Source organism: Onychostoma macrolepis, chromosome 11 (genome assembly GCF_012432095.1).
Source record: "Onychostoma macrolepis isolate SWU-2019 chromosome 11, ASM1243209v1, whole genome shotgun sequence".
In the NCBI taxonomy this organism is placed as follows: Eukaryota; Metazoa; Chordata; class Actinopteri; order Cypriniformes; family Cyprinidae; genus Onychostoma; species Onychostoma macrolepis.
Genome location: NC_081165.1, coordinates 22,448,792 through 23,002,361, shown reverse-complemented (window position 1 = coordinate 23,002,361; position 553,570 = coordinate 22,448,792). Strand labels below are relative to the sequence as shown.

Genomic DNA, 553,570 nt, shown 5'->3' with positions numbered 1-553,570 from the left:
ATACAGCGACATTTATTTGCACACACTGTCTACTTTGTTTTAACACTTGACTTGCTAAAAAAATACATAAACTGTGCAAGCATACCAAATAAATTTTGCTGAAAGCAGTTTAAAGGGGTCGTGAACTGCATCTATTTATTATTTTATAATGTTCTCTGAGGTTTGCTTATGTTAGTGTGATTTCACATCAAAAAATATTTAGCTCACCTCTCAAAAGAATAAATCAAAGATATGTGAACAAAATACACGTTTTGGCCATTTGCAATCCATAAAGCACCTGCTACAATATTTCCATCACTAAAAACAGTGGGACATACTAATATGTTTAATGTGAAAAACACTTAAAGGGCCTTAAAACAGTGATTTTAAAAGATCAAATTCAATATACACCTTATTGATGGTACATACTTAATATAGGCAAGCAGATGAGCCCAGAATATGAAGGCAATGCGCTAAATGGTTTACTGAATTTGGCCTTTTAATAGCAATGCCTTACTACATATATTAGTATTTCATAAAAATAACTTGCGTTCAGTGGCGGAAGGCTGTGTTTTGCCCTCCAGGTGGGTGCATCCTGCAGGGGTGTGACGTCACATGAAAACTATGAATAGGCGGGCACGTTCAGGACTCGCAAGTAAACACCCACTGCTATGATTGGTTTTGCTTATTAAAATAACAGATGGATGCTGCTGTGACTAACAGAACCCATTATAATTTTGTGGATGGACAGTCCACTACATGGACAGAACAAATCCCCAACAGTAAACTATTTTTCACAACTTACACTACACAGTGTCTGGTAATCTTGTAATGACATCTATAAGGTTCTGTTGATGGAGCAATCCTGTGTTTGCATCTCTCGAGTATTTCTTCTCCAACTACAAGCGCATATCAGTGGTGCGGCTAAAGAGGCAGTGATGTAGAAGTAGGCGTTGATCTTCTCCTGCAGAGACGGGCTTTCGCTGGAGTATTATGTCGTTAGGTAGTCGTGGCCTAATGGTTAGGGAGTCAGGCTTGTAACCTGAAGGTTGCTGGTTTGATTCTCGCGCCGGCAGGAATTGAAGGTGGGATTGTGAATGAACAGCACTCTCTCCACCTTCGATACCATGACTAAGGTGCCCTTGAGCAAGGCACCGAACCCCTAATTGCTCCCCGGGCGCTGGAGCAAGGCTGCCCACTGCTCCGTGCGTGTGCGTGTGCGCGTGCGCACTTGTTCACTACTCACTGCTGTGTGTGTGCACTTGGATGGGTTAAATGCAGAGCACCATTTCGAGTATGGGTCACTATACTTGACAATACGTCACGACTTAACTTAATAAAGTGGCACATTCCTAAAGGAGTTTTTTTTCTGAGCTTGGTTTCAGTAACATCTGTCTTTAAAATAATGAGACGGTTTTGAGTTTTGAAACTTACAAGATGTTTTTTTGTTTGTTTTTTATAGTACATTGAGCTGTTATATGTCAAAAGATTAAGGGAAATTTAATTTCTCAGTTCATGACCCATTTAAACTGATAAACTCACCATCTTGCGGGTTTCAATCTGACATACTTTACTAATAGCATTGTTACTGGTGCCAATAACACTGAGTTTTATGAATAAGGAGCAATAAATGATGAGCCTAATTTGTATAGAAAAGAGGCGTGTTTGTGTGCAACCAAAGGAAAATGACAATTTAAACATGGTGCAGCATTATTCCAGCACATTTATTGTATCGCCTGGATTGTGAGTGTTATTAGTGAATAAAACACAGGTTGTTGAACTGAAAAACCATGCCTGAATGTGGCAGAGCCCACTACAGAGCTGTAACACTGGAACAGTGACCCTGTATAGTTAATGTAGCCTAAAACATTAATAACGGTCAACAGTCCTTGTTACTTTAGAAATCTTGAATTGATCTCTTTTATTCTGTTTGACTGTAAGTTGGTTTGGGAATTCAGGACACCATATCAAGCTGTTCATTTCTTCATTTCCATGTTTGATGTTCAGATCTCTGGTGTAAAAGATAGGATGTCTTTTTCTCATTAGCAATTGTGTGATCCTGAAATGCAGTTGTTCCATGCTGAAAATTAAAGGCACTATCAGGACATCCAAACCGCGAAACTTTCATGGTCTAATGAGTGAGAATATATGGTCGTTTGAATATTTTTTATGGAAAAGGGTTATTTAAATGACTGTATATAAGCCTTTCTTTGGGTAGCATGGGGTCTTGAGATTTTCTTTTCTAGTTTCATTCAAGTTTTATATAACCTTCTAAAAGTTACTCAGTTCAGAATTAAAAGATACACTCTTTCAGAATTTTAATTATATATGTATGTATGTGTGTGTATATATGAAGAGTTCATTTGCAAAAACAGATAACTCGTTTTTAACAATTTTCAAAAATCATGTTTTTTCATTGTGCATTCCAGTTAATCTGTCAAACTGTAGTTGGGTTATTTTGATTAGGTAAAAAAAAAAAAAAAAAAATACAGCTAACTAACACAATAAAACATGATTTTTTAAAATCTTTTTGCAAATAAACTCTTCATATATTATCTGAGAAACTATCCCTATACTTTTAAGAGTACCATGAGATCAACCTAGACATTAATGTTGAGCATCTTAATGAATTTGATAACTGAATGAGATTTGTAGCCTTGATAATTGAAGTTTAAAGAGAAATTTGGTACATTCTGAATAAAAGGTTGAACTGATTTGCCTTTCGTTTTTATGGTTAGTTTATGCAGTGCTGCATCAATCCACCAATCAACAGATCTGACAATTTCAACTACACTGATTAGAGACTCTTCCAGAGACATTTTTACATTCGTAAAATTCTCTCGGGTTAGCAGATATAAAATTTTAATTATTAGCAGACGATAGCCTTGAAAATGACTGACCGCTCTGGAAATTTGAAGTATGATTAAGACAGGAATAAGTTCATCAAGCCACAAACGACTCAAACTGGAAGGACACTCATAGAACCTATAGTGTCATTTCAAGCCTTGTTCGACAGCACTTTGCCATTTCCCATTATGATGTACTTTTCAAACATCAAACAGTTTACCTCTGATGACCGTTTTCATTTCCTCGATCTGTCTGATCAGCCGTTTCTAAAATTTTCTCTGTCTCCAAGTGTTTATGACCTTTGATAATCACAGTGTATTTAAACAAGGTTGTCTGGACGACTCTTTTCTGATTAACACATCATCACGTTGTTTTGTGAGGGTATAATTACAAATGTTCAGTGGAGGATGTTGAGTATTCCAATCCTGGTATGTTGCACATCTTCAACTGATTGGCAAATTGAAGTACTTCTTGTAAGCCTTTCTAAAACAAAAACCCAAAAGGTTAACCAAAGTTTCTGTGCCTCTCTCTCACACACAAAAGGTTTAGCTGTGGAAGACGTGTTTAACTGAGCTAGCAGTGTTGTTATTGGAGGTCAAAAATGATTTTGCTCTATTTCTGGTTTGTTCTGCAACAGTTTTCTGAATAAGACTGATCCCGTTTAAAGTATTAATTAATTACTGAAAGGCCCTTGTCGGCTGTTTTTGTGTGTTTGGACCATCAAGAGCATTTCTCATTCCAATAATAAATATGACCATATTTTTAACTTCCTCTTCTGTGTTCATCTAGTCTTTGATTACAGGACCTTGATGAAATGTCACTCCAAACCAGAAAATGTGGTCATTTTGTTTCAGAGTGACACTTTTCATTTGGTTTGGAACTCAGAAAACAAACAAAAAAAGATACATCATTTAATTAAATTAGCTCATAAGATGAAATTCAACTTCTCTGTAAAGTGACTTCTTAATTAACTTAAATTGCAGTAGTGGAGAAAATTCCATTTGTATGTAAAATATAAAAGGTTACACTTTATATATAGGGACCAATTCTCGCTATTAACTAGTTGCTTATTAGCATGCCTATTATGAACATTTTGCCATTACTAACAACTACATTACTAACTATTAATAAGCGGCAAATTAGTTTATTAAATGGAGCCTCTTCCATCCAAGTTTCATAAGTTTGCAAATAAATCATTGTCTTTCATGTCCGTGGTGAGTAGACCACAAGCATAAATAACTAAACTAAAAGGACATGCTTGTTACCCATAATAAGTAGTATGAGTGGTGAATTATAGAGTACAATAGTATCTCTGGCTTTGAGTAGAGAATGCCAACCAAGTGCTTCTGAATCATTCGTTAGAGCCTCTGTTCTTCTGCAGTTTGTTAAATTTAATTAGAATTTACATGCTAGCTATAATCTCCAGCAGAATTGCTTTGAATCCCAAGGTAAGGAAATTAAAGCAAAGAGCAAATTATTATTTTTTTTTTCCTGGTGAAGTACAGGTATTTCTTTTCATCTACAATTGCTTAAGAACACAAGCATGACATCTCTCAGTGATCAAAGAGAGCTCTTGAGGTGTATGATAACATGAGCATTGACGGTTGTGACGTCTTCACATTACTTCCTTTGGCAGAACACTAAAAACTGTTGGTGAGATGAAAGAAACAGCACAGTTGGCAAAAATGCCCATGTATGTGCAGTTTGTATTTATTTATTATTATTATTATTTTAAATCTGGTATTTAAATGATTATAAGTTCATAATACAGTGCATGCTTAAAGGTTGAATTTCATAGTGTGAAAACACTGAGGTTAAACCGGTGCATAATTTCTTGTATAACGTATAGAAAGTGTTTTAACATTATATTAAAATATATATAGGAGTTGTTTAATGCTGTAATTATTTCACACCCTTTTGTCAGTGCAAAACCATATGCTTGCTTGCCAGCATTTATTTATTTAGAATTGTTTTTTTTTTAAATAAAAAAGACACATTCTTGCTTTGTTTATTTACAAAATGTTTTGTCAGGTTGAAATATGCTTCATGTGGTCATATCTCCATATATTAGCAGTATATCATTAACCAAGGGCCCAGGGCCCACAAGGGGGCCTCAGCAAACTTCCAAGGGGACTGCAGGATGATTTAAAAATGTTTACAGTAAAATAATAAATTATTACCAATGTATTAAAATAATCCAAATCAAAATTTAAATCCTAATTTCCATTTTTAAATTATTATTTAAAAAAATCAGTGAATAAACTACCTTAGGTTAGAAAAAGGAATTAAAAAAGTAACATCTTAAAGTTACAACATGAGCTCACGCAGGCTGTCAAGCTCAAAAAGAACAAAAAACCCTATAAAACCATAATTAAAAGTATTACGACTCGCCATTTTATCCAAGTCTTCCAAAGTCAATGTGTGTGTGTGTGTGTGTGTGTGTGTGTGTCAAAAATCTGAAAAATGTTCTTCTCCAGTTCTCATTTCAAATATAACATGCAGAAAAAAATGTAACACCTGGGTTTGGACTGACATGAAGGTGCAAATAATGCCATTTTTGGCTGAACTGTTCCTTTAAAGACAGTTCGATCAGCTGTACTGACTTAACATTTCCTCAAATGTACAGCATTTCTCTCCAGTGTGTTCCTGTTTCATACTAGGCCAAGATCCACCTGTCAAGTCTTAATACTACTCCCAAATGTGTCAGATTGCCTATAGGAATCTGACAGCAGCATAGTATAATTATTAATTTAATAATTTACCCACTTTAACAGTAACTGTATTACATGGCTGGAACCATAGCTAATCAGCTGGATGTGTCTACCTCTGGCACTTCCTGTCTTCAGTGCTGTAATTTGAGAGGAGCAGGTGATTGGACAGCCCATCAGATATTCAGATAAAGGATGTCATCTTGTCGCCTGGAGTTTGGGGCCTGCAAGGGTCTGTGTTATCAGGTAAAATCCACCCTCACCCTTCTCCTCCCCTGCAGCACAGTATTACTTCTGATCTGTTTTGTTCTGTGCTGCACTATATGATGGACTGCTTCCATCAGGATGTGTTTCCAAATTGAAATGTCTCATTTTTTTCCCATGCATTTTTCATTCTCTTTGTTGCTCAGGTGTCTCTTTCCATCTCAAATATATATATATTTTTTCATTGCGAAGCACAGATAAGCTATTATATACTTAAATATAACTGATATTAAAGTCTAAATAAATTAAAATAACACTCAATAAATCATTTTAAATTATATAAGTTAATGTACAGCATCATATGGAAGCTTGTTTCCCTCGCATGATAAGACAGGTATTGGGACTTCTAAAATATATCTCACAATCCAGACTTTTTTTTTTCTTCTCACAATTGTAATTTTATCACACAGTTTAGGATTTCCCCCCCTCTCTCTCAAAATTGCAGGTTTATTGCAAGTTATAAATGCGTAATTCTAATATATTCAGAATATTCGGAATTCAGAGTAAAAAAAAAAAAAAAAAGGTAACTGTGAGTTTATATGTGATCTTGGACCACAAAATCAGGTATAAGTAGCATGGGTATATTGGTAGCAATAACCAACAATACATTGTATGAGTCAAAATTTAAAAAAAAAATCATAGGATATTAAGTAAAAATCATGTCCCATGAAGCTATTTTTGTAAATTTCCTACATTCCATTCCTACAAATATATCAAAACTAAATTTTTGTTTAGTAATATATGTTGCTAATGACTTGATTTGGACAACTAAATATCTCTTTTTAATTTTTTTTTTGGTTGCACCCTCAGATTCCAGATTTATAAATAGTATCTCTGCCAAATATTGTCCTATCCTAACAAACCATACATCAATGGATTTTTTACATCTTTATGACTGATTTTGTGGTCCAGGGTCACATATCTCACAATTTTTGAGATTTTCTTTTCTTCTCCAATTTGCGAGATTATATTCCACAATTGCAAAATTTGAATTTACATCTCATAATTCAAACTTTTTTCTCACAATTCTGACTTTACATCTCACAGTTTTTACCTTCTTTTTTTTTTACACAATTCTTTTTCTTTTTTTTCTTTCTTTCTTTCTTTTTTGGTGGAAAATAAGACTAATAATAAGGCTACTGTCATATCTAATGCTCCCCTCAATAACAAATTAATAAGTTAATTTATGCATCACAATATTATAATGTACAGTATGAAAAGGATTACACACTGAAAAAAATGATAAAAAATTTTTAAGGTAAGTGGTTGCAAAGAATTTATTTTAGCTACATTTAAAAAAAAATATGTTGAAAGTTAGTCAACTAAATTTGTTTATTTAAATGTAAATAGTTTTAATAAATAAATTTTGTAAATTCAATGATTTTTTCCCCCCCTTTTTTTCAGTGCAGTACAATTAACAATGTTATTAAATTATATTTGTTTAAAGAAGTGAGCATTGGATAATAGCAAAGGTAATCTATATATATATATATATATCTATATAAGACAAAAACGAGATTATGATACACTGAAACAAATCACTAATATCTCCTGGTTTCTTAAGTCTGCAGCCCATCAGTTTCAAGAAGGTGTAACAGGTCTTTTTTTATTTGTCTCGTTTGTCTTGGATTGTGGCGTTCCTTCATAGGACACCAAAAGAAGAAGAAGAAGAAGCTGCTCTCCGGATAATAAAATACGTAATGGTCTATCCAGGTCAATGTGTCAGCCTAGAGACTCCACTAGAAGACTCATTGTTTTCCATTAAACAGGGTAACAAGACAAGCTCTATCCTTCACTATAAATTTAATCACGGATGCCATCCGTTACGGCTCTTCCTTGGAGCAGGAATGCTGAGGACATCCTATCTGCAATCTTTCTGAAAGACGTTTCAAGACCGAAGGCTGAAAGATCAGGTATCAGCGAGGGGATAAGAGATGATTTACACTTGACTGGGGCAATACATTTATTGAGGTTAGCCTGTGCTTTTGGAGGAAGGCGATATTTATTGCCAGCATATGGCACCAGCAAATTTCTTTGACAAAGGGGTAGAGAAAAGTGAATGGTGTAATGGAAAACAGAAGCAATGGTAGCTTCATGTTAACGTGTGTAAAGGGGGATTTCTTGGCCTATAATGCACACTTTACTTTGGATAAACTTGTATGGCCATAGACTTTACAGCAATTTTATGGTGTCTATTTTAAAAATGATATTACATGTCATTTAAGTTAATTTATTGCAAAGAGCTTCATTCGATACTTGCACTCAGTAAGTGCATGTAGTTCAGTAGTACTCCTGTTCAATAGTTTATAAACACTTCAACTTTTACAGCTTCACAGGACAATAACAGAATCATGATGTAAACATCTGATTTCCTGATGTACAACCCGAATTCCGGAAATGTTGGGACGTTTTTTAAATTTGAATGAAATGAAAACTAAAAGGCTTTCAAAGCACATGAGCCAATATTTTATTCACAATAGAACATAGAGAACATAAGTTTAAACTGATAAATTTTACACTTCTATCCACTAAATGAGCTCATTTCAAATTTGATGCCTGCTACACGTCTCAAAAAAGTTGGCACGGGGGCAACAAAGGGCTGAAAAACAAGAAATTTTGAAAAGATTCAGCTGGGAGAACATCTAGCAAGTAATTAAGTTCATTGACATCAGGTCTGTAACATGATTAGCTGTAAAATGGATGTCTTAGAGAGGCAGAGGCTGCATCCGAATCTGATCAATTTTTGAAGGCAGCATAGATGTATCCTTCGCTGACTGATATCCCACAATCCTGTGCGTTCCATTCCAAGACGGCTGAGCTAAAAAAAATAAAGATGGCAGCTGGAAGTTGCGTTTGGTTAGTTTGTGTGTAAATGTATATTTCTGATTAACTTTTTGCACTTTTGATGTTATTTCTAGCGAGAAATGAGTATTATAGTAATTAAATATTTGTTTAGTTATCACCAAAACTCATTCTATTTTGTTGTAGATCGTTAAACCGTTTCACTGCCTCAGAAACCTGTCCAAAATTAGTTTTGTGTGGTGCCTTCGTGCATAAATGCTGCCTGCAAAGTCATTGCCTCATAAGGCAGCGAGGCAGCAAGGCAGCTGCCTAAGTTTTTGAATGCAGCCCTAGTCTCTCAGAAGTAAAGATGGGCAGAGACTCTCCAATCTGTGAAAGAGTGCGTAAAAAGATTGTGGAATACTTTAAAAACAATATTCCTCAACGTCAAATTGCAAAGGTTTTGCAAATCTCATCATCTACAGTGCATAACATCATCAAAAGATTCAGAGAAACTGGAGAAATCTCTGTGCATAAGGGACAAGGTTGAAGACCTTTGTTGGATGCCCGTGGTCTTCGGGTCCTCAGACGACACTGCATCACTCATCGGCATGATTCTGTCATTGACATTACTAAATGGGACCAGGAATACTTATAGAAACCACTGTCGGTAAACACAATCCAACGTGCAATCTGCAGATGCCAACTAAAGCTCTATCATGCAAAAAGGAAGCCATATGTGAACATGGTTCAGAAGCGCCGTTGTGTCCTGTGGGCCAAGGCTCATTTATAATGGTGCTTCAAAGTGGAAAAGTGTCCTATGGTCAGACGTGTCCAAATTTGACATTCTTGTTGGAAATCACAGACGCCGTGTCCTCTGGGCTAGAGAGGAGGGGGACTTATGGTGTTATCAGCATTCAGTTTAAAAGCCAGCATCTCTGATGGTGTGGGGGTGCATATGGTATGGGCAGCTTGCACGTTTTGGAAGGCAATTATGAATACTGAAAGGTATATAAAGGTTTTAGAGCAACATATGCTCCCCTCCAGACGATGTCTATTTCAGGGAAGGCCTTGTGTATTTCAGCAGGACAATGCAAAACCACATACTGCAGCTATCACATGGCTTCGTAGTAGAATGGTCCGGTGCTGAATTGGCCTGTCTGCAGTCCAGATATTTCACCTATAGAGAACATTTGGCGCATCATTAAACAAAAAATACGTCCAAGACTGCCACGAACTGTTCAGATGCTGGAAACCTATATCAAGCAAGAAATCTCCAGAAACTCATAACCTCGATGCTCAGACGTCTTCAAACTGTTTTGAAAACAAGAGGAGATGCTACGCCATGGTAAACATGCCCCCGTCCCAACTAATTTGAGACCTGTAGCAGGCATCAAATTTGAAATGAGCTCATTTTGTGCATAAAATTGTAAAATTTCTCAGTTTAAACATTTGTTATGCTATCTATGTTCTATTGTGAGTCAAATATTGGCTCATGTGATTTGAAATTCTTTCAGCTTTCATTTTATTCAAAAAAAAAAAAAAACGTCCCAACATTTCCGGAATTCGGGTTGTAAACTATGGATATGGTTTTGATGACAATGATTGAAAATGCAGGGGCCTGCACCTTTTCTTCCACATCCGCATCGCGATGCATCGATGCAGTAATAGACCATAATCGATTATAGCCTATGACGTCATTCGCATACGCGCTTGTCACAAGAGTATTAAAAATGCACTCACTATTTTAAAAGCTGAGCTTGGTTTTTTCCCACCTATGGCACGTGTGTGCGCTAGAGACAAAAATGCGCTGTGAGACACGTGCACATTGCTAGTGCTTCCGCTCTCTGTTATTTTAGTCTTTTACTTTAGATATGCTTTAATTTCTTCCCAGATACTGAAAGTGCTTTTTGTTTATCACTTTATATTTATATTACTTTATATTTGCTTGTATGTTTTGAAGCTATATTTACTTAATTCTTAACAATAATGAATTAATTAATTAATTAATAATTATTTTAAAAAGTAGCCTACTTATATAATTTAATAAAAATGCACAAAATAAATTTGACATAATCGTGATGCATCGTGATATCGAATTGAATCGAATCGTTGACATGATAAACGTAATTGAATTGAATCGTGAAACCAGTGCCGATTCACACCCCTACTAACTATACAGTAAGTCATACTACTTGTCAACTCAACTCATTAATTTGCAGCTGCATGCCAACTAACTCACATTAGAGCATTAATAGGCTATTGGTTTAGGATTAGAGTTAGTAGAATAAGTTGATATGTACTTGCAAAGTTACTTATAGTGAGTAAGCAGTCTTCTAATCCTCTAATGATTGGTATTTGACATGTAGGGGTAGTTGTGGCCTAATGGTTAGGGAGTCGGGCTTGTAACCTGAAGGTCGCTGGTTCGATTCTCGCGATCCTTCGATTCTCTTCGATTCTTCGATTGAAGGTGGGATTGTGAATGAACAGCACTCTCTCCACCTTCGATACCATGACTAAGGTGCCCTTGAGCAAGGCACCAAACCTCTAATTGCTCCCTGGGCGCTGGAGCAATGGCTGCCCACTGCTCCGGGTGTGTGTGTGTGTGCATTTGTTCACTACGCACTGTTGTGTGTGTGCACTTGGATGGGTTAATGCAGAGCACCAATTTCGAGTATGGGTCACCATACTTGACAATACGTCACGACTTAACTTAGTTGCAAAGTAACTAAAGTAACTACCAGAATAAAGTGTTAAGTATACAGTACACTCTTAGAAATAAAGGGCATAAGCTGTCACTGGGGCAGTACTTTTTCAAAAGTTACTTATTTACCCCTAAAAGGTACATATTAGTACCTAAATTGAACATTTTAGTATATTTTGAAAGGGTACTGCCCCAGTGACAGCTTTTGTACCTTTTTTCAGATAGAGAGATAGATAGACAGACATTTATTGACTAAAATCCACATGCATCAGTAATCTAGCATTGGATCCTCCTACCTGGTTGTCTTTGTTAATACCGTAATACCATTGAGCTGATCGGGGATTAGAGCACGTTCACCTGGGCTGATGGGAAATGGGTATTTGAGGTTAAGCTGTGAACAAAACAGTGTGATGCATCCTGCCCTGGTGCTTGAACATAAGCCTGCATGCTGATACATCAGCAATTTTCTCTGCATGAAAGCCAATGTTTTGTTCTCAACTCTTGACAAGCCTGGACTTATTATAGAAAATATTTATATTAATAGAGACAGATGGAGGGCAAAGGGAATATGAGTGAATAAAAGCTTTATGGAGCAGTTAGAAAATTTGGAAACGCACACACATTTGTATATACTTGCACAGTGCCAAGCTTTAATGAATGGTAAACATTTTAAAGCATTGGCTTTATTGTAAAATGGCTGATGGAGAACAGCACTTCCTGTTCCAGTGTGAAGGCTTAGGACATCCTTTCATTGAAAAATATTTTTATTATTATTATTATACAAGGGCAAGATGTAACTCTGTATACACTAGTTTGAGGTCGATTAGCATTTTTACTCAGTGAGGATGAATGAAATTGATCAAAGGTGACAGTAAAGATATTTATGTTACACAAGAATTCTAATTTAAATAAATTATTTTCTTTCTATTCACAAAGAACCCTGAAAATATATTCTAGATTCCATTAAAATATTAAGCAGCACAACTGTTTTCAACCTTATAACAATAAGAAAAGTTTCTTAAGCACAAAATAAAGGTTAAAATGATTTCTGAAGGATCATGTGACACTGAAGACTGGAGTAATGATGCTGAAAATGTACCTTTGCCATTACAGAAATTGATTACATTTTTAAATATATTAAACAGAATACAATTATCTTGGTGAGCAGACTTCTTTCAAAAACTTTAAAAAACCATACCAACCATGAACGTTTATTATATGTTGTAATTTTTTATATTTACCAATTGCAATGGCGGCCAAACCTTTTTTATTCATTTTTATTCATTATTTTTACTGTTTTATGTGTTGTTCTGTGCTTAATATTAGCTTTACTATTTATACTGTATGAACAGTTTGTTTAATGGTTCCATTATGACAGTATACCTTGTGATGTGTGACTTTGTTTTTAAGATAATTGCCTAAGTGAAAGTGAAAGTGACGTGACATGTGGCCAAGTATGGTAACCATACTCAGAATTAGTGCTCTGCATTTATCCCATCAAAAGTGCACACACACACAGAGCTGCGGCACCCGGGGCATCGTTTTTCAGTGTCTTGCTCAAGGGAACTTCAGTTGTGGTATTGAGGGTGGAGAGAGCGTTGGTTATTCACTCCCCCCACCGACAATCCCTGCCAGTCCTGAGACTCGAACCTTGCTGAACTTTCCTGAGACTCGAACTGGTCCTGAGACTCGACCTGTGCTGAACTTTCCTTCCCAAAATACTGATCGTTTTACACACACAAAGTCAAGCAGAAGTGTGAAAACTAACCCTAGTCTCCCCTATTTTATAGTTTATAATCTACATCTCAATTTACCAATATGTGCTGAACTTTCCTTCCCAAAAAACTGATCATTTTAGAGCACATTACCTTGCACTTAATTGCAATCAGTAAATAATTGTTCTAGGATGTGTCAGTGTATCTCTTGAGGATAGGAATTATGACACGTTGCGTAGCAAGTGTAATCATAACGCATTTCAATCAGTCTTTCTCGAGCCACCTTAATCAGCAGTTTAACTAGAACCTTGGGCTCCTCCAGCCATAAATCAGGAGCCACCGGGAACCTTAATTCCACACGTAGAAGCAGTAGATTCTCTGACCTCCACATGGTCTTATAAAAGACCCAATGTCACCCGCTCTTTCACTGAGTGAGAGGGAATGAGTTTGGTTGCAGTAATTTCTTGAAAGTTGACAAGTTTATTGTGTTGTGATCTTGTGTGGCCTGACAGATGAAATGACACAGAGGCTGTAAAGCACCCGTGTGGAGGCTTTCTGCTCACCTTGTTAAGGTCGAGCTGAACGAGAAAACTCCCAATGTTCTCTAACCTTTGACAAATCGTCAAGTGTGACATATTGTGAATCCTGTCTAGAGATGAAATGAATGCTTTTATGAGAGCTTTTCAAAAACTGTTTTAGGCTCGACTTCGATGAAAGTGAGACAGTTGGACTTCATATAAAAATCACTGTTTTTACACGTTTTCTTGAGGACTATTTGTTTGCTGGTTTTGGCATGAAATGCACAATGTAATACTTTAGATTTAATGTTAAAGGGATAGTTAACCCAAAAATCTCAATTTTGTTATCATTTACTCACCCTCATGTCAAAAAAACAAACATGGAAGTCAATAGGATCTGTTTACCAGCTTTACCTTTAAGAGTATTTAACCCTCATGTTTTTCCCGAAAATTCTATAAATGTTATTGCATTGCAATAAAACTTACTGAATTGTTTATACAGGGTATAACAAGTTCCAAAAAATAAAAAATAAAAAAATAAAAATTTTGTATAAAATGTTTAATGTTCAATTATCACAGGTTTTGTATGTCCTTTCAGAACTGTTTGATCATAAGCCTCATTGATCTGAGCTTATGCATCTCAGTGTGTGAGTAAACATTGCCAAAATTATCAACAATTTTTTTTTTCACTCAAAAGCTGAGGTGCGCGTGTTCAGATGAGTGAAGCATGCAATCAATCAGTTCCAAAAAGGAATGCAAAACCTGTCCTAATTGAAAGAAAAAAGGTTGATAAAAAGACTGAATCTGAGATTTGGTGATAATATGGCATAATAAAATGTTTTAAGTAAATTTTGAAAGGCTGGCAATTTTTGACTGGAACACCAAATTAGGTAAAGGATTTTCAGCACAGTGCAAGGGTTAAGAATATTCCAGAATTTATTATTTAGGTTTCTGAATGCTTCATAGAAACTTAATGCATTGTTCATGTGAAAACAAGTGACTTCATGACATCATCATTTGTTTTGAATACTATGGAGAAGTAATGTCATCATAGATAAGAGTAACATAAACATGATTGTGTTCTGTGTATATGTGGACCATTCTGATTGACGGATGGTCACCAACACGGTATGTTTATATCTCTAATCCAAGCCTATGGTGTTTTTATGAGGCTGAGCGCCGTTATACTCAACTGAATGTACTTTGTCTGAAAAAGGGCGGGAGGTAATGGGCCGGTGCAAGCCCCTGATGGAAATATTTCAGAATAATGGCTTTTAAGGGAAGATTTACAGTGTGCCAAAATGGATCAGATATTTGGCACAAATACTTTTCCTCAATCAGTGTCAGTACTTTTCTTCCTGGCATGTCCGTTGAGCGAAAAAAAAAAAAAAAAGTAATGTTCTGTGGTGAAAAAAATATCATTTTCAGGTACAATGTTTCTACACTTAGTTTAAAAGATTATAATGTAAGAGCATCTCACTGTATAGATGCTGACTCAGATACTTGAGTAGCAGCCAGAACACAAATGCTTTTGCCTTTACAATACCATGACAAGGCCATTACTACTCTTACAGGTGTGAGAAAAGATCACCCAGTGCCAAATCACTGACCAGTTACAGTATGCGGTGAGTTTATTTATTTAGATTTCAATTTTTTACATTATTCATAAGCTATATTTACAAGCAATAAGTAGTAGTGAAGGCTACAAAAAGCAAATGTCTGGTGAGGAATACTGTGTTCTTCAAAACACAAATGTTTCAAAAGGTTAGTTAACTCTGTTTAACTTGCTAATTGTCAGAGATTTTAACATTCATGTTGATAATACAAATGATGCGTTAGGACTTGCGTTTACTGACCTAATAAACTCTTTCGGAGTCAAGAAAATGTCACCGGGCCCTCTCATCGTTTTAATCATATGCTAGATTTAATTACATCTCATGGAATTTATCTTACTGATATAGATATTGTACCTCAAAGTGATGATGTTACTGACCACTACCTTGTATCGCGCATGATGCCTATTACTGATATTAACTATATGGCTCCGCGTTATCGTCCAGGCAGAACTATTATTCCAGCCACCAAAGACAGATTCACAAATAACCTGCCTGATTTATCTCAACTGCTCTGTGTACCCATAAATACACATGAACTAGACGAAATGACTAGCAACATGGGCACTATCTTCTCTAATAAATAGAAGCTGATGCCCCCATCATATTGAAAAAGGTTAGAGAAAAACGTACTGCACCATGGTACATCAGTAATACCCATTCTCTCAAGAAAGAAACTCATAATCTTGAGTGCAAATGGAGAAAAACTAACTTGGAAGTTTTTAGAATTGCGTGGAAAAACAGTATGTTCAGCTATAGACAGGCTCTAAAAGCTGCCAGGGCTGAGCATATCCGCAAACTCATATAAAATAACCAAAATAATACAAGGTTTTTATTTAGCACAGTGGCTAGATTAACAAATAACCAGACACCACGCAATCTAAATATTCCCTCACAGTTTAATAGTAATGACTTTATGAATTTCTTCACTGATAAAATAGATAACATCAGAAATACAATAATTTGCAACTTTTTTTACAGACAAAACTAGATTGATCAGTGATCAGTTCTCACCTCCACGCACACAGGACCCCCAACCAACCACATCCACTGCTAAAACTCCCATCTTCTCCTTCTGTCCCCTGACGGAGGCTGAAGTATCCAAACTTCTCCTCTCCAACCATCCTACAACATGTCCTCTTGACCCAATCCCCTCACACCTTCTGCAAGCAATCTCTCCCACGCTCTTACCGGCACTCACACACATCATCAACACATCCCTCCTCACAGGCATCTTCCCCACTGCGTTCAAGCAGGCTTGGGTAACCCCACTGCTCAAAAAACCTACATTAAACACTTCTCTTATAGAAAACTATAGACCTGTCTCTCTCCTTCCATTCATAGCGAAAACACTCGAACGTGTTGTCTTCAACCAGGTCTCATTGTTTCTTTCACAGAACAACAAACTGGACGCTAAACAGTCAGGTTTCAGGAGTGGCCATTCAACTGAGACTGCGCTTCTCTCGGTCACTGAAGCCCTGCGAATTGCAAAAGCCCATTCCAAATCATCAGTCCTCATTCTGCTGAATCTATCTGCCGCGTTTGACACTGTCAATCATCAGATACTCCTCTCCACCCTCTCATTACTAGGCATCGCTGGAATTCCACTTCGCTGGTTTGAATCCTATCTCACTGGTAGGTCTTTCAGGGTGGCCTGGGGAGTGGAGGTATCCAAAGCACATACACTGGTCACTGGGGTTCCTCAGGGATCGGTTCTTGGACCCCTCCTCTTCTCCACATACACTACATCACTGGGTCCCATCATACAGGCACATGGATTCTACTACCACTGCTATGCTGATGACACACAGCTCTATCTCTCCTTTCAACCAGATGATCCAATGGTAGCTGCAAGGATCTCAGGTTGCCTGGCGGACATCTCGGCATGGATGAAAGAACATCACCTTCAGCTCAACCTGGCAAAGACTGAGCTTCTTGTCTTTCCCGCCTCTCCAACTCTACAGCATGACATCACGATCCAGTTAGGTTCATCAACAATTACCCCATCAACTTTGGTCAGAAATCTTGGTGTAATCTTTAATGACCAGCTGACCTTCAAAGACCACATTGCAAAGACTGCTCGATCTTGCAGGTTTGCACTACACAACATCAGAAAGATCAGGCCCTTTCTGACGGAGCATGCTGCACAACTTCTTGTCCAGGCCCTTGTCATTTCTAGGCTGGACTACTGCAATGCTCTTCTGGCTGGACTTCCATCAAACACAGTCAAACCTCTACAAATGATTCAGAATGCGGCGGCACGACTGGTCTTCAAGGAACCCAAAAGAGCCCGTGTCACACCTCTCTTTATCTCATTGCATTGGCTACCAATCGCAGCTCGCATCAAGTTCAAGACACTGATGCTTGCTTATAGAACAACCACAGGCTCAGCACCCGCCTACATGCACTCACTATTAAGAATCTACATCCCCTCCAGAAGTCTGAGATCTGCTAGTGAGCGACGCCTCGTGGTACCATCACAAAGAGGCTCAAAATCACTCTCCAGAACATTCTCGTTCACCATTCCTGGCTGGTGGAATGATCTTCCCACCCATATTCGGAGTGCTGGATCCCTCTCAATCTTCAAGCAACAGCTGAAAACTCATCTCTTTCGACACTACGTGACTTCACCCTACACATAAAAAAAAAATAAAAAATAAAAATAAAAAAAACTATTTCTCCTTATTTATTCCTTCCCTTGCTAGCTTGCACTTATTTAAACAATGCCTGAGACTTGGTGATACAAGCACTTCGTTTGTCGGATTGCCTCTTCAAGATGAATCGCTTTATGTATTCCCCAATTGTAAGTCGCTTTGGATAAAAGCGTCTGCAAAATGACTAAATGTAAATGTAACAACCCAGGTGAAAAACAAGTACACTTTCAAAATGTACTTAAAGTGCTCTATTTTTGCGCACTAATTTTGTACTTAATATACTAAAAATGATCCTTTAGTACTTCTTAAGATAAACTTAAGATCATCTAAATGTACTCAACTGTGCTATTTTGAGACACCATGAATATGAACTAAAATACACTTTTAACATACAATCTTTGTATTTAAAAAATATATTTAGCTAGCACTTGTAGTACACTTGAGTGTACTAGTGAATGAAAGATGGGTTCAAAATTAGAAATGACTTGCTTCTTGCGTCTCATTGCTAGTTTTACTTGATCTTAGTGCTGCGTTCGACACTATAGATATATATATATACACACTCATAGATCGATTACAAAACTATATGGGTATTCAAGGGCAGGCTTTAAGATGGTTTAGATCCTACCTGTCTGATCGCTACCACTTTGTTTATTTAAATGGGGAGTCATCTCAGTTATCACCAGTAAAGTATGGAGTGAGACAAGGATCTGTCCTAGGTCCTCTGCTATTTTCAATATACAAGTTTCCCCTTGGTAATATTATTAGAAAATACGGGATTAGTTTTCATTGTTATGCTGATACTCAACTATATATCTCAACAAGACCAGATGAAACTTCTAAATTATCTAAGCTTACAGAGTGTGTTAAAAATGTAAAAGATTGGATGACCAATAATTTTCTCCTATTAAATTCGGATAAGACAGAGATATTACTTATTGGACCAAAAAACAGTACACAGAATCTCTTGGATTACAATTTGCAACTAGATGGATTTACTGTTCCTCTACAGTCAAAAATCCGGGTGTTATATTAGACAGCAACTTGTCTTTTGAAAATCATATTTCCCATGTTACAAAAACAGCGTTCTTCCATCTTAGAAACGTTGCCAAGCTTCGACACATGCTACCCGTTTCTGATGCAGAAAAGCTATTCATGCATTCATGACCTCTAGACTGGACTATTGTAATGCACTGCTAGCTGGTTGTCCTGCATCTTCAATAAACAAGCTACAGGTAGTCCAAAATGCAGCGGCTAGAGTCCTTACCAGGTCAAGAAAATATGATCATATTACCCTAATTTTACGGACTCTGCACTGGCTACCTATTAAGTTCCGTATCAGTTACAAAATATTATTACTTACATGTAAGGCCCTTAATGGTTTAGCATACCTAACTAGTTTTCTATTTCGCTACAATCTATCATGCTCCCTAAGGTCGCAAAACTCTGGACTTTTGTTAGTACCTACGATAGCGAAGTCCACTAAAGGAGGTAGAGCTTTTTTGCATTTGGCTCCCAAACTCTGGAATAGCCTTCCTGATAACGTTTGGGGTTCAGACAAACTCTCTCTGTTTAAATCTACATCTCTTTAGCCAAGCATTCATGTAATGCATCTCATAAGGGGCAGTCGTGGCCTAATGGTTAGGGAGTTGGCCTTGTAACCTGAAGGTTGCGGGTTCGAGTCTCAGGTCCAGCGCAGGTGTAGGTGGGGGGAGTTAATGTCCAGCGCTCTCAGTACCGCGACTGAGGTGATACCCTTGAGCAAGGCACCGAACCCCCAGGTGCCATAGCATAAATGGCTGCCTACTGCTGCGTGTGTGTTTGTGTGCACTACTCACTGCTGTGTTTGTGCATTTGAGACACCATACTTGGTCACACATCATGTCCTTTCCTTTCCGTCTTCAAATTGTTTTGAAAAGAAGAGGAGATGCTACACCATGGTAAACATGACCCCGTCCCAACTATTTTGAGACCTGTAGCAGGCATCAAATTTGAAATGAGCTCATTTAGTGGAAAAAAGTGGAACATTTCTCCATTTAAACATTTGTTATGTTCTCTATGTTCTATTGTGAATAAAATATTGGCTCATGTGATTTGAAAGTCTTTTAGTTTTCATTTTATTCAAATTTAAAAAAAACATCCCATTCAGCTTCAGATATTGTATGAATCCCTATAAAAAAATTAAAAAAGACCCTTGTGACTGGTTTAGTCACACACACACACACACACACACACAGACAGACAGACAGACAGAGATAGATAGATAGATAGATAGATAGATAGATAGATAGATAGATAGATGGATAGAGTACTTAACAAAAGCAGTTGAATGTCAAAAGTTTTTTATTGACAAAAAGTATAATTTGTACTTTCAAGTTTCACTAATTTTTAGGTGGTTTTAGGAACTCAGCTTCAGGTCATGCCTAAGATCTGCCTTTACCTTAGGTAAAATCACTATGAAGAACAGCCTCTCGTGGCTTATTGCATAAGTAAAAGCATCACAAAAATAAAGACTGAATTTTATCAGCCAAAGTGCAGAAGGCTGAATGGAATAGAGGGGTCTCTCAGAGACTGAATCCCAGACAGTGTGCAGTGAGAGGAGAGGGCATACGACTCAAGGCTGGGCACTTAGACATAAATAATTGACAGGACAGAGTCAGTGTCACTGTTTTGCTGCTTGGAGAGAGGAGAAGCCTGTCAGTTGTGACAGTGAGGTAAAAAGAGTGAGAGAGGGGTCAGAGCAGCAGTCTCAAGAGAGACGCTAGACTAGCCTGAACGTGCTTTACCCACATATTTCAGAGACAATGGAGCATCATTTAATCTGTCTCATTGTGGTTTTATTAGTGAATCAATAACAGAATCTCAGAGGAATTACGACTTTAATCTATAGACTTAAGTTTGATATGAGTAATAAAAATTGTACTCAGTTTAATACATTTTATTATCACAGACTGATTGGACTGATCAGACCGAGCACCACAACACTCTCGTAGCCAACCAGCAATAGTGGGTGTTTACTGTTTACGTTCATGATAGGAGCGGGAGATTTGTTGAAAGACTGCAGAAGGAAAGATGGCATTACCAACGAAGAAAATGTCAAGGATATCACTGGAAAAATAAAGGTTACGATCAGGCAGGAGGTTGGACCCGCGTTAATATTTGAAAAGCTTTTAAGTACTGGAGAGGCCTTAGCACGATGTCGAAAACGGATGCAGAGGTTTGGTTGTTACTCAATACGTGAGTAACATTGGCTGTGTTTCACAGACTCAGTGAAGGTGTACTGTTGTTGTAATAAAGCAATAAGCCCCAAGAAGCCGTGCTTTACAGTGAATTTATAATAGCGGAGGGGCGTTGTTAGGCACGACGCGGAGCTGACTGCCTAAACCCCTTAACTGTTATAAATTCACTGTAAACCAGGTCCCGTATTCTTAAAGATTCTAAGAATCCTCTCAGAGAGCTCCTAACTTAGCTTAAAAATTTCTAACTAGGAGTCTTAGCTTAAAAGTGATTCAGGACCAATCTGAGAGCAACTCTGAGCAAGGAAAAGTTAAAAACTTTTACCTTAGTGAGGAGGCGGGGCTGACCCCGTTGCTAGCGATGACACAGTCTTTTAAAGACTGTGATTGGTTGGTTGTCCAAGAAGGAAATAAAAGAGCGCTTTTAAGAGTAGGGTCTATTATAAGCCTTCACTTTGAAATTACAGGTGTAATTTTTCCTGTTTTATCATACTCTCCCTCTCTCTCTCTCTCTCTCACACACACACACACATACATTATAAATTTACATTATAAATTTCATTTAAACTATACACCTTATTTTTTATTTACCATGATACTTAACGTATTTTATAGGAAATGAACAGCGACACAATGAGGTTCTGAAAGTGCTGTAACAGACCCAAATCATCACTGCTGCATAGTTGCATTTTTCCTTTTGCCAAATATGTTAATCTAGTTAATGTAGTGATTACGTCCATTTCTGGCGCTTTGGCATTTCTGTGCGGTGTCGGAGATGTTAGCATATCTTTAATAAGATCGGTCACAAACTTGATCCCTGCACGATCTAATGTGTAGCGTCTTATTAACTCACTGTCATGCATTGTGTGCAACACATTTCTTCTCCCTCTTCATGTTTCGTCCATTTTCTCCACTGCTAAAGAAACTCTTAAGCCTCTTAAAAGTCCTCATCTGTACTCCTAACAATTGTAGACCTTAAGACCTCTTTTAAGGGTTAAGATGCTTTTTGAATTACATTTTTCTTTACTAGGATCTTTTCTTTAATTTTAAGGGGAAACCCCCACATTTCTAAGAATTTTCTTAGAATTTTGTTACTAGGAGCAACTCTTAGCGCTAAGATTTTTCATGAATACGGGCCCAGGGCTTCATGGGGCTTATTGCTTTTATAAAACAGTTATTCCATATACATAGTAAGGCTTCACAAAATAAAACAGATCAAATAAAGTGTAATGATATTCCACCCAACAATGTAGTTCCTCAGAAACGGTTGTGGTTGCAACAAAGTGGTTGCTGAGCAAAACACAAACGTAAACAATGTTTGTAGAGTAATTTACAACAGCTTCTAACGCGGCTCAACCAATCAGAATCAAGTTCTGGAACTATCCGTTTTATACATTTAAATAGTAGGCTATTTATTTATTTAAATAAATAATATTTATATCAAAACGGCAACATTTGAGAAAAAATGTAGAATTGTTTGCATTACTGGATATCACTGTAGGTCGTTTAACATTTTTATTGCAACAGTCAAATAGCTTATTATATCATGTATTTATTTGATATAAATAAATTTGATATAAATATTGGGCTGGGTATTGAAAAAATTTATTTCTCGATTTTAATTGATTCTGATTTTTACGAAACAATATCGATTCTTAAATCTCAAGAAGCAATTAAGCCTAAACGAACATAGCGCACAGTCCAACCAATAAATTGCAATGATCTTTGTTACTTTTGATATGAAACAAAGTGTGGGCCGCGTGAAATGCACGTGAACATCTCTTCCGCTTTTATAACAGTTTCTGAATGAAAGAAAGCTGAATAAACATCCGATGGTATGTTAAAAGAAACGGTACAACTTACCGAAATCCGCATCCTGCCTCATGTATTCGCTCATAGTGTTTCAGCTACGGAAAGATATAGCAGCTTGTAAACAATGTCACATAACAACACATCACATTATACACAGCAAAAAAAGATGAGTTATTTTTTTTAACCCAACCGATTGGGTCACTATTGAGTTATTTTCTAAAATGTTGAGATTTTTTTTTAAACATAGTTGGGTTATTTTTAATAATAACTCAGCGTTGGGTTAAATTGGTTCCTGCGGCAACGGTTCAAATTTAAACGGATGAGTCAGTGATGCCAAACGTACAATAATTATCGTATTTGTACGATAATTTAGACCAATGTAGGATGTACGATCATCGTACGAATAATGAAAAAAATCCCATAATGTATGATAATTTCAGAATTTTGTGAAACATGTAATGTTGATCGTTTTAATCATAGGGCTTCTATACTAATTCTACAGTGCCCTGCTTTTAAAGCACCACTATGTAACTTTTGGCTCTCTAGCGGTTAATAAACAGAACTGCACGCATCCCGTGGAAGAACATTCTAACCGGAGCTACTTCTCTGCGTTTATGTCTATGGCGATTCAAGCAGGTATGTGTTACTCCGCAGCAGTGACGACCCAAACAGGCTACAATAGTCCGAATATAAGCACTTATTATAAATTTACCGGGGAGCATTGGATGAGCGTTATCGTCATGTTCCTGTCAACTTCGACCTGGTTTCTAGCCAGGATCTGAAGTTGTAATGATCCAACCAGCAGACCGAATTCCAGCATTGAATCCCGGTCACGTGCCACAACCATCCAAGTACTCCAGAGTGCAATCTGGACGATTGGGGCGGGGCGACACATGTCTCTCCGCCCACCCCCAATTCCATTGGTTTATAACATGGCAAATCGTATTGGTGTAGACCCGAGCATGCGCATTCCTTTGTGAACGATTTTGTAATTGATTTGGCCATATTACAGAAATATTATGTGCTAACTCTAGAATCATAGGCCTATCTTAATTATTATCTGTTTAGTAACTATGGTAATTTTAGTCAGATGAACTCATTGTTTACAAATAAACTCTTGATGACAGCACCTCTGGGTTCTTCAGGCTGAATAGCGCTTCATTCATATAGAGTGGGGGAACTATGATGTCACTTTGTAGGCGAAAACCCGGAAGCGAGTTAGCATTTTAGCACTTCCGGTTCCATCGTCCCAGAGTTATTTTGAATGGTATTTTGATAAAATCCCTTAAATAAGGTCCGTGGTTCACACAAGCTCAAGATACTTTCACGTTTTATTCTAAGACATAAAACACACCAGTTACACCCCACTCGTGATTTTTTAAAACTGTTATGTTTCTTAAAAAAGACGGTTGCTAACAAGCTGCTAAATGGGACTACAGGAGCTGTCGGAGACATTCAACGTCATCACGCACTTATTTCATCATTTAATCTTACCATATCCAAAAACTCGCTCACTCTGCTGTTATTTAAAAGATTAAATATGCGGGGATACGTTTTTAATTAAAATATTCATATTAATCAAGGATTTATCCACTTTTAATGCACCTTATTTCAAAATGTATAGAAATGCGTGCTTTAAATGTCCTTTAGTTAAGATTATTTCATTTATTCACTATACTATTTATTACTAATGTCTCATTTCAGTTTTAGTTTGGCTCTGGTTTTGTATTTATTCCAGTTTATACGAAACGGTTCATGTAGGGTGGATTAAAATTCATATACAGAGTAAATCCTTTTCACTGAACATGTTAAAAATAAGTTTGAAACAATTGTCAGTATCGTGGTGGTGGTGACGCTGAAGGCGAGTGACCGTGGTGCTGTAGTTCGTCTATAGCCTAAGTTTAGCTTTTTAGTTCTGGCACTTTTATTTAGGCTTCAAAATTCGTCAAAGTTATACTATTTTGTGAAGATTATCTTGATGGACAAAACATGTAAGTTTCATGAACTATGATTGAACACAGAGCTTATTTCCTTGAGGATCGGCAAGCCGCGGATCAGCACTAAATTGGGATTTTATATGCAAATGACGATAATTTACTGTATTTTAGAAATGGACAAACCCGAACATAAACGGCTGATTTTACGTTTTAAAGCACAACCGTTTTTTGTTGTTGTTTAAAGAGATGAGTTAGCCTACGTTGCTCAATGGGTCACAAGCTTGTAGGTTATAAAGTGCTAATAAAATGTTTTCATGGCAAGCTCAATGTTTCCTTGTTTATATCTTAATAAAATATTTGAGCCTATTTGATTCTCTTACAGTTTTTAAAGGTTCCTATCTTATAGTAAATAAGTGTCCGTGACGTCAGATATTAAAAATCCAATTATTTCTGTATCCACACCCTCATTGTGTGTGCGTGTTCTAATCTGTGTACGGGATGAATTTAGATTCAGTTATTAACACTCGATCATTGTAGCCATATAGACCTGCATAACTATCGAATATTAAATCACTCAGAGCTGTAAACCTGTGCAATAGGTACGTGAGCACTTTTAACAAGAAAAAGAGACCTTCTCTGTGATTACTATTTTTTTATTTATTAAAGACTATAATAACTACTAAAAATCTAAAATCAGTAGGCCTAATATAGTACAGTGATTCCTGGTTCTTTTTAAAGAATTGAGCCACAAAACCAGTAATTTAATTTGTACATATAGCCTATATATAAAAGTATAAATAAAAATGTTGCAGAGAAAATATATGAACATTTAGGCCTATTGCTTAAATACGCAATAAAGCACATTAATAATAATATTTGATGTAGTTCAGATTTAATAACAGCTGTTTTAGTAAACAAAAACATTTAAAATAGGCCTACATATGCAAAAAAAAACAAAAAAAACAATAATTTCGACAGATGGGACATCAGACGGTTCCTGCGACCAGGGAAATAGGGGAGGCTGGTAACCGAGGACGCACTGGAAGGGAGTGAGTCCAGTGGATGGCTGACGAAGTGAGTTCTGTGCGTACTCGGCCCAGCCTAGGAACTGGTTCCAAGAGTTCTGGTGGCCATGGCAGAAGGTTCACAGGAAACGTCTGACTTCCTGAATCTTCTCTCCGTCTGCCCGTTGGACTGAGGATGATATCCCGACGAGAGACTTATGGTCACACCTAGGAGCGAGAAAAAGGCCCTCCAGACTCTAGAGACAAACTGTGGGCCGCGGTCTGAAACAATGTCTTTTGGAATTCCATAATATCTGAAGATGTTGTTAAACATGATCTCAGCGGTTTCCATGGCTGTAGGCAGGCCCTTGAGTGGAAGAAGTCGGCAGGACTTTGAGAATCGATCAATGACTACTAGAACACATGTGTTACCTCCTGAGACAGGCAGATCCGTGATGAAGTCAACTCCTTGGTATGACCAGGGGCGATTGGGGACGAGCAGCGGAAGAAGTTTGCCAGATGGAAGGTGGCGCGGACTCTTGGAGATGGCACAGTCGGAACAGCCTTGGACGAACCTTCTCACATCCCTAGCCATATTAGGCCACCAGAAGTGATCCTTCAGGAGCGAGAAGGTGCTGTTGGCCCCTGGGTGGCCAGTGCTCAGAGAAGTGTGAGTGGAGTGAATCAGGGGAGTACGTTGTGCTCTGGTGACATACTGCAACCTCTGTGGACAGCCCGGCGGAGTGGCCGTGGAAGCATTGGAGGAGGTAGCTGGATTGGAAGTCCATTGGATGGGGCTTACGAAGATTTTCTTGGGGATGATGGTTTCCGGTTCCTAACTGACCTCTTCAGGAGCATGCAGGCGAGAGAGCGCATCCGCTTTAACATTTTTGGGACCTGGACGATAGGAGATGGTAAAGTTGAATCTGGTGAAGAAGAGCGCCCATCGAGCCTGACGTGGGTTAAGTCTCTTGGCATCTCGCAGGTATTGTAAATTTTTGTGGTCAGTGAGAACAATGAATGAGTGTTGTGCACCCTCCAGCCAATGCCTCCACTCCTCTAGGGCTAATTTAATAGCCAGGAGTTCTCTGTTGCCGATGTCATAATTTCTTTCCGCCGGGCTGAGCTTGCGGGAGAAGAAGGCACATGGATGGAGTTTGGCTGGAGTCCCCTGCTGCTGAGAAAGCACCGCTCCTACCCCAGAGGTGGAGGCACCACAATGAAGGGCCTGTTGGGATCTGGATGGATGAGGAGCGGTGCACAGGTGAAGGCTTTCTTGAGGGTTTCAAAGGCTTCTGTGGCTGTTGGTGACCAGGACAGAGATTTGGGCTTATCTTTTAGCAGACTGGTAAGTGGACTGGTTATGGAGCTGTAGTTGCGGATGAACCTTCTATAAAAGTTTGAGAATTCCAGGAATCACTGAAGTTCCTTGATGGTAGCTGGAACAGGCCAATTCCTGATGGCCTCTACCTTCCCCTCGTCCATCTGGATGCCACTGTGGTCTATGATGTAGCCAAGGAACTGCACTGAGGACTGGTGGAAGGAGCATTTTTCGGCCTTGAGGAAGAGGTGGAAATCTCTCAGGCGTTCCAGGACCTCCGTAACGTGGCAGCAATGTTCGGCCATGCTCCGGGAGTAGATGAGGATGTCATCAATGTAAACGAGGATGAACCGATGAAGATACTCCCGGAGAACCTCATGCATGAAATCCTGGAATACGGAGGAGGCATTTACTAATCCATACGGCATAACGAGGTACTCATAGTGGCCAGTAGGGGTAATGAAGGCGGTCTTCCACTTGTCCCCCTCACGTATCCGGATGAGGTTATACGCGCTGCGGAGGTCTAACTTGTAGAAGACCGTGGCTCCGCGGAGATGTTCCAATGCTGCTGGGATGAGGGGAAGTGGATAGCGGAACTTGACTGTTGCTTTGTTCAGCGCCCGGTAGTCGATACAGGGCCTCAAACCTCCATCCTTTTTGGCCACGAAGAAAAAACTCGAAGCAGCAGGGGACGTGGAAGGGCGGATATAGCCTTGCTGTAAAGCTTCCTCAATATACTCCTCCATGGCCTTCTGCTCAGGGAGTGATAATGGGTAAATCTTACCACGGGGCACTGGATAGCAGATCTATAGCACAGTCCCATGGCCGATGCGGAGGTAACTGGGAGGCCTTCTTCGGGCAGAATACATCCCTGAAGGGGGCGTAACAGGTGGGAATTTCCACTGACTGTTTGTCGACGGGACTTTCGATGGAAGTGGAGTTGACTGGGAGTGTGACAGGCTAAGGAGATGATGGCTGGGGAGTGTGAGGAAAAACAGTCAGGGAAACAGGTACTAACCCACTTCAGGACCTCAGCAGTCTTCCAGGAAATTATGGGATTGTGTTGCTCAAACCATGGGCGCCCTAGGATCACATCAGCGGTGGAATCCTCCAGAACCAGGAGATGCAGGGTTTCCTCGTGTAACAGTCCCACTCATAAGTGAAGAGGTCCCACACTGTGGCGTACATGTTTGCGGCTGAGGGGTTTACCAGTTACTGATTGGACCTGGTAGATGGTCTTGGTGGTGGTATTCGAGAGTTTGAGTTGGCGGCAGAGATTCCCGGAGATGAAATTCCTGGCTGACCCAGAGTCAAGGAGGGCTTGTGCTGAAAGGGAGACACCGGAGGCAGTAAGCTTCACAAGAGAGGTGAGGGGCTGCATATTAAGTATAGCTGGCTTAATGACACTCACCATGGGTCTCGGTGGACGAATTGGGCATGTAGCAATCCCATGCCCACCAGCTCCACAGTATAAACATAAGCCTTGGGTCAGCCATCTCTGCCGTTCCGAATGAGAAAGTCGAGTACTGTCCAATTGCATGGGCTCTTGATCTGGTTCTGGAGGGCTGATGGTGTCTGGCCGGCGAAGGAGTGGAGTGTGAGATGACTGCCGCTGTTCTTCAAAGAAAGATTGCATTCGGGTGGCACATCAGATGGACAGCTGTATGAAACGTTCCAGACCATAGGAGTCATCATAGGCAGCAAACTGAAGCCGCAACCTTGGCTCAAGTCCCTGTCGGTATGTGGTGAGGAGCGAGCGCTCATTCCAGCCACTGGCCGCTGCAAGGGTTCTGAATTTCAGAGCATAATCATTAATAGGAAGGGAACCTTGACGGAGATGATAGAGTTGTTCACTGACAGAGGTATCGCCTGCTGGTCTGCCAAATACTTCTTGGAAATGAGCAACAAAATCATCTAAAGAAAGGGTTATAGTACCAGCTTGTGCCCAGATGGTTTCGGCCCATTGGAGCGCCAAGTGGGTAGAGTGGAAGGGCGAGCAGGGTTCAGCCTTCTTGCTCCTTTTAAAAATCGTATGATCAGGTCATTTCTGCCGATCGGGTGATTTTCGACTTGCGCGATAAAGGCTGTTATAGCGGCCACATACACTTTCAATGTGGATGGCATACCAGCATCTCCACCACTTCTGGGAACCACGGCTGATTGGGCCATTTCAGTGCCACTAACAGAACAGATTCCTTTTCCTCTCTGATTTTGCAAAGCACGCGAGGCAGAGGTTTCACTGGAGGAAAGGCATACTTGTGTACTTTCGGCCAGCTGTGAGCTAGTGCATCCACTCCCAAGGGAGAGTGTGTCACTCCAAATCATTTTGTCTGTCAAAGGGTGTAATCTCCATTCCCCGTGGATTACCCTGCCCCTCGACAGGAAAGTCCACGCCGTAATTCAGGCGTCCGGGGACATGTACTGCCCGGATGGAGAGGAGGTGTCGATCTTCCCACAGAAGGAGGTCTCTCGCCAGCCGCAGCAGTGGTCGCGAGCTCACACCGCCTCGGTGATTTATAAACGCTACCACTGTCATGCTGTCTGTCCTGACAGTGGAGAATGTCCGGGAGAAAGCACTCGCGCGCTAGGTGTACAGCACGGAGCTCCAGACAAGTTTATGTGCCACGACTTCTCCGTTTCTGACCACGTCCCGAAGGCTGGTCTACCATCGCATATGGCTCCCTAGCCTGTGCTCGATGCATCTGTCGTAACATTCTTTCTCCTGATCACTTGGCCAATAAAAACACCCCCGAGTCATATCGCGCCAAGTGGTCAGCGTATGCAAGCAGTTGCGCGTCACTTTGATGCGCAAGGTGCCCGTGCGCCATGCTCTCTGTGGCACCCGGCTCTTTAGCGGTTGCATATGTAGGAGCCCTAGTTTGCACATTGTCGAGACAGCAGCCGAGCGTCCTCTGAAAGCATTTCAGCAGGGGAGAGCACCCTAACTTGAAGACTGCGAGAGAGTTGATCAGTTTTTGTGAGCGCTCCACCGACAGACGTGCTTGCATATTGATTGAATTCAGCTCCACTCCTAAAAAGGAGATGTTCTGGCTCGGTGCCTGCATGCTCTTTTGCATATTTACAGTCAGCCCTAAGCTCTGAAGATGAGCGAGGAGTCTGAGCTTGTCGCTGAGCAGCGCATTCTCTGATTGGGCTAAGACTAACCAATCATCGGGATAGTTCAGGATGCGCATTCCTCTCTGCTTCAGAGGAGAGAGAGCAGTATCCATGCATTTCGTAAATGTATGAGGGGCCAGGGATAAACCAAAGAGCAGGACTGTGAATTGGTACGCTATCCTATCGAATGCAAATCTCAGGAAGCGCCTGTGGCGGGGAGCTACCTGAATATGAAAATAAGCATCCTTTAAATCCACGGAGATAAACCAATCTCCCGGTCTGATGTGTGAGAGGATTTGTCTCAGCGTAATCATTTTCAACGAGTGGGGCGGTCTGCAGAAGAACTGAAGCGTGTAGCCGTTCTTTATTGATTTCATAGTCCACTCTGATACTCCTGGCAGTGCCTGCCACGCTTCTGTGAACTGAGACAGCGGGCGAGGGATGAGGGATAACTCACCATTGGGGTGGGGAGTTTAGTACCACACGAGTGTGAGAGTGAGTGATGGGGGAGAGGGGAGTGAGAGGAGGAAAATTGCCCTGATATTGAGGTGAGTTTTGTATGTTTTTCGAATTTATTGCACTGCATAGTGGAACAGTCAAACACAAACATGACAATTGCTCTCGCCACCCGCAACAGGCAGGGGGGCGTGGTGAGCACACACAGTGGAGCGAGTAGACTTCTTCAGTGGCTTGTCTTCGGCGCTGGGTGCAGCTTTCCTCCTCCAAGAGACAGCATCACGAACGCAGCTTTGATTCCGGTGCCGGTGGCCTGCCGTCTCTGTCAGAGCGGGGTCTCTGGCCCTTCGAGCCCTGACGGTGCTTCGGCCACGGCTGTCTTGATCTCACCACAGGCTCATGTTCGCGCTCAACAGAAGTAGAAGAGGCGTGTGGTCTTCCCGTGTGTTGTGCTGAGGAGGAGCAGGTACGCGCAGGAGGATTTGCGCCAGCACGCTTTGGCAGGAAGTGGCTAATGGTCTTCAACTGCTTCTGTGCTTCAACGAAGCGCTCCATGAACGTCTCTACTGCCACTCCGAAGAGACCTGAGGGATTCACGGGAGCGTCCAGAAGGGCCGTTTTCCCTGAGTCCTTTAACTTGGTCAGAGTAAGCCACAGGTGACGATCTAGCACCACAAGATTCCCCATATTCTCGATCGCTCGAGCTGTGACCTTCGTCACTCTGAGGGCCAGATCCGTGGCGCATCAGATCTCTTTGAACACTTCAGGGTCTGGCCCGTCCTCATCCAGAGACTTGAGCAGCTTGGCCTGATACACCTGGAGTATCGCTATCACGTGCAGAGCTGAAGCTGCTTGGCCCGCCGCAGAGAATGCCTTGCCGGCAAGGTTTGCAGTGGTGCAGCAAGATTTAGAGAGGAGAGATGCATTGTTTCTCACTCTCCAGTTCGCCGCGGCTGAAGGACAGAGATGGGCAGCGACGGCTTCTTCCATGGGGGGGAGTTTGACATACCCTACTTGGTCAGCGCAGTCCACAGAAGACAGGAGGAAGGATCCCGGGTTGTGCACCCGACTGGTGAGCTGCGTGTTCCACGGCTTTGTTATCTTGTCGTGCACCTCGGGGGAAAAAGGGGGGGTGCAGTGTAATCCAGCGTGGTATTAGACCACTCCTCTCTTGCGGACGCTGCCACCGAAATGGCATCATCCTCCTCTTCAGCGTCCTCCATGGCACCGAAGGACACCACATCTTGAGCGTTGGGGGAGGGGCGGAGATCAGCGGTCATGAAGCGTACTGGAAGGGGACCTGCAGCAGGGGCGCGTGGGCACTGAGCCGGCACGGGCTCGTCACCTGACCTTAAATTGTTGGCTATATTATTTTACAGTTAATGGAGGGTTGGTCGCACTAGAGATTATCACATTTATATATGGGAAACGACAAATGCAGTGGTGTTCGTTTGAACCGCACCGCACGGACCATTTAACTTGTCGGTCCAGTATATAACGTTAGCGCAGAGGCAGCTCAGACCAGCTTAGTCCAGAGAGAAGCGCTCAAATTCGGTGAATTCTCTATTAGAAAAGTCTAAAAATAATCCAATTCTCCCATAAGAAATACATGATGGGAGAAACAATGCTTTTTGAGGCTTTGAATCAATTAAACCAATTGCTTCGCAAAATAATTCACTGCTTCCATGCGTTCGTGACACAGCGGTGACACCTGCTGGTCAAAACAGGACCAATTTCAGTGTTTGGAAAGCTACCAGCACTAATAACACTAAAAGTGTTTTTATGTTTTATTAATATGATATTGAATATTGTTATGCATATATTAGAATAGCCTCTAATTACAGCCATTTCTCTTATGAAGCTATGACCAAACTTAACAACCAAATCAGTCAAATATGTAAGTATGGTAAAATCTACTCACATGAGTTAACCTAGTACTAGTTTTTGATTAAGTATTGATAATTGTGAAACTTCCCTGATATTTAAAAAAACTAACTTCATGAAAGACTTCATAACGCTGTTCATAACGCCTACCAATAATCATGCTAAATAATCGTGATTTCAATATTGACTAAACATTGTGTTCATGATATTTCTGCCATAATTGAGCAGCTCTGACTAGTTTACTAGTTCATCTGTAAAATGTTTCTTCTGTTTCATCTTATCACAGAGGAAGGAGTGGATGAAGAATGTTTTATACTACTGGATGACACTAGCATTGCTGTACTAATTCCAAGAACTTTCAACGGGGAGGCAATGGAACAGAAGACCTTACTACAAGCAGTGGATCGGTGTTGCAAACTTTTCTATGTGTATGACATCAACTACCCAAAGCCTTTTGCTCCCATTTGGGAGTTTTTGCAGCACACAGTCTTTAATATTCCAATATTTCCTTCAACATACTGCCTCCTCCTTAAAAATGTTGTATTTAGTGATCAGTGAAAACGTAGTCGGTCCAGCAGCCAGCAGATTTGTTTTTTTGTTATTATTATCATTACAGTTTTTTTTTCAACTGCTCACACACATTTTCAAAACTTTGTCTCTCTTTTTTTTTTTTTCTCAAAACGTTTCACACAAATCCAAGAATTACACACACAAAATGCAGAATGCCTCTCATCGCTTGCAAAATGAAGCACTGCATTCAAAATATCACAAACACATCTCAAAAGCAAACACCTTTGCCATAATATTAATTCCTGTTAAATTTTTGTGTGTTACATAGAGAATTGTGTGTTGTGTTTTGCAAAAAGCATTTTATGAAATTGAAAACTGAGTCAAAGGCTGAGAATTAGTGGATGGTTTTACAGATTTGGTGTGTGCTTCTGCTGTTTGAGTGTCAGCTTTTAGAAATTGTGTGACAAGTAAAGATTTTGTCAAGTCAAGTCACCTTTATTTATATAGCGCTTTTAACAATACAGATTGTGTCAAAGCACTTAACAGTATAAAATTGGAGGATAGAGTGTCAGTAATGTTAATGTATAATGATAAGATTAAACACTCAATTTTCAGTTAAAGGCATTTCATTATTGAATTCAGAGATGTCATTGTCTAGCTCAGTTTAGTTTAAATAGTATCTGTGCAACCAAATCGACGATAATTGCTAGAAATTAAGTGTCCCCAACTGAGCAAGCCAGAGGCGACAGCGGCAAGGAACCAAAACTCCCTCTGTGACAGAATGGAGAAAAAACTTTGGGAGAAACCAGGCTCAGTCGGGGGGCCAGTTCTCCTCTGGCCAGACGAAACCCGCAGTTCAATTCCAACTGCAGCCATGTCAGATTCTGTAAAGGGCTTATCTGACTCCCGTGGTCTTGCCCCGATGGAGCAACACATTTTGTGTATATGCAGTTGAAAAAAAAAAACCCTGTATAACTTATGATTATTTTTTATTGATATATGTTTGTATGTTATGTTTGTTTTATTTGTGTACTGTATTTGCACATTTGTGTATGTTTTGATATGAATGAATATGAATTGATACACATTTGTTGGTTTTGAATTCACTGTACATCTTGAAAATATGTTAGTTGTATGTGCACTTATGTTTTGAATTTAATATTTGTACACATTCTTGTACATTTATTTTGTAATCATTTACAGTATGAATTTACAGTACTTACTAAAAAATTTTACATTTCAAAATATATTTGTTAAAAATGTATTATTTGCATATTTAAATAAACAAAATCTGTATTTGAAAACAAGGTAGTTTTATAATGTAGTTTTATTAAGTAATTTTATCAAAAAAAATACTGATCTGAATTAATATAAATAATTAACTTAACTGTTGGGTAACTTTTAACCCAACTGGATTTTAACCCAATTCATTGGGTTATAATAACCCGTAGATGGGAAGGTGCTATACCAACCCATAGTTGGGTTACTAGTTGGGTTATTTTTAACCCAAGACTTTTTAGTGAGTAGCCTACCTCATAAACAAACATATTCGGTGACCATAGACTCATTTAATCAGCAAGAAAATTTACCTCTGGAGTGGAGTATTTTGCTAAATATATGCACCGTATAACATATTCATTATATATTATATATATATATATATATATATATATATATATATTTTACTGTTCTTCAATGTTGAATTTATGTTTGAATAAATCTGTCAAGTTTTTATGAAAGCCACCATTTAAATGTAGCTATGTTTCACAAAAAAACAAACAAAAACAAATACTACTACTACTACTACTACTAATAATAATAATGATGAATGAATTGGAGTAGAAATATAATTATGTAATTGTAACTTTATTAATATAAAAACTTCACTGTTCATTTTAACCTTCAATATTATAATAATTTAGAGAACATTTGGCATGAACAGTATGATATATATCCAGAATAATCAAATCGGAAATCAAATCAAATTGAAAGCTTGTGAGTCAAAATCTAATCGAATCGTGAAATTTGTGTCAAAACCCAGCCCTAGAAAATATGGTATCATTTACATGATTTGTGTAATTCCTATCTGAATGTGACAAAACATGGAATGTTTTGCATTTTAAATATATTGAGCATACAAATAAGAGTGAATGTGTTCAACTGCATATTTTAAAATGTTATTTGCAAGTTGTTCAAAATTACTTCCCACCTAGAATTAGACCTAGAATTTCCTTCATTGTTATATTTCTTTATACTTTATAAAAAATGCTGAAGCAAACGTAGTTGCTTTGCCATTTACATAAAACTCTATTTAAATTTTTGGAGTTGCAGGGACTTTTGTAAATATCATCTTTTATTATGGGCATCTGTAAACAAAGACTTTAGACTTTACCAGACACAAATCTAAGATGCAGAATGTAAAACTTGTTCTTAATCACAAAGGTTAGATAAAATATCTTGTTTATTCTGTTACACTCTCTTTGTTTGTTCCCCACAGCGTCCTCGGTACCACAGCCTGAACCACAGTGTCATGCTGACAGGTTTTTTGGCCTCTTCCCCAAGTTCTTCAGATTATGGATGGCTGCTCCAAGAGACGGTCAGGTGTATCAGTATGGGAGTCTGGCTGCTGTGACCTCGCCAGAGGGGTAGCGGGAGAGAGCTGACCTCCGACACTCACGCTGCATGCTGCCTAGTAAATCCACTTCACGTTCAACCAGGACTGCAAAGGTAAAGAGGAGCAAAGTGTTTACAACTGTCTAGAGAGATTTTGAAAACAAATTGATCAAACCCTGAGCTACTATCCATTACGGTTCCTGGCCTTTTCTGTCTTTTTTTTTTTTTTTGGTTTACAATTAGTAAATCTAAAGTAACCCTTTATCTATCTATCTATCTATCTATCTAAAATGTGTGTATAAATATATATACTCAATAATAAGGTTTTTTTTTTATCATAAAAAATGAGAATAATTAAACTTATTTATTTTAATCTTTAATTTTTAAATTCAAAAAGTGGTAACCAACATACTGTGGCCCTGAGTAATGAATAATGTTGTGACTTATGTTCCTTACTAGTAGAGATGCTCTCCTCCTGACCCACAAATCAGATTACTACACACATCAAGTAAACCTGACAAGTGAGTTGAAATGCTTATCAGATAGAGATGGACAGTAAATGTGACGGGGTCTTTGGCACAGCGCTACTACGCTTACCTCCAGGACTTTCTCATAATAGCCATCTGTTTTTATTTATGTCTGCACTGCATATCTTCACGCTTTAAGAGAACAAGGGATATGTTTCCAAAAGGTCTAGTATGCCCTTTAATCCTTTTTTGAGAAAACTCCACTGAAGTGTGAAAAGAAAAAAAAAAAATGTTCTAAACCTTAAAGCACCAGTGATTTGCATTAAAAATGTTTTGTCTTACATGCTCAAAGCTAAAATGCAAATGTCTGTATGCTAGTGCACTCCTGTCATGAATTCGGTCTGTGCCCTTCCGTCAAATTGCCACCAGAGGTCACTCACTACTATGGACTCTTGCACCACACGAACTGTTGCACTTCACTCCGGACTACAGTTCCCATCATCCATAGCACTGATTACACATACACAGCTGAATTCATTTAGACATGCTACATAAGCCATGGGCTGTATCCGAAATCGCCCCCTATACCCTCATTCACTATTCCCTACATTAGTCCACTCATACAGTTCACTTGAAGGAGTGAATGAAACACGCCGGAAGGACTGCTGCTTTTGCATAGTTTGCTTGCTGTTTAATAATCATTTGAAACGGGCAGCTCCAGTAGTAAGATTGAAGGATTTATCTTGAACTCTGTCATGGAAATTATGTATAAACCCTAATAGTCAATTTACAATTAATTTGTACCTTTGTTGTATTACGCCGTGGACCAGCGCTTCTAAATTTAATGAACGGATGATTCAGCTGCGGGCGCCATCTTCTGGCGGGATGCGGGAATTCATTCGGCGTGCGACTCTCACAGTGCATTATGGGGATTCTCTAGCCGTTGAGTGCATAGACATAATAAATATGTCTAAGGTTGAGTGTACATCGGTTGTACACTCGTTTTTGCAGTGCATTGTGTGATTGAATGAGTGCACTCGAGAACATCCAATATGGTTTCGAACACCACTTAAAATGGCTGTCCACTCAAATAGTGCACTATTTGAGGGTATAGGAGGCGATTTCGGATACAGCCATGGACCTCTTTCTCACTGCCGAGTATTGTCTAGCGTTTAACGCTCTTCTAGTGATAGCTACTTTACAGAGCCCTTCCGTGTTTTCTATGACCATGTTACGGAATAAAAGCTTGCATGTGACATTGATTGGAACTGCTGAAAATTCAGCTTTGCCATCACAGAAATATCTAATATTTTAAAGTATATTAAAATAGAAAGCAAGTATTTAAAAGCTTTGGTGAGCATAAAAGACTTCTTTCAAAAATGCTAAAAAATCTTACCTTCCCAAAAGTTGAGTGGTCGTATATGTATATATATATATATATATATATATATATATACATATATATATATTTAAAATTGCTGTTAAAAATAGCCTTGTTTTCTCCATTGTATTCTTCATTTTAACTACACTGATTTCTATCCAATCAAATACTTTCTAGATGGATAATACCCCTACATGTGATTCCAACTAGCATTTTATCTAAAAATAACACTTATAATAATTTGCTACTTTTTTTGTGGCTGCAAATTCATGTAATTTCATGGACAGAAACAACCAGTACATTCTTCTGTTCAGGGTTTGGAATGACATTATTTGGCAGAATCATTTGGAGTAAACAGTTCTTTTAAGATCAAGTCATCAAACTTATGATTATGTATTATTGTGTGATATAAATGGTTGTGCTTTAAGATTACAGGTCTGTATGAGAAAGATCCTTCGTGGAGTACAAGGGTGAATGGTCTGAGTGAACTCAATGAACTGGTTTCATTTCCTGTGTGCGTCACCTTATCTGCAGCAGGAGGTGTTTTTTCACTGGATGGATACCAATATTTTTATTTACAGTGAAAGATATCCATCATTTAAATTTAAAGAATTGCTATTTTTCCATTAAGACAGTACAATGAATAGATTTACAGTGTTTACTGCAAGTTAAGTCAAGTCACCTTTATTTATATAGTGCTTTTAACAATACAGATTGTGTCAAAGCACTTAACAGTATCAAATTGGAGAATAGAGTGTCAGTAATGTACAAGATTAAACACTTAATTTTCAGTTAAAGGCATTTAACTGCATACATACTTCTACTAATACTGCATAGTTTTTCATATAAAAAGTGTAGTGCTTGTTACTGTTCTAATACCTGTTAACAATTAACAATTCGTAAATAAGGCACATTTTAAAAATAGGTCAATTACACTGTGAGTAACTTTGGTAGTATTATACAGTATTTGCGAATGCAAGTTTTTATTATAAAGTTCGTTCATATAAAAAAAGTTTTTTATATATAAAGTTTCATATAAAGAAATTCTGTATACAGCTTTTGTATTTGCGAGAAGGTAATAATACATGCTGATATTAAAGTTATTCTGTGTCTGTACGCCTGGAAAAACAAACCCAATTCTGTCATAAATCTGCCTGACTTTTACATCAAGTTTTAAAATCAAATATACTTTGCAAATGTTTGATTTGATATTCACACATGCATCTATTTCTGTTCATCAGCATGAGTGCAAACTATTTAAGGTTCTTGTCTCACATTAAATCCGGGATGGTGAGAAAAGTGTCAGCAATGCTGTCTGGATTTAGTTTTTTATAGGGTTAACGTTTCCCAAATTACTTGTGTGTGAGATTGAAAGTGAAGGGCGTGCTCCTGGCTGGGGGAAAAGTGTGTGAGCGCGGCCCTAATGCGGAATCTCATTAAGGCAACTGTCAGGATTCTTCTATTTTACTCTCACCTCTCCTATTCCGTAAGAGCCAGACTGTCGTTTCGAGTGAGTCTGCCGCCAAAGAGGCATTTACAAATAAATGAAAAATGTCACAATTGATTTTACTCTTCCAAGACTACAGCGTGTCAGCTTTGTCACAAACTGTCTTTGTTGTTCTCCGTCTTTCAGGTCCAGCACCCGCACGTGGTCGATAGTTACTGACTGGTTCGGGCCCTTTCCTGCCTCGGCTCCGGTAAGCCCTCAGACAATGACCTTTTATTTGTGTTGCTTTTATGTGTTCTGTGTCTCATCCTCCGTCTGAAAATACCTCACTGATCAGCGTTCAGGAGGGGACGGCGGAGCAGAAAGCATGGAAGCGGGGGGAAATAAAGCAGGAAAATGGCGTGGCATGCTGATAGGAGTGTAAGCGTAGTAGGGTTTTTAACCCTTGCGGTGAAGAGCGTCTCCGGAAATGTTGAAGCAGCATTGCTCGCTGTTAGGAGCACCATTTAACCCTAATATTCTAAAAATCCTTGCGATCTTCCTTTGGATGGCGGAATTCTTGAATGGCCGTGTCGGTACCTGCTGGTTGCAGAGGATCACACTGCTTTAGTGAGTGGTGAAATTTTCCCTTTGTGCCAACATGCGGTACGATTGCTAAGCTTTTCCGTCAATCCATGCGTATTAAATCCTCACGCAGCTCCTGTCGACCAATCGATAACATGTTCTGCAAGGCAATCTTATCACAAAAACATGTTAGTTTGACACAATTGTAAAAGATTTGCATGTATAGTTACTGTTTACTATTCGTCTGCTCCCGATGTATGTCTCTCACGATATTCAACGCATTAAATAAGAAAACGACGGTTTTAAGTTTTTTCGGTGCGCTGTATAAATTTTAGTTGCATTATTTTTGGCGTAACGGAACAACAGCGAAATAAGCAAACGTTTGAAATGATTTTTTTTTTCTGGTTTTACGAATGTTTTGTTTTTAATCTGCTGTCATAACCGCAGTATCCTAATAAAACATTATTTGAGTTAGAATTCATCTATTTTGCGTACTGTCTTCAGTCGCCATTTTAAAATATTCTGGCACTTAACTGGTATGCATAACTGGTATGCACTGGTATGCAGGTTTTAAATGTTAGCAGAACAATAATTCATGACACACGTATCTGCACAAAACATTTTACACCACACATTGTGCTTGCAGCCATTCGACAACACAACACTATCCATTTTTGTCGAACAAAAGCATTTCGTCTGTTATTCCTAGTTATCATTATCCCATGCGTATATGTTTTTAGCGTTTACTGTGGCATCTTATGACCAGCTGTCATTATTACATTTTGTGCTGTGGCTCCAGAGAAACTGTCCTTTTCTTAATGGGATGACAGGCAATAAAACCGCTTGACATGAAATGATATAAATTTGAGATGTTAGTCTGGTCAGGACTTAACAGTCAGTTCAACACTTGTCACATGACGTCAAGAGCAACACATCATACAGAGACAATCTTCTTCCCTTTTAATCTACGGCAGAGCTCTAAAAGTGTTTCAACTGTACATAACAATGGTAAATTGTGGACATTCAAATTGGAAAAGCTATAACAAACTAAACTCCAATGGATTGCAGTCATTTACAAATAGTAATATATTGTTACGTACCTGTATGTTCAAAACAGGACCACCAGGCACTAAGTTCCTTGGTGTGAAAAATAGCGACCACTCGGGACACTTACTGTCCTGCTCTGACCCTGGTTGGACAGGGGACCTGGACAAAAGTTGTAAAGAAATAGGCCTGCAGTGTTTGTTCAAAGAGTGGAAATGGTCTGTGGCATTCACTGGGGTAACCATGGAACACAGCCAAGCACTCTTAAAAGGGGACGGCACGGGACACCTGTTGTGACCTTTCCCGCCTGCTGAGCTGCAGCAGAAGGTTGAATGGGGTAGAGTGAATTAGAGACTAATTCCATCTCCTCTGGACATTGTTCGAACATGGACGCTGAATCTGCTCTCCCCAGAGCCAGCTTGGCATGATCTGTTTCATAGGGTTTCTTGAGTTTGTGGAAGTTTGTCACAAGAGGCTTTTGACCAAAATTAATCCATTTATAACAGCTTGTCTCACTCGATCTGTAGAGGGTCCATATAAAGTTCCATTAGTACGACTATTCCTTTGTTAAAGGTGCATTTCATAGCTTGTTTGGAGAGATTTTCAGATGCATGTACAAACCATTCAGAAGTCCTTGATTGATTTTTGACAGCTGTGGCCCTGGAGGTAATAACTCCCTTAAACTTAGCAACTTTTAATTTCAGGTCTTCTTTTCTTTTTTGTTTTATAAAGGTCATACTTGTGATGCTTTAAAAGTTTAGGATACAACGTATTTTCAGTGTTGCATCATATACCTTTCATTTATTACATTGTTTTGATTTTTAATCAAATGGTACAAAATTATTCTTTTTTTTTTTATTATTACACTTCCTCATGTTGATTCAAAACCACATATCCTCCTTTCTTCTGAGGATTACAAAAAAAGAAAATGTAAAGACTTTTTCCTGCTCTTTCATGCATGCAGTTACATTGAATGGCAACTTGAAGCTTTAATGCTTCAAAAAAGACACAAAGGCATCATACAAATTCTCATGTGCCATACAAATCTTCTGAAGCCATACAGTAGCTTTTTGTGCGGCAAAAACAGCAAAATGCACATTATAATTTGCTTAAAATCTTACCATGCTGTCTTTGGCACAGTCGCAAGAGTTCATGAGAAAAGTAGCATTGTCCATTTCATAAATGAACCATGTTTGAGTCAGATCTTTTCAATGGTTCGTTCACAAATTAGACTGCTCTGATTCACATCTTCAACTCACTGACTTTATTATCTGGTTGTAGTGGTTAACAGCCCACTGGACAAGAAAATTTAAGAACGAATAACCGTCAGTTTTGTTTGATCCTCAAACAAAACTATTATTATATGGCTTTAAAGTGCTTGAAGTATAGTTCACAAGTCATATGGAATACGTTTATGATAATTGCATAGTGCTTTTATGTTCTTTTCTTCCACATAAATTACAAACACTCCGCTGTCCCACACCAAACTTGTCCAGCAACTCAATCAAACAGATTGCAATTCTATCAGTATATTTCTGAAATTACATGCTTCACCTTTAACTAATCAAATGCCCTTTTTTGCTCAAAACTCAGTGTTTTCAGTGCTAAAATAAGATCCCATAAACACTCTGGTGAGTTATAAATTAACTTTTTAAATGGGACTGTCATTGTTAGAGCCGCAGAAAATTTGACAGATACACTAGCACAGCCTCATTTTTAAAGTGTTGACAACATTGCAAATTTCTGTCACATTCAGCCATGTTTACCTGAGCATTAATGATTTCCTCTGGGTGCAATCTTTCATTTTGTTCTGCTGATACAGTGCATTGATAGCTTTAAAGTAACAAGACCACTTAAATTACCGAGGGTCACATACATACTAGTCTATTTTCCAGTATAAAGCAATAAACTGATGTAAGTCTTTATTATTTCTGTTTTCCACATAATGTTTATAAGCATTCAAAAGTCTGGGGTCGGTAAGATTTTTTTAAATGTTTTTGAACAAAATCATTTATGTTCACCAAAGCACCATTTACTAGATAAAATACAATGAAACTGTAAATGCAACAACAAAGTAAATGCATTAGCTAATTAGCAGTTAAGTAAAATTTAACAAAACACCTGTTTTTACAGTCTGCATGTTGAAACAACACTTCATAAAGTGCATGCAGTATGTTCAATGGTGTAGTAAATGAAAGTGGGTTACACTTTATATTAGGTGGCCTTAACTACTTTGCACTTACATCAACAAATAAGTACAATGTACTTATTGTGTTCATACTGTATTGCAAAACACTTTTGCTGCTATTGAGGTGGGATACGGGTAAGGTTAGGGACAAGTTTGGTGGTATGGGTAGGTTTAAGGGTGGGTTAAGGTGTAAGGGATGGGTCAACAGTGTAATTATAAATGTAATTACATAAATGAATTACAGATGTAAGTACATATAGGTATTTTTAGAAATATAAGTACAATGTAAAAACATGTACGTACACAATAAGTGCATTGTATCAAATTATTAATTTAAATGTAAGTACACAGTAGTTAAGGCCACCTAATATAAAGTGGGACCTGAAAGTGTACTGCGAAAGTGTAGCAATGATTCAAGTCTTGCAGTTTTCACAGCTCTTTGGTTTCAAAATATTTTTAATTAAAATATATTGTTTTCCCATTAACCTTTAGAACTCATCAGTATGGTTGTCATAGTATAGAATTAATTTTGGATAGAGTTTGAGTCACTGGCCAGGCATGTGTCCTGATGTTAATGTCCTGTCTCATAAAATACTGACATGGACAATGAACGATTTCAGAATTTATTCTCCAGGTATCAGGAGAACTGTAGTGCACCATGGGGATATATTCTCACAAAGCTTACTTTTTTCCTTTATATATGACAAGCGGAGGTACTGTATCTGCTCAATAGCCTTTGTGACAAATGCTAGTTTTGCATTATAATTCACATGACATTTCAAGTGATGAACAGAGAGCATCCGTCTACAGGTGGGATCACCAGACACGACTCCTGCGGCCCCTTATCAAGCCTAGCACAACAAATAATACAGCAGCTTCTGACATTGGTGACAGAAGTGACTTTTTACTGCCTTGTTGCATAGATATCTTAACTGGATGCCTGAACAGGTAGTAACATATTAGGTTTCATCGTAACTCAAAAGTGCTTTTGTGCTGTGTCTCTCAAACGTATATATATATATATATATATATATATATACACACACACAGTGGGGCAAAAAAGTATTTAGTCAGCCACCAATTGTGCAAGTTCTCCCACTTAAAAAGATGAGAGGCCTGTAATTTTCATCATAGGTATACCTCAACTATGAGAGACAAAATTGAGAAAAAAAAATCCAGAAAATCACATTGTAGGATTTTTAAAGAATTTATTGGTAAATTCCTCTGTAAAATAAGTATTTGGTCACCTACAAACAAGCATGATTTCTGGCTCTCACAGACCTGTAACTTCTTCTTTAAGAGGCTCATCTGTCCTCCACTCGTTACCTGTATTAATGGCATCTGTTTGAACTTGTTATCAGTATAAAAGACACCTGTCCACAACCTCAAACAGTCCAACTCCAAACTCCACCATGGCCAAGACCAAAGAGCTGTCAAAGGACACCAGAAACAAAATTGTAGACCTGCACCAGGCTGGGAAGACTGAATCTGCAATAAGTAAGCAGCTTGGTGTGAAGAAATCAACTGTGGGAGCAATTATTAGAAAATGGAAGACATACAAGACCACTGATAATCTCCTCGATCTGGGGCTCCACGCAAGATCTCACCCCGTGGGGTCAAAATGATCACAAGAACTGTGAGCAAAAATCCCAGAACCACACGGGGGACCTAGTGAATGACCTGCAGAGAGCTGGGACCAAAGTAACAAAGGCTACCATCAGTAACACACTGCGCCGCCAGGGACTCAAATCCTGCAGTGCCAGACGTGTCCCCCTGCTTAAGCCAGTACATGTCCGGCCCGTCTGAAGTTTGCTAGAGAGCATTTGGATGATCCAGAAGAGGATTGGGAGAATGTCATATGGTCAGATGAAACCAAAATAGAACTTTTTGGTAAAAACTCAAAGAATGCTGAGTTGCATCCAAAGAACACCATACCTACTGTGAAGCATGGGGGTGGAAACATCATGCTTTGGGGCTGTTTTTCTGCAAAGGGACCAGGACGACTGATCCGTGTAAACGAAAGAATGAATGGGGCCATGTATCGTGAGATTTTGAGTGAAAACCTCCTTCCATCAGCAAGGGCATTGAAGATGAAACGTGGCTGGGTCTTTCAGCATGACAATGATCCCAAACACACCGCCCGGGCAACGAAGGAGTGGCTTCGTAAGAAGCATTTCAAGGTCCTGGAGTGGCCTAGCCAGTCTCCTGATCTCAACCCCATCGAAAATCTTTGGAGGGAGTTGAAAGTCCGTGTTGCCCAGCGACAGCCCCAAAACATTACTGCTCTAGAGGAGATCTGCATGGAGGAATGGGCCAAAATACCAGCAACAGTGTGTGAAGACTTACAGAAAACATTTGACCTCTGTCATTGCCAACAACGGGTATATAACAAAGTATTGAGATGAAATTTTGTTATTGACCAAATACTTATTTTCCACCATAATTTGCAAATACATTCTTTAAAAATCCTACAATGTGATTTTCTGGATTTTTTTTCCCTCATTTTGTCTCTCATAGTTGAGGTATACCTATGATGAAAATTACAGGCCTCTCTCATCTTTTTAAGTGGGAGAACTTGCACAATTGGTGGCTGATTAAATACTTTTTTGCTCCACTGTATATATATATATATATATATAGAGAGAGAGAGAGAGAGAGAGAGAATTTGCAATGGGTTCAAGTTTGTCACTTATTCACCCCAGCTAATGACAATGCTCTCAAAACTTAGCCCAACATTCTGGCTAGGTTGTTATGAACGAATGTTTTCCAGCAGCAGTAATATCATTCTCCAGGAATCAGGAAGTTATCTGGTTTTTAATAATGTTCTCAACATGTTAGAAGAAATGTTAGTTGCAGAGGTGTCAAGTAACGAAGTACTTCGTTACCTTACTTAACCTTTTGAGCAGTACGGTCCCACATATGGGATTTAGAACGTTTGGTGACGTGGCATAACTGCCAAATTCAAACTGCGTTTTCGCGCGTTGACTGATGCTGAGATGCAGCTGCACTTGTCATATAATCGCATCTATGCAGTGTTTTTAACCACATAATGTTTATTTTATGCTTTAGACATTTAAATAAACATAAGTACTAGTAAAACAATACATTTAGAGTTCGTAAAATACACTCAGATGTTTATGGAAGCAGCAATAACAATCCATTCAAATATAATTTTCAGACGTGTTTTATTAATATCAAATACACATAGTGTAAGTAACTATAAAGTTCACTCTATTCTTCTCCCATCTCACCCACCACTTACTTGCATGTATTTCGCGAGAAATTGATGAATTTACGTGATGTAAATCTGACTGACAGGACTCTCTGAACTGCAGCGCGAACAAACATGGCGGCGCCCATATCACATTACAGATCACGATCAAGATCATTTAGAACTGTTTTTAAATGATAAAACACACTCATTTGCACATATTTGTGAATCGGAATATCAGATAGTTGAATATATGATAAGCAAGTTTATGAATATTTTGAATAAAAAAGGAAAAACTAAATGAAAGTTAGGTTTCTCTATGCGACTCAATCGGAATCCTGTCAGATCGTCCATCAATGAGCATGGGTCGGCCAATCTGATTTTGTCCGTTAAAGTGAACTTATTTAAATAACAATCATGGTCCTGCACAGTGAGTGACCTTACATATGCAGGTAAAATCAGATTTTCTCCAGCCATTGTTAAAAAAAACAAGGTAAACAAACTTCATAGCTAGCGTTAGTGAAGCGGTCAGTGGAATCTTTCTGCCTCCACCTAAGCCCCGCCCACAGAAAAAACGTCACATTGTTTACTAACAGAAAAAGGGTCTATAGGCCTTTATCACACTTTCGCGTTCGAAAAGCGGAAGATTCAAATAGTAGCGTAAAAGAACTGCAGCTGCAGGCTGCATCAATGGCTGTGCCCATAGCACGGCTTTGTTGTGGATTATTTATGTAGAATTCAGCACAGATACGTCTTCTAAAGACACCAATCTCAGTTTACAACAATTAATTGAGTATTATGAAACGAAGGAATATGTTGTCACGATATCCAGATGCGTATTTCGTGACTTAAACAGGAGCGCGCGAGCCATACTGTATGTGTACAGGGAATTCTTCACAGTCTGATCACCTTATTTCAACACACAACAGCGAGAAAACTATATAAACAACATATCACATTAATAAGCATTAGAAATAGCCAAAGCTTAAAACATTACTATAGGCTGTATGATTAAATTAAAGGTTTAGGGCAAACTTGTATTAAACATGCTCATATTTTTTTCACGCGCTGACTTTATGATGCAATCCTCTATATTTGCATCAAATTTAAGTTGTTCAAATAAAGAAATATTTCCAGCCCATAGACAATAATTAAAAATAAGTTTGATCATCTTAATAGAGTTATTCTCCGTGATTGCGTGCAACGATTGAATATCATATACTGTGAACAAGAGCGGGAGGTTAATCACAATAAATATAATTAAAAAATAAACTAAATAATATTCAAATTAAATCAGTCCGAGTATTCCTCTGGCAGTAACTTGAGCTGCGTGCTCTTCATTAATCTGACTGGCAACTAGGGTGACCACCTGCTAATAAGCCCAAGGGGGGACAAGGGGTATGTTTCTGAGGGACAATGTGGGACACTGCCTGGCGGTGCCCCCACCCCACGGGCAGACTCACTGATAGTGGTTTACCCATTTCTAGCACATACCACCCTTACATGGTATATTAATAATGCCCTATTCCCCTAAACATGTGTAATTGCTGATGTATGCTCATGAATAGGCCAACCAATGTGTATTTTTTTCTAAATAAAGATTCATAATATTTTGAACATTCAATGAATTGACAGATGCACTTCCACTTACGATTTACTTTAGCTATTTAATTTTATTTATTTTTCATTACAATTTATTCACTTTAAATAAATTATAATATAAAATTATAGGATTAACAGGAATTGTAGTTGCTCAACACCACAGGAACAGTTAAAAAAAAAAAAAGTCTTAACTCACAACTCCAGAGGTTCACGGAACGAGAAGGGGGAGGAACGATGGTGAACTTGCATGTTAGTAAAGGCAGGCGCAGGAAAAAAAAACTGTTCAGTGTTCTGGGGACACCTTTAGGACTCAAACCTTTTCACCAACATCTGAATCGAATAAGGAAGAAAGATAAGAGACAGAATTAAAGCAACATTCATTTTTATGATAAGCTTCCAAATGGTTTTCCAGTATAGACAGAGGAGTGCAAACCCATCACCATCACAAGGTAACAACAATACAAAAAGGTGCCAAGATACAATCCTATGCAAAACAATGACATATTTTGACCTAAAAGGCTACTGTTTCCTAAAAGTGACACATTTGCACCCCTGTAGACAGTCCACCAATGTTCAAAATCAATCAAACTTCATCTTAGACAAATGGGGTCTTACACAACTAGGTTTCTTACCTTCAGGTTTCTTCTTGAACTTGTATTTCTTGTTGGATCGTACAGCATTGAGGAGAACCTTCTCTTTCACTACATAAGTGTAGAAGTCCTTGCAACTGAATGTGAAGTTGCTCTTCACCTGGATTTCTGACTTCTGTTCCTTGTGTCCGTCCAGCATCCTGTCATCAGTGAAAAGACCCTCTCCACTGAAGCATTGGTGATTGGTACACTCAAAAGGAAAGAAGCTAATGCTGTCATGTTTGGTGTGTGTGTGTGCTTTAGTAAGTTGGCCCACTTCTCCACGACTGTAGCTCCAGTCTGCACAATGGCCTGTTGGTGTGGCAGAACGACACAATACTCATCATATAGCGCATCCATGTCCAACTTCTTGCTTAGCTGCAGGACCTCTACAGCTTCACAGAGATGGGAGAAGTTGAATGGGCTCTTCTTTAGTGCCAGGCTAGCCACTTTCTTCTGGTAGTTGGAGTCTGAGAAGTCATAGCGCTGCTCCAGGTAGGTGAGAGAGGACTGGTAGAAGTTGCACATGTCCTCTCTGAGCACAGCTGCCTGTCTGTCTGGAAACTGCTGGAGGAGTACACCCGTCTGGGCTCCAAAGAAACCATCACTCTGTTGTTGCTGTAGCTTGGTTTTTAGGGTGAACATCATATCGTAGAGCTCACAGACAGTCCCATCTTCTCGCTCCAGCACCAGCACAGTGTTGTGGAAAATCTTCAGCGCATTGCTGAGGAAGGACAGGTAAACCTAAAAGAAGTAAGGAGAGTCAATGATCCTGTGTGCTGGCACTGTTTGCATTATCATCATTTCACTAATCCCTGTTTCATGTAATAACATTTAGATGAAAAAAAAATGTTGAGTGCAATTAAAATTAATTACCTGTAGATCAAGGGGGTTGCCCTCACCATCCTGGTTATCCTTGAACAGCTGCCATAGTGACTTTGGGCACTGGTCCTCTCCCAATGAGAGAAAGTAGGTCTTGATAGGAGCCCAGCTGTCGTGAAGGCTCTTCACTGCAGGCCACAAGCTCAGCCATCTTGTGGGCACATGTCTAAGCAGGGACTGGTACTCTATCTCCACAAAGGTGTGAATTGACTTAAGTTCCTCAATGCGTTTGGCAGATGAGGAGAAGTGGCTAAAGGTCTTGTTGACGACATTTTCGATGTCGATATTTAGCCGATCTCCTGCGTGTTTTGCACTGTTGTGAACGATGTGGGCCACACAGTTTGCCTTCAAAATGCAATTGTTGTTCTCTTTCAGTTTCTGGAAGACAGAGTTGTATCTCCCGTAATTCAGACTAGCATTGTCAGCGGAATACGCAGATATCATGTCTAGTCCCAGTCCGTTTTCCTCCAGCTTGGTGACTATCTGGTTGTGGATCGCAGCAGATGTTTCATCACTGTCATCATAGAAATCAAGGACCTTCGTCTGTACTCCCAAGTCTGGCGTCCAGTAACGCACTGACAGTGGGAAGAGCTTGGTGGTCCCATGATTGGAGGCATCTGAAGCCACTGAGAAGAATGGCGTGTGGGCTGTGGAGACACACACACAGATGGGATGAACTTAAAAGAGATTCTCTAAAAACAGATTATTATAAAAAATACAAGATACTGCTTTACTGTTTTGATCATTATTGATTTTATATAAATATTATCTATAGAAATATTTATACCTTTTCAAAAATTATAGTTGCTTTTGTTTGTTTAGTTTGGGAGATAACGAATAGTGAAATGTTGCTCACAATCATGTAAGGATACACAGAGCCTGGTTTTACGAAGGCACGGATGAGCAGCATTATGTTACTGCATCAGTTAGCTACTGATGCAATTTCAGTGAACTGAAGGAAAAGTTGACTTTTAACATACCAGTAGAAGAAGATGATTAGCTAACATTAGCTAGCTAACGTTAGACAAATAGCTAACACACAACAATGTTACATCCATGAACATAACTTTAACTTTACCTTTGGTTGTTGCCTCTCGTTGCTCATTCAGTGGTCTTCTGAGGACTTTCAAGCAATCTTCGACGGAGGCAGGAGCAAGCACATCCGTGACAATGGCTTCTGCCTTCGTCCGACCACAGGCCATCCTCTTGGCAATGTCCGAGTCCGGTTAAATCGTTGGGGCTAGCTTTGTGCCACAATCTCCTGCTCGATATGATGTAGCGTGTTGGACAGTGTGATACACACTCGTCACCTCTGCAGCAGTCACTTTGTCAGCTAGAAAGTCATTTTTAGGTCGGAGAAAAGCATCCATAGATTTGGATGTCTCTTTCTGTTGGACACGTTTCTTGTGAGTCTGTGTCGTTTGACATCATATTCCCCTCCATGTCCGATTGAGAAGGACGTTTTGCAAAGGTCACAAAAAGCCCTCTCGGTATCCCCCTCAACACCTTTCAGCCACAAATATTCATTTTCCCAGTCTTTCTTGTACCCACACCTTCTCTTTTTAATTGATGATGGCGGTGCCTCAGACTCAGTCTCTTTCTCCATTTTTCGAATTGGAAAGCGCGCATCTAAAAGTTCCTTCCCAGTGTGTCTGGTATGCACGTGCGTGCGCTGTCATGACAACAACGAAAAAGTTGACAACTACCTAGTCAGCAGTTCAACTGAGGGGTGGTGGGTGTGGCAACAGTAGCGTGCTGAACTGTCAACTAATGTTCGTTTGGCTGCCTGGGGCTGGAGGATATAGAGTGACCAACTTTTTTTTGAGCAAGCATTGATTATGCGTGACACGGTCTCAATTTTCGGGATGCATGAATTAGGCTTCAAACGCTGTGCGCGCACGCGCTACGCGGGACGGGTGGTCACCCTACAGTCGCGTCGCTCAGATAGGCTAATGTTACACATTAAAATGAAGGATGACATGATACATGGTATGGAATCGGTATAAATATGCAGTTTTAACATTGACGTTTATTGCGTCAATGTTCAACTAAACTAAATTAGTTTAATTTCCTTCACAAAAATGCCGTCTGTCCATTGACAATAAAGCGGGCGGAAATTCCTTTACGCTACTAATCGGAGCCGGATGTGATGACACGCGGACTGTGATAAAGGCCTGACAACCATACAAGGGTAATTGTTACTAAGCCTGCCCTGGGTACACCAATTTTCTTGTTTCCGTTACCCTCACAGATTCCTGCAGCTAAGCTTGGGTGTACATTTACATTCCAATAAAGGTTAATAATGACATGCCTCTGAAGTTTGACTTTTTGCACCATTACAATACTTATAGACAACTAGTCATCATATCTTCCGCTCCATGAAACACATTAATGCTCAGTAGTACACATATATGGTTCTTTAATGTATTTGCATTGTACTAAAATGCATTCATTTTCAATGGGCATATATGCGGCTGAAACAGGTAGCCTAGTGAATCCCAAATTTTTCAACATTAACTTTTTAATATAACATTATAGTCATTATGGCCTTTAGAAAAATGTTTTTTTGAGGAGGTGGGGTAGTGCACAATAGGCCCATGTGGCGCGGCCTAAGCTTTTGTCCTTAATGGCATTTTTTTCCTTACATTACTTTTACTTTTATACTTTAAGTAGTTTTGAAACCAGTACTTGTATACTTTTACTTGAGTAAAAAGCTTGAGTTGATACTTCAACTTCTACAGAAGTCTTTTTAAACCCTAGTATCTATACTTCTACCTGAGTAATGAATGTGAATACTTTTGACACCAGTGGTTAGTTGGTAGAAATAACATTTTCATAACTTAGCAAAACCTTCTCAGAGCATGTTTTTGTTAGCTGGTGCTGCATTAACTAACAGAAAGCTGCTTGGTTTGAAAGCGACATGCATCGGTACATTATTGACAATGTTGACCTTTTCTTTCCTGCACATTAACCGTGTAAACCTACTTGAAAGGGTCATTGAAAAGTCATTCCTAAAATGCTGGCAATCAAATGTGAAAGCTACAACTAACATGAGCACAAATCAAATAATGTTTTTTTTTTTTTTTTTTTGTCTTGTCTTGTCTTGTCTTACTTGCTTACTAATTGTTTCTGTCTCTTTTATTTGTCACCTCACATTCCCAAATGAACAATTGTGATGTTAATTTCCAATTGGTTAAACTGATAGTGTTCCAACACTCCCCAGTCTATATAACAGTCTTTTATATTTAGCTCCTCAGATTATACAGGCTGTTGAAAGACACAGGTGATTAGATGCATCCCAGGAGTAGACTTAAAAATAGCCGCATACAAAGCTTATTGAGGCTGTTCTGTTCAAAAAGGAGGTGATGTGGGGTTACACATTTAAACAAATGCTTGTCCTCATATATACTTGGTTTTGAGCAGAAATATTCGATAAGCAGGGCTCAAAGCTCTAGTGTTTGAGTTGCATCCTTGAAAATCCCTCAGAGATTGTGCATGTTTGTGTGCTGCAGCTGTTAATAATGGCTCACTTCCACATTAGACTGTTGCATTGCAACCTGTTCAGAGACTGATCACTTAATTAACGAACACAGTCTGATGATAGACTAACAAGGGCTAATTAATGTGACAGCACCTTATTTTTCCAATATCGCAATAAAGGCCCACAATAAAATGACTGAAATAAGTTTGTGAATGAGAAATAGTAACTAAACTAATTTTGTTTTCAAACATAGTTTACACTGTTGATTTTTATTTATTTTTTATTTTTTTGCACATACCTTAATGTCTAAATTACAAAACAGTTCCACCATTACATTTCTGCCATTACACCACCAAAAAATAATTAAGTAAGGAACCTTTGAAAAAACCAAAATCATTTGGCAAAGTGATATGGACATGTAATGCATTCAAGACCTGCCTGGAACTACTTTAGCCATGCATTTCCCTGAAAATAATTGCAGACCTTAGAATGCGTGTCAACCAATCAGATTAAAGCATTAAACAGCCCCATAATATTAAGTATTAAACAACATAAAACTAACCTAGGGCTGGGCGATAAAACGATAATGATTATTCTGTCAGGACCACTATCGTCAAAAGATAGATACTTAGCATAAAGTTTTGGTTTGGCGGTATGGTTCTGTTCTGTGCAAAAACTCCCTGCCCATCCATGCAGCCTGTCATGAATGAGCAGGGAGAGCAACAATAATAACCCCCCCCGGGTAAACAGAACAGAACAAGGCAGATATCATTAATGTACTTAATGATATTTTAGTGTATTTAGTGTATTTAATATGATTCAGCAAGGATTATCAGAAGACAAGTCCTGACTGCGAAAGGAGGAGTTGGGGATGGAGGAGGGTGATTTGCTCCTGAGCAAGCGGAAAAGCTGCTGATTGATACGGAAGAGAGCTTATATAGGAATGCCGCGATAGGTGTTGTATTCCTATAGGTAGATACGATCAGCTGGGAATCAGCTGATGCAAGCTTGACTCACGTGACCTGCCAGAACTAACGCTAACGCTTCATTCATCACAATATAATTTTCCTCGATATGAACACTTCGGTAAATGTTCGATATAATGTCTATGCACCAAAAGCCATCATTTACCATGGATATACCAGCACTAACTGAACCATGCTATTGTGGCAGAAATATGGGATATTCATATCGAATTTTATTATATTATTAATATAGACATGTATTAAAAGAGTAATGGAATATAATTACAGTTTTTTTTGTGATTAACCTATAGCGTTTTTGCTTTAGACAAATAGGTTACTGTACTATTACTGTGAATTCAAGCTACTGTCAAATGTGCATTTCTAAGAGACAAAAAGTGTATTATTATTACTATTGCAGCCTGCACTGCAAAATACTGAAGACGTGTCAAAGTCAGGCAACACAAACCTGTTTCACGATTTGAAACAATATCACTCATTAGAAAATCAGAAACTAAGAAATAAATTTTTCTATTAAGATATTTTAGATATTTTGTTAAGGAAATATGACTGGAAAAGCGTAAAGAGTTCAAAAACGTGAAGTGTTTGTCATGCTCTGACTATAAAGAGATTAAAACCACAATTTAAAAAAATCTGCCTTTAAACTTGAAAGAAATAAAGATTTGAAATTTATCGTGATAATTATTGATATCGACTGATATTAAAAAAATGTTATCGTGATAATTTTTGTTGGCCAGATCACCCTGCCCTATCCCTAGTTGCCATATTTCTTAGGTTAAAAAAGTGTTTAACTGTTTAGTATGTCTAGTTCCTCTTTGTTATGTTTCTAAACCAATAACTCTCTATACTGCTGTTTGAATGGCATGAATTGTAATGTCCTGCTGAAGCATCATTCTGTAGGCTGTAGACATAAGAATGAGGAGTCCAGCTGGTAGCACAAGTGAGATTGGGGCATTCAGTTCTGTCAATACATCAAGAGCTTCCTTTATGAACAAAGCCAATGATTAGATGCTAAGAGGATTTGCTGCCCATGACTGTTATGTAGGACAAGCAACCGCTATTCAGGGGAAAATGAGTGTAAGATAAAGAAAATAAGAAACTGTGCAGCTTTTGGGGCTGGTTAGACTGTGATTAAAGAGATTATCTTCTGGCACTTTTTATTATGTCACCCCAAACCCTGCTCTCTAAAAACTCCTTTTGCTTTAGACGAACACTTTAAGCTATATCAGTAATCCAATAAGCAACTCCCTACCCTTATAACAATTATTATTTTATGCCTGTGTGTTTTTAAGCTGCCTGTGAGTATATGAAATAAGCTTTCCAGGGATTGTTTTCGTTTTTGACTAGTATTTTTGTTAGGAAATGTTCTTAGTTAGAAAGGAGATCTAAGAGAGATCTAAAATACAGTTATGAGTCAGAGCAGACCTTTTCTCCGGCTATTTTAATCCAAAAATATTTTCTCATACTAACAACTTGTTATTCCTCACAGTAGAACTGAAAGACAAAGAAATAATGGACTCATGACGCAATCATGTAAAAATACACTATGATGCTTTTTCTGTTATAAGCAATCATGATGTTGGTTCACTTTAATATAGACACATTATTGTTGATTACTTTGTGTATTTTGCTTCACCAACAGAAGTATTTCCAAACAAAGAACTATCAGTCGTTGTGTCTCCGAACATCACAGGCTTGAATGAATCAGAGTTTCTGAACAAATCGGGTGATAAAATTGATTCCCTCATTTTGAAAGAACTGGTTGAGAATCAGTGACTCACTCATAAAGATGGCCATTTGTCTCCACCTAATTTGACAATGTCCTTACCAAAGTAACTTGCAGAAATGACCCTCACTATTTTAACTAAACTGACTTCTAAACAGTTCTGATACATTCCCGACTGGTTTATATAACTCAGTGTTTTTTGTTCGTTGAATCATACAAAAGTATCCTGTTGATCAGTGTTCCTGTATTTGTGGCTACTTTTCAATGAAGCTCTGCTTGAGTGAGTTTTATTTTTACTCTTTCATTTTACATCTAAACATGCCTTAATGCATCTTTGCAGAGCTGCACAGAAGGCTATCCATGCCTGAGGTATTGATCGAAAAAGATGCAGGACACGAGAGATGTTCTCATGGGGCTTTATAATGGAAACACATTGTGATGAATCACAAGCTTCCATCTCGTGATTGATAATGTTGCTTACCATTTACAAGTCACTCTCCCCAGATAGCGCCCAGGATTAATGAAGTATTGCACATCCTTTCTCCTCAGAAAGGGAGAAAACAAGTGGAAATATGTGTTATCAACAGGTTAAAGGGATATATAGAGGCCATGGAATGATGAACATGTTTTTTTGTTGTTGTTTGAGATTTGTTTATCTCATTGAGACATTTGCAGATGTCTTTTATCAAATTGATTTGAGTTCTGTTTTGTTGTTTCTCTTGGAGCAGATGATAGGGTGTGATCATTTAAAATAATAAGGTCATGAAAATGTATTTTCTGAGCTGAGGAAGGTACAGGCGCAAAGAAAAAGTTGAGACATCTTTTGTGCATAATAAAACCGATAATAGGATTTACTAAACAGTAAAGGTCAAGTCTTAAAATGTTCTGTCTTCAGATTAAACTTCTTGATAATGTTGCAAATCCCACTCATATCTTTATGTTGTACATTATTTTGTTTTAATATGTAGCAATGCCTGTTAATAAACCAGCACATAGCTTGTAACTTAGTAACTTAGTCCTAGTAAATTAAAAGTTCATTGTTACGGTGGCTGTCAGGCCAAAGCACAAAATTTTGACACTAAGGTCAGGAGTTATTTTTCATTTAAACATGAAAACTGTTGCAGGTTAAATTAGGGGTGGGTGATATGACCAAAATCTTATATCAAAATATCTTATATTTTATTTCACTGTAACAATATATATCATAATATAGTTATTTTTGCTTTAAATAAGTTCTTTACCATAGACATTTCAGAATTCTTGTCACCAATATCACAAAAACTAACTCAAGCTCACTGAACACAAATAAACAGTCAGCGATTTAATAAGAAAAAAAAAGAAAAAAATGACAAACAATAGGACAACAAAACTACAGTAGAACCAATAAATAAGAAATACAACATACATAAAGCAATCAAATGTATAAAAACACTGCATATTCCTCACTGTATAAATTTGATATATATTTCTTCTAATTAGTTACAAAAGTGATTTAGTCAAGAGCAGTAAGAGATTTTCTCTCTTCTGTTGTTTTATTAAGATGAATGACAAACAAACTCTGTTTTCAAACTGTGTTTTCGTGGCCACATAACACAGCAATGTCACGTGAGCGTGTAAACCACAATGGAGACGATAGTCCAAAATCTCTATGGGTTGACAAATTTCTACCGGTTGATCGTGTCTACCCGTATATTGGCCACCCCTAGGTTAAATATAGTTAGCGGTACTTAGCAGACCAACCCAAGATAAAGTTTGAAATTATTGTCTGTATGCCCTGTAATGTAATTTGAAAGTAGATATTTTACAAACATGTTTAGCTTTCATTGGCTTTGAAATAATAAACCTGTATTAATGTTGTTTATTTGTATACTAATTTCTTACCTAGTGCTTTGAGAAACCTGGACAAAATGATGGTCATTCTACAGGGGGTTTGATCCCCTGCTGATTTTGTACGTTTGCCCACTGACAAAGAAAAAAAAATTCAGAAAAATCCTGAAAAACACATTTCAAAAAAGTTATAAATTGATTTGCATTTTAATGAGTGAAATAAGTATTTGATCCCCTATCAAGCAGCAAGATTTCTGGCTCCCAGGTGTCTTTTATACAGGTAAGGAGCTGAGATTAGGAACACTCTCTTAAAGGGTTGTTACCTGTATAAAAGACACCCGTCCACAGAAGCAATCAATCAATCAGATTCCAAACTCTCCACCATGGCCAAGACCAAAGAGCTGTCCAAGTATGTCAGGGACAAAATTGTAGACCTACACAAGGCTGGAATGGGCTACAAGACCATCGACAAACAGCTTGGTGAGAAGGTGACACCAGTTGGTGTGATTATTCGCAAATGGAAGAAACACAAAATAACTGTCAATCTCCCTCAGTCTGGGGCTCCATGCAAGATCTCACCTCGTGGAGTTTCAATGATCACGAGAACGGTGAGGAATAAGCCCAGAACTAGGGCATTGAAAATGGGTCGTGGATGGGTATTCCAGCATGACAATGATCCAAAACACACGGCCAAGGCAACAATGAGTGGCTCAAGAAGAAGCACATTAAGGTCTTGAAGTGGCCTAGCCAGTTTCCAGACCGTAATCCTATAGAAAATCTGTGGAGGGAGCTGAAGGTTCGAGTTGCCAAACGTCAGCCTCAAAACCTTAATGACTTGGAGAGGATCTGCAAAGAGGAGTGGGACAAAATCCCTCCTGAGATGTGTGCAAACCTGGTGGCCAACTACAAGAAACGTCTGACCTCTGTGATTGCCAACAAGGGATTGCCACGAAGTACTAAGCCATGTTTTGTGAAGGGGTCAACTACTTATTTGACTCATTAAAATGCAAATCAATTTATAACTTTTTTGAAATGCGTTTTTCTGGATTTGTTATTCTGTCTCTCGCTGTTCAAATAAACCTACCATTAAAATTATAGACTGATCATTTCTTTGTCAGTGGGCAAATGTACAAAAATATCTATTTTTTTTCCCCCACTGTATATATAATCTTTTTTTCTGCATTTCACCTCTGCTCAAGCTTCTGTACTGATCTAGCAGTAACAAATACTGTTTTCTCTACTGACAGATTGCTTGCAGTGTTCTCATTTGTAAGTCGCTTTGGATAAAAGTGTCTGCTATATGAATACAATGTAATTCATCAATCAGTAATACATCAAGTGTTTGGTCATATCTATTAGTTATTTAGAATGTATTACCCCGCTGTTATGAAATGTCAGGTATCCTGAATATATTTTTCATTGTTATTGACATTTACAAGAGTGCTGAGGAGCTTGGTGCATTTGAACATTGCTGTCGATTGTTGCAGAAGAACACAATGGATGTCAAGAACATTTCAGAGACCTAATACAACTCCGTTTATAATTCCCACAGAGGCTCATTATAAAGCCAAGACTGAGAGAAGTGATTAATTCAGAGGGTTTTGATATTAGTTTTGAGGGGGCAGGCAGTCTACTGGAGCATGAAAGTAAGATCTGTGAGCAGAGGATGGAAGGGAAAGGACTGAGGTGACAGGGCAGGCCGCTGTTTTAAGTTACCTCTACAGTCACCACTGAACTACAAAGTGAATCCATACTGCTCTGAATTCATGCCATCCTTCTTATCTTCAAGCCATCACTGAAACGGAAGGCTGCTTCAGAAAAGAATACGCTGGCTCTTTATACCTCTCTAGAATTTTGGATAAGACACATTTGTCTGGAGAAATATGCGTGCTGGTGGTTCCAACTTCATTTTTTTAAATTTTTCTTTCAAGTACTCATGTTCTTGTTACTTTGAGTCTTTTAGCTGTTCTGTTAGGTTCAGTTGTAGAAATTCTCTTTTTAATGTGCTGTCAAACACAGGGCTCCTGATAGTTCGAAAGTAGGTCCTGTTACTCAAATAGATACAGGGTTTACTCTGGGGTTTCTGGGTAGGGAGGAGAGTGGTTATTGTAGTCTATGAAAAATATTTTTTTGTCATTTTGTATTCGAAATGCAACTGGAGAGGTCAGGTATCGCTGTTTTTGAAGATAGAGAGGCCAGTGCTCATTGCATCATATTCTACACAACATTTGTCTACACTACTGCAAAAACAAAAACAAACGAACAAACAAACAAAACAAAAAAACCTTTTCCTTAGTTTTTCCCTTGCAAACATTCTTAAATCAGAATAAATTTACTTGAGAAGCAAACTGACATAAAATATTAAGTCTTGTTTTCTTAAAAAAAAGTTTTAAGTGAGAATTAAATTTGTTTAAAATAAAAATATAAACTTAATTCAAAGGTAAAACAAGATTATTTTACTCCATTGACAGATATTTGTTTTAAGCAAAACACTTTATTCTGATACATTTTTAAGAAAACGAGACTTAATATGTATTAATGTGTCATATTACTTCTTAAGTAAATGCATTTTGATTTTAGAATCAAATATTTATATTTGTACTGGAAAACAAGACAGAAATACTGAGTAGGAAAATAGTTTTTGCAGTGTTTACTTTTTTATTTTTGCTACTGCACAAGCCTTCTGTTAACAATCTATTAGTCTTGTAAAGTTTGTTATTTACTAGATATTCATGTAAAGGATATATTTTTACTGCGTTGGCTTGTAATTTATTTGATGGGGGCAAATTGTTGCCATGGTTATGTTTTTTTTTTTTTTTTCATGTTCAGAGTAATACATTATGGTAACCCTGGATTTCACATTATGTTTCGTTCTCTGCAAACAGTATGGAAATACGATTGGAGTGATAGATATATTCATCAATGTGGTGATGGAGGCATCGACAGTGGATGAAGGAGAGAGGCTACATTTGCCCGCTGATAAAGCTCTTGAATGCAAATTTCATTCCTTGTTTGACGTATTTCCAATTGAAACTGCAAGTTTAGGCGGTACATACTGAGAGATCGTAGCTTCTTTTAAATAGCTAGCTTTAGTTTAAAGCATATCTCATTTGATTGGTACAAAATGTGTGTCAAAAGTGGCCTAAGTACAAATGATCAGTATTTTTTCCATTAGAATTTTATTCTTCAGACATTGTTTTGGTGTAATTTGGCATTTGAAATTGGGGCATGAAATGGTTCTATTTGTATGTGAGTAGATATTAATTAGATTAGATGCAATATTGAATTTGACATGAATGAAAATGAGGCTTTAAGGGATAGACTTAGTCTTTACAGTGGCAGACTGTATAAATAAAGATTCTGGATTGTGTAATTTTACAGCTCACAACTTTCAAAACTGTTTTATGGAGTTTTTGTCTACTATTCAGGAAGAAGTTTGTCAGCTGAACAAACGGTACAGTCCAATCCATTGAATGCACTGTAGGCCTACTTGTGTCCTCACAGCCTCATTTTCATTCCTGTCAAATATAAAACATGTCACAACCTTGACAATAGTCTATTGGAGACAGTGAAAGGTAGATTTACTTGAGGCTTTCACTCTTTCAGGCCTGTTAGAGATCATGTGTGAAAAAAGGCGTTTAACATTTTGCTGTCAACAGTAGGAAAAAAGTGTCACAGAGAAAATAAAAATGTAGGTTGTACAAAAATTGTAGCTATTTATTTTTATTCGTCTTTTCAAGATACAGTTCGTTTAACATTTTGCTGCATGTCAACACAATAGGAAAAAGTGTTGCAGAGAAAAAAAAAAAATTGGTTGTACAAAAATTGTAGCCTATTTATTTTTATTTGTCTTGTCAAAATACAAAGTTCCTTTAACATTTTGCAGTTAACACAGTAGGACAATTGTCACAGAGTAAAAATAAATAAATAAATATAACATCTGTCATTTAAAATGATAGACTAAGCAAAATATGAACCCCCAGAGTCAAGGCATTTGCAAATATGATTAAAAGATGAATATGAGACAAAACTGCAGAATGTCACATTTTATTATTAGCCGTTTCAACACATACATGTTTTACCAAATAAAAAGAACAGCACTTTTAGAGTTCATCCCACTCATTGATGTGAGCATAAGTATTGGGACAGCTGAACATAAGGCAGATATAAAAGATTAAAAGCTATTATTTAGTTGCAGATCCCTTGCGCACTATCACAGCAGTGAGTCTGTGACCCATAGACATCACCAGACTCTTGGTCTCATCCTTTGAAATACTTTTCCCGGCCTTTAATGCAGTCAATTCCAATTGTTGCTTGTTTTTGGGAGTTTCTGCCTTTACTCTCCTCTTCAGCTGGTGAAATTCATGTTCAATCAGATTTAAATCTGGAGACTGACTTGGGCAATCTAAGACTTTCCATTTCTTTGCCCTTATAAACTCCTTGACTGAACTGGCAGGGTGTTTTGGGTCATTGTCCTGATGCAATATGAAGCACTTCCCAATGAATCTGGTGGCATTTTCTTGAATATTGCTAGGCAAGATGGTTTTGTACCCTTCCAAATTCATTCTGCTACTATCATCATACATTAAGTCATCAGTAAAGTTGAGAGGGCCTGTTCCAGAGGCAGCCATGAATGCCCATGCCACGACACCACCTCCACCATGCTTTACAGATGAGGCTGTATGCTTGGGATCATTGCAGTTCCCTTTTTCCCCCCACATTTTTGCTTTCCCATCGCTTCGATAAAGGTTCATCTTTGTCTCATCGGTCCATAAACACAGTTCCAAAACTCTTCTGGCTCACCTTTGTGCTTTTTTGCAAACTCTAATCTTACCTTTCTATTTTTGGAGCTGGTCAGAGGTGTGTATCTTGCTGTGCAGCATCTGTAATTTTGTGTCAAAGTCTCCCGAGGACAGTAGATTGTCAGAGCATCATTCCAGCTTTCTGGAAGTTGTTGGTGATTTTACAGACACGTCTTTTAGGGTTCATTTTCACAGCTTTTATGATTTGTCTGTCATCAACTACTGTTGTTTTCTCAGCCGATCAGGTCGTTGTTGGTTGATGGTGGTCTCCAAACTCTTGATTTCTCAATGCCCTTTGTTTTTGCTATAGCTCTAATTGACTTCCTCTTTTCTTTTAGCATCCAAATTGCTTGCTTTTCTCTCAAAGTCAGCTCCCTCATCTTCATCCTGGTTTGTGTGTGTCATCATCGCATGCAAGATTCAGAATGCAGAAGTAATGGATATACTGTAACTGATATGACACATTCCCTGCTTTTAATATCTGAAGAATTAATGCAACATGACACAGCTGATCACTTAGAAAGATCTGTGAGGCAACTGTTCCAATACTTATGCTCACATCAGATAGAGGGATGAAACTCTGAAAGTGCTGAACTTCTTAGCTGGTAAAACATCTATGTGTTGAAACAGCTAATAATAAAATGTGACATTGTGTAGTTTTGTCTCATATTCATCTTTTAATCATATTTGTAAATGTCTTGACTCCACAGCCAACAAAGCAATTTTGTCTTTACTATTCCAATACTTTTGGAGGGCACTGTATATCTCTCCTCCTTACTTTTGACTTATTAGTGGTTGCTGCCATTTGTAACTTGAATGTATGAGGCTTTCAGTACTTCTGCATTGCAAAATAAGGTGGATATAGAGTGAACTGTGTAACAAAAAGATGATTCTACAGATCAGGGTCTATCATGAAAACATGTTTTATGCAGTGCTGTAGACTGTAATCAGTGATGTTGAACCAGTCTGCCAGCATATAATGCAAGATATAGCCAGTTGATGTGATGTCTTCCTCGTTTACCTGTCAGGCAAAGCAACATGCCATTTTTATAATCACCAAATCACAAAAAAAACAAAAAAACATTACTAAACACACAAAGCTTTAATTTCACTATAGAAAATGACTGTGTGGAAGAGAGTGTGGACAGACATAGCATGATTACCAGCGACTCACTATACGTGAAAGCACTTTACCCCATACGGTTACATTTATTGGTCACACTTTATATTAGGTGGCCTTAACTACTATGTACTTACATTAAAAAATAAGTACAATGTACTTATTGTGTTCATACTGTATTGCAAAACACTTTTTGCTGCTATTGAGGTGGGATATGGGTAAGGTTAAGGACAGGTTTGGTGGTATGGGTAGGTTTAAGAGTGGGTTAAGGTGTAAGGGATGTGTAACGGTGCTGACGAGACGTGAGACGTGCGGATCCAAGTGCAAGCTTTTATTTACAGGCATGGTCATAAATACAGGCAGGGTCGAGCAATGGCAAACAGGTATGGCAGGGACAAGACAAAGAGTAATCCTAGGGCAAGTGAAGGTCGACGATGGGCGAACAGTATCCAAAAGGGCAAGGCAGAGAGATAATCCAGGTACACAGGCTATGATCCAGGCAAGGGAATAAACAGAGTCCGAACAGTGAGACAGGGGTAAATACAGGGAAACACAGACTAGAAAATAACAAACATTCCGTAAAGCAGCTGACGCAGGACGCAGGACAATACTGGAACGGAATGGCACGAAAAGGGTCCAGGTTTTATATAAGGCATGTAATCAGTGTGTGAGTAGGATCAGGTGTGCGTGTGACTAGTGCCATCAGCTGTGTGTGTCGTCAGTGCAATGGATGATGGGTAATGTAGTCCGTGGATGTCGTGCAACAGTCAATGTGGTGAGCGAGTGACCTCTGGTGGTGGGTGAATGGAAGTTCATAGGCCGGATTCGTGACAAGATGGGTCAACAGCGTAATTATAAATGTAATTACAGAAATTAATTACAGATGTAATTACATATAGGCATTTTTAAAAATATAAGTACAATGTAAAAACATGTATGTACACAATAAGTGCATTGTATTAAATTATTCATTTAAATGTAAGTACATAGTAATTAAGGCCACCTAATATAAAGTGGGACCCATTTATTAGTTTATGGGTGAACTAACAATGAACAACAATCCTTTACTGCATTAATTAATCAAAATGTATATATAATCTAGTGCTGTCAATTGATTAAAAAAATAACTAATTAATCACACATTTTTCTGTAATTAATCGTGATTAACATTACAGTTTTTAAATATACTTTTAATATTGCAATAATTTCACATTCAATCTTCAAATTAATGTAGAAACAACATAAAGACAGTATATTTTTAATATTTGTTTAGTGGCATCTTTATGACTAAAGGTGAGTATCACTGACACCAAAACTACTGATGTCTCTGTGAAACACATTTTCCCCCTAATATTAAATTATATTTATTTATATTATTATTTATATATAATCATATTTACATGTGCCCTTCAGCATGTAGGAAATATACAGAAATTGAATTAAGTTATCACTCTAACTTCTAACTTAAATATAGATGAATCCTTAAAGCTAAAAATTTACTCTTTTTTTTACTCTGATTTACTCTTTTTTTTTCATTTGTTCTTTGATTAACAGAAATCACAGCAGCTGGGTTATTAGGTTATTTGGCTGCTATTACTTTAAGAGCTGACACTGCTGAACTTGACACCGATCTGACACACATGCTAGTAGTTTCAATATGAAATGATACTGACTACAGCGTGCTGTCACATTTGTACATGCAATTGAATTGACATGCACTACGAGCACAGTATAAAAGCTGACAGGACAGGAAAATTCGTTTTTACTGACATATAGCCTGATCTGACTGCAGTTAACTCATGTTCTACTGAATCTCCTCGTCACATGTATGTTTCCACGCTCATTTGACTAGTGCCTGGCGCGGAGGTGGAGTGCACATCTGTAAAGTCTCCCATTTGCCCATTTGATGTGGTAGTAAAGATGTTCTGCGTCTAAATAAACACAATTCTTGTCAAGAAAAGAAGAAAAGAAAAAAAAAAAAATGGACAGAAGCAGCAGTTGTAACAATGATTTGTAACACTGTTATACTGGAAAAAATAATTGCCTGGGTTAACGCACTAATTTTGACAGCACTAATATAAACTAAACCTTTTGTAACATATAGGGGCAGTTTTGTTTATAATATATCACATTCAAGTCTGCTCTATTGACATTTTCTTGTGTCTCTGGCTCTTCACGTGTGAAGTGAGTGTTGTGCCAGATGCTAATCTTGTTGGCCTGCTTGTCTACATGTCTGTAAGTGTAAGCATCTTGAAACATCAACTGGTGCTGCGATTCCATCACAGCAGATTATCAGAGTAACAAGTGACCGTGGTGGTAATGTGCTGCTTCCCACCCGTTCTTCCTGCTGAGAGCATTAGCCGTGATATAAACATGCTAATGGCAGAAGCTTGAGGTAAATACTAGAGAAAACCATGTGCTGCCTTAACATCTGATGGGAATGTAGGTGCTAGTGCAGGTACAACAAAATTATAGAGCTATTAATTCACCACCAACACACGCGGGAATGAAGTCCGTCAGGAATTTACTGCTGAAAAATAAAACAGCTTAAACCAGCTTAAGCTACTTTGTTGGTCTTAACTGGTTTTCAAATAGGGGTATGTGATATCATGATTTTTGAGCATGGACAATTAAAATGTCTCCATGATCTGCTTTTGAGGAAATATCATAGTATTGCAGTCGCAGGTCTGGTGCCTCTGTCTCAATGTACTGTACAACGCAACATTCACATCAAATGTTAACTCAGCAGCACAGTTACACTTATGGGACACTGCACTTCGCAATAACAAGAGTACATTATTTGTATGTGGTTTAAAACCTTGCCAGTTAAACATTTCATTCGGGAGCTGTTCTGACATTCGCTTTTTCTGAGTGTGCACACTTGAAGTGCATGCACACTTAGTTATCTTTTGCATTTGATTGCGATTATATTGTCAAAAACAAACAAGGTTTACATTTAAACACAGTCAGTTATGTCTAAAGTGAAAGTAAACAGTTGAGAGAAAAAGGTATGCATGCCTGTATATTAGATGCATGCAGGTCTTAAAGTGAAAGCAGATTAATAGTACTAAACATGTTGCTGCTTGTTGCTTGTTGCTGCTTGTTGCTCCAGGGATAGTTCACCCAAAAATTCTGTCATTATTTTATCACTCTCATGTTATCCAAAACCTGTATTATTATTATGTATTTATTTATTTTTTCTTGTGCTTAACACAAAAGAAGATATTTTTTGAAGAAGATAGAAAGTGGGTAACCAAACAGTTGCTGTTTCCCAGAAAAAAAGAAAAAAAAAATACTATGGAAGTCAGTGGGGACCAGCAACTGTTTGGTTACCCACATTCTTTAAAATAACATTTATGTTCAACAGAAGAAATCAACTCATTCAGGTTTAAAACAACTTGAGAGTGAGTAAATTATAACAGATTTTTTATTTTTGGGTGAACTATCCATTTAATGTTAATAAAACAACAAAGCACACAGAGAAAATGTCACCCACTGCTCTTGGCTGAAGAACTTTAATACAGTTGCTTTAATAAGAATCAATGTATAATTTATACATTCTTTGCCCTAAGTATCGACCATTCTTGTTTAATTTTATATTTTGTTACCTTGTAAGGCTTGTTTTTTAAAATAGGAAAATTAGTTTGCCTGTACTGCTCAGATAACTTGCAAAATAGTAAAACCAACATGACAAATAATTGTGATAAAATAAGTAATATGACATTTTTACTATATCGCCCACCCATATTTTTAAGCCTGGTTTTAGAGGGGTTTTGGGCAAACCAGTTAAACACCACTGTGTCTTGTTGGCTTAGGACAGTCTAAGCTGTTTTTTCAGCATAATTATTGCTGTTAAAGTGTTTATGTTGTTCAGATCTATATATTACTTTATTATGGTTTGAAAGTAGCATTAGGTATTCTGGTAGAAACTATGGTTACCATGGTAAAAGTCTGTATGGAATGGACAATACTCTTATTGCAGTGTGACTTGTAATTACACATTGTTTATGTAATTGCTGTTGTAATTAATATTTTTACGTTTAACAGGTTATGCTACTTATGTTATTATGTCTGGATAATAGATCATGCTTTCTGAGACTGTTTGAAATTAAATTAAAAGTTTGCAGAGGCTAGCTCTCATGAAGTTCATTCATTTATTCCTGTTCTTCTGTATTAATCTAAATGAATGCCAAATGTGCTTGATCTTTGGTTATGTGCTAAAGTGATTAATAATAATAACAACAACAATAATAATACTACTACTAATAATAATTGCTATTCTTAAAGCACCTTTGTAACAGTTCCTTTTTTTTTTTTAACATGGCATGAAAAATCACATTTCCAGTTTAAACCAAGCCATCTTGGAAGTTTATTCTATGGGACATTTCTCCTCGATTCACTTAGGAGGATTTGTGAAGAATGATGTAATATGCTCTCATATGAAAGACAAGAGCAGATAAAAATCCGTGAAAAAATGATATATACAAATGCCCTTTTTCTACTGTCCACTTTGTATCCTCGGTTGCAAGGATGAGACAGCAGAAAACATTTTTCCCCTGCTCCATTTTGTTTGGTAAGCTCTTAATCATAATTACTGGGCTTTGGTGAATTCACTTTTTGTGTTCTTTCAGTGGACTACAGACACAGCCAGAAATAAGAGTCCCAGTCTCTAAGCTTCTATTGATTTATTTTCAATGAGTTAGTGTTATACAAAGACCTAGAGGATGAGGACAAGGAGGAGGCCCAGGTGATGTTATTATCAGGTGCATCTAAACATTAAGAAGAAACCAGTGAACATGAGCCAAGACCCCATCACTTAGAAACCATGGGAAGTAACAGGAGACCGCAGTAGCATCTCTATTCAGCCGGCCCCTGAGATTCCCATCAGGATTTGAACAATGGGGCCACAACAATTGGCCTGAATGTTGGGCCTGCTGGTCTTTTTTTACTCGGTGCTCTCTGAATGTGTAACATAATAGTGGTATGCTTGTAAGTTGGGATGTTACTGTGATAATTCAGTTAGTTTATTCATGTTGAGAACATCTTTGAGGTGATTTTTTCCCCAGGGAATCTGATGGATATTGAAACCGAGCGATCTTGTAAACCGAAACCTCTTCACTTTATTAAATCATGGACCGGAGTAACCTATCGGTCTGATGCATGTTCCAGAGACTGAGCAGTCATCAGATGGGCTGAGGAGAGGAACGGGTGCCATCGCACACTCATTAGACCCAGGAGTCGCTCTTTGGACTTTCTTGTTAAAGTCTTCATGCCTGGCCTGTTTATTTGGGTGGCGAGAAGATTTGCATTCTGCAGATCAAAAGATTTCCATATTTCTCAACTTAAAATGCAGTTTAGACTCAGATACTCGAGGTGAAACGTTTTTTTATTCATCATTCTTGCTCTCTAATGAGCTACGCCGTGCATGAACCAGAAAGTCAACTTTGCAATTCATAATTGTGGCTGCCCATTGAAGACAATCGAAAGAGTTTTGTCTCACTTTTGTGAGCATCTACTACTCAACCATAAAAATGTATTTAAGCGTACAGCCTTAAAGGGATAGTTCGGGATGAAATGAAATTCCTGTCATCATAGACCCTGGTCAGGTTAGATGCCATATTGAATTTAACACCAATGAACATGAGGCTGTGAGGTATAGACTAGCAGTCTGTAATTTTCACAACTCTCAACTGCTTAATGGGATTTTTTTTTTAATTTAATTTTTTTTTTTTTTTTTTTTTGGAACGATGTTTTGTCGCCTTGATAATTGGTACTGTATGTTGTTAATCCTTCGAACGCACTGTAATTCTATCCCTCACAGCCTTGTTTTCATTCGTGTCAAAAATGAAATATGATGCCCCACTGAATATTTACTCACCCTCATGTCATTCCAAACCTGTATGAATTTCTTTATTCTGTGGAAAATAAAAATAAAAATCATATTTTTGTCCACAAATAACATTGGACACAATTGACTTCCAATGTACAGACGGAAATACAAGACTGCATGCCTTTTTCAGCAAACAAAAGTGCATCTCATTAATTAAGCAGTCAACTTTTTTTTTTTTTTTTTTTTGAGCACAGCATCTGTGGTTCTATCACAATTTGTTGGTTTTATCCATTAATCTTTCATGAAATCACATACATTTTTTATGATGACAAAAACAAACAAAACAATAGTTTTCTAATATCTGATTGTCATTGTTCTCTCAGAGCCATTTGTCATAATTTGTGCTGTATCAGCCTTATGAAAGTAAATTTGAGGACTAAACAAAGCAGAACGTCGATGATTCATGCTGTCGGGCCATTCTCTGCGAGTTCCACTCCTCATTGGCTTCATTGTCGTATCTGCTTACAAGGCAAAGATAAAGTCAGAATGGGGTTTCTATTCCCCTTAGGGGACAAGAACCTCTAGTTTTATAGTTGTTTCTTGTCTTCACGTCTTGAAATTGCCATTTAAAAGTTGCAATTACTTCATGGGCAGTTTAAAATCCAAATAATAAAGAGCTCGGGCGTTGTAGCATTCCAGGAGGTGTAACTGAATCATTTTTCATATTAAGTAATTGTTCTAACATGCCACAGAGTACATTTTCGGGCTGGTGTGTCCAGTTTCAGCTGCACGCGGCGCAGTGGGGCGGAGGAGGCGCCAAACAGGTTGGATGAGTACAGGTGAGCCAGGAAGCAGCTTATGCTAATTTGTCAACATGAGAGGAAATCCTCCTTAGAGCTGAACTCGTGAGAGGGAGACGGAGCTACATGGGAACCTATTAGATAACCAATTCTCCTGTCGGCCGCCTCACAGGGGGAGAGAGCAAGCGAGAGAGGGAGAGAGTGTACCTGCAATGGTGGACACACAGGGATTCCATTCAAACCCAGCCCTGCAAGGTAAATGTTTATATTGCCACCCCTCTTTTTCTCTGTAATGAGCGTGGAGGTTGGTTTTCTCACTGCCCTGTTTGAATGGGTGCGTCTGCAGGTGTTTGTCTGTTAGCCTCACACAGAGAACTGCTTCCAGTGGCTTTGGTGACGGATTCTCTTGGGTTTTCTTAGGTGTTGTTCATTAGGTGAGTTGGTAAAGGACATGAATCAAGAGAGCAGTTGTGTTTCAGTTTCTCTTATGCTGCAGAAGCATCGTAGGCGGATGGTGTTGGCGTGTTTGCACATAGTTTAACTTTAAACATAATGTGATTCAGCTTATCATCTTGGGTTTGATGTGAAAAGCAAATATCTTTTTTTTTATTTGCTTAATGTATCGATAAGGGTTCTGTCAACACAAACCTCATGTTGGTGGTTGTTTATGTACTCGTGGCTGCTGAGTACATTATAAGAGCAACACATGGATACCAGGGCTAAAAGCAAATAAAAAAGTAACCGCATGCTTTTGTGGATTTTGAAAACCAGTTGTTAAAAGGGACAGGAAAGATAAACTATAACTAATAAAGTTACAGTGTTGCTGTTTTTTTTTTAAACAAAATCTATCTGTCTGTCTGTGCTGGGAATATACAATTGTCATTTAATTGCAAAAATTGTAGAGCTACTACTGTAAAAATACAGTTGAAAAGTTACTTGTCATATTTCTGAGCCTGTTTACTTTGCAGGGGTGTGTGTGCCTTTGTGTGTAAGTACCATGTCACAGTATTTGTATGTGTGTACTTAATTTTATTACACCTTTGTGTATTCCCGCGTGTGTCCCAGTATGTGTGTACTCACTACGACATGTGAAGTCATGCGAAAGAAATATATCTATTAGCGTTCCTATTCAGTCGTATCTCAGTGACAGTTGCTTTGCTGACAGTATATTAGCAATATATGCTGTACACTGCTTTTGGTAAGTTTTTAGGAATTTTTTGAAAGAAATTTTCAATAAAAATGCATTTAATTCTTCAAAAGTGACAGTATATATAATCTATACAAAGTATCTATAGAAATGATAGAATATGTAGCTAATTTTCAGTGACCACCAAAGGAGTTTTTGTTTTTGGCAGCATAATGATGTGGTTATCATATCTACCAGCAGTAGGTAACTGCTAACGCTAAACAGCCAAACTCTGAATCCTTTCCATTGTACAGTGGGCTATTCTTTATTACCTCTCTCTTCGTTACTTGCATTCAAACCAGGTAGCTCATTAATTCAGGCCTCTTAATCTCAAAGGTGGACAATAGTGGAAATGTGTGTGTGTCTTTTGTCTTTGCTGTTTAAAAGTCAGGTCACCTTGTCCACACTTGTTATTTTGATGAAACACACTCCTCTTCCTGTCCAGCCCTAAAAGTCAGAGGTCATAAGGTGTACGCCTGATCAGTTTTAGCAAGCATATTCATTCCCTGTGTGACTGTGTATGCCAAAGAAGAGACATGAGGATGACTCCTCTGATCCGAATCATCTGCGTATCTATATTTAGTACCCCTTTTTTTGTGATCAGGAACAGCCATACAGCCGGTGGTGGGGAAGCAATGACCCATCCTTGCCCTTGCATTCTACCCACTGACACACTGCTCAAAAGACCACATCATCCTTCCCTTACCAAACACATCACCCCCCTTTTGTTCACCCCTTCCTTTTGAAACGTGATCTTTTGAATTTCAAAGGCAGAGAGGAAACCAATGCTCCATCCTTGTATCTAAACCCTGGTGGGACGTCCTTTGTTATCTGTCCTCAGAACAGTTGTTCATTGGCCATTGATAAGCGCAGCTCAGAACACCTTTGGTTTACAAAGGCGTGCAGAAATATACCTTACTTCCTGTGCACCGGCTTCAACTCGGTCAGCACATGGAGCAAAAAGGATGGAGGCTTACGTGGGCTAGATGGAACATGGTGACCTTCTTAGTTCCTCAGAGAAGAAACTGAAATAGAGGAGAATAAGAGAAAATGACAGAGAGAGACTTTCCTCTCTAGTAAAAAAGTAATATATTTGAAATGTGTTTATTTTTAGTTTAAATCTATTAACATATGTGACCCTGGACCACAAAACCAGTCATAAGTGTCAGGATAGGTTTGTTAGGATAGGACAATATTTGGCCGAGATACAGCTGTTTGAAAATCTGGAATCTGAGGGTGCAAAAAAATCTAAATACTGAGAAAATCACCTTTAAAGTTGTCTAAATGGAGTTCTTAGCTATGCATTTTAATGATCAAAATTTAAGGTAGGAAATTCACTAAATATCTTCATGGAACATGATCTTTACTTAATATCCTAATGATTTTTGTCATAAAATAAAAATGGATCATTTTGACCCGTATAATGTTTTTTTGGCCATTGCTAAAAATATACCCCAGTGACTTAAGACTTGTTTTGTGGTCCAGGGTCACATATTTACTGACATATCGCTTGAGACTTACTGATATAAATATTATTATTAAACTTAATTTGGAGTACTACTACTGCACAATGCACATTTCTTAATGTTAAGCCCAAAATGTGTTTAATGTCACTATTGACGAGGATTGTGTGATCTTTGAATAATATTGGCCTTTAAAAGCAAGATATTTAAAGTGAGCCTGAAGTATACTTGCAATAGTTCCACTTTAGCCTAATCAAATATACTTCAGTATATCTTCAGTTGGACTTCAGCACTACTTCCACACAGTTAAAGTGCATTAAGTACAAAATTTGTTGTTCCAATTTAGCAGACTTTAAGTATACCAATATGCTAAAATTAAAATATATACTAATAATATACTAAAAAGTACAATTGCAGGGTATTTTTATTAAGTATATAAATATATACATGTATTGGTAATAGATTTAGCATTAAATAAATATATTTCAAACACATTTATGTATATTTATTTTTCACTAGGGCTGTTTTATAGTATATTATAATATAGTATATATTTCTATTTTAAGCTGTTGCATTATCACAAACTAATATCAAATGTAATGTAAGTTAATGTTAGTTTAAAAATATAGTTGTATTAATTGTATGAGTTACTTTTTATATAAATGTATAACATAATGTATCAACATAATCATTTATGTATTAAAATAATTTATATTTAAATAAATTATATTGCATTTGGCATTCAGGGTTTACATTGCAGGGTTATATGTAATTTTATATTATTTTTTAATTTTGTTTTATATCATTAAAAAACAAATTATAAATGTTAAAATCCAAACCATATGCTCCTTTAAAATATTTATGAAAAATTCACCACCCTTGCATGCAATGTTTTTTATTTATTTATTTTTTTTAAATTTAAATAGAATACATTTATAATTAACTTGCCATTAACGTAACTACAAGACACCTAATAGCAGATGTTTGTGTTTAGTTCTCATCAGTAAATGCTGCTCCTTTTGTGAAATTACTCAGACATCAGTTTTACATGGGACTTAGCTGGAATTTTCCATTTTTCAACTCATTACTACAGTACACTTATTTCTTTTCACTTTTCATGGCATTATTTTGTCATCTGATGTGTGTTTAGCCCAGTATTTGTCCTGTCTCGTTCCGCTCAGTGCATCCGTCTCCGTTAGTAATCATTTTTAGAGCTGTGCATTATCACCACAATAGGCCCCCAAAACAACCTGACTCAATTCACACCATGTCACCTCACATTTTCTCGCTCCGCTCTCCTGCAGGGGATCAAACAGGGAGAAACATTCCCTTCAGACCGGTTGTAGTTGGGACAGGCCTGGCAGGACAAATGAGATGGTGTCTACTATTTCAATAGAGCTGCTGTAAACGGTTGTTTGCTACGTTAAAGTTAAGCTCTTTGCATGAATCTTCCGCGTGACACTTCACAACTGTCGTCTTAGCACCTGATTTATTCATGATATTCCTTCAACCGTCGGAAGGAAAAATAATGTACCTCTCCTCAACTTTTTTTTTTTTTTGCAGATAAAAAACTCTCCATGGCTTCGTAAGGGATTTGTCAGGTCTGTAATGGATTTTGAAACCAAAAGAAGTTACCGCGAAACGTGGAGACGAAAAGCAAACAATCTTTCAGCTGTGCGAGTGTGAGGAACGTCTTGCCTCATCCATAAAAGAAACGTTAAACTGCTTTTAGCTGCGTTCTTCCTTTTTTCTAGCAACCCTGTGCACAATACATCAATTTATATAGATATGAAGAGTGAAGAGTGCTTCAGTCGGAATAATCCGCTCAGACCTAATCCGTGTTTTCGTAGAACCTACCTGCACTGTTTTAACGCCTGATGCACGGAGGTCATTTTCCTCTTATAGATGTCAGTGAGGAGCACAAATATGTTTTAATGAATAGTCATTTAAATGCCTGAGCTCACCCGTTCAGAGGAAGGCAAAGAACGATTTGGCCCCGCTCAATTTGTCAGCTAAATAAATGTAACAGAGAGCATTCCACTAAAACATTTCTCAATGTTTTGACTGTGCAGAAGGTAGACACTGCTCTACCTCTCTGGATGTTGAAAGAAGTAATTTTCCCTTTGGCAGATTCAATTCGTTCATCATTACTACTTTATTTGATTTGCTCTCTCACTCTATGTGACCCGGTTCATCCACACGCATCAAACTGGGTGAGTCAATGTGATGCAAGTGTACAAGTGAGTCACCGGTGGTTCAGGGTGTGCATTAGCTGCCCTCTTTGTTGCTTTTCTAGAGTCTTTTATTTCTGCATTTGTGGTCCACCTCAATGGCAGTTACATTTACTAAGATGGTTTAAATATAATCTCAAAACATACGACTGATCAGACTAAAATCAATAAATTATACTTTATTCTATGAATTAAATATAAATAGTTCACCCATAAATAAAACTGATGAAAATTTACTTACCCTCAAACCATCCAACATTTAGATGAATTAGTTTCTTCATTGGAACAGATTTAGAGAAATTTGGCTTTGCATTACTTGCTCAACAATAGGTGCAGGCAGACTAAGAGTCCAAACAGACTTGTATCTTAGCAACATAGTGTTTTAATGATAGATTTGTTTGTTACAAACAAACAGTGCATTAATTCAAATAATAGACTGTAGTCTTGTGGATTATTATGATGTTATATCAGCAGTTTGGGCTCTCATTCTGACGGCACCCATTCACTACAGAGGATCCATTGGTAAGCAAGTGATACTACATTTCTGACCCAATTTCCAGCAACTATTTATTTATTTTTTTATTATTTTCACAGTGCAAGTTTTTCTTATTGCTTTGTTTAGACATTGCACTGCATACCCCCCCCCCCCCCCCACACACACACACAAAACAAACAAACAAGCAAACAAAAAAAACAACAACACAACTACAACAAAAAAAAGTAAAATAAATTAATAATAATAAAAAAATAATAATAATTGCTTGCTTGCTTGATTTTTTTTTTCTTGTTTTATTTTTTTTTCTGAAATCTGAATTCTGTCTTGAAATATTTTTTTCATGGCTAAAAAAAAAAGTCGAGACATTTTTGTCACCCTATTTTGAGAATAATCCACTTGCCTCATGGAAATATTTGATTTGCAAGCAGCTATCTTTACTTATAGGCTCTCTTTTAAGCCAATCACCTGAGCCATAAATGCCATGTGACAGAAAATTGATGTTATGACAATTATGATTGGCTGGTGGCACCTCAAAAACACACACAGTCCAAATTTGTCATTTAAATGGCCGTCAATGGAGAGAGATGCTTTTTGGCAGCATGCTAGTGTAGTTACTGCTTATACTTATACTTCACAAACACCCATTTAATGCACACCCACAAAAAAACAACAACAAACAAACAAACAAACACAACTTGGCGGTTCTCTGCTGTTACACAAATTCATGGCACGCATATATGTGTGGATGTGCTTCTGCCTGGATTGTAAAATGTTGGAGATGGCAGTGAAGTCTTGGCTTTCCACTAGCAGATTTATGAATGTGTCAGGAGAGGCTGCATCACCGGCTATGACATACTTGATTGCTAATAGTGCTGGGGGTGTTGGGGTTGTCAGAAAGCAGGTTTGCCATTTTGGCTTAGGAACAGACCCTGAACGAGATTCAGCTTCTAACAAAACAGAAGGAGCCCACATTAAGTATGTCATAATGAGGAGATTTTATGACTGATGCTGCATGGATAGCACAAGCATACCATGTATCTTTATTATGACGCTTTTTTCTCAGCAAATCTCAGCATACAGAGGCTTCCTAACTGAAGAAGCCGATGGCCATCCGTCAGACTTCAGGATGAAGCTGTAGGATGATGTTAGAAAATCTTTCAAAACCTACTAATATCAGAGCTGGAAAAGAAAAAGGAACAGTGAATTTTTTTTTTGCATTTTTTTCTTCACACAAATCCCTCGTATGGTTTCAGTAGACTTGTATGAGTTGTGTGGACTACTGTTGATATTTTTATAGTAGTATTTAGTTGAATTGGGGTCCGTTTTGGAGGTTGATCACCACAATTGGCATCAGAATAAGTTTTAGAGTGGGAACACAAAGGTTTTGAGATCATATGTGACCCTGTCGCTGGGGTATATTTGTAGCAATAGCCAAAAATACACTGTATGGGTCAAAATGATAGATTTTTCTTTTATGCCAAAAATCATTAGTATATTAAGTAAAGATCATATTCCATGAAGATATTTTGTAAATTTACTACTGTAAATATATCAAAACGTTGTTTTTGATTAGTAATATGCATTGCTAAGAATTCATTTGGACAACTTTAAAGGCGAATTTCTCAATATTTCGATTTTTTTGCACCCTCATATTCCAGAATGGAAAGCTTATTTATTCAGCTTTCAGATGATGTATAAATCTCAATTTTGAAAAATTGACACTTAAGACTGGATTTGACTGGACTGGTCCAGGGTCACATATACAAAGACTGAGCTCATAAATATGAATGATCCCATCATGACATTGATCGTCTAAACTCTAGAGTCATGTTACCTAATTAATATTCATGATCCAAATGTTATGAATTGATGGCTTGGACTGATGTTCTTGAATTATTTGGCCTTGTAAACATTTCAAAGTTTGACTTCCAACATCAAGCTAGTTTTACCTTTTGCTCAGATATATTTGCATTGCTTTTTAGAATTAATTAATAATAAATCCTAAAATGTACAAACTGATATTTTAACTGTTTAACATTAAGATTCGAATAAAAAGTATACAACTATGATACACGTGTTATGTCATAAGTGCTATAATTGGCCATTTCACAATATATAGTCAATGTAAATTCAACAGTTGCAATGTTCCTTCTTTTCACTCAATTCATGAGCATGGATGAACCATGGATGGGTGTCATACTTTAGCATCAAACTTTGTCCTTAGACCTGTCGTAAACCTGGAAAAAAGCCTTTTATGTTTGACAACAAATGATTTAGAGGAGAAATAATGAGGAGTGGACCGTTTTATGCATTTATTTATTTATGTTCACTGAAAAAACGTCCCTGCATTAGTGCAGGAAATACCAGTCACACACTCGGCCTAATGCTCTGGTTTCAGGTGACCTTTTCTCGTGCCGCTCTATTGTGAGAAGAAAGCATCAACCAGACTGTCTTATTTATCCTCTTTGTTGTGGATGTGCTCTTGTTTGGTGAACTCCACAGCCTTCTTCCCAGAAACTTCAGCCTATAATTATCATCCCAGACAGCTTTTTCAGACGGAATTATAATTATATTTGTGTTTTAGTTTTTTTTCTGAGCTATTGGGGCACCTATATTTGAGATCACGTCTTCAGAACACGTACAATTAAAATAACCCATGTTCTTTGTAATTACAGTAATTCATGAATATTTGTTTTTCAGTCGTTTACTTGTAAACAGTGAAACAACAGTTCAATAAAAATGTACTCTGAGATCAATGCAGAGGCATTACTGTTTTATATTTAGGCTACTGTATTACGGCACTGAGCGGGTTGGTCAGAATGTTAAAATGTAGGAACTGGCTGCTTTTCAATTCATAAGTGTGAATTTGAATTGAATTATTCACGGCCTGCAGGATGCTGGATTGGAATTTGGATTGGAATGACAGGAAGAGAAATGTGCTAAATTCTAATTCAATTAAATTCAAAACACACAACAGAACAATTTTATTAGTCCAACATGTTTTTCCAACAAAGCAATTTTTGGGACAAAATATAATTATATAAATTAATTTTGCAAATTGATTTCTAGTTCACTTGCATTTTGACCCTTGCATACTTATGCGTATTCATCCAGTGTATTAAAATTTAAAACAATTTCCCACAAAGTTGTTCCCTACAATTGTTTTATAAATTGTTTTATATTACATGTACACATTAAATGTTCTATTAATTGTAATATAATACCTGTAAATTGATGAACCTTAAGAAATGAAGTTCATCACCACTAATACACCCAGATTTATGGTTGATGTTTTGACAAAATAAGAAAAATAAGAATTCCATAAAGCACAGAACAAACAAGACTGACCTATATTAATGCTGGTAGAAAAGACTTTAAATGTTCACTAATTCCTCTGGGGCTTTACCTTTGCTATTATCAGATCTTTGTTCACAGTCTGACATTATCAGAAGTGATTATCCCCTGCCATCCAGTATGAATAGTCCAAATGATTTGATTTAAGCTGTTGTGGAAGGCTTTTATATAATATGCATAAATAATGTCAGATTCCCCCCCCCACCCCCCTGTAAGCTGCTTTGATAAGAAAGGAAGTTCTAAGAGCATACATCTATCTATCTATCTATCTATCTATCTATCTATAATAAAGCCGTGTTTGGATCTGTTGTATAATGTAATGACAAATATAAATGGTTTATCAAGTAATTACATATGCATATTAGAAAAAAAGAAAATAAAAAAGTTGTCCTTTTGTGGTCTTCAAAGATGAAAGCTAATATTTCATAGGAGTGAGGAAGGTTCTGGCCTTGGCACAAATAAACGAAGGTGACCATAATAGCCAAAGTCTTTTCTCATATCAGCCTGTTTAATAGAAATATGGGTCATCTCACTCAATTTTCCAGTCTCTCTGTTCTCACCCCTCTGTTCTCTGTTTTCACAATCGTCTTGAAGGACATTGGGGAAAAAATGTCACGTGTAACTCAACAGCCTAAAATTTGAACTGAATTTGTTGGTGAGTGCAAAAAACCTAGTGAGCTGCTTTCATAGACAGCATTTTAAGGCATGATTGCCAATTCTGTATTGAAATTTTTGTTTTGGAAAAAAAAAAGAGAACGTTCTCACTGTGATCTACTTAGTGTCAACAGTCGCTGCTTCACAGGCACTAAAACACCATCTTCTTCGTAAGTTATATTGACATGCTATTATAATTTGTGTTAATATTTTGAATTAGTTATATTTTTTCTTTTAAATGTTAATTTTAGTTTGTTTTTTTTCTTTTTGAGAACAACTAAATGAAAATGAATTTTATTTTATTTCAGTTAATGTTTATTTTATTTCAAGTAATGAAAATGATTTTTTTTTTAAATAACGGTTTCAGATTTAGTTTGAGTATACTATAAAAACCCTGCTGTGCATATTTACTGTATGTCTGTTGTACGAAATATCTTCTGCAATTTTATATTTATTAGCTTGGAATATTCTTGCTTAAGAATATACGTGGCCTTTAACTACAGCTGTTTTGATTTTCTTAACAGTTTAAATATCAAATGTTCCATTCCTACACAAGCTCTTTTCTTGCTCAATAATTGATCATTTAACTTGACATGGATGTTATGTAGATATTGAAGGCAACCAGCCCATGCTAAATTGTTCAGCTCCTCATTGCATGTTTTATTTAAAGTAACTTATTGAACTCAACGGTTTATTGTCATGTGATGATTCGTGAGCTGTCAGCTGTTATGGTCTTCGTGTGCCTTTTACGCTTCAGTAAAAACCAGCTGTATTGTCTGGCATGGAGAATAGACATCAACCCATAATTAAAGATGACATAGATTTTCAGCAGCATTTTCACATGCCTGCTGTGGAATTTGTAGATGGTCCCCAAAACGTCAGCCAGTTTGTCAATGATCCCTAGTCTTAGCAGTGGTGAACGATGCCTTTGGATGTGTGCATTGAACTGACAGGCCAAAAAGTTGCACAGGTTTTATTATAACGTGTAGGCCTAATACCTGTGCCAATGGTTTTAATGCCAAATACAAGAATGATACAATAAGAAATATTACATTTAAAAAAAAAAAAAAAAATTATATATATATATATATATATATATATATATATATATATATATATATATATATATATATATATATATATATATATATATATATATATATATATATATTGTGAGCCAAAATAAAATAATATATTGTTGTATCCACTTTATACAACAATATAATACTTGCTTGCTGTGTTATAAGCTCTAATTGCCTTTTACATTTATGTGAAACATTACAGCTTTAAAAGTGAGAAATTATGGGTTAAGATTATTTCATTTTATGGATGAATTTCTTCTCAATTACATTTTCTGCATCAATCCAGAATATTTGAGTATGCAATTGAAAATAAATAAGAAATGGTTTCCTGCAAGTTTTGTTTGTGAAATGACAGTGTCTTAGGATAAGATTTCCGTCCAGTCATTGCAATTTTGTCTGAAGGCAGTGATAGGATGTAGAGCCCTGTGCGGGACTGTTTTCTTAAACCCGCACCCGCCCGCTCCCCCAACCTGCATGTTCCACTCCGCCCGCAGCAAAGTTAAAACCGCCCACTCCTGCGAGATTTGCATTGGGTCCCACGGGAGCCCAAACTCAATGCAGCCCTCTAATAGGATGTCTTGTTTGCCTGTCAACCTATGTGTTTGCATACCTCTACAAGAGTTTGGGTTGTGGCTACTAGGAGTGTGCCATAATGCAATACATTTTGATATTTTCTGAAATTTTGTTGCAAACGGTTATTAGATGACATCTTGCAGAGTGTGATTTATGCATAATTAATATTTAGATGTTTTAAAACAAAACATGGAATACTGATATTTGAAATTATTTTGGGAAAAGAAGGAAAATATACTTTAAATATAAAATAAAAATTTCCAGTAGGTGGTGGCAAATCACTGCATGAGTGAGTCATTGTGTCATTCGTTCAACTGATTCATTCAAATATAAATTCATTCTCCGTCCGTAGCATGACACAAATCGGTCATGAGATGCACATAAGAGCCAATAGCATTTCACACCCAGTTCGAAATTTTCGCACGTTAAGAAATAAATACAACCTCACCTTATGTCAATCACGTTTACACACTGCCTCAGAAACTTTCGTCCGTCATAAAAAAAAATAAAAATAATCGGATCAGGTTCAAGTTTCTGCATTTTCGCATCCGTAGCATGCATTTTTATAGGAAAGGATGAGGAATACGAAACATCGGAAAAATGCACGTGAAAATTTTGGACTCAGTGTGCAATGACCTTAACTGTTAACAAACAGTTTAAGTAGGCTAAATAAGCCAAAGCAAAATATGAAATAACTTGTAAGGGATAGGGTCAACAGCATAATTATAAATGTAATTACAGAAATTAATTACAGATGTAATTACATATAGGTATTTTTTAAAATATAAGTACAATGTAAAAACATGTATGTACACAATAAGTGCATTGTACCAAATGATTAATTTAAATGTAAGTACATAGTAGTTAAGGCCACCTAATATAAAGTGGGACCCAATTTTCTTCTCAACTTAATGTGTTGACTCCATTTCTATTACACACCAAATCCCACCGTTCCCTGTGGGTCTCCCGCGAAATTTTCTGACCGCCCACTCCCGCCCGCAGCAAAGTTAAAACCGCCCACTCCTGCGAGATTTGCATTGGGTCCCACGGGAGCCCAAACTCAATGCAGCCCTCTAATAGGATGTCTTGTTTGCCTGTCAACCTATGTGTTTGCATACCTCTACAAGAGTTTGGGTTGTGGCTACTAGGAGTGTGCCATAATGCAATACATTTTGATATTTTCTGAAATTTTGTTGCAAACGGTTATTAGATGACATCTTGCAGAGTGTGATTTATGCATAATTAATATTTAGATGTTTTAAAACAAAACATGGAATACTGATATTTGAAATTATTTTGGGAAAAGAAGGGAAAATATACTTTAAATATAAAATAAAAATTTCCAGTAGGTGGTGGCAAATCACTGCATGAGTGAGTCATTGTGTCATTCGTTCAACTGATTCATTCAAATATAAATTCATTCTCCCGTCCCGTAGCATGACACAAATCGGTCATGAGATGCACATAAGAGCCAATAGCATTTCACAACCAAGGCTGAAGTAAGGCTTCTTCTGGTGGCATTTTTTGAATTTGCACACATACCGCAGCACACAGGGTGAGCTTTACGGCGGACGGAGTTGGCGATCGCATCTATTCCTCTTACAAAACAATCATTTTGCCTCGGAAGACTTGGAATTTTAATATTTTTTGAATAAATTTGAATAAATTATGACTGTAGCTGTATCTGCCTGTTATATCTTGTGTTTTATTGGCAAATGGTAGGTTTAGGGGCAGGGGATGGGTTACCCTGTGCATCAAAAAGTGACACCAAAGGGTCCTTACCAAGCGTCAATATTTTGATGAGTTGGGAGTGAGAATGTGTTGATTTTGGATGGAAATTCTGAATGCATTTTAATAGACTAAATCACACAGTTAATGCATGAACTCTCTGGGTGTGTTTTTGTTTGGTTTTTGAGATATACTCCATAATGTCAAATGGCATATCGATTAAACAGCAATTATGATATTATCGTAGACTATGTATATCACACACCCCTAGTGGCTACTGCAGCAGGCTAAACCAGATGGTATTTAGTCAGTGTGGAAAGAAACAATTAGATTCCGTTATAGTAAGCCAAAATTTGAAGACTTGCTAAAATTTGTAGAGACAGACAACAGGGTAAAACTAGGGTAAACACTGGCAGTGGTTTTACTAGATGGAGGAATTTGATGGAATATTTGAGTTCCAATTAACCCATTTATTCCCACCGGTCACGATAGTGACCGTAAAAACGCTTTTCATTCATAAAGCTCTAAAAACCGTACCGACTGATGTTTTAGTGCACTTCCTGAAAATTTTGAAAAAATAAAGGGTCTCAATTAAATATGTGCAGTTTCACATGATTAGTGCAAATTGTCACATGACCAGAGCAGTTTATTTCCTGTTTGCACCTTGAGATGATGATGGATGCATCAAAGCTCCAAAACGAAAGGCTAGTAAAGTATGTTAACATAAAGATATGACAAGGATTTTTGGTACACATTATCTTTAGGGTGTCTAGTATTAATATATGCATTCGCATATATTCAGTTTTGTTGAGTGTGGTCATAGAGTGAGTAAACATGTTGATGGTCACAATGACCGGTGGGATAACGGTGAACCTTATTTTACAATATAATTCCAATGGCAGTTAGAATAAAATGTTGCAATGAGAAAATATTGCACTAAATTAAAAATTCAAATGTTAGAAAAATAAATTACAATAATGATGTTGTAATACTCGTAGCATTGATATAAAAATTTGATGTTATATTTTAGAAAAAAGTAACAATTTTGAAATGCGGTGATGGTTGAAATTTTTTGTTTTTTATCTCAGTGTTAGTATCAATGTTGCATAAGGTATTTTTATGCATAATAGTAACCCTAGAATGTGATCAAACAGTTTAAAATAGCTGAGCTAAGATATATAAAAAATTTTATGACTGCAGAAATATGTGATTTCATTACTCACCATATCCCACTATTGTGACCGAGCATAAAGCACAATTTTTCACACACTTTTTACAAAAAAAAAAAAAAAAAAATTATTGATTATTTCAAATGGTTACTAATTACACATCATTTGGATATTTTCATGTCTGGGAAAAATTTGGGATTAAATGGGTTAATACAACAAACTTACAGAGTTTCTTGTCAGCTTTCCTGACAAGCTAAACCTCAAGCTGAAAGCATTCCAAATGTGTTGGACGTTTTATTGAAAGTAGCCCATTTTACTTGCTGAGACATGGCTTCGCTTTTATAGAACTGTGAGAGCTGTGTTTGTGATGTTTGAGTTGAGGGAGGCAAAAGGTTTGCAAAGGTTGTTTGAAAACTAGCTTTATTTTTGTAGTTCGGCTAGGTGATACTACTAGAGAAACTGCATACTAAAGGTTTAACACCAAAGTTGATGTGAAAGTGGTGTAAGGAGTGAAAATGGCAGGTCCTTGAGGAATCACAGGTGACCTCTGACTCGAATCTGCCAGCTGTCAGGTATCTTTATTCTTTATTTAAGTCTTGAGCAATAGCAGCTTTGAAACGTCAGCCCCACGCAAACTTTCCATCGGTGTGGGGGAACCGGGATGATTGACAGTGTCTGCGTGGGGAAATGTGTCTCCTCTCATATTTTGAGAAGGATCCCTTAAATTGCTGGGAAAGGACAGGGCTTATCTTCTCCTAACACCTGTGCATGGCCTACTTTAGCATTCAGGGTTTCACACCTAAATATGTGACAATGCTATTTGTTGTGCTTTAAGAGATTGCTAAAGAGGTCAGATACAAACCCCTTTTGGCATTGTGTCAGGCTTTTTTTATTTTTTTTTTATTTCATTTTGTTTGTAACCATTTTCCTCTCCTGAAAGACGACTGCTTATCTAACCCACTGGCTTTTACGCACATTATGCATCACCTCCTCTTCTGGCACGCTGCTTTTTAAATGCTGTGCAGGTTGGGTTGAGGGTCACAGCGCCTGGTGTAATACATCTGAATATGTCCTTAAATTAAGGGCAGCACGTCAAACACAAGGTCTATTTCAAGCTGTCTGGTGTATAATTTTTCATGAAAAACTTTAGAGGAATTTAACTCCCTGCTACTGAGAACCTTTAGAGAAACAAAAATGAACTTTTCCTTCGTATTTCAATTGAAGGATGCAAGTGACATCAATTGATTGGTCATTGGTTAGCACTGGTATAATCACTAAAGTTGGGCTTCCTGAAGTTCTAAGTAAAACCTTTGTACTTAATCTCTACAGCATATTTCCCAAAAGCATCTAGCATGAAAAAATATATAATATGTACTTAATGGATGTTTCTTCTTGCTTACATAGTTAAAAAATAATAACATTATTCAAATGGTTGTTGCAAAGACAGTATGCTTTATATCGTAGAATGAATAAAATACATTTGGTAAAAAATGATAATCCACATTCTGTGAATGCCACAACATAGGTCTGAATTTGCATGAAAATAACTTTACTGTATATAGACCTACTAATAAATATATTAATTTCACCAGTAATATGAGATCATTTTTACATCCTCATAAATAGCTAAATATATACATATATGCACATTGGTTTAGTCTGTTTTTAAAATAAATAAATAAATTAATTAATCTTTTATTCAGTAAGAATGCTTTAAATTGTTGGCAAAGTCTTTTTCCAATTGTCACAAAAAGAATCTAAAAAAAAAAAAAAAAAAAACTTTCCACAAAAATATTATTAAGCAGCAAAATCATTTTCAACATTTATAATAATGAGAAATATTTCTTGAGCAATGAAAGTTCTGCTTTGCCTTTATAGGAACAAATTAGATTTTAAAATATATTAAAATAGAAAACTGTTATTCTAAATTGTAGTATTTTAGTTTTTAATATATTTTTGATTAAACAAATGCAGTCTTGGTGAACATATGATACTACTTTCAAACTCTTGAATAGTGTAGATAATAAATATAGAAATGGATAGAAATATATTGCAACAAGATAGCAAGCTATTTGTATGTGCCCATATTTTTGTACTGATGTTTGAGCATTTTAGAATTTGAGAAATTGTTGGACGTTTTGATGAAAGACATTGTTGTTGGACCTTAAAGCTCCTGTAAATATGCATTTAAATGGATAGTTCACCCAAAAATGAAAATTCTGTCATTAATTACTCACCCTCATGTCCAAACCCGTAAGACCTTTGTTAATCTTCAGAACACAAATTAAGATATTTTTGATGAAATCCGAGAGCTTTCTGACCCAACATAGACAGCAATGCAACTACCACATTCAAGGCTCAGAACAGTAGAAAGGACATTGTTAAAATGTCAAAACACCGGCTCCTGCGTCGTCAGCACCACACGCATGTGTCATGCTATACTCTTGTCCTATATAATAAGCCGTGTCAACATGCCACTTTTGTAACATGTTTCTGTGTTGTAAATTAATATGCGATGTAATTAAGCGCTTCTGTTAAAGAGTGATCTGAAGCATTATCAGAAAGCCCAGCCTAAAGCAATATCTGAAACTTGGCATCATTTTTTTTAATTTTTTTTATCTCTACTCCAGATCAGTTTGAGGAGTTATTTGTGTGGTTATCAACACCATTAGTGAAGTGTAACATGCTCTGGTAACACGCAGTTCAGTGGTCCAATGAATTCTTAATATGTCAGCCGGAATATCACATGGTTACTCAGAGCCAATCCTCCCTATACGCAGAATACGCAAGCTGTGTAGGGCCGCCAAAACACCAGGGGCCCCCTTGTTCTCAAAGATGTTTTAATATTTGGCCAGCGGTTATGAAAACACGAATGATCATTTCTTTTAATGTGGTGCGCTGTCACGCTCTCTACGTAAAAATCAGCTAAATCATGTAACGTGAATGTCGTACAGTCTCTTGCTCTTACTAAAGAAAAAAAACTAGTTGAAAGCATACCGATCCGCAGAAGAGATTTCTGCGGGCGCGATTTGAGACATGCGAGAAATGCGTTTCATCCATTCTTTCATCCTAACCCCCACAACAACAGCTTTGCGTAGGGCCCCCAGAAGTCTAGGATCGGCACTGGGGTTACTGAGTGAAGAAATGGAAAGATCCAGTTGGTGAAACACAGTTTATGCAAACAAAGCGGACTGAATTCGCTCTATAATGCCTTAGCATCTTGGCCATGATTTCGGCGTGTGTCTTACACCCTGGCTTGTTGCAAAGCCCTGGCAGGAGGTCTGTCTCTGTGGTGATTGTGTTGGGACAGGAATCTTTCTCTCTCCGAAAACCCTTTTTTCTCTCCACATCAGTCCTCTCACTCTTTCCATCTCTCTCTCCCTTGTTGGGATACCACAGTCTCTTTTTATGGCTTGAAAGTGACTAGGTCAAGCATGAGGTCTAATCTAAATTTAATTCACTCCATCACAGTTGGAGATTATCGCATGGGAGGAGGGGGGAGGAATACAGGCCTCTCATCCTTGGCTGCTCTCTTGCTCAGCTTTTCTTTCAGTCATTGCCCTTGTAGGCCTCGTATTAAGCCCTGGCTCTGCCAAAAATGGCATGTTCAGTCACTTGTGCTGCGTTTGCGCAAACTGTTTATCGCTGTTCCGCAATCTCTTGCTCTTTCTGGTGTGTTGCTCTTTGGCAAACGAAAGGAGTTAAAGCTCTCCTCTCAGGCTTGGCAGCTCCTTGTGGAAAGCTGTTACATGGGCCTTTAACTTTTAAAACATGTCATGTTAGAACATGATTTTATGAGTTTGACTTGGATATCTGACATTAAATGCTATCTGGGGATAATTCAAGCGTTGATGTGTACAAAATGAGAGTAAAAAGTAATACGTTTTTCTCCTTTTAACGGCTGTTGGCGGGACGTTCTCTATGCTTATGTGATATTTCTCTCCAGAACAGAGAGGAAGTGCAGCTGTTGCAGCATTTTAAATCGAGAGGATAACAAATTAAGTGGCATTTATTTTAAGCACAGGAGATTTAAATTTAAGACAGACATATTTGGACACTTGCAGGTTGTCAAAAGTGTAACATTTAGTGTAACATTTATGTCTATTAAAAGGAACAAGAAAAGTAAAGTTGGTTGCGAGAAAAGGTCTAGCATTGTTTAACTGATATTTTGTTATGTAATGCAAAAATGTGGCTTTGGTGTTAAAATACTTCTGGAATAGCTATACACAACTGTTTAAATGTTTGGGGTTGGTGAGATTTTTTTTTATGTTTTCAAAAGAAGTCTCTTTTGCTCAGCAATGCTGCATTTGATCAAAAATACAGGGAAAAACAGTGATATTTTGAAATATTTTTGCAATTTAAAATAACTACTTTGTGTTTTAATATATAGTAAAATGTAACTTATTCTTGTGATGGTAAAACTGAATTTTCAGCATCATTACTCCATTCTTCAATGTCACATGATCCTTCAGAAATTATTCTAATATGCTGATTTGGTGCTCAAAAACATCTCAGTTTAAGAAATATTTGTTACTATCAGTGTTGAAAACATTTGTGCTGCTTAATATTTTTGTGTTTTATTCCTAGTCAGGAGTAGAAATTAATAGAAATGGTGAATAGAAATGGCATTTATTTGAATCTGAAATCATGTAACATGTAATGTCTTTGCTGCTACCTTTGATCAATTTAATGTGTTCTGAACTTCTTGCTGAATAAAAATTTTAAATAAATTATGGAAATACATACCGTTCAAGAGATTTTTGAAAATCCTGTAATTTTAATCACTTATATTGCAGATGCTTCAGAATGTATTCATAGAAATGAATTCAATATACACCCTAGACAAACAGTTATCCTGTTTTGATCATTTTTGGTGGTAGAAGGCATTGCCTCACCTAGCAGGATCTGTTTTGATAACTGAAAATAAGACTATGAGAAAATTAGAGTGGTGTAACTCATTGCAGACTCATGCTGCTTACCTACAGGAAATTGTTTCTGCTAATAATGAATTTCCAGCTAGGAGAAAAGGCTCAGTGGAAATGGCTTTATTGTGCTGTCTAAGAGATGAAATTGTTGGATGTATGCATCAGAACTTCTTAAAGGGGTCATTTCTAAAAATAACATTATTTTGTGTATTAGGTGTAATGCAAAGTGTTTAACGCAGTTTAAGTAAAAAAAAAAAAAACACATTATCAAATTATTTCAAATTCAATTATTTTCCACATACTGCACATTATTGTTGCTCCTGAAAAGTGAGGTGTGCTCTGATTGGCCAGCTATCCAGTGCATTGTGATCGGCTGAATACCTCAAGCGCGTGACGGAAATGTTATGTTCCTTACCATATTGTGATGCCGTGTCCCATCGTGACGAGACAAAAACAATGAAACCCATTTCAGTCATGACAACTCTCGGAAAAGTTTAGTATGGTGATGGATATGACAATGTTAATGTATTTGGTCTTGGCGGAATAGATCTGATACACTGCTGCTGAATTGCTGCTGCTGTTGGTTATTGCTGTAGTTGTAGATTATTGCTGCTGCAGGCAAGTACAGGAACTTGCTACTGCTAATGCATATGGTGATATGGTGCCATGAGTATTTAAGACATACTGCTGCTGCACAATAACATGTAAAATAACCCGTAGCAGATCTATACAGCTGGAGCTGGGGAAGGTGGACGGCTTCAGAGAACTCTGAAAGCGCTCTGCAGGAATCTCAGTGGATACTAGCCAGCCATATAAATGCAAGGCATTAAGCTCATTGGCTACATGTCCAGCATGAACCAATCAGCTTGTGCCAAGTCATTTAACTCTCTGAATATCATCAGTTACGTTAACAACCCGTCAGCTTGCGCCATCTAGAGTTTCATGGCTGAACTATTTATTATAAACGAGGCATTTGTTGCATCCAGTGGGGACATAATTACTGACTGAAATAATGAGTTTTACTGTCTTTTTAGGCTTTGCGTCGAAACAACGAACAACAAGCGCTGCTCTACACTGCTGAAAATTCACATTTGAATAGTCAGTGGCAAATTCTTTTAATATGAAAACATACTTACAGGCTGTGAGTCAGAAGCGTCAGACTGTCTTTGCAAAGTTGGAATTGTCCCACTTTATAGAAACAGTTTGTGCACATCTGGCATTGTCCTCTTTTGGAAGGCCAAACAAAGTAGTTTTGCTTTCGCAATGAAACACAGCTTCTCCACGACATGGTGGCGATGGCAACAATACTACAGCGAGAATATAAGTTACGCCTTCTTTCTTTGCATAAACATTTGGGCGGTGTTATACAAATCTTCCCACAAAGTGACGAAGACACGGGGAGGGGGGGGGGGGGGGATGTTTAAATGAGGTGTTTTAGGAAGGCGTGGATGAGTCTTAACTTTTATATAGAATATCTCTTTGGGTTTGAGACTTTAGACTTTGAAACTTTATGGATCTTATCTATGCACAAACAGCTTGTAACACTCCAAAGACAAAGGAAAACTTGAAATTGCATCATATGACCCCTTTAAGGGAAAAATAAATGACAATAAGGGTCATTCACATTTGTAATCCTTTTGGTCATTTGGAAATTAAAACTTTGTGTTGGAGTAATTGTATACTCCTCCAATACTAGCCTAATATCTCTGAGTCTAATATCCCTTATATAGACACAGTATTGACCCTTGCTCAAGGGTTAGCACCTACTGGCTTCCCACAGCACTTAGCCATGTAATTGGTTTATAACTCCTGCACAGGTGCAAATTAGCAGCAGTAACCTTAAACAAGGGCAGTGGGAGGTAACACAGGCAGAAAGACACTCAGGAAATAATTCTGCCCTCTGTTACTTGCTGCTCAATGTTATCCAGCCTGTGCGCGTCATTGTGAAATGATTCCTCCTAATAATAAACTACTGTTATCATTGTTATCATCACAGTAAATTCCCCAGTGTTAAATCAACATTGCTTGGTGTACATATGGGAACCAGTTCCCATATGTACACCAAGTGGTGTTGATTTAACACCGGAAAATTTACTGTGAACCAAACTGTCAACACAGTTACTCAGCACTGATGGGTTTCAAGAATCAGTGCCATTGGTTTTCGACTTTGTCTACTTAAGCAACATTTCTACTTTGACATTCATCAGAGATTTTCTCTTTTGTATGAAAATTATGACATTAAATTGTTATCCACTAGGGCTAACTTTAAAACCATCTGTCCTCAGATCAAATTTCATATAGAAAAACATATAAATGTTTATCTTTCAAATAAATATTCCTGTAATGTCTTCAAAGAAGGAAGAGGTCATTTTAAAAATACTTCAATGCCAGTATCTCTTCCATAGCTACAGTTTGTCAACAGTGGTCGATATATATATATATATATATATATATATAAATTATAAAACCAAAAAGTCTCTGTGTAAGTGATAAAGAAGATAATAATGTTACAAAAATATCATATTTCAAATACTTTTTTTCTGAAGGATCAAGTGACACTTCTTCAGCAAGCACACATTCATTTGATCAAAAGTGACAGTATAGACAATTACAATATTACAAATGTATATTTCAGAATGTGACCCCTGACCACAAAACCAGTCTTAAGTGTCAATTTTTCAAAATTGAGATTCATACATCATCTGAAAGCTGAATAAATAAGCTTTTTGATGTATGGCTTGTTAGGATCGGACAATATTTGGCCAAGATACAACCATTTGAAAATCTGGAATCTGAGGGTGCAAACAAATCAAAATATTGAGAAAATCACATTTAAAGTTGTCCAAATGAAGTTCTTAGCAATGAATATTACTAATCAAAAATGAAGTTTTGATATATTTATTGTAAGAAATTTACAAAATATCTTCATGGAACATGATCTTTACTTAATACCCTAATGATTTTTGGCATAAAAGAAAAATTGATAATTTTGACCCATACAATGTATTTTTGACTAATGCTACAAATATACCCAAGCGACTTAAGACTGGTTTTGTGGTCCAGGGTCACAAATGATTTCTGAAGGATCATGTCACACTGAAGACACTGACAATTCAGCTTTACCGTCACAGGAATAAATTACATTTGAAAATATCTTAAAATAGAAAGCAGTTATTTTAAATCGTAATAATATTACTGTTTCTATATTATGATTTAATAAATGCAGCCTTGGTGAGCATAAGAGACAGTTTAAAAAACGGTCTTACTTATTTCAAACGGTTGTGTATTTGTCAACTGTTTGACAAATTTTAAAGAAAATGTTTAGAAGTTTTAGTTAATTTGTCATTTTATGCCCTATTAGTAACTGGCAACACAACAAAACCAAATAAAATATATTTAATACACATGATATGCAAAATATGTTTAACATTGTGTCAATTTGATGGCGATTCAATCGATGAACCGAAAATCAGTTGAAACCATCCTGCAGTCTTCAATCATTAAAGTATTTATGATACAAAGGAAGTTGCACCCAAACAATGATTCATCAATTACTTGAGCAGTTTTTTTGGTCCCAGCACTCAAGGATCAGTGTAAAGTCTTTCGTTTGCTACTTGTAAATCATTATAATTTCTATGTAAATTAGTTATTAAACAAAGAACAAAGAATGTAATTACTTAATTACTAGGAAGAGGATCTAAAATACATGTGTCTGAAAACCTTCACGGTTTCATCACTCGCATAATTTCGGGCATTATGTACACGTCGCACTACTTCAGTTACAGAAGAGCGATTCACGATGAGGTGGCGCGATAGAACTTCTCTTCCTCTCCGCTTTCATCCTCCTTTCATCAGACTTGCAAACATTAATGCACTGAGGAACCGTGCTGCTAAGTGCCCTGCGGGGAGCGCTGCAAATATGACATTGGTGGCAGTCGTGTTGGTAAGCAGCTTCGCACACACTCTGCATCAACAATAAGCTGTTGATAATGATTAGGCTAGCTGGTGCCGGGCTGTAATATGCCCTGGGAAAGCATTAATCTTGTGGGTTCCTGCCCTTTCCCTAAAGAGCTCTGATCAAAGCGTGACGCCGCGGCTCAAGGACAGTGGAGGACTTTGAGGGAGGGTGGGGACAGGATGCAGGTAGCACCAGATGGAAAGTTCAGACCCTGCTTGTTTCACTGAAATGTCAGAACTGTAAAAAAGGTTTTATAAACCATCAATCACGCATGGCCGCCACTCTAGAAATAGTCAAGAGGCAATGGATATTAGACCCCTGTGGTGAACTGTGGAAGTAATTACTGAAGCTTGGCTTAGATGACTTCCTGTTTTGGGTGTCGAGTTGGGCCAGATGATTGGGAAAGCCACACTTGAAAACAGTGTTGGCCGAGCTATGATGAAATGGTCAAGCATGCAGGGTAAATTTGACGTTAAATGTTTGGTTGGAAGATTTGATGTGATACAATTTTTAATGTGAATTAATGGGTCGATGCAACAGATATTTTCTTTTCAATCACACTTCTAATAAAACTGGCCAACTCACGTATTGTGTGCATTTGGTCACACGCCCAGGTCCACTGCAGTTACATGAAACCATGACTTGGTGGCAAGTATTTTGCTAAGCGACAGTGAACGGCAGAAAATAAATTCAGAACCAGCTCAGTGCTTTTGTATTTAGTGTTATTCGATAAACACCATTGTAGAGCTGTGCAATTAATCGAAATACAGTTTCGATTTCGGCCTCCAGTGGTTATGGAAATACAATAATCGAAATAAAAACGATTATTGCACCCCATTCCACCACTTCCAGCAGTGGAAAAAAAGCCCAATTTCACGTGAAAATCCGTAAAATCATGTAACGTGACTTTTGCTAAATGGGATGCGTTTGATTTATTAAAGTTGATTAGATTTAACTATGTTTTTAAAAGTGTGAAAGAGAAATTGGGCTGTTCCTCAAGAGGATTTCTGTGCATGGGCTCAGAGAGGGAACATAAAACAGACAAGTAAAGCCAAGTTCACACTACAGGATTTTTAAGACCGATTTAAGCCTCATTTGCAAGTCAACGAACTCGCCGACAGGTTGGGCTGTGATTGGAGGAAAATCAGAGGGTGATCAGCGCTCGGCAATCTTTATGTGATTATTGTGACTCATGTGACTCAACGATGTATCAAAGAGGCACGCTGACCTGTTGCTAACGCCAAACAAATATCTAGCATGCCAAATATCTGGACCAGTCAGTCGACTCAACATCACGTAGTGTGAGGTGCTGCGAAGAGCTACAGCCAATGAGAGAGCAAGGCATGGGTTGAGGTCAGTGGAAGAAAAACAGCAGTAGCAACACGGCTTTAAGAAAAGTTTGGACACGAAATGGAGCTAAATTTTTCAGAACAGATCGTCATGCAAACAGCTTGCAGCACTAATTTTTTCCCAATGTCCATTTTCAAATAAACAACTACTGTTTCACTTGTTGTTTCGCGTCATTCCCGTTCCACTTCTCACGTTTGTTTTCGAGACAAAACGTGGTTTGGGGAGTCGTTGGGTGACAGAGTTGTCAGCTCATTTAATGTGACCCCGTTGCGGATCATTTACCTAGTGTCACACAGTGTGAACGCCACAACGACTTCAAGACAGACAGTAAACCATTGTAGGGTTTATACACAGAAATAATTTAATTTAGCTCAAAGGGAATCATTTATGATTTTATAGGGAATTTTAACAGAATCACTGTTCTGCAGCTGATCACCGAGTCGGCCGGCGATTCACTGAACGAGCCGTATAACATCAACTCTGCACTGGATATTAAAATCCAAAATATAGTGAAAACACTATTAATAAGCACAGTAACAAGATCGGCAGATTAAGGCATTAACTTGTAAGCACAAAACACAAGATACTTCTCTTTTCAATATAAATAAGACTTTATTTATATAAACCTAAGACATAAACTAATCTAACACATGAACACACGCATTCACACATTCACACGTTGCAGAAAGAGAGAAAGGATGAGTTTAGAGAATGAGAATATGAAATCCCAAGTTTATAGCAATATGTGCTATTGCATAGGCCTGAACAACCATCAATCACTTAATTAACCCTTGCATTGATTTTCTCAATGAGGCTACAATTTATATTAAATGCACCAGCTCAGTTAGACCTGACGGTTACTTGCTTGCGTTGCCTTTGTGTTACAGGGATTCCCTTTTGTCGTCGTCGTCGTTGCAGGAAAGGGGTGGAAGTTGGCTGGAAGTTCAGTAGTTGTTGAAGGGATGTCTTGGGCATTGGCTGAGGATGCAGAGTTGGTCTGGTTGAAGTTTTGAGGCGGTCACAGGTTCGAGTTGAACTTGGAGACAAGGCGTGGTGGCAAAACTTAAACTGAGAACACAAAACTCGTAACGGAATATATACTAAAATAAAAGAAAGTAACGAGACTAGGTGGTTTTTCTTCTCATCGTGGTGTTAAGTAGCAACTGGCCTGTAGGCCAGAGTATGCTCAAAGAGCACTAAAAAACAGCGTCAAAACGCGGTGGCAAAAAGAAGGAAGAGAGAAGGGCGAGAAGGGAGAAGGGCAGATTTGATGGTGTCCTGAGTTTTTAAACTCGGCTTCTGGACACATCCCATTTGGTGTCTTGACCAATTAGATTGGCTATTTTCTTAGCTAGGGTTGTTCCTTCCATCATAAATCAGCATGTTATCAGTCACATGGTCCGAATTTTACACACTCTTGCAAAGTATACTTTTGGATGTGATTTCTATAACCAGAATATGATACATTTGACAAAGAATCAATTTCAAAGAAGAAACGTTTCAAGCTAGAATTGTCAAACTCATACATACCAAACACGAATAAACCTTAAAGTCATTCAATAGTTATTAAAAAGACATACATAATATGTGCTTAAAACATGATAGACTAATGTGAGGTTACATACATAATATTGTCATGGATCAGTCAGGCCCTTCCCTCCACCAATCACAGCGATCTACATCACCCGAGTACTAATCACGCTCACCTGCACCTCATCACCACAGTCATCAACTCCAGCATAAAAGCACACACCACAGTTCACCCAGAGTCCGATCTTGTAAACACTATGTGGACTCCATTCCCAAGACCAAGCTCGCTGAGTATACTCCTATCTAACTATATTACTTACCTGTTGTGCCTTACCTCCTGTCACTGCTCCTCGTGTCCTCCTCTCCTCATAGATCGTCTGTCTCTGGATTCAGTGTGTTCCTGAAAGTCTCCTCGTCTCGTCATCCCCGCAAGTCTGTGGATATCAGTATCATTACCATCATTATCACATCTCTTCAGTTCTCACCTCCAACCTCCACTACTCCTCTCAAGCTGAAAGATCGCTGTTCCATTAACCTCAACCTGTTCAATAAACTCACGTACCATCACTTGCCTCAATATATGAAAGTTTCACGTTTTGAAATGTTACAAACAATTTTTTTTTTGGAGATGCACCTGTAATATAGAATATTCATAATATAGAAATTATTTGATATTCATCGCTATATTTTAATAAATCACTCATATAAAGTTTTGGTCATGTGGCCCACTGATAATCATGTTAAATAGTAGTCTTGACTACAGTGTTGAGCCAAATAATCAAGATCATGATTTTTGCCATAATCGAGCAGCCCTACACCATTGTGAATTTGAAATTTTGAATGGCAATATGAAAATGTGTCCATACAAAGTGCAAAGACTCTAAATAAGCTTTGCTTATAAGTGGACATGGCAACCCTGCAATAGCGTGCTTTATATATTAAAAAGGACCATTCAGGATTAATTGATTCGCTTGAAATATTTGGAGAGTGCTATACTATATAAGAGACAAGACAGTGATGGACTGTTTGTTAAAAAGTAGCTTGTTACTGGTAAAGCTACACTGTTTTGTAGCTGAGCTACTGCTGAAAAATGTATGCTTCTCCCTAACACTGCTTGGAAGGAACAGTAGGGTAGAAGAGAGAGGGAGCAGAAGAAAGATTTACCTCACAATGACTTGTGTGTGTCTGCCATAACTCTGTGCACAAGTGCCCGTGTGTCAATATTTTTCTTTTATGTTCCTTATCTTGCAGGTGATGCTCATTTGCTCATATGCCAAGCAAGGAAATTGTCTCTTTTCCTGTAGGCACAATATGTTCCAATCTTTTCTGCTGCTTCTTCTGCCATATATACCGCATCAGGGCAATTTACTATTGTATCTGTGAAGGAAATGATAGAGAACACCGTGTACCTTTGTGACTGAGTGAATGGCTTTATTGTTTGTGCAATATTTATTTCAGCAAGGTACAAATTTTTATATGACATGCAAAGTGTCCTGCCCACTTGCTTCAGAGGCAAAATATTTTACCTTGACTTTGCAAAACTGTGGCACTATCATCTTTTATTGGAAGCTTGTGCTTAGGTTGATTAAGAAGGAGATCATAGTGTGCGATTTATGATTCTGAATTAGACGCCGAGGTTGTGGGTTTGATTTAACATTCAGAGGAGGTGGTGGCTGCTTGTAAAAGATAAAATATTCTCACTCTCCTCAGCTGTTTATTGGGATGGTCCACAGTTTATTGAAATTGTGGAACCCACATTTATGCACCGTCCGTCCCCTTTATTTCTCCAATGTATCAGTCTGGTAAAGTTATCCTAGTGGTTGCCTAATTTCTAGTATGCAAACTATTGTGTTTGTACACAGAGGGGTTTCAGAAAGTATTTAGACACACACACACACACACACACAAAAAATGCATGCATGAAAATTTGCATAACAAACTATATCATACCAAATGCCATAAAATAAGAATAGAAGTGTCCAAACTTTTTGCTTTTTGTGGCCTTTTTATGTGCAGACTTTACATCTAGCAGTGGATAAGCAAGCATGCCATATTAGATATTCGCATGTAGCACACTCATAGCATTTACATATTAAGTTTAGTCAAGCTCATTAATTACTTCCAGTGACTTTGGTTCTGCCACAAGCATGTTTCATGCACAGCAGGTGCACTGCCCTTGTGCATGTTAGAGGAAGTCAACCTGCATAATGACCTTTATGAATCAGACAGAGGTGGCATCGTTGAAACTGCAGGCACATGGCTGCAAGAATCGCAGAATCAAGACGAGCTGACGATGCGATTCAAGGGGACCAAATGCTAGGCAACACTTGAAAACTGTTGCTATGTTTCTTACGACACAGCTACAGTGAAATGTTCCACATTATTACTCCAAGAATGAGTCACTTCCTGACCAGTCAGCCCATTTTGTTTTTATAGAGCTGTCATATCAGTGTGTCATATCAAACTACATAATAACCGTTAAAATAATAACCTACATAACACAATAACTCACAACTTATTAATTTCCATCATTTCAAATGTGCAGTTCTTAGTATTGACATTATGGGAATTCGATTTACAGCTTGACGGATAATAGACTTCAGGAAAGCTTTGAAATAAAGTGATGCCGATATCCTGTCTCTTCAAAAGAAAACTAGTTGACTAAAGTCTTATTGAGATTTTTTGTTTGTTTGTTTAACACTAGTGTGAAAAAGTATATAAATTGCCTCAGGATATGTCAAAAAAAAAAAAAAAACATCTTAGAAATGGATTGTTTGAAATGTCTGTATTAAGATAAACTGGGTCATCATTTACACATCCTCAGCTTGTTTCAAAGATGCATACTATACTAAGATGCATTAAAAATTTATCAAAAGTGATGTTAAAGACTTTTATCTATTTTAAACTTAATTTTAATTTAAAAAAAAAAAAAAACTGAAAAAAATGTATCACTGTTTCCACAAACTGTTTTTAACAATAAGAAATGTTACAGTACTTGAGCAGCAGATTTACATATTAAAATTATTTCTGAAGGATCATGTGACACTGAAGACTGGAGTAATGATGCTGAAAATTCAGCTTTGATATCACCGGAATAAATTACATAAATTAAATTATAAATTTAAGTTTATTTTCAATTATAATAATATTTCACAATATTAGCTACTGTTTTCACTGTGTTTTTGTTCAAATAAATGCAGCCTTGGTGAGCATAATAGACTTTCAAAAACATTTTAAAAATCTTATTGCCCCCAAACTTTTGTATGGTTCTGTATGTATAATTGTATTCATACACTTTTTGGATTTGAATTTGATGGTGAAGGAGATTTTCTAACTTTGGTATAAACCATGGACAGTATAAACACTATAAACACCGTGAACACTATACTGTGAACAGTGTAAACAGCCATTGTGTGAAAAAGATGAAGATTAATAAATAATGGCACACAGTTTTCATTTCTGATTTGTTTTGGTTAGTCAAAACAAGATTTTTAAGACACCAAGGCCATAGACCTACTTTGGAGACCTTGTGGAAATTGTACTGAGACCTCCATGAATGTGCAGTAATGAGTATCAGTGCAGACTTCCGTAGCTAATGATCCTCCAATTTCAAAGATCATTTGTCACCATTGCAAAGATAACTACTTTATTTTTAGATACAGTGCATGTACCTCTGGTTCTCATTGTCTCTCACCTCTCACGAGTAGAAACTGTGCTATATTGTGAAAAGTGGTTGGAAGCTGGGCATACCCAGCGTAACAGACAGCCTCGCAATATTCTATATCAATATTTAATAGCTCTCCATTTTGTGTCTCGGAGGTATAGACACACTCCTAGATGGATACATGTCGGAGAGTGGTTGTGAGTACAAGAGAGACCAAGAGACCATCAGACAAGAAACAAAGAGAAATGGAGAGCAAGAGTGTTGTTGTCTGTGGTTTTGCAGATATGTAACCTGCTTGGTTTCAAAGGAAGGATTAGGGTTCGCTTTCAAACAATCACATGCCCGATGAACCTTAGAAACTTGACCTTGTAGGCGCTTCACAGTACAGATGAAAAGACTGAAGAATGGCTGTAGCTATCATTCACCCTTCAACCTTGTTTGACTGAATGTGTATGTTGTATTTTGACCATTATATCTTTGATAGGACAGTTTGCTCTTTCTTTACAGTATTTTCAGTCTAATCTAATTTTGGTAACACTTTAGAATAGGGAACACTTATTCACTATTAACTATGACTTTTCCCTCTATAAATTCCTAATTTGCTGCTTATTAATAGTTAGTAAGGTAGTTGTTAAGTTTAGGTATTGGGTAGGATAAGGGATGTAGAATAAGGTCATGTAGAATTAGGCATTAATATGTGCTTAGTTTGTACTAATAAATGGCTAATATTCTAGTAACATGCATGCTAATAAGCAACTAGTTAAGAGACCCAAAAATAAAGTGTTAACCTGATTTTTTGGTATTTCTATTTTCTCATTGAGTGAAGATATGTCAACATTCTTGATAAATGTGACTTACAAAACCACCCTCATGAAACAAAAATATGTATGGGTATAGTGTTATTTACATTGAAATAAAATAATAATAATAATTGGTGTTTGGTAAAGAGTTTTTGGCTCAAGATCTGCATTTAAAGTCACACCAGAGGTGTTCAGCTTGGATTAGGACTTGGCTTTCTGCAGACCAGTCAAGTTTTTCCACACTGATTAAATCAATCATTTCTTTTTTAACCTTGCCTTATACACAGAGGTACTGTCATGTTAGAATAGAAAAGGGTCCTGTCCAAACTGTTGCTTTAAAATTAGAAGCACACAATTCCCTAGAATATCATTATATGCTTAAACATTAAGATTTGTACTCATGGAAATTACTAAAGTAGTCAAACCTGTTCATTAGAAGGGGGTGACCCAATACTTTTGACAATATAGTGTATATGAACATTCAAAAATGATTTCAGATAAAATGTGCTTTATCATTTAGACTCTGAAAAGAAAATGGATTTGAGTCAGATGTGATAAATGACATTAGCATTCACATTCTCTATATCATTCACACTATAGTGCAAAAATTAAATGTTACATCCTGTCTATTCTTCTGTCCTAAATGATATGTCCCCCTTGTCTGTAGTGTGTGTGTGTGTGTAGACAGTAAACATGCGGGCCTGTACTCTGACATTCTTATATATTTTTTATGTATATACATTTTAGAGTATTTTTATAAATATCACATTTTTTCCGTATTTGTCCAAATGCTACTTTCAAAAAATATTTTGGCCAGTAAATGTATTCAGTGAATTTTCACCTGAGTATTTTAGAAGAGTTGTTTGGTTGCTGCAGGGCTCGGTGAGTCAGGCATTAGGACGACGGATGCTTTAGAACAAATGACACCATAGCAAACACACACTGCAGCAGCGGAATGTAGCCAGAGTTATTATCAGTAATGGGCAAGACCATGGTTAAGACTTCTGAGACGTTCCCCGTGGGATGTAATGTGAGAACAGTATGCATGGCTTTCTGCTTTCAACTTGATTGTACTGTATGTGATGAAATTAGCTTGATCGTTTAGTGAATCATGCTGTTCTAATAAACTGTAACATATATCATATTTGATTTGTCATGCTATTAGTCTCAGACTCAGACGGCACACCCACGGACCACCCACAGTCTGATCACTGACTGACCCCAAACCAGACACCACTTTCCCAACCTGGCAAGTTCTAATCTGATTGGCTAACCTTATTCAACTTTTGGACACAAACAGAGTTGTGTTGTGTTGAGTTGTATTTGTGAGGTATCTAATTGAATAGCCACATCTTTGAAAGATACTCAGATATACAGTAAGCACAAGTGAAGTAGATATCCACAAGAAGAACTGTATTTGTTTATGTCTGTGAAATAATTTGTACTTACTACTTTTAAATGATCCAAAATTCTAATAGCAAAGTTGTACACATTTTCTGCAATTTTTCCAGTGTTCACGGAACACTACTTTTAATATTTAATATTAATAATATTTTAAATATTTATAATAATAGCAATAACAACAACAATAATAATAATAATAACAATAATAATAATAATAGCAGCAATAATAATAATTTTCTGATGCTTGCAATATTTTTGGCATTTATTGTGTTTAATATGTATTTATTATCAAATATTAAATAATATATAATCTAAAATTGTATTTTCTTTGTGTCTATTGTATCTATTTAAAATAATTTCAAATCATCCTGAAATTTTCCTTTCTACATAGATGGTTCTTTACCGGGAAAAGATGCAGTGTGGACCAGAATTTATGCCATAGGTACACAGGAGACAATGTCTTGACTCATTCAAGTGTTTCACATTTCATAATTTTGACTATTCCACTTTACAAAGCTTTATTCAGGCACCATGCACAGAATGTTCATGTTCTGACAATCTGCTGCAAATCATTTTGCAAACCAGGGAGATGGCTGAGATGTTCTGGCAGTCTCATGGTAGGCCACATTGCAGAGACTACAGTGGGCGACCTGCTTGAGGTTCGGTTGTAATGCATAAGTGTCAATGGCTTCCAGTAAAATTACTCCATTTCTCTCCCTCCACCCCACCTCAACTCCAGTGATTGACAGGGAGGTGGAATTAGAGTGCTTTGGAGAGATTGGTGAGTTGCCCGAGAGCATCTGCATATGTGTGTGTGTGTGTGTGTGTGTGTGTGTGTGTGTGTTGAGTTCATGATGGTTACTTTAGCATCTGATCTGAGCACGCGCCACTGCGTCAGTGGCCTGAAAGCAGTTTGTGAAGGCTCACATCGGCTGAGTTACTAGGCCGTACACTACGTGTCTCCACCATGATTTATGGACCCCAATACAGTCAATAACGGCCTGGCCGGAGATGCAAAGCTGCCTTAGATTAGATTGCTCTGCTGTGGCCTGCACATAGGGCTCTGTATTAAGAGGTGTCAGCACATTGCACATGGTTACTTGTAGTTGACAGCTTCAGTGCATCAGGTGCAAGAGTCAGTCCGCTGTAGTCTGTAGGGGTAACGCATTCTCAGGAACTCGTGGGATTTCCTTAAAGGGATGAATCTTACATTTAAGATGCATGTTAATGCAGAAAGCATTTTTTTCTTTTTTTGGGGACACAATTTGATATGAAGTTTGGGTCAGAAAGATTGATTGATTGGATTGATTGATTGATTGATTGATTGATTGATTTGTTTATTTATTTGTTTATTTGAGAGAAATTAATAATTTTCTTCACTGAGGATGCATTAAATTGATAAAAAAAATATGAAAGAAAATATTTATATTATTCTTTCTATCCATCAAATAATTTTTCAACACTGATAATAATAAGAAATGTTTCTTGGGCACCAAATCAGCATATTAGAATAAGTTCTGAGGGATCGTGTGACACTGAAGACTGCAGTAATGATGCTGAAAATTCAGATTTGCTATTGCAGGAATAGATTGCATTTTAAAATATATTGAAATATAAAACAGTTGTTTTAAATTAAAATATTTCACAGTATTACTATTTGTACTGTATTTTTGATCAAATGAATGCAGCCATGGTGAGTATAAGAAATGTCTTTCCAACTTTTTATTGTTAGATGGCTTTGTTGGACATTTCTGTAAAATTATGTAAAATCAAGATATTTCAACTTCGGAACTGAAATCATAACAACAGCATGATTTTAATGCCACAACAGTCTGTTTTTTCCTTCTGTTTTCTTTATTTGTTTTGGAAAGACTGAAAATGTGTTACCGTACATCTTAAAAAAGCTTAAAATATTACATATAAATATATTAAAATATTAAAAAGGTGTTACAGAATGTGGACAGTATTCATTGTATCATTGTAGATTTGTATCATTTATATACAGTATATAATATTTTAAGTTCAAATGGTTAAGGACACTTCAGTCAAACATGATTTATATATAATAATATAATAAAATTAGTGCTGTCAAACGATTAATCGAAAATAAACATCCAAAATAAAAGTTTTTGTTTGCATAATATGTGTGTGTTCTGTGTATATATTATTTATTATGTATATATAAATACACACACATGCATATACAGAATACATTTCAGAAAAATGTGTTATTTTTATATATTAAATACATTTATTTATAATATAAATTATATGGATATAAATATAGACGTAAATACATGTAAATATTTTCATAATATATACTGTATGTGTGTGTATTTATATATACATAATAAATATACACAGAACACATATATTATGCAAACAAAAATTGGGATGCGAATAATCGCGATTAATCGTTTGACAGCACTAAAAATATAATATAATATATAATATAATATAATATAATATAATATAATATAATATAATATAATATAATATAATATAATATAATATAATATAATATAATATAATATAATATAATAATTATATTGGCTTCACAGGATCACAGTTGCATTGTAATCTTTTTATTTTTAAATCACTTTATCCTTGTGCTTAACTCTCATTACTTCCTACAACAGGGAAAATGCCACAAAGGCATTGACCTCACAAATGCATGTCAGTCCATGTCCCCAGAATTAATTATCAAAATTAAACTGTCATCCACAAATAAGCAAAGGCTGTTTTACAGCGGATGCATCATTATGTGATTGTGGCGCTTGTACTAATCTGGACAATGTAGCGCTCATTGTTGTAATGGTTCTGTAATTGCTATAATCTCTTATGTGAAGCAACATCCAGTAAACTTTGTTGGTTGTCGCTGCTGGCATTATGGATACGGAACGCATGCGAGGACCCGATAAGGGCTGTGGTAGCCTGGTTATAGCAGCTGTTACCTAGATAATTAAATTGCTGGTGACATGTTGAGGTGTATAGCACACTGTCCCCCATCTTTATTTGCCTTATGATGGTTAAATATCATTTACTGAGCAGGGATATGTGCTGAGATACTTTGCGTAAACCTCCAGAAAGTTTGTGGATGTTATGACAGGCAACGCAGTTTTTAATCCACTTCCTGTGACTGTCAGGCTGCCGTTAGGGAGTAATTTAGTTTGTGGTGGTGATGGCATGTTTATTGAATTTCAATAGCAGTGTTTGCGGCTGTGAATCTCGGCTCTGAAGGGATTCTTTAGTTGTTTCTCTCAAAATAGAATGGCATTTGAGTTTGGTTTAAAATAGTTCACTGTGTTTTACGGCTTATCAGGAAAGTATGTTATAATGTGGTAAAACAATTTCTATAGTATTTGTATGAAATGTGTACATTTTTGTGTGTATACACTGTTGCTCAAAAGTTTGGGATCAGTAAGATTTTTTATGTTTTTTTAAGGGAGTCTCTTTTGCTCATCAAGGCTGTATTTATTCGATCGAAAATACAGAACCCCCCCCCCCCCCCAAAAAAACAGTAATATTGTGAAATATTATTGCAATTTCTAATATTGGTTTCCTTTTTCTATATACTTTAAAATATAATTTATTTCTGTGATGCTCTGATCTGCTCTGATTCTAATATGGTGCTGATTTATTATGAGTGTTGAAACCTTTGTGCTGCTTCATATTGTTTTTTGGAACATTCTTTGATGAATACAAAGTGAAAAAGAGCAGCGTTTGTTCAAAATAGAAATCTTTTCTTTTTTTTTTTTGTTATCAACTTTTTATTGTTTTTTACACACAACAAACATCCATTCATGACAAAACACAAAAACAACAACAACAGACATCCTCTATATAATCCAGTACTTTAGAAAAAGAACACTGCCAAACATCAACAGCGCCCGGCTCGGCCTCATCAATTCGTGCCGCTGTACATTGATGAGACATAAACTTGGCTTCACCATACAATCAGTTTGTAATAATGAGGATAAAACAAAGTTTACATGTGTCCATAGATTATTAACAGAATAGGTCACTCCCCAAACATATGAAAAGTACCTGCTAATGCAGTATTACAGAAATAGCAGTTGTAATTTGGTTAGTTTCATTTTGAATCTTTTGCAATGAGTTATTATACATGCTCTATGAATAACTTTGAAATATATAAGACAATGAGCCAAGCTTTTAGAGGTTAAACTGAGGTTAGACCACACTCACTCCCAAGTCAACAGATAAATTAAGGTCAGATAATTCCCAATTCCAAACAGATTTGGCAGAAAAAGGCATTGTAATGAGATCAACAATTCCATCACACACCAAGGAAACAAATGGTCGACCAGAAGATGGCGCAATCCAATCCCGCACAGTATGAGATCACCTTAAAGTAACTCTATATGTCAAACCGCCCGAGTGCGCAATCCTTTTAAAAATCAAATGAAATAAATAAAGATATTAATGTATGTTGTATAAAATAAAAGTAGCACAAAAAAAGGGAACGACAAACAACTTTGAACAAGAACCAAAACAGCACATTACCGAGAATATAGGTCTGGCTAAAAAAAAACAGAGAAATGTTTGGATACGTGACTGATCCACCCCAACCCAAAACATGTCCCCAAAAAGCCCTCAGTGTCAAGAACTAGTAATCAAACCGTCTCTCCATTAGTTCCAAGAAAAGATTTCAAGGTTTACCAGTCACTAGGCAAGGCAAGGCAAGACAAGTTTATTTATATAGCACATTTCATACACAATGGTAATTCAAAGTGCTTTACATAAAAGGAAGTGAAATAGTCATTAAAAATAATAAGAAATTAAAAATAATAAAAATCAACAATAAAAACAAAGTGATTTAAAAATTGATTTTAAAAGAATGTAAAACATTTAAGAATAGAAAGTGATTATACATAGTGCAATCAGTTCGGACGTAGCACAGTGCTCATTCAACAAATGCACAGCTAAACAGATGAGTTTTGAGTCTGGATTTAAAAGTGGCTAATGTTTTAGCACATCTGATATCTTCTGGAAGCTGGTTCCAACTGCGGGCGGCATAATAGCTAAAAGCAGACTCCCCTTGTTTTGTGTGAACCCTTGGTATTTCTAACTGACTCGATCCTAATGATCTGAGTGGTCTGTTAGGTTTATATTCAGTGAGCATATCTCCAATGTATTTAGGTCCTAGGCCATTTAGAGACTTATAAACGAGTAAAAGAACTTTAAAATCAATCCTAAATGTAACTGGAAGCCAGTGTAAGGACCTGAGGACTGGTGTAATATGCTCAAATTTTCTGGTTCTAGTCAGAATCCTGGCAGCAGCATTCTGGATGAGCTGCAGCTGTCTAATGGTCTTCTTTGGAAGGCCGGTGAGGAGACCATTACAATAATCCACCCTGCTGGTGATAAAGGCATGAACCAGTTTCTCCAAGTCTTGACTGGAAACAAAACATCTAATTCTTGCAATGTTTTTGAGATGATAGTATGCTGATTTAGTTACTGCTTTGACATGACTACTAAAACTAAGGTCTGTCTCCAGAAACACCTCAAGATTGTTGAGTTGGTTTTTAGTTGATTGACCCCTAGAGTCAAGGTATGCATTCACCTTGATAAATTCATCTTTGTTTCCAAATGCAATGACTTCAGTTTTCTCCTTATTTAACTGAAGAAAGTTCTGGGACATCCAACAGTTTATTTCATCAATGCATTGGCAGAGGGAGTCAATGGGGCTGTAGTCATTTGGAGATAAGGCTAGGTAAATCTGCGTATCATCAGCATAGCTGTGATAGGCAATTTGGTTCTTTCTCATTATTTGACTTAGTGGGAGCATATACAGGCTAAACAAGAGCGGTGCAAGAATTGAGCCTTGTGGGACTTCACATGTCATGGACGTCCACTTAGACTTATGCTCTCCTATACTCACATAATAACCTCTCCCTTCTAAATATGACCTGAACCATTTGAGTACCATCCCAGAAAGCCCGATCCAGTTTTCCAGTCTCTCTAGAAGTATGTTATGATCAACAGTGTCAAACGCAGCACTAAGATCTAGTAGTACCAGAACTGATATTTTGCCTGAATCAGAATTGAAGCGAATATAATTTATTATCTTAATGAGTGCTGTCTCTGTGCTATGATGTGCTCGGAAACCAGATTGAAAATTGTCCAGGTATCCATTTAAGTTTAAGTAGTTGTTCAGCTGATTAAAACTACCTTTTCAATAATCTTACCTATGAACGGAAGATTTGATATTGGTCTATAGTTGTTCAACATTGTGTTATCAAGATTGCGCTTTTTCAGAAGGGGCTTAACAACTGCAGTTTTCAGGAGTTTGGAAAAGTCCCAGAAAGAAGTGAAGCGTTCACCACTTCTAAGAGATCTGCTTCCAACAGTTTAGCACACTTTTGAAAAAGATGTGGGAAGTGTGTCAAGATAGCAGGTTGATGATTTAAGGTGCTGTACTATTTCTTTCAAAATTTTGCAATCAGTTGCTTCAAAAACAGACATAGTCACTTCTTTTTGAAATTGCGGTCGAATCTGTGTGACCTCTGCAAAAGTAGATATGCCAATCTCCTTTCTGATATTATTGATCTTCTCAGAAAAGAAGGAAGCAAACTCATTGCATTTACTGTCGGAGAGCATTTCACTGGGAATCTGACTTGGTGGGTTTGTCAGTCTCTCCACAGTAGCAAAAAGAGTGTGAGAGTTGTTTAAGTTACTGTTTATAAGGTTTGAGAAGAAGGTCTGTCTAGCTGTGGCTAGTTCCACATTGAAAGCATGAAGGCTGTCTTTATAGATGCTATAGTGAATTTCAAGTTTTGTCTTCCGCCACAGCTTTTCTGCATTGTCTTTTCATACTCTGAACTGCTGTTGATTTTCTCCATGGTGATTTTTGTCTGCCATTCTTCTTGCAGACCCTTGTCGGAGCAATATCATCAATAACATTCTTAACTTTTGAGTTAAAGGAATCCAGGAGAAGATCAACAGAGTCTGCAGAAATGCTTGGTGTTAAAGATATAGCCTTCATAAATAGCGCACTAGTGTTCTCATTAATGCATCTCTTTCTGACAGAGACAGATCTAGATTCAGTGGTAACAGAGATCAATATATCAAAGAAAATACAGAAGTGATCAGATAGTGCTACATCCTTAACAACAATGGATGAAATGTTTAGACCTTTACTGATGAGTAAATCTAGAGTGTGTCCACGATTGTGTGTGGGTTCATGCACATGCTGGATCAGATCAAAAGTGTTTAAAACAGTAATAATTTCTTTTGCAGTTTTGATTTCTGCATTATCTATGTGAATATTAAAATCCCCTGCAATAGTAAAACAGTCAAACTCTGACAAAATCATTGATAACAGTTCTGTGAACTCTTCAACAAAGGCTGGAGAGTATTTTGGAGGCCTGTAAATAATGATAAACAGAATGCGTGGAGCACCTTTCAGCACAATACCTAGGTATTCAAAAGAAAAATACTGACCAAATGACACTTGCTTGCATTGATAAACATCTTTAAATAGAGCAGCTACACCTCCACCTCTCCTAACAGTCCTGCAGACACTTGTAAAGTTAAAGTTAGGAAGGGCTGTTTCATTTAGGACTGTTGCACTGCAGCTGTCTTCAAGCCATGTTTCATTTAGAAACATAAAATCCAGGTCGTTTGTGGTTATAAAATCATTGATCAGAAATGATTTATTTTTTAGTGAGTGAATGTTTAAAAATGCTAACTTGATGGAATTACATTTTGTCTCTACAGCAATCTTAGATTGACGCATTACAGGCCGCAGATTAGATGGGTCAGCCGTACGGCTTGAGAAGGCCTTAGACTTTCTATCACGTGATAAAACAGAAATATAGAAGGCTAAAGGCACACTGGGTTCCTGCTTGTTCTGTGAACATTTGTGAGTGTTGCTGCTAATATAGCGGGGACCCGACACATATCACTGAGAGCTGTTATCAGTTGTTTTTGGTTCACCTACAGCTGATGGAGGAGGGTTTGGGCCCTGACGTTGTGGCAGCGGTCGGAGAGCTCTCACAGGAGGAGGAGGGAGAGCTGGGCCTGCTGTCTTTGGTGGTTGTGGGGCCCGCTGTTTTTTAGTTGATATCTGGGGGCTTGCAGCGAACGAGTGGGAGAGTTTGGTCCCAGCATACACCAGTTCCTCCATTTTCTGTGAGAAGCTTAGAAGTGGAGATTCTGGAGAGAGGGATAGTGTGTCTGGCGAGTGGGGCTCTGGCTCTGGTGTTTCCGGTGGCTGTGATATGTTGTCCTGGCTTCCCTGGCTGTTTTCCAGATAGCTGTCCTTGGGTGCTGAGTCTTGGAGCTGATGTAGTACGTCACAGTCTGTTTGTGATGAGCTGTGTGGGCAGGGCTCAGCTGGGATAGTCTCTGTGAGGAGAGCTTGTTTTGGCTGCGTGGTGTTATCAGTGTCCTTGTGGGATGTGTCAACCACAAGATGACTCTGAGGCTGACATGAAGTCCTGTGGTCACTCATATTCTGTCCAGGTGTGTGTGTGCCATTGAGGCCGAGTGGATTGGCACACACCACTGAAGGATGACGGAGGGAGAAATAGATATTGTCCTTTAGCACTCTCGCACCAAGTTTGTTTGGGTGGAAGCCGTCCAGTTTAAACAGTTGTCTATGGCCCCAGAAAATATTGAAGTTGTCGATGAAGTTGACTCCTTTTGTACTGCAGGTTCTTTGTAGCCATGTATTCAGCCCAAGCAGCTGTGAAAACATGTTAGTTCCCCTTGCTGGGAGTGGTCCACTGATGAACGACTGAACTTCAAGTCTTTGAAGTGTTTCAAAGAGTTCACTGAAATCCTTCTTAAGCAGTTCTGACTGCTCTTTCCGAATATCGTTCTTCCCCACATGGATGATGATTCAATTTGCAGTCTTGTGCTTCATCAGAATGTTCCGAAGTTCCTTGTTCACATCAGATACGGTTGCTTGAGGAAAGCAGCATGTAGTTGTAGTCCTGCTACTGATGTTTCTGATAGTAGAGTCACCCACTATCAGAGTCCTGGGCTCGGCTTCGCTCTGAGCTGAGTGCCGCTGTCTGCTCGACTTCGAGCGCCTGTTAGTAGCGATGTTAGCTGCTGGCTGATAGGATCCATGTTTTGTCACATTTGGGGATTCCTCACCCACATTCATTAATGCTTCAAATCGGTTCTCAAGATGTATAGGGGGTTGTAAAATGCCAGTGTTTACAAGTCTTGTCATAGCCGTATCTGGGGTAGAGGATGCTACCGCAGCAATACGAGATACTCGTGACAATCTGATGTCTCGAGTGCCTTTGGGTCTCGCTCCCTGTTTGTGCCATCGATTAGTCTGTCGATCAGCTTGTTCTTCTACACTTTGTATAAACTGTTAAGATTCACTAGATTCATAGGACTCACCGGCTGTATGCTGCGGGGGTCCGTGATGACGATCTGCTGTGTGTTCCACCTGTTTTGGAGGTCCATCAAGTAACTTTGTTTCAAGAACCACAATCCTTTGTAGAAGTCTGTGGCAGTTCATGCAGCAAGTAGATTCCACAAGGGGCATTTTCTTTCCCGTCTGTTTGAATGTAGGCAGCTGTGTTTTCCTGTCTCCGGAATGTAAACTGCTGGCAGTGGGAGGCAAAGGGTCTTCCTTTTCTAAAAACTGTGTTGTTTGAGCACTGTGCTGATATGCTGAAGTTAAAATCTGAGAAAAGTGCATAAATAGGGAGCGAAGCGCAGAGCAATAAGCAGGAGCGTCCGAACAGTAGCGAAGCCGGAAGCAGGAATGTGTTTTATCCTGCAAACACTAGACAAGTTTGCAGGATAAAAGATCACAGCAGAAACTTAAATGTCCATGTCCACCTTGTTATTCTCCTCTCCAGGGCAGTTAAGATGCCTTCTTCTGTGGCAGTGAGCTGATAAAATCCTCCGCTTTCTGAGAAGAGTCGAACATCATCTGCTCACTGTTGTGCCGTAGTTTAATTATCGCCGGATAGATGAGAAACGGCTGCAGACCCAGTGCTATCATCCTCCTAAGGACTGAGCTGAAGTTCCTTCTCCTGGCAGACATGGCTGGACCGAAGTCAGGAAAAAACAGCAACGTGACATTATCCTGCGTACACTTCACTGGGTAAGCCTGCCATGGACCCCTCAGGATCGCAGATTTGTCCTGCCATCTCAGCACACGAAAGATAAGAGTATGTGGCCGCTCCAAATGACTTTTTCTTCCATCATAGACGCGATGAGCCTGCTCAATCTCAATATCGCGGCCTTTCAGTGCAGGAATCCACTTGGAAAGATTAGCTCTGAGGAAGCCGGCTGCATCGGAGCCCTCCGACCCCTCTGGAAACCCCACCAGTACGTTATTTCTCCTGCTCCTATCTTCCATGTCGTCTCTTTATCGGTAAGTTGTTCTAGATGCTTTCTCAGGTTCATGACTGTCCTCCTATCCTCACGTGCAGCTGCTTGAACGGAATCGAACCAGTCCCGTGTCTGTTTCACCACGATGTCTAGCTTTTCAACTTCTGCTTTTAGCTCTTTTACAGAATTTTTGGTCGCTTGTATGTCCAAATGTAGGTCATGCAATGCCAGGGTCAGTACAGAGTCTATCACATCTCTTACTGTCGGGGCCACAACCGAATCCAAAGTACTTTGCTGCTCTTTAAGTGCTAGCTTGATACCATTAGCAATGGCGCCCTCGAGATCCTCAGGATTGTAGAATATTTGACAGAGTGAGCAGAGCGAAGGACAGTGCGTGTGCTGCCGTCGAAGGGTCACGTGATCTCAAAATAGAAATCTTTTCAATATAAGTCTTTACTATGACTTTTTATTCAATTAACACATCCCTCCTGAATAAAAGTATGAATTTCTTTAAAAAAAAAAGAAAGAAAGAAAAAATGTGCTGACCCCAAACTTTTGAATAGCATTGTATATTGTAACGCAAAATTTATTTTTTTAAATAAATGCTGTTCTTTTAAACTTTTTATTAATCAGAGAATCCTAAAACAAAATCAGCCACTCTAAATTTCACAAAATAACTTTTTTTTCTGTATGTTTGTTCAAATAGATAAAGCCTTGATGAGCAGAAGAAACTTCTTTAAAAAACATTAAAAATCGTACTTATCCCAAACTTTTGAGCGGCAATTTAAATATGTATATACACACACACACATGTTTGTTTTAGTGGTTTACGGGGATTCTCCACAGGCGTAATGGTTTTTATACGGTACAAACTGTATGTGTAATTACCCTACACCTAACCCTACCCCTTACAGGAAACAAAAAAAAAACAAACAAAAAAAAAAACACCATTTAGTATGTTTTTTAAGCCTTTTGATTTACGCGGACATAGGCAGTGTCCTCATAAACCACCTTCAAATTGTAATACCTCTGTCATACCTATGTCATTATACAAATTTTGTCCCCGTAAACCACAAAACCCAGTACACTGAAACAGTGTTAATGCATTGACAGCATCTAAAAAGTATTTTACAAAACCATATGTCACGTAACGTGGGAGCAAGGAGAACTCAGGAGGCATGAAACAACTTAAACTGTCTTTAATGACGAAACACAGGGATAATTCAACATGAAGGCTTGAACATAAATCAATGAAACACAGGGAATGTAACAAGTAGACCCAACAGGAGAAATACACAGACAGGAACTAATATACACAGGCTGATTAACAAAACATGTTGCGTATAATAAAGAATTAACTAAACAAGGAACAATCAATTACATAAATAAGAAAAGGAACAAGACCAAATAAGGAATCAGGAACAGAAACAGGGGCAAAACAAAACCAAAACAGACCATAAACGTGACATTACTCCCCCCTCCCGGAAGGCACGTCCCGCGCCGTAACAATATCCAACGGGGAGGTGGGGTGGGCCCGTTGCGGGAACCATCAACCAACCAACTATGGCGGATCGGCCTCAGTGGCCTTGGCCAACGGCCCGGCCCCTACGGCCGGAGGTCTATTAGCCCCCCCCAGGGGAGAATCTCGGGTCTAGAGGCCCTCCCTGGGCTGGATTCGGGGACTGGAGCTCTCACTGGGCTGAATTCAGGAACAGGAGCCCTCCTTGGGATACGCACAGGAACAGGAGCCCTCCTTAGGCTACGCACAGGAGCAGGAGCCCTCTCGGGGCTATCCACAGGAACAGGAGCCCGTTCGGGACTAGGCTCGGTGTGGCGAGTGGGGCGGGGCCAAGAGCCTTGGGAATGGTGGAGTTTATGATAATGAGCGACACCTGCGCCACTCACCAGTCTCGAGTCCCACGGAGGAGCTCCGGAAGGATAAAAGGAGGAGCGAGGACAGTGCAAGACGAGAGAGGACCAGGCCTGGACTTTTATTTGTGTTTTGTGTGCGGCAGTCGTCCGTGAGCGGCTGCCGCTTTACTTTTATATTTGTTTATTTTATTATTAAAGTGTTTAAATGTTCGCCGGTTCCCGCCTTCTTCTTCCCGATCTACGAACTGTGTTACATTGGTGCCGAAACCTGGGAGGAAGGAGGGACACGCTGTCAGAGAGCCCTCACTGCTGAGGGGGATCACGGTGCTGAGGAGGTCGGGCAGCATGAAGGAGTGGAGACCGCCGATGGCTGCCCGAGGCGGTGGTGCTGGAGCGATTGTGCAACAGGTGTGACGGAAGGCTCGCTACCATGCTCCAGGGTCGAGGAGGGGTGGCTGCCGTCCGAGAGGGAGCGGAGGAGTCGGTGCCGTTCGCCAGGAGGCCGGAGCCTGCTGCGTCCGCCATGTTGGGGAGGAGCAGGGAAGGGGGGACTCGCTGCCGGCTGCCCTCAATCCAGAGGAGCCATCGCCATCCGCCAGGAGGCGGTGGAGCCGCGAGCCGTCCACCAAAGGATGTCCAGTACCATCGCATGGCACCGCGAGTGAAAGCCTCTGGTTGAGGACCGAGCAGCAGTGTGTCCGGGAACCGGACCGAGAATTTTTATTTTTTATTTTTCTTTTCCTCTCTCCCCTCTCTCGTCTCTGTCTCTCCTCATCCTTCCGTCTCCTTTTCTCTCGCCTCGTCTGTCCTTACCCCAGGTACGCCGCGGCCGCCGTGATCGGCTCCCCCCAGAGAGGGGGGAGGGGGGAGGGGGGGAGTAGAGCGCAGTCTCGGGAGTACCCTCCGGCCTGCGAGGGGCGATGGGGGTATGTGGCAAGTGGGGCGGGGCAGAGAGCCGTGGGCTGAACGTGGTGACAGGGGCCCTCTCAGGAGTGAACTCAGGAACCGCTTCCATCGAGGCACACGAGAAGCAAGTGGCTTGGGAATGGCATCCATGGCCATGACAGGAGAAGCCTGCCTCTGAGGAACCCCGACAGACAAGACAAGATCGACAAGACTGATTAAAAATGTTCCTGTGGGCAATACTTCAGGGGACATGACTTGAGCCTGATCAGGGGCTGGAGCCTGCACTGGACTCTTGGTCGGGGCTGGAGCCTGCACTGGACTCTTGGTCAGGGGCTGGAGCCTGCACTGGACTCTTGGTCAGGACACTGGAGCGAACTTTGGAGCTGAAGTGAGCCGCAGGTGGCGGGCTTGAGGGAGCCACAGCCAGCGGGCTTCAGAGAGCCACAGCAGGCAGGCTTTACTTCAGAACGGCCGGCGGGCTTGAGCGAGCAGTGGCCTGCGAACTTGACAGATGAGTGCCCGGCGGGCTTTGGTTAGCCGCAGCCGGCAGGCTGGACAAATGATCGGCCAGCGGACTCGCAGCGCTCGCGACGATCCCGCCGAAGTCCCATGCTCACCCGCTGCGGGCTAGGGCAGAAGAGCAAGCGGTGACTTCCATGCCGTGGGGGAAAATGGGGAAAACAAAAACGAGGAGAATGGGCGCTGCTTACTGTTAGGTCGGACCTTCTGTCACTAATGTGGGAGCAAGGAGAACGCAGGAGGCATGAAATAACTTAAACTGTCTTTAATGACGAAACACAGGGATAATCCAACATGAAGGCTTGAACATAAATCAAAGAAACACAGGGAATGTAACAAGTAGACCCGACAGGGAGAAATACACAGACAGGAACTAATATACACAGGCTGATTAACAAAACAGGTGCGTGGAATAAAGAATTAACTAAACAAGGAACAATCAGTTACATTAATAAGAAAAGGAACAAGACCAGATAAAGAAACAGGAACAGAAACAGGGGCAAAACAAAACCAAAACAGACCATAAACGTGACACCATATCTCTAAGAATGTAAAAATATTTTTGAATTCTTATTATAATAAAAATTGTGCGCATGTGTTTATTTTCATTTGAATGGATTCATTAATTTGTAATAATAAAAAAATTGGTGTCTAATCACTTTAATTTGTAAAATAACCATTATATTACCACAAATGCATTTTTTTTTTTTTTTTTAGAAAATCTGTGCCATCTTTTTAACTGCGGTGGATTCTGTTTCATAATTTTACCTGGTAATCAAATTAAGTATTTATTTATTTATTTATTTTTATAAAATCTGTATTATAATTATTGTTATTACAGTATTACTTTGAGAAGTACATTCTACTGTACCATAGTAATACATTTCTGTCATAATTTCTGAAAACTCCACACTTGCTTCGGTACCTGTACAGTAGACAAAACTTTGCGGCTCATTCATGCATGCATATTTCAAATTTTTGCAGTTTTATATTGTCAGACACTAATCAGTATTGCAAAGATTAAGTGTACTTTTTGATTTATTTATTCAAATGTTGCCCAATTCTGAGACATTTTGTGTTATACAGTAAATTAAATTTTTTATGACCAGATTTTGCAATTCTGTTTGTAATGGGAAGCATATAGTCCCTTTGGAGTCGATTTTTTTCTTAGAAAACAATTCAAATAAATGTTGTTGTTTTGAAAATTTTAAGCAACACTGCTTTCAACACTGATAAGAAATTTTGAGCACCAAATCAGCTTATTATAATGATTTTTGAAAGATCATTACATTTATTTATTTTTTTATATATTTGACAATATTGCCATTTTCTAGTGTATTTTTGTGTGTATATATAATATTTAAGTATACTTAATATGTATAAATAAGTTGAGTAATTTCCCTAACATTCCTTGTTACGCAAAATTTACACTTTATTGCAGTTATAATGTAGAGGTTTCCCTCTGCCTCCGATGCTGTCAGTGTATGTTATCATCACTAGCACTGGCTGTCTGTATGTGAACCCAACCCTGAAACCAAGCTCCCACCATCCTCCTGACTCTTCCCCCTGTTAATGTTGGAAGTTCATTACCCTGATCTGTCTGTCAGGTGGGAAAGGAGGGGGAGGAAGGAAAAGAGAAAGATAGAGGGAGAGAGAAAGGGAGTAATGAACTTATTGTGTCGACTTCGAGGGAGAAGTTTAAGTGCTATTTCACAGTTATGCCAAGTACAATTACATGCCTACGCTCATGCTGTAGTTAAAAGGCACTGTCACTGTTATAAGTGAAGTGTATGTTATTATGCAGGACCAGGGTTGGGTATCGTTTGAATTTTATCGATTCCGATTCTTTTCGATTCCCAGTTTCAATTCCAATGTGATTAAATAATGATATCAAACATTTGTCCTTTCTCATTTTTGGAAACGATTTAGTTGCAGCTGAATACCATAAACAAAAATCAACAGGCTACATAAAAACTGGACTCTTTAAGAGCTGTTTGTGTGCAAAATAGAAAATTAAAATAATTTTTTAATTTTTTTTTTTTTCCCCAATGGAAGTTGTGGTTCCCTATCTGTCGGTCACTACGAGTTATGTCGTGACGACATAGGGGATTTACTTGGGAGCCCCAATCATCTCTGACTATAGAGAAAACGCCAATGAATATTGGCTAGTGGATTTTACATACCTGCGCCACTCCCCGTGCACACGGGTATAAATAGGCGGCAGGTGCATCCACTCATTAGATTTTTGCTTCGGAGCCGAGTGGATGAGAAGAGTGCTGATCTCTACAAAGCCTTTCATCTTTTATTTGTTCGCGTCTTTTTCAAGATGCCGTTCCGTTCATGTCCTCTTGGTTGCGGTCGTTTTCTGTCTGCGGATGACGGACACGATCGTTGTCTTTAGTGTCTGGGTCTCCTTGTTGCATCTTGCCAGCGGCCAAGACAGTGCGGTTCGGGGACGCAGTGCCTCCCCACGCACCTCTAGCCAGTCCCCCCTGGGACCCAGGGAGTTTTGCAAGGATGCCTCAGAACGTACAGCCTTCTGTACCATCCAGCTCTACTCCCCTTCGCTGCACCACCACAGGTACATCGATCGTGCCATTGGGGCCACTTGCACGGCGTCTTGAGGCGTGGCTCACACTGCCCAGCCCATCTCATTGGCTCACACGCATGATTCGACTCGGCTACGTGATTCAGTTCGCCAGGTGGCCTCCCAAGTTCAGCAGTGTTCTCGAGACCTCATTGGTAGCTCGGAACGCTCCTGTCTTGCGCAAGGAGATTGCTGTCCTCCTGGCAAAGGATGCAATCGAGCCGGTCCCTCCAGCCGAGATGTGGCAAGGGTTCTACAGCCCTTACTTTATCGTACCCAAGAAAGGCGGTGGTCTTCGACCAATCCTAGACCTGCGAGTCTTGAACTGGGCCCTGCACAGGCTCCCGTTCAAGATGCTGACGCACAGGCGCATTATCAAATGCGTCCAGCCCCAGGATTGGTTTGCAGCGATCGACCTGAAGGATGCTTACCTTCATGTTTCGATCCTTCCGCGACACAGACCGTTCCTACGGTTTGCGTTCGAGGGTCTGGCATGGCAGTACAGGGTCCTCCCCTTCGGGCTCTTCCTATCTCCCCGTTTCTTCACGAAGGTCCTAGAGGGCGCTCTTGCCCCGCTAAGGGAAGTGGGCATCAGGATCCTCAATTATATTGACGATTGGCTCATTCTGGCCCAGTTGTGCGATGACAGGGACAGGGTGCTCCGGCACCTCAGCCAGTTGGGGCTTCGGGCCAACTGGGAAAAGAGCAAGCTCTCCCCTGTGCAGAGAATCTCTTTTCTCGGTGTGGAGTTAGACTCGGTGAGTATGACGGCGTGCCTCTAGGAGGACCGCGCCCAGTCAGTGCTGAACTGCCTGAGTTCCTTCAGAGGCAGGACTGTGGTTCCGCTGAAACAGTTTCAGAGGCTCCTGGGGCATATGGCATCCGCAGTCACGTCGCTCGGATTGCTTCATATGAGACCACTTCAGCACTGGTTGCACTCGCGGTACACTTCGCGTGAACATCACACAGGAGTGTCACCGCTCCTTTAGCCCCTGGACGGACCTTGCCTTTCTACAGGCCAGGGTGCCCTTAGAATAAGTGTCCCGGCATGTCGTTGTCACGACGGATGCCTCCAGTACGGGTTGGGGCGCTACATGCAACGGGCAGGCAGCCTCGGGGCCCTGGACAGGGCCTCGACTGCTTTGGCACATCAACTGCCTAGAGTTGTTGGCAGTGCATCTGGCTTTGGGAGGTGTACGATCACGTCGCATGTCACAGCTCACCCGCCATCTCCTCCTCTGGAGTCAGACGTGGCTCAAGTCGCTGCGTGCTGTCCATATTCCGGGGGAGCTCAATCGTGCAGCCGACGTGCTCTCACGACAGCTCACATTCCCTGGAGAATGGCGACTCCATCCCGAGACAATCCAGCTGATCTGGAGTCGATTCGGGGAAGCTCAGGTAGACCTGTTTGCTTCCCACGAGTCCTCCCACTGCCAGCTGTATTACTCCCTGACCTGGTTTCCCGAACTTGTACTCATTGAGACAGCTCTTCCCTGGCGCATTCCTCTGAGGAAGGACCTCCTTTCTCAGGGGCTCGGCACCATATGGCACCCGCATCCAGATCTGTGTAACCTCCACGTGTGGCTCCTGGACGGGACGCGGCAGACTTGAGCGGTCTCCCACGGACTGTGGTAGAGACCATCACTCAGGCTAGAACTCCTTCAACAAGGCAAGCCTATGCACTGAAGTGCCTTGTGTCCGGGCCGGTCTACTCTCACATTGTCCTGAGACCCCGGCCTGGATACGTGCCTAAGGTTCCCACCACGCCCTTCCGCGATCAGGTGGTGAACCTGCAAGCACTGCCCTTGGAGGAGGCAGATCCAGCCTTGGCGTTGCTGTGTCCCGTAAGAGTGTTGCGCATATACGTGGACCACACCCAGAGCTTTAGAAGCTCTGAGCAGCTCTTTGTCTGCCATGGAGGTCAGCAGAAAGGGAAGGCTGTTTCCAAGCAGAGGTTGGCCCACTGGATAGTGGATGCCATCGCCTTGGCGTACCAATCTCAAGGCGAGCCGTGCCCCCTGGGGGTGAGGGCTCACTCCACACGGAGATTTTACAATCTCTGCGTCGAGCCAGTTTCTTCCTGTGTGTTGGGTAACAGGTAAGTACAGGTAAGTGGCGGGAAGAGCTGGCCGGTGTCATGCTTGCTGCGCCATTCCCCCTCACCCGGGGATACGAGCACCGTTTTCCTCCTCCAGTTCAGTTCCCAAGACGGCAAACCCTGGTGGAGTTCCTCCAGCACCCCCGGCAGTCAGACTGGGCGGAGCAGTCTGACGCCAGGCCCAGTACTTGTGTTAGCTCGCCCAGGTCTCCGGACAGCCCCTGTACTGGGCTAGGTGTCCGTATGGCTTGATTCCCTTCAGGTAATCCCATATGTGTATTCTTTCACGGTAAGGTTTCCCTCACGGTAAACCCATGTCTTCCCTTTGACAGAGCCCTCTGTCAGGCCCTGCTGGCAGCTCTCCTCCCTACCCCTAGGTAGGATCTGCCTCAGGGTCCAGTCGTATGTAGTACTGCCCCAGGCCTGGGTTAGTCCATATCAGTGTCTCCACATGTTACCTTCCTTCGGGCAGGATGTGGCCTCCGTAGCGCCCTTCTCTGGAAGGCTCGCTTCCCCGTCGTTACTGCCAAGCTGTAACAACAAATAGGAAAGACTTGAAGCTATCTTTCATTGAAGGTCGAAATCCCTTCCGACTTCTGTGGGGAAAGGAACAGCGGCTTGGCTATCTCCAGCAGCGATGTACTCAGTGGTCCCTGCGGGCACCAAGGTTAATGAATTTGCACTGGGGCGATGGGAAGGTTGCGACCTTTCGCATGGCATTTGTCTGTCACACGCTCGCTTGTCAGCATCTGCATGCCACAAGGTTGTGACAGGGTTCAGGTTGTAGCGCTTTCCATAGGACCCCTATGTCGTCACGACATAACTCGTAGTGACCGACAGATAGGGAACGTCTCGGTTACGTACGTAACCCTCGTTCCCTGATGGAGGGAACGGAGACGTTATGTCCCTATGCCACAATCTCGAACCATTGCTGGTTGCCAGGGACTCGTTCTCAGCTCCTCAGCATAAAACCTAACAAGTGGATGCACCTGCCGCTTATTTATACCCGCGTGCACGGGGAGTGGCGCAGGTATACAAAATCCACTATTCATTGGCGTTTTCTCTGTAGTCAGAGATGATTGGGGCTCCCAAGTAAATCCCCTATGTCGCCACAACATAACGTCTCCGTTCCCTCCATCAGGTAATGAGGGTTACATACGTAACCGAGACGTTCTCTCATGACTCTGAAGAGAAAAAAAAAAAAAAAACATTAGACAAGTAAAAAAAAAATCACATGTAATTTATGAATGAATGATTCAATGATTTACTCAAAATGTCATTACTGGATGAATCAGCGTTCTTGAACAAATCTCTTGTATGATTCAAAGACAAATACATTTTAACAGCCCCTTTTCGCCACCTACTGGCGTAACAATGTAATCGATAAATCTTCATTTGAAGTGTCAAATTACTTTCAAAAGGTGATTTACTCTATCGCTACCATGCATATCAGAGTTTATATCTGAACTATAAACTTTTATCCCAGTACTTCTGTGATTTGAATGTTTGAAACAGAGAAATAATGACAGTGTGTGGTTGAAAAGACTGTGAAGCTGTTTCATTCATGACAGATGACTGCTTATGGAGTCAATTTAATGCCGCATATATATGCAAAAGAAAATAAAGTTTTGCAAAAGAAAATAAGTTTTGCAAAAGAAAATAAGTTTTGCAAAGAAAAATAAAGAATTGCAAAATAGATAAATAAAACAGAGCAAAAGCAATGATTTTGCAATACATATTTTCCATGGCCATATCTACTAATTTATTTGCAATGCAGCTTTTATTTTGCGTTTCAGTCAAGTTGAGCTTGCGATACCGTTTTCCCTTTGCGCTTCACGTTTCTGCGCGTCTCACTTTGTGGCGCTGTTTTGACATGGGGGTGGAGTCAGGGGACGGGGGCGTGTCCAACAGGCCTGGGCATGCCTCCCTGGAAGTGACATCATCGGCCCGAGACGCAGATCACAGCTGATCCAGGCACCGTCATTGAGCAGAGGCATGGGGCGGATCGTTTCCTTTTATTCACTAGCTTTAAAACATGCATGCTTTCGTTTTATTAACAAATGTATATGTGTATTAGCAGCGTTTGCTCAAGTTAAAGAAGTTGTTAATATGAACATCTGCTGTTTATTTCTCTCAATGTGTGCACACTTTTATAGCATTAAAATGTGTACTGTTTCATCTGGTTAACTAAATGTGCATTAATAGTGCTTGTTTAAAATCTCTTAACCTGTGCACAGCGCTCTTTGTTTACATTAGTTCAGAGTTACTGCTAGTTTTAATGTAAAAGAATGCAATTAACTTCACAAACTATACATCATTAAAAAGGTCTAAGACTCAAGCTTCATATCCATCTCGACTTCGTTTTTCATTTACATAACTCCTGGCATAAATTAAGAAATGACTGGCACTGGAAGTTTAAAAAAAAAAAATAAGCTTGAGTCTTTTTGGTTTAAATTTCTCGTGGCCACGAGATATTAATGGGTAAACAAACCAGCGTGACCATAGCAACCTGGGATTATCAGAGATGTATTTATTAATATTTTATTTTTAATTAAGAAATTATAAAAAAAAAAATACATTATTAAATTATTATATTAACACCACCACGGGGTAATTTTACCCATGGCTGTTTTTCAAATAGGCTACATAATATATTTTCAATTAAAAATATCCAAGTCTTACAGTCATTGACTTTTACTAAAATTGTGTTATTTACAATCCCCTGTTTATTGTTAAAAAATTGTTTAGATAAAACCATAACAAAATGGGGCATTTATACCTATAAGCGCCATCAAGACAAATTTACGCATAATTCCTGTCATCAAGTTCAAATGAAGATGTTTTAGATGTTTATTCCTCTACTCATAAATGTTCAAACTTTGGATTAAATATTAATTTGTGTTTGCAATTTTTATCGTTTATGGTTCGCTACTGTGTTGCTTATTTATTCCTGAAAAAAATCTGAACTATGATGTAATGAATAAAACAATTTTATGATTACCCCAAGTTTATTGGTGTTGTTCTCTTATTCAAATGATAAATTATATAACTAAACAAATTAATTAATTAGGTGAAACTGTGCACTTGAATTTGTCATTGTACATCTTTTGCAATGTGGTGAATTAGTATTGCTTATAATAGTCTATTTAGGGTGTTTTAGTCATTTAAATAACATGGGTTATCTTGAAACATTTTATTAGCTATAATATTACAACACCCAAATATGTATTTATTTCCTCGTAATTCTCGTTGTCATTGCAGACTGGTTTATATTCATCATTAAGAAAAGTGATTAGTGTAACCTGCTTAAAAATAGCTGTGAACTTAAAACAACAGGACAAAAACATAGCTGATGACTAAAAATAATAATTTTATGACTCTAGACATTGTGAAGACAGTGGCATAATACAGTGACATACTACGTTTTAGCCATATCAAAACAGTAGTCATGGCATGGGTAAATTTGACCCGCTGGCGCTTTTAGGTATACAGCGACCTCTGGTGGTTGAAGTGTTAACCATAGGCTACGTACTGGACTGTATCGCGATGTAGACAACATTCGAATTAAGTTTATTATGAATAAATGTTACATAAAGTATAATAAAATAGGCCGACAAGAAAACATTTTTATCCATCCCACAAGTCTTGTAAGTCCATGTATTTTATTAGTATTAGTAATATTTTTATATTCGTTGTTATGTATTTGATTTATTTTCCCTTCATTTCGATCTCTTAACGTTCAGGGCTGTATAATAATAATAATAATAATAATAATAATAGCCTAATATACACATATATTACATAAAAAGACACGATCAACGGACTGTGGGATGGATAAATATATTTGATCAGTCTCTGATAATCCCAGGTTGCTATGGTCACGCGGGTTTGTTTATGCATGATTAAACTCATGGCCATGACATACAGTATTATCACGTTCCCACGACTTAATATCTCGTGGCCAAGACAAAACTAAACCAAAATGACTTTTTAATCTTTTTTTAAACTTCCAGTGCCAGTCATTTCTTAATTTATGCCAGGAGTTATGTAAATGAAAAACGAAGTCGAGATGGATATGAAGCTTGAGTCTTAGACCTTTTTAATGATGTATAGTTTGTGAAGTTAATTGCATTCTTTTACATTAAAACTAGCAGTAACTCTGAACTAATGTAAACAAAGAGCGCTGTGCACAGGTTAAGAGATTTTAAACAAGCACTATTAATGCACATTTAGTTAACCAGATGAAACAATACACATTTTAATGCTATAAAAGTGTGCACACATCGAGAGAAATAAACAGCAGATGTTCATATTAACAACTTCTTTAACTTGAGCAAACGCTGCTAATACACATATACATTTGTTAATAAAAAGAAAGCATGCATGTTTTAAAGCTAGTGAATAAAAGGAAACGATCCGCCGCATGCCTCTGCTCAGTGACGGTGCCTGGATCAGCTGTGATCTGCGTCTCGGGCCGATGACGTCACTTCCAGGAGGCATGCCCAGGCCTGTTGGACACGCCCCCGCCCCCTGACTCCACCCCCATGTCAAAACAGCACCACAAAGTGAGACGCGCAGAAACGTGAAGCGCAAAGGGAAAACGGTATTGCAAGCTCAACTTGACTGAAACGCAAAATAAAAGCTGCATTGCAAATAAATTAGTAGATATGGCCATGGAAAATATGTATTGCAAAATCATTGCTTTTGCTCTGTTTTATTTATCTATTTTGCAATTCTTTATTTTTATTTGCAAAACTTATTTTCTTTTTGCAATACTTCATTTTCTTTTGCAATTCTTTATTTTTCTTTGCAAAACTTATTTTCTTTTGCAAAACTTTATTTTCTTTTGCATATATATGCGGCATTAAATTGACTCCATAGACTGCTGCTCTCTTTAGGTCAGCGGCAGCGTGAACGCAGATTTAAATGTTCAAATCACACTGGTGTGATCGCACGATGAACGGACACAACATTGATCGCACACGTCAAAGGTTGAGGAATGAAACAGACGAATCATTGTCATTTAGGAATCGAATCACATTGGTGATTGAATCATGTTTGCAATGTTTAATGATCTGTTAAGTGCTTTGTCATGTTGGTGGTGAAGGTGTCAGCCTAAGGCACACCTGTGCAATAATCATGCTGTCTAATCAACATCTTGATATGCCACACCTGTGAGGTGGATGGATTATCTCGGCAAAGGAGAAGTGCTCACTAACACAGATTTAGACAGATTTGTGAACAATATTTGAGAGAAATAGGCCTTTTGTGTACATAGAAAAAGTATTAGATCTTTGAGTTCAGCTCATGAAAAATGGGGGCAAAAACAAAAGTGTTGCGTTTATAATTTTGTTCAGTGTATATAGGCTTTATGTGACCCTGGACCACAAAACCAGTCTCAAATCGCTGGAGTATATTTGTAGCAATAGCCAAAAATACACTGTATGGGTCAAAATTATAGATTTTTCTTTTATGCCAAAAATCATTAGTATATTAAGTAAAGATCATATTCCATGAAGATATTTTGTAAATTTACTACTTTAAATATATCAAAACGTCATTTTTGATTAGTAATATGCATTGCTAGGAATTAATTTGGACAACTTTAAAGGCGATTTTCTCAATATTTTGATTTTTTTTTGCACCCTCAGATTCCATATTTTCAAATAGTTGTATCTCGGCCAAATATTGTCCTATCCTAACAAACCCATCCTAAAGCTTATTTATTCAACTTTCAGATGATGTATGAATCTCAATTTCGAAAAATTGACACTTAAGACTGGTTTTGTGGTCCAGGGTCACATATACTGTATAAAAAGCAAGTTTAAGTAAAATTTTCAAAGCACTTGTTCAAAAACCCTTTTTTTGTGCAACTGATGTTTTTTAATATATTGAAATATATTTAATATAATGGAAAAAAAAAAATGATTCATTGAATTTAATCAGTTTTTTTAAGGTAAGTGGTTGCAATCAATTTATTTTAGCTACATTTAAATAAACAAATCTAGTTGACTAACTCTCAACGTATATATATATATATATATATATATATATATATATATACTTTTTGTTTTGTTAAATGTAGCTAAAATAAATTGTTTGCGACCACTTACCTTAATTTTTTTTCAGTGAGAGCTCTCTCTTACACGCCCACACACACACACACACACACACACACACATACATATTTATTTATTTTTTTTTAAATTGTTTATTTATTTATAAATTGACTAGCTGTTTAATGTCACTTGGCATTTTTTTGTGGAATTTTGGAATTAAATAAGGACTAATATAATTGGAAATGTCTAGGCTTGTGTCTTGAATTGCAATGTATTTTGTTACTTAACCTATTTATTTAAAGTCCAATTGTTGTTGCTTATTACACTCTCACCACAAATTCAGTTTCTGATTTTTTTTCCCCTTTTATGGTTCAATGTGTTTAATAAGCTATAAAGTACACCAGATTTAATGCTGATTGACAAAAATCTGCCTTAGTTGCTACACTACGTCTGAAGTATAAAGCAGAATTTCAGTTTAAAATAGCTGAAAATTACCAGACATGCAAATATAGTAACAAATACTAACACAAGGGAATAAAGCAAAACAAAACGAAACAAACAAATAAAACAAAAAGATTCAGACCTTTGCTAAAAGCATTCAAATCCCACCCCTAGCATCGCCCATGGTTATATGCAAAACAAGGAAACACTTGACTGGAGTGAAGCATAACATGAGATTTGTTCTTGAGTGTCTTCCACATGGATGGCAGTAATTGTAGCCCTTTTATTTATAGGTCATGCTGACCTTTAGCCAAGACTAAATCCGCGCCGTCGTGTACTTCAGACATACTTTCAACTCAGTCAAGTATTATGATCAGATTGTGTCTGTAGAGTCGTGTTCGTATCTGAGGTCACCCATCCACCCTGTTTACTTATTCATACTGTCTATCACACATAAGTTCACAAGTGTGTGTAATTTTTAGCTTGAAGATGCATTGGGCTTTAAAACCTAGAGAGCCTCTTTGTGTTTAAATGCAACCCGGGAAGCTTGTCTAGATATTGCATGCTAGAGCATGCAGCCAGTAAAGCATGAAGAGTACGCTTAGTCCATCTGAAAAGCAGAAATTATTCAAGATGCCCTTCAGTGGTGGGCAAATTTAACACCGAGCGCTGCGAGGGATCTGTAAAAGATCTACTTGGTTTCCCTCCAAAGCAAAAGCTGCTTTTTTTATTTGGGAGGATGTACTCTAGCATGTTTCCTTGTCAGGTTGGGTGTTGATCTGGAATTATGCACTCGCTCGGGATGACAGATCATGTTTTGCCGCTGGGGAGGGAGTTTGCTCGCTTGTGTGTGGCGTGTCTTCTCTGCTCGGGTCACTAAAACGATGGGAAATTGATTTCTTTTTCCTTGCCCCCTTCCGTTAAGCCTCGACTCCGCTGCGTCCACTTCTCAGCAGGAAGACACTGTTTGACAGCCCAACACAAACCTACATCAGTCTCACTCCTTCTGTGGACATTATCCCTAAGCCTGTCATATTACCAAAGAGCCTCCTGGGCTGTTGACAGCAAGTAAGTGTTGAACGCATGAAGCGGGAATGATTCAGACTTTCCAATGATACCTATGAGAGAGAGGAGAAAACATAAAACAGGAAATGATATCATAGAGAGGACCCCTGCAGACTCTAATGACTGTGTGTCAAGGTTAGTATGTCTCTAAAATATAAGATCATTTGACCTTTTTATGAAAAGCAAGGTTACTTTTTGTGTGGTGCGACTCGGCAGAAACAATATTTATGAATTAATAATTAATAATGGCTACGTTCACACTGTCAGTTTTTGGGATTGACAACTGCATTTTCTTTACAGGTGTGAGTCTCAATGTCCCATTCACACAGCAGCTTACAGTTGTGTTTAGAATACTATCTGTATGAACGTACAACGGGCGTCAAGCCCGTATTCCTTACCAGTAACCATAGCAACAGTGACCAAAGCAAAAAACTGAAGATGGCCAAAGATGGTGACGTCCATAAAACTGAAATTCTTATCACTTTCTGACATGACAAGAGTCCAATCGAGCTGCGAGTTTGGGTAGAGCGCGGAGCACTTGAGTCACGCGCAGAACACAAAACTGACGGGGTCTAAAACTTTCAGTCGACACACAGTTCATTTCTCCATGACTGTAAGTTACCGAAAACACGCATGAAAACATGTAACACACGGTAGACAGAGCGGGTGTGGGTTTGGTAACAGAATGTGGTTGTCACGACCGTAAATAACCGAACTGTGTGTGAACGTAACCGTATTAAGAACTCAAATACAGGATTGACAACCGTATCAATCCCGAATAAGATGGTGAAGTCAAAAGTCATGGATGTCTTTTACTGATTTCACATTACTAAGTAAGTGCTGTTAGGTGTGTGACAGACTAATCTGAGGCTATAAATCTGTGTAATGATAGTCTGATTGTCCCCAATGTCATGCTTATCATTAGCATAATTCTACAGGGACCATGAATTTCGCATGGCGCTCCATCCCGCAGGACACACTCATGTACGTTAAGTGCAATAATTAGCACCCTGAATGTATCTTTTGTCGAGGGTGCACTGAATCATGCTGATTTTGCCCACAATATTTGTAATTCACAAGCTCACATTCACAGTTATGTGGCAAAGCCGAGCCATATGGAGATGCATTATAATCCACCTTGTGGAGCCATCAAAATGACAATATGGGGGTGATTTGCACATGGCAAGGATTAATATCCACGAGAGCACAGAGCCATCAATACAGAATACAGTTTACCCACTTAATCGCAGACCCCTGGGTGAGAGGCAACATATTGGGATCTTGAGGACAGCAATTAAAATTTTAATTTCTTCCTCTAACTGGTTTGTCTTCATTAGTGAGGCTTGGAGTGATGGTGACTATAGACCTAAAACATGTTGGCCAGAGGCACCAGAACAAGTTTTTGCATGGAGGGGGCAGAAGATGTGCAGGTTGTGATGTCACTACATGGAGGAGACTGAACTCATGAATAATAATTAGTTTATTGTTTATTTGAATATAGTTAGATGTTGCAGATGTTTCACACTCATTTGGCATTAAGATACAATATCAAGCCAGTTTTATACTAGCACAGTTATTGTTATTTTAATTGTTAATTAATGCTTAATCTGGAGATCAAGTCTTCAGAGCAACAGTTGAACATCACAATAGAAATGAAACTCAAGATATTAAAAATAAAATGTATTGTTTAATTAGGGCCCTATGGAATCCATTTTATTTTTTCCCCAAATTCTGTTTTATTTTCCAAATAGTTGTATTATTATTTTTTTCTACACTCCATTTTAATGGTTAAATTAAATTTTAGAAATCAAAAAGCATGTCTAATAAACTGAAATCATGAAACTTTTTTTTTGCAGAAACTTTTTGGAAAAAATTTTTTATTTTATTTTTACCAAATTCCATTTTTATATCTCGCTTCTATGATTCTGCATTTCCAGTGCAGAAACTGTGTCAATAGTGTAGTGATTACCTATTTCTCTATGGAAGCCTGTTTTGTTTTCGCCACTGAATAAAAAAATAAAACAAATAAATAAATAAAATGTGCAATACAAACTCACATTTCTGCCTTTTTTCCCCCTCAGAATTAGTGTTTTAAACTCACAAAAAAAGGCAGAAATGTGAGACCAAAAAAAGTCACAATTCCCTTTTTTTTCTTTCTTTCTTTTTTTATTCAGTGACGGGAACGGGCTTCCATAATTTATCTACATAAATATTCTGTGCATAAATGTTTTGTTCGCTTGTAATCACACACACACACATACACACACACACACACACACAAAAAAAAATAAATAAATAAAAAAAAAAAAAAAAAAATATATATATATATATATATATATATATATATATAAATAAAATAAAACATGAATAAATAATAAATAATTGTGTCCTTGCATGATAACAGTTTGGATAAAACTGATACTATCCATCTATGTGTAGCCTGTATCAGAAATGTGCTTAGAATGCAAGTGAGCAGAGGAACATATTTTAATATAAGTTGACTAAGTTTGGTTGAGTGGGCTAAAATTGGAGGCAGCTAAAAGCAGTTCCTGTGCAGTCGACCTCTGCACTGCTTGCTGAACTTTTTTTAGGGAAACTTTTAGGTCAGTTATCTTTGAATTTAGTTATCCGGTCACTTTATATTAGGTGGCCTTAACTACTATGTACTTACATCAAAAAATAAGTACAATGTACTTATTGTGTTCATATTGTATTGCAAAACACTTCTGCTGCTATTGAGGTGGGATATGGGTAAGGTTAGGGACAGGTTTGGTGGTATGGGTAGGTTTAAGGGTGGGTTAAGGTGTAAGGGATGGGTCAACAGTGTAATTATAAATTTAATTACAGAAATTAATTACAGATGTAATTACATATAAGAATTTTTTTTTAAATATAAGTACAATGTAAAAACATGTATGTACACAATAATTGCATTGTATCAAATGATTAATTTAAATGTAAGTACATAGTAGTTAAGGCCACCTAATATAAAGTGGGACCAGTTATCCTAACTAAATTCAACATTTCTCTCCCCCACAACACAAACTGGTTTATTGCATTTTACATAATTTCAATTGAGGTAAACCTGTCTTTCACTGACATTTTGTATATGGGGAGAGTGGAGCAAAAGATTATCCATGAACGTTTTATCCTGTCATGATGAAACATGTACAATATTACAAAAAATGACTAGGAATCGAATTGCTCTGCATCTCACTTATAATCATTCACTGTCAGTTCCAGTTTAGATAGATTCGCTATCCAGAATCAATTCCCCTCCCCACTGGCATGCGGAATGAGTTGAGAAATGCAATCAAATTACAAGTAAGTGCTCAAGAAATGTGCCACAGACCTTTCAAAACTACAGCTATAATAAATAAGGTACGACATCCAATGAAACTGTTAGATTTTGCTCAAAAGTAGGAAATCATTTTCTCATCTATTTAAAGTTGATTCTAGGATTTATTCTAGGATCTAGGTCAATGTTGCTTGGATGATTTATTTTTTATTTTTTATTTTATTGTTTTTCTTAATTTTCTTTCTTGCTTAAATGTATCTTATTTATTTTTATTTAAAATTTGCTAAATTTTGTTTCTGTTTTGGAAGTAGGACACCTGTGGCAGTGGTTATTAGCACCTTAATTTCTAATAAATATAACAAGTATTTTATATTTCCCTCTAATGTTTTCACATCTGTCAATTATATTATAAAATCATAATGGCAGTTTTCCGGAAGCATGCAGAGCCCAGTTTGTTCATGGAGTGATATGCACAGTGGGTGTTCAGGGCAAATAACCAGACTCAGCAAGTCAATAAGGCAGGAGTTATACCACAATATGTGAACTCGCATACATTTGCTTATTGGCTATTAAAAAAAGACTCAGACTATTGTGCCACTGAAATACATATGAATCATGTCCATTAAATTCTGTCACAATCTCTGGTATTATAACACAAATTTTCGGACAGTCCCGAAGTGGGGAGGGGTGGCAGGGTTTCGCAAAATAAACAGTTTTTGTTGATTTTTTTCTCTTGCAAAACCTGGTAATGACGCTGCATGATTAATGTTTGTAATTTACTACTTGTCACAAAGAGTCTGCTTCAGCACCCTACCACTGAAAACATCTAAGATTGGAAATCCCTAACAAGTAGAATAGATGTAAGGCCAAATGCTCAAAGCAATTAAAAGATACTGCCAATTGTGGCCGTTTACGGTCTGCAGGTGATGCAAATGCACCAGTCGGGCTATTTAAATTGATTTACAGTCTTAGTTTCCCCTCTGCTCTTCTGATACCCGACCATTCTAGTCCATTATATGTAAGACCATTTTTTGGAAGACGATTTAAAGGGATAGTTCACCCAAAAATGAAAATTCTGTCACTAATTACTCACCCTCATGTTGTTCCAAACTCATAAGACCACCGTTCATCTTCAGAACTCAAATTAAGATATTTTTGATGAATTCTGAGAGCTCTCAGACCCTCCATAGACAACAAGGGTGCTTACAAGATCAAGGTCCAGAAATGTGGCAGAAAGGAGATCGGTAAAATAATCTATGTGACATCAGGGGTTCAACCGTAATTTTACGAAGCTATGAGAATACTTAAAAAAAAAAAAACGACTTTATTCAAATTAGTCTCCTCTGCGTCACCCTAGCGCCATTTTGGAGAATATCCACTGAACACAAACAGCGTATGCTCTTCTGTGTCAGCTGTGCCACACGGATACATAGTTTTCATTCAAATCAAAGTGTACGTAAAATATTGAAAATGTATCCATATGAAACGTATCCAAAATGGTGCTAGGGTGACGCAGAGAAGACGAATTTGAATCAAGTTTTTTTTTTTTTTTTGTGCACAAAAAGCATTCTCGTAGCTTCGTGAAATTATGGTTGAACCCCTGATGTCACATGGATTATTTTACCGATCTCCTTGCTACGTTTCTGGACCTTGATCATGTAAGGACCTTGCTGTTTATGGAGGGTCTGAGAGTTCTCAGATTCCATCAAAAATATCTTAATTTGTGGTTCGAAGATGAACGGAGGTCTTTTGAGTTTGGAACAAAATGAGGGTGAGTAATTAATGACAGAAATTTCATTTTTGGGTGAACTAACCCTTTAAGAGATTTTAAAGACCAATGTCTTCCATTTGATGCATACATTACCATGGTACTGTGGCAAGTTTTGAGTGGGGAAGCCAGGATGAGTTAAACACTCAAGTGTGTGAGGCAGTTGCATTTGTTGCAGGGTCTCAGGGGTTTTCCACCTGGCTGTGCTCAGGCCAAAGACATAGGACTGATAAAAAATTCACAAGATGGCAAATATGGGATGGATGGGAGTGATTGGCCAGGGACCTGGTAAGAGAGAGTTTTTAAGAGTTTTTTATGGCATTTCTCCAACATTTGGTTCAGCTGTTCCAAATAGAAAACAACAAAATTTGTTATATCTGAATGCCTTTGTGTCATCATCTTTAATGTATTGTTCGAATTATTTAATTCAGCCATATGGGTCGTGCATGCGTTGTATGCCATTAATCTTGTTCTTGATTTTCAACATCCATTCCCTCCTTCTTCCACCCATAACACCAGTGTGGTAGGTGTTCATACGTGTTCTTATATAAAGTGTTGTTCTAACACACATTTTATTTTCACTGTTTGAATAGATACTGATATACAGTATGCAATGTGTATGAATTCTAAGCTTCTGAAACAAAATCTTTCATGTACAACCATAGATACATTGAAATATTTATGATTGATTTCATGGAGGTTGTTTAGACTTTATTCAGTCAATGCCAGGTTCTTAGAAATTAGATTGTACTCATGTTTGAATTCATATGGTCTCAAAACAACATGCATACTGTTTTCAAGAAATGTTTTACATTTTAACAGTTTAAAGTGTCATGTGGTCATCGTTATTTTCAATCACTTAATCAATCATTTAATCAATTAGTAAATAAATATTTCAAGGTAAAAAATAATTTTTCTCTCTCTCTCTTTTATTTGATATTCTAATATGTATAAGAGACCGACTGACCGTGACACAGTCTTCTCTATGATATCAGGGTTCCTCTCTACAATATTGTCAACAAATATTTCAATATGCAATAAGGCAGTATTGTATCAAGGATATTGTTCTTTTAATGAAATATATATATATATATATATATATATATATATATTTATATATATATTAAATATATATATGCATCACAAAATAAAATTAAAAAATAATTATAATAATAATTTTATACATTATACATAAATAATAACCAATAAACAATATTTTAATTGACGAATTAAAACATTCTTGTCATAAAAGAGGAGTAAAAAAAATGGGAATTAAATTTAAATTTTTATTTTTTTTTTGTATAAATTGATAGATTTGGTCAAAAAACAAGCATTGTGTAATTTACCTGATTAATTTAATAAAAAATGAGATTGTTTAGTGGCATTATATATAAACATTTACCTAATTTTGATTTAACTAGGAAAATGTCTAAAGATTTGTATTTATAAACTTATTTATGTGTATGTTGTATATGTTTTAGATACTGTCATCATGCTGATATTGTGTGGTTCAGTGACTGCGAAAATACCCTGGTCACAGCTCACTGGGCTCTTTGCAGTGCGATTCTGAAGGGTTTCATTAAGATCATGAAAGTTGCCTTCTATTGGAGATGCTTATGCTAAGAACAGTCGTCAGTCGCACCCAGTGGGGTTTTGGCTGCCACGCCGCAGATGAGGGGATGATTCATGATTGACTAGCATGAGAGGAAAAGAGTTATTTATCAAGAGCTAGACGCTGCCAGAATGCAAATGGACTGTTAATTGAGTGTTGGATGGATTTGAGTAATGGGTGGAGATTTTCAGTCATCAGTGCACATCACCACTAAAGTGTAGAATGAAACACAGACGTACTGAAACACAGAATAGAAAAGAAGGGTTTGTCTGAGTGTTTTAGAATCGAGAATAAATCTTGAACTGAAAAAGGTGACAATGAGTGTGCATGGTCTTTGTTGTTTAAATTCAAGTACTTATTTGAAGTACTATAAATGTCTTGACTGAACTTTAAATGTCAATATTTAAGAGTTTTAGGTAGTGTAAACTGAAAGTAAAAATGTTTGACAAAATTGATATCTTAATGCTCTACAAATACGATACTGCCATGTTCCAGTTGGTCTTTTCATTGCTGCATTGCAGTTTGTCTTTCATCTTTTGTTTAATTTCATGTTCTGCTCTATAGAGTTGGGGCCAGGTGTTTTGTAATACCTTGCCCAGCGGCATCTGAATATAACTACAGTACTTGTTTTTGTCCATGCACGGTCTGAGCCATTCTCCTCCGCTCAGGAATGTCAGTTCTCCATTTTCATCTACATGATGAGAATACAAAGCTCTTCTTTCTTAAGCTGCTGGTCTAGAGGGATTTAAATGCGTATGACTTTAACACGCTGAGCATTTGTATTCAGTATTGTATGGCTTTGAACTGAACATGAACTGTAGAGTAAAAAAAGAAAAAAAATTAAAAAAATTCTCACTTCTTAAAACAAGGATAAAGATTGAAAATATATTTTAAGGAGTATTTAAATAAATTATTTTATATTTCTATAATGTAGTAGAAGTAGTTGAAGTAGTAGTAGTAGTACTGCTACTACTACTACTACTACCCCTAAAAACCTTTTAAATGTAAATTTTATTTTATTTTCTAATATTGATTCTTCTTAATCTTCTTTGTCATATTATATAGTAATAATTGCAATAATAATATAATATAATATAATTATATAATTATGTTCTAATAATATAATAACCACTAAAAAATCTTCACAAAATTATTAATATTATTAATATCATATGCCTTTAACATTTATTTTAGGGGGGGAAAAAAAGTTTTAAAATAAATATTAAATGTGGCTAATATTAATTCAGTGTTGTCTATAAATGTCCGTCAACAGGAGTTTCTCTCTCTCTCTCTCTCTGGTATGAATGGGGTTTATTATAATACAGTCCAATTCTAGCCAAAAGATCAGAAAGCTTTAAGGCAGAGCAGATGCTGTTTATTCATGTCAAGGAACATCTGGCAAACCCTTTTGTGCCCCTCAGAGGAGACTAATGGACTCATTAGGTCTGCATCATTAAAGGATGGACTGGGAAATATTAGAAAAGTCGTGCAAACCTGACGATTTCTCTTAATTATGCAGCATCATTCCAGTAAACAAGCTCCTTCATTGGCCACTGGAGTAGCAAACGAGTTGAGATCCTCAAGTGTCGCCATATACTGTGCCATGTCATAAAGTGTTCGCATGAATGCGTTGAAACACACAAACACATCCACACACCATAAACATGTCAAACTCTCTTTCTAACTGGCTATAATGATAGTGAGTAATGAAACCGATGAAGTAGGTTGTAAAAACACAGACGAGTGGAATAAGATGATGGACACAAAGCATACTGTTCACATGTTAATGAGCATGTAGTTATTGGAATGCATCAAGATCACAAGCACTGCTTAGTATTCATCGTAACATGGGAATCTTATATGGTAACTGTTGATCTTCTGGCATATAATTTAAACAAATTGGAATCAATGCAAAAATATGCATTAGCAAGGCAGCAATGTGCTAAACATAGGCATTGACAGCCTGTCAATTCAGATTAGCAGCGATAATCTAGCCAACTCAGATTGCTAAAGGATAACTGCTGTTTTCTCCTTCGTAAAGCAATTTAGGCGATTTGTCTCTAGAGGCAATAATACACTAATATTAAGAGAACTGGTTGAGAGTAAACACCACAATCAGAACTACTGAGATTTACTTCATGTGGCAATGCGTCTCTGCAGGTCTGCACTTCTTTGTGGTTAAGTGGAAGAATAATGTAATTACACAAGAAGAACTTGTTTCTGGATCAGCATTATGTACAGTATCATTCCTGGAAGATTGTTGTTGCCATCCAGTCATAGTAGCTAGGGTTGGGTACAGAACTCAGTACTTTTAAGGGTACCGACCGAATTGCGTCGGTACTACCGAGTAGTCTACCGATTCACATTAAATCATTTGGTACCTGGGAATGCATTTGGGCACATACGAGAGAGAGTGAGAGAGACCCTGTGACATGATGTCACCCCTGCAACCCTGTTAAAAAAACAAAAAACAATAGAAGCCCAATAGAAACCATCACTGAAATTCCATTAAAATACCATTATAAACCATTAGCTTTTTCCACTAAAACCATTACAAAATTCCCTTTTGTAGTGTGTTTTGGGCATTTTTCCAACAGGATTTAACATATCACCAATAGAATCCATCACATACCAGTAGACACCATTATAGTTTCCATTAAAACCAATACAATTCCCATTATAATCATTAAAACCATAACATTTTCTATTGTGTTTTGGGCAGGGTTCTATTGTTTTTTCTTTCAGCAGGGAACTCTTTAAAATACAACACACAGGGCAAACCGAAATGTTCTTAAGTGTGCTTACATTTCTAGGGTCATATGGTTTCTGCAAAAATGCGGACATGATGGCGGAGTCCATTCATAAAAATGGAATTTACTCTATAGCGCGGAATGCCACGGAATTCATAAATTTTTGGACGAATAAAAGAAGGTCTGTCACTTAATTTGAATCGCGATATGAACTAGTGTATGTGAATATTAAAATGCAAAAAGACGGTTTAAATATGAATCCTGCATGTTTCGTTAGCCTCGGTATACATGAAAAGTGGAGACGGGGTTTTGTTTACTACACAAATACTGAAGCACACAAAGATTTTTGGCCTCTGCATCTCACTACATGACGACATGAACTTACAGGCTGTGAGAGACATTTCATGAGAATTTTACCATTTCATTTGAGAAAACTAGCATCATATCATATACACACAGAAACTTCACGGCAACCTGTCAAAATAAAATTGTGGTTTAGCATGTAACAGAAATATATTACTCTTGTATTACTTTTGTACAGTATAATGTGCGTCTTTATATAGTTCATTTACTGTCAAATTTACATAAAACAAATGATAAAAATAATTATTACAACCACATTAACCACTTAATTGTAGAAAAAAATACAAGGTCCCACTTTATATTAGGTGGCCTTAACTACTATGTACTTACATTTAAATTAATTATTTGGTACAATGCACTTATTGTGTACATACATGTTTTTACATTGTACTTATATTTTTAAAAATACCTATATGTAGTTACATCTGTAATTAATTTCTGTAATTACATTTATAATTACAGTGTTGACCCATCCCTTATACCTTAACCCACCCTTAAACCTACCCATACCACCAAACCTGTCCCTAACCTTACCTGTATCCCACCTCAATAGCAGCAAAAGTGTTATACAATACAATATGAACACAATAAGTACATTGTGCTTATTTTTTGATGCAAGTACATAGTAGTTAAGGCCACCTAATATAAAGTGTGACCAAATACAATTATTATTAAAACTTTTTTAAAGGAATATTCACACAATTTGTCTACCATGTATTAATTTTAACAGTAAACCTCTGTTTGTTTGCCAAAAAAATGAAAGGGTTTCATTTTCATTTAATTAAAAATAAATAAATGTTTCATGCCTTCATTTGATTATCAGAAAAAATAAAACACACAATAATTTCTGGAAGAAAAAAAAAATTGTAGGGCCCTATTGTTCAAAATGTTGAAATTGAGAGTTTTTGACTTATTTTTTCCCTGAAATAAATGTTTTTGTTATTACACAGAAAGTAAAGTACTGAATACAGGTACTTTTTTAGGGTACCAACCCTAGTCATAGTCAGTCATGAAAAGCTGTTCCAGGAGCAACAGAAGTGGTTGATCCAGGAACATGTCCTATTTGTGTAAATGATGTTAAGCTTAAGGCCTATAGATGAAAAGAAAGTGGGCTGGTATTGAACACAATGCTTTACAGCAGTGATTCTCGTATAGTACAGCTATAGGGCCTAGATTTTACATTGGATATAAATTGACAACCCAACATGCTCAACAAAATGTCTTTGTGTTTTGAAGTTGATTTTTATTTTTTAATTTTTTGTCATTAAATAAGAGTTTTATTTATATTTATTTATTTACTTTATGGGTTGAGTATTAAGTGTTTTTGTATTTACATACAGTGAAAGTACATAAATAAAAGTAGTCCCTTTATAGTTTGTAATGTTGTATTACTCTTATTTGTATGAGCAAAAATTTTGTTACCATTGTTGATTTGGCATTTGATTGCATTGTTTGCTTTAACACAAGTTTTTTGGCTTCAACAACATGTAGATAATCTTTTTGTTTTGCTGTCCTCCTAACCATTGGTGATTATGTGATTCATATACTGTAAATGGCATTTTATTGAAATTTCCATTGTTTTTACGCTGTTAACTTATCAAAACAGACCTGTGTTCCTATTGTGGGTTGTGGCCCACCATTTGAAACCATGATGCTTTAAAGAAGGAGGCGCGAGAAATCCTCTTTGCTAACGTATGAATGTTACTAGGAATTGTTCTTCTGTGTTCAGAAGGAAAGATGTTCTACATAATGAATGAAGTGATTCCCCTTCCCTCAGATCTGTCCACTCCTTTTTTGCTATCCTTGACTTCACACTTGACTCAGAGTTAAGAGCTTTCTTTATCTGCACGGTGAAGTTTGGTGGCTTAGTGCAGCGAAGAGAATCAATTCCTTGCGAGATTTGGCAATAATTACATTGCTTACAAAATTAGTGAATAGGTTACAGCAGGTGTGAGAAAAAATAACTGTGTGTGATTAGAGCATCCAAATCAAGTCTATCATGTGGCCAGCCGGAGGCATGGTAATAATGATTTAAATGCTAAAGATTTCCCATATGTAGAAGTACAGTGTTGAACGTGTTACCACTGGCCCTGTATGCAGGACACAAGATGCCTTCAGTGAAGTTTCATTTTGGGCCAAATGGACACATACAGTATATTTCGGGTTCAATGCAAGTTAAATGAATAGTTCACACACAAAAAAGGAAAATTTGCTGAAAATGTACTCACCCTCGGGCCATTCAAGATGTAGATTAGTTTGTTTCTTCATTGGAACTGATTTGGAGAAATGTAGCATTACATCACTTGCTCACCAATGGATCCTCTGCAGTGAATGGGTGCCGTCAGAATGAGAGTCCAGACAGCTGATAAAAACATATAAATAATCCACAAGTTATCCACACGAATCCAGTCCATCAGTTAAAATCTTGCGAAACAAAAAGTTGTGTGTTTGTAAGAAACATATTCATCATTAAGACTCAAACCTATCCTACCATTTACAAGTGAAAACAGACCAAAGCAGTTCTATACAAATAGGCCTGTGTTGGTGGATTTTGATGTGAGAGGACAACTGTAATTTTCTTTTTTTCCCCTGTAAATTTAAGTTAAACTTAAGTACTTTTTTACCGTAAATGTAATTTTTTGTTTAATAATGCTGTGGACTGAGCTTAACATGTTTTGAATATTCCTTTAAAAGAACAGTCCGTGATTTGCAGAATAAGGCCTGAGGTTTTGAAGACTTCTCTCAGGTATTTCTTTATCTCTTTAGGCTATATCTTCTAAGTTGGATATTAAACTATTATCTTCTGCTTTATAAAACAACCAATAGAGCTAATGTGATTTTGGAGATTGTGGTTGTGAAATATTTGCATGAAATTGAAATTATGGACTTGTTTTTATAGCCAGACAGAACATTTGTCTAGGAAGTAAGTGAGGTACTGGAATATGTTATTTGATGTGAGCTTCATCCTAAATATAAAATTTATCCCATTCCCCCATATTGCACAGATGTCATTGTCTTTGCCAGTCATCATTTGGCTAATACTTCAGAAATACACACATACGCACACACACGGCTCAGCCATCTACCCATTGTCATGGCAACAGCTGCTGAAAGGCAGAAAAGGAGATTTGACAGGTTCCTTATCAGCACAGTGAAATATTAAAGCTAGCAAAGATCTGATCCAACCCCCCCCCCGCCCCATCCCCCAAAACACTTTCTTCACAAGCCATTTCATAAACACTTTCTCCTTTCTCTGCTCCTCACTTCACTGACGTCTTACATTGATTTAAAGCAGGATTGCGTTTGTCCTCTGTCTGTCTCTTTCTCAGTTTGGCCTCTTTTTCTTTGCGCATAATTTTGTTGTCTCAGTTGTGTCCCATTGTGTATTGTCTGCCCATCATGATGGATGAATTCAGTTCCTGATAAGGTATTTGTTTCCAGTCAACATCATTTACCTTCCCTAAACACTTGTGCTTGTGTGATTTTTTTTATTTATTCATTTTATATTTTTTTGCTTTGTTTGATCAGGATAAGCTCTGGTTGGATTTTTGAAGCTCTACGTTGAACATTGAAACTGTGGAGAAAATGATAAACAAAAAGATGACTGAATCTGTTTATTCAAACCGAATGTGTGGCATGCAGACATTTTTCATATTTCTGAATGTTGGTCACAGATGATTTATTTAGTGGACAATAATTAATAATCAAATAATAATCTTTTTTTTTTTCTAAAAATATTAATAATAATACGTCATGTCCAAACACTTAAGGTTTTCTTGTCAATTATTTATTTATTTTCTTTGTTACTTTTCATTGTATGCCCAACCTCACCAAAAACATATAAGAATGAAGTATAATTTCAAATCATTGCATGTATGAAATGCATTTTTTCATGTACTTTTAAATAAATTAATAGATTTGCATGGCCAAAAAAAAAAAAAAATCATTGTCATTGAAAGATACCACATTCAATACACTTCTGTATGTTGCTGTATGAATGGGACAATTTACATCTGACTCACATCTGTTAGCAAATACGCTTGTCAGTCCCAAACACTGACAGTATGAACATAGCCGAAGTGACACTCTCCAACACTAATAATAATCTCCTGACAGACTCCAGTGCCTCATAGGTAACAAGTTAACATGAAACAGAACTTGGCGACATTGTCTTTGTTTAGCTGCAGCAACACTTCCCTTTCACACGCACCATCTATCAACAGCTCCAGCCTCACAATGTTTCACACAGCCATCAAATGCCACAGACCGCTCATTATTCCCCCATATTCGCTGAAGAAAGGTCTCAATCTTGCTGTATTGTATCTTTTGGAGCAGCTAGTCTTCTGTGAATAAAGTCAGTGGAGTTAAACAGTGACTGATGGTTGCCAAGTGAATGGTCTGTCTAAAGGGACGGTAAACACAGACGAGCTCCCATGATGCACTGTGGTACTCTCATTGCAGTGGAATTGAGAATAAAATGTGAGGCAGATGACACAGACCCAGGATGATTTAGAGACTTGCCTAAATATCCTGGACACTGTAGTTCTCTGAAATAGGATACAATCTCCCCTTGAAGGAAGGAAAGAGAATGTATGCAAACTGGTCGTTTCACTTGAACTGTTTACTTGTGCTTTTGTTCTGGTGCATATCACTATAAAGCAAACATATTTAAGATATTAGAGTGTATATTTTAATATGTAATTTATTATTTTGAAAGCAAATCTGAATTTTCAGCACCATTACTCCAGTCTTAAGTGTCAAATGATCCTTCAGAAATCATTCTATGCTAATTCGCTGTTTAAAAAGTATCTTATTATCCATGTGCTGCTTAATATTTGCATCGAAAATGCGATGCAGATTCTTTGATGAATAGAAAGTTCAAAAGAACAGCATTTATTTAATTTGTTACCGTGTAAATATATTTACTGCACTTTTGATCGATTCAAGCCATCTTTGGACAATAAAAGTATTAACTTCTTTAAAAAAAAAAAAAAAAAACATATAATAAAATCTTACTGACTTCAGACTTTAAAATGGTATTCTGTGTGTCAGTAGTATTTAATGACACTGTAGATGTTACCAGTTCTTGATTCAGTTTGGAGCTTAGCATTGTCGACAGTAAATAAGGTGAAGCCAGTTAGTGTTGTCTTGTGGGTCTGTAATTAGTCACATGATATTTATGGCTCAGTTTATTGGCACAAAAAAAATTAAAATAAAAATCTGCAGCAGGGAGTAAATGTCAAATTTTTAAGTTGCACCCAATGAGCAAATGTCATTGAGATGCTAACAAAGATGCTAACGGTTAGCTTTCTCCAGATAGGCTATTACAGACCTCCTTTGGGAAGACTAGGCAAGTAAATTAGATTAAATATTCAGTAAGTAAGAGGACTAATCAAGTTCTGAAGGTCAAGTTAATTTAATTCAAGACTAATCAAGTTCTTGACATTCACACGGAACACTTTTGCATTTCACTCTGCTGGTTTTCTATTGTTTTTCTAAGTAAACACACACTAGACATTTTTAACCACTGTGCTCGCATCTCACATCTCATGTGACACTAAAGTTCAGAAATGCTTCTTAAAAATGCTTTTCATTTCACTGCCGTGCGTCTTCAGCTTTTTAAATACAAAATGGCATTCTGTGTAAATAGCCTCTTCTGCTCAACATTAAATTACTGTCCGTCCTTGAACATGATTTTTTATTTTTTTTATTCGTTGTTTATATGCTGGACCACTAATTATATTATCTTATACTATGGGACTGTTGAATGCTTGAATCTGATTGGCTGACGAACATTCTAAGGTGTGCAAATATTTTCAGGGAAACGCACAGCAAAGGCAGTTCTAGGCAGGTCTTGACCACATTACATGTCCATATCACTTCGCCAAATGATTTGAATTATTTCAAAGGCCCTTACAGCCTACAACAGCAAAAGAACCAAAACTCACAACAACACTGACCAAGCAAATAAATATGGTAAAAAATAGGATAAAAACGACAGATCATTTCCATGTTTTTGCATGTATCATGTACAGAAAGCACATATTCTATCTCTCCCGCTCACTCTCCCTCACAGACGCACATACAGTTTGCACACACATATTAACATTCACGCTAATGTTGTTAGCGCTACTCTGACGATTTTATTAAGAAAATGAACTTAACGTTTCACTATTACTAGAGACATTGCTGCCGAACACTTTTGATAGACGCACAGACTTACAGAGGTAATCTCTCTCTCTCTCTCTCTCTCTCTCTCGTACAAAAACCAGACAAATGCCTTGAAATATATCATCAGATCGATGTCTTCAGGTGTGGTAACCATAGTTTAAGCGGAATAATTGACTTCGGTCAGTGTGCATAATTTTCTAAGAATTCAACGGCCCATCGTCAATTATTCCTTACTTCATGAACATGCTTGCTTGTATATGCATGCCTTGCTCATTCATTTCCCAATCAATCTTTTATTTGTTCAATCTTTAGTGTATATTTACACCGTTTTAGAGTGCTGCCGTATTCCTAGTTACTTCCAATAATAATTCAATATCTTTTAATTGAATTTCCTACACATCATTTTGGTCTTACTCTTTAAAAACAACTCCAGTAACAGGCAGATACACAGAAAAGGAAAAGTATTCTCAGAGTTTCTCAAACATCCCATCTTTCCCTCCAGTTCTCTTCACATCCCCTGGACAGTTAATTGATTGTTTGCAGTTAGGAGTTCCCTGGTGTGAACCAGTGGTCCCTGTCTTCTGCATGAGTCAGCAAATCGCTATCGAGTGAGCAATTACTTTTGTCTATAAAGTTAATAAGGGGAATATTTAAATCACAACAGTGGAGGTGCCAAGATATTTGTTCGTGATTGGTAATAAACAGAGTGTGGTGTTGATGCGTGATTAACAACATGTATTTAATGATGGCTGTATTACAAGACATGAACCACCATGGAAGCCGGTTAGATCCTCTTTTTGAGCTATCGTAAATGCTGCACTTGACTTATCACCACTAAATGTCAAGTACATGCCACTACTAGATCTGAGGATTGAGATATGACTTAAAGATGTTTATCTGATCACACAGAGCTGTAGGTATCGCTAGATGCACTTGGTTTTTGTAGACGTTTGACACTATCAGAAAGCATAACAAATTTCATCCAAACCACAAAAGACACACATTGTCCAATAACTAATCTGCTAAAAGGATTTTTCATCTAAAAATGAAAATTTTAGCATCGTTTTCTCAGCTTCATGTAGTTCCAAACATGGTCGTAGCAAGGGTTTGAAAATTAGTGAGGTCTGGGGTGGGGTTAAGAATTGTGCTATAATAACCCCACATACATTATGTAGGCTACACTTTAAAATATATTTTTGAGAAAGATGTTTTCTCTGTTTTGGAGGAATGATCATTGTTAAATTATATCATATTGCACCATTACTATTGGTTAGGGGTGTATCATTTTATCATTTGTTCATTATTCCTTCAACAATACATATTATATAACAATACATAATACATTTCCACACAAGTCCAAAAATGCTTACTCGCAAGTCAGAAGCTTCGTTCACTCTGGAAGCATCTCACAGCGATCATTTTCATACCAATGACGCTAAACATTATTGCAAACTGTCTGAATTGAATTATATATACAGACACTCATATGAGGCATTTTAAACAGCAGATTAGTCATGTAGAGAATACATTTTATTTTTGAACATGAGAAATGTGATCTCTGTGTTCTCATAGCTGGCTACAAACCATTGTCACTTTATTCTGTGTAAAACAGTAGCAAATCCAGTTTTTGCCCATGCAATGAAAGTCATTTCAAGACATATATTTTTTTTTTTTTTTTTTGTCAAACTATCCCTTTAAGTCAGCCAGACATTTTTATTTTTATTTTTTAACTTCTCAACTTCTCAGCATCAGGCCGTGGTTGCATATCAGACGTGAGGTCTCAGCTGTAGGCAGACAACCGTGAAAGTCTCTTAGCCACGGCTGCTTCAGTCAGGTATTATAAACATCACGCTCCACTTTTCCCATACCTGGGGCATACACCTCAGATCGCAATCTACCCCCAGACCGCAGCGCTGCAGTACAATATACGCTGGCTTTTTTGCTGTCGACTGGCATGTACACGATTTCAAACCTCCTACTGCTGCCACACTGATGTCTGGTCTCTCTCAGTGACCCATTTGAGCATTTCAGCCTGGTGATTGCGAACCAATTTATAAGCCCTCCTCCTGTGACCATATCACCTCTTGAGACATGTAGATTACCTTCAAAAGTACATTCTAGAGGACTTTTTTCCCCGTAATATATAGATCCACAATTCCTAGCCTGTCCTGTACATAGAACACGTATGCTTCAAGCCAAAATCACTCTGGACCCCTCACATCCAGCACACTCCCTCTTCGAACTGTTGGCATCTGGTCGACGCTACAGAGCACTGAGCACCAGAACGGCCAGGCACAGGAACAGTTTCTTCCCTCAGGCAATCCATCTCATGAACATTTGACAATAAACGTGGAACACAGCAACACTATTATACATTATTTATTTAACCCACATACTTATTTACATTTCAGATTTGCACATATCATACCTGTACATGTCTATATTATATATTGTGTTTTTGCTCTTTTGTACATTGTCTATTTTGTATATTTGTATATTATTCTTTTTATTACCTGTGTCCTGTCCAGTCGCTGTCATTCTGTTGCACTATGGAGCTTCTGTCACTATAACAAATTCCTCGTATGTGTAAACATACCTGGCCAATAAAGCTCATTCTCATTCTCATTCTCATTCATTTATAGTATTTGGACTCTAAGCAACAGAGAAGGCGGTAACGTACAAGTGTTTGCTTAATATTTTGTTCCTATTTCTGTTATTTAGATTTTTACTTGCTGCTAGGAAGGATCATTTAGTTTGCTATCTATTTTTGCTTTCTTTAGTTTTGATTGTTGTTTTTCTTTGCGCGCAAAAAGTATTCTCGTAGCTTCATAAAATTAAGGTTGAACCACTGATGTCACATGGACTATTTTAACGATGTCCTTACTACATTTCTGGACCTTGAACATGCCAGTTGCAATGCTGTCTATGCAGGGTCAAAAAGCTCTCGGATTTCATCAAAAAAGGTCTTACGGGTTTGGAACAACTTTTCACACTTTTGGTGAGTAATTTTTTTTGTGTGAATTATCCCTTTAAAGCATCTGCAACCTAAATAATTACAATGTAAACATTATTTTTTTAGCCTGCATGTACTTTGGTATTGAAAAAAAAATATATATATATATTTTAAAATGCTTTTTGAATTGAATACTCTCAAACAAATAAACAGTTATAACTGTCATCAGGTCTTATTTCAATTTCTTTATGGAGAAATTGTCATTCTCTGATTGGTATGGTTGACAGAAGACAGTAATAGCTCAACTGACCATCTGCAAACCATTTTAATATCCAAAGATTGAACTCAGTAATGCATGTGGGTTGGGGCCGGAAGATAGTGTGCATGAGTGCAGTATTTATTGCTTTTATTATCATCTGTACCTTCTTTATAGGTTCCTTTTTCTTTCATTTTCTCTCTGAAACAGTCTTTAGAGTACGGCTATTTATTTCTCCTGCTGTAAAAAGTTCTGCATCTGGGATCTCATGATGTACCGCTTTGCAGTTCCAACTTTTTTCCACTTGTGATGATATGATCACAAATAGATTAAGCAATCTGCAGTTATCTTGCTACCAGATTCAGAGAAAATTTGACTAGACTAAACTGTACACTGCAAAACCTTTGCATGTTGCATTTGTCCCACCTCATATATTGCAGCAGATTACTTTTGTTTTTTCACTCTTTGGATGCCTTGGTTTGGGCACAAGTCATTTTAATTCATTATTTATAAGTCATTTTTCCCATTGACAGTTTGAGGGATTCTATTGTGATGTAAATGTATGCTCTGAGAAACAAATCCCACTATTCTTGTCTACTGCAAAATGAACTTGTTGTATTTTGCTGTGCTTTAAATTTCTCATAATTTCTTTTGAAATTCCACACAAAGAGTAGGACTATACATGGCAAGGTGCTGTAAATTAACTCTATGAAAGTTAAGGAGCCATGAAATTAAATACTATGGTTTTCTCTCTATGTTCACAGCTCATTGAGACGGATGCTCTCTATTTTCAAATGCAAAAGCTTTGGGTCTGAAATGATATGAACACTGTTAGGTGATGTCCATTTCATGTTTACAACCATAGGTTTTACACTTTTTTGTAATTATTAGTTAATAATTACCAAGTAATTACGGCTCTTGTTCTTGTGTCTCATCCATCTCGTGGCTTATGTGATAACCTTTGAACTCTCGTACTGTATTTTACTTGACAGTAATGCCCTGATGTCTGCACCTATTTTATAGGACAGAAACATTATGCCATGCTATAATATTTTTAGAATTAGCCACAAGTAATCTCTAATTACACCATAACTGTAAATTAGAACAATGCAAAAAGCTATGTTATTCATCACATCCACATTAATCACAGCGTAGAGGTTAATTATAAAACAGCTGCGTTGATCCATCAAACAAGTTGCTGTTGGTTGCTGAGATCAAATATTTATTAATCTGTTAATCAACTGCATTAGATTCAAGCTCATTTTCAAACGCACTAATTGTTTTTTATTGCTTACAGTTGAGAGAAGTGAGCTTTTCGTAGTGCTAATTCAATTTATTCCCATCCACGGCTGATGATTAATGGAGCGAGGTGGCTAAAATCTATCACACGTGTGGAGGTGATTATTGCATTATGTACTTCTGAATAAATGCAAGGTCAGTGGAGCCCCATGGCATCTTTTTATTCCCACTGCCGTCTTTCATTTGCACTACATGGGTTCATTGCCACCCCAGTATCGTGTTTAGACCTTGGGGGAATTAAGGAAAAAGATAGAGATTAAGTGTTTGTCAGCATTAATTAATAAAGAGGATATGGTTCCTCGCTGATTTTTTGTTGTTATTGTTATTGAATATATCTAGTGTGAAAGTGAGGATCTCGCCAAGACACAAAGTTTTGTAGTTAGTGAAAGTCGAATTAAAATAAGAAACTATATTTTTCAAACACAGAGCTTGTAGCGGGAAAGGCCACTTTAGATGACCCCTACCACTTCATTTCAAAGAGAACCTTGGAACAGATAGGAGAACATCCCTCTGCTCAGGATTGAAGGCAATAAGAGATTTTCTCCTTAAAGATACTCACAAAAAGCTTTTTATATCTTCTGGATGTGTCCTTTTTAGTTTTCTATTTTCTTTCGAAAGGTGCACTCAGTCATTTTGTCCTCACTAAAAAACATTTTACATAAAAAAAAAAATATTACTTTTGACACACATTTTTTAAAATCATATGCACCCTCATGAGAATAACAGTTGAATCAGATCAGCAGCCTAATAAAAGCTGTTTTATTTTACATGGAGTGGTTCTCCTCGTGAGTACGGCATGATGCTACATCCACAGCACTAGGTATCAGTATACGTCCAAGAAGCTATATTGACCAGTGCAACTTAAAATGTAAAATTTTCACTAGACTAGCAAATATTTTACAGGTCGAAAAGAAATATGTGCTAAAGGTTATGTTGTCAGGTTATGTATGACACCCATGCAAACGTTTCCTTCAGAAGGAGATAAATACTCCAAGGTGGTTCGTACGCAGGTAGTGGCTGCAAGGCGACTGTTTGCTGAGAGAGCTCTCTCTTTCTCCCCCTGGGGAAAGGCTTCATTCCTGCAGCAAAATGAATGGCCAGAGAATATAGATTTCTCTAAATGATCCAACACTCTTCACCCAGAGAGGAGCTATCAGCTCTCACTGCACCTGACACTGGAGCTTCAAATCATGGCTTTCCAAGCAGAAGGACTCTCCCCGTGATTAAAGACATGTTTAGTGCTCTGAAATATGACTGTCCCCTGTATCATTCTCAATCTCTAAGAGTATGAATAGTGAGAGAACTGTGACACGAGAGGCTTTAGAAGAGTGATAAAGAAAAGCTGTTTGTTCCCTACAGGGCCCTCTCATACCACAAAGTATTTGTCATTGTTTCGTAATACAGAATAGTTATGCAAATACCGAACCCTATTGACGATTCTTTGGATTGTAGAGCTTTATGCCTTGTTTTTAAGTAAAATTTTCAAGTAAGCCTCTTTGCTAGGAAAGGGAGTGAGATTAGTGGTCATTTGGTTGCTTTGCAGCAACTAAACCAGTCTTTTGCTAGCTCCAAGTAGTCCAGGGATGTCCAGTCCTGTTCCTTGAAGGCCAGTGTCTTGCAGAATAGCCTGAAGACCTTGCTGGTTCCAGTGTGTTTACTTAGGATAAGAGCTAATTTCTGCAGTATACATAGTGGCACTCCAGGAGCAGAATTGGACATCCCTGAAATGGTTATGGTAACTGACTTTCCCCCCAAACTAACATACAGTTCAATCCCCCTGAAGAAACCTTGGGTTGCTCCTTGTTGGGTTCAAACTAATAAACCTTTGGCTACAAGCCCAGATTTGTAACCAAATAGAAACTCACTGAGTGGCAAGAGGCACTTATTGGTTATTGAGGGGGCCACCATTTTGATTAGGATTACCAATTATTCCCTTACTGGGTTACTCAATAGGTCCGTTGCGAGCTAGGTCAATCAGTCTGCATTCATATTCCTTTGCCCCCCGCCCCCCCATCTTGTGCACTTCAGAATCAGTATCTGCCTCTGATGTGAGTGCCTGTTGACTCTGAGCCATCTTTCCACTTTGCAAGGCCGATACTTTGTATTTATGCCCTAACGATGGCATAATCAATTTAAGAGTTTGTCTTGGGTCATTATTACCTGCTGCAGAGCCATCTGTTGGCAAGGTCTGAGGGAGATGGCTGCCAGGTAGCTGGATCACTGAAGTGGATTGAAACGCAGGGGTCTGTAACGCGGGGCAAGAGTAGAAGGGGTTGGGAGAGGGTGCCCACTAACCAGATGGCCAGGGACGCCAGCCTTCTCACATTGCCAAATGGCCTTGAACATATTTAAGAGTACATTCTCGAAATATAAATAATCCATTCAGTCTATTTAAGTAGGAGCTTTTTTAGTGATAGCTTGCAACTCCTGGGGTGAAAATGCAGCTCTTAAAGGGAATTTTTGGAGCAAATGTTCCGTTGTACTACTGTTGGAACATTTGAAATGGCAGACTTCATAGCATCCCTAAAGTACTAATATTAAACTTGATAGATAGATAGATAAGGTGCAAATAGGCATTGCAGTCAATACCTGAGTAGGTTGAGTCAGAGTCAGAGACCTGAATAGCTCCTAAACAATTCAGACGCAGTAAGTATGCTTTCCTTTGGGGTTAATGTAACATTTTTGCATCAGTGGGTACATATACCGCTGCAGTCATGGCATGATAGCAGAGAGCAGATCCAGGATCAAGATTGAGTCTAAATACACCCAATTCTTTCACAAGACCAAGACCATGAAAATATGTATAGGCTTGTGTCTGGTCTCATCCAGTCTTGAGTATGACAACACTGGTACCAATTCATTTTAGACCATTAAAGGATATAGCAAGTGTAAATTTTAGTGTACTACCCCAGTGACAAGCTTGTTTTACACCTAAAGGTAAAATGTAACTTTTTTCCTTTCTGAGTATGTTGTTTTCCAAAATATTTGATTCTGTCTGGTCAAGTGTGGCAATGAACAGCAAAATATTTTTTGTATAACAAGCGCTAAACTGTATATTCTGACTCTTCCATGGTGACATACTGCGAAAAAATTAAAAAATATTGCTTGGAAGGGGGAGGAACTGAAAAGAATCCCAAAGATATGGACAGTAGAAAAGTTAAATAGGGCCCTATGATTTCCATGATGTGGAATCCAGTCATAAAAACAGAATTTACTGTATAACATGGAATGTCACGGAATTTGCCAAATTCTGGATGGATAAATGAAAAGCAGGTCATTACACTTAAAACAAAAGATGAAATGGACTAGTGTCTGTAAATATTAACCACTTAATAAATGAATAAATAACCTTTTAAATATGAGTCCTGCATGTTCTGCATGTCTCTGTGTGAATGAATGATTTTGTTTACTACACATATACTGAAGTGCGTGTGACGCTTGCAGTTTTTAGCCTCTTCTGCTTCAATATATGAATACATGAAGACATGAACATAATCTCTGTAACTGATCTGATAATCATTTCATGAGCATTTTACTGTTTCATCATCATATCATACACAAACATGACCTTAAAGGTCTTCACAGCAATCTGTAAGAATAAAAGTTTGGGTTAACTTGAAGAAACTGAAATATATTACTTATTAAAATATTACTAAAACATGATTTTTTTAAGGAATACTTACCAGAAAAAATAAAAAAATAAAAATATTTAACAGAATTTATTTAGCAGAAAAATGTAAATACACAACACAGTATTTCTGAAAAAATAAAATAATAATAATAATAAATACATATTAATAAAATCAATTAATTAGAGATTATTAAAATGTAATCTTTCTCTTCCTTCGGCTTGCTCCCTTTTTTATCAGGGGTCGCCACAGCAGAGTGATCCGCACAACCGATTTGGCACATGTTTTACGCCGGATGCTCTTCCTCCCAGCCCCGAGAGTGCACTAACTTGTGCAACCCCAGTGCTGGGACACACTCACCCACTCATTCACACACACACACACTCACTCACTACAGCCAATTTACTAATTATTAAAATGTAATGAAACCAATAAAATGCAATCCAGAACATTTATGTCAAACACAGAATTTAGTCAAAATAAAACTGAATTTGGAAAAAAAAAAAAATGAATAAAACCATACAAATTTATTTTTTGTTAAACTTTTAATAAATTACTGTTAAATTGTGTAAGTTTCAATTTGAAAGAAAATACAACAAAATTTGGGGGAAAAAACAGATTTCATTGGGCATTAGTTAAAACATGGAAAACATATTACACTGCAGATAAACATATTAGCTAATGAGTGTGACTTGGATGAAAGATTTTTTATCATAAATTTTAATCTAATCTATAGCTTGGGTAATCTAGCTAAAGTAGGATAATAAAATCTTTTGACCTCAAATCAGTATTTCATGTACAGATGTTTATTTTGCAAGTAGCTGTGTTAAGTACATGTATTTACATAATTAAAAGAAAATAAATAAATGAAATGGGCTTTCATAAGATGTTTGAAAGACATTGATGTGTTGGGTTGGGCTGTCTCACCTTCTCTGGTTAGCCTCAGACAATTCTGGGACACGCACTGGAAGACACATGAGCTCGCCCGATCTCTTCATCAGACCCCTGAAACTCCAGTCACCAGTGAGCGCCGTGAGATGACGGCCAATTACACCTGCCCAACACATCACAGCAGAGTCAACAGCCTGTGTGTCATGTCCTTCGTGTGTGTCCGTACTTCTGTCTTTGTGCATGATTGCTAGAGAGTATGATATCTTTTTGTTATAAATAAATAAAGGTTGGTCTTGCTGAATCAAAAGCTCCTTCATTATTTCTGTATGTGCTTGCCAGTGATGTTTGACAGACTCTGTGCCCATCCATCAGTGTGTTACAGATAGGAAGGACCTCATTTGCACCAAAAGGTGACTTCTGTTTGTGACAGTATAGGAAGATAATGACTGATCTGTGTACACAGGAACAGTGGCGTGGTTTTGTCTATATATAGACACTCTCTCCTTGGCTCCGAGTGACTTTAGAGAAAAGGTATCTTGATAAGATGTGAGGCCTTGGGGAATGTAGGCTATGCAAGTGCTGTCCTCTTTGATCACTGGTCTATGATCATTAAATATTCAGAGATGATATCAGTTCAGTTGCAATTGGACTGGATTGGGCTAAACTATGGAAGCCTCTTCTGTTTGTCTTCATTTTTGCCTTCTGGTTATATGAATCAACATTTGAACTAAATTTGTGTGATAAACCAGGCTGGATACCAATTTAGACATCCAGCCTTTGTTATTGTGCAGTCTCTGATTATAGGCTTATATTGACTTAATGAAGGTATTGCAAATACTAAACAGTATATGTGGACTAGCTTCTTCTCAGAGATGATACAATTCATGTTTATGTTTTGTATTGCCATTTAATGTGCCAGTGTCAATTTGTCATGAATGACAAGGATCAAACACTCTCTAAATCACGGTGAGAGGCGACCGCAGTGTGTTCTTCGGTGGATGACTGAGCCGGGAATACGACCTTCAGATTAAATGGGATTCAAGGTCGGTGTTTCATTGTTTGGTCAAACATGCTTGAGTTTGTCATTCTGCAAATTGGGGCGGATAGCGGTTTGTGCTCTCTGATAGCTAGACATACTGCTTACATCCAGAGACCACTTTACTTGATTGTAGACCTGTCATAATCTTTCAGCGTTTGGACACATGTGTAGTGTATATGTATATGTGTGGGTATATAGATCTGAGTATGACATGTATATTATTTACAGAAATATACTATCAATATACAATATACTATATACTATCATTTATATTTGTTTATTTATTAATTTTATTTATCATTTATTTATTTTTTAGTTATAATTTGAATTTTTAATGGAAAGTTTTTCTCTTCAATTTTAAGGTACAGCTATGGAAAATAAATATCTGTATTCATTTAAATTCAAGTTCTAAATTCATTTAAAGATTGTCACGTTCACGTTTTTCATGTGTAGAAACATATAAGCATAGAATCAATACACATTCTTTGAAAAGGACAGTGCATCATAACACAATTAATCCTGCATGAGCCTGTGGTTTCCAGGAAATAGGGTTAACCAGCAAGCTATACATGTTTTGCATCTCTGTTGACGCGCTGGCTTTGAGCACTTCAAACGAGACAGCCGAAGGCTTTTGGAGATTTTTTTTTTAGTTCACATTGTACATTACTTTGCCTTGATAAATTATTCTGTTTAGCAATTGCACAGTACCAGATAAACAGACTAAATACGTTTAATCTTTTCTTTTGAAGTTGTATGCACATGTTGTCATTTCTAAGGGCAAATTCTTGGCCCTAGCCGGATGATGTGTTTGAAAACCCAGCTCTCGTCCTTTTGTGCCCCATGATACTAATTAGCTAAACAATGGCTTCTTACTGTTTATTTTTCAAGGAGCACTTGGCGTCAACAATATCCTATAAAACCTTAAGTCCAGAAGTGCATCTTCTCAAATTCCCAGTTTAAATCTCTGTTTATAATAGGGACCTATGGGAGAAAGTGGAAAAACTTTGAGTCTCCGGATCACCTGGTCTTAGATAGAGGTTGTGCTTTGCTCCAGTTTACCGTGCTATTGATTTTCACCAGCAAAACAGGATGTTTGTTCGTTTCCGCCACCGCCATTAACTGCACAGTGCCTCCTTCTTTTTCTACATTTCATAGAATTTTAATGAACCTCAGTCTAATTCCTAATTTTAATGATCTGAGTGCTAGCCATAATCCATTTGAAATAGAACAAGCTGGATTGCCTGCCTTTTTAGCAAATGTATCCAATCCAGCGTTTCAGCCAATACGGGCAGATACAATATCTCTGAGTGTAGTTTAGTGTGATAGATGTCCTCAATAACCCTGCTTCTTCTTTCGAGCCATTCAAAAAAATGCTCTCTGTCTGTTTCCTCTTCTTCGTGGGGAACGTAATGGACGTGTGTAATTGATTGGATGCTTGGAGGCCGATGTGTTTTTGCAACAAGTGATTTGTCTTTTTGATTTGGCTTTATCTTCATTGCTTCGGTATCCGTCTTACCTGTGCGCATTGATCTTAATGCACAAATAATGCTTTATTCAGACTTACCGCTGGGCAGCATTAGCTTCATTGGTGCTTTCCCTCATTTTAAAAAATGGTGAACAGAGTAATGCAACAGCACCAGTTTTATCTTTTAGTGCACCTTTTCAGAGTGATCCCATTACTATATCCATGTATTCATGTTACATTTACATGCACATTTTCATAGACAGTAAAACACAATATAAAAAGTTTTGATAGCACCTCTAATGTAAATATACATTTATGAGAGGTACACATACTGTATAAGCAATAAGGTACGAGAGGCTGTGCTGAATTGTGAATAAGTCAGGGCTGAAGGGCGTTGTTAGGCACAACGAAAATTGCTTTTATATGCACACAATACAAATATTAAACCCAAAAATGTATGTATTGATAGCAGTCCTTCCACAGATGTTCACAAGTCTTTAACTTGGAGTCTGAGTCAAGTCTGGAGTCTTTGTCGCTGGAGTCTGAGTCAAGTCTCCAGTCTTTGGTCATGAGTCGAGTCTCACTAAAAAAATCCCATTCAGAATTCTCATGTATTGAAATCGTCCTATTTACAAAGCTGTTTTATAGGCTATAGACAAAATATATGATCTATGATTTAAATGAATTAAATTGCATTATTTACAAGTTACAATTGTAGCTCTAGACAGTTACCTATGGCTATAATTTTATTAATATAGTTGTCTGATTGATTTTGTAGTCTCAAGCATTCAGAAATCACGCAAAATAAAATTAAGCAGTTTTACTACGATAAAACCATGGTTAATTTTTGTAAGGGTTCTGATGTCCACATGTTTTTTTTTGTTTAAGAAATTATAGAGGCTGTGTCATCTATAGCAAAAAGATGGCCAAAAATGAAATATTAAGTGGATATTTTAATTAAATGTTTGGTCAATAGCCTATTAAACAAGGATATGATCGTCCTGTAAGTGTAACAGCAGCAATTACCAGGACTTTGGCTGCCTTTGCAGGCATTGTAATAACATGTAATGATGAAAAAAAACAATAGACACCATCACACAATTTGCAATGTTTTTACTGGTTATAATGAGACTTGTATTGGTTTTAATGGAAACTGTAACGGACCCTGTTGGTCTCTACTGGTAATTGGTCACCTTCTATTGGTGGCTTGTTAAAACCAATAAATCCTAATGGAGTATGTCCCAAAACACACTACAGAAAAACATTTTTTAAATGGTTTTAATGGTTAAAAGTTGATGGTTTGTAATGTTTGTAATGGTATTTGTGATTCATTTGTGATGGTATTAGAATTTTCTGTGATGGTTCTATTGTTTGTTTGTTTTTCAGCAGGGGCCTCATTGTTTTTATATAATGCATTTCAAGTCATTTTAAAAGTTGTTGGCTTAGGTTTGATTTTATAACCACAAAAAAATATTATCTTAATACTTCTTTGTAAATTATTATTTGAAGTAACAAAACCGTGGTTAATTTGCAGTTACCATGGCTACAAGAACCAAAAAATATTTGCGTTAAAACCATGGCTAACTTTCGTAAGGAAACATGGAAACTCTGAAATAATATTAGATGCGTTGGTGGTGGTGAAATTATTACGACATTAAAACACGTTATTAACCTCAACACCCAAAAAAGTTTCACAGGCTTATGAATGTAGCCTACCTGAAAGTGACGCACAGGCTTCATTTTCATCTTTTTTTCCTTTTCTTTTCTTGGCAGCGGATTGCTGATGTCTTTTCACGGGCATAGTTGTCCATCAATAATGATCATTTGCATTCAGCCTCAAACATGAGGTGCGGGTGGGGTGCGGATGTGGGAATGGAGAGTAAGGTTTTTTCTTTTTTTTTTCTTTTTTTTTTGGAGCAACTGGGATGGTGACCCCCCATGGGAGCTGGTTCTCTATGCAAACTGCATACTCTGCGTATAAGGAACAGCGGTACTGGTTCTTAGCAGTGATAAAGGCATTGCATTATAAATATACTTTATTATAATGAATATTTTAATAATAAGAACTCAGATAAACCATATATTGAGTTAAGTCATGACGTATTGTCAAGTATGGTGACCCATACTCGAAATTGGTGCTCTACATGTAACCCATCCAAGTGTGTGTATACACACACACACACACGCATGTTGGTTTATGTGGTTTACGGGGACTCTCCATAGGCGTAATGGTTTTTATACTGTACAAACTGTATGTGCTATTGCCCTACACCAACCCTACACCTAACCCTACCCCTTACAGGAGACTGTCTGCATTTTTAGATTAAAAAAAAAAAACACCATTTAGTATGTTTTTTAAGCCTTTTGATTTACGGGGACATAGGCAGTGTCCTCATAAACCACCTTCAAATTGTAATACCTCTGTCATACCCATGTTATTATACAAATTTGTGTCCCCGTAAACCACACACACACACACCTCCGGAGCAGTGGGCAACCGTTGCTCCAGCACCCGGGGAGCAATTAGGGGTTCAGTGCCTTGCTCAAGGGCACCTTAGTCATGGTATCAAAGGTGGAGAGAGTGCTGTTCATTCACAATCCCCACCTTCAATTCCTGCCGGCGCAAGAATTGAACCGGTTACCTTCAGGTTACAAACCCAACTCCCTAACCATTAGGCCATGACTACCCCCTAATATATTGTCGTAGTTGTGTGTTTATTAGTCACGTTGAATCAATGAAAGCAGTTAAATCTTCAGTTTGTCCAGCTACCGCTATAGGGTCATTCCGTGTCAACTCAACCAGAAGTATCCGGCTCAAATTTTTGATTTGCTAATATTTTAATAAGAAAGATAGACATGTATAGTGATGAAAGCTAAAATGTTAAATGTCATGGATGAATATTTACTGAGTAATCCACTATTTTGTAGAGGGGGTCAAAATGGCAGTTTTTACCTGAGATTCAGAATCAAATTACAGGGGGTTAAAAATTACTTCAGAAAGATGGCAGCATCATAATGTTACTTTTACACAGAGATTGGTAGGTCTGTTAGTAAAATCTGTTGATTTAGCAATCAAGTACACATATTAAATGCATTTAATAAATGGATGCAGTTGAGCATATGTAGTTATGCTGAATTACTATAAATACAATTAAAAATAAACAATAATTAATTATTCTCTGAGGATTTGTACATCAATAAGGTTTGTGCATATCTGAAATTGTACACATAAAGTGCTGTTAATACATTTATATTTTCAGTTTAAAGTGTCTGTGTGAAATATGATAATGTTTGTGTCCACACTTGTGAACCACACTTTATGTATGAATATCTTCCCCTTACAGGACGAGCATAAAACATGCATAAGTGTTGTCTTAACAGAAATTGCTGGAGGGAGTCACCAGTAAAGCAATATTTAAATCCTAACATTCACCTTACGGTTCAGAGAAAGCACACATCTGCTCCTATATCACTATGGACTTTTCTGACCTCGTGGAAATGCCTGTACATTTTAGAATTTAATGTGAATGAGACCTGCGAGACATGTAGCATATACCCCTGAGGATGCATATTTTATTCATATGTCATATGAAAATAGTGCTTTTCTATGGTGTCTTGGGCCCAGTGATGCTTTCTGTGGCATGGCCTATTTCTGCCTCGGGTTTAGGTCGTGTTTCACCTTGTATGAATTCAGAATTGTCTTTGTAGGGTAATGACGACACGTCTCTGTAAGTTTTGGCAGTGTCTAGCTCTGGGAAGCTTCAGAATTCAAATCCATCAGCTCTGACATTGTAAAACCCATCGTCCTCTCTGCGCAAACTATGGTGATTTCCAAAATATTTCTATGATCGAACTTTTTGTAACTGAAGTGTTTTGTGAGGTGCTGTATGAGGAAGATATCCGTTTTTAGTAACTGCAAACGTATTCTTTTGGACCTATGCTTGGTGACTCTGTGCGACATGATTGACAGCTAGTTTTATGCCTTCTAACTAGGGTAACTGACAAGGTCATGTCAGAAGTGATGACAGGTAAGCGGGACAACACTTGAGATGTCTCTCTTCTCATTTCCTGTATGTTTTTTTTGTACTTTCCCTCATCTTCACCCCCTGCGAAGACAAAAGAACAAGAAAATCAGCACTGAGCACAAAGACGTCTGTATTCTTTTCTTCTTCTTTTTTATTTATTTTCTTTTTTCCCTCTGCACCATAGCATTTAATTTTGTTGTGTTTGATTTATACGGATCCAATCTATTTTAATTACCAGCAAAACACTGCAAAAAAAAAAAAAAAAAAGTATATTTTATAAGTATCTTTGTCTTGTGTACCAGTAAAATGTCTGAACTTCCCTGAAACAAGATGTATTTACTTGAGAAGCAAAGCTGCAAGATAATAAGGCTTGTTTTCAGAGAACACCAGACTTTTGCACTTCTTTCAAGAATAAAAAGAAATGAAAAATTGACAAAATACACATCTGAAAATAGGCCTTAATATCTTACAAAGTTTTGGTAATTAGGTCAAATACAAGAACCAGAATAGGGAATGTATTCATTAATAATATGATTAATGATTTAATATTATTTATTATCATGTTTGATTTATAATCCTTGCTTCGGAGGATATTAATATTATCTGCATGTGCACATATAATGTGGTAAAAACACCACATATAACACCACATATATAAATAATTATATAGTTTTAATCTGTCATTGATTTTGACTGAATAGGGAATTGATTTTAAATTATATTTTGACAGATACTGTATATCAGTTTTTGGCTATTTCTCTCTCCCGCTGCAGCAGATAATTTTAACTCGATGTACAGTGTGCTCTGTACAGGCAGTTTGCTGTAGGTCTAACAGCTTGTGACATCCATGAGGTGGCCATGGCATATTAGGGGTTGTTATGGAGAGGACACCATCCATGCTGGAGGATTCTTGTGGGAGTAAGGCCAAGAAACTTCTGGCATCTTCTGATAGGTGCCATTACTCTTGCTTTCCCCTGCATGCTCTCTCGGCTGCCCCAAGCAGTACCTGGGCCTTCTACCACTGGGGTTGACATGATCTACTCAGCTTGTCTATACCTATTCCAGGGAAACATAAATGCTGTTTTGACGGGTTTCATAAATATTGATGGGATAAATCCAGAAACAAAAGGTGCTTTCTATCCAGTGGTTGTAGTTCACAGAGTAACAGTGTAAATCAGACTCTAACAAATAGAATGAGGGTCGAACAAAATAATATGGTTATGATTCTTTTGGGAATCCAGCTGAAAAGTTGGATGAGAAGTGGAACCTTCTCTGTCAAATTAAGAGAGCTTGTAAGCAATTATTAGTCAATGATACTCATTGTATTACTGATAATAAATAAGAGTGTTCAGAATAAAAAAAAAAAAAAAATATATATATATATATATATATATCTCTACATATATATATATATATATATATTTTTTTTTCTCTAGGATCTAACAAGAATATATAAAACAATTTTTAATTGTGCATTTTTTTCTTCATTATGACATCAGGACAGTTCACTCACCCTGACAATTGTGACCCCCAAAATATCAAAATAAACTTCAATAGAGAAATTTAAAAGTGAAAACAACAACAACAACAACAAACAAGCAGCAGACAAAGAGCCTGTGAGCTCGAAAGTTGACCTTGTGTAAAGTCCATTATTAAATTGTTTTTCATTTTTGGAGGCCTATGGTGTGCAGACTTTTGTTTGTTTTTTATTATTTTCTTTGTCAAGCACCCATTTTTTATTTATTTTTTCCCATTGGTGTGCGTGCTTTGGTTCCATCTTTATAATCAATGTAATCGATTTTGTTAACATTTAAAAAATGAGTGAAATCATGTTATTGACCCATGAGGTGCAGGTTTAGAGTTGAAGCACAGCATGGGAAGAAGCATCTTACCCACTTTCACGGTAACATCAATCACTGGGGAAAACCCAAAGATGGTGTATCCCCCTCTACTTTAATTGATGGCTCTGTTGGGTAGTCGAAAGGCGTTAAATTACTGATGTTTCTGGTGATTGAACGTCAGCTGTCAGTCTGTGAGCAAAGAGCCGAAGGCACGAGTGTAGGAGAAGCGGAGAGGAGATGAGGGTTAGTGCTGTCCTGAGAGTTTGACAACCCATATCATTGCCGGGGTCAGTGTGTAAATGAAGCTGATCGCTCCTCTGGCATGGCGGCTCGCAATAATGGAAGTTTTGTGGGGCACTGAAGATTAATGTTGAGAGACAACAGCACATCATTTCCACCTTCTCACATTCTGTGGGGCCTATTTAAAAGTGAAAGCATAAAAAAAAATCATTCATGTCCCTTCATTCTATAAAAGAGTGAGAACAGAACAATTCTGTACTCCAAATGATATAAAGAGACAGGGGGAGCGAGTGAATGTGCAAAATGTGATGCAAAATCCTCGGCGGCGCCATTTTCGATGAAACGTGTGTCGAATGGTAATGTTTAGTAGTTGCAAAGTTATTTCCCTCTATCAGAGCAGATTCCTCTCCACCTCTAAATGACTATTTTAAGTGTGACTATCAAAGGTTTCTCCAGCTCCCTTTGCTGCACCTAGTGCCGACAGCAGATATTTCTCTCTGTAATTTTTTAAAGGCAACCTATTTCAGGGACTCAGTTTGACTGGATAATGGCCCTGCGTGCGGTCTGGAATTTCTGGGCGGTTTGGAGTTTTGTCATTATCGATTGGGCTGTTTTGAGTTTGATGGCAGTGTCTGTTAAAGGGATAGTTAAATTTGATGGTACGCTGAGACACTGGCTTCTCTTTTATGAATTTGAACCAACCAAGTCATCACCCTTAATGACCTTTTTTAGCAGCAACAGTCAAACTATGAGCTTGTACATCTCTCCCTGAGAGTTTTTGGTGTCTGTGTAGAGAGAGATGTGTGTCCAACTGGCAGAAAACACTGGCTAATAACAACTGAGGCAGTGGAGAGTTTATTGTGCTTTGAAAGTGTGGGGAATTTGTGGTTTTAAATAAAGAAAATGTGTATATTTAGCGAGATGCCTTAAATCCATGACAGTAAAGACTCTTCTTACATTGTTACAAAAACAAACAAACAAACAAACACTCTTCCAAATAAACGCTGTTGTTTTGAACTTTCTTTCATTAAACAATTCTGAAAACAAATGTATTACCACTTTTTTTTAGCGTAGTGCATAGATGTGATTACTTGATATTCATTGTCGATTATTGTCATTGTCAATTTTATTGAATAGTTGTTGCAGCTCTAGTAGCTGAATTTAAGTTATTAAATCTAAGATATTCACTAAAATAAAAAAGTTGTGATGGAAATTTACTACTAATCACAGAACCAGCTTTACTGACAAAATGCGCATGACAATCCAATGCGATTTATCGTGCGTCCCTAGTGAAAATGTATTTTTAGAATGTATTTTTTTCTGTGTGTATTTTTGCAGTAACAGACATGGCATATAGGAAAGTGCGTGCTGGCCACGGTTCTCTCCGTGCACGAGATCTGGAGAACGAGGAGCTTCACACGGCTTCCCTTGAACTGGAATGGGATATGGAGAAGGAGCTAGAGGAACCGGGTCTGGACCGCTTCCAGCTGGAGTGTGTGGAGCATCAACCTGTGAGCAGCTCTTCCGGCGGGGGCATGGACCCAGACCTGGAACCAATTCAACCTTCCGTCTCCCCCCATGGACGTTTCGAACGTCTCCAGGAGGACCCTAATTATGTTTCTCGTTTCAGCCGGTCGGCACCCAAGGGCCAGAGACGGAATGGGACCTGCCTCGCCAAATACTTGCTAGGGGGGGTGGGAGTGTTTGCTCTGGGGCTGCTCATTGGACGATACGCCTTCAGCAAGGAGCAAGTGAAAGTAGAGCCAAGTGCAGACACAGATGTGCTGGAGAAGATTGTTCAGGGAATCACAGCAGAGAAGATACAAGCACTGCAGAGGTAAATGCAATATCCTTTCCATCTATCATACACTCACTGCGTTTTCCCCAGACAAGAGAAAAATGCAGTGGATCTTTTACAGTAATGAATAAATAACGGAAAGTAGGAAAGGTTTTGCTCCATAGTTTGACAAAAAAGTCTGCTGTCTGTGTGTTAGAAATAGTTTGTACCTACCGGATGCTGGTGGGGGATATTGCAACATTACAACATAGTATGAATATATGGGGGTGTATGTATGTGTGTGTGCGAGAGAGAGAGAGAGAGAGAGAGAGACACAGACAATGTTACCTTCAGTGTTGGCCACTTTACTTTAAAAAAGTAATTAGTTATAGTTACTAGTTACTTCTCACAAATAGTAACTGAGTTAGTAACTGAGTTACATCATTATAAAAGTAACTAATTACCAGGGAAAGTAACTATTGCGTTACTTTAAAAAAAAAATCAAACGTCAAATAACTTTGGATGCCCCGAATATTAAATATGTTAAATTAATGAAATGGACACTAAAAAGAATAAATTATTATTATAAAACATTGTACATTAATCTACACTATTTATCTACTGACACTTAGTATCAGTCATGTGAAGGCGCACGACTCGCTGTCACTTTCTCTCACATACACGCACGCAAAGAAAGATACAGAGCAAGAGAGTCTTTCATAACATGCAGAATTGACGCACTACATGTAAACAATATTCTTTGTTGTATTTTCCTGTCAAAATAACGGAGTACCTTTGGAATTCTTCAGCTTTTAAGAACTGGTGGTTTCTCTGGTAGTGGGCTGAACTAATGCGCAAACGACAATCTCAAATAAAATAAGATTAGACGTTAGTAACGCCGTTTATTTATAACGCCGTTATTCCCATCACTGGTTACCTTCATATTTAAATAAAATGTTGACATCATAAAAGCGTGTCAACATAACAATGCCTGAATGACACCAAAATTACAAAACAATAAATGAAGTAAAGAATGTGAACTCTTTACGATGACGCAGTACAATACATGGCACAGAAATATAAATGAACAATTATAAAGCTGCAAAATAACCACAAATAACACAATAACAAAAAAAGAAACTAACAATATAAGTTAACACTGTTGTAAAAGAAGCCCAAAGTACAAAAGAGGAAAACCACAGCGCAATGCGCAAACAAAACAATTATACTGAAGAAACTAAATCAAAATAAAACAGATAGATGGCCTAGCAAAAGCACAAAGTCACAACGATCGGCCCAAACGATCCGCCAAACAGCGAAGCCGTAAGCAAGGACGTACAAAAGGTCCATAGTCAAAACAAAAATGCCAAGGAAGAGGAGAACTCAGAATCAACAGGACACCACACTACCCCTCAAAATAAGAGTGCTTAAGTAGTAGGGCTGCTTACATCTCATTGGTTCACCAATCATATCCAAACCAGGTCAAAAGCAGATAAAACACTTACCCTGCTACATTATCAAGTCATACATGGGGATCAGTATCGTCTAAAAGACATTCAGAGGGTGAGGTGAGGAAACAGTCTCAGAAGTAACTTCAAGGACGTTACAGCCAGTAAGAAGTAGTGAACCATATACTGAGGAAGCAGATGCAGGGACAGTGTTTCCTGGGACAGACTCTTTGGGACCTTCATCTTTGAAAAAAGCAGTCCTACAGCCAAAGTTGTGCACAGCTTATTCCCACTAGTGACAAAGCTGCCGTGTTCGCTCTGAGCCCAGCTGTGTAGTCTCTGACAGGCAGACTAAAGTCGCAAGCAGGTACTGATGTTAAAATTAAATGCAGACAAACCTCAAGCGATAACACATTGTTTTTGGAGCACGGATCATGGCGAGCATGTATATTCGTGTCAAAAAAGATAACTCGGTTTCCTCTGAACCAAAACCGCCTGACTCCTGAAACAGGCTTTGCGGTAGTGTCAATTTATAATTTATTTTGTCACATTTATATTTCAGGCTGCAGCGCCAACAGCTCGTCTCAGATCCTTTTTTCGAGCGGGGAAGAGCAGGTGATATTACAATGTGGCGAGACTGCAAAGGCGAAAAGTCAAAACATATTGATGGCTTTATTTACCCCACATTCATTCAGCTTCTTAATATTCAAACCACAGCTTGAGGAAATAAGAGCAAGTGTGAGGATAATTTAATCAGTTCTGTATAGAGGGAGCAGAGATAGTTACAATTGACTTTGGAAAATAGTTACCCGTTAGGAGGAAGCTCGGTGGCATGCAAAGATGGTTGAATTAAACTCCAAATCTCACTGTAAATCTCTTTGTCCCTCATGTAAAGCTGAGGTCTTTCTTCAGCATGTCTGAGATGTTTGGATAGAGTCCTGGAAAAGACTTTGAAGGCCTTTGCTAACTGCTTCACTACACACGCTAATAAGCTCTTTAGAGAGAGAGAAAAACAAAACAAAACACATCAACCAGCGTCTGTGTATTCTCTGTAACCATGTCTGAAGTGAAAATAACACAAAACGAGACAAAACAATTTGAAACACAAAAATGTTGGGCACCAGAAACGTTGCTCTGTTTATATGTGGTAATGTGTAGACATAACTATTAACTAATATTAACATTATTTCATGTTTTTTTAATACATGGATTATAAAAGTTAGATAATATTAATATTATATTAAATATTAAGTATTTTAATACGTATTAAAATACATTATTTCATTTATATTATTTAAGTTTATGTATCCATATAAATGAAAATAAAATGTCATGATGGTAGTAGTTTATGAATTGTCAGGCAATTGACGCTGTAAACTAAGTATGATGTCCGATACATTTGTGTAAATTCCGTTTTCAGATCAACATCAACTGTACTTGCTTTTCAACATGTTTCATTCTCAAGATAGAACAATGCTTTTATTGTGTGACATAAGCCTCATCTGGCCGGCCCATAAAACATTTCCTGGAGGTGCCACTGGGAGACACACTCATGCTGCATTGTGCCAGTGCTGAAAATCATCTCTTTTAAGTAACATTCAATCATGATGAAGCAGAAATTCTGTACTCATGCCATTTGTTTTTTCCAGAAAATATCTACTCTGCCAAAGCCTCCATTTTCTTTTGGCTTGTGACCATGTTTATTTCTTCGATTCTGGCCTAATTTACACATCAAAGGTGAGTGTGGGGGAAGAACAGTTCCAGTAAAACGAGATTAGCCTAAAATCCCATGAAGAAGAAGTGCGTTTCCCACTGTTTGGGTCTCTCTAATGGTGCTCTTTATCTCCTGTTGACACACACTCTTAATTACTGGACGAAATTGATGGAACTGGGCTCTGGATATGCATTCTTCATCCAGGACTGCTTAGATCAGGGGTGTCAAACTCAGTTCCTGGAGGGCCGCAGCCCTGCAGAGTTTAGCTCCAACCCTGCTCCAACCCACATACCATGTTGTTTTTAAAAAAGTCTAAAGGACCTGATTAGCTGGATCAGGTGTGTTTAATAAGGGTTGGAGCTAAACTCTGCAGGGCTGCGGTCCTCTAGGAATTGAGGTTGACACCCCTGGCATCGATGGAGGTCAGATTTAGGAGCATGCTAAAGAAGGAGTCCAGCTAAGTCTCTGTGAAGGCAGTGATGGGGCCTTCATCTTGGGTCAGATTCATAATTTTAATCCCGACCCCAGTCATTAGGGCAAAAGCATAGTGATTAGAAAGATGCTGGGCCTGTCCCAATACCCACACTTGTAGTCTTTACACTTGACGCATTTCCTGTTAGTTTTGAAAACTTTTGATCATCCAATGGGATTGGAGAAAGTGCATCTACACCAAATTGTTTTTAGTGTAGTCCTTACGTAAAAGAGAAGACAATTTAATTGTGGTGCTTCTATTTAATCAGTTGCCAATGTTTTACAAATTGCACAATCTCTGTACCATTAAAATGTGCAGCAGTTTATTTGTATAATAGCAATAGTAAGATATAATAGAAAAAGTCCACAAGCCGATAAAAATTAAAATTAAAATTTTTCCTCATACATTTTAATCACTGGCCCTTGAATATATATCGAGCTTCCATGTAGAAGAATTTTTCTCTTGTTGCAGGACAGTGGCAAACCCAATACAGACACTAGGGAATAGAATCTGTTTTGGGTCTCAGCCAAATTGAATTTATATACGCAATCATCCATTAATCAATGCAACTCAAGTCATATTAGCATTGCTGGTGGGGTGCCAGTCACTGATGATACAGAACAAAAGGGCTGCTTTTAGAAATCATTATATCACTCTAAAATGAGGAATACAGTCACTCATAAAATCTGCGGGTCAGGTCATGAGGGCATGTTAAGAGAATGTTTTGCACCCATTTAAAAAGAGGCTTCATAATGAGGCTAGTTTCTGTGCTCATCCCCATGAATTAAATGTTTTATTGGTTTGTTTTATTTGCATTAGATTAGATAAGAATGATTTCTGAAAGATCATGTGACTCTGAAGACTGGAGTAATGATTCTGAAAATTCAGCGTTGTATCTCAGAAATAAATTACGTTTTAAAATATTCTGATATATAAACTTCTGAAAGGGCGTACATTTCTTTTCATTCTTGTAATCAAAGTAATTGCACCTGCTGACAGCACAGTTTATTTGTGTTTTAGCACTTTATTCACTAAAGGAATATGTAGGATAAACGTACCTATTAAGCTCACGTACCCATTAAGCAGACTTCCATTTTTGAGATCAGATTATAAAAAGAAAAAATAATTTATTATCCTACTTGATGTCTTAACTAATTGATGTGTTTGTTACTACATACCTCCTGTAATTTCAAGTCAATCAGATCATTGCACACTGAGATATGGCTCTTCATGTGTTCACACCGTCTGGCGGCCATTTTGAAAGCTGTCTAAAAACTTTCACCAAAAGAGGAGCTTTTTTTTTTTTAGATGTTTAAGCCTTTATTTTGGTTATGTAAAATTAAGAGATTAATATTCAGACTTTTGTATATTATAACTTGGAACTTGGATTTAGGAAATAATTACATTAGATCCAAAATATAGTTTTAGCAACATAGCGCAGATGCTACAGAACCCAGTTAGCTGACTAGCTGTAATTGGTTTGTAATTTTACATCCATAATATTATTAATTTACATAATATTACATAATATTACATCCATAATACAGTTTATTGCTGGTCTGTGGTTTTACACTGCTGTAATTTTTAAAGATTTCATATTATTTTAAGGTGAGCTTAAAGGTGCACTTATACATGACCTAGACTATTTATTTAGCAAAATCCTGTCGTTTAATAGATATTACATGAAATGTATTAAAAATTGTTGCTGCTCCAATTAAGCTCAGTGTGCTCTCTTTTAAGCTCTTCCACATTGAAAGTCTATGTAAATACTTCATAAACAGACTTTAAATATTAACCGAGGGTTGTCACTTTAAGTTAAGTTAATCGATTTTCTATGGATTCTGTCAACTCAAATCTGCAGACTGGCTCTGATCTTTGGTAACTAGCATCAACTTCTCCAGACTGTAAATCTGTGGAAAATCGGGGCAAAAATCATGTAGCGTATTCCAGCCTTAAGAGACTAGATAAGTTGTCATCCATTTAAAAAGAGGCTTCATAATGAGGCTAGTTTCTGTGCTCATCCCCATGAATTAAATGTTTTATTGGTTTGTTTTATTTGATTTTTGAATGTGTTACTTAGCTGAAGGTGGGCTAGTCTAGATGTTGCAATGTGCTTAGATAACACTTCATTATGAATATATAACTGATCGACGTGAATGCCTTGTTGCTTGATTTTAGTGTTCTGTTTTGTTTTTTTGTGATTGACTTTGTACCTTCAAAAAAAAATAAAATAAATAATAATATATATATATATATATATATATATATATATATATTTACAATTATTCTTTAAAAATTTCTTTAAAATAAACAAGACGTTTTAATAAAACATGATGTGAGCTTAATGGGAACAGGGGTGTGTTTAAAGGGTACAAAAATGTACCCATTAAGCACAGCCAGACTTTTTGAATTTAATGATGTATATCTTAATTGAAATGCTTTTGTCATTTAAAATAAAATTTAATATTTTTGTTTGAGAGATTAATATTTATTTTAACATAACTTTTTGTACTGAAACCAATATCTTGTGCACTAAAAATGTCTCAATGTAGATTTTGGTGAGCTTAATAAGTACGTTTACCCTGAGTTCTATAAAATAACATTTTAAAGGGCACATGGCTGAACAATTTGAAAAATCCTAAATTCTTTACAAAAACCAACTCAAACCACTTTCAATAACCATGAAAAGAGTAAATAAATAAATCTCTTTACACTTGAGTTTTCATAATTTTTGACATTCACTATGTAATAATATACAGTAAATGATTAATATAAGAATGTTAAAATAATAACCATTTTAATTTAGAATCTAATTTTCAAACTGTAATCCATCAAACCATTATTTTGGCAGTTTACTGACCACAAGGAAAACTCAAACTTGAATTCCTCTTTTTTTTTTTTTTGCAATCAATAATTGTATTATTTTTGAAGCAAGAAGCATGAAAAAAGCACTAGACCTTATCTATGACACAATCTATGAGCCAGTTAAAAGCAGGAGTATTTGTGCTGAAATAAATGAACAGTGACTTGAATTTACAAGCTGTAGCTCTATTTTAGCACAGACAGTGCCTAGTTTAACTGGATTGTGAGTGGTGAATAAATAAGAACGTGAAATTTGACTGTGAATTCAGCCCTCAGCTTTACTGTTCTGTCAGACGCACAAATGCAATTCAAAAGCATGCTTTTGGCATTTCTGAGTATGCTAGCCAAGTGAGTTTTTTTTTTTTTGCAATTACGATAAAACGGAATGTAATCTCACTTTATCATCACTTTTAAAATAGAATACACGCAGTTACATGTATAGCTAAAAGTGTAAAAAAATACCACAATCATAACCTCCAGCTTCCCCAGAGCAGTTATCACCTTACCTCCATATGATAAAATTCTCCCCTCAGAATGACTTTCATAAAGTGAGATAAACTGCCCTCGTCTGTAAGGAAAATATGGAACACCTCTCATTCTAATACGGACTGGAAACCTCGAGAAATAACGCATACTATAACACCCATGACATTATGATTGAATGATTTTGAATAAATAGCACTGCACACCATCCTGGGAATATTGCACCCAACTTTAAGAATTGCTGCCGCCTGCATTACTTCTGTCAGGAAACACCGTGGGAATTGAATAATGATACAATTGGATGTCAACATGTCCCATTCTCGAGACAGAACAATGCTATTATTGTGTGACAGAAGTATCAATAATTGCATGTTTGCTGTTGCAAATGATTGCGTGTGAAGAGGAAATGCAATAAGGAAACACTCAGATATGGCCGGTGTGAATTTGCCACAACTGGTGTGTATGTCTGTGTGTGTGTGTATCGGGCTAGATGATTGTGCTGCAACATTATCTTGTTTATATAAGAGTACGTCTTTGTTTTCTTGCAGTTTGCTGACTCCGCAACAAGCCTTTCTCTGAAAGCTAAGTCCCATCGTTACAATAGGTATGCAGTAGCAGAACAAAATTGATATTCCCTGAGGAGGAAATCAATATTAATAACTGTGTGCTACAACAGTCATCTAATAAGTAGCACTGTAACCTCTTCCCATTGTCAGTTCCCGAGAAAATAGTATGCTGGTCTCTTCGAGTTAAAGGTGGAGTTAAACTCAAATGGACAGCTGAATTATGCTTCATGGTTGTGGCTTTCACTCGTTTTCACCTAGCATGTTTGATCCTTTCCCAAGTGTAGTCAGCTGTGAAATAACAGTGGTCTGCAACATGCTCTTGTCTTGGTGGTGAACACAACCTTCTGGGTGCTTTCTGACACGTTTAGGGTTCTTGCGAGGGCAAACAAATTTTGTCTTGATAACTGTCCAAGATTTCCTGACCACTGCATGGTTTCCATTGGACAAGGATTGATTTGTTGGTTGTGAAACAACATTCCTGGCAAACGATTTTATTTTAAAGGTGAAAATCTTTTATGTCAAAATACATGCACTTAGCCCAGCTTATTGTGGACTATTAAATGTATGCCATTCATGGTGGAAAAACCTGTAAGCTTAGGTCAGAGCAAAAATAATGCAATTAAGGTGTTTACATGCATGTTTATTGTGATCGGCATATTGTAATACAATTAGGGTTATGTTTGTGTTTGCATGAGGTTAAGTTTAATTGTAATATTGTATAAATCTCATTATAATGGCATTATGAGAATGCAAGTAAACAAAGTCACTGAGCATCCCAGGCACCATCAAAACTTTAGAGTCCATCAATCATTACAGATAAACCAATCGTGAGAGTTTGGGGTGTGGCTAATGTAGCAGGCTGAGCCATAACCATAACTGACACGTTACATTCAGATTTGGTTACAGAAGTGCAAGCCAAAGTTCAAAGACTTGGCCAAAAAAAGCCAAAATATGCAGACAAATAGAAAGAAAGAAAAAAAGGTAAACATTGGCGGTGCTTTTACAAGATGGAGTAATTTAATTCAATCTTTGTGTTTCAATCAAGACACCAAACTTGCAGTTTCTTCTCAACAGGTAAGCTAAACTTGTGGTAGTAAGATATTGTGAGGCTAAGAATAATCACAAGTGTGTGATGAGTATAAGCGCCATTTGCAAAAGTTATAAAAGTATTTTTTCGCTAGGTGACACTAGTAGCACAGAAACTGCATTCTCCACCTTTAGGGCTAATGGTTGCAGTGTTGTTCCAGGACCAAGATTCAACTCTGTTGTCTCATAGGTTCTCATAAATCTAACCACGAACCACCCACTTTGACAGGAAGAGACCACCTGACATTAATATTTATGCATGTGGCAGACACCAAAGTAACTCCCAATGCATTCAAGGTGTACATTTTTATCAGTTTATGCATTCCTTGGGAATCAAACCCAGGATTTTGGTATTGCCAGTGAAGTTATCTGCTGCTTGAGGCAGGAATGAGCCTGATTGTCATTTAAAGTAATAAATAACAATTTGTTTGTTTATTTGCCTTTTGTAACTATATGAAATAAATGATACAGTATTAGAAGACATATGTTTACCATTAAAGGCCATGAGTTTGCCTGCACATAGGGAACTTTTTGAATTAAAGTCTTAGACGTGGCATTTATGAGAATGGATTGGAAAAAGTGGCCTCTTAATTGACACTTCGCAAAGACCCGTCCCCTTCATTACTGTTGCTATGTTCGACTAGCCATATCACTCTCAAGCCACACGTGTTCTCACTCGGTGAAAAATACATCACGGAGCAAAAAGAAAACTGACAACGTGCCGACAGACAAGGCAGAGCATGTTGCTTCTGGTATGAAACAAAGTCTCAACTTTCAAATTTTTTTTTTTTTACGAAATTCAAACAGTAATTACCATTTTGTGGCTCTTCAATGTGTTGTGACAGATCACTGTAGTACCTCAGTTCATGCGTTATGTGAACCAATCATCTCTTACTCTTTACTAGATATAGCATGAAATAAACATGAAGGAACATCAGAAGGTATCTTGTTTCAACCGTGGAAAGACATCAATAAACACTTTAAGTTCAAGCTCACCAACGTTAACCTTCTCTCCAGTCTGGTTTGTTTGCCGGACAAAAATGGCAGATTCAGCATTATTATTGGTCAGATCACCTGTCAATCAAACTCCCTGCTAAAATAAGTCGGAACATACTTATCCTAAATTGTTGTATTTTCATTGACACTAAAAAGTGCAATATATGAACTTCTTCTTAACACAAATAAACTATGGGTGTGCACAATTAGTTATATATTTTAGTATCCTTTCTGCATTAATTATTTGAAACGTTAAAATACTACTCAAATTTATCTACCTTTTGTTTGGCCTCACTCATGGACATGGAGTGAAGTCAATCAGGGGTGTTTCCCAAACAATGATGTAACTTGCTGCTTAACTTCCCTAGTTTGATGCATTTTTGGATAAACTAACAAGTCATAACTGTTTTCCAAAAACATAGGAACTTTGTCGACAGAGCTTGTGACCATAGTTGGCTAACTATGCTTTTGGGAGACACTACTCAAAGCAATTTTCAAGCTAGCAAGTCAGCACTTGTCCTCTCTCTCTCTCTCTCTCTCTCTTTCAGATGAACTGTGGGTTGAGACAGTGCTGATGGTGTGAGTTCAGGGGACTGTTAACCACAGAAACAGAAAGGTTTTTCATTTTTAACACTAATCAAAAAAGTACATTTGATGGACAGAAACAACAAGACTGAAAGTGCTATGTTAATAGGAAAAGTCTTTTTTTTTTTTTTTTTTTTTGCGAGGGATGGAGCATTTGGACCAATTTGTTAAACTGCTCTGAAAGAATAAAAATATTTTTCAGTGATACACAAATAACCTGAGAAAACTGAAATGATTGGTTAGTGCCTTTCTGCACTTATTAAATTAGATAATAAGCCCACTCTCTCACATTTCCTCACATCTCTGGCCCAACAGTGCAGTTGATTTCCTTCATATCTTGATGGCTGGCAGCCTGGCAGGGGAACAGCTATTTTAAGTAATGAACTTTTTCAAATCTTTATCTCTGGAGCAGCAACACGAATGAGCCTCAGCGTGAGCTCTGAACCAAAGCGTTTGCAGCCTCCTAAAAAATGTTTAAAGTTAATTTTCACGACATGTCTGGAGTTTGTAAGGAGGTATAACAGTGCATTGTGGGCCATTAGAAGTCACAGATACTCTCAACCACCCTCCGCTTGTAAGGCATGTGACATTTAACACTGATTTATCAGAGGATTAGCAAAGTGACTCTCTAGGTCGTGGGAGTTATTAAGGAGGAAGGTGACACACAGGCTCCAAATGCATGCCACATGCAGGCAAACGTCCCATAATTCATGCTGGCCTCCACTAGTTCTGTACCCATTATGACCCTGACAATGTGCAACTGCTTCATTATTGAGCTACATAGATGAGTGAGGTTTGAGGGGTAAATTCACTAAATACTTTGTTTACTGTATCCGTTAATTTATCGCATTCATTTACCACCTGGAATCCAGCTTAACCAGGCATTATCTACACAGAGCTAACTATGTGCCATGAGTATTTCAATTTAGTTATTGTTACTCTTTTCAGCCCAAACATCTCTTCTTTGTATGCAAATTAGTCTCATTATAGATTTCGCCTTATTCTCAATACTCAGTGCTGTTTGCAGTGACACAGAACAACCGGAATCACATCCCAGCCAATACCAGCACACCTCATCACCTGATTACTGAGCACACACCTGCAAACCATTTACTCATTCACCACACACACTACTTAAGCCCCCTCAGCACCTCACTTCAGTGTCCGGTCTCGTTAATGCATATAGGACTCCTACCTGTACATTGCGATCTTCTGAAAGTCATCGACTCCTTTACTTACCTCCTGTGTTCCCCCTCAGAAGTGTTCTCCTCGTCTGTGTCCTTACCCGTCTCGTGGTCCTCCAAGTCCTGGATCTCCGGTGCTGATACTCCTCCATCTCCTGCAAAGCAAACCCCAAGTATCACTCTCTTTAATAATACCTCCAAGGATTCATTGTCTCAAGTACTCACCTGCTCTCTCCTGTGAATTTGAAGTTTTTGAATAAATTACCCTCAACCTTCTTGTGTATGGGTTTACTTCCGTAACAGAAGACCGGACCTAAATGAAGAGGATTGCCAGGAGTATGAGCGATCCCGATCCGTTTCAAGAGATCGTGGATAATCTCAGACGGATTCTTACTTCAACCACCACCAACTCCGTCACCACCAGTGCTACCACCACCACTTCTGTCACCGCAAGTACCACTTCTTCGCCATCAACACATGTGATTGCCAGTGCCATGGCCAAACCGGCACCCTACTCTGGTCGGGCGGAGGATTGCAATGGGTTCCTGCTACAGTGCTTGTTGGCACTGGAGATGCAGCCGCAGTTATACCCCACAGAAAGAGCTAAAATCGCATTCATCATTTCACTATTAACAGGACGAGCTCTCCAGTGGGCAGAAACCATCTGGTCTCAGGCTGGCAGTGTTACACAATCCCTGGATCACTTCATCATTCATTTCCGAGAAGTATTCGGAATTCCTGCAGGAAACTCCTCCATTGGTGAGCAACTCTATCGACTTCAACAAGGTTCAATGTCAATTAACGAATATACCCTGAAATTCAGAACCCTTGCCGCTGCCAGTGGTTGGAACGAACGCTTCCTCCTGACGACTTTCCGACAAGGTTTAGAACCTAATCTGCGATTGCATCTCGCGGCTTTTGACGACAGCATTGGGCTAGAACAATTCATTCAACTTTTCACCCGAGAGGCCAACAGTCTCCATTCCTGTTTGGAGGATCAACCAGGTTTCAGAAATTTCAATCCTCTCCTCCGCCGACCAGAGAATGTTAGTCCTCCAGAACCTTTCCCAGAACCCATGCAAATTGAAACTACCAGACTCTCACTCGGTGAGAGACAGAGATGATTAAACCTAGGCCTATGTCTCTACTGTGGTGCCCCGGGACATATGATCTCCACCTGCCCTGTCTGTCCTTCGCGAGTTTCGGTTAGTTCCATCCATCCTTCTCCCACCAATAATAAACCACTCACCACCAACGCGTTAATCACTACCTGTGATGTATCTCTTCCAGTCATTGTCCTTCTCGACTCCGGCTCATCAGGGAATTTTATCTCCAGCACCCTTACTCGCCAATTCAACCTCAAAACTACGGTTTCCAAAACCTCATACCAAGTAACCTCCATCACTGGAAAACCGCTCACCCGTAAGAACGTCTGGCTATGTGTGGGACCTCTCAAACTTCAGGTGGGTCATCTGCATGAGGAAACCATCCATCTATTGGTTCTGGAGGACTCTACAGCAGATATCATCCTAGGGCGCCCGTGGTTAGTTCAGCACAATCCCATCCTTTCATGGAGCTCTGGCGAAGTCCTGAAGTGGGGCGAGAGTTGTTTCCCAGACTGTTTTCCATACAGACTTCATCCTCCAAGCAAGATTCCCAAACACCTACCATTGTGCACCACCTCTATAGAAAGTCCCATCGAAAAACAGTCCATCGATATTCCCTCCTGTTACGCCCCCTTCAGTGACGTGTTCTGCCTGAAAAGAGCCTCCAAACTACCTCCACACCGGCCATGGGACTGCGCCATTGATCTGCTTCCGGGTGAGTCAGTGCCCTGCGGAAAGATATAACCACTCTTAATCCCTGAGCAGAAGGCCATGGAGGAGTATATCGAAGAGGCTCTCCAACAAGGCTACATCTGCCCTCCTATGTCCCCTGCTGCTTTGAGTTTTTTTCTTCGTGACCAAGAAAGACGGTGGCCTGAGGCCTTGTATTGATTACCGGGCATTAAACAAGATCACAATCAAGTTCCGCTATCCTGTTCCCCTCGTCCCAGCGGCATTGGAACATCTCCGCGGAGCCAAAGTCTTCACCAAGTTGGACCTCCGCAGCGCTTACAACCTCATCCGAATACGTGAGGGGGACGAGTGGAAGACTGCCTTTGTGACACCTACTGGCCACTATGAATACTGCGTGATGCCGTATGGATTAGTCAACGCCCCCTCCGTATTCCAAGATTTTATGCACGAGGTTCTCCGGGAGTTTCTTGACAAGTTTGTGTTGGTCTACATAGATGACATCCTCGTGTACTCCCGGAGAATGGCCGAACACCACCACCATGTTGCGGAGGTCCTGAAACGCCTGAGGGAATACCACCTCTTCCTCAAAGCTGAGAAATGCTCTTTCCACCAGACCTCAGTGCAGTTGCTTGGTTATAACATCGACCAGAATGGCATCCAAATGGACAAGGGGAAGGTCACCGCCATAAAGGAATAGCCCATCCCTACCACTATTAAGGAACTCCAACGCTTCTTAGGGTTTGCCAATTTCTACAGAAGATTAATCCGTGGGTACCGCACCATAACCAGCCCCCTCACTAACCTCTTGAAAAACAAACCCAAATCATTATCCTGGTCACCGTCGGCCACAGAAGCATTCCAAAAACTCAAGAATGCCTTCATCAGTGCTCCAATCCTCGTCCATCCTGACACCACCAAACCTTTCATTGTGGAAGTTGACGCCTCTACCATTGGCGTCGGAGCCATATTATCTCAGCAGCAGGGGACACCAGCCCGACTCCATCCATCTGCCTTCTTCTCCCGTGAACTCAGCCCGGCGGAACAGAATTATGATATAGGTAATCGAGAACTTTTGGCCATAAAACTCGCCCTGGAGGAGTGGAGAGACTGGTTGGAGGGTGCCCAACACCCCTTTACAGTTCTTACCGACCATAAGAACTTGGAGTACCTTCTAGAAGCAAAGAGACTTAAACCACGCCAAGCCAGGTGGGCTCTGTTTTTCACCCGCTTCCACTTCTCCATCACATACCGTCCAGGTTCAAAGAATGTCAAAGCAGATGCCCTATCTCGTCTCCACGCTCCAGAGGAAAACAATGATCAACCAGAAACGATCCTACCTCAGACGATGATTGTAAGTCCCATCCAATGGTCACCTGATTCCGTACCCTCCTCCAATGTCTCCAACAACAATCCGCCGGGCTGTCCCCCAGGACTGCAGTACGTCACCAGAACACAACGTACTCCCCTCATTTATTCAGTCCACACATCATTGGGCACTGGCCACCCAATGCAACCCTCTCGCTATTAAAAGATCACTTCTGGTGGCCCAACATGGCCCAAGACGTACAAAGGTTCGTCCAGGGATGTACAGATTGCGCCATTTCCAAGAGCCCACGCCATCCACCATCTGGCAAGCTCTTCCCGCTGCCCATTCCTAATCGCCCCTGGTCACACCTAGGAGTGGACTTCATCACCGATCTTCCACCCTCTGACAACAATACTGTACATGCATACTGGTGATTGTGGACCGATTCTCGAAATCCTGTCATCTCCTTCCCCTCAAAGGGCTTCCTACAGCTGTGGAGACAGCAGAACTCCTATTCAACCAGGTATTCAAACATTACGGTATCCCAGAGGACATTGTTTCTGACCGAGGACCTCAGTTTATCTCCCGAGTGTGGAAAGCATTCTTCTTCCTCCTAGGTGTGTCAGTCAGTCTCTCCTCAGGATACCACCCACAGTCAAATGAGCAGACGAAGAGAAAGATCCAGGAAATTGGTCGCTTCTTGAGAACCTTCTGTCATGGCCACCAGAACTCCTGGAACCAGTTCCTGGGTTGGGCCGAGTACGCCCAAAATTCCCTTCATCAACCATCTACTGGACTCACCCCTTTTCAGTGCGTAATCGGCTACCAGCCCCCTCTCTTCCCATGGTCTGGCAAACCATCCGGCGTACCATCAGTCGATCATTGGTTCCGGGAGAGCGAGATGGTCTGGGACGCAGCCCGCCATCAGCTACAGAGAGCGTTGCGGCAACGCAAGTTGACAGCTGACCGTACAAGATCCACCGCTCCTCCCTACCAACCAGGTCAAAAGGTTTGGCTGTCAACAAGGGATATCCGGATGGGCACGCCCTGTAAAAAACTTAGTCCCAGATACATTGGTCCCTTTACCATCACGAAGCAGATGAATCCGGTCACTTACCAACTGGAACTACCTCCTCGCTACAGAATTCACCCCACCTTTCATGTGTCACTCCTCAAACCTCACTATCCTTCCATCCCTGTCTCCACAGTTCCAGTTCAGGCTGAGGAACCCCCCCTTCCACTGATCCTGGAAGACGGAATGGCCTACAAGGTCTAGGACATCTTGGACTCCTGACGCCGTGGTGGTATCCTAGAATACTTGGTGGACTGGGAGGGATATGGCCCTGAAGAACGTTCCTGGGTACCCAGAAATGATATCCTTGATCCCAGCTTATTAGATACCTTCCATGCTTCACATCCTGGATGCCCCGCACCCCGAGGATGAGGCCGACCACCACGACGTCGGGGTCCTCGGCCCTCAGGAGCGGGCCGTGAAGGGGGGTACTGACACAGAACAACTGGAATCACATCCCAGCCAATACCAGCGCACCTCATCACCTGATTACTGAGCACACACCTGCAAACCATTTACTCATTCACCACACACACTACTTAGGCACCCTCAGCACCTCACTTCAGTGTCCAGTCTCGTTAATTCATATAGGACTCCTACCTGTACATTGCGATCTTCTGAAAGTCATTGACTCCTTTACTTACCTCCTGTGTCCTTCCCCGTCTCCTGGTTCTCCAAGTCCTGGATCTCCGGTGCTGATACTCCTCCATCTCCTGCAAAGCAAACCCCAAGTATCACTCTCTTTAATAATACCTCCAAGGATTCATTGTCTCAAGTACTAACCTGCTCTCTCCTGTGAATTTGAAGTGTTTGAATAAATTACCCTCTACAGTTAAAATGTACCAAATTTGACAATATTACTGTTTCAATCATGTCTAAAGGCTTATTAAAACCTATAACATAATCACAAATATGTGAAACAGCAATAATGTCAAATTTTGTGTGTATATACTATATATGTGTATATATACTGTATATATGCTGCACATGAGGAATTATTATATTTGGGGTCTGTGGCATTACAAATATGGTTTTAAACAATAAGGCATGGTAATAACAACTTCAAGGTTTGAATCTAAGATATAATTTATCCTTAAACTAACATATAGAGGATCCAAACCCAGTTTTACACTACATAAATTTATTTTCTGTTGTACCCACGAGAATATCTAAGAAACATAATATCTCAAATTGTTTTTTTTTGTTTTTTGTGGTTTTCCAGCAGCCAGAAACGGCGATCAGATATGCAGTGTTCTGATAAGGAGAGCCTCCCCAGATCAGCCCGGGGCAATGTCATCAGTATACTTACCTCTTTATTTAGCCGTGGCCACAGATCTCAGATAAAGAGAAGTGCACAGGATACAGCATCCAGATAACAGTGTAATGTTTTCAACATCATGAAGTTATCTCTTCCCCTTTTATGACCTTCATAGCAAATTAATGTCAGTTTGACGCAACATGTTTCCCTACAATTTCAAATGGTTGTGGCAGAAGTGGACGTTTGGAATGTTTCTAATATGAATCATTGACATTTCTCAATAAATGTTTAGTTATTTGTGTGAATTAAACCAATTTCAGCTTTCAGCCTTGACCCTCAGGCTCTGTAAAAACCTCAAAGCACAATGGAAATTAATTCACTGAAATATCTTTTTTTTTTTTTTTTTATCCTACTGTGATTACATACTTTTGTGGTAATTGCAGTTTGTTTAGTGAGAGCGATTCAATTGTCCTTGACTAAATGTTGATGTTTGTGAGTGGAAATTTTCGAAAATAACTTTTTGAAATTGCACCAGTTCTCTTGCTGTGAAACATCTGTTTACGCAGGTGTTTGTCTATGTGTGTGTGTGGGTGGGTGGGGTGGATTTGAATGTGTGTGTCTGTGTAATGTGAGTTAGGGTATAAATCTTGGTAGAAGAGTGTAGCATTTGCCATCGTATGTAATGACAGACGATAGCTGAGCACTAGACAGACATTCTGCCTGGTTATGCTTTAGAGTTTGTTTGAATCAGATATGCATAATAAGAGCTGGTTGACTCCCAGATGCCATTTCCCCAGTGGATCAAACATATGATCTATTGACCGTCTATTGATTTGGTTGTGGTCTTGCCTTATTGATGTCTCAATGTAATATTTAACTGCTTAAATGTTTTAAATAATCAGGCTGGATTTAACCAATATTTAATTGTCTGCACTTCAAGCTTGAAGTACATATATTACTGTATATGCACTCGATTATTTTTAAGATTATTTCCAAGATTATTTGTAAATGTGTTATTTTAAAACATGATGCCAAATAGCTTAGTCCCTCACACAATACCGTAACTAATAATCTAACTAAACCCCAACGGTCACAGCATCCTAGCACCGTGGTGGCAAGCAATATTCACATTTCTTCAGCGCTCACACTCTCAGAAATAAAGGTACAAAAGCTGTCACTGGTGCAGTACCTTTTCAAAAGGTACACTTTTGTACCTATTAGGTTCAGATATGTACACTTTAAGTACTAATATGTACCTTTAAGGTACCAAAATGGACACTTTTGGTACAAACATGTACCTTTTGAAAAGGTTCTGCCCCAGTGACAGCTTTTGTACCTTTATTTCTGAGAGTGCATGTTGAAAGACGGCAGCAGGCAGGTTGCGTAGTTCTGAGGGGTCACACACCAGCTGAGCAACTGCCTTTAAGAGGACCAGAAATGCTAATGGATAAGTTTCTCCAGGTATTCTCAAGCTCCTCTTTAAAGTTTGGGACCTGCAGGGAGCCTGCTTGAGTGTTGTTGACCAGTCTGTTTGTGGACCATTGTGAGCAGTTGGTCTTAGGCTGTTTAAGATATTCTGTGGGGGAGTTTCTTTCAAAGCCACCTGCCGGACACATCACTTCCACTCAGCTGTCTGCTGGCCCACGGCTCTGACCTTTTGTCTGATGCCTGTCTGTCTTGTCAAATTGTAACAGTGTTAGAGAACAGAGGCTATGTATGGTTTGACCTGACAGAAATGAAGGCATGTACGTGTGTATATATTTGTGGTGTGTGTGTGTAATCGGCCTCCGCGAATGACTTTATACCTGGGAGGAGAGACACTGATGTAAAATCTGCAGCTTATGTTTTCACACCGAATCAGCAGAACAGGCAATAATAAACACAGAGCACTATAGAAATGGATATAAATTAAACTATCTGGCTCAAACTGGTAACTAGCTGTTTGATGAGCCACCGAATTCCATAAACTAGGTTGACCTACCAGCTAAAAATGGATTTTAAAATGTATATATATAAAGGTTATAGCTACTATGCTACTGATTGCCATTCAATTAAAAACTGGCCTTTTTCTTTTTAATAAGCAATCGCATTTAAAAAGAGCAATTTAGTACACTATGCAGCATCAACAGCTTGTCTACAAATTTGCCAATTTCAGGTTAAAATGAAACATGTGAAATGTCAACATTAATAAATAACTGATGACCTAAACATGCATTTAATTTACCATTGCCACACGAGCACATCAGTTCATGCAATTCAGTAAAAATAGACTTAAGAGAAATGATAAGCAATAAGACATAATAATACAATAATAATAACGAGATTTGTAAATGCATCTTAAAGCCATTTTAGCAGTTAAACATTGACCATCTGTTTTATACAATTAGCTGGAGGCTACAATGTGACTGCTTAGCATTTTATTGTATTTATTTATTTTTATGTACAGTGTGCTCAGTTGCCTTATGCAATGGCTAACTTTTGTTTGTTTTTTGACATGTGGCCAAGTATGGTTACCCATACTCAGAATTTGTGCTCTGCTTTTAACCCATCCTAAGTGCACACACACAGCATTGAACACACACACACCGTGAACACACACCCGGAGCAGTGGGCAGCCATTTATGCTGGGGTGCCGGGGAACAGTTGGGGGTTCGGTGCCTTGCTCAAGGGCACCTCAGTCGCTGTATTGATGGTGGAAGAGAGCGCTGTACATTCACTCCCCCCACCTACAATTCCTGCCAGATCTGAGACTCGAACTTGCAACCTTTGAGTTTGGTTTTGGCATGGTGGAATTTATTCGGGGAATGCGTTTCCATCGTAGTTTTTGCGCATTTTGTCTTATGGGATAAAAAGTTTATCCAACTCAATTGAAACTCTGAATTTGCTGCTTATTAATGGTTAATAAGGTAGTTGTTAAGTTTAGGTATTGGTTAGGGGTGTAGAATATGTTCATGCAGAATATATAAGCAATAATAAACAGCCAATATGCTATAATAGGCATGCTAATAAGCAGCTAGTTAATAGTTGGAATTGTTCCCTATTCTAAAGTGTTACCTTTAATTTTTGAAACTAACCCTTTTTTCAAACACATGATAATATTTGATAAGATTGCTGATACTTTGCCAGAATCCTCTATTTTGAGGATGTCACAGGAACAATGTTTTGGTGGTCCAAGATAAAGGTCACTATAGTGACGTTTCCCTTATGAATCAGTGTCCATTACTTTCCTTGTTGGCAAGAAAGTTTACAACCCAACTCGTGGCATCCCATTAAATCCTCACTGGGTGATTGAGAGATGCTTGCTTCAGGAAATGGACACATCGGATCCACAGTTCTTCGCTGATTACCCTCTCTGGGTTTCCAGCTGGCTGGGGGAAACACATGTCAAAGGTTATCCTAATAGAATCATCTCTCCCTTGTCCCCAGTGAGTCAACTACATGATTCTGGTGGTATCATCTTAATAAGGTATACACAATGTTGCTGAACTTCCACTGTATCCGCTCCTTCTTTTTCTTCTTTTATTATTATTATTATTATTATTATTATCAAACCAAGTTCCCATCATGCCATAGTGCAGGACGTAGGTGTCCTTATGGAGATGAGGGAAACAAGGGACCAGTGGAACTCTGCCAACGACAAACAGATTGTATATCCATTTTTCATTGCTCCTCTATGTCAGCCGAGTCTCTGGCTTGTCATATTAACAGTTGCCGAGCCACTGCACCCAGCCAACATGCTCCAGGCCAACATGCATTTAGTACATCCACATGACAACAGTCCGCTGGTATTAACAAATTAAAGTTATTTTCACTTTTTTCTTCATTTCTAATTCACAGATGTTAATTGTCCCTTTATTTAGCTATTCTAGTTGAAGTGCACTGCATGTGGGGTGAGAAAAAGTGCTCTATTTCCTAGTATGTTCATGAAATATTTACTACGACAAGATGATTTGATTTCTGTTATTTTCCGTGGAAATTGTTTTATATTTCTTGTTTTCCTTATTACTTCAAAAAGGGGAAAGTACAGACCATTTGCACATTTGAACTTTCTACACTAAATATATTGATGGAAGATTTGTATGTTGTTTATTTACCATACAACAGTATCATGGCAGGGTGCATTAATCATTTTTATTAAAGTTCTGCCAATTAGATCTTAAAAAGATGGAGTAGATAGTAGATATGGAGTAGATAGTTTAATTTTTCTTCGCAGGAACGCTACATGTTAAAGGATTGTATAAGCTGTTCTCAAGGTCACATTCTAAGGATCTAATTAATGGTTATTTATCATACACGGATTTAGTCAGCACAGAAATCTGACTGAACATGTGGTAGCACCTAGAGGTGTTGCATTTAAATATACATGTTCTCGTAAAAGGTGTTGTTTAAGCTGGTGTTGCTTATATGCAGTGTCTCTTGTGCCCTATATAGAAATAAATTATCTTAAATTCGAGCTGTATTATGTGGTAAACTCACTAGAGGGCACTATGGTGAATCCTGCCAGGGTCTGGAGGATATTTTTCCACTGCAGGTGTCCTTTTTTAAATTGTAGATGTGTGCTAACCAGGCATATGCTTTTAAGTGATACATGTGTAATTCATGTTTTCAGGGGTTGGGGTTGTCATCAGTACTGGTTATTGTGAAGGGAAAGAGTTTAAAAAAAAAAAAATTATATAGATTTTGGAGCATGTTTTTTTTAAGTATGCTGTGTTGAAATGGAGATTTGGAGAGAGATATATGTCCCTAGAGCCACTGCTATGAGCTACAGCAGGACTGAGTTTGATTGTGTTCAGTACCTGAGAGATGTGAGGAAGAATGTAGGCATCGTCTTGAGAAGATGCAGTCTTGTATATGAGAGGTTCTTTTTGCCTTTTTCTCATGGACAAAACTCTCAAGCCAATTGAAACAAATGTGTCATTTAAGCAAGAGCAGGAATGTTTTCTTGTGGGAATTAAATAAATAATTCACTTAAAAATATGTAGATTTGTATCATAATTTACCCTCATATTGTTCCAAACCTTTATGGCTGACTTTCTTCTGTGGACCTCAAAAGGAGATATTTTGAAAAATGTGCTGTTTGCTCTTTTCCATGCAAAACAATAAATAGGGACTGGACTTCTTTTTTTTTGCTCTCTCATCCGAGTGAACACTTCCGGTATGTGTACGCGCTGCTGCAGCAAACGCGTCCTGTGTATCGGCGCATTCATATGCGCTGCATACTGCCAAAGATTATGTCGTATTTATAAGCTTAAATCTGACTCGTTTTTGTAGAGTTGCTAAGTTACTGAGTTTTGAAGTTAGCAAAAAGTAGGTCATCACACATAGTCTAATCATGACAGATCATTGTTTACATTATCAGTCATCGCTGTCACTTCAGAAAATTCGCGCACATCCCTATTAATATTCATACTATTTTGTATTATATGTAGCTAATGTTGTTGTAATGCTTAAAAATAACAATTCATTTTAAATAACCCAATAAATCTATTAAATAATTCTTACTGTTTGAGATTTAAGACCAGTCTGGGGCTGACCTAAATTTAAGTTATTTACAATTATTTTTAGGAATATTCTTTTCAAGAATTTGAATTCTTCTTAAGTTTTGTCTTAAGAACAATCTTATGAAAAAAAAAAAAAGAAAAGAAAAAAAGAATATTCTTAAGAAGAATTTTTGGGAATACAAAATGTTCATAACTTTTTTCTTAAGTTAAAACATAAGAAGAAAATGTCAGTTAAGAAGAAATTTCTTCTTAAGAATGTTTTGTGAATCCGGCCCCAGATTTCTTAAAAATGTCTCCTTAAGTGCAAAGACTCAGACAGGGATGTAAAAAAAAAATTTCCTCGCCCACATCATGTATGTGCAAGGAAGGTTGGGATCTTTGGATCCGCAGAAAATGTTGTTGAGGTGCCTGAAGCGAATGAGCATCTTGGTTGTTCTCTTACTTCTAGAGAGGCAACCTTCACCCCAGGGCCTAAATATCCTCTGCGCTCCTACAATGACAAACCCCATGTAGCGCTCTCGTTTGAAGTGTGCATGGCTTAAGGGCTGTGGAGATTGATAGCGATTGCCACACACAAAAATATCTATCTAGGCCATCAAGGCAGGAAGTATTTTCTGCCTTATCTTGTCAAATAAAGGGCAGCATTGCTCATTTGAGTGAGATGGAGAGTATAAGCACATTTGAAAACCTGTTTGTTAGTGATATGGTGTATGATTTAGATTTAAATAATGGATATAAATAAATTCAGTGCCCTCTTTGAAAAACTAATGGCATTGAAAGTTTCGTTTGATTATTCAAAACTCAGCACTACAGAATTACTTAGTCATTATTCAAAGTCTCACTTTTTGGTTTCTAAACTAAGAGGTGTTATTCTTGTTTTAAGTATAGTTCAAAAAGCATAATTTCAGTGGTTCCCGCCTACCCTGGAAGAATTTTACCCACTAGTTTTATCCTTATTCAAAATCAATTTGTTTATGGAGAAAATGAATGGGTTCAACCAAACTGTTGAACTATTCTTAACAATTTTTATTTATTTTTTTTCTCGTCTGCCATTTTAGATTTATTTTTTCACTCTACACCATGTCCTAACTACACGTTTCGTGACAAGATTCCAGCAACAAGCAATTTGGGTGTCCACACCATAGACATGTATAGACACCCCATTCGACTGCTTCAAACACGTAGATGCGTCCGCCATCTTGGAACAGTCAACTTGACATCATTCACCATACTGTATGTTCAAACAGATCTTTCGATTTTTTATTTATTTTTTTTTTTTATTGAATGCTTGAAAAAATAATAACAATTGTCATCATTGTCAAATCATAACAATACAACAACAGTCCAGGGTCATTCAGTCTTTCCGTCCAGGGAAAGTGCATATTCTTATTGCTTTTAAGTTCGTAGAGAACTCAATCAATTCAAAGTACATTTTCAGTTCAAGTTTGAATCTTAGAAGAAGAGGTTTGCATTTAGAAAATTTACATTTATGAATATGATATTTAGCTAACAAGAAAATAAGGTTTATGAAATAAGAATCACCTTTTTTTCACATTCATGAAAGCCAAAAATTACATTTCTATAAGTAAACTCAAAATTAGGATTCACATAACATTTGATAAATTCAAGAATGTCACACCAAAATGACGTTGTGTAAAAGCAATTCCAGAATAAATGTAAAGAAGTGTCAGGGTTTTCTAAACAGAAAGAACAGTTGGTATTAATATCATTCTTAAGTCTTTTAAGAGAGCACTTATCTGGGTCAATTCTATGAATCAACTTAAATATGATTTCATTTTGTTAGTAATTAAATATTTGTGAGGTAATGACCAAACTTTCTTCCAGGGAATATCAGTAACAAAACCATTCCAATAAGAGATTACATAAGGCACGGAAATAGACTCCATCTGAAACAAAACTCTAATTTTCTTATTGTTTTTTATTTGTATTATTATTATTTAGTTGACTAAAGGCACTGTTTTACAACAAATGTTTGACAAAGATCCACTAAGTGACAGGAGACTGGAAAATAAAGACCTCTAAAAAGCATGAGAACTCCATGGCACTGCATCAGCAACAATTGCAAACTCTTTTGGACTAACAGGAATTCCATGCTTAACTAAAAACTCAGAGTAATTACAGATTGAACCATTTTGATTGAAAAGTTGAGACAAAAATAATACCATTTTTAAAACAATTTTTAAAAAATAGAAAAAGAGATTTGTGTTTATACAGTAGATTCTTATTATTCCAGATTAGATACGAGTGAGGTGTGAAAATGTGTTTAAAAATGAGGGACCAATCTAATAACATTTGCCTATGAAAAAGAGATAATTTGACAGGGATTTTCATGATGTTATAGTTACAGATTAATAAGAAATTTAAACCAAATCAATAAAGTTTAAACCCCTTTCTCAATGGTGTTCATAAGTACAGATTTTCTAATAAAATGAGTTTTATTCTTCCAAACAAATTTGAGAAGCATTGTATCTTTTTTTTATTTATTTATTTATTTTTTTTATTTTAATGGCAGTGTGAACATTCAAAGAGAGAGCGGCATAAGTTAACCTTGACAAACCTTCAGCTTTGGCTAATACGACTCTTCCCTTCAGTGAGAGATCACGCTGGAGCCACATATTCAATTTTTTATGAGTACTCTCAATTAACGGGCATCTTTCTAATGAATTTTTTTGTTATAATAACGCCTAAATAAGATACTTGATCTTTGATTTGAATATTACAAATTTCTGACAAATTACATTCTTTGATGGATATCAGTTCACACTTTGAGAGGTTAAAGTACAGGCCTGGATATACTTTAGTGCTAAAGGAACTTGGTTAGCATCTTGCAAAAAAAGTGTGGTGTGGTAAAAGTGTAATATTCACCAAAAACAATTTTTTCCCACTGATTTAAATATAAATTTATGTTCAACTGAATCAAAAGCTTTATAAAAATACAGGATGTTCCAGCAAATCACTATAATTCAATAAGTCTAAAGCAAATCTAATATTATTCATTATATGTCGGTCCCTCATAAATCCAGACTGCACAGATCTTTTGAATATTCAGTGATTACTATGGTGAATGACATCAAGTTGACCATTACAATATGGCGGCCTCATTAGCGACTATTTCTATGGGCCGTTATATGTAAGCCATCCGCCATATTGTAATGGTCAACTTGACGTCATTCACCATAGTAATCACTGAATATTCGAAAGATGCCACAATCCTGCACAGTCGATGGTCTGCGAACCTAACGGCTCTGTGTGAACCTACAGTATGGTGAATGACGTCAAGTTGACCGTTCCAAGATGGCAGCTGCATCTACGTGCCTGGAGCAGTTCAATAGGACGTCTATAATGGTGCTTTTCTACTGCGTGGTACGACTCGGCTCGGCACGGCTCAGTTTGCATTTCAACTGCAGTTTAGTACCGCTTTAGAGTGGGCAGGATTATTTACATGTGGTTATAGTTGCGCCACTTCTACTGCCGTGACTCCTGAAAAAACGTTTTAATTCCGCGTCGCTCCATCAAGCTCTCGCTGGATCCGTTCCTTGACGATCAACGAGAGGAACATCTATACTTCCTCAACAGACAACAAAACAGCCATTTTTTGGTTGTTAAAAAAGGTGCGCTCATTCAAAACAGTTGCGTTCGATCCTTCACTGGCTGTGCTGAATTAAATCTAGCGGGTCTATTGTGTCTCGTGTCACAAGTTTGCAGTGACGATTTTTCACCGGCCAATCAGTGAGCAGCAGAGTTTACACGTCACATTTTGGTAATGGTACGAGGTTCGCTCAGAACCTCAACTGAGATGGTACTGAAAAAAATTACCAGGTACCATACTGTACCCAGTGGGAAAAAAAACAAAAGTGAACTGTACCGTGCCGTACCATGCAGTGGAAAAGCGCCATATATGTCTATGGCAAAGAACGGCTCAACGGCTCTGTGCGAACCTACAGTATGGTGAATGACGTGAAAGTTGACCATTCCAAGATGCCGGAGCTACATGCTTGGAGCAGTCGAGTGGGGCGTCTATACATGTCTATGATAGAAACAGTCGCTAATGAGGCATCTACATATCTATGGTCCACATTAAACTCAACGTGACACCGCGGAGTGACAGAATCAATCAAATACCACAGCCAATCAGAAGCGTGCGTGGGTGGGCTCTCTCTGGAAGCACTCTGCACTCACAGCAAAATGGATAAGTTTATGATCTAATTCATAAATATTAAGCCTTTTTAACAGTACTAAATGTACAAACTGAGTGACTGATACCATCTTTGTTAGGGAATACGCTTGTTGGTGAGTCTAAATTGAATACGCGTGAGTTTTAACGTACATCTTTGCTTTTATTTATTTTCAAGATCTGAGGTTGTTTTCAGTGTGGTTATAAATGCCACGCAATATGACATTAAAACTCACATTTAACTTTGAATAAAGCACATAATCTGTACCTGAGATTATCACTGTCATTAGTTTGTATTTTGTTGTTCCAGCTGCGATGTGGCAATTAACATGGAAAAGATATGCCTACCTTTTATCGTGTGTAGCAGCGTTGCATCGAGTGTAGTTAGGACACGGTGTTAGTGAGATAGAATGCACACAGAATGCTACTTTAAACTGTGTTTTGTAGAATAGCTTTGAAAGTTAATTTGATTATTTAAAACTACAGACAAGCTGGTACTTGTTCCCTGAGCAGCCCAGATTTACTCAAAGTCCTTTAATCAAAGTCACACTTTCGGTACGCTTCTGGACTATGAAGTGTTCTCCTTGTTATAATTAGCCCAAAGAAGCATGCTTTCATCCAGCCTTGTATGAATCAGGCCGTGAGTGATCACATCCAAAAGGCATAATGAGGTCGAGACTGTACCTCTCAATGCCATTTCAACAAGACTTGCGCACCAATGGCTTTTGTTACATCACCGGGGAGACATTTCGCAACCCTTGTTGTGTTGTTGGACAGAACCTTCCACATGTTTTCTGATTCTACAGTGACGTGCACACAAGAGAACACGGTGTTCCCTCTTGTGTTATCCAGTTGCTTCCTCTCCCTTTAAAACATAGGAATGAGTATGTCTTCTTGAGACCACCTGACCTTTATTTCAATGGGAAAAACATATTTATGATGGAGAGAGTAAGAGCAGGGCTTGTGCGGGAATGTTTACGTCTATGAATGCGAAAGAGGCTGAAGATGATAGAGCGTGGAGAGGCAAGGATTGTAGATGTGGTCTAGCACTCCAGAACTGACCTCATTAGCATAGGTGCTATTTCATTGGCTAGGCTAGGTTATAATAAGCGTGCAAAGTCTTTCCTACAGCTCTCTCACATGGTGTTGTTATTGTGGTTTTGGTCATCATTGATGCTGACAAAGAATCCTTAGAGATTCGTTTTTAAAAAAGCAGGGAAAGAATTTGCTCTATTCTGAAAACCTTGCACGCTGCATATATAGGCAACTGCCTTCTAAGGAAACATCTTGACTGTCATGGAACCTTACAAGTGATTGATTTGGAATGTCAAAGGGAGGAACAAATATAAAACTGCATGGAGAACTCAGTTCACAGTTGATTTTAAAACTAAAAGTGCCATTTTTAAATGTTTAAAAATCGCTCTGCAAAATATGTAAATATATATATATATATATATTTACCATTTCTCTGCAAAATTTAATGGGCAAAATCCAGTTATTTCAACGGGACTCTGCATTTTTGGGAGTTTTTATGGTAAAAAAAAAATGTTCACAGATTTCACCCTTTTTGTCAAGTGAATTTGCTGCATTGACAAACAGAAAGGTGCTTGGATTAAAAGTGACTTCTCTGTGAGCTGCGATCCATTTGTCACTTATATATACATATATAATGCTAATTCAAAACAACAATAAATACTATGATAATATAAATACTGAAATAACACTGATTTTAATAGTTTGTTGCTAGCTAAGCTAACCATGCTATAACAATGCTATAAAAAGACAAATATTTATTGAAATAATAATTTATGGATTTATTGTGACGATGATTGATTGATTATTTATTTATTTTCTGTTTAGTGAGTCTATTGCATTGCATTCTGGAATTGTCTTCTCCTTCATGGATACATGGGATGCTTAAAATTTTGACTTTGGATTAAACAAGTTATATTGGAACTTTTCGGTTAACCCTTTGTGCTGGGAACCTGCCTTTATGCCTTAAAATGCTGCTTACAGAGGCAGCTTGCTTGGTTTTAAAAAGCGAGCAGTTGTGTCCATAACTAACCATAGTGAACTCTCTCTCTTTCATTCCCTATATATCTGCATCTGGGCTACACAGTTACCTTTCCTAGCCCTGGGTTTTAATTGCTTCCCCCTGATGATGACATTGATTAATCTTCTGCAATGCTGAAACAGGTTCCCAGAGGGTTCTGAGCAATTGTAGTGTGCCGCAAACCCAGCCAAATGAGTTCCCTTAAAATGATGAAGAGATTAGCACACAATATCTGGAACTAATAGAGGTGTTTGAGCATAAGAAAACAAACACCAAACAAATCATTGGCTATATCAAATGTGCATTTATTAAGAAAGAGTGTTATTTTTAATAGAGCAAAGTGCATTGCCTATTGTTTGTGCTTTTAATGAAATAATAATACATATCAATAAACATAATAGGATACCATTACAAAGTTTGATCTATTTCAGAGCTGTGATCTAGGGTTAGGTCTAGATGCTATATTTGCATTTGCTGCTACCAAGGTTCATGTAGTGTCTCCTCGTGCCCACAGACCGCCCACAGTTGTTCATTAATCATTGGATGTATATTTCACTCAATACTGGCAAGCAGTATCCAAAAATGAGAAGTTTGTGTTCCACACAATTTTATGGCACTCAGAGAGCACTAGTCAAGTCATTCTTACAACATACTAGGTTGAAACAATGAGCCCTTTTGATTTAAAAAATAATCAGTGGATTTACCAAAGTTTGCCAGATTAGTGGCATCAATTCTTGAGGTGACATTCAGAATTTTGTTTGACGAACCCAAGCAGCAACTGAATATGCTCAAGAATATCTTGTTCTGAGTTTCGTCTGTGAAATAATACTTTAAATGACATAGATTTGGACCACAAAATAAATATATTTGCTTTTCAGAATGTGCTTAACCTTTGGATAATATTCAACATACTGTATAAACATAGTCTCGCATAGCCAGACCTTCAGACTGACAATTGAAGGTCAGGGAACTTTGGCTGCTTTGAATGGCCAAGGCCCGGCCAAGAGGCCATTTGACTGACAGGTAAAGCAACCGATCTCGTTTCGTTTTGTGCTGCATCACGTTTCGGGGCGTGGAAATGTCGCCACAATAATAGACCGGTGTGTAAAACCAAAGTCTCTTTAAGACAAGTCATGTCATTCGGCGGCCATCTTTGAAACGCCTATCGGGCATCCAAGTCAAGCTTCTATCTCTTTGAATGGGGACACATCAAATTCTCCAAAGCTGTTCACTAAGCTTACGATTAAATTTCATATTTGAAATCAGCAAAGAAATCTGACGACAACTGTATCATAAATGTTGTTTCTTTTGGTCAAATAGCATTATAAAAAGCTTATTTTTCAGGCTAGATCAGCCAGTGCGCATGCGCAGTCCTCAGCGCACGTCTCAGAGCGCTGAATGTTTCTATAGCAACCGGGAATTCTAAAGGCAGCTGCAGTGAGGCACTGACTTTACCGATTAGTGATTGGTTCTTTCATTCAGAAGGCGGGGCTTCCTGCGACTGAGCAGCCATATTGAGCATTGCATTTTTCCCCATTCAAAACTATACAAGTGACATGTCTTAGGTATTCTATAGTCTTTGGTAAAACTCTCTGACATATTCATATTCTGTCGAATTGTTCACATACTTTTGAAAATTCAGCGTTTAGTTGATCCTGACAAGCGCTCGTCGTCAGTTGTAAACACAATGGCTTTCTTCTTTCGTGAGGGGGTTTGGCGCCACGTCACTTTTGTTTCCAGGCAGAATATTAAAGAACGCGACACACACTTCTCCCGGAAATCCTGTATAATCTAACCAATCCGACGACGACTTTGAAACTCCTGAATTGTTTCCAGATAGGTGTGCCATATGCATCAGACATTTAGATAACGTTCCGTGGGCGTGACGTCTGAGGCTGAGACTAGTATAAACATGGTCATGGAAGCTTAAACATGGTTGCTCATTTGTTAAAATCCTATATTAAATCTGTTCATCATATACTACACTGTAAAGTGATTGTCTCTTCAGAAGACTGGATTAAGCCACTCTATTCATATGGGTTCCTTTTATGGTGCATGTCTTTAAGAACTTTTTGAAGTTTTGACTGCATGGGCCTTCAATGGAGAGACAAACCTCTTAGGTTTCATTAAAATATCTTCAGTTATGTTTTGAAGATGAAAGTCATATGTGTTTGAAATGACATGGGTAATTGATGACCGAATTTTAATCTTTGGGTGATTCATCCTTGTAGCACCCTGCTAACTGCAATAGTTATGAATCTGTATCTTTTCTGAAATCAGATATTTACTTCCTTATGCCTATTTCCTGTATTTTAACATTCTAGATTACATTTTCAAAATCTCACTTTAACAAAAACTGTTCATTTACATTTTTTACAGTCCTAGCCCACTGTTTTCTGTACTCACATTAAATAATCTTTAGCCTTATCTACAGAGACTGAATGACCACAGACTCACACTCTCATACTGCAGAGTTTAAATGAAGTGTCACTTTGACACTTTAAGGCCCTTGGGAAAACCAGCCGTGAGTTCAGGGAGAAAACTGAAGACCTCTTCATCCTCCAGAATCTCAAGAGCACCGTTCCCTTCCCTCTCTGTCTGCTTCAGTAAAAAATAAACAGTTCTTCTCTCAGTCAGTTCTTAGTCAGTCAAACGATCTTGCGTTGATCACAAAGACCGCCGACGTGTGTCGGTAAGCGATAACGACGACCCCTCAAACAGGAAGTTCCTCACCTGGCCGTCTAATCTCCACCACCATTTTGTGTTTGCATTGTACCACATCGCGGCTCCTCTGTTTGCCCCTTTGAAGTGCTAATAGTCTCACAAATCCCATTTTGCATTTATTGATCCATAATGCGTTCTCTGGTGCACACACCAGGGTATAATGTGGCCCTTGGTGCTAATGTGGCAGAATGCGGGAAAGCGAGGACAATTAAGCTTGGAAAACTTAAGCTTGGAAAAAAAGAGAAAAGGTAGATGGTAGCAAAGAAAGGGAGGGTTAGAAAGAGTTCTGGGAAAGAGGGAAGGAAGGTTGTCAGAGGCTCAGATACATTGCTGAGCCGAGGCTGTGTGTTTATGGCTGGGTCCCCAGGGCATCGCACACAGGGCTATGGTTTTGAGACCATCAATCACCCACGCGCACACACACTTACACACACACACACACCCTCCTCTTGCACATTAACATGCAGCGTGGAGCCTATAGAGGCATCAACATTCACCAGTCGTGACTCTTCTTACCACAGTCAATTTTCAGTGTTTCCTACCATTTTGTTGGCGCAATTAAGACATAATCATAACATTAACACAAACTTTTTTTCTCATTAACTCCACAATCGATCACACTGCTTATTCCCAAGGAAATACACGTGATTAAGAATGTGCAAAATGATTTATAACATTGTTTGCGAGTCTGTGCATTGGATTCTCATCAGTGCTTCAGCTCTCGGAGGGTTTGATGGTGTAACACATCCTGTGCATGTGGCATTTTCATGGATTTCATTGTGATGAAGTTTATTATAGTTGTCGATGGCACACTTCTGATAACCTTTTTATTATTTATGACTGTTATTAAAAGAAGTAGTAACATATAGAGCCACTGAAACGTTGTAGAACACCTGCTGTTGTAGATACGCTGATGCAATACTTGCATGTTATCTATGAAGATCTAAGCTTGCATGGGATTTTTTTTCATTGATTTTGTCCTTCTTTGCTCCTTCAAGCCCCTTGTATATGCAGTTCAGTTCCCTGTGATTACTGCCTGAAACTACTGCAAAGTTGCTCCAAAATTAAGCCAATTACACCGCTCTCATAAAGATGAATGGAGACATAGGAAGGGCTGGGCGGACCTACTGTGGAGAGAGTTTATGCTTACAAACTATTGATTTATAATAGTAATTAGAGGCCCAAAGTCGTGTAAGTTTGACTGTTGTTTTATTGATTTGTATGCGTTGTTGGTTGCTGTGGCTGAAGGCGTGCCAGATATCTGTTCTAAAATAAGGAACTAACATCTAAGCTGTTTGCCTGGATAGAGTAAAATGAAAATGTTTTTAGTGTGAATTGTCATAATATTGGCAGATATTGCATAGTTAAGATCACTGTTTTAGAGAATTTTAGCTTAAGAACAGTTTTGCTGATTCTGTACAGATTATAGGAATACTTTACACACAATATATACTGTATATATATATATATATATATATATATATACATATATTATTTTCTCACCCTCATGGTGTTGCAAACCTATATGGCTTTGATTTTTTTTTCTTCCTCTGTTCATGTCAGTATCATGAAACTCAACAATTTCAAGCTCCAAAATAGACATAAAGGTAGCGATAACACTTTGTATGAAGAACATATAAAAATGTAAGTCTTTCAAATGGACTTTCAAATCAAATCATTGATCAATGCATCCACACAAACTACTGTCTGTTAACTACTGTCAAACCTTAGTGATTCATGGTGATGTGAGAGAGAAAAAAATGACGTTATTGACTTTATTATTATGGACAAAAACAGGTAATATGTTCTTCAAAATATCATCTATGATGTCCAGGCCGCAGATACAGTTCCAAATATTAAAGTTTGTTTTCTTACTGTGTCCTCTGAAATTATATGACCTCTTAGTATTTCCAACTATAGTATGATAAATATAATATTCTGTCTCAAGATGTGGTTTATACTTTTCCATAACCCACTGTTGGTGTTATGGATGGCCGGACACAAAATGTTACAGTTAGACGGATAAAGCGTTACTCAAGGATACTGAATCAGAGACCCAATTTTACTAGCCGATATACTGAGACACAGCTGACTGGATTCAAAAGCTTCCACGAGTTTCACAGTGTAAGTAAAAACTGTAAGCAAAAACATGAATTTATGTTCTCAGCTGTGGTGAATGACAAAACAGGAAGAAAATGGGACTGCAAGGAACAACCTTTTTTTGATAATCGAGAAAAGTCGATTTTTTTCTTTTTTTTTTTTTTTTTGGAGAAATAATGCTTTTACTTAATTTTAATAGTTAACTGAATTTTCTACTTGGCAAAAACATTAAGCACAACAGTTTTAAATAATTAAAAATATATTTTTGAGCACCAGATTACCATATTAAAATGATTTCTAAGTAATGATGCTGAAATGAAGGAAGCTTTGCTATTACTGGAATAAATTACATTTTAAAATGTATTCAGATAGAAAACAAATTTCAATAATATTTTATTATATTTATTTATTAGTCAGATAAATTCAGCCTTGATCGACACAAGACTCAAAAACATTGAAAAAACCTACAAACCTCAATTTTTTGAACATAACGTATGCTATGCGTTTTATGTCAAACTAGCTTTGGAAGATCTAAATTCCCACATAATTTCAACAGGAAAGTATTATTACAACTAAAAGCATTTGTTGTCATTCTCAATTAGTATTTGTGGCCCCACAAAAAAGTGGGAGAAAGCCAGAGAACGAGACAGAGAGAGTAAAGCTTCGAGCCAAAGCTTGGCTAAAGGTCAGAAGCTCCAGTAATCCCTGGATCAGGGTCTGAAACACCTCTTCCTTTCGCACACTGGCTCGTCTGGATGCCAGTACAGACTGTTCTTTGAGCAGCAGTGAGATCTGTGTCAAAGGGCAGCGTCATCTCACTGTAAAAGGATAGCTGTGCCAAAAGGAGTTTGTTAAGAAGGCCAGGTAGTGTGAGACTCTGCCAGGTGAAGAGGCCACGGTCAGGAACACTCTCGCAGTGGCTTTGTTGTGTTTTTAGCATGGCCTCGCTGTCATGTTCAGAGCGTTAGATGTAATTTAAAGGCATTTGCTGTTCAGCAGCTGTGTAATGGTGGTATTAGATAGAAGAAGGTCAGCATAAAACTATTAACTGTCAACTGCCAAGAGAGCACCAAGTCTTTAAAAGAGTCTGGTACATTATACTGGTCACATACAGACTCTGACTCTTTATTTTACTCAACATCTAATCTCTTTTTCTCATTCCATTTTATTGTTTGACTCCATTGTACTCTTGTTTGTGCTTGTGTTAAGTTGTTTTTGTGAGTTTTATCTGTCGGTTTATTCCCCTCTGCTTACCAAAACACTCCAGATGAATGAATAGGTCAACTCTGCTGATATAAAGGGATTCACTTAGAATGAATTATGTCTGCGGGTGGTTTATTTGTTATTTGTTTGTTTGTTTATTTGCACTCTGCCTGTGTTTTCACTATTTTATGATTCAAATAATAATTCTGCAAAAGATGCACACACACACACGTTTGTTTTTGTGAAAAGTGGGGACATTCCATAGGCGTAATGGTTTTTATACTGTACAAACCGTATTTTCTATTGCCCTACACCAACCCTACACCTAACCCTACCCCTTACAGGAAACTCTGTGCATTTTTACTTTTTCAAAAAAACTCACTCTGTATTATTTATAAGCCTTTTGAAATATGGGGACATGGGGTAATGTCTTCATAAGTCATCTTGTAATACCTGTCATACCCATGTCATTATACACATTTGTGTCCTCATATGTCACAAAAACGTGCGCGCACACACACACACACGCGTTTGTTTCTGTGAATTGTGGGGACTTTCCATAGACTTATATTACTTTTATACTGACCAAACAATATTTTCTATCCCCTAACTCAATCCTAACCCTAAACCTACCCCTTACAGAAAACCTGTTTGCATTGTTACACTTTCAGATAAACATCATTTACTATTTTTAGTATTTTTTTCACTTGGGGGACTCATGATTTATTCTTATTTTTGTATAGTTTTCTTATATTCTTGTTCTTTTATAGCCTTTTTGGAGATGTAAAGGTGATGATGTGCATGTAACAGAGTTCTGTAAAAATGTACTTATAAAAATAGCAACACTTTATTTATATTTATAAAAAAGAAACATATTTTGACAGCCAAATCCTGGTGATCTACAATATATACCTGAAAAACCTCCTGAGATTTTAAATTAATTTTCCACTAATTTAATGAAGCATTTTTGTGTTCACAGTTTTCAGTTACATGGAAAACAAATTAAAAAAGGAATACAATTCAAGTGTTTTATTTTGGTTACTTTTATTTTTAAATTATTTATTGTAATTTATCATTTTCAATAGCTGTTTTCTATTTCAATATATTTTAAAATGCTATTTATTACTGTGATGGCAAAGCTGGCAACAACCAACAAGCCATTTCACATTATTTGCGCATTAGCTATGTTTACTATTTGTAGTAAACACAGACCATACGTTCCTTTCTCCGTGCATTTTGTTGGTTGTAGAAGTAATAAGAGGCAGTAGAGATAAGAATAGTTGGTTTAAAAACAGTGACTCAAAATTTATATTCTCAGTTGCTGACTACTGCACACTTCTAACTAAAACTCACTAATGTCCAATGTTTATTCATCTCACTCTCCCTTTGTCCCGCAGTGCTTTGAAGGCCTTGGTTGTAATTTTTTAAACACATCTTCCATGTTTCCTCCTCCCGAGGCTGCTGCTTTATCGTCGTAAACCCAGTTATATATGACTGCTTTCTTTAGGATGAATCTACTCAGAGAGGGGGAGTGATCGCGGATGTACTTGAGCATCGCTTTGCATTACTGATGCAGATGTCTTCTCTGTATCAGAAATCCGTTCAGGGCCTCCAGCTTGCCAGACAAACGTCTCTTTTTATCTCCTTTCTAAGTTCAAGGAAAGTTCAGCGTCTTTTGTTTTCTTCCTTCCTGACTGCAGGAAAGTCAACAACAGTGTGTTTCGGGGATTGTTTAGATGTCATGATTCATTTTTGGTGTTTTAGATGAGAGCATGTGTTACATGGTTGTTTAAGAGTCATTGACCTAAATGCATTTGTGAATGTTGTCTGTGCATATTCATAGTATTGTAATTTTATGTTTCCATTTCACTTTATGAAACATGTATGAAACCTGTATTTTTTTATTTATTTATTTTTTTTTGGCTGCCATGCTAGAGGTGTTGCATTTTCCCAGCCATGCAAAACTAATATGCTTTACGCATCACAAAACATGACACAGTCTTCTGTACTACCATTTGAATGTTTTTGGATGATAAGATAGTTTGTATGCTTTTAAAAGAAGACTGTTATGCTCAGAACAAAGTTGAGAGCTGCATTTATATATTCAGAAATCTAAAATAATTCTAATTATTTAAAAATGTAATTTATTCCTCATCAGCCATTACTCCAGTCTTGAAACTTTCAGAAATCATTCTAATATGCTGATTATATGTTACTGTATATGTAATATATGTTTGTGGAAACCATGACATTTTCAGGCCTTTTTGATAAATGGAAAGTTCAAAAGAGCAGCATTTATTTGAAAAAGAAATTGTTTCTTGAGTTATAAATGCCTTTACTGTCAATTTTGATTGATGTAATGAGTCCTTGCTAAAAAAAAAAAAAACTTTCTTAAAAAAATCTAATCCAAACCTTTGAATAGTAGTATGGCTAATGGGATTATTATCAATCATAATGGCCTTTGCTCATTTCAAGCTGACATTTTTAAAGATGTTTTTTTTTTTTTTTTTTTTTAATGTGTTAAATGGAAATATGTGCATTGCTGATGTATATGTAATTGATATGGCAAATGCAAATTGCATGTTTCATTTCAGTTTCTTAGGGACAAAAAGAGCAAATTAAATTGATTTGAATCTTTTTTTCCCCCTGAATCACTTGAAATGTTCCTTTGAAGGACAGGAGGGTCACACATTTTTAACGGAGTGAAAGCTTCCACAGATATCTCCTATCTTTCTCTTTGTTCGCCTCTCTAACACACTATGGCCCCTTCAAGGACCCTGGGGGACAAAAAAAGCCAAGCGCTTTTATATGGTGTGGGACTCAGTACCACCAGTGTTATCAACCATAATAGCACCGCCACAGTTCAATAGCCACCTGGATGACATGCTAGCCTCACCCAAGCAAAACCCAGGCGACCACTTGCAAGATACATCAGCTGTCAATCATCTCCGCTCAACCATATTTAATTAAAGAGGCTAGGGATTGCTCGACATAAAGATGGAGAATACTCGCACAAAGGCACAATTTCGAGGTATGTTTCTAACAAAGGGAATTATATCAGTTTGACATCAGTATATTCATTCTGATAGGATAATTGCTTTGAAACTTGGAGAAATAAAGCCTCATCTGGCTGCTTTGTTGACAGGCTTCCTGTGTGAAAATGGCTGATTTTTGTTGCTTGACAGGAGAGCAGGCACCTCTCCTGATGTCTATATTAGTCTCAGTAACAGATGGTGCTGAGTTAAGGATCTGCCATCGTGAGGGTTTGCAGACTTCTCTTGTTTCTAGCCAGCGGAGTCAGCCGTGAGCCGGGCTTGTGTGAGGTAGTGACTGATCTTTTCTCCAGGCGGAGGAGAATGCATCAATCATCAGGTCGTGCTGTGGAGAGCACCTCCACAAACGCTGCTCCACAAGAGGCTGGATTTGGTCAAGCTGTGACCGGTAGGATTGGTGATTAGTTTTGCCGTCTTCTGCTCTGATCTCTTTTGGGATTGGTCAGTGGAAATACCGTGGAGGTTGAGGATAATGTCTTTGTTGTAAATGGACCCAGAGTTAACTGATTTGACCTTTTATTGAAAGTATTGAGTGACTGAGTAATGAGTTTAACGTATGTCACCATGTGTTACCGATTTATTTGGCTGATTTGTTTCACTTTAAGTCATGTGTTTTGATGCAAAGATGAATGTGAGGACAGTCATAATGAATTCCATTTTTTTTATTTCAATACCTATAGCTGTCAGACTTTGTCTCAGTGTCTTGTTTCCCCCTCCTCTCATGCCCTTATTTGGAGTTCCTGTTCCTGTTCCTGTCCTTGTTTGTTGTGATCATTAGTTAATTAGTCCCCAGTCCCGTGTTGTTAATTATCTAGTTTACCCCAGCCTTCATAAGCCCCGTGTTTCCCTGCCTCAGTGTCTGTTATGTCAGTAGATTGTAGATTGTCATAGTTATCTGTAGTTGTCTGTAATTGTCAATAAAGTAATTTGTTCCTCGCCTCTCCGTTTCCCTGGCTCATACGACACGTGACAGAAGACCGGACCAAAACAAAAGATGGAAGTCGTCGCCCACACCAGCCTGCCGCCGCAGTCTGCGGCTGGTCCCAGCCCGCTGGATAGACTTCAGGCTGGTTCGGCTGCCATGTCCGCCGCCGTTCGCAGCGAAGACATGACAGCCATGGGCGGCTCTCCCAAGCCCGCTTCTCACCGTTCTCGGCCCGCCTCTTCATCCCCTCGTCCGATTACTACGGTAATGTGGCGGGGACGAGTGAGCGCGGTTACAGAGCGATGCCTCGGGTGGAACAGACGCTCGCGAGCTATCTGTCCCCTGACGCTGCGTCGTCTCTGAAGGCTCCGACCTTGCCCACCAAGCCGCTGCACACATCGTCAGCGCTGGTGGGCAAGGGGTACGCGGCAGCAGGTCAGGCTGGTTCGTGTCTGCACACCATGGCGGTGCTGCAGGCGTACCAGGCTGACCTGCTCAAAGACCTAGATGAGGGTGAGGAAATCAATGCGGACGATATCAGCGAGCTCCGCAAAACCGCTGATTTGTCTCTCCGCGCCACCAAGGATGGCAGCCCTGGTGACGGCGGAGAGGCATCTCTGGTTGACCCTGTCAGATATCAAAGACCGTGACAGGGTCTTCCTCCTGGAGGCCCTGCTTTCGCCTTCTGGCCTGTTCGGCGACGCTGTTGGTTCCGTCGTCGACAGGCACCAGGAGGCCAGGAAGCAGGCGGCGGCGTTCCAGAGATTTCTCCCTCGCCGCTCTCTAGCTCAGGGGGCTGCTGGGCGAGAGCAGCCCCTGCCGCGTGCTGGCTCCTCACATAGAGAGGCACAGAAAGAGAGTGTCGCCGCCCATGCTCCCCCGCGGCAGAGCCGGGGCGGTAAGAAAGGCTCTCGGTCGGGGGCCTCGAAGCCTAAGCCGGATCTACGGACCGTCCTTCAGGCAAAGAGGTCTTCGGCCAAGAGGCCCTGATGCTTATGGCCCAGGGCTTATGAGGGTAGCCCCCGCTGGGGAAGAGCGGCGTTCACCGCATTACACGGTGCCCGTCTCTCCTCAGTGCCCTCAGGAGATCGTTCTGCTAACCCTGCCACGTACGGTGTTCCAGGGCGCAGCGATCTCCAGCGAGCACATATCTCAGTTCTTTCCACCCGGAAACGTAGCGGAGCTGAGATGCTCGCCACCCCTTCGGGGATCTCTAGAGCAGCTAGTTCGGTTGTCTCCTGCCGGTGTGCCGTTCCAGGACTCTGATTACACCAGAGGCCAGTCTTGAGAGACTGGTTCCCTTAGTAGACTCTTTTGCAGCGTGGAAACTACTGCCAAATGTGTCTCGGTGGGTCCTGCACACTGTAGAGAGAGGTTACAGAATCCAGTTCGGTTCTCCTCCGCCTCGATTCAACGGGGTGAATCCCACTCTGGTGGGTCCCGAGCAGGCTCTGGTAATGGAACGAGAATTAATTACTCTCTTAAGAAAGGAAGCCATCGAGGTGGTCCCTCCTCACGAGAGAGAGTCCGGGTTCTACAGCCGGTACTTTATAGTTCCAAAGAAGGATGGAGGGTTGCGTCCCATTTTAGATCTGCGTCAGTTGAACCGCTCAGTCAGCAGACTGAGGTTCAAGATGCTCACGCTCAAACAGGTTGTGTCTCAGATCAGGTCCCAGGACTGGTTTGTTACAATCGATCTAAAAGACACATACTTCCATGTCTCCATCCTTCCTACTCACAGGAAGTTCCTGAGGTTTGCGTTCGGGGGCGAAGCTTACCAGTATCGGGTTTTTCCCTTCGGCCTAGCACTCTCACCCCGCACTTTTACGAAGTGTGTGGATGCCGCGTTAGCTCCGTTGTGGCTACAAGGCATCCGCATACTCAATTACATCAACGATTGGTTGATTCTCGCTCATTCAGAGCAGATGGCGGCTCAACATCGAGATGTTGTTCTCGCTCACATGAAAGTGTTGGGGTTAAGACTGAACGCCAAGAAGAATGTGCTTTCTCCATTACAGAGGACCACTTGTCTTGGTGTGGTGTGGGATTCGACCACGATGCAGGCACGTATGTCGCCTGCTCGGATCGAGTCGATCCTCACGGCAGTCAGGGGAGTGAAAGAAGGCCAGTCACTCACTATCAAGCAGTTTCAGAGACTGCTGGGTCTGATGGCAGCTGCGTCCAACGTGATACCTATTGGCCTGCTGTACATGAGACCCCTACAGTGGTGGCTCAAGACCAAGGGGTTCTCCCCGAGAGGGAACCCACTTCGCATGATCAAGGTCACGCGGCGGTGCCTACGTGCCTTAGACATGTGGAGACAACCTTGGTTCTTGTCTCAGGGCCCAGTGCTGGGAGCTCCGTGTCGCCGCGTATCGCTAGCGACGGACGCATCCCTCACTGACTGGGGAGCGGTCATGAGTGGCCACCCTGCCCGCGGTCTGTGGAGTGGTCACCATCTCACGTGGCACATCAATTGGCTGGAGATGCTGGCTGTGTTTCAGGCTATACTATTTGAGTACTATTTTGTACTATTTGAGCTTTCCTGTAGCTCAAATAGTAGAGCATGGTACTATGGTACTCAAATAGTAGAGCATAGTAGAGCATGGCGTTAGCAACACCAAGATCATGGGTTCGATTCCCAGGGAAAGCAAGAGTTGATAAAATGTGAAAACTGTAACTTGAATGCAATGTAAGTCGCTTTGGATAAACGCGTCTGCTAAATGTTTAAATGTAAATGTAAACACTTTCTCCCAGACCTAAGAGATCACCATGTGTTGGTGTGCACCGACAACACGGCAGTGGTCTCTTACATCAACCACCAAGGAGGTCTGCGGTCGCACCCCCTGTACAGGCTGACGCACCAGATCCTTGTGTGGTCCCAGGGCAAACTCCTCTCGCTGAGAGCAGTATACATCCCTGGGCATCTCAATGTGGGAGCAGACATCCTGTCGAGACAGGGGCCGAGGCCCGGGGAATGGATGCTTCACCCAGAGGTGGTGAAGCAGATTTGGAGAGTGTTTGGCCAGGCTCAGGTGGACCTATTTGCGACTTGGGAGACATCGCAATGTCCCCTCTGGTACTCTCTGACTCATCCAGCTCCACTGAGGCTGGATGCCATGGTACAGACTTGGCCGAGGCTTCGTCTGTACGCCTTTCCCCCGATTGCTCTGCTCCCTGAGTTCTGGAGAGAGTGCACCGGGACGGGGTCCGGCTGCTGTTAGTAGCCCCGTTCTGGCCTGGCTGAGTATGGTTCTCGGACCTGATTTCTCTCCTCGACAGCTCTCCATGGGAAATTCCCATCAGGAAGGATCTCCTCTCACAGGCAGGGGGCACCCTTGTGCACCCCCGCCCGGAGTTGTGGAAGCTGTGGGTATGGCCCCTGAAGGGGCACAGCTCATAGCTTCCGGTCTCTCAACCGAGGTTGTTGAGACCATCCTCCAATCCAGAGCTCCTTCAACGAGGAAACTGTACGCCTTGAAGTGGAAACTTTTCACTTCATGGTGCGGAGACCGCCAGCTCGACCCAGTCAACTGCCCGGTTGGTACAGTGCTGGAGTTCCTGCAGGCTCGACTCTCCACAGGGTTAACCCACTCCACCTTGAAGGTTTATGTGGCGGCGATTTCGGCCTACCACACCTCTCTTGGTGGACAGTCAGTGGGCAGACACCCCCTGGTTACACGTTTCCTCCACGGTGCGCTGAGGCTAAGGCCTCCAGTACGGTCCCGTGTTCCTCCATGGGACCTGGCTGTGGTGTTGGATGCTCTCTGTAGGCCTCCTTTCGAGCCTATTGAGGAGATCGCTGATCGCCATCTCACTCTGAAGACTGTATTTCTTCTGGCGATTTCTTCTCTTAAGAGAGTTGGGGATCTGCAGGCCCTCTCAGTGGCCCCTACTCATTTGGACTTTGCGCCTGGTATGGCCAAAGCCTTCTTGTACCCTCGTGCAGGGTACGTCCCCAAAGTTCCTTCTTTCACGCCACAGCCTGTCGTACTGCAGGCCTTCAGTCCTCCTCCCTTCAGGGAGCCAGACCCGTAACTGCATAACTGTATGTGTCCAGTGCGACGCAGCGTCTCGTTCCCTCGAGGAACTAGGGTTACATACGTAACCTAGAGACGTTTTCTGTAGTTGTCTGTAATTGTCAAAGTCATTTGTTCCGAAAGTTCCTCGTCTCTCCGTTTCCCTGGCTCCTACGACACGTGACAATAGCACTCTGAAACTCTGAAGAGTTTAATAAAGAAGTGAATGTACTTGTCTTTTTGAGCATACAACATACAAAGCCATCCCACTATTTTTATTTTTAATTGCTATATGTGGATTTGGTTTGATTGAATAAATGGGAGATGTGTAACCACGATGATATAGAATTATGGTGAACTTGGTTAGTTTCATGTTAAAATTAATTAAAGAGTGGTGGTTCATTTTCTACATCAATTATAGTGGCTGCAAAGCAGTGCTGTATTGATATTTCTCAATCTTTCTCTACTGGTTTGTACTAAAGCTTTAACTCTCAGTATTAAACTTACCCAGTTAATTCAGGCAGAATCATTCAAACTTTTCTTCGACATACTAAAAATTTGTTCTGGGCCTTCACCTTTACAGATACGGCTTCTTTTTTAATCTCATTTTTACCTTTTAGTTTTCTTTTCATTTGTCTATGCTTGGTCATTTTATTGATTGATTGATTGATTGATTTGTTGATTTATTCATTGATTCTTTCTTTCTTTCTTTCTTTTTCATTTTATTGCTAGGAATAAATTAGGAATAAAATCCCCTTGTTGGATTTGTTCAGGCCTTATTTCTTAGTAAATGTAAAGTACACAAAATAGATGTCAAACTAAGGCCTCAACAAATCCAACAAAAATGGGATTTTATTCCTAATTTATTCCTGTGATTGTAAAGCTGAATTTTCATCATCATTACTCCAGTCTTCAGTGTCACATGATCCTTCAGAAATCATTCTAATATGCTGATTTGCTGCTCAAGAAACCTTTATTATCACTAATGTTAAATAATATTAAATTATCAATGTAAAAAAATAAATTAATAAATAATAATAAATAAAAAACAGTTGTGCTGCTTAATATGTTTATAAAAACTTAGAAACTGTGAATTTTTTGATGAAAAGGGGAAATCCTTCTGAACATACATTAATTCATTAATTAATTAATTTACCTATTCATTCAGTCATTCAAAGATAAAAATGTTTAACAGGTCTTCAGTTGCAAATAGAAATACAATTAAACATGGACTGTGTATTTTAATATGCATTCCTCTATGAATATACGTTAACTGATCAGTTTACAATTTTTAATTACAAATTAGTCAATGTTATTTCCAAAAAATAGAAGTTATTCCATAAGGATCCCAGACTTTTAAGTGTAGACCCATTCTAATTCACCAAGAAGTGACATTTCGTTGTAATTCGTTTCAAACTGGTTGCTCTAAAATTGGTCACACAATCATTTGGGGGAATGGTTCCTCCATAAATAATGTCCTGGGTTACTATATAAGTCTTGTGCCAGCTGCAGTGGGGGTGGAGGTTGGAGCATTACCTGAGAGAGGTTAGGAATCATCATCTCCACTCATGCAGAGCACGCTTTTAATTAGATTACCCAGGCACCCATGCACAGCCGTGAGGGATTGGACACACTCTGTCAGGTCACAGTGGCTCAATGTGGGGCTGGACTGCTTGTCCGCTGTCTTGAATCACTGGATGAGTCTTGTGCTTGAGAAACTAGAAGGAAACTTGCAAAACTGATTGCTTCTGTAACAGTGGTGCATTTTTAAGCAGGAATACCAACGTGAGGGAATTTAAAACTTTTCTGTCTATACTGTCCGTATGAGAAATAAACATACCACAAAAAAACTAACTATATATTAATTTTAAAATAATGGTGTGATTTATTTATATTAATTACTTGTTTTTCTGGTCAAGTTTAGCAGCTTCTTGTATTCTGATCTTGTGATTAATTGTTTTTTTTAAACAATATTTCATAATTTGTTTTTACAATATTTCTGATAGGAAACATTGGCTAAATCAACACATTCTCACTCCCAACTCATCACATATTGAAGCTTGGTGAGGACCACTTGGCGTCGCTTTTTGACGCTCAAGGTACCCCTTTAGCATAATTTTTCGATATGCAGGGTCCTCCGTTGCTTTCAGTTGTTTGTCTTAGTTTAATGGCTTGCATGCATTTGCAAAAAATAAATAAATAATTTTATATAAATTTATACTTTCATTGGAGCACTTAATCCCACCACTACCCCCTAGCCCTTACCCCCTACCCTAAACCTACCCACTTCTGAACAATATAAAACACGTAACAGGCAAATATAAGTGCAGTCACAGGTATTTATTGCAAAAACTGACAAGCAGTATAAAATCATTACAAACAAGGTGTGTTGCATTCCAAGTCTTCTGAAGCCATACGAAGTCTTTATACAAAGAAGAGAGTAAAACACAAGGTTTTAATCGCTGAAAATGATCCCGCTCTCCGTTAACACGCTCACATCTCATTCAAAAGCATACTCCCGTCCTGTAGCATGATGCAGTCGGTCACGAGACACACAAGAGCCAATAGCATTTCCCAACCAAGGCTGACATAAGGCTTCTTCTGGCGACATTTTTTAAATTCGTGCACAGACTGCACACAGGATGAGCTTTACGGCGGACGGAGATGGCGATCACGTCTATTCCTCTCACAAATCAATCGTTTTGCCTCAGAAGACTTGGAATATTAATACTTTTTGAATAAATTATGATGGTAGTTGTATCTGCCTGTTATATCCAGTGTTTTATTGACAAATGGTAGGTTTTGGAGCAGGGGTTGGGTTACGTGAACATAAATGTGTACAACCCAGAAATGTTAGGATGTTTTTTTATTTATTTTTTTATTTTAATAAAATGAAAACTAAAAGACTTTCAAATCACATGAGCCAATATTTTATTCACAATAGAACATAGAGAACATAACAAATGTTTTAATGGATAAATTTTACACTTTTATCCACTAAATGAGCTCATTTCAAATTTGATGCCTGCTACAGGTCTCAAAAAAAGTTGGCACGGGGGCTAAAAAGGGCTGAAAAAGCAAGAAATTTTGAAAAGATTCAGCTGGGAGAACATCTAGCAACTAATTAAGTTAATTGACATCAGGTCTGTAACATGATTAGCTATAAAAGAGATGTCTTAGAGAGGCACAGTCTCTCAGAACTAAAGATGGGCAGAGGCTCTCCAATCTGTGAAAGAGTGCGTAAAAAGATTTTGGAATACTTTAAAAACAAAGTTCCTCAATGTCAAATTGCAAAGGCTTTGCAAATATCATCGTCTACAGTGCATAACATCATCAAAAGATTCAGAGAAACTGGAGAAATCTCTGTGCGTAAAGGACAAGGCCGAAGGCCTTTGTTGGATGCCCGTGGTCTTCGGACCCTCAGACAACACTGAATCACTCATCGGCATGATTCTGTCATTGACATTACTAAACGGGCCCAGGAATGCTTCCAGAAACCACTGTCGGTAAACACAATCTGCCGTGCCATCTGCACATGCCAACTAAAGCTCTATCATGCAAAAAGGAAGCCATATGTGAACATGGTCCAGAAGTGCCGTCCTGTGGGCCAAGGCTCATTTAAAATGGACTGTTTCAAAGTAGAAAAGTGTTCTATGGTCAGACGAGTCCAAATGTGACATTCTTGTTGGAAATCACGGATACCGTGTCCTCCGGGCTAAAGAGGAGGGAGACTTTCCAGCGTGTTATCAGCGTTCAGTTCAAAAGCCAGCATCTCTGATGGTATGGGGGTGCATAAGTGCATACGGTATGGACAGCTTGCATGTTTTGGAAGGCACTATGAATGCTGAAAGGTATATAAAGGTTTTAGAGCAACATATGCTACCCTCCAGACGACGTCTATTTCAGGGAAAGCCTCGTGTATTTCAGCAGGACAAAACCACATACTGCAGCTATTACAAAAGCATGGCTTCGTAGTAGAAGAGTCCGGGTGCTGAATTGGCCTGCCTGCAGTCCAGATCTTTTACCTAGAGAACATTTAGTGCATCATTAAACGAAAAATACTTCAAAGACGACCACAAACTCTTAAGCAGCTGAAAACCTATATCAGGTAAGAATGGGACCAAATTCCAACACCAAAACTCCAGAAACTCATAACCTTAATGCCCAGACGTCTTCAAACTATTTTGAAAAGAAGAGGAGATGCTATACCATGGTAAACATGCCCCTGTCCCAACTATTTTGAGACCTGTAGCAGGCATCAAATTTGAAATGAGCTCATTTTGTGCATAAAATTTTAAAATTTCTCAGTTTAAACATTTTTTTTTATGTTATCTATGTTCTATTGTGAATAAAATATTGGCTCATGTGATTTTGAAATTCTTTTAGTTTTAATTTTATTCAAATTTAAAAAATGTCCCAACATTTCCAGAATTCTGGTTGTAAATAATGTAATAAAAATAAAACTGTTGTGACTGTTTACATTGAAAAATCACACCCCAACATATGCAATAATGGCAATATTATTACCCAGTATATCCTATAATTTAATCATGATGATAAAATTCCCACTACCTTCCGCGTCGGCCTATTGACACCAAAGGTTTCTTATTTAAAGCAATGGAGGACCCTGCAAGTTGAAAAATAATGCTAAAGGGGTACCTTGAGCATCAAAACGTCACGCCAAGTGGTCCTGACAAAGCTTCAATATGTGACGAGTTGGGAGTGAGAACGTGTTGGCTAAATCACACAATACTGAATAATTCGCTCCATTAGTAAAACTGAAATCATTGTATAGTTACTTCATCTAAGTAGTCAACTGATCAAAGTTCAGTCAAGAAATGTTCTCAAGTAAATGACTTTAGCTAAGAAAACATCCTGCGAAACCTCCTTTTTACACAGAGCACTTTGCAAGACAGCAACACAACACAGATTAGAATTTAATAAAGACTATTTGTCGTGTATAAAACATCTCTCAGCAGAAAGCAGACCAGACATTGTTGATTTAGTCTGTATTTTTCATATGAGGCAGTATAAATATGGCGAGATGTTTTCGCTTTTCTGTTTAGAAGGTTTTTGTTTTTGTTTTTTGTTTTTTCAACGAAAAAAGCACTATATTAGAGAACTGTTTGTTAGCGAAGAAGAGGAACAATCTGTCCCAGTTTGCGTCTGGTTAGAGGATATTGAAGGTGTCATGTGGCAATGATCAACCTGTGCAAATTCATCATGGTGGATAAAGAGGAAAAAAGTGCAATTAAATGATTTATAGTCTCTGGAGGCTCTTGGCTCACTTTGTTTTGAAGATTGAGAGAATGGGCAGGCCTGCTGTGTTTCTCCTATAACATCCCAGAGTGAGCTTTGGCATGCTGATGGGCCTGAGAGCTCTTAAAGTTTCCAAGTTACAAGATAACGATGTGTTTCTCTTTGTGCCTTCCACGTGCCGTGACGGGTAAGAAATAAGCGAAGCCGAGCTGCCAGAGCACCTTAGCAGCGCTTCATTTCTCTCTCTCATGTTTAACCGTCTGTTGCTAATTTACTTTCTCTCCCGGCAATCCTTTTTTAATAGTGCATCCGTTTGTTCAGGAGACAATTGATTCCCTGCACTGCCATATTCATCAGTTACATTAACTGAAGCTTGTCCGGAATATGAATTATGGAGGCCGTCTCTCCGTTTCTGTCCCTCGTTTCTAGCTGCAGTTTCACGTCAATAGACCATGTAAATACCTTTGAGGAAAACAAATGTTAACCTAAAGTCAACAATGTGCTAATTATGCTAATGATAATGAGGCTCGCGCATATTCATCAATGCTTTGTTAAGTGTCGTCTTGTTGTTGAGTCGTGAAGGGAGCCTTCAAAATCTTTGACGCATTTATTGTTTTTTTGCTGTTTGTCTGCTTTGACACAGGGACTTTGACAGCTTGTCCGATCTCACGGAAGAGTCCAAGGTCAGGTACATCGCTCAGCGGTGGGAGGAGCTTGGATTAAAAGATGTCCAGGTGACCAATCACACAGCTCTCCTGAGCTATCCCGGACCCGCCCTCAGCACGATCACCGATATAAGTGGAAACCAGTGTTACCTGCCCAGTGGAGCGAGGTGTGATCAAGCGTTCACATCTACGACTGAACCATTTGCCTATGCAGCCTATTCGGCTATGGGAAATCTAGTGGTGAGTTACATGTATACAGTTGTACTCAAGTATATACTCAAGCGATTGAACGATTGAAATATCAGCTATGGGTCCAGAACATTAAAAAAAAAAGTTAATGTTAACCCTTCATGTTGTAATCAGCTTGTAGTTCATTTCTCTATTGATTCTTTTGGACCAAAAAAGAAATACGATACATTTGGTCCCGATTCGCTTAGCATTCACACTGTCATTTTTCACACTGTCAACATCAAAACTAAGATACAAAACAAAAGGCATAAGGATATTCCCAACAATTCAAAACAATACTGTGCGTTGGGTTAAATGTGCTTGTTGTTTGTGTAAACGTGGTATTTTTACCAGTTTATAACTCACAAAGAGCTTATAAAATATGTAAAGGAGTCAAAACTGCACCAGTAATAATACAAAAAAGAGTTGTGTTATAAATAAATTCTGTTCTCAGATTGACATATATTATATATCAGAAATATCAGATGTATAATATCAGATTATTTATCTGATATATAATATCAGATATTAGAATGATTTCCAAAGGATCATGTGACTTTGAAGACTGGAGTAATGATGCTGAAAGTTCAGTTTTTCATCAGAAGACTAAATTGATTTTTTTAAGATATTAAAGGTGCAAATGGAATTAAGCAAATGGAAAATAGTCATTTTAAGATGGTAATAATAGTATGACAATTTTACTTGATTTTTGATCAAATAAATGCAGCCTTACAGAGCTCAAGGTTAATGTATATTTCAGTAACTTGGTTTCTTTATTTACCCCAACCCCACCAATGAAAATGATTCAACAAAGTCAAAACTTTGCAAGTCGTCAAGCAGCACATGGACTGAAACGGAGTATGTTAGTGGAACAGCATCCGTTTTAATGCTCAAAGAACTCCAGAATCACACCTGTTCCATTCCTGGTTTTCCATTTCCCGCTCATTGGTGAGTGAAACCCCGATCCAAGCACCATCCAACCACCCTAAACTACAAGTTAAACTTCCACATTTTTGATCTTCATGCTAGGTAAAAATCTATGCTCTATTCCACTTCACACTACTCAAATACTCTGGTCTGAAACATCATGAAAATAAATGTTAGTCACAATAAATATCAGCACTGGAATGCCACTCAGCCAATCAATTTTGAGGACTTGAACTAACTGTTTTATCATTTTTAATAGAGTAACAAGAATCATGGAACACAAAGTTGCTTGTTGACCTTTTGTATTATTGACTGTACTGCACAATACATGCATTGCATTGCCAGTTGCAGCTGAATTAGCGTTCTGCTGTCACACTCTCACTTTCACAGCCCTGAACGCTTCATCCTGTTGGAAGGTTAAAACAAATCCATTATGCAAGACTGAACCCATTTCACACATGTGTATGATATATTCTCCAGCTATTTTTAGAGGTTATGCTTTCTGTCTCTAAAGGGAACAGGAAATGTCTAAGGAAGATGCATTGCCATTATCCGTTTCAAGACAGACACACTGCATCTAACAAGGATAAGCTTCAGTAAAAAGTTATTGGAGTCAGTCACAGTCGGTCTTTCATGTCGTCCTCTACAAGGGGGGGTCAAAGTCATCCATCAAGATGCTGCACATACTCAAGGCTCTGATGTAAATTAAACTGCATTTGCAATGTCTAAAAATCAGCAGGGAAAAACAAATATGACTGGCTTGATGGATGAAATGCTCGGGGATCTCATGCCGAGGCGTTAGAGATTCATCCAGCTATCCTGAGCCACTCATGGGTCACTGGCCATTTCACATTATGTACTTTTACCAACTCCCAGCTCCACAGCTGGGCTAAAAAATTCACCATCTTTTCCACTGAAAACACAGAGATGCACGGCGTTACCACAGTCACATATCCACAGACAGCTTTGACCTGCAGAGCAGTATAACTAATTGTGACAATTATAAAGTAATAATGAAGTACTGAAAAATATGTATAGTCAAGCCCTATTTTAGGAATGTGTCATGATAGATTTAAATTGTATTTTAAATTAAAATTTTTAATTTAAATTGTATTTTTCCCCCAGTAAATTGAGTAAAATCAAAGAAGCATTAAATTAAAAGTTTAATAGTTGAGTTGTGAATACAATTTGTTAATTTGAGTCTTCTACACCTATAATTCTGCAATTAATTACACTTTTTTTTTATTTACATGTATTTATCTTATGTCATTCCTTCCTTCCTTCCTTCCTTCCTTCCTTCATCCTTTTTTATTTTATTTTATTTTATTTTATTTTGAATAGCATGCACAATAATATCAGGAATGTGTGTGTAATATCTACTAATGCACATCTTCTATTTTTTTCTCTCCCAAAACAAATTATTTGTGCGTTAGAACAGATATTGACATCTTCATTGAGTCAACCATGTGGAAACAGATAATTATCAATCAAATGATGCTGAAAATGTTCACTTGTACCAACAAAGAATGCCCTTTTTTATACCACAGCGCAATCAACAAAGAAATCCCATTGTGCATTTTCTTTTCTTCGAGGAATCTATAAATGTCACATGGTCCCAAGCATTTTGCTCAATTCAAAGAGCCAAATCATTTGAAGTCTAAACAAGAAACAAACACAGAAAACCGCAGGTAATATGATAGCTTGTGGTAATTTGAGTGGAGGCATTACCTCTGGTCAGTAATAAGTTCGAGGGGGCTCCCGAGGGTAATTAGTTTTGATGAGTTAAATCCCCCATGCTCCCTGGCTATTTCTCTCCACACCATATTAGTGATGATCAGGTGCAGGCGCTGGGCAATTACTGCCTTTAATTTCTCTATGAAGAAAGTGAGGTCAGGTAGTGAGAATGAAAGTTCCTCTTCTTTTCTTTTGTGTTTCTGGCCTACTCACAGACATGGGTCTTCTACTTTTTATTTGAGCCAAACACCCATTTTATACAAAAATGAGAGTTGCATTTTTATCATTGACCTATATTTTGCTTCCCTTTAATGCTTACAATGCAAAGCCATTAAAATAGTGGTTCTTAATATTTTGGCTCCTCCCATTGCCTACAGTAATATTCAAATGACACAGCAACCCTAGGTTCTGTAAATTAAATGCAGGATTTCAGAAGTTTGCATAACTGAATATTTTTAACAAATTAATTTACAGGACTTTTCTATTTATGACTTACAGGATAGCAAAAAAGGCATCTTGAGGCCCCCTTGCTGATGCCTCCTAGTGGGCCTCGGCCCTTTGAATGAAAACCACTGCATTAAAGTAATAATTACTGATGAGTCATAAACTTGTACATTCATTTGTAATTTTACTTTAAACATTTTGAGTAAGGGACTTTATCTTCTTGACAATAGTTTTGGTTGAAGAGCTGATGTATGTTTGTTAGTTTTTTTTCCCACAAAAAAAAAAAAAAACCCTTTGAAATAAAAACAAAACAAAAAAACAATTGGCTGACACCCTGCAGCATTGTCACCCACAATTTTTTTTCTTTTTATGAATAAAGAATTGCATAGATCTCTAAAATTGGACGTTGTTTTACAACTTATTAGCCGCACAGAGTATTTGATGTTGTAGTTGATGTATGAAGAAGTGTAGAGAGAGAAAAGAAATCCCTGCTCTATATGCGCTCCATGAAACGCCTTGTTCTGAATGTTTCCTTTGATACGTGAGATATACTGTTGGGAGTGGTCATTTGTATTCATTTAACATTGATAGTGTTATATAAAAAGTAAATCGGTGAAATGATGAAACGTTTCTGCAATACCTAGACAAAGCCGGTGTGTTAACATAGTTCGAATTGTAATCTTACATGGATATTTACAAAAAGTTCAATCAGATGGACACAAGAAGGGCAATTTGAATTCCTTTGAAATTTCAAGAGCTTCTTGCTGTAATAATGCTTCACAGCCTCTTACAAAATGAAAAATGAATTGAGCATTGAAGAAGTGGCGAATTTTTATTCACAGAGGACATGCCGTCTGGCCTCTAATGGCGCTGTGTGATTAGGGTGGTATTTAACATTCTCCTCAAAATAATGTTTAATTACAGGGTGGGTATTTCTTTCCGCTCCTCAATCACGTAGATGTGAAAACAATTGTTATTTTCCTCTAGCTGCTTCGAGTCGCCGGGGGTGAGATGATTCGTGAAAGGAGCCGTCGCTCGTCTAGAAAAGCGATTTGTTCACCGCAATGCGTGCCCTCGTTAATTTCATTACCTTAATGACAGCCTCTCAGTGCAAATCTCATCCATTCTCAATTTTCTGCCTCTTTTTTGGGGTTAGACAGAACACTTTTCTAATGCAAATGCAGACATTAGTGATAAATCCCATCTTTCAATGGTCTTGTGGTTTCGTGAAACCGACTAGATGTACTCTCCTGCCTGGAATCATGTTTTATTTCCCCCTAGGCCCAAAGAAAAATGAATCAAACTCAGGTAATGCATTTCCACTTTGTGTCTCCGGGCCTTAAATAGCATTTAGTTTGACCCCACCTCATCAACCCTCGTCAGTCGGAAGCACTCACTTTTCTTAAACTCACAAACTGGGTTCTGGTTTGCTAGTGCAGACTAAATGACGAAAAGGACGCCGCGGCCTGTAGCTGCCATGAATCTGCCTTGAATTCTTTCAGAGCTGTGACATCTATGCCGCGTCTGTGCGTGATTTATAGTGCGCTGGCTAATATATGTACTTGTCCCCCATTATACACAGCCTGAGATGTTCACTTTGTTTTCACTCATGCTTTGCTATCTGTAATGAATGTGACAACTAGCTTTATGGGGTGAGTTACGTGAGTCACAACATTGCAAATCAGAGGCTTGTTATTCCTCACACACACACGCACAGTGAGAGAGGTCAGCCTGAACCATTTTAAAATTGTAAATGTTTAAAAAAATCTTTTTTTCCCAGGCGGAGGTGGTGGACATTCAGTATGGGAGCGCAGAGGATTTGAGACGAGTCCAAGCTAGTGCAAATGTGACCAATAAAATAGCACTGTTGAAACTTGGACAATCACCTTTGCTGTACAAGGTATGTTGTTAAATTAATGTTGATCTATCTGTCTAGCTATCTGACAAAAGAATCACTGAACTGTTAAGGACAAAGAAATTAACTTAAAATGATTAATGCAATCAGAATCGTAAGTGGATACATTTAATCCCTTCGAAGAGATGCTAGTCACTCATGATTGACTAAATTAGATTGACTTAGTCTCATTAGACCAACAAATAATCGTGATTATTAAAGTTGCATTTAATCATGACAAGAGATTTAAGCAAGTTATTTCATTTAATGAAATCACTGGCAGCTGTTTGGGAAATCATTATATGTGATTAATGCATAACAATTATGGCTATAAGCAATAAACGATGGCTATAAATAATTACAGCTCAAGTCATATCGTTTACCATTACTTAACAGTGTAAACCATCTCTGAAAACCTTGACCAAGATAATTACTTCAAACTCAGGTCTTTGTGTCATTAGAGTAATATTTTCATTAGAGTAATATGATCATTGCAATTGGTATTTATTAGTGGGTAAAGCACAGGTGATATCTTATAATTTGGTGACTTGAGGAAAGACACCTGTTGGCTTTGTTTTTCATAGTATCTCTAGAATGTTTGAATCATTTTCAAACCTAATACAGTGGGGCAAAAAAGTATTTAGTCAGCCACCAATTGTGCAAGTTCTCCCACTTAAAAAGATGAGAGAGGCCTGTAATTTTCATCATAGGTATACCTCAACTATGAGAGACAAAATGAGAAAAAAAAAATCCAGAAAATCACATTGTAGGATTTTTAAAGAATTTATTTGCAAATTATGGTGGAAAATAAGTATTTGGTCAATAACAAAATTTCATCTCAATACTTTGTTATATACCCTTTGTTGGAAGTGACAGAGGTCAAACGTTTTCTGTAAGTCTTCACAAGGTTTTCACACACTGTTGCTGGTATTTTGGCCCATTCCTCCATGCAGATCTCCTCTAGAGCAGTAATGTTTTGGGGCTGTCGCTGGGCAACACGGACTTTCAACTCCCTCCAAAGATTTTTGATGGGGTTGAGATCTGGAGACTGGCTAGGCCACTCCGTTTCATCTTCATTGCCCTTGCTGATGGAAGGAGATTTTCACTCAAAATCTCACGATACATGGCCCCATTCATTCTTTTGTTTACACGGATCAGTCGTGAAAACAAAAACAAAAAAACTCTTTCTCCTTATTTATTCCGTCCCTTGCTAGCTTGTACTTATTTAAACAATGCCGGAGACTTGGTGTTACAAGCACTTCGTTTGTCGGATTGCCTCTTCAAGATGAATCGCTTTATGTATTCCCCAAATTGTAAGTCGCTTTGGATAAAAGTGTCTGCAAAATGACTAAATGTAAATGTAAATGTCCTGGTCCCTTTGCAGAAAAACAGCCCCAAAGCATGATGTTTCCACCCCCATGCTTCACAGTAGGTATGGTGTTCTTTGGATGCAACTCAGCATTCTTTCTCCTCCAAACACGACAAGTTGAGTTTTTACCAAAAAGTTCTATTTTGGTTTCATCTGACCATATGACATTCTCCCATTCTCCCTGTATGTCTTCCATTTTCTAATAATTGCTCCCACAGTTGATTTCTTCACACCAAGCTGCTTACTTATTGCAGATTCAGTCTTCCCAGCCTGGTGCAGGTCTACAATTTTGTTTCTGGTGTCCTTTGACAGCTCTTTGGTCTTGGCCATGGTGGAGTTTGGAGTTGGACTGTTTGAGGTTGTGGACAGGTGTCTTTTATACTGATAACAAGTTCAAACAGATGCCATTAATACAGGTAACGAGTGGAGGACAGAGGAGCCTCTTAAAGAAGAAGTTACAGGTCTGTGAGAGCCAGAAATCTTGCTTGTTTGTAGGTGACCAAATACTTATTTTACCGAGGAATTTAGCAATTAATTCTTTAAAAATCCTATAATGTGATTTTCTGGATTTATTTTCTCATTTTGTCTCTCATAGTTAAGGTATACCTATGAAAATTACAGGCCTCTCTCATCTTTTTAAGTGGGAGAACTTGCACAATTGGTGGCTGACTAAATACTTTTTTGCCCCACTGTACATGATTACTGCACTTTCGAGCAGGGGTTCTCCAAGTAGGTTTTGTAAATGTGACTTGTTCTCAAATCTCATTCATTTTCATACTGTGTTGACTATACATGCAAGGACCAATGTGGTTTGTGTACAGTTTAATTTCTTCCCTGCTTTCATGTGCTTATTTAGTGTTGAGTGCACACACACACACTGTTGCACGTTGTGAAAACATATTGTTGCATCTAGTATGTGCCAGAATTTAACACAACTTTGAGTGAATACAGATTTGATTTTCATCCTATTTTAGACACAAATCAATTAAATGACTTGGAACACATTGCACAGATGAGTTAGATTATGGTAGTTAATGTGCTTTTTGGAGCTTCAGTTGTTTCAATCACTATCCTCTCATCCCTCATTCTTGTGTTTCTTTGTTAATAAAGTCATATTGGTTTGGACTGCCATGAGTGTGAGTAAATGACAAGAATTGCTCTTTGTGCAAACACTTATTTACATATCACATCTGCAAAGCAGTATCACTTTTTATGTATTTATTTATTTTGGGATATTTTATTCAATGAAGAGTGTATCTTTTTGATTATTCAGCAAATTATTATTTTTTTTCTTTTAAATTATTATTCAGTAAAAGCTTTTAAACTTCATTTTATTTATTTATGTAACTTTTTTTTTTTTTTTTTTGAGGAAAATGTACTCACCCTCAGGCCACGTAATATGAAGATGAGTTTGTTTGTTCATCAGAAAAGATTTTGGGAAGTTTAGTGTTTCATCAGTTGCTCACCAATGGATCCTCTGCAGTGAATGGGTGCTATCATAATGAGAGTATAAACAACTGATAAAAACTTCACAATAATCCACAAGTAATTCACATGGTTTCAATTAATCAGTTAGCGCCTTGAAAAAATTGCTTTCTCCAGTGGAAAAAGTCTTCTCATCTGAATCAGGAGAGAAATATGCACAATATTTGGAATCTCATTATGACGGCACCCATTCGCTGCAGAGGATCCATTGGTGAGCAAGAGATGTAATGCTAAGTTTTTCTGAATCTGTTGTGATGAAGGAACAAATTCATCTACATATCGGATGACCTTAGGGTAAGTATATTTTCAGCAAATTAATTTTTTGGGGATAATTATTCCATTTACATAGCCGATAATGTTGTGGATTTCAGCTAAATGAATAACTGTAAATGATAACAGTCATATTATGGGAGAGATGCTACTTTCATAGGGTAGCACCACCAAAAAAAAAGTACCTCAGTATTAGAGATAACACACATGTATTCTTTTTAACCTCAAATAAATTGATGTATTTTACTAAATGCTAAACCTTTAATAATCATTAAATAAAGCTGGATGGGTTATTATGTAGAAGCATGTTTTCATATTTCATAAGAGTTCAGGTATTCAGTAGCTTTGTGATTAATTCACAGTAAGATCTGGGACAGTATCTTCCCATTGCTGCTGTACTCAATGTCACTCACAAATGTGCCTTCCATCTTCAAGTATGCACGGATAAGAACATTTAGAAGCTGAAATCAGATAAAAGCCTTTTCATATTACATCAGTAATTTCCTGTTCACTGTAGAAATGCAAAACTTGTCAAGTGTCCATGACTGGGCCATCAGAAAAGTTCTAGCTACTATATCTTATGTCCTACAAACCATGCAATTAAACAACAAAATTCATGAAAGAGTTCCTGAAAAAGAAACAAAAAATGATGTAATGTAAGGCTGTAACAGAGAGAACTTTTCATTTGTTTAGAACCTTTAACTAATTTGTCCGAAAACTTAAAAACTGTAAAAATATTTTATTTTTTCTCTCCAATAATACTCATTGAGTTTTGACAGGAAGTGTCTCTGAGTTTGCACATGTGCATTTCATCAGCATAGATTCCATTGTTATGACTGTATGATGCAGATAATAGTGATCTTTGGGAGCACTAGACTCTTGATTGGAATTCTAGCCTTGTACCAGGCACTCTTAGTGTCATTTGTTTGGGAAGAGTTATTGATTTTCTTTAAAGCGAGTGCTTATGCTCAGTCTGCGAGGATCAAGCGTTTTGACTGCTCCTCCTCAGACAATTAGGCCAGAGAATGATGGCACTTTTGATCCGAGACCTTAATCTAGCATCTCTGTCGCCATGCACACTCCTGTGCTGGCACAGCTCGCTCTCACACAGTCCAAATGAAGATAATAAAGCAAATTTGACTTGCAGCATTCAGCTCAGTTTTGGTAGAAACACTTTTATAGGATTTTTAAAAGGTTTATGGGCTTTTGTTGTGTCTCTCTTCACAGTAAAACAAGAATTATGGCTCATGATGTTATGCTTGGCAGCATGCAACATTCATAACAAACAGTGTAGTATAACAATATTTCAGGTAACTCCAAAAGCCTTTTAATTTTCAATTCAAGCCTTAACCTTAGAATATAGTCTCAAAATCATTGGTAGCACCTAAATATATTTGAAAGATAGTCTATGTGTGTCATTAACGTAATATAATGAACAAGGGTACATGTAGCAGAGAACAGTTTTTTTTCCAAAGTGGCTCTCTCGGTTCTGTTGGTGACGTTCTATTTGCTTTTCTGTTTTCCTTACTTTCCCCAGCAGATTTCCCTAGGGTGCACGACAGTTCCTGTCCTCCCCTGAAGGTGCTGAAATGGAAAATATTTTAGGAGTATACACATTTACTGTATTTTTGTAAATGTCTCCCCTGAGTAAATCAACAGATATGAACAGAATGTATTTTTTCTGAAATAACGCTGATGTCAACCTCAAAATTAGCTCTTGAAGGAAGGCTGGAAAGTACATGTAGATATATGTAGGACAAGCACTTTTCTGGCACACAGAAATGCGGGTTTTTGAGTGAATAAAAAATCCCAAATAGGCCAACAGCTTTAAACAATACATTTGCATTGAATGCAACAAAAAAACTGTGTGTGTGTGTGTGCGTGTGCGTGTGCGTATATATACAGTATACAGGTATATATATACCTACTGTCATGCTTAGAAAATTGTAGTAGCTGTTCGACTTTTAGTTCTTTAAAAGTTAGAAAAATCCCATTCGTTATAGTATGTGATTTTTAGTATCTCTAAGAATTAGTTTGGGTTGAATAATTAGTGATTGATTTTAATAAAAAATTTGCTAAGTGCAATAATGGAACAAATGAACACGAGCAGATTTAATTTCAGTGCATTTAATAATTGCACTCCTACAAAAGTAATTAAAAAATTAGTAGCAGGAAGATTATTGGCTAAGCAATGCATTTCCTCTCATCCTCTATGAGCCGGCATGTGTTTTGGAGACTGTAAGTAAATGTCAAGTGCTGTGTGTTTAGTTGTGCTCCTTTGTATTCCCGTGAAGGACAAGTTGTTGGCTCTTGTTGGCATTTAGCAAGAGGCATGATACACAGTGGCAACATCGGCTGACGCTCCCAAGCAACCGAAATACCTACAAGGTGTTGATTGCTATCTGTGAACAACTCCCGTATTGAAAAGAAAAAGATTTCCAAGCCTATTACAAGCCTGTTTATCTTTATCGTGCATGGGGAGCGGCTTCTAGCTGGCTTCTCATATGGATGTCAGGTGCTAGAGAGTTTCATTTGCACAACACCCAGTGGTGCATCTGCCTTCACACCAAATGTGCCCGTCTGTTTGACACACAGTCTAACCACTGACACGGGTGGCACCATCAGCATAAATGATGTGCTGCTCTGCATATGGTATACGCTGCCATTAGCGGTCGCAGCAAGATTGTTGACTAGATGTTCAAGGCAAACAGGGACCTTTGAACAGTGACTCAGATGATATAAATGTCTACTGCCATGTAAGGCGGCAACATCCTCATTCTTTACCCCTGGAGAAGTGAGTGTGAAGTTCAAATTCAGTCAAGTTGGGAATCATTTGCTCTGCTTTGAGATCATTGATTTTTATGTGGGTGTTCAGCTATGGGTACTTTTGGCCCTGTGGACTTTTAGAAAATAAACCCTCTTTAGACACACTTTTCACTCTTGCTTGTTTATTTCATTTGTCTACTAACAGTGGATACACAAGCATCACAAAAAAAAAAAAAATATATATATATATATATATATATATATATATATATAGAAACACCAAGTACACTGAAGTATATAGTGATATATTGTGGTTTTTGTAACTATATAAAATAGAGATTTGTTTTCCTCCATCCATGACAAGTTAAGTTGCTGTGATACTGTGGTTTGGCTAATTTGGCAGAGCTGTTGGAAGCTCTCCAGCTGGTATGATGTATTGATAGTTAACTGGAGTTGGGCATAGTGAGAACCCAAGTGCAGCTTTATTTACAATGAAAATATAAAACATAATCCAAACAGGCTTGGCTTAACTTGACAACGGCTTGACTGACTTGAATCCGACTCGACTTGGCAAGGACAGACTTGATTTGAAACAGACTTGACTTGGCATGAACAGACTTGATTTGAAACAGACTTGACTCTGCAAAAACAAGAACTCACCAACAGGTTACAGGGACAATACTCAAAAAGAGACAATGGCAACATGAGAGCTATAATTATCAAACAATGAGGGTCACATGACACAAACCAACCAATGGGAAGCAAGGCACATGACTAAAGCAACCAATCACAACATGACATACAGACAAGAGTAACACATGACATGATCACATGAGGGGCAAGGAACACATGCCAGGAATATGAAACAAGGCAAATTATCAAAATAAAAGACCAGAAAACCTAAACAAGAAACAAAACCCAAACCCCATATTACATATGCCAAACACACTCAGATACTCACACTGACTGCTGTCTGTCTAAAAACTTTTTGTAGCTTTGATCTGATAAATGTTAAGCATAAGAGACTACTTTCAAAAAAAAAAAAAAATCTTACTGACCTCAAACTTTTGAACAGTAGTATATCTTGTATTAAGAGTTCATCTCTGTCATCTCTTCACAGCTCTCTCTCCTGGCAGAGGTGGGGTTTGGTGGCTGTCTTCTCTATGTGGATCCATGTGATGCCCCATTTGGGAATAAGACATTTGGGGTAACCCTGAACCCAGGTGGGAACCCATTTTTTCAAAAAGACACCAGTACTGGTAAGTATCTGCACTTACACCAGGGCACTGAGGCCTTCTTAAGATTGTATTAACATTTTATACTCTCATCAAAGAGTTGCTGCAATGACTTGATGAACATGAATGTAATTATAGTTATTATAGAACAAACAAACATATATTTAGGTCTTAGGTAGTTTGGCTTTACTTTCAAGGCAAATGCTTGCGATTATGCTGATAATTTTCACAACAAAACAAGAAGTCACATTAGGCAACAGCGAGTGAGAGGAAGATAATTACTGCTTTTGGACATCTATGATGCTTGCGCACTTAAACTACCTCTTCGCTAATTAAACGCATTCCATTTCAGACTATTATTTTTAATGATGAAGGAAAATGACATAACTTGCATTATGAAATCTAGACTAACTTAAAGTATATGCATATTAAAATAAATAAGGATCCACTGATGGCAGTATACCATTGTGTATACGTCTAAAACCAATATTGTGCACTGTCCGTGGTGCTGAAGTCAGCTACGTGTGTGCAGCTGTCCGTGGTGCTAAAATTAAATGACTTACAGTTTAAAGAAGTTATGCTGGCTGTATTTAAATATCTACTGTTTGCTGCAGCATTATGCAATTATAAAACCTACAGTGTATGCAGTGTATGTCCATGGTGCCTAGATTCAGCTGTACGTGTGCTGAGACGAGGATAATCAACAGTCTTTATTAATAATCCAATAGAACAAACGATGTAACGAACACAGAAGACCAAACACAGGATGACATATAAAAGATCATAGACAGTTGCCATTACCTCTAATACATTAATATAGTCACTTAATATAAATATTTTTCATATAAAATATTAGTTAGATTAGAATTTGAATAGTATTTTCTTACCATGACTGTATCCATGAGCACTTACTAGACCATCTCATTGTAGCGTTTAATGCTGAGCGGGACTCTACAAAGTCTGTAAAAATAGGATACAGTACTGTATTATTATGAAGGGAATTTTCCATATTTATTTTTGGCTGGTGTTTTTCTTGTATTTTGAATTGTGTACTTCATTGTGTTGTGCTTTAGGGTTAAATGAAATGTCCGAAAAATGACTGGATAATGTCCTGGTAAAATATTACCAGTATATGTTCCTTTTTTAAAAATGTCATTACTATTCTTAATATTTTTAACAGTGTAGCCTTGAAGCCTCAGAAGAACTGGACTAGAAAGGATGCATCCTGACTAGGATGCAGCCTTCAGTTTGAGAAGCACCCTGTATTTCCCTAACACCCTGTCCTACAGTGTTTAAAAGACATTTGATTAAATGTTGTGCTGTATTTGAGCATCTACTCATGACTATAGCATCATGTAAGCCTGAAGCATGTATTGTTTGCTGTCCATGGCGCTGAAAGTAAGCCGCGTATGTGCAGCAGTGCTGCTGTCCGTAGTGCTGAAAGTCAGCCGTGTATGTGCGGCAGTACCGCTGTCCATGGTGCTGAAACCAAAACTACTGTATTTAAGAGTGCTGCCCATGACAGAAGACCTCAGCACAGCCCTGGCTGACCCTGGCTCTCTGCAGTGCAGGATCACTGGGACGTGTCATTACTGGAGTGATAGTGTGGGCTTACAGCAGGCCGCAGAGTCAGGGCACGATGGGGCCTGCAAACAGATGTCTTAGCAGATGTTTTGTGCCTGTTTTCTCTTCAGCAAAGCCCTTTGTCAGAGCGCTCGGCAGGAAATGAGTGCATGGTGAAGTTGCCGAATACTCTTTGGTGGTTCAGAGGAGCATGAATTATTTAGCAGGACTATTGTCCTTGTGACTGTTTTGTTTGGCAATGAGAGCATATATGCAATGTGCTCTGGTGAACCCATACACAGAATACTAGAGGTCAGGCTCTAGTTATTTTTATGCTGTATTTATGATCCATGATATAAGATTACATGAACAAGAATTTTGTGTGCTTATATATGACATGCTGTAGATGTGAATCTATGACATTGTTTAATAAAAAACAAGGATTTCAAAATCAAAGAGGGGTGTGCTATTGATTTAGATGTTGACAAAATATTAGTTATATATTGTTTTCTTGTTTTTTCCGATATAAATGAATTATGAAAAGTGGTCATTCAAACCCCCTACTGGTAAACATGCATCGATCAGACCTAGTTGATGGAAAGTGTAGTGGACGTTTTGTTTGTGAGAGCTCCTCTATGCTTTGTTTAGGTTTATTTATCAGCTGTACAGTAATGGTTGTGTTGTTTGCATTTTAAATTACATTTACATTTACATTTACATTTATGCATTTAGCAGACGCTTTTATCCAAAGCGACTTACATTGCATTCAAGTTACAGTTTTTACATTTGATCAGCTCTTGCTTTCCCTGGGAATCGAACCCATGATCTTGGCGTTGCTAGCGTCATGCTCTACTATTTGAGCTACAGGAAAGCAGAGATTTAAATTAAAATCTCCTTGTTGTACTGACATACTACCTACTGAGACAGATTAAGTTAAATCTAAGCAGACGTCTTTGATAACACATGCTTGCTTATTCCCCTGCTAGATAATATTTTTTAGCCCCATTTAAAAGAATATTTACTTTGGAATGAATGAGATGCATCTGCACAAATTAGCAAGTCAGACGTTTTGATTGATAGACACCTGATAGACGCCTGATTTGCTTGTTGATTTATCACAAATGCACTTTTTCATTTCTCACTCCTGTTCTGATCCATTTATATAATGTTAAAGGAATATTCTGAGTTCAGTATAACTTAAGATCATTGCACGGTGTTTGTAATGTGCTACAAATGCTGTACTACAAAAATCTACAGGTTACAATGAGCTGTTACATTCATTAATTTAGAATGAATGTAAAAATGAAGATTTTTACACAGATTTGCAGTTCAAATAATACAAGTTAAATGAAAGTTCAATTAATGTAATTTTGTTTTGAAAAAGCTAAACTGTACATCAGTGTTGTTATTGTTAACAAAAACTATTATAATTTGTATTTGGTCATAAAGCAGAAATAATATATAAATATTCAATAAAAAACAACATAAACATAGACTATTATTATTATTATTATTATTTATCATTTAAATAAAGCAGACATCACACATATAAAAAGATGAGTACTTTATTAGTTAGTTATTAGTTATAATTAGTACTATACTTATTTATTTATTATAATTAGTACTTTAAAAGTACACATTAGTAATTTGAAAGGGTTCTGAGTGACATTTTATTTTTCCTTTTCTGAGTGTATAGCCTACTAGCATCGATTAATTGTTGTGATGGTCTTGATCACACCATACAGTCTGATAAACAACCATCGAGATGTACAAAAACGGCATGCACCTGCCTTTAGACGTTCCAGGATCTTGTTTGCTTATGATTTGTGAATGAAACAAAACATATAACATGATGCCTTTAAGGCTCACATGGAAACATTTGTCTCTAATACCAAAAGAGAAGGCCAAGCGCATTGATTCAATCAGAGGAAATGCTTTGTGTGCCTGAATTGTGGCCTCTGGAGAACAAGTGTTGTGCGGTTTTATTGAGCCATGACTCTATCTTATTTATTTTGTTTATTTTGGATAAATTCTCCCATCCTCCTGGTTGGGAAATGAGTCAATAAGGTGCTGGAGGACATAAACGGATCGCTGGCATAAAAAAACAAGAAAAAAAAAAAAACATTGCTTTCTTTATTAGCCTTCTGTTCTGCTGGCTCATTGCTTTTTCTTTTTTGATTACATAATTTTGTTAACCTTTAAAGCCAGGCACATATCTGAGGAAGAGATATGTGAAATATGTGGGAAACAATTTTTACATGTTAATTTCAAGTTGCTGACAGGTGGTTTTATTCACATGGAACGAATTGTGTCCCCTGGGTTATTTAGAAACCTTGTTGAAGTGAAAAGAAGCCTTTGAATAGAAATGTAGTCATTTGCATATTTATTTAAATACGCTGCAGCTATGGGAGACATGTAGGAGTCTTTAATGAACAAATGCTTACCACTGCTGTTAGGAAGAGAAATGTCCTCTGTGCAATGTCAGTCAAAATCATCACAATGTGTCCCATCTCTCCCTTCGGTCTGACTTCTCCTGTGGGTATCTCTGTTTTACGCCCTCTTTCTTTCTCTTTTCATGTTGTCATTTCCCACTGCTTCTGTTCATGCAGGAATCACACCAAGAGTAAAAAAATAATAAAATAAAATAGATATAAACAGTGAACATTGTCCTACACGGAGAGCAACTGATCTGTTTGAAGAGAAACCGACAACGTTACTTGGAGAGACAGCATAACTCCCCAAAATACAGTTGTCTCTTTGTTCTCTGCCTGAATCAATCTGTTTTGAACCAATAGGATTGAGTGAATGATTCAATGATTGACTCATAAATACAGTCACTTGTTACTAGTTACTGGTGTAATAATGCAGTCACTAAAAATCCTCACCACTAATGCAAAGAAAGACAGAGTGGAGCATATTACAATTTAGAGCCAGAGCAATTTATTATTGTCTTTTAAATTTACTCTAAGGTTTGGTGACAGTAATAGTTATTTAAAGAAAAAAAAAAAGCATATTTTTATTATGCAAGGATGCATTAAATTGATCAAAAGTGACAGTGAAGACATTCATATTGTTACAAAACTTTGTTTTGTTTTTTTGTTTTTTTTCTATTCTATTCTATTCTGTTTCTATTCATCAGAGAATCCTTAAGAAAATAACAATTCAGCTTTTCCATTAAATAAATAATTTACTACTTAAAATGTATTAGAAGTAAATGGAAATAATTTTATTTTAATAATATTTCATAACACTACAGTTTTAGTATTTCATGATATTGCTTTTTTAATTAATTCAGCCATAGTAAGCATAAAAAAATCCTACAGACATTAAAAGTAAACAAAGTTTTACTTACCAGAACATACTTAATCACATTTCCATCTGATTTATACTCTACATAATAGCTAAAAAGCTCCTTCTTTATGAATGCTTTTACAATTCCTTCTTTATTTATGCTTTTTACAATCATAAAGCTGTGTACATTCAAAAGTGTCAGAGCTGAGTTTGTCTCTTAAAAATGTTTTGTTGATTTGTTTGAAATTGTTGCTATCTGTTGACATAATCTGATTTTTATTCACTAAAGTTACCGCTAGCAACTTCATGTTACAGTTGTTCAGTCCTTAATTTAACTCATACTGCTTTTTATCATTTCCATCCATTATTTTGCTCTTATTTGGTCCCTTTTTTCCCCAGAAAAGACACAGAGCATCACAACAGAATGAGAATAAAGCGCTGCAACGTATGATTACATTTGAAGAACTTTTTTGTATCGTAATTATACTTTAAACAGTGGTTCGTTTACTTGATGAGTAGCTTGATTACTTGGGCTCTAGGCGCTTTTTAAGGCAGCGTTCATTAAAGGAATGCTTTACCGCAGTGACGCCCTTTGCCACATCTCAGAGTTGATCCTCATGTGTTCTCTTTACTTTCTGCCCTTAAACCAATGAGCATTTGGAATGCACTCAGGCTGAAAATTGCCTTTTCTACCATCACTATCATTTGATTGGTATTCCAGCTAATAGACATGCAAATAAAACAGAGGGTGCATTGCACTCTAGACAGAAATGTGGCACTTGGTCAATAACATTATGGAAATGTTGCTTCTACTTCTTCAGCTCTTTGTATGAGAGCGATAGTGCCTTTGCCAAAGTGCACAAGGGCCTTAAGTTGAGGAAATTACTCTGCCGGCTACATTTTCTCAGTAGCGGCACTTCTGTCCATTTGGCATGATTAATATGTCAGTCTTATGTTGAACCGCGTGTCCCCCCCCCCCTCCCCGTCATCACCGGTGTAATGCATTTTTGAGTCTTTTTATTATATATTTCAAGCGTGAAAGCGGGGAAAATTTCAACGTATCATGAGAAAGAATGTTTTTACAGGACTTCTACTGAAATAAAAGACTGTCGCTCGTAGCAGTTGGGAATATGAGAATGACATTTTGGGAGGTTTAGATGTGTTTTTGATGGAGGATGGGCGGGCAGCAGCCCTGCAGGCCATAAGCTCCCTTTCATCTCGTTCAGAAGGTCGGCGCTGCCCCCTGCCTGGGCCGGTTAGGACCATCTTATCTCATCTGCAGAGGGTGGGAGAGCTGCTTGGTTTGTCCTGTCGCTCGGACTCCCACCGTGCCAGAAATGTGGCCCCTGTCAGATGGCTGTAGGTCTGCCTTTTTGCATCAAGAGAGGAACGTGATGAAATCCAAAGAGCTGTATTTAACACACACCAAGGGCTTTACACAAGGCCAGATTCTGTAGTGCTGCAGATGTGCTGTAGGGTACACAACAAAATATCATTGGTAATGAGAGAAAAATATCTCTAATGTTCTGTTTGGACTTTGAAAGACCCCTTTTACTAGCTCAAAAACACACTTGCACTAAGTATCAGATTTTTTCATGATTTTTCCTAAACTTTTGAGAACTGGTTATAAACATAATTTAACCACACTTAAAAATGCTACATTAGAAATGTTACATTATGTATATATGAGGTCTTGGAGACCCCAGGTATAAAACATGAATAAATGCAATGAATGCTCACATGCTAACATGCTCTGATTCATTTGCATGCAGTATGAGCACATGCCTTCCAGTTGTTTATTTGAATTAGTTTTATGGGGGGGGGGTTTTGGACGTGTTTTACAATTCATCAAAACGTTAATTTTAGAGATGTTTTTATCCAAAGCATGTTACAAATAGGTGTATCACAATCAATCTGTTAAGAAAGCCAACAATATTGCAGTACAGTTTAAAATACAAACTAGATTACACAAGCTAGAGTAGTGAAATAAGTTTGTTATTTTTCTCTTTCTTTCTTTCTTTCTTTCTTTTATTTGTTTGTTTGTTCTCATAGTAAATGTCGTTATTATTGTAAGTGCCTATGGGTTTAGATGAGTTAAGTGCTTGTGGAAGAGATGAGTGGAATACAAAAAAACAAGAAAGTAGAATTATTATTTGTAAACACGCAGCATTTGGGATGGATTATCATAAAGAACATAAAGACAGTTTCAGCTAACACAAGGGTTAATATCATTATTAATTAACCTCTTTGGCATATACTACTTGATGTCAAACATTCCAGTGATTTATTAGTATTCAGTGTTTTAACATAAAAACTAATTACACAGAAGTGTTTGTGACTTATTGAGAATGTCAGTTTATCCAAAAGTAATATAGATAGCAGCCATTCAAGCTCCACCAATTAATTTTCCCTTTGTTCTCATAGTTACAAACACGTCAAGGAGTTTTTAATTTCTGTGAGCTGACAGTTTTCTTGATGATTAATAAAAACGATTTGACGGTAAAACATGCTGACCTCCATTGTTCATTGAATTTTGTTAAGCGTTCAGGCCAATTTATTTTATAATTTAATTTATTCTATCTGTTTGTAGTTGAATTTTATTCTGGAAATATATACATGGTCTGAAAGTTTGAGGAACACTGCTTTAGTGTTATAAATAAGTGAGAAAAGCCTCTTGTTTCTCTGCTTTTAGTGTACTGCGTAAGTCGGACCAGTATTTATAGAATCACCTAGTCCTAATGTTATTTACTTTTGTCCAGCGCTGCTGTTGTCGAGCTGCCTCTCACTCATGAACCTCCGCTGCAGGGCCCGGCCAGGCCCGTGCCATATATCCTGAGAGACATGGCCACAGTTTAGCCTCTGCAAATAGGGAATAATTTTACCAGACAAGAATTTACAGTTGTGCCTCTCTTCAAGCCCTCTGGCTCTGAATCCATTCCTCTCTTAGCATGCTGAGTGTGAGGCGATTATGGCTTCAGCCAGAAGCTGAATTTACACATGCCTCCACCTCACAAATAGGGAGTAATGAAGAAGCCGGTACACTTGCTCTAAGCAGGGATGTGTGTGTGTGTGTGTGTTTACACGAAGTGAAGGAGATGGATAATGTGTTTTAACAACAGTGGTGTGAGATGTGCCTTCTGCTTTGATGCCCTGTGGTCTAAAAACATGCTTTCAATTCAAACTGCAACCGCTTTTTCTTTAATTTTTTTTCTTTATTTTTTTTTTTGCTTCACAAGAGAAGTAAGAGAGTATATCCATAAACATGTGCAAGCATTTGGGAAGTTTGCAATGCAATATTATGTGTTATTACTAGTGTACAGTATGTATAAAACTATTCTATTTTTAATGTTTTTTTAATTTATTATGTATGCATCTTTTTCAATATATAATACTGTCAATAGCAAGTAATGTGAACATGATTTTAAAAATATGTCTATTTGGAAATAAATTAAGTTCAATCATGGCTTCCACAAAAATATTAAGCACCACAACTGTTTTCAGCAATAAGAAGAAGAAGAAGAAGAAGGATAAATGTTGTCTGAGCAGCAAATCAGCATATTAGAATGATTTCTGAAGGATTATGTGACAATGAAGACTGGAGAAATGGCTGCTGAAAATTCAGCTTTGCCATCACAGGAATAAATTTCATTTTAAAATATATTCAGATAGAAAGCAGGTATTTTAAATTGTAAAAATATTACACAACTGTTTTAACTGTGTTTTGGACCATATAAATGCAGCCTTGGTGAGAAAGACATTACTTCAAAAACATAAAAAAATCTCGGTAACACTTTAGAATAGGGAACACTTATTCACTATTAACTACGACTTTTCCCTCAATAAATTCCTAATTTGCTGCTTATTAATAGTTAGTAAGGTAGTTTTGGGTAGGATTAGGGATGTAGAATAAGGTAATGTAGAATAAGGCATTAATATGTGCTTAATTACTACTAATAAATGGCTAACATTCTAGTAATATGCATGCTAATAAGCAATTAGTTAAGAGACCTTAAAATGAAGTGTTACCAAAATATCAACTTGTATTGTATGTTTTAAAATAGAAACAGTAATAGAAATGGAATAGAATATAAAATAGAAAAAACAGTAGTTGAAATAATATTTCATAACATTACTGTTTTGACTATTTTTGGTCAAATAAATGGATCCTTTAACTCCTGTAGCTACTATTTTGTTGATATTTCTATTCAAAAGTTATGTAACTTTGCAAGAATGTCGTTTGTGGTCAGACCCTTAAGAGGTATTGCTTTATTGATATCATAACTGTGTGGAAAATAAGAGAAATCACAGATGCAATGCTTTTTCTGCTACTTAGGATCAATTTTTTCCTGAGGCAAACTTAACCGAGATCTTAAAAGTTTTATTTCTCTGTAGTTTAGCAGCTAGAAACCATACCCTACTGAAAAAAATTATTTCAAAAGTTGCTTTTCAGTGTACCAAACTTCTGTTGCTTGAAATTAAGTGGAAATGTGTGACATTGAGGGCATGCAATGATCTGTGCGCTGTGTAAGGCTCCTGCAGGTGAGAACACAAAGAGAGAAGCTATTATTCTGTCATTAAATCCTAATCATCATTAAACGAGAATTTGCCGTCCCTCAGGTCTGCTGATACTCCAGCAACTAATCATAAAAACATAATAAAGGTCAGTTAAGAAAGTAATGTCGTTTCAAAAACCCCGGGTGTCACGGTGAGGACCAGGAGCCCTCGTTCGTTTTTTGGCCCGCACATCTGTGGTTGGGTTACTGTTGAGTTCTTGTGTAATTTTCATCTGATGTAGAGCACTGGAGCTACACACATTCACTGAATACCGCCTAATGGATAACAGATGATTGATTGGTTTGGTCATATCTAGAGTGTGATTTTGTAGCAGTAGAAAGATCTGAAGGATGATCTGAACAAATACACTCAAATGCATTCATCTAATAAATGAAACTTGCTTTCAGCCACAGAAGGTTTGTGGTTATTTCAAAACATGGCATTATTCCATAATGTATTGTTGTGTCAGATCAGCCCTTTCGTTTGGAAATGTGACGAGCAGGTCCAGAGAGATTGGAACAATGTCACCTCATAACAGGTTTCTTTCAGTGAAGAATGTTGTGGTATTTGCTGGTTCCAAATTTTTTATATTTTTTTTATCAGCTGTGGAACTGAACGTCAAGGACTGTCTTGAGTTTCATAAATCCAAACGTCACTCACAAACCCACGCACACTGTAAAAATGCAAACAACATAAGGTTGTCTTTGACACTCAAACTGCTGTCTGTGAAAAAATAAAATGAGCATTGATGAGCCCCGAATCTCCATCAGAATTAAGGGACCCCATGTAAAACCAAGAATGTTAATGTTAGGGGCCATATCATTTCAACAACTAAACAACAACAACAAAATGTATTTTAATTTTATTTAATTTTATTTTGTTTGGTTACACTTTATTAACTATAAGTAATTTTGTAACTACATGTCAACTACGTCAACTTATTCTCATTAATTTGCAACTACATGTCTACTAACTCTCAGTAGGGTAGGTTTAGGGTTAGTAGAATAAGTTGAATATACTTGCAAAGTTTCTCATAGTCAGTATGTTGTATGTTGTGGACCCATCAAAATAAAGTGTTAGAAGATATTAAGCAGACAGTCTACTAATACTCTAATGACTGCTATTTAATTCAGGGCCAATTTGTATCATCAGAGTAAGTGAATGAAAAAAAAAACATTATTGCCCTTACATTGTTTGTTTCCCCTCTCTGATTCAATGAAACATTGATTCTTTTTTTGTTGTTATTTGTTCATTTAGCATACACTTTTATCCATACAATATGTGAACCATTAGTTTGTGCTCGTAATACAAAATTTCAGACATTGTTTAGAATAGTACAAGTTAGAACAATGAGAGATTAAGGGAAAGTGAAAGCATTGTATTTTTTTAGTTGGATGCAGTTAAGCTCACAGAAGAGAAGAGTTTTCATCTGCCTCCTGAATATTTGACATTCCAGATGAGGGTGGGATGATCATTCCAGCAGCAAGGAACAGTGAATGCAAATGTTCTGGAAAGAGATTTTGTGCCTCCATGTGATGGTACGCTCACTTACCAACCTTTATAGCTTTTCTTTTTTTTCCTCATGTTCTTCATGTTTACTTAAATGCAACATCCTTCACTTTGCTTTTATCATTGTTAGGCCAGAGGCTCTTCTGTTGATTTGTGAATGGTTGTTTAAGGGGGACAGACAGCGGCGTTTGACATGATGCGATGTTAGTATGTGTAGCCTATTTACAATACAACTACGGTTTCTCTCACACTCACTCTTCCTCTTTCTGTTTTTCTCTTTCTCAATGACAGTATTTACTATGAGTTTTACTGAGAAGTACTGACTATTCTTAGAAACAGAATAAAGCACAGTGACAAGAATCTGAATCTGTAGCTCTATTGTCCAGATCTATTGAGCTGCCTTGCTGCCCACATACAGGGCACAAATTCAATGACAGCATCTTCCTAGAAGATCAGGATCATTTCCATTGGTTTTAAAATGTAATTTATTCCATGTCTTTAACATCATGTTTGACTACAGACTGTTGTAATTGTGCAGTGGTTTTTATAATATATTCAAACATAATCAAATATGCCACAAGTAGCTCAAGCCACTTTCATTATCATAAAATATCTTTTCATCTTCTCAAAAAGAAAAAGCAAAAGCAAAAAGAGGATGTTAATTGATAAGAAGTATCACCATTAATGCATCATTTAGTTTCCAGGAAAGCATTATACAATGTAATATTGCCCATGATCGCATGCTAGTCTTTTTTTTTAAGTGTCAAGTTGCTGTAGTCGCTGCAAGAAGCTGTTAATATATGGTTGTGTGACCTCAGGTTTTGCACATGAAAGACTTGAAGGGATGTAAGCAAGTCTGTACAATCACTTGAACTCAAGAGAGATGAGTGAGTTCTCTGCGTGAAAACTGCTGCCATTGTTCTTATGGAAATGAATGACCTGCTTTTTTGAAATTCAATTTGCATGTAAATCTGCGTCGCTGTGTCATATCTTAAAGCAAAGAAAAAAAATAAAAATAAGGAGAGATCAATTTAATTTGCTTTAAATGACTCACAAAACAAGATAATGGCTGTATTGTAAAGAAAATATTGCAGGACTGCACAGTAGATATATGTGTGTAACTGTAGCACAATTTAATCTCAAATTATGTCCAATCTGCTATATAATGTTTATTTAAAAATAAAATCTCAATACACAGATTAAACAGACACATAGCAAAATGAGCTTTTCTTGCTACTTTTTCATGTATAGTAAATAAATGTGCATGGATTGTGTACTATACACTGAACTTCTGTCAAGTGTAGTTCCAGTAGTATGTTAATATGATATTTTGAAGTTCTTACTTTTCACCCTTAAGGATTAAAGCAGTCCCTGCTGTTTATCGACATGAGCTTGTCCTTCTCGCAGATTTGATTTGTAACACATCAGGGCTGAATGAGTAAGTTTGTATGTGAACTACTGCAATGTTTGTAATCTGAACACTGCACATATGGCCCCACCGCAGGCGTGCAATATATATCTCATGAGCATCTCTGTGTGGAGGGAATGAGTCTAAGCCCTGTGGGTAATCGTACTTCAGCAAATAACTCTTCCTGGGAGGCTTGTTTGCTCAAAAAAATTGATGTTCTCGCAGTTATTTTGGATCATCTTCAGTGTTTCTTTTTTTTTTTTTTTTATGGAAGTGCTGATGTTTGTACTGTATAGTGAAGTACAATTGTGAGTTAGTGCTACCTTGACGTCTACTTTTTTCATAATGACATTAGTTAATCTTTGTCTAAATGAATCTTGCTTACCTAAATGAAATCAGCATACCGAAATTACACATACACAGCCCGTTGCATCAGCATGGCATCAGACATGGCGTATCTAATTGATTTGTGATATAAATCTGTGTACTGCACAAAGTTCACATGGAGTTCAGGTGAGTAATTCTGTGTGGAATAAGGGAGCTTACTTTGTGTGATTGAAATGAAGCAGCAACATTGAAAGCTGGTGTGAAGTAAGGTACAGCATGTCAAAATGTTAGAAAGACTCGGTGTGTCACTTTGCATGCATATTTTAGAGTTTTATATCATCGTTGAAATTATATATAGGTCTTTTTATATATAGGTCTTTTTTTTTTTCTTCTTCTTTTTCTTCAAAGAGCCCTGCATTTTACAGTTAGTGGATGCTGAAATGATATGTAATGTTAATATTAAAGTGAAAATTTGCTTAAAATTTACCCTCAGGCCATGAAAGATGCAGATAACTTTGTTTCTTCTTTGGAGCAGATTTAGAGAAATTTAGCATTACATCACTTGTTCACCAGTGGATCTGCTGTAAATGGGTGAGAATCAGAGTTATAACAGTTGATAATAAAACTTCATATTAATCCACAAATATTCCACATGACTCCAGTCCATCAGTTAACATTTTGTGAAGCAAAAAGTTGTGTGTTTGTAAGAAGCAAATCCATCTTTAGGGCATTTTAACTTTGGCAGAAATACCACAAGAGTCCATAATCCATAATAATGCTTCCACCAGTTTAAATGTCTATCCCCTGTTGTCCGCTCTCATCAAAACCCATTGATATATTTGTTTATAACTGTTTAGAACCAGACTGTTTCCTTTTGTGCTTGATCTGTGCATATTTTTCTCCTAATTCAGACGAGACAACTTTTTCACTGGAGAAGCAATATGATGGATAGAGGACTTGTTTGAAATGAAAAAGATCTTATCACAATCACAACATGAGTCATGTGAATTACTTGTAGATTATTGTGATGTTTTTATCACCTGTTTGGACTCTCATTCTGATGGCACCCATTCACTGCAGAGGATCCATTGGTGAGCTAGTGTCTTTATCAGACTTAGGTTTATTCCAACCTAAAATAGAATAAAGTATGGAAGAATATACATATAATGAGGCCCTCTGCTAGACAGACTAAAATAAATGGGTGTCACCACCACAGGAAAATAAAAAAGACACACGGCCTCGCATAACTTCTGCATGCAGCCCACATCTGTCCTCTGGAGATGGAGAGGAGATCTTCACTGGCATCATGAATCATTCTTACTGAGAGTCCAACATGTTTGTTGACATGTGAAGTATTAAACGTTCCTCTCACGTTCCTCAGTGGTACGGACTCTACTATAGTAGCCTTCTCTCCTTTGTGTGGTATCTACAGACTGAGTGCACACACTCTTTGAGTTCATCAAGGTCAGGTCTACTTATTTCCAAGGCTGTAATATCTCCAGCTGGAGCGCGACCTAATGGGTTTTGAGGGCATCTTGTACTTTTAAACTTGTTTGTGTTCATTTTTAGCTGTGCTGCAGATAGAGCTAACAGGAAAGGATGAAAGGTATTGACCATAACCTTGTTTGTGTTTTATTTATCAAGATGAATGAAAGTACTCTTTTAGGCTTGTAAAAAAAAAATATATATATATACAGTGAGGAAAATAAGTATTTGAACACCCTGCTATTTTGAAAGTTCTCCCACTTAGAAATCATGGAGGGGTCTGAAATTGTCATCGTAGGTGCATGTCCACTGTGAGAGACATAATCTAAAAAAAAAAATCCAGAAATCACAATGTATGATTTTTTAACTATTTATTTGTATGATACAGCTGCAAATAAGTATTTGAACACCTGAGAAAATCAATGTTAATATTTGGTACAGTAGCCTTTGTTTGCAATTACAGAGGTCAAACGTTTCCTGTAGTTTTTCACCAGGTTTGCACACACTGCAGGAGGGATTTTGGCCCACCTCCACACAGATCTTCTCTAGATCAGTCAGGTTTCTGGCCTGTCGCTGAGAAACACGGAGTTTGAGCTCCTCCAAAGATTCTCTATTGGGTTTAGGTCTGAGACTGGCTAGGCCACGCCAGAACCTTGATATGCTTCTTACAGAGCCACTCCTTGGTTATCCTGGCTGTGTGCTTCGGTCATTGTCATGTTGGAAGACCCAGCCTCGACCCATCTTCAATGATCTAACTGAGGGAAGGAGGTTGTTCCCCAAAATCTCGCAATACATGGCCCCGGTCATCCTCTCCTTAATACAGTGCAGTCGCCCTGTCCCATGTGCAGAAAAACACCCCAAAGATGATGCTACCACCCCATGCTTCACAGTAGGGATGGTGTTCTTGGGATGGTACTCATCATTCTTCTTCCTCCAAACACGTTTAGTGGAATTATGACCAAAAGTTATATTTTGGTCTCATCTGACCACATGACTTTCTCCCATGACTCCTCTGGATCATCCAAATGGTCATTGGCAAACTTAAGTCGGGCTGGACATGTGCTGGTTTAAGCAGGGGAACCTTCCGTGCCATGCATGATTTCAAACCATGACGCCTTAGTGTATTACCAACAGTAACCTTGGAAACGGTGGTCCCAGCTCTTTTCAGGTCATTGACCAGCTCCTCCCGTGTAGTTCTGGGCTGATTTCTCACCTTTCTTAGGATCATTGAGACCCCACGAGGTGAGATCTTGCATGGAGCCCCAGTCCGAGGGAGATTGACAGTCATGTTTAGCTTCTTCCATTTTCTAATGATTGCTCCAACAGTGGACCTTTTTCACCAAGCTGCTTGGCAATTTCCCGTAGCCCTTTCCAGCCTTGTGGAGGTGTACAATTTTGTCTCTAGTGTCTTTGGACAGCTCTTTGGTCTTGACCATGTTAGTAGTTGGATTCTTACTGATTGTATGGGGTGGACAGGTGTCTTTATGCAGCTAACGACCTCAAAGAGGTGCATCTAATTTAGGATAATAAATGGAGTGGAGGTGGACATTTTAAAGGCAGACTAACAGGTCTTTGAGGGTCAGAATTCTAGCTGATAGACAGGTGTTCAAATACTTATTTGCAGCTGTATCATACAAATAAATAGTTAAAAATCATACATTGTGATTTCTGGATTTTTTTTAGATTATGTCTCTCACAGTGGACATGCACCTACGATGACAATTTCAGACCCCTCCATGATTTCTAAGTGGGAGAACTTGCAAAATAGCAGGGTGTTCAAATACTTATTTTCCTCACTGTATATATTGGAAGGTACATCAATGAGTGCTTTACACATTTCCCTAAAGTATTAAACTACAAAATGTTCTCAATTTGTGTCTCTCAAAACCTCAATTTTAGTTCAGTTCACTCTGGGGCTGCTATAGTGGTCAGGTGTGTCTAAATTTGCGCTGCTATTTGATTTGAATTAAGAAACAGAGATTTTAACAGAGGTGTTTGAGTTGAGCATCATAGAGGACAAGGCTTTAATTTTATTTGTAGCTTTTTTTTGCACCATGTTCGTCTTCCAGGTTTAAAATCTACAGGATGGATAGATATTTTTAAAAAAGATTTTTATATTTAATATATTTCATCATATTTATGAACACATTCATTAACATTAAATCACATTTAGAAGGTTAAAGATAATGAGTTGAGATAATCATCTCTCTCTAAACACAGCTTTGACCCCTGTGACCTTTGGGCAGATAATTGCACTTACAGTACAGTGTTACTTCAAAAGCCCCACTCAAAACCCAATAATCACTTCCTGTATCCCCCTATGACCAAGAAAATAGTAAGCTGATTTCGAGGGGACCTTCCTCTGCCTTCATTCCCGCATAACCACTGTAAAATAATTGCAGCCTATGAATACATTTATCTGTGGAAGGTAATAGAGTGTTGTGTAACAGAAAGGTCTACTGATTGTTATTCGTGGATGACTGTACCCCTTCCCACTGGTGCAGCAGCGCTGCTGGAAAATTGAAGCTCCTAAATAAATTTGCTCCTAAAGCAGGATTAGGCTCACCGTTTCGCCGTTTTAATGAGGCTGAAGCAATGGAGCATTTCGTCCATATAAATCCCCATTGGCCTGCTAGAAACCTTTTCTTCAAACTTAAAATCTCCAGGCCTATTAGTCTGCCGCCCGTGAGCTGCAATCAACAGCGAGGAAGGGCTTTGATACATCCCTGCCTGGCTGTGCAGGTTACTCTCAGCGCTCCTTTCTCTTTTCTGTCTGATTTACGGCACATTACGAATCTCCTCGCCCGCCCCTTCTCGCTCACCTCACATCACTAAACGCATCTTCGCGTGGCCCCACTGCAGCTATATTTATGCAGCACGTAACACACTAATGCTGTTCATCTGCCCTCCTAGATGAAGATGTGTGAGAAGACTCAGCAGAGGTGTTAACCAATAGAAAAGCTCTTTGATTGGGTAATTGGTTTGCTCATGTGTGGCGTTAAGAGCCCCATGACACGCTCTAAATGCTCACAAAGTCATGATCAATGCAAATGGCATGCTGAGGGTGAAATTCTGAGGATGGAATGGTGTTATTAGTGTTTTCATTTTGATATAGCCGTGTAAAAGCCTTTCTAAAATAAGAACTACAGTTGTTTTTACTTTGTTTCTGTTCACAGCCGGAAGAGACAGTCGCCATAACCTGACATCATTGCTGGTTCAGCCCATCTCTGCCTCCTTTGCAAAAATGCTGCTCTCTGCCCCCGCCATGGGGCAGGGAAGACCCTGCGTCCCCATTGCCATGCCCTCAGCCTCAGGTAAGCCCTGGGTCAGAAACAACGCCTACTGCACTTACTGTAGCTGTCAACAGACAGCCCTCTTCAGCCTCACGCAATATCACTGCTTACAGCCTTCAAATCACTCACGTAACCTGTAGGAGAGAGACTTTCTGGCATTAGAAACACTTAATAATGATTTTCAATAATATTATCCATAATAACATTCAAATGTTAATACATTATAAGTTAATTAATGTATTAGTAGTAGTAGTAGTAGTATGTAATATACATAATTTTTAGATAATATGTATCTATTTTTTTTATTGAGCAGAATCATTCTGCTCTATGTATCTAATGAAATATGTATAATTAAACATTTATTTTTTGTTTTATTAAATATTACATTTATTTTTATTATATATTGTTTATTTTGCATATATCCTTTCAAAAATAATGGTTCAATATTTTCTTTTTCTTTTACATTTTTTCCTGAAGTAGGGTTTTGTCAGGTTCCCATATGTCCTTTTACATGTTTTATCTTTCATAAATAATTACATTTTTAAATTCACATTTTTGGAAAGTTCCCGTTTTGTGTATGTGTGTGTGTGTCTGTGTGTGTGTGTGTGTGTGTGTGTCTGTCTGTGTGTGTACTTGTTAATGTCACATTGTGGGGACCGACCTGCGGTTATAAAAAAAATATTAAAAATAGAAAATAGGGGATAAAAAATATTGTTTGTTCAGTATAAATGTAATAGAAGTCTATGGAAAGTCCCCACAATTCACAGAAACAAATGTCTGTGTGTGTGTGCGCGCATTTTTGTGACAAATGAGGACATAAATTTGTATAATGACCAGGGTATGACATAGGCATTACAAGGAGAAGGTGACTTTTCAGGACATGTCCCCACTTTACAAATCGCTTATAAATCACACAGAATGGAGTTTATTGAAAATCTGAAATAGCACAAAGTTTCCTGTAAGGGGTAGGGTTAGGTGTAGGGTTGGTGTAGTTTGTACAGTATAAAAACCATTACGCCTATGGGATGTCCCCACTTTTCACAAAAACAAACGTGTGTTTGTGTGTTTTGTAACCAAGACTTGTGTGTCTATGCAAAAACCAAATTAGCCATTTATGCATTATAGTAAAAAATATGACACCTATCCCTGGTCTCCATTAAAATGCGAAACAGACCTTTATTTATTACACATACTGAAATGGCATGAATCTAATATATCCGATATACTGATGTGTTAAAAAAAAAAACAGTACTAACTAACTAAATAAATAAAACTAAAATTAAATTTAAAAACGTTAAAAAATCTAATAAATTAAAAACTTACTTTCCACTGTGGATTGTAAGAATGTTTAAACTGTTTTTTTGTTTGTTTGTTTGTTTGTTTGTTTATTGGGTGGGTGGGGCACTCTCTGGACATTATTCAATTATCTTCTTGTGTATTCCACAAAAGAAAGAAAGGTCATAAGGCTTGAAAGACATAAGGTTAAGTGAGCAATGACAGCAATGTATTTTTGAGCAAACCATCTCTTTAAGCACTGTTTAATGCTATTATGAAGTGTTACTGACTTATAGGGTTTAGGTTCTCACCTTGAGATCTTTAATGACATTCATATGATTGTCTTTTTTCACTATTTCAGAAACCGATTATACTGCCATTCTGTTAGTGTCTCTCAAGCTTTGTGATTTCTTCCTTATGTGCGTTAATCCTTATGTCTCCACTAAGCTCTGAAACACAATCTTTTGTGCCTGAGATATTCATTAGTCTTCTCAGTCTCATGCTTCTGCTGGGGGATTTAACCATCACAAGCAGCTGCAAGCACATGACGTCAGTGTTCCACCTGCTGGCGGCAGATGGTATGACACGTTGTAGCTCCAGATGAGAGAGGTCGTGTGCTCGGAAAGCCGAGGCTTGTTGATTTATGCTCGGCTGTGCGAGTGTAACTCCTGAGTGTGGTAAATTACACAGGCTTTACGCATCATCTTAAAGTCGCCCTCGCCATATCCAAGGCCATTACCCACATCAGTCAGCGGGTGCCCAGGGGACCTAATTGAAACCATTAGAGTAAGGCTGGTCAGCCATCTTACAGCCCACTCTCATGTAGAGCTTTCAGGGAGGTCAAATGTAACGTTGAATGCGGTCACAGGAGCAGCGGTGGATGTGCTGCAGGCTAAATAAAAATGACTGATGGTGGAGATGACATGTATCAGAACATAACTGAATTTAAGTGAACAAACTTCCAGAGAAAGGTCGTTCACGTGGGGTGATGCTTTTCACCGATCAACGGTGAATGTGAAGATGTCCTTTTGCTCATTGACCTTCATCTGTGAGTAAAAGTCTTTGGCATACTTCACAAAAAAGCGAAGATGCCCAAAGTTTTTATGCTACTTTGTTACACAACAGTTATATAACTAACATGTTTTCAGGATACTTGAAACAAGTGAGCATATGTCATGAACAGTCTGCAGTGCACATGTTGCATTTTGTTTCTAATATTTAAAAATGCTTGTTTATGCCTGAATACATTCTCAAACTTAAGCCATTATTTGTGTATGAATGTCTCGCATTATGTAACAAAATATAAAAACAAGCGATGTTGTAAAGAAGTAGCATAAAAGTTCCTACAAGGGTTTTTTCAGACCAAATAAATAAATGAATGAATAAATAAATAGTTTTAAGTTTTAAATAATAAAACAACAAATATAGTTTTCAAAATGAAGACAAACTATTTAAATACTCTCTTGTAGTCAAAGATTAGTGGAAGATGGATTTCATTACCAAATTTGCCTTAATTATATCTAACATTTGGATTATATGAAATATTTGTCTTTAAACATATATGCAAAAAGTTATGTGTATATTGCTACCTTTTTCTTACATTTAAAGTGTAGCCTATAGTAACTAGCTGTCAATTGCTTAAAAAAACTAATTATTTGCACATTGTTTTCTACAAAAAAAAATAAAATAAAATGCGATTAATCGTGATTAATTACACCTAACCTAAGTTTTTAAATAAACTTTTTTATTGCATTAATTTCACAATCAATCTCCAAATTATTGTAGAAACAATGTAAAGACAGTATATAGTTCAACCTGGTCTCATAAAAATATGTACCTCTCTGTACACTTTTTGTGCAATACAGTTTTTACATACCTTACTTCACGTTTCGCCGCAGTTTCAAATAGAAATGTCCACTGAGTGGCGCTAAAACACAGGTTCAATATGTGAACCCTGGCACGTTTTTATTACATTGATATAGGTACGTATTGCTGTGTTTTTATTATGTTGCTTCAGGTACTTATTGCGGGGTTCAGAATTCAAATATCCGGGACTGTCACTAAAAGTTAATGCTGTATCATGTTGGAAATATGCCCTACACCAAATCCAACCCTAAACCTACCCGATAGTGTTAACAAATGCAAAACTGATATGAAAACGTATTTGTAGATGCAACTGTGCCATTTCAACTTCCTTTTATGCAGATTTGAACTGCTTTGTCTAACCGTGGTTACACGGGATTCGAACTGGTGCTCCTCGCTAGTTCGTCTCCGTACTTCATGAGCTACCGAACAAACCTACCGTCTATGAAAACCCATAGATATGAAGCTGGATATGTGTGATGCTAACCTTCAAAAGCATCAGTTTTCAAATCTCCCAGCATATTAATATTTTTTTGAAGTCATAACATGATATTCTTCAAGTAATTGTGCGAAAATTACGCTTTATTAATTGAAACTCTGTAAATCTGTGTGAAAAGGAATAAAAGGTGTTGGAGTTTCCTGTTCATTTCTTTTGGAAACTGAAGTGATATGTACTTATTATGTATTTCGCGTCTCGCTAAAAAGTGCCCCCAGGTACATTTATGCCATGAGACCAGGTAGATATATTTAATATTTGTTCAATGGCATGTTTTTTATGACTGAAGGCCAGTATCACTGATACCAATACCATTAAACATTACAGTGTAATTGAGAGCTATTCATTTTAACAGTTATTAGACTGTTTAAAAAAAAAAAAAAAAAAAACTTCTAATTTAAGTGAACTTAAAACAATTTTCACATAAACCCTTTATAATACATGTCATATTCATATTTACCTCTGCCCTTCAGCAAGTATATACAGAAATAGAATAAAGTTATCAAACGCTAAATTCTACTTTAAATAGGCTATAGATTATTCCTTAAGGCTACAAAAGTTATTGATTTTCTCTTTTCTTTCTTTTGTTCTTTGATTAACAGACATCACAGCAGCTGGGTTCTTTGGATTTTTGGCTGCTATTATTTTAAGAGCTACCACTGCTGAACATGATGCAGATCTGACACTTTTTACCGTTTCTGACTCACTTCAGGTCTTAAAGTCACTACTCACTACTAATGAGCCTACAAGTTGAACCGGGTGTGTTAGATGAGGAAAACAGTGCTGGGGTGCTTCAGGACAATTTTGAAAACCACTGCATTTCAGAGACATGTTCTTAAATGTGAAACATACTTATTTGCATGCACAGTTTTGAGGCATCTTTAATCACCTTTTTGGTAACTTCATGACTTGATGACATAACTATAACAATGCTTCCTCGTAGTTTCTTTTGCGCTTTAATATGAAATGATTTGCAGTAAGCGCCACCGCATTTGTGCGTACAGTTAAAGAGCACACACTACGAGTGCAGTATAACAGCTGACAGGACAGGGACATTTGTTTTTACTGACATATGGCCTACTGTAGCTCCTCATTACTTGTACTGTTTCCATGCTCGCTTGACACGATTTGGTGCTTAGACGAAGTGGAGTGCGCATCTGAAAAGTCTCCCGTAAAGACGTTCTGTGTCTAAATAGATGCAATTCTTGTCAATAAAAATGAAGGAATCAACAGTTGTGAGTGGGATGGCCAACCCTAGCTCTGTTAATTGCGCTAAATATTTTTAATGCGTCGGCGCCAATAGCCTCGTAGTTAGTGCATTGACATACAGCGCAACTGCGCTCATGGCAACCTGAGTTCGATTCCCGTCTTGAGGTCCTTTGCAGATCCTGCTCCCTGTCTTCTCCCAGTGCTTTCCTGTCATTTCTCTCTACTGTCCTATCTATAAAAAATAAAAAAAATGTATAAAAATAATATAAATGAAAAAAAAAATAATAAATTGTAATGCGTTAAATTGAAATAATTAAGTGCATGCATTAACATGTTAATTTTTACAGCACTTATAGTAACTTAGGTATCCTAAAGCATATAATTAGTTTAAGGGGTTAAAGACAAGTATTTAATTTATATAATCCTTTTTAAATTTTACACAGAATTTTTCTGTTTCAGATTAAATGATGAATCACACTGTACAGCACGTTGCCTAGTGGAGGGAGATGTCTCTCCGTCTGCGCTGTCAGAAAAAAACAGAAAAAGTTTTCTCACCGCTGGTGTTCTCTGAGTTATGAGATACCAGCATGACAATTAGTGGCACTACGCCAGCGAGTGCTTGTGATGTTTCCTGATGTGTGTGTACATCTACAGACACGTGTATGTGTAAGCTTCATCAAATCCTAATAGGTGTCAGAACCTGCCATTCTGTCCATATGGAACATGCATATGCACATGTGCACACAGGCGTCCACCCCCACATACGCAGACAGAAATATGCTGAGCTCTGAGTCAGCTCTCAGTCTCTCCCTCCGGCTGCATGTGCATGTCTGTGAAGGGAGACTTTTGCTACAGATTTTAATAGGGGTTATTAGTCTCTAATTCCTACTATTGAGTGAAAATCGCTTCTTATCTTTGCATGGTCGCCCAGGAGACCCCATCGCTGTGGCTGAGCCGTTGTCTTGGCTTGATAGAAAGTAAAGGATTTACAGCCCCAGTGACAAAACGACAGGAAATGGGCTTAAAGACAAATCTTCAAGCTCCAAAACAGACATTAAAGAAATAGCTCAACAATAAATGCCAGCTACTCATCATTTACTCACCCTCAGGTCCTTCCCAACCAGTATGACTTTCTTTCTTCTTTGGAACTTGAGAAGAAATTTTAAGAAAGTTCTGATCTGCGTTTCCCAAAAGTATTGCAAGCCTAAGTTGATTGTAGCTCCATTGGTTTCAATGGGTGTACGATTTAAAACGCAGCCCTGATCTGTTTTTTTTTTTTTTTCACAATGAATTGGGACTTTCAAGCTTACAAATAAATGCAAAAACACCATAAAAGCCTCATAAAATGGCTGCATATGTACATACTCCATGGCTTCAGAATTCATGTCATATATTCATATTATTCATATCAGCTTTGTGTGGTGAACGGTATGCTCCTGCGTCAGCAGCATCACACGTATGCGTCGAAAAATTACACGGTAGAGAGGAAATAGTTGAATAAAGTCATTATTTTGGTTTTCTTTGCACACAAAAAGTATTCTCGTAGCTTCATAACATTAAGGTTAAAACACTGATGTCGCATGCATTATTTTAATTATGTAAATACTACCCTTCTGGGCCTACCTATACTACCTATGCAGGGTTAGAAAGCTCTTAGATTTCATAAAAAATATCTTAATTTGTGTTCCCGAAGATAAACAAAGGTCTTACAGGTTTGGAACGACATGAGGGTGAGTGATTAATGACAGAATTTTCATTTTTGGGTGAACTATCCCTTTAATAGAGCTTACTTATATCTTAGGTACATTAACCCAGGGCTGCCAACTTTCACACATTCAGCGTGAGATTCACGCAATTGACACTTTTCTAATGCTCTCACACCACACATTCATTTTCTCATCCATTTCCTTCAGTTAAAACTGTAATAATAGGATATTGGCGAAACAGATTGGTAAAGGCTCCTGTGCGCATTTGTTTTTGCGCTCTGGAAATCGCCAAAAGATTCTATTTACGTGTTTTCATAGCACTTAGCAGTGTAGCCAATCACAGACATATCTGTTGATTTCTTGAACCCTTGTGACTGGCCATTGCGTTCACTCTTTAAACGCCAGATTGTTTTCCCGCACGCTTGCGAATCCTCTCACAGCACGATGTAAATATCATTGATTATAAAGGAACATTGTGAGATTGCGATGAACTGAAGTAAGTGACACCTTTACTTAATAAATAAACAATGATGATTGAATGATTTATTTTCACACAAAATTTGTTTCTCCTTTAATGTTCAATACAACGTATATATTTTTTCTGCAATTATACATTTTAGGCGCAGTGAATAGCTCATTTTTTTCTTAAGGTGTGCCTTTAGCCCTGTTGTACGCTACTCTCCTTCACAAATGATTAGCACAAATTATTACCTGGCTTTCTTCGAAAGAGTGTGTGCAGTTGGGTACAAAAGTCTAAGAAAATCTAGTTTAATAGAAAAGTTTTAGTATTTAGAACAATTTTAAATTATACATGAAAGATTTAGGTTTCAAAATATGGGGACATAAATACTTTCATAAATTCATGTGAAATATTTTAGTTCAACTTTTCACTTCGATTTATAAGAAATAATGTAATACAAAGAAAAAACCCATGAATAATATACGGTGTGTGTCACTCTCCAGCTCTGACTGGAACATGGGCCACTACAACCTGTCTTCTGTCACCAGCCCAATGTCCAGCGATCAATGTCTGCTGAAAACCTGCAGCGGTAACACGAGCACCATCGATCCCGCGGAGAGGAAGGGACGCCTCTCCCCCGGCACTCTCCCACCCCTCCCGTTCTCTTCACAGTCTGAAAGCTCCCAGCCGTGACCCGCTCCAGGCCGGTCCCAAGCCTGCTCCTCTCTTCCATTAACCGGATCAAACGCTCTGAAGCTAGTAATCTGTGCTCTATTGATTGGGCCGAGCTTTGACCACTCTAGAGGTTTCAAATCATTTGTTTCCATCTGTCTCCCCTCTTTCATTCCATTCCCTTTCAATTAAGGCTCACTGTATCGCTAAAATGTGCTCTAATTGCGCCAGCGTCTCCCAGCCAGGGAAATGAGACATTAGGTACCTATGTGAGTGGCAAACTTTCCCACTTCTCCTTGCATTTTACTGCCCGTGTTTAGGAGATTGATAATTCGTTGTCAATGGCTTTGAAAAGATCTTAAATGTTTCAGCGTAGTCCTGAATGGCATTTATTCATTATTGTGTGTGAGAGTATGTTTTGTTCCAGTGGATCAGGCGGCCAGATCCATCATCCATTTATTCACCGTAAAGAAATCAAATCAAGATAGGGTCCAAATACATTAGTACTTTCTATGAATGTCTGTGGGCTTGTGTTCCCCTCCTCGCTGTGCTCCAGATGAAAACTCATAGTATAATAAATTTCTATGCAATTATAGCTCACTGGCAGAAAACTGTGTGGAATAGCTTTATCGAAACACACCCGCTCATTTAATTATGACGCTATTGATTGCGGTGCGTAGGTAACCCGTCCCGTATCGGTTTTGTTCTCTCCATTTCCCACCTCATGAGAAATAAAACACACTCGTGCAGTGCTCTGAACGCTGAATGATGGCTTTATGGTATGAAATATGGCATGAAATAATGGTAAAACAATTTTGCGCATTAATAATAATTATTTACTTTTTGTTTGCTGGTTTTGATAGAAGGTCTTATGTTAGATTTAGGGCTAGTGATAGAGGGCTGGTTACACTGGCTTTAACTGAGTCTGATGTGCCAGTTAACAGATTTGGGGCCAGTTTCACTAACAGCTTGCGACAGCGCAAATTGTCTTTTGACATTAAAATAGTACTGTCAGGAAGTACTAAAGATGCGCAGTGACAAATTAGCACTGATAAGGCATGGACACAGTTACAGTTTGATATATGGTACAGTTATACCTGACCTTATTGAATATGCATTTTAGGAGTTTCCCTTTCAGACAGTATTAAAATGAATTTACTAACGTTTGTGCTCGTCAAATTATTGGTATTTGCGCCATTATTTGACAAAAAAGCATGTCTTAAACTATTTTGTACTTGAAATGGATGAAACTGTTGTTGCTAGGAGGAGGCACTGCAGAGAAGATGAGGCACACATATTAATTTATTTGGAATACCAGAAGAACACATTATCCGAACATATTGTTTACCTAGCCATGTTATTTTTAATTTGCTTCAGGAAATAGAAGACGACCTGGAACCCTCAACTAGGAGTCACGCAATACCATGTCTATCAAAACTTCTTGCAACCCTTAATTTTTTGGCCTCCAGTTCTTTTCAACGTACTACGGCTTATTTATTTCTTTATTCTTTATTTGCAATTACGCTAATTTGCGCTGCATTTGGTATATTGCGTTGGTTGATATGTAAATGGTTGGTTTTGTCTGTGTTCTTTCATTTGCGCGTTGTTAAATCACCTGCAGAAATTTCCACGTCCATCGGCACTGTTTTTGAATTGTGCTCTCACGCTAATGTGCCCTGTTTAGTAAAACTGGCCCTTGATCTTTTCCCTGTCGGTGCTGTGTTACCACTAAAATACACACACACTCACATACACCGATCAGGCATGACATTATGACCACTGACAGGTGAAGTGAATAACACTGATTATCTCTTCATCATGGCACCTGTTAGTGAGTGGGATATACAGTACAGTATTAGGCAGCATGTGAAAATTTTGTCTTCAAAGTTGATGTGTTAGAAGCAAGAAAAATGGGCAGTGAATGGAGTGTTTTTACATAAAAGCCTAAATGAAACTCTACACACATGTAATTTCATTTAATATTCTTAAATCGTAATTTCTGCTTTATAGGTTTATAGGGTTAGTTCACCCGAAAATGAAAATTCTGTCATTAATTACTCACCCTCATGTCATTCCAAACCCGTAAGAATCTTCGAAACGCGAATTAAAGTATTTTTGATCAAATCTGAGAGTTCTCTGACCCTCCGTAAACAGCAACACAACTGTAATGTTCCCAGGTCCAGAAATGTAGCAAGGACATCGGTAAAATAGTCCATGTGACCATCAGTGGTTCAACCTTAATTTTACGAAACTATACAATAATAACATAATTTATTCAACAATTCTTCTCCCTGAATTACCATCTTTCACCATTTTGGAGAGTACCCCTGAACGTAATCAACATTGTTTAAGTTCAGCATGCGCTTGATTACGTTCTGGGGTACTCTCCAAAATGGTGGAAGATGGTAACTCGGGGAGTTATTAATGTTTTCTTTGCGCACAAACGTATTCTCATAACTTTGTAAAATTACGGTCACATGAACTATTTTACCGATGTCCATACTAAGTTTCTGGTCCTGGGAACATTTCAGTTGCGTTGCTTTCTACAGAGGGTCAGCGAGCTCTCAGATTTTGTGTTCTTTGTGTTCTGAAGATAAACGATGGTCTTACGGGTTTGGAATGACATGAGGGTGAGTAATTAATGACAGAATTTTTGGGTGAATTAACCCTATAACAAATTTGAAATATTTTCTCAATAGCCTTAAGTATTGTGCGTGTTCACCCTGGTTGTGAATCAGCTTCTTCTCTGGTCTGTGGATCGTGTTTTTCATCACAAATGTACTCCTATTTTTTTTATACAGTATATACTTATAAGGAACATCTTATTCAGGGTCGTTTATAAAACATGAGCTCCTGCAGCTGTGGACTTCATTCTTTTCCTACAAGATCACTTTTTCACTTTGCTCACGTAGAGGCACTCACCTCTCTCAATAGCCGGTAACCTCTCATACCTATTGATGATTAATGGGCAAATCTGTCACACCGCAACCCGTGTGCACACCAGCACTTTTAAACACTCCCTTACAACTGCATATACATCTTCTACTCTTTACACAAAGTCATTTGTGCTGTTGTCAGGGGTGATAAATGGGGTTTGTGGGGCTGTGTGAAGCCCACTGAATTTTTAGAGTGAATTTGATTACTCTCAAAGAGGGGGGAAAAAAAACACATCTGTACACATCAGCAGCGTTTACATCTTACATCTGAGGTATTAAACCTCATCTTTATTCCATGATATTCACATATCCAGGAACTAATAAAAAAAACTCTTACTGTGTACATCACACACCAAGGTTAACACATCTGCTTGCGATCCCAAGGCTTTCATGAAAAGGAATTTTCAATTCCATCTCTGTCTTAAACCAGAAGCTCGGCCGCTGCAGGATTTTTACATCTCCATGTTGGCTCAGTGATGTCGCTGAAAGAGTGAGACAGAGCGAGTGGGAGACAGAGTGGCTTTGGATGTGTACCGGGACCAGGTGTTTCTTCTTTTTATCTGCTGGGATATCAGCCTCATTGATATTCACTCCATCACACCGAGCCTTTATGTGTAATTGGTAAGAGTGTGAGCCGAGCAGTGGCGGCACCTTTTTAAGCTGCTCTGATGGTGTACACTTTCTCTGCAACATGCAAACGAATGGTGAAAGCAAAGGCTATCTGCTCTTTGTCTTATAGTTCTGTACCTATAATAGGAGTGGATTTAACAGGGAAGGATGTGACAAAAATTTGTAAGTGATATTCCAAATGGAAAGTCAGGGCCCAAAGTCAACGGAAAGCTTAGTCTGGGCAATATGATCAGTGATCACATCAATGTACTGTAGAATAAGACTTATCTGTATCTAAATGGTTAGTTAAAAAAAAAAAAAAAAGAAAGAGCAACACAGGGGGGAAAAAAGGGGGTAATTCAAATAGTAACGAATAATGATTAATTAAAACAGATGCCATTAGATCAAAAAATGGGCAGTTACTTAGTGAACTTTATTTTAATAGTCCACTTTAGACATTCTACTAACAGTAAACAACTTTGCAACTATATGTCAACTAGCAGTCATAGACTGTCAGCTTAATATCTTCTAACACTTTATTTTGATGGGTCCACAACATACAACATACTGACTATAAGAATCTTTGCAAGTATATGTCAACTTATTCTACTTACCCTAAACCTAACCTAACAGTCTACACTGAGACTTATGTATGACAAAATCTATCTATCTATCTATCTGTCTATCTATATATCTATCTATCTACACATAGATACATCTAATATTTTTTACATCTAATAAATTGTTTTTGACAATTTAGTTGCAGTTGTAATATTTGAATTTTTGTTTAAAAATGTGTGAAATTTAGATAATTTAAATAATTGAAGTTTATTAATACTGTTAATAAGAAGAATCATTTATTAATTTATTTGAAATTCTGAAAAAATTATTTGAATAATTGAATAATTTTTATTTTTTGTTGTTGTTGTTAAATATTAAATAGTACTTCCATTAATTATATACATTTTAAAATTATATAAATATATGTATTGTTGGATTTAGTACCAATGTATTTTAAAAATGGTCCTTTCCTGTTCTTTTTGATTGATTGAAAACTCAACCTCTTTTCCTTTTTTTCTTGTAGCTGGATTTGAACTTTTGGATCAGTCAATGTCCCATAACCCTGACTAATTCGTTTGGAATTTCTGTTTGTTCCTCAGCAAGAAAAATCATAAATCTCACCATTGAAAACCAGGCATCCTTCAAGACTGTGCACAATGTTATTGGATATCTCAAAGGCAAAACCAATCCAGGTAGGTCAGCACAAAACCAAGACAGTGCTTTCGTAACCCAAATTATCATTTTACAAACCCAAAGGGCTTTTTTGTCATAGTTAATGCAAGATTATTTCATTTAAATAACAAATCATTCTCATTTTAACTGCGTGATATTCCCAGCGTGTCCCAGGCACGGTCCTAAACCGCTGCACTCTTTGGTCTGACATAACAAAGACACAGTGTTTTGTCGCAGTGTTTTATTGTATTCGTGATAGCAGAGCGAAACAAGAGTGCAATCTAAGCATTCTTTCCTTCATCCGCTGAAAAAGCGTGAGTCCAGGGGGCGAATAAAGCCAAACCTGAGCCCCTTTTTCCTCCCAGCGCTATGACAAACTAATCTCTTAAAACAACGTCTGCCGCCACTGTCCAAATGCAGGTCACTTGGCTGCCGAAAATAGGCTTTTAATTACGGACCACTATTTTCACCTTCAGGATGATTTAATCGTACGTCTGATGTAATGAAAGCGTTTAATCTTTCACCCCCGCCCCTATGACTGTAAAAGTCACTGTGTCTATGCATTTAAGCCCTCCGTGATTTACTTTCCAGATTTACGGCACTCTTTTCCTGTCATAATTGGTCGCCCAGTCACTAATTACATATCACAAATCATGCAGAGGCGTTCTTCTCCTTGACTTTTGTCTTTTTATAACGTTTACCTTTATCTGGCAGACTGTCTTGTTTATTTATCATTTTGATATCATTTTAATAACCTCCCTTAAGACCGCAGCGGTACTCCTGAGTACAGGTGGGTTACAATATTCCTTAGTTTTTTGTTCTTGTCAGCTCGATGAGTCTGTTTCTACCTTCACTAGCTGTCAGTCAGAGGTGGCCCAGTGCCGTTTATAGCCCGCGGCTAATTGCATGAGAAATTGTTTCTTTTCTGGTCTGTGTGTTGGTGTACGTGAAGACAGAGTGTGTGCAAACCTAGAGAAAGTGTAACTCATAGAGTATGTGTGTACAATGGACACAGATTTTATTACTTAGTAATAAAAAGAGTAATATTGTAAAGATTATTATCTTTTAAAATAACTGTTCTAATTTAATATATTTTAAAATGTAATTAGTTTCTGCAATCACAAAGCTGACTTTTCAGCAGCCATTCTACAAAAATTATTCTAATATGCTGACTTGATCAAGAAACCGTTATCATTATTATTATTATTATTATCAATGCTGAAAACAGCTGGTTAATTTTTTTGTGGAAATCGTTATACTTTTTTACAGCATTTATTTGAAATATAAATCTTGTGTATAAATATAAATACTACACATTATAAACATATTTACTGTCACTTTTGATTAATTTAATGCTTCCTTGCTAAATAATGTGTGTGTGTGTGTGTGTGTATATATATATATATATATATATATATATATATATATGTACAGTACAGTATATATATTACTTTGTTAATAATAATTATTATTTTATCCATAAGTTTTCATAATTCAAGCTTTTTACTTTTTACTACTGTACATTTTCCCCAATATTTTAATTGGTTTTATGGTTTTATGTTTAACTTCACTTAATCAACACAATTACGTTAGGTTACACTAGCAAAACTCAATGTAATGAGTTAGAAAATGTAATGAGTTAGATTAGGTAGAAAATGCAACTTAATTGAGTATTACTACATTCTTTTTACAGTGTGGTAAAGTTAGCGAATTAACAGGTTTCTGTTAAAATGTGTATTTAATTTATTCTAAATGTAATATTAGGTTCCAGATGGCAGGAAATCTATTTAAAATATGAATTGAAAAAAGAAAACGATCCTCCTAGTTTTCATACGGTAGTAGTTGATTGACTCTCCGCTTGCATGAACATATTTGTTGGTGTGTGAGCGTTTGTTTGTTTCTTGTTTTGTGTGTAAGTGTTCCTGCTCTGTTTCCCCTTGTAGATCGATATGTACTGGTTGGCAGTCGTCATGGCAGCTGGTACGAGGGCGCGTTGGCGGACTGGGGGAAAGGCTCTGCAGTCATGACTCAGATCATCGCCTCCATGACGGCTCAAACCCGTGCGGGCTGGCAGCCCGACCGCACCATCGTCTTCTGCTCCTGGGGGGGAACCTCACTTGGCAACATCGGCTCCTTTGAGTGGGGGAAGGTAATATTTGACTATTCCATTCCAGGCTCATTGGTAAAACGTGCCTGTGGTGACATTTCTGCTAAATAATATTACATTTCTTGTACATTTTACAAAACCTTCGAGGTGAAATGTCCAACGAGTGATGCTAAAAGCACATTTGGTTTTATCCAAAACTAACAAACATGAATCTGTCAGTGTTTTATGTTGGTTGCTGCAGGTATCACAGTTAGCAAATCAAATGTCTGGTGAGTGGCCTAAAAGGTTAGTGCTTTACCGGGTGAGCTTCTAAGCAAGTTTACTATGCCAACAAACCTTTGTATAGGGAGCTGGTTGTATGATGCAAAAAGTGTTTTGAGGTAAAAGCGTTAAATGTGCAAGGAAGCATGCAAAATTAGTATTTTCTAATCAATAATATTCCCCTGCAATCAGAATTTGTATGAAATGTAAATAAAGGTTATTGATGTTTTACTGTCTCTAGTGTTAATTTTAGCTAGACACTGTAGTGAATTGCATGTACAAGTTTGTTTTTGAAGTTATTTCTTACTTAAACATTCTTAAACAAAGTTCAAGATGGATATCAGCCTGTTATCACATCGCCTCAGTACAGAAAATCATGTAGGAACAAGACAAATGAGCATGTGCACTTTATGACTCCTACACGACATCCGGGTCACATTATAGCCTACAGTTTACATATATAAGCTGCATATTTTATAGATAAATATCTGGCAATGATACCTGGGTCATGACCCCAAAGTTGAGTTTAGTAGTAGGTCAAAATAACTTTCCTTTTTCGCTTCCTCAGTTTGACAAGTAAAGCGATGGAGGAAAAACAAAAATAGTACAGATTAGCCTTGAGCAGCCGTACAAAAGCTTGCTAACATGATCAGCAAGCCATGAAGATTCAATCAGACAGATGGATGATTTTGGAGTGTTAATGAAATTATTCTGTTCGGCAAAAGAGTTTATTCTAATCAGTACAATGCAAACGTCACCATTAATCCGAGGAAGCCCCTAATGATGTCACAATAAAATGATGGGTTTTGAGTATGAGAAAGACAGTAATGGTTTGTATTATTCACAATGCTCATTTCACAAAATTGTACTGTCTCATTGGGGGTTACTCAAGCTTTTATGCCAAAATATCTGTCAAGGCTCTGACATATCATCAGTTGGCAGCAGACGGCTGTGTTCTGTGTGTCTGTACAGGAGAATGCAGTGGTTCTTCAGAGCAGGGCAGTGGCTTATGTCAGCCTGCACAGTCCCGTCAGAGCCCCTGGATCCCTGCAGGCCATAATGTCACCTTCCCTTCAGCAACTGGCAACTGAAACCCAAAAGGTACTTTATAAATATTTATTTATATCCACTTGGACAAGATACATGCAAATAGAACTTTAAATAGAGTAGATGCAAATGCTACAGAAGACTTGCGGAAAGCTTACAGAAAACCCTACCCATCATTATCATTAATGGCTGATGTTGTGTCTTGCTGTAGCTGTTTTGCCTTCCTCTCTTTCAGACTTGCACTACAACAAATCTGTACACATGGCCTAGACTCCCCAAAAAAACAAAAAACAGAATATTTGTTACTTTTTTTGTTTTTATTTTTTATTGCTTTGCATCTCACTACATTTTAATTGCTTCACACAACCTCTTCACTACAAATATGTGCACATATTTCCTAAAAAGACATAGGGTCGGTTGTTTATATGTTTGTTTGTTTGTATTCATTTACTTATTTGTTTGTTTGTTTGTTTGTTTGTTTGTTTGTTTGTTTGTCTGATTTTTAGTTGCTTCACATAACCCCTTTACTACAAATATGTGCACATGGCCTAGACTCCCTCAAGAGATATTGGGTCAGTTATTTGTATGTTTGTTTATTTGTTTGTATTTATTTTTTGTTTATTTTTGCTTGTTTGTTTGTCTGTCTGTCTTTTCTCTCTTTTTTATTGCTTTGCATAACCCCTTTACTACAAATATGTGCACATGGCCTAGACTCCCCAAAAAGTACTTAGGGTGGGTTGTTTGTATGTTTGTTTGTTCATATATATGTATGTAAGCTATGTATGTATGTATGTTTTTATTTATTTATAAGGCTTTACATCCCCTTTTACTAAAAATCTGCACATGTGGCCTAGACTCCCCAAAAAAGATATAAGGCTTAGTTACTTACTTAGTTCAATTGTTATGGTCAAAGAAAAATATAATCTGGCAGTATTGCTAGAATGTGTATGTGCAGTCTATTTTTGAGAACCTCTTGTTTACATGTAATATCACCTTATTTTCTTCTTGCTGTCTGCTATTTTTAGTGCAAATACAATTATTTTGGTTATTATGTTTGTAGTAGGAAAGAAAAAGAAATTGTCTTGGCAAAGGGCACCATCTTATTTTGTTTAAATGTAAAGTGGCATGTGATTGACTGTACACTTTAAAGTTAAGGGGAATTTGAATTTGAATGCAGATTTGACAGTTATCCTAGACTGTAAATGAACTCAACAAGGTCTTGGTATTTGAACAGCGTGCACCCAACTTCTTGCATAAAACCTCTCTGCTGCATCTCATTTACAGTGAAAACTGAGTCTGAGTTATGCATTCAGATGGCATTTCCAATAAAGTGAGATATAACTCATCTAACGTATCTAACCTTAATATAGCTCTTGTGTTCTGCTCAAGTATCCAGATATATGGAGCGTCTTACTCATTCTGACAGGTTCATTTAAGGTTTGTGTGAATGTATTGTAGTTTGTCAAAAATTATGACTAAACTCTTTAAAAACCTTAGTATCGTCTTGCTTATTAACTCTGTGTAACTTTAAGGCAACTTCAGTGAGTTTTAACTCATACTGACAGCCTCTTTAGCATCAGGTAATTGTACCAGATGTGAATAGAGCAACAGAAAAGGTTAATACATTTAAATATTGCCAATGTATCAGCTGCTTTGTATAGCCTGCTGTAGGTCAGAGGCCCTGATCCAATGACAGCATGCCCTATTATTTTAAACCAGACAATAATTTTCTTCATTAACCTAAATGCCAGTCCACCTGTGACATTTCGACCTAATAAAGTAAGCTCTATCTGCACCGCTGCCACTATCGAAATCTCTCCTGCAAAACTTCCTGCAAGAAAGAAATGGCATGAGTTCAGTGGAATAATTATTTCCCTTATCATCTGGCCATAATATTTGTAAAGTAGTTCACTGGGGAAAAAGGAATTGATGAGACTGTGATCTGATGTGAATAAGCAGAGAGGACTCAGGATGAAGCTTTGCAATATGGCTTCGGTATGCTTTACATAACACTAAGCACCTGTTTGAAAAGCAGCTGGAATTGTGTGCATATATGTGCTTATAGCTCCTTTCTTATGAAATGGCAGGCTTTGGGTTATTTGTCATAAATTTAACAAAAGAAGAGCTGGAGCATATTTAGAACATTTCCACTTGTTCCAAAAAAAAAAAAAAATGTTTTTACATTCATATTAATTCATTTTTATTGTTTATGCTTATACCTTTTACGCCACTATATTTTATTTAAAAATGCTTCAAGACCCAATACACAATGTGGATACTTCAGGTAAAAAGTATAAATCATGTTTAAAAATAGTGCACATGAATGCTCATGCATCTTCCCTGCTGACGTAGCAGTTTCAAACGTTATAAAACTAGTTATATATTTATATTATATTTTTGTAAAATATGTCACTAAATTTGAAAATTATCAGTAACCTACACTGATGTTTTACTATAGTAAAATATTAATAATAAAAATATTTTGGTAACACTTTAGAATATAGAACACTTACTCACTATTAACTACGACTTTTTCCTCAATAAATTCCTAATTCGCTGCTTATTAATAGTTAGTGCGGTAGTTGTTAAGTTTAGGTATTGGGTAGGAGTAGGGATGTAGAATAAGGCATTAATATGTGCTTAATTAGTACTAATAAATGGCTAACATTCTAGTGTTACCAATATTTTCACTAAAGTAGATTAAAAATCAAGTACATTTGCTTAGGTAAAAATTAAAGGAAAAGTGCTTTTACTTTTACTGGAGTAATATTTTGTTACTGTTTCTGTACTTTTGCTCAAGTACGTACTACAAAAATATGCATCGTACACAATTGTATTTTATTTTTTTATAGCTTACACAGATCTCAGTTTAGCTTCTTTAATTTGTGGAACGCAAACCAGGCCTGCAAATACTTTTTGCAAATGTTTTGTGCATTTCATTGGCATACCTTCTGAGTCACAGGTTTGGGCTCAATAGTGTTTTCAGATTCGCTCTGCATGAATTGTTGAAGTGGTTCTTAAAAACTCATGAAAGAATAATTTTAAAGTAGCAAAAATATGTGGGCCATTCACTGATTCCATTGATTTATTGTAGCATAGTTCTGTTTTTAGTTTCAGTGAACTCAACACACTCACATAAAGTACTTTCATTGAGATGAATCTGAAATGTCTTTGAATGCTTTGAATTATTTGAACTGATAATTAGTCATAGTCATAGTCATAGTCATAGTTCATTCAGCTCGATCAAGATGCTATTCAAGGTCTCTTTGGAAGTTTGAGATAAATGACCGTTTTGATAAACAAAACTTAAATGTCCAGAAAATAAAAATAAAATAAAATCACCTTGAATGTGAATGCACAACCTCTTGTTTATCCGATATGCAAATTCTACCTGCTGTCTTGTAGTGTGATCACAATAAGGAGGAAAACCGTTTAGCATCAGCACTTTTCATTGTCTAAAAGTCCAGCTCCGTGGCCCTATGCCTCCCCTCCACCAATCAGTCTCTGTCTCTCAGTAAACTGATAATGGCTTATGCTAATTGCTGTTGTCCTGTCAGAGCCTTCGACGCAATGAGACACAAGATGCCCTCATTAGCATGCTAATTGAATGGAATACCATCCAATCAAAGATGCACAGGGACTGTTTGAGGATGACTTGGATGAATGACTTCCAATTGTCAGGTGCGATAAAAGAAAGGTTCATTTTTGTTTTTATGAAGTGATTGTTATTCTTTTATTCTGCTTAAATCAATATCACAGTCCTTTATGTCAGTGTCCCAATGCTATATTATTAACCAGATGCATCACATGTGAGGTTTTTCATTTCAGCCATCAGTTTGTCCCTTGGTGGCATTAAAATCTCTCGCCAGCGCTTACTTTGTTATGTGACCTCTTGCCTCTAATTGTACATGCAGTTTTTCCAGTCATCTTGGATTGCTGCAATTGTGCAATTTATCTTTCGAAGACGTTCTCTTGCAGGCATCAGGTATCCACAACACTTTCAATATTTTGAGACGTTGTAACAACACTATAAATCATGTTAGAGGTATGGAAGCAATACTTTCCACTTATCTTGCTTTGCAGCTGTCTTTGGAATAGAGATGGTACTGCGGTGATGTTTTGAATGGGTGCTCTGGAACCAATTATAATAAAGGAAGTACTTCTGTTGGGATTACAGAGCAAAACACAAAGTAAATTGAGAGACTTTTTATTGTTTAATTGGGCATTGTTGTAGGAACATGTGCGTGTCTGTCTATTTAAAACTGAAATTACACAGGGAGAAGAGCAAACGATGAGGTATAATGTTTTGAGTGGGAAAACCTGTGAGTTTTGACGTGACGTGGAATGGTGTAATTTGATTTGGAAGGAAGCATGTTTATTTGACCATCCCGAATTTCACTGAATGGATCAATTCATTAAACACAGTGGGTCAATCCTGTTATGCAGTACCTTAAAAACTGAAAATGCTTTTGTTATGCCAGTAATTTCAGAAAGTATTTATTTTCGAAAAGAATATACTAACTTGAAGTTAAATTTGATATTTTTAACCACCTTTTAAAATTTGCCTAATGTACCAATTTATGTATTTTAACAGGATTAAAGGAATAATTGAAGAATGACAATTTACATCACCATTACATCACTTGCTCACCAATGGACTTGTACTTTGGCCAGAAGTGACAGTTTACAGTTAAAATGCCTTAATAATGGATTTGTTTCCTACAGACATGCAGTTTTATTGCTTCACAAAGCTTTAATTGATCGACTAAAGTCATGTGAATTACTTGTGGATTATTGTGATGACAAACAGCTGACTGTCTTATGTAACTTTTTTTTCTAGATTATATATTTTAAAACCTGTTAAACTTTAGGTAATCCTCTCTAAAAATCCATATCTCTTACACCTAAGTAAAAGGCAGTAGTCTCTTTCATATATATTTTTTTTCTTCTTTTTTCAGACAGCTCAAAATATAGGTCACATTCACATGTACACACATTTTTTTCAAGTTTAAATCTGATTTCACTTTGATCTTAATGTGAGCTGCACTAAATAATGATCAAGGCAAGTTTTTTTTCATTATTTATGTGTCCTAACCAATATATATCAGCACATGCTGTTGTCTCTGACAGATAAAGGACATCGCATCTTATGCTCTTAGTAATAACCTTGGGATTTGTTTCGGCCCACCTTGTATTCCCTCCCATGCTATACCTCATATTAGTTCACATAAATCTGACCTATATAAAATCTGACAGCACAATTGTATTGAGATGTGAAATGTTTAGAGAACATCAGTATAACATGTAATCCTCTTCCAAAAAGAAGATTGCTATACAAGGAGTCTGAATGTGTTTATCAAAGCCAAGCATAGCTTTGAGATCGGAAGCTATTTTTGCTTTTGTGCAGTCAAAACGCCTACACACTAGAGTTTACAATGGATGGTGCATCACATGGACATGGAGTAAAAAAATCTAAGCATTTGTGAAACTGGTGAATGCTCAATTTCCACATGATTTCAATTTCTCTTCAAGTGCAGTTTCAGAGACAAAGTCCTTTCAATGCTTGGGAATGCAGTCTGGCAGCTATTTTTAGTCATGCAAGTGCAGCTCATATCTAATTTAATTTAATTGATGGTATCATAAACTTTAATTGATGGTATCATAAACTAAAAAAAAAAAAAGTAGAAAAGTGGAAGCGTGGAAGCGTGTCTCACAATATTTCACAACTCCAACCATGTTGCCTCAGCTAACAAAATTGTGTTCTAAGAAAGTTTTGCCAAAGTTCCTATTAAGTTTTTTCTGTGTGTTTTCACTGAACATTCAAAACATCCAGTTTAAAAAAACTTCTGAGAATGTCCCCTGTTAGCGGGGACAACTGCTTCTATAATATCTGAAGCTTCAAGAGCAGTGTTGGCAAACTGGTCTAAAAACCAAATGATGATTTTGCCAATTTCTGATCGGCATTTTAATTTGGAAGCTGAGACTTAATTCACCAGAATCGCCATATTGGGTACTGAACGTTCCAATTTCTATTATATATGGTCTCTGATCAGAGCTTCATCTGTAGTAGTCTCATGTAGCCAGACCTTCAGACTGACGAAAAAAGGTCTGGACTGGATCTCACCTTTCATGGGCCAAGAGGCCGTCTGACAGACATGTAAATCAACATCTTTTGTTGATCCTGGATCAACATTATTGTCCAAAAATATAGACCTAACCCTATCCCTAACCCTACCCATAATTTATCATTAAAATCAGTGGGAAATGATGGGTGTAGAAGCACCTAACTCTGATTGGTTCTGATTGAACATGTAAATCAACCAATAACAGTTCATTTTGTTCTGCTTCAAGTTTAGGATGTGAAAATGTAAAATCAATGTCCCTACAACAACAGACTGGCACGCAACCAATAAATCATTCATTAAAGAATGTTGTGCAAATTTACTTAAAATTTACTTACTTACATATTGTACTTTTGAAAAATCCAGTGTTTAGTTGATCCTGTTGTCACAGTTGTAAATACAACAGCTTTTTTCTTTCATGAGTTGGTTTGCCATCATGACGGCTTTGTTTTCACGCGGACCGTCAAAGAACACAACACACGCATCTCCTAAAAATCGAATTCAACCAATCAGATGACAACTTTGAAACTCCTGAAATGTTTCTATTTTGTTTGCCTTATGCATCAGACATTCAACCAACGGCCCGTGGGCGTGACGTCTGAGGCTGAGACTGCATCTGTGGTGTAGATGCCTGCTGTTTCTCGCTGAGTTCACCAAGTGCATTCTTTTTTATTTTTCAAGCTTTTGTAATAAAAACGTAATCTAGCTAAATGTGAATTTCTGTTCTCAAGAGTAATCATCTGCCTGTGCACATATCACACCAACCGTATTATCTCAGTATTTTACCTCTGCAGAATTGGAAGTCAAGCCACCTATACGTGTTGCATTTCATCTTCTATCAGTGCACACTGTCTTTCTTTTCATGACTCGAAAAGAAGACGAAATACTCTTTGAAAGACTCTTTCTCTCAAAATGAAAAACATTCTAAGCATTTACTCTCTTTGAAACGGTCTAAAAAGCTTGGCTTTGCCTCAGACTCAGTGCAAAACATCTCAGTGATGAACTACAACAAAATAAGAGGAGCTGGAAAACAGCAGTCTGACATTTTTTGGCAAGCTTGTGAATGATAGATTACTGACCTTAGCAGACCCGTGATCAATACTGTAAAAACCAACCAAGGATTGTCTTTCAGACTCACATGCATTTGATAACCCCCACATCTGATAATGCAGCCCAGCATGCTTTTGTCACTGTTACCTGAATTCCTTCTTGTGCATCAAGAGCCACTGATCACACTTGACTTAATCTGACAGTATAGCCAATGACACAAACAGAAGGCAAGGCCACTGAGGGCGGACTCTTCCAAGGAAATCATGTGGCAGGACTGAATGCGCAGCTGCCCCCAGCAGTCTGTTGGGCTGTAACTCTTCATTCTGTGGCGCCGTGGTCCTGTCACTCAACACTTCATAAAAGCCCGGTCAGGTCCCCAGCACGATAACATCATCCGCCATTCTCTAGATTAGACCCTTTTCACTGGGATTTCATCAAGATAATGCATGTTTTGTGTGCGTGCCATGACACGCTAATTGCAAGCCATTAGTGAAAGCATTTGGCAGGCTTCGGTGGAAGGCGTCTTATGCATACAGTCTTAGATTTCTGTAACAGTGAGTTCATTGTCACCCAGCTCTTTTCAATACAAATGGGGCATTCTGTTACCCACAATTGTCTCTTCCTGTATCCGTTTTTCAATGAAAGGAAGATAGATTACTCCTTTGTGGTTAAACGACATCATGTTGTGTGTCTCACTCTAAAGTGTATAATATAAAAAAATATAATGGAATGATTTCCAAAGAGTAATGATGCTGAAAATGCAGCTTTGCCAACACAGGAATACATTATATTTTGAAATAACGTTGGTTGGTCCAGTTATGCTGTCACATCGTAAAGTCACTTGTCATTTTTGATGTGCATTAAGGAATTTATTAGGTAAAAGTGTTTATGTATGTTTTCTTACCGGATAAGAAATTTATCTGACTGATTAGTTGAGCGCATATGTTTTTATGGGCATTTTCAGAATTTAGCACATCTTGCCGTTTTGCTTTTTTTTGCTTTTCTTTTTTTTTAATGCAATATCCCAAAATTTGCATAGAAATAGGTGGATGGAAACATAGCTAGTGTTGAAAACAGTTGTGCTGATTAGTATTTTTGTGGAAACCATGTATGTGTATATATTTCATAGGTTATCTGTTATATGAGTGGTTGAGCTCTTAAATGGGCGGGACTTCTGATAAACTAATAATAACTCTGAGATATAGTACTCAGAAATGTAGTAGTTGAAGTCTGAACATTTTGTGTTTTGTATTCCTAATTGTGTATTTTGGATTTCAGCACTTTTTTAGTAGTTTGGGAGCACAGCTGTGATTCCTCACTCCCACTTCTCCACTGGCAGAAACATAAAATTTCTTTCATGTAAGAATTTTCAATGCCCATTTCACAGTAATAAAAAAGAGCTCCTGCCCTGTTTGTCTATTATATTTTCAAGAGTTTCAAGCACTTGTCATTAAACTGACCTTTTTTTTTCCCCTCACAGAATGAAATGAAATAAATTGACTTCTGTAGTAAATGCCGCTTACATTGTGTTACATCAGTCATGCATTCACTGAGATTTGATTGCTTACATTCACTGCAATCATGACTAGGCAAAAAATTCCATGTTTTACTTCTATAATGAGTTTTGTAGCAATTTGTGGACCATTTTCCAGCCAAATGCATTGCATTTGAAACACCGCAGTGCCTAGCACTAGATTAAATCATTTCCTTGCATTAACCGTCTTAGATTTGTGCTTAACCACACAGAGATCTCATCGATTCAATAAAGAGTGCAGCACAGGGCCTGATCACAGATGTTGGAGATCATTCATCACCGTAGCATGTGTGGAACGGCCGAGCTTTGCTCCCACACTGGAGGCCACGATGTGATTTCAGGCGCTCCCTTCCTGTATTAGTGATGCTGTCTGCACAAGCACATGGTTTATCACTTCAGCTGGCAATCAATTAGTTCCCAATCAATAGCCTCTCGCTGGCCAACAGGCAACAAATTAGCAGCCTCTCTCAGCTCGCACTACACTTGTTTATCCCAGGAACCTGTTTTTCATCAGGAATCTAACCCGCTCCGCTGGCAGCTCAAGCTCGAAGTTTTGCCACGTGTATCCAGGTGTTTAATTAAACAAATATTTCACGAGAAAACGTTTAAGGTCTTTTGGTACTAGACAAATGGATGTTTCTGTGTTTAAAAAAATGGGTCACTTAGAGGAATGAATGATGGGCATGAAAATAGAGCAGACGCTAAAAGCTGTTAATTACTAGATTTCATTCAGAAAGCAGTAATGTCAATTTCTGTCTAATAACTAGTTGTCGTAAAACAGGAAAAACTTTTTTTTTTATTGAGCATCGCAGCATCACATTTCAAAAGGACATTTTCATATGTAACTGCCACTGGAGACAAATGATTTCCATATTACTCTTTCATTTTAAATGGATGCATTAGGCAAAAAAGAAGCTTTATTTGTCCTCTCATTTTAAAAGGCTCCAGTGCGCCACCATCTGTACAATGATGGCAGACCTCTCACATTATGCACAGTGACACCCTTCTTGTTGTTTTTTTAAATGATCTCAGTCTTATTCATCCATTTTGTCTCTTCTTTTTATAAATGTATCAGCGGTTCCAATTCCATTTCTCTGCAAATGTAATTTCCAAAGGTCACCTTCTCTGAGAATAAATTATCTCCACAATGCAAGGTCATTCTCCGTCTCCAGCGCATTCAGAACGAGATAACAGTTTTGTTCACAGATTTACCGGCCCTTCTCTTTCTTTCTCATTCTCTCTTTTTCTCTCCCCCGCATTCTCGCTGTCGTTTTATCTTTGTGCTGTAAGAAATTTTAGTTTGATGGCATATTTTTTCAAATACAAATAGTCATTTTCAGCTGTGAATTGATGTGAATTGATGAATTATCTCAGGTACCTCTTACTGTATGCAGTGATTTTTCCATTCATTCCAAAGCAGTTTTAGCACACACAGCTTGACTGAAATATCGGTGTACAGCGAACAGTGGGAAGCATCCAGGAAAGCATCTGGCCATTCTGGGTGTTTCTACAAATATTTCTTTAACAGCTCTGGCCCCTGTCAATTTTGTACAATAAACTCTCATAAAACACATTTTGACACTTGCACTATTTAATTTATCCACTAATAATGACCAGCAACATTAGTAATTCCCCCCAATCTGTCCATTCATCCATCCATATATGTACACTGTCGTTCAGTGAGATTTTTAATGTTTTTTTGGTAACACTTTACAATAAGGTGTCATTTGTTAACATTAGTTACTGTATTAACTAACATGAACAAACAATGAACAATGCATTTATTACACTATTTATTAATCTTTGTTAATGTTAGTTAATGAAAATACATTTGTTCATTGTTTGTTCATGTTAGTTCACAGTGCATTAACTAATGTTAACAAACACAACTTGTGATTTTAATAATGCATTAGTAAATGCCGAAATTGACATTAATTAAGATTAATAAATGCTGTAGAAGTATTGTTCATTCTTAGTTCATGTTTACTAATGTTGTTAACTAATGAACCTTATTGTAAAGTGTTACCGTTTTTTTTTTTAGGCTCTTTTTTAAGCTTTCTTTTATGCTCAATCATGGCTGTATTTATTTGTAAGTCCTCATTTGTAAGTCGCTTTCCATAAAAGTGTCTACTAAATGACCAAATATAAATGTAAATATTTGATCAAAATTACTTTTTAACTTTTTATTCATCAAAGAATCCTGAAAAAAAGTATCACAGGTCCCAAAATATATTAAGCAGCACAACTGTTTTCAACACTGATTATAAATTGGCATATTAGAATGATTTTTGAGGGATCAGGTGACACTGAAAACTAGATTAATGATGCTCAAAATTCAGAGCTTCGTCACAGAAATAAATTACATTTTAAATTATATTAAAATAGAAAAATGATGACCCTAAATTGCAATAATATTTCACAAAATTGCAGTTCCCCTGCAGGAACTCGAGCTGCATCGGAAAACGCTAGGAGAACGCCTTCAGCGATACCATGCTCTGAAACATACAGTGGGGCAAAAAAGTATTTAGTCAGCCACCAATTGTGCAAGTTCTCCCACTTAAAAAGATGAGAGAGGCCTGTAATTTTCATCATAGGTATACCTCAACTATGAGAGACAAAATGAGAAAAAAAAAAATCCAGAAAATCACATTGTAGTTTGGTCACCTACAAACAAGCAAGATTTTTGGCTCTCACAGACCTGTAACTTCTTCTTTAAGAGGCTCCTCTGTCCTCCACTCGTTACCTGTATTAATGGCATCTGTTTGAACTCGTTATCAGTATAAAAGACACCCGTCCACAACCTCAAACAGTCCAAATCCAAACTCCACCATGGTCAAGACCAAAGAGCTGTCAAAGGACACCAGAAACAAAATTGTAGACCTGCACCAGGCTGGGAAGACTGAATCTGCAATAGGTAAGCAGCTTGGTGTGAAGAAATCAACTGTGGGAGCAATTATTAGAAAATGGAAGACATACAAGACCACTGATAATCTCCCTCGATCTGGGGCTCCACGAAGATCTCACCCGTGGGGTCAAAATGATCACAAGAACTGTGAGCAAAAATCCCAGAACCACACGGGGGGACCTAGTGAATGACCTGCAGAGAGCTGGGACCAAAGTAACAAAGGCTACCATCAGTAACACACTGCACCGCCAGGGACTCAAATCCTGCAGTGCCAGACGTGTCCCCCTGCTTAAGCCAGTACATGTACGGGCCTGTCTGAAGTTTGCTAGAGAGCCTTTGGATGATCCAGAAGAGGATTGGGAGAATCAGATGAAACCAAAATAGAACTTTTTGTTAAAAGCTCAACTTGTCGTGTTTGGAGGAGAAAGAATGCTGAGTTGCATCCAAAGAACACCATACCTACTGTGAAGCATGGGGGTGGAAACATCATGCTTTGGGCCCGTTTTTCTGCAAAGGGACCAGGACGACTGATCCGTGTAAACGAAAGAATGAATGGGGCCATGTATTGTGAGATTTTGAGTGAAAACCTCCTTCCATCAGCAAGGGCATTGAAGATGAAACGTGGCTGGGTCTTTCAGCATGACAGTGATCCCAAAACACACCGCCAGGGCAACGAAGGAGTGGCTTCGTAAGAAGCATTTCAAGGTCCTGGAGTGGCCTAGCCAGTCTCCTGATCTCAACCCCATCAAAAATCTTTGGAGGGAGTTGAAAGTCCGTGTTGCCCAGCGACAGCCCCAAAACATTACTGCTCTAGAGGAGATCTGCATGGAGGAATGGGCCAAAATACCAGCAACAGTGTGTGAAAACCTTGTGAAGACTTACAGAAAACGTTTGACCTCTGTCATTGCCAACAAAGGGTATATAAACAAAGTATTGAGATGAAATTTTGTTATTTACCAAATACTTATTTTCCACCATAATTTGCAAATAAATTCTTTAAAAAAAAATTTCCCTCATTTTGTCTCTCATAGTTGAGGTATACCTATGATGAAAATTACAGGCCTCTCTCATCTTTTTAAGTGGGAGAACTTGCACAATTGGTGGATGACTAAATACTTTTTTGCCCTACTGTATGTGTAATAAGTCCAAAAGATGGGCGAGACGTCACGGGCGGGTGACGTAACGACCAGGAAGCTTAAAAGCATGTGAGGTGCAGCTTTCTGTCATTCAGCAAAGCTCTGTGTGTGTGTCAGTCACGATCTATGTTCTGTGAGTCTTATTTACTGTTGTTTGTCAAGTTACATGTAAAGCTCCAGTATGTCTAAAGCCGAGGCTAAGACAAAATATAAGGGCGAAAGCAGTTCACGTTACAGATTGTGTGTTCCTCCCTGCCCACGCTACATCACGAGCGGGGATACACACAGTTTGTGCGTGGTCTGCTTTGGAGTGAAGCACGCAGAGTCGGCTCTCGAGGGGGCCAACTGCCCACATTGTGAGTGGCTTCCACTGCATACACTTCGCTCCACGAAGGCTCTCTTTCTCCGGCTGCGCTCGAGGGAATTGCAGATGGATCAGGTGGAGGGAATGAAGAAGTGTGAGCCCCTGTCTTCTTCCTTTCCCATCAGATACAGCACCCACTCTCTGGGCTAGGAAGCCCGCCCCGCGGTTTCTTCCCCTCAATCAGAGCAGATGGCGGTTCGGCATCGAGATGTCGTTCTCACTCACACGAAAGAGCTGGGGTTAAGACTTAACGCCAGAAAAGTGTGCTTTCTCCAGTACAGAGAACCACTTATCTGGGCGTGGTGTGGGATTCAACCATGATGCAGGCACGTATGTCCCCTGCTCGGATCGAGTCGATCCTCATGGCAGTCAAGAGAGTGAGAGAATGCCGGTCACTCACTGTCAAGCAGTTCCAGAGACTGCTGGGTCTGATGGCAGCTGCGTCCAACGTGATATCCTTTGGCCTGCTGTACATGAGATCCCTACAGTTCTCCCTGAGGGGAAACCCACTCTGCATACAAGGTCACGCGGCGATGCCTATGTGCCTTAGACATGTGGAGGAAACCTTGGTTCTTGTCTCATGGCCCGATGCTGGGAGCTCCTTGTCACCGCGTAACTCTAGCGATAGACGCATTCCTCACTGGTTGGCGAGCAGTCATGAGTGGCCACCCTGCCAGCGGTATGTGGAGCGGTCGCCATCTCACGTGGCACATCAATTGCCTGGAGATGCTAGCCGTGTTTCGAGCACTGAAACACTTCCTCCCGGACCTAAGAGATCACCATGTGTTGGTGCGCACCGACAACACAGCAGTGGTCTCTTACATCAACCACCAGGGAGGTCTGTGTTTGCACTCCCCTTACAGGCTGGCGCACCAGATCCTTGTGTGGTCCCAGGGCAAATTCCTTTCTCTGAGAGAAGCTCACATTCCTGGGCATCTCAATATGGGAGCAGACATCCTATCGAAGCAGGGGCCGAGGCCTGAGGAATGGATGCTTCACCCCGAGGTGGTTAAGCAGATATGGAGAGTTTTTTTGGCCAGGCTGGATGCCTTGGTACAGACTTGGCCAAGGCTTAGTCTGTACACCTTTTTTCCCAATCGATCTGCTCCCAGGACGGGGTCCGTCTGCTGCTAGTAGCCCTGTTCTGGCCAGGCCGAGTATGGTTCTCGGACTTGATTTCTCTCCTCGTCGGCTCTCCATGGGAGATTCCCGTCAGAAGGGATCTCCTCTCACAGGCGGAGGGCATGATCCTTCACCCCCGCCCAGAGTTGTGGAAGCTGTGGGTGTGGCCCCTGAGGGGGCACAGCTCATAGCTTCCGGTCTCTCAACCGAGGTTGTTGAGACCAGCCTCCAATCCAGAGCTCCCTCAACGAGGAAACTGTACGCCCTGAAGTTGAGACTCTTCACTTCATAGTGTGGAGACTGCCAGCTCGACCCAGTTAACTGCCCGGTTGGTACAGTGCTGGAGTTTCTGCAGGCCCAATTCTTCCACCCTAAAGGTCTACGTGCTGGCTAACCCCTAGTTACACTTTTCCTCCAAGATGCGCTGAGGCCTCCGGCCAGAGAAGCTTATGCTAAGTGGTGGATCAGGATGCCTCGATTCCTCTGATCTCACGTCATCATTGGGGGTCAAGACTCACTCAACTAGAAATGTGGCGGCCTCCAATGCCTTTCTGGCAGATATACCTATGCAGGACATCTGCAATGCTGCGGGATGGTCTACTCCCCTCACGCTCGTCAGGTTCTATGACCTAGATTTGCGAACCGCTACTGGCTCTTCTGTTCTCTTGCCATAGCTGTGCCCTTCCACACTAGGCAGGGATTTGCAAGTCTGGCTGTGTGGACATCTCGTTCCCCTAGTGTTTTCCGATGCAGCTTGAGTTCCTGAAGGGAAGGGTATGTAACCATGGTTCCCCGAGGGAACGAGAGGCAGCATCTCAGTGCCATACTTCCGGCATCCCTACTAGAGATTGCTTCATTCCTAGAAGCTAACGCCGGTGGCACCTCACGTGCTTTTAAGCTTCCTGGCCGTTACGTCACCCCGCCTGTGACGTCTCGCCCATCGTTTGGACTGATTACACATATGATTCAGAGCATATCGCTGAAGGTGTTCCCCTAGCGTTTTCCGGCACTGCGCCTCATTCCTCGGGGAACCATGGTTACATATGTAACCTGGGAAGTTTTTCTTACTTTCTTTTACTAAAAATCTTACTGATCCCAATTTTTGAAAATATTTACATGTATTTACATGTTTATATTTATATTCATATAATTTATATTATAAATAAATATATTTAATATATGAACAACATATTTTTCTGAAATATATACATGCATGTTTATTTATATATACATAATAAATATACACAGCATGCATACGTGTATTATGTAAACAAAAACTTTTGCGAATAATTGCGATTAATCATTTGACAGCACTAATATATATATATATATATATATACTGTATATATATATATATATATATATATATATATATATATATATATGGATAGATAGATAGATAGATAGATAGATATAGATATATATATATACAGTAGATATAGATAGATACATAGATAGATGTATAGATAGATGTATAGATATATAAAATATAAAGCAGCGGCTTAAACTAAAAGATGAAGGCATGTCAATTCATTCATTCATTCATTTGTTTATGTGCCTAAACATAACAAAAGTTTATATAAAATCTGTTAGTTTTAATCTAAAAAATAAAAATAAAAAGTCAACTCCCAGCATGCTTTTTAGATCCTGTGGCCCAAATCATTTCTGAAAGGAAAATAAATGACTGCTTTGTATAGTCAGGCAAATTAACAACATTTATGTTGAGATAAACTAAAGCTGGTGTATGAATAAGAATCATTGTTAGCTATGGTAACTGCATTTACAATTATTGTTTATGACAACATACAACAAATTCAACTAATTCAGCCCCCAGGACAGGTGCCTGTAGTTAAAGAGACGCTGTTTATGCCACTGATTGTCCTTCCCAAATTATTGTTCACCTTTCCTTTGGCTGCCTGTGATTATGTGTGTTTAGATGTGGAAGTTGTCAGTCAATGGATCACAGTGATCACAATGGCATGGTAAAAGTCTGCTCATTTGCTAATGGTCTTTAGCAGGCAGTGCTGTTTGCTTCCCATCAGCTGAGTGGACGAGCAGCTTCATTTGCTGTGGCTGTCTGCCAGTGCAACTCTCTCTCTCTCCTCACTACCCACAGGTCTATTCAAGCTCAAATATATAAACAATGATTTTGCCATCTCGTTATCATTGCAGACAGAGAAATTAAATATTGATTCTCCTCACGGGGAAAAAGAATTGCTGTGCAGAAATTACCTATTCACCCTCTTTCTTGCCGCTCCCAAGCTGTTTCTGCTGTCACATTTTACCTCAGGAATTTGTGGCTAATTTTGACTTTAATGGCTTTTGCTGCCTATGAAGATGAAGGACTTCACTTTTTTTCAGAATGAAGCACGAATGTTACAGTAATCCATGCACAGTGCAAGAATAGACACACAAGGGAGAATATGTGTTATATACTGTCTCTGGGGCATATATGACTCTTTTGCAAATCATCATGTCACATAATTAATATTAATGAGTCAAGCTGATAATGCAGTTTATTACGTGCCCCCTCCCTTACTTTTCAGTTCCTGTGGCCTATATCATTTATAAATAGAAATTAAAAAAACAAACAAAAAAAACAACACTTTTGCTTAGTCAAATTAAACCACATTTACATTGAGGTAGACTAAAGTTTATGAATATGAATAATTGTTAGATATTATAACTCCCTTTACAGTTATTTACAAGAGCATGCAACTAATTTAAATAATTATAAAGTTTATATTATAAAAGTATGATTGCAAGCTTGATAGAAATAAAATCCACCAATAAATAAATAAATAAATAAAAATACTAATTTAACAATGAATTCCCTACATTGTTTGAATACAGAGAGATTTTCTTTTCTTTGACCTATTGTTACATTATTTGATTGCTTAAGTAAATTGGTCCTTTTGTTTATTGCGAGTATATATATTTTTTGTTCTGTTTTTGGTTGGTTGCATTTTAATGATGCAAGCTATCTGATGAGGAAAGCTCTTCATCAACATAATTCAATCAGAGTATAATATCAATCAGAGAGAATGAAAATCACATTACAGTAACTTACCGAATGTGTATAAACATGAATAAACACTAATGCCTGAACTAATTTCCCCAGATGGACAAAATATGACAGTGCTGCATAAAATAGTAGTGCACTAAAATGTTTTGTCTAATGGCCTAAAAATTGGTAACGTTTTGGTAAAGTTAGTAAAAATGGTAAAGTTTTAAAGTTAGAAATAACTCTTTAGGATAACAGTAACATATATTATTTTTAAAATCAGATAATCATATATATATATATATATATATATATAAGAAATTAATAAAGTAAATGCATACATTTATAAGTCAAATGTTATTCATTTTTATTTTAAGTATTTAAAATATTTATTAATATTTTAGGTAACTTCCATTTTTGTATTCAAAGATTAATCAGAAATATTTTACTCTAAGTCTTTGAAAAATCTCTTCTCACTTCTACACCTAGAACCCAAGAAGTCTGGCCTCTTTGTTTCAGCAAAAGTTACAGAGGGGAAGAAAAAATTGTATATGTGTGTGTGTGTGTGTGTGTGTATACATGTGTATATATATATATATATATAAAAACAGTGTACACAAAAAGAAGTTGCCAGCTGCAGTTGTTTTGTTATGCTTGTTTTTCACGGCTTGTCTGATATGAATTATTCTGATGACTGTTGTTGGTCACAGTTGATTGTAACATAGCAATCTGTATTTTCTTCTTGCGGTATGCTTTCAAACAATGTTTGTATAGATTTACATTGATTTTGGCCCTGCCAGTCATCGTTTGCGCTTGTTTGAGGTTTACGTAGCTGCATGTATTTCTGTATATGTTGACAAACAGTAATATATATTATTGCTCATGTCAGTTGCTGTATAACAGAATCTGTTCATTTAGCAGCAGTTTTGTGATCAATGCAGATAAACCTTTAGGTTATTAAACAGCCGAGGGCCAGTTTCAACCAAAACAGATTAATCCTAAACCACCACTCAATGAGAAATCAATAGCAGTTTAGGGTTTAGGCAGGGCTTTAGTGATGTGCATTATATGCAACTACAAATTAGATTTAAAAGCATATTATTATTGTTGTGTGGAGAAAAGCTACACATTATATAAACTTTAATGAACTCTAAATGGCAAGAAGTGAATTTTCTTGAAAACAAGGATAATCCTGCAGGTGGGATGCTGAGCTATTCAATAAAAATAAATAAATAAATAAAAAACATATTTAGAAAGTAGTAATGCACATATTTCATGAACATCACGTATTAGAAATACTTAAACATACGGTGGCCGAGAGAGCTCAGCGCGTTGCAAATAGAAAAAAACACCTGCAAATTAAGAAAACAACTTCATCAACTTTCTTGATTTGCTGGTGCCTTTTCTATTTGCATGTGTTTTCTGAAGTTGCAACTCGTTGAGCTCTCTCGGCCATCTCATGACACATGAACCCATTTCATTATTCACTTTTCATATTCATCCTTCAACATATCTCTCAAAATATGTCAAAATATGAGAAAATATTAATAAAAGCTCCTTACTTAAATGCATTCCCCACATATCATTACTGTATTAATCTGTTAAGATCATTGTAGAAGGTCTAATCACGTTATTCTGTTCAATAGAGAGAAGCATAGCCTTGACCAGCATTGTAGATTGGTGTATATTTTCACAAATTGTCATCATGTGTTTTTCTTTCAGAGACATTTGATGAGCTGCAGCAGAGGAGGTGGTTGTCCTGGTCCGAATGTCAGCTCACTGCAGACACCTGGAGATTTGATCTTTTTCTCCAGTCAACTTGCTGTCCCCACAGTGGAGTTCACATACTCAGAGTTCCCTAAAACAGAGGTGCGTGAACATAGTCTTGCAAATCAGAAATCCATTTTCTGCACCCCTATCATCCACAGATGGGGAAAATGTTTTCAAGAGGCAGACACATAAAAGCATAATGCACAGCATATGTGTGTGCGTGTGTGTGTGTGTGTTTTATTTAATAGGTATACAAGCATAATACAAGTATACAAGTAACAGTCATTTTACAAGTATACAGGTGTTCAAAATAATCACTTCAACAAAAGTTAACCTTATGTTTATTTGACAAAAACACCTTTTCAATAAATACAGTGTCATTAAAATTATCATTTTAAAAATACAGAAAAATGAAAAATAAGCAGATTCTGAAAGCACCGATTGAGGGAGTAGTAATAACTTTATATGACATATGGCTTTAAATGACTAACAATAAATGTATTTTATTATATGATGTATCTAATATCATAATTTAAATATGAATGTTTCATTAGTCTTTAACTTAATAAATTAAAAAAGTAATGTTAATTAATAAATTCTATTGAATCTAACAATGTCAACAAATTTTAGACAGCCAGCTATTGATCATTTGCCCAAAATGTCATTGCTTTCACATATTCTTTAGTAACTGAAAAACTTCTGATTTAATTATTTTAAGCAATTTGATTAATTTTAAGATGAAAATCATTAACAAAACATTTGTTGAAAAATAAAATTTTAATTATTATAATTTGCTACATTATTTTTTATACATCAACAGGATAGTGTCAAGGATCAGCCAAATTTCTATGTGCATAGTGAAACAAGGATGTTTATATATATATATTTAAAATACATTTATTTGGTACATATCACTTGAGACTTACTGATATAAAATTATAATTTAACTTTATTTGGAGTACTACTTGTGCACAATGCATTTTTCTTAATATTAAGCCTAAAACGTGTTTTAATGTTAGTATTGATGAGGATTGTATGAACTTTAAATAATATTGGTCTTTAAATGCAAGATATTTAAAGAGTACCTGTACCTGTGTACTACTTGCAATAGTTCCACTTAAGCGCAATCAAATATACTTCAGTATATCCTTAGTTGGACTTAAGCACTTCTGCACAATTAATTATATTATGTGTTGGCCAGTGGTACAATTGTTGCTTTTATACTTTCGCCTGGCTCCGCTTCGCGAGCCCCTGCTGACTGCACACGCACCTTCCCAAACGGACGAGGCTATTATATTTGTCGCATTCGCCGTTGTACTATTCTTTGAAACAGTAGGGGGCAACGAGGAGTAATTGTCCTCTAAAACCATGGGGAATCACCGGTGAGACAACCCGATCTCATGAAAGTGCGTATAAATAGTATTCCAAATAAAAATAAAAATTCATGGTATTGATACGCAAAAATGGACTTTGATGTGTATATCCTACGCCAGGGGTGCCCAATCCTGCTCCTGGCGATCGACTGTCCTGCAAAGTTCAGTTCCGACTCAAACACACCTGCCTTTAATTTTCAAGCGATCCTGAAGACCTTAATTAGTTGCTTTAGGTGTGTTTGATTAGAGTTGGAGCTGAACTTTGCAGGACAGTCGATCGCCAGGAGCAGCATTGGGCACCCCTGTCCTACACGATGGGTAGGATTAGGGTTGTGGGGTAGATGCGTGTCATATGCGAAAACTGCGCATTATATGCACGACAAACACGTGCGTATCACATGAACGCCAAAGTCAAGTTTTGCTTATCAATACCACAAGTTTTCATTTTTATTTGGGCTCGGTGAGAAGTCGTCATTTGCAAGATTTCTCGCGTGATGAATGAGTTGATGAATTAATCATTTCTTTATGTACAAACTGATTAAAATAATCTTAAGATTGTGTTTATTTCGTATCAAACACAAGACATCTTCAAGCAAATAGTGTATAAATAGTATCTAAATGAATTCTATTTCTATCTTTATACAATAAAAATAAAACATACTTCAATTAAAAAGCCTTAGACAAACTATGCAAAAAAAACTGCATTGTTTTCCCTCAAAGCATTAAAAGTTGCACTTGGTGGAGTTTGAACTTAACATCAAACTGCTTCTGTTTCACACAAATGCTGGCACAGACGTGCATGTTCGGCTAGAGTCACTTTGAACTCGTGCATCTTCGGAAGCAGATCCGCGCGGAAAGTTACAAAAAATGTCATGCACACCGCCACGCGAAATGAATTTTTAATTTTTCATTTCATTTTTCATTTTTTTTTTTTTTAATAATTGCCATAAAGAACGTACAAAAAATAAACAATTAACAATGCCAGGGTTGAGTGCAGTTGAGAATACAGTTATTAGTTACAAAATCAAGAAAATATTATGAAAATGAGACAGTTTTAAGGGCTTTGGAATTGTTGAATGTAAGAAGAGTGTCCAGGTAGGATTTAAGGTCATGCAAAAAATGTCATGCACACCGCCACGCGAAATGAATTTTTCATTTCATTTTTCTTTTTTTTTTTTCTTTTTTTTTTAATAATTGCCATAAAGAACATACAAAAAATAAACAATTAACAATGCCAGGGTTGAGTGCAGTTGAGAATACAGTTATTAGTTACAAAATCAAGAAAATATTATGAAAATGCGACAGTTTTAAGGGCTTTGGAATTGTTGAATGTAAGAAGAGTGTCCAGGTAGGATTTAAGGTCCTTACAGAAAACAGGAAGGTAGGGCTTATGCTGCGTTCACGCCATATCGTAATAACCATAATTACGAGATACCAACTTGTAAAAAGCGTTCACGTCCTCGCAGAACTCGTAATTACGACTTGTGAACTGGGAGCTTTCTGAAAGCTACGGCTTGTACCACGTGACCTCTACACCTAACGCGGAACCAGAGAAAAATGCCGGCGCTTTCAAAGAAAGCTATATTACTGCTCTAAAAAAAGAGGAAAATAGATGCATGTATATAGATACTATAATGTACTATAAAAAACATACCGTGTTCGTACTGTTATTTTGTTGTTGTTCTCAACAGTCTTTCGCGGGCTCATTTTGTTGACTGTCGCTATAGAAACAGATAATCCCCAATTGGAGGACTTGAACAGCCCCGAGTTGAACGTCACGTGTTGTCATCTCGGAATTACGGTAATTACGATATGGCGTGAACGCAGCATTAGCACCTTGAGTCTTGCACACTCAAAGCGAACTTCCGCCAACACCGCGATGATGTCATATTTGCCACACGCACCCAAGCAAACTTGCGGACACGTCGAGTATAAATCAGCCTTTAAAGCCGGGCTCATACTACAGGAGTTTTAAAATCCTAACCGATTATGAAATCTGGTTGCAGCACACACATAAGGAGAATCTTTGCAGATTATCTTCCCTCAAATCTTAAACATGCACACACTACAAAATTTGAAATTCGTGGCGCATCACACACTACAAGATATTATTAAGATTATCATGCCAGAGGGAGCGCCTCACGTGATCTCACACAGCAGCTTGTCAGCAATTGTTTACATATGTTAGCTAGCGTGCTAGCAGCTTTCACTCTGTTCAAAACTGAGGCGATTTCACCCCAGCGCTTCTCTTTCTCCTTATCGGTTGTGATACATGTTCGACATATTATACAGGCAATCGTGTTACTACAAAACTTCAAGAAGCAGTTTCCTCTGTCTCCACTATTCAACGGAGCCGTTCAGCAGCTGTTTTGCAGTCGCACATTGGCTGTTATAAGTGCTGACGTAATCATATAGCCGTCATCACCCCGATTTGAATCCTAAATATCAAACATGTTTGATATGATCGGGGCGGCCCTGATTTGTCTGCTAGAGGATCGGGAGGTGCAAAGTTCTATCTGTGAACGCCTCACATTACCAGATAATCCGCGCCGAACATCGGGACCGATCGAGGTGCTCGACAAGATTTTCCCTCCGACTCTCTGGAGGGGGAAATCGGGCAAAAAATCCTGTAGTGTGAGCCAGGCATAAAGGTGCTGTATGTAGGATTGCAGTCCAAATTCAAAATATTGGAGAGGGTTTTTTTCACCCGTCCCCTCCTCCTCAGACTTAACGCACCCGCAGGTTGCCAGATTGACAACACCAACAGGAATATATTATGGTATTTTTATGCTGTAATAGAGTCAAACACTTACATACATCACCTTTAAGAGATCCAGTCCAGTTTGACCCAACCAGAGCGCTAAGTGAATTCTTAAATTCACATAGGATTGACTTTGGCAGCTGTCTGCATTTAGCATGCACTGTGACACTAATGCTTTCATGCACTTTAATGTAGATTCTCTGGTTCAGCACAGACTGTCACGTCATTCCCCTGCAACCTTGTTGCCTCATTATGATACGTGAGGAACTGTTTCCTGACGTGTAAAATGATCTTCCATGTTCCTCCATCACACAGCAGCACAGTCAAACCCCAGGACTCCTTCACAGACGGCATCAATGTTGCATTCCATCTGTCACGCCCCTGATGTCTGTGCTTTATCCGTTATGTCCTTTCGGATGACACATGCGAGCGTATCCCAGGAGCAACAAGCTCTCTCTTCCTTTAAAATAAACACTTAGGAAGCCTGCCTTGTAAATTGCATACATATGTTCCCTTGTTTTCGTTGCTCTTGAACTTTATCTGAACGCATCCGGCATCCCGATGGCTTTTATGATGTATCTTTATACTTCCTCACCACAATATAGGTGGTTAGATCCACTTCAAGTTGTTCTTTTCTGCTTCCTGGTTTCATAAACACAATGTAGCAGTGTAGGAGTTAAGCATTTCACACATGGAGTGAGTCCTTTCCTCTTTCCTCTTTCTGTACAGTACATATTTCAGCCTTTCTCTCACGCTGTGGTGGTTGACACTTTTTGCATGCTGACTTGTACATCTGTCTCATCCGGCACACATGCCTGGCTAAGCATTTGCAGTGCAATGCTGGTGTGCCTTAAACTGTGAGTGTAACCTTTTCCTGGCATTCGAGCCATCAGGCTGCATTAGCACTGTGGGTGGCTGGTATGTTTGGGAACAACACGGTCTGTGCTGTGACATCCAGCTCCCAGCATCCCTGCTTCTGCGCTCTGCCACGTGCCTCTGCCCCAGGAGCCATCGCTCTCCCAGCTAGCAAAATCAAAATGACATACTTGGGCCTTCATATGCTAACAATACTTACAGTGCCTGTAAAAAGTACTAACTAATTTACATATTTATTTAGAAGCCTGTTATAGATAAATCAAAGAAGAATGAGTTTTAAAATAATTTGTATTTAGGTAAATTACATTTTGTCTTTTTTTTTAATTTAGTGTACAGCTTTTTAAAATGTAATTTTTAGATTTATATGTCAAAGAAAAATGAAAATACTAAATGCTGACTTTCATTTTTAATTAAATGTTTTTATTTAACTTGAAGACTTTTTTATATTTTACATAATAATATTTTAGAAATTAGAATTTAATGTTATATATTACAATAAAATATTATTAAATATTTATTTGTTGTATATTATGTTTTTCAATAATTTTGTCACACTTTATATTAGGTGGCCTTAACTACTATGTACTTACATCAAAAAATAAGTACAATGTACTTATTGTGTTCATACTGTATTGCAAAACACTTCTGCTGCTATTGAGGTGGGATATGGGTAAGGTTAGGGACAGGTTTGGTGGTATGGGTAGGTTTAAGGGTGGGTTAAGGTGTAAGGGATGGGTCAACAGTGTAATTACAAATCTAATTACAGAAATGAATTACATATGTAATTACATATAGGTATTTTTTTAAATATAAGTACAATGTAAAAACATGTATGTACACAATAAGTGCATTGGATCAAATGATTAATTTAAATGTAAGTACACAGTAGTTAAGGCCACCTAATATAAAGTGGGACCAATTTTGTTTTATCTTTTTTAGATTTAGTATATAACTTTTTTTAAATTTAAATGTCTTTTATAAATGTCCTTTATTTTGCATATTTTTTTTTACATTTAATTCTTAATATTAAATAATTTTTTAATGTTTACTTTTATGATAAATCATTGAAAACATTAACACTTAAGCAGGAGTTGAATACTTTGTATGCATGATTATTTTTCTAAGTGATTAATTAATTAATTACTTTATTTAGAACTGTTTGTTACGACGGCGTTTTAGTGCCTCGTTAAAAATAAAAAAATAAAGATTACGAGATTAAAGTCGTAATATTTCGAGAATAAAGTCGAAACTACGAGAATAAAGTCGAAATATTACGAGAATAAAGTCGAAATGTTTCGAGAAAAAAGTCGAAATGTTTCGATCATTTAAATCGTAGAAATTAAAGTTATAATATTTTAATATTATAAATAACAGCAATAAAACGTTCTAAAGGTTGAAGTGGACTCAAATTTGTTAACATATGTTATATTGTTGTCTTTTCTGCTGTAAACGTTAAGTGACTATTCACAAACTGTTTTATTCATGGTATACTGTAAATGAGGACATAAATGTCTTCCATTCATTATTTGTTGCGCGCCAGCCAACCAGTAATTGCAACAATTTTGTGCTTTGTTGCTTTTACACACAGCTCAGCTTTCAAATTCTGCCAGTTTTATAACGAAATACAAATTATAAATGTGTTTTTGCTCTTTATTTCAAGTTTATAGCAAGATATAAATTGAAGGAACATCATAAGGCATAAAAAAAAGTTTAGCCTAATTTATAATGAAAATGTCTCGTCGTTCGTTATTGTAATCAGAAAGATGATTGACTCACATGCCGCTTAACAAACACATTATTGCAATATAGCCTACATATTGTTTGTATTTCGCTATAAAACTGACAGATTTTGAAAACTGAAATTTGGAATAGCCTATCTCCCGGTGCTTCCAATCCGGGCCATTTGCATGAGCAAAAGGCTAGAATAGCCTCTCTCAAAATATTATAACTATATAATCTTTATTCTCAAAACATTTCGACTTTATTCTCGTAGTTTCGACTTTATTCTCGAAATATTACGACTTTAATCTCGTAATCTTAGATTATTTATTTTTTTTTTTAGCGAGGCACTAAAACGCCATCGTAGTTTGTAGAGCATTTCTGTGATTTGCCTGAAAAAAATAGCCTTGTTTTTGCCTTGCTGTGATTGAACATTTGAAACCAAACCAAGCAGCAATGGTAACTAAACTAAAGCAATACTCATTCTAGCAGAAATTACTATCTTCTTGAATCAAGCTTCTTTTTACAAATCCCTTTGATTAACCTCCTCTGGTTCGGGGCACTAAAGACGGTAGTCTAATGCAGAGTGACAGATCAGGAATTCTATCTCCTACCATTACTAATGTAACTCCCTCTCCAGATGGCCTTCATGCCTGCGGCTGAGGGTCAAAACTGATCGCTAACTCAGAAATTTGCCTGACCATGCAAAAATCTGTCACCAGTTGTTTACTGGGAGCCTTCCCCACCCAGGGTTACCATCCGGCTCTTGTCCTGGAAAGTCAGAGGTTTGTTGGCTGTGAACAGACAGCATGTTCAAGTTTCTTGGCCCGAGGTGCTGTATTAGTGTCTGCACAACTAATCTAATTAGCAGTGTGAAGCAGCGGCAGCTGGATGTGGTAGATCCGTAGGGTCTCTGCGCTTCAAAATCATATGGCAGTTCCCTTTGCTAGCTAGCTCGCTGCTCACAGCTGACAGCTACGCTAGGCTTGTCTTAGCCTACCATCTGGTTTCTGCCATTGGCGGCGACTGTGTGGGAAAAAATATTGGGTGTAACATGCACATGTGCTTTAGTACAATATAGTAAGGTCTCATCAACATGACATCTACATGTGTAGCCTACTCTGTCTACCAGAGAGGATGCAATACATTAGTATCTGTATTATACAGTATAGTGTATAAGATCAAGTCGTATGAGAGCTGATACAGATTAACAGTTGCCATTATTGCTAGAGATCTGTACTTGCTATATCACTATATTATTATAAAAAGCATATAATCAGCATTTTAGAATGATTTCTGAAGAGTTATGTGACACTGAAGACTGGAGAATCCAGTTCCATCACAGGAATAAATTACATATTAATTAATTTTATGTAATTTATTCCTGTGATGGAACTGGATTCTCCAGTCTTCAGAGTCAGTGTCAGTATATATATATATATATATATATATATATATATATATTCCTCTGGATACAGTGATGAGGTAAACTGTTTCTGTATTTCAACAGAAAATAGAGAAAAACTTTTTTTTTTTTTTGTCCTGTATTTATGGGTGAGTACTCATGTCAGTGAGATCCTTTCAATAATGCTACAATTTTCTCATCTGAAAATGCCTTTCATTCATATTCTCCCTTTTTTTAAATTGTGACCATTTTGCTAAAATGATGGCAGTGATCCGCTGGTACCATCAGCAAACACATACAAAGAGGGCATTGACGTTTGAGAGATTTAAGTTGCAATCATTCTGTAATAGCTTGACTGAGTCCCTGATAGGGTTTTCATCATTGATTCGGCTGTTTCCTGATTATCTCTGTGAAGCTGCTTTGACACAATCTGTGTTATAGAAAGTGCTAAAAATAAACATGACTTGACTTATAGCTGACAGAAAAAAAAGTACTTGGCAAATGATTCTGTTGAATAAGTCACACTGAAAGTTAGATATGCTCCTTCATCCTTGACAGATGGTACTTGAAAAGTGAGAACTTGCTCAAAGTAATGACACAATATATTAAACCTCACACTGAAGTTGCATAAACTGCAGAATCTGAATATAAACATAAATTAGAAGATAATCTGATCACATGTGGATGTGTTAGCCTGCTGGTGAGCTCATGAGGCGCTAGAAACTGAGACAGACAGATGTAGCATCTGTTTCAAGAACAAAGAGGCTGTTTTCTTCTCCAGCCTGGACTTCTGCTGGAGAAAAAAAAAAAAAAAAAGCTCCTGGCTGGATGCTAATTATTTTGGCAATCTCGAGGATAACCCACAGCACCCAAGTGGGAGTCTCCATCTCCCGAGAGCACTCAGGTTTACTCTGCCTTTACATATCCAGTGTAGCCAGGGTCATCTTGTTCATAATAAATTACACGCATTCATTTTTGTATATATGAATAGACACAGCTGCAAGCCATTTAACCAGCATCTGTCAAACATCATTCTGTTTCCATACAGATGTCCTGGTCCCTCGAGTTGGCTGGCAATGAAATTAACCACATGTTCAGAGTCACTATAGTGTCTGCAACAATAAAGTTGTATCCTCCATCTCAAGTGTCGGGGACTAATTTGGAAGTGTCTGTCACTCACAGACAGAACTATTTCAGCTCGACTGAGTCCTTGATCGAAGGAAAGAAAAATCCACTCATCCATGATGTAGCAGTACGTAAACTGCGCAAAAGGCTTTTATTACCTCCAAAAGAGAAAACAACACCGAATCTAAATCAAAAACATAAAATCAGAGGATTCAGTAGCATTCGTACATGATATTGTTATGTTTTGTAAAATGCATATAAACCACAATTTGCATACAAATAATAGCGAGATTGCATTGATCTAGCAGCTTGTTCTTATAAAGTATTGCATGTAGCGCTTTGACGCATTAACACCATTTTATCGGAAATCAGAATCCTGCTCTGGCTTATTCGATAATGACACTCTGTTTCATCTGTTCCAATAGAAAATCATTTGAAATGCTACACTCTCACTTGTATTGATCAGATAATAAACAGTTAATAGTCCTCTTTGATGGCTTCCTGAGTTCGAATCAGTTAATGATTTCAATTTCTTTGTCTACTTTCTGTTTTATCACTTGTTTAAAACATTGAAGCACGAACGCAGCACATCTTCCGTGAAGACGGGCAAAATCAAAGAGAGCTGATATATTACAGAATTCTTCACACCCACGTTCACAACTCCTGGGTGCGATTGCGCTAACAAGCTTTTAATTAATTATGATTAATTAGTATTTATGAGAAGCTAATATAATTTCAGCTGAGTTCAGATGAAAAGACCAAATATCTGTATTGCAAAGTTGTTGAAAAGTATTAAGAACCGGCTATTAAAAGTGTTTACGAAGCTAATAAGTGTTCTGAATTCTTGTTAAATTGCAAATGTTCAAATATTTTCCACTGACTTCATCTTGCTGTTAGTTTCAGTATACCAAGCGTGTGACAAACAAAGCAAGTTTGTTGGTTTGATCTAGCGCTTTTCCTCATCAAATAGGGGCATTTCATCAGCTATCTTTCTCTCACGGCATTGCCAGATCCTCCATTTATCCTTCATTGCTGTGGAAAGCACACACAAAGAGATGCATTTGGCAGCAGCGAATGCTATGTTTGTTTGCCTGCAGTGATTTGATTGACTTTTTTGGTTTAGTCCTCTCATTCTCGCATCGCTCAGTCGCTTCATTTGGTCTTTTATAAAGTGTTCAAACTGAAATAGTTTCTGCATGAGTATATTGGGGAAGTAGCTGTACAATAGCCTAACTGGCGTTTCTATTGTGTCCTCTACAGTGAAATCCTTCCATCATCTGAGCTTCCTCAGAGGTACATGGCTGATTAAGTCAGTGATAGATGTGCGAAACCGCAGCTGAGATCGTCCTCTGTCAGCCCTCAGCCTGTCGCTGCGTTTTACTGTGTCTTATTATCACTCGCTCATTGTCAATGAATATTCATATTGCTCCCTGCCAACAATAGACCATTAGTTCTGGTTACTGGGAGATGATGGCACACTAAATAGCTCTGAATGCTTTCGGAGAGACTGTCCCGCGCATCAGGGCTGGGCTTTTCAGAGCAGGCAGATATCCAGCCACACGCTGATTACTGCATTCAAAGCCTCATTTTCCAGCTTACATAAACAGCGTGTGTCCCACTTGCTGTGACAGTGAGACTGTGATTATTTCTTTCAGCTCTTGCTTTCTGCCAAACTAGTCCTCTCTATCAAACACACACGAGTACACACGTTTTGGTTGTTTGTTACATTTCCATAATCATTGAAATGCTGGATAAAATGTGGATATTAAATCTGGGTAAAAAAGGTTGTATTGAATACAGTCATTTAGAGAAATGAAATCAGTGAGGGCAAAGCTGAATTTTCAGCATCATTAGTCCAGTCTACAGTTTCATATGATCCTTTAGAAATCATTCTGATATGCTGAGCTGGTGATCCAAAAACATTGCTTACATATTGTCAGTGTTAAAAACAGTTGTGATGCTTAATATTTTTGTGGAAACTGTGATACGTGTTTTCAAATATTGCTACATTATAAATATTTTATTGTTACGTTTGATTAATTTAATGAATTATTGCTGAATATAGGTATTAATTTATTTTAAAAAATAAATAAATAAATAAAACTTACAGACTCCAAACTTTTGAATAGGAGTGTAAATGTTACACTGTAACATGTTGACACACAAACTATGAAAATAAATAAATAAACATACAATGTCGCTGTCATCTGTCCTTTAACAGTACACAAAATAGTAGTGCACATACTGTAAATTTATTCTATAAGAGTTTAAGTGTTTTTCTTTTAATCATTTAAAATGTTAAAGCACAAACACAGCACATGATTTATTTCTTCACACCCACATTCACAAGCCCTGGGTGAGAATAATTATGATTAATTGTTTCTTGAATATAATTGTTTTATATGATTATTTCACTTGTTTTAATTTGTTTACACTTAAGTATCATGTTTCAAGGCTTTTAAAATATGTTCAATGGAAAACCAGACCAACATGTGACTTTTCCCTACCGTTCAATCACATCCATGCTGATGTTCAAAATTAAGTAAGATTTACGATTTAAGCAGTAAGATTTAATTCAAGAACCTGTAAGACATCCAGCACAAACTAAGCTAATTATTTATAAAGTTTGGGTGTTTTACTAGGGATTAAAATAGATCCTGTTTACATATTCATTGCTGCTTAGGTTTAATGACTAACGGAATAAAGATATCCAGGAATTTTTATTATCTTATTTGTGAGAAAAGCGTTTTGTATTGCAAATTACATTTTATTGGGTCTCTAAACAGTAATATGCGGCTGTTGAATTTTAATTGCTCGTTGCAGAATTGCCTGTGGACCGGCCACTCCAGTCATAACAAGGCAGTTTTGTGTTTGTAGAATAAACGAGAATGGTTTCCCTGGTGTACAGTAGCTTCAGCTGGTTGCGGTTTGACTGTCAGATCACATTTAAACCTGTAGACCCTTCCTGAGGTTAGCCTTGCGGTTTCCTTCTCGCTCAGTCAAGAGAAACCAATTCACCTGCCCGAGATACTGTATCATTCCCAGTAACCCAAGCACAGCCCTATTCACATGTAGCCTAGGTCTGCAAGGTTTGGTGATTATCCTGAGAGCCATATGTTTATCTATGTGAAGAGCAACAGATCTCTGAGAAAAATCACTGGTTTCCATTCAGGCGGCTCCATGAAAAGCCCAGATTGTCTTCTTGTAACCGAATACCCGTATTAGAGGACCCGCTTTGTGCAGAAAATGACTTCTGTTCATCAGGCTGGTGAAGAGTTGTGGGATACACACATCAGACATTTAACTTGTCTGAGATCACCCCAAACCAACGTATTGCAGATGTTGCCACACAATTTGTGAAGTAATAACCCCTGGCGAGCCTACTGTGCTTCAAAACAGCAGTGTCCGCTCTCAAGTGAGATGAAAAGCTGTGTGGGAAGACAGGCACAGGTGTAATGCCTCTAATCTTTGATGTGAATCAGTCTTTGTTGTTCCTCTCTGTGCAGCCACTACAAAGAGAAAGACACAAACAGCGGAAATCAACTTGTAGATGCCTCATGACATGCTCACTTTTAGTGGACGAAAAGACTGCATGTGTTTCTGCATGTGTGTGTTACCCATGTGACTAACTAAAGGTTGGGGTGTTATCCATGACTTTTCAAATGGAATGTTTTACAAGAAAACAGAAATCTTCTAGGAATCTGTCAAAAAACTTAAAACTAAAAATGTTATTGTCGTTTATTAGGCAGTATTTTGAGAAGAGCAATAGAGCAGTCTCTTTTTGTCTTTCTTTAAAAGTAAGGAAATACTGGCAAAGTGCATCGATAAAGGCAATTGCTGTTTGTCAGATCTTTAGCATAAGAGGTGCCATTTTTGTCTGCATATTTTTTTATAAAATTCAATTCCAGAGCCATCAGGACCAGGGGCCTTCCCAATAGGAAAGCTTATGATTGCATCAGATATCTCTTGAATAGTAATTTCAGATTTCAATGCTTCCTGATCAGCTTTACTCAGTTTTGGAAGGGGGAGCTGATTGAAGGAAGACAGACATTGCTGCAGGCTGAGTATAGAGCTTGGGTTCAAATAGTCCTTCATAAAATTGTCTTATTCAGTCATTGGGATTTAGTATTTTGCCTTCCTATTGCTTAATGTTATGGCTTTATCTGCTAGCATCTGTTTTTTTTTTGTTGTTGTTGTTTTTTTCCCAACAGCTCAAAATGTTTTTGCTTAACTTAATTAGAAGAGCTCTTATTATATTCATATTTGAGAATCATTCTCTCAATTAGGATGCTCTGGGTTGCTTTATCCCGGTATATTTTCATACAGGGATACAGCAGCTCACAGCTTCTGAAGTGGCATTACACTAAACAATAACAACAATAATCATCAAACATTAATCAGGTTCCTCCTGACCAGTTTCCCTAAATGAAGCACAGAAGTTTCTTCAGTGGTGAAGTTCAGAAAACTGAAGGAGATCAGGAGAGATTCAATCATACTCTCTATCCAGATAATGGTGCACTCTGACAAATATATTTCAGGGACAGGATTGTGTGGCTTCAATCTGACCTGTGTGATGTATGTGGTCCATCTTAGAAGATAGTTTTTGGGGAAGTTGTGATTTTAAGTTCAGTGATGCTGTCATGGTCTGGTTTTTGGGGGGTTGGTGACATGTAAGGTCTATATCAACTGTGTGATCAGTGCAACTAATAATATGCTTTATATTATTAGTAAAAGTAACATTTAATCAATGGTTTTTAGGAGCTACACAGAAAAGTTTCTTTTTGTGTATTTTATAGGGTCTCGCCCAATAATTTCCTATGGCTGGTCAGTTTTCACTGCAAACATCAATGCTGAAAAGATTGAGGAAACCATTTCTATTAAACAACAAAATGAAATCAGTCAAAGATGACTGAAAAGGGTTCAAACAGGAAACAAGGAAAAATGAAATAACTAGACTAACTGGAACTGGAAACTACACTCAGTAAAGCAGCTATCACTTGGAGAGTGATAAATGCAGAACAATACAAGAGACTAAACAGAAATGGCTCGGTAAGGCAGCAAACACTAGGAGAGTGCTAAACGCTAGAACAATACTCAGCGACTAGAGCAGGCTCTGAGTGTGTTTTAAATAGAGTGTATAATAACTCTCAGGTGAGCGTGTGATTGATGACAGCTGTGTGATCAGTGCAATGGATGATGGGAAATGTAGTCCAGTGTAACGTGCAACAGTCTGTGCGGTGCAAGAGTCAATGTAATGAAATAGCGATCTCTGGAGGCTAGCGGATGGAAGTCCAAGAACCAGATTCATGACACTGTGGCTGTGTTTGGAATTATTTTTGTTGGCGAAATGGAGCAAAAACAGGCAGTATGGTGTCTAAAACGTAAGTCTCTTAATATTAACTTATTGGGTTTTTTTAACTGTTGTATAAAATCAATATCACATTTGTAATCATGCTTATTTTTGAAGAAAAAAACCGTCGCTCTTTGTGTGATTTTAACTATATGAAATTATATATATATATATATACACATTTTCTACCCCCATATATTGAATTTTGTGATCATTTTAATGCATTTTAATAGACTGAATCATGCAGTGAAAAAACACACTCTAAATGCACACGTGCACTGTTTAACCCACTAGACTTCATCATGTAATGTGGACTCCGTAGGTGTTTTGTTTGGTTTTTGCAAAATACTCGATAATGTCAAATTGCACATCGTTAAAACAACAATTATGATATTATCGCAGTCGATATATATCGCACACCCCTAGTTTGAAAGCTTATATTTTCAGTGCTAAAACGTTACTGTGACCTTCAAACTACAAGGATGTAGCATAATATCATCTGTGAGTTTTACAATCAGGAAACTTGACTTTAAAAGACCTGTTCAGGGATCTACTTCTCCAATACATCTATTTCAGATGTGCATTATGACAGTTAAACTTACCTATGTTGACAACCTTGTATGGGTGTGTTTTAATTTTTCATTCTTCATGTTTTTTTCTCCTTTTTTTCAAACCTAGAGAGCGTTTTTTCTCTCTGAGGCCTTTTTCCCTCCTGAGTCTTCATTAAGAGAGACCTTGGATCCAGCCTTCAAACTCCATGAGACTATTGCCAAGGTAAGAGTGTTCCTCCTTTCACTACAAAAGTCCAGTAATTATTAGTTTATTTGTTTGTTTGTTTGTTGTTGGCTGGCTGGTATGTCAGGCACTGCAGTGTTGTACGCCTGAAGTTAACATTAGGATTACGTTTTGAGTGGAAGATTTTCTTGCTCAACTTTCAAGTGCTAATTGCACAGCTACACAAATCATAACTCAAGAGACAGATGGAATGAGAAAATGAAGCAAATAACTTCAAAAGTGTTTATTCAAAATCTTTTTGCATTTTTTCAAGTTGATGCAGATAAACAAACCTTTTCTTAATCTCTACTTTAATTCCTATAAGATATGAATTTTTAACCTGAACATTCTGTGTTCTCCAAACTCTCTTCTCTCAATAAATGCCTGTGTTGAGAGTTTGAATTTGTTTAGTAATTTAAGAGTTTATGTCTGGTATTTTGTGTAATTTTTTCTATTTCTTTGGCAAACGTCTAATGCTGAATGATTTATCATTCACAATAAGATGAGGAATGTGTATGAAGAAATAAAACCAGAGTCTATTTTTATTTGTGTCACATTTTTGGCCATGTGAGAGAGCCTGTCCAGTCATCATATCATGAAGTGTGTCTTCCAGACGGGACAAAAATGCACTGACCAAGTGTCAAGTGACAGTGTCTGGTGCTCTCCTGGGTCACGTTATGAAACCCCAGCAGTGTTTCAGTCCATAGACACTGATTGTTTGGCTTCTGACAACTTTTTCCCCATCCTGGCAGTCTGTAGAGGAACAGCGTGCATGCTTAGACTCAACACCAAACCCTGTGAAAATGTTATGAAATATAGATGAAACAGGCTGGATATTTTATAAACAATTCTCTCTCTCTCTCTCTCTCTCTCTCTGCCAGTTATGGCCGCAGCATTAACGGCAGCAAGAAATATGAGCATCATTAAAGTTCCTCATCACAGTCAAGGAGATATTGTTCTGCGCCATGAATTATTCAGGCCGCTTGAAGACACACTGGCAATGACACAAAGAGTTGTGGGACAACAGCGCATGCTAGAATAGATGAAAGGCTCTCAAAGTGTCCGTTCATTGTCATGTCTCCTCCAACTACACATTCAAAACAGTATATACAGGAACATTAGATAAAGCGTCTGCAGAATCTGAGAAGATAAATATTTAGTGTTGTTTTGAATTCAGCGAGCAGATTTGGAAGTGTCAAAATATCATATTTCTCAGAACAATGGGCAGAAAGGTTGGGAAACTTACCTGAATAACAAAACAAGACAGAAAGGGTAAGATCTTAGCCTGTGAAAAGCATACAAAGACACACTGGTGTCAGAGAAATGGTATCACTTTACAACAGGATTCATTTATTACCTTTGTTAATGCATTAAGTAACAACTGTAAGGGAAACAGGTCAATTCAAACAGTCATGGAATCTCTGATGTCAGCCCAGGCCTGGTTGTACGGGGGTACTAGATGGTGCTAAATACCCTCAAACGAAAGCAAAAGAAATTAAAAATCTGGCAAACTGTCTAACGTGTTTTTGCAGCATTGAGCAATGTAGCCAATCAAAGACATATCTGTTGATTTCTTCAATGCAATGGCCAATCAGAAACGTTTTCAGAATTCACTCACCGCTAAAAGCGACGGAGTTTTGCTCTCGTGAATCATCTCATGAATAACTAAGTGCAGACACAATGTAAATAAGAGACTCATTGTGTAGTTTAGAGCACTTGATTATAACGGAACTTTGTGAAACCGCGATGAACTTTGATGAGTGATTCCTTTAAGTGATAATAAACGGAGCGCGCTTTGTGTGTTTTCTAGGCTATAATCCATTCAGAATTTCAATTCAGTTCCAATTCCAATTCAGAACTTTCATTTTTCGGACACATACATGCTGCGACGTTTCGGGAATGATGCTGGATTCATTCTTGAAATATCAATGATAAGCAATAGATGGGACAAAAATGCCGCTGTGATTTATTCTGGATCCGGAGTTCTGTCGATTTGTGCTACCCTGTCAGATTTTCCTACCTCCCATTAAAACAGTAGGTAGTACAATTCGGCAACGAAAAATGCTACCTGTCAAATTATGATTTATTAATATCTACACCTACCCCAACCCTAAACCTACCCATACAGTAATGCAGATACATTAAATATTGTTGTTCAGCATGAGAAAAAAGACGCAATATTGATTTGCGCATGCGCAGTAAGCCCTGGTAGGAAAATCTGACGGGTAGGATAAAATGTCAGGACACCGGTCCTGGCCAAACTTCCACAGACAGTGCGTGTGAGAGAGATCCAGTTCACGGACTAAACTTTATTGAGATCGGGACATATCAATCAATAATTTCATTTCCAGTAACGGAAGGTAGAAAGTTCAGAAATGAATGGTATGCAATTTATGACAGAATAGTCCCACAACTGATTATTTATTTTTTCCTCATGTGTCTCACCACAATGATTCAAAACGGACATATCTCAAGTGACATGGGAAAAAGACACGGAAAACTTAAATGAACATCAGAAAAGCAGCGCGCACATTTCTGGTTAAAAATTAAAGGCCATCAACTGACACTTTGAATGGGAAGCATCGCTATTCAAATCAGCAGCAAGAGTCAAGAGCAGCAAAAGTCCACAGTTTAGTAAACACAGGCAACCTCTTTAAATTATTCTTCACTGCGCTGTATTGCAATATGGTAGTGCATTGTTTTGATGCATAGGCTACATCCGAAAAATATTTAGTTTTTATTTTTTATTCCTCAACCCCACCCATGCTTATTGTAAAATGTTACTAGGAAATTTTAGGCAAGCAATGTTTTCTCATCTCAGGTCAGATTTGGATAATCTGCAGGAACTTGGATTGACTTTTATTCAGTACTTTTCATTCATTTAAAATTAGTCCACCATCACTAAGACACATAACATTTCAAGTCGACGTGATTCATACAATGTGATTTTGACCATTTAAGCATAAAAATAAGATTCATTCAACGTGCAATACTTTCACGCTCACAGTCCAAGTCCAATCCTCTAGAGGGCGTCTTGTATAAATATGCCCTACTTTCCAAACAGCACGAGTTCTTAGTCACATTGGCCTTGTAATGATGCTGTAAGGGTTGCCGTTTTCCACCTGCCACAAGCACAGTGTGACTCTAAGGCCAATATTAATGAATGCTAATGCCTCTTGAGAGTTTCCTTAATATCACGTGACCTGTAATCACCTGTCGGCCTTTCATAGTATGCTGTTCCTCCGAAATAACAGCCACGGATGTCATTAGTTTGGTGATCCAGATTTCATATGGAAACTAAACTCAAGTAGCCCCTTGATGCCAGCTTAAATCGGTGGAGGCAGACATGAATTGATGGGGTGTGAGAGTTGGGTCTCGCCGCTGTCTGATGGTCTCCAGCTGCAGTACAAGCACACTTGAAATCCCCAGGTCCCTCTGTAAGGCCAACGCTGTTGTATCTGTGGTGTCACGCTTCTCTACGCCTCCAGGTCCCGTAGGACCTCGGGCCTGGGCCAAACTCTCTTTTTCTGCAGGCTGAGGAGCCTTGGGAGTTCTTTCAGCGAAGCTTAACACATCCTCTGCTCATTTTTCAACCCCACCTTTACAACCACAGCTGGGCCGGGTTGACGGAGAGGACAGAGGGGCTGAGTAGTGCTGGGTGTGTTTGAGTCAGTTCCACTCAGCCTGGCACGGAAGCCTGGCATCGATCATTTGAGCCGCAGGTATGCGCACACTCCATCACCCTCACAGGGCCCACATGCGGCATACCAACTCTCTGGGGCTCAGAGCCTCTGTGCTGACTACCTAGAGTACTGCTTTAAAGATCTACATCTAAAGTCGCTCATTCCCTTAACAGGGAAGTTTTCCCTGCTTTTAAAATTTCAACTCCGTTTGCAATATCGTAGCCCTGTGAATTGTTTGCTGTGGTTCCCTTTTTTCCCTTTCTTTCTTTATGTACACGACAATGCCAAGTCTGGCTATGCAAGTTGAAGAGACTCTACACTCTTTTTTTTGTTCTGTAAAAAAACTTAATTTCTACAGAATGCTATACTGGACCTAAAACCTTTTAATTGGTTAGCTCTACTGTTATCTACATTACCATTTACATTTGAAAAAAAAAATTACTAATGGTTTCATCACATCACATTAAGGGAGCTTTCACACTAGCACTTTTGGTGTGCACCAGGGTTCGATTGATGTCAGACTTTGGTACATTTGGATGTACGTTTGGACGCTGTCTTCCGAACTCGGGTACGCACCCACGAACAATACCTGAGTCTGTTTAAAAAGGGTGGTCTGGGGTTCGCTTCTGATTTAAAAGCAATCTTACCAAATTGCGGAAGTGAACTGCTATTAATGATGCATTATTTTATAAAAATGTGTGTTTGTGTGTGTTTCACTCACATTCCTGATGAGCATGACTGACACGCTGCAAGCAGAGAGCTGTATATCTCATTTCTGTTCGCCTTCAGCGTACTTTAGAGCATTTTCAGTACATTAATACATTATAAACCCTTAGTCTAACATGAAAACAAAGCCCTGTATCCTCATTGGATCTTATTCTTGATAGTTCACTATTCAACTCACCTGGATAACAGTTGAGTTACCTGCAAGTGTCTCAAGTAAAGTTTTCCAGAATAGAGCAAGATGCCCAGTAGAGCGTTCACTAATGGAAAGATTGCGATGTACATGTAAGTGTGTTTCTGTTCTAGGCAGAAGTTACAAGAGAGATAGACTCATGCTATCCAGAGATTCTTTCAAAATGAACCTGCCATGCGTCGCTTGCACTGGGAATCAGCGAGCCAGAAATGGCGGTGGAGTAGGAAGCCTGAGAGAACTCAAGCTGCCAGCGAGAGGAAGCTGTGAGGTTGAGAGCAGCTGCTGGTGTGATTGAATGTCCCAGGACAGCCATTGTTATGTGTCAGATGGAAACAGTGGCGGCGGTGAAGACTGAAGGCTTGATATTGTTCTCTGACAGCCTGAGTGACACTAGCCGGGCAGGGGAAGAAGGGTGAACGGAAGATTCTGCCAGCTTTGCTTACATGGCACCTGGAAGGGGCAGGAATCCGCTGATGGACTCCGTGGGGAACGTCAACCTGAGAAGCATCTCAATTTACATTCTCTGCCCCTGAATCAACTCATCTGTTAAAGGGTATCCAGAGATCCCCGTCCGGAGACCTCCAGAAAAACGAGTTGTGAATGAGTGAGGGTGTTTCATTTGGACATGACGTTCGGATCACATTGTTCTGAGTCCATCAGTGCTAATGCGGTGGCACAGTATCATCAGCTGCCCATTGTCCAAACTCACCCTCATTCTGGTTCTTAATGTTTTAGCCTCTTAATTGCTTAAATGGACCATCTGCTCTATGCAGTTGTATTAATATGAATTCACCATTTGGAGGATAAAGGATTGCAGAAGAATTGCCTGAGAAAGCTCTTAATTTTTTCCTAATATAAGGTCTGAAATGATAAGATAGCACTAATTTCCCAGAAATTATTGGCTTTGGCGTATCTTATAGAATTAGACTAGAAAAAGATTTTGAATTGAACTTCAGTTAAGCTGTACAATGGAGAATGCTGGGATTTTAAAACACTATATGTACAAAGGAAAAAGATCCGGAAGGAAAAAGTGGAATTAGCAAGTCTTTAAGGGATAGTTCACCCAAATTAAAAAGTGTCATCTTTTACTCACTGAGGTTGAATGTTGTTGTTTTGTATGGAGCCCTACAACAGTTGGGTTAGTCCATATTTGACCCAAAGTTGAGTTTAGACAACCCAGCATTTTTAGAGTGCAAGAATTTGAGATTCGTTCCCATAACTTGTTCAATTGTGGCCACAATTTTCTAATTCGTTCCCGCATTTTATATTAAATCATGGCCAAATCCAGTCAAGGGAATGAAGTATTAAATTGTGTCCATTAATTAGTTGTTAAATTCTGGCCACTATTATATTTCTACCTGCATGTCACGTGCACAGCTCCTTAGTTTTGGACCTCATTGGCTTTCATACACTCCTAAAAATAAAGGTTCTAAAAAGGGGTTTTCACAGTGAGGCCATTGAACATGTATGTTAGTTTGTTTCATCATTGGAACTGATTTGGAGAAATGTAACATTACATCACTTGTTCACTAATCGATTGTCTGCAGTGAATGGGTGCCGTCAGAATGAGAATCCAAACAGCTGATAAAAACATCACAATAATCCACAAGTAATCCACACGACTCCAGTCCATCACTTCTTTTGATGTTAAAGTGTTTGTAATAAACAAATCCATCATTAAGACATTTTTAACTTCACATAGTTGTTTCTAGGTAAAATGCCAGTCCTCCATCCATAATATTTCTTTTTCTATTACAAAAGTAGTTTCATCCGAATCAGAAAAAAATATGCATGGTGACTGGAGGAAGCGCAATTACACAAACTGCGTACTCTGCGTATCAGGAAAGGCAGGCACTACTGGAGCCACACGAGGGTGGGCAAATGACACAATTTTCATTTTTGGGTGAACTATTCCTTTAAATAGCAATAGTGTGAACACAAAGAGAGAGAAGATAATCTGGTTCTTTAGAACATAGCACCATAAGTTGATGAATTGCATATGGAAAGACTGCAGCACAGGACATGTCAAAGCTCATTGAGGTGATTTAATCATGAAAGACAATGTGCCAACTCGAGTCTACTGCCTCCAGCCTCAGCGGTGCCGTCCCTGTATAGCTGCGCTCACTGTGTGTGTAACAGATGTGGCTTTTGTCTGCTGGGATGGGAGACGGGGAGTGAGAGACTGAGAGATGATAAAGAGGTGAGGTGATGAGGTAATGGAAAGATTCTCAACACTGCTTAACACCTCAGTCAGCCATGCAGATGTTTTCATGAAGTATCTGTTGCCCTGATTTGCTCTTCTGATTTGGGCTTGTATTATTTCCTATAGGGCAGACAAATCACCAAAGAGACCTCAGTCGAAATTTAAGTCTCGAAGTTTACTGAAAATAATAGTTTTAGTCAGTCGCCATTATGAAAAAGCATGCTGGATAATCTGTAAAATATCTTTCTTCTGTGTTCCAAGGCATGAAGAAAGTTACTGATGTTTCTTCAACTATGAGCACTTTTGGTCATGTAGAGTTTTAAATAAAAAAGCTTCTTATTTTGTGAAAATTAACATTCTGTGATGGAAATAATGATGATGCACTGCAAAAAATGCTTTTCTTACTTAGATTGTTTTTCTTGTTTCCAGCCAAAATATCTCAAATTAAAATTCAAAATTAAGTGAGTTCTTGCTTGAAACATGCAAAATAATCTGCCAATGGGGTAAGCAAAATAATCTTGTTTTCTGTTTGAAATAAGATTATTTTGCTTACCCCATTGGCAGATTATTTTGCTTGTTCTAAACAAAAACTCACTTAATTTTGATGTTTTTTTCTGAAAACAAGACAATACTTTTTACTTGTCTAGAAAATCCTTCTCGATTTAAGAATTTTTAGATATTTTGGCTGGAAACAAGACAAAAAAATCTAAGTAAGAAAAGCATTTTTTGCAGTGTGGAAATTGCTGTTATTTTTGGAAACTTTTTTTGTATAAAATGAGAGACTCTTTGGCTCATTAGGGCTAAATTTAAGCATTTTTTTTTTTTTTTTTATCCTAAATGCACACAATTAAATTATTTTTTATTTTGTCATTTTTTTTTACATAATTTCAGCTTGAAATGTAGAGAAAAAAAAAAGGATTTAATATATATTTAAAAAATCAGCTCACAAGTGACATTTTCTTTTCAAAGTTTATGTGTAAGTATGTGTGTTTTATTTGTTATATTTAATAACATTCTGTTATGTAATGACAGCAGTGGACATTAATTTTATTTTTATTTTTTATTAAATGCCCACAAAAAAAACATCCTACAACACATTTGTATCATAGTTTTGAACATAAATATTGTATAATGGATTTTTTTTTTTTTTTAAATCATAGCCTGGTAAAAAAAAAAAAAAACTTTATATGACAAGAAAGAAAAAAGAAAATTGTTCAAATCTTTTAGTTTTAATAAAAATCAACCCCCGGAACATAGCAATGCACAAAGTTAAAGAAGCATCTTTTTTTGAAACAAGTAATGATGACAGATTGTTCATTTTAGGTGAACTGTTTCTCTTAATCTTTGAAAGAGCTGCTTCTAAGAAATGAGTTTCTTCTGGGTTGCCATTTAGATTTTTGTATGACACAAATTTGCAACAGATTAATCAGAAGTTCCCGTCAGTCTGTTTAATAACTCCTAATCGCTGTCGATCTGTAAACAGATTACAGCAGTCTCTCGTGTAGATTGGTACAAAGTCTTTCACTCTGGTTTTTCTGTCTGGACCACTTTTGCTGATAGTCATTTATTGGTTTCTCAGTCAAGATGAGTCTGAATAGTTAGACACACAAAGGCTGAATTTCGCAGTCGGCTGTGCTTTTCCCTCTTCAATGACCTGCAGATGAACTGGATGTTTAAAACATTAGGAATACGAACGATTTCTTCTTTGGATGTTTGTGAAAGAGCAAATTACTGGACTTCTCCAGATTTGCTTCTGTTGTTTGCATCCCACTTTTGAATGTTTTGAAATGGATTTTTTACAGTCGCTAATCTTGATTTTTTTTTTTTTTTTTTTTTTTTGAGTCAATGGCAGATTAACAAAACGCAGACATTTCCACGTTATCTCCCCAAACGAGGCGTGTGATTGGTTCCCTCCACCTCCTCTGCACCCCAGCACTGGCAGCATATCAGGAGGGGTTTATCGCTGCCTAATACATAACATGACAAGATGTCAAGGAGTAATTCTCCCAGACACTCCTGGGTTTAACTCTGCGTTTGGATGGTGCTCACCCAGAGATACTCTTTTATCACCTGGCTAATACAATTGGCGTCTCATTGTATGAGAGCTGACGCATGTGTCGTCTGACACACATTGTTACATGGGAGTGTAATTTGTCCACGGAGTGAAGGCTGTCCTAGTGTCTCTGCTTCGTGTTCGCTGGTTCATCCCAAGCGTGGTGAAGACTTGTGGCTCATCCATCACTGCTGCTGATTAAAAACAGCCCTTTGTACTTTTGAGGCCTTTTTGCTGAAAAGTTGAGAACTTAAAATCAAGATGCTACGACACTGGGAGCCTGCCTGGCAGTTTCTGAGGACAAATTTGCCTATCCTTTCAGAGCATGTTATTGCTTTGACTGCCCGCATTTCACCTTATTTCCTTTCCAAAAAGAAGGTTTATGGATATTAAATGCATATTTGAACTGTTTTCCTTTTGTATGAATCAAACATTTTAAATCCCAAATGGAGTAAAGCAGATGTAATTAAAATTAAAGTTGCCTATTTTTATCTTAAAAGTATATTACAGATGTTATATAAAATTATATTCAAATAATATATAATAATAGTATAAGTGATATGCTGACATTGATCACAATTATATATACACTACCATTCAAAAACATTCATTTAATGTTTTTAAAGAATTCTCTTCTGCTCACCAAGCCTGCTTTATTTGATTCAAAATACAGCAAAAGCAGTAATATTGTGAAAAATTTTACTATTTAAAATAACTTTTTTCTATTTGAATATATTTTAAAATGTAATTTCTGATTTCAAAGCTGAATTTTTAGCATCATTACTCCAGTCATATGATCCTTCAGAAATCATTTTAATATTCTGATTTACTGCTAAAAAATAAAAATAAAAATAATTTATTATTGTTGTTGTTGTTATGTTGAAAACAGCTAAGCAGAATTTTTTCAGGTTTCTTTGATAAATAGAAAGTTCAGAAAAACAGCATTCATCTGAAATAGAAATCTTTTGCAATATTATAAATGTCTTTATCGTCACTTTTGATCAATGTAATGCATCCTTGCTAAATAAAAGTATTAATTTCTATATTTAAAAAAAAAAAAAAAAAAATACTGACTTCAGTATTTTAAATGGTATAGTGTATAATGTTACAAAAACTTTTTATTTCAGATAAATGCTGATCTTTCGATCTTTCTATTCATCAAAGAATCCTGAAAAAAATGTACTCAACTGTTTTAAATATTAATAATAATAATAATAAAATGTTTCTTGAACAGCAAATCAGCATATTAGAATGATTTCTGAAGAATAATGTGACACTGAACACCGGAGTAATGATGCTGAAAATGTAGCTTTGATCACAGGAATAAATTACATTTTAAAATTAATTCAAATAGAAAGCTGTGATTTTGAATAGTAATATATATGTGACTCTGGACCACAAAACCAGTCTTAAGTTGAATAAATAAGCTTTCCGTTGATGTATGGTTTGTTAGGATCAGACAATATTTGGCCGAGAGACAACTATTTGAAAATCTGGAATCTGAGGGTGCAAAAAAGTTAAAAAATTAAGTTCTTTGCAATGCATATTACTAATCAAAAATGAAGTTTTGATATATTTACGGTAAGAAATTTACAAAATATCTTCATGGAACATGATCTTTACTTAATATCCTAATGATTTTTGGCAAAAAAGAAAAATTGATAATTTTGACCTATACAATGTATTTTTGGCTATTGCTACAAATATACCCCAGCAACTTAAGACTGGTTTTGTGGTCCAGGGTCACATATATACACCAATGTACAATTTTGGCCAGAGGGACTTTAACAATTGTCAGCATAGTAATTTTATTGCTGTTGACAATCAAGTTCAGTTTCAATGCTGTTTACAAGTAGAAACTCAGGAAACCTCACCTGACCTTCGTACTGAATAGTTTTGATTTCAAATGTCATTTTCAACTTTTTTGGCTGTGTTTCGAGTGGAACCACATAGCACTGCATCTTGTGTTTTGTCAGGTCTATCAATATGGGTTTTTTTCATTCTGTATAAATAATTTATTTCTGAGCACAGAAGCCCTTTGAAGCAAGCAATCACTTCTCTTTTCTTTCACACTAAATCTATTCTGTCCTTTTTATTTTATTTTTATTTTTTTACTTTGTCATTTTGGAAATGGACCCTGCAGTGTTTTTTAAGTCCCACAAAAGCCAATTAAGTGCATATGCTATGCATCTATAATGAAGCAAAATGGCACGTAATTTAAAGTTGTAAGAAAACAAATGCAAATCTAAAATGCTGTCATGGGTGTATGCTATCAGTGTACTCCACAGGGATAGCGGTTTCTCGCTGTCTTTACAGCTCTGAGGCATGCACAGTTTCTGAGAACATCAGTAATTAAAAATTAACACATCATAACACACCAAGCCAGCTAATCTGTGCATTTGTAACATAGCATTAACTTAAGTCTACCATTTTTCCCCATTAATAAAGCAGGCTCCATCTGTGTTCTATGCATACTGTCTTATACATTACAGGCTAATTGTAATATTCTGAGCAGGGTCACTGCAGTCATAAAAATGACAGTTCGGTTGCACTTTCACTTTTAGAACATTTTGTATTTGTAACAAATAAACAGTACATTCAATTCATGACATTCGTTTTATGATGGATAGAAAACATGGCTGCAAAAAAAACATTAGTCAGGACATTGTTACACTGCAAAAAAAAAAAAAAATTAAAAATAAATAAATAAAAAAACAAAGAAAACTGTCAATCTTGTTTTAAGTAAAAAATATTTAAACATTCAAAAAACAAGATTATAATTACTTGGAAAGCAAAAAATAAGTCACAAACTGAATTCAATTTATTTCTCTTATCTTATCAGTGAAACCTCAAAGTGCATTTTTAGCCTTTTGTTTTCTAATTCCTTTCAGAAGAAGCTGAACTGCAGCCATTTAACTGCCTAAACATTTATCACAGACATGTCAATAAGTGCTTGAATTCTGAAAAAGCTATTAGCATTGTTTTAACATCACATCCCATTGATGTGTCCTCACAATGCTTCAGTATAATATGTAGGCAAGACTGATGATTGGTTACAATGTTTTGTTTTTTTGGAGCACAGTTTATAATTTCTTATTCATTAATGGATGCAGTCACAGAAATGTCACATTTTAATGTTTAGCCTCTCATTCATTGATTCAAGATATCTGATGTCAGATTAAAACCTTTTCATCCCCTTCACATTGTTCTTTAAATATTTTATTATTTCATTATTAATGAAATGTCTGAATTGGTTATTCACATTAGCAGTCAGACAATTTAAACACTGTAACACTTTATATATGAAAGTTGAAAGTGAAATTTAATAGCAACATTTTAGGTTTTACAGATTTAACGTAAATTTACAGTAAAAATTTCATTAACTGCTAATTTTAAATACCATCCTACTGAAGTACTACAATTATTTTGTAACTTTATAATATACTGTCAGATGGAAATGAGAAAGTTGAATGATGAATCAAAGTTCATCACAAGTAGCTTTTCCATAAGCAGAGGTAAATAGTAATATATAGACGGTGCACACTGCGTCTCACGCTGTCACGTTGTTGACGCCAGGGAAACACGGAGACGAGGAACTTCGGGACGAAGACTTTATTTACAATAACCATAATACAATGACGATTCACACAACTAAGACATCTACATTGACAATAGAGACCGAACACAGAAGCGAGGGAACACAGGGCTTAAGAGTACAAGGGAGACGAGATAATTAACAACACAGGGTTGGGGACTAATTAACTAATGATGACAAAAACTAAACCAGGACAGGAACTCCAAATAAGGACACGAGAGGAGGGGAAAACACAAGACGTAGAGACACAGTCTGACACTACCCCCCCACCTCCCAATAGGCGCGTCCCGCACCGTACAACATCCAACGGGGAGGGGGGGTGGGTGCTCTCCGGACGGATCAGGGGACTCAGGAGGCCATGGCGGGTCTGCCTCCAAGACCTCGGCCTTGGCCCTCGCCTCGGCCTCTCTGGCGGGAACCTTACAACGCCATTTCTTGGGGAAATTAGGGGTGGATCTGGGCAGGCGATCAGGGATAGCGGGCTCTTGGGGGCGCTCTGGCGGCACAAACTTTTGGCGTCGCTCTGGCAGCGCAGAGATAGGGAGGCGCCTTCGTGGCACGGGTGCAGGGGGGTGCTCTGGAAGCGTGGACTCTTGGGGGCTCTTGGAGGCGCCTTAGTGGCGCAGGCACTGGGAGTCACTCTGGAAGCGCGGACTCTTGGAGGCGCTCTGGAAGTGCGGAGTTGGACGGGACCAGCGGAGACGCAGGAGGGCTGGACGGGACCAGCGGAGACGCAGGAGGGCACTTGCGAGGGGCAGGCACTGGCGCGATTGCCATACTCTCTGCCGGCGGGCCTGCCATACTCTCTGGTGGCGGGCTTGCCAAACTCTCTGGCGGCGGGCTTGGGCGGGCCGCGGACGGCGGCGTGTGAGGGAGAGACGCGGGCTGCGGACTTGCCATACTCTCTGACGGCGGGCTTGACATACTCTCTGACGGCGGGCTTGCCATACTCTCTGACGGTGGGCTTGACATTCTGTCTGTCAACGGGCTTGGGCGGCCCGAGGACGGCGGCGTGTGAGGGAGAGTCGCAGGCAGCGGGCTGGTTCCGACTCGGGACCGGACACTTCCCAGACACTTCCCACGGCCAACGCGACCCCCGCGGCCAATTTACAGAACTCCCCCGCGAACTCTTAGAAGGGGCGATCCTGACGGGCAAGGGCAAGGGCAAGAATCAAAGCGTCATCCATCTTTAATTTCGGTTTTGGTTCGGTCTTCTGTCACATTGTTGTTGACGCCAGGGAAACGCGGAGACGAGGAACTTCGGGATGAAGACTTTATTTACAATAACCATAATACAATGACGATTCACACAACTAAGACATCTACATTGACAATAGAGACCGAACACAGCAGCGAGGGAACACAGGGCTTAAGAGTACAAGGGAGACGAGATGATTAACAACACAGGGCTGAGGACTAATTAACTAATGATGACAAAAACTAAACCAGGACAGGAACTCCAAATAAGGACACGAGAGGAGGGGAAAATACAAGACTTAGAGACACAGTCTGACACACGCACGTGCACACACACACACACACTGGTGTCTGGTTTGCTATCCTTGTGGGGACTCTCCATAGGCATAATGCTTCTGTAAATCTACTGTACAGATCGTATATTCTATTGTCCTACACCAACCCTACACCTAAACCTACCCCTTATAGGAAATTTTCTGCATTTTTAGATTTCCAAAAAACTTCATTCTGTGTGATTTATTAGTTTGTTTAGCCGTGGGGACCTCAATTTAGGTCCCCACCATGACACGAGTCCCCATGAGTCTGTGTGTACTCAGGTTTAAGTCCCCACCTGAATAGAAAAACAGGTACACACACACACATACACAAATATCATGGTAACACACAACACTAAAATAATGCAATACATATGAATTAACAAAACTCTAATGTGCATAAATGGTATGACAAAGAAACAGATGAAAGCAAAAAATAGGTATTATAATACAAATCAATATATATACAAATAATACACATCAAATATGAAGTGTCACACATAATTACATTTTTCACCTCCACAAACTGTAAATTTAGCAGTATTTTACTGTAAAACTACATTAAATGTCCTGTGGGATGTACAGTTTTTCACCATATATAGCAAGGGAAATTATCATTAACCAAGTTACAGGTTTTTACCATAGCATTTTTTCCATTATTATATTTTTCTTTCTTTCTTTCTTTCTTTCTTTAAATTCCTTTCAAAGGCTAATTATTTTTTAATTATATTACAAATTAATTATACATAATATAATGACATAACATGTAATATATATATATATATATATATATATATATATATATATATATATATATATATATATATATATATATATATATAAAATATGTAAGGGATAATCAACGGCTAGCTCTGCATTAAACGATTTGAATGCACGACGTGGAGGCGAAGAGCCACCCGACGCGCAGCATAGGAAGCGCATTAATATAGAACGTGATTAAACTGACCTGGAACTACCTGTGCAGTTAAACGAATTTAATCAACACCTGCCAGCCAATCAGAATCGAGTATTCAGACGGACCATGGCATATATATATATATATACACATATATACATACATACATACATTATATTGACGTAATGGTATAAGTATAAATAATGCTATATAATTTTTATGTCTCATAAGTCTGTTGAGTCTTGTTAATCTGGTTTAAAATAAACAATTTTCAACAATTTTGCAATAGACTTTTGACACTGTGCCAACTAACTCCACAACTAGTGTAAAGTTTCCAAAATATATGTCTGCTATATACAATTATTTATTTATATATGTTTGTTTGTATGTGCTGTATGCATTTATTTATTTTAATTCCCAAATGTAAACTTTAATAAGAAGTATTAATCTATGTTTCCGCAAACAGTTTGAGCAGCATAATATCCTAATATATAAGAAATGCTTCATAGGGTTTTTAAATTTTATTTATTTATTTATTTTTACACATCTGTGGTACTGACATATTGTTCATTAACAATACAGAACAATGAATACATACAGATTTTTTTTTTTTTTGATGAACCAGTCTGATCACGTAAGTCTATTCTTGCTCTTTGAATCCAAACACAGAACTCTGCTAAACATATGCAGCTCTCTAATTAGCTTTTAATAATCAAAAAGATGCTTGAGGAAAGGGAAAATTGCGAGTTTGTAAGTTGAAATGAAACTTTGCTAGCAGGAAGCATAATTGGTTTCAGCATCTGGTAGATGTTTGTCATGAATTAATCTCTCCCCAGTTTACTGTTCAATAAACACTCACATTTGCACATTCCTCTTTTTGCTCAATGGTTTTCCCATTTTCTGCTGGTCATTGCTACAGTTCTTTAGTTGAGAATGTCATTGTGTGTTTGTTGAAGTTTTGACTGGCTGAATAAAACATTACTTGAGCTCCTTTACAATGCCCTCTAATTACCCATTTACATATGAAATCACAGGGCTTCAATTCATAGATGACAATTTTCATAATCTGCCAGTTCCTAGCCAAAACGGAAGGTTTAACAGCTGAATTCATGCACAACATGGATGAATGAACCACCAGTAAAACAGACTCAACACAAACACGCTTCCGCTGTTTACAGCTTGCTGGTCATGCCGCTCATTGAGAATTGAAGATAATGTAAATCAATTGTCACATAAGCCCCTAAGACCCATAATACACAATAATGCAAGTCCCTGTTGAATAACTGGTATGCATTTCAAGATAATACGCTTATACCACAAACGAGGCATCTTTTTATATTCACGAGACCTTTTCTACCTTTCTGCATATTTAGTTGTTTTTCGTTCACTGTTAACTCTTGACACACGGTACCATCTGGAAGCTTAATGACAGAAGCAGAAGGCCGCTTGACGAGAGATTCGTCTTCCTGGACATATTGCAGGAATAAATTTGATTGACAGTGGTCATTAAGGCATTGATTCATTAAATGCCATGTGGTCAGCTCTGAGTTTTAGTGCTTCATTGCTGTGTAAATCTGCAAAGGCTGCTTGAATTGTGAGGGTCAGTCTGTCATGCTGGTTCTTTGTTCGGTCTTTCATGGATGCTGGCTTTGTGAAGTTGTCTGTGGGTTGGTTTTTGTGGAAACCAGTGAATATTGAGGTTTGATGTCACTTTGTAGCAGTATTTCCGTATTTATTTGGACACAGTCCTGCTTAGTGTTAGGTCTCTGTTATTCACTTTTGGTTTTCGCCCACTATTCTTCTTCATTGATGAAGTCTTGCCATTGTTCGTACTCGGTCATAATCGTAAAGACTGTTGTTCATAAAACACCAAACAATTGAGCTGTTAAGGTTACAGACGCTTCAGCTAAATGGGCTCCTATGATTTGTCTTTTTTGGAAGTCTGAAGCCCGGTATGCACCAAGCCGACACCGACAAACTAGTGGCAACAAAAGCAGACTGCAGGGTCGGCTCACGTCGGCAGCGTCTTTTCTCGTGCACTGGTTCGCCAGCTGAACAGCCAATCAGAATGATCAGATGGCTCGACTGACCGACGAAAAAAAGTCGACGAGCACCAACTTCAGCCGACGGTGCGGAATACACTGAGAAAATGTAGTCGGCCGATGAACAAAAACTGCCCGACGGCCGACCGTCGGCTTGGTGTGTACCGGGCTTAACAAGTCACTCATTTCTCCACACACTTGTTCAAAACATTGCTTATACTGCATTCATATGTGAACTTCAGAATATAGACATTAAAAACATACATTAAAAGATAATCAAAACATTTTTTTCTTCTCGCTGTAGCTGACACAAATATATTAACCCCTGCAATGGGTGTTCACATTATTTTGTCCTACCCCTGTATATGATATATTTGGCTTAGTTGAGCAGTGAAATAATCATCCAGTAAAGTGCTTCAGTTTACCAGGACAGCTCAACTCTACCAAGTTGGTTTGCATGGTATGAATGATTCATGGCATTGTTTAAAAAAAATAAATATTAAAAAAAAACTTTTTTTTATTCACTTTAAAGGACTCACATTTTTGGAGTTTTAAACCTAGTGATTTTGTAACCATTATTTGGAACACTTTTTGAGACCCTAATTAATACAATTTTTTATAAGAAATTTGACATTTTTTGTCCTCAATACTGCCTTTCCTCTCTCTGTGTCTTTGTCATGCTCTGTACATTTGCTTTACATCCATGCTTTCAAATCTTCCTCTAGTCTGTCAGATCTGATGTGTAAATCCCACAGTACATGTGCACTTCCAAATCATGGAACAACATGCCTGACCCCGTTGTTAATACTCGCCCCACTAACAGAACAATGCGACATGGAAAACAAACACCCTTCAGTCTGGTGTTGAGATCAGACACAGGCCTGTCTCTGTGCTGTGAATCCATGTTCAGCTATTCATCAGTCAGGCTGAGGCGCTCAGAGGGAGCCCTCTGCTGTCAATAACCCCCCGCCTCCACCGCTCCCGCCTGTCTCTAATGTACACAAATATATTCCCCTGCAAAGCCCTGCAGTACCAACATGTCCTGGAGCAAAAGGCAAGCTGGTGATTGAAAAACAAGAGTGTGCACATGTGCGCGTGTGCTAGCTCACACAAATACACACTGACAGTCTTTGTAAATGCCACAAGAGATTACAGAGGACAAAAAGGCTTCTAATGCTAAAAATAACAACTGAATTTAAATAGGAAAGGGCTGATAACTATCAAAAATCAGCATGCTTATAAAAATGTGGACTCATTGGGGTTTGATGTCTAAACATAAACAGAAACTGTATGTGCAGACTGAATTAGCTGTCGGAATAGCTGATGAGTTGTTTACATGCAGAGCAAAATTGGGCCAATGGGCAAAAATGTATGTGTGCTGGCCAGGTTTCGCTTAACTGTTGGCTTTTACCCAACATAGAGACAATAAAAAAAACATTTCGGTGTTATCTGTGGTTCTGTATTGACTTTAATAATGAAATGTTATATTTTTGTGATATATGTGGTAATTTAGAGACATAATTATAAAATATAAAATGTTTTATGGTATCTGGTGTCCTGTAGGGACATTAATTGAAAATAATAAAATAAAATAAAATAAAATACATATTTCAGTTATATCAGTGACAATAATAATGAAATTTAATATTTTTTGTGATATCTGTGGTACCTTAGAGACAGTAATAACACAAAATATGTTATTTTTATTCTGTGCCAAGACTATACCTGCTAATAACACATTTCGAAGCTCGCTCTCTCTCTCTCTCTCTCTCTTCATCTTTTGTCATTTAAATACGCTGACAGCAGCCATACTTTTTAACATATGCATCTGTTCACCACCTTAAAGTGTCTGCAGACAGCAACTGAGCAGATGATGAAATTTGCCAACACATTTCTAAACAACATTGTGAAAGACTGGAGTGAAAGAATCCAACTATAGAAGATGTAGTGAATGTAGTTATATGTGCAATATATACATGTTTCATGTATTGGAATTAGTTGAATGTGTGATAGTCCTCTCATCTCTGTGGCCTTTTTCTTGTAGGTTATTGGTTTCTGCCACCCAATAGATAGACAGAGCAGAAGAACTAAAGAGCATCTCCAGGAATGAGGCTATAAATAAAAATTCAGCTTTTGGGTTCAGGCACATTCTGTAGATTAATGCTCTCTCTGCTGAAATCAATGCTGGAATCTCTCTGTGACTGATTCCACGTCAAACCAACTTACACTTAGGGCTTTAATAAGAAAGCAAAAAATAAAATGTTTTTTTTTTTTTAAAATAGGAGAACAAGAAAATGTATGATATTGATGTATTGCAGTTACGGAAAATTTCAGTTGTTTCAGCATCAAGTTTTAGCTTTTACATTAGTAGGAACATTTTAAAATCAGTCAGAGTTGTTCTACACATTGCACGCCTATTAAAGATGCCTCAACAATATACTTGAGATCATTTTGGTAACACTTTACTTTAAGCCTTGATGTATAATGCATTATAAAGGGTTATTAAAGGCTAAAAGGCATTATAATCTTTCATAATGTGCATTGTAATGCATTATATCTTGTTGTAAATAATTATAACCGACTTTAAAATGAATTGACAAGTGTTATAATGTATTAACTGTGGTTACAATTATTCAAGATACAATTATTCATGAGATCGTACAATGCATTATACACTGTTAGACATTTCAAAGGGTTTTTACAGTAGCAAACTGTATTTGATTTACAGTTGCAAACTGTACTGTTTTACAGTAAATTACTGTAAAAAATCGAATTCATCAGTAATTTATTCATTTTAATATAGATTTCATTATAATTTTTTTAATATAGAATTCATTTTATTTGTACCCTACATAGGTACTACTGATATTGAATTAAAACAGACACAATAATTACAAAATATAAAATTCTTTATTTAAAACATTGCATGTATAACACTTAAAAATACAGTCTTCCAACGCTTTGAAACGACAGCGCAGTTTACCGTGGCAAAGTTTGTAACTGCCATGTTGACGAGTAAATGTTACAAGGTTAAACTGGTGTGCAAAAATCTGACAAAAACACACAAACATACATATATTCTTACCTTGCTTGCAGCTCGTATTCTCTCGTAAGGTGCATCGACACACAATGCAGATGTTCTCCAAAACTCTTCCACTCTCACGGGTTCATCCCTGAGCAAAACCCATCCTCGGACACGAGTGGTGCTGCGTGGTGCGACTCAACAAAAGATATAGAAAATATAGAACCCATTATACTATCTACAGTGGATGCGGACAGTAAACTGATGCCCCAGTATATTTCTGACGTACAGTAGTACTCCAAGCGCTCGTGCTGTTTCTGACATGAAGGACAAACAGATTTTCTAATCATTACAAGCAATGTAACACGTCCAATATAGTCAGTCCCAAGCTGTTGCGGCATTGTAGACACTGTGTAAGGCAAATTGTGTCAATCCAAATGTAAGAAATTAGGAAAATAAAACAACCTCAACAGAATGGCGCCAAAAAGGCCGTACAGCAAATACAGTAGTATACAGCAATTTTAAAAATACAGTAAGTCTCTGTATGTGTTGTTTGACGTCACAGAAATTTCCCATGATGCAAAGGGTATTACAGTTACTTACCGTAAAGGGAATTTACAGTATTATACTGGGTGGTATACAGTAAATAACTGTAGAAATTACAGAAATGTCTAAGAGTGTAAGGTGCATTACAAGGCAAAATGAATGCATTAATGCATTATACTCATCAATTAAATGCATCCTTGCTGAGTAAATGTATTATTTATTTATTTTTAATTTACACCAATGTTTTGAATGGTAGTGTATTACGGTTTACACAAAAGTAGCTGTTTTCAGTACTGATGCTAAAAAAATGTCTTCATATTAGAATGATTTCTGAAGGATCATGTGACACTGAAGACTGGAGTAATGATGCTGAAAATTCAGCTTTACCATCACCGAAATCAATTACATTTTAAAACACATTAAAATAGAAAGTAAAATACCATATTTGTAAAATACAATATTTCTATTTTTACTGTATTTTTAATCAAATAAATGCATCCTTGGTGAGCATAAGAGACTTCTTTCAGAAATATTCAATTATACAAGAGCTATTCTGTGTTCACTGTATAGTTAATGGCTGAATGAGATTGTGATCTTGTGGAAGCAAAAGCTATCTCCTGCCCTGGGGCTGATTCCTTTAAAGGGGTGGTTGATTGCAATTTCACTTTTTTAACGTTAGTTAGTGTGTAATGTTGCTGTTTGAGCATAAACAATATCTGCAAAGTTGCAGCGCTGAAAGTTCAATGCAAACAGAGATATCGTCTTTTAAAATTCTGGAAGTTTAATGCCTACAAAAACGGCTGGTAAGGGACTACAACGAACTACTTCCCGGGTCTGATACGTCACGGACCCAGATAAACCCCGCCCTCGGGAACATGTAAGGAAGGGGGGCGAGGCCATGCTGTGCTGCTTTAGAGAAGAGGAAGAGAAAACTAGGGGTGCACGTAAAAATCTATTCATATATGAATCACGATTCTGTCTTCTAACGATTCTAATGGATTCACAAGTTTCAAAATTAATGTTCTAAAACAGCCGTTCTTAATACTGTTCCTCACATCGCCCTGCTCTGCATTTCTCTCTCTCTCTCTCTCTCATTCAGATCGTCAGATCAGCTCCAACGAACTGTTCCAATTTTACATTTTCACATAGCAATGAGAAGCGTTATACATGGATGCGTGTGCGGTTGCCGTACTGTATTAAAGCTTTAATCAGAATAAAACCGTATATTAAAAGCTAACATAAGCAGTAGCATAATAACAGCATATCTAAAAGTAGGAGACAACAAACAAACCATTAAGAGCCGTGCTTGCACAGGTTCTGCGTGATCCTCTTCACTAATATGCTCTGCGTCTCAATCGGGCTCAAATTGATAAGCAATATAGACGACGCCATTGTTTACACATGCCGCTGAGCTGAGGGGCAGGACATTTAGACGCACGCTCGGCGGTTTAGTGAATCACAACACACTAAGCCAGCTAACCAATCAGAGCACATCACATATTTCTGAGGGAGGGGCTTCATAAAAACAGGAAATAATCGAGGCGTTTGTCAGAGAAGGGACAGAGCAGTGTGGAATAAAGGTCAATTATATGAAAAGTAATGCGTTTTTAAAAAAAACGATGCATGAACACATGTTAGACTGCACCCCATAAACACAATCAAGCCTAGAAAAAAAACAGTAAACCACCCCTTTAAGCAGGGTCAGTGGTCAGACACTGAATCCTCCTTTGTGGCGTGCATTACAGTGCCCTTTCACAGGTCATGATTCGGCCCATCCCGAGAGGAGATCCCCCCCACCCACCCACCCCCATACTGCCAGCCAGCAAACTAGCTTTCACAGAGGTCAGGCAGAAGGGACACTTACCATATGATAAAACCTCAGTCGATACGTGTTCACGCTGTGCAGTTTCCTTGCCCGTGTGTTAACCTCATGCAGGATGTGAAGGTACTGTTGGAGAATCGATAACGTTTGATCAGTGGGCGCTGTGAATGCAAGAAAAGCTTAGTACAGATCTTACTGACTGCACAATTACAATCAGCCTTCAGATGCCACTGCAGAGTGTGGAAAGCAACGGAATCCAACAAGGGAGTCAAAATAAATAGAAGAGCATTGGAAAGATAAGATGGAACATAACCAATAATTATGCTTCAACACTGAAAGTCTGGCAGCTTAAAAATGATCTTGTTATCTGAGCCCATTAGAAAGAAGCACTGTGGGAGCAATTTTAACACTTAAAACATAAATATCAGTGATGTGCAATCTGTTGCTAAAAGAAAGGAAGAGGAATGTTCGCCTAAAGTGCCTTCAGATTTTGAGCCAAATTAATAAATCAACAATAGTTGCATAAATGTGCTTAAAAATTCAGTAATATTTATCTTTGATCATTTGGGTTTGCCATGTTTTTTGTTTTTTGTTTCATCAAAAATACAGTAAAACATAACTTTGAGGCAAGATGGAGTCCAATCTTAAGAATAATACATAATGATAGCTAACTGACTATATATAGTGGGCTGGATTATATATGCAACTATATACGTGTTTAAAAAGCATATTGATTTTCTTTTTACGTGTCCTTATTTTAAAACTGAAAACTTTTTTTTTTTCTAATTTTCTCTATTTTTGTAAATCGTTTCAAATATCTGCACCCCTATTGACTATCTCTGATGTAAAACTTTTATAGCATGTACTAATAAAAAAAAAGTAAAAAAAAAAAAAAAAAACAACAGTAATATTTTGAAATATATTATAAGCAGTTTCCTATAAAATATTATGAAATTGAAATATTGCAATTTAAAGTAAATCAATTTAAAATATCTAAAATATTTAAAAGTGTGTCTTCAGTGTCACATGATCCTTCAGAAATCATTCTAATATGTTGTTTTGCTGCTCGAGAAACATTTCTTATTATTATTAATGTTGAAAACAGTTGTGCTTCATAATGTATGTAGAAACCTGAATACAAAACAATTTTTAAAAAGATAAATAAAACATTAATACAAAATAATAGAATAACATAAATATTTGTAAAGATTTGGTTTTGGTGATATTGTACAAGTGACATTAATGATTTCATTTTTTTTATATATATTTAATATCATAAAATATTTAATAATAAACAGTCAATCAATCAATCAATCAGTAAATAATCAATGAATTGACTTGGCAGAATTTTGATTGACAGTTCTTTTTGTCTTTTGTTGATTTAGATCACAGCCGAGGCCATCCTGCGACTCGCTACAGATCCCGTTCTTCCATTTTACCCTTTGGATATTGCTCTCGATGTTCAGAACAAACTCAAAGGTAAGAATGCACCTTTGAAAACTTTTTTACAATTGACATTCTTAATGGATTTATAACAAAAGTACAGTATGTTGGCAGAACTTTTCTGGAAGTTTGTTTGAGGGTGTAACTCAGCGTTGCAGGCTGGATCGGCTCTGTGTCAGTCCTTACTCCTCCCATAAAGATGATTTATGCAGAGATCATCTGTTTGGTTGAACCTATCGATCTTCCATTCAAGATTTAAAGAGGCGCTGAAAGAATGACCTTGATTTCTGCATTTGTAAAATTCTAATTGGTGCGAGTCATTTCTCGGCTCAACCGGTGCTCAGATCAAATGGACTTATAAGCTTCAGACCTGATTGGCCATCACTCTGGCACTTTTCATAAAGAGCTTTACCTTAGATGGGGAACAAAAAGGGAGAAAATTCCCATAAGAGGAAAACGCTTTATACGTTCTACTTCATCAGAGCCAAAGAAACCCAGGGGTAGTAATGAGCTTTTGACAGGCTTTTATTTCCAAATGTTCTCTACATTTTCAAAGACATGCAGAATTGGATTTCAGAGATTCAAATAACATTAAATGATTATATGATGTTTTATTAACAAAGTTCGGGAGGAGCACGTCAGATACTTAGCCTAATTAGACACAAGTGGTACGCCATCAGGCTAATCAACACAAGGGTACAAATACAGCTGACATACCTCCTTTCATTTGACGGCTAATCAGCATCTGGTTCACCCGTCTGTTGTGTTCACAATGTCTCACAGTGGATATTCCTCGTCAGGAGATGACTCCATCTCTCCCCCGGCCGCATCACCACAGCCAACCGGCTCCAGGACCACTACTTCCCTGCCAAGCAATGCAATCGAGCCCCAGGCTCCTTCTCGCGGGCGGCCTTCGACTCGTTCAGCCACTCGCCTTCCAAAACGCCCAGGCACACACTCGCCTTCTCCGGCGAGAACCCCAGCCGATTCCCGGCGTCTTCCTATCGGTCTACTAGGCCAGCATTTCCACCTATAGAAAAATGGACAGTGGCAAGTCTGAGGCAGGCACTGACCAACTCCGACATCCAGGCCCCACGCAAGTTCACCAAAGCGGAATTATATGATTTATACAAGAACCTCAAACCAAGTAATCTCTCTCCTAAAACCACCCCAACCCAAAAGGCTGTTAAACATTGCAGTAAACTTACGGTCACGCCTCGCGGACTCCCCACCTTCTTCCAGCTCCAAGATTAGCTCCCGAAGAACATCAAACAACGGCACTAGGCCATCAGCAAGCCAAGGCCGTGCCCCGGATTCGGTTGATGCAAGGCCCGGCGAGGTTCCGGCGGCGGCCCAGCTTTCCGTCGCGGCTCCCTCCTCAGCGATACCGAGGCCCACCACTCAAGCGGGCGTCTGGCCGCCTCCGCCACCAGTCTCGGCCCCGATGCCCACCTCTCTCAGCGCAGAGCCCTCAGTCCAAGCAAGCGCTTGGCCGCAATGGCCGGCTTACACAGCCCCGCCACCGGCCTCTCTCAGCTCAGGGCCCGCAGCCCAAGCACGTGTTTGGCCGCACGGGCAGCCGCATTCAGCCCCGCAGCCCGCCCCCTTCGGCCCGGGGATTACAGCTCAAGCAAGCGCTTGGCCGCTGTGGCCTCCCCATTCAGTCCCACAGCCTACTCCTTCCAGCTCAGGGATCGCAGCCCAGGCAAACGCTTGGCCGCACGAGCTGCCAAACACAGCTCCGCCTCCAGCCCCCTACAACGCTCTCCTCCAAGCGAAACCATCATACTCACTCTTCACCGCCACACCCATGCCTGTCCCCCCAAACGCCATCGCCACGGAACCCCCACAAGTAGCTCACAACATCCGAGCACAGATTTTAGCAGGTGCAGACGTCGATCTCCCTTTACTCCTTTCCCTCCTGCCAACTTCCGATTCCAATCGACAAATAGATTGCGGGGACTTTTCAGTCACGCTGAAAAACCCCAATCCCCTCTCATCCCGTATACTCTCTTTTCCCGAATTTGCAATAGCTTTCAGTCGATTCACGGAGATCATATGCTCAGTCTTCCCTCACAGGCGACGCCGAGCTTAATGACTACCTGGCCATCATAGCCGAACTCGCGTTGTCCTACGGAGGAGGGCATTTTTCACCTATCACAAACTGTTTTCGGCAAAATGCGCCGTCCGAGTTGCGCAGTGGAACCAATGCCCCTACTGGGGCGCTCTCGACCTAGATCTCCACAACAGGGTGTTTCTAGGATGTAGGAACATTTCGTGCGCCGTGTGCAGGTCGGTCGCTCATTCCACCACAATTGCCCACGGATCAATCCGTCGGCTACTCCATGCCCAGAACCCACCTCCACAAAATCCACCAGCTACGTCCCAAGATCAGCAACAGCGCTATTCTCAGACCAGGAACAATCAGCTTCATACGCCGCGGACAACAGGCAGCCATGCTTCGCTTTTAATAATCGAAAATGCATCAGACAGCGATGCCGTTACCTACATATGTGCAGTTTCTGCGGTGGAGCCCACGCTCGTGTCACATGCCCTGTGTCTAAAGCTGTGAATAAAAAATCAAAAAATTATTTATCGACTCCCGTGAACATTTCTCGTCTGGCCATCGAACTCACCAGCCATCCAGATAAAGAGTTCTGTAAATATCTCCTGTCCGGCCTCAGTCACGGTTTCAATCCGGCGTCGTGTCGCGCTTTCCCAAAATTTTATCTGCAACAATCTCCAATCCGCCCATGCCGAGCCTGACACCGTAGACGACCTCATCGGGAAGGAAGTCAAATCAGGCTTCATGATCGGACCTTTCACAAACCCCCCCTTCAAAATCTTTCGCGTCAGCCCCATTGGTGTAGCTACAAGAAAATTTTCGGGTAAAAACGATTAATCATCGACCTGTCATCTCCCACAATTCCACCACTCCAAGCATTAATAGCCTGATTCCTCGAAGAGTTTTCGCTCAGGTACCATGACATAGAGCAGGCAGTCGAATTGATTAAAATTGCGGGCCGAGGAGCCTGGCTCGCCAAAATAGACATCACTTCTGCTTTCAAAGTGATGCCTATCCACCGGATTCATGGCATTTATTCGGGATACGATGGTTAGAGAAATTTTATTTCGCCGTCCGCCTCACCTTCGGTTGCAAAAGTAGCCCAAAATCTTCGACATGCTTTCAGAAGCCGTCTGCTGGATTCTGTCAAACAATTACGCCATTCCCCATCTCATCCATCTCCTAGACGATTTTTAATCATTTCGCCTCCAAACGCCATCCCAGCTGCCCACATCCTCACAGTCCAAAAGGTTTTTCCGAGCTTGGGATCCCCATTGCCCAGGAAAAACCTTGGGCCCAGCTACATCCATCGAATTTCTCGGCATTAATCTAGACTCAATCAAATTCCAGGTCTCTCTGCCTAAGGAGAAAATCGACAGGATAATCCTCGTCTCCTCTACCCTCATTGACAGCTCTCACTGTTCCAAACGCGAACTCCTGTCATTGCTCGGGCATTTAAATTTTGCCATGCGCATCATTCCCCAAGGCCGTCCCTTCATCTCACATCTCCTCTTACTCGCCGTCAGTCCATGCGCTCGAGGACCTAATTTCCCTATCCCGAGAATGCCGCGGCGAACTTAGGTTATGGATAACGTTCCTCAAACAATGGAACGGCCTTTCCTCTTCTATAACAACCTCGTTTCGTCTCCCATCGACATCAAACTTTTTACAGACGCGGCCCCTTCAATCGGTTTCGGAGGATTTTACCAAGGTCGCTGGTTCGCGTCTCCATGGCCTTCCCAGCTGCAAGGTTCGCTACCGTCCTCAGCTCTTTTTGAGCTTTACCCCCTCGTGGTAGCAGCTTACTTATGGGGAAACGAATGGGCCTCAAAATGCATCTTAGTGCACTGTGACAACGAAGCAGTTGTTCAGTGCATCAACAAAGGCCGTTCCCATTCTACCGCCCTCACGCCCTTCCTAAGACGATTAATATGGATCTCGGCATGCGACCAATTCATAATAATCGCCAAACATGTCGCAGGTTCAGAAAATAAAATTGCTGACTCTCTGTCTCGCTTTCTGTTTCAGAAATTCAGGATGCTGGCTCCAGAGGCGGACCAAAATCCAACCCCAGTACCTCCATATTCAGAATTAATATTTCCGTAAACCACCCATTAAAACCTCTCCTTGAAGATTCACTCGACACCATCCTCCAGGCTGTCTCTCCCAGAACACTCCAATCATACGTAACAGCATGGAGATGCTTTAAGTCATTCCACCTCTCTTACAACATGCCATTTCCAGATTTTCTCTACTCTCAATAACCTCATTTATCTCTTTTCTCAACAGCATCAAAGGCCTCCAAATCAATTCCATCAAAAGTTACATAAGCGGCATCCAATTTTTCATAAACTCATGTACGGCGCTCCCTCACCGAAATTAGCAATTCTCAAACCTCCATGTTGATCAGAGGAATCCAACGATCCCGGCCGACTCGTCCCGATTCGAGACTACCCATTACATTAGACATCCTCACCAAATGTATCCACTCCCTCCGCACAAATTACCAGCCCCATAATACCGCCCGGACACTCGATGCCATGTTCATTTTAGCCTTCTTCGGGTTTTTGAGATGCTCAGAGCTAACCATCTCCTCTAAATTCGATCCGGTCATCAACCCCACCATCTCAGACCTAACAATTCTTGATAGCGAAACCATTTCTTTTCGGATCAAACAAAGTAAAACCGATCAAGTTAAGAGAGGTCATTTCATTTACATCTTCAATCTCTCTTCTCCCATCCAACCCTACCAAGCTGTCCTCGAGTACCTCTGCTCTAGGATTTCCCAGGCCAAATCCCCTCTCGAACCTCTATTCTTAGACGAGGCCAAAAAACCTGCCAGTCGCTTCTGGTTCCAAAAACATCTTAAATCAGTCCTGCTATCGGCAGGCATTTCAGCAAAAAATTTTTCCAGCCATTCCTTTCGCATCGGGGCAGCAACATCAGCAGCCCAGAAAGGCCTCACCAAACAACAGATCCAAACCCTAGGAAGATGGTCTTCAGAAGCTTTCCAAAGCTATATCAGAATAAACCAGTTCCACATTAAATCAGCCCACCAGATGCTAATCGGGTAATATAAAAAAAAAAAAAAAAAAAAATTTTCACATAAATTGGTACGAGCCTTCCAGACATTTTTAAAGAACTTACCTTTTCAAGTCCACGCTTGGCGAGGCCCACCTATCTGACACCGTGAATCTTCACAGCTTGTTGAACACTGGCAGAGCCTCCCAGCTAGACAACTTACCTTTTCCACCCTGCGGCCGGAGAGTCTCACCCAACCAGGCTGCGAGCTTCCATCTCCAGTCAGATGACGGCGAGTGCCTCCCGCCACCTAACTTTACCTTTCTGTCTTTACCTGTCCGACACAGTGAGCCCGATCTCCCGCCGGACGCCGGTGAGCGCATTCCCGGCCAGACAAACTTACCTTTTCAAGTCCCACGCTGGCGACGCTTACCCGTCCGACACAGTGGGTATTGTGCTCCCGTCGGGCGTCAGCAAGAGCCTCCCAGCTAGACAAACTCACCTTTCCATCCCGTGGCGGCGAGACTTACCCATCCGGACCGTGAGTTTTCATCTCCGGTCGGATGCGGCGAGAGCCTCCCGACCACACAACCTTTTCCGTCTTTACCTGTTCGACACAGCGAGTCTTGATCTCCCGCCGAACGCCGATGAGCGCATTCACGGCCAGACAAACTTACCTTTTCAAATCCCTCGCTGGGCAAGGCCTACCCGTCCGACACAGCGAGCACTGAGCTCCTGGCGAACATCGGTGAGAGCCTCCCAGCCAGACACTTACCTTTCTTCCATCCTGCGGCCGTGAAACTTACCCATCCATGCTGCGAGTGTCCATCTCCAGGCGGATGTCGTGAAGCCTCCCGACCACACAACTTTACCTTTCTGTCTTACTCGTCCGACTCAGTGAGCCCCGATCCTCTTAACGGACGCCGGCGAGAGCACTCCCGGCCAGACAACCTTACCTTCTCAAGTCCTACGCTGGGCAAGGCTTACCCGTCCAACACAGTGAGTCTTGATCTCCCCGTTGGACGATGGCAAGAGCCTCCCAGCCAGACAATCTTACCTTTTCCGTCCACTTGCACCACAATATCAAACCCCCCTCGAACGCTACATACTCGGTCGGTCAAGCAATCTTAGTTTTCAGTCCGCCACCGGCGAGGCTTAACCATCCGACTCACGAGTATTGATCTCCCGTCGGATGTCGCGAGAGCCTCCCGGCCGGTCAACCTCGTCTTTTTCCTCCTACGTCAGCGCCGCTGGCCCTTCAAACAGGTGAGCACGCTCACCAGTTGGATGGCGGCTAAGCGTCCCGACCACACAACCTTTTCCGTCTTTACCTGTTCGACACAGTGAGTCTTGATCTCCCGTCGAACGCCGGTGAGCGCTTTCTCGGCCAGACAACCTTACCTTTTCAAGTCCCACGCTGGCGACGCTTACCCGTCTGACACAGTGGGTATTGTGCCCCCGTCGGGCGTCGGCGAGAGCCTCCCAGCCAGACATCTTTCCGTTTCATCCTACGGTCGGCGAGACTGACCCGTTTGACTCAGTGAGTATTGGCCTCCCGTAGAGCGTCGGTGTCGGTCTCGGCCACCCACCTATTTTTCCGTTCGACGGGCGACGACGCCTAGCCATCAGCCGCCATGGGTCTCGCCCGCCTGCCGAACACCGTCCACCTGTCTCTTCTATCCTCACACCTTTTCCCCCCGCCTGGCGAGGCCTACCCGTCCGATATCTCCTGAGTCTCAATCTCCATCGGATGCTGCGAGGCCCTCCCAGTCTCCGGGTTTTCTCTTCTCCCTACCTGTCGGCAAGGCTATCCGTCCGACATTGTAGTCTTGATCTCGTGTCGGACGTTGACGCTGGTCTCCCGGTGGGCTCCTGTACTTGCCGCCCGCAAGTGAGGCTCATCCATTCGATGCCGTGAGTCTTGATCTCCCGTCGGATGTCGCGAGAGCGTCCTTGTCGGACGTCCAAAACTCTTTTTATCTGCCAAGCCAATAGGACCCACTCGTCCGGCATGGAGGTGCTCCAGTCGGAGGCTTCATGGGTTCTCTTGGCAAGTCTCCGCCCTCTGTCCTCTGATCAGCAGGGGCTGACGGCCAGTAGGGCTCGTACGCCGACTCCGTGATCTATCCCACTGCAGGCAACTCGGGTCCTCCTGGCCAGGGCCTTAACGACGCTGCTCCTCTATCGGCGGGCAAGGCTCACCCGTCCCAACGTGATGAGCACACCGTTGAGCTTCGGTTCGAGCCCTCCCTGACCGGTCGCCCCAAACCACGCAGTTCACACCAGCGGCCGGTGGGGCCTACCCATGCATGCCAAACCGCTCCTCAGAGCTCGTAGGCTCCCCGGCCTGTCATCCAGGCTACCCTTGAACCAGCTACCGCCAGATCTATTGCGTATTTGGGGATCTTAGTCTGGCGGCTGTCCAACACTCAATTGCTTTTGGGGATACTCTGGGTTCGGGCAATTCCCGAGCTCGGAGCCCTTCCCCAGGACAGCACGCCAACAACGTATTACCATACTCGCCAAATACGCATTACGTTACTCGTGCTAAATATATGTAAGTGTGAACTCGTGAAATGATGTTTTATTAACAAAGTTCGGAGGAGCACGTCAGATACTTAGCCTAATTAGACACAAGTGGTACGCCATCAGGCTAATCAACACAAGGGTACAAATACAGCTGACATACCTCCTTTCATTTGACGGCTAATCAGCATCCCTCCACCACCCCTTCTCCACCATTATCACCAAAGTTCACTACACAGTAGGGGATACTCTGGGTTCGGGCAATTCCGAGCTCGGAGCCCTTCCCCAGGACAGCACGCCAACAACGTATTACCATACTCGCCAAATACGCATTACGTTACTCGTGCTAAATATATGTAAGTGTGAACTCGTGAAACAGTGGCTCGCAGGTATGCCGTTTTTCACCTCTGCAGGGAGACATTGAGAGCTTCTCCGGCTCTCTGCTGGAGCACTGCGCCTTTTGTCTTTAAATATTCATGAACACAGAGAAGAGGACAGGTGAGAAATGTAATTGCCACATAATCCTGCCACATGAAGACAGACTGCAAAGCCCTTAATGCTGTGCAGTATTGATATTTCATCAGACACGCGCCAAATACTCATGTCCGATCTTTTGTTTTACTGTCTCGGCTGCAGCGGGGCAGAAAGACTGAGGCATTGCACGCCTGAGAATATCCCACAGATGCTTTGCGAAGGCATTTTCACTGTCACTGTTTGGGATGGAAAACCTAAATATTTTTGATCCCATATTTTTTACGTACTGGTGCTTCCAGCTGTTTCCTGACAGATATACCCTAATGTGAAGTCTGTTCTGTGGAATTTGGAGTTTGAAGAAATAAAGCCTCCTTCAGATGTCAATATGATCTCATTGTAACACAGTTTGTAGATCGGGAAGGAGGAGGCGGGAACCGGCGAATATTTCAACAAGGTTTTAATAAAATAAACAAACATAAAAGTAAAGCGGCAGCCCCTCACGGACGACTGCCACACACAAAACACAAATAAAAGTCTAGGCCTGGTCCTCTCTCGTCTTGCACTGTCCTCGCTCCTCCTTTTATCCTTCCGGAGCTCCTCCGTGGGACTTGAGACCGGTGAGTGGCGCAGGTGTCACTCATTATCATAAACTCCACCGGCCTCGCTCCGTTCCCTCGGCTCTTGGCCCCGCCCCACTCGTTACACTCATTGTACTCATTATCTAGATAGATAGATAGATAGATAGATAGATAGATAGATAGATAGATATATGTGTGTGTATATGTATATGTGTGTGAGACCCTGGACCACAAAACCATTCATAAGGGTTTTTATACACCATCTGAAATAAATAAGCTTTCCATAGATGTATGGTTTGTTAGGATAGGACAATATTTGGCCAAGATACAACTATTTGAATATCTAGAATATGAGGGTGCAAAAAAATCGCCTTTAAAGTTAACCAAATGAAGTTCTTAGCCATGCATATTACTAATCAAAAATTAAGTTTTGAGATATTTACAGTAACTAAATATCTTTACTTAATATCCTAATGATTTTTGGCATAAAAGGAAAAAGAAAGAAATATATTTTTTTTGTAAGATGGTGTATATATATATATTTCAAATAAAAATTAAAGTTCTTTTGAAATTTCTTTGAAATCATCAGTTTCCACAAAAGAATATTAAGCAGCTGTCTTCAACATTGGTAATAATAAATGTTTCTTGAGCAGCGAATCAGCTTCAAGACTGTGCCATCACAGAAATAAATGAAATTTTAGAATATACAGTAGTTATAGTATAGTAAAAATCTTCAATTGTAATTTTTCACAATATTACTGTTTTTACTGTATTTTTAATCAAATATAACCAATCTTTGTAAGAGACTTTAAAAAACATTAACTTAAACTATTATTATTATTATTATTATTATTATTATAGTGTTTGCATGCACCATCAGTCAGTTTGAGAGTTTAGAGACAAAAAGAGTTTAAACAATCAAACCATTAAACTTATATTATATTTTACCTGCTTCCATGTATCCTGGCCTGGACACTTGTTGACCGATATTAAATTCTACTACAATTTTCAACATTAATAATTATAATAATAATAACAACAACAATTCGGTACAAAAAGCACAGTGTCCAATTTTTTTATTTGTAGCGTATAGAGATGATTGATGCTTGGTGGCTAGGACATTCTCTCTCTCTCTCTCTCTCTCCTCATGCTGTGTTATGGTAGGAGTTTCAGAGACATGAAAATGACAGTATTCCTGAGGAATAATGAATCGAGTAAGATCAAAGAGTCGTGGCTAATTGAAACCTTTGAGATCTTTTGTTCCCTTCAGATTCAGACAGCTCATTGATGTTCAGATTATTTTAGAGTGACTCAGCAAAGTGAAGCATGAAGACTGCCAGACATCTGAAATCATACAAGTTAATCACTCACTGGAAGATAACTTTATAAGACTGTTATTGGTGTTGGGAAGCTACATGAAATCTGTAGTTGCCACTCTTAAAACTCTTTTGAAAATGTTAGCAACAACAAAACTTGCTAACATTTATACTGTAAGGGAGTATTAATTTTTAAAATATGTAACTATCAATGTGTTATAATTTCATCAGAGCAGCTTTCTTTGGCTTTAAAATGAAAAATAATGTGTCATATGCTTTGAAGTGAAAAACTTAAATGTGTTGGAAATTTGTGTAGCAGACGAGCTGTGTCTCCTTCTGTTCATTATAAAATGTAGATATTATGCAATACACAAGCAGTCACAGACATTGTTCAGTCACAGCACTTCTTCAAACATCATCTGGAGTTATTGCACTCCACTAAATAACCATTAAGTTAATTGTGCCGTTTGTTATATTTTTGTTGCATTTGATATAAAGTTAAATTAGAAGTTGTTAGATATCATGTTGGATGGCTAACACAATGCATAATAAACAAAAGCTATGATAATGATGCATTCTAATTCCAAATATAAATGACAATAATTACCCATTGTATTCTCAGACATCACAAAAACATTCTATTCAGTATTGTAGAATGTGAAATTGTGCTTTTTTTTCCCTTTTTTTTTCTGGAAACTTGCTCACCAGTTGATCCTCTGCAGTGAATGGGTGCCGTCAGAATGAGAGTCCAAACAGCTGATAAAAACATCACAATAATCCACAAGTAATCCACACCACTTTAGTCCATCAGTTAACATGAGATGTTTTTAACTTCAATCATTGCTACTCACTGAAATACGAGTCCTCTATACACAATGTTAATTTTCTATAGTGGAAAAGTCATCTTGTCTGAATCAGGAAAGAAATATGCACAGATCAAATGCTGTTTACAAGTGAAAATAGTCCTAAACAAATATGTGTTTTATGGATTTTGAAGTGAGAGGACAAGAGGGCATGGACTATTATGAATTATAGGCACTCGTATTTTGGCCAGAAGTGAAGGATTAAAGTTAAAACACCTTAATTATAGATTTGCTTCATACACATATTTCACAATATGGATTGGAGTCATACGAATTACTGTTTTTATCAGCTGTTTGGACTCTCATTCTGACGGCACCCATTGGCTGCAGATGATCCATTGGTGAGCAAGTTATGTAATGTTACATTTCTCCAAATCTGTTCCAATTAAGAAATAAATTAATCAAGATATTGGATGGCCTGATGGTCATTTTTGAGCAAACTATTCCTTTTAGATTTTTTTTTTCTTCCAATTAACTGACAGCCTTTGGCACAAACATGGAACATTGAAGTGATATGCATTTTCGTCATCTCGTTTGAGTTGGTGACAGTTTCACTGGGTCTTCTGATGTCTGTGTTACAGTGAGTGATGAGTTACAGCAGTCCTACTGCAGGGAGAGCTTTTCATTCTGCAGAGAAAGAGAGAAAGAAGGAGACAGTGTGTGTTCAAGTTTGTAGAAAAGTGTTTTTTTGTTTTTTTTTCTGTTTACTTAAAAGTTTTGCATATCCTCCAAAGAATCGAAATATATTCATTAAGATATTTTCCAATGATACCCATCACTCAGGGGGTGTTCAGCCTTTTTTTGCCGCAAGCAAAGTTGGGATTTGAGCTGCTAGAAATACCTGGTGGAAATTACACTGGAAATCATCATTGTTGAGTCAGATTTGAAACTTTGTGAAAGCCCCGTGGAATTTGATTTTGTAGAATTTGGTGTAACAGATTTGTACATTATTGAACTTTATTTAACATATGAATCAAGGTACCTTGTTTTAACATCATTCTAAGGCAAGACTAAAGCATTGTGCCAAGCTTAGTGATTTTAAAAATAAATAAAATAAGAAATAAAAATCAATCAATCAAAATTTAAGATGACAGACAACCAGACTACCCTTGTGAAAAAGAATCTCTTTAGTGCACTATATATATATATATATATATATATATATTTTTTTTTTTTTTTTTTCAATTAATACTTTAAATAATTTGATTTAGTTACACATTTGCAATTGTGTGCATTTAAAATGTTGAATAAAATGTAAAATATTAACATTATTAACATAACAGTGATGTTTAAAATGTACATTGTGTACCTAAGTGTGAGACAGTCATGAAAGTGTACTTCTTTTAAGTGCATTTAAGGGTTGCAATAAGTGAATCTTATTGTTTTCAGAATTAGTGTGTTTCACATTTTTTTGTTACCAACAAAATTTTGATTTTAGTTAATGCCTCTTCTGCGTGAAAATGTGTGAAGCAATCATCTTCAACTTAGCGACACTGTGAACTAGCCTGTTAAAATGCACACCCACCCGTCACAGGCCTGGCATTATCTTTGAGAGGTTGTACAGTTCTTAACAGCTCCTGCTCAACACATGATAGATGCATGCTTGAGTAAGCAAGATGAAAGATATATATCAGAAATATGTCAGTTTTTAAATGGATTCTTTTGAATTCAAGCCCTAAAACCAACCAACAATAGAGTGGTTACAAGTCATGCTATACTGACACTATACTAGTTGCAGTCACATCGCATTTTTTTTAACACATACCTTGTTAAACTGGATGAATATGCATGTCTTTGACTCATTTGTTAACTTTTGTTTCCGGGCAGATGGAGGTATGCCAGGGGTACATCTTTGTTTAGCACACAGATTTGGCATTAAATACTATGCTGTTTAATTTTGAGGGCCAGTGCTCTGCTGGAGTTTTGAGGGTTGCACTTAAGCTGTCAAAACAGTTGCTGCTAACAAGAAGTGAAGTCAAGTGCAGAGCCGAAGGGTGCGTCTGAGACGATTAGGACCATGACGATGAAGTGAAATTAGATAAAAGCTGCTTTGAGTGATGGGTAGGTGTGGTTAATAGCTACTGCAATGCATTAAGCCCAATCTGGCCATCCGTGTTATTCTACCTAAAAATGACAATAATTATGATGTTCAGTGCCTGGAGCAATTGTGCTAAACTAAAAAATGGAGAAAAAAAGGAAAGTCATCAAATCAAGGTTATTGGAACACACAAGGAAATACAGTTTCAGACATTCTACTTGAATATTCACAATTCTTGTCTTATATTTTTCAGATGACCCACTGAGCCAGCCGGACCTGCTGAACGTGGCTTCATCTTTGAGAGACAACTCAGCTTTCTTCCAATCTGAGGTCATGCGTCCTGCCAATGACCCCAAAGAGAGAGATCCCACCCACGTACGCATGCTCAACGACGTCCTACGAGACCTGGAAAAAAGCTTCCTTATCCCAAACCAGCCTCTCGGCTTTAACAGGTAACCGTTGGCTTACAAGTTCGCAAATGTGGAACATGAACAACGGTTTAAAGAATCCATACATTTTCACAAGATGAAATCTTTCATGCAAAGTGTGATGTATCATGTAAGTTTCAGAGGAAGTGAAAAGAGGTGAAACATTTGGTGGAAACTTTGATATACCTGACAACAGAGCGGTATTAATTATTGAGTGTTTGGGGTGAGTGAAAGCTGAAAAAGTTTCTTGTGATAACAGATAAGAGAGTGGTACGTGCAAAACCTGCAATCTTTTAGTCAAATGACTTTACGGAAAACAAAAAAGTACCTTTTTTCAGAGGGCTGACTATCCTACTTTTTCCCCACACAGGTTTACCAAAAAGTTTGTGTCTTTACAATCTGAGTGTGATCATTATTTAAAGACTTCAAGCATCTTGTAGAATGCAAAACATTATATAAGGTTTAAAAGCCATAGGCTTTTGAAAAAAATGTTTGCATTCAGACAAGGAACCAGAAATGAGCTGTTAAGTTTGATAGTCTTTCCACTTCTCATAGGATAGTCACATTCGTGTTGAAATTCATGATGAAATGGATGAATTTGGTATACTTTTAAATACAGTTTGATATATTGAGCAACAAGTAATCTACTGTTCCATTTATTATTTCCCTCAAAATCTGCTATTTTGTAGATGATGTGACAGCTAATTTTAGAATTAAGAACAAAGGCTCTATGCTATTGAGTGCTATGTTGCATTGTTGGTTGGAATAATGATTCACGTGTAATCGGAAATTTCCTATTTCCCACTTATGAAGTCGTGATTACAAGCTTGTCGTGCTTTAATGTTGGAAAGAATAAAATGTAGCATCCCATTGGTTGACAATCATATAAACATTCACCGCGCTATACATGCAGTTTGCTCACAATTCTGGAATTTCGGTCAAATACATGCTTATTTCACTGCTTATAAAACATACAATATGCTTCGAATGAAATAGAATAAATACACTACTTTAGCGACAAGACACAGGGATGTAGTTGTTGTGAGAACAGCATTGACAGCAGTAATGGTCGTCCCCCTGTTTAAAGTTTATGACCCACCCAACTCGGAAACTCGGAAACCCGAATTTCCCAGTAGTAAATATGACTTGAGAGGCTGTTCACGTCCAATTTCCGATTAGGAAACTCATATTAACGATAATTCCGATAGTACATGAAGGCAGCATAAGCAACTGCAGTATCTTGCTTTGAAAACTGTGGCTATACTGATGGCATGTTGAGCTGCATTTCTAATCAGCATGCACCTGGCAGAACGGTGGACTGTTTATCTGAAATAACACTAATGACTTAAAGAAAAAGTTTACTCAAAATTTAAGTTGTTTGGATGAACTATTCCAAAGGAAACCTGCTTGTGTTTTCATTTGGGAGTAAATGATGACATCACTTCCACATGGTCTACTGGGGCAGATGCTGCTGAGAGACATGCAGTTTGCATCTCTGTCAAATTTTGTTACCCCAAACATAAGTGTCAGAAAGACTGCCTCATCTCGAAAATGAAACATTAAATAAATAAACAAATAAATACATAAGTAAAATAAAACTGTCTGCTTCCTCTCAGAGACGCTGTAATATTGAGCTACAATGTAGAAACACTCATTTCGTAGTATGACAATTTTATTGCATTTGTAAAAAGCTGTATTGGCTCTTTATTTTATATTCGTATGGTACAGATCCAGTTTATAAAGAATTGCCTCCAGGTTAATAAAAAATGAACGATCGTAAAGATTATTAGTTGTTCATTGTGAAAGACCATAATTAGCACAAGATTATAGTAGAAGTCTATAGGAATTTATTAGCCTGTATAGTCCCATGATACCCCTAAGGGGGATTTGTGGGTCGATGGACTGAAGTAACCATCATTTAGCCATTGTGCTGATGTCATCAGCTTTTTCCGTCACAGAGAGCAACACTGGGATTGCATGATTCAACAATGAAGGTCAATAAGTCAGGAATATTTATATACAAAAGCATCTAAGTGTGTACTGTGTCTTTCATTAAATCCAATGTTCCCGGTTGTTCATCAGCCATGATTAGGTGCTTGAAAATGCAAAGAGGAGTGAACAAAGGGTCAAGCACAATGCAGGCCTGCATTACAGAGTTAATGGTTTCTTGCGACCTTCTCAGTGGAGGAGATCTAGATCTCAAAACCATAGGACTTTGGCCAGAATTATGTGGTAAAACACTATTGCAAGTACACACACACACACCATCTCGCAGGGAATAGAAGTAAATCCCTCAGTCGACTGTGATTCACTCCTCAGCTCAGCAGAATAAAATGCTGATCTTCGGCCAGTGTCCTCAAACACTCCTCAGAATTCCACTCACCACGGCACATGTGCTGTTGGTGATGTGACAATAAAAGCAATTTGATTTGATTCAACAGGGATTTACCAATGTGCCTCTGTTGTTGACAGGAACTGTGTTGCAGCTTGATCCATAATGGAGTGGCTCATAGCCGTGGGAACATATTTTATCTGGGGATTGCTGGGGGCGGGGCCACAGTGGGGGATTTTAGACAAAATCCTAATATTAAACAGCTCAAACTCTTATAGATGAACATACAAATGAATGAAGACAAAGTTATGAGAACGAATATATAGTTTATTATATATTCAGTTTAATGTGTTAAAATTATTAAACTATTCACTTATTAAACTATTTAACGCCGTTAATGCAGGGGCGGGGCCTAGGGTTGGCCACCTACGAGCACATCAAACAGAAGACGTTTAAGATGCGCGCTCCAAACGAGTCTAACGAAACGGTACTGTGCTCGCAGCGCATGCTCTTCAATTGCACGCACAAAGGTGCCTGTGCGCGTATAGTCTGTATAATTTCATATTAAATTGCGAAAGAAACTACGAGCATGCAATGTCTTGATTAAGTCATGAAGTTACCAAAACGGCGATTAAAGCCGCCATAAAACTGTGCATGCATGTAATATGTTATATATGAGTTACATTAAGAACATCTCTGAAATGGTTTTCAAAACTGTCCTGGAGCAGCCCAGCACTGTCTCCCTCATCTAACACACTCGATTCAACTCATCAGCTCATTGACAGAGACTGAAATGGGTCCGACCTGAAATGGGTCAGAAAAGGTAGAGTTGTGAGAAAATACAATGCGTGTCAGATCCGCGTCATGTTCAGCAGCGGCAGCTCTTAAAGAAATAGAAGCCAAAACAACCTAATAACCAGCTGCTGTGATGTCTGTTCATCAAGAACAAAAGAAAAAAAAGATTAAATTAATAACTTTTATAGTTTTAAGGATTCATCTGTATTTAGTTTAGAATTTAGTGTTTGATAACTTTATTCAGTTTCTGTATATTTCTGCTGAGGGGCACAGGTAGCTAAATTTGACATTTATTATAATGGGTTTATGTGAAGATTGTTTTAAGTTCACTTAAATTAGAAATTATTTTTAAAATCTAATAAATGTTAAAATTGATAGCTCTTAATTATAATGTAATGTTGACTGGCTATAGTCAATGGTTAAATATTAGGGGGAAACATTTTTATAGTGAAATCAGTAGTAATTGGTGTCAGTGATACTGGCCTTCAGTCATAAAAAAGATGCCATTAAACAGATATTAAAAATATACCATCTTTATGTTGTTTGTACATTAATTTGAAGATTGAATGTGAAATTATTGCAATATAAAAGTATATTTAAAAACTTGAATGTTAGGTGGGATTAATCAAGATTAATTTCAGGAACAAAAATGCGATTTTAATTAGTTTTTTTGTTGTTGTTGTTTTTTTATCGATTGACAGCACTAATATATACTGTATATACACAACATGCAGTTTTTAAATGAAGTTTTTTATTATGAAGGGAAAACAAAATCCAAACCCAAATAGTGCTTGCACACTAAACCTAATAACTGGTTGTGCCACCCTTTGCAGCAACAACTGCAATCAAGCGTTTGCGATAACTTGCAATGAGTCTGTTACAGCGCTGTGGAGGAATTTTGGCCCACTCTTCTTTGCAGAATTGTTTTAATTCAGCCACATTGGAGGGTTTTCGAGCAAGAATGGACTGTTTAAGGTCATGCCACAGCATTTCAATTGGATTTAAGTCCAGACTTTGATTTGGCCACTCCAAAACCTTAATTTTGTTTTTCTTGAGACATTCAGAGGTGGACTTGCTGCTGTGTTTGGAATCATTGTCCTGCTGCATAACCCAAGTGCCCTTGAGCTTGAGGTCACGAACAGATGACCGGACATTCTCCTTCAGGATTTTCTGATAGAGTGCAGAATTCATGGTTCCATCAATTATGGCAAATCATCCAGGTTCTGAAGCTGCAAAGCAGCCCCAGACCATCACACTACCACCACCATGTTTGACTGATGGTATGATGTTCTTTTTATGAAATGCTGTGCTGGTTTTAAGCCAGATGTAACGGGACACACACCTTCCAAAATGTTCAACTTTTGTCGCATCATTCCACAGAATATTTGCCCAAAAGTCTTGGGGATAATCAAGATATTTTTTTGGCAAATGTGAGACAATTTGTGTTCTATTTGGTCAGTCACGGGCTGTGATTAATCATGATTAATCGCAAATTTAAAATACTAGGATTTACCTGTAAATGTGTTGAAATAAAGAAATTTTAAGGAAACAGAACCTTTCACACTTCCGCCATGTATGAGACATAATGCCCGAGAGGTGTTTCAAAGATGGCCGCAGAGTGACATGACTTGTCTTAAAGAGACTTTGGCTGTACCCTCATCACACAATGACCTTCCGCACTGCGATGACGGGGAGAAGTTGGGATCAAACCTTATCAAGCGATTAATTTGCGTTAAAAAAATATTAACGCGTTAAATTTTTTTGATTAATCGCATGCGTTAACGCGTTAACATTGACACCCCTAATATATATATATATATATATATATATATATTTGTGCTTTTGTGATTTTAGTTCCAAAAAAAATTATTTAATATTTCTATTGTTTAAGAGGATTTTACTTAAAGATTTGGTCAGTGCTTGCGCTCACTGACTGAATTATGCACTTTGGCGAATTCTCTCATTAGAAACAACAAACTGCATCGCATATGTACATGCAATGTAAATAAGAGATTCATTCATCATACACTGCAGACAGCTTCACTTATTATAACTGGAGCTTTTTTTTTTAGAGTGCTCACACTTGCGCTAGACTAAATTAAATTATTATAGCCTATTATTTGAAAATGTAATGTTCTTTGATCGCTGTATAATTTGTTCGTTGTTTGAATAATCGTGGACATGCGGCATTATAATTAAACTTGAAATGTGTTTTTATTATGTGATCAGGTTAAATACAAATTCAGTCTTTTAAAATATTTTATGACATAACACGGTACTTTCCCAAAACATTATGCTGTGCGTAGTTAAAAGATTAAGCTACAGTGGTTTGAGCGCGTTTGACTAGAGCGCAATTACAGAGCTATTGTGTTTATGTGATTGTCGGTGGCCGTCTTGAGAAGCGAAAAAGCTTTGGAAAATGACTCATGAAAAGGACGAGGACGTGAGTGCTTTTTACAAGTTGGAATTTAGAATTACGGTAATATCGCGTGAACATTTCACATGAAATTCTGTCAGTGAGGGGGAATTGTAAGGACACGGGTAGAAAAATACAACCGCACTAGGTATATTTCTGGTCATTTTAATATGTAATTAATCACAAAACTATCACAAAAATTAAGTATCCTGGGGATGATCAAGGGGCACAAGGAAAATCTGGGGGTACTGCTACCCCCTTAGACCCAGCCCTGCAGCAGGGGGTGCTGCAGCACCCCTAGTTCCCACGGCTATGGAGTTTATACGATTATTTCCCCTTTTTGTGTTTGGGTGAATGCTTGTTTGATCTTCCATCAATCTCCAAGGTCCACGACACACCCTGGGTGCTGCATTTCTGCTTTGACTTTACTGTTGACGCCACTTTTGCCGTCTGTTGGTTTTGCTAATCTGGACTGAAGGAGGGCCCTGTTATTATCAAAGCGACATGCAATTGTAATCAGCAGCAATCAGCATGTCCTGGAGTGGTTTTTATTAAATTAACAGGAGAGGAAGCAAACGGATGAAGTGCGGGGAGACTCGTCAGGGTACCTGCTCATTATCTCTCTTTGGGTTCTGGCCTGTGAGAATTAACACCCTCTCACTGATCTTCACTGTTTCACCCCCTGTGTTTTATACACTTGTCTCTCTGTTTATTAATCAGTTTTAACCAGTGAATTGAAATATGGACTGGAAAAAGTTGTTTCGCTTTTTACGATATAGGCAATCCCAGTTCCCCCCAAAATTACAGTTTTGTTGACACATACACACTCTTATGTCATTGCAAACCGTATGACTTATTTTCTTCTGTGGAACATAAAAGGAGACATTTAGCAGCATGTTCCTGCTGTTCTTTTCCATATAATGAGTGAAAGGGCTGTCAAGCTTCAATATAATATACAGTAACAAAAAACACCATCATCAGTATCATAAAAGTGGCCCATATGACTATATTCCACATCTTCTGAAACCATATGATAGCTTTTATATTACAGATTAAAATGTAAGTCATTATTCACTAAAACAAATCTTTTCCTCTGAAGTAACTCTCAAATATGTTGTTTGTGTCATGCCATATACTTTTGACATCACTGATGCCCTTGAGTATTTTATAATCAGGTGTGTCAAATTGAAATGTGCACATTCAAATAATACAATTTATATTTGAAGGCTACAGCGTACATTTTGTTAGTTATCTCACATAAAGCTATCATATGCCTTCAGGATACTTGGATTCTAGCACACAGGTTATCGTTGTATTTTATGGAACTTTTTTAGAACTTGACAGTGCAACCTGATCTCATAACGAAAACATACCTGTGGGAACTTTTTGGCAAAACGCGAAATACATACCAATAAGTACATATCACTGCAGTTTCCAATAGAAATGAACACCTAAAGGTGTAAAACAGCAAGCACTTGTGATCGTTTCTATACACAGTTATGATTAAAGCTCCATGTTTCACTTTCCGGAAGTAGCTCAGCCAGTAGGAAATAGACTTAAGATGCAGAATCCTTGGGTACGAATCCCGTGAAAAACATGACTCATGATGAAAGAGCTCAAAGATGACAGATCGAAAAACAAGCTAAAACAACATGCTTGTGATTTACGTTTATATGTCACACTTATATTTATACTATCAGGTAGGTTGAGGTGTAGTGCAGATGGTACATTATTTTAAAACGTCATGGAGCATTAGAGTTATAGCGCCACTCAACGGACATTTCAAGTCAGAACTGCGGAGACACGTACAAAACCAACAACATATAAACGTACCATATGTACGTTCATTTGTTCCGGAGAAAAAAAGAAAAAACACTCTTTTACCGTCACTCAGTGGACATTTCACATCGAATATGTCATGAAACATGCTACGTATTTTGTGTCTTGCAAAAAAGTTCCCACGGGTACATTTTCATTATGAGATCAGGGTGTGACAGTCCATGAAATGTCATAAGAGTAAGGAAATGATAACAAAAGCATCACTTTTTCAGTCAATAATCTCTTTAAACAGTCTTTTGTCAACATTTTGTTGTGTCATTATTGAACACGCTTGTCAAACATAAATGTTCCTTCGGTGTCAGGCAGCAGGTAAGAGTTTGACCTCAGGAGCACTCACAGACACTCTGGAGGGTTTGTTCCTGCAGATAAAACAAACGCCAATATGCAGTAGATATGGAAAAGATAGTATCTGGACCCAAGCAGGGCACTCCGCTGTGTACGCTAAACTCGATTTGTAGTTGCTGTGCAGGAAAACTCTTTCTCCATTAAAAACAAAGTATATGGTGTTACCAGGGAGCCCAGATCAATATCTCAAATATTTCATGGAGAGTTATATAAGAAGACCTTCAGCAACAGTTGGTGTAAAAAAGATATGACTGAAATCGTAAAAAAGGGACAAGACTTGGAAAATGAACAAACTGCACTACTTGTCATTGTGGGTCAGTAGTTTAATCGGTCTTATGATTGTGGAACTTGTGCTTTTGGCAAAGGTGTTTTAACTTTGTAATGTAATATTGAAAACCTGTAAACCTGGTAACTTTAATGTCTGTTTAAAGAAGGGAGGTGATGTACAATAACTTGCAGCTGTTCACACAGAACAGTATTCCATTGTTTAGCATATATGTGGAAATAGCAATACTTTTTATGGTAATAATATACATTAAAAGAATATACTCAAAGGGATAGTTCAGTCATCATTTACTCGTCCTCATGTTTTTCCAAATCTGTGAGTTTCTTTCTATTGTTGAACACAAAAGAAGATATTTGGAAGAATGTGTTTAAGCACACAGTTGATGTAGCCATTGACTTCCATAGGGGAAAACATACGGTCTGGCTACCGTCAACTGTTTGATTACTAACATTCTTCAAAATATCTTATTTTGTGTTCAACATAAGAAAGAAACTACAACAGCTTTGGAACAACATGAGGGTTGAGAAAATGGCAGAATTTTCATTTTTTTGTTGAACTATCCCTTTAAGTGCAAACTTAAAGGGGTCATATAATGGTACATGCACTTTTACAAGTTGATTGTACTGAAATGTGTTAGCAGTGCCTGTACACAACCATCATAAAATGATAAAAATCCATCCAGTGTTTTTTTTTTAATCTCCTTATTTGTTTTACCCTGTCACAAATCAAGCCGTTCACGGTCGGACGCCCCTCCCACGATGGTCCGCATGTCATTGTTGATATACGCTGGAGCTGTCTATGAGCAGAATGGCGTCTAAGCGATTGTGGTGTTCTGTTCTCGGGTGCAATAATGAACACAGCAGTCATTTTGATGTTCCTAAGTCCGAACCGCTGAAGACACAGTGGCTGAGTTTTGCTTTTGAAGGGAATATTCCCCACGAGCAACGTCAATGTTTTCATGTTTGCGCGAATCATTTTTCACCAGACTGCTTTATAAATGAAGGTCAGTATAAAGCTGGTTTTGCTAAGAAGCTGCTCCTGAAAAAAGAATCGGTACCAACTATTCGTGTTCCTGCTGAACCTCCAGAAGAAGTGAGTGTAACGTTTAATTAACCTTTATATTAATCTTTATATTAATCTTTGCAAATCGCTAGCACGCTTCACGATGTATGTAGATAACGTTACGCATCACTGACAAGCCTACATTTACCGAATTTATTTTTCATGACCATTAGCTGTAACATCAATCTGTCAATGAACTAACGTATCAGTAAACACATAGCGTTCGTATCTCACTACTCTACCTGACAGTACACACAAAATAGATAAAAGTGACATTACGTTAACCAACTATTCAGAAACGTCCCGTTCGAGCCTTAATTGTCGAACTTCTTCGGGGCCGTCATCCTGTTCCGGGTCCGACTCCGGTTCGAATTGATACGGTTGCACAGTATCCTCAGAGACTCCTGCTGCCATTCTTCAAAATATACCCTCAACTGTTGTCAAGGCAACACTCCACGTGTGTTGTGTCAAAACGCCCCACAGAACAGAGGCGGGCGAGCAAAGCTCATTAGCATTTAAAACACACGCACTAAAACGGTGTGCTGAAAACAGAGCTGTTTTGAGCAGGTAAAATGAGTGTTTTCTTACAATACTAATGAGAATTTTTAATTAAAGTATATTACAAACTTTCAATTTAGACCCTAAAGAATCATATTAGCTTGTACAAAAATGGCATTATATGACCCCTTTAATGTAATGTCTTTGGACCCTTAACTGTATGTTTAACAGCAATTAAATAAAAATAAACTATAGTTAAATTATAATAAATGCATTTGGAGTACTTTTTGACTCGCTAACTTGGATTTGAGTGCATCTGTGTTTATACATGCTTTATAATAGTCTTGAAAGTGTACGCTCTTTGTACACTTAAATGGCCTTTTATTTCATAAATATTATGTGCAAGTGCAGTTATATATTTTATATATATACTTTACAGCTCATAATAATTAAGAGTAGAGTATGTGCTTTTAACAAAAATATGAGGAAAAATAAGCAGTTTAGATGGACAGAGAAAGCAAGCAAGAAAGAAAAAAACATTTAAAAAAAAAGCAAAAAGAAAAGTTAGGAGCAAGTCAGTCAAAATGTCCTTTGGTAATCAACATTCAACAAATGCTGTCAGTTGAGTTTGACTTGTATTGAACCCGGAACGTTTCTTTAAGAACGACGGGGAGCTACTTTCTGAGTGATGTGACTCACAGGCCGAACAAAAAAAAGGATAACCATTTCCTTTGGGAATGAAAAGAGAGTGTTTGAGATGTGGACATTTCAGTCTTTCACTTCAAATAAATCACACCGATAAAATGCTCTGAGGTCTTTCACTGTACTGTTTTTAAAGATTCAAAATTCTGTTAAAATGCTAACAAACAGTAAGCTAACATTTTATTCCAGCTCTAAATTTATCTTTGGCTTACCTTCCAGTTAGCAAGTTCAGTATAAACTTTGCATTCTGAAGGTCACAGGCTCGACCTGTTTACAGATAAAGAATTGCCTCGTTTATTATGGTCAGGTGTGTGGAGCTGGTAAAACAATCCAAAAACAGAAATCAATGCGTGACCCTGAACCGTGAAGAAAATAGCCCAAAGTCTGTTGATATTGTCATGCAGGAGTTCGGTTGATTTCTATGTGGTTGCTCCAGGGTTGTTTTAAGACACTTTGTTATTGATTTTTGTTCTGTATTTGTGCTCTGTGTTATATCTGAACGTAGGTACAGTACATGACAACATATAAGTCGTTATGTATTTTCCTCTTACTGTAACACCTCTCATCTCCTTGGGCAGTCATGTGAACTGATTGCATGATGAAAGGCATATGCGGCATGTCCTAAATCTAGATTATTTTAACCTTAAAGCACAGATAGGGTAGATTAGCATTGGCAACCATCTAGACAGAGAACAGTCTGGAGCACCAGTCTGAAGAAGAAAAAAAAAAAAGATTCAGATTTGGTTGTCTCCAAAAATTAAATTTCTCAAACTGGGCTTTACAAACCCTGAGATATTTGAACATTTTTCACATTGTGATTTTTGTTGCATTGATAAGTGTTGTGGTAATATTTATTTTATTACATTCTGGCACGGTTTATGGAGTTCAGATTGTAATAGTATTCACAATGTTCTAAATAATTCTTCTAGAATGGAAATGATTTTCCCTGCTGTGATTTTACATAATCTGATGTGCCTACAGAAGCTGTTTTGGTGTTTATTTTAGTGTTTAATTTGAGTCGCTGAGCATATTATTTATGTTTTGCAGGCAGTTAACTACTACCATTTTTGTGTTTTATTTAAATGCATTATTTCTTATTTATTAATAACATTGTTTTACATTTTATTAATAATAATGCTTGTTTCGTTTTATTAAAATTTGTATTATTGTTATTATTTGTGTGGTTCATTTTAATTTATTAATTTATTTATTCATTTTAAATGTTATTATTTGAATTAATTAATTAATTTTGTTTTACTATTGGCATTTTTATTTATTTACCATTCATGTCATTATTAATGTTATTTGTTTTTATTTGGATTCATTTTTATTTTAAAAATTATACATTTGTTTCAATGTATTTAAATAATTCTATGATTAGTATTTGTTTTACTTTATTATTTTCACTGGTTTATTAATAATTGTATTTATTAATGTTTTATTTATATTTTGGAATTACTATTTATTAATTGTATTTTTACGAATGTCATAAATAATATTATTATTTGAATATATTTAATTTTGTATTTTTACTATTCTTTTTGTGGTTTATTTGAATGTATTATTTCTTTCAATTTTTTCATTAATTATAACTTTGTGTTCCATTTAAAGACCCCACTCTCTTTGGTTTCTCTCTCACACAGGAACATTCTCTATTGCTTGAGCAGACAAACTCCACGCTTCTCTATCTTGAAGGACGCCCTGGAGGTCCCCTGGCACAACAGCATCAAGCAGTCCCTGACTCTGGTATCCAGCGCCATCAGTTCAGCAGACAAACTCATACAAAGCGGACTCGACCTGTTTGAGAATGAAAATGACATCCCGCAATGACATCTGGAAAGAGACCACCACACCTCACGGCATCAGAATATGACACAAATCCTGAGATCTTCTGGTCGCCACAGAGGGTTCAAAGGGATCTGAAGACACTTTGAGAAATAGAGGGTATCATTATTAAGTGCACTATTAACCTTATATAGGTCCACTTGAGGAATTTCTTCAGGCCAATACTAAGTTATTGTTTTTGTTCCTCTAATGATGTTCAAAAATGGATCTAGAAAGATTAATGACAAAAGAGTCAGAGAGCTCGCAGGGTCAAGACTTTTTGTTCTGGGGAAAAACACCAGATTCACTGATTGAAAAAAGAAAGCTGAAAGGAAGCACCAGCAGCGTGTGCTACTGTGACAGTCTCTCAGGGGTGTTTGTTTCAGAATCTGTAGAAAAATAGGAACGGAACAAAATATTTGTTCCAGAAATGTTTGTACTTTTTTTTTTTTTGTACATGTAAATCAATTAAAGTTTAATTAATAGAGCTTGAGTCAACAAAACAAGAATTCAGGGTAATGATTGTTCTGATACAGTGGGGGAAAAAAATTATTTGCTCCCCTGCTGATTTTGTACGTTTGCCCAACAACAACAACAAATCCAGAAAAAAGCATTTCAAAAAAGTTATTAATTGATTTGCATTTTAATTAGTGAAATAAGTATTTGACCCCTTCGCAAAACATGACTTAGTACTTGGTGGCAAAACCCTTGTTGGCAATCACAGAGGTCAGACGTTTCTTGTAGTTGGCCATCAGGTTTGCACACATCTCAGGAGGGATTTTGTCCCACTCCTCTTTGCAGATCCTCTCCAAGTCATTAAGGTTTCGAGGCTGACGTTTGGCAACTCAAACCTTCAGCTCCCTGCACAGATTTTCTATGGGATTAAGGTCTGGAGACTGGCTAGGCCACTCCAGGACCTTAATGTGCTTCTTCTTGAGCCACACATTGTTGCCTTGGCCGTGTGTTTTGGGTCATTGTCATGCTGGAATACCCATCCACGACCTATTTTCAGTGCCCTGACTGGCTTCAATGCTCTGGCCCTGACGGTACATGGCCCCGTCCATCGTCCCTTTGATGCGGTGCAGTTGTTCTGTCCCCTTAGCAGAAAAACACCCCCAAAGCATAATGTTTCCACCTCCATGTTTGACGGTGGGGATGGTGTTCTTGGGGTCATAGGCAGCATTCCTCCTCCAAACACGGCGAGTTGAGTTGATGCAAAAGAGCTTGATTTTGCTCTCATCTGACCACAACACTTTCACCCAGTTCTCCTCTGAATCATTGGCAAACTTCAGACAGGCCTGTACATGTGCTGTCTTGAGCAGGGGGACATTGCGGGTGCTGCAGGATTTCGGTCCTTCACAGCGTAGTGTGTTACCAATTGTTTTCTTGGTGACTATGGTCCCAGCTGCCTTGAGATCATTGACAAGATCCTCCCGTGTATTTCTGGGCTGATTCCTCACCGTTCTCATGATCACTGAAACTCCACGAGGTGAGATCTTGCATGGAGCCCCAGACTGAGAGAGATTGACAGTTATTTTGTGTGTCTTCCATTTGCGAATAATCACACCAACTGGTGTCACCTTCTCACCAAGCTGTTTGTCGATGGTCTTGTAGCCCATTCCAGCCTTGTGTAGGTCTACAATTTTGTCCCTGACGTCCTTGGAGAGCTCTTTGGTCTTGGCCATGGTGGAAAGTTTTGAATCTGATTGATTGATTGCTTCTGTGGACAGGTGTCTTTTATACAGGTAACAACCCTTTAAGAGAGTGCTCCTAATCTCAGCTCCTTACCTGTATAAAAGACACCTGGGAGCCAGAAATCTTGCTGCTTGATAGGGGATCAAATACTTATTTCACTCATTAAAATGCAAATCAATTTATAACTTTTTTGAAATGTGTTTTTCTGGATTTTTGTTGTTGTTCTGTCTCTCACTGTTCAAATAAACCTACCATTAAAATTATAGACTAATAATTTCATTGTCAGTGGGCAAACGTACAAAATCAGCAGGGAATCAAATCATTTTTTCCCCCACTGTACTAGAAAAAAACATTTAGGCAATACAGTAGTGGTATAGTTTGTAAAGTACTAATAGTTTCGTATATGAAAGTAGTTATAGATCAGGTTTAGTATTTTAGTTTATAGTTCATAAATTTAAGGTGAACAGAGGCAAGTCTTTAAGAGGGCTGAATTGACTTTGCAAATTGTTTGGGTGACATTCCACCCATAATGAGGAGCCAGGATGGCAAATATATAAGCTACACAAACAGTGCAGGTGTATAATGTCATAATGGACTGTGTCGTGGTAATGTCATGTTAACGTCTTTTATATTCTGGCAGCCAGTGTATTTGTTCTCAGCATTTGCACTAATGTTGTTTTTCCTCTGGTAACTATTTTGGGGAATTAAGGGTTTTGAGAGCAACTAATATCTTCCCTTTTACTTTAGATACTTGACTTTTACAGTAGTAGTTCACCCAAAGATGAAAATTTGATTTTAAAAAATCTACTCACCCTCGGGCCATCGAAGATGTAGATGAGTTTGTTTCTTTATCAGAATAGATTTGGAGAAATTTAGCATTACATCACTAGTTCACCAATGGATCCTCTGCAGTGAATGGGTGCCGTCAGAATGAGAATCCAAACGGCTGATAAAAACATCACAATAATCCACACCACTCCAGTGCATCAATTAACGTCTTGTGACGTGAAAAGCGGTGTGTTTGTAAGAAATAAATCCATCATTACAATGTTTTAACTTTAATCTGTTGCTTCAGATGAGACAGTTTTCACTGTTGAAAGCAATTCTTATATTTTAGCCAAAAGCAATGATCTGAAGTTAAAAATTTCTGTAACAAACACACAACCTTTTCACTTCACAAGACATTAATTGATGGACTGTAGCTGATTATTGTGATGTTTTTATCAGCTGTTTGGACTCTCATTCTGACGGCACCCATTCACTGTAGAGGATCCATTGGTGAGCAAGTGATGTAACAAATTTCTCCAAATGATCTGATAAAACAAACACATCAACATCCTGGACAGTGTTGCCAATTTAGTGATTTTTGTAGCTAGATTTAGCGACTTGCCCACCCCTTTTGAGACTTTTTTTTTTTTTTAAAGTTTAGGGACAAATATAGCAACTACTTGAACAAACCTCATCTAAGTTCCCATCTTGCCCACTGATCTATATTCATCTTTATATAGATCAATGAATTTGCCATTATGATGTCATCTAGTGACATTTAGCTACCAGTTTTAGCTACTTTCAATTGAAAGCAGTTGGCAACACATCCTGGATTTCCTGAGGGTGAGTACATTTTCAACCTGTTTTCTCTTTTTGGTGAACAATTCCTATAATTATGAAAAACAGCTCAATTAGAAACACAAGATTCAGGGAATCTAGTTTGACCCAGCTTTAATTTATTGACGTGCCTTCAAATGAGTCACACATGCTTTTAGAGCAGCAATTTGCACTCAGATATTTAAATACCAAACATTTACCAAAATGTCTTGTACAGTGGTTGTTTTTATTTATAGTGTTTCATTTGTCGAGTAATCATTTGAAAGGACTATAGAGTTAGCAAAAATATTTAGCTGTTTTATTTTCTATCTTTTTATTGTTTCTTATCTGTTTAGTGCCCCCCTGAAACATATTTTTAGAGAGCAGCCATTTAAAACTGTGCGTCATTTTTAAGCGTCAGCGTTTCCTTGATAATTAAGACAAACCTTTTAAACAGATACTGCATTTGCACATAGAGAAATGCTGTGGACCCATCTACTGCTGGTTTACTGTGCTAAACAACCCAGAGGAGTCCAGCTCATTTGCATTGCACTAAAATGAACTGTTAAACTGTCAACTTGCCTGTGTGTTTGTATGTGTGCGCTACTGTATTTATTTATTTTATTTTTCTAAATAATTATGTAAATACGTTTAATTTAATCTGGCTTACTTTTCTGTTGACCCAAGAGAATTTTCAGGTTCAGTAATGTTGTGCGTTGCAGTCATTTGTATTGTTTAACATTTGTATGAATTTTATATCATGTGAAATCTCTCTCTAAAACTGCAGCTGCAAGATGCATGAAGTGTTTTTATTTAGATTAGGATAAAGAAGTTAGACAAGAGTTTAGATTTAGAATAGTAGGCTATTCATTCTCGTCGAATAAAAGGTTGGGCAATGAAATTGCACATATAATTGTTTCTCAGTGTAACATCTTACAACAGAAAACCAACTACATTCAAGCAAACATATACAGTACAAGGTACAAAGTTGTCACTTGGATGGTGCCCTAAAGTACAAAAGCTAAACCTTGTTTATCCCTAAATGGTGCATATAAGTACATTTTAGTACTTTAAAAGTACATATTAGTACCGCCCTAGTGACAAGATTTGTACCTTTTTCCATTAAGTAAACCCCAAAAAGCAGAAGGGGTTTATTTTGCAAAAACAACCATCTGACTATGTTATCTCGCTTATTATGCGGCTACTCACCAAATAAATTCATTGATATGTTTATTTTTAACAATATTGTTATCTGATGTCATTTACACTACAATTGATAACTGAGACATGATGGTGGAGTTCTGCTTGTATGGAACAAGAAAGTAACGTTAGTTTCAGTTAAGGTGTGGTCACATGTATCGTCGCTCTGCAAATTTTGTGAGTGAAATCCAATCATTTCGATAGGAATCCACGCAATTTGGAATTTTGTGTGGAGGCGAAAGTCTTCCCCACCTATATTTTGCAGCACACTGTAAAAAGTGATTAGTTGACTTAACTTAAAAAAATTGAGGAAACCCGTTGCTTTAAAATTCTTAAGTACATAATAATTCTTTAAAAAAAGTTAAGTGAACTTGACAGTTCAATTAATTTATTTTTTTTAATTATCATATACTTAAAAATTTTAAGGCAACGGGTTTCCTCAATTTTTTTTAAGTTAAATCAACTTATCACTTTTTACAGTGCGAGTTTAAGTTAGTCATGCAAATTCGAAAACTCTTTGCCAAATTTAAGTGGGGAACTTTTTCGCTCCTCACAAAAAATTGTAGGTCGTGTGGATTCTTATTAAAAAGACTGGATTTCATCTGTGAAAATTTGCAGAGCAATGGTAAATCTTCACCTTTACTTGAATGAGCGGTCTAATAAACATAGAGAGTTGTTATAGGTGACGACAAAGTATCTAAACTGCTAAATGCCCCGATTGACCAGTCAGAATCGAGTATTCCAGAAAGCCGCGTACTGAATGCATACTGTATGTAGAGTAGATCTGTAAACAGTTTTTCCAAGTATTTTTTCCATGGCATCACTTTAAACTGAAATAAGTATTGTTGTAAATGCAGTGCATGTTAAATCACTCTTGTATATGGGATGTCAAAGCTTGAGAACACCCGGTGTGGAGAGCAACACTCCTGAACATAATTCATACGATTGTGTTTGGTGACACGTACTAAGTGACATTTTAGTGCATTTAATGTCCTACGCTAAATGACATTTATGTTTTGTCTCAATGGTCCACAGAGGTGGAATCCAGACTCTTTTTTTTTTTATAGCCAGTGGGGCATTAAATATAATTATGTTGTCTTAAGTTTGATATCTCGTGGACCCACATGGGTCAGAAAACACCTAATGGATGGACAATGTGAACACGCTGTCTCTGTTTAAATGGGTGGAAGGTTTTATTTAATTCACGGTATGTTGGAGAAAGGAATATTCAAAATGAGAAGTGATATAATGTGATATTCAAAATGCACTTAACTGTAATAAGGGTAGAGAGGATTTCAGATGCATGTTATTTTTTTCTCTGCTTAATTTGTATGCCACTGAACATAAACTGATCCTAAGGCAATAAATACCAGTGCTGGAATAACATCTGTTGGATCATCAATCTCATTTCATTTCTCACTGAAAGACTGTTTCACAACCCATATAATGATAATCTGCCTTTTTCTGTCAAGTACAGATGCATTACAAGTGATTCTGATGGCCATTGTTAATATAATAATACCGACCCTGGCAACAGGCACTCGGGTTCTAGTGCACTCAAACACCTATGATGTCTTCACAAGTGTTAAGGCTAAAGTAATCAAATTATCCTCAAGAGTTCATTTGTTTGCTCTTAGGAACAAGTCTTAGAACAAAAATTGCCTTAATGAGCTTAATGATGAAATCTGTCTCATAATATCTGTTTAGACATGTTGGCTTACAGCCATTTAAATAAGCTATTTTTTTAAAGCAAAAAGTTGTGTTTATTTCCACACAGCTGCTCTGTCATTCCATTCCATTTGTTTCCAAGCACATGTGATAATCACTTTTGTTATTTGACAATCCCAGAGGGAGTTATTCAAATATGTTGTTATAAATGTCTTTACTTGCAGTCATAAACAGAAAAGGGAAAAGGTCACCGCCTTCTCTAAAAACTGTATAAAATACTAATGCTGACTTGTAAAGCTCTTTGATTTAATATCCAATTACTCTAATAAAAGGGTAAAGTTTATTATCAAGAAAATGTCACTTACAACCATGCGAATTATGCGAATCCCTAAAGAAGGCTTTATCCCCCCTGATGGACGTCAAAATTAGATGGGGGTCACCCTGCTAAAAAAACTATAGAAGCCCAATAGAAACCATCACAGAAATTCCAATGGTTTCCATTAAAATACCATTGTAAACCATTAGCTTTTTACAGTAAAACCATTACAAAATTCCTTTTTGTAGTGTGTTTCGGGCATTTTTCCAACAGGATTTAACATCTCACCAATAGAATCAATCACATACCAGTAGACACCATTATATTTTCCATTAAATCCAATACAATTCCCATTATAATCATTAAAACCATTACATTTTCTATTGTAATCTGCAGATAGAAAGAAGACTAGCCTACGCATAATATGGAGTTTTACTTGTAAATATTAATATGCGTTTCCATGGCCCTAACTAATTTTAAAATCATGTGTTAATGAATTAATCTCATTCATTTGGGATTTATTTGATTAGGCTAATTAATCGGCATATTATGCACTTTTTTTTTTTTTAATGATCACTTGACCCCCCTCCCCGATGGTCACTGCGTAATTCGCACTGCTTACAATTACATAAAGTCGAATTTAAAGTCGAATTTAAAGATTTTTGTTTTTAATATATTTGAATAGTTTATAGTTATGGTAACTATTTATTGAACAGTGTATATAATATATAGTCTATAAACTGTTTATTGAATATATATTTATTGAATAGATTTGAATATATAATGTACTTACTATTATAATAACAATTAATTATACAAGTAACCCTAAGCCAAACCCTAACCCTAACCATATGAAGTTAATTAATATTACTCAGTACTTAAATGTATAATTACACTGTAACGAGGATACCTTAAAATAAATTGTAACCGAATTAATATATTTTTGGGGGCTACATGTATTATTAATTGCAATGTAAAACATGATACACAGTATCACACGTTTCTATATGCCAATGTGCATAAGCATATTCTATATATTATGTATTATAAAGTTTTTTTAATTTTATAATAATTATTTATTCTGTTTTGATGTGATATTACTTGTAGCAGTGTGTTGAAAAAAATCATTTTAAAAGAATACCTGAATATGTTTGGTTTATTATAGTTTCGCCTTCTGTTGTTCTTATTGTCTTCCTTCAAATTACAGTATCAGTAAGCAGCAGTGACATTACCACGCGCGGGCTTGCAACTCGACGCGCACGCGCAGCATCACGCGCTTCCAGTAGGAATGCACTCGAGAGAAGGAATATAAATGCAATGATGGCGACAGCTGCAGAGGAGATCTCAGAAAACACTGAGACACCAGTGTCTTTCAAAAGCGCAAGGAAAAACCAGGATAGACCCTGGAAACTGAGCTTTGTTTATCTGCAGTGCTGTGAGTATCAGGGGAGAGAGAGATCGATGTGATAGCAACGCAGACGTCTAAAATACCCACCCCGCACTATATCATTGAATTGAACGTTTAACACCATATTGTATAACGGACAGAGCACGTTACATCTTTATATCTCTCCTGATTTGCCTTCTTCGGGTCCATTTCAGAGATACAATACCATGACGTCATTCTCCTCCGCTGAATGCTTCGTTCACGTGCACTTCACACACACACACACACACGCACGCATGCATGCATGAGAGAAGCATTTTTATTATTTGTTTTATTTTATTTATTTATTTTTCTGGATGTTTCTCTTGACAGGAGTTGTTATTTGATCTTTTCTGGTGTTATTTTTATGCGTTATGGCTTTGTTTATTGTCAAAGTGTAAGTTGAGAAATTTAATGGTTTCTTTAAGTTCGTCATAGGCTTGCATAAACGTCAGTATAAAATCAGATATTGGATTTATGTTGAGACATTTAAAAATATAGTTTAAAAGAGTAGTTTATCCGAAATGACCATTCTGTCATGATTTACTCACCCTTGCGTTGTTCCAAACCCGTGTGATTTGGTTTCTTCCACTGAACGGTAAAGGAGAAACAGCTGTAAACAACAGATCAGTGAGTCAGTGAGTTGAACTCAAGAACCGGATCAGTTCTGTTTGTTAACGAATAATTCAGATCGGTTTCTTGTACTGTCTCGTCCGAGTTAGTTGAAAAGAATAAATCTTTCACAGTAAGGCTTTTCTAAGCTGTAAATAAAACAAAGTTTAATGGAGCATGTTTTACAAAAAAATACTATTTCACTATTTCTACTTCAAAATTTCAAGTTTGATTAAACCTGTTTCTCGTTTCTTTGTAAGTATCTTGAAATTTAATATCAGTGTTTAATAGCAGAGTGAAAATAGTTTCAAAGTAAATCCTAAACCATCCCCCCTCCCCAATTTTCATTAATTGGACATTGTCTCTCATAAATGCACTATGATTTAGTAGTGAATGACTGAACGTTTATAGAGAGTATTATGATGAGAAAGTTCAACTTAGATTGCACTGGTAAAACTGATGTGTTAGATTTACTTAAAATATATTGCACCATTTTTGCATCACACTTTTTAAGTAAACCCAGCTTGGAACAATTTTGCTTAAAATAAACAAGATAATCTTTGTTATATGAACTTAAATATTTGAGTTCACTCAACATTCTTTACTTAAAACATTCAACATGATATAATCTACTAAGTGATTTCAAGTTGTGTTAACTTAACCTTTAAACTCATTTATATTAAAAATTTAATTAATTGAGTTGAATCTAAATAACATTTTAACTTATTTTAGATCTTCAACTATTGGCGTGCTTACTGCACTGTTACATTTCACTCAGTCGCAGTTTATAAAATTTACTTAAACAACTAATATGTCCACCCAAAACAATTACTACCGAAAGTAACAGAGACCTCAATACCTCGTACACCATACACAATGACGGTCACAATTAGTGAATAGTGTATGAGTATGAATGGGTCATTTCTGAGTAGAAAATGAACTCCAGATGTCACAAAACAGTAAGTTACTAAACCTAACAACAAAAGCAACCATAAAATAGTGTAAATACAACTCAAAAACAGTGAAAAATTTTACCTTTTTAATTATTCTTGCCCCAGTGCATGATGGGAAAAACAGGATCATAACTTAAAGAATTCTTGTAAACATAACGTTAATTTCTACAAGCTTAAATTGAGTAATAATATAGAATTTACTTATTTTTTTTAAATTATTGCCTGAACTAAATTATTTAATGTAGAAATTACATTTGTTTTTATGTAGTATTTACTTCACCACAAAATCATTTTTCTCAGTGATGGGACGTACGTTTAATAATACATTATTATTTCTCATGAATAAAATATTAACAGATAAATGTGAAACATGTTAATGTAGAGAAAATGTATACCGTATAAGGTCACACTTTATTTTATGGTCTAATTCTCTCTATTAACAAACCATTAACTACGACTTTTGCCTCAGTAAACTCCTAATTTGCTGCGTATTAATAGTTAGTAAGGTAGTTGTTAAGTTCAGGTATTGGATTAGGGATGTACATGGTCATGCAGAATATGTGCTTTATAAGTAGGCCTACTAATAAACAGCCAATATGTTAAGGCATGCTAATAAGCAATTAGCTAATAGTGAGAATCGGTCCCTATACTAAAGTGTTACCAGAGATATCCAACTTCCAAAGCATCCAAAGCTACCGAATCAGGAGATTCAGAAAACTGTGCATGAGGACCACGTTTATGTTGCTTGTTGATTGTAATTTTCAGAGCTTAATGGCACCTGGTATCTGTTTACTTTCATTGAAAGAAAAAGCAGAGTTAATGTTCTGCTAAACATCTCCCCTTTGGTTCAGCGCAAAGCAACTATTCCTTTAAATGGCAATAGAAATCACCACTCCTTTATGTTTCTGGTTACAGCTGCACGTGCTGTTGTGTTGTTTTAGTATAAAGCAGATGTTGTTATTCGCCGAGTAGCTGCATTATGTGACAGCTGCGTAAACCTTTTAGGCCTATTTTATGTGTAAACTACTTGGATTTGTTGCTCGATCCGGTCATCAAGCAGAAGCGTGTATATACTGACAGCTCCTGTTGTTTGTACAGCATCAGGCATAATTTTCATTGTGTCTTCAATTTTTCTCCTGTTTTATATCCCTAAGTGGATTTTAGCAAGCCGATAACACAATTACTGTCTGCATTGTGATTTCCAGAAATGAGGTTTATAGTGCAAGTACATAAAAATTGAACAACCATCCATTAATCAGACCTAATATGAGAGACCTGCAGGAAAACGCGTTCTGCAGCAAAACTTGTGTGATGTCGAGATTAAACGGCTGCGCGAGGATGTTTCTTTACTTGGCTGGTTGCCAGAGCGACTGATATCAGTGTCATTAAAATGCCATCATAGTTACTTTGCTACCTCTGTACTTACTTATTGTCATCCATCATCTTGACTGTGAGTGTGGGCGTAATTCAAATCTGCAAATAGCTGCCCCATAATTCTGCCTGCGAAGATTGTATACAGTATTTCAGGCATTCTGTCAATTAATCAAATCTGCCCATTTACCAGCTTTACCGAGACTTGTTCTTTCTGTTATTTGCTAGCTTACGGCGTTGACGAACCTCTTTCATCTCTCAAATTTCATTTCCTTGGCGTGTCATATTATTACACAAACTCATATCTTTGAGCTGAGAGTTCATTTAGGGGCCTGATGATACGGGCCATGCTGCTTTTACAGATAACAAAAGTTTTTTTTGTTTTTTTTTCCTGGTATTTTTAGACATGAAATGCTAATATCGCTCCTTGCCGACGCGAATACCTGGTTTGTTGTACTTTGAGGCAGATAAAAAGCCTTCAAGGATCATTTTTCCATTTTAACAATAAGTGTTTATTCCCCGATGATATTCGTGCATCTGTAACTAATCCTGCCCAAACATTTACGCTGTAATTGGAAAATCAAATGCTATCTGTAGTGTCAGCAAAGTCAATTTGAACTTTTCAGTCTGGCTTCTCATTCGTGACTGCCGCTGTTATTTCTCTGTGAGAGGCTAATCAGAAGCATCTTATTAATATGCATCAAAGAGCCGTGGCGTAATTTTTGTAATTAGGCCAGAGGAGACGTGTTTATGTTTGGGGGGGAGGGGGTTTCTTCTCTCTCTCTCTCTCTCTTCTACGCAGCACAGTTCTTCTAGCATTACTTCTCACATTGCACTGTACAGCTGCTCTTCAATCTTTACCTGCACACATGTAAATCTTGATTGCCACCTCGGGTTAGAGCTGAAAGAGTTGAGCTGTGATAAGACAAGGTGACATTGTGATGGTTTGATAGGGAGGATCTTTTATACTGTTTTTATACTGATTATTGGACCTGTGCAGAATATAAGTATTAATATCCCTCTCTCTCTTGTATGTTTGTTGGGCTATTTTGATTATGCTTTCAGACAATAATAAGAGTGGACTATTCTCAGCTTCATTTAACTTATTTTGGCATTGTTGACAAATTTTGCCAGAAATGTTCCTTTTTTATTTTTATTGTGCAATGTGCATTCAAAACAGCCCCTTAATTGAAATAATAGCTACTAACATCCAAATTAAAATAAAACACTACTGTAAATGGATCAAAAGTGACAGTAAAGCCATTTATAATGTTACAAAATAATTTAAAATAAATGCTTTTTTTTAAATTAGCTATTCATAAGAGAATCCTGAAATAAAGGTGTCATAGTTTTCCACAGAAATATATTAACTGTTTTCTAACATTGATAATAATAAGAAATGTTTTAATGCATCAAATCAACATCATAGAATGATTTCTGAAGGATCATGTGACACTGAAGACTGGAGTAATGATGCTGAAAATTCAGCTTTGTATCAGTACAATTTAAAATAGAAAACATTTATTTTAAAATGTAATAATATTTTACAATATTGCTGTTTATACTGTAGTTTTAATCAAATCACAGTTCATCATTATTGTCAAAATACACAAAACCAAATGAATAATAGGTTAGATCAATTATAGGGAAATTCTGTTATTTTTTTAAACTGATTAACTGTCCCTCGTTTTCATTTATAGTTATGTGGTCAACTTAGATCAAGAGTTATCATTTATGTTTATGTGTTCATCCAACACACAAATCAGCTTCCCTGTTACCACAGATGATGTGTTACGAATACATGAAATACATTCATTAATTATGTTCTGTTATATTAAACATTTGAACACATGTTGTCTCTCCACAGATTTTTTAACAATTGCTACAATACTGGGGACCGGGATCCTGGGTATGTAAAATCTTAGTGTGCAAATTTAAAATATACCAAAAAGCATTATGCTGATTTATCTCATTTAGTCCTTGTTATGTTTTGCACAGCATGTAAGACAGATGCTCATTGATCCACAACAGTTAAGAAAAGACTGCAGAAGATTTTATTTTCTTTAATTAACTATTGGAATGGAAAAGGAAGGAATAAAATCCATGCATGAGAACATTAGCAGGCAAAATGAAGTTAAACATAATTTCTCAATGGGTTTTCAGCAAGACTATATTCTGTTTTGTTAATGATATACCCAGGCTTTATGGTCTGAATAGTAGCAGATATATATTTATAAGACACCGCAATTACATGGTGCATTGAATTTAACTGTTCTGTTTTCAGTGAGATTTAATAGTTGTTAAAAAAAGAGATTTCTCTTTTCATTTCCTCCTATCTGAGTTGAATCATTTTAAAGTGTTCTTCTAGTCATGATAAAATTACCACCATCAAATGATTCAGTCTAGAGATAATATCTGATATGAGTGGCTGAATATGTTTGCTTTAATATAAGGCCGTGCAGATATATTCATACAGCAGAGTCGTGACAAATTCATCAGATAAGGTGTTTTTTTTTTTTTGTAGGACTGCCTGTAACTATTGCTCGGGCAGGTCTGGTGCCTTTCTTGATATCCTTCCTTGTAGGCTTTCTAGTGCAGGTAAGACATTTTTATTTTATTTTTTCCTTGTTTTATTTATTCTGACATTGTTTTGGATTCTTAGCTCCATTTCAAACGACTTTTAACGTTTCAAAACTGACATGGTTTTTCAAAAGCGCTACTTCTTTTGGTAATTATGAGGTGGATTCTTTTTCTATTCATAACCATTTTCTGACATTTGATGGAGTTGATTTTGACTTCACAGTATCTACAGTTCTAAAGCAGATCTTGCGTTTTGATAATAACATGACATTGCGGCTGACATTTGTCTTGTTTGACATTTAAGAGAGACTTATTGTAAAAAAATGTCTGAATCTTCCAGCTTTGAAAAACTTACTTACGCTGCAGTCTTTGATTCTTTTCAAAATTCAGTTCCTCTTTTGGAACTTTTGATCTATTGCAGCACAAAAAAATTAGGTAGCAGTTTTATTTTAACAACAAAATATGCTTCGACAATGTACTCTGACCGCAAACCACCAGCCACATAACTCCACAGGATGTTCAGCAGATTTCCACAATTAAAAAAAAAAAAAAAAACCTACATAAATGCATATAAATTTAAATGAAACAGTCAGCTTTTAAGAGCACACTGACATTTTGATGGTCTTTAAACTGCCATTTTTTTCAAACAAACATATTTTCTGGATTTTCTTGCAATATTTGAAAACATTTTGTCTACTTATTTACAATAAAAGTTTATTCATTCTCTTTTAGGCTCTGCTCATTTACCTGTTTGTAGATTTGCTTCAACGATGCCGTTTAGCCCAACTTGAGGCACTGAAGGTAAAAAAATGACACTACCATTCAAAGGTTTGGGTACAGTAACATTTTATTTTTCTATCACAGGAATAAATTATATTTTATAATATACACTGTTAGACATTTCAAAGGGTTTTTACAGTAACTTACTGGCGTAATTAAGATTTACAGTAGCAAACTGTAAATAAAGTCCAATTCATCAGTATACTACTGTAATTCATTAATTTTAATATATATTTCATTAGATTTTATAATTTTTATATAGAATTCATTTTATTTTTACTCTACATAGGTACTACTGGCATTCAATTAAAACAGACACAATAATTACAAAATATCAAATTCTTTATTTAAAACATTGCATGTAACACTTAAAAATACAGTCTTCCAATGCTGGAACAGTGCATCTTCACCATTTCTCCTGTCTTAGGACGTTTTGCAGTGCATTATGTTGTATCCTCTGGACTTATCCTCACAAAGAATCTTTAGGCAACATAAACATAATGGGGAAAAAAAGACAAACAGCCAAAGAATACATAGCTATCTGCAAAACCCAGGTGCTGGTCCAAAACGTTGCCACCATCTTTGCTCACCATCCACTTTGTTAGTGACAGAAATGTCTTCTCTGAAAAGCAAGAAGTAGAAATAGCACACTTTTAAAAGGCAACAAACCTCTTAAAACCATAGCTGTTCTCTTACCATGAATTATCAGTCTCAGGGTGGCTGGCATGCTCATGTCTTTCTTGATGCTTCATTGAAGTTGCCTTTAAAACACAAATACAAAAAAATGCAGTAAATCTTAAATTCCATTAAAAACTACAACAAACTAATTCTAAAACTAGAAAGGCAGCTAGCCATAAAACTAGTTTAACCTAGCTAACATACGATTTTATTTTCTCTACTGGCCAACATTAACTACTAAACCCAGGGGCGTAGCAGCCATTTTAAAAGTGTGGGGAGGGGGTGGACAGCTGTCAGGTGATGTGACCCTCAAAGGAAAATAAATTATGTACATAATGTACAAAGTAAGTACATTCATGTTCATATAATAAATTCTAAATAGAATACCAATAGGTGTTTTAGAGCACCATAGTTGCAATTTTGGGAACATGCCATGATAGCTTACAGGAACCTATTTTGTGATATCATACTCAAATTTGAAAAAATAACTTCAGGACTTGGGACTTTGAGACCACTGTGAACATCTATACTTGAGACCACTGTGGACATCTATATTTGAGACCACTGTGGACATCTATATTTGAGACCACTGTGGACATCTATATTTTCTGATGAAGTATAAATATACTTTTTATGAAATAAAGATATTTTATGGACAATATTTCAATTACACTACACTTGGACTTGGGAAAGGATAATTCTACTCTGGATAATTCTACTTTAAAAAATTTAGGAGCACAGTAAAAAATTTAGGAGCACCTTATAATCAATAATCAAAATTAACCTTCCCATTATTACGATATTTGACTCCTTAAAGTGATTTACAGGGAATTTTGTTTTTACCTTTGTAATGGCATTTTTGTAACTTTATTAAAAGTATGTCATCTTTTATGTCAAAAAAAAAAAAAAAAAAAATATATATATATATATATATATATATATATAGGCTATATATAAGCTTTTTAACATTTCTAATCAAAACAACAGAATAAAAACAAGAATAATAAGAAGTAGATTAAGAATAAGTTATCAATCAAATGAAATCAGTATTTAAGAAATACATTTGTACTACAGAAGTGGCACAGAAGGACACACAAGTGCCTTGTAGGTGTATTTTCAGACGATTAATTTAAACTAAAACAGAGGGTTTGAATTTAGATTTTTGTTGTTGTTGTTGAATATAGAAATATTAAATTATTTAAATAACAGAAAAATATACTTTAATTTTTATTTTTTTATTTTTTTGAATATAGAAATATTAAATGATTTAAATAACAGAAAAAGATACTTTAAAAATTAAACTGCCAGTAGGTGGCGGCAAGTCACTGATTTGATCACTGAATCATTCATTCAATTGATTCTTTTGAACAGCTGATTCATTCAGGAACGAAGTACGTGACTGTCTTTATGAATGGGTAATTGAATCATTGACTCACTAGATTTGTTTAAAAACGCAGTTCATTCATAAACAAAACACCGCTGTGTATTAATGGAGATGTGCAGCAGCTCAGCTGTTACTTTGTCGGAAACTCTTTTCGTTTGACGAACAGAGCTGGGTAGATTACTTACAGATTGTAATCCGTTACTGATTCCAGATTACATGACAAAAATTGCAGTCAGTAACGTAATCCGTTACATTACACATTTTAGGTAATATAATCAGATTACTTTTAGATTACTTTTGGATTACTTTTGAATTAACTTGTTTTTCACATTGATTTAAATAGCATTTTCTTGTACCATAATGATGTAAAAAATGCAAAGAGTAAGAAAACTTGTTCCATTCATTGTAATTTACAACATGAAGTGCATTAAACATTATATTACATCAAGGTTTCCCAAACTAGGGCTCGTAAAGGAACTGCAGGGGGGTTGTGAGTTTAATGAAAAGCTGACAATTAATTAAATCATAAAAAAATAAAATAAATCATTTTAAAACAAACTCCCTTTTCGAGGAAAGTCTCTTCACTCGGCGGCCATATTTGCAACGCTTTTTTAATCTTAATGAATGAGGGAATCCTGAAATCTCAAAAACTGCTTGCTGAACTCACAATTAAATTACATATCTCAAATCAGCAACAAAAATCTGAAATTAATGGCCCAATGAATATTGTTTCTTATGCTCAAATAGCGTTTAAAAAGCTTATTTTTCAGGCTAGACCAGCCAAATGCACATGTGCAGTAATAACGTGCTTATACTGTGCATGTGCATTGGCTGGTCTAGTCAGGTTTCTATGGGAAATTTGGCTCTTTCATTTAGATGGTGGGACTATTCCCCGCATTGCAGTTTCTCCCATTCTTAAGTATTGGAGTGAACCATTTTTGTATTTCTATAGTCTTTGTTTTAAATAAAAAAAAGATGAAATATTTGTATTTACCTTCATGCCATGTGATCATTAATCAACATCAAAGAAACCGTGAAAATGCAGATGTGATACTCAATTATTGAAATATTTATTTTAAAATCTCAGGGGTACTTAAAGCAAATAAATTTGGTGAATAAGGTTTAGATAACAAAAAGTTTTGGAATGCCTGCATTACATGTAACTAAGAAATAACGTGAATATGTGCATCTTAATTAGTTATAATTAATAATACAAACTGAAAAAAATGTTTAGTCGGTTCAACTTTAGTGGTAACATCTACAATAACTGGTTTTGTTTAAATTAAATAAATTATTTGAGGTTACTGGTTATAACTGAATTCAACCAACCTGAAAAAACAAGATTTACTGAAACATAACTGTTAGTAGATGTAACTTGATTTCTCCAGTTAGGTAAAATTACTTAAGAAGTGAAGATGTTGATGTTTTATTAACAATTATAAAGTTTGAAGTCACCGTGAAGTCAGCTTAAATTGGGCACTTGATCCTTGACTTTTTAGCATTCATTTTTTTTTTCTGGTTGCTGTAAATGTGCATTTCTAAAGTACATTTGATGCAGCTGAAAGTGCTCGAGAAAACTTAATGAGATGATGATTTTATCATCAAGTAGTGATCACAAATCACATCTGGAGTGTGTTATGTTTCACATTTTTAAGTGTTGTCCTGCTTTGAAATTTTGTAAGTTTTTTTAATCATTATGCACAAATTATTAGGATCATGAATCTGCGTGTGAACCTCAACAATGGTGACAGTCAACTCTGAACATCACAAAACAAGCTACTAAAGTCACAAAAAAGGTTTGCATTGATTGTCACCATTGTTGAGATTCATGCGCTGATTCTTGATCTTTGTGTGAGTCAAAAAGACACAGCTCAAAACACTTTCTATATAACAAAATAAAAAAAATCACAATATCTGACATTCACAGACATCAGACTCCTGATGTGATCTGTCAATCTGACCACTACACTGAGTCGTCATCATCAATAAGTAATCAAGATCATCTGATCAGAGTTTCTCTCACAACTGTTGCTATAACAAATGTGCTTTAGAAACACACAGTTTGCAGCAGTCAGAGAAAAACTAATGTTAAATATTTAAGGATCAAGAGCCCAGTTAAAGCAAATGCTTATCTCCACAACGGTGACTTCAAACTGGACTATTTTCAATAAAACATCAACATCTAAACCTCAGTTAATTCTCAATAATAAGTTTAGTATGAAAGAAATAAAGTCAGATTGGATTGTAATAAGTGAGAAAGAGATCTGTTAGTGTTTAATGTTTTGTTGCTGCCAGTCATGTGACTTTTTTTTTCATTACCGTGGTTACCATTGTGCTGGAGGGTAGCGCTGTCAATTGTGATTTGCACTTTGCTGCAAATTGAAATATATAATAACTTCAAGTCATAATTTCTCATTTAACCAAAATTCGCTAATCAGCATGGTGCAGGTGTGTGAGTGTTTTGAATGTGTTTTTTCTGAGCTTTATTGGAAGTTGTGTGTTGGGTCAACGTATTGGATTTAAGTTAAAATAACATTCTCTTGTTCTGTGTTACATAATCTTGGTTGAACTAGGTTACAACAACAAAACTAGAATTGTATGTAGTATCAGATAGAAATACCTCCTTAAAGCAACAACTGCAGAGGTTCAGTTTTTACAGCGCATGGTTAAAAAAACCTACAGAGTAATAATTAAAATACAAATGAATGTGTTCCTCAGTAGTTGATGCAATGTTGAAACCCTTCTTAAACCTGAAATGATTTTTGTAAATCCAGTGGTCAAATGCTGTCGCCACCTAACTAATGACTGATTTTTGTGTGAATATCCACAAAACTGGACTATATATACATATATAATATGAATATAATCGCTAGGCTATTTTAGAAAGGAAAATGTAAAAGATGAAAAAGAGAAATTAGGGAGAATCAATGAGTTATTAATAATTTATTGCTATTGTGTGAATAATATGTAATCATGTAATCCATAAAAAAGTAACTGTAGTCTGATTATGTGTAGTTTAAAATGTAACTTACTCTAATTACACGTACTTAATTTTTGGAATCCAGATTACATGTAATCAGTTACTACCCAGCTCTGTTGACGAAATAGAGCAAAATAAGGCCAAAGTGTTGTAGTCAGACAATATAAGTCACTTAATATTAACTATGTATGTTACCCCAGACACCAAAGAGTAAAGAAGTGGATGAATGAAACCGTGAGAGCAACGGGAGATTTGAAGATCATGGCAGATGCACCCAAGAGATGACTCGCCTTGTGATTGGCTGAATGTTAGTTCACTCAAACCTAAGTAACAAATGAGAGAACGTGGCTGGAAATATTGGCGGTCGGTCAAAAAAGTGCGGGGGACAGAATCACGCCCCTGCTAACACCTGAACTAAATTTCACATTAGTTTACCTAATGTTAATATAAGATAAGCGTTGCTCATTAAAAAATAATTTTAAATCGGTAACTTAATTCAATAAGATGACAAAAGTCGTTTGAAACGACAGCGCAGTTTACCATGGTAAAGTTCTGTAACCGCCATGTTGATGAGTAAATGTTACAATGGGTTAAACTGATGTCCAAAAATCTGACACAAACACACAGACAAACGTACATATATTTTTACCTTACTTGCTGGTTTTATCCTCTCGTAAGGTGCATTGACACACAGCGTAGATGTTCTCCGGAGCTCTTCCACTCTCACGGGTTCAACCCCGGGAAAAACCCGCGGCGCTGCCCCGCTGCTTCTGTGTCTTCCTCGGACGCGAGTGGCGCGGCGCGGTGGGACTCGACAACAGACAACAATATATTATCTACAGTGAATGCGGACAGTAAACTGATGCCCCGGTATATTTCTGACCTACAGATGTACTCCAAGCTCTCGCGCTGTTTCTGACACAAAGTAGAAAATGGATTTTTCCAATCATTACAAGCGATGTAACACATCCTGTAGTCAGTCCCAAGCTGCTGTGGCGTTGTAGAAACGGTGTAGGGCAAATTGTGTCAATCCAAATGTAAGAAATAACGAAAATAAAACAACCTCAATAGAATGGCGCCAAAGAGACCATTACAGCAAATACAGTAGTATACAGCTATTTTAAAAAATACAGTAAGTCTCTGTATGTGGGGTCTGACTTCACAGAAAATTCCCATGATGCAAAGGGTATTACAGTTATTTACTGTAAAGGGAATTTGCAGTATTATACTGGATGATATACAGTAAATAACTGTGGAAATTACAGAAATGTCTAACAGTGTATTGACATAGAAAACAGTTATTTTGAATTTAAATATTACTGTTTTTACTGTATTTTGAACATTAATGAAAAATACATGCAGTGAGCATAAGAGACTTCCAAAAACATTTTTTTTTTAAATCTCCCAACTCCTGAACAAAAGTAAAAAAAGTGTAATTGCATTCACAATTGAGGTAGGTGCACAATAGCTAGTTTAGTTGTAGAATGATAATGTCAAATCAGTTAATTGTGTTTGAAGATAATGATGAAGATAATGTATTCTGGTGTACTGTGCTAGACTGCAGAAACAGAGAGGATCTTAATGGAAGAAGTCGGTTCTGCAGGACCTCCGACACATAATGCAGAAGAGGAAGAAGATGGGGAGGAAGTGGAAGAGGCAGGTATGACACATTATAAAAAGTTACATGTCATAATAGCACTCCACTGTTGGTGCTGAATAAATATTAAGAGCAGTACAGTCGGTGAGTTGTGCATTGCTTTGTGACAAATCCTCACACTGAAATGATCATAATCCTATCAGCATACACCAAATCTACTGAATCCAGTGGCTGTGGGGAAGGCCATGTGTTTTCATGAAGCATAATTCAGTTGTGGCCGGGAATGAAGCATCCAACTCTATGACTCTATTTATTTATTGTTTGTTTTCATTTTAGGTTATTTTAATATTTTTATTGACTAATATAGATTATTGACTGAAAAGTTTATGATGAAGATTTACATGCTTTTCCAGTTCATAGGGCTTTGCTAGTCTTTTCATTTTCAGTGCAATTGAAATTAGAAGATAATTTAATATTCTGCAATGCAGCATTGACTCCTAAGTCTTTAGAATACTTATTATCCACAAGAGATATGATCCTCAAAGCCAATATTTTGATATGAAATACACTGTAAAAAAAGTGTCTGCTGAGCTTAAAAAAATGAAGGGACCTGCCATTATAATTTATGTAATTTTTTTAACTAAATGTCTTGACTGAATTTACAAGGGTAACAATCAGCTAACGGATCATTTTGAGTATAGTACCAAACACACAAACAGACCTTAATAAATGGGACAAGAAAATCAGCAACATTGTAAATAGAATGAAATAGAAATAGTTAAACAAGGCAACTATAATTTTTCATGCCCCAGTGCATGCTGGGAAGAGGGAAAATGGAACTAAACCACAGAACCATGCTTGTTCAATAGTAAGTAAAACAAATACTGTTTTATTGGTTGATTTTATTTTTAGAATTATTATATGGTCTACTCATATTTAGATAGCCTTAAAGTTTTTAATAAAGACTTGATCTTGGATTTATATATTTCCCATCTCTGTAGGTATTACTTTACCATTGTTGTTTAGAGGCCAAAGCTCAGTGGTAAATTTGGCGCTGGCACTCATTTAAAGTAAACATGTTTGTATTTGCCTTCATTCTTGCTGTTTTTCCCGCTGTTTAACTGGTTAGGCAGGAGGTGGTGGGCCACGTAAAACAGTAGGAAGTATAGCAGGAAACAGATGGCAGCTGTATTGTTTCTTTGCTAAAAGGACTACAGGGACTGTTAACGGAGCCGGATCGGGGAGGAACACAGAGGCTATGCTGAAATGCGTCAGTATTAGCACTAACTAATCAGGGCTCATCTTGGCCCACACAACAGACATTAAGTATTTTTGACATGAGATGGAGGGAATAGACAGCTAATGAAGATGAATGAGGCAAAGAGAGGGGGCTGCCCTGTCAGCAGGGATGATGGGCGAGAAAAGAAGCCTTCCTGTGAACGTCAGTGGGAATCACAGCCATCTGACACAGACACACTAATTGAAGGCTCATCTCCAAGGCACTGACCCACATGGTACTGAAGTAAAAAAAAACAGTAACTTACTGTAAATATCCTTAATGTGATTTAAAAAAGAAGCATGTAGAACTGTGTATCCTCATTCTTATCAAGTTTTATATAACAGGTCTTTCTGGTCCTCAAATCTGATTCGCTGAGAGGATTGCGATATTCTAGTGATAACAGACCTCCAACTGTTGTTTCACCGTTTGTATCACTGTGGTATTTCTCACAGCAAGTGTCATGACGGACACCCAAATCCACTATAATTTTAGAAATAATACTGCTTTTGTGTCATGGCATTTTTGTAAGGAAAGTACACGTTTAGATAAATAAGGAAATATAATGTAATGCACTCGTGAAGGTTGGAAAAGTTCTTTATGATTCACTGGATTTCTTGTGAGATTTACCATAGTTGGCTGTTTCTGTCAATGGTAATTTTTAATTTCAAATGTTTGTGATAGCTACTTTCAACATAAGAATTGTAAGCTATAGGCTGTTTAAATATTATGACACTTGCTTGAGAAACTTAATAAATCTATAGCTACTGTATATAAGTAAAATATTATATCATTATACTGTATTATAACACTGCAGTTATACATCACGTGTTGGTATTGTCTGTATATGATGATAGAAGTTGCATCAAAACTTACAAATAAATGTATCTAGAATCTGCTGTTGAAACTAGCAGGAGTATTGATAATAATTTTAAAATTAAGAGATTATTAAATTAAATGCAACCTGGCAATGCAACCTGCTGAATTTAAGCAGTAATTCTTATTTAAAAGATACATTTCATGAGTGTAATGTGTGATAAATTATAAATGCTGTAGAACAATCATATATATATATATATATATATATATATATATATATATGTCTATATATACACAGGTGCATCTCAATAAATTAGAATGTCGTGGAAAAGTTCATTTATTTCAGTAATTCAACTCAAATTGTGAAACTCATGTATTAAATAAATTCAATGCACACAGACTGAAGTAGTTTAAGTCTTTGGTTCTTTTAATTATGATGATTTTGGCTCACATTTAACAAAAACCCACCAACTCAACAAATTAGAATACTTCATAAGACCAATAAAAAAAACATTTTTAGTGAATTGTTGGCCTTCTGGAAAGTATGTTAATTTACTGTATATGTACTCAATACTTGGTAGGGGCTCCTTTTGCTTTAATTACTGCCTCAATTTGGCGTGGCATGGAGGTGATCAGTTTGTGGCACTGCTGAGGTGGTATGGAAGCCCAGGTTTCTTTGACAGTGGCCTTCAGCTCATCTGCATTTTTTGGTCTCTTGTTTCTCATTTTCCTCTTGACAATACCCCATAGATTCTCTATGGGGTTCAGGTCTGGTGAGTTTGCTGGCCAGTCAAGCACACCAACACCATGGTCATTTAACCAGCTTTTGGTGCTTTTGGCAGTGTGGGCAGGTGCCAAATCCTGCTGGAAAATGAAATCAGCATCTTTAAAAAGCTGGTCAGCAGAAGGAAGCATGAAGTGCTCCAAAATTTCTTGGTAAACAGGTGCAGTGACTTTGGTTTTCAAAAAACACAATGGACCAACACCAGCAGATGACATTGCACCCCAAATCATCACAGACTGTGGAAACTTAACACTGGACTTAAAGCAACTTGGGCTAGAAGCTTCTCCACCCTTCCTCCAGACTCTAGGACCTTGGTTTCCAAATGAAATACTAAACTTGCTCTCATCTGAAAAGAGGACTTTGGACCACTGGGCAACAGTCCAGTTCTTCTTCTCCTTAGCCCAGGTAAGACGACTCTGACGATGTCTGTGGTTCAGGAGTGACTTAACGAGGAATACGACGACTGTAGCCAAATACCTTGACACGTCTGTGTGTGGTGGCTCTTGATGCCTTGACCCCAGCCTCAGTCCATTCCTTGTGAAGTTCACCCAAATTCTTGAATCGATTTTGCTTGACAATCCTCATAAGGCTGCGGTTCACTCTGTGAACAGCCAGCTTCTTTGGCAATGAATGTTTGTGGCTTACCCTCCTTGTGAAGAGTGTCAATGATTGTCTTCTGGACAACTGTCAGATCAGCAGTCTTCCCCATGATTGTGTAGCCTAGTGAACCAAACTGAAAGACCATTTTGAAGGCTCAGGAAACCTTTGCAGGTGTTTTGAGTTGATTAGCTGATTGGCATGTCACCATATTCTAATTTGTTGAGATAGTGAATTGGTGGGTTTTTGTTAAATGTGAGCCAAAATCATCACAATTAAAAGAACCAAAGACTTAAACTACTTCAGTCTGTGTGCATTGAATTTATTTTAAACGCGTTAACGCAAATTCATTTTAACGGCACAAATTTTTTTAAAGCGCGATTAAGGCTGCGCGTATTTTCTCTTTGACCCATGGCCCAACCCGTAGTTGGATAAATTGAGATGCACAGTGTTGCCAACTTAGCAACACTGCAGACCCCTTTAGCGACTTTTTTCCCTTTAAAAAAAGTGCCCAAACCTTATACTGCCGCGCGAGCGCGAGGTCTCGCTCTCCCAGCGCGCGCGCACACACCTCTCTCTCTCTCTCTCTCTCTTTCTCTCTCTGCGTCTGCTCAGTTTCTGTTCAGCGCGGGAGAGAGGAGCAGCGCTTTAATTCAGTTAAACACAGATATTATGTTGTCTCTCTAATTTTACATGCATTACATTTATGTTGGTTATGTTGTCTTAATGGATCGCGTTTCAGTTTGAATTATTTCATATTCATTCAACAGAAACAGTAACCAATGAAAACAGTTTTATTGAGAATTTAGCTTCATCTAAATACAGTATGTGGGCACAGAGAGGGAAACAAATGTAATAATAAATAATAAATGTACATTTTGCATGTTCAGAAGAAGAGCTGCCCTGTCATGCAAAAATGTAAACAGGTTAGTGTAAGTAAATTCCTCAGTGCAAAGAAAGAGAAGTAATGGGAACCTGGTATTTCTTTGTTCATGTGTCTAATAGAAAAGTTATTTGAAAAACATCTATGACCTTTGAAACATGTCTAGTCTTCATGCTCTATGTTGACTATGGTTTCAATAATAATAAACATACATTTGCATAAAGCATCCATATTTATCCATGCCCATGTCAATTAGAGTATTAAAAACTTGTATTCATTTAAGGTACATTTAGAACAAATAAAAATGTGTGATTAATCACGAGTTAACTCATGACAATTATGCGATTAATCACAATTAAAAATAAATAAATAAATAAATAAAATAATCGATTGACTGCCCTAATATATATATATATATATATATATATATATATAATGAATTGTGCGGTTTTATACACCTTATCAATTGTCCCTACTTTACTTGTCAGCTACCCATAACATAGGCTTATTTTTCGTTTTTATTTATTCTGTTTTTTGTTTGATACCCAACACCTCATATCAGCTGTTAGCTTTCATCATCTGGTCTTCTTTCAATTTCTAGTGTAATTGATCTTGAATCCGACTTGCAGGACAACACAACATCAACATCCTGCATCAATATGAAGTAATTATTTATGTCCACCACAATGAACTTGTTCTGTTTTGACAGTTTGATGACCTCATTCTCTGGCTGGTGATTAATATTTAAGTTTAACAATATGTGCTGATGTGCTCTATAAATATATGACTCTCGTATTGTACATCAAACCTAATTTAAACAAAATTTAAGAACACAGTACCGTTGGGCCTCATTCATTAAACATAAGCAGAATGAATAAAGCCATTCTTAAGTAAATTATTGCATTAAATTGAATGCATGAACTGCATGTGTGAGAATAGTGTTTACAAACAATTTACAGAGAAGTTTGTTTGCTTATGTTTCATTAACGTGGCCCATGGTTTGTAAAGTTGACACACAGCTAAACATTGCTTATCCTACACAGTGAATGGGTGCCGTGCAGATAATGGCTTTACTGTGCACACCCATTGTTTATTTGCACCCCTGTGAAATTAGAAATGACAATGCATTCTTTGTGGGAAAAGTTTGACTTTGCATACCGCAATATTCCTTTCCATCTTTTTGCACTGTTAACTCATAGTTAAATGCTTTGTCTGTGATATCCTCCAAACAGCCGCTTGCTTTGAGGTGATGAAAATTCCCTCAAGACTTCTTGTGGTTTTCTTTGAAGAGGAGCAGACCTCGATTATAGCGCTTCATTTGTTTGTGCTGAACCGCATTCAAATCAGCAGTTAAATAGAGTTTGAAGCAGTGTGCGAAATTAACTGGAGGAATATCATTTAAAATGAATTGGTTGCTTGGAATATTTCTCACTATGCTTAATGAATGACTTCAAATATAAGGCAGTCAGCGTTCCATCAAGGAAATCTTTTAGGATAGATAAGCATTTTACGCAAGTCAGCGAGACTGTGCCAATTTGTTGTGCACTTTATTCAAAATGCAGACAGCTGAATCAACAGAAACACTTTGCTTCTTTATTTCACATAAGTCTGAACTTAGCAGTGCTTCTTCACTGGTGGGTCACAGGGTTGTTCGGCAGGAAAAAAATGATGATAAATGCAAATAATAAAACACAGCTGACCTGTGCATAGTTCGATAAGTTCATGTCTTTTGTTATTGATGTCAAAAGTCCAATCAAACTGTACATTATTTTTACAGAAATACATAAGTCATTTGATAGGTCAGCCTTATGCCCATCAAGGCTGTATTTATCTGAATAAAAATACATTAAAAAAAACAGTAATATTGTGAAATATTATTGCAATTTCTAGTATTGGTTTTCTATTTTAATATACTTTAAAATATAATTTATTTATATTATGCAGCGCTGAAATTTAATCAGCCATTACTCAGACTTCAATGTCACATGATCCTTCAGAAATCATTCTAATATGCTGATTATTATCAAACTGTTGTGCTGCTTAATATATATATATATATATATATATATATATTTTTTTTTTTTCTTTTGGAACCTGTAATACTTTTTAATTTGATTGTTTGATGAAAAAAAGTTAAAAAATAACAAACTTTATTAAAAATAAAGTATGAAAGTATATTAAAATAGAAGCTGTTATTTTAATTGCAATAATAGTTAACAAAATTAATTTTTCTGTATTTTTGATCAAATAGATACAGCCTTGATGAGCATAAGGAATTATATGTATGTATGTGTGTGTGTGCGTTTTTGTGACAAATGAGGACATAAATTTGTATAATGACCAGGTTATGACATAGGCATTACAAGGAGAAGGTGACTTTTCAGGACATGTCCCCACTTTACAAATCGCTTATAAATCACACAGAATGGAGTGTATTGAAAATCTGAAATAGCACAAAGTTTCCTGTAAGGGGTAGGGTTAGGTGTAGGGTTGGTGTAGGGCAGGGGTTCCCAAACACGTTCCTGGAGCCTCCCCAACACTGCACATTTTGCATGTCTCCTTTGTCTGACACACCCATTTCTGGTCTTGGAGTTTCTACTAATGAGCTGATGAGTTGAATCAGGTGTGATTGATAAAGGAGACATGAAAAATGTGCAGTGTTGGGGAGGCTCCAGGAATGAGTTTGGGAACCCCTGGTGTAGGGCAATAGCACATTCAGTTTGTACAGTATAAAAACCATTACACTTTGGGATGTCCCCACTTTACACAAAAACAAACGTGTGTGTGTGTCTGTGAACAGAAACAATTTTTACTCTGACATTGCTTGTACATTTCACAATTAATTACGAAGAAACAACAAATAACATATTGAATTGAATGAAGTAGAAATTTTCATTTGTTGCTACTCAGTACATAAGGAGTTTGCATCTGTCATTTGTTGTTAGATTGTCAGATACTGGTAAGGTCTGGCAAGTCAGACTGAGTTTTTAGAGAGAAAGACTTGTATCCCAGCGAATCCCCCATAGGCCCACACTGAGCCCAGCGGTATATTCTTTTACCACACGATCAAGGTGCCTTTCATGGTCATCTGTGCTATTATACTCATAAAATGCTTGAAATTAATAACCTATCTGTGTTAATGCACTTTTAAATAAAGCATTAATGCTAAAGATTTGCTTTATTACTGCAGGCTGGGCATGCAGAGCACTATTTCCTCCTAGAGCCCTGCTTAATTTATATGCCAGGTTGACAGTGTCATCAGATAGGTTTTGCAATGCCCTAGCATTCTATGATTCAATTAGGCTTTCATGCTTGGGCTGCACGGTTGGCTCGCTGGCGTTTGATAAGAAGCCCATTAAAAAGATAGATGTCTCTGAGCATAGAAATGCACTGAAAATGATTCCACACCGCTATCTGCTTAGTGCTGAATATGAGACTGTGTGTTCCAGAAAACACGATATAGAGCCGATATGCATTCATCATAGAGGAAATTTAACAGTAACATTTCAGACAATTTTCTGCGTGCCCTGCCAGACATGCAGGGTTAGTTTGGTGTGATCAGCTGTGCGACTGGCTTTCATTTTTGCAAATTTGATTGATCTTCAGTAGCATAAATGAGGGGATGTGGCTCAGATTTAAAAAGAAAACATGAAAATAGCAGCTTAGAATTCCACAATACAATTTCCACAAAATCTCAATGCTAGTCTATATTTATTTTTTATACTGTACCTGCAAGTAATCTTAATATTATCATATTAGATATCTGCATTGAGCTGCATATTACCAGTTGATCCTCTGTAGTGAATGGGTGCCATCAGAATGAGAGTCCAAACAGCTGATAAAAAATAAAACAAATCACAATAATCCTGCATGTTTGTAAGAAACAAATACACCATTAAGATGTTTTTAAACATTAAACCATCACTTCTGGCTAATAATTGTCCATAATTCAAAATAACTCTTCCTTCAGATAAAAAGTTGAGTTGTGTGGGTTACTTGTTTTGATGTTTTATCTGCTGTTTTGACACTCATTCTGACGGCATCCATTCACTGCAGAAAATCCAAGTAATTTAATGTTAAACTTCTCCAAATCTGTTCCAGTGAAGAAACAAACTCATTAATATCTTTGATGGCCTTAAAGTAGGCAATTTTTAGGAAATTTTCATTCAGTTTATTTGAGTGTTTTACATACATGATTGTGAATCATTTGGGTAATCTCATAATTAAACACTTCTCACTTTTTTCTTCCACTTTTTTGTTTCTTATTGAATGGCACACCACTAAGGTCTCATTGTTATGTTGGCTGCTTTGTGAGCATTGCTTTTTCTCTCATAACAGTCTGCAAAATAAGTTTGGGCTTTTTATCTTCATACAAAGGTGTACAAGGGCTTGCTTCTTTATTACAATGTTGCTTGGTTGCTTTATTGCAATCATTGTTGTCATGAATTGGTTTTATTATTGCATTGATCCTGCCCTGTATGCCTAAATGGCTCAACAACTGTGATGGATTCTAAGCAATAGTAAACTATAGCTGGTTTGAGAGACTGCTCAGCAAAGACTAAAGACAAAGGGCCTGGATACACTAGTGTGCTGACAAACAGGCTGTGTCCAAAAGCAAAACATAGTGGTAATTTGCTTTAGCACTCCCACTGGTCTCTTTATTGGAGTCGCCACTCATTTTCATCCACGGATCAGCTAGTACGCAGTAGAGCCGGGGCATATAGTTAATATTCACAGCATATTTACAGTGATTTTGCTAATAAATATATAAAATATCACAGTAATTTCAGTGTGCCATTGTTTTTGCAAATACATTTGTTACGGGGCTGACGAGACAAGAGACGTGCGGATCCATATGCAGACTTTTATTGAATCAGAGACGTGGTCAAACAGGCAGGGTCAAACAATGGCAGACAGGTATATAAAGGCAAAGCAAAGAGTTATCTGAAACAGGCGTGGGTCAGGCGACAGCGAACAGTATCAAGAGGGCTAGACAAGAGAGGTAATCCAAAACGTGAGCGATAGTCCAGGCAGGGGAAAACACAATCCGACAAAGACTAGGCAAGACTAGGAAAACTAATGGGGCTCTGTAGGGCAGCGATAATGCATACAATACTCGGCAGTGACGGAAGGAAAGTCCAGGGTTTAAGTAGAGAGTGTGATTGTTTACAGCTGTGTGCATGTGATCAGGTGAGCGTGTGATTGGGGAGATGGCTGATGGGAAACGTAGTCCATTGTGATGTGTGGTGTGAAAGTCAATGTGGTGAGTGAGTGACCTCTGGTGGTGAATGAACGGAAGTGCAGACCAGATTCGTGACAGGCGGAACAGGCGGAGCAGAAGACCACCAGAGCCAGATAGTGGACCACCACAGCGGAGCAGACGGAACAGGTGGAGCAGGAGCCCACCAGGGCGGAGCAGAAGACCACCAGAGCCAGATAGTGGACCACCACAGCAGAGCAGACGGAACAGGTGGAGCAGAAGACCACCAGAGCGGAGCAGACGGACCCGAAGACCACCACGGTGGAGCAGATAGAGCAGGAGCCCACCACGACGAATCAGGAACCCACAGCAGAGCCTGGGACCTAGGGAGAATGGAGACATAGAAAGGAGAGAGAACATGCACGGACCCAAGGACCGAGGCAGGGAACACAGAAAGTTCATAGACGGCCTCTATAGCCGTGACAGGACAGAACGAGAGTTCATTGACGGCCTCCATAGCCGTGACAGGACAGAGCGAGAGTTCACCGACGGATACCGCTGACACCTCTGGAGGTTCTGCAGCAGCTGCCGCCACCTCTGGAGGTTCTGCAGCAGTAAACTCAGGACAGAGGGAGAGTTTAGTAACGGTCTCTTCGACCAAAACACAACAGGTTGAGAGTACATTACTGGGCGCCACCACCATACAAGGGGCTGACGCTAGCCATGCCGCTTCTGGAGGTTCTGCAGCATGGACCACCACCTCTGGAGAAGCTACAGCGGGCGCCACCACCTCGGCCAGTTCTGCAGTGGTGTACGCAGCCCAAACGCAACACAAAGCGATTCCCATCAGGGGAAGTGCCTCAGACAGGGGAATATGCATAAAAACAGGAGGGTTAGAGTGAGTTGGTTTAGGGATACCAGCCTTGCATGCAGACACCAGCGGTACATCCCTCAAACTAGACATCAAACTGGGATAGTGGAAGACTGACCTTGATGATCTGGGTGTGTCAGCCGGAACGTGACGTGACTCTGGACGGTCAGCGGAGACGTGACGTGACTTTAGGAGATCAGCTGTGACTCTGGACGGACAGCTGTGACTCTGGACGGACAGCTGTGACTCTGGACGGACAGCTGTGACGTGCTGTGACTCTGGACGGACAGCTGAGACGGGGCAAGATTCTGGGAGGTCAGTTGAGACGAGACTCGGTTGATGATGACCAATTGTGACTTGACTGAACTCTTTAACAGCAACTGTGACTTGATTTGACTCTTTGACATTAACTATGACTTGACTTAGCTCATGAAAATCAGCTTTGACTTCGACTTGATTCGTGACGATCAACGGTGACTTGACTTAGCTTGTGAAGATCAGCTTTGACTTGTCTTGACTCGTGACGATCAATGGTGACTTGACTTAGCTTGTGAAGATCAGCTTTGATCTGTCTTGACTCATGAAAATCAGCTTTGACTTGGCTTGACTCATGAAGATCAACTGTGACTTGACTGGGCTCTTTAACATCAACTGTGACTTGACTGGGCTCTTTAACATCAACTGTGACTTGACTGGGCTCTTTAACATCAACTGTGACTTGACTGGGCTCTTTAACATCAACTGTGACTTGACTGGGCTCTTTAACATCAACTGTGACTTGACTGGGCTCTTTAACATCAACTGTGACTTGACTGGGCTCTTTAACATCAACTGTGACTTGACTAGGCTCTTTAACATCAACTGTGACTTGACTGGGCTCTTTAACATCAACTGTGACTTGACTGGGCTCTTTAACATCAACTGTGACTTGACTGGGCTCTTTAACATTAATTGTGACTTGATCTGACTCATAACTGGTAGCAAGGACATGAGGGGGTGCTGTTGTGACCGCCATTTTGTGAGTGTGCTTTTGCGCGGTTGAGATCACACAATTGAGTGCGGTGTCGCGTTCCTCCGCGACACCCACAGTGAACGCTGAACCAATAGTAAATTGAGCATAATCCATAAAGTCACTTAGAGACGAACGGGGACCTTCAAGGGTTAATACTGATTTGAGCGGCTGGTTAATGCCCTCACAAAAGAAATCAATAAGCACACAGTCTGGCGGATCAGAAAAATATGCGAGCTCTAAGTACTCCTGTATATAATCCTCCAGCGATCGCAAGCCCTGCTCGAGGGTTAATAACAGTCTCGCAGTGTCCATACCTGGCCATGATCCACTTGAACAGCCGCTGGATCCTTGTGTGGCCGAGTATTCTGTTACGGGGCTGACGAGACGAGAGACGTGCGGATCCATATGCAGCCTTTTATTGAATCAGAGGCGTGGTCAAACAGGCAGGGTCGAACAATGGCAGACAGGTATATAAAGGCAAAGCAAAGAGTTATATGGCAAGGCAAGACTAGGAAAACTAACGGGGCTTTGTAGGGCAGCGATAGTGCATACAATACTCGGCAGTGACGGAAGGAAAGTCCAGGGTTTAAGTAGAGAGTGTGATTGTTTACAGCTGTGTGCATGTGATCAGGTGAGCGTGTGATTGGGGAGATGGCTGATGGGAAACGTAGTCCATTGTGATGTGTGGTGTGAAAGTCAATGTGGTGAGTGAGTGACCTCTGGTGGTGAATGAACGGAAGTGCAGACCAGATTCGTGACAACATTATTGTCTTGTGAGCATTAGAGCGTTATGACAAATACTTTATCTTTAAAGTTCAGTTAGTTTAAACTCTCTTTAGTTATTTATTTAAAATATATTTTGTTTATATATATATATATATATATATACTGTATATGTCAACAATTTAATTTATTGAAACATTAGATTTTTTATATTAGAGAAATAAATATATTATTTAAAATGTATTATATGTGTTATATATACAGTATATTTCTTAATAAAAATATGTGATGGTGAATAAGGCTGTTTTATTGTTACTTTGGTGCATCAACAACAACTTATTGAATGAAATTTCTGTGATTTACTGTTACTAAGAAATTAATAAAAAGAGCTTTTTTTTTATTATAAGAGCAAATATTTTCCATATGTTTATAGAAAACACAAACAAGATCTTTTATTTGTTTACGCAGTTTTACTGGTTTGTATGACTGATTTATATACATGATCATATCAAGTGTATTTATTTAAATAGTTTACATTTTGATTTTATAAACCTTATTAAAATAATAGGATCAATTTATATATTTTAAAGATTTGAAATAAAACAAAAAACTCAATAATATATTTTATGTTTTATATTGCATTATTGGTTCATCAGAAACCACTTTTTCAATGTCCATTTTAACTGTTAAAGAGGTCATCGGATGCCCATTTTCCACAAGTTGATATGATTCTTTAGGGTCTTAATGAAAAGTCTATAACATACTTCGGTTAAAATTTCTCAATGGTAGTGTAAAAGACAATTTTTTTACCCTGTCAAAATCAGCTCTGTTTTCAGCGAGCTGCTTTTTAGTCCATGTTGCTTTAAATGCTAATGAGCTCGGCTGACCCCGCCCCTCTCTTTCGTGGAGTGACAAGCAGACTGTAAACTTCAGCTGCGAAACTGGCTAACTAGCACATTATTAGGAAAGGCGATTTGCAAAGATTCATAAAAACCCTTATACTCACTTCTTCTGTAGATGAAGCTGGATCACGAATGATTCGCGTGAACACATACGCATTTAAGCAGATCGGGATCGGCGCATTCCCTTCAAAATGAAAGTAACGTTAATCCTCTGCGTCTTCAGCGGCTCAGATGTAAATGATGACTGCTTTATTCATTATTACATCCAACAACAAAACACCTCAATCACTTAATCGGAGACATCTTGTCTTTCCCTGCACCGGAGTCAACACAATGGTGGACAGCTCACAGCTCACTCAGGGTGGGTCTAAGGTAAGACGACCTTGTCAATCAACTATTGTGGGAGTGGCCTGTACAGAACCACATCATTCTGACAGGAATCTCAGAACAGCCTGATTTGAGAAAGGGGATTTTAAAATAGGGATTTAAAAAAAAAACACTGGGTGGATTTTTATCATTATAGGATGGATGTGTACACATACTTCCAACCTACATTTATGTTCAAACAACTTGTAAAGTTAATTTTGCATCCGATGACCCCTTTAAGATGTCTGCTTTAAATGCATTTTACAGAAACAGCCGTTTAGTCCACAGTGCTATTTATGGTCATATGATCCTGACCACTGGACTTCTTGGAAAAGTAAGAATCTCTTTACGGAAAAGCCACCATAGACAAGGAGAGCTTTGCTGATGATCTGTAAGATTTGTCTTACAGTGTTACAGTATATTCCACAGAAAGCATCAACAACTCTGATATGAAGTATATCAAGTTAAAAAGCTCTTTTTTTTTTTCTTTTTTTTTTTTGCCAGACAAACTTTTTTCTCTCCCACTCTTTCTCTCACTCTTCCTATCACAGTCTTTCCCTCAAGACTTGCTGTCATCCTACGTTTTCAGGGGTAGACATGATGACAACTGTTTTGAAATATTCATGTTTCTTTTTTGGTGTGACTTGCATGTTACTCATTCCATCTTGTACAAGTAAGGGAAATATTGTTAGGTCTTGCTCCAAGTTTACAGCAGGAGATTGATTCAGTATTTTGGGCTAATTTGTGTGAAGAACTTTTAACTTGTGTGAAGAATTTTTAATTTGAAAACATAATTACAATCCAGATTTGATTGATGGATAGTAAATAGACATTGGGGGCAACATTTGGACACTAGATGCCTGTCTGAGCAAGGTTTGAAATGGTTTGACAAATTTTCTTTCCTGTGTTGACATATTTCCAATTGAAATAGGACATTGGAACACATCGAAGGCTTTGTTCTTGTCTTTAAATAGCCAAAAGCCTAGTTTACGTCATTACTCAGTTCGCTCATGCTGGTAGACACTGTATCTACACCATCTGGTCACAAAAAGTGCCTTTCTCCACTGACAGCCATTTAAAAGTAGCCATGCAATCTGACAAAATGCATTTTTGTAAGAAAAAAAGTGTAAAATGGTCTTATGTTTTCCCTTTGCTAGTGGAGTTGCTAGTGAAGAATCTGGGATATATTTTGGTTCATTTTCTTGATAATAAAGGCTGCAAATATTACATTAATATACACTAACCCAGAAAAAAAATGTAAATTTGTCTGTGGGTTCATGGCAGATTGCAGTCTCTTTTGAGGTTACATCATTACGCCAATACGCGACAAGTGACAATGACGAGTGAGGATCATTCACTTAGGCGATTCATTCAAAAACAGTGAATCATTAAGAAAAGAAAGGCTGTGTGTCAAAATTGGTGATTCTGTGGTGGCTTTTTTTTTTGGAGATATTTTCAAAAATAGCAAAAATATATATAACTGGCTTTTTATATCTAAAATGTAAGTTACTTTTTGTTTATTTTGTAAGCCATATCAATAGCTTATAGCAGTTGTACAGTTTTTATATACTCTTATCATATATTCTTATCATACTCTTAGCACACAGTGTGTGTGTGTGTGTGTGTGTGTGTGTGTGTGACCCTGTGCTGGCAAAATAAGTCGGAATGCACATGGGCTACTTAATGTGCTACAGGCAAAACAAGTGAAAAATGTTGAATTTAAGATTTTCACAAAAATTAGTTTAAGCACTCGTCTAGCGATCCTAATGCTCCACATAGTAATTAAACATCTAAAATGATCTTTGTTTGTACGTTTTCTGAAATAGCTTCCTTCTTTGCTTTAAAACCTAAATCGGAAAGCAAAGCTTGTGTGTGACATTTTGGTTTCGGTTTTGAAAGGAACATGCAGGAATGAGAATAGAGAATAAAGAGTGGGACTCGATTGATGTTAATAGAGTTATGAAGAGCAATATGCCAAGGCGGCGTACAGGTATAACATTTTCTTTCTTTTTTTTTCTTTTTTTTGTCCAAATCCTACAAATCATGCATCATTTTAAAGCTTTTTTCAAATAGAGAATGTGAAAACAACAGTAATAGATATACCCTAGTAAAAAAGTAATATATTTAAAATACATTTATTATGTATAGTTCAAATCTATTAACATATTTACTGACGTATCCCTCTAAGTAATTAATATGATAATTATGGCTGACTTTTCTATTTGTTGACATGACATGGTTAGATTCAAATGGTAAATATCATATATTATGTTGGGTGTCCATATTTGAGATACTCACCATGTTTAGAATGAAACCATCATATTTAAAAACATGATATTAATCATATCATATAATAAAATATAATTTGTTGTTACTACTGTAAATATATATTCTATTATTATGGGTTCTCCTTCAGTGCTTTCAGAATCTTTACTTATTAACATGATTTTGTTTCTGTATTCTAAAATATATTTTTTATATTAACATTTTAATGACTATATTTATTGAACAACTATGAATTCTTTTATTTTTCAAAATAAGCAGAAAATAGTACAAACTTTGCTAAAGTGATTGTTTTGAACAAGTATGAACTTAGACATTATAAAAATAAAAATAAAACATTGTTTTAGCTGAAGTATTTGTATCAATACTGTGTGCCTTTTACCCCGTGTGTGGGGTAAAAGACCCCTCTTGCCACTTCATACATTTATAAGATTTGTAAACAAAATAAACAACTTGAATGATTTATTTTCACACAAAATCTGTTGCTCCATTAATGTTCAATACAAACGTATATATTTTTTTCTGCAATTATTCATTTTAGGCGCAGTGAATAGCACATTATATAGAGTTGTTTTACACTTGATACATTTTACAATTGTTTTACATTTGAAGCCTTGCACACTTGTTTTTTGCTTGAAAACTTTGCCATTTTGTTTTATTTTGCTTGAAAACTTAACAACTTGGTTTAATATTTAATGCCAAAGCATTCAGTCATTTTTAAAGGAATAGTTCACCTCAAAATGAAAATGCTGTCATCATTCACTCACCTTAAATCTGAATTTAAACTTAATATGATTTTCATAAAAAGTATGACATTTCATTTGCAGAACACAAACATTTGAATAATGCCTCAGCTGATTTTGTTTATGCAATAAATTTTCAGGGGTCCAAAATGTTCATGCTCCAAAGACATCATTGCTATAGGTAGTGTAAAACTCCTGAACAGAATTAAATAAAATTTAAGTCACTCTCAAATCATTGATCAACTCATGTAAACAGCCCTAATGAAATATGGTGACAATCATTGGTGCTTTGCTGTTTGGCATTAAGTCATGTGCCACATAAGAACCAAAATTGTTTCCAGTCACATAGGTGTGGAATGATATGAAGGTGAATGTTAATTTTTGGGTGAACTGTCCCTTTAAGCATGACTAAACTGCTCAAATGCTCTTTGGGGCCTCTGCATCTCTTAAAAGTTTGCTTTGTAAAGTTTTAGGAGTGTCTAGCATATAGATGGCCTCAGAGTTAACAGCCATAAAACTCCAGTTTTGATTTCATGGTGCACAGTTGCTTTGAGAAATGGCATATTAAGGTGTTTGTGTGGAGGCTGACCGAGTGCTGCGCTTCTATAATTGTTATCTAACAGTAGGTGGACGTCTGACCGAGCAGTGGGGACTGTTGTTGTGATGCACATTCACCCTCCTAAATTCACCTCCGGCATAATGATGTTTCTGTGCTGATCTCTCTTTCTCTCTCTCTCTCTCTCTCTCACTCTCACTCTATCTCACACACACACTCGCGTATCTATGACAGGTGTTGAGCTCTAGCAGCTCTCGATCCTAATTACTTGGCCGTCCCTTTCTGCAAGCAGATGGGTCCCTCTCAGAAATTAATGTTCTAGCCGGCTACTCTCCACAGCCCATTCCCTTGTCATTTGTGCCATACAGGTACAGTAGTCTTAACTTAATGTAAAAAATCCAATCAGATTGCGTGCCAAAGCATCATTAGGGAGATTGGTGGCTGACTGACATAAACGATTTGGAAAGTGATTCGTCATCCTAATGAAAAGTAGAAACTCGGCGATACTTTTGAGCGCTCTGTTTTTCAGATGGAGTTAGAAACGCATCCAGATGAATGTTTTCTGCACCATGTATTTTTTTAATTCACATCTATTTCTGACTAAATATAATAATATTGATGGTGCTTGTGTCAACAGAATTATATATAACATCTGTTATGGGTCTGTGTTTATTTTTCCCTCGGGAGATCAGCACAGACAGGTGAATGTGAAGTAATACTGAGCGTAGCACCATTTATTACTTTCAGAAAAATGGTTTGTCTTTTTCTTGTTGTATTTCCATCAGTCTCCTCTTAAGTAGAAATTCTGGAGTTTTATATATATATGGAGAGAGAGAGAGGAGGGATATTTAAGTAACTATGTAATATTTAAATTTGGATTAATTTTGACTATTCCTATATAGTCATTTTTATAATAGCACTTTGGTAAATAAAAACACAATAAAACAATATAATAAACAATGAGATTGCAGTTGACGATGGTACGTTTAACCAAAAAGTTGAATTGTCTTGTTGGGACCAGGCTATTTTTTAATGAATTTCAGTGTTTTTTTAAGTTATTTGTTTGATATTTTGCTGTTTTACATTTTAAACTACTGTTTAAAATTTGGGGGTCAGTAAGATTTTTTTAATTGTTTTTAGAAAGAAGTCTTTTATGCTCACCAAGACTGCATTTATTTGATCAAAATACAATAAAAAACAGTAACACTGTTTAATAACAGTGTATAACTATACATCCAGATTAGCAATTATATATTGATATTTATGAAAAAAAAGTCTTGTGTTTATATTTGCATATTTGTTTATATTTGTTATTTATAACTGTATTTTTATAATTATTTTATTATGTATTTTAACTGTTTATTTTCAAATTAAATTAAATATACATTTCAGATATTTATTTATTTATTTTTCTCCATACAAACGTTGAGAATATTCACGGTGGTAAAAGTGTGTTTTCCTCTTGTACTTGACATAAGCTGCTCTTGTACTAGACAGCATTGAGACTCTCTTGTTTACCAGTGAAGAGACTAGAGCTGCCTTAGAAAGAGAGTGATATATGCTAACCTGAGTGTGTGCAGCATAATGGGAGTGTGAGTGTTGCTGAGGGGTTTGGTTGGGAGTGTGTCTGCTCCTGCAGCCTGCTGTGTTGTGGACTGAAGAGGAGTGCAGTATGAATTATTCCTGCTGTTCTGAATTTGATTCCTCACTGCTGCAAACTTCTCTGATCTCTGGCCATATTCATTCACCTATGTTTTCCCTCCTTTTCTTACATTTATCTCTCCAGCGACTCATTATTTAGCGTGTAAAAGTCATACGGCGGTGCCATATGTGACTTGGTATTGCGGCAGAACTTGACGTCGGGGAGTGATGTGTGGCACCTCGGAGGGGTTGAAGAATGGTTCTGCTCATCTGTGGCAGACATGGGGGTGCAGGCACCAATGTTCTGGCCACTGGGCAGCAAATGCTGTCAACTAATGACTGAGAAAAGCGAGAAAAGGGGGTCTTCTTTAGGGGACGCTTATAGGGCCAAGTGGAATTTTCCTGTATTGTAACTGCTGACTTGTTTCATTCTAACTGTAATTATTCTTCTGTTTCCTCCATGGTTATGTCTCTGAGATGGATGGTTATAAAATGTTTCCCTGTGTGTTTATCTCTGTAGATACGGGTCTTCTGCAAAGGGACATCACAGCACGGAGGCAAGATGAGGACCTTCAGCCAAATCTGCACGTGCTGGGAGTTCTCTTCCTGGGCAAACACACCAGCCGTGCATTCAACTTTGTTCTGCTCTTTCAATTGTGAGTCTCATTCATTCAAAAAGTTTGAGGGCTAAAATGTCCTGCTGAAAAGTCTGGCATAGCTGACCACCAGCATATGGTGTTGCTTTGGATGCTAGTCTCTGCATAAGAAGTTTCACCAGAAAATCAATGGTTGAAGAACAACTTCACTACACTGTAAAAAGTTTTAAATTCTAATTAGTACCATAAAAGAATAGTTCACCCAAAAATGAAACTTTGCTGAACATGTACTCACTCTCAGGCCATCCAAGTTGTAGCCAAGTTTGTTACTTCATTGGAACATATTTGGAGAAATTTAGCATTATATCACTTGCTCACCAGTGGATCCTCTGCGGTGAATGGGTGCCGTCGGAATGAGGCTCCAAACAAAAAAAACATTACAATAATCAACAAGTAATCCACATGAATGAATGAGGCATTTATATAGCGCTTTAATGTGTATTGCAATACACCCAAAGCGCTTTACAATCATGTGGGGGGTCTCTCCTCAACCACCACCAGTGTGCAGCATCCACTTGGATGATGCAACGGCAGCCACAGGACAACGGCACCAGTGCGCTCACCACACACCAGCTACAGGTGGAGAGGAGAGAGTGTCATAGAGCCAATCAAGTGGATGGGGATTATTGGGAAGCCATGATAGACAAGGGCCAGTGGAGGGAATTTGGCCAGGACACCAGGGTTACACCCCTACTCTTTACGATGAGTGTCATGGGATTTTTAATGACCACAGAGAGTCAGGACCTCGGTTTAACGTCTCATCCGAAAGACGGTGCTTTTTTTACAGTATAGTGTCCCTGTCACTATACTGGGGCATTAGGACCCACACAGACTGCAGGGTGAGCACCCCCTGCTGGCCTCACTAACACCTCTTCCAACAGCAACCTAGTTTTCCCAGGAGGTCTCCCATCCAGGTACTGACCAGGCTCAGCCCTGCTTAGCTTCCATGGGCAACCGGTCTTGGGCTGCAGGGTGATATGGCTGTGGCACATGTCTCCAGTCCGTCTTGTGAAGAAAAACGCTGCATGTTTGTATGAAACAAATCCATCATTAAGGCATTTTAACATGAAACCATCACTGTTGGCCAAAATTCCGGTCAATAATCCATAATAACGCTTCATCTGGTGAAAAAGTGCATCCCCTGTCTACACATAGAAACGCACCAACATATTTGTTTAGAACTGTTTCTGCTTGTAAACAGTGCTTGATATGTGTATGTCTTTTCTGATTTAGATGAAGACAACGTTTTCTCGTTGGAAAATGCTCTATCCATAATAGAGTATTTTAGCTGGAATCGACCGTTTGAAGTTTAAAATGTCTTGATAGATTTGTTTATTACAAATATGCAATTTTGACTTCAGAAGACATTCATTGATTGACTGCAGTCATGTGCATTACTTGTTGATTATTGTCATGTTTTTATTAGCTGTTTGGACTCTCATTTTGACGGCACCCATTCACTACAGAGGATCCATTGGTGAGCAAGTGATGTAATGCTAAATTTCTCCAAATCTGTTTTTGATTTAACCCATAAAAATGTAGGTGTAAGGTGTAAATTAATGTATTTAGACTGATTCAGGGATGCTAAATATTGTTATTTATTTTTTTTGTGTGTTTGTTTTCATAAAACCAGTTCATTTAGAATTACCATTAGATATCATTTTGAGTTTTGAAAGTGAATAGCATGAGTATCTGCCAGCTAGAGCACAACCAAATCCCCATCCAGCCTGGAGCAAGCTTTAATAAAAGGAGTAAAACCACCTTTCACCCCTCGCACCATAATTTGCACCCTAGATACTAAACTAAAATGTCTTTTTCATTATGCGTTATATAGTTTCTGGCCTTTGGCATTTGGCTATGCAATCTAGCCCGTTTCATTTAATTTTTTTACCTTTCAACATTATTCCCAGTGATGCAAAGACGAGTCATGCACTTTTAGATACCATCAGGCTATATAGAGGCCGTGTGCATTGACATCGCTCAACTTATTGCCTTGAAACACGAGACAACATTCATAAATTTCACATAGAGCTTTGATACTAAGACTTGTAATTCGCCATGAACTGTAAACTTATTGTACTGTACTTTTGTCGGGCTCTTAAATTTTGTTCTAACACGATGTTGGCATTGTGAGCTCACGTTAATGTTGAACTGGCTCAGAGTCAAAAGCTCTTTTTGTATAAGAGTGCCCTGAGGTAAACAGATAAGATCATTAGCTCATAGAGAGGCTGCTAGCGTGAAAAAAAGCAGCATGTATTTCCTCAATTTATTTTCTGTCCTCTTTATTAGCAAAAGCGTTGTTTAAGTGCCATACATATCCATGCATATTATATAAGGTTTTCTGAGATATATTCAAATATATGCACAAAATCATATACATAATAAAAAAGACACATATTTAAAAAAAAATAATAATATCCAGAACAAACGTTATGTATAAATAAATATAAATATTTCTCTACTTGTAATAGATGCACAAGATGCCGCAAAATGTGTTGATTTACAGAAAGGAAAAATGTAAATTATTCTTTATAAAATGTAAAATGCTTGTTCATTCACAAGGGACATATCTGCCTGAAATAGCATCAAAATTGTGTACTTTTCACTGACCAAATGACATTATTACAATGCTTTGAACATCACAAATCTGTTTTTCTCATTGCCTATTATCATTGTTTTTTTAGAGGCAATGATAGATGTTTCCATAATAGGCTTGCAAACAACAACAGAAAACATTATAAAGCCCAATTGCGCTACAGTTTTACAGTATTTCCTTTTCTGGTCACTAAACGAAACTACCAGCAGGTGCCACGTCACATCAGCCATTCTCAAGTATTTGCGTTTATTACAGGATTCGCCATTAAAAACAAGATTCTGTGAAGAACAGTCTCATAAACGTGTCACAAAGGCTTTTCGCTGAAATGTCACTAAACCCCTTCAATTACACTGAGCAGAGCGTCTCGTTTAGTTTTTGATCAACAAAAAAGGTTAATGAAGTCACTAAGACGCAGTTAAGAGCTGCTCCTCTCTGCTGAGGAGATACAGACACAAACATCCTTACTGGATCAAAGCATTAAGTAGGTTTTAATCTATGTTATGCTCTCTAGGCCGCTATAAAATGCAGTGTTATTTATGTGTGAAATGTCAGTATTGCTCCAAACAACAGTTTTAACATTTCACCTTTGGAATAATGGTGCAGAATAATGAAATAATGGCCAGCCGCTTTTTGTACTAGTCTCCAATATGGCTGCCCATCTGTTCGTCTTTAAATGGGCCGTTATTAATTAGCCGATGTTAGAAATTTAGCCTTTCCCCAGTTATCTTTCATCTTTTTTCTTTACTTTAGCCCAGTTAAAAGTTTTTGAGTACTTTGAAGGGCTTTAAAGTAAGTTTTAACCAGCATAAATCAATTTCTTTGATAGATTTTCAAGCAAAATTGATTTGTTCTGCTCACATTGACATTGTGACTGCTGTACCTGCATGTGTCCTCTATGGATGATATTGCAAAACTAAATACAGAATCCAAAATGCATGAGTTTTGCTTGAATTTTTGCTGGGAAAATAAGAGTAGCAAAGCACCAAGGGCATCAGTGGTCATTACTGTGAAATGCCTTTGACACTTAACAGTGAATCATTTGTTGCGCTGCTCTGCATGCCCGGTCATGCAACTGAATGGAAAAGAGCTTGTTATCAGCATTTAGACAGGTTTGGCTAACACACATCCAATCGATTCTCTGCTCATTGTGTTCAAGAGGCTTAGCGCTCGATCAATGTGCTTCCATGACATATTGCGTTCTCTAACCAGTCAAGGACCACAGATCCACACTGCGTTGTCCTGTATGATGGTGCAAGTCAAGGTTTCTCTTACCCTCTTCTCCCATGTGTTTCCTTCTGTAGTTCTTTCTTTCATACTGGCACACAACTGCCTTTTGTACATTGACTTATTGACTGACTCACTCAGAGCTTCAACATTCAATGATATAGTGCCAGATACTGAAAGATTCTGAAAAGTTTTCATTTGTGATTTTTAAATTAGGAGAGTTTGCTGTAAACATTTTTTTAAAAAGAGCTTGCTGTGATTCTAGTTCAAAAGGTCTTTTTAATCACTATTTCCTCTTCGTGCCAAAATTTAGCTTTTTCTTTTAATTATTTATTCTATTTTATTTTGATTTCATGTATCTTAAGACGTTTTATATTTTATTCTAAATTCTAAACTCTATAATCAAATGCTTTGTTACTTTTGTATTTATGAATACAATTTGTATTTTATTTATTTGTTTATTTATTTATTGATGACTACCATCATTTTAATTTTAATGCATTTTAATGCAATTTATTTATTCTTTATTGATTTAATGTTTGTTTGAAGATGTCATTACCAAACTAGTCATTATTTAATGTATTTATTTATTTATTTAGAAATTGGCTTATTTTATAGGTTTTATCAGGTAATTGACTTATCTAACTTACTATTTTTGGTATTGGGGTTTTATATATTTTGAGACTTTTTAAAATTCTTCTTTATAATTATTTTGTTTTTTCACTTTAGTAGGTTTTTTCACTTCCATCATGCTATTTATTTATCGTTTGTTTGTAGCTGTCATTAGCAAACTAGTCATTATTTGATTTTTTTATTTAAATAAATAAATACATCATTATTATTATTGTTATTATTATTATTCTTTCTTTCTTCTTCTTCTTCTTCTTCTTATTTAACTAAAATGTTATAAATTTTATCAGTTTCTTGCTATAACTTTCTTGATAGCAAGCCCAAGGCCTATCCATCTTTTCTTCTAAAAGGTGAAAAACTTCATTGCATCACACACAAAATCAAAAATCTGAACCATCACACATTATACCAGAATCCACTTTAAGGTTGATCTTTATTCCTCAACGTGTGAAATGTTTTAACATTGATGAAGTTTAAAAGTTTGAAGAAGTTTCATAACTTTCAGTAGCCAAAAAATTGAAAAGATGAAACATCTGGCTTTGTCCATCTTTGAGTTGGCGCAGTAAAGGTTCCTGTTTGATTCGTCTCTGTGACAGCACCTCATGAATATGAAACTGTGTCATTATTGTAACGAGTGCTGATATTGAACTTTCTTTAACAGTGTGTCTATCGGGATCAGTTACGTTCTGGCGGGAAGTGAGGCCTACGCTGCACTTTTTCATACCAGGTGAGCTGCTTTACGGTGCAACCTTTAATGTAACAGTTAAGATGTTAAGAGCAGGTTTGAATTTGAACAAGAACCCGTTTCTTTTCAGCCAGATTAAATAAATGCATATGCTTCCTTTTCATGTATGCCTTCATCAAACCTTAGGGCCTGTATATCTTTATTCAGTTATCTCAAAGAAAGACACCTAGTCAATCATATTGTTTATTCTCTACATATTCAATTTTAACCCCAGATTTTCTACTCTCTGCTTGTCAGTCAAATCATGGCCTCAGTGTGAGTAATGTTTATAAACGCTGTTAGGGCTGGAAATTCTCTCATTAGATCGTGCCTGTGGGGTGTTTGATCTCCTAAAGCTTCTCTCGGCAAAAACACAAGCACATTTTTCTTCTCTGTGATGCATTGTGAGAGAACCAAACTAAACAACTTTTGTTGAATAACGGATCTATTTTGGCACCCAAAGAAAGAAACATAGCATTGTGTACTTCTGGAGTTTTATTATTATATGTAAATTAATTAGTGTTTTACGGAAGTTCTAAGCGGCCATACATTCAAGGTCCGGCATTGCCTAGGGAGGAAGAACCTTGTGGCCGACTACTTGTCGAGGTTCCCAGACAATCCATGGTCTGGAGAGGAGGGAGGTGATGCACTGGCGCTCATATGTACGCACTCACACACAATAATTCACCACACGCACCCACCCGTTACCTCGTAATGCTGTTTGGAAAGCGGGTTCACACACGATCTGATAACGAATGGTCATGCGTCCATTATTGCCTCTGGACATATCACACATACTCATTGATCGTTTATTTAATGTTTTTTTGGTAATCGTCTGTGTTATTTGTTGGTATAACTGGGCTCCTGGGAGCTGTGCCAGCAAACATGAGCGGATGGCGGCGAACCCTTATGACGTCATCACATTGCGCAGCGCAGGCACCCGGTGAAACCATGTCCTGTCTTTATGTGGGGGGTAGAAAAAAACTTTTTGTATAGGGTGGATACTTTTGTAAATATTTGGATACATAGATCTTGGATTTATTTTGTTAGGTTTTTTTTGGGGGGGGGTTGCTTTTGTACTTTGATTTTTTTTTGTTGTTGTTGTGACTGTTCACTTGTAAATGATTCATCATGGTTGGACTATTGGACTTTCGGTGCACCTGTAAATAAACATCACCATACTCTAAAGAGTGCTTGCGGGTTGAGCCATCTTTTTTTTTTCCTTTTGGGCCTTAACATGCCCGCAGTAGACCCTGCCAAAAGTCTACTGCATCACATAATTTCTTCATTCTCGTTTTCTTGTGATCTCGACATTACTGTTGCTGTAGTAACGGACGCAACCTTGCCAGGAGCATTCTAAAATACTTAGTGTTAATTGAGAGTGTTTTTAAAAGACAAAACTCAGTATATACACACATAGTAATTCATATATACACAGACAAGAAGATGAGCCCATAATAAGAACGCAATTCGTTTAATTCCGCGTTAAGCGTTTTCCTCCTATAGAATATAGGTGTCACAAAACAAGACCAGAAACAACAGGTGAGTGCAAAACAGGATGGTTTATTGAAGGGAATCGGGAAACTGGAACAGGAGAGGCAAAGGCAGGTGAGTAATCAAAACAGAGAAGGATTCAGAGTTCTTAGCTGTGAATTGATGGCGTGTTTCTATTGCAGGTTCATTGGAGATCTTGCAACAGGAACAATAGAGTTGTTGGAGGATCAGAAGGCAAGTCTTTCTCAGGTAAGTAATGCAGAGGGAGTCCAGAACAGTCCATGTAGGTGAACGGTAGACCGGACATTGAGAGGCTGGGATGTGTGTGTGTTTATAGTGTAGCTTGATTGGTGTCAGCAGGTGCTGATGATCAGTATTCAGGTGATTGTCCTGGATGGTGACTGTGACGAATCCCTGACATTACCCCCTCTGCCATCTCGGGATGGGTGCGATGGAAGTCCTCTAACAGCAAAGGGTCAAGGATGTCGTCCCTGGCCACCCAGGAACGTTCTTCAGGTCCATAGCCATCCCAGTCGACTAGATACTCCAGCCGGCCACCCCGTCGCCGCGAGTCCAGGAAGTTTCGGACCAGGTAGATGGACGGTTGGTCAAGGATTTCTGGAGGAGGTGGTTCGTCTGATTTGGTAGGTCCTGGTGCAGAGGGAGAACATGGTTTAAGGAGTGGCACATAGAAAGAGGGGTGAATTCGGTACCTGGGTGGGAGTTGCAGTTCATAGGTGACCTCGTTGATCTGCCTCTGTATCTGGAACGGACCAATGTAGCAGGGACTCAGCTTCTTACAAGGCAGGCGGAGGCGCAGATCTCGGGTGGACAGCCATACTCTGTCTCCAGTGTGGTAGGTGGGAGTTGAGGTACGCCAAGCATCTGCGAAGGTCTTGTGCCTCCGCACTGCATGTTGGAGGTGGATGTGAGCTGAGTCCCACACTCTCTCGCTCAGAACCAGTGGTCTACAGCTGGAACCTCCGATGGCTCTCCTGTCCACAGGAAGAGCGGTGGCTGGTAGCAGAGTATGCACTGAAACGGCATGAGGCCGGTGGTGTTCTGACGCAGGGAATTCTGTGCATACTCGGCCCAAGGGAGGAAGCGGCTCCAGCTGTGTTGGTCGTCATGACAGTAGGCCCAGAGGTAACGTCCGAGTTCTTGGATCTTTCGCTCAGTCTGGCCGTTCTTCTGGGGGTGGTCGCCGGAGGACAAGCTCACAGTGACCCGGAAGAAAAGCTCTCCAAACGTGGGAAATAAACGGTGGACCTCTGTCGGAGACTATATCCTCTCGGATTCCAAAATTTCTGAAGACGTGAGTGAACAGACTTTCAGCGGTCTCGAGAGCGGTTGTAAGTCCTTTTGAGGGGTGTGAGCTTGCATGCCTTGTAGAAGCGATCTACGGCTACCTATATGCAGGTACAGCCCTCGGAGTTGAGTAAGTCAATCACAAAATCTATTCCCAGGTGAGACCAGGGTCAACGAGGGATCGGCAGGGGCACGAGCTTGCCCACGGGGAGGTGACGAGGGGTCTTGGACATGGCGCAGACTGAGAAACTGCGGACGTACCTGATGATGTCCTGCGTCATACTAGGCCACCAGTACCGAGCTTGAAGGAGCGAGAGGGTCCGTTGGCTGCCTGGATGTCCAGAGCCCGGTACATTGTGCACTGAGCCCAGAAGGGATTATCGCTGGGAAGTGGGCACATACGTCTTCCCTTCTGGGCCTCCCCTCGGATGTCCTCGATATTCCACTGAATTGGACTTACTATCATGGCTGGAGGGAGAATTGGCCCTGGATCGGAGGGTGAATCTGGAGAATGCATCCATGAGAGGGTGTCGGCTTTATTGTTTATTGAGAACTGAAACCTGGTGAAGAATAACGCCCAGCGGGCTTGGCGTGGGTTGAGTCTCTTGGCGTCTCTGAGATATTGGAGGTTCTTGTGGTCGGTAATTACAGTAAATGGATGGTTTGCTCCCTCCAGCCAGTGCCGCCACTCCTCCAGGGCAAGTTTGATGGCCAGCAACTCCCGGTTTCCGATGTCAATTCTGTTCCGCTGAGGTCAGTTTCTTGGAGTAGTATGCGCAAGGCTGGAGGCTAGGAGGCTCACCATGATACTGGGACAGCACGGTCCCGACGCCGGTGGTGGAGGTGTCCACTTCCACTACGAAAGGAACTGTCGAGTCAGGATGGTGAAGAATGGGGGCCGTGCTGAAGGCTGTCTAGAGTTTCTCGAAGGCTTCGTGGGCACTGGAGTTCCAGGACAGGGACTTGGGCTTTCCTCGGAGCATGGAAGTCAAAGGAGCGGTGTGAAGACTGAAAACCTTGATGAATCGGCGGTAAAAGTTTTAAAAAAATTAAGCATTAACACATGTTAGACTGCACCCCCTAAATCACAATCAAGCCTAGAAAAAAAAAACAGTCAACCACCCCTTTAAATGCTTGAATAAATATGATAATTTTGCTTGAAATTGTATCTGTTATCTGCTGCACGACTCATCACTGTTTCTCATTTACAATGACATAGCCCATTTCTAATGTGCATCTTTCTTATTTTTAATGTTTATTTTTAATAGATGTATATTAATAAGATATACATATGTGTATAATTTAGTTCAGTGATGTTATACAGTGTTGTAGCCTAATCTTTTGTATTTTCTACATTTCTTTGTAAACCACACACACACAGCAGCAGTTAAGCTTGTGCGCACGGTTATCTGTCGATCATTTGTGCCTCTAAGGAGGCATTCCAAAATGCTTAACGTTGCTCAAAGTGATAAGAGTGTTTTTAAAAGACCAAACTCAGTAAACACATTATTAATAAATTATAATAGCCTATGTACAAGCAGATGAGTCCAGGATGCAAACGAAACGCATTTTTATTATAGCCTAACTGTTTTGTACACCGTTGTACAAAACTGTTTTGTTAAGCTTATTGCGTTCTTATTATGGGCTTATTTGTTTGTCTGTACATGATGCAGATGCAGCTCCATCTTCTCTTCTGCACTAACTACTGCACTGCACTTCATAGTTAAAACACTAACAGTATACATCACTGTAAGTCAATATAAAGCAATAAGTCAAATATAAAAGCTATACATACATCTTTACATCTTTAAGTCTCTTGAGAACACGTGTACTTACTATGTGTATATATAATATACTATGTGTATATTATAGAAATATGTATGTATAATGTATATTGTGTACAATTGTATATTGTTTATTGTATACTGTGCAAATGTGTATACTGTGCAAATGTGTATATTGTGTAAAGTGTGTATATTGTTGTATATTCTTGTCTATGTATATTGTAAATTTTTTATATCTTGTTGCTTGTACTGCCATGGCACAGAGTCTGCACCTAAGAATTTCACCATTGGTACACTTGTGTACATGATGTGTGACAATAAAGAGATTTTGATTTTTGATTTTTGATTTTTGACATGGAATGCTTTATTAATGATGTATTTACTTAGTTTGGTCTTGTAAAAACAGTGCCTTAATGCATTAAGCCTATTCTATGGGAGGAAAATGCTTAACGCAGAATTAAACAAATTGCGTTCTTATTATGGGCTCATCTTCTTGTCTGTATATATATGAATTATTGTGTGTATATACTGTTTTGTCTTTTAAAACACTAAATTAACGCATTAAGCCAGGTTAAGTATTTTAGAATATTCCTGTCAAGGTTGCGTTCATTACTATAGCAACAGTAATGTCTAAATCACAAGAAAATTAAGTCATGATAACGAGAAAACAACTTTTGTTATGTCGAGATCATAAGAAAACAACTTTTGTTATGTCGAGATCACAAGAAAATTAAGTCGTGATCATGAGAAAACAAGAAAGAAAAAAATTATAATAATGTATGGCCGCTTAGAACTTCCGTATTTAATGCATTGAGCAAAGTTAAGCGTTTTGGAATGCCCCTTTGAGGCGCAAATGATAACGACAGATAACCGTGCACTACTGCATCTTGTGGATATAGAAATGACGTCTACAATAAAATAAATAGGCTAATCAAACACTGCTGATTTTGTGCAGAGTTAGGCTATGATAAACATTTTATTTGTGTAATTAACTTGTTTAAATGGTCCGACAACAAAGCAGGAAAGAAGGAAAGGAAAGAAGGAAAAAATAATAATGCATGGCCGCTTAGAACTTCCGTATTGTTTGAATGTTCAATACTGTTTGGGTCAGTACGATTTTTTGTTTTAAAATGTCTCTTATGATCACCAAAGATGTATTTATTTGATAAAATATACAGTAAAAATAGTCATATTGTAAAATATTATTACAACTGTTTTCTATTTTGATTTGTATTAAGGTATTTTAATGGTGTCTTCAGTGCCACATGATCCTTCAGAAATCATTCTAATATGCTGATTTGCTGCTCAATGTTGAAATAAATTTAACAGATGTTGTACTTCTGATACTTCTCATTTAAATGAGATCTTATGACACTTTAGATTGTAAAAAACAAGTACATATTTATCACCCAGCCTTGATAACCAGTTTATAATTTTCTCAATGTACAGTAGTAACCCAGCAATCACAACTGCATCTTAGTGCCACTTATGCGCTTCTGTTGAATGTGTTGAAATCTTCAGTCCTTTTACTATTTACTAGATACTAGTGAGGAAGGAACAAGAAAGTCTGAGTGAGAGGGGGATACACTCTTAAAAATAAAGGTGCGGAAGCGATGCCACAGAAGAACCATTTTTGGTTCCACAAAGAACCATTCAGTCAAAGGCTGTTTAAAGAACCATCTCTTCCTTACCTTTTTATAATCTGAAGAACCTTCACCACAAAGAACCTTTTGTGAAAAAGAATGGTTCTCCTATGGCATAGTGAAGCACCTTTATTTTTAAGAGTGTATGCACTATAGCTGCACAACAGAGAGAGAGAGTTCTGTAGTTAATGAAATAAACTGTAAAATGTTGTGTCATTTTGTTATTGTTGCATTAAAACAGATGATATATTCACTGAGTGATGAAAAATGTCTGAGAAACCTCACGTGCACATTAGTATTCCGTTTGAGAACAGGAAGTAAACATGAAAAATTGAATAAGTAGACACGGGAACCTCTCCAAACGCAGCATACGGTGTCGTAATTCAATTAAGGGATGGTCATAATTACAACCTGCTCAAGTTTTGCTGTTTTTCTTTTCAGTAAGTTTTATTTCTGTTGCCTCTAACATTTTGTTTTGATGTAGTTTGTGAAAATAAAAAATTAATAAGGTTTGGAAAGATAAATCAAATTAGCTTAATCAAGTTTAAAACTTCCTCCAAAAGACAATTTATTAAGGCTAAGATAAATATCCTTATTTTCTTAAATCCTTGAAGGTCAGATAATGATAAGGTCTTGAAAAATGATGATTGCGTTTCGTATGATAAAAGGTGAATTACGTTGTAAGTGGACCACAGGGAAAAATTATAAAATTATGACACCTTTAAGAAAATAATGAGAATATCATTAATATTATTCATTGAAAAACTGTGCTGTAAACAAGTATTTATGGGATACAGACCATCTATCCTAGTCATAAATTTTCCATACAGAAATGATCCTTGGATCAAAGCCACTGTTGCTGTATTCTCTGCCCTTGAGCTATTTGAACTTCTTAACCTGACAGTTTTTCATTTTAATTAAAACGCAACACACTTTCAGAAAAAAAACACCCACTTGAGACAAATTCAGTAGCAAATAGGTTTATCATTCAGTGCTTTATGTGAGGAAGGAAAATGTATCTTGTATAGTTCTAAACCTAGTGCATTCAGTTCCCACACACATAAATAATAAATCACCATATTTAAAGTTAAATTACCTTTTGGTGATTTGAGAAAGATTATCATCAGGATAGAAATGTAGCTTTTACAGTTATTATGCTTTAGGTGAACTTTTGAAAGGACTCATGGGACTCGAGTTTATACTGGCAACAGAGTGAAGATAAAACTCAGTTTGGTGAGTCCATTAGATGGTTCATGAAAATCCATGTAAAACACAAAATGAAAAGGCTGTTCATACTCATATATCAATACAATTAAAGTAAATGGTGACCAAGGGCTGTGCCAAGCTCCAAAAATGACAAAAAAACTAAATCACAATCTCATTTGTGCTATATGAATAGTGCATATGCAGATTTTGTGCATTTTGATTGGTTCTCAAGCATCTTATAACAAGCGACTGTCAAGTCAAGTCACACACCATATTTGAATATCCAAACATGAATAAGATTCAAGATTTTTAGTGAATACGGACTTCTGTATTTTTCCAAATGGCTTCGTAAGTCATTTAGATAAATTTCATAATGCTTTGTATTTTAAAAGACTGAAAGCCTTTAGTCACCATTGACTATCATTGTATGGAAAAGAGCAGCTTGAACAGTCTTTAAAATGTCTCCTTTTGTCATATAAGTTTTGAACAACATGACAGTGGAGAAATGATGAGCTGTTTCATGACCATACGGTATATGGTTGCATCAAACCAAAAAAAAAAAATGTTTTATAATAAATTATTAATATGCCAGACAGCTTTCACATTTTTCTTTAGGGATATGGAGCAGCTTTATTTTAGAGCATCAAAAGAAGTCTCATTGTGCAAAGAATCATACTCTCATTCTGTTTAGCTTTGGCTCATGATGTGGGGATGGTGGGGTGGGCGTCTTCAGCCTGCAGGGAGTGGGATGTCACAAACAAATGTGTACTGTCAGTACTCCCATCTGGGGCAGAATACTGTCATTCTGAGTCTTTCATTCTTGCTTTCTTTCTGTATCGTTCCTGTTTGTTGCTTTTTTTTCTTCCCACAGCAGCTTTAAGACTCGTAGCATAGTAAGAAACCATTCCCACATCAGTGGCAAATCCACCCAAGTAAACGTGCTAATGAAGTTCTAAAAACGTCAGAAAAATGCAGAGATGAAGTTTATTGATTGGTTATTTGATCCTCTTTTTGTGGTATTCAGAGAACTGTGGGCCGCAAAGGTGACAGACTGATGAAAATGGACTCGGTCAGTCAGAAAATATCAGAGGGCAGTATCAATATGTCAGTAGCATTAGAAATTTATGTGCAGTTGGATACAATTTATTGATAGTTTTTTTTCCCCCCTGTTGTGAATTCCTTTTGCGGCCCAAACTCAAGGCTACAACCTGTCAATAGTAAAATTACAAATTCTGACTGAATCGAATCTCAGATTGTGTTTAGTTCTCTGAGCGTTTTTGTTTACCTCAGGTTGTAGAAATTAGATATGCGAATGCCTGAGAATTCAATAGACATCTGTGCTACTTTTGTATGATATTTCAGTGCTATTTCACACAACAATAGTGCTTTTAGCACTTTATTTCACACAAATAAACAGCACCAAGATTGTGTGCAACATATTGGTCAATTCCCTTCTATACCTCGTAAGAAAAAATACATTTAGTATATATTATATTATATTATATTATAATGCCCCTAGTAAAAAAGTAATATATTTAAAATACATTCATTGCATATTAAATTTAGTTCAAATCTATTAACATATTTACTGGAGAGAGATTTACTGATATAAAAATTATAATGAAACTTTATTTGGAGTACTACTTGTGCACAATTCACATTTTTTAATGTTAAGCCTTAAATGTGTTTTAGGGTGCTTTCACACCTGTAGATCGATTGCTTTATTCTGAAACAGGGATTCAAATGATTACAATGTTGCTTTTTATTCTTGGTGCGGTTTGCTTACACAAGGCAAAATTTCTAAACAAACCAAAATATTTTAATACAAGTCACATGCAAGTAAACTGTTCTCTCCTTGGTCAAAGTTCAGCACTACTTCCACACAATTAAAGTGCATTAAGTATAAAATTAGTTGTTCCGATTTAGCAGACTTTAAGTATACCAGTTTAGTATACTAAAAGTACAATTGTATTGTATTTTTATAAAGTACATAAATATGAAGTGAAGTGTGGACAAGCATGGTGACCCATACTCTGAATTTGTGCTCTGCATTTAGCCCATCCAAGTGCACACACACACACACAGAGCACTGGGCAGCCAATACTGCGGAACCCTGGACATTCACTCCCCCCCACCTACAATCCCTGCTGGACCTGAGACTCAAACCCGTGACCTTCGGGTTACAAGTCCGACTCTCTATCCATTAGGCCATGACTGCCCCGAATACAAATACAAATGCAAATACAATGTAAATGTATTTTACATTGATACAAATACAATGTAATATATTACAATGTACAAATATAAATACAATGTATTTGTATACTTAGCATTAAATAAATGTATTTCAAATTCATTTTAGTACATTTATTTTCCACTAGGGATATCATAATATATATTTATCATATTATTATATCAATTATATGAAATTGTGCAGGTGGATATTTTTGTTGTGATCTATTCTTATTCTATAAAATGTCTATGTAAAATCATTAAAATCTTATAAAACTATGAGAATTGATTGTAATCAGCATAGAGGTTTTCACATCTATACTCTTCCCTGCAGAATTTCTTAGTAATTGCACTTATTGCCACAAAAGTAATTTATTTTGCAACACCCCAGTAAATACTTAACCTGAAAATTATCCACTCAAGGCGGCCTGCACCACATCGATGGCTAAATGCTTCATTAACAACACATCATAGGCAGATGCCTGTGACCAAGGGTGGAAAGAGAGAGAGAACGAGCGAGCGAGACAGTGAATGTAAAGTGATCCTGCAAGCACAAATCAATAGGTTATTTCAGCCCTGGTAGAGTATTCGCAGTTCTCTTAATCCATTATAAAACTCATATTTATCTATGGGATATGGTGGTCTCGCTGAATTGAGTTCATAAATAAGTTTGCTTTGCTCTGGGACAGTAAAATTTGACCTCTGTCCACAAATATAGATAATAACATTACAGGAATACAGGCGCAAAACTCTCAAAATACTTCATAAAGTGGCTGAGGTCCAAAATTGCCCTTGGCACCATAGCCATGCCTTCACGTGGCAAAGAATGTGTTTACCCTTATAAAAATTGATTCTATTATGGAAGCTAAGATGATATTATGCAATTGGCAATGCCCCAAAACCTCAGATTTAAAAGAGTGTATTGATGGAATCATTGAGATTTCATCATACGAAAGCATGCTGGGAAGACTTTGCAATGAGGAAAAGAGATTTTCTGGGGGGGACACATAAAAATGGATTGATTATGTAAAACTGTGTACCACACAGTCCTTTAAGAAATACTGTCACATGCCCTTGAGTGACTGTGTTATGTGTCATGCATATGTTTTTTTGACAGTGCTATTCTTCTGAGTGTATTTTTGCAATAAAAATAATGGAAGCATTTGTGAAGCTCACTGTATTATGGAGCACTCGATCAGAAAGCACTCCTATCAGATAGAGACAGATACTTCAAAACAATTACCTGCCCCCTGTTGTTTTCTTTAGAGAGGAGAAATGTGCCTCTCCTCATTCAGGATGTGATTTAGAGAGACTAAGTCTATGTTTTGCAGGGAAATTGTAAAGAATACTTCTCTTACAACTGTATTGTGCTGTTGTCATTTCCTCTCGCTGTGGTCTGTAATTTTGAGAGGTGGTGTTTGGTATTATTTGAAGTTACTGAAGCTGTAATTTAAAACAATGGGGGATAAGATGACTGTTTGCCTGATTTTGCTTCTGCAGTCATGTCTATGTGATCCCTGCATTTACATGGACGCTCTCATTGGGGATTCTTCTGGCCCAGATCATCATTCAGCCCATCACGTCACTGCTGACGCTCCTCAAAGGAATCCTGCTGGTTATTACTGTGAGTTTAAAATACTTTTTTTAGCTTTTTATGTAGCTTGCTTATGCCACACAGATAAAATTACCTTTGATATATAATGATACATCATTTTGATTATTTTTATGCTCACTTCTAAAACAGATTTATACAGATTTATAAAAAAATAAAAAATAAAAAAAAAGATTGATATATAAATGTAATAATAGGAAAATAAATAAAGTAATATATGACTTAATAAAACAAATATGGTTTGTTTTTAATGAAATTCAATCCTAAATTTTTCCTTCATTTATTATTTTCTGCATTTACTTTTTACTTTTAAACTTTTAATTTTAGTTTTATTGTTTTGTACAATTAATGAAATCAGGAGATCTTATATAAGTTAATATTTAGTTTAATATTATATAATAAAGTTTTTTTTCTCACCTTAAAGGTTTGCTTTTCTTCAATTTCGTTGTACTTGTACAATGACAATAAAGATATTCATTCATTCATATATAAATATAATATAATATTTATATACTGTTAAACTTATTATTTTTATTATCAGATTTTTTATCCATGTTACTTGATGAATTCAGCAATTTTCTATTGATATATAGATTCCTTGTTTGATTTATACACTTCTTAATTGATTTAACGGTTTCTCAAATTATTATTAATTGTCACATTTGGACCGCCATAAAAAAATACATTAAAAAACAACTTTGTATAGAATGTATTGAACATACTGTATCCATGCTACAATTCAAAAATGGTCAGTAAGATTTTCTAATTTTATGCTTACCGAGGCTAAATTTATTTGATCAAAAATACAGTAAAAATAGTACAACTTATTATTATTACAATTTATTAAATTATTTAAATTATTGATGGCAAAGCTGAATTTTTAGCAACCATTACTCCAACCTTTTAATAAAAATCTTCTAAAATGCTATGCTACTCAATAAACATTTGTTATTATTATTAATATCAATGTTGAAAACTGTTGTGCTGCTTAAAATGTTTCTGGAAACTTTGAAACATTTTTTTTTTTCTGAATTCCTTAATTATTAGAAATGTATTTATTTGAATTTATTTGAAATAGAACTTTTCTAATGTCTTTACTGTCACTTGACCAATTTAATGCATCCTTGTTAAGTAAAACTATTAAAAATAAAAGTGTAAAAAACATACTCTCAAACCCTCCAAAAAAAGCTAGATTCCCAGCTTGTTGAGTTTTTTTTTTTTTTTTTTATAGAAGAGTAACAAAAATATAATGTTTATGTTTTACACAAAAGCAATTGTTTATTTTGATTTTTCTGTGTTTTTTATATTTTTAATTATGCCAGCATTACGAGTGTTCCTTAATCTGTGAAGGAGCCATGAAGGACAGAAATTAATAAATTGAAAAACGTGGAAAGATGTGACACTGTAGATGTAATGAACAATAATTATGAAATGATAATGGTTTCTGATGAGCTGCTTCTATGACAGTGTTGATGTGTGTATATGTATGTGTGTGTGTGTGTGTGTGTGTGTGAGACATCACATGTTCTTTCACTCCAGAGTAGAGCGTCACCTCTAATATTCTGACTTTGATCTCTGAGTGACACCCCACACTTCAAGAGGTTTCATTCAAATGTAGAACTGCAATAAACAGGTGCATTGAAGTGTCTTGGAGGGCAGGTAGAGAGAGATTATTAAAACACACACAAAAAAACTATTATTAAAGAATATAATTTGTAATACTGAGATGGTTTTACCATGACATTATTCAGTGAAATGTCATGAGAGTTCTCCACTAGGGATGTGTTGTCCTTAAGGACGAGCAGTTCTGTGCTTTATTCAGTGAGATGGTGACCTGTTTACACCAACCTCACGGGACAGCACAAAGCGATCCCAGTACTCTTTTGAGCTGAAGGGAAGAACTCTCAGTTTTCCCTTTATAATGAGCACATTTGACCCAGCAATGAAGTAAAAAGTTAGAGCAAACCTGTTACACTTCAAACCCAACCTTCTGGGTTGTTTTCTTTAACTCAGCTACTGTTTTAAAATCACTATATAGCTGGCTTAAAATGATTAAAATGGCCCAAAATAGGTTGTAAATTAAAAATCAGACACAGAGACATCAGCAATAATCAAAAGTTGACAACTTATTAATAAGCTGTTTAAAAATGTTTATTATTTAATTATTATTCATTCAACTTAATAAATGTTCATTTATTGAACATATTAATAAATATTAATTTCCAACCTATTTTGGGTTAATTTGGGTTCAAGCAAGAAATACACTGTGGTAATTTTTAAGCAGTAGCTGAGTTAAATAAAACTACCTATTTATCCCAACCACTGGGTCACAACAACCCAATCACTGGATTTGTCCATATTTCACCCAGCATTTTTTAGGGTGAAGGAAGTTCAAAACAACAGCATTTATTTGAAATAGAATTTTTTTTTTTTTTTTTTTTTTGTAACGGTGTAAAAGTATTTACTGCAGTTTTTATAAATGCATTGCATCCTTGCTGAATGAAAGTATTAATTGACCCCAAAGTTTTGAACAGTAATGCAACTTGGAAAAACAAAAAGTGTAATATGCACTTTTGCATATGGATGTCTAGTTTTCATGCATGTGAATGTCTAGTTTTTATGCATGATTCCAACAAAACTATAATATCAGCACTATGCAGGGTTTTTTTATTATTTTTTTTTCACAACTTTGAAAACTATTTTACGGTGTTTTCGTCTACTACTGCTGATTTTCAACAAGTCTTTGCCAGTTTTGTGTGCAGTGTGCTTCTTCAAATGATCAGAGCATGGACTTAACTGAACTGTGGGCATGCCTTTGGGTCAATTTTACCTCAAACTCTTTTATCTTTCACTCTTAAGTTGTACTGCTGGGCCGGCACTCCAGTGCGATGCTTTGTATAATCACAGCAAGCCATTCATCAAGTGCCACGACTGCTTCAGACTTTGGTCAGTAAGCTAGCTGACAGTAATTCTTAACCCCATCTCATCAGTGGTCAAATTCCAGCCCATCAATCACACTCGCTGATGTATTATCCCTGTTCGAAATGTCTATGATTATCTATAATTTGGGCGGTTATCATTTATGAGTTAGGGTTTTATGGTGCGTGGACGGTCCCTCCTGCATCACGCTGTGAATCATGCCACCTAGACGGCCAAGAAGAGCCCCTGATGAGATATCATCTGTGACTGGCTCTTTCGTTTAACAGCGGGCGACATATTTTCATGACACTCCCAATCCAACAGTCATCCATGAAATGCCCTCCACCGAATCGCCAGTTAAAGTGGGTATAATTTAGCGCTTTACTGTAAGTAGCAGATAATTGTTCTTCTTCTGCTCAAATGAGGCCAGGAATGATCATGTCTCTTGTGTGGAGGGGTCGATTGTGTGCTAATTGTGGGGAGTTGCTGGAATATGTCATTGGCTGGTAATGTTTCATGATAGCATTGGTCGTAGCTTCATCGTGGGACTGGTTTTGACCAAAATATCTGGTGAGAACTGCTAGCCTTCCCACTAATCTCGATGGTGGGTGCCAGGCTGATGGAAGTACAGTATGTGACAATCATTGATGTGATTTGTTTTGGTCTGGAATTATATATAAAACGGCAATGGATAGCCTAGATTTATGCTTTCAGTTTGAATAGAAATCTTATGCAGTGTTACTGTTTGTCAATCTAAAATGTTAATTGTGCATTAACCGCTGCCAACTATGTCGGTACACGAATGAGTGCATTTTTTATTTTATTTTATTTTTTATTTTACTCGTGTGTGTGTGTGTGTGTGTGTGTTTTTAAGTCAGTAACATAGTATCATGATATAATACAAATAATGAAATTCTGGACCTTATGAACTAGTTCAGCATAATCTTTTATTATTATTTCTTAGGATAATTATATTATTTCTTAGGAAAATTACAATTAAATTATGCTAGATTTTATTTTATTTAGTTAGTTAGTTAGTTAGTTAGTTAGTTAGTTAGTTTGTCTTCCAAATCAAAGTCATGTGATGCAACCAGCATGCAGAAACAGTAGGAGGGGAAAACATTTTTTTAATTAAATTAATTACATTTAATTTATGGCAAATTATGCCATAAAAAGGATTCTCATTACAGTGCTTCAGCAACAACACGTATCTTAAAATTTAATTTGACTTTTTAGTTTAGGTTTTAAATTGTCACGTGGGGCTACTCCATAAAAAATAATAATAATAATATTAATATATGTGCTTGAAAAAATAACAAGAAAGATGCACATATGTATGCTCATTAAATTTGAACTTTTATTAAAGTGGTGTAGGAATTTTTCAAAATAACATAAAGCCAACATGAAAATACAAAAAGAACATTTCTACAAATTAGTTTTAAACTGAATTTTTAATGTATTCATCAGCTTTGCTTCCTAGTTACTATGTGCCAGAGCCAATCACCTGAGCCATACGCAAATTCACATATACATCATCTGCGCTGGGTCTAACCATGGAAGCTAATCAGCCCAACTTTGACCCTATGACTTTGGCTATTAAAATTTCCTGTGGTTCCTTTCTGTGGGGTGAGCAGCGATGTTAAATAGTTTTAGAAAGTGTGTGCCAAGCTTCCAGTGCAATATGAATAAAAGTTAAAAAGCAGACCGGCAGTAATTAAGAACAGGTGTAGCGCTCGTGTGTGTTGGGATTGTGGGCATTACGCGGGAGGATGTCAGATGCTGTTCCCTAATTGCCACTAGCTGAGGATTTATTGTTAATGTTGGACCAACCTCCTTTAACTCCTGAGAGAGAATCATAACCTGAAATATAGATTCATTAAGGATGCATATGGCACGCCGTTCAAATGGGCCCATGAAATATTTCATCTGGAAGACAATTCCTGGCTGGCGAATGAACAATTGTTGTTAAAATGATTCATAGTGCTGGACTAGAATCAGTACTGGAAGAGCATGACATTTTAGCTGTAGAGGGGTTTTACCGTGTTCAGTTCTCGCTACATCTCTTTGAGGAAGATCCTTATTTGCCGGTGCTAAAATATGCATAACCATCAATCACAACAAAAAGTCTGCTGGTTTATACTGTAATCAGTGTTGGGCTCATAAAATGTGATTTATTACTCATTGCTTGTTACTTCTTTCAAAAGTAATATTATTACTTATTATTACTGCTAGCCAACAGTAATTTATTACACTGCTCGTTATATTACTTTCCTGTTACACTCCAGAAAATTGTTAATTATGTCCTTTATCTTCAGAATTCTAACTTCATATGTTTTTAATTAGGGTCAGATTTACTAACAGCTTGCACCAGCTCAAACTGTCTTTTGGCGTTAAAATAGTACTGTCTGAATTTACTAAAGACGCTCAGTGAATAATTAGCGCTGAAAAGGCGTGGACAGTTCTATTTGCACCTGACTGTACTGAATATGCATTTGCAGGAGTTTCCCTTTCAGACGCAAAGTTTATGGGAGGAGAGTATTTAAATGAATCACGAAATGCAGTTTACTAAGTTTAGTGCTCGTCAAATTATTGGTATTTGCGCTATTATTTAACGGCCAAAAAAGCATGTCTTATACTATTTTGCGCTTGAAATGGCTGCAATTGATGTTGCTAGGAGGAGGCACAATTGGAAGTTACTGGGGACAGTAGTATTATTAGAGTAACACGTTACTGCCCAAAACTGTTTGTATAGAGCAGGCATTTGCCCGCTTGTGTTGGTTGATAGGATATAGCTGCTACATCTAATCAGTTTGCCTCTGTTGTGTGGTTTCTGACACAAAGAGTGCTGGGAAGGCATGGAGGATTTTGCACAGGAGCTCATTTCGTGTGAACGCTCTGCCTTTTTCAGGTCACTGATTCTTTGCGTCAACGTCTGTGTCAGGGGCCTTAGGAAACAAAGCTAAGATCACATGGCATTGCAGTGCTGTGTGACTCTGTCAGGCTATCACACCCCACCGACTCACCATCCATTAGTGCTTTCACTCTCCCTAATGGCCGTTTGGGTGAGACGCCTTAAGGATTGTCTCACACACACACACACACAGACACACTCAGACATGAGACGTTTTACTACAGTAGCTTCTCCTTCCATCTCCTGCAAATGAAAACAGTGTTTGTGGTTTTCCTTCTGAAGGGCTGTTGAATGAAACATGTCAGAAAGTCTTGTGTATGTACTGTTGTTGAATTTAAATAAGTGACCTTGTCTAGTTTGTTGTGGCACAGCCGAGTAGTTAAAAATAATTACAAGATGAGTTTTGTAAGAGGCCTATGCCAAAAGCATTTATATGACATATATCATTTATAACAAGATCATAAAATACAGATATAAAATTTTTACTACAAGGTTTTATATGTTAGCTATTTATATATATATATATATATAGGGTACAACGGGGCTAAAGGCACACCTAAAGAAAAAATGTGCTATTCACTGTGCCTAAAATGTATAATTGCAGAAAAATATATATACGTTTGTATTGAACATTAATGGAGCAACAGATTTTGTGTGAAAATAAATCTTTCAAGTTGTTTATTTTGTTTAAAAATCTTATAAATGTATAAAATGGCAAGAGGGGCCTTTTACCCCACACACAGAGTAAACGGTACACGGTATTGATACAAATACTTCAGCTAAGATAATGTTTTTTTTTTTTTTAAATAATGTCTAAGTTAATACTTGTTCAAAACAATCACTTTAGCAATGTTTGTACTATTTTCTGCTTATTTTGAAAAATAAAAGAATATATTTTTGTTCAATAAATATACTGTCATTAATATGTTACTATAAAATATATCTTTTAAAATACAGAAAAAAAATTATAATTAAAGATTCTGAAAGCATTGAAGGATATCCAATAATAATCGAATATACTGTATATTTACAGTAGTAACAACAAATGATATTTTATTAAATGATATGATTAATATCATGTTTTTAAATATGATGGTTTCATTCTAAACATGGTGATTATCTCTAATATGGACAGCCAACATAATATATGATATTTACCATCTGAATCTAACCATGTCATGTCAACAAATGTGTAAGGACGTCGCTGAGGCAGAACTAGAATCCATATGCAGAAGTTTAATAAAAGGATATGCAGCAGACAGAAACGTGAAGACAGGCAAAGGGTCAAAACCAGAGTAACAGTCCAATCAGGCAAACTAAGCAAAAGGGGCAAATCCAGGTAATCAGTAGTCGAATAAATCAGGCAGAGTAATACACAAGAAGTCAGGCAGAAGATAACAATGAGAAACGCTTGGTAAGGCAGGTAATCTGGCAATACTTCGCAACCTGCCATGTGCTCAGTATCTGGCTTATAAAGCCACCAAACAGGAAGTGCCAGTAGAGGAAGTAGTATGCAGTCAGTACTCGTGTGAGGGCTCCCTCTGCTGGCTTGGCGTTACAAAATGGAAAAGTCAGCCATCTATTAATTATCATGTTAATTACTGTGTGCCTTTTAGCCCCAACAGCAGGGCTGCTTTTTACCCCAAATACCATATTTTTACATATTCTTTCGTTATTTAAAAACTGTTGCTTTAATTATCTTAAACAAAACTGAAAATCATAAAGAAGACCTTTGTCTCAAAATATATGCATTAATTTTAGCGATTCTAATTTGCTACTTAAATCTACAACATTTTAAAAAATATTAGATCAAGTAAGCACAGAATCAACTTTGCGCTGCTGCACGCAATCGCATCAAGGATCAGACAAATATACACGTGCATCTTGAAAAGCGAATGTTTTGGAAAGTGCTACGCCACGTTTTTGTGCCATCTAGTGGTTTAGAGTTGTACCCTATAATAAATAATTAAGAGGATTTTTATTTATATATAGGGTGGGAAAAAAATTGATAATATAATATAATAATACTGTACGTTTCATGATAATACCATGGTTTATTAAATACCATTAATCATCTTAATGCCAATATATAGAAATATGGATTCAGTTTGTATCACCACAGTATTTATTTTCTCAGTATAGCTAACGACATGCTGTGGTCGATGACTTTAACTGCCTCCCTTTAACTGTAACTTCATCACAGCCCCTGCATTAGGCCCAGAACATTTGTTCTTTTTTTTAAAAAATGCTGAAAATGAATAGATTTGTATCAGAGCCTGGATAGTCTATGATTGTCCATTCTGTGCAGTTAAATGCATTGTGAAGTAGGGTTAATCAAGTTTGTCTCATGTCAGAAATGGTGATTACTTACGGTTCTTTCTTCCTCAAAGTTCCCAACGATTTTTTGATTTCACAATATGTCAGGGAAAGACAGAGAGAGGGGAAAAAAAATCAATTTTCTCCCTCCATGATGATTTATTTATTGTCTCTGCTGAAGAGCTCCACTACTCCATCACAAACACACTCCAGGAATCCATAAGGTTGTAACCTCATCATAACAATTCACTGCGAAGCTGGTAAATCACTTCTCCTAAATGTCGCAGCTAGCATGAGGCCTGACTTTTGGGAGGCGCTATCTAGCTAATCAGTGCAGTCTGCTTCGAGCGTGTCTTAGAATAGCTGGCAAAATCTCCTCTAATCATGTAATTCATGAAACCACAATCAAAAGTGCCTCTCAAAGCATGTAAATGTCACCCTGTCGGCTCACGGCCCGGGGTTTAAGGACACGGCAATTAAGCTCAACTACCGCCTGTCTCGCAGCCGAACGCGAGATCTTTGCCAATGGACAACTGTAGGCAATGTGCTAATTCCTCCAACTAGCAGACCCTCCGTTCGCCCCAGCTGTGCCCTACATGCTGCAGACAAATATAAGAATAGAAACAATAAAGCTGAACTCTGAAGAAGCAATAGATCTGTCCACTGCTCAACTTTACACAAGGGTAGCTGCAGTCAAGACGATCTGAAATCGATCATTTTCATTATTGAGGTGATTTTGAAGGACGGACACTGAGAGACGCAGAGGAAGAGAGAGCCTCTATTATGATACTTATCCCTGACAAACACGCACAGTTCGTTTAAATTACCTCCTTCCTTTTATAAAGTTTCCTCTACTTAGAGAGAGACTTATTTTAGAGGAAATTATAGGCCTATTGAATTTTCAAGTTGTACTTTGTACATTTGATTCCCATCAAGTCTTTTAATTTACCTGAGTGAAGCGGAATACTTATAAGATTTAGCTGGCAATGCTTATATAAGTTTTAGCTGATTTTTAAATACATTCTGTTATAGTATGTTGACCTCCTAAGTTTTAATATGTTGTCTTGTTCTAAACTATTAATTAGGGCTATTTTAAAATATGGAGACATTTTCTGCAAGTGTTGCAGTATTTTTAGTGTCATCCGTGTACTGCGTCACTGACTCACATGGTTACGTGTGATTTTCACAGTTTGTCAGCAGCACACTGCAACAGCTAGAAATACTAAAGAGCTAGAGGTGATACATGACATCTGTCAGCAAACACGTACTATATGAAGCTCCGCTTTAACACCACAGCATGATGCATCAATAAATAATCTAACCATTTTCTTTAAGCGTGCTGGCATTTAAAAGTGAAGCCAGATGCATGGAAGTCTGGCAATGTGAATATTTCTGACTGATTCTCGTTTCAGACAAGCAAGGCCATTTCTAGACATTTTTTTATTATTATTTATTTGTTTGTTTTTTTGTGAATTCTTGAGTTGATTTCATAGACACTTGCACCAAACATTACGCAGTAAAATGTCCATATAAAGTCAATGATTTTTAATTCTACATTCATTGTTTTTTTTTGTTGTAAATACATTTATAATGTAACAAAATATTTATATTTCAAATAAATGCTTTTCTTTTGAACTATATTAATCAAAGTATGCTAAAATATGTCATATTAAAAATAATATGTAAAAATATAATATTAAGACATGTTTTTTGAGCATCAAATCAGTATATTATGATTTCTGAAGCATGACACTAAAGACTGCAGCAATGGCTGTTAAAAAAATCAGCTTAAAACAAATAACAGTTATTTTAAAAATATTGCAGGTTTTACTGTATGTTTGACCAAACAATTGCAGACATGTATGCATGCAAAAAAAAATCTTACCTGAAGTAGCTGAAAATGATGCTATTTCAGAAGCACGCATATCATTAAAAACCATAGTAAATACATTAGAATGTCTAAAAGTTTTTACCAACATGATTCAAAGGGCTTTGTATTTCACCTTTAAGGGATTTATGGATCCAAGAAAGTAGCACTGGCATGGAAACCGAAATTTCCAGTTTCATATATATTTAACCACACAGTGTCAAGGTTGACCAATCAGAATCAAGTATTCCATTAATGTGTAGTAAAACACTTCAAATGGTATCATTTTTATGGCCTAAGTAACAATTCCTATGTTAAATGTATTATATATGACCAACAAAAAAGTTGATTATGCATGTATTTGCATTTCTCTCTCATTGATTTGTACTGGTTTTGGAGCCAGCTCTGCACTGATACGGTCCTGCAGAGAGAACTGCACAAAGCAAACAGATCAATGTCAGGAGACCAGACTCTCCGCTGTGCTGTCAGCTGTCTGGCTCAGCCCACATGCCCCAGTAGAGTAGATGTACACCCCTAGTGTTTGACACTCTCTGTGCAGCTTTATTAATAAAACATCAAAGTCTCCAATGTGCAATAGCTGAATTGCTGTCCTTCAAAATGGACCCCTGAAAAGTTCACTACACTTTTATTGCGTATTATATTGTGTGAAGGGACCGGAAATGACCTCTTTGTCTGAGAGCTGTACGCTCTTTAGTATTGCCTCTCTCAAAAACTCGAAATAACAGCCACTCTTTTGCTCTTACCTGAGGTTTGTGTCCCATTTTGCAAGATGGTCAAGAGAGTATTTATACCTCACCCTTTGAGAGGCATAGATAAAATAGGCCATTTACACTGCATCACTGCCTCAGCGGACAGCCACTTTCGTTTTTCACTTTTAGGAACGGGTTTTTCTGCTCTGTCTCTCACATATGAGCTAATTGTGTTTAGTGGAATATAATCAAGCATGATATTACAAATCAGTCAGAATATCCCACCACTGGAAAGCCGTGACTTTTCTATTCATGAAATAATCAATCTGGGAATCTGATGTTGCAATAAATATGTTGTTTTTTCACTTTTTTTCAGGTGAGGAAGAGCATATATGAAGAATCGAAAATATTTTTGCTGCTTGCTCAGTTTGCTTTATTAATAAGCTAAAGTTACAACATCAATTCTTTATATTGAATTCACTTCAATTTGGAAGTTTGTGTAGGGACTAATGAATACATTTTGTTGACAACTGAAGCTAGGTTTGTAGTTTTCTTTTATTATTATTGTTAGTAGTAGTAAGCTGGAGTTTTTGTGGTTAACATTATGCTGAAGAGAGGAGGTTCTATTTAACATGTTAAAATGTTTAAAATGCATTTATTTAATACTAAGTACAGTTCAGATCTACATATTTACAGCCATATTGATCGAGACGTATTGATATAAAAAATTATAATTAAACTTTATTTGGAGTACTACTTGTGCACATTTCTTAATATTAAAGGGATAGTTCACCCAAAAATGAAAAAAATATATATGTTTATCTGCTTACCCCCAGGGCATCTATGATGTAGGTGACTTTGTTTCCTCAGTAGAACACAAACTCAGATTTTTAATCGCTTCCGCGCATGCATCTACTATGCCAGAGCACGTTGACGCGTTACGTGCCGGATGTTGTGAATGTGCTCAGGACAGTTGGACATTGTGGTGGATCAGAGGTAAAAAATGATATAAATACTGCCCAGTTTCTTGGACAGACCAATTGTTTCGTGTCTTAAGACCTCAATGTATCGTCACGAGCCACAAGGTTTAATTAGATTTTGTCTGTGTATGTTTTTTTGACTCTCAAAGCCGTGGGTCCCATTGACTGCCATTATATGACTGACAGACTGTAACGGTTTGAGTTAAAAATCTTCGTTTGTGTTCTACTGAAGAAACAAAGTCACCTACATATTGGATGCCCTGGGGGTAAACAGATAAACATCAAATTTGTATTTTTGGGTGAACTATCCCTTTAAGCATAAAATGTGATTTAATGTCACTGTTGATGTATGATAATGAAAGATTGTATGATCTTTGTCTTTAAATGCAAGATATTTAAAGTGTACCTGAAGTATACTTGCAATAGTTCCACTTTAGCACAATATACTTCAGCACTTCTTCCACATAAAGTGCATTAAGTCCAAAATGAGTTTAATACACTAAAAGTACAACTGCATGGTATTTTTATTAAGTACATAAATATGTACATGTATTTGTAGTATACTTAGCATGAAATAAATGCATTTCAAATACAATTAGTATATTCATTTTTCACTTGGGCTGGCCTAAAGAAATTCATTCAGTTAAGTCTGATTTTATTGGGTTTTACTTAATACAGCTAGGTTTCCACTATTACAAATTAAAGATAAGAACCTCAATTCACATGAATTTTGTTAAAAATATACATATTTGTTTGAGTGGACTTGTACACACTTTAATTTCATTGACATTAACACTTACATTAATTTCATTGATATTTTTTAGTGATAGTCTGATAATCTTCCCCTCAAATCTCATGCTCTGTCACATACGCTACTGTTCAAAAGTTTAAGATGTTGTTCTTAAGAAATGAATATGTTTATTCTGTCACGGTGCGAATGGGAGGCGAAGACTCAAATGCAAATGATGGGTTTTATTCTTATAATAACAGAAAATAAATACAAATCAAACCACCCCGATGGGGAAAACCAAAATCTCAATAAACATACACAGGGAAAATCCAGGGAGCGAGCAGGCAGGGTTCCAGGCAGACATCAGGGAAATATAGTGAGACGTACCAACACCGGACAGCAAACACAGGGAGCTTAAATGGGGAAACGGCAATCAGATAAATGAGGAATCAGCTGGGCAGAATGGTGAGTGAGAGGAGAACATGTGGTCTGTGACAATGGGGAACAGCTGAGGGTGTAATAATGAGTGACCGGTGAATGGAATCTGGAGAATTGAGTCCTGGAGGATGGGAGATGGCGACCTCCTGTGGTGAGAGGGAGAACCGCAGGACCTGGACTCATGACAGGACCCCCCCTCTAAGGAACGGCTTCCAGACGTTCCCAAGCACCCGACCGGGGGGGATGGCAGATGACCAAGGAGGGACGGGAGGGTTACACCAGGGGGGCTCCCGCCAATAGTGACCCCCGGCGGATGGCCAGGGTAGTGTGGGCTGGACAGACCACAGGAGATCGGGGGGGTAGAAATGTATTGCCGGCTATCTTGGCTGAGACAGGGCAGACAACCTCCCTAGTGAGAGGGGCTGAGAAGGGTCCCCCTGTCTTGGGAGCACCGTGAGTGGGCACTGCCGCCTCGAGAGGATCGTGAGCGGGCACCGCCGCCTCGGGAGCTTTGTGTGCTGGAACCATCACTGCGGGAGGATCGTGAGCGGGCACCACTGCCTCGGCGGAACTGTGAGTGGGTACCACCGCCTCGGGAGCTTTGTGAGCGGGCACCGCCGCCTCGGGAGGATTGTGAGCGGGCACCGCCGCCTCGGAGGAACTGTGAGCGGCCACCGCCGCCTCGGGAGCTTTGTGAGCGGGCACCGCCGCCTTGGGAGGATCGTGAGCGGGCACCACTGCCTCGGCGGAACTGTGAGTGGGTACCACCGCCTCGGGAGCTTTGTGAGCGGGCACCGCCGCCTCGGAGGAACTGTGAGCGGGCACCGCCGCCTCGGAGGAACTGTGAGCGGCCACCGCCGCCTCGGAGGAACTGTGAGTGGGCACTGCCGCCTCGGGAGGATCGTGAGTGGGCACCGCCGCCGGGAGGATCGTGAGCGGGCACCGCCACCTCGGGAGGATCGTGAGCGGGAACCGCCACCTCGGGAGGATCGTGAGCAGGCACCACTGCCTCGCGGAACTGTGAGTGGTACCACCGCCTTGGAAAGGCCTGAGATGAGCCCCGCCTCGGAGGATTGTGAGCGGGCACCGCCGCCTGAGGAACTGTGAGCGGGCACCACCGCCTCGGAGCTTTGTGAGCGGGCACCGCCTCGGGAGCTTTGTGAGCGGGCACCGCCGCCGGGAGGATCGTGAGCGGGCACCACTGCCTCGGCGGAACTGTGAGTGGGTACCACCGCCTCGAGAGGATCGTGAGCAGGAACCTTGTGAGTGGGCGCTGCCGCCTCGGGAGGATTGTGAGCGGGCACCGCCGCCTCGGAGGAACTGTGAGCGCCACCGCCGCCTGGAGCTTTGTGAGCGGGCACCGCCGCCTCGGGAGGATCGTGAGCGGGCACCGCCGCTTCAGGAACCTTGTGAGTGGGCGCTGCCGCCTCGGGAGGATCGTGAGCGGGAACCGCCACCTCGGGAGGATCGTGAGCAGGAACCTTGTGAGTGGGCGCCACCGCCTTGGAAAGGCCTGAGATGAGCCCCGCCCCTCGGAGGAAAACTCAGCGGACACCGCCACTGGTGCTTTGTGAGCGGGAACCGCCGCTCAGGAGCCCTGTGAGTGGGAACCGCTGCCTCGAGAGGATCGTGAGCGGCACCGCCGCCTCGGGAGCTTTGTGAGCGGAACTGCCACTCGGGAGCTTTGTGAGCGGAACTGCCGCTCGGGAGCTTTGTGAGCGGGCACCGCCGCCGGGAGGATCGTGAGCAGGCACCGCCGCCTCGGGAGCTTGTGAGCGGGCACCGCCGCCTGGGAGGATCGTGAGCGGGCACCGCCACCGAGGATCGTGAGCAGGAACCTTGTGAGTGGGCGCTGCCGCCTCGGGAGGATCGTGAGCGGGCACCGCCGCCTGGAGGATCGTGAGCGGAACCGCCACCTCGGGAGGATCGTGAGCGGGAACTGCCACCTCGGGAGGATCGTGAGCAGGCACCACTGCCTCGCGGAACTGTGAGCGGTACCACCGCCTCGGGAGCTTTGTGAGCGGGCACCGCCTCGGGAGGATTGTGAGCGGGCACCGCCGCCTCGGAGGAACTGTGAGCGGCCACCGCCACTCGGGAGCTTTGTGAGCGGGCACCGCCTCGGGAGGATCGTGAGCGGGCACCGCCGCCTCGGGAGGATCGTGAGCGGGCACCGCCACCGAGGATCGTGAGCGGGCACCGCCTCGGGAGCTTTGTGTGCGGGAACCATCACCGCGGGAGGATCGTGAGCAGGCACCACTGCCTCGGCGGAACTGTGAGTGGGTACCACCGCCTCGAGAGGATCGTGAGCAGGAACCTTGTGAGTGGGCGCTGCCGCCTCGGGAGGATTGTGAGCGGGCACCGCCGCCTGGAGGAACTGTGAGCGCCACCGCCGCCTGGAGCTTTGTGAGCGGACACCGCCGCCTCGGGAGGATCGTGAGCGGGCACCGCCGCCTGGAGGATCGTGAGCGGAACCGCCACCTCGGGAGGATCGTGAGCGGGAACTGCCACCTCGGGAGGATCGTGAGCAGGCACCACTGCCTCGCGGAACTGTGAGTGGTACCACCGCCTCGGGAGCTTTGTGAGCGGGCACCGCCTCGGGAGGATTGTGAGCGGGCACCGCCGCCTCGGAGGAACTGTGAGCGGCCACCGCCACTCGGAGGAACTGTGAGCGGGCACCGCCTCGGGAGGATCGTGAGCGGGCACCGCCGCCTCGGGAGGATCGTGAGCGGGCACCGCCACCTCGGGAGGATCGTGAGCGGGAACCGCCACCTCGGGAGGATCGTGAGCAGGCACCACTGCCTCGGCGGAACTGTGAGTGGGTACCACCGCCTGGAGCTTTGTGAGCGGACACCGCCGCCTCGGGAGGATTGTGAGCGGGCACCGCCGCCTGAGGAACTGTGAGCGCCACCGCCGCCTGGAGCTTTGTGAGCGGGCACCGCCGCTTTGGGAGGATCGTGAGCGGGCACCACTGCCTCGCGGAACTGTGAGTGGTACCACCGCCTCGGAGCTTTGTGAGCGGGCACCGCCACCGAGGATCGTGAGCGGGCACCGCCGCCTGAGGAACTGTGAGCGCCACCGCCGCCTCGGGAGCTTTGTGAGCGGGCACCGCCGCCTCGGGAGGATCGTGAGCGGGCACCGCCGCCTCGGGAGGATCGTGAGCGGGAACTGCCACCTCGGGAGGATCGTGAGCGGGAACTGCCACCTCGGGAGGATCGTGAGCAGGAACCTTGTGAGTGGGCGTCACCGCCTTGGAAAGGCCTGAGATGAGCCCCGCCCCCTCGGAGGAAAACTCAGTGGACACCGCCACTTCGGGTGCTTTGTGAGCGGGAACCGCCGCTTCGGGAGCCTTGTGAGCAGGGTGAGCTTTGTAAGCGGGCACCGCTGCCTCGGTAGCTTTGTGAGCGGGAACTGCCACTTCGGGAGCTTTGTGAGCGGGAACTGCCGCTTCGGGAGCTTTGCGAACGGAAGCCGCCGCCTCGGGAGTATCGTAAGCAGGCACCGCCGCCTCGAGAGCTTTGTGAGCGGGCACCGCCGCCTTGGGAGGATCGTGAGCGGGCACCGCCACCTCGAGAGGATCGTGAGCGGGCACCGCCGCTTCAGGAACCTTGTGAGTGGGCGCTGCCGCCTCGGGAAGGCCTGAGATGAGCCCCGCCCCCCTCGGAGGAAAACTCAGCGGACACCGCCGCTTCGGGAGCTTTGTGAGCGGGAACCGCCGCTTCAGGAGCCCTGTGAGTGGGGGGAGCTTTGTGAGCTGGAACTGCAGCTTCGGGAGCTTTGTGAGCGGGCGCCGCCGCTTCGGGAGCTTTGTGAGCGGGCACCACTGCCTCGCGGAACTGTGAGTGGTACCACCGCCTCGGAGGAACTGTGAGCGGTACCACCGCCTCGGGAGGATCGTGAGCAGGCACCACTGCCTCGGAGGAACTGTGAGCGGGCACCGCCGCCTTGGGAGGATCGTGAGCAGGCACCGCCGCCTGAGGAACTGTGAGTGGACACTGCCGCCTCGGGAGCTTTGTGAGCGGGAACCGCCGCTCAGGAGCCCTGTGAGTGGGAACCGCTGCCTCGAGAGGATCGTGAGCAGGCACCGCCGCCTGGAGGATCGTGAGCAGGAACCTTGTGAGTGGGCGCCACCGCCTTGGAAAGGCCTGAGATGAGCCCCGCCTCGGAGGAACTGTGAGCGGTACCACCGCCTTGGAAAGGCCTGAGATGAGCCCCGCCTCGGAGGAACTGTGAGTGGTACCACCGCCTCGGAGGAAAACTCAGCGGACACCGCCGCCTCGGGAGCTTTGTGAGCGGGCACCGCCTCGGAGGAACTGTGAGTGGGTACCACCGCCTGGAGCTTTGTGAGCGGGAACTGCCACTCGGGAGGATCGTGAGCAGGCACCACTGCCTCGGAGGAACTGTGAGTGGGTACCACCGCCTCGGGAGCTTGTGAGCGGGCACCACCGCCTCGGAGGAAAACTCAGCGGACACCGCCGCCTCGGAGGAAAACTCAGCGGACACCGCCGCCTCGGAGGAAAACTCAGCGGACACCGCCGCCTCGGAGGAAAACTCAGTGGACACCGCCACTGGTGCTTTGTGAGCGGGAACTGCCACCGGGAGGATCGTGAGCAGGCACCGCCGCCTCGAGGATCGTGAGCAGGCACCACTGCCTCGGAGGAACTGTGAGTGGTACCACCGCCTGGAGCTTTGTGAGCGGGAACTGCCACTGGGAGCTTTGTGAGCGGGAACTGCCACCGGGAGGATCGTGAGCAGGCACCACTGCCTCGGAGGAACTGTGAGCGGGCACCACTGCCTCGGCGGAACTGTGAGTGGTACCACCGCCTCGGAGGAAAACTCAGTGGACACCGCCACTGGTGCTTTGTGAGCGGGCACCGCCTCGGAGGAAAACTCAGCGGACACCGCCGCCTCGGAGGAACTGTGAGTGGTACCACCGCCTCGGAGGAACTGTGAGTGGACACTGCCGCCTCGGGAGGATCGTGAGTGGGCACCGCCGCCGGGAGGATCGTGAGCGGGCACCGCCACCTCGGAGGAACTGTGAGTGGACACTGCCGCCTCGAGAGGATTGTGAGCGGGCACCGCCACCGAGGATCGTGAGCGGGAACTGCCACTGGGAGCTTTGTGAGTGGGAACCGCTGCCTCGAGAGGATCGTGAGCAGGCACCACTGCCTCGGTAGCTTTGTGAGCGGAACTGCCACTGGGAGCTTTGTGAGCGGAACTGCCACTGGGAGCTTTGTGAGCTGGAACTGCAGCCTCACAGAAAGACAGGCCAATACCTCCATTTCGAGCTCCAGCTCCTTATGGGCAATCACGTGGTCCACCAAGTCCCAGAAGTACCACGTTCTCAGATCGCCCAGTCCATCCAAGTTAACGGGCTTATCCAAGCCGGCCAAGTAGTTATAGTTAAGACTGGCCTCTGTGAGCCCTAGCCCTTGGACTGCGTCGTAAAAGGCCCTCCGCGTAGATGCCCAATGGGCGGCCGTGCTGTTGGCCATGACGCAGCCTCCAGGCTAGGGTCTGCTTGGAATGATCGAGGTGTTGTTCCATGTCAGAATAAAAAAAAGCCCATCCTGCTGAGTTTTCTCTTGGTTGGTACGTTCTGTCACGGTGCGAATGGGAGGCGAAGACTCAAATGCAAAAGATGGGTTTTATTCTTATAATAACAGAAAATAAATACAAATCAAACCACCCCGAAGGGGAAAACCAAAATCTCAATAAACATACACAGGGAAAATCCAGGGAGCGAGCAGGCAGGGTTCCAGGCAGACATCAGGGAAATATAGTGAGACGTACCAACACCGGACAACAAACACAGAGAGCTTAAATGGAGAAAAGGCAATCAGATAAATGAGGAATCAGCTGGGCAGAATGGTGAGTGAGAGGAGAACATGTGGTCTGTGACAAAGGGGAACAGCTGAGGGTGTAATAATGAGTGACCAGTGAATGGAATCTGGAGAATTGAGTCCGGGAGGATGGGAGATGGCGACCTCCTGTGGTGAGAGGTTGAACCGCAGGACCCGGACTCATGACATATTCAGTAAGAATGCATTAAATTGATCAAAAGTGACAGTAAAGACATTTAAATTGTTACAAAAAAAAAATCTATTTCAAATATATGTTGTTCTTTTGAGATTTCTACTCAAACATTATTCTAAATTGTAATAATATTTCACAATATTACTGTATTTTCAATTTAAAAATGCAGCCTTGGTGATTAATGTTTATTAAGCGATTGTGTGTTTGCTACTTCACAATGAGTTATCCATTTTATATAGGAGTTTACAAGTTTATCTTTCCCCATCTTGACAGTTATCTGTAAAACACACAACCCGAGTACATTCTTTAGACTGATTGTGCTAAAACACACATGAATCAAACTCTTTTGCAGAGGGTTATGACTTCACAGCGGGCTGTGTTCAGCCGTCAGTACAGCAAAGCAATGCTGAACTCCTCAGTGAGTGTAACTACCGTAATTTGACTTGCGAGATGAAAAACAACTTATGTTGCTCTGTATATTGCGGCGCAGCTGAAGAGCGAAAGTGAATTTCTGTCATGTTTTCTCTCGCTCAAAAGCGTACAGACAAAAGAGGGAGAGAAGATCGCGATGTACCAGGCGAGAGGGTTAGGATGTCGGCTTCCCCAGCCACCTGTCCTGTTCCTCTACCATCTCTCCCTCTAGTCTGATCCTCCGTGAAATGGATTCACTCAGTCCATCATCTGGTCCCCTGTGTGCATTAGAAGATTGGAGCCGCTGGAGTGGCCTTCATGCATTTAGAGAGGATTTGCTTTACTTAGAGAGCGCTAAAGGTGTTTGGTCGACGGATGTGCGTTTGTTGTCTTACTATATCAGTTTGTGTACTTTGTGTTTATTATCATAGAGTGAGAGTGAATGTGTGTGTATTTATGGATGTTATCTCAAACGTTGAAGGAAATTGCATTCTTCTCCTCCACTAATGCATGACATCTGTTGCAATGGGTCAGTCCTGACAGGATAGAGCATCTCTCACCTCCCTTCCCTCGGCCCCAGCCATGCTCAAAACTACAGGAATGGAGGCAAAGCGAGAATAGAGAGAGCTAAGAGGAGATGTTGAAGGGCTCGGTAGATGGTCACTCTCAGACAAAGCTGTGAGATTTGAGCGAACAGCCTCTGTTGGGTAATATGTGCTTTTACGCTTCATTTTCTTAGACCTCACTCAAGATTTTTGACAATGTCAAGTTAGAAAGAAGCTAATCACAGTCTTTGCTCCGTCTCCCTTCACCATCCTGCTTTTAAAAGGAAACAGAAAGCCACGTTTATGTGATCTTATATTTTTCTGTGAGAGCTCAAAAACCACATGTGTGTATCTAATGGAATGTCTTCTAAGTAATCCAGGTCACTCTTCTCTGGTCCTTAAAAGTGCAATGTTTACTTACAGACAATAGACTCTCTATGCCAGCTTTTCATCCTCTGGTCTTTCAAGAAAGCTCTGAATTACAGTTTCACAGAAAAGGCTTTCTAGTGTAGTTCAGTGGCAAGAGCATCATTTTTTCTGAAGTAATGGTTTTTTAATAGTAATATTTGTCATGTGTAAGTTGCATACAGAAGATAATCAAAGGTCATGTACACCCTGCAGCTGCACAACAGATGAACATATTATTATTATTAAATTGAGATTTAACTCCGCTTAGTATTTTACAAAAAAAAAAAAAATTATATTTAAAATTTTTACATTTTAAAATATATATACACGCACACACACTAGCATTCAAATGTTCAAATGGGTCAGTTTTTTATATCATTAGCAATCAGTAAGAATGCATTATCAGTAAAGGCATTATATTGTTAAAAAAAGATTTCTATTTAAAATAAACGCTGTTTGTTTGTTCATTTTCTTTCAAAGAAACCTGAAACAATGTATCACGTTCTCCACAAAAAAATATTTAGCAGCACAGTTGTTTTCAACACTGATAATAATGTGAAATGTTAGAATGATTTCTGAAGGATCGGGTCAAATACATAGCAGTTATTTGAAATTAAAATAATATTTCACACTGTTACTATATTTACTGTATTTTGATAAATGCAGCGTTTGAGCATAAGAGACTTCTTTAAAAATATACTAAATTAAATATATTTTGTAAAAGTTATAAAATAATTATACCACAAATTACGCAAACCAAATGAAATTATATTATATAATATGTAATAATATGTCACACTATTACTATATTTACTGTACTTTGATAAATACAGCGTTTCTGAGCATAAGATACTTCTTTAAAAAAAAAAAAACAATTGTGAGATTTGTAAATATATTTTTCAGTATGCTAAATAAAATTAATGAAGAAATGAATTAAGAAATTTAATAAAAGATCTACAATAATTGTACCACAAATGAAATTATATTATATAATTAATATTTTATATTAATATTTTCATGTGTATAAAATAACTTTTGTTTTTTTTAAGGACATGTACGTTAAAGCCCACACCATAGTTTTTAATATCATTGAATCTATTTATATTTTGCATTTTATTTTTAGTTTAAGTAATTTTGTAGGGATTTTGTCTTTATATGTCTTTATGATTTTTATTCATTTTAGTTCAGTTTTAGTTAATTTTGTAACATTACGTGTCTGCTAATGAAGCGCACGACGAGGAGTAGGACAAAAGAAAGTATTTTTATTAATAATCCACAATAGAATTCCAGTAGCAAAACACATATGGCAAACTTATATGCAGACCAAGAGTGGAGGGAGAACACAGTCTTTAAATAATCAATGTAATCAAAGGGGAAACAGAAACAGGTGAGGAGCTAATTAACCAATAAGGGAACTAAAGAAACTAGGTCAAACATTTGACAAATTTAGTACAGGTGCATCTCAATAAATTAGAATGTCGTGGAAAAGTTCATTTATTTCAGTAATTCAACTCAAATTGTGAAACTCGTGTATTAAATAAATTCAATGCACACAGACTGAAGTAGTTTAAGTCTTTGGTTCTTTTAATTGTGATGATTTTGGCTCACATTTAACAAAAACCCACCAATTCAGTATCTCAACAAATTAGAATATGGTGACATGCCAAACAGCTAATCAACTCAAAACACCTGCAAAGGTTTCCTGAGCCTTCAAAATGGTCTCTCAGTTTGGTTCACTAGGCTACACAATCATGGGGAAGACTGCTGATCTGACAGTTGTCCAGAAGACAATCATTGACACCCTTCACAAGGAGGGTAAGCCACAAACATTCATTGCCAAAGAAGCTGGCTGTTCACAGAGTGCTGTATCCAAGCACGTTAACAGAAAGTTGAGTGGAAGGAAAAAGTGTGGAAGAAAAAGATGCACAACCAACCGAGAGAACCACAGCTTTATGAGGATTGTCAAGCAAAATCGATTCAAGAATTTGGGTGAACTTCACAAGGAATGGACTGAGGCTGGGGTCAAAGCATCAAGAGCCACCACACACAGACGTGTCAAGGAATTTGGCTACATTTGTCAGTATTCCTCTTGTTAAGCCACTCCTGAACCACAGACAACATCAGAGGCGTCTTACCTGGGCTAAGGAGAAGAAGAACTGGACTGTTGCCCAGTGGTCCAAAGTCCTCTTTTCAGATGAGAGCAAGTTTTGTATTTCATTTGGAAACCAAGGTCCTAGAGTCTGGAGGAAGGGTGGAGAAGCTTCTAGCCCAAGTTGCTTTAAGTCCAGTGTTAAGTTTCCACAGTCTGTGATGATTTGGGGTGCAATGTCATCTGCTGGTGTTGGTCCATTGTGTTTTTTGAAAACCAAAGTCACTGCACCCGTTTACCAAGAAATTTTGGAGCACTTCATGCTTCCTTCTGCTGACCAGCTTCTTGAAGATGCTGATTTCATTTTCCTGCAGGATTTGGCACCTGCCCACACTGCCAAAAGCACCAAAAGCTGGTTAAATGACCATGGTGTTGGTGTGCTTGACTGGCCAGCAAACTCACCAGACCTGAACTATTGTCAAGAGGAAAATGAGAAACAAGAGACCAAAAAATGCAGATGAGCTGAAGGCCACTGTCAAAGAAACCATACTACACCATACCACCTCTGCAGTGCCACAAACTGATCACCTCCATGCCACGCCCGAATTGAGGCAGTAATTAAAGCAAAAGGAGCCCCTACCAAGTATTGAGTACATATACAGTAAATGAACATACTTTCCAAAAGGCCAACAATTCACTAAAAATGTTTTTTTTTTTAATTGTTTTTTTTATTGGTCTTATGAAGTATTCTAATTTGTTGAGATTGAGAATTGGTGGGTTTTTGTTAAATGTGAGCCAAAATCATCACAATAAAAAGAACCAAAGACTTAAACTACTTCAGTCTGTGTGCACTGAATTTATTTAATACACGAGTTTCACAATTTGAGTTGAATTACTGAAATAAATGAACTTTTCCACGACATTCTAATTTATTGAGATGCACCTGTACATTAAGTAGCTAAATAAAAATGAGATTTTCTTCTTCAGTTAACATTTATTGTATTTCAAGTAACGAAAACAGTAGTTTTAGTTAGCTATAATAACCTGGCATCAGCTTTATCTGTCTGTCCGTCTGCATTGCTCTCTCTCCCTTTCCAGACAGTGATCTGTAGAGGGAGTGAGATGTCTGCCTTTATTGGGAGTAATTTCCTGGCTCTGCATGTGTGGGCAGTGAGATGTAGGCAGGCTGTTTCTGAGGAGCTTCTCATTGCTCTCTCGCGGGCACGTAGTGCTGCAAAATTCCATTAACAATCTCACAGCTTGGACGCGGCTGCACACTGAGTCTGGCCGCACAGGTGGGCTGTCATCTCCCGATAGAAGAGCACTGTACTACCGTCTTCCCATGGGCAGCCCTGTATTCTAGCAGTCCGACAATAGTGAGAATTGGGGTTAACACAACAGAAAGGTCCTGTGACTTCCTGGAACACAATAATAACAGCGCCAAATAAGATGGGAATCTCTTATTCTGCATATCCCCGAAAACGGACACGCTGCTCTTGATGCATTATGAGTGCCCTATTTCAAAGGTGTTATTGTTACGCCTGTAGGTGGCGACAAGTGTATTATGAGTGAATCATTCCTCACGTGATTCGTTTGTAAATAAAGGTTCTTTCAGAAATGCTGGTTTTACTATTTTCATTGGAGCAAAAATAGATAGGTAATTGGTAACATTTTGTCTGAAATGTTAGTTATCCAACTCAATATTAACTTGTTGCCTATTGAAATAGTGTGTAAAAGTTGGCTAATAGCGCACTTGTGCTGGTATTTCTCATTTAGTAGCCTATTGCTGTGATGAAACTTGCATTTCATTTTCCTATTATTTTTCCTAAAGAAAGTATCCTGGTTCACTAGTACACAACATGTTAAGACCGAGATGGTTTAATAGCATCTTTAGTTGAAAAATGGTGTTAAAGTTGGAGAGGTTAATTGATTCATGTGATGTTTCGATTAATCATTTTAGAAATATTGTTGTTCCTTAATGCTGTTAGTCAAAAATTGGAAGCTGAGCCTATGTCCGCATGCCATTTTTCATAAATTATATGTTACATTTTACTGTATATTATGTATTTATTTATTTGCATTAAGCATGTTTAATCAACAATGGTATTGGTTTAAATGATGGTTCTGTTGATTAAAAATAAATAAATAAATAAAAATAAGCCACTTTAGAATGAATGCCTAAATATAAAGGTGAAAAATATCATGCTTTTTTAATTTTTAATTTTATTTAACTTGGCCTCATAAATGCACTTTTTTGTGTGTGTTTCCAAATTCAAAACAAATAGATTTAGTTGCACTGGATTGAAATTGCACTGGCATGGCCTTGTCACCTCAAATCATTTAGCTAATAAAAATTATCCCATTGATGCAGCATGTTTATCACATAGTGCTTGCAAATATTATTTCAGCTGTGAGCTCCACAAATATCCAGGTCAAGGACTATTGTTGTTCTCTTTCACACTCTCTCTCTCTCTCTCTCTCTCTCTCTCTCTCTCATCTCTCACATATTATATCTCATCTCTTTCTCAGTTTCAGTGGTCATGACATTAAAAGCTATCAATTTGTGGTAAAAGACTTTTTGGTTGCACTCCCCCAAGGCATTTCCAGTAACCCTTGACAGAAACTACCAAGACATTTGTCATTGCACTTTTCTCTCTGCTTTTGTATATCCCTGCAAATGACATTTGAAATGAGAATCTATTGGTGGGCTGGATTACTTCGGATGCTCTGTGCCGTGCGTCTTACAGCCTGTCATAATTTCTTTGCCCCAAGGTGGCCGTGACATTTGTTGTGGGTTCAGAGGTTCACCAAGAGACCACGAATGACTTCACCCAAATCGGGAAGCCTTTTCTAATGGGAACAGTCGCTCTCGGTAAGACAAACCTCCAATGTTTTATTTTTTATTTTTTTGGTCGAAAAAGTATTTGGACATTATTTCATTACATCAGAAACACAACACTCAATTACAATTAATATACAATCAAATAAACATCAATTCTTATTGTTTTATAGAACATTAGCGTTTAAATTATTTATCGGTAAACACGCAATGTCAGTATTCACTCCTCTCTTTTAACTTATCATTTTTAGTATTTTTAATTATATTTTATTTTTATATTTTCTGTTTTCACTTTAATTTTAGTTAAAGATTTAGTGTGCTTTTGTTGTTTTTATGTTTGGTTACACTTTATATTAGGTGGCCTTAACTACTATGTACTTACATCAAAAAATAAGTACAGTGTACTTATTGTGTTCATATTGTATTGCAAAACACTATTGCTGCTATTGAGGTGGGATACGGGTAAGGTTAGGGACAGGTTTGGTGGTATGGGTAGGTTTAAGGGTGGGTTAAGGTGTAAGGGATGGGTCAACAGTGTAATTATAACAGAAATTAATTACAGATGTAAGTACAAATAGGTAATTTAAAAAATATATAAGTACAATGTAAAAACATGTATGTACACAATAAGTGCATTGTATCAAATGATTAATTTAAATATAAGTACATAGTAGTTAAAGCCACCTAATATAAAGTGGGACCTTATGTTTTTTTTTTATGTCTATATAGTTTTTTAAATGTATTTATTAGTTTTAGTTTTTGTTACTTTAATGCTTCAAGTTGTTATCTTGGCAACTTCCTGAAATAAAAGTCAAAATAATGTTTATATATATATATATATATATATATATATATATATATTTATATACATATACATTTGTAACAAAGTAACAAAAAGAATGGTTTTAGTTTTAGTAATTTTAGAACTTCAAGTTAAATTAAACAAAAAATAGAAATGTTGCTTTGACAACTAGTTGAAATAAAGTTTTTAAAAATAAGTTTAAAAAACCTTTAACATTTTTTTGTATTCTATTGCATTTCAGTTAAGGTTTATTTTGTTTAAACTAACTTTTTCATTTGATTATGCTGTAAATTATAGTTTTAGTTAATGATAATAAGATAATAACCCTGAATTGCAGCAAATGACAACAATTCTGTGAATTAATGATGGACTGAGGCCTACATCTTTTCTCGTTCAAGAAGCCATGAATGAAGTCACTTCATTTTGACATATTGTACATGTACATTGTTTTTGCATTTTTAAACCAAGCAAACTTAATTTAGGGAACATTCAGCTTAAAATAAATGGCTTTTTTTTTTTTCTTTTTTTTTTTGATGTAATGGAATGATTTTCTTAAATGTTCTTGCATACTCTTACAAGTCTAAGTGTCCAAATGCTTTCTGATGTATGTGCGTTCCAGAAAGAAGATGTGTGTTGTTTCTCTGTTTGTGTAGCATGTGGGCAGTGGCATGTCAGTGTGTTTGGGTTTAGTGAAATGAAGTGAAGAGATATGGAAGCTACAGAGACACCAGTGTGTGTTCATTGCAGCTGGTGTGCTGAGCAGTTAATGAAAGTACCTCTCGAACCTTATCACTGTGACAATGTAGATGTTAGCCAGGAGTCCAGGGAATTCTCTCTCTGTCCCTTTTTCTAATCCTGTTAATTGGCTGCCACACTCAGAGCTGTAAGGTCCTGAAGCAGCCAAACCTCGCTGGCCCGCTGGAGGCTTCTGTCAACAGAACAAACAAAATCCACCCGCGAGAGTCTCACACATTGCCTTGCTCTCATTTACAGCCAAAGCCACTGTGACACCTTTGAATAGACAGCTGTTTGCTCGACTGCTTTTTAAAGAGCCCAGCATACGCCCCTGTGGAACCTCCAGGCACCTAATGGGCGTCTTCTTTTAAGGAGTCACAAGGCCAGGCTTTGTTTACAGTGACAGCAGGGGGAGTCTATCTGTCTCCGGTCCAGCTGACAAGAAGGGAATGAGCTGGCCCAGTGTCAAAACGAGTGTATTTTATAACAAACAAACACCAAAGTGCTTATAATGCACATGTCAGCATACTGTGCGGCGGTCGCAAGGTTGTTAGTAACTGCTTGGTTAATGCAGATGCTGTAGAATAGGTACAAAAAGTGGAGCAGTCTCACAAGGGCCCACCGTTTGGTTTATTTGTCTAAAATCCGGCTCTGGGCTCTTGGGAGCATCTGCAATTACAAGGGCTCTTACCTTTCGCTGTGCACCATCTGTTGTAATGTACTGGGTTTAGTCCCCTGCTCCTCGTTCGTATTTATCTTACTGATGATTTTCATTTGGTGCAAGAGAAAACACAGTTGTGACTGTCAGCACTTTTAAGAGAACATTTATAGAGCTGCTTTCAATTCCCTAGATTTTTATTAACAATTGCTAAAAATGAGAGTAGACTTGTAAAATGGATTCCGGCTAATTCTGATTGGATGAGCCTCGTTCGAAGCGGTTTTAAAATGGCAGTAAACTGACAACTGTGACCACACGTTTTATATTAATGCAGCAAGTTGCTGTATGGCAACTGTAAACAGCCTATAGTTAGTCTAATGAACAGAGTGAGTTGACAGGAGACTTTCTTTTTTTTTTTTTTTTTTTCTTTTGATAAACTTAAAAACTTATGTAGATTTTTTTTCCTCTAAATTGAGATACTGTATGTTAACATTTTGAAGCCATTAAAAATAATTTGATAAATCACTGTTTTGTCAAAATGTTTCATGCTGTGATATCAAAATGAACTTTTTTTAACATGTATTTATTGAAAATACTCTTTAATATTACTGAATCAAATTGATCATTTTTAAGGGAAAGATCAAATAGAAGTCGTTGATTAAGCTTGGCCGTATTATCTTGACCAATATTTGTTTCTTCCATTCAGGTGGGATTGTCAACGTCATGCCTTTTTTATTTTCAGAAATCTCCCATGTTAAGACACAGGTAATATTATTATAATTAATATCTTATTCAAAACTATTTTCTTGTGCAATAAACTATGTGTCATGAGAATTCTATATTGCAATAAAATTGTTTTGGACAGGTTTTATGGTTCAGAAGAGCTGTACTTGGGGGACTTGCTACATGCACACTCTTAAATATATTATGGTAAGTTTTAAGTTTTTAATGATAAAATATGAGCTTTTTTTAAATAATATATGCCATATAAAGAAGTGATTCACCCAAAATGAAAATACTGTCACCATTTGTTCACCCTCATGTCATTAAGCACATATATAAGACTTAATTTTTTCATACACTGGCATCTGGTTCCATGAAGAACCTTTCATTCCACAAATGGATCTTTAAAGTGAAAAAAGTTGTTTGGATTTCTCTAATTTCCTTCACACCAAGAAACTGTTCATTGAAAGGTTATTTGGGGAACCAAAAATGGTTCTTTATCACTGTGAAACCCCAATTTTTCCATATAAATACCAAATAAGCAGGCCACTTGTGCTCTATATTCAATATATGTGACCCTGGACCACAAAACCAGTCTTAAGTCACTGGGGTATATTTGTAGCAATAGCCAAAAATACACTGTATGGGTCAAAATGATAGATTTTTCTTTTATGCCAAAAATCATTAGTATATTAAGTAAAGATCATATTCCATGAATATATTTTGTAAATTTACTACTGTAAATATATTAAAACTTCGTTTTTGATTAGTAATATGCATTGCTAAGAATTCATTTGGACAACTTTAAAGGCGATTTTCTCAATATTTTGATTTGTTTACACCCTCAGATTCCAGATTTTCAAATAGTTGTATCTCGACCAAATATTGTCTGATCCTTACAAACCATACATCAATGGAAAGCTTTCAGATGATGTATAAATCTCAATTTCGAAAAATTGACACATAAGACTGGTTTTGTGGTCCAGGGTCACATATTTTCTGAGAGGAACTGACCAAGGAACATTAAGGGTTTTTCTGTAGTGAACTATCCTATTACAGTTTTTCTCAATCGAAAGTATACAAAGAGCAAGAACGAATTTGCATAATAATAATAATAATAAAATCTATAAGGTAGTGGAGTGGGCAGAGAAAGGGGTGTAATGAGAGAAAAGAAGAAGAGAGGAACAGGTAGAAAGAGGTGAGCAGAGAGGAAGATGGGAGAAAAGAGGAGAGGACAAGGAAAGGGAGAAGAGATGAGTAGAGAGGAGGGCACTAGTGTAGAGGAAAGAGCATGAGGAGAAATTGTAAGAAGACATGGACAGAGAGGAAGTGGACAACAGGGTGGAAGGAGAAATGAATTTCAAATGAAATCAGAATTACCCTAATTGACCATGTAAAAAATCATGGGGGGGGGTAGACTTTACAGTAAATGTTGTACTATGATTGTTGATGGTACACATTTTTAGTCCTATAGACAACTTCATTTATTTACACTAAATGTCCAAACATTTTTCAGAATTTAAGTTTGAGATCATTCAGGTGGATAATCAAGTTTATTTTGAATAGAACAGGAGCATTGTTGACATGGTGGTCAAGAACAACATCACCAGACACAAAGAAAGAGGCCTGTGGAGATGTTGAGACAAGAGTTTGTCAAGCATGGATTCAATCTTCAGATTTTTTTTCTCCTATGATGCAAGCGCAGCAAATAGTGTAGATAATATGCAATGAAATTCTCTTCAAGATGTAAATGAAAGGCAGTATCAATAATTCAGGATAATTCATGTATACAGCAAGCACACGTGTGTGTGTGTGTGTGTGTGTGTGTGTGTGTGTGTGTGTGTGTGTGTGTACTGGTTTTTGTGGTTTACGGGGACAAAATTTGTATAATGACATGGGTATGACAGAGGTATTACAATTTGAAGGTGGTTTATGAGGACACTGCCTATGTCCCCGTAAATCAAAAGGCTTAAAAAATACTAAATGGTGTTTGTTTTTTTTACTAAAAATGCAGACAGTCTCCTGTAAGGGGTAGGTTTAGGTGTAGGGTTGGTGTAGGGCAATAGCACATACAGTTTGTACAGTATAAAAAACATTACACCTATGGAGAGTCCCCGTAAACCACTAAAACAAACATGTGTGTGTGTGTGTGTGTGTGTGTGTGTGTGTGTGTGTGTACAGTAGTCAACATATGAGGTGGATCAAAACCTTTCATCAAAGTTGTCCTAAAACCAAAACAATACCCATTCTTGTCTTAGGACAACTATAGATAGATAGATAGATAGATAGATAGATAGATAGATAGATAGATAGATAGATAGATAGATAGATAGATAGATAGATAGATAGATAGATAGATAGATAGATATACATATCTGTAGTTATCAGAAGGGTTTTTTTTTGTTTGGTTTTTTTTTTTGCAGTTCTTGCTGCTAAAGGTGGCACAAACAGATTTTAAGTTTAAAGGGGCAATTCATTTTTCAGATGGGTGATAGGAGTTGGAGAACTATTCTTTACATTTTTGCAACTTATTTTTTTTTTAGATATACAAAGTATATTTTTATATATAAATATATATTTTTATATATAAAACAAAACTCCCTGTTGAAGAATTAAAATAAACATGTATTTTCATTAGTGTATTTGCGCATGTACAGCTGACTATGTTTAAAATCATTAGTGAACAAACCTATAGATTTGATGTTAATATTTACATTTAATAAATGCATTACTAGAAAAAAATTGCAATGCTTCATTTTGCAGTAAAGTCGAACTGTTTGGTTAAGATAATTTTGTGTTTGGATGGCTGTACTGATTGTTTTGAGAACAAGTACATTGCATTGGAGAAAAGTGTCAAATCGATTGAGAAAAACTGTAATGCTTTTCTAAGATCATGTGCTGTCAACTACAGTAGATGGAGTCAGCTAGGCTATCATTTGTTACTTGGGTGACGTGTCCTTCAGTTTAATTTAAATGTAGGACAAGTGTCAAGTTCAAAGTTGACAATGCAAAGCCCTCCCTGTTCATTAGTCACAGCAAAAGCACTTACTGTTTTTAAAATGACCCAGAAAGAGCTGAGCCGAGCGACTTCCATCTGAAATACATGCAGACTGGAGATAGAAGGAGACGTCTGCGGTCCATCTCCCTCCTGACCTGCCCGCTAGTCGTTCATCCCTGATGTCTCTCTGATTTTAGCACACCCTGAAAAATCTCCAACACACTGACGTTTCATCTAATCGTCTGTAAAGAAGTTATTGAGTTACCAATCAGCAATATGTTACTCAGGAGACCCAAAGCAATTATGTTGGAGCAGATGAGATGAAAGGAGTCGGCTACAGGAGATGAGATCTCATGTCGGCCTCTTTGGAGACCCAGAATGCACCACTATGGCAGAACTCTGTCTTTCCCTCAAATCACTGCAGGTTACCCTCTTCGGCTGATGGCAGACAGTGTTTGACAATGGACTCGCATCGGCTTTCCATTCCAGCCGATTGTTATCTGAAGACTTGTGTCTACATAATCACACAACAGAGACAGGGCAGTCCACTTAGTCCGCTTAATAAAGAATAACTGATAATTTAGCTCTTGTTGACATCACTCTCAAAACATATTTATGCTTAAATTTAAGATACTCTCCTCCCATAAATTTTGCATCTGAAGGGGAAACTCCTGGCGCTGCCGCAAAAGTAACTGTGTTCATGCCTTTTCAGCGCTAATTCTTCACTGTGCATCTTTAGTAAATCCTGACGGTACTATTTTAACGCAAAAAGACTGCGCAAGCTGTTAGTAAATCTGGCCTTAAATGTGTTTTAAATAAACAATAGCCAGGGGTATGCACATACATACTTTTTAGTTTAATTTTATCAATTTAAAGTTAAAACTATGTAATCCATAATGCAATTCAAACACATAAATCTCACATTTAGGCTATTTTTTCTCTCTCCCGTATTTCTTTTTCAGGCCCAATTCTGATGTACAGTATTAGCCACCTCAGCAACAGGCCATTTGATTTAGCTTTATGTGTCCTGGTTACATGAGCTCCTGCCTCTTTGTAGCTTTATTTGATTTACTGCATCTAATCCAAACATATTTATTCTTTCCTCATACAGCATGCTTGTTTGATGTAAATGCATTTGGTGTCACCCAATTCAACCAACTGAACTCTCATGCCATAATTTTTGTCCAGACACAATTAAGGCCCGTGTTGCAGCACCATGCAGCTGCTGTGAATGTGTTTTTTTTTTTTTTTTGCCATATGCTACATCCACTTTCTTCTGAAGCATGACAGATTCAGCCCTCCTTCTTTATGGTTCAATTTGGCATCATGTGGTCTTTCTTTAGAGGTATTAGACAGCTACTGAACATTGCATCCTTTAGATGTTTCCTTTTCTAAATAGGTGCTGATATAACTGTCAGATCAAGAATGGATGCAGTTTAGTATCTTAAAGCTCAAGTGTGTTATTTTTGATGTAAAAATACTTTCTGTTATCCCAGATTAATATGTAGAGACACTATAATTTGTAGTCTGATTCCAGTGGGATGGTAAATGCCAGTACCTCTTTTTTTTTTTTTTTTTATCTTGTTTGACAACAGAACTGCATATTAAGATTTGTTTTCAGATAAAAAGTCATGAATTTATTTATTTATTTATTTATTTATTTATTTTTATTTATTTATGTAGTTTATTTAAACGACAGTGGCAAACTGCTTTGTCTTATGTGAGCTAAAGTTAGTGGGCAAATGTATTTAAGAATTTTTTCAGTAACAAATATCTAAACATTCTTAAAATAAATCTTCGTGATTCAAGCAAAACTGTACGAGATTCAATAGTTTCAGGGAATCTTTAATTATGTTTATTACTTTTCAAATGTTGTCTTTTTGTGACTTAATTTAGTAAATCTTGTGTGAAAGGTTAGGTATGTTTACTCAAAGAAAAATATTTCATATTTCTTAACCATCTTACCCAGCCTAAGAAAGTCACATTGGCTCAACCAGTGGCATAAGTTTGGGGGCGTGACTATCTTGTTTGACTGACCAATGACAGATGAGAGTGTTCAGGAGATTTGCTTATACACAGTCTTTTTTATTTACTTATTTATTTTTTATTCCAATCTTGTTTGGTTGTTATTAGTAAATAACTGAATTCATCCTGCAAAAAATCTACATTGCTGTTTTTGGAGCGCATAAATGATTAGCTATTCTAATTTCAACAAGCATATTCACTTTTGGCATTGTTTGGCATTCACTGCCATTGTAAATCAGTTGTACAGATTTTGTGTTCTAATCTGATTGTGAAACAATAGATGACTTGGCCTCCACTTAGTAGATCCATTTCAGCATAATTTACTTTAATATCTGTAACATCTTCTAGATTTCCCAATGAAATGTAACTCCCATACACTCATTGATTGGGAAATATGCAATGTTTAATGTGCTTTTATCAGCACTTTGCATCAGTGCTCTCAACCCAACTTGTCAACTGCAGAGTGATTTTCATTTTTTTTAAGTTTGCCAACTCATAATTTTAATATCTAATTATCGAACTGAGCATAATTTTATTTTGCATCCTCTGTTGAGAGAGCAGAGGAGGAGAGCTTCACTGGTTTGCATTGAGATCTTCTGAAGCGTAGCTTGTACAGATTAGAAGATAAATCTCCGGTGGACGCTGCAGAGTGAGGAAAACAGTTTTATGAAGTTGTCTGCTGCCTTTTGAAGCAGATGCTTTTCCTTTGATTTTTGTCAACGTTTTTCAAGTCTTTGTTTCAGAATGATCTTTTATCTTTCCCCTTTTTATCTACAATCACTATATTAACCTAGTTTTACTTGACTTATAAATGTAGTTTTGTGGAGCACTGATTCATAACCAAGAGTCCATCGGTCTCCAGGCGATACTTTAGCAGACTTCAGGGAAAGAAGGGCTGTCAAAGATTAAAACTAGTGATGAAACGGTTCACTATTACTACGAAATTAAAATTAAAATTAATAATTGTGATTAATTGTTATTATTATAAATATATACAATATTATAATATTAAATTTAATGCTATCAAACGATTAAGTTTTTGTTTACATAATATATGTGTGTGTGTACTGTGTATATTGTTATTATGTATATATAAATACACATACATACAGTATATATTTTGAAAATATTTACATGTATATACATTTATATATTTATATTCTTACATTTTATTAATATATAAAATATTAAATATGTTTATATATTAAATATTTATTTAATATATAAACATAACATATTTTTCTTAAATATATACATGTGTTTGTATTTATATATGCATAATAAATATACACAATACACAAACATATATTATGTAAACAAAAACTGTTATTTTGGATGTGATTAATCGTGATTAATCGTTTGACAGCACTAATAAATATAAAATATTTATAATAATATAATATAATATAATACCTTTCAAAACTTTGGGGTAAGTATGATTTTTTTTTAAAGAAAGTAATACTATTCAGATGCATTAAATTGATCAAAAGTTCAGTTTCCACAAAAGTATTAAGCAGCACAACGGTTTACAACATTGATAATAATCATAAATGTTTCTTGAGCACCAAATCAGCATATCAGAATGATTTTTGAAGGATCATGTGACACTGAAGACTGGAGTAATGCTTTGCCATCACAGGAATATGTTACATTTTATACTAAGATTGGAAACAATTGTTCTAAATTGTCGTAATATTGCAAAACATTACTGTTTTAGTGTATTTTTGATCAATGCAGCCTTGGTGAGCATAAAAGACATTAAATCATTTGAAAAGTAGTATGAAACGGTGTAATTATTAGGCATTTAACCTAGTCTCCAGGACTGAGTAGTATTTAAACTGATAAACCTGTCTTTTAAATCATCTATATTCATTGCTGTGCCCAGCATTCATGCCATTATTTTGTTTGGAATAGAGTTTTGCAAGTAAATGCAATTAGTATCTTTTCATTCTCATTTTTGTACTTTTTTGTAGACTAGGTTGTATACGACAACACATACAGTACAGAATCATTGACTTTCACCTCTAGTCATGGATGCCACAGTCCCAGTTTAAACCTCAAAGCGGATATCTGCTCTTGGGACAGTTGTTTCAGTCAGCCGCTGATGTCATTCTCTGCGATAAGGCCCACCGAAGGTATACATCACCACCGCAGCGCCGCTCCTGTCAGGCAATGCGTTACATATCGCCATTCTGACATTCAACAAGTCACTCTTTTGTCATCTCTGAGGAACTGCGCTGCTAATGTCTCCTGCTTCTGATTTAGTTTGCTTTGGGTGGCTGCTGTCCTATCGTAATTGAGTCATCAGTGACTGAGCGGTCGGAGTGGAGCTGGCCTGCGGGCACAGCATTAATGAACCCTGCAGCCAGTGCATCCTGGGCCGTGATGACTGTGACTGATGAGTGATTGCTGGTGGATCCCGCCATGCTAGATTTGTCACCAAAATGAGACCCCCGCCCCATCCTGACTCCTGTACGACAGAGCATCAAGAACGTCACGCAGCCTGTTTGTCAAATGATTGAGTCTTCAAAACAAGCTCAAAACCATCAAGCTGTGACGCATCACGTCTGAGGAGCGCCATAAATCGGACGACGTTTGAAAAGCGACAACGCAATTGATATGAATGCATTGCCACGTAAACGCCAGCATAGTCCTGATGGAAGTACGAGGGGGATGAATGGTGCCGCTGTCATTATTAACGCTCGTTAGAGTAAGCCGCGGCTTGTAATCATTTCTGGTCGTGTGGAGCGTAAGGACTTTCTAAATCATCCTAAACTCATGGAGTGTCATTAACCCTGAGTGGCTGTGTTAGCAATCTAGACTCCATGTTTGACAGACTACTTCACTATCAGGTAACTCACTCACTCTGTCTTTCTCAGAGGGCCAGTTGAGATACTGAGTTTCTCAGATATTGCTTATCACAAACCTGCTTGTTACAGTTTCTCAAAGAGCGCAAGATTGATTTACTTTGGAAAGCTGATACATGTTCTCATTTTAACTTCTATTTTTTAATAAAAAAATATATGTATATATATATATTTGTGCATCCCACCACTTATTTATTTATTTATTTATTTAAATTTTTTGCTGACTACCCTGCTGAAGAAACAACCTATACCTGGTTTAGAAGGTGCTGACCAGTTCCTTTTTTTAAGTTTACAGTTAAATTAAATTTAAACCTTTAAATATTCTATTTTGGATTTTAATGCTAGTTTTTGCTTGTCATCAATCGTGATGAAACTGGTTAGGCTGTCGTACCTAAAAAATTAAAGTTTTTCCATCAACAGGCCTGTATGATTTACATGTTTCTCTCATTTTAAAAAGTTTATGTGACTTTTTTTTAACCCACCACACACAAATATATGTCAGCTGAGGTTTACCTGCAGCAGTAAGAATCTAAACCAACCAGATATATCAGAAAACATAACTATTTTACAAGGTGGCTATTTTGAATGAGTTCATTCAATGCAGTTCATACAGATATGTACATTTTATAGAAAAATTGAAAGCATGAAGGTCCCCACACCAAACCTAACCATCACTGGTGCATACTCAGATCTTACAAAAATGTATGAATGCAATCATACAAATTCGTATCACCCTAGTGAAAAATAAAAAAATATAAAAATGTATTTGAAATACATTTACTTTATTTAATGTATACAACAAATACATTTAGATTTGCATTTTAATTTACGTACTTAATAAAAATACCCTGCAGTTGTACTTTTAGTATACTAATCTGGTATACTTGAAGCCTGCTAAATTGGAACAACTAATGTTGTGCTTAATGCACTTTAATTGTGCAGAAGTAGTGCTGAAGTCCAACTAAAAATATACTGAAGTTAGAATTATTCAAAGATCATACAGTCCTCCTCAATAGTGACATTAATATACATTTTAGGCTTAATATTAAGAAATGTGTGTTGTGCACAAGTAGTACACCGAATGAACTTTAACTAAAATGTTAATATCAGTACGTGATATGTCAGCAAATATGTTAATAGATTTGAACATCTATATTTAGCATGAAATAAATGTATTTTAAATATATTACTTTTTATTAGGAGAATTAGCCACTAAATCGCCAAAACATTACATTAGATCAAACTGCCATGAGAGTGTTGTCTAAACCAGCTTGTGCCGGTAGCAAGATTTAAGCGGCTCTAAACTGGTATAAGAACAGCTCATGTTTTATGTGTGTATTAAAGGTGAAATGTGCAACTTTTGTGCCACTTGCATCACCAAGTCACAAAAGTAATGACTAGCTAGCTCTTCTCCAGACTCTTGGCCTGCAGTTTACATTTGTCTTTGTTTTTTCTTAGTTGGTGGTCTATACATATCAAGCTGAGAAAATGCTTTCTATTGCTGTACTATTTTGCATCCTAATGAAAGATACCTTTTGTCTTTTTATGCAAGGAGATGTTTTATTTTGATGCTTTCTATAAGCTAAATCAATCTACCACCTCTCCTTACAAAGACAATTATCTTAACAGAAACAGGAAGGCTTAACATAATTAAAGATGTATGATGTTTAATACTACATTTTAACATTTTGAACTCTAGTAACCTGTTTTTACTCATCACAGGTCTTGACTGAAACACACAAGGTGTAGTTTATTTCAGACGGTGCGGTCATATCGATTCATGGCCTGACCCCATCCTTGAACTCTGCACAGAGGCAGATAGTCCTGTAAAGCCAGCACGATTGAAAGCGTAGCAGCCACCATGACTTTATACTGTGTGCCATCATTCTTCTCAGTCATAGCAAGGTCTCCTCTGAACCGACTCCAAAAGCCTCTCTGTACATTCAGCCGGCAGAGTCGATCTTATGTTTATTCTCTTGAGACCCCAGAATAGCGGGACAGAGAGGGAAATAAAGAGCAGGTGTGGAGTTGAAGGAAACTGAAATGGAGAATGAGACAGAAAGAGAACCAGATGATAGAAAGTGAATGCCAGTATGAGATACATAAAGTGAGAAATGGATTTGGAGGAAAAAAGACTAGAATAAAGGAAAAAGAGAATAAATTCAGCCTCAGAAAAAGGAAAATGTAAAGCAAAATAAAGGAATGTATGCTCTTTTCAAAATCCTATGAGCTGCCAATGTAGACAGCATTTTAAGGCATCCTGGGTGTCAAGCGTGTTCCATTATATTGCCTCTTAAGATATATTTTGGCCAAATTCATAATTAAACACTGCAAAAAAAAAAATAATGCTTTTCTTACTTAGTCTTTTTTTTTTATCTTGTTTCCAGCCAAAATATCAAAAAAAATAATAATAATAATAAAAATTCTTAAATCAAGAAGGATTTTCTAGACAAAAAACATTTTATGTCAAAATTGAGTGAATTTTTGCTTAGAACAAGCAAAATAATCTACCAATGGGGTAAGCAAAATAATCAAACAGAAAACAAGATTATTTGTTATAGAAAAGCATACACTGTCTTTCAAAACTTAGGGTCAGTAATAGTCAGTAATATTTGGATTTTTTAGAAGCCTCTTATGCTCACCAAGCTGCATTCATGCTGCATTTACTTGATTAATACTAAATAAAAACAGTAAACGTGTCAAATATTTTGTAATATATAAATAACAGAAAAAAAAAGTTGTTTAAAGGGATAGTTCATCCAAAAATAAAAATTTGATGTTTATCTGCTTACCCCCAGGGCATCCAAGATGTAGGTGACTTTGTTTTTTCAGTAGAACACAAACGAAGATTTTTAACTCAAACCGTTGCAGTCTGTCAGTCATGTAATGGCAGTCAATTTCAGCTTTAATTTGGTTTTGTCTGTGTATGTTTTTTTGACTCTCAAAGCCGTGGGTCCCATTGACTGCCATGACTGAGACTGCAACGGATTGAGTTAAAAATCTTTGTTTGTGTTCTATTGCCGCTTTATAAAGCTGCTGCCTACTAGGCAGTAGACATTGAGGCAGCTCACTAGGTTTCGTAACAGAGTAGTCAAAGAGAATGAGAGTGCATGTGTGTACGAGAACGAGAGAGAGAGGACCCTTGTGGGCCAATCTCATCTGTCACAGCCAAGCTTCATCATTAATATGCAACAGCAGCCTGCTGATGCTTGGCATTGACCCATTTTCTCGCTGAAATATCACCGCAAGGTTCACGGTGTGAGAGAGACGCAGACCTGCACATAATCGGCTTTGCGTGGAACACCCAGGTACAGGGGGGTCTGCTTGAAAACACAAGCACTCATATCCAGAGATAATAACTTCCTCTTTGTCCAGCACACTTTTGATTAGGAGAGCTACAGGAGTTCAGAAATACTTGTCCGTCCTCTAAAACTGATAACGACAAAATCCGAAGTCATTACACATTTAAACCGGGTCCCCCTGCAACAAACGTGGCCAGCATAGGAAATGTGCCAATAGCAGGACGTCACATGATGGAACAGAACTGCTATAGTATTCATGAGATTCACAGGTAGTAAGAAGTGAGGGTGCAGTGGGATTTGGTGCATGTGTAAAGTGTCAAAATATTCACATATTAATATAATCCTTAAGTGGAATAAAGACAGACAGATTTGGCTTGCGGCCTATGATGGAGAGCTCAAGAATGCTTAAAAATGTATTTAAGGTGGGGTGGAGGGATGCTGTAGAAATTTTCACAAGAGCGATCCATTAATTTATGCGTACACCTGCGTCATGATTGGCAGGGTTAGATGAACACGCTCCTCCCAGACCTTTGGTTAGATCATGGAAACATATTGGATGCACAGGCTGTTTCAGCACAGAGTTTTTTTCTGAAGAGTGTGTTGAAGTACTTTAGCATTAATTATCAAAGCTTTGAGGGAAAGATGTTCTATCTGCTGTAGAGACGTCTTTCTGTATGATGTCTGGATTTGGTTTTCTCCCACTAGCATGAAATATGTATACGTGGCATGAAAACATGCAAAATGTATATATCTCCATTAAAACTTTTTTTTTTTTTTTTCTAATTTGATTATCTTTTAATGTTGTATTATTACAGTGTTTTTTGTTGTTGTTGTTTTTAATATAATTTAAAATGTAATTTATATTTATTATGGCAAAGCTGAATTTTCAGCATCATTACTCCAGTCTTCAGTGTCACATGATCTTTCAGAAATCATTCTAATATCATCTCTATAATCATTCTCATTCTAATATGCTAATTTGCTGCTCAATAAACATTTTGTATTATTAACAATGTGGATATAAAAGTATAATTTTCTTTCCAAAAATTCTTACTGACCCCAAACAACAGAGGATTTTTATTTTAATTTTTTTTAGTTGGGTAATTTATTAATTTGATGTACTTTGTAGATGTTTTTTGTAGCATATTGACATGAACAGCAATGTATGTTTTCCATAATTCATCGCGTAGCATGTAATGTGTTATGCACATATTATGCACGTGCCATTTAATATTTTATGTTGTTATTTATTTAATAATTATACATTTTATATGTGTTTTATGTATTTATACCTGTAGTGATACCTTTATATCATATATTTATGTTATATAATATATTTATTGTGTTATGTATCATTTGAAAATCTACCTTTGTTTTTTGTTTTCTCTCTTTCTCTCTCTCTCTCGCAGGTGTTGGGCAGTTTTAGAGATTGTTCCCCAGATGGCCGTGGAGTCACTGCTGGAGGAGAAACTCTTAAATAGCAGCGCAGGACAAACAGAGACGACTCATACAGCACGCACATTTATCTACTCCAACATCTCCCTAGAGGAGTGAGTGCATACAGTACATGCACACGAACATATACATTTATATGCATTGAGGTTCTTGTACAACAATTGTAAAGATGTCTCGGGAGACAAGATACTCGAAGGTTGCTGTCATGATTACCTTAGTGTACCAGGTGTTGTTTTTCATGGGCCGAGGTCTTTTTTAACAAATGCCAGTTCTAGTTTCTGTGTGAGAAAACAACTCGAGGTTAGCTGTGCCACTTTAGTTTTGCTCTGTGGACTTTTATACATCTGCGTTTAAAAGCACATCTTCTTTCTATAATGCATGATGGCATGCCAGCCACGAAGAATTACAGCTCAATAAAACAAGTCGCACAATGAATGGCAACGCAAGTCAGACTGAATCCGAACATCGCTCGCGCTCTTTTAATCGTTGTCTCCTTGGCTCTGTCAGTGACGGGGGAAATGGAGAACATCTTAGGCAGGAGTCTTTTTTTAGGAAATTCATACATTACAGTGCTTGTTTATGTATGAGGCTTGTATTAATATTTAAATGAGCTCCGTTCGGATCGGTGTCATGTGTAATACAAGCAGATAGATTTCTGGCCCTAATGATTCAGAGTTGTTTGTGTGACGGTGGATGGAGTAGCATGATTAGACACGTCAGTCAGCGCTTTCTTCGCTCCCAGATGCTGCCTCATGCAGCCATTTTCACCCCGGCACACACCTCAAGTGATGCGCCGAGCGTCGTATGATTGACTAAGCAGCACTTAAGCAGGTGAGGACCCTGTAAATAAGCTTTTCCCTCAGAAACGGTCTCGTTTTAGACCCCTCCCTCCATCTCGAGCTCTCTGCGTATGGATTCTGCCACCTGGAGATCGCAGAGTTCTGCTTTTCGCCTCCCCTCCCATTCGCTGCTTATATCCAGCCAGCTACAAACTAGCACGGAAAGATGGAGCTAGGGAAATGGATTTCTGGAATAAAATGAAAGTGTGTTTTGGGTGTGCGTGTGATGTAACTCTGACAGGGAATTCAGTGAGCCGCATAACTCCATTCACTCATCTGTGGAGGTTTTTTTTTTTTTGTTTAGTAAAGCTTTACTAGGCTGCAATTTTACTCCAAGGCCCTCCTACTCTGTAATTTACTTTGAAAGCCATTGTTGGCTCTCTTAAAAGAATAATTGGTGAAGACTAACGCTAGTCGAACTATTCAAACAGTATCCAGGTGCCATATCATGTGTAATTTAAAAAACACAACATCAAGGGGAAAATTGAAGGCTTGGTCTTAAACACAAATCCACTTGATTTATTTCACACAAAATATTTCCTTTATGTTCGCAGTGAAACAGATTTTCGTGTCAGTATTTTGACAGTTATTTAATTTAGCTGTCTGCACACCCCTGCTTTTTGAATATGTGAATGTTTTCTTAATGACGACAGGTGTCCATGGTAGTTATGAGAGGGAATGATGGGACTCTGAGTGAGAGGTCCGCAGAACAACAGTGGCCCCTGGAGGTTAAAAGATGCACTGCATGAGCCTGGCCTGCTTAAACTCCATTATCAGGTGCAAAAGTACCTTGAAAATAAAATCTGCCGAAGTTCACTGCAAATGTGTTCGAGGTCGTAAAGCACTGCTTGCATGTGAGTACGTTGTTACACACCTAGCATAGCGAATGCATGTCATCTAACTAGCAATTACACATAAATCAATATGTAGCTGTTTGTTTACGGGTTTCAAGTGCATGTTTACGAGTTTATCCCAGGATAAGTACCTCGTTCATCGTCTGTCTTTCTTTCTTTACTGTGGCCGTCTTCCTCTCTCTCGCTCACTCGCTGTCATTCTCACTCTCAGCATCAGACCTACAACTCACTAATGAGTAAAAGCCTCCCCTCAGGGCCGCCATGTGAAGTGAGACTCTCTAGAGGCTCTCCGAAAGCTGTAGTGGTAGATTTCATCTCATAATTTGCTTCACATTCAGTTTAGGCTTTCATTTGCCCATTCGATTCAATTAGCCGTTTCATATGGTCCCCTAACAGCACTTTGACTCTGTCGCCGTATTCAAACGTGCACACAGTTCTCTAGGTTTTTGCCTGCACCACCAAGACCTGGGGACAATGCGGTCCACACCTGGGTGTGCGTTCGGTCTCTTGGCAGAACTGTTGAAGTTTTTGAAAAATGGAGGTCAGACACGAAATGTTTCGCACAATCCTCTGGCTGCAGAGAGGAGGACTCCAGGGGAGTGGGAGGAAAGAAATAATTAAAGCCAAGAGAAATTCATTTGCGCCACAGTTACAGAGAATGTAATTTCCACTGCATTATGTGTCTCTTTTACAAAAGCCGGGGTTAAATATTTTAAAGGCCCGACTGCCTCTCATCTGGCGGCCTCTATTATTGAAAGCGAAATATACTTTAGCAGGCAGAGGCATTACCCCACAGCTAAAGGGTCAGCCTGCTTCAGACGTTGCTTTGCGTTTGATAACCTCCGGATTCATTGATTATATACAGCTGATGGATTCTAAGCACTGACTCAGAGCTTTGCTTTTTCAATTCAATTAAAGCACTATAGTGGAGCTACTCGATATTTCTTCCACGCAGGCAATTATATTGTCAGCCGTGCGATTGATTTGTCTACAGTCGTTAAGACTTTTTTACAACTGGAGCAGAGGTATTTTCAATAATTATTTATTATTTTTTTGGACTCAATTTGATAATGCCATTGTTCATATTGATCTGCTGTCCTTACCCTGGTTGTTATATGCTTGTGTGCCAGTTAATTTTGTCGAAGAACATGGGTCGTATTGGGTAATTAAAAGGTATTCATAAAATCCGCTAATAAAGGTTATTTATATATGAGGTTTAGCTGGATAGCACGACTCATATCTTTCTCCATTTGTACCCATTCAAAATAGAAACAAAATAGTGCAAAATACATAATGGTAATGCTTCAGTGTTTCATATATTTAATTTTCTCAGTGGCAGATTGATTGATTGATTGATTGATTGATAGATTTTTCAGTTGCTCTTAAAATGGTGACACTTTATTTTAAGGTCCAATTCTCACTATTGACAAACCATTTTTTGCCTCAATATACTGCTTATTAATAGTTAGTAAGGTAGTTGTTCAATTTCTGTTTTGGGTGGGATTAGGGATGTAGATTATGGTCATGCAGAATAGAACTAATGAACAGTCAATATGTTAATAATAGTCATGCTAATAAGCAACTAGTTAATGGTGAGAATTGATCCCTATACCCTTAAAATCATGAAATAGGAGTTTGTTTGCTTTTGTCTGCTTATGTCAAACTTGTTTTTTATCATTTATATATATATATATATATATATATATATATACTGTATATGTGTGTGTGTAATTCCTATTTGTCTTTTAAACTGTTTTAGTTTATTATTTTTGTTAGTTTTCACAATTATTTACAATTGCAATTGTTAGTTAGTTTTTTTGTTGTTGTTTTTTTAAAGAAGGGGGGTTGTAAAGGTTTAAGTTTTATTATGTATCATTAAAAATTAAAACTAAAATTTATAGTAATTTTTATTTTATTTTAATTCATTTTGGAGTCCTCCTTAGTTGTACGGAAGGACAGATCAGTGAGTGTTAGTTGACTCATATCACAACTTTTGTTGAAGTTAAAACATGACTGAGATGAAGTGAAAGCAGTAAATCAGTGCAGTTTCTCATTGCTGGCCTGAAGCAAAGCACTTGCCAAATGATTTTCTGGCCAACGAGGAATGAAACAACGCATTTAAGGTTAGTTCTGCCGTTTTTACCATGTATGTGGTCAAATCTACTCCGTTGATTTGCTTTCAGATGTAACCTCCTGGATGATTTGAAATTGGCCAGACATCAAGTACTACTGCAGGCTTCCTCTCTCCAAAAGCAGATTAGTAGCTCTGAAATACAGCCCTCTAGCTACAAAGCCACAAAGAAAAAAGACAAAAAATTATTTGAATTTCAAAGACACAGGGACTGAGCCAAAAGCAAGGACTTTATAAGACACAACAGTGAATGAAAATGGAATGGAGAATCAGTCCACACATTCCCAGAGGGGTGACTGTTTGAAAGATCGGAGGTACATTTTACCCTGTGGACCAAACCTAGAAAAGTTTTTTTACGGAGGCTTGTAACGGATTCACTCCGTGCTCCACATGCAGCAACCTTTTGGCCTTGCCTTTAGGTTTTTGACCGCTTAACTAGAATGTTCTTCAGTGTGACTGGAGTAATAAAAGAACTGGATTTTAGTGTCATGGAGTCAAAGTAGAAATACAATTATAGTCACTTATACAACACTTATAATTAAACCAGATTATTTCTTTCTTTATGTATGTTAATTTGAATTTTTTTTTACATTTTTTGCAGGTCTGAAAAGGCAGGGGAGATAGCGACGATACCTCTAACCAAGGTAAATGCCATTGTTTTACTCAGTGTCCAGTGCTTCTCAAATCCAAATTTGTAGACCTTGTAATCCAGAGAGAGCTTTTGAATGTCTGTAGTGCTTTGAATATGTGACAGGCCAAAAATAAGTGAATATTAAGATGCTTCTCCTATGTTTAAGCCTTGAAGTGTAAGGGGTTTCTGATATAATGTACTCTGAAGTGCTTTTGCAACTCAGAGAGGCTAATATGTGGCTTGAGATGCTCTAATCAGACTTTGCATCTGAATCACAGATCATTATTGCCGTCTGCAGTTGACATCTTGATTTGTTGAAGCTGTTTTTTTTTTTTTTTATCGCTTTAAAACAGAGTAGCTCCAAGGCATTTTGATGTTGAACATCTATATGTAAGGAATGAAAACAAACCCACAGCAGTTTAATATAATATTAACTGGATAGTCCAACTTCACATAAATATTAAAGTGCTGTTATTATTCAAATGAACCTCATAAAACCTGTCAAGAAATGTCACATTTCACCCCAGAAACCAAAAGAAAAGTCATATTTTGCATAAAGAAATGTAATCTACTTTTAGGATGCATTAGGAATTTCTTTGGTTTGTGATATTATCAAATACACATATTTTACTGTGATGCATCTGACATTAATTTTCTTTAATTAGTTTTTGCAATATATGTATATTTTAATCTCTCAATATTACAATACTGACAATTAGATGGTAAAATAAACTTAATTGTCCTGAAAATAATATCAGAATGCAGTGACTGTTAAGCAGATTTCTATTTTCTTATTTAAACATTTTTTAGGTAATTTTTTTATTATTATTTTTACTTTTAAGGTAAAATGTGTCCTGCACACCTCTTCTTCCTACAATGTTTCTATTTAATCACAGCACTTTTTCAAATCAACCTATTATTCGAAATCCAAATGTTTTTATTTTGTCTGTGGAACACAAAGCACAAATTTGTTAGAATTTTTTATTTTGCCAAAAGAACATATGTTTGGATGTTTGGTTACTTTGAACTATCTTTCAACAAGCTGTGTAATGATTTAAAAATCTCTTCCTTTGTAATGACATTGAAGAAAATGGTGAAAAAACTGAATGTGGGTTCTAGGTAACATAAGGATCAGTAAATAATGGCATAATTTTAATCTTGGGGTGCACTATTTCTTTAAATACTACAACTGACTTAAAGACACAACGTTTCCCATTTGGGAGAAATCCTGTTCGTATGAACAGTGTTTGGCAATTCTGTGGCAACTTGAGTGTGAAAATCCTATGGCCGGTACATTGGAAATGAGCTTAGAGGCAGGAGAGGAATCACAATAATGAATAATGCATGACTAAATATTTTCAAGCGCACTCTTGTATCTTGGCGCTCCTCTTGGTTTGCTTGAGTCTTACCAACCTTGTAATGAGGCTAAATATTTCCATTCCAATCTGTTTGCATACAAAGATCCCAGCCTCAGCTCAAGACGTTCTCAGAAGCTTCCCGTGTGGTGTTGTGAGTAATGTGCATGTACGTCATAACACTGAGTTCAGTTGTGATGTTTTTCACAGGTACGTGAGCTGGATGTTTGTTTGCAGAGTTACTGCATTTCTACCACTTGCAGCGCCGTACCATTGCTGGCTGCTGTCCAATCAATCTTTCCTATTTGGAGTATGATGACTGTAATGATTACCTCATTCGTATCATTCATTCTCAAAACAGTAGGTTAAAAATGAAATAAACAAAGTGGGTTCAGAAATGTGTTTGTCATCAGCTCCTGCCGTAGACGGAGCTGTCTGAAGAGGGGAGGGGGCTCAACAGGGGGTTCATCACCCTAGTTAGTAAACATTGCTCTTTTTATGCTGTCACGTTGGGGTTGGCAGAACACACGCTCGTTTGAGGACGTTTTCAAGCTCTGACGTCCCCGCTTTCCCTGTGACATTTGCATTGCACAGAGTGCAACCTTCATGCTTCGCCTCACAGAGATGTGCTGTATTACAAGAAGGCTTTGTGAGGAAAGACTTCAGCTCTGCTTGTTATGAAAATGTACACGATCTAGTGGCTGGCTGTTCATGTGCTGGATATCACCTCCAAAGCACCTTCTGTTTATATTAGCATAAATACCTTTCAAGTAGTTTTGCCTCCTTTTTGTAATATGCAAGCATCTATTTAAAAAATTGACAGTGAGATGCATCGCATTTATTTAATTTAGCAATGGTTAACTGCAGTGAAATGTTGCTTTAAAGGTTAAGTATGCCGTTTCTGCGCTACTCGTGCATCAAAGTAACTGTTACTGTTTTATATGAGGCTTTACAGTTAAGAGCTAACATTTGTGGCAAGAACTTGGGTTTAGCTTAGCTTTTGAGAAGAAACTCTGCAAATTTGGTGTCAAATTCCTCCATCTTGTAAGAACACTGCCAATGTTTACCCTTACTTTTCCTATTTGCCTGTCTCTGCATATTTTATAAGTCTTAACTTTGGCTTGCACTTTTGTAACTGAATCGGAGTGTAAATCTAACAAATTTCACTATTTAAAAAAGTGAAGAAAAAAATGTATTTGTAGTGTTGTTATAGAAATTTAATTTTAAGGAAAAAAAACGTGTCTTACAGTAATTTCACCCTTGCGAATACTGAGACTAGTCAGGTGTTCATAAATATTGCTGACGCCAAATTGCATGGCATTTCAATATCTGCAGTCTCAGATGACACTTAATTTATATTAAATCTGCTGAAGTAATCGTTACCAACACAATAAGCATTTTTTATAAGAAAGCAGCCACCAGGAACATAAACATGATTGTTTGTGATCTCTCTACAACAGCTTACTTGTCACCCAGACAGGTAAAGAGAGGAGGTTTTGAAGCAGTGAGCATTCCAGACGAGTGATTGACACACCCAGTGTGGGCTTCCCCTCCTGCGTCGGGCCTACTGTACCAGAGGAGTATACAGAGTCTATAATTAGCCTGCCTCTAATCTCTATCATGCGGTGTATTTATTATACACCACAGAGTGTTTGTGTGTGCGCTGCTACAAAACTGCCCTACAGTCAGTCACTGTACTCACTAGTGACATGATTGACAGGCGTTTCTCCACTTCCTCAACTAGCAACAGATGTTTACCTGCAAGCCACCAACACCTTCGCTGAAAGCATATGACAGCAATGTTGCCCTAAGAGAGAGTAGTTAAAATAATAATATTAAATAAAATAAAATCTATAAAAATATATAATATAAAGTACTTGTTTGTGCGTGTATATATATATATATATATATATATATATATATATATATATACAGTTAGGTCTATATATTTTTGGACACTGATGCAATTTTCATAATTTCGGCTCTGTATGCCACCAGAATAGAGTTAAATCTAAATAATCAAAATGAAATTGAAGTGCAGACTTTAAGTTTTAATTCAAGGGGTTGAGCAAAATATAACATAAAATGCTTAGGAATTACAACCATTTTCCCCCCATTTTCAGGGGCTCAAATGTAATTGGACAAATAAACATAATCATAAATAAAAGGTTCATTTTTAATATTTTTGAGAATCCTTTGCAGGCAATGACTGCCTTAAGTCTGGAACTCATGGACATCACCAAAGATTGGATTTCCTCATTTGTGATGCTTTGCCAGACCTTTGCTGTAGCTGACTTGTTGTTTGTTTGTGGGTCTTTCTGCCCTTAGTTTTGTCATCAGCAGGTGAAATGCATGCTCAGTCGGGTTGAGTTCAGGAGATTGACTTGGCCATTGCAGAATATCCCACTTTTTTACCTTCAAAAACTCCTGGGTTGATTTTGCTGTATGTTTTGGTCATTGTCCACTTGTACTATGAAGCACCATCTGATCAACTTTGCTCCATTTGGCTGAATGTGGGCAGACAGTATATCCCTGTACACTTCAGAATTCTTCCAGCTGCTTCTGTCTTCTGTCACTTCATCACTAAACACCAGTAACACAGTGCCCCTGGAAGCCATGCACGCACATGCCATCACACTGCTCCACCATGTTTCATCGATGATGTTGTATGCTTTGGATCATAAGCTGTTCCAAGCCTTCTCCATACTTTTTATTTCCCGTCATTCTGGTACAGGTTGACCTTAATTTCAGCCATCCAAAGAATGCTTTTCCAGAAGTGGTTTGGCTTTTTTAGATGTTTTAGTTTCATCTGGCCTTGTTTGCACCTTGTGGTGACCCCTCTGTATTTGCTCTAGTGAAATCTTCTCTTGATTGAAGACTTTGACAGTGACACACCAACCTCCTGGAGAGTGTTCTTCTCTTGGCTGGATGTTGTGAAATGGTTTTTCTTTATGGAGAGGATCCTCCAATCATCCACCACTGTTGTCCTCCATGGACATCCATGCGTTTTTTATGTTGCTGAGCTCATCAGTGGATTCTTTTTTTTTTTCTCAGAACATACCAAACTGTTGATTTGGCCACTCCTAATGTTCCTGCTCTATCTCTCTGATGGATTTGTTTTGATTTTGAAGCCTAACATACTGTATATATATATATATATATATATATATATATATATATATGATTATGATTACATTAAATTTGGCATTCACCTTAAATTAAATTCATAAAAGTAATGTTATATACATAGAAAGCATATTAAATGTAAATAAAGTGTCTACTTTATTGATTTAAATAACTTTTTGGGAAATGAAACATCAGAATATGGGCCAAATATTGTTCCATCTTCATTCAGCTAACAGATATAATGCATGCATTATAGTTGATTATTTATACAGTTCAGTGCACTTTATTCAGTGAAGAATGTCTCACTTATTTAGTGATGGCTGTTAGATTGGACAAAAAATAAACAGCTCTCAGATCAGCCGATGGCAGTACATTCATTGAGGAGGTGGTCGTGTAGGTGGTTACTTGAAATGCAGCACGGATATTCAGATTATTTTTCTCACTTTTAATCGTGTTACATATTATGTATGCTTGAACGGTGAAATGAGTCAGAACTGATGAGGGTCGCACGTTGCCTTCACGGCCAGAACAACATTCAAGAGCACAAACGCTGGTACGGAACGACACACAATTATCCTGCATTGCCGTTTTAATGAACACGCCTTTCCATCAGGTCATGAATTAGGCTAATTCATCAGTCTGTTGTATAGTAATGGACAGGAGAGATTAGTTTAACTAACAATGAAGTTGTAATTGCTGCATCCAAAATTGCTCACTCATTGACTGCTCCCTATATAGTGAATGTGCATTGTGTGCTAAATAGGGCTGGAGTGAACATAATTACTGGAAATATTTGGATGCTGACATAAATATCCTTAATCAGAGAGTTACTATAAAAACAACTTTACTTTGTAAGTTATACAGTAATGTTCAAAAGTTTGGGGTCAGTAAAACTGGCACTATAAATTTTCAATAATATGCATCAGTATAATGTATTTATTTAAAAAAAATAAATAAATAAAAAGGTAAGACTTTAGTATAGAGACCAATTCTCACTATTAACTAGCTGCTTATTAGCATGCCTATTACGAACATATTGGCTGTTCATATTCTACATCCCTAATCCTACCCAATACCTAAACTTAACAACTACCTTATACTAACTATTAACAAGCAGTTTATTAAAGCAAAAGTTGCAGTTTATTGTTTGTTAAAGGTGCACTAAGCGATTTTTGCCAAACAATGTTGATATGTGAAAGCACCAAAACAAACACGCCCATACCCCAACAACATTATTTTGAAATCTGCCCCACACGTATGTACACAACCCTGGCAATGACAATCGCGGGAAACAAGCGAAGATGACACACAAGCATATTCAAACAAAAGCTAACACGGTTAAGTTGTGTGAAACGAAGCAAAATCAGCATTACTCACCGACAAAGAAGAAACAACCTCCCCCACTCCTTGAGTTATTTATTCATATTTTAGATACAGTTGCCTTTTTCTCATCTATATCTGTTAGTACAATTTTGAATTGAATACAGTTCAAAATGCTTTGTCAAATCTTGTTTTACTTTTGCTCTTCATTATATATCGGCTAAAGAGAGTTGGGTTGCCAAAAAGTCAAAAGTCAATAACAATCATCACTGGTTCCTTGAGGTGTTTTGGTTGTTTTCACTGAAAAACAGGTGTTCAGAAACAAGTTAATTCTTCAAGTTGTGCTGAAGGAAGCAAGCAGTTTATTCATCTAAAGCTCTAATTGCTACCTGTATCTGACTAACAAAAAGTCAACGGTGGCAAATCCAATAAGCCTTATAGTGTAGTTCAACATCTCTGAATGCCTCCAGTAGAGAGCATTCATGTGCTGTTTGAAGAGATTATGTAACATTCATTACATATCATGAGCATAAAATTAGCCTAAAACATTGATCTTATATTTCCATATTTCAAAGGTCGAGATAATATACTGTATATAACCTGACATGAGTTATTATTTACTCTTCAAGCGTTCTGTCTGATGGTGTAATTCAGCCGTTTGAGGCTTGAATGCGATGGAAGGCATGAGTCTGCCAATCAGAATGTATTAGGAATTCTCTCTGTATTACTCTGGGTCAATATTTGTCAGAACCATTTGAGCACTGCTTAAAACAGCTGAGATCCATTTATTATTCAGAGGTAACGTTGAATGCCAGAGTCCAGGGGAAGACGAGTGGGAGATGTCAGTTGAAATGGATGGATATGTGAGACCTGACCTGCCTGCTTTATTATTGGGTTTAAGGTGACAGGGAGAGGAAATATGTGAGAGGGGCCAGATATCGATACGGCGACACCTTTGCTTTCGAGTCATATTCGGTGTCAGATAAGGCAAAGAGCTCGGGCGCCACTGTACACGCAAAGAAAAGGTGAACATTTTGGGAGGATGCACATTATAAGAAGGGGAATGAATCGATGCTGATATCGATCACAGTAGGAAAAAAAGTTTCTTCCAAGAAGAAAAAAAAAAGTGGTCTAAATCCAGCACCATAGGTAGAAAATAAATCATATTAGAGTTGAGACCAAAGATGAGGCTGTTCTTAGTGCAACTGGGAAAAAAGGAGAGGTACACTAGGAAAATCTATTTTCACAATTATCTGTCCATTATTTATGATGTTTTATATAGGTTTTGGGTTATAAAACTGGTTACAGCACAACTCCACTGCAGATGATTCAGTGATACACTTGGACATTGCAGGTGATCGACTGTACAGTCTGTATTTTCTGCTTTGCAAAGATTATCTTTGCACTCCCATATTTTGGTGTTCATACCATAATATACATCTGAATTTTTGCTGTATCAAAAATCACCCATTTTCGTCATCTTGTACAATTTCCTAAAATACATTGTCCAGGCTTGATGAAATTCTCTCTTCTCAATCAGCTTCGTCCATCTTTATATTTATAGCGTAAACGGCTTCAACCTTTCAAATCTTCAACCTTAGGAAAACTGAAAAGAAAACTTTTGAAGTACTTTCCCGTAAGTGAACTTTTGTTCCTCATTCAAATACGAATCTGCAGAGCACCGGTCTTTTGAAGCAGGTGGTGACTCAGCACTATTTGCTTCAGCAGCCTTCATCATAAGGAATATATTAGATCCTTCTCATGGGATGTTACAAGGAACTGCATAGACGAGACAGCAGGTCAGCCGGCCTGTAACCCTGTTTCTGTGGACCGGACGTGTTGGACAAACTTTGATGTGCTCATTTACATACTGGTTAACACACAGACTCATAACAGGTAATTTTCTTGAGCCAGTGTCGGCCAGCTTTGAGAGTAATGTAATTTGGGGAGCTCGTCTTTCTTGAGCTGCACGGTATGGGCAAGGATTATGCAGATGAGACTGGTGAGCCAATGAATCCTTAGAGCTGAAGGCATTGGGAAAGAAAATGATGGCAGCACGGGTACAGCAAGACAGGTGGAGGAGAAATTGACAGAAAACAAAACATGATGGCATTAGGAAGGCGAGGGAGCTGTAACACGTTTTTCATCCTTTAGAAAACAGCTGACAGGGCAACCAGATGAACACGTTCGTAAAGGAAGTTGTCAGAGCTGGTCAGTAAAAGCTGACAAGACTGAATTTCCCCCTGGAACATATTCTTCACAAAAACACAAAGAGGGGTTCTTTATACTTGGGCATGGATCTTCAAATATGTAATACAATTATTTTAAAGCTTTATCTGCCAGAATTATGTATATAAAATAATCTCTCATAGCAGTCAGTTTGCAGGCAGAGTAATATTATTATATTTTCTGAACTTCAGCACCATGGACAGTGAAAATACTGTATTGTGTCAGTTGTATCTGGATGAAAACAATACCCTATACCACAAACACACTAAATAAAGTTAAATGTGCATAATAAAAATATATAAATGCACAATCATAATGTTTATTAATTTAATATTTTATTTAGATTTCAAAGTAATGAAAGTAAATGATATATTTGTACATTAATCAATATTTATATCAATGTTTATTTGATTATTAATACAAACTCATTTTTATTAATACATTAAATGAACGATTACAGTGCATGAATACAGTTGTGCATGAATACAGTTGTATTGGAATATTTAAATAAGTTAATTATATACTTTATGTGCAGTTTTCTGTCTCGTTTTCCCCAAAAACTCAAGTTTTTTTCAGACTCTGAGGTAAATTTTGTAGAGATCACACAGCAAAAGAGAAAATAATAACGCATTTCCTCTGTTGGCTTCTGTTTATGCCACTATGTAATTGAAATCTCCATAGTGTTCAAGTATGCTCTCTTTCTAGCAAATTAATCAGCGCCGCATATTTACAAACATTTCTCTCAGCTTCAGTTGTATAATTAATTTAAAAAAAGACGATGGATGCAGATGGACTCCTCTGCATGGGGCCCCATTAGAAGTGCATTTGTATGTACTGCTTTAGAGAAAACATTGCTTATAACATAATGATGAAATAGTTTTTTACAGTGCTGAATCATTGTTTCTCAATTGAATAGCTAGCTTATCCAGCGATAAAATCTAATAAAATGAAATAGACTAATAAATCCCAGGAGTATATCACCTACATCATCAATTCTGTATAATCCTGCTTTTTCTTGCTTGCGTTGACAGTGTACCCTGCTACGGGGTCCCACGGCATACAATCTTGGGGGAATATACATTTGAAAGGTTTGCTGTGACCACTTTACATTCGTAGCCTGGAACTGGAGCTCCTTAATTCAGAGGCAACCATTGAAGCAGATGATTTTGCTGAGCAACATCAAACAGCATTAGCTGTAGTTGAGACTCTTAATGTAAACATGATAAGTTGGGTGTCAAGAAATATGGGCTCTCTCATTGATCACTGAACAAGTACGGAGATTTCGCTGGGTCTTGACATTCCCAGCACTTCATCAATTATTCAGGCTCTGCTGCAGGCGTTTGGGACACGCAGGGCTGTTTAGCATTATGCTGTAACTCTGCGCTCCCAGGTTCTGTCGGGACACATGCTCCGTTGTTCCTCTGCACCTGCCAGAGAGCTTCTGACAGGCTCGTGTGTCCACTGAGAGCTGCTTACTATACATGCATCCCATGTTGAGTGCATGAATGTTTCCATGGAAGTACCTTTCCATCCTACACACAGGCAACCTAATCTATCTATCTATCTATCTATCTATCTATCTATCTATCTATCTATCTATCTATCTATCTATCTATCTATCTATCTATCTATCTATCTATCTATCTATCTATCTATCTATCTATCTATCTATCTATCTATCTATCTATCTATCTATCTATCTATCTATCTATCTATTGTTCGATCGCCCATTCGTTCTTTCTATCTATCTATCTATCTATCTATCTATCTATCTATCTATCTATCTATCTATCTATCTATCTATCTATCTATCTATCTATCTATCTATCTATCTATCTATCTATATCTATCTATCTATCTATTGTTCAGTCATTTTATCTATCTATCTATCTATCTATCTATCTATCTATCTATCTATCTATCTATCTATCTATCTATCTATCTATCTATCTATCTATCTATCTATTGTTCAGTCATTTTATCTATCTATCTATCTATCTATCTATCTATCTATCTATCTATCTATCTATCTATCTATCTATCTATCTATCTATTGTTCGATCGCCCATTCGTTCTTTCTATCTATCTATCTATCTATCTATCTATCTATCTATCTATCTATCTATCTATCTATCTATCTATCTATCTATCTATCTATCTATTCTATCTATCTATCTATCTATTGTTCGATCGCCCATTCGTTCTTTCTATCTATCTATCTATCTATCTATCTATCTATCTATCTATCTATCTATCTATCTATCTATCTATCTATCTATCTATCTATCTATCTATCTATCTATCTATCTATCTATCTATCTATCTATCTATCTATTGTTCAGTCATTTTATCTATCTATCTATCTATCTTCATCTATCTATCTATCTATCTATCTATCTATCTATCTATCTATCTATCTATCTATCTATCTATCTATCTATTGTTCAGTCATTTTATCTATCTATCTATCTATCTATCTATCTATCTATCTATCTATCTATCTATCTATCTATCTATCTATCTATCTATCTATTGTTCGATCGCCCATTCGTTCTTTCTATCTATCTATCTATCTATCTATCTATCTATCTATCTATCTATCTATCTATCTATCTATCTATCTATCTATCTATCTATCTATCTATCTATCTATCTATCTATTGTTCGATCGCCCATTCGTTCTATCTATCTATCTATCTATCTATCTATCTATCTATCTATCTATCTATCTATCTATCTATCTATCTATCTATCTATCTATCTATCTATCTATCTATCTATCTATCTATCTATATCTATCTATCTATCTGTATTCATAATAGTCTATCACAATTTTTTTTAGTTCTGAGATTCACAAAATGTTTTACTGTAGCTGAGATACCTGCACATCTCTCAGCAGGTCATTCACGTTTCCAGTGTAAATTTGTCCAATCAGTGTCCACCGCTGTGTTTGAACAGAGGATCAATAGTGAGAATCTTTTGTCTTGGAGATGATTAGCATAATGATGAGCTGGCTCTGACCTCACAACTGCCATCAATCACAACTCCGCTATCTGTTCAAAGCTTTGAGCTGACCTTGAGTTTGGCTCTGAACTAAAACCTTTAAGATGTAATTTGAATGCGTTTAAACAAAAGTGATAAGGATGGATGGCATATAAATGATGACTGTTTAATGGAAGTTTCAAACAGAGTGATTCATGATAAAGGTTTCTGTCAACAGGACATGCTTTTTTAATCTAAAGGTCATCTCATGCTTGTTAAGGAAATAGTGTTGATTTCTGTAGCTGCTGGCGAAATGATCCTCCACCTAAACCCAACAGGGTGGCATTTCCTTTGTGTCATGGAGAGATCAGAAACGCTACAGTTCTCTGTAATTCAAAAATTTGCGCTGGAACAGTGAAAATGTGTTGTGCTATTGCTGATACATTTTAAACATTATCTTCACTATTATGCACATTTGTCACAGAGCTTTTGCTATATTCTTCTGCATCCCTACGAGGCTCTTGAGATTTTACAGACCCTTAAATAAGAAATCTTCCTTGCATTCATAAAAAGGTCATGTACTGCAAAAGGTCATTATTTACTCAAGCCGTTCCAAACCTGTGTGACTTACTTTCTTCCATGCAACACAAAAGGAAAATATTTGAATATTTTACTAGTCAGTATAATATGCAATTGAAATGAAAGAAAAACTGAAGCATTCAAGCTTCACAAGAACAGAAAAGCATAGTGATAGCAGTCCAAAAAGCTTAAGCACTATATTCCCTGTCTAGCTATTTAATAGTTTTGTGAAAAACAGTCAAAAAATGTTACTAAAAATCTGCTCATTCGTAAATCTGCCTGCTCACATTCGAGACCTTGTGAGAAGCAGCAAAATATTTTTGTGAATGTATCATTCTTTTGATTTGAATCGTTTTACTGAGTGAATTGATCCAGTTTACAAATTTATTCAATAATTCATTATTCAAACCGATTCAGTTGTCAAGTTCAAATAACTCTTGAATAACGTATAAATGATTAACATACAAATCTGTTCCTCATACATACAGTATGACTAGCACATGACTTGAGAAGACTTTAAATATAGAGCATATATAGACCACTTTTATGATGCTTTTATGAGTCCTTTGCACCTTTTTTGAAGACTTTGTGCCGTTTTTGTGGATCATTTGAGAGTGAGTACATACATTTTTTTAGATTAACTATTCCTTTAAAACCATCTGTAACTATTAGGAGCATTGACTAGTTTGAGAGGAATTAGCAAGTTTATAGCAGAAAGGTTATTGGAGGAATTGAGCTCCAGACATGAGGTTACTATAAAAGAACACCCAAATTAAAATAATATATGAAATACATACAGTATATCAGCACAAACTGTGTTCTGTGAAGCCCGACAGTTTAGTCACGATGAAAGACACGGCTGTGGTTTGTGAACTTCAGCAGAGTTTACAGAGAATTTCAGAAAAAGTTGTGATCACGCTCTGAGGAGCACAGTGGCAGCGGTCTTATAGCGTATCTGCTTGTTTCTATTTATACATAGACAACCACGTTTCATGGGTTGCCTGAGACAGAGTGTATCAAGCTGACAATTTCATATGCACCGCATCGAGGATATAAATAAAGTCTCTCTTCCAAGGGGCGAGATGAAGAGAAACTTTAGAATCCTTATTTGCATGGAAACATCTCAAATTTATGATGCAGTGATCTTATATTCCTTTAACGCAGTTCTAAATTTTCCCTAAATTAGATAAGCGTGCAAATCGCCTTCAGCCCGATGGTTTTTGATCATGTTTTATTTACATTAGTTTTCGCTAGATTACAATGCTTGTGGATTCAACGATAACGTCCAACAGATCATCCATCATTGGTTCTGTTGCCAGGTGCTTGTCTAAATCAAAAAAGTTGATAACAGCAGCCATGTTTTTGGCTTTATTGAATAGTTTGTCTAAAAATGACAATTTGTCGGCGGTCTTTATTCACGCATAGCAATGCAGCAGGTTGAGGTCAATAAAATGTTTAAAATGGTTTCTCATGCTCAAAAATACAGTACAAACAATAATATTATTACCATTTAAAAAGAAGTAATTTAATATGTATGTATTTAATGTTTTAAATGAAATGTATTCCTGCGATAGCATAGCTGAATATTCAGTAGTCATTACTCTAGTCTTCAGAGTCACATGATCCTTCAGAAATCATTCTAATATGCTGATTTGATGCTAAACATTTATGCTACTTAATTTTTTTTTTTTTTTTGTTTGTTTGTTTTTTTGTTTTGTTTTTATGGAAACCGTGAGACATTTTTCAGGTGTCTTTATAATGAATGTAGTTTATTTGAAATTGAAATATTTTGTAACATTATAAGTGTTTTTACTATCACTTTTGATCAATTTAGTGCATTCTTCCTGCATGAAAGTATTAAGTTCTTTCTTCAAAAATAAAAATAAAAATCAGTATATTTAGCAGAATGCCCGACCAGTAACAGCAGAGAGTTACAAAAAAAAAGCATCATTAAAGCAGTCCATACTGATATTTTGTTATTTGCATATTAAAATATGCAACTAACTAAATATCTCCTTTTGTGTTCCACTAAAGAAACAAAGCCATGAAGGTTTGAAACAACATGAGGGTGCGTGAATTATTATGGCTGCAATGTCAATCAATGTCTGCTGTTATAATTTTTACCTTCAGATTTGATTAGCGTATGGCCCTTTAATTCTGCTGTGAATGTGCTGTAATTCCCGTGTGTGTGAGTATTCGGTGGCAGCAGAACAGAGGCAAAGTATTAAACAATAATGTGCAGTCTTTTGCCTGAGGGGCCAATGGTGAGCCTGTGCCATGAGCGAGAATTTGTGATCTAATTTAGGGGCAGTGAGGCGTTGAGTCTCCTCTCTGCGGACTTTTGGCTCACTATACCACTCCATTTGCTCTTTTTTTTTAGACTGACCAGCCCCTCAAAACCTTTCCAGAGCAGTTGACCCTGGGCAGCAGAGCCCTTCTAAAGAATAGACAGGCCTTTTGGCATTTCTTGGCAAAGTGCGGATGTTTGATGTTAAAGTGAGTCCTGACCAGGAACATCATTCAGATAACGCAAAAATTGCTAATTAAATTCATTTTCATGAATCAGTTCCTCTATCTATCTATCTATCTATCTATCTATCTATCTATCTATCTATCTATCTATCTATCTATCTATCTATCTATCTATCTATCTATCTATCTATCTATCTATCTGTCTATCTGTCTGTCTGTCTGTCTGTCTGTCTGTCTGTCTGTCTGTCTGTCTGTCTGTCTATCTGCTTATTTGTTTAACAATGCATTCATTGAATAAAAGGCTTAATCAACTTACTTTTTTTTTTTTCGTTTGTTTTATTGCTCAGCCCTACTGTTGAAAAATCTGTGTGCCTGTTTCATTATTATCAAAGTCGTATGAGTCCGAAGAACCAGATTTGGCATATCAGAGCAAAAATACCAAAATATTTCTCAGCATGCAGAGGTGATAGAGAAAAGTGCATGAAAAGAGCCCAGAGACAGGGCTGAAAGATTGAAATGTCAGATATGAGTCAGAACCGCCAACCACAAAAAGAGATCAGGGCACTCGCACACGAATGAGAACAGAAGACAGAAAGACTATACTTGGAAAGACCCAAATTTCCTAGCCCACACACAGCGTGTTATGAGTTAAATCCTGTTTTATTGATAGGAGGAAAAAGGACTTTTCAAATCAGAATGTTTTCCACAAGTTGTGTTTTTCAATGTGCAGTGCCTTTGCCTGGAGTTCAAAGCCCTTTTGAGCTCAAAGTTCTGGGTAAAAACAGTTTTTTTTGTTCTGTTAGCCCCCAAAAATATGGCATAATGATCTGTTTAAGGCAGTGCTGACCTTTAAAACTTCACCTCAACAGTAAGTGTGACCTCCAGCACACAAGCAGCTCCTCTGAACTGATTCTTCTGGAAAGGTGAGAAGAAGACGGGGGTTTTATAATGTCAATAGGTTTGCACTTGATCAGATATATCTCGCATTTGGTTTTTTCTTGTGGGATTGTGGACCACATTTTTAATTTCTGAGTTGTGTTATTGTATGTAACGTTTTTTTATTTTAATCTATATTTTACTTTAATCATGATGCAGGTGAGCTGCTAGATTCTCAATGCAGTCACTTGAAGTCAATTTATTAGTTCAGTTGTGCTCAGAAAGACAAATGGTGTCATCTAGTGGTGACCTGGTGGTATAACAGCTGCAACATACACATTCTTCACTGTGTGCATGAAATCTGCTGGCTGGTAATCTGACGAGGCTGTGTGCTGTTCCACAGATCATAACACAGAAGTACAGTCGGTTCTCATGGGTGGCAGAGCTGATCCAGATCTTCGTCACCATCAGTATAACCGTGAGCTTCCTTGTGATGGGGACAGCCATGAAGCACACCAGTGAGTTTTTAAAAATTGTATTATGCTCTAAGTGCTTCATCATGCATGTAATAGGAAAATAAATAAATAAAAATCCCAACATCCCAGCATCACTCTGTTGGTCATGTGATGCCTATGTAAAACAAATAAACTTTAATATATTTTAGCTTATAGCTTATATACAGCTTTATATATATATATATACATATATGAATGTGTGTGTGTGTGTGTGTGTGTGTGTGTGTGTGTATGTGTGTATAGATATACACATGCATATACATATACATATACATATACATATACATATACATTCAGCCCTATATATAGTCTACATTTGTTTATTATTAATTAATGTCTAATATATGTTTATATATACAGTATATATATATATATATATATATATATATATATATATGCAACAACTACATTGAAATATCTCCTCCTAAAGTAAATAAGTAAATAAAAGATGAAATAAAAATAAATAATCTGTAAAAGAGTTGATCAGTCGCCATGCAGTAGCAAACCCAGATTTAGAAGAGTATTCCCGCTGGTCTGCTTATTGAATGCCAGTCGTCAGTGTGTCCTACACATGATCAAGGCCTCCGCTGGAGGTTGTGTGTCCAGTCCTGACTCTGACTGCTCTTGGCTCTGTTACACTGCCTGCTGCATCTATCAGAGAGGCTGAAGCCTGTTTCTGGGCCCAGTCCAGCAAAGCTCTCAGCAGAGGGTGTCAGTGTGAATTATGTCCAACCCATGGCTCACCACGGTATGAATTCAAATAGCCTCTGTAACACATTACAGTGAGTTGCATGTGACACATTCCATCTGTTAATGTTGAGTGAGTGTGATCTCGCATCTGGCTATTAGTTGCTAGTGTGAAACAGTATTGTGTAGGAAGAGATTGTATGAAGTAACTATGATGCTGCAGAGCAGGTTAATTGAAAAGACTAATTATTCGTAACTTGAATAATGAGATTGAGGTCAGAGAGAGAAATGTAGCCATGGACTAATTATTACCTGGAATATTGTTTTCGGATACAAAACATCCCACAGGTAGAACTCAGAACAAATATTCATAAACTGTTCTTTCAAAGGTGAACTATTTTTATATAATATGTATAATTTCATTCATGTATAATTTTCATTTCATGTTTTATATCATTTATATATAATATGTAAACATTTTCAAATGTAGTTTATTCCTGTAACGATGAAGCAGAAACTAAAGCTTGTGCTGCTTAATATGTGACCCTAGACCACAAAACCAGTCTTAAGTCGCTGGGGTATATTTGTAGCAATTTCCGAAAATACATTGTATGGTTCAAAATTATCAATTTTTCTTTTATACCAAACATTATTAGGATATTAAGTAAAGATCATGTTCCATGAAGATATTTTGTAAATTTCCTACCGTAAGTAATATATCAAAACTTAATTTCTGATTAGTAATATGCTAATATTACTAATATTATAATATAATATTAATAACAATTAGTAATAAGCTAAGGACTTAATTTGGACAACTTTAAAGGCAATTTTCTTAATATTACTTTTTTTTTTTTTTTCAGATTCCAGGTTTTCAAATAGTTGTATCTCATCCAAATATTGTCCTAACAAACCATACATCAATGGAAAGCTTATTTATTCAGCTTTCAGATGATCTATAAACCTCAGTTTCGAAAAATGTACCCTTATGACCCTGAATTTTTCAGGATTCTTAGAAAGTTATTTGAAATAGTAAGAACTTTTACATTATTACAAAAATTTCTGTCAGTTTTGAACAGTGCATGTGTGTGTATTACATTTACATTTACATTTATTCATTTTTTATCCAAAGTGACTTACAATTTAGGAATACAATAAGCGAGTCATTATAAAGAGGCAAATAGACACAGGAAGTGCTTGCAATACAAAGTTTCAGGCATTGTTCAGAGGAAAATCTAGCTAGACAGGGAGAAGTGAAGGAAAGTAAAGTGTTTTTTTTTATTTTATTTTTTTCTTTAAGATGAAGTCAAGTGATGACGGAAGAGATGAGTTTTCAGGTGCCACTTGAAAACTGTTGGAAGTTCATTCCACCAGCCAGGAACGGTGAATGAAAACGTTCTGGAAAGTGATTTTGTGCCTCTCTGTGATGGCACCACTAGGCGTCGCTCACTCGCAGATCTCAGACTTCTGGAGGGGATGTAGATTCTCAAAAGTGAGCGGAAGTAGGAGGGTGCTGAGTCTGTGGCTGTTATATATGCAAGCATCAGCCTTGAACTTGATGCGAGCTGCAACCAGGAGCCAGTGCAGGGAGATAAAGAGAGGTGTGACATGGGCCCTTTTGGGCTTGTTGAAGACCAGTTGGGCCGCTGCATTCTGAATCATTTGTAAAGGTTTGATTGTGAATGATGGAAGCTAGAAGATCATTGCAGTAGTCCAGTCTGGAAATGACAAGGGCCTGGACAAGAAGTTGCTGTGTAAGGAAGGTCCTGATCTTTCTAATGTTGTGCAATGCAAACCTGCAAGATCGAGCAGTTTTTGCAATGTGGTCTTTGAAAGTCATCGAAGATGCACCAGGATTTCTGACCGAACATTTGAAGTACTAAAATAACTCAAATTAATTTTAAAAATATATTTTTTTAAAAACTATATAGACCAAAAAATGTCAAATGTCAATAAGAACTTTAAAAATTAAAGTGAAAAAAATAAATAAAATAAAAATAAATAAATATAAATATATATATATATAGATATATAGATATAGATATAAAATGTGTACTAAATAACACTGATTTTCACTGCAATTACCAAAAAAAGATATATATGTATAGCAGCGCTAATTTCATGACCTAACGTGGCCTCTGCTTTCAGTCGATGGGCTCGCCGGCTCACACTGGACGGAGAACGCTGAATGGATGTCGAGAATCAGCGCGAGGCTTTTGCCCCATAGCTTACAGTGGAGGACTTCAGGCCAGAGCTTACAGCACTACAGACGGTAAACTCTGGATTCAGCCCTGGCAGATCATTTCACACACCATTTCTTACAGCTTTAGAGCCCGTCACTGCGCACACAGCCAGCATATTCCTTTACTCTGCTAATAAAAAAGGCTTTTGCTGCATTAAAAACACTGGCTTTGATAAATCGCAATAAGTCCCAGCCTCAACAACCTCTCCGCTTTCCCTTCTTCCAGGTTCTTCAGCAGTTTCATGTCCTTTTTGGCTTTCGGCCTCATTTTTGTCGTTTCAGCTTGTGATCCGAAGGTCAGTACTCATTTGAAGCTGATGTTTGGAGTTTATGCTAATAATGTGATGATTCATGTGGATTAGGTTCACATATTTCTTCTTTTATACAGCTGCAGTACATCTCATTAGAGGAAGGATGTGCACAGAATAAATATAACAAAGATTTATCAAGCAGCCACTAGTGATTACAGAGGAAGTAGAATGCATTGATTCCCCAAGTTCAGCCACTGCTGGAAGGTTTTGCATTGATAAAAAGTCAGTGAGCTTCAACAGGTGGACTGCCAGTTATTATTATGCGAAAAGTGAAAATATTCATTTAACAGAAAATACAGAATTAAAATAAATTATAGATTAGGCATAAAATGCAACACGCAACACTTCAGTTATCAGTTATATTTAGCTTTAGTCTATTTTAGATTTATTTTCAGTTTTTTTCATATTTTAGCTTACACAGTTTCAGTTTTTCTAAAGCTTTTTTTAATACTTCTAATTATTGTTAACTAAAACTAAATAAATAAATACTAAAACTAAATACTTGAAACTAAATAAACATTAACTGAAATGAAATATTCTATTAAAATGTTTTACTTCAGCTAGATGCTGACAAAATTTGTCATTTTCTTTTATTTTAACTTGAATTACTGAAATAACTAAATAAACTAACATTCGAAATAAACTAATTCAAAATCTTAACACAAAATATCAGTGATACTAAAATAACACTGATTTCAACTACCAAAAATGTTTAGTAGGTTTAGTTTTAAATTTTTAAATAAATAATGTTTTCCATCTTATTATCTGTTGCATAGGGATATTAAAATAAATTAGGCTTAAAATGCAACACACAACACTTCAGTTATCAGTGTCATTTTAGTATTATTATTTGTATATATTTATTGTATTTACTCGTTACACCTAGTTTAGTCAAAGTTTTACATTTTCATTATTTTTATTTTTAATTTTCCATCTGATTTTTAGATTTAATTTCCACTTTATTTTCATTAAGGTTATTATTGTTAACTAAAAAAAAAATACAAATAATAATAATAATAGAAACTAAATAAATGTTAACTGAAATAAAATAAACTATTTTTTCATCTAGATGCTAAGATGACATTTGTCATTTTGTTTTATTTTAACTTGAAGTACTAAAATAACTAAAGCTAAATAAACTAAAATTAGTTAAAAAATATTACTACATTAACACAAACAAATAACAATTTAGACAAAAAAAAAACTAATAGACTTGACAATAACAAAACATTAATAAAACTCTAAAATATAGTAGAATAAAAATATTTTTAAAAACCGATTCAAAATATTAACACAAACCGTATCCATGATACTAAAATAACACTGGTTTCAATTACCAATTACAATTTTTAATAGATTTAGTTTTCAATTTTAGTTAACAAAAACAACACCGATAAATAACATTTTACATCCTATTATCTGTTGCGTAGGGATTTGTTGTGATGCTTGACAAAGTGGTCTCCTTCTCCTTGAACACGGAGGTGGGCTTGTTCATCTTCCTCATGCTGAGATCCTCCAGATGCGAGCGTTTCAAGTGAGTAAAAACATTTGTTCATCTCATGCCCATCCGTCCTCCTGTTTCACCGCTCCTTTCTGTTTCCAGGCATCTGACGGTGCCTCTGCCGGCGAGCGAGAGACTCTTCAGGCTCCACTGGCTGCTGCCCATCTACTTCATGTTCGCCGTAGCTTACGACGTCTTCCAGAGCATCCTAGAGATCACTGAGACCGTGGCGCTCATCCTCCGCACTAATTCTTCTCTTGGATGAGAGCGACTAGATATCAGGTGGGACAACATATGCTGCTCATGTCTCTCAGGAACGGACAGTTATTACCTCACACTGTGCCAGTGACCCAAACCAAACACAAATAACTCCAGAGGATACACACACTGATCACAGAACCAGCCCAAAATTCATCCTCAGTACTGCACCAGTATAGATCATAAATGTTCTTTGGGTAAAAAGGCCCCTCGTTCACGCAAGCTAAGGCTATTTTTTATATCTTCCCACTTCAATATAATTCAGCAAATTGCATGTGCTCTCAGACTTAGGAAACATATTTTGATTTCCTCGACAATGCTCAGTGATTAAATCTGCAGTCGTGCCATCAAACCATAGCAACGTTCCAAGAAGAGCTGCTACAAAAAGATCTTTAAGGAAACCATGGGCTGTTATTGCTATCCAGTATATAATATGTGATTTAACGAGCAGGCTGGAGGTCCTTTGACAAGAAAGAAACCACAAGACATCAGAATGAAATATAGTGATTTGATTCAAGAGGTGTGAGATGTTTATGCATGTGTAGATCACACATCATTCAGGTTTCTGTTCTGTTTTAATACTCCACTGATTGATATAATGTAATAAAAGATTAAAATACTTTCTTGGCAAGATTTACTTCTAATATGACACATTAAACTATTATGGAAAAAGTTCAACCAAAAAAGGGAATTCTTTTGACAAACATGCTTAAAAAAAAAAAAAAAAAGTAATATTTATCTGATTTAATGAGACAGGCTTTTTTGTTGTTGTTGTTGAAATAAATAATACTTCTATTCAACAAAGATGATTTATTTCAAATAAATGCTTTTCTTTTGAATCTTCGATTCATTGAAAAATCCTGAAAGAAATCCTGGTTTTGAATATATGAGTATAAAAATATATTTCTTGAATGATTTATGAAGAATCATGTGACACTGAACTAAAATTAAGTTATAAAATATATTAAAATAGAAACCAGCTATTTTAAATAGTTTTACTGAATTTTTGATCAAATAAATGCAGACTTGATTATGAAATTTCTTAAAAAAACATTTTAAAAAAAATGACCAATCCCAAAGTTGTGTAAAGTTTGTTATAGTGGAAAAGCGCTAGAAATTTCTTACCTGCCTAATTACATGGATATTTTAATTATTATTATAAAGTAAAGAAAGATCAAGCAATTTTTTTCTTTTTTGGCCGAACTAATCTTTAAGATTAGTCTCAGTAGTCTGAATCAGTAACGTCAAATCAGGTGAATAAAAACACAGCCATAATATCAAAATATACTTTATTTTGGACTCCAGATCTGATTCAAATGACAACAGATCAATGCAATGCAGGGGAAATTTTTGCAACCAAAAACATTTGACTGGGGAAACAAAGATCAGGTGTGGGGACATCTGAGAGCTCGCGGGACTCCGAGTGAGCGAAACTGAGGTCTAAGCTGTACACCCTCAAACCAACCTCCAGTAGTTTTTAGGGGTTTTCTTTTTTTTTTTCTTTCTTTTTCCTTTTTTTTTTTTTTTGCTTATTTACTCTTTTTTTTTTTTTTAATAGCTACAAAGAAATATGAATTACAAAAGTTTTAAAAGAGTACAAAAAGTCCAGGAGACACAGATGCAGTAAGAATAATGATTAGAACCGACTGAGGAAATGAGGTTGTTGTGGGCAGGCAGATGCTGGGGCAAAGGGCCGACTCCATCACCCTTCTGTTGTCGTAGGCTGTAATAAATAGTGTTTAGATGTTTGTTTGTTTTTTTATCAGTTTCAAATGTCAAAATACGACACCCTTGTTTAAATGCAAGGTTATAGCCTAAAAATATCTCTGTGAGGGACAAAAACAGATTCAGAGACAGACTTTTGCACTCTGTGACAGTTTTCCCCCTCGGTGACCGAGGCATTGAAAAGCTTCACTGTCTAAACACGGAGAAAAACCAAAGCACATTAGTACTGACTGTCCTCATGCAGGCGACAACTGGAAATGAACATCAGCATCCCATTACATGGTAGTGCAGAGAACCCCAAAAATGATATTTGCAAAAGCATTAAAATAATGTCTTTCAGATGTTTGTTCAATGTTCTGTCAACAAACTTGCTTTAGGTTTTGGGTTCTCCAACAAAAACATGCTTAAATTTTATGTTTAGCATGAGAGATCTATAAAAAACAAAACAAAAAAAAAAAAAAACACTGGAACTGAAAGACAAAATGAATGAGTAAATGATCCAATTATTAAAACAAAGTACAAAAGTATGCAATTATGCTAATGGTTTTAATAATAAAAAAAAAAAACTGTAAACCTAAAGCAAGTCTTTCTGTTTTCAATCCACATGTATGTCAAACGATCCCCAGAAGCTCAAACACCACGTCTCGAATTGAACATAATTGTTGGTGTTCTTTTTAAGGGGAACATTTACCAACTAAATACAGTTTGAGCAAACGGATGCATTTCCTGTAGATGAGCATGCCTGTTTTTGTTGTTGTTGTGGTGGTCAATGTACCTCTCATTTGGGGGAAAAACAGGGTTCGAGGAGAAGAGAAGATTACAGTTACACCATAGCATAAAAAGGAAAACCAAAGAACAAGAAAAAGATTGATTTTTTTTTTTTTTTTTCTCATGTCCCCACACTGTTGAAATCACAAAACATCCAGTACCAAAAAGACTAAATATCTTTACTTGTGTCAAACAGAGGAAAACGTGAGTCCTGGAATCATGCTGCTGTGACGTCAAATCAAATGTGCGAAAGAAAGAGAGGGGGAGGAAAAGAAAACGATGTGTCTGCACACTGAAACGGAAACTACCAACAAAGATTAAAATCCTTTCGTTCGTTTATTTCGATGAGATTGGTTTTGAAGAACAAATAGTAAAATATCTTCCAAATTTGGTACATATACCAGTCTTCTTGTCTTTCTTTCTTCCTCTGTTATATTGTTTTTTTTTTCCACCTTACAAAAGTCATTTGAATGTCTCTGGTTGGAATCACATCCTCTCCGCTCAGCCTGTGGCATCAGGGTGCTTGTGTTTGTTTGTCTGTAGTGGCTGGCCATGGTTCACTAGGGACTGTAGCAGTTTGAGGGTCAGGGACAGTCATTTTGGCTATGTACACATTCATAGTCGGTCCATGGCTTCCAGCAAGCAGCGCTATTTCCGCAGATCTAATACACAAACCTACAAAACGAAAGCAAAGAAATATTTAATATAGGCATTATCCGTTACCTTTATTTGAGGTGCAGCGTACTAAACTTGTACTTACAGAGCCGTCCGACGCACTTGCTCCTACTTTGTCTCCTGCTGCATTCCAGCAAACTTCAAAAATGCCCCCTGTCCCCCTGTAGCTATGGACTAAAGCACCAGTCTGTGGAAATGAGAGCGATAAGAGTTCAGATCCAGCTGCATTTGGGCATTCTCTGGATTGGACGGATCAGAGCACCTCCGGCCTTACCTGTGTGTTCCAGATGTGGACACATTTGTCAAAAGAGCCGCTGGCTAGATGGCGTCCGTCAGGGCTGAAGGCCACGCTGTACACGGGCTCCTGGTGTTTGGTTAGTGTGTGGATGCAGATGCCTCGATCTACATCCCAAAGCCGAACAGTGGAGTCAAAGGAAGCACTAGAGGTGTCAGAGAGAAAGAAAGAAAAAAAAGCAATCAGTTTAGTAATAATTTTATTAAACACCACACATTTTATTAGGGCTGTAACACCAAAAAACAAAACAAAAAAAACAAAAACAAATTCTGACCAATACTGATAAACAATTATATTAGTAATTTTTCAAATTTTAAACATTTTAAGGCTGATAACCACAGTAGCGTGTTACTACCATGTAATAAAAAAATTGCGGAAAAAAAAAAAAAAATACAAAAAAAAAAAATCACAAAAATGTAAACTCAATTACTTACAAATGTAAGATGTAAACTCACAATTCTGAGGAAAAAAAGTCAAAATTGTGACAAACAATTGTGAGAAAAAAAGTCACAAAAAGTAAACAATTGTGAGAGAAGCAACAATAACCTTTATTTTTTTCATGGCAGAAAAAATGCTTTTAAAAGATATCCAATCAATGGGAAAAAAAAAAAAAAAAAAAAAAATGTATACCAAGTATAAAAATAAAACTGAATAAACAAAAAAAAAAGTTAAATGCTACAAGTGAATTTAGCAATCACAACATTTTAAAATGCAATTCTATTTAACAGTGTTACATTACTTTTCTGTTTACCTTTGCTGTCATCTAAAGTTGAAGAAACACACACACACACACACACACACACAGTGGGGAATCAGCAGGAGATCAAATCATTTTTCCCCACAATATTATATATATGGGAAAAAAAAAAATTATGTCTGATATACAGTATATCAGTCTATAACTACTCACAGTAGCAAATGCGCATGAATAGCTTTCCCACAACTTTCATTCATGTAAAATTCTCCAATGCAAATCTTTCAAAAAGAACTGGATCTGGTTTCATTTTGAATGTGTACTGTAAGTGTACAATATGTGAAAAGTAGCAGCAGGTGAGTGCATATTACTCTACCTGGCCAGCATTAGATTGGCATTGGGGTTGTTGGTTCCTGGACCTGTGGGGCTCCATTTGATAGTGTAGATTTCTTTGCTGTGAGCTTGCAAATCATGAACACAAGTGTCCTGTTTCATACTCCAGATCTAGGACGTTGGAAGAAGCAATTATTTAGACCACCAGGACAGCATTTGCATTATCAAAGCACCTGCTGAAATGTGTACCACAGACTTGCACTCATCTTAGTAGTACAATACGAAAACATGACTCTGAATTGATAAATAGTATAGCCAGCGTTCTAACGGGTATTACCTTAAGAGTCATATCATCAGAACACGACGCCAACAGGTTACCAGTCGGATCCCATTTGATTGCATTAACTTCATTCTGGAGACAGAAAGGAAGAGTTTGATATTGATCCTTTTGGCAGACTGGACTTGTAGGAAACGGCAGGACAAGCAGACAGGTCTTACTGTGTGTCCTTGGAATGTCTTAATGGGTCGGTCCTGGCCCAGTTTGCACACATGGATGCACATGTCTGTGCTACAGGAGGCAAACGTGTTGTTACTCTGCCAGTCCACGTCCAGAGCGGGTGCTGAGGTGAAAGGGAGAAAAGGCTACATTGTAAGAGCTTTTTCCTCTCAAAATAGTCAATAATATTATTTTGATAAAGTGGAATCTGTGTGAACCTGAATGAAATGGGAACTGCTGTTTGGCTTCCCCTGTGTGAGCATCCCAAATGATTGTTGTCTGAAGAAAAGGAGGCAATATTAAATCATCTGTGACAGGGTAAAATATAATGCATATTTAAAGGTGATGTGGGTAATTTATGTGCCACTCACAACATGCATTAACTAGAAGATATTTATTTTTCCTGAAGAAGAGAGTGGTGGATGCCTGAGCAATGCTAATGTTCTATGTCAGGAATTTCCCAAACTTTTTTTTTTCTTCTAGAAGTATGTAGAGTAAATACCCCTTGAGATTTAATATATTAAAGTTAATACTTAAATAATTTAACAACACATTCACAGTTCTCTGATGTTGGTTAATTGACACGCAGGTAAACAAATAAAAAAATAAAATAAAAAAATAATAAAATAATAAAATAATAATAATATATATATATATATATATATATATATATATATATATATATATATATATATATATATATATATATATATATATATATATATATCATCTATATCATCAAATATTTTAGCAAGCATTTTACTTAGATTTTTATTTTTAAATAATATTTGACATTTTAAAATAAATGATGTTACTTCTGCGATTTAACTATTAGTTTGGGAAACCCTGTTTCAAGGTTATTGTTGTTAACTAAAACCAGAAAAATATTTTTGCTAATCAAAAAAAAAAAAATAAATGATAATGATAACAATAAATTATAAAATAATAATATCAGCTAGTTGCCAGGGCAACTTTTCTGATTTTTATTTAGTGTAACGAAGTACTAAAACTATAATAAATAAAATTAAAGCCTATATAGATATATTTATAAAAATGTAAAAAAAAGTTTTTTTAAACTAAGAAAAATGACAGACAAATGATTTTTAGCAAAATTACTAAAATTTTTAAATGAAAGTGAAAACAATATTTAAAAAAGAAAATAATTCTAAATATTTAATATTATATTTAATACTATTATGCCATAAAATAACACTGCCCTGTTCTAGATGATTGTCCGGATGTAGTTAGGTTTTGCTAAGGTATCCTGGTAGTTTGTTGCATGTTGCTATTGTTCTTGGTGCTTTCTTACTACACTTTACAGACCGTAGCTTATTTTCTTTTCTTACCTTATCAACACCAGCGCTGAGGATAAAATTTCCTTTTTTGTTCCATTTTAATGCGAATATTGGACCTTTATGTTGACCAAGGGTACTGGCCAGATTACCTGTGAACAAAGGTTATCAGTCTGCTGAATGGAATGACAGAGCACAGCATGTTGGCACAGAAGGCAAAAAAACCTGTTTGCTTACCATCTTTAGTCCATATTCTTGCAAAGCCGTCATAGGAGCCTGTGGCTAATAGTGTACCTTCACTCTGATAAACACAAAGAGGAAATGTTAGTCTTTCATAATACACCAAGTTCTAGAACAGAGGGAGTGTTTCATACTCACGTTCCAGTCTAACGATGTGACGTCTTTGTTGCTGGGCACGTCTTGGCCACCTTCCCGTATGCAGTGCCTCAGGACGAGCTGTGTAGAGCTACTACTGCTGTTCTCGCTCAGATTCCAGATGCGCGCCGTTGAGTCTCCAGACCTACAGAGAGCCAGAGGATCAAATAACTCTGCATTCGCTGACTTTTATCTTCTACAGATGCACCAGTCGCACTCTTTCTTTCCGGATATCGATACCTGAGCAATCCACTGCCAGCTTTTAGTCCATCTATTCCATACTAAGGCTGGGTATTGACATAAATTTTATGATTTGATTTTGATTCACAAGCTTGTGATTAGATTAAAGGGATAGTTCATCCAAAAATGAAAATTCTGTCATTAATCGCTCACCCTCATGTCGTTCCAAACCTGCAAGACCACCGTTCATCTTCGAAACACAAATTAAGATATTTTTGATGAAATCCAAGAGCTTTCTAACCCTGCATAGACAGCAATGCAACTGACATGTTCAAGGCCCAGAAAGGAAGTAAGGACATTGTTAACAGTCCATGTGACATCAGTGGTTCAACCGCGATTCTATGAAGCTACGAGAACTAGACTCGTCGCAGTCTGACATGGAAGAGTAGAAATCGTTGAATAAAGTCATTATTTTTGTTTTCTTTGCACACAAAAAGTATTCTCGTAGATTCGTAGAATTACGGTTGAACCACTGATGTCACATGGACTATTTCTGCCTTTACCACTTTTCTGGGCCTTGAATGTGGTAGTTGCGTCGCTGTCTATGCAGGATCAGAAAGCTCTTGGATTTCATCAAAAATATCTTAATTTGTTTCTCGAAGATGAACAAAGTTCTTAGGAGTTTGGATCGACATGAGGATGAGTAATTAATGACCATTTTCATTTTTGTCCGAAATATCCCTTTGAACTGTGATCTTAATTTTGATTCAATATCAATTCATTTGGATATATATCAGGTAGATTTTTCTCAAGAGGAAAAAAACAAACTCTCAACTAATGCTGTAGACTATACTGTCAGTTGGTAAATTACTATTTTTAAAGGTTAAAATTAACAACTGACTTGTATACAAACATATTATAATACAAATTGCCTTGTGTGCAATAACATAAAAATAACTGTTTAATGATTTTAAAGTAACAACAAGGCACAAAGCTTTCAGCAATTTTTTGGGTGGGAAGCACGCTACAAATTATTTTTATCAGTTCTCAAAATCAGAAACAAATATTTTCCAACCATTCCTATCCCACACTCTTTGGAATGAACTCGTAATAAAAATTTTAAAAAATTCAAGCAAATTACAATGTGCGTTTACAAATTACACTGAGTGCCAAACAAAACTTTTGGACACCCCTGTGCTTTTTCTGTAGTTTGACAGTGACGTCCGTGTCTAAACCAGAGTACTGAATCTGAGATGACTGACCGATGCCAATCCATTTTAAAAAGGTCAGTATTAGCATAGTTAGTGATCTAGGTATCTGATTGGTGTGTCCCTACTGTGGACTCAGCATGCAAAGATTCAGAAGACAAGCGGGCTGTATAACTGACCCAGAGGCGAGCAGGTCACTGACAGGGTTCCAGGCGCAGATGAAGACCTCTGACTCGTGACCTCTCAGCACCATGGCTTTATTCTGAGGGATCTCCACATCCACGTCCACGTCCATCATGTCTGCGTGGTTATCTGTAAAGACAGAGGGTCGTGAGGACTAACATACACCCAGAAGACATCACATGTCAACCATCCCTGAGAGAAAAAGCAACAGCTCCTTGATTTACAGCTGCAGTACATAACAAACAAACAACTTTTTCCTTAAAATGTAACCTAACGTTGTGAATGTTGATTCACAATGTTAGGTTACATTTTAAGGAAAAAGTTGTTATGAACAATGATAAACAGCGTAAGGTGATTTAGCTTCATTCGGTAAGGCGTGACTCACTAGGTAAGGCGTGAGCACCGTTCTCCTCTCCGTTTGCGGTGTTTTCTCCGTTTTTGGCGTTACCCTGCATGTTGGTGCTGGTTGCAGAGGGTGCTGCGGCGGCCTGTTGCTGGGCAAGTTTGTCTCTGTACGCCTGCTGCCGGGTCTGTACGACATCGGGCATCACCGCGTCAATCAATGACAGCGATTCAATTGGCCGCCCATCGAACAGTGTGCCGTCCTGCAGACAGAAATCAAAGTGTCAGTCAGGCTCTTATTTAACGTTAATAGGATTTTGTGCATCATAATAAATATCATTATCTGGGTCAATCTCATGAAAACATCTCCAGGATGCATTTCATCCCATAATAAAAAGAATGAAAAGAAATTATAATTTTGCATTATAAATATGAAGCCTATTTTTTGAAACCACTAAGACATTTGTCAATAATATCACAAAGCAAATGATATAAATGAATTTAGCATAATACATAAATTAAAATGTAAAATATTTACAGTTTATTATATAATATTTATTATCTGAGCTAACCATAATTTTTTTTTACTGAAATTAAAAATCCTAAACTTATTTTATTTCAGCTAGTTTTCTAGGAAACATTTTTCATTTAGTTTAACTTGATGTACTAAAATAACTAAAACTTAAAATGAAAATGTATAAATGTAATAATAATAAATACTATATTTATTTTTAATAAATATTTATTTATTAATTATAATCGAATCACAGAACCGGCTTTACTGACTAGATGTGCATGATGATCATTGCATTCGATTATTTGCACAGCCCTAATATTAAAATAAAAAATAAAATCTAATCTAAAATAAAAAATAAAACTAATTGAAAATATTACTATAATATATATATATATATATATATATATATATATATATATATATATATATATATATATATATATATATATATATATATATAAGGATATAACTACTGAAAACTATGGTAGTATATTTCTATTTTTATACATGTGAAATATTTAAAAACCCTAAAACTAACTAAATAATAAAAAAAATGTAAAAAAGTTAAAAAATGTGCGCCGTTACTAAATACTATAAAAGTATATATATATATATATATATATATATATATATATATATATATATATATATATATATATATATATATATATATATATATATGTGTGTGTGTGTGTGTGTGTGTGTGTGTGTGTGTGTGTGTGTGTGTGCGCGTGTCATTGTGTCTAGGGTTGGGGGAGGAAGCATACAACTGAAATAGTATCTTAGTAGATTGATAACATAAGTATTGTGTAAAAAAAAAAAAAAAAAAAAAAATTAAATAAATAAATATAATAATAATAATGATTTCATCAAAACTGGGAAAGTTCTCTCACCTCATTGATGCTGACTTCTGCCTCTACGTACTGCAGGCCCTTCTGGATGATGGAGATCAGGGCAGCAGGGGGCACTAAGGCGCCGTTGATGTTAGACTGACTGATGTGACTCTCAATGCCGAATGTGAAGGCCGAGTGGGAAAACCCTGCCAGAGGGAATGATAAACACTTTGGTGTCACGCTTGCTGGATCAACTTTCTCTCCAAGCTCACAGCTATGCGGAGGGTATCGTGTGTGTGTGTGTGTGTGTGTGTGTGCGCGCGCGCGCTCCCTCAAAGAACACCCTGACTGTGAACAGTCATAGTGTTTTACTGTAATCAACGCTGATAGTAGATATTACTGACAGATACATTTACATATCTGTGAGTTATCTCCAATAAAGAGTGAGTGAAAGTAATACACTAATAGGCATATTTTCATGTGGAATCAGAAGACGTAGATTTTTTTTTTTTGGCTCCTTTTTGGATATTAACGGTCATTATTAACCATCACTGTTGGCAAAAGCTGTGTAACCGTTATAGTTTTGAAGTGTTGATTTGGGCCGTTTTGTTTAAGCAGCACCTACCTGACTCCTGCAGGTATCTATACACCAGGAAGTTGACCTCATCGCTGCTAATACTCATCTTCACACCTGCTTACACCATGAGGTCAGCACACAGGACACTAGCCTGAGAGAGAAAGGACAAAAACAATATCAAAAATCCAGCTCAAAAAAAATATACGGTAAAAATTACATCGGAAAAGATATGGATATTGCAAGGCTCTCTGCCTTCCACTCAAAGCATGTATAAAAAGCCTCTTTTACAGTGCAATAAGGGGGTAAAAGTTATCTTTGTCAGCCCGAACCTGAGTGTGTACTATGCTGCCAGAGGTTTCCAAGGGCTTCACAGCCCTGCATGGCTGAATAACAAATTGTAGTACCAAAAGTGACCATTGCACTGTGGGGGCGCTCTTGTACCAAGACTACAGAGCAGTAAAAGCATCTGCCACTGAAAATGTTTACATGAGGGCTACTACAAAATACTTCTGTTTACTTGAGTTTGACACTTGGATTCATTGTGACTTTGGCTTTACAGAAGCTGCCAAAATGTCCGTTAGCGCTAACAGATGTGTTGATTTTTTTAGCGCAGGAACATTTACATGAAATTTAACCTGACCTAGATTTGACACTCTCTAAATACTGATTAAATTGCGATTTAAAGCAGACAAGCTACACATTACATTCTCAAGGTCACTTGTTTATATACATTTTAGGGGTGTTTATTCAAATTATATTTCATGCTTACACTCTATATTATGCCACAAGTTCAAGACATCTGCTCAGCATTGGACATCCTCCAGAAAAGAGCATCACCGAGCACAAACATATTTTCAGTTCCACATCGAAATGCTACGTAACCACAAGATGGCTAATTCTGAAAAGTGACCCATTTCCTCATGACCTCCGTGTCCACCATTCCAAATCACATCCTCATTTATGCAGAGAAGTGAAGTGGAAAGTGTTCCCCCATCGCTCTGTGTTTAGTCATAGGATGTGGTTTGCTTGCAAGAGGGATGGTTTTCGTCTCCTCCTCGGGTTCTTGCTCGTAATCGTTTTTTTGAGCGATGGGGTTTCGTTCTATTTGTAGACGGTGCCGTCGTGTGATGTAACACCTACCTGCTCCCTTCTTAACCGACTACAGCTTGTTTTTGAGTAACATTTAGCCTGCTGATGAATGCTCAATTAGCTGGCTGAACTTCTCGAACATTAGAGTTGCCCGTCTTGCGTTCCCTTCATAAAATATGTAAAAGCATGCAAATAGGAACATCATCAAAAGGCAGTGTGTCAAGGCCAATCAGATAATAGAGATACTGCGGCGTCCAATCAAATCAGGTAGAACGGTGCCACCGAATCGATGCGTTTTATCACACAGCATAGCCAAATTAAATCCCTGCAACAGTGCAGAGTGCTCATCTATATTATCGAGCGGCTGAGTCGATACTGAGGAGGAACGCTACCTTCCAATGAATCACCCCTGCTCTTCAGGACCACCTAGCCTGTAAAACAGAGCAGGGAACTCCAGGCATTTACAGTCGGTAACATTAGTTCAAGTAAAAAAAAAAAACATGGGATGGGGAATTTCCCTTGTAGACATGACACCGAAAGAGCTTTTATTGAAACGGGTCACAGACCTCCATGAGATACACCACCATCTGCGCCTCGTAAATCGCCTTCAGGAATGCAAATTTCACGATACGTTCCCTGCCTTGGACGACATTTTGGTGCACTGGAGGATGCTTGGTGTGTAGCGTAATCTTCATTGTATAATCAAAGGCGGCGTGGGTTGCGTAACAGTGGAGCGCATGCACTCGGGGTGAGAGAGTTTGTACTGTGTTATTCAAGGCTGAGGGGGAAGTCAGAGAGGAAATGCTATTTAACTGGTTTGGGTGAAAGGTGTAACAGATGGCTATCAAGTTACGGACTGATAACAGGCCAGTTTATAGCAATAATGTCAAAGAAGGCCATGCAGAAGGGAGTCTGCAAATCAGAAACGGTGGTCAAGTCATTTTCCCGCAGCTCCAGAGTGATTAAACGAGTTAAATAAAAAAAATCTTCAAAATAAAAAATAAACAAAATAATACTCTTTTAATTCTGCCTTAACACTTTACTATTCACATTTAACTATTTCGGTTTTAATATAAAATTTAAAAAAAATCCATGTAACCAAGTAAATGTTTTGTACACATCTAACATTTTCAAGAAACAGATTTTAAGTATGTATATATATATATATATATATTTGTTTACATAGTATGTGTCTACTGTATATTTATTACGCATATAAATGCACACCCATGCATGTATATATATATTAAAGAAATATTTTGTTTATATATTAAATATATTTATATATAATATAGATTATATGAATATAAATATATACATGTAAATATTTTCAAAAGATATACTGTATGGGTGTGTATTTATATATAAATAATAAATATACACAGAACACACAGGTATTATGTAAATAAAAACTTTTATTTTGGATGTGATTAATCGCTTGACAGCACTATTTATTTATTTATTTTTAAGCCTTCAAGAATATCATGAATTATTAATTCATGAATATTGTGCTTAAGGTAGTCAGACCACATGACGTTTTACAGCCTGGACTATGTAAATCTTATTTTTAAAGACAAAGAATGTCGGGCTGATGATGCAAACAGCAATATTTTGAAAGCACCACAAAGCCCCAGTGTTTACACTCTTCTTTATGTCAACATGCAGCTAAATGACTAACAGTAGTCTCATTGAACTGGGAGGAGAAAGTATTTCAGCATTGAAAAACTACACGCTTAACTATTTAGAAGAGGCTGATTACACCTTTCGGTGTGTGTGTGTGTTTGGCAGTGGTACTCTGGGCTTTTCACACGACTCCCTTGACAACAGTGAACTTGATCCTCTCAAACCTCTGAGGGCCTCAGTGAACAATGAGAAGCTTGGAGAGCTTGTGTTCTTGTGTAACACTGACCGTTGGACGCAAATTCCTCAAGACACTCTTCACAGTCAGTGTTCCTCTTCCACCAATTAAGCACAAAAGAAAATATCCCAAAAGCCTAAGCATTAAAAATCTGTCTCAAGAGTGCCATGAATTGTGGAGATTATGTTTGACCTGCTTTCCAAGCAATATCACAGACAGACAAATAGCTTTCTAACTGTAATGTAAATTATTACTCGTAAAATTCACAAAACCACAGCATATTTAAGTAGATGTGGGAGGAAAAAAGGACCAAGAGATAGTCCTGCCCCAAACTCAGATTAGTGCTGGAGCCCATGCTGTGGTGTCAGGCTGGTCAGACAAACGGAGCAATGTTTTAAAAGCAATACAGTGAACACCTTTGCTTATAGCTGCTTTTAGGTTATAGCTGATTACCTTAAAGTGTCAGCAGTTGAGATATAGATTGAAATATATTTATATTTATTTCACCATACCAATAACATATTTAGAATAGGCATATATTTAAATGATAAAATATTAATGCCTTTATTAAATAAAAATACAACAGCAACATAAATATTAAAATCACTTAATAGAAACTGTATTTACAAATTATACAAAATGGTATGTAGCCATAAAGTGCTGTGCATCCATGAAGTAAACATTGCTTCATATTTACAGTATAATCACCAAAACAATTTACAAAAATATTAAAATTATGTTGATATTAACAACAATGTAAAAATTTGAAAATACTAAATACATGAACATAAATAGTAAATATGCAACCACGTATTGCAATAGTAAGGCAATTCATAAAACACTGCTTTACTCATTTAAAAAAAAAACAGTGCTATTATTATCATCATCATCATCTTGTGTAAGAAATATGCATTTCGTTTGATAACACTAATGTTTGTTTGTTTTGTTTTCCTTCAAACACACACTCAGGTATAATAATAATTTCATAAAATTATAATTTAATTTTTATATTACATTTCTCTAACTGTTCTTCATGAAACACTTGGCTACTTGTAAACCAAAGTAATGTCACTGCACGTAACAGAGCAGCTCTGAAGCAGACGTGCTACCGTCACCCCACATCCAGACAACAGTACCATTTTTCTTCCTCTTTTCAAGGCAATTATGCCAACACCATTTCCACCAGACGCTTTTGGAGAAATCAGCATATGGCTCACATCCCTCCGTCAGCATCCAACAATCAGGTCGAGTTCAAAGGCAAAGCAGCCCAATCAATCCGGCAGGAACAATGACCGTTGCTTATTAGATGCCACACGCTAGCGAATGCTGTCACAAGCGATTAAGACAGATGCTGGTCTAAACTGCTTGTGATGCAACCAACTCTCCAAAGGGCGAAAAATAAAATCAAATTGGACCAGCAAGATTAACGCATCACCTCATCTGACCTACTTTAGGATCTGGATCCATCAATGTCTGTCTGAACACGGAGGGGTGGGGGAAGTATGACACATCAGGGCCATTAATGGATCTCCCTACTCTTCTTCTTTTGTGTGAAGTGTCCTAGAAGCAGGTCAATGGATCGCACTGGCTGTGGTCAAACACGTATACATCCACCCAAGGCCTCGAAGTGCATTTTATCAAAGAATCCTTTAACCGCTGCCCTACAGATGACATAGCTCTGCCATTATGGATGCTTCAGTTAGAAACACAGTGTTTACACTCTTCAGTATGTCAGCCTATGGATAGCTTGAATATAGTCATCTCTACACACAGGAGAATGTATTTTAACGTCCAGCCCATCTCCTATAAAGCACATAACTACAGCCACTATGGGATCGTTAAACAGTCTAGTTTCAGCTCCAACAAAAGTTGGATCAAAGTCATTTTGCAAAGGACAAAGTACTCTAAAGCCTCCTGCAATTCCTGCAGTGTTTAAAGTAAGCAGTCAGCCTGGTTCAAAATCACAATAAACATCATGGAACTGAAATGTATGACTTACTTAAACACATTTTAATGCAAATGAAACATTACATCGATACACTCGGTTTTGAAAAATTCTTGATTAATGTTTTTTAATATAATAGATTTTCTCAGACTGTTCGCAATGGCTCACTGAAAGTGATTAAAAAATAGTTTAAAGCTAATTCAATTCAACACTCTCTTACCAGAGACAATTTGCTACTGTGGTTTGTAACTGCAGCTAGCAAACAAATCAGTATGAAAATGCCACAAAATTGTGCATTTACAGACATGCTGCTTTGCACATGTATTGAACGCTTGAAAGTTGACCCAAAGTAAAGATGATTGCAGATCTATCATGCATAAGTCATATTTTAAAACAAAGTCCAAAGAAATAAACAAGAAATTATATTTTACATATTGAAAACTAAGTCTTTTTTTTTTTTTGCTGATAATTTGATCATTAAGTTTCACAAAGATTAAGGTGGATCTGATGGCATTTCATTTACCAAACAAACAGCTTGCATCTTTTGACAAATACAATTTTGAAACCTCCATTTTTATGCTTAATTTTTGTAAAGCTAATTTTAAATCCTTGGAGGTGTTAAATCCTGAGCCTAACAGCTTAAAGTAAACACCACATGGCAACTTTTGAAAACAGACAAGTTTGTGGCTGATGTAACAGAAGGACATATCAGAGACAGGGAAGGTTATCTGCATATGTTATGACATTGCTTCTGGGTGAGCACGGCTGTCACTTTTCTGTCTGAGGTGGCTGTTCATGGCATTTTTGTAATGAAATGTTGACTCTCATATCAACGATTTTATCTTTGGCGCACAGGTGCGAGTCACTGGAAAGGGAGGCGACGTGCTGCTTCAAACCAGGACTTAAAAGAGGGCAACAAGAATGGGAGGTAACATGAGGACAAGATCTAAACTGCCTGGATTCCTGGAGGACCATGGGGATTGCATAATGTTTTTGTCCTCCTCCGGCACTTTGAGAACTCTAAGCATGTCATTCAGAAAAACAACAATGTGACTTGTTTTTACAGAAAAAGGAAGCATTTTGAAAGAAAATAAAAAAATTTACCAGGGTTAACAAAAAAAAAAAAAAAACAGCTCCTTTCTAGAAAAAAAAAAGAATGTGAGAATAATTATCATTTTTATCAATTATCATAATTGTGATGCTAATTAGCATACCTGCATGTACGCACTCAGCATTACTCGGTCCTTTGTTATGGATTAATTAATCAACAAGTCAACAGCACGTTGTTTTTGAATCTATGTGAAAAATGTTTTACCATCCTGTAACTGAATGAGCCTGGAGCCGATTTGATGTGCTGCAGCACAGGCACAGACGTGCGGAGTGTGTTTAATGAACTTATTTGCCTCTGTTAACGAGTGACACTAAATGTGGCCTGATTGCCAGCAGCTACAGAGCTAAACTATGAGTAAAGCAGCTGAAGCTGACCCTACAGCCTACACATTCTTTCTGTAGTATGAATCACTAAATTCAACACCATGTTGGACTAAAGGTGAGGCATTGAAGTGTATGTCAAAGGACAAATACTTTATGAGCTAAGTAAAAAGCATTATGCATTGCAGCACCTCAAGGCTTCAATCTCACAAAACCTGTCCAGAATATACATTATATATATATATATATACACACACATACACACACCTGTTATAACCCCCCTGGTGAAAAAGTTGAAAAGAACAGCACTTGTTAGAATTGGAAATCTTTTTTGTAATATTATAAATGTATTTACTGTCATTTTTGATCAATTTAATGGATCCTTGCCAAAAAAAAAGAAAAAAAAGTGTGTATCAGTAATACATTGTAGAAATTATTTTTCCCTCTTTTGACATTGGACTTTTGAGTGCGTGTCTGTGTGTGTGAGATTCACACGGTTATTGTCAGAATTGCAATAATGTAACCTCAAATGTGTTGCTTTATCTGGCATACCTAGAGTATCCAGAATGTGATAAAAAGCAGTAGATAATAAATTATAACCGACCAGGCAAAGAAATGACCATAATCAATGCTGGAGCTCAGAGAAAGCCAATAATCAATAGCAGATTGGTTTATCCACTCCCGGTCAGTTACGAGAGTTATTCATCTCCATATGAACTGAGTGCACTGACAGCGTTTCCAGGAACTCACTATAACACAACTCAGACAGCAGAAATGACTAATGAGTAACATATTCAAGGTCTGTGGAGACCTGGTTAACAAGGGATGCATCTTATCTACAGCGATAAAGGATCTACAGAGGTATCTACCCTTCGACCCAATTCTGCTGCTGGTGCGGTTTTTTTTTTTTTACACATGTAGACCCTTAGGATGGGGTGTTTCTGGAACATGTGGAACAAGCACTGCCTAAAGGTCTGCTGGAACATGATCTCGCTGGAGCTGTTCAGAAGGGTTACATCATATCACCACCTGCCAAAATCACTTACTTTAGCTAGAGTGCCAGTACACACAGACTCATTCATTGTTCTTATTTGAGTGCATTAGCGTTAGCGATTACATTAAGAAGTTTTTGTCTGCTCTCAAAACGTAACAGTTACTGATAAAGGCAACTCGGGATAAAGCTGTCACCTTTGGCCTATTATAAAAAGCAGATTGTTGAATTTATAAAATCACATCCTAGGCACAATCTAAGTTTGTGATCTGATGACAGTCTTGCGCATACAATAATGGTTGTCTTCACATTAACACTACTACAATGCTGTAATTATCAGTGGGAAGCTCTGCTTTCTGGGTTTGGGGTGTATCGTTAATGAATCATGACTGAAGCTAATTGGGAATGGTTATAATTATGTTTTTGTAGGGAACGCTGACTTCAAAACAACATTTTTACAAAATAAATGAGTAGCAGTAGGCCTTTTAATTTGATTGGCTAAGTCTGTATCACTCCGTATTGCTCTGAGACACACTATGATTTATCCTGCTTCGGATTGTTCTGGAACTATTTTTGATGAAGGCAAAAATATAACTGCTAATATTGCTCAAAGTAAGCAAATAATATGAAATTGCCAAATACATGCTTATTACTCTACTCTAGAACATTTGAATGCCATTATGATTCTAGGTAGGAAGTCTGAAGGTAGTATATGATCACATTACACACTATAAAAATGCTGTGCTGTTCAGGATGTTATGACCCCTTGACCTTTGGAAGTTAATTACTCTGTGTATTATTCAAGATAGTTCTGATTTAGGGCAAACACCTAAACACTTTGATGAATAGTTCATCATTCTCTTTCCACTTTATATTAGGTTGCTTAATCACCATGTATACCATTTAAATTAATAATTTGATACAATGCACTTATTGTGTACATACATGTTTTTACATTGTAGCTATACTTTTATAATAAAACTAAATATAAATAAATAATAAAATATCTGCATGTAATTACATCTGTAATTAATTTCTGCAATTACATTTATAATTATACTGTTGACCCATCCCTTACACTTAACCCACCCTTAAACCTACCCATAAAAAAATAAAAAAATAAAAAATTTTATTGACCTCAAACTTTTGAAAGGTAGTGTATTCTTGAGTATAAATCATTGGCGGTCCTATTCAGACAGATTTATTTATTTATTTTGTTCCCACTTTATATTAGGTGGCCTTAACTACTATGTACTTACATCCAAAAATAAATACAATGTACTTATTGTGTTCATATTGTATTAGGGCTGCACGATTTATCATTTCAGCATCGATATCGCGATGTGCACATCCGTGATAGTCACATCGCAGCATGTGCGATTTTTAGAATACTGATTGTTATATTTATACTGATTGTTTTCGCGGCAGCTATTGCATTGCGCCGGCCCACGCTGTCTACACTGGACACGACAAAGCGACCGGTGCAAATCCTTTGAACTTTGTGTCAGTACGTCATAAAAAGAACGAGGGATTTACTGTCGTGGATTTGCCGTGTCACGCCGCATGCAGTATAGACAGCATCACTGATTATAATGGGTTCTATTGTATTTTGTCACACCGCTTGCGGCCATTGTAGACACGGTGAGAGCCACTGAGATGCACATGAACACTGAATTCGGTTCACTTCCGCGTATTTGATCCTGCAATGACACATACGCGTGAAACTGTCAAAATGCATGTCTCTGCACGTATCCTTGTAAACACAGTTGCTTATGGCTTAGGTGAAGGTAAATAATTGATAAAGAAAATGAATAGTATATTGGTTCACAGCAGTTTAATGTTCCAAAGGATTTCTGTGTCACGAATGTCAATCAAACAACAAAACAGAGAAAAATCACTTTTGTAGCTTTAACACAGATTTACTAGATTTCTCTCAGAGCAGCAGTGTTAATATCATCATATAGTGAAACGACAGAAGATGAAAACACAGCGAGCGTCGTCTGCGCTTTAGTGTGTAGTAAACAAAAGTGCATCACGCCATCCGCCATTCATTCATTCATTCATTCATTCATTCATTGCGGAAATCATGGCGCCTAAACAGACTGCGTGCGAATGAGAGAGAGATCGACTGATCGCGTGCGATTACCTGCGTCTGTCCTTCAGGCAGTCATGTATATTTGTGAAAACAGGTTGTCATGTCCAAGGACAGCAAAATCTGTCTTAGCATCGACGCTCTGCTGGTCAGCTGAGCCTTTAAAAGTGGCGCTCAAAGTTAAAATGATTTAAACAGCGTTTCATTACAAATCTCTGAACGAATCAGTGCTTTTGAACGTGTAGTTGAATGAAGACTCACTCAAAGACAGTTCCTTGACGCCACCTTGTGGCGTAACAATGAAGCTGCACTGACTGACAGCCCGTCTAGAACACGCAGGTGAAATATCAACAGAAAAATTATCTTGTCAGACAGATTTGAGGATCAGAACTAACTGCATGTATATAGGCTAACAATATACTAATGATCTTATTGTCAGGTTTATGTTTTATGTGGACCGTTATTTTGTCATTCTCTTCGGTTTACTTCACTTCCTGTTTAAACGCGATTTAGTTTCGGTTTGGTTGGTTCTTGAATATGACCTCCTTACATCGTAACACATACACACACAGATATGCGGTAATACCGCAAACCGCGCTATTGAGCCACTCAAAATTACCGCAAGGGAAATTCCTTAACCGTGACAGCCCTAAACATTGCGCAAGGTAAATAAGGGTGACATCTAGTGGAGAAGACTAATGATAAAAATCACATCAATCAGATCTGGTTTTAAATGTGTGCTGAAATAAATACCGGAAAAGATCGATTCACGGCTTTTGAGAATTGATATCGAATTGATGTCATTAAAAAAAACGATTAATCGAAAAAACATTTTTGCCCAGCCCAAATTTTGAAATTATGTGATATCTTAAATTATGTGATCATTCTAAATGCATTTTAATAGACTGCAGTGAAGGAAGGCACTCATACGCGCACTAGTTTAACCCATATAGCAATTCTGGTCTTTCCGTCTCCAAATTTAAGACCTCTTGAAATCACAATTAAGACTTTCTTGTACAATTTAAGACTAAATTTGGATAACTAAATTTAAGACTTTTTAAGACCCCGCGGAAACCCTGGCAGCAGACTCATCAGTAAATAATTTACAAAATAGAGCAACCTGTCGCTTACTGACTGTTTGGACTTTTAAATATGAACATAATTCATCTGTTAATATGCGCACAGTTTGTTACTCAGACTCAGGCAGTGCGCTGAATGAGACAAAACAGTAATATAACCAAAACCACCACATAGAGTCGCTTTTTTAGTGCAAGTTAGATGTATATTGATTTTATCAGACAATGTGACAGTTCATAGAGTAGAACAGATCTGAAGTGCCACAACTTGTCTGAACGCAAACTTGACGCAGTGACGTCATAAATATGCTAATTAATGTGTGACGTCACCTGCCGCCACAAGTCTCACAAAATCCTGTGGAAACACTGTGTGTGTATATACATATATATACAGTGCTGTGAAAAGGTTTTTGCCTCCTTCCTGTTTTTTTTTTTTTTTTTTTGCATGTCACAGTTAAAAGATTCAGATCAAACCGGTCCAAACCTACCTGGCCCTACGTGGAAAAAGTAAATGCCCCCCTAAATCTAATAACTGGTTGTGCCACCCTTGGCAGCAACAACAGCAATCAAGCGTTTGCAATAACTGGCAATGAGTCTTTCACGTCGCTGTGGAGGAATTTTGGCTCATTCTTTGCAGAATTGTTTTAATTCAGCCACATTGGAGGATTTTCAAGCATGAAAGGACTGTTTAAGGTCATGCCACAGCATTTTAATCGGATTTAAATCCGGACTTTGACTTCGCCACTCCAAAACCATAATTTTGTTTTTCTTAAGCCATTCAAAGGTGGACTTGCTGGTGTGTTTAGGATCACTGTCCTGCTGCATAACCCAAGTGTGCTTGAGCTTAAGGTCACAAACTGATGGCCGGACATTCTCCTTAAGGATTTTCTGATTGCAGAGTGCAGAATTCATGGTTCCATCAATTATGGCAAGACATCAAGGTCCTGAAGCTGCAAAGCAGCCCCAGACCATCACACTACCACCACCATGTTTGACTGTTGGTATGATGTTCTTTTTATGAAATGCTGTGTTGGTTTTACGCCAGATGTAACGGGACACACACCTTCCAAAAAGTTCAACTTTTGTCTCATCAGTCCACAGAATATTTGCCCAAAAGTCTTCAAGATATTTTTTGGCAAATGTGAGACGAGACTTTTTGTTCTTTTTGGTCAGCAGTGGCTTTTGCTTTGGAACTCTCCCATAGATGCTGTTTTTGCCCAGTCTCTTTCTTATTGTTGAATCATGAACACTGACCTTAATTGAGGCAAGTGAGGCCTGCAGTTCTTCAGATGTTGTTCTGGGTTCTTTTATGACCTCCTGGATGAGTCGTCACTGCGCTCTTGGAGTAATTTTGGTAGGCTGGCCACTCCTGGGAAGGCTCACTACTGTTAGAAGTTTACTCTATTTGTGGATAATGGCTCTGACTGTGGTTCGCTGGAGTTCCAAATCCTTAAAAATGACTTTATAATCCTTTCCAGACTGATACATGTCAACTATTTTGTTTCTCATCTGTTCTAGAATTTCTTTAGATCGTGGCATGATGTGTTGCTCTTTAAACATGCTTCACTTTGTCAGACAGGTTCTGTTTAAGTGATTTCTTGATTCAACAGGTCTGGCAGTAATCAGGTCTGGGTTTGGCTAGTGAAATTTAACTCAGCTTTCTAAAATAATGTGGTTAATCACAGTTCTTTCATGATTTAACAGGAGGGGGCAATTAATTTTTCATTTAGGGCCAGGTAGGTTTGGACAGCTTTTTTCCCTTAATAAATGAAATCACCCTTTAAAAACTGTGTTTTGTATTTATTTGCATTATCTTTGTGTAATATTAAAATTTGTTTGATGATCTGAATCTTTGAAGTGTGACAAATATGCAAGAAAATTAAAAAACAGGAAGGGGGCAAAAACCTTTTCATGGCACAGTATACAAAAGTTTTTCCATTTTCATTAGAGAAAAAAAAAGTCATCTTAGCACCAACATGCATTTATACTTACCACACTATCAGCTTTATTTTCGCAAAGGCAAACGCTTTTTAAGGATCCAAGCCAAGTGTCTCAGCACCTGCAATAACATTACAGAAAAGGGTGAATGAAGCAGAATTTGTCAAGCATCTGGACGTGAAAAAAAAAACATCACCTGCTATTCACGCCCCAATTAAACCAACCTGTCTGAGGTCAATGAAAGCCTGTTTGTGGACGTTGCAGTTTAGATGGAAAATGTCATATCTTTCCCCATCTTTCTGCTGAGAGCCTCTCTCTATTGTTTTTCCATCTCTCCTGGGTAAGGTAACAGACTGAATGAGTGTCTCTATGGACTTTCTTAAAATGTCCAGTAAATTTCAATGTCACCAAATAATTTTCTTTAGGTTGCCACTTACATTTTTCATGACAAAAAAACACCAGAAGGAATTTCTTGAAAACAACACCTTGTTTATATAAACAACACTTTGTTTATATAAAGAGATTTATTTTATTTGTATTTATTTGATTTGGGTTTTGTTTTAAAATTTCAGTTTAGTTTTGTTATATGACATTTCAATTTCACAAAGTGGAGCATTTTGTCTGAGAAATAACAATAGGACACCTTTTCATTTATAATTTGTCTTAAAAAAAATGTGAAAAAATCATTATGAAATCAATATTCTGAATCGTATCGCATCATGAGTTGGGTGACTTGTTACATCCCTAGCATTACTATGTAGATGATATATATACATTTTGAAATTTTAAGATAAAAGGCACACCAAAACTTCCAACAGAGACAAAACAGGTTCCACCACCGTCAGGTAAAGCTGACTACATTGTTTTGACCTACATTGTTTCCTGCTTTTAACACATCATTAGTGAGGTTTTCTAATGCCCCAACAGCTTCTTGAAAGAAAAACAAAGGTAGGAAAGCAAGAAAGCAAGAAAGAAAAATTAATCAATCAATAGTGGTGTTATGCAAATAGTTTTATTTTATAGGTTTAAATTACCTTAACTAATTTGCACCAAAAGAGGATCACATTCTCAATTTTGAACGGACTACAAAAATGTCATAACTCGGCAAAACTGAAATTGGGTTTACTGCCTTGTCAAATGGTTTCGCCTGGAGAAAAAACTAATTATAAACAGGCACTTTTAAGTAAGCATTTATACGAAGTTCCATCTCATTATCAAGAAAACTCGCTGTCACATTACCAAAACATTGTATCTGAAATATAGCCCCAAGTTGAAATTTTGCCCTGCCATATACCCACAGCTAAATCAAGCCTAAAAGTTAAAAAAATAAAAATAAAAATTCATCCAGGGTAGTATTCCCAGACGCAGATTAAGCCTAGGTCTGGAATTAATTTCTGCATTCATAAATCACCATCTTGGGCTCACCCTGAGTGTGCATGTGTTAGTTTCCACAGCCGAGTAATGAAACGTATGTACTGACATGGCGGTTAAGTTACAGCTATTGGCGGGTTTCAGTGGTCTCTTGTCTACCAAGGTTAAGCTTGAACAGAGATGGGTGGAAACTACTTCCTTCAGGCCGCCTGCTCCCAGCCCATGTCTCGCGGGTCTCTGAGACTTCTTTGTGCTGTTGCACCTGCTGCGTCTATCTGTTTTCCAGAGCAGCGATGATCCAGTTAGCTCAGATTATTGGCCTGCATTTGCTAAGCGAAGTAACAGGTGTCATTACAGTGTTAAGCAAAAGAATGTCTGATCTGAGAGAAAAGGGACGGCCAAGATTTCTTAAAAACCAACTTGGGAACTGATTTAGTTTAAAATCAATTCAATTACACTGCCAATTCATATAAAACGTGAAAATAATTGGGGAAGCACATCCAATTCGATTAGAAACATTCTCTTACCAAAGTACTCAAGCTCAATTTACTGTGTTGTGTTACAAAATGCGTTAGAGATTTCAATTAATAATGCAACTCAAGCACGCTGCCACAAGCGGATATTAACAGATATTAGTGTAAAGCAACACTAATACTAATTAGGGATTGTACAGTGCACCGGCACTACAGAAGTATTGCAATGCCCAAGCCTCAAAATACCACATTATTTAATGCTAGTTCTTCAAATGCCATTCACACAAGATGCAATGCAAACTGCCACAGAATTATTTATTTAAACGATTAAATTGAAAGATGAACTTTTAATCTGACTGCATCTTAAGCGAAACCACAGACATTTAACTGGCAAAAACGTCCATCTGGTGCATCTCCACATAAGTAAACAATTGAAAATAGTGCACGCTATATAACAGCAAAATCAACAGCATGAGAACCTTCTGTGAACATCCAGTTTGTGATCATTTGTAATGCTCACTTTCATTATTGAAGATTTGCTATTGAAATAATTGTAAGGTAAACTTCAAATGTTATCCAAATGTTAGGCCTATGTTTTGGATTTGAAAAGTCTCTCTTCAGTTTTAAATTAAAAAAAAAAAAAAAAAAAAAAAAAAAATCTAAATTAGAGATTTCGGTGCCTCATTTTGGTGCCATGCCTGAGCGATCGATTAAAATATTTTTCTTTTGTTTCTCCGAAACGAACGTAAGAAGCATCATCACTGGCACCTCGCATGAAAAATAAATTCCAGACTGAGAAAATGCACGTGAACTCACGTCGGAAAGCTCAAATAATACAAGTACAACAAATCTTTGTAGTAGTAACGCGTGAGTGTGCTGTTTTCACATTCCGACTTAGCACAACTCGGGAAATGAGAGCATCCGAGGAGCGCGTGAATGCAGAAATTACACTTGCTCTGACGGCAGCAGGTAGCGTTCCATTAACTAGCTAAGCTAAACATGCTTAAATTAGGGCTGGGCGATATGAGCAAAAATTCATATCTCGGTATCTTTTGGCTCATGTGTTGTATATGGTATCTCGGTATTTTGTATTTGGATTAAACAAATAAAGTGAATGTAAGCATGTAGGCATATATTATGTGCAAAAAGGTTAAAATCACATTACATTCTAACATTGTAACATTTCAATCTAAAAACAAAAATAATGCTTTTAAAGCAGAAGTTAAATTTACTAAACTAAAAATGAAAATAAAGCACAGACTGAGAAGAAATGGCTATTTTGATTACCCCATTACTTTACAGTTAGTGCTATCATACAAATACACTTACTTGTAGGTTTAAAATTCTGCATACGTCACATTTATTGTTCAACTACAAATATTTCAGCAAAATGTATATTTTAGTCAGAGTTATTGCGCTCCGTCTGTTTGGCGCGCATAAATTAAGTCTGTGAAGTTTAGCGGAGAATCGTAAAGCCAACTAGAGAGCTCACGCACTTCTGACAGCAAAATGGAAATATTTCCATGGCTTTCTAACATTTACAGATGGAGAATATGTAAGGTCACATTACCTGTGAAATGTAAGTTATGCATTAGGGAAAACAGCACGTCTCAAACACATTAAACAGCACGTCTCTGTCAGAGCCGCTTTAAACTGAAACTATAAAATAGGCTAGTATATCTTACGAGTTTTTTTTTTTTTTTTTTAAAGCCCTTCATATAAAGCTTGTCATGTTTAGAACAAATTGTATTATGCACTTTCTCCGCAGCAGTTCAGTCTGTGTCCTCCCTAGATATTTTTTCAGCTGTGCTCGTATCAAGCTTATAAAGAATATATCGATATATCATGGTAACTCAATATATCGACCAGCTCTAGCTTAAATTAAAATGCCTAAAACTAAAAGTATCTTGTATTCACGTTTTTAAACCTGTTGTCCAACAAAAGAGAACATTATAACCTTTTTAGTCCACAGCAGTTAAAAGCTTCCTTTTGTGATCTGATGTAGCTTCTTGTCACAGAATGAGGTAGAAAATATGTTCCATAGGCTACTAATGCATCGATTAGCAATGCATTATAAATATATTTAATTATGAAAATACCAGATGGCTTGAATAACACAGATAAACTATATATTGTTGTAGTCGAGTGTTTAATGTATTTGTTTTATCATTCAAAACATTTATATCTTCTGTTTACTCAGTTACAGCAATAGCAATGCCTTTGTCCATATATATATATATAAAAAACTAGTATCGGTTCAGGCACCGTTTAGGCACCGGCACCGTTTTAAAAGTATCGATTTGGCACCGGTATCGAAAAAAAACCAAACGCTACCCAACCCTAACCATGACACACCATAAAGATATTGTGACAACAACAGTTTTGTCTTTCAGGTCAACTATTGTCAGAGCAGACAATGCATTATACTATCAACATGAGTTAGAGAGAAGATTACAATAGGTTATCATGCAACTGTAGGATTAACTTGGCAACATCTACATTGTGCTGTTGAACTCGTCTTCTCGGGTTTAGCTCAGGTGAGCAATTATTCTCTTATTCTAAGCTTTTAAGCTGAGACCTTTGTTTAAATCAACAATACCGTGTCCAATACTTTACTGAGTGCAATCTTCGACCGACAGACCTCAATATATACAATCTGCTTTGCCTTGATAACTTCAATGCACACTATAATAAATAACTTTTTTTTTCCTAGTGAAAGGAAACCGTTTGTTGTCTGTGGTACAGTTGTAAGCAGGGGACCTAGAGTCAAACTGAAAATGTGCTAAAAGAAAACCCCCCTTCTTCAGAAAGTCTACCAGCGAAATTGAAACTTCACGTACTTGCGCACACAAAACATTTTTCGGCAATCTTCACAATGCTACCTAGCTAAAAGGAAACAGATGTCACGGTTTCCTTTCAAAGAGCAGTTAGTCTTTCCTCCTACACACCAAAGTGACAATTCAGTGGAGTATGGGAGGCTGTTTCCTCATCTCTCTCTCTCTCTCTCTCTCTCTCTCTCTCTCTCGTAAAGAAAGACGGAGGCTCCGACAGACGCTTCCCATCCCCCATGCATTGAATAAGGTAATGAGGGGGGTGTTCGTTAACAACTGTTGATGCACCTGCTAGATAAGCCAAACACCTTCTCTATTGTTCTGAGGATCTTACATCAGACAGGAAGCAGGCAGTTTGAAAAAGGCCATAATCATATGTGATTTAGATGGAGCTGCAACAGCTCAGGCACAAAGGTTACATTTTGCATATTCATCACTAAATGGCAGTTGCCTTGACATTAATGCTAAATAATCTGGGGAGGTGATAGCATCAGGGACAGGGCTTTATGAAGCGAGCAAAAGCAAAATGAAAAACTAGGGATGGGCAAGATGAGTAATGAGAATAGTTGGCAAGATAATCTACATTTCTTCTTACTTTTTTTTAGCCAGTTCACATGGTTTAATTCTTTTCCGTTTGTTGCTTGTCAGTTTGTACGATATGATCCCAGTGAGATCTTGGTAAAGGCAAAGGCAGATTGTGTGACATCAGCAGTCACAAGACTGTATGACAAACACTACAGTTTAAAAGTTTGAGGCTGGTAAAATGTTTTTGAAAGAAGTCGCTTACCAAGCTATGCTTACCGATGCTGCACTGATTCGATCAAAGATAGAGAAGAGGGGAAAAAAGCAGGCTAATACTGTAAAATATTATAACAATTAGGGCTTTCACAAGGGCTGTGCGATTTGGGGAAAATATCAATAGATATTGCGATTTAATTTTGCAAAGTCAAGCTTCAGCTTGTATCGTACCCCTGTTGAAAAAAAAACTATAGAAATTCTTATGTTTCCATTAAAACCAGTACAAAACTCCTTTTTACAGTGTGTTTTGGGCATTATTTCTATAGGAATTACTGTTGTTGTATTGGTTCCCATCTGCTAGATTACATCCCAGCAATAGAATCCATCAAACGCCAGTAGACACCATTATATTAAAAGCAATACAATTCCCATTATAATCCTTAAATCCATTAAATTTACTATTGTGTTTTGGGAGGGGTTCTATTGTTTTTTTCAGCAGGTAAGATTATAATGATATTACTACTTTTACAGAATTTACTTAATTACTGGATTTCACAGGAAAGATTAGTTTATTGTGTGTAAATAAAGAACTGTATTACTTTAGCCAATTATTAAAGTATTACATAAGTTACAGGCCGATTTATTCATTTTTAGATATTTGGGATTTTAAGAACAAGTGGAAAATGTGCTGAATGTTCCATTTCATCCAAGTGAAATTAGCAAGCAGTTAGACTGAATTTACATTTTGTTTTAAACGCGGAGCCAGGCGTGAGTTGACACAGGATGCACGTGTGTGTCAAGCCTCGTCCATATTGCCAGATGCATTCGTAGAGACTTGCGCAGAGCCAGACGCAAGTATAAACAAGCATCACGAAACAGGCTGCGTGTGTGCGGCAAGTGTAAACGGCTCGTCCGTGAGATGTGGGATACGTGCCGCGTGGGGCAGAGAGAAGGGAGCATGAGAAGCATTTAGAGACACGGGCTGTGTGTGCGGTCTTCCGAATTGGGAAGAGCGAACATGCATTAGAAACTTTCAAATTACACTCTGTTGGAGAGATAAAATATGTAAGATGACGTCCATGTACTAATAAAAACATCTAAGAGTATATCTTTTATTCTCCAGTACAAAAAGCAGAACCGATAAGGGAGCTCTTATGTGTTGTGGCACAGCTCTTACAAATGACCTTTTTTGTTCGGTGTCTGTCATTTCGAAGCCGAAGTAATCTCATATTGCATAAGTTTTTCTTTAGTATTAATTTGCCTGACTATCGATCTGACCCTGTAGACGCCATAATCCCACTCGCTCTCTCTCTTGAGCAGTGCTGATTGGGGAGAACGGAGGTGCACTCACTCAATTGGTTAGTAAGACTGCCACTCAAGGCTGGCAGTCATGCATTTGCGTTTGCTCTGGAACAGTCATATCGCGTCCACATCGCAGGCTTTGCGATTAGCAAATCGCAGCATCTCAAATCGCGATTCGATTAAATCGCACAGCCCTAGCCATCACAATTCCTCGTTTCAATTGGAGTACTCGATCTTTCAAAATCCTGGACTGCAATGTGCTCGTGTCGAGTAACCAGCAAAATACAGGAAGCGCTGCATTCCACAGACAAGAATGAATCCATGAAACACATTATTTGACCATTTTCCAAGGCTGCATGATATATTCAACCCATTTAAATACTATTGCGAATTGACAAATGCTACGATTCAATTAAATAAATATATGCAATGCAGGTTTAATTACCTATATGCACTTTAATTATTCACATGCGTGTAGGTTACACACGTGCGTCTCAAGAGTGACTCCGTTTACAGTAAATGCTGCTCCACAAGAACTGTGATTATTTACATGTGTGGAGTGCCTCAAACTCCATCGCTGCATAATGTTGTGAGTTTGGGTTTATTATTACATTCATCTGGAAACTCAACTTGCCCCATTTCAGCAGATTCGCAAGGTAATTTATTTATAAACCTATGCAAACACAGGAGAATACATCTATATCTTTCTCAATATGCTGTTCAAACACTCACTCTGAGATTACACGTTTTGATGTCCACATATTCAAGGAATGACAGTGGCCAGTCGTAAAGGAGTGGCCAAATATTAAAGATCAAGTGGACATTTGAATTAAATGTTGCTATTGTTTTTTAAAACATTCTAATTCTAATATGCTCATTTGGTGCTCAAGAAAAACTTTTCATTAATGTTGAAAACAGTTGTACAGTTTTTCAAATAGTTTTTTTTTAAATGATGTAATGCATCCTTGCTGAACAAAAATTAATTCATTAAAAAACAAAAAAAATTCTTAATAAACATTAATACACATCTAACTTTAGTCAGCACAGTTTGGCCAAATAAATCGCATTACATTTTGACATGCCAAATTTAAATCACACAAACCCAAGCAAGCTCTTACATTAATGTTGCTAGTATTAAGCATAGAAAATATTTTTTAAAATAAATAAAATAAAAAATATTGATAGTATAATAAACAAAAGAAATGGCAATTATTAAGATTTCTGGCACTTTCACAACTTTGCCTGGGGCTAAAATTTGTCATAAAGGCTAATTACTCATTGCCATGTTAAAATGAGTAATCAAAGCACTATGAAAACATTAATTAATCACTTTCACACAGACAAATATCAGAGATGGCTGAGTCTGGTCCTACACTGCTGCGGAATCCCACTGCTCCCATTAGTAGTTGCTCCTCACGTTCATAAAGTTGACCTCTGCTCAACACCAACGATTGCAGCCATTTATTTCCCCCAGAAATTGCCAATCCTCATGGAAAATGAATGCCATCTGGCTGCTTTGGCACAGCAAACCACTGTCAGTATGGAACTCCCTTTTGGTTTATGGATTGCATCTTTTTATTTAAATTTTTTTTTTAAGTGTCACGCTATACATTAAGACTGCATTTCAAATATAAAAACTGTTCAAACACATCTTAAAATTCCCTGTTTTTAAATGTGCAAAGAATGGCACTGAGAAAAGTGACAGATCTGGGTCAAATGAACCAAAAACAGACCTAAAATCAATTAGTCAACTAGTCGTTCAGAAAATCCTAGCCCTCCACTAGTCCAGTTTGAAAATAAATGTTTTTCTATCCCTAGAACACACTTTAAAAAAAAAAAACAGCTCTTAATTTAGATTGATTTGTTGATGTTTTATTGATAAATGCCAGAACTAGATTAAGCTTCATCTGCATTTTAATAATGTACGTAATTTCACAATTAATAAACATAATAAATAGTCAATGAAAGTGAGCGAGGCTGTGCTTTTATAAAAGCAGCAGGTCTTAAAGCATCGACTAGGCACTTCTTTCACACTCAAATCTCTAAAAGATTGATCTTGTAAAAACAACCTAGACAGAAGTAAGCCTGACTTTGTTTTCTAACGCCGGTGTGGTAACCATGCAGGGTACTTTTTTTTTTTTTTTTTGCCCGAAGCCAAAACATGGAAATTCAATATTGTTGTACAGCTCAAGTCAAGGAATTGTGGACACAGATTACATGATGGATTGAGGCTACACCAAAGCAAACTCCTCTGGCTCCAATCCTACACAGCACCTTCACAACAGATGTGTATAATTTCTTTGAAAGCACAATATATTGGCTTTCGTTACATTTGAGATATTTTCAGACAAGCTCTGGATAGCCACATGATGAACATGTCCAAAAATGGGTATGATTAAACGTAAAAGCCCTGAATCTCACTCACCCGCACAGCCAGAGCATAAGTTGTTATTTTAGCCCATGATGTTGTAAAAGGCCTGTAACCAATACAGGAGTTAAGAGGTTTATTAGGCCTCTAATTTCTTCCATTCTCCACCAGCTTAGAGCCAAACCAATCTCTGCCTCAATACTAGCCGCTCTATACTCAGTGTTTCTATGGCAACACTCTCAAGAAAGCCTGACAAAAGGGTTTGGAGTGAAAAATAGCATTTATCGTGGTTCAAAATTGTATATAGAATTTAGCGATTTCAAAAGCAACCATAATAAGACCAACAGAATAAACTATTCCACATCCAAATTGGCTTTAGCAGAGATTGATCAAACTTGTTTGAGTCCGTCCTGCTTCAGTTCTGAATGAAGCTTGGTTTTGAAAGCGCTCAAACTCAGGCACCTTGATCCCTGAAACAATAAACCCTGTTGGAGAGGAATTATCAAGAGAACAGTCAACAGGCAAACTGAGCGGCAACTCTTGTGAAGGGTTTAGGGGTCTTTGGGGGGATTTGTGAAGTGGTCCTGACTGACAGGTTGGACTGCCACTACTAGAGTAAATTACACGTAATTTTAGCTTCAAAAAGAGGCAGTAAAACTGCTGTCCCTTAAATGGCAAGCACTCAAGAACTCAAGTTAATTAGCATTCATAATTAGTTTTCAAACTATGCATGACAAGCTCCAAACTCACTTTGTTACAGAAACATATTACAAGTAGAACATTTCTGTACAATACAAAGGACGAGCTTGAGTGAAGCTTTATGTAGTGCATGATGCACGAAGGCTATTCTCCATGTTTACAGATAATGAGCTTGTATTTGTCTTGATTGAACAGACTAAATTATTGTGGAACAGGAACATGTTCATTTGATACACTTTTGGTTACGCAACAGTGCCTAGAGAGTCATTTTTACTAGGGATGCACCAATATTACAACAGTTATTTTTACATCAATCCTTTATAAATGCTACTAAAACCTAGAGTCGATCATTTTAAATATTACCTTAGGTTCAAAATAAATATTAAAATTGTACTTTAAAAATAAAAATCTAAAGGATTTATTTTAAAATAAAATAATTTTTTTTTTAAATACAAATATTTTAAATACTATTTTTCATTTAAAATAAAAAAAGTCAATCATTTTAAATATTACTTTATTCAAAATGAACATCAAGCAGTTTAAATGCTACTTTAAATTAAAAATAAAAACTTAAGTCAAATAATTTTAAAAATAAATAAATGAGCAAACAAATAGATGCATAAATACGTAAATGCTACTTGAAAAAATTAAAAATTAAAACTAAAGTAAATTATTTTAAATGCTATAAGCGAATTTAGGCTTCACAACATGACAATATGCAAAAGTAGTTAGATATTCATTTGCTAATGATTACATTTAACAGTATTATTAAATTATTAGTGTTATAAAAGGCTGAGTTTAAATGTGTTAGATGGAAAAAAGAATCTAAATGGACATGGGGCCATATATATTGTGCAACTGCTTTTTGAAGCTGCTGTTCAGTATTTGGTACAACATTGCTGTGCTCAACCTAAAATAAAAAAAAGATGAATGACTGTCAAATCTAATCCTCAGGCATTCCATAGTTCAGTTACAGCTGTGTACTTGTCCATGGCTCCTGAGACCACATGTGTATGGGGCTCAAGGTGCCTTGATGTTTACCAAAACAAATAGCTGCAGTCTAGAAAAGAACAAGAGATATTTTCTTGGCTTACCATGTGATCAGGTCTTGCTCCAATATGAACCCTTAGCAGTGGAGGAATCTCTACAGTCTGGACATAAAGAGAAAACAAAACAAAAAAAAACATTACTTGGTGCCATCTAGCAATGAAGGGTCAATAAATCAATCATGTTTTGCTTGTAAACATGTCAGTAACTTTCCGTTTCTGTTGAAAAACATAAGCAACTGCTTGTCCAAATACAGAACATGAGACACTGATTTCAATTCATCATGAGAAGATCATACTGTTGAGTTAAGGTGACATTAAGGTTTATCAAAATAAAAACAGAAAGAGTTCAGATATCAGGGCAGGGCTCGACAATAAGGAGTGCCCGATGGCCCAGGGTCAGCGTGAAAGACGTTCATGACAGTACATGGATTTGTCGCTATCATTTGCATGTGTTTTTAAGCCTTGTTAATTTAAAACAAATCAAGCGATTTAAAAGCGTTCGGGCGTGAAAAAAAGCCACCTGAACAGGCAAATACATACAAAAGTAGGCTGTGTCAAAATACCTGTCTTGGCGAGTAAAACTGTAGCTTTAACAATGATTAATCTAACGTTATATTTAATCTATAAGTGGAGTACAGATGCACCGATCGACCAGCTATTTTTATTTTTTTTATTTTATCTTTTGTTCCGTGCTTGCACACAAACTGCACTGCAATCATTTTCCAAAAAGCCGTTGTGTGGAAATATATTACGTTATTATTATAATTAGTCTGTAAACAGCTGTTAACAGAGGACAGAGACCCTGAAGACGGACGTAAAGAGGAGAAAATACTATAGCAGACCGAAAAAGATCACGGTTCACAATGCGCGAAATATAGGAAGAAAATCCAAATATTGAATTTTATATGAATGCGTTTCTGAGGGGATCTGGCTGTTTTCAGAAAAGTTTACATGCGGTTTTCTTTTCATCTTGCATCCATATAATGCATTTAAATTAGCGTTAATACGCGCTGCGCTGCTGTGTTTACAGTGGTAATCAAGTAAACGTATCAGATCTGTCATTCGGATGTTTTATGTAGCATAATTTCACAAAGCTTAAGTCAGACCATTATGTTTTTGCTTCATATTTTGAAATGATACAGGCTAATATAAATCAAACATTGCACAAGACATGTTTAGTTTTTTGTTTGTTTGTTTGTTTTTGGCTGCCTCTAATTTCAAATAGCTATGAAAAATCAAGGTGCAACACAAGAGTGGAGAATATGCAAATGTTATTTTATGTGTATTTCTGTAGCCTACCTTAACATCTACAAACATAAAAGCCTAAAGCACCATTTCATTTCTATCTTTGTGCTGTAGGCCTATATTTAATTGTGCTATTCCTTGTAATTTGTTCTTATTTACTGGCTGTCACTTGTCTTTATTTAATTTTCATTTTTAAATATAGGTTGAAATGGGGTCTAAAATATTTTGAGATCAAATCACAGAAAGCATATGAAGGTAGTCAAAAATGCAAGTGACCAAATCACATTTATAGTGGAAACACTGTCCATCCCAAATGAGTCCAGAAACAGTAAATACAGTTGTGAGAAAGCACACCAAAACAAGTGATTCAGTCCTTACTCTGTTGTTCAACAGATCACGGTACAATCTTTTAATTCACAACATGGGTTTGTTCATTCAACAGTATTTATACACTGCACTCGTGCTCCCACAAAAGTGTAAAGCCAACATAACAGGGGAGGCAATGCATCCTGGCTGACCAAATCACTACAAAATTTATAAAACAGGTGGAAACAGGGCCTATCAGTCTTTAAACAAGCTCAGGGGCGATCAGTTTCACTGTTGAAGTACAGTATCAGACTCAACCACTCATGGATCTTTCACAGAATGTCTGTCCAAGTCTCACTGATTCCAATTTGACTGGTCAGCCATCCGGAAGTCAGTGTGAACCAGTTTCCATCAGCTTGCCAGTTTTACTTATCAAGGTAACAGGCTACTACAAAGAAAATGCAGTCTTTCTGAATGCCAAAGCAATGGCTAAAATGTGATCTACACAGTAATATTATCATCAGGTCAATATAAATGTTTACTCTGGTGCACCTATAGCTTTGATGCTGCTTGAATGAAAAAGGAAGTGCTGACCTGCAAGTCCAAAACCAAAAAGTATTTTTGCAGAGTATGACGTGAAAATATAACCTTGAGATTCTCTAACAACTTACTGGCTTCACAGGAATGACAGAAGCAATTACTTTTGATTGATACTGTTTTTTTTAAACTGTCAAAAACATCCATTCACAATTCACAGCTCTTGTATTTGTAAATTGACAGGTCTGTAGCCCAAATGTATTTCTTTGTTTGCACACTTTTGGGCAATTCTGCTGTCAAATGTACTGTTTGCATTCTGATTCAGTCTCAGCAGTGAATTGAAAACAGAAAAACGCCTCTGGAAAAACTTAATCATTCGAATCCGTTGCAAAAAAAAAACAATAATAATACTACTAAACATGTACAGAGCTCCAATAGGAATATAAAACTGTCTTTACCCACTGGGTGGCTTCTCAAATTAAACATTGCAAAACTCAAATTTTAAACACATTTTCTCTAAGAGGAACTCAAGTGTCTTGACAACATTAGACAAAGGGATCTCTCTCATCCTCATCCTGGGGGATCTAGATTGATGAGAAACACATCTAAAAGGATTCCTCTATCAAAGCCTATTCCTGCTGCCCATTTTCAACGACCTGGCCGATTCATATGACAGCGTCTCCGGGTTTACTTTCTGGCTAGACTATCATTACAGCATATTTTTCTCACACAGCAGCATTTCACCATGGAGATGCCCTTTCCTGAACCTTGACTCTCACCCTTTTAGCGGTCCGGAGTGAGTCCAATAAGAACGATGGCGCAGAATGAGAGAAAAAGTTTAATTGGGTCATCTGAGACCGGCAGAAAAGATGTGTGGGACTGATGAAGGTCAATGGAGGCAAAACTCGATAAGGTTACACACGCTAAAAACTGCTTGTCAGAGGGAAAAAGAGTCGAGAAGGCACAATGGTCGAGAGGTCGGACAGGAGCGAACAAAAGGCCACAAAAGAGAGTTGAGGACATAATTATTGCAACTAATTGGACACAACGTGTGAAATTATATATCAGAGCGTGTGCGCTGCAATGAAAAACTGCATGACACCTTGAAGGTTTGGCTTGGTTTTAAGAGTGAAAAATCACGGTGCCCAAATGTTTTATATATTACAATTATTTAGCCGCACATGTGCAAGTAAAGTGTGATAACCGATCAAACAAATTAATCTATACTATTGGTATATGAAAAATCTCTTATGCTCACCAAGGCTGCATTTATTTGATTACATATGCTCCAGTCTTCAGTGTCATATGATCCTTCAGAAATCATTCTAATATGCTGTTTCGGTGCTTAAGAAGCATTTATTATTGTTATAAATACTGAAAACAGTTTTATCTGCTTAATATTTTTGTGGAAGCCATGATACAGTATCATTCAAAGTTTGGAGTAAGATTTTTTTTAAAAACAACTTTTATTCAGTAAGGACATGTTAAATTTATCAAAAGTGACTGTGAAGACATTTACAAACGTTACGAGATTGCGAATTTAAATAAATGCTATTCATTGAACTTTCTATTTAACAAAGAATGCCGAAAAAAAATGTGACCGGTTTCCCCAAAAATAAGCAGCACTATTTTTAACATTTAAAATCATAAAATGTTTCCTGAGCAGCAAAACCGTGAATGTCTGACAACATCAGAATAAAACTGCACAATTTAAAATGTCAGCATAAAGGCAACAGATTTTATGAATCTACAACTTATAATCCTGTCTTTCAGAAGAAGAATCTGGTAGGGCTGGGCGATAAATCGATTTTATTGATTAACTCGAATGTGTAGTTCACGTCGATTTGTTTGAATTAAAATCGGTTTTCTCTTTAACATCCTACGACGCTCCCGTAGTCCCGAAAGGGCTCAGCCCTCCCGACACGCGTTTGCCATATTAGAGTTTAGTTAGGGTTTCGTGATCCTCCCGCAATCCGCCGCATCCCAACGTGTTCGGAAAGATGACGTGTACTGCGGAATGCGGATCCCTTAAAGCAGTGTTGCGCGGCTCACGAGACTCATGCGGCTCGCCAAGCTTTAATTTGTGGCTCGCATGGCAGTAAATAATACGATTATATGAGCAATACAGAGATTTCATAAAAACATGAAAAAAAACAAGCAGGGCTATAACATAACCCATAAAAAAACTCACACCGTGTCTACACCGGTCGTGAGCGTCAGTGCGATCAGGGCTTTATGATTTCCGCGAAGCGGAAAACGCGGAATCTAGTTATAAAAACAGAATGTACTGTATAACGCGGAATGTCATTGAATTTGTCAAAGTTTAGATGAATAAATCAAAAGTAGGTCATTACACTTAAATCAAATTGCGATATGAACTAGTATCTGTAAATGTTAAGCTGCAAAAATACCATTTAAATATGAATCCTGCGTGTCTGGTTATGAATGAATGCACAAAGACGCGCAGTTTCGTTTTCTACACACATACTGAAGCGCGCAGTGTTTCCAGCGTCTGCTGTCTCGCCAAATGAGGTCATAAATACATGAACAACAGTCAGTGTCTGCTCTATTACAAATAATTATAATTTTTTTTTTAAATACCCAAAACAGCGGGATTACAGGATGGATATAGACTAGAAAGATATTTAAACTTGCTCTACCCTTACATCCATGACATTGACTCACTGCGGAGAATAAATACAAGGGAGGAAAATGTATATTTCTTCTCTCCTTACTCTGTTTATGTGGTAAGTGACATTTTATGTACTGTAATGTAACTGTAACGTTAGCAATCGTTATTCGTTTTCCGTGCCTTTCTAAATACGGATTCACGCTTCGGGCACACCCCCTAACCCCCACGATGTCATCGTCCATCCTTTATCAGAACTACCTCCTATCTACCGAATAGCAAGATGTTAAACTTGTGTTTAAAGAAAACTTATCAAAAAGGGTCACATAATTTTATGTTTTATGTTACGTTTTATGTTATATGTTATGTTTAGGGCTGTCGCGATAACCGCAATATCGCAATACCGCAATACCGCGCTATTGACGAGCATAACCGCAGAGGAATGCAACAACCGCAGCAACCGCGATATTTCAGTGTTTTCTTTTTCGTAAGGTTACGCCCTTCTTGTTTTACACTTTGTGCATGTGTACTGAATATTAGTAGCTAATGATAACAATGTGTATCATGCTGATTTGCACAGAGGCTCAGTAAATTTGCTTTTAACAAGCCTAAACAGACAGCGAATGAGAGAAAGATCGACTGATCGCGTGCGATTACCTGCGTCTGTCCTTCAGGCCAAGTCATATGTGAAAACAGGTTGTCATGTCCAAGGAAAGCGAAATCTGTCTTAGCATCAACGCTCTGCTGGTCAGCTCAGCCTTTAAAAGTGGCGCTCAAAGTTAAAATGATTTAAACAGCGTGTTTCATTACAAATCTCTGAATGAATCAGCGCTTTTGAACATGTAGTTGAATGAACGGTTTAAAGAATCACTCAAAGACAGTCTCTTGCCGCCACCTTGAGGCGAAACAATGAAGCTGCACTGACTGACAGCCGTCTAGAACACGCAGGTGAAATATCGCCAGAAAAAGTATCTTGTCAGATACAGATATCTTGTCTTGACAGATTCGAGGATCAGAACTAACTGTTATATATATATATATATATATATATGCGGTAATACCGCATACCGCGCTATTGAGCCACTCAAAATTACCACAAGGGAAATTCCTTCACCGCGACAGCCCTAGTTATGTTATGTTACATTTTCACTGTTTACAATGGCAGGGCCTGCCATCTTGTCTCTTTGGCTTGTTGCACCTTAACCCCAAGGGGGAAATCCAGATCAAATCCCAGAAGGGAAAATCAAAACAAAATAAAGTTAAAACTTGTTTTGAACAATTTCTGTGTCATCTGCAGATTGATTTTAAAATCAGGGATTTTTTTTTTAGGCCATATCGCCCAGCCCTAGAATCTGGCAGCCTTTCAGCTTACTGATTAAAGATTATTGATTTCCCATTTTATACCAACACACAAACACTTGATTGAAAACATGCAGCCTGTGTCGACACCCCATCTCAAGTGTGTGCTTGCAACGATTATGCACTGGAGAAATACCAAGCTAAGGTCGATCTCAATCAGATACCTTGTTTACTAGGGAACTGAGCCATTTGGATTAGCCTAAGGAAGCTGCTGAATCTTGGAGAGAGATAAGTCACGTTTACGTTTAAGGAAGCCATTCACAGAATATATGGTTTTAGCTCCAGACCACGTGTTGGTATTTATCGAGTGCAGAGAGGCAGGAGATGTACAGCTGCCCTACATATAGTTTCAAGATGAAGAGATGCTGTGGACATACGTGTTAGTCCACCTACACATTTCGCAAAAGAGCACAATCATGTCAGAATAATGGCTGTTAAGTCTGTGAATGAGCCGTATGGTTGTACTGATACTAAAGGGGTTGTTTTTATTTTCATAAATGCACATGATGTCCAAGAACACTCAAGTCTTTCACGTTTTTTATTTTATTTTATTTTTTTTTTTTTGAGAAGTACAAGCAAGCTCTTCTAGCTAGGAGATGTAAAAATAAGGTTAGTAAAGGCCCCGTCCACACAGAGACACATTTAGCTGTATACGTAAAAAGATTTTGTATCATATTGGCATTTCATCCAGACGGATCTGGCGTTTTGAGAGCGTGAAACGGCAAATTTTTGAGTGGATAAATCTGAAAACGACAGCTTTGCATTTGTGTGTACAGCCAATCCATATATTTTGTGAAACGATGATGTCATCACCCCACGTCTCAACCCTAGTCAGACAACACTACGCCACGCAACAGCAAAAACATGAACAAACACTGAACGATTGTCTTTTTATTAACTAACATTAACACAAATTAATAAATGTATTGTTCCATGTTCGTTTGTATATACCGTTCTAGGTTTATACACACAGTCCAAGTCTTCTTCTCTGTTTTTAGTGCATCTCTATGGCAGAATTACAGCGCCACATACTGGTCTGGCATGGGGTAGTCGTGGCCTAATGGTTAGGGAGTCGGGCTTGTAACCTAAAGGTGGGGATTGTGAATGAACAGCACTCTCTCCACCTTCGATACCATAACTAAGGTGCCCTTGAGCAAGTCACCCCTAATTGCTCCCCGGGCGCTGGAGCAAGGCTGCCCACTGCTCCGGGTGTGTGTTCACTGTGTGTGTTTGTGTGTGTGCACTTGTTCACTACTCACTGCTGTGTGTGTGCACTTGGATGGGTTAAATGCAGAGCACCATTTCGAGTATGGGTCACTTTACTTGACAATACGTCACGACTTAACTTAACTATACTAGATTGTTTTGTGTACACGCAGATATTTCTTGAGACGAGGAAAAAAACAAGATTGGATAGGGAAAGCTCTGGCTTTTAATTCTTTCTTACTGATACACACTGTTAGGGTTGTAACGGTATGAGATTTTCACGGTATGATAATCATCTCAGAAAACATCATGACTATCACGGTATATATTAAACAATAATTCTTAACAGTAACAATGACTCTTAAAAGAATAAGAACATACAAATAAATTTCAAATTAGAACAAAAGTTATTTGAGTGAACAAATCCTTTATTACAACAAACTTGAAACCATTTTAATGAAAGTATTGAAGGCTCCCTTCTGAAAAAATAATAAATCGGTTTTGAAAAAATGTAAAATAAAGCTATACACCTTATGCATATCTATATCACACTTTAACATTTTAAATCATTAATTAAAATGTTATCAAATGAAAATTTATCAACTTATTTTTGGCAAAGTTCTGCACAACAGAGGTATACTAAGTTAAAACATGAGCAAACATAATATTCCTTTATAGTAATTATTTTATTTCAACAATTTTTTTGAATATTATTATTGTTGTTATTACAACTTTGAAGTACATTGTACAATGCTAATATATTTGTTATAATTTCAAGTTAAATTGAACTTTATTTTGACAGGTTGTAGCGGACCTTTGAGTTTCAGCGTGTATTTGACAATGGTTTCCTCTCAAATAAAACTAGGAAATGTTTATTTAAGTTTTCTCTCAGAGCAGCTCTGCTGATGTTCATGTTTATGTAGATGCTGAAAGCACCACTAGCGTCATTGCATGCGTACTTCAGTATAAAACAGCGTCACTGTTATACAGAGACATGCAGAAACAAGGAGATATTTATATAGTAGTCTCTTTCGCGCTTCACAGATACATATCATAACTACTTTTGATATTATCCAACCATCAACTGCACGTTTTACGTAATATCCTCGTTATACTGTAAATGCCATGTTCATGATGGAGTTTACAGTACCGGGATTCCCTCTGCATCACGTAAATCACACGGCCTTAATTTATAACTTTTTATAAATGCGACACCGTTATCTGTATGGAGGGATGGTGTCCGCAAATATGAGCGAAGATGTTGGATGTATTGCCTGCTTTTGCAGCCACTTTGCGTCCACATTTTTTGTAAATTGGATCCATCCTCAAGGACAACCCCTTGTTCATTTTTAATATCCAAAGTATTCCAATGCAGATTTTAACTTTTTTCAACAGGCATGGTGATTACATATAATCTCGGTCTCTGTCATTTTCTCCGCTGCACGTGTGTGCAAGCAGCCAATTGAATGCAGAGTGAAGCAGCTGAACGGAAATAAGTTGCATATGCACGGGTGAGATTTTTTTTTTCATTCTTTTTTTTTAACCGTAGATATGCAAATGTTTATGGTATGATAACCGTGAACGTTCAAACCGTGATAAACCGTCATACCGGTACATCGTTACAACCCTACACACTGTACTCCAGAGAAAAAACAATCTGTGAAACTGAACAACAGTTTCTCTTTAATCCATTTTTATCTATAATAATGTATCATTAAAAAAAAAAAAAAAAAATTACAAAAGATTCACTGAATAAAACACCTTCTACAGGCCTCTTGATCAATCAGTTATATAAGGAGGGATGGATGGTCAGGATGGCTAAATGGTAGATAGTGCTAGGCAATAAAGCGTTCACGATAATTATCGCAATATACTTTTCCCTCGATAAAACGATAAAGAGTTAGATAAATGTTCAATATAATGTTTATGCGGCAAAATCTGAACAAAACAGAGCAAATCATTTGAACCATGGCAAGCATTTTTCTGCTCGGCTCAAAGTTCAAGTGTCGGTCACGCGATCACTAAACAGTGCTTGAATTCAGAGAAGAACTCAAATGTCTCTGTGATTTAAACTACAATTTAAAAGCCAGAAGAAACTGAGCTGACAAACAGGAGAAACACTGTGTGCAACAATACAGTCAAAAGGCTTTTCAATCTACAAATCACTATCATTTACTATGGATTTACTCACTGCACCATGGTATTATGATAGAAACGTGGAGTATACATATGGAATTGTGTTGTATTATTTATGTGGACTAGGGCTGCACAATATTGGAAAAAAACTGACATTGTGATATCTTTTTTTTTTTTTCTGCAGTATATAGTAGTCAACATTTGAAGTGGATCAAAAAAGTTCATCAAAGTTGTCCTAAGACAAGAACGCATTTTGGTTTTAGGTTTTAGGGCAACTTTGTTGAAAGGTTTTGATCCACTACAAATGTAGTGAGTGAAATATTTATTAATTCTAGAATAATTGGAGATATTTTGTAAGAATCTTCACAGAAAGTAAATATAATAAAAACACTGAATTGCTGCTAATCCGAAAGTGAAAGTAAAATGTGCACAGGCACTTACAAGTTTAAAAGCGAAGGAAAGCGAGGAAAAGAGGGAAAACTCAAACAGACTCCCAACCGGATGTTGACAAAGTACCAGTTTTGGTCAACATCATCCTTTCTGTAGCCAAAATATTTCCATACAACTGACGATGCATTTCTTTTTGCAAACAAATCTTCCATTTCAGTGCTTTTCTCCCATTCCTCGCTCATTTCGTCATGCACACACAGAGACTGCATGCTAAAAACATGAAGCAACAAACATGTACTTTGTAAATAGTAAAAAAAAAAAAAAAAAAAAATTCTCTTTTGAATCCAACACAAAAATATGTAGCCTATGTTTTTCCTTGCATCGCACCTCCTGTGATGTGACGTGACTATTGCACATGGAATTATTAAATTTCACCATATAAAAATTGGGTTGTTACATTTACACAGATGTTACTGTTTTTTATAATAAACATAAATTTACATCTGCATCCTAACTCAAGCAACTTCTAATATCAACTGAAGCTACTGTCAAATGTGCATTTCTAAGAGACAAAAAATGTAATAATGCAGCAGCCAGCACTGCAAATAGACATCAAAGTCAAGCAACACAAAACTGTTTCATGACTTGAAACAATATTTCTCTTAGAACATGCCGAAAGATGTTTATTTTGTTAAGGAAAAATGACTGGAAAAGTGTAAAGAACTCAAAAGTGTGGAGTGTTAGTCATGTTCTGAACATAAAGTGTAGTTTAAAACCACAATTAATGGTCTGGTTTCCACAACTTTCACTTAAACTTGCATTTAAACTTGAAAGAAATAAAGATTTGACATTTATTGTGATAATAATCGATTTCGACTGATATGAAAAGTTGTATCATGATACTTTTTTGACCATATTGCCCAGGCCCTACCAGTAGACCACCAACTGAAGAGAGTAACTCCAACTTGCTCCAACACACTAGTCTGGAAGTTTCTAGTAATCCTGAAGACCTCAATTTGCTGGATCAAGTGTATTAAATTAGGGTTGGAACTAAACTTTATTGGACGGAGTCCTTCCAAGAGCAGAATTGGATACCCCTGGTCGTTGGATTGTATGTAGGATTAAAATTCTGTGTGTCACATTTAATGTCAAACAACAAATATTTTAGCAGAAGGTAATTTTTATTCTGAATACTTGTGCTGTTATTCTATTCTGCTCTGTCTATGCTGCGCGCATGCACTCAGCAGCGCTCATTCGCTCGCGTAAGCCTCGCCCACTCCTGACAGCAAAATGGATATATTTGCATGACTTTCTAACATTTACAGATGAAAAATATACCTGTTACGTGTCAGTTATGCCCTGAGGAAAACACAACGTCTCAAATGCATTAAACAGCACAAATATTCGCTGTTTGCCATGGTGGATCGATTTGATCCATGATCTACATTAAAGGGGTAGTTGATTGCAATTTCCCTTTTTTAACGTTAGTTAGTGTGTAATGTTGCTGTTTGAGCATAAACAATATCTGCAAAGTTGCAGCGCTGAAAGTTCAATGCAATGTCTTTTAAAATTCTGGAGGTTTAATGCCTACAAAAACGGCTGGTAAGGGACTACAACGAACTACTTCCCGGGTCTGATACGTCACAGACCCAGATAAACCCTGCCCTCGGGAACATGTAAGGAAGGGGATGAGGCCTTGCTGTGCTGCTTTAGAGAAGAGGAAGAGAAAACTAGAGGTGCACGTAAAAATCCATTCATATATGAATCGCGATTCTGTCTTCTAATGGATTCACAAGTTTCAAAATTAATGTTCTAAAACAGCCGTTCTTAATACTCTTCCTCACGTCGCCCTGCTCTGCATCTCTCTCTCTCTCTCATTCAGATCGTCAGATCAGCTCCAACAAACTGTTCCAATTTTACATTTTCACATAGCAATGAGAAGCGTTATACATGGACGCGTGTGCGGTTGTCGTACTGTATTAAAGCTTTAATCAGAATAAAACCGTATATTAAAAGCTAACATAAGTAGTAGCATAATAACAGCGTATATAAAAGTATGAGACAACAAACAAACCATTAAGAGTCGTGCTTGCACAGATTCTGCACGATCCTCTTCACTAATATCCTCTGCGTCTCAATCGGGCTCAAATTGATAAGCAATATAGATGACGCCATTGTTTACACATGCCGCTGAGCTGAGGGGCGGGACATTTAGACGCACGCTCGGCGGTTTAGTGAATCACAACACACTGAGCCAGCTAACCAATCAGAGCCCATCACGTATTTCTGAGGGAGGGGCTTCATAAAAACAGGAAATAATCGAGCCGTTTGTCAGAGAAGGGACAGAGCGGTGTGGAATAAAGGTCAATTATATGAAAAATAATGCATTTAAAAAAAAAACGAAGCATGAACATGTTAGACTACATCCCATAAACACAATCAAGCCTAGAAAAAAAAAAAAAAAAAAAAAAACAGTAAACCACCCCTTTAAGCGCTGTTTAAGAATAGGCGTGCACATCAAATTATCCTGACTCATTGAACCTGTATCGAATTAGTCAGATTGGTGAACTTAAATTATGAAACCGCTTTAGTCCCGACTGATTTATTAGGTTATTTCAAATCAGGTTTTAGACTTGAATCCCCGGTTTTCTTTAGCGTCTTTTATGAAACAGTCCCCTGCTGTAAGCGGAGAAAAACAGAATGAATATATATATATAAACACATACATATATATATATTAGTGCTGTCAATTGATTAAAAAATTTCATTGTGTTAATCACAGTCATGGACTGCGATTAATTATGATTAATCGCAAATTTAAAATACTAGGATTTACCTGTAAATGTGTTGAAAAAGAAATGCATGACAAACTAGTTTAAGGAAACAGAATCTTTCACACTTCTGCCAGGTATAAGACACAATCCTTATTATTCTTTTATCATTATTCTTTTGTTTTTATTCAGCCATAACAAGCCTTTATACTTTTATATAAATTAGTTTTAATAATAATCCTGAGTAAAATGACTGCAGAAACAGATGTTGACATTAGGCCTGTCGCGATAATTAAATAACCGTCTAATCGCAATTATTTGATCTAACCGATTATTGTGCTTTTTATATGGCACAAGGGGGAGTCATACACCAAAAGAAACAGAAGAGCACCAGTTTGGTTTTCATGTGAGGGACAGAATTACATTTACATTGTTAAATTTAAGTTTACAGAAACTCATCTTCCTTCTGCTGCAGCTGTCAGTCATTCTCCGCTCAGCATTCAAACAGCGCGTCACATTCAGTTATGACAGTCAACACGGTAAAACTCTCTCTCCAAGATGATATATTCCCATTATAGTACTTGATGTGTAGATAAAGGTCTGGGGATTCTAATAAAATGACTATATCTTGCTAGAGTTCATTGCGCTCTCATTTCTCTTCTCTTTGTTTGTACTGTGGAGACGAGTGCAGCGCGCTGTGACTTATTTTGCTTCAAGCACATCATTCTGCACCCTAGATGTGCATAAGAGCTTTGTGCCACTCTGTTTGAAGCGTTTCACATCAAAGTTTTGCACACAGAAAGATTATTAGAAGCCTTTCTTTTTCTCATGATTTCTATCTTATTTTCATGAATGTATTTTTGTAAGAATACAAATAGTTAACAGAATAAACATGTTTAAATTGTATAATGTGCACCAAAGATTTTTCAAGATCTGCTAAATTGTACAGTCAGCTAGTTTAATTTCATAGCTTATATATTTTTATTCAAATGTAGTTTTTCTCTGTAATGAGGAAGTGAGTATTTAGTGGATTGTGTTTAACAAAGGAGTTAAAAAAAAGAGTGACCATTAGTTCCACAAACACAGTAATGATATTATGTGGTGTAGAAAAATAAAAAATAGTGCTGGTGTTGGACCGTTATTGGCCGATTCTTAGAATTTGGAATACTATATGTAATATTACACTGCAAAATAATAACTAAAAAAAGATTAAAAGAAAACAATTATTTACTGGACCCTTAAATTAAATCACAATTATATAATGAAAGCCATAAAAAAAAAACAGACAATTAATCGTGATAATCGTCATAATCGCCAAAGCCCCAAAACAGACAATTAATCGCAATAACCATGACTATTTTTAGACAGTTAATCGTCGGCCAAATTTCATAATCGTGACAGCCCAAATATAATAAGTATTTTCCTGATGCTCCCCTGCCATGCTTGCTTAGCTTGTCATTTTGTTTCTGACTTGCTCTGACTCAAAAATCCCTGCTTGCAGCCACATTTATTAATACTTTCTGTTTGCAAACATAAATGACATTATCAGGATAAGTATTTGGGGTGGAGAATCCCCTCAGTGATCTCTCTTGAACTACTGACATACTGTAGTGAGGGGGGGTCTCTCTTCCCAGAATTATTGGCAAGCTGTTATTCCAACAATTACAATCCTCAATACCCATCTCTTTTCCTAGCTAAAGGCATGTCCACACCAAGTACAGTAAGAATAAAGATAAAATTTAAAAAATAATAATAAATTTTGGAAAAAAAAAAAAAGTGGGGAAAAAAACCTTCTGTATAAAAGAATAGCAGATTCCACTGCACAGAGAAACAATATTGTTGGAATCTCTTTTATATTGTTGGATTTTTTTTTTTCCAGCTGATGAATGATAAAAGCATTGACAGCCAATTAGAATTCATTCAACTTTAAAGAGCTCGAGCATTTAAAGTGGCAGACAACAAATCTGCTTAGAATGAACAGTGCTATTGTTCATCGGTGTGGAGGCTAACATAGTTTCTGTTTTAGTTATTTTATGATTATTGTTCTTGGTGTGAACGGGCTTTAAGAGTGCCACCAAAGCTACTGGGTTCACACTTAGAACACACTTGACTCCCTACGTTCATGAGTGTCTATAATTAATCAATAATCAAATTAAACAATACCAAAATTCATTCAAATATTAATATTTAACTGTAACACATATTTGTCAATGCTAAACATTCCTCATTTATCTGTAATATAAATAAGATGCTAAAATAGTTATTTATACAGTCATGCTGTCATTCAGTGTAATGGATGACATTGTGGTGTAACAGAGAATTTGTATTACACGGAATGACAAAACCATTACCCTGAATGACGAAACTGCTACATCAGCTAACATTTCAGGCAATCAAATGGCCACCTATTTCAAACAGTGAACTTGACCAGTAAAGTTAAATCACAATTATTCACAACATCTACTTGTTTTTAAAAAAAATCTAACATTAAAAGTGTTTTTTGGCATTCCACTGAATGACGTGTGTTTTTGTAACCTGTTACCACACCATGAAATGGTGAAATTATCAAGTATTTAAGTGCAATAAACTCACTTTTCTGCAGCGCCACATGAACTTCCAGGTGCCATTTAATGATGTCACAGACTTGCGAATGACTATCCGTTTTTTTATATGATTTCAGAATAACTTCTTATTCCTATTACACTGAATGATCTCAGATAAACTGCATTTTCGGGACAAAAGTCCCCTGTCCATTTAAATACTTTAAAAAAAACAATAAGTCCTTTTAAAGTCTCACCTTTGACCCATATATAAATAAATAAACAAATAAATAAATATTGTTTTGTTTTGTTTCCAAGTCGCAACATCTAACTACTGGGGTGCCTCAGGGCTCAGTTCTTCGACCACTTCTCTTCTCTGTCTACATGGCATCACTAGGTTCTGTCATTCAGAAACATAGCTTTTCATATCACTGCTATGCTGATGACACTCAACTCTACCTCTCAGTCCATCCTGATGATACGATGATAGCTGCTCACATCTCATCTTGTCTAACAGACATTTCTTGCTGGATGAAGGACCATCACCTTCAACTCAACCTTGCCAAGACAGAACTGCTTGCAGTTCCATCAAACCCATAATTTCATCACAATTTCAACATCCAGTTAGGCACATCAACCATAACTCCTTCAAAAACAGCCAGAAACTTTGGAGTTATGATTGATGATCAGCTGACTTTCTCAGACCACATGGCAGGTCTTCCAGCCAGTTCTATCAAACCTTTACAATTAATCCAAAAAGTGGCAGCAAGATAAATTTTTAATGAGCTAAAAGAATGCACATCAGACCTTGAATTTGCACTGGCTACCAATAGCTGCTCGCATAAAAACCACCACTGGCTCTGCACCCCTTTACCTAAATTCATTACTTCAGACTTGTGCCCTCTAGAAGCTTACATTCTGCAAGTGAACGTCGCTTTATTGTGCCATCCCAAGAGGCACAAAATCACTTTCACAGACTTTTAAATTAAATGTTCCCTCCTGGTGGAAAGACCTGCCCAACTCTATCCGAGCAGCTAAGTCCTTAGCAATCTACAAGAATCGGCTAAAAACACATCTCTTTCATCTTTATTTGACCATCTAACTCTAGCACTCTCTATTCTAATTCTATTCTTAAAAAAAAAAAAAAAAAACATATATATATATATATATATATATATATATATATATATATATATATATATATATATATATATATATATATATATATACATAAATAAATAAATAATATAAATGATATACAACTAACTTTTCTAATCTTTTTGTATTCTATCTATGTTTTCTTTTTTTGCTTATATAATAAAAAAAAAAAAAAACTTGCTACGTGTAATGCGTTAAGCTAACAGACTTGTTATAGCACTTGCATATCATTGCTCTTTTGTTGATTTTGATTGCTTCCATTGTCCACATTTGTAAGTCGCTTTGGATAAAAGCATCTGCTAAATGACTAAATGTAATGTAACGTAAATGTAAAAGGAGTAGTTGCTTCCACTGTTAGAAGGACAAATTTCAAGTGATTGCAACGGTGCTGCATGGGCACACACAGTTAAGCATTGCTACCAATGCAGCCTGTTCATTATAATAATAAAATACAGTCGGTCAAACATATGGAAAAAAACACACTGCTCATGCTTTAAATATGTAGTAAAATCTGTGCCGTTAAGCGTAATCACCGTACCGCCATGATGTTGTGCAAAACATTTTTTTTTTTTACGTGGATATTGGATCGCGAGTGAAATACATAAATAATATTTTGGCGTTCAAATACATCGCGAATATGGAAACATTTGATTTTGTCGAATGAGAGACCCAACGTTGGTTTCTGTTTCATTTTCATTTTGTTTCATTCGTTTTGGCTTGTCGTTTATATAGCTATAGCTTTTTATCTTTTTCATTCTTGTTCTTTTCTAAATACTGTTAAATTTAAAGGATTTGTTGTAGAGTGAGGGGAACTAAAGTAGCCTAGTTATGTTTACAGTGTTTATTATAATGTTTGTAAACATTTCGTGTCGGCATTAGGCCTATTTCTGAATGAAACAAAATGCAACTTATACGCGACTTGTTTTTTTTCCCTCTCTCTCTCTCTAAAAAAACAATTTTTTTATACGCATAGCATATTTTAACCATGCAGCAAAGCTTTTAAAATATTTTGATAAATTACTGAAAAAAGTAAATAAATGACTTTTTAAACCATTTAACTGATTGTATTAATCAGTCAAAATTCTTACGATCGGATAACGGTTAACTGGTTAAAATGAGCATCCCTTGAGAATGAGAATTTATGAGAGCAAAAGATTTACCAATGCAGATTTAGAGCAGTACTGCGCAGATGATCAGCGTATGACATCAAAGTACAGCGAAAGTACTTTGATGCTTTGATGCTAGGGCGGGGCGATATATCAAACACAATATTCATGCGCATCTCGTCAGTAAAGCCGGTTCCGTGATTAGCGCTAAATCGCCATCACCTGTTTTCAAATAGAGTGCCATTTAATACACAGAGCCGTAGTTCACTGACAAGCTATGCAATATCGCGTTCATTATCACAGATGAATCGCCTTCGATAATGAACGCGATATTGCGTAGCTTGTCAGTGAACTACGGCTCTGTGTATTAAATGGCGCTCTATTTGAAAACAGGTGATGGAGATTTAGCGCTAATCATGGAACCGGCTTTACTGACGAGATGCGCATGAATATCGTGTTCGATATATCGCCCAGCCCTATTTGATGCCATACAACGATCGTTCTTGCGTGCGCAGTGCCTCTGCATTAGATGACATCATATATGTTTCAAGCCGGTGCGAGAAAGCAAAACCATGACGGAGGCAGAGGATCAAACCTCTTCCAGACTTCTTTCTGTACCTTGACATTTTGAAGTGTGGAAACACTTTAGATTTTACACACTGCCGGTAAAACATGACTAAACATGACTAAAACGGTATAGCAACATAATTTTTTCTACTCATTTTGTATATATTATATTCATGTGTAAGTTCAGGGTTTTGGTACTTTAAATATACACTGTGTATATGTATGCTCCTGAAATAAAAGTTCAAAAAGATGTGATGCATTGTTTTTGAGTCTCTTTTAAGGTTATAATCAAGCATTTTCCATTGTCTAGTCTTTAATCAGAAATAGTAGGCTATTTTCTTGTCAAACTCCAATAACCCGTTTTATTTATGACTTCTCAAAAACTATTTTTACAGTGTACGTCGCTAGAGTATTGACTTTCTACCTATAAATTTAGTCTAAATTTCTCTCACACACCTTTGGGCTGCACAATATTGGAAAAAAACTCACATTGTGATATTTTGTATTTCTGCAATATATTGCGATATGAAAAAAAAAAAAAAAAGAATAAAAAGAGATAGGTAGCCCTTCGGGCAGGTACTCTTCAGATTTTGGTAGCCCAAAACTTAATTTAACTAGCCCAAATTAAAAAAAAAAATTTTATATTGGAAATTCAGATTTTTAATACACAAATATCAACAAATATGAAGGAAGGAATCTTATTTCACTATTTACAGGGTATCTGCAGAATTTTTTAAAAATAAATTTAAGGCAATTTATGACCCATTTTAAGAGCTGCACAAGTAAAATGAACACAGAATGAGCGAGGCTGGACAATGTCTATGGCAACATACAGTATTGAGCCATAAAATTACATGATTTACAGTTCAGATACAGGTTTTCACAAAAACAAAAATCTTATACAACAGCATTTCAGGCTATAGACCATTTTTATGAAAAGGGATAAATCAAGCATATAAATTGTTAATTTATAACGTATAAATATTACTGTCTTAATTGTTTAAATTTTTAGAAGGCACATTAACTTCTTTCTCATTTACAACTCTGTGTTTGCTGCATAAAAAGTTGATATTTGCATTGATCTGACCATAAACAGCAAGAAAAGCTTATTGGAAATACAAATTCATTCTCTGCCACGAGGTGGCGCTTTAGGAGCACTGAAATATTGCAGTTTCCCCGGGAAACGCTGTACACAAAGCAGCTCTGCGCTCATAAACACTGCTTTATCAGGAATTATAGATAAAATGAAATTAAAATGCCAACGACACGTTTCTGAGGACAGTCGGTTCCCTTCAGATACATTCACATAAAGACATCCGCGCCGCGTTTTGACTTGAAACGTGCAGCGCTCATTATTTATTCAATGACATCATTGCCTTTTGAAGTTTAATCCTGCCATATCACGACTCTTGTCTTTCCGTCCCCAACTGTAAGACCTCTTGAAATTATAATTAAGACATTTCTTATGCCATTTAACATATTTAAAATTTTAATTGGCCTTAAGTTTGATACAACTCACTTTAAGAGTTTAAGGACCCACGGGAGATCTGTATTTAAGGAGCCCGTCGGGCAGGGCAGTGATACATTTTGGTAGCCCGACTGGAAAACGCAATAGCCCCAGGACGTCGGGCTAGCGATTTTGCGAGCCCTAGCCTACCTTCACAAGCCATAAGCAATTGTGTTTACAAGGATACTTGCAGAGACATGCATTTTGACAGTTTTGCACGTATGTGTCATTTCAGGCACAAATAGACGCGGAAGTGAATGGAATTCAGTGCTCACGTGCATCTGCATGGCTCTCACCGTGTCTACACCAGACATGAGCGGCGTGGCGCGACGTGACAAAATACAACAGAAGAACCCATTATAATCAGTGATGCTGTCTACACTGGACGCAACTAGAGATGCTCCGATACCCTTTTCCCTTCTGGATACCGATTCAGATACCGAGTACTGATCCGATACCTGGGTGTGTATCTGGTTATACAGCTGTATGTACTACTAGCCCTGTATGAATTGATACAAATTATTTTATGGTGTATATAGTCTGGCGAGTAAACCAAAAAATTTAATATATAATGTTTGGGAAATGGCACATCTTTTTAAATATCTAAAAGTACACTCTTAACATCAGTCAGTCAAGCATTATAAATATATTATGATAATCGAGTATTATTTAATGATATAACTTTAGCAATTAGAATTAAAACTTTGTAACCATGTATGAATACATATTAGTCATTTTAACTGAACTTAAGACTGGTGGTGGTGCTTTTTTTGGTCATTCAGTGTTTCTGTAAAAAATGGGGGGAAAAGCTATCAACAATACTGATAAGATAATCGTACTATGAATTCTACTAAGAACAATATAAAACGCACTAAGGATTCATGAATATTAAAGGAACACTCCACTTTTTTTGGAAATAGGCTCATTCTCCAACTCCCCCAGAGTTAATAAGTTGAGTTTTACCGTTTTTGAATCCATTCAGCCGATCTCTGGATCTGGCGATAGCACTTTTAGCATAGCTTAGCATAGATCATTGAATCCGATTAGACCAGTAGCATCGCGTTCAAAAATGACCAAAGAGTTTCGATATTTGTCCTATTTAAAACTTGACTCTTCTGTAGTTATATCGTGTAGTAAGACCGGCGGAAAATGAAAAGTTGCGATTTTCTAGGCCGATTTGGCTAGGAACTATAGTCTCATTCCGGCGTAATAATCAAGGAACTTTGCTGCCGTACCATGGCCGCAGCAGGCGCAGTGATATTACGCAGCGCCTGAAAGTAGTCCCCAGCTATATTATAACTAGTTACCTAGCTGGGGACTACTTTCCAAATCCTAAGATGTGACTATCGCGGATGTGCACATCGCGATATCTATGCTGAAACAATATATCGTGCAGCCCTACCACACGTTCACTACATAACGACAAATACAATTTCACAGCATTTTTAAAAAAAATGCCAAACCTTGAAAGACGTGACACCATGCTCTCTATCCTTCAGCAAAAATATAGGTCTAATTCCTCCACTCTGATGCCACGTGACTGATGCACTTGGCCCTTTTACTCTCAGCAAACAGATACCGTGATCTCAGCTTAGTAAGCCGAGGTTTCCCATTCCCTACACTGAGCACAAATACCCTATTATATAGCCTGGCCTTCTTTGTCCAAGCATTGGTCTAATGGACAAAAGTAATTAGGCTAAGTGACAGGGGTCCTTCTTCACAATTGTTAAATGCATATTATCTGCAAGTCCTAAAGATAATTGTCTAGCCAACATGAGCGATCTACTGGAAGGAATATCTTAACAGTGGCAAAAGGAAATAAAAAAAACTTTTACTTTAAACTAGAGACAGACCGATAAAACAGCATTTTTGTCAGTCTGTGTGTGTGCCAGAAAATAACCTCCCTCTGTAATGTTTACTGATAAAACCTAGCATGACAAAAACACATGCAGATACCACATTACTGAGGTTGTATCAGATGAAATCTCTAGAGGAAAAGGCTGGGTTGCACATTAAGGGATTTCAACAAATTACAGAGCCATGTAAGTGATGTCTGAGCTTATTGGTCTGAAGTGCTGGTTTTTAAAGTCTCAAACAAATGTAGGTTGAGTGCTCAACATTTTTGTTAATCAAACCGCTTATGTTTTTATGTTATGTTTTAGAGATGATATCTATAGACCCTTTTTGCGCCGATGTCACGATTACGTCACCACGCTAGCTGGAGGCAAAACATAGGGAAAACTGGAGGCGACCCATTCAAACCAGTGCAGATTCGGCTACATAAGGAGCTTAAAATATGATCTTCTTGTGATGTTGGATGCAAGAATCGACGTAGTACAGGCTCCAATTTGAAATTAACGCATACCTGCTGCCACTGCCAGACAAAAAACCGACAGCTGTGGTTAAACGAGATAAAACGAGCGGACTTGACAGAAACGATCGTCAAAAATGCTCGCGTTTGCAGCACACACTTCTTATCAGAAAAGGTTAAATAAAGTATTGTCTTTTGTTGTTATGAATTATGGTTTGTGTTACGTGTCTAAAGATTTCTTATGCATCTCACAACTATGAAATAATGTCTGTGTGCATGTGTGTAAAACAACAAACTTACGATTTATATGCTTAATCATCTGTAATATACATTGTTGTGATTGATAGTGGCTGGACTTTCTAAGAACTTAGTAAGAAATATTAAATCAAATACAGAAAGTTCAAAATTAATTTCTGGAATTTTTTTTCTAGAAACTATTCACATCTTCCTTTAAATGTACTGTATGTAAAGTATTGTAAACTTAACTTACAGAATTTACAGGATGTATACACTTTAAAATAACTATTTGGCCATGATAAATACATCTTCAAATAATATATCCATCACATTGAGTGTTTCACTTTTTGTATTTTGGCCCAGTTCACTCTCACGTAACGTTAGCTGTAAAAATAGCCTGCTGAAGTTGAAATATATGTACATCTTCATAACTAGATAGACACAGGTGAGTTTCTCTTTACTACTCGTTAGGTTTCTCTAACGTTATATGCGACTCGAGTCACTCAATCGGAGGTAACGTTAATCCTGTCAGATTGTCCATCCATGAGCATAGGGTCGGCCAATCTGACTTTGTCCATTAAAGTTAACTTATTTAAATAACAATCATGGTGCTGCACAGTGAGTGACCTTACATATGCAGGTAAAATCGGATTTTCTCCAGCCATTGTTAAAAAAACAAGGTAAACAAACTTCATAGCTAGCGTTAGTGAAGCGGTCAGTGGAATCTTTCTGCCTCCACCTAAGCCCAGCCCACAGAAAAACGTCACAATGTTTACTAACAGAAAAAGGGTCTATTGCTTGTATCTTTAGTGCCACATATTGAACACTGCATCAAACCAATACAAGTTTTTTTAGGAGTAGGGATGTCACGATACCAAAAATCTAGTAGTCTGTACCAATACCACTAAAAATACACCATAGTCAATACCAAGTCAACACCACGGAGAAAAAAATTAAAATAATACTTAAACATTCATTCCTTTAATTAACATCACAAAAACACAACATTAGTGGCACTTGGCCTTCAAATAGATCTGGGCGATAAATCGAATGAGCTCAGCCCTCCCCCCGCGCGTTTGCCATATTAGAGTTTAAGTAGGGTTTAGTGATTCCCCCCGCAATCCGCCGCATCCCAACGTTTTCGCAAAGAAAATGACGTGTACTTCGGAATGCGGATCCCTTAAAGCAGTGTTACTCATTGCGCGGCTCACGAGACTCATGCGACTCGCCAAGCTTTAATTTGTGGCTCGCATGGCAGTGAATAATACGTTGATATGAGCAAAACAAAGATTTCATAAAAAACATTAAAAAAACAAGCAGGGCTATAACATAACCCATAAAAAAAAACTCACACCGTGTCTACACCGGTCGTGAGCGTCAGTGTGATCAGGGCTTTATGATTTCCGCGATGCAGAAAACGCAGACGGAATCACGGAATCTAGTTATAAAAACAGAATGTACTGTATAACGCGGAATGTCATTGAATTTGTCAAAGTTTGGATGAATAAATCAAAAGTAGGTCATTACACTTAAATCAATTTGCGATATGAACTAGTATCTGTAAATGTTAAGCTGCAAAAATACCATTTAAATATGAATCCTGCGTGTCTGGTTATGAATGAATGTTTCGTTTACTACACATACTGAAGCGTTTCAGCATCTGCCGTCTCGCCAAATGAGGACATAAATGCATGAACAACAGTCAGTGTCTGCTCTATTACAAATATATTTTTTTTAAATACCCAAAACAGCGGGATTACAAGATGGAAATATAGACTAGAAAGACATTTAAACTTGCTCTGCCCTTACATCCATGACATTGACTCACTGCGGAGAATAAACACAAGATGGGAGGAAAATGTATATTTCTTTCCCTCGCAGTTTTATCATTGGGTGATCATCATACTGTATATAAAATTGCGGGATTCAGGGAGCCGCTATTATGCATTGCAACTGCTTTTGAATGCATGTTTGCTTTTTAGTTTCACTTTCGCTTGTGAGATTGGCGACCGCACATCCGTGTTTATACTATGGAGCGGCAGTATTTACCACACATTTTACAAGATTAGATGTTTGTCAGTTTTGCTCATGATCTGCAAATCATTCGTCATCGTCCTGAGTCATCTCTCCTTACTCTGTTTATGTGGTAAGTGAAATTGTATGTACTGTAATGTAACCGTAACAGGCAACCGTTAGCAATTGTTATTCGTTTTCCGTGCCTTTCTAAATACGGATTCACGCTTCGGGCACACCCCCTAACCCCCACGATGTCATGGTTCATCCTTTATCAGAACTACCTCCTATCTACCGAATAGCAAGATGTTAAACTTTTGTTTAAAGAAAACTTATCAAAAAGGGTCACATAATTTTATGTTTTATGTTACATTTTATGTTATATGTTATGTTATGTTACATTTTCACTGTTTACAATGGCAGGGCCTGCCATCTTGTGTCTTTGGCTTGTTGTTTCTGATTGCACTTTAACCCCAAGCGGGAAATCCAAATCAAATCCCCGAAGGGAAAATCAAAACAAAATAAAAGTTAAAACTTTTGAACAATTTCATCTGCAGATTGATTTTAAGTAGGGGGGGTTTAAATCGATTTAAATCAGGGATTTTTTTTTAGGCCATATCGCCCAGCCCTACCTTCAAATAACGCACACAAACACAGACGCGCACACACACACACACACACACACGCATATGTGCACACTAGGGCTGCAAGATAAATCGAAAATGAAATCAAAATGATTAGACAATTAGACAGAAGCTGCAATTGTCATGTGCATCTTGACAGTGAAGCACGGTTCTGTGAAACTCCAAATACGCCCCGCAGAAGAAACCCAGGAAATCTCTATAGCAGTTGCTGAATAAACAGAAGATTTAAATGCTTTCATTGATTCAACGTGACTAATAAACACACGACTATGGCAATATATGGTTTATCTGAGTTCTTATTATTAAGAAATAAATGAAGTATATAATGCAATGTTAATCAACATAGCCTTTATCATTGTTTAGAATGCTATGAAATATGTTGCGTGCCTTATTCTGTGTAAGAAGCCACATCATCTCACAGAAAGATTTATTTCAAACACTCAACTGCTGTTACGAAGGGAGTTTGGAGTAAAAAACATGTTATTAAATGTGGTATTTTCACGTGATTTCAGACGGAGCAGCATTTACTGTACAGAGCCATAGTTCACTGAGAAGCTACGCAAACAGCTGTCATTATCGTGAATAATTTCTTCGATTTCATAATCATACGATTACATCGTCTGTGATTTTTTTTGAGTAGCTTGTCAGAGAACAACAGCTCTGTGTAGTAAATGCTGCTCCATCTGAAAGCAAGTGATGAACATTTACTACTAATCACAGAACCGGCTTTACTGACAAGATGCGCATGACAATCACATTCGATTAATCGTGCAGCCCTAACACACACACACACACACACACACACACACACACACACACACACACACACACCCCCCTATACTCTGAATGCAAGCATTAGTTTAAATTCACTGACATACTAGAAGGGCGAAAATATTCTTAAAAACCATCAACATAAACGACAATTATTTAAAGCAGTAGGCTAATATTAGCCAATAATGTTAATAAGGATAATCTGCAGACGGATACACAACAAATGAACAAGCTGCAAGCTGTCAGACAGTCAGTAATTTCATATGTGTGCGTGATGATGCGCAGCTCTCCTGCTTTCAGAGCTGCTCGCTTTCATTTAAATTTCACAAAATCATATTCATAATATATCGTCGCCGTCTTCCATGTGTAGTTGTTTTGTGTGTTTGCAGGTAATTTTTCTTCTTTACCCTTTGAGGACCGACTGAAACGCTTCCAGGCGTATGCTCTGGCTGCCCCGTCAGTTCCGGAACAATTGCAGCCACGCTTACTCGCTACCTTCAGTACCATCGGTACTTACGCTACTGAAGAAAAACAAGTACCAACAGGATTTTAAAATGTTTATTCCGACTTGGTACTGTAGTATCGGTTCTCGTGACATCCTCATTTAGGAGCGCCCCTTTTTTGGATCTTATACAATGTATAACGTTTAAAGGGGTCATCGGATGCCCTTTTTCCACAAGTTGATATATATATCACGGTTTCACGGTATCACGATTACAGCTCTAAAATGCTTTATTTTTAAATGTCTGGGTAAAAACAACAACTTTTTTTCCACTGAACATAATATATTTTATTTTTACATATAGAACATTTTGGAACAGTAAACACGTCAGGCTAAATAATTAAAATAAATAATTGAGTTCTTCTTTATTAAATTAAGTGCAGTCACTTAAGCCTATTTCACACTACACGACTTTACACGTCGGCAGATCGTTGTGGTGTTCACACTACCTGACTCTGTAAATGATCCGCAACCAGGGGTTACACACTACACGAGCTGACAACAACTCTGTCACCCAACGACTCGATTCGGTCCCTAAACCTCGTATTGTCATGAAAACGCGCAAGAATTGACTGTTCGCAAAGAGCTTGATTGACATGCGATCTGACCAATCAGAAGGCGTATATTATGTGCAGCCGCTGCGGCCAGTCTTCATAGAAATACATGTCAAAACGGGGTAAAAAAGATAGACTGAATTGAAACTTTTTCAATATAACTAAATATAAATATGTGCGGAGGGTTAAGCTGTGCTGTTGTTGGCTGCCATGGTAACGGCAATAAGCTAAGGTATTCCTTTAAAGTCTACTTTGCATACCAGAAAATCTGTCATGTCCGGGGCTGTATGCATGGATGCAGCGCTTAAGTTAAAATACTGATTGAGAAATAATAAAATAATATATATATATATATATATATATGTTTAAATGTGTGCTCTTATCATTCTGTGGACAAAATCCCATGAACTTCGCCCCGAATGGGGGCTTTATATGCACATGTGTGCTCATCTGTTTTCAATGCGGGTTAACCGCGACGCATCATGTCATCTTCCCACTCATTAAACTATGACAGGTCCTTTACTGCAAAAAGACGGTCACTGCGACACTCTAAAGTGATGAAACTATGGCGCCATGTGCTTTTTTAAACCATTTTCATAGGTTTCACGTTATATTGTTGGCTCGGAAAATATGTAAATGCGCATGCCCAGTAGCCGCAGCTGTATCCCTTCCAGCCTTAACCACAAATCAGACAGAAGAGCAGATTAACTTCGGTGGACTTCAATTTGAAAAATGGTGTGTTTCGCGGTTGAAATAAAACACTTTCTGATGTTTATTCATGTTCATTTTGTGCATTAAGTAAATATGAAAAGACAATCGGTTCACGTGTTTGAACTGAGGCAATACAGTGATCTGTCACGACACATTGAAAAGCCACAAAACAGTATTTATTGTTTGAATTTCTTTAAAAATAACTCAATTTAAAAGCTGAGAGTCCTGAGATCTTGTTTCATATCAGAAGGAACCTGCTCTGTCTTCTCTGTCGGTGTGTTGTCAGTTTCCTCTTTGATCTGCGATGTATTTTTCACTGCGTGAGAACGTGTGTAGTGTAGGAGCTGCATTGTTTGTCGGTCATGGCAACAGTAACTAGGGTGGGCGGGTTTTGCAAACGGTCAATTGGAACGGTATGCCTTGCTCTTTCATTGGCTGTAGCTCGTCACGACACCTGACACCACGTGATTTCGAGTTGGCCAACCGGTCCAGATATTTGGCATGCTAGATATTTGTTTGGGTGCCTGCGAGCGTCTTTGAAGCATCGTTGTGTAGTTCACACAAAGATTGCGGAGCGCCGATCACCCGCTGATTTTCCCCCGATTATAGCCCAACCTGTCGTCGAGCTCGTTAACTTGCAAATCGGGCTTAAATCGGGCTTAAAATCCTGCAGTGTGAACTAGCCTTTAAGTGAGCCTAAACCTGCAGCTCAACAACAATCAGAACATAAACTCTTTTCTGTAAAAAAATGTATTACAAATAAATGCAGTCATTAAACCTGCAGCTAGGGGTGTGCGATATGACGATTTTTGATCGTGGACGATTAAAATGCCTCCACGATCTGCTTTTGAAGAAATATCGTAGTATCGGGCTACAGCGCACATTCTATCAGCTGCAGTTATGGCACCGGCGTATCAATACTGTACAACGTCACATACATTGATATCAATGTTAACTCAGCGGTGGAGTAACTCTCACGGGACAATGCACTTATTCGCAATCACAAAAGTATATTATTTGTAGGGCTGCAACAATTAGTTGACATTATCGACAACAAAAAATTGTAGACAAATATTTTTCTTGTCAAGTAGTCATTTCATCTCATATGACCTAATGTAAGAGCCTGCAATACTGCGGTTTGACCAGTGTGGCGCAGACAGAATTACAGTGGCGCAAGACTGTAATTCAGATCTCCTGGATGCAATTCAAGAGAAGAAGATACACAGCGCTTCAGAGAAAGTGCATCCGCACCCGAGTGGCATTTGGATGAATATGTAAATATATATGGTAAATATACAGTTCAGTACTCCAGTAAAGTTCGGTCACATCATGTTTATTTATAAAGTAACTTACTTTATGCAATAGATAGCCTTAATTCAAGCAGCTTTACGGTATTAAACATGAAAAACTAGAGTCAGTGTTGCTTTCGGTTAGAATTACAACTTGATTTTCTGTTATAAAGCATCTCTCCAGTGTGGAGCTAGCTAATGATAAAATATTTTTATTAGTGGGGAAAAAATAATTTAATTAAAGTGACAGTTTGGCTTACAGAGATCAAAGCTTGATTTAGCTAAGGACTGTTTTGGTTATCATAACCCTATAAGGTATTTTAAGACATTATGTTGTGAATAAAATAGTTTATCCAAAGCATCTTATCACTTACCTTTATTTTGTTTCTTATCTATATGACTTACAAAAGGAAATGTTAAGCAGAATGTGCAAGATGTGTCATTCAGTTACTTTTTCATGTAGATAATTAAACGGTGAGAGAGTGTCTCTGTCTGTCATCTCATTTTGTGTGCCAAATACATCTATTTGTATAATGAATTGGTAACACTTTACAATAAGGTATCATTTGTTCAATTTCTTGAATGCTCCTGCTAAACAGGCCTATTGTACCTGAAAATAAAGCACTGTTTGTTTTACTTGTATATTATGTGTATTTATAATGTGTATTTTTGTTATTAAAAATAAGAAAAAAAGGTACACATTACAAAATAAATGACAAAAATTTTTAATCTTCGCCCACTTTGGCCTAAATATCCACCATTCTTTTTTATATTTTGTAACCTTGAAAAGGCTTCATCTTTATAATAGGGAAATAATTTTGGCTGCACTGCTCAGACAAAATAGTAAAGCCAACATGACAAAGAATCCTGATAAAATCGTGAAATCGTGATTAAAAAAAAAAAACGTGATATGATATTTTTGCCATATCGCCCACCCCTACCTGCAGCTCAACAAGGTTTTTGAAGACAGCTCACTTTCTACTTCATTACGTCATAACCTTTTCGAAACGTTTCGAAGCCATTGGCTCCTATAAGAAAAAAGAACTTAACTATTGGCGCTTTTCCACTGCGTGGTACGACTCGGCACGGTTCATAATGGTACGGCATGGCTCAGTTCACGTTTCCACTGCAGTTTAGTACCGCTTTAGAGTGGGCAGGATTATTCACGTGTCCTTATAGTCGTGCCACCTCTACTGCCGTAGCCGCACTGCCGTTGTCATGAGAAATCGAGTCCCTCCTCGAAATCGGGTCTGCTTAGGACCCCAAGCGATCCCATTTGGCTCAAATTACTTTTAATAGGTACTCTCTTTAGAGCCTGAATACAATTCCTACAAAATCATGTAATGATAAATTCTTGTTTAAACTACGTTATAATGATAAGTAATGTCTGTATTCAGGGCCTAAGATTAACACTCCAAGCGCCAAATGCGAAGAAAAATTGACGTTGGCAAGTAAATGTAACCGTGTCAGTCGCCAGTTGGCGGGTAAATTTTCCGAAATATAACAATGCAATGTAGTGGAAACAACAGCCAGTTTTAAAAGGGATTCGCTGTTTCTGACGTAGCGAATAAAATAATATTTTCCGAAGACAATCATCGTGATTAGCTGTTCTGTCATAAGAGACAAGAGCGAATCAAATAATAGGATACAAACGGGCTGATAAGGCCAGAGCAATGTGATGGTTAGCTTTTCCCTAGACACAGTTCTAATAACTTTTACCTGAGAAGATATTGCTGCTTCATTTCAGATTAACTTTTCCCTTCTTTATTCTTCATAATCCGAGAATGTGGCGACACATACCTGGGGTTTCGCCGGCTAAACGGTGCAGTGAAGTAGGCTACGTTCGTCTGTACCATGGTCTGTACACATACACCGAGCTGCTTCAGACAGCGCACCAGTAGCACTTCAACGGATGAAAACACACACAGTTAAGTCAAATTACGCTGTTTTGGCCAGTTACCTCGTAAATGTAGTCTTAAATGAGTTATAAAGTCTTAGATGACCATAAAGAGTCTGGAGAAAATAGGATGTGTGTCAGATCCGCGTCATGTGCATCAGGTTTTAAAGACAGCGCTGCTTTTAAAGCAAAACCTGCAGAAGTCTGTCATTGATGTAAATCAAGGAACAAAAGAAAAAGAGAAATCACTCGACTGCTCTAGTCGCTGATTAATAAAGATTAATCTGTATAGTTTAAGCATATGCAATTCATAGTTTATGTGAAGATAGTTTTAAAATCACTTATTTCAGAGCCTATTAAATATAAAAAATAATGGCTTTCAATTATACTGTAATGTTGAATGTAATATTGAGGGAAAATGCATTTAATAGAGACAGTAGCAGTATTGGTATCAATACGTCATTAATAATAGCACTGCAAACTAAGTTTGTGTGAAACAGGCGTAACACATTGGCCTGCTCCGTTTGCCGAACAAGAATCTCAATGTTTTTGAGGAACAAAAAAAAAAAAAGATAAAATCAATAAATCTGTTTGTTTTTCTTGTAAGTAAAGTAAAGGACAAATTGAAAACATTGTAAATATGTTTAGTCACTGTAGTAGTAAAGTGTTTTTGCAAAAAGAGTTTCATGGCCAGTAAAAAAATCTTTTAGCCAGTCAATTTTATCACGTCACCAGCCATTGGCAGGTGTGGCAAAAAGTTAGTTTTAGACCCTGTCTGTATTCGTTAGCTTATGTACTAGCATAACATACAGATACCTGATCAGCTGCATAGCTTATTTTATACAGGAATTTGCACTTATCCGACATGTTCACAATTTTTTTTTTTAAATGATCTTATAAATTAATTGTTAAATGTCAAATGTTTTATTTTATAAATAAAACTAATTAATGATTTTCATTTTTTCACTTAATAGGATATTATTACTTTTATTTATTAATTAGCAGTTAATCAAGTGTAAAATACGTTTAATTTGTTTCATTATGCACTATATAGTAAGCCATACGTTTTTACATTGATATCTTTAAGTATTTATTTAGGCAATGGGATCGATCAGGGTCCTAAGCGGACTCGATTTTTCATGACACCGTGACTCCTGAAAAACGTTTTAATTCCGCGTTGCTCTATCACGCTACCGCTGGATCCGCTCCTCGGCTATCAACGAGAGGACAGTCTGTACTTCCTCAACAGACAACGAAACGAAAGGTGCGCTCATTCAAAACAGTTGCGTTCGATCTTTCGCTGGCTGTGCTGATTTAAGCGGGTCTGTTGTGTCTCGTGCCGCAAGTTCAAAGGCAGTGGCGATTTTCTCCGGCCAATCAGTGATCAGCAGAGTTTACACGTCACATTTTGGTAACAGTACGGTTAGCTTGGAACCTCAGCCGAGGTGGTACTAAAAAAAGTGCCAGGTACCGGGTACCATACCCAGTGGAAAACCCCCCAAAAGTGAGCCATACTGAACCGTACCATGTCGTACCATGCAGTGGAAAAGTGCCATTTGTCAACATCACTTGGCCACTGAGTGTAGTTTGGGCCCCTCCTCAATGCATCCTATAAATGTTGTCATATGCTTTTCACACATTCGGCCTGTTTTTTGTTTTATTTTTTTGTTTTTTATTAGTAAAATGCAATTTTATAGGAGTTGAATCATGTAGACAACAGGTTAAGTAAAAATATTAATATGCAATAGTGCATAAATATAACAAAATGCTTCTCTTTTTAGTTATTTTTCTAGCTGACTGATGAGCTTATAGGCACTAAATGGTTATTCTGAGGTAAATGTATTATCACGTTGCAATGTTTACAAGCTTTACACATTTTCCACAGTTTGAAACACTGAATGAGCTTTTACGTGAGACATTTCAGTAAGGTGTACTGTAGGATCTCTTATAAAATAGCCTACCTTTTGATGTTAATTCATATTCATTATGTAGGCTACTCATAGGTTAAGTCATGACGTATTGTCAAGTATGTTGATCCATACTCGAAATTGGTGCTCTGCATTTAACCCATCCAAGTGCACACACACAGCAGTGAGTAATGAACAAATGCACACACACACACACACACACAGAGAACACACACCCGGAGCAGTGGGCAGCCATTGCTCCAGCGCCCGGGGAGCAATTAGGGGTTCTAATTGCACCTTAGTGCTGTTCATTCACAATCCCCACCTTCAATTCCTGCCACTTGCCGGCGTGAGAATCGAACCGGCAACCTTCAGGTTACAAGCCCGAATCTCTCCCTATTAGGCCATGACTACCGACTACTATAGCAGTAAAGAAAGATATAATGGGTCCACTTGCCGCTTGAACTGAGGCGCTAAAGCGATCGCACCGCCCGAATTAAAGAGCACCAAAACCGTATTTATTGATTGAATTTTGTTATGAATTTGGCATAATTTTAAAGCTGATACTTTATTAAAAAGTAACAAAGCACAAAGCTTTTTGCAATTACTGGATGGCAAGTGCGCTTCAAATAATATGAAGTTCAAGCATTAACAGAACACAGCATATAGACTAAGATCTTGATAACAACAAGCCATATTAGTAATGATTATAAACGAGAATAGTTAACGATATTGCCAATATCCACACATCTGGCAGCTTTACCTGTTGTATTTTGTTTAAGTTGTGCACAAAATAGACACTTCTTTCGCACGTCTCTGTCATTTTGATCTCTCTCGCGCTGTACCAGGATTTCTGCAGGATTTTTAAGCTCAAATTTAAGACTTTAAGACCTTTTTCAAGACCTGCACAAATAAGATCAATACCATATGAGCAGGATAGGACAATGTCTATAGTACCATATTAAACTGTAAAATGATGGTAAAAAGCATAATTTACAATTCAGATACAAGTTTTCACAAAAACTAAAAGTTTTATAAAATTATAAACTTTACATTTCAGCCTTTAAACCATTTTTAAGAAAATGGATGAGTCAAAAGTATTAATTATTATATTGATTTAAACAATTATTATCAATAAATTATTATACAGATTAAAAAACATGAATTAGGGGTGTGCGATGAAAATGATATCTTGATATTTTCTGGGATTTTATCGATAACGATAATTAGATGATATTTTGCTGAGTGTTATTGTGCTGGTATCTTAAAGATTACCGTGGACAGCCGACTCTGAATATTTTTGATATTCTTCATTTTCTGTGTGGTCTGTTTACAGCAGTGATAGAAATTAATCTTTTCCAACAAGTTTTATGGGCATTTTTACCTGTAAGCCATTTTTTCTAAAAGTGTGCATCATCTTTTGAGTCAAATTCTTGCATTTGGGCTATTACCAAGCAAATGAAATCAGTATCAACTAGAGCTGGCTGATATATCGAATATTAGCGATAATACCGCAATAATTATGACGACGATGTCAAATTTGAAATTATCTTGAATATCGAATATTTCAAATTCAAGCATACTTTCCCAAAAGAACGTACCGAACGTCCAATATTACGTCCCCTTAAGTATTACCGCGCAAGGGACGTGAGGTAGCTTTCATTAGTGTGGTTGCCAGATACCAAGAGTTCAAATCCCCGAATCAGAGCTTCCCTGTTACAAGGATACATTTTCTGCCCGGTGTTTTGCTTAAATTAAGCAATCTGGCAACCATGCACACGTGCTCGCTCCTCTTTGCGGAAGCGCCTCCGATGATCTGAAATCACCGACAAACAAGCTGGAGTTTAGCATCTAAATGAAAGTGTCACTCAATCAGTCTGTGTTCTGTCATGAGATCTCAACTGTATTGTTTGCGATTGTGATCGCTGAATAAATGCACTTACTCAACCGCTGTTGTTTGAATAGAGAAACATAGGCTATTGCAATTTGGAATTACTATTAGGAATTTCACTGTTATAATATTTTTTTTTTGTTTTACCAGTTTTCATAATATAGACAGAGAGAGTGCATAAGTCTTTGGTTGTAATATATATATATATATATATATATATATATATATATATATATATATATATATATATATATATATATATATATATATATATATATATATATATATATATATATATAAAAAGGGGTGGAAATCGCAGGGTACCTCACGATACGATATAATCACGATACATGGCTCATGATAACGATAATATCACGATACAGCGATTCTACGATAATCGATATATTTCTAGAAAATCCTATATAAATCACGATATCTGTCTAAACAAAATGTCTGTGAAAAGGTTAAGTGCAAGTTTTCTTTCTTTATTCAAGTCCAAACTGTTAGAAAACAGCAAAAAAATAATAATAATGTTCTGTAAATCAATTTTAACATGTTGAGTAGGCTAAATTAATCATTTTATGCTTGGACTTATTAAAAGCTCAGGGCTCGCAAAATTTAAAAATCCCTGGTAGCCCTTCGTGCAGATACTCTTCAGATTTTGGTAGCCCGAAAATTAATTTAACTAGCCCAAATTAAAAAATTACCTTTTTTTTTTTTAGATAGTAGTTTAAATGTCAATCAAAAATATTTTCAATACACAAATATCAACAAATATGAAGGAAGGAATTTTATTTCACTATTTACAGGGTATCCGCAGAATTTTTAAAAATAAATTTAAGGCAATTTATGACCCATTTTAAGAGCTGCACAAGTAAAATGAACACAGAATGAGCGGGTTGGACAATGTCTATGGTAACATACAGTATTGAGCCATAAAATTACATGATTTACAGTTCAGATACAGGTTTTCACAAAAACAAAAATCTTATACAACAGCGTTTCAAGCTATAGACCATTTTTATGAAAAGGGATAAATCAAGCATATAAATTATATAAATTTAAAACGTATAAATATTACTGTCTTAATTGTTTAGATTTTTAGAAGGCACTAACTTCTTTCTCATTTACAGCCACGTGTTTGCTGCGTGAAAACATGAGTTGATATTTGCATTGATCTGAGCTTAAACAGCAAGAAAGGCTTATTGGAAATGCAAATTCATTCTCTGCCACGAGGTGGCGCTTTAGGAGCACTGAGATATTGCGGTTTCCCCTGAAACGCAAGCAGCTCTGCGCTCATAAACGCTGCTTTATCAGGAATTATAGGTAAAATTTAATTAAAATGCCAACGACACGTTTCTGAGGACAGTCAGTTCCTTCAGATACATTCACATAAAGACATCATTGCCTTTTGAAGTTTAATCCTGCATTATCGCGCGACTCTTGTCTTTCCGTCCCCAACTGTAAGACCTCTTGAAATTATAATTAAGACATTTCTTATACCATTTAACGCATTTAAAACTTTTTATGGCCTTAAGTTTGATACAACTCACTTTCAGAGTTTTTAAGGACCCGCGGGAGATCTGTATTTAAGGAGCCCGTCGGGCAGGCAGTGATACATTTTGGTAGCCCGACTGGAAAACACAATAGCCCCGGGACGTCGGGCTAGCGATTTTGCGAGCCCTGAAGCTTATACGTTTTGTTTTCTCTGTGTATAAACAAACACATTTAACTTATCGAGCAGAAAAAAAACTAGATAGATAGATAGATAGATAGATAGATATAATATAAACCTGGTGCATTTCAAAATTTACCTGGAATGCTTTCTCAACCTTTCTACTCTCATCATAAAAAGTCCCACACGAAGAAATAGCCGTTCACATCGCGTGTTTTGCGAGCTCAGGTTCATTATTTCAAATGTAGATGCGCGGCAAGCACACACTGCACACTTCTGCGCCACATTGTGGCTCTGACAAGGTTGTGTTTCGTCCTCCATGCCATAGGTGCAGATTTATGTTTATGCTGGTCTGTGCCCACTGTTCACACTGCATAACGTGCACTTGTAATATCTGAGAGAGAGGGAGAGCATCCAGTTTTGTTCATATAAAACTGGATGCACCGGCGGCGCTCTCTCTCACTCCACCTGCGATCCGAGCGGAGAGGTTAGGATACGCATGATCTGAATATGCGCTCTGCAATAATAATGTGATCGGTGCCTATGGTCCACGCTGATAGCGGTTTTATCTCCATAAACACACATATACATAAATATACAATAAATACATAGAGAACGCGGTTCATGGAACTTGCTCAGAGTCAGAGCGCTTTTGGAAAGCTGGAAATGGCGCGGCCGCGATTTCCACGCATTTTTAGACGCTGTGAACAGGGAAATCTCTTTAGAGCACCTTATTGTATTAATTAAAATATCGATATTTGGCACCAGATATCGATTCTCGTATCGCATGGAGAAGGATCGCGATATATCGCCATATCGATTTATTGTCCCACCCCTATCGAATATCGTAAAAAATTTGACAATAGAGATATCAAATTTTTTATATAATCACCCAGCCCTAGTATCAACAAAATTTATCTTTGCAATGCATCTGAGGGTGGCATTTAGATGCATTTACACACCGTTTAATGCATAAATAACATTTTGATATTTGAAACATAAAATGTTGAAAACTGATGTTTGAAATTTTAAAAAATGAAGATACTTTAAATGTGAAATTAAAACCGCCAGTAGGGTGAGTCATTGCGATTGAACCGAATCATTTAAACAGTTGATTCATTCAGGAACGAAACACTGTCATGTTGCTCAGAGACGCAAAACTGTGCTGTGGCTGTGTTTGGAATTATTTTTGTTGGAGAAATAGAGCAAAAGCAGGAAATATGGTGTTTAAATGTAAGTCTCTTAACATTAACTTAACATGAACTGTTGCATAAAATCAATATCACATTTGTAATCATGCTGACATTTGGAGAAAAAAACGGCACTCTTCATGAGATATTAAAGGTGCAATAGGTGATTGTCTTCAGAAACATTTTTTGTTATGCTGGTTGAAATTCTCTTTACATCCCGATGGCACTCATTAAGTTAAGTGGTCTAAATGTATTTATATATTCTGTGGAATGCATAGGACCAAGAAATCTTTTCATCTAATCAAAATGCTCGGTCCGAGCTTTTTAATTGGCTTTCCTACCTGCCTGTCAACATATATATTTGCATACCTCTGCGCACCCTGTTCATGTCATCAGCGCGTTCACGTACGCTATTGCAGACAGAGCGAGAATGGCAAACAAACATCAACAACCCGATCTTCCTTCCTGGTATTGTAGTACTTTTACTAACTGTAATATAAAGTTTTCTCACCAGTGAACGACACATGATGTAGCCCAGCAGTTCAATTCCAGTCCTCGCACCCCCCCGCTCTGCATATTTTGCATGTCTCGCTTAGTTAACACACACTCCCTGAGCAGGGGAAATCCGTTGAAGTTTAGCGAGGACTGGAATTGTGAACCGCTGATGTAGTAATGAGCGTATACGTTCAGGGGGCGTGGCTTTGGACGGCGATTGCAGGGAGGGTGGGACGTTCGCTTTCAGTGCTATCAGGCTAAAGTTAGCATTTTCCAAGATCTCCTACTGCACCTTTAACTATATGAAATGATATAAATATAGGCTATATATTTTCTGCCCCCATATCTTAAATGATGTGATCATTCTAAATGCATTTTAATAGACTGAATCTTTGTTGTATTTTCCTGTCAAAATAATGGAGTTCCTTTGGATTTTTGGATTTCCTTTAGCTTTTAAGGACTGCCGGGTTTTCCGATAGTGGGCGGAACTAATGCGCAAACAGCAATCTCATTAGCTGGTGCTCACCTATTATCGTCCCTGTTTTGATTTCAGTGAATCAGTTCGCGTGAACGCACACAGCCTGATTAATATTCATGAATCCAGCAGCTTGTTAGTGCATTTTATACTGTTCTTATTATCAGAATTCGTATTATTATTATTATTATTATCGTCTTATCAGTATTATTGTTAGTTTTTTCCAATTTTTTTTTTTTTACAGAAACACTGAATGACCAAAAAAGCACCACCACCAGTCTTAAATTCAGTTAAAATGTCTATGCATTCATACATGGTTAATAAGTTTTAATTCTAATTACTAAAGTTCTATCATTAATTAATACTTGATTATCATAATGTCATATTATAATGCTTGACTGACTGATGTTAAGAGTGTACTTTCAGATATTTAACAAACTGTAACATTTTGCAGTCTGGCGAGTAAACAAAAAAAAAAAATTTACTAGCCAATGGCGATTCAATTGCCAAGGTGTCCATAGAGGGTTGTAACGGAAAATTTTAGTGGTTTTGAAACCGTGACTTTATCGACCGGTTATCGTCCCATGCCTAGTCTTAATGAAAAGTCTGTAACATACTTTGGTTAAAATTTCTCAATGGTAGTGTAAAAATCACCTTTACCCTGTCGAAATCAGCTCTGTTTTCATCAAGCCATTTTAGTCCATGTTAGCCCAGTCTTCTGTGGGGTGACGAGCAGACTTTAAACTTTAGCCACGAAACTGGCTGACTAGCACATTATTAGGAAAGAGGATTTGCAAAGATTCATAAAAAACCCTTATACTCACTTCTTCTGTAGATGAAGCTGGATCACGTTTGATTAGCGTGAACAGACACATTTAGGTAGATCGGGATCGGCGCATTCCTTTCAAAAATGAAAGTAACGTTAATCCTCTGCGTCTTCAGCAGCTCAGATGTTGGGAGTAAATGACGACTGCTATATTCCTTATTACATCCAACAACAAAACACCTCAATCGGAGACATTCTTGTCTTCCCCTGCACAACGGGGAAGTCGACACAATGGTGGACAGCTCACAGCTCACTCAGGGCGGGTCTAAGGTAAGACGGCCTCGTCAAGCCAACTATCGTGAGAGCAGTCTGTGCAGAAATCTTAGAACAGCCTGATTTGAGAAAGGGAATTTTAAAATAGTAATTAAAAAAAAAAAAAAAAAAAAAACGCTGGGTGGATTTTTATCATTATAGGATGGATGTGTACACACTAGTGATACGCAGATTGCGGTTATATCCGCGGGCGCTGCCGATAATCCGTGGTTCGGGTAATAAAAAATAGCATTCTGACTATTTGCGGGTGGATAAGATAAAGACACTTCCGACACACATTTATGTTCAAACAACTTGTAAAGTGAATTTTGCATCCGATGACCCCTTTATCCAATGAATTGTCTTTAATCGTCATTTACAGTCGACATAAATGCACAGAGGCATTGAGATAAAAAAATGTAATTTGCTCCGTTATTTAAAAAAAAAAAAGAATATCTTTTATACTCTAATCCACGCTGCTCATAAGAATTGACAAACATATCAATAACTCTAAACCTGAAACAGAGAGATTAATTAAGCACCTTGAACCAATTCCTTTCTGACAAAATGCAACAGAAAATCCTCAATGCAAAGAACCCATGAGGGGAATGTATTCAGAAGTGAGAGATAAGATCAACCAATGATCCTCCACTATCCAACAAAACAAGACGCATCGATTCCTGCGAATAAGATTCGTCTCAGACTCATGGGGGTTTGTCAGTGCACAGAAAGACACTTCCAGGGATCTCCTCCCCTAACGCTGGTAACGACACAGAGCCTCTTTCAGGGTACTGCACTGCTCTATTAGCTTGTGCTAGGTTTGCCATCCAATTTAATAGGAATGCCACTTTTGATTTGCAGGTTGCTGGCAGAGTTTCAAACTTGAACTTTATAGCATATTCATTCCCTGGATGCCATCCTTGAAGTTTAAAAGCAAATGTGAGTTTTCAAAAAGAATTTGTGAAGTCACTTTGCAGCATCAGCAAAATATTTAATCTCACAGAGCACAGCAATCAAGACAAGTTAGAAATTATATGGGGGGGGGGGGCCCTCTGTAGCACCTAGGCTGCAAAAGCATGCATAAGTTTACCAGAGCTAATGTAAGTAGCACCTCAGACCGCAAGAGAGCCGGGCACTTCTGTATTACTTGAATGCATGCATGAACACACATGCCAGACACTCTAAAAATAGAAATGTGTGTCGACTGCCGAACTTCTACATTTGATAAAGCCTTGTATGGGTCTGATTTACTAATGCTTTAAGGCAAAACTTGGCTCGGATAAGTCTGCGATGGGTGTAGAAGAAAAGCCATGGATTTATATCTAATTACATGTCTGCAAAAGCTCAGTAAGATACATAATATCTAGAAGATATCTAACATATAGGACTGGGTTATAATGGAAAAAAAAAAAAATGATTTATCAATTTTAATCAATTCTCATTTTTTTAGACCATATTGATTCTTAAATCCCAAGAATCTTTTAGTCTAGTCTACTTTCAGTTAATCATTGGAACATTTTAGCGTGCCTCTGATATGAAAAAGTCTCAGATTTTAAATTCTGTTCATTTTATTACAACATTCAAACAATAAACGTTTGGTGCCATTTAATGTGGAGTGACAGATCGCTGTAGTGCCTCAGTTCAAGAGAAGCAATAGAGAACTGATCATCTCCTCCATTTTAATACCAGTTACAGCATGAAAAACATGAATGAACATCCGAAGGTTTGTTAAAAGAAAGTACTACTTACCAAAATCTGTATCCTGTCTCATATAATTGCTCGTGCATAGGCTACATCAATATAACAGCTTGTAAACATTCTTGCATAACGTTTTTATAACGTATTTACCTCAGAAAAAACATTTTCGGTGGCCATAAACTTGTTAGTCAGCTACAAAATTTAACTTTGCTAAACGCATGCACCATATAACATGCTTATTATAATTTTTACTGTTCTTCTATATTAAATTTATGTTTAAATAAATTCATCAAGTTTTTATAACAGCCACCATTTAAATGTTTATATTTCAAAAACAAACTGGAGTAGAAATATAATTATGTAATTGTAAAGTTAGTATTATAGCTATTACTATAAAAACTTCATTGAGTGCAATTTAAGTGTTTGTATACAAATCGGTTAATTTTAACATTCAATATAATAGCAATGTAGTACCAACTGACTAGTTGAGAGATTTTTTTTTCCATGAGAAAATTTGCCATGTAGCTGATATATCCAATATAATCGATATCGAATCGGAATCGAAATGCAAGCAGAAGAATTTAAACTGAAACTGCAACAAATATATTTTTGTCATTCCCATTTGTTCCAATAGCAAATGAATAAATCCACAATAGCGCTCCTATGACTGTCAAAAAGATATCAAAAGATTGATTCAAGTGGTCAGATGATGTCAAATTTGCCGTCCCTCCTTTAGCCGTTGTGTTAGAAACACTCACACAATAGCGCTAACCAGTTTTCTGAAATTTTTAGGTCAAGGGCATAAAATACAAAATATAGTATTTTACACAAAGTATAAATGTACATTTTTAGATTAAATATAAGTGGTAAAAATTAATGATGTTAATAACTGTGGATACGAATCATCACAGTATGCCACAATATCAAAACTGTCCGCCACAAACACATTTTCCAAAAGACTTAAACATAAGCACTGCACGTATAAAAATCAAAACACAGCATGGGTGTTTTTATATCACTGTATCTTTGAAGGGAACCGAATGTCTTCAGAAAAGCTTCAATGTCATCTTCATATCATCTTGCCTACAAAGCCTGACAAAGTAGCATTTGTGAGCGCAGTGCTGCTTTGATTACAGCTGTACCGGGGGAAACAGCTATATTTCTGCCGGTCCAAAAGCCCCAACTGAAATGAATTTGCATTTTTCCATCTGCCCATCTGCTGTTTTCGTGCAGACCAATGCGAAAATTGACGGATGTTTTTACGCAGCAACCACGCAGAGCAAAAACTTTGTAAACATTTTTTATAGTCATTGTCACGAGTTTACTTCTTTTCCTTTATGTCGAATTCATTGACTGACTTGACTATGGTCTATGCTCAACTACTACAAAACAAAGCCAACTATAAATAAAAAGTGAGAAACCAGTCGTAGACCCAAAAAGAATGCTATAATCTTCACTTTTAGTGTTGTGTTTGAAGGACAAGGTCGCTGATTCTCAACCAGCTTTGTACTGTTACAGTATTGGTTGTACATGTAAATAAACATGTACTCTAGCCTGAAAGTACACAGTGTTTATAGCCATTCTGACATAGACTCCCAAATCTGATCAAAAGCACATCTTGCCACTTGTGAATAAGCGGCAGCTGCATCATCTTCATCACAACTAAACAGCAGATTCAAAATATAAAATACAGTGAACATCTAGTTAAAATAATCAAGGCATGTTTTCCACAGTTTAATTACTAAATAAATGAACCATTTCTATTTGCATAAATGTTTTCATGTTTTTTTTCTGCTGCTTATTAATAAATGTGTGATGTTAAATCACATCACGCAACACGTACCTTACTTAAAGGGGTGGTTTACTGTTTTTTTTCTAGGCTTGATTGTGTTTATGGGGTGCAGTCTAACATGTGTTCATGCTTCGTTTTTTTAAAAACGCATTATTTTTCATATAATTGACCTTTATTCCACACCGCTCTGTCCCTTCTCTGACAAACGCCTCGATTATTTCCCGGTTTTATGAAGCCCCTTCCTCAGAAATACGTGATGGGCTCTGATTGGTTAGCTGGCTCAGTGTGTTGTGATTCACTAAACCGCCGAGCGTGCGTCTAAATGTCCCGCCCCTCAGCTCAGCGGCATGTGCTCCGGTTGTATTGTAAACAAAGGTGTCGTCTATATTGCTTATCAATTTGAGCCCGATTGAGACGCAGAGCAGAGGATATTAGTGAAGAGGATTGCGCAGAACCTGTGCAAGCACGGCTCTTAATGGTATGTTTGTATGTTTGTTTGTTTGTTGTCTCATACTTTTAGATACGCTGTTATTATGCTACTGCTTATGTTAGCTTTTAATATACGGTTTTATCTGGGTCCGTGACGTATCAGACCCGGGAAGTAGTTCGTTGTAGTCCCTTACCAGCCGTTTTTGTAGGCATTAAACTTCCAGAATTTTAAAAGACGATATCTCTGTTTGCATTGAACTTTTAGCGCTGTAACTTTGCAGATATTGTTTATGCTCAAACAGAAACATTACACACTAACTAACGTTAAAAAGGTGAAATTGCAATAAACCACCCCTTTAACAGTTCCATTGACAATTATTTTTAGTAAAAGAAATGCAATTAAACTTCAAACGGTTGATTTCGATAATAAATTGCAAATGCAAATTTAATTTGGTTTAGAAATAATTTAGAAATTGATTTACTAAAATAGACACTCTGAACTGACTTATGGAAACAAACTGAACTTACCAACACTAACATAATTTGTTCTTTAAGTTTAGAGCTCTTAAAACACAAGACGGGAGGTACGGAGGGTAAGGACACTTAATGAACAAACAAAAAAAATAGAGATGTTCCGATACCCTTTTTCCCTTCCCGATACCGATTCCGATACCTAGGCTCAGGGTATCGGCCGATACCGAGTACTGATCCGATACTGTGTATCTGGTTATACAGCTATACTTACTAGCCCTGTATGAATTGATACAATTATTTTATGGTGCGCTTCACCATAGATAGATAGTCTGGCAAGTAAACAAAAAATATAATATATAATGTTTGGAAAAAAAGTACACTCTTAACATCAGTCAGTCAAGCATTATAAATATATTATGATAATCAAGTATTATTGATAGAACTTTAGCAATTAGAATTAAAACTTGGTAACCATGTATGAATGCATATTAGTCATTTTAACTGAACTTAGGACTGGTGGTGGTGCTTTTTGGTCATTCAGTGTTTCTGTAAAATGGGGAAAAACTATCAATAATACTGATAAGATAATAATAATCATACAATGAATTCTACTAAGAACAATATAAACGCACTAAGGAGTAACAAGCTGCTGGATTCATGAATATTAATCACGTTGTCTGCATTGGCTCGAACTGAATTGCTGAAATCAAAACAGGGATGATAATAGGTGAGTGCCAGCCAATGGGATTGTCGTTACATTAGCTCGCCTACTACCGGAGAACCCGCAGTTAAGCTGAAGAATTCCAAAGGAACTCCGTTATTTTGACAGAAAATACAACAAAGAATATAGTTTACATACCATTCGAATTGACGCTACATATAAAAGACTCTCTCTCTCTCTCTGCGTGTGAGAAAAAAAGCAAAGTGACGGCGAGTTGTCTGCTTCACACTAGAGCTTGGTGCGTCAAATACAGGTGCGCTGCGCATTCATTCAGATGATCTGAAAAATAGATCGCTTGACGGAGAGCGAAACTCTGAAGCGCACAGTCAGAGTGTTCAGCGAGTTACAATATATCTGTGATAAAATCATACATAGCCTTCAACTCACACACTGGCGAGTAAAATCTGATTATTTATCAGCCAGTGGCTAATATTAGACATCATTTAGTCGCCCAGGGTGAAGATTATGCAAGTGATTTACTGGCAGTGTGCTAGCACGTTTGTACTTCTTCGCTGCTCTAAATAGTGGTTACTTGTGGCAACACAGCACAGCTTCCGCGCTTGCATTCTGAGCAGCGAAGAAGAATTGATTTCCTATTTGCAGCATTAAGCAAAGCTAGCGCCAAGATAACTATAGGTCCTTTAAGAAAATGGTATCGGATCGGTACATGGGTCCAAGATGCTTGAATTTTTGTGGTATCGGTGGAATTTCCGATACTAGTATCGAATCGAACAACCCTAAAAAAAATATATTTAATTTTACACTGCCAGCAAATATCCTGTATACTGCCAAGCCTAAATCCAATAATAACTCTTCTAAAACAACAAGTTACATTATGTTGCTGAAAACTGTTGACTATTGACAATTGCCACCAATGTCACATAAGGTGAACTGTAAGTTCCTGATAAAACTCTCTGCCTTTGAACATTTCCTTAGTTCTCAAATAACATGTGCCCTTTAGAGCACTTGGGACCGCTGCAGATTTGCATGTTGAACTTGACCTTCAGGTCACACACAACAAAAGCATGCGACCGCGTGAGTGGGGGGAAGGGCGCTACAGGGGTTTCATTAGTCTGTCAGAGAGCAGGAAGAGACAAATGAACAGCTAAAGCACAGGTCAGAAATCCACCCATCCCCCAAACATCACCACAGCTGAGCACATGAAAAACCAGTCTGCAAGTTTAAGCTCTCGCTCGTGTATATAACCTTTAATATGGGAAATAAAACCAACATGATGTGATATATGAGTGCCCCACAGACCTGTCTGAAGGATGGTAAACACATGGTAAAATATTTGCATAATGCCCTGAAACGCTTTATTGGGTCATGCTTAATAAACATCCTAAAAGGTACAACGCCGCAAATGATACAATAAGGAGGCAGATCATTCTACTGCCAATTTACGATGAAACGATCTAAAAACAGAGATGTTATGAGAAAACCAGGAACCGGTGTTACTTGTTGGCAAAGAAAAGGGAAGTGACGGCGAGTTGTCTGCTTCACACTAGAGCTTGGTGCGTCAAATACAGGTGCGCTGCGCATTCATTCAGATGATCTGAAAAATAGATCGCTTGACGGAGAGCGAAACTCTGAAGCGCACAGTCAGAGTGTTCAGCGAGTTACAATATATCTGTGATAAAATCATACATAGCCTTCAACTCACACACTGGCGAGTAAAATCTGATTATTTATCAGCCAGTGGCTAATATTAGACATCATTTAGTCGCCCAGGGTGAAGATTATGCAAGTGATTTACTGGCAGTGTGCTAGCACGTTTGTACTTCTTCGCTGCTCTAAATAGTGGTTACTTGTGGCAACACAGCACAGCTTCCTGCGTTTGCATTCTGAGCAGCGAAGAAGAATTGATTTCCTATTTGCAGCATTAAGCAAAGCTAGCGCGCATAACTATAGGTCCTTTAAGAAAATGGTATCGGATCGGTACATGGGTCCAAGTACTCGCCGATACCGATGCTTGAATTTTTTGTGGTATCGGTGGAATTTCCGATACTAGTATCGGAATCGGAACAACCCTAAAAAAAAATATATTTAATTTTACACTGCCAGCAAAATCGCAAATATCCTGTATACTGCCAAGCCTAAATCCAATAATAACTCTTCTAAAACAACAAGTTACATTATGTTGCTGAAAACTGTTGACTATTGACAATTGCCACCAATGTCACATAAGGTGAACTGTAAGTTCCTGATAAAACTCTCTGCCTTTGAACATTTCCTTAGTTCTCAAATAACATGTGCCCTTTAGAGCACTTGGGACCGCTGCAGATTTGCATGTTGAACTTGACCTTCAGGTCACACACAACAAAAGCATGCGACCGCGTGAGTGGGGGGAAGGGCGCTACAGGGGTTTCATTAGTCTGTCAGAGAGCAGGAAGAGACAAATGAACAGCTAAAGCACAGGTCAGAAATCCACCCATCCCCCAAACATCACCACAGCTGAGCACATGAAAAACCAGTCTGCAAGTTTAAGCTCTCGCTCGTGTATATAACCTTTAATATGGGAAATAAAACCAACATGATGTGATATATGAGTGCCCCACAGACCTGTCTGAAGGATGGTAAACACATGGTAAAATATTTGCATAATGCCCTGAAACGCTTTATTGGGTCATGCTTAATAAACATCCTAAAAAGGTACAACGCCGCGCAAATGATACAATAAGGAGGCAGATCATTCTACTGCCAATTTACGATGAAACGATCTAAAAAACAGAGATGTTATGAGAAAACCAGGAACCGGTGTTACTTGTTGGCAAAGAAAAGGGGAAGTCGCTTTCTGAAGTTTTACTTCCACTTACGGTCATATCTGTGTTTCACAAAACTTGAGTCAACATAGACAAAAGGTAATCAGCCAGAGGTCAGACAACAAAATGAGAAAAGATTCACATTCTAGTTCAGTAAAACAATGCCTCAAAGTCTGCGTCTGCTTTACTGCCTCATATTTGTGCTGGTTAACAAATGAGTCCTCATTTTAGATTTCCTAAATAGTTGACTGATATTTATGATTTCTTTAAGATAAGTTGCACAATTTCAGTGCCACCAGTTGCGTAAACACTGACTGTGTCCGAACAGATTTCCCATCTTTGATTGGTAATACGCACTGATAGTCCTGCCCAAAACTTTCCTTTTGCTAATTTAATCTCTTGTGCAAAACCTTTGAGTACCTTGAAAATTGTTCTATAAATATTACTATTCATATGCGATTTGGCCTGTCAAAGACTTTCACTATATATTTAATGCACAGCCATATTTGTCGTTTATTAAATTTATACTTCAGTTCGTATCTCTCCTCAACCTGAATTTTGTCCCCCACACTGTGCTGTGCTATTTTTCATGCTTTCACAACACTGCAAAACTATGTATAACAGCACATCTGAAATTGCTGTAAATGATATCCAAATTTAGTCAGCTAGCAGTTTCTGGGAATCATTCACAGAGGGAAGCTGACCATGGTGAAGTCAATCACACCAGGGACCGTCCTGCTCATCTACAGCGGGATGCCTCTTCCCTCCCCAAACACACACACACACACACACACAGATCCATAACACGAGCCACGATAACCCAGATAGACGAGGTGCTGAAAAAGGCTTCATCTGATTAGGTGTCAAATTCCACATAAGCTGCACTTAATTTAAAGGTGATGCCATTTTTTGTATGCTAAAATACTTCTTTCTATACAAGCTTCATATTCTTACTGTAAATACACCACTCAATGGCTGAAGTTTCTGTTTGTCCAAACAATGACAGACGGACAATATACAGAAACCGGTTTGAAAACTGTCATTTTTGCAATCATTTTAGACATCTTCTATATAACACATCTATGTATTATTTGCATCGGTCATCCGAACAACTAGTTGACTAATCGGTCACAGGAAAGCCCTGAATTATTAGGTTGGTTACAGGTTATAGCTGGATGGCGCACAAAAAAATGGAGCAGAATGCATGCGTTTTTAAAAGTTGCACTATTTATTTATTTTTTTAACTTACACTATTTTTAACATTGTGAGACATGATGCAAGAGCAGGACACCCATTTGAATGTGTGGATGTAACAACAGCACTTCAAAGGGGATGAATGTTAAAACACGTTTTAGTGAACCAGTGTGTTTTTAAAGCCCATATTTTAATCTATATTTTGCAAAGTGGAAAGAATTTTATAACTGACAAGTATTAGCTTTTTCTTTTCTTTTTTTCGAAAATGTAATCTATGACATTACAGACAAAACAGCCTTGTTTACTAAAACGTTTTGGTGGTTTCACTAAAATTCCCCCAACTATAAAAAACTATCCACTACCAAAAGACAACTCTACTGTAAATAGTAGGTAAAATTTCCTGTACGCATGTAATACACGTATGACCTACTAATTTGATTACTATTCCAAAAATTGTTTGCATTCTACTGTATCGACCTTAATTTTAATATAAAAACATGCCAATGTTAACCTGAATGTGCAAGGCTTCCGGTATCACTCGCTTCCAGTTATTTTAACTGTAGAAAATCAGTCAATTGTGTTACTAGATAATGCAAACTGGCATTTGGTATGATATTATTTTAATTTATCGTAAACAAAGGTGCTGGTTTGTAGCGCTAATAGTTTTACCGTTCACAGCACTTGGTTATTCTTCGAGTTATTTACCTAGACCAGCTAATGAATCAGAAGTCTTGCACATTGACAAAAAATAGTGTACTTCTATGTTGAAAAATAAGGTGGATAAACTGATACAGCAGTGTGCAGTTACAGTACAGAGTTACTTCAAACACAGCAAGTGACAGCAGGCCACCAACCATATAATTCACCAATCGTTCAAGAAACAGACCTGAGAGTCATTTTAACTTCACTCGAGCTTGGTTTCATGTTAACTAACCCAACGGGCAACACTTTGGCGTGCCACAGAACAAAAACAATAAGATATACAATGCCAAAATGAGTTAAATAGTTGCCCTCCACTGTGTACGTAAAAATGTTTACTTTTTAAAAAAAAGTTATTATGTGGACGCATTAAAAATCCACTTTACATTTTACATGTTTTATACTGTATTGAATTGCACAACTAGACAAGTTACAGCAACAGTGCTCCTCAATGACCTTGCAGGAAACAACACGGGCCTTGTTCAAGAAAGCACAGACCATGGCAGGCATTTTCAAGCTCACACCACCATCTGCCCATCTCATCTCAACCTTGAGGCTCAACAAAAACGGGGTCAACGACACTGCACTGCAACAGAGCACATTTCAACACGTCTGCTGGCCCACTGCGATTCTGCTCGATGAAGGAAAGGGGGGAGGGGAAAAAAAAAAAAGAGGGAAAAAGCGCAATAGATCAGATCTGTCTGTCCCATCCCCCACATCTTGCTTCAATCCACTCTCAGGCACTAGTTACATAACCGTGCCACTCTTCCACTTAGAGAGAGAGACGCAGATTTCAAACAAAGGCTGAAAGACTCAAATCATATAGGCTACTTGTAGAATCTAAGACAGACTGTATTTATAATTAAAAACGGTTTGTTTGTATTTTTACAGCGTATTATTATAGGTCTAATTTTGGGGGTTGGGTAAAATGAGCTAGGTTAACCTAACCCCAATAGTAAATGACTTTAAGGATTGTGATCTAAATAGGTTACATGTGAGCCATTACAATGGGAGTTTCCCAACACACATGGCCTTCAAATCACACACACACACATAGTACAGAGCTCCCCACCCCCACAGTAGACTAAACACTATGATCCAAATATCTCACACACACACACATTCATTTTATATAATCCAACATTTTACGCTAAAAATACAACTGCACTCTCCAAGTGACTGTAAAATATAAAATAAGCCACAAGTAGTAGTTTGTGTTGGTGTCAAATTTAATCATATACATTGCATGATCTGACAATGACAGTGTATATAATCAGTGTGCATACTAAGTAACATCACTTTACGGTGTAAATAATTATAGATTCATAATACTGTCATTCAACACACACTCTTGTTTGTCCACACACTGAACGTGAGTTGAGCTCCCCTCCCCCACTCTCATAGAGTTTAGTGCATTGCCCACAACACTGTCATGTGCTCAAGCTCATCTTCATTTACAGTCTTATTATAAACACTGTTTATAATCCACACAATGTTCAAATAATGTTATATTCACTTATATAAATTACAAATGAATGTAACTCACAAATAAACACCAGTGTTTTCAAGAGGTGCATCATTTACACAGAATAAAAGAAGAGTATTTATGTGAGAACATCAACTTGAGTAGATTGTATGATGCATATTAGAATAAATGTTCAAATAAACTGCCCAATATTAAATTATATTAAAATAACAATAATTGATATAACATCAGGTGTAAGGAAGTCACCTTAATGCATAATTGACTTAAAATAGTGTCATCATTAGACACTAGTGTCTAATGAAATTACGTTTTGCACACACCTAAACTACTAAACAATCTGAAGTGGTGCTGCATTTACGCGGGCGCACACACACACTCAAACACACACGCGCACACACTGCTGCCCATCCCCCACCCAGCGAAATCCTCCAAAAGAAATGCCCTTGCCAAATTATAAATCGCTATATATTATTATTAAAAACACACAGAGGTACATTAACGCCCTTATGCTGCTATATTATCGATATAATGAGTAAAATGAAGAAAACACTCACTTTAATACCCGGATGAGCGCGAGGGCTGCCTTTCACTGCTTGTGTGGAATTTCCTCCTCCTCGATTATTTTGTCAAATAGTGCTCAAACAAAGCGTTATAAAGCTGCTTTGAGGCGGCAGATCGTCAGATAAATTCCCAAACAAGAGTCCGGTCCCGTTCGCATCGGCGTAGAGCGGAATAAAACCGTTTAAAAATAGATTTAAGAGCGATTGAGGTACATTGTGGGGCTGTTTGCTAGTGGAGAAAGAGCCAAACGGTTCAGGAGCAGCCAACGGCTTCAGACACTCAAACACTGGAGAGGTGACCTTCCAGGCGAAAATGGGGGAGGCCTGGGCGGTTGTCTCTGCAGCTTTGTTGAAACTGAAGGAGGAATATCGCAATAACATGCCTGTTCGTTCCATCTCAATCAGCGTTTTACCCTAAACTGCGGCGGAGGTGTATAATTTAAAAGAATATTAGCCCTCCAGTAAACCACGGGGCTGTTTATGACGCATAAATGGAGAGATTTGTATATTGTAAAATTACATTAAAAAGAGATTCTACTAAACAGTAACGTTACTGTGATAGGTTACGATTTATCGTTTGGCATTTTTATAAGGTCTTAAATGTCGATTATTTTTTGCTGAAAGAAGCACAAAAGTGCTAAATGTAACTGTTTACATTTTGAAAAAAAATGCTATATTATTGTCATTTGTGTTATTGGTTTTTCATATTTTACTTAAATATTTTAACGTTTTATTTCACCTTAATGTGCCATTTTGCTAGTCGTGATTACAGTGTTCTTTGTATTCATGTATTTGTTAGAATTATAGTTTGTAACACCTCCCTTAATGTTAAAAAAAGCACAATATGCAACAATCGGTTACATATTTAAATGTTATGAATGAAAGTGCAAATTGGGTTGTGCCGATCATGTATGGAAAATAGTCAGAGATACCTGTCCTGTGGCTATGCCTTCGACGTAAGCAAGATGATTATTATTTTTTAGCGTTTTATAGTGTTGCTCATTATAACCAATCACACACGATTCCATTGAGTTTGAATGAATGCAATGGCCAGTCAGAGTCCTTCCGATGAGTCATCGCTGAAACACCATAGTTTTGTTGTTCAGTGTGCTCGCTGACTGAATTCTGCCCTCTCTCGCAAATTCCCTCATCATAAACTATGTGTGATGTATGTAAGAGATTCAGTCAACAGTGTATCATAAAGTGCATAAACTCTAGCTAGACTTAAGTCAGTGATAATGTTTTTTGATAACGTAAATATTCGTTTTTTTTGTAGCTGCTGTTTGAATAACTGTAAGCATTAAATGTAGTAACTTACAATTTTTCTATTAAATTGTTGTCATGTTAAATACAAATTCAGTCATATATTTTAGAACATCCATATGACTATGGGGTTATTCACACCAGGCGCGATCATTCGCGGCGCAAAAAGGAAACGGTTATTAATTATTTGTATTGGCTGCCATGCCAAATCATGCGCCTGCTTGCTTTTCTGTGTAATTTAAGTGTTAGTGAATTATTGTAAAGTGTTACCCAAATAATGCATTTTGTGCATTTACTTGAAACCAACCGCAACTCCGCCCCACTTCGGCCCCCCCAAGAAATATAAAAGCCTGATATAGGTTTCCAGCTCCTGAAGAGATCGTGGTCATCTTCTACTGCAAAGCAATGCTGTTGTAATAGCTGCGGTATGTCGGTATGTGGTTTTGCATTGTCCTGCTGAAATACACAAGGCCTTCCCTGAAATAGACGTCATCTGGAGGGGAGCATATGTTGCTCTAAAACCTTTATATACCTTTCAGCATTCATAGTGCCTTCCAAACATGCAAGCCGCCAGTACCGTATGCACTTATGCACCCCCATACCATCAGAAATGCTGGTTTTTGAACTGAATGCTGATAGCCCGGAGGACACGGCGTCCGTGATTTCCAACAAGAATGTCAAATTTAACTTGTCTGACCATAGAACACTTTTCCACTTTGAAACAGTCAATAAATGAGCCTTGGCCCACAGGACGGCACTTCTGGACCATGTTCACATATGGCTTCCTTTTTGCATGATAGAGCTTTACTTGGCATCTGCAGATGGCACAGCGGATTGTGTTTACTGACAGTGGTTTCTGGAAGTATTCCTGGGCCCATTTAGTAATGTCAATGACAGAATCATGCCGATGAGTGATGCAGTGTCGACTGAGGGCCCGAAGACCACGGGCATCCAACAAAGGTTTTCGTCCTTGTCCCTTACGCACAGACGTTTCTCCAGTTTCTCTGAATCTTTTGATGATGTTATGCACTGTAGATGATGAGATTTGCAAAGCCTTTGCAATTTGACGTTGAGAAATGTTGTTTTTAAAGTATTCCACAATCTTTTTACGCACTCTTTCACAGATTGGAGAGCCTCTGTCCATCTTTACTTCTGAGAGACTCTGCCTATCTAAGACATCCCTTTTATAGGTAATCATGTTACAGACCTTATGTCAATTAACTTAATCAGTTGTTGCTAGATGTTCTCCCAGCTGAATCTTTTCAAAATTTCTTGATTTTTCAGCCCTTTGTAGCCCCGTGACAACTTTTTTGAGAATTGTAGCAGGCATCAAATTTGAAATGAGCTCATTTAGTGTACAAGTGTAAAATTTCTCAGTTTAAACATTTGATGTGTTCTCTATGTTCTATTGTGAATAAAATATTGGCTCATGTGAGTTGAAAGTCTTTTAGTTTTCATTTTATTCAAATTAAAAAAAAAAAACGTCCCAACATTTCCGAAATTCGGGTTGTAGTTTGCGTAAAACTATTTGTTTGAATCCATATACGAGATACATATCTGAGGAAAAATGCATTGCTGGTCGGTGCCACCTAGCGTGCAGGTGTGAATTAGCAGAAGGTGATCAGTCGTTTCGCGCTTCGTGTGAAAGCACCGTACGTCGGCAATTTGCCTTGCTTTTTCGCATCGCACTCAGTGTGAAATGGCCTTTACCCTGGAGTTGGTTTGCTCTCTGGCAATGAAACTAAGGAAGTAAATAATTAAATAAATTAGCTTGATAATATCGTGTATCCACGATTTCACAGGCTAACGATAGAACGATATGACTATGGAGCATATTGCCCAACACTGGTGCAACACATAACAAAAAAAGTATTAATTAGAAAGCATAATACTAAAAACTATCCTCTTCTTCGCTATGTTAAAAGGTTATGTGTCATCTCAGCTGTGTGAGTTGGATATCAAAATTATTTTCTATACTTATGTCCTGAGGTAGTTAACTTGAATTTGCCATAATCTTTCTAGCATGTGAAGGCAGCATTATGTTGTGTTCACATAATTTCAGAATTACCGTAATTATATGTAAAAAAACTCATAATTACATGAGTTGTTACATCTAGTAAAATGGCAACAGTCTTAACAGTTAAGGATTGCTTGGTACCTTGACACATATTTCTGTTTGACGCTATTTTATTATAGTACCTGGTGTGATTTTTTGACAAGCTAATTTTTTCACAAACATTTAGAGGGGAACTAACAAATTAATGTAATGAATAAATATTTTACTGTCATCAACAACAAAGCCGCACATGGATCCATTTTGGCGTTATGTGTGTTGCCATGGTAACAAATCATTTCTGAGTCTGAGGATGTGAACAGCTCCGAGTAGAATCTTGTAATTACAGTAATTCAAGACATGAACGCAGCATTAATCCTTGGTTATGTGGGGTGGGCAAGGGGTACGGTTGCCTCTGAAATAAATGCTAAATGTCATGATTATATAATTATTTGATTAATCACGTGACCAGATGTAAAATTAATTTGGTTGCCATAGCAATCATGTTGGCCCTGTTTGAATAATTCTGTCTTTGCTGGCAGTAAACAGAGATAGGAAGGCTTCAAGTTGCCTTCATCTGGTTGGTTCTGTGACGTGTATGTAATAAACATATGTAATATCTTTTTTTTTTAAATGTAGTCATTAAATATTTCATTGGCTATAACTAAAGCTCATTTTAATTTGTTGCAGATCACTAGATGTACTATAGAAGCCCGTCTGAACTTTTACTCAAACACACTGTCTGTTAAGTCAATGACTAAATACAGCCATTTTGTTCTTTTTTCCCTGCTGATACTCCTATACAATCACAGTGTTCAGGGCGGAGGGTTTGTGTCTGTTTGACTGTAATCTTATCAAACCTCGAAGTGTGTAAAACCTTGAACAGAAGGTCTCTCCTCTTACCTGCTCTTGTCCTTTCGTCTTTTCTCCTTTCCTTCAAACATCAGTTTATTCAGTTCTGCCTCAGAAAAATAAATAAATAAAATAAAATAAAAAATCATTAGATGAGGAAATTAGGTTATTTAAATTAATTAATTTAATTAATGTATTCCATTAGAATCCCCCCCACACCACTAAATACCCAACACATTTTTCCTTTTAAACGGTCGGGGTCACTTCATCCATCCATCCACCAATGTGCACATCAACTCAATGTAGTTGTTTTTTTTAAATGAGATTTTCATTCTTTTAATCCAACTTTAAAAAGAATAAATAAATAAAAAACACTTATGACTAAATAAATCATAAAATATGGATCAAAAATAGCAAAAAATAAATTAAATTAATTTCACAGTAAACAATAATACCAAAATGTCACAGAAAATTAAAAAACCAACAGTTATAAATACTACCAAAATAAAATTAAAAATTGTTACGTGCCCCCCCCCCAAAATATAATTCCTTGTTATTTCACAATACATTAAAAACCAACAGTATAAATAATACCAAAGCAATAATAACAAAATTTCACAGTAATTTCAAAAACCGATAGTATAAATACTACTAAAGCAATGACAACAAAATAATAATTTAGTCTTCCAAAAGAAAGCAAGCCTTCCAATTCACAGTAGTTGTAAATTCTCCAATACAGATTTGGAAAAAAACGCCCCGTAAATTCTAAAGAACCGCATGTATATTCGGCATCATAAAAAATAATTAATCAATCATGGATCCAGCTGTGGAGCAGCAGACAACAAGATGGAGACTGGGACTCTCTCCCATTGCTGAGGTTTCAATGGCTGCGCTAACAAACAAAGCTGCATCCGAAGCCTTAACAAGAGCAGGGCAGCCATCTGGTCCTCCCTCACAAGGGACACTGATAAATTTCACCGGATTCAGGAGGAGAGAAAGACAGGGAGGCCGGATCAAGCGCGATTGTTCGGAGCATGGCACAAAAGAAACTCCTCGGTGAGCTGTTGGAAACAAAGCAGGGAGAGGATGGGTGTCAGTGTTTAGTGTAGGGCTCTGGCTCAGGGACTGCAGGCTTCAGTGGCCATTAGTGTATACAACGTGGGAGGCAAAGGCAGGAGAGATTAGTGAATATTAAACAAATCTGTGTGTGTGGGTGTGCTGCCCAGGAGCATCTATAATTAAAATGCATGTTTGGACCAGAAAGGCTGTTTTGGTTAAAGGTGTGTGCGTGGTATGTTCTCTCCCCCGCCAACTAGTTGCTGCCCGGTGGAAATGCTATGAAAGCAATGAATGCTTGTCACCGTGGGACAAAAAGGCTCCTCGTACAAGCCCGATTAGGGGTTTAGAGAAGGTGCCAAAAGTCAGAATTTGACAATTTTGTAGTCTGCCCAGGCCTCAAAAGCACACTAACAGGTTTATTAAAGGTTTTACAACAGAAATAGTACTTTATATGGCTAAAATCCACCAGATGAAACAAACAAAAAAAAGATCATACTATTACAAAAAACTAAAAGGTATTACAAAATTGTACAACAGAGATAACAAACTCATGTAAGCACATTAAAACAAAAGAGCATACCAGGAATGAGAAACTTATGCATTATCATGGAAACAAAAGATAAGATTAGATAAAGATAGTAGTTCTCAAGCACACTGATCACCTCTGTTGGTTTTAAAAGGCAATTAGCTTTTAATGAAACTAATGAAACCATAATTCAGTGGTGTTAAACCGGTTTTGTTTCAGGATCCAGATTTTACAGTGAACAAATGGTGATTCAGCACAGCACCAAACTGATTTATTGCACGCAAGTAAATAAAAATGTCTAAATAATATTATTATACCATGAACTACATGAGATCTAACAATATCAGGGTGTCTACAGACATGAACAAGTTAGATTTAAGACCTTTTTAATACCACCATATGTAAAATTTAAGACCAAACCTGTGAAGGAAATACACATTATATTACATACGTAAATGTAATATTTAATGTGTTTTTAAATTTAAAAAGAAAACAAAATATCATCGCTGTCAAAAATGCTATTTATTATTACGATATACAGAGAACTTTTCATATCTGAAGACAATATCCTATACAAAATATCCCTCAAAAGCGCCACATCAGCAATATTTTTGGTGGTGTAAATGAAGTAATATTTTCATCAGTTTTCTATTCAGCATTTACATATTTAAATCTGCATGTTTTTAATATTTACC

At 37.7% G+C, this 553,570-nt stretch overlaps 4 protein-coding genes across 11 annotated transcripts; 2 read left to right on the top strand and 2 right to left on the bottom strand.

Moving 5' to 3' along the window:
- Nucleotides 1-35,531: 35,531 nt before the first annotated feature.
- LOC131549580 (uncharacterized) lies at nt 35,532-50,891 on the bottom strand. The gene is made up of 5 exons (XM_058791884.1): nt 50,167-50,891; nt 49,083-49,735; nt 48,210-48,950; nt 47,774-47,907; nt 35,532-35,779 (listed from the first exon to the last, which is right to left on the bottom strand). Exons 1-3 carry the CDS (start codon nt 50,288-50,290, stop codon nt 48,324-48,326), a joined length of 1,404 nt encoding a protein of 467 aa, XP_058647867.1. The 5' UTR covers nt 50,291-50,891; the 3' UTR covers nt 35,532-35,779; nt 47,774-47,907; nt 48,210-48,323.
- An 18,887-nt stretch (nt 50,892-69,778) lies between these two features.
- Nucleotides 69,779-340,807, top strand: LOC131549832 (inactive N-acetylated-alpha-linked acidic dipeptidase-like protein 2). 2 transcript variants are annotated; one of them, XM_058792346.1, is made up of 14 exons: nt 69,779-69,912; nt 162,036-162,534; nt 210,981-211,242; nt 216,116-216,235; nt 223,240-223,378; nt 240,668-240,805; nt 253,171-253,263; nt 255,187-255,392; nt 256,584-256,712; nt 275,618-275,764; nt 290,953-291,048; nt 314,743-314,836; nt 327,935-328,133; nt 340,028-340,807. In XM_058792346.1, the coding sequence occupies exons 1-14, from the start codon at nt 69,870-69,872 to the stop codon at nt 340,212-340,214; spliced, it is 2,352 nt and encodes a 783-aa protein (XP_058648329.1). In that variant the 5' UTR covers nt 69,779-69,869; the 3' UTR covers nt 340,215-340,807. The 2 variants fall into 2 exon arrangements, with proteins under 2 accessions (XP_058648329.1, XP_058648330.1); XM_058792347.1 differs by lacking the exons at nt 327,935-328,133; nt 340,028-340,807 and adding an exon at nt 318,894-319,194.
- A 7,106-nt stretch (nt 340,808-347,913) lies between these two features.
- On the top strand, nt 347,914-481,354 carry si:ch211-51h4.2 (uncharacterized). 3 transcript variants are annotated; one of them, XM_058791755.1, is made up of 19 exons: nt 347,914-348,106; nt 352,901-352,942; nt 353,558-353,631; nt 354,346-354,414; nt 360,993-361,095; nt 380,209-380,344; nt 385,456-385,521; nt 396,686-396,809; nt 421,927-422,026; nt 424,895-424,953; nt 425,054-425,118; nt 437,513-437,653; nt 441,984-442,026; nt 457,356-457,470; nt 460,303-460,426; nt 460,623-460,692; nt 462,138-462,241; nt 462,311-462,490; nt 478,707-481,354. In XM_058791755.1, the coding sequence occupies exons 1-18, from the start codon at nt 347,989-347,991 to the stop codon at nt 462,471-462,473; spliced, it is 1,716 nt and encodes a 571-aa protein (XP_058647738.1). In that variant the 5' UTR covers nt 347,914-347,988; the 3' UTR covers nt 462,474-462,490; nt 478,707-481,354. The 3 variants fall into 3 exon arrangements, with proteins under 3 accessions (XP_058647738.1, XP_058647739.1, XP_058647736.1); XM_058791756.1 differs by lacking the exon at nt 478,707-481,354 and adding an exon at nt 465,156-465,271; XM_058791753.1 differs by lacking the exon at nt 478,707-481,354 and having other exon boundaries at nt 462,311-463,631.
- tbl1xr1a (TBL1X/Y related 1a) lies at nt 465,372-547,463 on the bottom strand. Of its 5 annotated transcripts, XM_058791758.1 has the most exons (18): nt 547,117-547,461; nt 496,256-496,312; nt 485,604-485,715; nt 485,434-485,500; nt 473,008-473,110; nt 472,443-472,588; nt 471,076-471,295; nt 470,687-470,819; nt 469,123-469,264; nt 468,982-469,045; nt 468,799-468,896; nt 467,671-467,731; nt 467,455-467,576; nt 467,294-467,368; nt 467,000-467,127; nt 465,909-466,074; nt 465,720-465,821; nt 465,372-465,634 (listed from the first exon to the last, which is right to left on the bottom strand). In XM_058791758.1, the coding sequence occupies exons 5-18, from the start codon at nt 473,063-473,065 to the stop codon at nt 465,608-465,610; spliced, it is 1,542 nt and encodes a 513-aa protein (XP_058647741.1). In that variant the 5' UTR covers nt 473,066-473,110; nt 485,434-485,500; nt 485,604-485,715; nt 496,256-496,312; nt 547,117-547,461; the 3' UTR covers nt 465,372-465,607. The 5 variants fall into 5 exon arrangements, with proteins under 5 accessions (XP_058647741.1, XP_058647740.1, XP_058647742.1 ...); XM_058791757.1 differs by lacking the exon at nt 485,604-485,715; XM_058791759.1 differs by lacking the exons at nt 485,434-485,500; nt 485,604-485,715.
- Nucleotides 547,464-553,570: the final 6,107 nt, after the last annotated feature.

Bases quoted from the DNA above. Each gene is read 5' to 3' on its own strand.
- LOC131549580 (XM_058791884.1), bottom strand. From the start codon at position 50,290: ATGGCCTGTGGTCGGACGAAGGCAGAAGCCATTGTCACGGATGTGCTT. The intron at 49,736-50,166 runs GTAAAGTTAAAG...GTGTCTCCACAG, and splicing joins ACGAGAGGCAACAACCAAAG to CCCACACGCCATTCTTCTCA. The intron at 48,951-49,082 runs GTAATTAATTTT...TACTTCTTTTAG, and splicing joins GCAACCCCCTTGATCTACAG to GTTTACCTGTCCTTCCTCAG.
- tbl1xr1a (XM_058791758.1), bottom strand. From the start codon at position 473,065: ATGAGTATTAGCAGCGATGAGGTCAACTTCCTGGTGTATAGATACCTG. The intron at 470,820-471,075 runs GTGAGTCACGCC...CTGTCTTTACAG, and splicing joins CGGTGCTCACGCCTTACCTA to ATAACCACGCAGACATGATG. The intron at 467,128-467,293 runs GTAATACCCGTT...CCAACGTCCTAG, and splicing joins CTGATGATATGACTCTTAAG to ATCTGGAGTATGAAACAGGA.
- si:ch211-51h4.2 (XM_058791755.1), top strand. From the start codon at position 347,989: ATGATGGCGACAGCTGCAGAGGAGATCTCAGAAAACACTGAGACACCA. The intron at 348,107-352,900 runs GTGAGTATCAGG...GTCTCTCCACAG, and splicing joins CTTTGTTTATCTGCAGTGCT to ATTTTTTAACAATTGCTACA. The intron at 442,027-457,355 runs GTAAATGCCATT...GCTGTTCCACAG, and splicing joins CGACGATACCTCTAACCAAG to ATCATAACACAGAAGTACAG.
- LOC131549832 (XM_058792346.1), top strand. From the start codon at position 69,870: ATGGTGGACACACAGGGATTCCATTCAAACCCAGCCCTGCAAG. The intron at 291,049-314,742 runs GTAAGAGTGTTC...TTGTTGATTTAG, and splicing joins TCCATGAGACTATTGCCAAG to ATCACAGCCGAGGCCATCCT. The intron at 328,134-340,027 runs GTAACCGTTGGC...TCTCTCACACAG, and splicing joins CAGCCTCTCGGCTTTAACAG to GAACATTCTCTATTGCTTGA.